The sequence below is a fragment of the Miniopterus schreibersii genome (assembly GCF_964146895.1).
Source record: "Miniopterus schreibersii genome assembly, chromosome: 2".
In the NCBI taxonomy this organism is placed as follows: Eukaryota; Metazoa; Chordata; class Mammalia; order Chiroptera; family Miniopteridae; genus Miniopterus; species Miniopterus schreibersii.
In genome coordinates this window covers 97,105,296-97,682,011 of record NC_138102.1, presented here as the reverse complement: position 1 = coordinate 97,682,011, position 576,716 = coordinate 97,105,296, and the positions used below count along the sequence as shown (strand labels likewise).

Genomic DNA, 576,716 nt, shown 5'->3' with positions numbered 1-576,716 from the left:
GTTAAAGGGTCTTCTTTAAGAAGAAAAAGAAAAAAAATAGATAAAAAATATGAACAATAAAATGTCAATAAATACATATCTATCACCAATTGAATCTAAAAATCAAAATAAATGAACAAGGAATCTAATGAACAAAATAAACTGATGAATAAATAGAACCAGAGGCATGGAAACATGGAACAGACTGAAGAATCTCAGAGGGAAGGGGGGAGGGAAGGCAGGAAGAGATTAACCAAAGAACTTATATATATACATTCATAACCCATGGACACAGACAATAGGATGGTGAAGGCCTGGGGTGGGGTAGGATCTGGGTAGAGAGGGGCAATGGGAGGGTGGGGGACATCTGTAATACTCTCAATAAAGACTTAAATTTTTAAAAAGAAAGGGGGAAAAAGGTAATCATCTCCGCTTTAGATCCAACAAGTCTGTTTCTCAGAAATAATAATAATAATAGTAATAATAATAATTAACCAGTTACATGAAAACTCTCTTGGACATATATTCAAACTGAATTATGCATTTCAAGGTCATAATAGGGCCAAGGTCTTTCAAACCCTAATGTGGCCACTTTTTAGCTGTGTTACTTCAGATAAGCCCTTTGGGTCTTTGAAGCCTACTTCACTCACTTGTGATGTTGGGGAAGATCATTCCTGTTTTAATAGTCTCATAGAGATAACAGTATATGCCAGAGAGGGGTCAATAGTATCTACTGAGGCCGCCTGTGTGCCAGCTACTCTGCCAAGTGCTGTCTCATACCGATATGTTTTTTAATTAGCCCAAATACTTACAAAGTTACGCAATGTTGGTTTTTATTATAAGTTGTATAACCATGGACAAAATCTCTTAATGGCTCTGAACTTGATTTCTTTATCTGTGAACCTGAAATAATTCCAGCAAACTCAAAGTGTTGTGTAAGACTTACATGAATTCTCAGAGGTAAAGGTGTTGGGTAGAAGTTATAAAGAAGCTTCCAAAGAGTAGATATTAGTATTGATGTTGATGGTATACTTTAAAATTGCTGCTTGAGAATAACCTCTACAGTCTTCCTAAAGGGCTACACCAGTCTGGGCGGTGGCATCCTTAATGACAGGAGATCTATGCATCCTTTTATCCAACCCAGACTATAAATACACCCTCTGGTTAGATGGCACTATCAATTTTAAAAGGGCTCAGCGCCAGAACCAACGCTGTGGTTGAGCCCCAAGGGCTGCCATCCCAAATTTCTGGAGGTGGAGCTCTTCTGTGAAAATGGGCCTAAATGGTTTTTCCTGGGTTTTGCTTTTGTTTTTAAGACAAAACATACTTTGGGATCATTTATCTTGAGAATCCTAATCCTCCTGAAAGTGGCCACTGTTTTACTATTCTTTCCACAGTGAATAGTTTGTGCCACATGAAGTCAGCTCAGGAAATTCCGAGTCTTCTCAGCAAACCTGAGAGCTGGCAGCAGGGGAGGCCCTGGGGAGGCCCAGTGGGGAAGAGGACTTGAAGGAGGAAGGGAGGGAGAGGGAACAGCAGGGAAGAAGGGAGCCACTGCACTCCCGAAAGGAAGTCCTGGGGAGAGTGGCTCCCCTCTCTGCTACTTGAAAGAAAAGGCAGCCTTCTCCTGACCCTCCTGCCTCACTTAGTTGAGAAGTCCTTCCATATACATACCAACCACTAGCTGCCACCATCTTCCTGTCTTCAAGAGGGATCCAAACAGGCCTTGTATGCCTGGAAGAGTGATTTTCTGGTACTTTTCCCCTAAATGAATTGACCACACTCGAACATGACTCTTTCCACACGGGGTAGGGAAAGAGAGCTGTGTGCTGAGACTTGCCTGATTTGTTTAAAGTTTATGGTCAATAAATATGGGCTTAGGAATTTTTTTGGTGCATTATAGCTCTAATAAAATAGAATAGAGACATTATCAGTGTTTGATGTGGGCTTGAGTTCAGAATACTTTTTGACATGTCTCTGATCAATCAGTATCTTTCAGTGTTGAGAAAAAGAGATCTCTCTTGATGCAAATTAAAACCACAATGAGGTATCACTTCACACCTGTAAGAATGGCTACCATCAACAAATCAACAAACAACATGTGCTGGCGAGGATGTGGAGAAAGGGGAACCCTAGTACACTGCTGGTGGGAATGCAGACTGGTGCAGCCACTATGGAAAACAGTATGGAGGTTCCTCAAAGAATTAAAAATGAAGCTGCCTTTTGACTCAGTGATCCCACTTCTTGAAATATATCCTAAGAATCCTGAAACACTAATCAGAAAGAATATATGCACCCTGATGTTCATAGCAACACAGTTTACAATAGCTAAGATCTGGAAACAGCCCAAGTGCCCATCAGTAAATGAGTGGATAAAAAGCTGTGGGACATATACACCATGGAATACTATGCAGCTGTAAAAAAGAATAATCTTGGACCCTTTAGGATATTATGGATGGACCTGGAGAAAATTATGCTAAGTGAAATAAGCCAGGCAGAGAAAGACAAACAGCACATGATCTCGCTTATATGTGGAATCTTAAGAACTTAATAAACTGATGAACGGAATAGATTCAATGACATGGAAGCATAGATGAGCATACATAAATGTATCATGTTAACTAATTTTACGTGTGCATTTTCAAGTACATTCACATTATTGTGCAATAATCACCACCAGAACTTTTTCATTTTTCCAAATTGAAACTTTCTGCACTCAACACTAACTCCCCATTTTCCTCTCTCAGCCCTTGTACCCACCATCTACTTTCTATCCATATAAATCTGACTGCTCTGGGTGCCTCATAGAAGTGGTACCATACGGTATCTGTCCTTTTGTGGCTGTTCACTGAGTATAATGTCCTCAAGGATCATCTATGTTGTAGCCTGTGACATGGTTTCCTAATTTTTTAAGGTTGAATAATATTCCATTGTATGTATAGACCACCATATAGATCAATGGACACTTATGTTGTTTCCATCTTTAGCCATTGTGACTAATAATGCTGTGAACATGAGTGTGCAAATATCTGTTCACGTTGAGATCTCTTCCTTTGGAAAAAACAAGGCAAGTGGGAAAATTCATGCTTTCTTGAGTTGTTGTGATCCAGAATTGGCCTATACCTATATTTTTGGTTTGGAAAAGTAGATCTCATAATTAATAAGAGCCTGAAAATTTTGAATGGAATATATTAGGTGATTTCCCCCGTAACAATGTAAGAGAAGTAAAGCCAGATGACTCTGACTCTTTAAAGAATTGTTGCGTTAATATGAGATGATGATTTAAAATGCTTTTTAAAATAAGTGATCTCCTCCCACAATCCCCGCCCCCCCAAACACACAGATGAGTGATCACCAAGAAATCATTGGACTGTGGTGTTTACAGGCCTAGATGGTGAGATTCCAAAATCCAGGTGACAGAGTACTTCTAGAAACCCAAGGAAAAACCTACCTAAGAACCTGGTGACAAGCCACTCACTGTAACCATGAGATTATAGCAGTTTGCTAATGTTGCTCATTATACCACTTATGAGAGAAAATAATGTATGTTTGTGTATGTTTTTGTTTTTCATTTTCATGGTTACCCTAGCAAAGCAACAATGGCTAGATAGCTACAAATTGGAAATACAAACTCCAGAGCAATGGAGCGGTGAGGTTTTAAGGAGGGGAGGAGGGTGTGCCAGTGCAGGTGCAGGAGGGTCCCAAAGAGGCTGGTGTTGGCTGGGCCCTGCCATCCTGAGGGAACCCCAGGGGGCAGTGCCCTGCAGTGAGCCTTGATGACAGCAGGTGGCAGCAGCGAGTGGCTCCCCATCATTCTGGGTTCTACTCTGGCCCTTAAATCTGAAACTGGTCACCCAGTCATATGACCAAGTGGCATATAACCCTGGATGGGTTATTCAGCTTCTCAAAGAAACGGAGAGGCCAAACTAACCACTAGTCTCCAGTCTTTTCCTAGCAAAAGCCTGCCATCTTTCATGATTTAGCTTTTTGTTCCTGAAGACCCCCAGGAGAAACTGTTTCAACGGCATAGAAAAGACTGGAAGGAAATACACTGGGATGTTCATGCTGATACTTTGGAGCGGGGCTGAGACAGGGGACTTCCACTTTTGACTTTAGATGTTTCTGTATTTACTTTTTAATGCAAATCATTTTAACTTTGTATTTTAATTAAAAGTTTAAAATAATGGCAATATTCTATTTCCATTTATTGCCCCAGGAATACCAATAATAGTTGTAAGGAGACTGTAAGTATTATGAACTTCCATTCTCTTGCGATCAAAAAATAAATAGAAACTACTCTTATGCTTCTCAGAGAGAATAAAAGATATTTGGAGACCTTCTTGAGTAATATTCCTCAATTTAAAAAGTATGGAGTCGCCCTAGCCAGTTTGGCTCGGTGGTTAGAAAGTCGGCCCTCAGAGTGAAAGGTCACAGGTTTGATTCCGGCCATGGAGAAAATATCCTCCGGTGAGGATTAAAACACACACACAAAGGAGTCTGCAAAACTACCGCCTACACACACACCCCCCTCCGAGCTCCACAGTGGGAAGAGATTACAGGTGTGCCTTTGGGTGCTTGGTTTTCTTTTTCCTTGGGGCATCTGGACAGGTAAGCTCTCCAGGGCAGGCAGACTGCTAATCAGAAGAGATCTCAGCCCTGATGAAGGCAGCCCATGGAAACTGCTCCACCGGGATTTGAAAATAACCAGACACTCCAGTTTTGCCCCATTCCTGCAATAAATCCACCACTCACTCGAGAAGGAGCTCTGAGCTCCTTTTCAGCTTTTAGAACGGCCAAGGAAGTTCAGTCCCCCAACCCCTATGAAAGACCCCTGCGGCCAGGCCCGTGCTGGACCCTGGGGGGCGACCCCAATGCAGAGGCCCCGAGCCCAGCCAGCCGAGCGGCACAGTCACAGCGGGTCCTTCCTTGATCCTGGCCTGTGCCACAGGTTCCCTGTCAGGTGCGGGGCTGTCATCTCTGAGGAGGAAAGAAGACGCACGTTCAGCCTCTCCCCGGGGGCCTGCCGGGTAGGCTGCGCTCCTGCACCGCCACCGGGCCAGTGGGGTGAGTGACCGCGAGGACGCTCCCTGTCCCCTCAGCGGGGCCACATCTCAAGCCCATCGGAACAAATTATTAAAAACACACACCCCTCTGACTGCGTGGCCCCCGCGAGTGTGCTTGAGGGGAGCCAAGCTGGCCGCGCTCTTTAAAGCCTCCGGGCTGTGTCGCCAGGGCCCCGCGGCCGCCAGACCACTCTGCCGGTCCAGACGGTAGTCACCGGGCTCTGGGGCCACGGCCTCCCTGGGCTGGCAGCGGACAGCAGCCGCCAGGGCCGGCGCCCTGCGCGGCCACCTGAGAGGTTGGTGGGGGTCGGGACCGCAGGCTGCGGCTGGTCGGGAACCGCGCAGGGGTGATGCCGGCGGAGAGGCAGACGCGCTCGGGGTGCTGGTGGGGGTGAGGGGCTGGCGGCGGGTTGGCCGTGAGGGCGTGGAACTCGGCCCCTGGGGTGCGTAAAAGGGGAGCTGGAGGCGGGGAGCAGTGAGCTAGGGGTGTGGCCCGCATTGGGGCCCGCGGTGAACTGGGCTCGACCTTGGGGGCCGGGGGCGGGGCGCGTCGGGGCCGCCGCGGAGGCCGCCAGCGGGGCTCCGGGGCTGCGGGATGGCGGCCGGGGCGCGGAGGCCGGGTCTCGGCGCCGCGCGCGAGCCTGCGGCCGCAGCAACCGGGTAAAGCTCTGGTCCAGAGCAGCGCGAAAGCTGTCCCGAGGGGCTCCGGCCAGCTCAGCGGGTAAGTGCTCGGGGCACAGGCGGCCCCCGAGACCCCTGATAGCGCCCTGGAACCGGCCTCTGGGAATTCTGCTGGGAATCTTTGGGATGTTGTGGGAGCAGCAGAGCTGGAGAGCGAGGTTCGGGACCTCTGAGGTCCTTTTGGGGTAACTGAGGTTCCCTTGATGCTGGAGGTTCGTGCAGAGCCCGGTTCTCGGCTGAGTAAACATTTCCTAGGATCTGGCCCGAGGCTGGGGGCTAGGAGGTGGGGCTGGGATGCTTTCCTGTGGATGTCTCCCCTAGGGTGGGGGAGCAGGACTGGCTCTAGAACTTGAGGTCTGAGGGCTCCAAGGACATTTAAACCCTGAAGGCTCAGGGGACACAGGGCTGCAGGGAAGGAGGAAGAGACACCCCAGACTGGTCCAGTAGCGCCAGGCTCTGCACAGTTTCTTGATTTTGTTAGGAACGATGTTGCCTCCTACATCCCTTTAAGAAACCTTTTTAATGTGGTGTGGTGTGTGTGTTTTAAAGAAACCTTTTAGCGATAAGTGCCGGGACCTGATTCTTGATCTATATGCTGGTTACTGTGTGTTCAAGTACAAGAGTGGGAAATGCTTATCTGGCCACAGTGATCCTTTCTTTTAAGGACTGAGGTGCTAGTAAGTGCAGGGATGTGCATCACTTGCTTTACTGGCTGCGCTGTAGTGGACAGAATTCATCCTAGGATGCAGAGCTCCCAGTCATGAATATTTGTGACCTGGGCTTTAGAGACAAGTGGAGTTTGTAGTTTTTATTTTTTCAAGATATCACCAAAATATGCCATTTAAAAATGCTTATCTACAAACATCTGAGAAGTGCATTATGCATTGGTCTCCCAGACCCAAAAGTTCAAAATGATGGTGACTTATGGTATGCGTGTCACTTCACTGGCAGCCCATCATGTATTATGAGAAATATTGCAAGATAGACAGTAAAAGTTGAGAGAGGAAAGGGGGATTCATGTCCCAAAGGTCAATGTGTTCAAAGTAAACATCAGCCAATTTGGCCCATATTCCACAGGTGCAGCGGTTTAGTTCACGTTGAGATGAACATCTGAAAAGGGGGACACAGGTGTTCCTGTGAAACAATTCACAGAAGCTTCACTACTGTAAGTACTAGACAGTGCTGTGGAGGGTCACCAGCAAAGGTTAACTGGCTCAAAGATGTCTAAAAATAAGGGCATGTAACAAAAACTCATGGTTTACCAATAAGAGAGAATTTTGACCCTATTTCCTTGAATGATACTTACATTTTAAGGGGTGTTCATTTTCTTTTTTACTATTTTTTTTGTTTTTCAATTACAGTTGATGTACGATATTATATTAGTTTCAGGTGTACAACCCAGTGATTAGCAATTTACATAACTTACGAAGTGATCACTGCAATAAACCTAATTACTCACCTCACATCAAACATACTTATTACCATATTGGTGTTCATTTTCTTAACTTGTACACTATACATTTGAACCTTAGAATTAATTCTATGTTCTTATCACAGACAGTTGATAAAACCTCATACATGTAGAGAATTTAACTGGTAATTAGTCTTCAGATGTTACTGTTACTTGAAATGCACCTAACAGATTAAAAAGGATATACTTTTTTAAGGATTTTACTTCAGTATTGCATGTAAATACATTAGTAAACACATAGCTTGTGTAATGCACTAAAATATTATCAGAACATTCTGAACAGTGGAAAGGCCTTCAGGAAGCATTTGACCCAGTCCAGAAACCCTGGGTTCATCTTGACTACTGTCCAGTCTCCTCCTCCTCCCCCTCCAATGGATCATGGCCATTGCCAACGCTGTGTAGCACTTTTCATAATATATTTTGATTGGTTTTTTACAAATCTGCTTATCCCATAGATTGTGAATGAACATCCTGAGGGTAAGAACCATATCCTAATTATTTTGGTATCCTCAGTGCCACAGACATATAAGTGTTTGATTAACGTTTCCTTAATTGAAGAGGGAAAAATATCCAGTACATGTGACTGTACACAGCAGATATGTGTTTCTAAAAAACAGTATGTTTTTGCAATTTTAATAGAATTGTAATAAAATATAATCTTAGTTTTCATTCTTCCAGTGGTGAAAAATTATTCATCATGTTTCTAGGTTAGTACTCTACTGCTTGCTTTTTAAAATCTTTGTATCTTCAAAGGTATGACTTAGTGACGGGTGATGTCAACAATTTCTTCATTCTTACATTTTCTTTAATTTGAAGAATTAGTGGTTGGCTTTAAATTTGCTGCTAACAAACTAATGATACTAAATATAAAAATCACTTAATGTTTTTCACTCATTATCTTCATGAATTATTGCTCATTTATTCATGAGACTCCATTTTCCATTAGCTTTAAAATGAATCTTTTATCCTAGAACATAGAAGAGATTTCTGGTTATATACTAATAGAAATAGAGTTGAACAAGAAAAGTAAAATTATATTAATATTATAGAAATTGTTCTTTCTGAAAACACAAAAAACATTTTGACAGATGTGGTGATTTGTGTCAGTAATATAAAGAGAGTAATAAAATACCACAATTATAAGGCTATAGGGTTTTGTTCACTAAGCAAGAGTAAAAATAATATCTGGATTTGCTTTTACCTAGTAATTCCAATTTATATGATGAAGTAACTGGGCTGTTATTAACATATTTAACAATTTTAAACACTCTGGACTGGAAGAAAAGTCAAAAGCTTAAAATATACTCTAACTTATGTTTCCAAACATGTTTTAAAGTGTGGTAGAGATATAACTCAAAAGGTAACTGCTGTAATCTGAACAGTCAGCCTGTGTAATCCCATGCAGTCACATGGAAGGGGAAGGTAGGGTGGGCCAGCCTCAGAACTGCAGGCTGTGTAACCTTAGAAAATCACCATACCCTCTCTGGGCTCCATTTCTCAATCTGTAAAATGAGGAGGAGAAACTAGACCACTTCTGAGGTTCTTCTAGCTCTAAACTGCTATGATTCCATGTTTCTTCCATGGATAATGAGTAAAATTCTTGAAAGATGTAATTTGAATTTATATAGAGAAATTACTTTTAACCAACCATGCTGAGTTTATAAAGTCAGTGCATAGCATACTCTTCAGACCAGCTTATCTTGTGTTACTGACATAACAAGGTCCTGTTCAGAGAAGTTGTACACCGAAGCACCCCTATAATTTTTTTTATTGTAATTTACCCTTGCCCCAAGCCACCCTTCAGAAAGTGATGTACTGCTAAGTTCATTTTTAATTTAAGGGTAGTGACTTTTTGAAATTATTCACTTATTAAAACTTTGAGGACTAATGTTGAAATGCGTTAAAATGAACACATCACTGAAATGTCTAAGTAAAATGTTTGAATAAGCGAAAAATTATATTGATGTTTGTAGGCCTTTCAGAGGAGTCATTTTAAAACCTTATTAATTTAATGATTGACAGGAGAAACTTGAGGATTGACATAGTAATTGAGCAGGGAAGATATGTGAATGGTTGGGAAGGAAGCCCGATGTGGCATGAATGGTCTTGGAACACAGTAACATGTCCAATTACACTCCAGACTAACTACATTTTCCTGTCAGATGAACTGAAGCTACATTGGCTGTTAAATTTCTTGCTTAATATTAAAACACTAATTGTGGAAAGGATGATTTAATACAAATTCCTGGAGGGAATGATTACTTTATTCAAGTATTTCAAGAAGAAATAGTGTAAATAGAAAGTTACGTGTATTTTTAATTTTGCCATTCTTGAATATAAAACATTGAAGACATTTGTTTTTAAACTAACACAAGTTGTTTAAATTGCTTCCAACTTAAAATTAGCTCTCACTGAGCTTTTAAGTCACAGATGGTTTAACAGAAAGGAAAAGCTGATGCTTTTTTTCCTTTTACTAAAGATGAAAAGTTTTAATCATGTTTACTTTAGCCAAATACAGATTTAAGAGCATATGACTTTTTCAGGTATGCAAGAATGATGAAAATCCCCATACAAAAGAGAAAATATGAGGATAATAACAATGCCTGAATGGCAGGCACTATTATAAGTGTTCTCCATACATTCTTATTTAATAAATAAAATAGATTAAAAGTAGAATTTAAAAGCTATTTCATGTTTCTGGATATTTATTCTCTGACAATAAAATTCTATAATCCTAACAGTGCTTTAGAATTATTAATAAAGAACTTGGAAAATTAGTGCTTTTTAATTTCACTAACTCTGCCCTGGATGAAAGTGATGTTTCCTACCAGATATTGGATTATTGAAAAGTTAGGTAAATAAAACCCTCTATTTTTCCATGTAAAATTAGAGAAGAAAAGCCCTGTAAATATACAGCTTTACACTAAGATAAAGGATACCCTTAAGTTATATATGTGTATTTTATAATAATAACACTAGAAAATACATGCCCTGGATGGTGTCCTCAGTGGTTAGAGTGTCAACTAGTGCACTGAAGGGTCACAAATTTGATTCCTGGTCAAGGGCTCATGCCTGGGTTGCAGGTTCTATCCCTTGCCCCAGTAAATGTGTATGCAGGAGGCAACCAATCGATTTGTCTCTCTCACATACATGTTTCTCTCTCTTCCACTCCCTCCCTCCCTTCCACTCTCTTTAAAAATCTATGGAAAAAATATCCTCTCGTGAGGATTAACAAAAAAAAATACTAAAATCTGTATCTATTTAAAAGATTCATACGAATTTTTTGTAGATTTATTTATATACTATAAATATACCGTATATAATAACACATTGAAAAAAATAACAAAATAAACCCTAATTCTTTTTTAAGCATATCAAAGCTGGTTCTATAATAAAAGATAAATTTCTAAAAGAGTAATATTTTCAAAACCTAGAATAAATAATACCTGGAATCAAACAAAGGAATCTAAAAATACTATACAGTTTCAATCATAATAAAATACCATGAATAATTTTATGACAACAAAATTTGAAACTTAGATGAAATAGAAACTTTTCTTAAAGTTTGACTTAAGAAATAATAAACTAAATTTGACTAAATTGACTTAAGAAATAACAAATATTTATATATCGGTAACAGTTTATGAAATTGAATTTGTAATCAAGTATTCCTCCAAAAACCCTCAAAAAATTATATTAGTCCCCAGACTCTTTTATAGGAGATTCTTATAAAAGCTTATTTAGGGAATTTATAATTTTTCAGGCTAAAATCACTTTCACAGTAAAATCTAATAACAGTACCAAAAAACTGGTCCACATTGAGCTGGAAGTCCTGGCCAGTACAAGAAGACAAGAAAAGGAATTCAAATTAGGAGAGGAAAATAGAAACCTATCCTTAGCAGCAGATGACATGATGTGTGTTTCCCATAGAAATCTGAAGGACTGCCATAACCACGAGAACTAGAAAGGGCTTCCTATCAGGTTGCTGGATAGGAACCATGGCTGTTTAGTGTCCCCCTGGTGGGTGGGTGTGATTGTTCTGGGGAGCCTTCAGTCCTTTTCTTCTGGAGATGGAAAACAAATGTCACATGTTACTTAATCTGCAAGTTCAAAGGTCCCGCTTTTTTTCTTTTCATGCTCATCTTTGTGAGTGAACTTTTCCACATTGCTGTGACTCTGGACCAGCTTCTAAAAACCTGATTTCCATCTTGCTCTTTGGTCTTAGTAGCTCAGACAAAGCTACATGTTGGAGTCAACTCCACAAAGTAAAAGAAAATTTTATTTTGAGTTTGATTTCCTTTTTCAAGAGTCAGAACAGAATTATGAAAAAGGTGTGAAAATGACATAACACCTTGAGATGGGTCTCCTGACATTGGGGAATTACTGTCCTAAGGGTGACAGCTTGGCACAGGCAGGTAAGGGATGAAAGAAGCCAATGGAATCTTTCTACTGGCTGAAAAGGTAATTAGATAAGCCCCCTTTTCATTGTACCATATCTGTAACAAATTCAGCCCACTGTGTCCTTGTAGATTTGTGCCAAGTCAGGGATCGTGAAAAATCAAATTTGGGCCACCCATGCCCCATACCCAACCCTAGCAGACACTTGATGAGCATGGACCCTCAAAATCCTACTCAGTGTGTTCCAGGTAATCACAAACATTGACACAAAATTAACGTGTCTAGCCCTACTCCACATTATATGATGTCTAATTTGTAAGCCAAGTAACAATGTTTTTAGTTTCAATATGTTGTTATAAGAGTAAATCTAATATAATACAAATCATACCTTTGCTGTTATTCCATTCCAGAGTTTTTACTAAAACTGGCATTTCCTAAGGGCAGCTCTTTCGCACATCTGTCCTTCTGTAGTCAGCCTCCCGACTTGGGAGAACCCAGGGCTTGGTCTTCAGCCCCCTTTCCTTCTCCCCGTCCCTCAGATGATCGCAGTCCAGTGAGAGTCAGATGATGACTTCCAAATGCTTATCTCCAGTGTCCACACTCGCATGTCTAATAGACATTTCCAAGGTAACATTTTCAAACTGAACTCATGATTGCCATCTCCCAAACCTGTATGTCTTCTGGCCTCCCCATGTTGGTAAATGGCAGTTCCCTTTCTCCAGTTCAGGGCAAAACCCTTGGTGTCCTCTTTAGCTCCTCTCTGCCCCATCCTGAAGCCTCACCCACACTTCTCAGCACTTTCTCTGCTTCCACCGTCCTCTTTCTGGATTACAGCACAGCTTCCTCACTGGACCCTCCGCTTTCACCGTTGCCTTTCCCCCTCCCCTATTTTCACCAGAGCCAACCAGAGTGGTCCTGTGAAGATGTAAATTGGTTATATCACTCTTGTTTTTGAAACCATCCTGTACTTTCCCAGCTCACTTGGAGTACAGTAAAAGCAAAGCCTAAGCTGTCACTGTCTGCTATGATCTGTCTGCCTCCCCACCTACCTCTCTAACCTGCTTGACCACCGTCCCCTCCTGGCTGGCCATCCTGTCCTTGCCATCCCTGAGCCCACTCCGTTTTCTCCCTCCTTAGAGCCTGACTCTGCTGGCCAGTCTCCCCCCCATTAGGGGCTCAGCTCTTCACTCAGATGTCACCCTGTCAGGGGACCTGCAGTCTCTCTGACCCCTATACTTCCCTCCATGCTCCTCCTCAGCTTTCGTCTCCCTGTGACACTCACAGCTTCTGGCATCTCTTGTGTGGGATATCTTTCCCACTAGAGTTATGTTGCTCTGCCTGTGGTTCTGTTCTGTTCAGCACCAGGGCCTGCGGACCTCGGCCTCCCTAATCCCTGCTGCGCACTTGCATCCTGTACACAGATGCAGAGTCTGGGGGAGGGCATGCGGGTCCCTTTCTCACCCTCCTCATTCATTTCCTTGTCATCAAACTTTCTTTGTTCTCAAGGCTCAAGTCTGGCCCTTGCCTAAGAACATGACCTCCCTTTTCACCTCACTGAGTGGAGTCATATGAACACTGTGGAGAAATTTTGTCCCACATCTCCCCTCTCGGCCTCCTCCCATCCTTGCGCTCAGCCGAGATTCCTGCTGAGCAGCCTGACCCTCCATCCTGCAGGACCCCCTACTCTGATGTTAAACACCCACAAGCTTCTCTGTCTTCAAAACACATCTACCGGTCCTGTGCCCTAATTGTACCTATTTTGTGTCTCTTCTTCCTTTAGATCCATTGAGCAAGTGCTGTCACTATCTTCCCTCCACTACTCCCATATATGGCCTCTTAAACCCTTGGAAAGACTTTTGGTTTTGTCACCATCCTTTCACTAAGTGGTTACTTAAGGAACATCCGTGGCCTCCTGATTGTGAGATTGCAGGGCCTCTTTCTCATTTCCCTCCTTCTGGAAGGCTCTGATCATCATTAACATTGTTAGTCACCTTCTGCAAAGTCCTTCACCAGCCCCCTCAATTCTGGTCCACCCCAATCCTCAGGCTTGATGACTGCTCTCAAGGGAGTGTGCCGTCTGGGACCTGAAGGGCATCAGCAGGGGTGGCAGCCTCTCCAGGTCCTGGGTAACTTTCCTCCCAGGCCATCCCAGTTTCCTTGCATCTGCTGGCCCTGCGTGCGATGTCTGGTCTTTACAAGCACGCAGGATCTACCTGACCATTTTCTTCCTGCGGTTAGAATTTGCTAAAAGAACTTTGTCAGAAGACTAAGGGGGACCAATAATGAAAATAAAATATGAAAGGATGAAACAAGTTTTCAGGGCACAAATTCCAAGAACCCAATAAAACCTAAAGACTGGACTCTCTGGTAGAACCCGTCAAATGCACACTGAGGATGGTCCCTTCCCTCCAGCCTCTGCAGGGAGGGTCTCTGGTCTCCAGCTCTGCTTGGTCTTAGGCCCTCACCCATCTTGTCAGATTGTGTGCCCTTCAGGAAGCACCCACCACACATCAGCCACCTTTACAGGCACCAAGGGCGATGAGTCGTTTCCATATCCTCTTCATCTCTTGTGCTGCATTCTCCACGTCTATTTCTAAGCTCTGTCTTTTGCACTGTGGCCCTCACCCTGGAGAGGACCCTTTTCCCAGCTGCTTCTAATCCCACGTCTCCAGCTTCCTGCTGGCCACTTCCACTCAGATCTCCGACCACTGCTTTTAATCCACACAGTCACCAAACCACAGCTCTCATTTCCTCTTCCAAGCTCAAATTACCACTCCCCCCCAATGTCCTTCTCTCTGAATCTCCCCATAACTAGCCCTCTCACCAGGCTCAGGCATGTCTTTCATTGGTATCTATCTCATCTCTGGTCTGTTCAGATGCCACACACTGCTTTATTTTTGTCTTCAGAAAGTGTCCTCCCTCTGTCCTTTCTCTTTTCCATTTGCCCCTCCTGTCATCCAGCAGGGCCTTCAACACTCACTCCAAGGTTAGAACATACTTCCTGAGTCCCTGCAGGCTATAGAAGGGACTCTTCTTTCTTGAACAGCACTTCAGCATCTCTCTCCCCTCTCTAAGTGGATTAGTGGCTCTCTAGTCCTTCAGTTCATGTGCACCACTGGGACTTACTGAATGCCCACTGTGTGCAAACATGGCCACAGCCTAGCTCCATGTGCACAAGCAGCCATTAAATTCACTGCTTCCTAACCCAATGCCCTGTTTCAGTCACGTGGTCACAGGTATTCCTGCCTCTGCATGGGAACTTTGCTCTATTGTTGAAATGTACTCCCTTTGCCCTCCCTTCTACCCAAAGCCACACCTCCTAAGCCCAGCTCAAATTCCACTCCTCCCTGGCTACACCTTTTAATATGAATACCCTTCATCTCTGAAGTCCCTCTGCCCTTGTAGAGCTCCCCATTCTCCTGTATTTTCCTGCCTCCACAAATAGATCTCAAGATAGAGACCATATTGAAGTTGAAGACACAGCATGTGCTAATGCATAAAGGTAGAGTTTCAGGGCCCACAGGAAGTTTGGTGCTCAGAGTGCTGAGCCAGGTCCTCATGGGGGGTGCACACTGTCCACGGCTCTTGTCCTGTGCTCCAGAGGCAGATGTCCAGCAGGGCAGAGGGAGGGGCTAGGGCCAAGGGCAGAGTTAGGGGTCTTGTGAGAGTCCATGGTTGATGGCACCCCTCCAAGCCCAGCAGGATGGCTGTGGGGTCTGTGTAGGAGTCAGAATTGACAGCTTGGAGGAGAAGCAGGATGTAACCTAGAATAATTCCCTGACACCTGTCATCCTTCACGGGAGAGTGGTTTGTTTCACGTTCAACAATTAAGTTTCTCGATGAAAACGTGTTACTGTCTAAGATCATGCAGAGTGGAGCAGGCAGCTGTCACAATATGGGGCAAGGAGGCTGGTAGGATACACGAAGACTAAGGTTTCTCTACAGAGCTCAAATGACCAAAACGAAGAGCTGGAAGTTTACTGCAAACGAGGGTTAACATTTGCCTATTTTTTTAGATCACAGGGAGTAAAGTTTTGTTTGTTTATTTGCCTTTAAACCAACTCCTAAAAAATTAGGATATTTAAGCCTTTAAAGATTCAACATGATCGTTTTCTTTATTCTTGTATGTATACTCAGAGCTTAGCCCACGTTCCTTACTGCACAGACTGGCCATGAGAAAAGCGATGCTGTCTTTAGTTCCAGTTTGGAGCATCTGGCCCGTTTGAACAGAGGTGACACAGAGGACACCTTGTAGGCTGGATCCCCTGTGTCCAAGGAGCACTGTCACCCTCACAAAGTGGGCCCAGGGGTCTTACTTCCCTCTATCCGAGAGGCAGTTGACTGTGAATGACCACAGTCCCCACCTTACAGATAGAGACATGGTCTCCTGCCCAAGGACGTACAGAGAGTGAACCATTTATGTAACATTTGCAAAGAGAAAGATTCAAAAGGAAAGGGAAAGATGGAGGAGGCAACAATTTAATACGGCCGAAGTTAAGAAGGTGCAGTGGGCATTGTGACAATTTGGGAGAAGGTTGCCCTAACTTCACGTGAGCAGGACAGGCGAGATTAGGAATTGGCAGCTGCACAGGAAGCCCCAGAGCTCCTGTAGAGACAGAGGCTGGAAGAGCCCAGGGTGGAGTTAGGAGGCTGGGAGAGATCGTGTCCCTTAGGAAAGTCACTTCTCTTTCTTGCTCAGTTTCCTCATCTCTGAAGTGAGTTAAGTAGCCTGTGTTTGTCTCATTTAATCCATGCTTGTGTAGGGTAACTATAGTACTCTATCGGTGCTGTAGACTATGGTTTAATCCTGTGTGGCACATTAGTGGGCAATATGTACAGATACATAGAGATATGTATACACACCAAAAACATGTATGTGTGCATGCACACACATGTATAAAATGTGCACACGCCGGTATATGCACACATGTACATGCACACATGCCCACAGAGATACATGTGCACACACATGCACACAGATTACAATATGCACCTGCACGCACATGAAAGCATTGTGCTTGCATGTTCCTGTATACCTTGCACACTTGACATTCAACACATGTACACACATGCACTGTAAGTGCCTACAGGTACAGTACATGCACTCACACACAGAGGCAGGTATGTGCACACATGTGCATGCACACAAGTGCACTCATGTGCATATGCATGTACATTCACACATGCATGTGCATATGTATGTGCATCTAACCATTCACATGTACACATGTTCACATGTTTTTGCACAGGCACATGCTTGTATATACAGGTGTAGGCATATGCACATGTGTGTACACACATGTGTACACCGGGACATGTAAGTGCGTGTACATGTGCACACAAACATATTTGCATACATGAACACACAAGGCTGTGGAGATCTCTGCAGCACATCCCACATTAGGAAGTTTTAAGAGAGCCACCCAATGACACTATATTCCATCCCCCGTGAACAATGACACCTGTCCCTTTGGGCAGTTGGAGTACGGCTCACCTGTCCTACCTGCGTATTAAGAAGTATGTTCCCTTACAGGCTGGCAGGCTGGAGCAATGGGTGACTGGAGCCTTCTGGGGAGACTATTGGAGAATGCACAGGAGCACTCTACGGTCATTGGCAAGGTCTGGCTGACAGTCCTGTTCATCTTCCGGATCCTGGTGCTGGGAGCTGCTGCCGAGGAAGTATGGGGAGATGAGCAGTCAGACTTCACCTGCAACACCCAGCAGCCAGGCTGTGAGAACGTCTGCTACGACAAAGCCTTCCCTATCTCCCACACCCGCTTCTGGGTGCTGCAGATCATCTTCGTGTCCACTCCCACCCTCATCTACCTGGGGCACGTGCTGCACATCGTGCGCATGGAAGAGAAGAAGAAAGGGCGGGAGGAAGAGCAGCTGAAGGGAGGCAGCCAGCACCTCAGACTGGCTAGGCAGTGTGGGCCCAGCAACCATGGCCAGAAGGACAAACCCCTTCTGCAGGATGACCGGGGCAAGGTCCGAATTGCTGGGGCTCTGCTCCAGACTTATGTTTTCAACATCATTTTTAAGACACTATTTGAAGTGGGCTTCATCGCTGGACAGTACTTTCTGTATGGCTTTGAGCTGAAGCCACTCTACCACTGTGACCGGTGGCCCTGCCCCAACATCGTGGACTGCTTCATCTCCAGGCCCACGGAGAAGACCATCTTCATCATATTCATGCTGGTTGTGGCCTGCCTGTCCCTCTTACTCAACGTGCTGGAGATATACCATTTGGGCTGGAAGAAGCTTAAACAGGGCATGACCAACCATTATTGCCCAGACACCACTGAATACAGGATGGGGACGATAAAACCTGGGGGAGTGAGCCCACTGCCCTCCTACCCTGTTCCAACCACCAGTACTATGGGGTACCCTCTTTACTATACTCACTCTGCCTCTTCCATGGAACAAGCAGTGGCCGCAGACCATCCTGGCTTCACTCCACCAGCAACAGACTTCAATGTGGTAGCTCTTTCCCAGACGCAGGGGAAGGGCCACCCTGACAAATTCTATGATAGTAACCATCACCTGCTAATGACAGAGCAGAATTGGGCCAACCAGGAGCCTGAGCAGCAGACTTCTGTGAGGAAGATCTCCCCACTTGTACCCACATCTTCTTCCTTTTCCCCCCGAGGCAGCCCCCAGCCAACTCCTCAGGAGCCTGTCCCATTGGAGAATGGGGACCACAGCATCTTGGGAGAGAGCAGATTGGAAGTTACTCCTGATGAGGGGCAGCAGGCAATGATCCCCACTGTGGAGATGCACATGCCACCTTTGCTACCCACAGACCCCAGACTGTCAAGCAAGGCCAGTAAGTCCAACAACAGTCAGGGAAGACCCAATGACTTGGTCATCTAGTGGTATTCTCCCCAGACAGCTTTATAATGACCTCTTTTCTAGCCACAAAACCAAAGTGCACTTCAACTGAGCAGGTAGAGAGCCTAGAGTGACAGAGAGCACTGGACTGGGGAGAGGGAGAAGATCACCAAAAAGGTTGGGTTTCGGTGTCAGTGCTTGCTGTCCTTAATGCTGAAGGTGGAGTGGGGAGGATCACAATGCTTTCTATAGGGGATGGGGGCAAAGTGGGGTGCAGGGCCTGATGTTCTTTAAAGATACTCACAGCAACCTGAGAGCCCTGAACCTGGCCAAGGTGTTTCTGTCTCTGTGGGGGACTGTTCTGCGGTGATAAAGAGGCAGGTGTCTGCAGTCACTTCAATTTGGGGCCATTAGGTTTTCTGTCCTGAGCTCTCTCAAGCCTCTGGGCAGCCCAGAAGGCCATAGCTGCACTTAGCCCTATGTCTGTTTGATACTTTTAACTCAGGGTTGAAGTTCATTTGGGATATTTGCCAAACTGCACCAAAAGGAGACTTAGAGCAAGCCTATGTAGTGTCGTTTGAGATTCTGAAATTGCATGTGAAGCCCAGGATATCCAAGTGCAGGCTTCATGACAAGTGACAATGAGCAGCTCCCCCAGAGGCAGAGATTCATGGGTGAGGGCACAGAGGTGGCTAGGAAGAAAGCAGGTGGAAATGCAGCCACACTTGAGATCACTTTTAACAGCTGAGGAAACAGAAACAATAATGTGGCAGGGCTCCTTTGTGTTTGTTTTTAAGTGATATTTTCTGCTTTAAATTTTACAGATAGACCTATTTCCCCCACTTTCTCTCTTTTGGAAAAAATAAATGTATTACTATTACATGGATACTGACCAACATAGTGATTATTTGTCCCATTTCCCACTTATAAAGGTTTAAAATTTCTTTTAAAAGAAATGCTTTGACTTCCTGAGTCAGCTCACTACTATGAGAATGTACCAAATGAAATAAAAGCAGGGAAAAACTTACGTGCCTTTCAAATACTTGAAGTTTTTGAGTGGGAAGTTAAAATTTAACTGCTGTTGCCAGAAAAATTATTTATACAGATGAATGAATGAACTACATCCTTTTAACAGTGCGAATGAACCTCTTCACATTTCCTAACTATTCTTTGTGGGCAGCCCGTTTGCTTTCTACAGTGCAAATGAAAGTGTCTGGGTTCACTCCCTGTGTAAGTGTGATTTCGTGTGCTTGTCTTATTTGTCATCCATGAGGATGGCTGCTGTGACAGGGAAGGCTACTTGAGTGGGTAGGTGTGGCTAAAAGATGACAGAATTTTCTGTCCTGCACACACGCTGTTCTGTCTCAGTCAGTGTCTGAACCGATGAGCAGTGGTGGTGCTGAGCCTGGTCCTAGTCACACTTTTCACCTCCAACAGCGACTGATTGCAGTTAGTACTTATTCTGCAAAACGCCATACACTGTCAATTGATCTACTTGTTTTTATGGATTCCCTTAATTTCCTGATGATTCTTTTTCACCTTCTAACAGTCTGTGAAGAGACTGTGATTTCTGTCCTCAGATTAATGCGAGCACCTAGTTCATTAATGCATTCAGCTGGCTGTGGTGTGGGCTGGACCATCTCCCCAGCTTGAACTATGCACACATGTCTTGCAGCCTTTCTCAAATGATGCATCTCAGTATGACTGGGGAAAGTGTGCTGTCTTTGGGGTATGAGTTATGCCCTTCAACAGGGTATCATCACCGCTTTCATACCAAAAGTGTACACAGTATCATCCTCAGCAATAATATTCATTTCCATTATAATGAATTTTAAATATATATATTTGACAAAATTGATTTATAATCGAGCATTTCTTTTTTAATGAATTCTCAAGTCTGAGAAGTGATTTTAACATTTCCCAAAGCATTAAGAAAGGAATTTTTTAACTACAAAAGCACGATCACTAGTGGCTAGTTGGGATAAGACCCAAAACTGCTGACAAGAGTACTAACAACTTGGAACTCATCCATTTGGCAAATCCAGCTAAAGCTGATAAAAGTTTTTTCCTATTCATTTGCAGTGAAGATCTCATGCAATTTAAGTCTATTTTTTCCCACCGTCTTTTTTTTTTTTTTCATTATAAAGGCAATGTTTATTAAAATACATTTCATTTTCAAAATTGAGCTCTCAGGCATTAAAGTGGGATCACTGGGTCAAATGGCAATTCCATTTTTAACTTTTTGAGGAAACTCCATATTGTTTTTCCATAGTGGATGCACTAGTCTGCATTCCCAACAGCAGTGTATGAGGGTTCTCCCTTCTCCACATCCTCAACAGCATATGTCATTTGTTGATTTGTTGATAGCAACTATTCTGACAGGTGTGAAGTGATACCTCATTGTAGATTTATTTGCATCTCTCTGATGATTAGTGATGTTAGCATTTGTTCATATGTCTCTTGGCCATGTGTATGTCCTCTTTGGAGAAGTGTCTATTCAGGTCCTTTGCCCATTTTTCAATTGAATTTTTTGTCTTTCTCTTGTTGAGTTGTACGAGTTCTTTGTACACTTTGGAAATTACCCCTTATCAGATGCATGCTTGGCAAATATGTTCTCCCATACCTTGAGGTTACTTTGTATTTTGAGGCTTTCTTTTGCTGTGCAGAAGCTTTTTAGTTTGATATAGTAACATATGTTTATTTTTCTTTTGTTTCTCTTGCCCTAGGAGATGTATTGGTGAAAATTCCACTATGTGAGATGTCTGTGACTTTACTGCCTGTGTTTTCTTCCAGGATTTTTATGGTTTCATGAGTTACATTTAAGTCTTATCCATTTTGCACTTATTCTTGTGTATGGTGTAAGCTGGTGGTCTAGTTTCTTTTTTTTTTTTTTTTTCGCATGTATCTGTCCAATTTTCCCAGCACCATTTATTGAAGAGACTGTCTTTACTCCATTGTATGCTTTTGCCTCCTTTGTCAAATACTGACTGACCATAATTGCATAGGTCTATTTCTGGGGTCTCTGTTCTGTCCCATTGATCTATATGTGTGTTGCTGTACCAATACCAGGCTGTTTTGATTAAAATGGCTTTATAGTATAGTTTGATATCTAGTAAAGTGATCCCTCACACTTTGTTCTTCTTTCTCAAGATGGCTGGGGTTATTCGGGGTCTTTTTTGGTTCCATATAAATTTGTGGAATATTTGTTCTAGCTCTGTGAAATATGCTGTTGGTATTTTAATAGGAATTGCATTGAATCTATAGATTTCTTTGGGTAGTATGGACATTTTAATGATATTAATTCTTCCATGGTACATTCTTTCACTTGTTTATATCTTCCTCTATTTCTTTTTTCAGTGTCCTGTAGTTTTTCGAGTACAGGTCTTTTACATCCTTGGTTAAATTTATACCTCAGTATCTTATTTTATTAGTTGCAATGGTAAATAATATTGTTTTTCTAGTTTCTCTTTCTGAGAGTTAATTGTTGGTGTATAAAAATGCCATCAATTTCCAGATATTAATTTTGTACCCAGCTACCTTGGCGAATTCATTTATCAAATCTAGTAGTACTTTGATGGAGTCTTTAGGGTTTTCTATGTACAATATCATGTCATCTGCAAATAATGACAATTTTACTTCCTCCTTTCCATTTTGGATACCTTTTATGTTTTCTTTCTGTCTGATGGCTGTGGCAAGGACTCCCAATACTATTGAATAAGAGTGGTGAAAGCAGACATCCCTGATTTGTTCCTGTTTTTAAGGGAAATGGTTTTAATTTTTGACCATTGAGTATGATGTTGGCTGTAGGTTTGTCATATATGGCCTTTATTATGTTGAGGTATGTTCCCTCTATTCCCACTTTGCTGAAAGTTTTTATCAGAAATGGGTGCTGGATTTTGTCGAATGCTTTTTCTGCATCTATCGATATGATCATATGATTTTCGTCCTTCATTTTGTTTATGTGATGTATCACATTTATTGATTTGCAAATGTTATACCAGCCTTGCATCCCTAGAATAAAGCCCACTTGGTACCGGTGTATGATCTTTTTAATGTATTGCTGGATCTGGTTTGCTAGTATTTTGTTGAGGATTTTAGCATCTATGTTCATCAGGGACATTGGCCTCTAATTTTCTCTCTTTGTAGTGTCTTTATCTGGTTTTGGGATTAAGACAATGCTGGCTTCATAAATAGAGTTTGGGACTTTTCCCTTCTCTTGAATTTTCTGGAGTAGTTTGAGGAGAATAGGTGTTAATTTTTTTTGGAATGTTTTGTAAAATTCTCCTGTAAATCCATCTGGTCCCAGACTTTTGTTTACTGGGAGTTTTTTTTATTACTGCTTCAATTTCATTAGTTGTTATTGGTCTATTCAAGTTTTCTGCCTCTTCCTGATTCAGCATTGGAAGATTGTGTGCTTCTAGGTATTTGTCTATTTCACTCAGGTTGTCCAGTTTGTTGGCATATAGTTGCTCATAGTGTTTTCTTATGATCCTTTGTATTTCTGTTTTTCAGTGTTATATTGCCTCTTACATTTCTGATTTTATTTGGGTCCTCTCTCTTTGTTTCTTGGTGAGTCTGGCTGAAGGTTTATCAGTCTTATTTTTTATCTTTTCAAAGAACCAGCTCTTGGTTTCATTGATTTTTTTGTATTGTTTTTTAGTTTCTATGTCATTATTGCTCTGATCTTTATTATTTCCTTCCTTCTACTTCCTTTGGGGCTTTTCTTGCTGTTCTTATTCTAGTTCTTTTAGTTGTTGTGTTAGATGGTTTAGTAGAGCTTTTTCTTGTTTCTTGAGGTATGCCTGTACTGCTATGAACCTTCCTCTCAGGACTGCTTTTGCTGTGTCCCACAGATTTTGAGTTGTTGTCTGTTCATTTTTGGTTTTTTCCAGGTAATTATTTCTTCCTTGATCTCATTCGTAACCCATTCATTGTTTAATAACATGCTACTTAGCCTCCATGTGTTTGAATATTTTTGAGGTTTTTTGTAGTAGTTGATTTCCAGTTTCATGCCTTTGTGATCTGAGAAGATGCTTGATATGATTTCAGTCTTCTTGAATTTGTAAAGACTTGCCTTGTGCCCTAACATGTGATCTGTTTTTGAGAATGTTCCATGTGCACTTGAGAGAATGTCTATTCTGCTGCTTTGGTATGAAATGTTCTGTAAATGTCAGTTAAATTCATTAGATCCAGTGTATCATTTAAGGTCTCTTAAGGTATCATTTAAGGTGTTTTCTTGTTGATTTTTTTGTCTTGATGATCTTGATTTTTTTGTCCAATGATGACAGTGGGGTGTTAAAGTCTTCCACTGTGATTGTATTGCTGTCAATCTCCCCCTTAAAGTCCACCAAGAAATTTTTTATATATTTAGGTGCTCCTATATTAGATGCATATATATTTATAAGGGTTATTTCCTCCTGTTGGGTTGATCCCTTTGGTGACCTTCTTAGTCTCTTATTATGGTCTTTATTTTGAAGTCTATTTTGTCAGAAATAAGTATTGGTATTCCAGCTTTTTTTTTTTTTTTTTTCGTTTCCATTTGCATGGAATATTATTTTCCATCCTTTCACTTTCAGCCTGTGTGAATCTTTTGCTCTCAGATAGGTCTCTTGTAGACAGCATATATATGAGTCTTGTTTTCTTATCCATTCAGCTATCCTGTGTCTTTTGACTGGTGCATTTATTCTGTTTACATTTAAGATTACTATTGATATATACTTATTTAATGCCATTTTCCTCCTTAATGCTGATGTACCTTTCTCTCATTATTCCTTCTTTCTCTTAGAGCAGTCCTTTTAGAATTTCTTGCAATGCTGGTTTAGTGGTACTGAACTCCTTTAACTTTCTTTTGTCTGGGAAGCTCTTTATTTCACCTTCAATTTTAAATGATAGCCTTGCTGGATAAAGCAGTCTTGGTTGCATGTTCTTGCTTTTCATTACTTTGAGAACTTCATGCCACTCCCTTCTGGCCTGAAGTGTGTCTGTTGAGAAGTCTGCTGTCAGCCTTATAAGTCACTGTTTTTCTCTGTCTTGCAGACCTTAATATTCTCTCTTTGTCCTTGACATTTGACATTTTAATTATTATGTGTCTTGGAGTGGGTCTTTTTGGGTTCCTCTTATTTGGAACCCTCTGTGCTTTCTGAACTTGTGTGGCTTTCTCCCTCACCAGCTTAGGAAAGTTTTTGTCATTATTTCCTCCACCAGGTTCTCTATCCTTTGTTCACTTCTCTCCCTCTCTAATACCCCTATGATGCAAATGTTGTTTCACTTCATGTTGTCCCAAAGCTCCCTTAGACTTTCCTCATGCTTTTTAAGTGCTTTTTCTTTTTGGTGCTCTGATTGAGTGATTTTTTTTCTGCCTTGTCTTCTAAGTCACTTATTCTCTCCTCTGCTTCATTGAGCCTGCTTTTAATTCCTTCCAGTATATTTTTTATATTATATATAGTATTCTTCATTTCTGCCTGGTTTTTATTTATCATATCTAGCTCTTTTTTCATGTTTTCACTAAGTTCCTGGGCCTTCCCATTAAGTGTCTCATGGTTCTCATTAATTTCCTTGAGCATCTTTATAGCCATTACTCTGAACTCTATTTCTGATAACTTGCTTAACTCCATCTCATCAGTTTCTTTTTCTGGTGATTTTTTTTCTTTAGTTTGGGGGTTGTTTCTTTGTCTCCCCATTTTAGTGACTCTTAGTGTTTGTATCTGTATATTAGATACATTTGCTGTCTCTCAGTCTTGTAGAATGAGATTTTGTAGCGTATGTCCAGTAGAGCCCAGAGGTGTGTTTTCCTTATACTTCTGAGCTATTTGCTCTAGGTGTGTGCCTTTTGTTGGTGTCCCTTTTGTGCGTTCTTTGGGCTTTCCTGTTGTGATTGAGCCTAGATTGTTGTTGGGAGGAGTCTCCTCTCAGGTTGGCTAACTATGTGTCTCAGCCCCAACCACATTGTGTGAGCTTTGTACAAGTGCAGACTCTATGATGTTACTCAAAATATGTCCACTCAGGTATATTTCTCTTGTTTTTCCAAGCTGGTAGACAGTATTTTAGCAGTAAATCCAGTCCATGGCTAGGAGCAAGGGCTCTCTGCTTCTGGTCAGAGTGCTGCCATCTTCCCTCCTCCTAAGTATATTTTTAAATGCCCTTTCAAAATTGTCTTGGGAAGCATTCTGTAAATAAATGCTGCTTGAGATTAGACTGCTTTTCTGGGTTTTCACTTGTGCAAACAGAAACAGTGGCTCCAGCGTTTATGTTAAATATGGAAACCAAGTTCCACTCAAACATCCATGTTGTATTTGAGAAAATATGGCATTGACTGGTATAAGACCAAAAGCCAAGAATATGTCAAGTTCTGATACCAACCCAGCCTCTAACTTACCATGTCAGCTCTAGAATGAGTCACTTATGAAGGGGTAGAGAGGAAGGGTGGGAACAGTTGGTGTTACTGACTAGAAGTAAATAAAAGACTGCTCCTCAATGCCCCTCTGTGCTTCAAATGGGCTGGGACCAAATCTGCCTGGATTATGGCTTGGCACATAATAGGCACCTCTCACTGACCCAATCACTGAGTGAATGAATGAATGAATGAATGAATGAAACTTAGATTCTGCTTGGTCATTTAAATTTCATTTTGCATTGATCGAAGCATCAATAAATATGGTATCAGAGAAGCTGATCCCCTTGCCAGGGCTGGCTAATTCTGTCTATAAAATCAAATTTATTGAGATATAATTTGTGTTTGCCACATGGATATGCCAAAAGAGTGTCACCACAATCAAGATTTCCATCACCCCAAAGGTCCCTTGAGCTTCTTCTAGTCAATTCTCCTTCACCACCAACATCAGGCAATCACTAACCTGCTATATGACATTATAGTCTTTTCTAGATTTTCATGTAAATGTGAGCATACAATATGAACTCTTCTGTTTGTCTTTTTTACTTAACATAATATTTTTGAAGTTTATCTCCATAGTTGTGGTTTTCAGTAGTGTTTCTTTTATTGCTGAGAATTCCATTATTTTTCCCTTCACCTGTTAATGAACTTTTGGGTGGTGTATTAGGGTTCTCCAGAGGAGATGGAAATATACATATATATGTATTGAACAGTGCAGGTTCACTTATATGTGGATTTTTTGCAATAAATACTGAAAGTGTATTTTCTCTTCCTTATGATTTTTTAATAACATTTTCTTTCCTCTAGCTGACTTTATTGTAAAAATACAATATATAATACATATAACTTGCCAGATATGTCTGAATCTATTATTTATATTATCAGTAAGGCTTCTGATCAACAGTAGGCTATTTCTAGTTAAGTTTTGGGGGAGTAAAGTTATACATGGATTTTTGACTGCATGGGGGATAGACAAAACTAACTCCCATGTTGTTCAAGAGTCAACTATTTGTATATATATAAAATAAAGAATTTCCTCACATGATTATAGAGGCCAACAGGTCCCAAGATCTGCAACCTGGAAGCTGGAGACCTAGGAGAGCCAGTGGTAAAATTTCCAATCCAAAGGCCAGTAGGTTTGAAACCCAGGAAGAGCCAGTTGTATTAGGTTGAATCTGAAGGCTGGGGGGAAAAAACAGTGTCCCATTTCAAAGGCCATCAGGCAGGAGAATTTTCTCATACAGGAGAGTCAGCTATTCTGTTCTCTTCCGGCCTTCATTTGATTATATGGGGCCCACCCACATTAGGGAGGGCAATCTGCTTGACTTAGTCTACCAATTCAAATATTAATCTCATCCAGACACACCCAGAAACTTGTAAGATTGAATATCTGGGCACCCCATGGCCCAGGCAATTTAACACATAAAATTAACCATCTCAAATGGTGTCCAGGTTGTGGACATTTGTGTACAAGTTTTTATGGAGACATATTTTAAATTCTAAGAGTATGATGGCTGAACTTTACAGTGAGTGCCTATTTAACTTTCTAAAGAAGCTGTAAAGTGTTTGCCTAAGTGGGAAATAATAGATTGGGAAATGCCACTAATAGAGTAGAAGAGTTTCAGGTAGAGCTGCCTAATTCTTCTCAGATAAAGAAACATAGAAGAGAAATACTTTCATTCAAAATAGAGGAATCATGAAATATACCAAAAAGATCTGATTTTTTTTACATACTGTTTTTATATGATTACTTACTTGATTACATCTTTTGGCCATTAACTCAGTGAAAAAGAAGAGTCCAGAGTAAACTTTTGGGAGTCTGGGTGTGTCAGGTATTTATGTTATAGCAATGCTGTCTAACAAACAGTGGCATACAGCAATAAACATTCACTTCATTTATAAGAATGCAGGGTCCAGCTTATCTGGGATGGACTGTTTGTGTCAGGTGGAACTGTGGTCACCTACATGTTGGCCAGTTGTACAGGCAGCCTTTTTCTTTTTTTTTAAATTCTTGCCTGAGAATATGTTTCTCATTGATTCTAATGAGAGAAGAAGGGAGAGGGAGAGAGAGAGAAACATGGATGTGAGAGAGAAACATCAATCGGTTGCCACATGCACTTGCCGACTAGGATTGAACCCACAACCTAGGTATGTGCCCAGGCCAGGAATTAAACCAGTGACCCTTCAGTACACAGGATGATGTTCTAACCACTGAGCACCACAGGTCAGAGCTCCAGGGAGCCTTTTTATCTTGACCAAGTTCACACAGAAGTTTGACAAGTTGCTGCCTTATGGTGACGTAGGGCATATCACTGGCGGAGACTTGGGCAGCTCTGCTCTATTCCATGTGCCCCACCCATCTCCCAGCAGACTGACCAAGCCATGCTTGGGAGGGGAGGAAGAGTAGAAGTGAAGATATAGCAGCCCTTTTCCAAGCCTCTGTTTGTGTCACATCTGCTAACTTCCCATGACCAAAGCAAGTCACACAGCCAAACTCAAGATCAAGGGATAGGAAACTAGCATCATCTCTTTCTTCAGTGAGAACTGCAGACTCATGTGGTAAAGAATGCAGCTGCAGGCAGGGGTCATTAATGAAATCAACCTGCCACACTGAGTATAACACATTTACTACAGTGATACTGAAATATCAAAAGTCTTTCAAGAAAACGAAATTATCAAGAGGACAGGTGCTAAGATACAGAAGGAGGGCCTTCTCCATCTGTGTCTCTGATGTCAGTGCAGCTGGTTATCCTAAGAACTAGATCAGCAGTTCTATATATTTAGCCTGCACTAGAGTCACTGGAAGTGCAGCTTATTTTCTTAAAATTTGTATTGCCCAATATTTTAAGCACTTAGAAGAGTATATGTCAGCTCCTTCTATCCAATGTAAAGAACAATAAAAGCTGAAAACTCAAGTATCCACCATCTGGATTAAAAAATACAATATTACTAACACCTACAAAGCTCCCATTTGCCTCTTTCTCATCACAGCACCCTTCCGTTCTGTTATCATGCTGATAACACCCTTGTTTTTCTTTATGGTTTTATAATATATGCATGTATCCCTAAACAGTAAATATTGTTTTGTTTTCTTTTTATAGTTGACCCTTGAGCAACACAGGGGTTGACTTTTGACTCCCCTAAACTTAACTACTAATAGCCTTACCAATAACATAATACAGGCAATTAACACATATTTTGTATGTTACATACATAATTTACTGTATTTTTACAATAAAGTAAGCTAGAGAAAAGAAAATGGTAAGAAAATCATAAAGAGAAAATACATTTACAATACTGTATGTATTTATTGAAAAAATTCTGTGTATAAGTGGACCGTGAAGTTCAAGAGTTAACTGTATTTCGGACTTCATGTAAATAGAATCAGTGTATATTCAGTCATATACCACTTACGACGGCATATGTTCTGAGAAACACGTCATTAGGCAATCTCGTCATTGTGCGAATACACAGAGGGCACTTAGACAAACATGATGGTATAACCTACTCCACACCCAGGCTACATGGTCTAGCCTATTGCTCCTGGGCAGCACATTACTATACAAAACAACATGAGATTAAATCAAGGACAAGACAAAATGCAATCAAGAGACATGGGCCCGGCTGGGTGTCACTCAGCGGTTGAGTATCAATCTATGATCCAGGAGATCAAGGTTCAATTCCTGGTCAGGGCACATGCCCAGGTCGTGGGCTTGACCCCCCCAGTAGGGGACGTGCAGGAGGCAGCAGATCAATGACTCTCATCCTTGATGTTTCTATCTCTCTCTCCTTCCCCCTTCTTCTCTCTGAAATCAATAAAGATATATTTTTAAAAAAAGAAGAGAGAGACATGGTAAACACAAGATGTATGAGGCTAATAGCATAACATGGCTACTAATTTACAGCAAACATTTTTTTTATACATAGAAAGAGTGCACTCTAAACTAAAAATAAAAATTATAGTAAATACATAAACCAGTAACATTTCATTTATTATTATTATTATTATTATGTAATTGTATGTGCTATAATTGTATGACTGGCAGCACAATAGATCTGTTTACACCAGCATTACCATAAACATGTCAGTAATGTGTTGTGCTACAGTGTTCTGATGGCTGTGACATCACTAGGAGATAGGAATTTTTCAGTTCTAATATAATCTTATAGGACAGCCGTCGTACATAAGGTTTGTTATTGACTAAAATGTCACTGTGGGTGCATGTCTATAGTCTGTTGAAACTTGGTTTTTGCTCCTTAAAATTATGTTTCTGAGGGTTATCCATATTGTTGAATTAAGCTGCAGTTTGCTCATGTTCATTGTGGTGTATTTTATTGCTATATTCATTGTATTCATTACCTGTTTTACTACTGGTGAGCATTCAGGTTGTCTTCACCTTTAGGCTAGTGTAACAGTAATACTGTAAACATACTTGTCTCCAGCGCTCATGTGCCAGCAAATCTCTATACACCAAGACTAAAATTGCTTTGGCATTTACACATTTAATTACATTAGGCAATACCATGTTGTTTTACAAAATGATCACAAGCTACAAATAAATAGTATTCATAATGAACAGTAAAATGCTAAGAGAATGACCAGCCAGCATCACTCAGCAGTTGAGCATTGACCTATGATCCAGGAGATCATGGTTCTATTCCTGGTTTCAGGCTTGATCCCCAGCTCTGGATGTGCAGGAGGGAGTTGATCAATGACTCTCTCTCATCATTGATGTTTCTATCTCTTTCTCCCTCTCCCTTCCTCTCTCTGAAATTAATAAAAATATATTTTTTAATGCTAAGAGAATATTATGAATAGCTGTAAGTCACTAAATTTAAGAAAAATATAATTACTAAAATTGACTACAGAAAAAAAACCACCTGAATGCTCCTATAACTATTAAGTAAATTGAATCAATGGATAAAAACCTTGCCGCAAAGACTCTGGTAGTTTCACAAGAGAATTCTACCAAATATTCATAGAACATAACATTCTCATCCTACATAAACTTTTTAGATTTATCATATTTATCATTTCTTTCATATTTATCATTTCATTTCTTTCTTGCATTTCAGAACTTTTCCTGCTTTCTGAAGTATATACATTAGAACTTTCTCTAGTGAAGTAAACGCTCAAATTTTATTTATCTGAAATATCTTTATTTCATCCTTATAATCTCAAGATAGTTTCAATGTATATAGAAATTTAGGCTAATAGTACTTTGAAAATATCATTCCACTGTCTTTTGACCTCCATTATGGAGGTTAAAAAGTCAACATAAATCTAACTATTAGAGCTTTGAAATTAATCTCTGTTTTCTCTATAATTGCTTTTAAGAAGTACATTCTCTTTACTTTGATGTTCAGCACTTTTATTATAATGAGCTCACACATGTAGAGCATTGGAAGCCCCCAGGAGGAGGAGTCAGTGGACTCCTAGCTGGTGAGCATGGACACATGCTTCTGGCCGAGGAGGGAGCAGCATATCCCCCAATAATGCCATCGAACACTTGGACTGTCACAGCAAACTTGCCCAGATGCACCATGTCCTGCACCCGCAGATGAGGGTGACTGAGTGGGCATGTGACGAGTGCACCAGTCGCTGGCACCCAGGGACACCGAGTGCATGGTGAACAGCATCCAGGGAAACCTCAGTGCCACCTGAACATGGCTCAGGTGGAGCCCCTGCTGTGTGGAGGCCAAGCCAACAGTTCATGACATCAGCAAGCAGGCCACCGAGGTCCACCTGACACACGATGGGGCCAGGGCTACGGGATTAGCTTTGGGGGAGGCCAGATGTCCAGCCCTCTGGAAATAAAGAACCTGTGACCCAACAGAGGGACCAAGCAGCATTCATGCTGACACTTCCAAATGATCTCGCCCCTCAGGGCATGAGGTGACTCAACAGGATGCAGGCATCCAGAGAACAAACCCCAGATACAGGAGAAACACAGACAGAAGGACAAATGGAATTGTCCCATCCCCTACCAGACACAATGCTGGGCATGCTGAAGACATGGCAGGAAGGATGAGGTTCCCTAAGGGCAAAGTGGGATCTGTCTCCCTCTCTTTCCGTTTTTCAGTCTTTTTCTCTCTTTTCCCCTTTCTTTACACAACAGCACACAAATCCAAAATTGTATTTTTCAGATCTTTTTCTTTCTCTCTCATACATATATGTAAGTTCTTCTGTCTCTCTCTCTCTTTCTCTCTCTCTGTCTCTCTATCTCTCTCCCTCCTTTCCCCACTCTCCTTCCCCCACCCCTTATCTGCTCATTTTAGAATCCCTGGGTGGACTGGTAGATGAGAGTGGGTGGATGAGAGTGTATGACTCAGATATCTACCTCAGAGGGAATTTCTGCTACTTTAAGGAATTATTTGGGCTTTTTTCTTTTTTCTTTTTTAAGAAAAAGAAACCCTGGGATTCATCTGTAATTTTTCTTGTTTTTTGTTGTGGTGGTGGTGGTTGGTTCTTAATTTTTAATTTAGTTTGGGGAAGTAGGTATTTTAATAAATTTGATGTTTTTTTCTTTTTTAATTTCTCACTTTCCCATATTAGGGGTGATAGCCAAAGGGGTGATGATAAGAGAAAGATGAACAAATAGAACTGGTGAAGAGGCCCCCCTGTCTCCATTCCTATCCATCAGGAGGTACTTTTATTTTATTTTATTTTATTTTTATTTATTTATTTATTTATTTATTTATTTATTTATTTATTTAATGTATCTTTATTGATTTCAGAGAGAGGAAAGGAGAGGGAGAGAGGGAGAGAAACATCAATGATGTGAGAGTCATTGATTGGCTGCCCTGCACACACCCGGACTGGAAATTGAGCCCGTAACCCGAGCATGTTACCTGACCGGGAATCGAACCCCAATTGCCTGGATCCCAGGTTGACGCTCAACCACTGAGCCACACCTGGCCAGGCAGGAGGTACTTTTAGCAGGGCACCAAGCCTGCACCCATAAAATCTCTTAAGTATTCTCCTCTGCTTACAAAATCCCAGGTGTTCTTTGCTTGTTCAGGCAGCTTCCTGCTGCATTTGGTGTCAAGGCAGTGGGGGGCTTGCTTGGCTGGCCTATTCTCCATCTTCCCGCAACCCTTACGCAGGGCTAACCTCAGTAATTTTGAGGAAATGCCACCTTCCCCTGTGACATGTTCTTAAATCTAATTTTTTTCAACTACTATTTACACATTGGAGGGGGAAGAAGGGTGAGGGGCTTATTGCAAAATATGTTAAGTATAGATTGGGGTGCTTGTGTATGTATTTTCCTCAGTTTTCCCAGAAATGAGGTATCTTTTTTTTCTCAGTCTAAAATCAAGAGGGTGGAGAGAGGAGAGAGGTTGCAAAAAAACAGGTACTGGGGGAAGTAAAGTCACCACTGCCCCATCCTTGGCCCTGAACCCCTCAAACATTGTCAGAATTTCACAAGACTATCATCATGGGAACCCCTCCTGTCAAAGATCTGGACAGGGTTGTGGGCAGGTTGGGATTGTGATGGGTTGGGAGCAGGAGGAACAAGCTGGGGCAGTTCTTTCCTCCCTTGTAAACTTGTAGTTTCACAGAAAGAAAAAAAAGAAGTTTTAAATAGTTTCCCCCCCTCTGGGGAAAAAATAGACAGAATAAGAAATTATAATGACCAAAGGAAAGCTCTAGGAATTTAAAACATAATAATTGAAATTTAAAACTCAATGGATAGCCCACCAGTGTGGCTCAGTGGTTGAATGTTGACCCATGAACCTGGAGGTCATGGTTCGATTCCTGGTCAGTGCACATGCCCAGATTGCAGGCTTGATCCCCCGGCAGCACCGTGTAGGACGAAGCTGATCGATGAATCTCTTTCATCATTGATGTTTCTCTCTCTCTCTCTTTCTCTTTTTCTCTCTCTCTCTCTGAAATCAATAAAAAATAAATAAAATTTTCTTTAAATAAAACTCAATGGGTAGATTTAATACACAGCTAAAGAATTGGTGATCTGAACAATATAGATATAGCTGAGGAACATCCAGTGTGTTGCATGGAGAGTCAAAGAAATGGGTGTATATGAAAAAGAGGTTGTGATACATGAAGAACACAGAGAGAAGGTCTTATGGACTTCTAATCAATATACTAGAAGGAAGGAAACAGAGATGAAGCAGTGACAATATTTGAAAATATTACAGCTGAGGATTTGCCAGGATTGATGAAAAATCCTATGCATAGATTCAAAAACTCAATGAATTTCAAGTAAAAAAAATCTACACCAAGAAACATTATAATGAAAGTACAAACACCAAAGCATGAAGAAAACATAAAAAACATTTGAAATCTCATCACCCAATTTAAAAAAAATCTCACCACCTACAGATACCCCTTGCTAACATTTTGAGTTATTTTCTTTGAGGTATTTTCTAAGTGTATACTTACACAAAACTAGGATCAGACTGTATATTTATTCTGATACTTTTTATTTAATATGTTATGAACATTTCTGCATTACTATGATTTTCTTTAAAAATCATAATTTTAAAGACTCTGTAATGGTCCACCATACAAATGTACAACAACTTCTTTAAGCAGAATCCAATTGCTGGACATATATTTCCAATTTGGGGGTATTTTAAATAATGCTTGCTGTACATAAATTTTTCCACATTCCCGATTGCTTTAGGGCAAGTTTCTAGAAGTGAAATTGCTGGGTTATAGGATAAACTCCATTCAGACTTTTCAATGCATAGTGCCAAGCTACTTCCCAAAAAGACTACATTGATTTAGTGCCTTCCAAAGCCCAGCGACGCACATCTCACCACTGGGAAGGACTTCTCACCTCACTTTACTAGAGTAAATTCAGGATAGTTTGGAGGATTTACTCACCAAATGTTGGATAAATTTCATTTTTACATCTATCCCAAAACAAAAGACCCTGATGCTCACAAACTAACAGAAGAGCATCATGTTACATTCCACTTAAGAACTAAAGTAAACAAAATTCATTTTCAACTATTTTCCAACTTGTCCTCCCTGTTTTCCAAAATGACTGTGCTTCATTTGCTTGAACAAAGCATGTTAAAATGCACTGTCATCAATTCTGTGCCTCCAAGAGCTGGGTAGTGTGTTTTCTAATACACGGTGCTCTGAGCTCAAAGCATGTGACAAAAGGGCATTGAACACACCATCGACCTCTAATTACAGCCCCTAATCTGGCTTTCATATTGCTCTCCTGTGTGCCCTACTTGCCCTGCTTACTGCAGCACTCTTATTGTGCCAGTTCAAAGGGCCAGGGTTTGAGCAGAAATAAGTCAGTTCTGAAAACTGTTTTTATGCCATGTGCCCAATCCAGCTTGACACCTAAACTAATAGACACTATCTGGAATCCAGCCAAAGCCACTGGATGGAAAACTTGGACTTCCAAAAAGTATTCCTGATGCTTTTTAAAAAGCATCACACAATGCCCTGCCGGGCGTGGCTCAGCGGTTGAGCATCGACCTCGGATCCGGGCGATCGGGGTTCGATTCCCGGTCAGGGCACATGCCCGGGTTGCGGGCTAGGCAGCCAATCAATGACTCTCTCATCATTGATGTTTCTATCTCTCTCCTTTCCTCTCTCTGAAATCAATAAAGATATATTAAAAAAAAAAAAAAAAACATCACACTTTGCCCAGGTCTAGAAGGTCCTTAGGTGGCCAGCCTTAGAACCCAGGTTTTCTAAAGCTTTCTGTAAAGAACCGGACAATAAATAGTTTCGATTTTGCAAGTCACATGGTGTCTAATGCAGCTACTCAATTCTGCCACCATCTCTGGAAAGCAGCCATGGATGACATGTGAGCCAGTAAAAACTTTACCCCCAAAAAAGCCAGGGCAGGACTTGGCCTGTAGGCAGTTGTTCTGCCAATCCTGTTTATCATCTAACAGTGAACTCTAAGGCCCCTTCCAACTCTGAAATTCTTTCAATAGGCCACTAAGCTTAGGCCTTTGGGATATGTGACATTTTAGATTTAGGTTATCCAACTTTGATTGATGTTTGGAAAGAAAGTGAAGGAAAGGGAATTCTGCTAACATCCAGAGGCAAACAGATCCAGTGCATTGGCCAGTAAGACACACCAGTCTGAGAAAGCTAACTATAGCAGGATTTTCTCCCTTTCTCTTTTGGCTTAGGTGTTAACATTGAGTTTTGTTTTGTTTTTAACTCAATTCCTGTTAAATTTTCTCATTCAGGGGTAAATCTTCCAGTTCTACAAATGTCTTGAATCTGTCCCTAGACTTTATTGTGACAAGAGGCAACCAATGGAACTTTTATCTCCTCAGGATAGAGAAGAACCAGTGGGTGCCATCTGGCCACCTGCTCCATGGATTCCTTTCCAGGGAATAGGAATCAGAATGAATTGCCCTCTGACAATGGAAGTGCTTACTTCCAGGCTAGCCTCGAAAGGAAAATGGACCTATCTCTTCTCCTCCCATCAGCAAAATTCTCAAAAGGGAGGCAATGTTACTTTATCAAAAGTAAAAGGTTTTTAACTCAATACCCTCATTTGCCCTCATTCATCTAACACCCTAGACCTGCCCCTTTTTTTTCAGCTCCTACCCCCACCTCACAGGGATATATTTGCTGACCATCTGGCTCCTGGTTGTGCCCTATTGGTCTCTCCTTTTTTTCTTTTTTTAAATTTATCTTTATTATTGAAAGTATTACAAATGTCCCCTTTTTTTCTCCCATTGATCCTCTCCACCCTATACCCCTCCCACCAGGTCTTCACCACACTATTGTCTGTGTCCATGGGTTATGCATATATGCATATAAATTCTTAGGTTAATCTCTGCCCACCCACCCACCCTCCCCTGCCTTCCCTCTGAGATTAATGGGTCTGTTCCATGCTTCTATGTCTCTGGATCTATTTAGTTCATTGGTTTATTTTGTTCATTAGATTCCACATATGAGTAAGATCATGTGTGACACTTGTCTTTCTCTGACTGGCTTATTTTGCTTAGCATAATACTCTCCCGTCCCACCATGCTGTCTCAAAGGGTAAGGGATCCTTCTTTTTCACAGCTGCATAGTGTTCCATGGTGTAAATGTCTGAGATGTTTGATATGATTTCAATCTTCTTGACCTTGTAGAGACTTATTTTGTGTTCTAACATGGTCTGTCTTTGAGTATGCCCCGTGTGCACTTGAGAAGAAAGCCTATTCTGCAGCTTTGTAAATGTCAATTAAATCCATCTGATCTAGTGTGTCATTTAGAGTCACTGTTTTCTTGTTGATTTTTGGTCTGAAAGATCTGTCCAGTAAAGTCAGTGAGGTGTTAAAGTCCCCTACTGTAACTGTATTGCTGGCAATCTCTCCTTTAAAGTCCTCCAGAAGTTTTTGTTTGTTTGTTTGTTTGTTTGTTTAAGTGTGTGTCTCTTTTGTTCTGAGATGGATCTCTTGTAGACAACATATATTTGGCTCTTATTTTCTTATCCATTCAGCTACCCTGTGCCTTTTGATTGGGATATTTAATTTATTTATATTTAAGGTTATTATTGATAGGTACTTATCTATTGCCATTATATTTCTTTATGCCTATGTGTCTCATTTTCTCTTTTTCAGTTTCTTATTAAAGAAGTCCCTTTAACATTTCTTGCAGTGCTTGTTTGGTGGTGATAAACTCCTTCAACCTTTTTGTTTTTGTCTGGAAAGCTCTTTATTTCACCATCTATTTTATTTTTACTTATTTTGTTTTTTATTTAAAATATTACAAATGTCCCTTTATCTCCCCAATGACCAGTTCCACCCCATCCCACCCCCCTCCCCAGTCCCTCTCCTCACCATTGTCTGAGGCCTTGGGTTGTGCATATATGCATATAAATTCTTTGGTTACTCTCTCCCCCTCCACCCAGCCACCCTCCTCCATCCCTCTCTCATTCGTCAGTCTGATCTATGCTTCCATGTCATTGAATCTATTCTGTTCATCAGTTTATTAAGTTCTTTAGATTCCACATATAAGTGAGTTCATGTGCTATTTGTCTTTCTCTGCCTGGCTTATTTCACTTAGCATAATTTTCTCCAGGTTCACCCATACTGTCTCAAAGAGTACAAGAACCTTCTTCTTTACAGCTGCATAGTATTCCATGGTGTGTATGTCCCACAGCTTTTTTACCCACTCATCTACTAATGGGCACTTGGGCTGTTTCCAGATCTTAGCTATTGTAAACTGTGCTGCTATGAACATCGGGGTGCATATATTCTTTCTGATTAGTGTTTCAGGATTCTTAGGATATATTCCAAGAAGTGGGATCACTGGGTCAAAAGGCAGCTCCATTTTTAATTTTTAGAGGAACCTCCATACTGTTTTCCATAGTGGCTGCACCAGTCTGCATTCCCACCAGCAACGTATTAGGGTTTACCTTTCTCCACATCCTCGCCAGGACAAGTCATTTGTTGATTTGTTGATGGCAGCCATTCTGATAGATGTGAAGTGATACCTCATTGTGGTTTTAATTTGCATCTCTCTGATGATTAGTGACATTGAGCATTTTCTCATGTGTCTCATGGCCATCTGTATGTCCTCTTTGGAGAAGTGTGTATTCAGGTCCTTTGCCCATTTCTTAATTGGGTGGTTTGTCTTCCTCTTGCTGAGTAGGATGAGTTCTTTGTACAGTTTGGAAATTAGCCCCTTATCAGATACATCCTTGGCAAATATGTTTTTCCAGACCGTGGGGTTCCTTTGTATTTTGAGGCTGTTTACTTTGCTGTGCAGAAGCCTTTTAGTTTCATGTAGTTCCATATGTTTACTTTTTCTTTTATTTTTCTTGCCCTAGGAGATGTATCAGTGAAAATTCCACTACGTGGGATGTCTGTGACTTTACTGCCTATGTTTTCTTCCAGGATTTCTATGGTTTCATGACTTACGTTTAAGTCTTTTATCCATTTTGAGTTTATTTCTGTGTATGATGAAAGTTGGTGTTCTAGTTTCATTTTTTTGAATGTATCTGTCCAATTTTCCTAGCACCACTTACTGAAGAGACTGTCTATACTCCAATGTATGCTCTTGCCTCCTTTGTCAAATATTAACTGACCATAATGGTGTGGGTCTATTTCTGGGGACTCTGTTCTGTTCCACTGATCTATATGCTTATTGTACCAATACCAGGCCGTTTTGATTACAATGGCTTTGTAGTACAGTTTGATATCCGGAAACGTGATCCCTCCCACTCTGTTCTTTTTTCTCAAGATGACTGGGGTTATTCGGGGTCTTTTTTGGTTCCATATAAATTTTCGAAATGTTTGTTCTAGATCTGTGAAATATGCTGTTGATATTTTAATAGGAATTGCATTGAATTTATAAATTGCTTTGGGTAGTATGGACATTTTAATGATATTAATTCTTCCAATCCATGAACATGGAATATTCTTCCACTTGTTTATATCTTCCTCTATTTCTTTTTTCAGGGTCCCGTAGTTTTCCGAGTACAGGTCTTTTACATCCTTGGTTAAGTTTATTCCTAGGTATCTTATTTTTTTAGTTGCAATGGTAAACGGTATTGTTTTTTTAGTTTCTCTCTCTGAAAGCTCATTGTTGGTGTATAAGAATGCCACTGATTTCCAGATGTTGATTTTGTATCCAGCTACCTTGCCAAATTCGTTTATCAAATCTAGTAGTACTTTGATGGAGTCTTTACGGTTTTCTATGTACAATATCATGTCATCTGCAAATAATGACAGTTTTACTTCCTCCTTTCCAGTTTGGATACCTTTGATGTTTTCTTCCTATCTCATGGCTGTGGCCAGGATTTCCAGTACTACGTTGAGGAAGAGTGATGAAAGTGGACATCCCTGTCTTGTTCCTGTCTGTAATGGAAATGGTTTTAGTTTTTGCCCATTGAGTATGATGTTGACTGCAGGTCTGTCATATATGGCCTTTATTATGTTGAGGTATGATCCCTCTATTCCCACTTTGCTGAGAGTTTTTATCAGAAATGGGTGCTGGATTTTGTCAACTGCTTTTTCTGCATCTATCGATATGATCATATGATTTTTGACCTTCATTTTGTTATAGTAATGTATCATGTTTATTGATTTGCAGATGTTGTATGAGCCTTGCATCCCCAGAATAAATCCCACTTGGTTGTGGTGTATGATCTTTTTAATGTATTGCTGGATCTGGTTTGCTAGTATTTTAGTGAGGATTTTAGCATCTATGTTCATCAGGGATATCGGCCTATAATCTTCTTTCTTTGTAGGGTCTTTATCTGGTTTTGGTTTTAGGATGATACTGGCCTTATAAAAAGAGTTTGGGAGTTTTCCCTTCTCTTGAATTTTCTGGAATAGTTTGAATAGAATGGGTGTTAATTCTTCTTTGAATATTTGGTAAAACTCTCCTGTAAATCGGTCTGGTCCAGGATTTTTGTTTACTGGGAGTTTTTTTGATTACTGCTTCAATTTCATTGGTTGTTATTTGCCTATTCAAGTTTTCTGCCTCTTCTTGATTCAGCTTTGGAAGGTTGTATGCTTCTAGGAATTTGTCCATTTCCTCCATGTTGTCCAGTTTATTGGCATATAGTTGCTCATAGTATTTTTTTACAATCCTTTGTATTTCTGTTGGGTCAGTTGTTATATCACCTCTTTCATTTCTGGTTTTATTTATTTCGGTCCTCCCTCTTTGTTTCTTGATGAGTCTGGCTAAAGGTGCAACAATCTTATTTATCTTTTCAAAGAACCAGCTCTTGGTTTCATTGATTTTTTTGTTTTGTTTTTTCATTTCTACATCATTAATCCCTGCTCTGATCTTTATTATTTCCTTCTTTCTACTTCCTCAGGGTTTTCTTGCTGTTTTTGTTCTAGTTCTTTTAGTTGTGTTAGATGGTTCATTAGATCTTTTTCTTGTTTCTTGAGATAAGCCTGTAATGCTATGAATTTTCCTCTCAGGACTGCTTTCGCTGTGTCCCATAGATTTTGGGTTGTTGTCTGTTCATTTTCATTTTTTCCATGAAGTGTTTGATTTCTTTCTTGATCTCATTGGTAACGCATTCATTGTTTAATAGCATACTATTTAGCTTCCATGTGTTTGAGTATTTTGGGGTTTTTTTTATAGTGCTTGATTTCTAATTTCATGGCATTGTGACTGGAGAAGATGCTTGATATGATTTCAATCTGCTTGTATTTGTAGAGACTTGCCCTGTGCCCTAACATGTGATCTATTTTTGAGAATGTTCCATGTGCACTTGAGAAGAATGTGTATTCTGCTGCTTTGGGATGAAATGTTCTGTAAATGTCAATTAAATCAATTAGGTCTAATGAGTCATTTAAGGTCTGTGTTCCCTGTTGATTTTTTCTCTTGATGATCTGTCCAGTGCTGACAGTGGGGTATTAAAGTCCCCCACTATGATTGTGTTGCTGTCAATCTCCCTCTTAAAGTCCACCAAGAAATTTTTTATGTATTTAGTTGCTCCTATATTGGGTGCATAAATGTTTATAAGGGTTATTTCCTCCTATTGGATTGATCCCTTTAGTATTATGTAGTGACAATCTTTGTCTCTTGTTATGGTCTTTATTTTGAAGTCTATTTTGTCAGAAATAAGAATTGCTACTCCAGCTTTCTTTTCCTTTCCATTTGCATGGAATATTTTATTCCATCCCTTCACTTTTAGCCTGTGTGTGAGTCTTTTGCTCTCAGGTGAGTCTCTTGTAGACAGCATATATTTGGGTCCTGTTTTCTTATCCATTGAGCTACTTTGACTCTTGATTGGCCCATTTATTCCATTTACATTTAAGGTTACTATTGATATCAACTTATTTAATGCCATTTTCCCCCTTTATGCTGATATACCTTTCTCTCACTATTCTTTCTTTTTATTAGAGCAGTCCTTTTAGCATTTCTTGCAATGCTGGTTTGGTGGTACTGAATTTCTTTCGCTTTTCCTTGTCTGAGAAGCCTTTATCTCACCTTCAATTCTAAATGATAGCTTTGCTGGGTAGAGTAATCTTAGTTGTAGTTCCATGTTTTTCATCACTTTGAATATTTCTTGCCACTCCCTTCTGGCCTGCAAAGTTTCTGAGAAATCAGCTGACAGTCGTATGGGTGCTCCCTTGTATGTAATTAATTGCTTTTCTCTTGCTGTCTTTAACCTTTGGCATTTTAATTGTGATGTGTCTTGCTGTGAGCCTCTTTGGGTTTCTCTTGTTTGGGACCCTCTGTGCTTCCTGGACTTGTAAGTCTATTTCTTTCCCCCCAGGTCGGGGAAGATTTTTGTCATTATTTTTACAAATAGGTTTTCAATTTCTTGCTCTGTTCTGGCACCCCAATAATACGAATGTCGGCCTCTTGAAGTTGTCCCAGAGGCTCCTTATGCTATCTTCATATTTCTGGATTCTTTTTCCTTTTTGCTCTTCTGGTTGGGTGTTTTTTGTTTCTTCATGTTCCAAATTGCTGATTTGATTTTCAGCATCCTCTACTCTACTGTCGATTCCTTGTAAATTATTCTTCATTTCAGTTCATGTAGCCTTCCTTTCAAATTGGTACTTTATTATGTCATCGATTTTCTCAATTATTTTCGTCATACTCTTACTAATATCCTTGAGCATCCTTATAACCATTATTCTCAACTCTGTATCTGTTAGCTTGCTTGGATCTATTTCATTTAGTTCCTTTTCTAGAGATTTCTTCTGTTCTTTCCTTTGTGATATATTTCTTTGCCTCCGCATTTTGGCTGCTTCCTAGTGTTTGTTTAAATGTATTAGGTAGAGTTGCTATGTCTCCTGGAATTTGTAGAGTGGCTTTGTGTAGTCAGTGTCCTGTAGGGCCCAGTGGCTCAGTCTCTCCAGTCACCTGAGCTGGGCCTTCTAGGTGCTCCCCTACGTGGGCTGTGTTGTAGTTGAGCCTTGGTTGCTGTTGGGGTCACTGGGAGGAATTGAACCCCAGGCCAGTCAGCTGTGAGGACCAGCTGCAACTACAGCCAGAGAGCTGCTGTACTGGAGACACCCCTATGGAGCAAGATTTATTTCAGTAGAGCTTTGGTGTTCACCAAGTGCACCCCTTGCTTGTGTCACTCATTGATGTGGTAGGGTTGTGATCTAGGGTGGTCGAGTCTGACCACCAGGTGCACTGTCTCTGAGGCCTCCTGGGAGGTGCACAGCTAGCCTGTGCCAGTGCCTTGCCCAGAGCTACCCAGCATGAGCTACACAGCAAACCATAGATGGCTGCTACTTGTGCTGGGCTTGGATGTGTCCAGGAGAGGCCAAACTATGAGCCAATGCAGGCTGCCACTAGTGCCAGGCCTGGGACCACTTATCAAGCCGTATGGGGCACACTGCTGCTTTTTTGAGAGATTTTAGGAAAGTCCTAAGCATGGGGCTTGAGAAGCCACTTGCACAGAAAAGCCACTGGAAATGGCTTGGATGAGCCTGCAAATAGGGAGGAGTGGGGCCTCTGGGAATCACCGGGTCGGGGCCAAAAATGTGAGTCAGGTGCTGGCTATTCAAATATGGCACCTGCCTGCCAGCTGTGTGCAGGAAGGACTCACCAAAGGAGTAATGGCCTCTGCCAGCTCCTCTGCCTGGGAGAAAGCTGCCTCTCCACCTCTTGCCCTAACTTCAGGCAGATTAGTTCCTCCCCAAGTGTCCCAGGTTCTTTCAAGCTGCTGCCCGGTGCTGGGGCTCAGAGGGAGCGCATCTGAGTGAGTCCATGCACTGGCCCTTTAAGAGGAAAGCCTGAGACTCCCGCAGCCTCCGAGACCCTCAGACACAGTCCCCACTGGTTTCACAGCCCAGAGTTGTGGGGACATCTCTTCCCGGCCCTGGAGCCCTGGGCTGGGGGCCTGCTATGAGGCTGGGACCCCTTACTCCTGTGGGAAGCCCCCACCATTGAGATTCCCTCCCAGATTTCAATCACAGCACCGGGTGTGGGCCCCCGACTGGATCTCTGTGATTCAGCCCCATCCGCCCCTCCTACCGGTCTCAGTGCTTCTTCAGTTCCCTGGTTGTAGGGCTTCTCTTCAGCCAGATTTCAGGAGGCTCTGAGTGATGGTGGTTCTGTATTTTAGTTGTAATTTTGATGTGGTTGCAGGAGGCGGCGGGTGCAGCTGTTACTTGCGCCACCATCTGGTTTTCCTCCAATAAGAACTATTTAATCCAGTGCATTCTTGATACCAGATACAGCATTCTTTATCTCTGTCAAGTTTTGTTTATGGTATGTATCTCTTTTTTCATGTTTTCACTAAGATCCTTGATCTTATCATCTAGTGTCTTCCTAAGTTCCTTGAACATCTTCATAATCAATACTCTGAACTCTGTTTCTGATAACTTGCTTAACTCCATCTCATCAAAGTCTTTTTCTGGTGATTTTTTCTTTTCTTTAATTTGGGGGTTGTTTCTTTGTCTCCCCATTTTGGTAGGTCTTAGTGTTTGTATCTATATATTAGGTATATTTGCTGTTTTCCAGTCTCTTGGGGAGGGATTTTGTATTGAGACCAGTGGAGCCCATACGTGTGTTTTCCTTATGCTTCTGAGCTCTTTGCTCTAGGCATGTCCCTTTTTGTGGGTGCCCCTTTTGTGGGTTCTTTGGGTTCTCCTATTGTGGTTGGGTCTAGAGTCTTGTTGAAACATCCTTGGGAGGACTCTCTTCTCAGGTTGGCTAACTGTGTGTCTCAGTCCCAACCTCATCATGTAAGCTGTTGTACGGGTGCTGGCAAGGCAGGGAAATACCCAACTAAACTTCCAGAAAACAAGGGGTATTTTACAAAATATCTTGACAGTCACAATGAAGACAACCCAAGTGAAAATAGAACTGGGAACATGAAGGGAGAACACAAGTTCTAGAGAAAATAAATAACTTTAAAAAAGAGAAAGAAAAGTAAAGTTTAGAGAGAGAGAAGCATTTTGTTGTTAATAGTGACTAAAATTTAGAAAATAATAATAATAAACTAAAATGTAAAAAATAGAGAAGCTACTGGGAGATAATAAAGGCAGAGAAAAGATTCTGAAAGGACCAGCAAACAATTAAGGGAGAGAATAGGAATAGGATAATAGTTGAAAATGAAAAACTAAAAATACATTAAATAGAATAAGAGAAACTAAAAATCTAATAAAAAGACAGGAAGACAGAAGGGAGGAAAACCAAAGCAAGAAGGAAAAGAAGAAGAAAAAAGAAAAAAGAAGTTATGCCAATGGATTGAGAGGAGAGAGAAAGAGATCAAGCCCAGGCAGGGAGGGAGTCCAGTAAGAGATTTGGGGAAACTATAGAGAAAAGCAGTAAACTTGTTGGTTATAATGATAAAGTCCCAGCCATTAAGCAGGAATATCAAGAAAGTCTTGATATTAAAAGCAAGGATAAAACAAAACAAAGCAAAGAAACAAAACAAAAGGGAAAAACAAAACCAAAAACAAGATAAGCAAAACGATATTCTTTGGAAAGATAAAATAAAATAAGAAAAAAATTAAAAATTAAAAAAACATATTTTTTAATTATTATAAAATTTAAAAAGTAGAAAAAACAAATGATTTTTTTCCCTTTCTCTTCTTCCTAAGGGAAAAAGAGAAGAAAGTAAAAAAAGATAGTCAATCAGGTGGGTTTCTTTGTCTTCTGGGCAGCTTATGTTGTCTGTGGGTCACAGTTTTGTGTGCTGATTTCCGTTCTCCTGGGAGGTACTTGTATATCAGCCAATGTGAGGAGCCGTCTAGGTTTGGCTCTGGTGAACTTAGGTAGATGGTTGATCTGAGACTCTCCGTGGACCACCTCTTCTTGACAGCTATTTTGCAACCTTGTGGTTGCCTTGTCTTACTCCAGAGTCTTCTGCAGGATGGCTAGTGTATCTCAGGGTATCACTCCCCTTACTTAGAGGTTTCACTGTCAGGCACTCACTCTGTGGGAATTAGCCTCTGCTCCACAGCCAGCTCCTCAGTCCCTACCCTGTCCTCTGATTCTAGTTCCCTAGGCACTGGCCTGCTGCAGTTTCAGATTGATTTCAGCCTGTTGCCTTTTCTGTACAGGCCGTTTCAGCATCCTGGGCTCAGTGGGTTCAATTAAAGAACATTCCAGTGAGCCCTTTGCCTGCCCAGCCCCCAGCAGGGGTTTTCAGCATTTCCTCCAGTTTCCGAACAACACCCCCTGAGAATCCAATTCTTGTAATGTCCTCCTGTGAGCTGTTTTCCCTTCCCCCGCAGGACTGTGCCCTGTGGGGGGTGTATGGGGCTTCAGTGAGCTGGACCAGTGTCTTTCCTGTTGGGGGTGGTGCTCCAAGGCTGCAGGAGAGGAAAGCGGGCTCCACCCCTCCCTTCCCAGCTCTGGTTGGCTGTTCGCACCAGGCCCACCCCTCAAACACTCAACAATCCTAGCCTTCGCTGGTCTGTCTCCCCAGTGCACGCTGGGAAGGTAGGAGCCAGTTTAGCAATCAGAACTCAAAAACTGCATAAAGCAAAACACAGGCAGACAGTCTGCCCTGCAAGGTCCTGCCCGTGCACCAAGGCACCCAGCAGGAGGGGACCCAATGTCAGCTCCATGCAGCTCCCCGCACCGCTGATCTCCACAAAGCTAGGGCAGCTTCACACGCCACCACGCCGCCCCTCAGGGCTGGTCACAGATCCCAAACTCTTGGCACAGGGAGCTCAGGGGAGGAGGGCTCTCCTCCCCTCCCCCATGCCATGCAGATTCAATGGTTTCTGGGGCTCAACACTATGCCTTACAGGGAAGCAGAGGGTTCCTGTGTGCGGCTGGTCAGTTCCAACCTCTGGTCCCTTACTACTCGGGCGCCACACACCTTGGGACAGCCCTTCCTATGGTCAACACACCAAGCATGAGACGCCGGTGGCGTCCGCCACTAGCAGCTTTGTTTTGCTCGGAAGGCGTCATCTGCCATTAGAGGCTTTGTTTCCTAGGAAGGCTCAATCCCCTCCTTATGGGTCCCTCTGCCCTCTATGCAGGGTGCTCCTTCCTCTCTTGTCCACTCCAGGTGTGAGATCCCTGCTTTTGGAGGCCAGTCCGCACTCCCGAGGGGAGGGAACTTTGCAGCCTCCAAGCCTTGGGGCTTGGAGCCCAGCACAGGCTTCAGGGGGGACTCCCCCTTTCTATGCTCCTCTCGCTTACTGGACTCTATGATGTTTCTTCAGTGCTTCCTACTTGCACTCCATCCACTCAGGTATGTTTCTCTGGTTTTTCCAGGCTGGCTACGTGGTATTTTACAAGTAAATTGAGTCCATGGCTGGGAGCGGGGCGCTCTGCTGCTTCTCACAGTGCCACCATCTTCCCCCCCTTACCAATGTCTTAATGCTCACCATCTATTTTAAATGATAGCCTTGCTGGATAGAGTATTCTTGGTTTCAGGTCCTTGTTTTGCATTACCTTGAATACTTCATGCCATTCCCTTCTGGCCAGTAGAGTTCCTGATGAGAAATAAGCCTTATGGGAGCTCCTTTGTAGGTAACACCTTGCTTTTCTTTTGCTGCCTTTAAGATTCTCTCTCTGTCTTGAATTTTTGGCATTTTAATTATGATGTGTCTGGGCATGGGCCTCTTTGGATTCTTTTTGCTGGGACTCTCTGTGCCTCCTAAACTTGTGTGACTTTTTCTTTCACCAAGTTAAGAAAGTTTTCTGCCATTATTTCTTCAAACAGGTTCTCTGAACCTTGCTTACTTTCTACATCTTCTGGCACTCCTATGATATGAATATTGTTATGTTTCATATTGTCCAACAGCTCCCTTAAACTGTCCTGTTTTCTAATTGTTTTTTCTTTTTGATTCTCTGATTGATTTTTTTCTACCCTGTCTTCTAATTCAATGATCTGATCCTCAGCTCCCCCTAATCTGCTGTTCATTCCTTCCAATTTTTTTTTATTTCTACTGTCATTCTTAATTTTCTTCATAGTTTTGATATCTTTTTTCATGCTGTTGAGCATCTTTATGATCAGTATTCTGAACTCTATATCTGATAGGTTGTTTAGCTCCATTTCATTTAGCTCTTCTTCTGGAAAATTATTTTGTTCTTTCATTTGGTGCTTTTTTGTCTCCTCATTTTGGTTGCCTGTTTGGATTTGTTTCTATGTTTTAGGTAGATCTGCTAGAACTGCCAGTCTTTTGGATGGTTTCTGGTGCAAGTCAATGTTAGACACTGTTTGTGACTGGCCTTGAGTACCCCGTTTGAAGTTTTCCACACTCCACAGTTTGTGGTTCCCTCTGCTGGGGCTGGGTGTGTGTGGACAGGACCAAGATGTGCACCAGGGTCTGCTTTTTCAAGCCCTGGGTCCAGAAGCAAATCAGGCAAGGACTCAAAGCACCCAGAGACTGTTATTCAGTCTCTTAATGAGTCTCAGGCTATAGAAACTCCACAGGGTGGGGCAGCTGATTGTTATCAGTCTCTTAAGGAGCCTCAGGCTGTAGAAACTCCATGGGGTGGGGCCACAGGTTCTCTAGCAGGGTGGGGAAGTTGCTTCCCCACAGGCAAAAGCTGCTTGGAAGGTAAATGTCTGCCTGAGAAAGATGTCCTTTGCATTTTTAGGGAATGACTCAGCACTGGGGTCCAGATGGGTGCCCTTTTAGATCTATTCCCCCAGTCATCCCCCTTGGAATCTCCTCACACAGCTTTAGTCCACTCTGCCTTCCCTCCACTGGAGCCCAAGGTGAGTGGCTGCACATGAAAAACTTTGTGCATTGGCCCTTTAAGAGGGTGCCTGGCAGTCTCTCCCTGGCAGACAGAAACCCCACTGCTTTCACAGCCAGATGTTATGTGGATATCTTTCTCAGTTCTGGTGCTCTGGGCTGGGGAGCCCAGCTTGGCGTTTAAGCCCCAGAATTCTCAGTGGGAACCCCCTACAGCGAAGATATCCCTCCGGATCTTCAGCTGCTGCCTGTGAGAGCCCATCCAGCCCTCTTGTGCCTCTACACTTCCTACCTGTCTCTGTGTGGTCTCCACTTTCCCTCCTTGGTTATGAGGGTGCTCCCCAGCTCATCTTCAATTGCAGTTGATTATTCAGGGTGGTTTTTCTATATTTTAGTTGTAATTCCAGTTTGGTCCAGTGAGAGTGTCAATGTAGCTTCCACTCAATCTGATGCCATCTTTGATCCTCTTCTTTCTCTTCTTTTGAAATCTAGTCATTCCCAAAATTTTTGTTCTTTGTTCTTTCCCCTTTAAAGTTCTCCTTCTAAGATCTCATCCATTTCTAGGTCTGTATTTCTTTGTGATCGATTCCAGTCTCTCCCCACCTTGCCCTTTAGCTTCAGTATTACACCTGAATCCCAAACTCAACATGTCCAAAGGTGGATTGAGGATCTGCCTAAAACTGGATACTCCCCCTGCCTGTCCTCTTTCAGTGTGTGGTATCTCTCATCATCCCAAACTCAAATCCTTAGAAAAAACATTCACATCTCCCTCTCCTTCAGTTCTTAAGTGTACCCACCTTTCTGTCCCAGCTCTTCTGCCTAGCAACCCTCACTTCCTATTTCTACCACCCACTCCCTGGCCACTGAACTGTGTTCTCTGCCTGTAGACTGGCTCCTGTTTAGCAGATCTTGAACAAAACCACTCAGATTAATATTTTAAAGCTCTGTTTTGAATTCACTCACCTATTTAAAAACCACCTATGGCTTTCCATTTAAACAAAAAAAACTTCAGGGCCCTCCATAATTCATCTGCATGCTGCTGACTGTTCCAAAGCCATCTCCCCACATGAACTCTGTGCTTCAAAGAATGTGGATCACCTCTTGTTCTAACATGCCTGACAAGTCCCTTCTTCAGTGACTTTGCTTTTGTCAATCTCTGGTATATAAAATGTCTTCAGTCTTTCTATATCCATTCCTCAACTCTAATTTAAAATCCACTCCTTCTATAATATCTCCCCAAGTCACTATAGCCCGAAACAGTTACATTATCCTACAGACCCCATGATACTTAGTTTGTGTCCCTCCCATCCCACATGACACCCAGGCTGGGGGCAGGAATTGACCTATAATGATGTTTCTCACACCATGCCAGGACCACTTCAGGTATCCAATTAATATCAGTTGAATAAGCATGAGTGACAAAGGGATATTGTTTTTAGCATTCTTGAAGTAAAGATCCACTAAAGTCTTTGGGGGGGGGGGGTTGCTTTTTCTGTATGTTTTAATCCATTTCACAGACTAGTATAGACATGTGTTTCATTAGTGGGTCTTAATTAATATAAGTTAATCTTAACAACAACGGGTAAAACAGAATGGCAGCCCCTTACCAATGACCTTGTGCTTTAAAACATTTTTAAGGGTGTCATGGTAATCTACAGAAATATTTTATATAATCAAAACCCCTCTAAGAAACTGTATAAAAACATCAATGTGATACATCAATGAAAAAGTGAAAAATAAACATAATTGTATTTACTTACAAATAATATAAACATATGGCTAAGAACCCCACGAAGTAATATTTGATGTACTATGAGGATGACATTTCAGATATATTTGTTGTATTAAAATGTTTCCCCCTATGGCTACAATTTAATATTTTTTACCACTTTTACAAAATAATATGACCCCCAAATTTAAAAATCTAAAGCAGAATATTTCACTGAGAAGAATGAGAATTGTTCAGAAAGCTGTTATTTAAAAACCCTAACTCCAAAGACTGATTAATCCCTTTCTACTTTCTTTGATACAAAAACTCTTTAGTATCTTCTCTGCCCCAATCCTGATCTTCTGTGGTTCACCAGAATGTGTGTCCATCAGCCCTCACTGTACAGCATAAGTGTGTGACTGCAGGGCTTTGTGTTGTATCAGGAAGCTTGACCACATGATTTTCTCAGACATGTAATTCAAGCATCCCTATGAAGAAGTTTCTGGTCCACATCATCAGACTCGGGGAGAGAAGAAAAAAAGAATAAGAATTTAAACAATTACCACTTGTTGCAGAAGGTTTTGGTTTTTTTCATAGAAAAGTCTTTAAGCATCACTCACCAAGGTTTTGAGGGCTTCTAGGAGCTACCTCAGAATTGAGATTTCAGTTATAAAATAAACCCATTTCCTTCTTTGTTGATGCTCCTCCATGTGACTAGCTGGCAGGGTCACTCAAGCACAGCAATCCATCACAAAAACTCTATCCTCCTTTTACACATTGGGGAAAAATATGTAAATGATGCTACAAATGAACACAAGGCATTTGAAATGTGAGGATATGGAGCTGCTTGAATACCCACCAATGTAAGTCAAAACTACTGTTTTCTTAACCCAAGGAGCAAGCTCATGGATACCCAGATAGGTTCAGGGGACAATAAACATTCCTTTTTATGGATAGACCACATTTTGTTCCATGGACACTTGGGTTGCTTCCACCTCTTGTCTGTTGCAAATAAATTAAAAAACTTTAAGTAATACATTTAAATTTCAAAATAAAGCGATACTAAGAGGCATATAACAAAAAGGAGCAGTCTCCTGTTCTACTTCAGATTCTGCCCCATTACCTCCCTGTCATATCATTTAGTTCTTTTTTCTAGTTGTTCCAGCCATATTTCTAAACATACTTTTCTTTTAGTGCATTTTCTTGGATTTTTACATTTTTAATGAAATGCACTGAGTACCACCATAGAAGAGCTAGTTCTCCTACTGCACACACCTTCACATATCCACACAGAGTTGTCTTCCTTCTACTGTTGTCCCAGTATAACCCCATCTTACATTTGATGAAATGTTTATGGTATTATGTGTGTCAGTCAAGGTCCAGCAGGAGACAGAAATGACACCAGTAATATGAATGAAGAAAATTTAACAGAAATAGTTATCAACTGGTAATTAGGAAACTGACTTCTAAGAGGGAGGGATAGAGAACTCTACAGAAATATCAGGTGTAAGGAGAAGTTACTTTGTCTAGGATGGGGGGAGAGTGCAAAGGGAAGGCCCACTAGGAAAAGCCCTGTCCCCAAGGCGAAGAGGGTGTGGCTGTGACCTGCTGGATGGCAGAGGAGTTCGAAGAGGTCCTGAGGCTGGACCAGGAAGCCACAGCTGAGGTGCCAGTGACACTAGGAAGCTGCCCACTGAGGATCTGTTGGCCGATTTGCCAAGAAAACAAGAAAATCAAAGCCTGAAACCCAAGAAAATCCCTTTCCTCTTTCAATGTCCTCTGTACCCTCCACTGGCAAGGCTTGACCATGTGACATGGGTAAAGGAAATATTCCTAGGGCCGAAGTCCAAAATCATGAAGCAGGGCAAAGAGAGGTGGGTGCAGACCTAAGGAGCAGGACAATGACAAACCGTGCAGTATGGTTAGGGACACAACTGTTCCCTCACATTCCCACTACTCCTCTCCTCTGGGTGAAATGTTTAATTCCTAGAGCCTTATCTTCCTCTCTCCTTTTTTATAATCACTTTTTGGTGAAGAGTGGCTTCTTGACGAAAGCATGGAAGAGGTAAGCTTTCTGAGAATTTGCATATCTAAAAATGTCCTTACTCTACTTGATCCTTTGACTGCATCTAGGATTCTAAACTGAAGACCATTTCCCCAGAACTTTAAAGGCATTGTACCTTCTTTTCTAACTTCCAGCACTGCTTTTAGAAAGCCTGATGGTCTGATTCCTGATCTTTTCTAGGTGATGTTTTTGGATTTTTTTTTTCATCCTCTGTGGAATCCTCTGGGATCTTGACTTCATATTCTGATCTTTGAAATTTCACAATGATGCATCTAAGTCTGAGCCTTTTTATTTATTTATTTAGTTGTTGTTGTTGTTGTTAATCCCCACCTGAGGATACCTTTTCCATTGATTTTTTTTTTTTTTTTTTTTTTTAGAGAAAGTGGAAGGGAAGGAAGGAGGTAGGGAAGGAGGAAGGGAGGGGGAGGGAGAGAGGGAGAGAGGGAGAGAGAGAGACACACACATCAATCGGTTGCTTCCTGCACGCACCCTGACCTGGGCTAGGATCAAACATGCAACCCAGGGATGTGCCCTTGACTGGTAATCAAACCTGAGACCCTTTGGTGTGCAGGCTGACGCTCTAACCACTGAATCACACTGGCCAGTGCTGACTAAGCCTTTTTAAATGAATTTACTCTGGATATCTGTGCCCTTTCAATCTGGGTAACCCTATTCTCCAGTTCTGGGAACTTCCCCATGTTTTCTTTCTGCCACTTCCCTCCCCTGCACTTTCTCTGCTCTCTTTCTGAAACTTACAGTTGCTGGATATTGGACCTCCTGGGTTGAACCTTGAGATTCCTTCTCTTTTGTCTTATACTTTGCCCCTTTTCATCTCTTTGCTTGACTTTATGCACATTTTCTCAACTTTGTTATCCAGTCTTCCTACTGAATATTTTAATTTTCTATTTTTCTTGTTTAACATTTTTTTCATAGTCACTGGTTGCTTGTATGTTTATCTTTCTTTAAGCATCATTGCTAGTTTATTTTGCTTCCTATATTGTAGCTTTTGCTTCCACCTTCTCTTTTATTTTGATATCCACCTTTTATGTTGAAAGCATTCCTGAAATGTCTAGTCCATTCTTACTCGAGCGAGAAAGCACCTGAAGAGAAGTTCTCTGGTATGAGTTTTCCTTACTGTTGAAGTTCAGCATAGGTTCACTGTGCAGATGGTGACGTCAGCAACTGCAGGCACCTATGTCTTTGGTCTTGGCTGGTCTCTCCCCAGAGACAGGTCCTTAGGTCTTCTGCCAGGTTGTCTAGAAGCTGAGCCTCAAGCATTCTGGACTTCAAGAACCAGGGCTCTCACTTTCAATCCTTCCATTTCCAGAACAGCCTTCCACTCCTTCCTCCATCATGTGTGGTATCCGAGTCCCAGGCCCCTCTGTCTCAGACTCATCTAAGCCTCCAGATTCCTATAGGTGTGGAAAGAGGTGCATAGGTTGGGGAGAGGATTTTGGAATGGTTAAATGGCTTCTGTCATACATAGACTTTTAAACAATCTACTATACCCTATTTTCACAGTATCTGGTGCCTCCAATTCCTGAGACTTTTGAAGGTTCCGGGCACAAATCACTAGCTTTTGTTAGCTTATCTTTTTGTGAACACATATGTTTAGCTTTCTAGACGCTATCATGTAGTGATTAAGCACAGTCTCTGAAGCCTGGACACCTACGGGGACCCTAGTTTAAACCATCATGTACTAGCTGGTGACCATGGGCTAGTTGTTTAGCTTCTTTGCTCCTGCTTCTCCATCTGTAAAATGAGGAAAATAATACAACTACCCTATAATAGTTTATAGCAAGGTTCAACACACGGCAGCCCATAGGCCAAATTTGGCCCACATTCTGTTTTTGTATGACCTATGAGCTAAGAATAGTTTTTACATTTTTAAAGGATTGCAAAAACCCCAAAAAACTCAAAGAACAAGCAACAAAACCTCAAGAGCCCCACAAAGCCTAAAGTGGTTTCTATCTGGCCTTCAACCAAAAGCTTTCTGACCCCTGGCTTAGTGGGTAGTTATATTGAGTTAATGCAATTAAAGCACTAGAACAAAACAGTCACTCATTAATTTCCCAGGTTGGAGACATATTTCAATGGAGTTTTCAGCATATCAATGGCATTTAAAGTCAATGAGACCACAAGAGAAACCCAAAGGACTAAGTTAGATAGTAAGAGGCCCAAGAACTGAGCTTGATGAGGATTAAAAAAAAAAAAAAGGTAAGGGAGATAATACCAAAAAATACTGAAAGAGAAGCTATATGAAATAGGAGAAAAATCAGAAGAATAGAATACTGTAACTAAGTTTAAAAAGCATTTCAAAAAGGAGAAAGTGATCTGCAGTTAAATGCTGCTGCTAGGCTGAGACCTGACGACTAAGCACTGCCCACTGGGTGAACAATGTGGAGGCCGTGGGTGACATTCCTAAGTGCAGTTAGTGGAATGGGTCAAAAATCTTCAAAGTTGAAGAGAAAAACATGAGAACAGGATTTAAAAACCATGAGGATAGACCAAAGGGAAGCAAAGAAATGAGGTGGAGAGAAGTAGAGTTAAAAAGAGAATTTTACCATATGATTTCACTTTTATGTGGAATATTTTTAAAAAACAGACAAAACAGAAACATACTCATAGATATGGAAAACAAACTGATGGAAGCCAGATGAAAGGGGGTTGGGGAGCTGGGTGAAAAAAGGGGAAGGATAACAAAGGCTGAAATACTGCCATTTGTAATAACATGGATGGCCCTTGAGGATATGCTAAGTGAAATAAGTCAGTCAGAAAAAGCTAAGAACCATATGATTTCACTCATATGTGGGATACAAAACTGAAACACATAAGCAGCACTGTGATGGTTGCCAGAGGGAAGGGGGTGGGTGTGAAGGGGGTCTTAATATATGGTGACAGGAGAAGATATGACTTTGAGTGGTGGGCACACAGAGCAATATACAGGTCTTGTAACATAGAAATCCACACCTGAAACCTGTATGCTCATATTAACCACTGTCACCTCAATAAATTTAATAAAGTGTTAAAGGCAGGGGGAGGGATTAATAGGTACAAATTGGCAGTTAAAAAACAGTCACAAGGATATAAAGTACAGCATAGGAAATACAGTCATTAATATTGTAATAACTATGTCTGGTGCTAGGTGGGTACTAGAGTTATCAGGAGGATCGCTTTATAAATTATGTCTAACTAGTATGTTGTATACATGAAATTGAATATAATACTGAATGTAATATAATACCAGAGATAAAACAGAATACTGAATGTGAACTGTGCCGGAGCCCGCCGGCAGAGTCGAACGGTCCTGAGGAAGGGGTGAGGATGGAGAAAAGACAGACAAAAAATATGGGATCGGGAGGACTGCAGCTCGTAACTGCCGCAGCCCCGAGTTTCTCAACTCAATATATACAGGCACTGTTGATTGTGCTGAATAGCACCCCGCCCCACATTTCTTCCCTTAGCCGGATACAAAGTAATTCCTCCAAGGTCCTACGAATGCCTTTTCAGAGTAAACACCCTGCCTCCTGCAGGAGCTCAGGCCTTGGAAAGTATCCTTATCTCGGCTTCTAATGGGAACTTTTGGGGAGGATTGAGTCCTTGGCTTGGCATGTGGCTTAACTATCCTTTAACCCTTCAGGCCGGGGCCAGCTTCCTAATTAGCCTTTCTAGAATTTTGTATTGCTTTGGTGCCTCAAGGACTGGGTCAGGGAGCAGGAGAGCACCTCTGCAGCTCACCCAGGCAGCTCATCCACATCTCCCCGGGAGCAGGGGAGCACATCAGCAGCTCACCCAGGCAGCTCCTCTGTGCCTGGGGCCACAGCAGCTCACCCACATCTCCCAGGGAGCAGGGGAAAACTTCTGCAGCTCACCCAGGCAGCTCCTCCGTGCCTAGGGCCACGACGGCTCCCCACAGAACTGCAATTGAAAAAAAGTTTAATATTTTTTTCAGAAAACTTTTAAAATTAATTTTCAGAAATGTTTAAAAGAGGATTTTAAAAAGATGAGATCAACAAGATTGTATGCTAATGGAACAATTCATATGCTTTAGGTGGATGCGTGTGATATGGAATCAATGGCATTCTCTTTTGCTTTAACACTGCATTAATTCTTTTCCTCCAAGTAGGAAGCAAGAGAAGGAACTTTAACAGGGTGGACAAACTATAGGCTGTAGCCAGGTCTTACCACCACCTGTTTTGGCGTGGCACACCACCTAAGAACAGTGTTTATGTTTTTAAATGGTTGGAAAATTAATTTTAAAAAATTTGTGACATATAATAATTACATGAAACTCAAATTTCAGTGTCCACAAATAAAGTTTTATTGGAACACAACTGTCTTTTTCATCTACATTTTGTCTATGGCTGCTGCATGGCCAGGGCAGTTTATTTGCAACAGAATAGTATATGGCCTCTCCTAGCTTCGGGCTGCAATTCAGTAAGGTAGTTATGACAATGTTTCAAGGACCATGCGTATTGCCTACACCATTTTTACCAGTGCAAACCCATCACATGAAGTATTCTTTGTCACACTTCTAAGGCACAGTGAAGTGTGCCATTATATTGTCATTGAATTAAATGGCATTGTGTTTATTACACAATGACACAAAATCTGTGCTCAAAGGTTACAAAATCCATCAACATTACCAAACTGAGCACTCATCATACTGTTTCCAGCTCACAGGGAAAAGATGATCAGAAAAATTAAAAATCTTAAAATGGAGTATCTCATTCCAGCAGAATTTCCTCACCAAAAAAACCCCTAAAAACAATCAAAGGAGGCTGCAATCTAAGTAAGTTTCCAAGGGGCTCATTTGTCAGCTGAGGAAGCCATTACCAGTGGTAAATGCACTAAGTTATATTTGACTGCAGCAGCCAAAGAAATATACCCAGAGAAAAAAAGCTTAGCCTGTTGACAAAAAGAGTTGCTCAGAGTCGAGTCACTTAATTTTTTTTTTTTAAAATATATCTTTATTGATTTCAGAGAAAGGAAAGAAGAGGGAGAGAGAGAGATAGAAACATCGGTGAGAGAGTCACTGACCAGCTGCAGCCCGCAACCTGGGCATGTGCCCTGACCGGAAATCGAACCCTGGTCGCCTGGATCCTAGGTCGACGCTCAACTGCTGAGCCACGCTCGGCCGGGCTTAAAAAGTTTTAAAACAAGTCAAATGTTATCAAGTGGTTTTTCTTAGTTCTTGATGGGTCAAAAAGGCTTATTTACCTATATTGCCTTTTATTAGTTGTCTTTTCAAAGAGTCAGTGCTATGTTTGAAGTGTCTAAGAGTTAATCTCTGTAAATAGACAGTGGGTAATAACTACTGGCAAGGATCTTTTCAAAGAAGTTGAGAAAACATTAATTCAGTAGAACCTGAAAAGTTCTGTGAAGATGGGTGGCAAAATATGTATGGAGTAGACAAGTCTTCATTGAAATGCTCATGATGTTATTCATCAGCGGTTACTTTGCAGTAAATTTTTTTTTTTTAAATATATCTTTATTGACCTCAGAGAGGAAAGGAGAGGGAGAGAGACAGAAACATCAGTGATGAGTCATTGATTAAGCCCGCAACCCGGGCATGTGCCCTGACCGGGAATCGAACCCCGATCGCCTGGATCCCAGGTCGACGCTCAACCACTGAGCAACGCCCGGCCGGGCTGCAGTAAATTTTTCAGTCTATCATGTGTGAACCAGTAGTACCAAAAGTGAATTTTAGTCTCATAGACTTAACCATCATTGGTTCTGTGAATATGTCAGAAAAGCAGCGGAATATCCTGAGTTGCCCTACCAAACAATAGTCTGACAATACAGCCGTAAGGTAGCATTTTGATGTTTTGAGTTCAGAGCCAAAATATGGCATTTTTCTGAATGAGAAGAACCATGCTCAACTACTGTTATTCAACACTGAATAACTGAAAATTAGCTTTTGTTGCAGGCTTCCTCATGGTTGTTTTTTTTAATTCTCGCCCAAGGATATTTTTTCCATTGCTTTCCAGAGCAAGTGGGAGAGAAGAGAGAAACACTGATGTGAGAAAGACACATCGATTGGCTGCCTCCTGCACTCACCCTGAACAGGGCCAGGGATCGAGCCTGCAACTGAGGTACTGCCCTTGGCCAGAACTGAACCCAGGACCCTTCAGTCCAAAGGCCGACGCGCCAACCAGAGACAAACCAGCTAGGGCCTCATGGTTCTTAATAAAATAAACCTAAAATTAAAAGGCAAAACAGTGCTTATGTACAAAACATATTTCAGTGATTTCCAAAAACTAATGTTGCTTGAATCACAAGTAACCTCAAGCTGCTCACACATCTCCTACTGTCGAAGGTTAAAAGCAGCACCTTCGTGCCCACATGCATTCATAGCATATGTTCTAAGCTCAAACTACTGTCCGACAGTGTTTTCCAAAAGTCGGTGCAAGTATGAAGGAAATTTCCATATTTCAAAATTCTTTTAACAGTGCAGGTGAAGAGATTTCATCTAGTCTTCTATTGGAAGTGATCAATGTGCAACATAACATGCTGAAAGGTAAATATCAAGGGAAGAATCTAATGGAACCAAGTGATGATGGTTTGATTAAAATCACACACTCATAGACTGACATCAGTATTTGGCAGTACTTGTTTGAAGAGACATTTCCAAAGACAAAATACATAAAATCTAATAAATGAACATTTGCAATCAATTTCGATGATAGTTAACTTTGAATTCTAGTTAAGCACTGGATAATCCCCCCAAAAGCATTCCAGCCATCTACTTTTTCATTAGTAGACCTGTAAGAAAAAGTTGTACTCAATTATTATACTTTGAATTTTGTGAAAAAAACGTGTAGAAATTTGTTTCCTTGTTTAAGTACCTACATAATATCCTCCACATTGCCTAAAATACTGGCTCTGTGTCCTGTACAGAAAAGGTTTGCTGAGCCATGGCTAAGGTTTGCACAGTGGTTGGAGCACTGGCTGGAGGACTGAAGGGTCCCAGGGTTCAATTCCAGCCAGGGGCACGTGCCTCGGTTGCAGAATTGATCCCCAGCTCTGATCCGGGTGCATGCCAGAGGCAACCAATTGATGTGTCTCTCTCCCATGGATGTTTTTCTCTCCCTTCCACTCTCTCTGAAAAGCAATGGAAAATACACACACACACACATATGTATCATCTCAAAAAAAGAGTTTAAAGATCAAGGAAGTGTTAGAGATTTGAGGAGAGAGTTAAAGGAATGGACTAGGAATCTAGAAGAGTGAGGCAATGAACACATTGTATGCGGGAAACGTATTTATACGTTTTACGTTGACTGGTAGTAGAGTGCGCGATAAAAACTACTCGCAAACAATGAATGGACTAGAGCAGGGTTGACCATGGGCCTGTCTCTGGTACATTCAACAGCACATGTGCAGGTGAGAGGTGGGCAGAGTAAGTGCTCCAGGTGTGGCTGTTACTGGCCCTCCTAATACATCTCCACTTAGCCACCTACTTCCTATCTTCCAAAATTTTGCTGCATTCTCACCTGCTACTTTTTTCTTGGCATACACTTATTAAACGTGTTACATCAATGAAAAGCAGTTCATTGCCAAGCCGGGCGTGGCTCAGCTGTTGACCGTTCACCCAAGATCCAGGCGATCCGGGTTCCGTTCCCGGTCAGGGCACATGCCCGGGTTGCGGGCTCCATCCCCAGTCGGGGGCGTGCAGGAAGCAGCCGATCAATGACTCTCATTATTGATGTTTCTATCTCTCTACCCCTCTCCTTTCCTATGAAATCAATAAAGATATATTAAATTTTTTAAAAAGTTCATGAATTGGGGGAAGTGCAGACTGGAAGGAGTACCCATTTCATGTTGTAAACAGTAAGCAGACAGCAAAGGGGTTAAGGAACAGACATGAGCTTTCCCATATAAAGACCTAAATTTGAATCACAGCTCACTATTTACTAGTTGTGTAACCCGAGACATTTTTTTCCATTGCTTTTCAGAGTGTAGAAGGGAGAGAGAGAAACATCAGTGAGAGAGAGACACATCGATTGGTTGCCTCCTGCACACACCCTAACCAGGGCTGAGCCTGCAACCCGAGGTACATGCCCTTGGCTGTAATTGAACCTGGGACCCTTCCGTATGTGGGCCAACACTCTAACCACTGAGCAAAACCGGCCAGGGCATACTAACCTTTAAGCTGGGAAAATGCCAGCAACACCTCATGCATTTTCACACAGAAATCACTCAACTATTGATATTCACACAACCAATCTTGAAGAAAAAACCCCCTGAAACTTAAGGAAAATGGAGAAATAGGTCTATCTCAAAAAACCCACATTAGTTTGACTAGCCACTTACTTATGGCAAAATGAAAAGCATGTGTATCCATAGTTCACAACTCTCTGGAACTCAACATACATAAAATTAAGTGGTATTTGAAAACAAAATGGGAGGTTCAGATTAACAACAAATCCTTTCATAGATGTGAAGTTTTTCTTCATGAGTTTGACTGAAAAGCCTAAGGAGTATATTTTATATTTGCCACCCAATACAAGAGTATAAAACAAGTTTCATGAGGAAAATATCTTTATGTTCTATTCAATTTTAGTTTACTTAAAAAAGTTTTGGGCAGATTTCTCTACTGTATGTTTTTAACCCAGCTGTTAAAAATGCAGCACTCTGGGACCCACCCCAGATCTACTAAGTCAATCTCCAGGGTGTACGTGAGAAATCTGCATTTTAAGAAACTTCATAAGTGATTTTTCTTTTTTTGGTTAATTCTCATGGGAGGATTTTTTTTTCATTGATTTTCAGAGGGAAAGTGGAAGGGAGGGAGGGAACTTTGATATGAAACAGACACATCGATTGGTTGCATCCTGCATGCCCACTGACCAGGGCTGGGGATCAAACTTGCAAGCCAGGTACCTCCCGTTGACTGGGAGTCAAGCCCACACCCTTTGGTGTGCGGGCAGACACTCTAACCACTGAGCACCAGCCAGGGCCACAAGTTATTTTTAACTGCTTATACTCTGTACACTATACAAGTCATCAAGCCCTATACCCAGGTCCCATTGGCCCTCAAAAAGAGGTGACGGGAACAAACCAGACACACACACACACACACACACACACACACACACACACAGAAACACAAGTGTTCAAAGGCACACCAAAAATCAGGTGCTACTTCATGGATCATAGATCATCACATTTTTAAAGGTTTTTCAAAATTCTTGAACTTGAAAGTACTTAACCATTAATTCACTCAACAAACATTAACACCTAGTATGTGCTGGGACCTTTTCTAGGTGCCTGGGACACAGCACAGAACAAAAACAATTCCTAATCCAGGAGCTTTACATTCTGGCGAACTAGACTCTGCCCTTGTAGTATGACAACTGATTAAAACTGAATTGAGAACACTAGCAACCTTTGAGAGCCTTCAGTGTTGAAGATGTTCACTATTTTTCAATTGCATCTATCTCTGCATCCCCAAATAATTGGCACCTGTTCCTCTCCACAATGGGAAGGTCTGTGTAATAAGAGATCTGAACTGCAGTAGGGTCAGAGTTGGGCTCAAAAGTGGGCCTTGATAAATTATTTAACCTGAGTACTGGTTTCTTTATAATCCAAGCAACTGTGTGCAACAAGGCCTAAGTCTCTACCTTACTCTGAGGTCCTATCTCCCCAACAGATTAGTTTTTTTGAGGAGGGCCAGCTATCCTATTGTGTAACCAGCACCTTGCTTAGTGTGCCTGGAAGACTCACTCAAGTTTTGTTAAATGAATAAATGACTGGCTCCATGACATGACATGACTGCAGCTAGTCATAAAGGTGGCCCAGGCTCCACTGAAGGTGTTATGTAATTTACTTTTGAAAAGGGTAAAATTTTGAATTCTAAAACCCCCAAGGGTTTCTGATAAAGGATTATGGTATACATATAACAGCATGAACCAAGAAAAAAGCAAATGCCATCTGCTGACACCAGTTTAGAACTATAAATATGTAATGGAAAGATTTAACCTTGCTTATAAGGGTTAAGAGCAACACACCCATGACTTACAAATATTTGAGATTCTATTTTTAAAAGCAATCACTATGAAAAAAAAAATCCTCAGTGGATCAAGTTTTTAAAAATATCAAAAATAGCCCTGGGCGGTGGCTCAGTTGGTTGTAGCCTCATTCCATACAATGATTTTGGGTTCGATTCTGTTAGGGCACACACCTAGGTTGCCAGGTTGATCCCTGGTCCGGGTACTTACAGGAGGCAACCAACTCATGTTTCTCTCTCCTTCCCCCTCCTCTCTCAGTAAAACCAGTAAAAAGATATCCTCAGGTGAGGATTAAAATACAGATAAATTGAGAGATACAGATAGGACCTTGTATGCTCCATCTACACAGCATAACCCAGAAGCTGAATTACTCACCTTGATTAATATAGTGTAATACCTTTTGGAATTATCTCTAATCCCTTTGAGTACTATTGTTAACTACTCTTGTAGTAAGTTGGTCTGAAAGCCAGAGATGAGGACTGATGCCATCAAAATAGAACGCTTAAAATAAGCAGAAATTGCTCCACTGACCATTTCTAACAGATGAAAGCAGCAGTTAAGGTTACAGGAATCTAATGTTTTATACAAACACAGATGGCAGCAAATCTATGAAACCTACTCTACACCATAATAAGCCTTTTAGGGTATTTGTGAGTATTCACAATCTTCCCTCTTGTGAACTATCATGAATATATTCTCTGTATGTTCATACAACAGTCTATCTTGTTTACTGCCCATAACTTATAAGCTTTGGAACATGTCTTCTTAATCTTTTATTTTCTCTTCCTAACTACCATGGTTGGCAGAAGCGGCACAGAGAAACTATGTTAACAAAGATTTGTTGTTTAAATTTTGTGTTAATAAATTTGCATGTGTTTACTTCTGACGAGTTACCTGAATAGCACTTATAAAGTGTTAAGACTATTTTAGAAAAGACTGTTCCTCTCCAAGAAAATATACTTCTAAATAAAAGGATTCAAACATAAATCTGTAAAATTTACTACTAAATCTCTAAGTACAATACCAACCACACTTAATTTGAAACTCCAGAATCAGAAATCAAGGTAATGTCTTCATTTCACAGATAAAGAAACTGAAGCCCAGAGAGAATAAAGCACCAGAAAGAGCTAATTGTTCTTTTCACTGCACTACAACAGAAAATATGCTGTTAGGATTTACATCTGTCCTCACTCAGTGACACAGTGACCTCCCATGGTGGACTCACATGGTCTATGGCCCTCTCTTTGGTTATGTTCTTGATTAAATCTTAGCTTCTCTTTGGTTCTCTTTTCTCAAAAGGCCTAAATTCATGAATTTGTTTAATCTGCACAGATTTCTGGAACTTTCTTTTATCCAGTTCATTTTAAGGCAGGGGACCACAGTGGCTTATTTGAAGTATCCCTCTATCTAGCTTCTAAGTAAAGAAAAAAGCATAAGGAGGTACCACTCTAGGTGTTTCTACTCCCAGACTCAGACTGATGCAATTAAGCTGTTCTAAACACCAACTTCTAAATTTGTAACATTTTGTTAGTAGTAGTATTTTCAAGTATGATACAGCCAGAAAAAACAAAAAAGTACTTAACACTGGAAAATGCATTAAAAACAGTCTATTCCTAAGTAAACAGCAGAATAGAATAACTGAAATTCAAAGAACTACTCTAAAAATGACTAAGGGGGAAACCCCAAAATACTGTAATTTAGTTGAAGAAATTTATTCTTTAAAAATATTTTCATGTACACTTTCATGACTTTTGTTTGAGGGGAACAAGGAGATTATCCTACAGTGAATGTTAACTTAAACCATAAGTGACATCATATATAACAATGCATTATGGAAATAACTGGCAAAATAAAAGTGTAAATTTTTATAGTGATTTAAGACTGCAAGTTATTTAAGATCTTAGATAAAACAGACCCACATTAGAGTAGCACAAATGAAAAATTTGTAATTTTATGACTGCTCCATTACTGTTATATTTAATACTATGCATAAACAAGTTACCCCATCCCCAAATCACAGTTGGCCAGGACAAAGGGAAATTCCATGAGAAAAGTGACAGAAGTTTGAATGTATAGTACAGTATGCATCCTCTTCCTATATGAATATGTTTAACACACTGGTAACTCCATGTAATAAAAGAAAAACCATGAACTACTATTTAAACAAAATGTATTCTTGGCCAAAAACAAAAACAAAAATACTCCTTGGCTAGAAAGAAAATCCTTTAATATATTACCTAATACAGTTAAAAGCCTAAAAAAAATGTGTTATTGAAGACTCAATTTGCATGCAAAATTCACTTTTCTTAAGATGTATAAAAACTTTTTTATCAGTTCATTTTAAATGGCAAAATCTTCAAATCAGAAAAATACAGTATCTCTAATAGACATCTAAAGGCAATAAAGGATGCTATAATCAGTAATCACTAAGAAGTCAAAAGAAACTGCTATCCTTTTTCTCAGCAGTCAGCTGTGACCACACAAAGTAGGGAGATCAGAAACCAATGAAATGTATTCTAGGTGAAATAAGCGTCACAGAACAAACAATTCTCATTAAATAGTTTTGTGTGTTTTTTCTTTTCACCTGAGAGTCAAGTTACTCAGTCCTTGGATTTGCAATCAAAACAAAGACAGGAGCTCTAAATCCTCAATCATGTCAAGATCAAAATTATGTAGACATTTCTCTTTAGAAAAGCTAAACTGTACAAAAAGGAAAATGTAAATAGCAAGATAAGGTGCTTAATAGTAGGACCATGGCAGAAATGTATGGTATTTGGTAAAATACACATTAAGTGACATTTGGGAGAAAGTTTATTATTGCTCTGATGGACTGTAGCACCACATTAAAGAAGAAAAGATGATTAGGGTTAACCACCTTTCTATCAACAAGATAGGAAAAGTTCTTAAAGAAATAGTTCAGGGGAAAAGTAGGAATGAAGAAACTTTTACATTATATATTTTAAACGTTACCCATTTTTTTTCATTCAATAGACAATGAGCATTCTATTTTAGTAAAGTACTATCAGATTTGTTACTGTCTAATTATCAAGTCAACAATATAAAATAATGGACAAAAATGTTACTCAAATTTATAAAACAAGTTAGAATATCGTAATTTTTATGCCAAAAAAAATACTGCTTAAATATAAATGATTACACTTATGAAATTTTCCAAATTGTGACTAAGAAAATTTCTTCTGAATGCTAACATATATCCTAAGGAAGAGAGCAGTACCTAAGGGATGTGCAAAGCAGCATACCCACTGTGGAAAAGAGCCCAACTGCCACCCCTGCCCCCAGCAATTTTAGAAAACTAATGTCACCAGGGTGATTGAGGAATTAGAAACAAGAAAACATGACTACACACATGCCATATGAAGTTAGCCAAAGGATTTCTTTATGAAAATCTGCAGTTACCATTTAGCTCAGTCTCTAGAAGGTAGGATCATAAGTAAACATTGTTCTGAAAGAAAAGGTCTGAATGGATAAATATTGCTATGCAGAAGCACAAACTTTTTTTAAATGCAATCTTCTATAAGAAGTAATTAAAATTTAAAAGCCAAACAATCTATTAACGAATGTGATTTGAGATAAACTTCATCCGTCAGTTTCTTTCTCTGTCAATCATCTGAAACATCAGAATCACTACACTGGTCGTTTTTATGGTAACATGTGATACTATCTTTTAAAACTAACCTTTCTATAGCAACTATTTGAGGAGTGGCATTTCTAAAAATAACTTTATCCAATGTACTCACTTGAAGACAGGCACAAGAATTCTAATAAAATTGGTAAAGTTTTAGAGCACTACACAGGGTATTGAAACATAATCTGTATCCTTAAGGGGGAAACAGAAAAATCAAACTTCTATAAATGAAGGAGAATTTGTATACTCAGAGTTAGTTTAAAAAAGAAAACAGAATTTTATACTTTCATCAGACATTTTTACAAAGAAAATGTCTCAATGATCATGTCATCAATGTCATTCAATGTCATACACACACACATATATACATACATATATACACACACACAGACATATATACATATATATTTAAATTATTGATTGGAGTGATGCAGAAAGCCACAAATGAGAAAAGGACACTAGGTTTTAATAAGGGGAACAAAAGTCGTTTTCACCAGCATAGATTCACATTACAGTACACCAATATTGACAGCATTCTCTCGTCTATTTTTGGTACAGAAGATGGTCTCTCTCTACATAACCTTGTAAGGCTTCAGTAACTAAAACATAAAACAAAACAAACAAACAAAATTTCCCCCTCAAAAAACAAAACAAAAAACCCAGCCTATTAGTTTACAGTTTATTTTAAAAATTCTGAAAGACACTGCAAGTTCTAAACTCTTAGTAGTGCTACCCATACACAACCATGTGGTGAAGAACCCAGTAAAAGAGCCCCCTTCAAGGAAGCACTGCAACAGTAGAATTGTGCAATATGGATATTTCTTACTACAAGAAAAAAATTATACATGGCACATTCTCATTCATATTTTGTAATGTAAAAAGTTACAAACATACCTAATCAAATAAATAATAATAAAAAAAAATTTGAACGTATTTGTTAAGTATCCTAAAACAACTACATAGAATAATGGCAACTTTCACTCACAGATTATTTACATGGTAATACCCAGTGTGGGTACATTGCTACAAAACTCAAAACAGAAGGAGTAAACTTGAAATGTTTTCCATAATTAAGATCTAGCAGCATGACTATCTAATGCTGTTTTATCCCGAATGCTTCTGAAATGTTCCTTTTTAGTCTGTGTCTTCATCCAGTTCATAATAGTCTTTATCATAAATATCTTTTACTAAAAGAACCCGTACGAGCATATTTTCCAAGGTGTTTCGGTCCAATGAAGTAGATGTGTACCAGACAGGGCTATCTGTAGAACTAGAGCATTCTGGTTGCAAATAAAAAACATCCATTCTCTGATTAAGATTCTGTGGACTTTGGGAGAAAGGAGAAAGTCAATTTTACAGTATATATACAATTTCCCCACAACTCTCTGTTTCTCTTTCACGAATACTTCCATGACCACTAACCACATTATGTGGTCAGACCATATGCATGCACCTTATTACCGACATTAAATACTCTATCATTCAGATACTTTGAAAGTTAATTTCTGTGATAAAAGATTACTTTCCCATGATAATTTAAATCGTATTCTTCACTGAATTGAAAACACAATTGAAATATTTTTAATTACTTTAATATTTCCACTGAACAAGTAAAACACTGCCAATTATAATTTTTAAATGCATTAATTATGACACGCAGCCCAGTTTCAGAGATGGTAAAATGTGAAAAATGTTTCCTACAATTGATAAAATATGGTAGCACATAAAATAAAAATACTTAAGAGCATTACACAATGGAGCCTTATTTTTAAAATACCAACAAGATAATACTGAGATAGGGATTTCCAACTAACAGTTACTACCACTGGAAGATCCCAATTCTGTTGCAGCCAAACAGGGCCACCCCAAAACCATCATCAAAAATATTACCATCATCCTATAGGTGACATTACTCTTTTTATGGGTTCTTGAGAGCTAACTTGGGAACCTAACAAGAACTTATAAAACTGATTATATAAGAAAATATATTCATACTAACCTTTTGAAAAGTAGAGTGCATACTTAAAATAATGGACAAGCATAAAATAATTTATGGTCTTTATTTATTTTTGTTTGTTTCTTTAACTTTATTGTTGAGACCATTACAGATGTAACCTTTTTAACCCCACTGACCCCCTCCACTCCACATCCATCCCACCCCAGGCCCTCCCCACACCAACATTTCAATGGTTTAAACATTTCAATGGTTTAAAATATTTAATTTTTTTACTTTTATTTATTTTTTAAAATATATCTTTATTGATTTCAGAGAGAGGAAAGGAGAGGGAGAGACAGAGATAGAAACATCAATGAGGAGAGAGTCACTGATCAAGCCCACAACCCGGGCATGTGCCCTGACCGGAAATCGAACCCCGATCGCCTGGATCCTAGGTTGACGCTCAACCGCTGAGCCACGCCCGGCTGGGCTAAAATATTTTTAAATGTCTATTGGTATCAGATTAGGAGGGGAAACAGTGGTATAACTGAAAAGTATAGTGCTTTCAGAACACTTTTACCTTTCAGACCTTCTTAAAGGGCAATTTTCTCTTAAATGCAAGTACTTAATTTTCCTCTCCACCTATCATCTACCCTACCTTTGAGCTTACCTTTTCACCATGGCATGGCAAACTATAGCACATCACTTGTTTGTGTAAAGTTTTATTTTAACACACTAATGACTGCTATTTATATCAGTATATGGCTGCTTTCTAGCTCTAAAAACAGAATTGAAAAGCTGTAATAAAGGCTATAGAGCCCAAAAAAGCCTAAAATATTCACTTGACCCTTTACAAAAAAGGTTTGTGCCCTCTACTTTACACAATCATTAGAATTGCTGTAATTTAAAAGATAACAGTAGTAATTTCATTAGCAGAGAGTAATTTCTTAACATATGCTTGAATTCTAAAGAATGAAGTAAAAACTGATATTTTCTAATATCGGGACTAAAAATGTTGTAATTAAATGGGCTTAGATATAAGTGAGAAGAGAAATCTAAAGCATCAGTGGGAAATGTCACCTCGTTAATGTTAAGTTCAACGCAACTAACTTAAACGATTTTAAAAATTAAATATCATTGCCCAGCCGGTTGTGGCTCATCAGTTGAGCATCGACCTATGATCCAGGCGATCGGGGTTCGATTCCCGGTCAGGGCGCATGCCTGGGTTGTGGGCTCGATCAATGACTCTCTCATCATTGATGTTTCTATCTCTGTCTCTCCCTCTCCTTTCCCCTCTCTGAAATCAATAAAGATATATTTAAAAGAAATAAAAATTAAATATCATTAACACTTACCTTTTTGACAAGTAGCATTCAAACATTTTCACAGGACATCTAGAAGGATTGGCTGTATTTTCAATTTGTTCAAATACTGGCTCATCATCTTCATGTTTTCTTTTTCCAGTAGTAATTTTATCTTAAAAAATAAAAATTGCATAAACTTCCTAAGCCCAGTCTTGAAGAAAGACAGTACTATCCTCTCTATTCAGTCCTAGTATCTGTTATACCAAAGAACGGCACTAGGTATCCTTCAGAGACCTAAGTGTGGCTTCTGGTAATTCATAATTTTTCAAACAAAATGAACTGGGGTGTTTTAAGGAGACACAGTATGTCTTATTTTATGAAAATGACGGTCCTCGGGTTCTTAACAAGTCGCCTAGGATAGTCTTTAGTAAGGCAAAGTTTGGCTATCTCTGCCACAGACAATCCCCAAGTAAAAATCTGTTATACTACCTTCATTATCTGTTCCACATAAGGAAGACACTTGGTATCGGAGACATGCTTTGTTTTCCATTGTTAAAGGATTTTTTTTCCAATGCCTAAACACAGTGCCAAAGGAAAGTCTTAAGTGTTGTTCCACTGTTTTCAGGCCAAAATACTTAGTGTTAAAGTAGAACAGGGTATTCAGAAGAGCTACTGGAGAGTGTGAGCCTAGTTGCTTTATCCTCCAAAGATAATCTTCTTCAACTCGAGAAAATATTGACCCTTAAATAGAGAGAAATATTTTAAAAGAATTATAATAAAGATAACAGTTTTCATTTACTATCTAGAAACAGAGTTAATTTAAGAACAAACCTAATGCCATCTTCCATTCACACCAGGTCAACTAGAATGAATTTCACAATTACCTATGAAGCTCATCAGCAACACAGAGGCTAGGGAACACAAGAGACTATGGACCTAGCATCTCTGCTGTAAGGGACTAGATGTTTGCTTCTGTTCCATAGGACAAACAGACAATGGTCAGAAAGGAATTTAAATCTGCAGAATTCCTGAGAAAAATAGGTGATTCTATTAATAAACAGTTTTACTTCACACATCTAAAACAGAGGCTTAATCTTAGATAAATTTACATCAGACTCTCCACTACAGGCTTAATAAGTAAACATCCAGTTTCTTACTCCAGAAAAAAAGGTCACATTTATTACAAAGCTCTTCATGAACACTAGTTATCAACCACATTCATTTCTAATTCAACAAAAGATGAACCACTGAGTTTACAAGTACGTATTCTGAAAAATATGCTAATTTAAATTATTTCATAATTATATTTAATATACTTTCTATAAAAATAAAAATCCCAGCCCGGCCTGCATGGCTCAGCAGCTGAGAGTCAACCTATGATATAGGAGATGGCAGTTCAATCCCCAGTCAGGGCACATGCCCAGGGTTGTAGGCTTGATCCCCAGCAGGAGGCATGCAGCAGGCAGCCCATCAATGACTCTCTCATCACTGATGTTTCTCTCTCTCTCCCTCTCCCTTCCTGTTTCTGAAACCAATAAAAGACATATTAAAAAAAATAAAAATAAAAAATAAATAAAACCAGCAGCAAGTTAGCAATAGCTTTATTTTAAAAGAGCATTACCATCTGGAAGTATGCTTGGTTGCCAACTTCGGAGGATTTTATTCAATTCTTGCTCAAATGTCTGGTATCCTGGATCGATAAATATGTTGTCTTTTCGATTACTACCACACAGGTACTAAAAAAAAGAAAATTTCTTGAAGGAAAACCAGCTAATTATAAATAGTGAATATATTACCTATATTCTATATTACTTAAGAAAAAATAAACAAAGATTATGTAAAGAGAAAGCAGCACACTAATAAAACCTGAGAGATTACTGGCTTCTCCACATATCTAGAAATCATAAAGAATCATAAGTTACCAATTACTCTGTTGCTTAAAAAACTTAAAGCTGAAATACACACCCAAGAATACAGAATATAAGAACTGGATGACAACCTACAGTCTGTCAGATAAAAAAAAACAAACAATTTCTGGCTACAGTATTCATTACAAAGTACATAGAGAAAACAAAAATAAATTTGAAAGAGTAATTAAATGATCAATGATTAAAGAAAAATTCTAAATGGTGAGGTCAGGATGAAATGTTACTCTGCAACTGTGTGAGGGTCTCCTCCCACACTGGCTCTGTTAGGCTAATTAATGCTTTTCTCTTGACTGCCTCTCTGCTTCACTCTCCTGAGTAAGAATAAATTCATGAATTTTACAATTTACAATGACAACCTTTAACAGCGAGAGTTGTTCAAGGGTGATTTAAACACAGAGTTTGCAAAGTTCATCTCCAACGGGACTTTAAAATGAAATAATGTCAAAGTAAAATGTATGACAACCATAGGACAAAAAATGGGAGCCAGGAATTAGGGCTACACTGTTGTAAGGTTCTTTCATTACACATGAAGTGGTACTATAATATTTGAAGGTAAATAATGAGTAATTGTAGATGAATATTTTAAATCCTAGAACACCACTAAAAACAAATTTAAGAGCCATAAATAATAAACTAATAGTGGAGACAAAATGGAATCACAAAAAATAACTAATGCAAAAGAAAGCAGAAAAGGACAAAAAAACCCAAACCAATAGATATAACAATACAAAACAACCAGCAGGACGATAGATTTTAATCCAATGATATCAGTAATTACAATAAAACCTCGATATAGAAAACTAATCCGTGCAAGGCGGTGTCTGTTAAAGCTGAAAGCTCGTTATATAATATATAATAAAGTAGGTTTTCTGAATGTGTATGTAAAAAACTGACAAGTTTGTTTACCTGTTTTTACTTGTGTACACGTTTATGTAATTAAAATTAAATATGTATGAAAAGTTTGATTTCACAGAAAAGTTTTCTATATGTATTACTGTAATTTTAAATTTATACTGAATAGGTCTAGTAAATGTGTGCATTCACCAGTCACTTCAAGTAAATAAATACACAGTGAGGGCGTGGCGTACTGCATGTAGGAACACTTGCTGGCTTCAGTTAAAACTACTGCAGAAAGTCACACCACACAACAACAGAACCAATTACTGCACGCAATGCAGTGTGATCACATGCTAATCATTCACCAAACACTGTTTATGAGTGGTGACTCTTGGATTTAAATATGTACACTATACTTTGTAATACGTAATATTTATGTTGGTGAAATTATTACAGTGTTTTTCCCAACATATGGCCTATTCGCTAAAATTTATTAAAAATAACTGAACTAATAACAAAATATAATCTGTTAATTAAATTATAAGCAAATCTTGGTTAAAAGCATTTTAAAATTAACAAGATGTTAATTTTCACATATGACATACGGACTGGAAATTTTGTCCATTAAATCCGAAGTGTGTTAAATTGAGGTCCGCGAAATAGAGGGTTTACTGCACATTAAAAGTAAAAGGTCTAAGCTAGGGTCAGCAAACTAGAGTTCTTGAGCCAAATCTGGCCCATGGTCTATTTTTGTAAATAATGTTTCCTTTAAACACAGAAACACTCATCATTTGCATATTGTCCAAGCCTTTCATACTTCAATGGCAGAACTGAGTATTTGCACGACACAGACAAATATGGCCTGCGAAGCATAAAACATTTACTATCTGGTCCTTCATTTTAAAAAAGGTTGTTGATCTAAAAACACCAATATAAATAATGTCAGATTCAATTAAAGAAAAAAAAAGCAGCACGGTCCAATAATATGCTGCCTACAAGACATCCTCTTTAAATATGGAGACACAGATAAGTAAAAAGTACACAGATGAAAAAATATATGCCAGGTATATACAAATCAAAAATAAGACTAGCCCCAGCCTGGTAGCTTAGTTGGTTGGAGCATCATCCAGTACACCAAAAAGGTTGTGGGTTTGATCCCTGGTAAGGGCACATACAGGAGGCAACAGATCGATGCTTCTCTCTCACATCAATGTTTCTCTCTCTCTCTGTCTCCCCATTCTTCTCTCTCAAATCAATAAACATATCCTCAGTTGAGGATTAAAAATAATAGTAACAATAAGGCTAGAGTACTATCACCTGAGTTGACCAATTGTTACTCCTACCTGTCAGAAGGAAGGTTAGCCAGTATAATTTCAAAATGGTAGTACAAAATTCCTAACAGCTTTCAAGAAGGATGGCAGGCCAATTAATTGCCTGTCAATCAATGAAGTGACAACATAACAAAGTCAAAAGCCAAACATCACTAAATTCCCAACTCAGCTCTGAAAAGGCTTCTTCAGGCAGTCCATGATAAATTCAAAGATCTGCTGCCCTTACTGCTATAATGATGACAATATGCTTCATTAGTCATTGTTGTAGTATGGAAAGCAATACTACATTACTATTATTGTTGTTAATTCCCATTAAAGGCAGTCTCCCAATTTACAAATGCCTCATCTACACACTTTATAAACACCTCATCTGCCCCATCACCAGAGCCCTATGACCAATGGGAATCTGGTGAAGAAAAAACAAAGCTGTGGTTCCAGAAGCAAAGCAAAGAGAAGATATGAAGACAGCAGCACCTTCTGGGAAGGATCCCCAGAGAAAATGCCCTGACAACACAGGCCTGTCGGATTAGCAACAAGCTTAATTAAAAAATAACCTTTAGCCTGGCCGGGCGTGGCTCAGTGGTTGAGCATCGACCTAGGATCCAGGCGATCAGGGTTCGATTCCCGGTCAGGGCACATGCCCGGGTTGTGGGCTTGATCAATGACTATCTCATCATTGATGTTTCTGTCTCTCTCTCTCCCTCTCCTTTCCTCTGTCTGAAATCAATAAAGATACATTAAAAAAAACAAAAACCCACAACCTTTAATCACTGAATTACTTGAATTAATAAGTATCTTCTTTTCAAAATATACATTCCTTTGTAAGGGTACTGGTCTCTGATTTTACTTACATTGCTTTTGAACAATATCTGACAGAACTAGAAAGCCACAGATAATTTTAGCATCACTGTATAGAGTAGAATTTTAAAATAAAAAATAGTGATCCACATATGTAATTTTAAATTTTCCAGTAGCCACATTTAAAAAGAACAGGTATAACTATTTTATTTAACCTACTATATCTAATATATGTAATTTCAACGTATAATATAAAAATTAATAACATATTTCACCTTTTTTAAAATCTAAGTTCTTAGAAATCTGTGTGTATTTTATACTCAGAGCACTTATTTTCAAACTAGCTACTTTCCAAGGGCCTGGGAAAGTTTTCTTAAGGATTAACACTGGGAGATAGCTATCTACTTAAGCAGAAACTCTGGTACTAGTATTTGAAAAGTAGAATATAAGTCCCATGTAACATAATTAACAGGCAGTTGAAAACCATTCTCCAAAACCATTTTGGAGAATATGTTCAGAACATAAACATATTTATTTAGACATGTATTGTCAGTAATATGGGAAATATGTATTGTCAAAGGACATTTTGGAAAGCCAGCTAAGCAAGTAATATGCATAATAATGTATAAAATGTTGAGACTGTAAAGATACTCATAATTTGAGGAATATTAGATATATTTAAGATTTTCTTCTTACAAATCTCCAAAACTGGTTGTCTTATTAAATGCTATTTGCATAAGGTTTCATTATGAAGAATGTAAACTAACCCACCATTAATTTAGCTACAAATCAATGGTTTGCACAATAATTTATGTTTCAATGATAATATTCCAGCTTTCGGCTGCCTACTTCCAAGAAAAAAAATGTCAAGTGTGATCTTTAAAAATACTTAAAAGCTTTTCATGTTTCACGCTGGTTAAAGACAAAGTCTACACATTTTATCAAGGAATACAGGCCCTTTGTGACATGACTGTTACCACTTCATATTCCACCTAACCCCAGAGACCTCCACACTTCTGCATTCCAGCCATGCTAAGCCACTCCTGGAAAACAGTGCCCTTTTATGTATTTCTCTCTCTCTCTGAAAAGCCACTGTTCTTCGAAGTCTTATCTTGTCTGCCTAGTGAATTTCTATGTATTCTTCAAATCTCAGTTTAAAGATCTTCTCCACTGTTTTACTTTCTCTAGTTACGTACTTAGGTAGAATCAAGTAGTCCCAGTTCTGTGCCACTACCCCATACTGTGAGTATAGCATGATTTAAATATTACATAGTTATGTATTTCAAATCCTTGAGCAGCACATATTACAGCGACTTAAATCAAACTGCTTACCAGATTAGAGTCTAAATATATAAGCTGTACAACCTTGGATGAGCTGCTTACCTCTATTTCCTCATCAAACAATGATGGGAGTTACAGTTGTTGAGAGGATTAAATGGCATGCCAAGGACTTAGCACAGTGCATGGAAATCAGTAAATTGTAAAAAAAAAAAAAGGCCATCTTCAAACTCTACTCCAATGTTCAGTGTTAAGCATAAAGTAGCACTTTTAACTAATGTTTCCATAATGAACCAATAAACATAGGATTAGCAAAACTCTGAATCCACCATATCATTGCTGGGAAACATAAGGCAAATTCTTAAGGCCCTTCTAGGTCAAAGAAATATTAAATAAGTTAAAAAATGTTATATGCATTTCAATAGAATTTTCATGATCAGGGAACTACCTATTTACACAGAACTCAAATTAACGAGCCATGTAAGTGAGTTTATATATTTTTTAATTCAGTAAATGGAGATAACACTTCTTAAAAAACAATTTCTTCCAGATAAAAGACTTAAAGTATTAAAATATAAAATCTTGGAAAACGTTTTGGGAAAGTGACAGAATTACTGTCTGCAACAAGAAACTCTCACGAACTGAAAGGGATAAGTAACCCAATGGACAAAGGAACAATTCACAGAAAAGCAAATCCAAATAGCCAATAAACATGAAAAAACAAATCCACAATCCTTTCTTTTATAAAGCAATCTAGTGATATCTTTTAAAATAAAAAATGTATATTTTAAAAATATACTTTAAAATATACTTTTAAAATAAAATATATACTTTCAGAAATCATATCTCACAGAAATAAAAGCACCAGTTCTTCAGGATAATATAAGATCTGGGGGAGAAGGGGAAGGAAGTGTACACTGTTTATATATAACAGCAAAATTTTATGAAACAAAGGGAATGCTCATCATTGTTGAAATGACTAAGTTAACTATGTTTCGAATTATAATACATACAGTTAAAAGTCTGCTCCAGTTGACTTAGGGAGACTGCCACCAACATATAGGGAAATGGAGGAAAGAAAAGTAATCTTCAAGAGGATATAATATGGTTCCCCATTCTTAGTTGATAAAACTTCTCTATATATTTTTCCATGTTCATAAAAAGCAGAGCAGTATATACACCTAGCTAACCATGATGGGGTGGAGATGATTAAGGGGAAAAAGGCATCCACAATTCCACCTATGATGAATTTGGTTAAAGGCATGTTTTCACATATGTAAGAGAATATATGACAGCATGATCATGATGACTATAGCATTTCACGTAGTTTTGCTTTCTTCCTCAAACACTTCCACATTATGTAAACATTTAACAGCAACCATCATTCCTTATACAATCAGGAAGGAAACCAGCTATTTGTTCATGAGAGAGAAAAATGGCACACACTCCCCCTTTCGCAAGGATCAGGTCAATATCGATAATTATATTTAATTTTTCATTATACAACACAGAAGTGGCTACCTACTTCTGGATACATTCACAAAACTTAGCCCTTACAACTAAAGATGTTATTCCTTCTAAGAGCTATCTAGAGAAATCATACTTATTTTTATTGTCACAAAATCAATAAATGCAACAAACAAAAATATGCATGTTCCAAAAATAGCTTCTATTTCTGTAACATCCTTGAAGTAACATTAAACAGCAATTATTTCTGGAAAGTATATTTAGATAGCTTATCTTTGAACTGATTTTTTGGATTATTTTTAAAACTTCTTATACATACCATACAGCCCTTTACAAAAATTAAATCAAGTGTGAAAATATGTTCAATGATTAAAACAAATTGTAAAAACAAATTTTTTCAATTGTGGTAAAAATACACGAAACATAAAATTTACCAACTTAACCATTTTTCAATGTACATTTCAATAAGTAAACATTTTGTGAGAAAACATTTTTCAGTACATAAAGAACCAATTTTATTTTATTTTTTTTAAAAATATGTTTTTATTGACTTCAGAGAGAGGAAGGGAGAGGGAGAGATAGAAACATCAATGAGAGAGAAGCATCTATCAGCTACTGCCTGCATGCCATCTACTTGGTATCAAGTCTGAAACCCCGGGGCATGTGCCCAGACCCAGAATTGAGCCAGCAACGTCCTGGTCCATAGAACAACACTCAATCAACAGAGCTACACCAGCTGGGCCACAAAGAACCAATTTTAAAAAGGAAGAAAATTCTGATACATGCTGTAACACTGATGAACTTTGAGGAGAATCACTATACTGAGTGCAATAAGCCAGTCACAGAGAGAAATACTATACAATTCTACTTAATTGAGGTCCTTGGAGTAGTCAAACTTAACAGAGACAGAAATTAAAACGGTGGGTGCTAGGGGACAATGGGGAGTTATTGTCTAATGGATGTAGTTTCAGTTTTATAAGATAAAATAGTTAGGGGATGGATGGTGGTATTGTTTGAGCAAGATTATGAATGCACTTAATACCACTAAACTGTGGTATTAAAAATAGTTACGATGGTAAATTTTAGGTTACATGTGTTTTACAATTAAAAAATACTGAAGCCCCAGCAGGCTTGGTCCAGGAGATCATGATTAAATTCCCAATCAGGACACATGCCCAAGTTGCAGGCTTGATCCCCAGTAGGGGGCGGTACAGGGGCAGCCAATCAATGACTCCCTCCATCACTGATGTTTCTATCTCTTTCTCCCTCTTCCTTCCTATCTCTGAAATCAATAGATATATTAAAAAAAAAAAAAAAGCTTGACAACGTAATTTATTATTCTTTATGCAATGCATTTAGCTCTCACCTCTCTATTAATATTTGGAGTTAATATTTAAATGACCTACTAAATAAAAAGCAAATCAGAGAGAGACTCATCTTCCTATAACAGGATTATGAGGTCACCCAATTCCCTTTGCTTAAGGAAAATGAAAATACATTATATAACAATTTCTGGAATGCAGATAAACTAGTTCACACAGGAAAATTTATAACTTTAAATGCTTTATTAGAAAAGATAAAAGGTCTAAATTCTAAGAAGCTGGAAAAAAATAAGAAAATGAGATCAAAGACTCAATGAAAAAAGAAAACACAAAAACTTAAAAACCAGTAATACCAAAAGCTGGTTCTCTGAATAGACCAATAAAATAAAACAAATAATCCTTTAAGCTAGATCAGCAAACCACAACCCTAGTTCAACTGGACCCAATTCCACCAGCCATTAATTTTTAACAGGTTGGAAACAAACAAAGAAGTGTTGCTTAACTTGTAAAAGTGGTTATATTTGGGTCACTCCTCCCACCTTCCCCCAAGCCTAACTGGCATCTCCCTCTCATGGCAGATCCACTAGCACCACCCTCCAAATTACTAGCAGCCTACCCTGTTGAGCTCAGACTCCTGGAAGAATCTTGAACAGACTGAGCTGTGTGGCTCTAGGACAGAGGCCACCTATCCCTCATACACCAAACCAACGCAGAACCCTCCCTTCACATGGCCAAATCTTGGTCTGCTTGGGCCTTATAAACTCTGCTGGCCTTACCCTAATGACTCCCTGAGACTCTACACCACAAAGAACTGCAATGCACCGTGGGTGGCAGCTAGACTTAGTACACCCTGGGACATTTACTGAGTAGATTCAGACCCAGCACTGGCAATGAGTTTGAACCTGTATCAATCTGGTGAACACCACTCACCCCTACCTGCTGACATGAAGAAACTACCTCATGCAACTCAAGTACTACCAGAGGCTCTTTCAGTGACTGAGCCTATCAGGTGGACATCAGGTGGAGGTGAATCTCAGGGTGCCTTGGGACTTTTGCTGACCTGAACCTGGGCCCAGTGTTGGTAAAAGCTGGCCCTGGTGTGCACCGTGGTCCTTCTCACAGACACTCAAGCCCAGCCGAGGCAGACACAAACTGTGATGACTTTTTGGCTCCAAACAGGCTGCCTAGGGCCAGTCACAGGCAGCTTCTGACATTGGCATGAACCAAAGTCCCTCCCATTAGGCCCCAAAACCAACACACCCAATGACCAGCTTCAGACAACATCAGAGCAGGATCTAATTAGCTTCACAAGCAGCATATCCAAAGGGAGATCTCAGCAGGCAACCAGACCCTGCTGAGGAGAATTCCACTTCGTGTGGTCAGCACCAGCATAGCAGCTTGTATACTGTGGTTAGGGTCAATCCTCACAGTCAACCAGCCTCGGGGTCAACCCCACACATGAATGGGCCAATAGAAATCAAGAATCAATTACAACAGAAGGGTCCACATTATCCACACAAGGGACATTCCTGGAATACCTAGATCAAGTAATCAAGGAGAATGCACCAGTAGGTCCCACAGGATACCTACTACATAAAGCAAACCTATCAAAACTGGGTGTCATAGATCTACCTAATACATAGAAACAAACACAAAGAGGCAGCCAAAATGCAGAGACAAACAATCATGCACTAAATGAAAAGAGGAGAAATCCCCAGAAAAAGAAGTAAATGAAACAGAGGCATAGAAACTATAAATAGAAACACTCAGAAATAAAGAATAAAATATCTAAAATAAAGACCACACTACAAGAAATAAACAGTAGGTTAGATAAAACAGAGGATCAAATCAGCAATTTGGAAGACAAAATAGTAGAAAACACAATGAGAGTTGCAAAATGAAAATAGAATTTTAAAAAATGAGTACACTTTAAGGGACCTTTGGGACAACATGAAGCATAACAAAATCCACATCACTGGGTTAACAGAAGAAAAAAGAAGAGAGCAAGGGATCAAGAACCTATTGGAAGAAATAATGACTGAAACTTTCCTAACCTGGTGGGCGGAAAAAGACACACAAATTTAGGAAGTGCAGACAGTCCCAAACAGGGTGAACCCAAAGAGGGCCGATACCAAGACACATCATAATTAAAATGGCAAAGGTTAAAGACAAAGAGAGAATCTTAAAAGCAGCAAGAGAAAAGACAGTCAGCTACAAGTGAACTCCTATACAGAATGTCAGTTGATTTCTCAACAAAAAACATTTCAGGCCAGGAGGACTGTCATGAAATACTCAAAAGTGCTGAAAAGCAAAAACCTACAATCAAGACTACTGTAATCAGCAAGGCTATCATTTAAAATTAAAGTAGAAATAAGGAGCTTCCCAGACAAAAAAAGAGCTAAAAGAGTTCATCACCACCAAACCAGTATTACAAGAAGTGTTAAAGCAGAGGTGGGGAAAGTCCAGCTGGCAAAATCATTTGGTCTGGCCCTGCCAAGGTAACAGCAGGTGGGACTCAAAATTCAATAAATCTAGGAGCTGTTTTCATAGCTAATTTGTATGGCCTGCGAATGATGTTATAAATAATTTTGTATGGCCTGCAAATGATGTTATAAATATTCAAATGGTACTTGGAAGAAAAAGGTTCCCCACTCCTGTGTTAAAGAATCTTCTTTAAAAAGAATAAAAGGAGCCCGGCCAGGCATGGCTCAGCAGTTGAGCATCGACCTAGGATCCAGGAGATAGCAGTTCGATTCCCGGTCAGAGAACATGCCCAGGTTGTGGGCTTGATCCCCAGTCAAGGGCGTGCAGCAGGCAGCTGATCAATGACAACTCTCTCATCAATGATGTTTCAACTCTCTCTCCCTCTCCCTTCCTCTCTGAAATCCATAAAGATATAATTTTTTAAAAAGAATAAAAAGAGAGAAAAAAAGAGAACATATTTATAAAGAATAAAATGGCAATAAATACATTCCAAACAATAATCACTTTAAATGTAAATAGGTTAGATGCTCCGATCAAAAGACATAAGCAAGACAGACCAAGATGGCGGTGGATTAGGTGGAAGCTACACTAACCTCATCCCAGGACCAAACTGGAATTACAACTAAATTGTAAAAGTCATCCTGAAAACCAACTGAAGCCTAGCTGGAGACATGATTTATAACCACAAACTTATAGAAGAAGCCACATCAAGATGGGTAAGAAGTGCAAAGGTGAGAGAGGGCTAGCTGGGTTACCACAGGCTGAAGTTCCTGAAAGATATCTCAGTTGCAGAGGATTCCATTCCCTCTGAGAAGCGTGGGCTCCCAAGCCTAGAGCACCAGAACCAGGAAAGGCGGCCACAAAACATCCAGGGTTTCTGACCACCAGGGAGATATAGCACAGGAAGAAAGCACCCTCTTAAAGAGTCAATGCACAAAATTTCATTCACAGCCACTCACCCTGGGTTCCAGAAGTGTGAGGACAGAGTGGACTAGAACCATGTGACGAAAGTCTAGGTTTGGTGGCTCTGGGGAGAGAGCTGAAGAGTCAGCCATCGGGATCCCTGTGCTGAGTCATTCCCCCCATACTGCAGAAGCCATCTTTCTCAGTCAGAGCATTCCCTTCCATGGGGCACCAAGATGGGGGAATCAATAGCCCACCAGTTGAAATGCCTCTCACCCCACCCTGTGAAGCTTATACCCTACTAAAGAGTACAGCCAGAGGCTCTTTCCCTGACTAAGCCTAACAGGCAACCTAAAAGGTAGCCTGAGGGCAGAGGCAGACCACTGGGTGCTTTGAGACTTTTGATGACCTGCCAGGAGATCTGATGCTGGTAAACGCCAGCCTTGGTGCTTTCTGCATGCACCAAGGTCCAGTAGAGGGAGCCACAAGCTGTGGATCACTAATAGCTCCAAACAGGTTGCTCAGGTCCAGTCACAGGCAGAATCTGACACAGGCCTGGAATAGAGTCCCTTTGAAAAGGCTCAAAAGCAATATACCCAGTGGCCAGCTTCAGACAACAACAGAGAAGTATACAGTAAGCTTCACAAGCAGCAGATCAACAGGAAAATATCAGCAGGCAGCAAACTATGCTGAGGTGAATTACACTTTGTAGGATCAGCACCTGCATGGCACTGCACATGCTGTGTTTGGGGTTGAGCTTCACAGTCACCTAGCATGAGGGTCGATCCCAGGCATGAATGCACCAATCGCAATGAACACACATTTACAACAAGAGGGCCCGCAGAACTCGTACAAGATACATTCCTAGAGCACCCACCTCGGTTGATTAGGGAGACTGTGCCACTGAGTACTACAGGACTCCTAATACTTAAAGCCACCCTACCAACACTGGGAGGCTACCTAACACAGAAACAAAAAGAGGCGTCCAAAATGGGGAGACAAGGAAAAATACTCCAAAGGAAAGAAAAAGAGAAATCACCAGGAGAAGAGCTAAATGAAATGGTGGCCAACAATTTATCAGATATAGAGTTCAAAGTAATGATTATAAAGATGCTCAACAGCATGAAAACAGACATAGAAACCATAAAAAAGACCAGCCAGGAATAAGAATGCAATATTTGAAATAAAGAATACACTGGAAGGAATAAACAGTAGGTAGGATGCAGTGGAGGATCAAATAAGCCATTTAGAAAACAAGGTAGAAAAAACCATCCATTCAGAACAGCAAAAAGAAAAAAGAATCTTTAAAAAGGAGGATAGTTTAAAAAACCTTTGGGACAACATAAAGTGTAACATCTGCATTATAAGAGTAACAGAAGGAGAAAAGAGAGAGCAAAGAAGAGAACTTATTTGAAGATATAATGACAGAAAACTTCTTTAACCTGGTGAAGGAAAAAGACACACAATTCCAGGAAGCACAGAGTCTCAAATAAGATGAACCAAAAGAGACTCACACCAGGATGCATCATAACTAAAATGCCAAAGGTTAAAGATGAAAAGAGAATCGTAAAAGAGAAAGGCAGTTACATACATACAAGGGAGCTCTCATGCGACTATCAATTGATTTCTCAATAGAAACATTTCCGGCCAGAAAGAATTGTCATGAAGTATTCAAAGTGATGAAAAACAAGGTCCTACAACCAAGGCTACTTTACCCACCAAGGCTATCATTTAAAATTGGAGAAATAAAAAGCTTCCCAGAGAAGAAAAAGCTAAAGGCGTTTGTTACCACCAAACCAGTATTACGAGGTATGTCAAAGTGCTTGCTTTGAGAAGAAGGAGAGAGGAAAGGAAGGGGAGGGAAAGGGGGAAGAGAAGGAACTGGGAGGAGGGGGGAGAAAGTGGCAGGAGGGGGAAGGAGAAAAGGGGGAGGAAAGAGGAAAAGAATGGAGGAGGAGGAAAAGGAGAAAGGTAAAGAAGAAGGAGAAAAAGAGTAAGAGAATAAAAATAAATAGAGGAACATAGTTTAAAAAAGGTGATAAATGCATACCTATCAATAATAACTTTAAATTTAAATGGCTTAAATACCCCAATCAAAAGACATAGGGTAGCTACTGGATAAGTAAGCAAGACCCATATATATACTGTCTTCAAGAGACAACACCTCAGAACAAAAGATACACACAGACTAAAAGTAGAGGGATGGAAAAAGATATTTCAAGCAAACGGAAAGGAAAAACAGCTGGGGTAGCAATACTTGTATCTGACGAAACAGACTTAAAACCAAGGCCATAGTAAAAGACAAAGAAGGGTACTACATAATGATAAAGGGAGCAATCCAACAAGAGGAAATAACCCTTGTTAATACCTATGCTAACATAGGAGCACCTAAGTATGTAAAGCAAATCTTGATGGACATAAAGGGAGAGAATGACAGTAATTCAGTCTTAGTAGGGAATTTTAACATTCCACTGAATGTTAAATCAATGAATAGATCTTCCAGACAGAACATCAACAAGAGAGAGCACAGTATCAAATGGATTTAGATTCCATTAATATCTTCAGAGCATTTCAACCAAAGCAGCAGAAAACACATTCAAGTGGACATGGAACATTTTCTAAGATATACCACTGGTAGGGCACAGAACAAATCTAAATAAATTTTAGAAGACTGAAATAATATCAAGCATCTTCTCTGACCATAATGGTATGAAACTAGAAATCAATCAGAAAAAAAAACACCTGAAAAATATGTGGACATGGAGGCTAAATAACATGTTACTAAACAACAAATGGGTAAACAATGACATCAAGGAAGAAATCAAGATACCCTGAAACAAATGAAAATGAGAATACAATAACCCAAAATCTGTGGGACACAGGGAAAACAGTCCTAAGAGGGAAATTCATAGCATTACAGGCCTATCTCAAGAAATGGCTCAAATAAACAATCTAACTTTCACTTAAAGGAACTTAAAAACAGAACAACAAAGAAAGCCCAAAGTGAATAGAAGGAAAGGAATAAAGACCAGAGCAGAAAAAAACAAAATAGTCAAAAAAAAAAAAAACAAAAAAAAACAAGAACTGGTTCTTTGAAAAGATAAACAAGACTGACAAACCTTTAACCAGAATTGTCAAGAAAAAAAGACAGAGGACCCAAATAAATAAAGTCAGAAATGAAAGAGGAGCAGTAACAACTGACACCAGAGAAATACAAGGCCCTAGCCGGTTTGGCTCAGTCGATAGAGTGTCGACCCATGGACTAGAGGGTCCCAGGTTCAATTCCAGCCAAGGGCACGTTCCTTGGTTGCAGACTCCATCCCTGGCTCCGGCCTGGGCACATGTGGGAGGCAACCAATCAATGTGTCTCTCTCACATTGAGGCTTCTCTCTCTCTCTCTCTGTCTCTCCCCCTTTCGTGCTCTCCGGAAAGCAATGGAAAAAATATCCTTGGGTGAGGATTAAAAAATATTTTAAAAAACAACAACAAGGGAATTTAATAAAATGTTACAAACAACTATATGCCAACCAATTGGACAATCTAGTTGAGTAGGATAAATACCTACAAACATACAATCTTTCAACACTAAATCAGGAAGAAACAGAGAATCTGAATAGACAGAATACAACAAGTGAAACTGAAGCAGTAATAAAAAAACTGCTAACAAACAAATGCCCTGGACCAGATGGCTTCACAGGTGACTCTAACCAAACATTCAGACAAGAACTAATATCTATCCTTCTCAAATTATTCAGAAAAATTCAAGAGGAGAAAAGACTCCCAAGCCCACTTTACAAGACCAGCATTATCCCTAATTCCAAAACCATAAAAAGACACTACAAAGATAGAAAATTATAGGCCAATATCCCTGAAGAACATAGATGCTAAAATCCTCAATAAAGTATCACCACATCAAATTCAGCAATACATTAAAAAGATCATACACCCTGATCAAGTGGGATTTATTCTGGGGGTGCAAGCTTGGTACGATACCCACAAATCAATAAATGTGATACACCAAATAAACAAAATGAAGGATAAAAACCACATGATCGTATCAATAGGTGTAGAAAAATAATTTGATAAAATCCAGCACCAACTTATGATTAAAAACTCTTAGCAAAGTTAAAATAGAGGGAACTTACCTCAACATAATAAAGGCCATATATGACACGCCTACAGCCAACAACATATTCAATGAGCAAAAACTATAAGCATACCCCTAAAGATCAGAAACGAGACAGGAATGTTCACTTTCACCACTCTTATTCAACATAGTACTGAAAGTCATAGGCACAGCTATCAGACAAGAAGAAATAGAAGGCATCCAAATTGGAAAGGAAGAAGTAAAACTTTCATTATTTGTGGATGGCATCATACTGTATATAGAGAACCATAAAGATTCCGCAAAAAAAAGACTAGAATTGACAAGTGAATTCAATAAAGTAGAGTACAAAATAAATAAGCAGAAATCAGTTGCATTTTTATGCACCAATAATGAACTATAAGAAAGGGAAATTAAGAAAACAATTCCATCCACAACTGCTTCAAAAAGAGTAAAATACCTAGGAATAAATTTAACCAAAGATGTAAAACACCTATACTCAGAAAATTATAAGACACTGAAGAAAGAAATTCAAGATACAAGTAATTGGAAGCATAGACTGTGTTCATGGACAGGAAGAATTAACATCATTAAAATGTCCATACAACCCAAAGCAATCTACAGATTCAACGCAATTCCTATCAAGATGCCAATGGGATATTTCATAGAACTTGAAAAAATACTCCAAAAATTTATATGGAACCACAGAGGATCCTGAAAAGCAAAAGCAATCTTGAGAAAAAGAACAAAGTTGGAGGAATCATGCTACCTAATATGAAACAATACTACAAGGCCATAGTTATCAAAACGACCTGTTACTGGCATAAAAACAGACATACAGATCAATAGACTAGAACAGAAAGCCCAGAAATAAAATCATGTCTTTAGAGTCAATTAATATTTGACAAAGAAGCAAAAACATACAATGACCTAAAGATAACCTATTCAATAAACAGTGTTGGGAAAACTGGACAGATATGTGCAAAAAAAACCAGACCACCAACTTACATCACACACAAGAATACACTCAACATAACTTAAATACTTAAATGTTAGGCTTAAAATCATAAGAATCCTAGAAGAAAGCAGGCAGTAAAATCTGGGACATTTTTCGTGATAATATTTTTTCTGATATATGTCCTCAGGCAAGGGAAACAAAACAAAACAAAACAAAAAAGAACAAATGGGACTACACAAAAATAAAGAGTTTTGCACAGCAAAGGAAATCATCAACAAAATGAAAAAATCCACTGAATGGAAGAACATATTCCCCGATACATCCGAAAAGGGGCTAGTATTGAAAATTTATAAAGAACTTAAAAAATTCAACACCAAAAAAACCAAATAATCCAATTAAAAAATGGGAAAGGACCTGAATAGACACATATCCAAAGAGGACATTCAGATGGCCAATTGACATGAAAAGATGTTCAACATCACTAATCATAAGAGAAGTGCAAATTAAAACCACAACGACATACCACTTCACATATGTCAGAACAGCTATCATCAATAAATCAACAAACAAGTGTTGGCGAGGATGTGGAGAAAAGAGAACCCTCGTGCACTGTTGGTGGGAATGCAGATTGGTGCAGCCACTATGGAAAACAATATGGAGTTTCCTCAAAAAATTAAAAATGGAACTGCCTTATTACCAAAAGATTCCACTTCTGGGAATATATCCAAAGAAACCCAAAACACTGATTAAAAAGAATACATGCACCCCTATATTCACGGAAGCATTATTTACAACAGCCAAGATTTGGAAGCATTCCAACTGCCCATCAGTAGATGAGTGGATAAAAAACCTTTGTTACATTTACACAATGAAATACTACTTAGTTATTTTTTTATAAAGTAATAAAGAAATCTAACCTTCTGTGACAGCATGGATGCACTTGGAGCGTATCATGCTAAGTGAAATAGGACAGTCAAAGAAAGACAAATACCATATGGTTTCACTTATAAATGAACAAAATAAACAAAAAATAAAAATGGACTCACAAATGCAGAAAACAGACTGACAGCTGTTATATGGGAGGGGGTTGAGGGGCTGGGTGAAAAAGATAAAGGGATTGAAAAAGGTGAAGGGATTAAGAAAAAAACACACCACAAACTCATAGACAAAGACAACAGGATGGTGATTACCAGAGGGAAAAAGGGGTGGGAGGAGGTAGAAGAGCATAAAGGGAGGATAAATGGTGAAGGACGCAGACTTGGGTGGTGAATACACGATACAACATACAGATGTACTATAGAATTATACACCTGAAATCTACATAATTTTATGAACCAATGTCACCACAATAAATTCAATGAAAACTTTAAAAGATTAAAAAATAAAATTAAAATGGTTACATTTTAAGTTGCTATTAAGTAGTTACACAATATCCAAGATATTAGCCTCTTGGCCAGCAAAGTCTAAATTATTTACTATCTCACTCTTTGAAAAAAAGTTTGCCGATTTCAGACCTAAAATGTTCAAGAAACAAAAAGGCACAAATCACCATTAGGAATGAAAAAAGGAAAAGAATAAAAGTTTTACATATAATGGTGGTTGGTGACAAGCACAGAAACAAATAAAAATAATAGAATGCAGAAAAAATAAAGGACAATGAGGGAATAGTATCAATTTATGCCCCCAAATTTGACAACTTTGATGAAATGTATACATTTCTTGAAATACAAAATTGCCAATATGGATTCAACAAAAACAGAAAACCTAAATAAGCCTGTATCTACTAAACGAATTGATTCAAACCACTCCCAACTCCAACAAAAAAATTTTAAAAAAAGCAGGCCCCTCCATAGCCAGTTTGGCTCAGTGGTTGGAGCGTCGGCCTGAGGACTGAAGGGTCCTGGGTTGGATTCCAGCCAAGGGCATGTACTTCAGTGGCAGGATGGATCCAGGGCTCTGGTGGGAGCGAGTTTGGGGCGCAACCAATTAATCTCTCTCTCCACCCCCACCCCCTGCCCCCGCCTCCTGCTTTCTGTCCCTCCCTTTCACTCGGAAAAAGCAAAGGAAAAAATATCCTCAGGGCCGGCCAGCGTGGTCCTGCAGTTGAGCATCGACCTATGATCCAGGAGATCAAGGTTCGACTCCCGGTCAGTGCACACACCCAGGTTGCAGGCTCCATCCCCAGTGAGGGCATTTAGGAGGTAGCTTATCAATGACTCTCTTTCATCATTGATGTTTCTATCTCTACCACTCTCTTCCTCTCTCTGAAATCAATAAAAATACATTAAAAATATATATATATATATATATATATATATATATCCTTGGGTGAAGATTAAAAACAACAAAACAGGTCCATTTGGCTTCAATAATGAATTCTATCAAATATCTCTAGAAAAAATATCAATTTGCACAAATTCTTGTGGAAAATTTTCATTTTCTGAGGCCAGTATTATCCCAATACTAAAACCAGGGAGACATCACAAAAACACTATGAACTAACATCCTTCATAAACAGCTGCACAAATCGGTAACATTAAATTAGCAAACCTAATAGGCAATATATAGAAAGGATAAAAGTATCATAAAATGGAGTCTATTCCAGGAATTTAAGGTTGATTTACCATCTAAAATTAACTGATGTACCATTATTAACAGATTAAGGGAGAAATATTATATCGTTGTCTCAATAGGTACAAAATAGGTTAACAAAATTCAATAACCACTTATGATAAAAACTCTCAACAGTTAAGAAAAATCCTAAACCAAATAAGGCAACAATTTTCAACCTTTTTCACCTCATGGCACACACAATCTTATTACTAAAATTCTGTGGTACACCAAAAAATACATCTTTTGCCAATCTGATATTAAAAAAAAAAAGAGTATAATTTTTGCTCCAAAGTGACTTTTTAATCCTCACCTGAGGATATTTTTTCCATTGCTTTTCGGGGGGGGGGAGAGAAAGAGAAATATCGATATGACAGAGACACATCGATTGGTTGCCGCCCACACACACCCTAACCAGGGCCAGGGATTGAGCCTGAAACCAAGGTACGTGCCCTTGGCTAGCATCAAACCAGGGACTCTTCAGTCCACAGGCCGATGCTCTAACCACTGAGTCAAACTGGCTAGGGCCAAAGAGACTTTTTGAAAAATCAGGTGCCTATACTTATATGTAAGGATTTCTGGTACCCAGGATTAACTGATCAAACATAGCATTCTTATGCGATGTGACAAATATGATACAACTCTATTATATGACCTATATATATTTATGGTTCAAGAGGGGCCATTCAAACCAGGTGCCTATTGTTGTGTTGACTGTTTACTTTTTTATTTGACACTGTCAGGGAAAAGAGGTCAGTGCCCCTGACCAAATAGTCAGGTACTGCACGTTTTAAACATTCTTGTGGCGCACCGGTTGAAAATGACTGAACTAAGGAATAGATAAAAACTTCCTTGACCCAGGTACCAGGAAGCTACAAAAAACCTACAGAGAACATTCTACTTAATACAGAAAACCTTCCCCAAAGGATTAGACACAAAGCATAGATTTCTACTCTCACCACTTCCACTGATCTTTTTGTGGAACCAAAATAACCAATACAAGAAGGCAAGAAAAAGAAATAAAAGACATGCAGACTGGAAAGCGGTAAACCATCTTTATTCATACATGACATGATCTTGTACGCAGAAAATTCTAAGATGACAAGACAACAAGATGGCAGCGTAGGTAACCATGGTACCCACCGCCTCCCACAACCACATCAAAACTACAACTACAATACAGAACAACCATCGCTCAGAACCTCCTGAAATCTAGCTGAACATAAGTCCGAGAACCAGAGAACTGAAGATGCACTTCGAGACCAGTAGGAGGGGGGCAGATGTGGACAAATGGGGCTGAAGAACAGAGACGCAGTGACGGGCACTCTTACGAGATCTTGGCAGTGGAGGTTTCCCGGAGGAGTGAGGGGTCCTAGCCCCACAACAGTCTCCCAAGCCCAGGGTTCCAGGGCCACGAAGAGAAGTCCACACAACTTTAAGCTGTAAAAACCGGCGGGGACTGTGCCTGATTGAGCAGAGGCTGCTGGAGTCCCAGGCAGCTCCTCTTAAAGGGAGAGCACACCGACTTACTCAAACTCTCCCTATGTGCTCCCGCGCTGGGCAGCAGCTTGAAAGGAACCTGGGACATTTGGAGAGAAGATAACATGCCTGGAAAAAGGGCGAGAGCTAGAGGGGCAGCTTTCTCCCAAACTGAAGACCTGGCACAGGACATGGTTTCTCTGGCGAGCCCACCCCCCACAGAGCAGGCAGGCAGGCACCATTTTTGAATCTCCAGCACCTTGACTCACACCTCTGGCACCACACTGGTGATTCCCAGAGACCCCGCCCTTCCCTACTTGCAAGCTGATTCAAGCCATTTCCAGTGGCTTTTCTATGCAAGTGGCCTCTCAAGCCTCATGCTTAGGACTTTCCTAAAATCTCTCAAACAAGCAGCAGCTGGCTTCAGCGTGCCCCATATGTCTTGATAAGTGGTCCCAGGCCTGGAACTAGTGGCAGCCTGCATTGGCTCATAGCTTGGCCTCTCCTGAACTCCTCCAAGCCCAGCACGAGTAGCAGCTAACTACAGTTTGCTGTGTAGCTCATGCTGGGTGGCCCTGGGCAAGGGACAAGCAGAGGCTGACTTTGTACCTCCCGGGAGGCCCCAGAGACAGTGCACATGTTGGTCAGACCAGATCACACTGGATTACACAACTCTATCACATCCATGAGTAACACATTCAAGGGGCGGACTCAATGAACACAAAAGTCTCACAGAAGTAAATCCTGCTCCATAGGGGTGTCTCCAGCACAGCAGTTCTTTGACTGTAGTTGCAGTTGGTCCCCACAGCTGATTGGTCTGCAGGTCAGTTCCTCCCAGTGAGACCAAAAGCAACCAAGGCTCAACTACAACAGGACAGGGCACACAGCCCACACAGGGGAGCACCTCAGGTGATTGTGGAGGCTGAGCCACTGGACCCTGCATGACATCTACTACACAAAGCCACTCTACAAATCCTGGAGACATAGCAGCTTTACCTAATACATAGAAACAAACACCTGGCCCAGCTGGGCGTGGCTCAGCAGTTGAGCGTCGACCTGGGATCCAGGCAATCGGGGTTCGATTCCCGGTCAGGGCACATGCCTGGGTTGCGGGCTTGATCAGTGACTCTCTCCTCATTGATGTTTCTATCTCTCTCTCTCTCTCTCTCCTTTCCTCTCTCTGAAATCAATAAAGATATATTAAAAAATTAATTAAAAAAAACCAAAAAAAACACAACACCTGGAAGCAGCCAAAATGTGGAGGCAAAGAAACATGCCACAAAGGAAAGAACAGAGGAAATCTCCAGAGAAGGAACTAAATGAAATAGAGCCAAGCAAGCTACTAGATAGAGTTCAAAATAATGGTTATAAGGATGCTCAAAGATCTTAGTAAGACTATTAAGGAAACTAGTGTGATCATCAATGATGTAATAAAGTACCAATCAGAAATGAAGGCTACATGAACTGAAACGAAGAATTATTTACAGGGAATCAACAGTAGAGTAGAGGACGCTGAGAATCAAATCAGCAATTTGGAATATGAGGAAACAAAAAACACCCAACCAGAAGACCAAAAAGAAAAAAGAATCCAGAATTATGAAGATAGCATAAGGAGTCTCCAGGACAACTTCAAGAGGCCCAACATTCGTATTATAGGGATGCCAGAAGGAGAAGAAAGAGAGAAAGAAATTGAAAATCTATTTGAAAAAATAATGACAGAAAACTTCCCCTACCTGGGGAAAGAAATAGACTTACAAGTCCAGGAAGCACAGAAAGTCCCAAACAAGAGGAACCCAAAGAGGCCCACAGCAAGACACATCATAATTAAAATGCCAAAGGTTAAAGATAAAGAGAGAATCTTAAAAACAGCAAGAGAAAAGCAATTAGTTACCTACAAGGGAGCACCCATATGACTGTCAGCTGATTTCTCAATAGAAACTTTGCAGGCCAGAAAGGAGTGGCAAGAAATATTCAAAGTGAACAAAAGCAAGAACCTACAACCAAGATTACTCTACTCAGCAAAGCTATCATCTAGAACGAAGGTCAGATAAAGAGCTTCACAGATAAGAAAAAGCTAAAGGAGTTCATCACCACCAGACCAGTATTACATGAAATGTTGAAGGGTCTTCTTTAAGAAGCTAATGAACAAAAGAATCTGACAAACTAAATAGATCCAGATACACTGAAGCATGCAACAGATGGTCATGTCTCAGAGGAAAGAGGAAAGGGGAGTGGAGGGTAGAAAGAGATTAACCAAAGAAGTTATATGCATAACCCATGGACACAGACAATAATGGGTTGAAGGTCTGGGGAGGGGGTGGGAGTGAGGTGGAGAGGGTTAATGGGGGGAAAAATGGGATACCTGTAATACTTTCAACAATAAAGATAAATTTTTTAAAAAATTCTAAGAAAAAAAGAATCACCTACTAGAACTAATTGTGAATTGGTACATACAGAATAAGATAAATATACAAAAATCAATTGTATTCCTATATGCAAATTATACCAGAGGAAATAACAGAGCAAAAATTATATTACTATTGATAGGAACTAAGTAAACTAGAGATAAGTAGGGCAGAGAACCTCCATTTTATTGTCTTTCTCTTATTATTCTTTGATTTAAAGTTATATTATGTAGATATTAGTTTTTAAGCTTAATTTGAAAAGAAGCCATTTGAAAAGAAAATTTTATACAAAACACTAGAACATATCATAAACTAGAGAATTAAAACAAGAATAACAGGTTGGAACTCAATGTCTCTCCTTCCTTCTAAGTTAACATGGCAGAAGTTTATTGTTTTTTCTTTTTTTATATGTGTTTTTTTTTTATTTCAGAGAGAGGAAGGGAAAGGGGGAGAAAGAAAGAGAAACATCAATGATGACAGGGATCATCGATTGGCTGCCTCCTGCATGCCCCCTTCTGGGGATTGAACTTGTACCTGGGCATGTGCCCGGACTGGGAATCGAACCTAGATCTCCTGGATCATAGGTTGATGCTCAACCACTGAGCTATGCCAGCCAGGCTCTATTGCTTTCTCAACAATTCTCAAATTGGTTGAAATAGGCTTCCTGTCGAGAAGGCACATAGGTTATCTCAGTACTTGCATCCTACCACAATCACGTCAAAATTACAACTAAACTTCAGAACCACCATCATTGAGAACCACCTGAAAACTAACTGAACAGAAATCCTATACCTAAGGATATAAAGCAGCAGCTACTGTGAGACTGATAGGAGGGGCAGAGACTCCAAACAGGCTGGTCCCATAGCAGTTAAAAATCAGAAGGGATATCTCAGCTACAGATGTCCCCTGTGAGTAAGGAGTCCCAGCCCCACACCACGGCCCCCAGCCCAGGGTTCCAGTGCCAAGAGAAATCCCTACGTTTGGCTGTGGAAACCAGCTGGGATTGTGGCTAAGTGAAAGAGAGGGCTCCTGGAGTCTCAGGCGGTCCCCTTAATGGGCCCAGGCAAGGACTTAGACTCACTGGTTCTGAGCTCCAGCACTGGGGGAGCAGCTGGAAAGGCACATCAGGGACATACAAGGAGGAAATGAATTTTCTGGCTTCAGTATGAAGGGTCAGCTTTCTCCCAGACAGAAGTGCTGGCAGAGATCATTTTTCCTGTACTGAGCCCTTCCCCCACAGAGCCAGCAAGCTGGCACCATACCTGAGTCTCCAACAACCTGACTAACTTCGACCCACCCAGGGGGTTCCCCGAGACCCCACCCCACCCAACTTTCAGACCCACCCAAGTTGTTTCCAGTGGCTTTTCCATACAAACGCCTGTCTTGGCTTATGCTGCAGACTTTCCTAAAATCTCTACAAGATTCACAAACCTCCAACAAGTAGCATCTGGCTTTGGCATGCCTTGAACCTCTTGGTAAGTGGCCCCAGGCCCAGAACTACTGATAGCTGGCCTCAGTTCACAGCTTGGCCCCTTCTGGGCACCTCCAAGCCTAACACAAGTAGCAGCCAGATGCAGACTGCCTTGCAATTCATGTGTGGTGACTCCGGGAAGGACACAGGTCGCAGCTGATTTTGACCTGCACTTCCTGGGAGGCCCTCTAGGTGGCCAGCTTCAGAGCACCAGACAATCACATCACTAGCAACACACTCAACAGGTGAACCAATCAGGCACCAGAACCCTGCAAGTGATACATGAGGTAGACCTCTGCACAGAAGCTCCTCCAGTGAGGTCACAACCAGTCCTCTAAGCCAACTGGCCTGGAGGTAAATCCCTTCCAATGATGTGCCAAAAGCATCAAGGCTCAACAGAAGGGTGCACACAGTCCACACTGGGTAGTACCTGGAATGCCCAGATCAGGTGACCGGGAAGTCTATGCCACTAAACCCTACAGGCAGTTACTATATAAGGCCATTCTACCAAGACTGGGAGACACAGCAACTCCACCTAATTCATAAAAACACAGAGGGGCAGCTAAAATGAGGAGACAGAGAAACACGTCCCAAAGGAAAGAACAGAATAAAACTCCAGGAAAAGAACTAAATTAAATGGAGGCAAACAATCTACCAGATGCAGAATTCAAAACACTGGTTATAAGGGTGCTCAGTGATCTCAGCGAGAGCTTCAACAAAGAGATAGGAAACACAAAAATGGAGACAAAAACTTAAAAAAGAAACAGTCAAAATTAAAGGATACACTAACTGAAATGAATAAATTACAGGGAATCAACAATACAGTAGAAGAAGCAGAGAATCAAATCAGCAATTTGGAATAAAAGGAAACAGAAAACATCCAATCTGTAGAGCAAAAAGAAAAAAGAATCCAAAAAAATATGAGGATAGTGTAATGAGCCTCTGAGACAACTTCAAGCACACCAACATTTGCATCATGGCCCCCCATAAAGACAAAAGAAAGCAAGAAATCAAAGATCTATTTGAAAAATAATGATGGAAAACTTCCCTAACCAGGTGAAGGAAATATACATACAAGTTCAAGAAGTACAGTCTCAAAGAGACCCACACCAAGACACATCATAATTAAAACGCCAAAGGTTAAGAACAAAAAAAGGTCTTAAAAGTAGCAAGAGAAAAGCAAGTAGTTACCTACAAGCGAGCTCCCATGAGGCTGTCAGCTGATTTCTCAACAGAAACTTTGCAAACCAGAAGGCACTGGCACAAAATATTCAGAGTAATGAAAAGCAAGGACCTACAACCAAGATTACTCTACCCAGCAAAGCTATAATTTAAAATCGAAGGACAGATAAAGAGCTTCCAAGATTAAAAAAAAAAAGCTAAAAGAGTTCATCATCACCAAATCAGTATTTCAAGAAATGTTAAAGGGTCTGGTCTTATTTAAGAAGACCAAGAAAGAATAAAAATATGAATAATAAAATGGCAATAAATACATACCTATCAACAATTACTTTAAATTCAAATGGATTAAATGCTTTAATACAAAGACACAGGGTAGCTGAATGGATAACAAAGCAAGACCTCTGCACATGCTGTCTACATGAGACTCACTTCAGATCAAAAGAAACACACACAGACTGAAAAAAAGGGATGGAAAAAGACATTTCATAAAAATGAAAACAAACAAAAAGTACTGTGGTAGCAATAGTTATACCACACAAAATAGACTTTAAAACAAAGGCTATAAAAAGAGGCAAAGAAGAATCCACCAATTTGACTTCTGGGTATTTATCTGAAGAAACCTAAAACACTAAATTGAAAAGACGTATGCCCCATACATTCATTGCAGCATTATTCACAACAGCCAAGATAAAGAAGAGGTGCATATATACAATGAAATATGACTCAGTGATAAAAAAAGAAAAAAAAGGAATGAAATCTTGCTGTGTACAAAATGGATGAACCTACAGGGTATTATGCTAAGTGAAATAAGTCAGACAAAGACAAATGTCAGATGATTTCACTTCTATGTGGAATCTATAAAACAAAATAAACAGGAAGAACAGAAACAGACTCCATTTTATTTTTACTCTTAGATGCAGAGAGCATTTCAACAGTTACCAAAAGGGAGGGGGTCAGGGGGATAGGTAAGAAAGGTGAAGGGATTAAGAACTACAAATTGATAGTTCCAGAACAGTCATAGGGATATACAGTATAGCATAGGGAATATAGTCAATAATACTGTAACAACTATGTATGGTGTCAGAAAGGTACTATACTTATCAGGGTGATCACTCTGTAAATTATATAAATGTCTAATCACTATGTTATACACCTGAAACTAATATAATGTATGTCAACTGTAATTTAAAAATTATTTAAAATAAAAATGGTTGAACTACTTCTAAGATGATATAAATGTTCTACTTCTTAAAAATTACTTTAAATAAGTATACACACACAATAAAAAGCAGGAGAAACCTGGATATATAGGTCTACTGTGTAATAGTCACAGCAATCATCCAGGTCAGTGAGTACAGACTATATGGACAGCATGGTACAGACACAAAGATGTAATACCCACGTCCTGTCTGCTCCCAAGGAAAATTATATGTAATAACTTTTTCTGACACCAGAGGATTGAGATGCTTTCACCTATACCTGTTAGCATATTTACAAATGCTATTCCTACTCTATTTTACTATGAAACATAATAAAAGCAGAAGGGAAAATATATACAAAGGTCTAAAACTCTGTGCCAGAGCCACTGAAGCCAGATATGTTTCTTTAAAAAAAAAAAAATGGTTTTTTTGCATTTTTACAGAGGAAACACAGGGCATGTACATAACTACACAATACTCCTAGAACGGTTTAGGGAAGCACCCTATAACTTATTTAGAAACATCAACAATTCTACAGTGAATTCTACAGTTAATATTCTAATTAGAATTTTTTTTAAAGTATAACAAAAACAAGAGCATCACAACTCTTTGAGTCAGGTTTTACTGTCAAAGGAGTTTCCATGAAAATCTTGGTTCTCAGGTTTTGGGATTTTGGAATGGTGAACCTAGTATCACCATATAAACAAACATGAGGCTCAAAGTACCTGTAAATCTACAAAAGCAAGTAAGAAAAAACAAATCCTCTGATTTCTTTTAGATTGTTACTACAAAATATGTGATGGCCTTTGAACACACAGTAATGCACAGCACAGTAATGTACAACTATGTGCTACTTCCCCACGCTGCTTACATAATCTTGCGAAAATGTCTACCTTGAAGAGAATGGAAGTAAAATACAAATTAAGACAATTCTAATTTTCTTCAGTAACTTATTTCAGGATGCTGTTAGCAGCATAACATTAAAATTCAGGCCTATAAACAAAACCCTGCATAAGAAGATCTTCCATTATTTACCACATTTACAAACACACAGGATGTGAAATGAGGATCCTTTCTGACCTCTGGGCTCAAACCTGTACAATTTATTCAGAACCAGAAGTTACTGCCTACATCTGATATTCGAGTGTGCTATAGAAAATGGACTCACTCCAGATTCACAGACGTACAGTTGAAGTCTAAAACCCCTAAGGAATGATCTCATTTTATAAGATGATTCCAAAGAACTAATGAGTAGTTACACTATTTAACATATTAGAAACGCATGAGAATTGTATACTGAAACAGACCCACTATACGGAGAAGGCAGACATTTTCTGCTCACATGTATATCAGCATGAATCTATGCATATATGAATCATGCCTCATAGTGTTAATTCATTTACTTGCGACTGTAGGAAGGGAATGATGTCATCTTGATTATCATATATGGTAACAGACATAGAACTTTCTCAGGTGTAATACAGAAGATATGGGGGTTTCAAGTGGCCTGGTCTTTTTGGTTTTTGTAAAGTTTGGGAAGTTTCTGCTATCACATTACAGCAGAAACACCTAATTACAAAGAAGCTCAGAAAATCCTTTATAATATCCTAGTATTTTTTAATAGATTAAATTTCTTTTTTGTCTTTCTTGGTAAAGCAATGACTCATTCTTTTCCATAAAGCTATCTTTAATATTCTTAAAGCACAACATTTTTCTGTCCAAGAACTACCACAACAACCTTCCTTATTAACATTATATTCAAAAGTAGTGAACAAATTACTAACCTCTTGTATCCCAAGGCAAAGATAATAGATGCTGTCAGGAGCATAACTCTCTCCATTTGGCCGGCGGATCTCATTGACAAAATGGGCTAGTCCATAGTTTAGCTCAGCTGTGGTGTGAGACAGCAGATCCTCTTTTAACTTTACTGATTTAGCTAAAAAGAAATTAAAAAATCAGTAATTGCTATTTACTCTTAAGATTAAGAAACTCACTGAAATTAACTTATTCTAGGAAAGAACTTAAAAGTAAAATAAAGGCTACATTTATTTTTTACAAATTAAAAGTAGTTAATAACAAAAATCTTGCTTTTAAATAGGACATAGGGGAAAACAAAATCAGAACACTTACGAGATTGTAGCTCATCTAATACCAGAAGATCTTCATCAAGTTGCCTAGTTTTGACCCAGTGTTTCCATGCGTTTACACCATACGTGTATTTGAAAGGAAAGCTGCATTCTGAATTGTCAGAACTATCGTCATGAGACTGGTATCCTGATACAGCTTTTCTCTTGGCTCCCTATTAGTAAAACACCATTGTAAATCTTCTCTTATTTAAAGTCTGTACTATTTCATGACTTTTTGTAAGCCATCAATCAAAAAGTACAAATTAAAGAGAAATATATTCTTAGAATTGACTAGTATTCCTGAATCTGAGAATAGTTCCCTATAACATGCCTTGAAATATCTCCAGGAATGCCATATTTCTACATAAACCACTGTATACAATAAAATCTTACAAACTTCTGCTGTGAATCACTGATGAGAAAATAAATACATGACATAATAAACTAATAATCTGTAATAAAAGGATTTTAAATAATGTAAGAGAAAAATTGAAGAACTTCTCAAAAATTCCACTGTATAGGGAATGACCACTCAACTCCTTCTCACTTTCTTTTTCTTTCTTTTTTTTTTTTTTTTTTAAATATATCTTTATTGATTTCAGAGAGATGAAGGGAGAGGGGGAGAGAGAGATAGAAACATCAATAACGAGAGAGTCATTGAACGGCTGCCTCCTGCACACCCCCCACTGGGGACCAAGCCCACAACCCGGGCATGTGCCATGACTGGGAATCGAACCACGATCTCCTGTATCCATAGGTGGATGCTCAACCTCTGAGCCACGCCGGCCAGGCCCTTTTCACTTTCTTGATGGCACTGTTTGCTGTACAAATGTTTAAATTTTTATGTAATCCAATTCACCTTTTTTCCTTTTTTTCCTTATGCTTTTGGTGTTATAGCTAAGAAACTATGCCTAACCCTTGGTAATGAAGATTGAGGCCTATGTTTTCTTCTAAGAGTTTTATAATTTTAGTTCTTACATTCAGGTCTATGACCCATTCTGAGTTTATTTTTGTGGTGTCAGGTAGGACTCCAACTTCATTCTACTGCAGGGTACTCACTTCTTTTTCAGTTTCTTTCTTTTGGGGGAAATTTGTGAAAGTCATCTTTTCTTTTTCTTTTGACCTTACTTTATGTTGGAAATCAGGAATAAAGAAAGTTGATGGTAAAATATTTAAAACAATTACACTTGTTAATACAATTCGATGTGGTCTACCTGAATCAATTAAAGTCTCCAAGATGTCTTCCTATGTGTTGACATACTTAAATGAAACCAGATATAATCAACTGTGTACTCCAATCTCACTTATTAGTCTCATCAAAAATGATGGAAAAACCAGCTCCTTAGAAAATAGTCTCAATTCTTGTCAAAGAACTGAATTTATTTGCAACTATGTCAGCCTTTTATCTATGTCAACCGTTTATCAAGATAAAACTAAAAACAAAAACTAAGTGGCAATAATATTCACTCTTCTTCTATGAAGCTACAATTAAATCTGAGACATTTTTATTACCTAGAAATGAAGTTATAGAACTTTACCTCTTAAAATCTAGAAAACAAAATTTCTTCCCATCTTCCCAGGCACAAGTGAAGACCACTGTATCCTTACTCTAAAGCTGTATAGATATATTACTATACACAGATATTAACCAAATGCTAAAATACTATTAATTTTATACCTTTTTTTTAGATCGAGGTCTAGGCTGTTCCTCATATTCTTCTCCAAAAACAGGTGGCAATAAAAATTCGTTTTCCATATCAAGCTCCTCCGCAGCTGACAGACAAATCAGAACTTTTATTCCAAATGTAATAGCATAAGCTTATGTTACATGAACACAGCCAACAAAGAAATAACCACAGAACGTAAACAAGCACTTGTGCTTGGGGTGGAGAATAAATGATCTTCTGTACCTAACATGGCCTATGAGTTCTGATAAAACCTGTTTAGACTCTTTAAAAACATGTATAATGAATATCAACATGAAATTTTCATGTAAACCTGTATCAGAAAAATCAGTATAACCTGAAATTCAACTGTAAGATCTAAATGGTCTCAGTACAAATCTGTTTCAAGCTATTAAATCTTTTCTAAAATAAAATGCTTTATGTTCTATTCAAGATGCTTACCAATAGAGTAAGAAAAATAATGAAAATAGAACACATTTCTTTTATAACAAAAAACCTAAAAATACTTTTTTCCCTTTGAAGGTCCATTTAATTTCAAAAAGGTCGTAAGAAAAATACTATTGATATTTTATTTAAATTTTTTAAAAACACACAAAGACTTTTTTATCCTTTTCTCTGTCTTCAAAATTTTGTATAATTACTTCGAGAAAGTTTCTTTTTAAGGCTCTAAAAAATTCTTAAGTCCCTACAAAGCAATCCTATGTGTCATTTCAGAAGTCAACTGTTGAGTTTTACTTGGGTAAAAAAGAAAAGACAAATATAAACAGTAAAGGCAATAATGACACGCACACTAAATGCCTCATGATCATAACCACAGTTATGACTCCATAACTAAATTCCATAACCATAGGTCACATTAAAAGAATAAAATAGCATTTTTTAGTACCTCTGGGAAAATCTATTTCAATATCCAAGTCTGGTTCATATGGTACATCTGGCATGCTGGACTGTGTCTCTGGGTCAGAGTTCTTCAAGAGATCTGAACCAATTATGTCTGTCTCAATAATTACACCTGTAATCAATCCATACTGTCATTAGAAATCAAAACAAAAGACCTGAACGGTACCTACACCTGGCAAAAGAAAGTCAGTTAATTGTAAATGCAAAACAAGAATAAATACTTATATTAATATGTCACAAAAGGAAAAGGTATATAGCTATCTTGAAATTAACTACTGTAAACTTTATAACATTAGACAATTGTAAATACACAAAAATGTTTAATCCTGTAAGTTTTTGATCACCCCTCTTCAAAAATTAATAGGCATGCTTTGCTAGTAAAACATTTCTGATAGTTAGGTACTTCTAAAAGCAATTTCTTGTCAAAAGTAAACTAATGAGGGAGGCTAACTGCAATTTGCAACATTTTTCTTGAACTGTGGCCTAGGTTTTCCACATCATTCAATAAATACTTATATATAACTGTCTTCTAATATTTTGATCAGTTGCTTTTAAACATTTTTGTATTACAGCCCTCAGTAAGAAATGCATTGTATCTAGGTTAGGATGGTGATGGTGTTGTGTTACAGGATTCCAGGGCAAGAGGAATAGGGAAACTGAGTCAGGAAAGTTAAAACGAGGCCAAACAGTGTGGGCAATCTGCAGCCAGCTTATAAATAACAAGCCATTATATTCCCCAGCCAAGGACACTTGAGAGCAAATGGTTAAAAGCCTCTCTAAGGTGAGAATGCAGAAAAGGAGGGGGGAGGAGAAGGGCAGTTTTACTCCCTAAACAGAAAAGCCAGCACTCTCAAGGTTTGACAAGATAAAATTGCCAGGCGCTTCTCATGAATTCTGGGAAGGCCACAACAAAATAAAAAGGGACACTGAGAGTTAATCTGTATCAAAATATTCAGCAGAATTCTGAAACCTATAAACAGGAGGGTATATAACATCTCATACCCCCCACCCAACTCACTCTTCAGATTAGCTGAGAGCCTGTCTGCGCTTCATAAGCCAGATGTATAGATTTGCTTGCCTTGCTTCTTTAATAAAGGTGCATGCTTTAATTGCTTTAATAGAACTGGCTTAATCACAACGCAATCAAGGTCTCTCGTATAAATTTATATGAGAAGACAAGAATCAAGGTTGGGGACAGGCCCCTCCCGCTGACTCGGGGCTGTTCGATAACACCTCTTTGGTGTCTGTAAGAGGTGCCTCTAATAGTGGGAGACAGAATGACAGACAAGCATTCATGAAACACATAGGAAACAAAGGTTTCACAAAATATTATTCTTTCTATTAGGGAATTTATGCTGACTTTTTTGTGTTCACTTCATGAAAAATACATACATACATACATACATACATAAATACATAAATAAATAAAACACTGGTTTCAACCCACTAAATTAATTTTACAACTCCCTAAAAAAATGATTCAAAAATACTGTCACATCATAAAATACATAGAATTTAAAGTGTATCTATTGTACTCTAAAGGGATGTAGCTCATGGTTGAAACAGGACTCTGTTGTCACCAGAGGACTAACAGGAGGAATAAATATTCTAAGAGACAGAATCATGCACAACACACTCATCATGCTGTACCATTTGGCAACCATCGACCTAACAGAAGTTACAATAAACCCTGGTTTAGATCATGCAAATGACATGAGTATCATCAATAAAACAAAATTGGGGATAACTATTATAAAATAAGAGTCTGCATTATTATTAAAGCCTACTACAAATTAGTTTTGTGTCTAAGCTAGTCCATTAAAACAAGAATAATTTTGAGTTGATCATACAAGTCAAATCCTGTTACAATTCAAAAAGAGACTATACAAATTTCTTCTTGAAATTGGGATTCACATAAGAGAGCCCCTGGAAGATATGGCTTGGCTCTTTTAAAGTAAGATACACTTTCATTACAATACTTCCCCCACTCCTATATCAAGGATTAAAATGTGCTGGAACATACTAAAACAATTACAGCACTTAGTAAAAACCAAGGACACACTCATCCACAAGGTGTAACACAATGTAGCTCACTGTTGATGTTGGCAGCATTTGTTTTCCCCTCCTCTTCAGTCATCATGTCTGTTATTGTGAGCAACTCGGTATCAAGAGGATCTGAAGAAACTTTGCTTTTTAGCTCCTCAGCTGCAGCAGGGCTCTTCTCACTGCTGTCCATCCGGGCTGGCAGAAAAACAGGGACTGGCACCTAATTCAACGAAGTATTTAATGTTAGGTTTGCTCAACATTAAAAGGTATTTTTCTAGCCCTGGCCAGTATGGCTGTTGGTTGTGCGTCATCTCATGCACCAAAAGGTCACCCATTTGATTTCCAGTCAGGTCACATGCCTGGGTTGCAGGCTCAATCCCTAGTGGGGGGGTGTAGGAGGCAACCAACAGATGTTTTTCTTGCACATTGATGTTTCTCTCTCTCACCCTCTTCCTCCCTCTCTCTCTAAAATCAATTCAAAACAAGCCCGGCTGGCCATGGCTCAGCGGTTGAGTGTCGACCTAGGATCCAGGAGATCACGGTTCGATTCCCGGTCAGGGCACATGCCTGGGTTGCAGGCTCAATCCCCAGCTGGGGGCCTGAAGGAGGCAGCTGATCAATGACTCTCTCATCATTGATGTTCTATCTCTCTCTCTCTCTCTCCCTTCCTCTCTCTGAAATCAATAAAGATGTATTTTTTAAAAAATAAAATAAAATCAATTCAAAACAAAAATATATTTTTATAAAAGGTATTTTTATTTTTCTAAAGTAAAAATTACTCTGACACATGGTGTATTTTATCACTCCATATTGGATAAAAGCTTTGAAAAAACACATATCAAAGCTAAGAGATCAATGGTGACAAAGAAAGCCCAGAATACAAGCAGCTACATTTTGAAATAAAAATTAAAAAATAACTTTTGAGTTATCCTCAATGCAGCATTCCATGCAAAGGTTGTCAATCAGAATTGGCAAGAGTGATGAAATATATTTTTTATCTGTGGCCTGCTTGTCTGCAAAGTTCTGCATTAAAATTTGAAGATATATAGGTGAATAGGAAGCACTCTTTGCCCTCAAAGAATTCAGAGTACAGTTGAAAAGGTAGACATAAACCAGCAACAGTGATGCAATATGACTGATGTTATAACAGTAATATATGTAAAGTACTAGGGGAGTCTAGAAGCTAGAACCAGGTCCTCTGCTTGGGGAATAATGATAAGAAAAATATCTAAAATTTACTAAGTACCAGGCACCAAGTAATGCAGACATACTGACGGGGGGAGATGAAGGCACCCCTAACTCCTGCTCCTCCCACCATGTATATGTATACATGTTTTATGATATGATATATAAAATAAATAATATATATATAGCACATAGTAGCCACCTGGAAAAATCTTCATCAGTGTTCATGTTTGGGGTACAGGTTAATCTATTTTGGCAAACTGATATATTATTTTTTTAAACCACCAGCAATTTTAGAGCTGGAATAACACTACAGATAATTTATTTCTGCTTCTTAATTTTAATGTTAAAGAAACTAATAGCTGTCCCCAGGGAGCTACAATACAATAGCCAAGCCCTGACATAGAGTCCTAAGTACTGCAAGTGATTTAGAATAAAATACAATATGTGATACACAAATCTAGCCCATGACTTAGTTCTAAACCTTAAACAGCTTCACAAGTATTTTTTTCTAAAATGAACTCAAATATAAAATACAATGTACATAAAGCAGACAGAGACATCTGAACTTCACTCTCAAAGATGAGCATATACCAAATTCGACACAAACCCATCACCAACAGAGATTCAAGCACACACTTATACCTAAGTTAACTATTGAAGGCCAGCTCAACACCATTTGCTAACTTCACTGAAGCAGTAACTACAACAACACTGCTCTCCCACCCATGCCTCGTAAATCTCACAATGGAAAAGAAGTTGAAATCCAACTTACAGGAACAGGAACTGTAGTGGGAACGGGAATATTCTGGCTGTACATGTGCATAGGCACTGGGATATACACAGGCACAGGGATAGGCACTGGGACATACTCTGTCTTCCAATTGTCATCTGCAAATGCAACATGTGATGAGGAAGCTCGGTAACTAGCATTGACACAAAGCGTTCAATGTTAAAATAATGTGGAAACAAAGAAAAAGTGCCTCAATACCCATTTAAAAAAGTAGGTAATTAAAAACAACAAAACTGAATGTAGCTGTTCTAACTTACAAAAAGCACAAATTGAACTTAAGCACTTTTTTTTAAATAGAAACAAAACATCCTTTAAAAACAATATATAGTTCCTGACACCTTACGAATTCCCATCACCTCCCCCACAAACAAGTTTATTTAATCTAATAATTAGAATATACCTAAAATTTAAATTTGATGAAAATACATATTTTAATTATTTCATCTCATTCTGAGAAGGAAACAGCATTGCTATTATTATTGACCACACATAAGAGATGATGCTCAGAGGGAATACTATAACTTTAGTGGATCTTAGCCCCAAGAAAATATTTGCTAAGGCATTATTTCACTGGTGACATTAATTTGTATGTATCCTAGTCCTTTATCAAAGATTGATTTTCATGAATGATTTTAAATAAAGTTGTATTCTCAAGGTAATGTCTAAAATTAGGCAAAATCAACAGGAAATGACAGAGTAACAAATCTGTTCACAGCCTATTATTTGAGAAAACCATGAATTTCATTGAGGTATAAATATAAGGAAGTATATAAGTCAAATTCCCCAAAGTTACCTGTCTGACAAGATTTGGTCTGCATGTGAGGTTTACAATATGTAGCTTTTGTCATTGTTAAAGGTTTGCAAAGAACAGCTTTGTTCTTCATCTCTTTGTTAGGTGTTGGAGAAGGGGGTGGTGCCGAACCCTAGAGAGATGCAAAGAGAAACATTTTATTTTTACCTCTGATTTATTTTACTTCCTGGTGGACATGAATATCTGGTTTCTAGGGCCTGTAGAGGGAACATGGTAAGAGTGTAACCAAATTATGCTATTAATATTATATTTACCATAGTCTTACTCTGGTAGAATCAGTTAGAAGGAATCTATCCTGACCACTGGCAAAGCAGTATTAATTGGTCATTCTACATATCTGTGTTACCTTCAAAGGGTATCATCAGCATGTCTTTTAAAAACACAACACAATTCTCACTTTTAAGTACAAAGGGAGGTTAAGAGCCAGAATTTTGAAAATAATTTGGCTCTTTTAAATTTATTTGAGGAAGAAAAAAGTTCTTGCAGTTAGTGTGGTTATGTGATACTCTAGCTCCCTCTGTTGGAAAAATAGCTTATATATATGGTACTTTAAAAAGATAAGAAAAATGATGAAAAAAATTATCAAATATATTACCAAACTTTAAGTTATATATTTCCTGTGTCCCAATAAATGTAACTTTAGAAACTTATAGTCTCTCAAACTTTTTCATTATGTTCACTGTAGCATTATTCGCAACTGGAAAAAACACAAAATCGAAAACAAAACTGAAGCTGTGCAAAAGAGATTAAAGATAAGGTGCTCTCCATATCACCTACTGACAATGGGGAAAACTTACAGAATATACTCAGTTCTCATTACTTGGGTAGTTCCATTCTACACAGTCATCGTGAGTACTGAACCATTGCTCTAAAAGGAAATACAGGTATAGGTTCCTGCCAGCCTCTGGTCACATTTTCATCAACAGAGCAATCCATAACCTCGTTTCTGTTGAAACCCTTTATTTAATACATTTTTTTAAACTTATCTTTATTGTTGTTAAGTATTATAGATGTCCCCTATTTTTGAAATACATATTTCTTACAAATAATTATATGCAGCATTTCTTTATAATAGTACAATTATAGCATTGTTGTGTAATTGCTCCAGTGGTCATCAACTCACTCAAATATGTATGACACAGTACGCACATACTGTATAGTACTCATGCTCAGTAATGTGAACATACATGTACACTGTACAGTAATGTAAATCAGGTCCTAAAAACAGACTCAGCATTTAAACTTTTATAAGAACATTAGCACCTTACTGCTGGAAAAGTTGCAGGATGTATGCTGGGCAATGCATTGTGGGGTGAGACCTCTTGACCTTGGTACACCCCACAGACTTATTCGGCAGACAAAGAAGACATCAATGAGGGTGGCAGAGTGACATCTGGCAGTTCCACCTCAGAAGCTGGGTGCTGACAACTTAGCCTGTCAGCAATTTTCCCTCCCAAAATGGCTTCAAAATGTAACTAAACCTTGTCTGCTAGGCTTTTCACTTCACATCATTTGAGCATCTTAAAGTAAGGTGCAAACACAGTGGTACCTCAACTGGATGCTTTGCTCAAGCATAGGATCACACGCTACTGTGTCATTGACAACTTTTCCCAAGGCAGAATTCAATTCTGTTTTGGCTGCTTTTAGGAGTCTAAAGCTGACTTTCATCAATGAATCTGATGCCTTGTTTCACCATCTTGTCCACATCTTCATTAGTGGGCTCTACTGCCTTCTCTGTCAAAACTTCCTCCACATCTTCTTCCTTCATGTCCCCAAAGCCTTCTCCACTTATTTGTGTATGATAGGCATTGTTTTCTGTAACACCTTCAAAGACTCTGAAATTTTTACAGAGTCTGGTCAAACATTTCCCAACACAAAAGCCTGCTAATGATGTCCTGGGCTGTACCAACATAATCGATAATGTCACGTATGGTTATTCATTTCCAGAAGACCATCATGGTATTTTTTCCTTGTTGGCGTTGAGAGCCTCACAATCTCTCACGACATGGGCCTTGAAAACTTTCAATATGCCCTGATCAAGGAGTTGGATGAGAAACAGTGTTTGGGGGCATAAAAATAACTATACTGAGATGGACACTTTAGAGTTCTTCATAGCAAAAGATATTATCCAATAATAAAACCATGAAAGCAGGTTTTCATTATGGAGACAGTATTCAACTTCTAGGATAAAGCAGTTATAGAACCAATCTCAGAATCCAGAAAATATTTCAAGCTTTTTTGTACCACCTCCAGTGAATGGCAGACAATTCAGCTTTTCCTCTTTAGTGCCCATGGACTGTGTATGGGCTCTGTACACCATGAGGGGTTTGTGCTTAAAATTGTGCTTGGCATTGGAACACAATAGCACGGATGCACTGTCTCTGAATGATTTAAAGTCAGGAGCTTCGGTACCTCCCAGGGACGCCAACAGCAACCAAGGCTCAACTACAACAGGAAAGTGCACACAGCCCACACAGGGGAGCACCTAGAAGGCCCAGCTCAGGTGACTGGGGAGGCTGAGCCACTGGACCCTACAGGACACCTACTACACAAAGCCACTACAAATTCCAGGAGACATAGCAGCTCTACCTAATTCATAGAAACAAACACCTGGAAGCAGCCAAAATGCGGAGGCAAAGAAACACATCACAAAGGAAAGAACAGAAGAAATCTCTAGAAGAGGAACTAAATGAAATAGATCCAAGCAAGGTAACAGAGTTCAGAATTTTGGTTATAAGGATGTTTAAGCAGATGGTTAAGGAAATAACTGAGAAAATAGATAATATAATAAAGTACCAATTTGAAATGATGGCTACAGGAACTGAAAGGAAGAATAATTTACAGGGAATCAACAGTAGAGTAGAGGACGCTGAGAATCAAATCAGCAATTTGGAACATGAGGAAACAAAAAACAACCAACCAGAAGAGCAAAAAGAAAAAAGAATCTAGAAATATGAAAATAGTATAAGGAGCCTCTGGGACAACTTCAACAGGACCAACATTCATATTATTGGGGTGCCAGAAGAGGCAGAAAGAGACCAAGGAATTGAAAACCTATTTGAAAAAATAATTACAGAAAACTTCCCCTACCTGGGGAAAGAAATAGACTTTCAAGTCCAGGAAGCACAGAAGGTCCCAAAGAAGAGGAAACCAAAGAGGCCCACAGCAAGACACATCATAATTAAAATGCCAAAGGTTAAAGACAGAGAGAATCTTAAAAGCAGCAAGAGAAAAGCAATTAGTTACCTACAAGGGAGCACCCATACGACTGTCAGCTGATTTCTCAACAGAAACTTTGCAGGCCAGAAGGGAGTGGCAAGAAATATTCAAAGTGATGAAAAACATGGAACTACAACCAAGATTGTTCTATCCAGCAAAGCTATCATTTAGAATTGAAGGTCAAATAAAGAGCTTCACAGATACGAAAAAGCTGAAGGAGTTCATCACCACCAGACCAGCACTATAGGAAATGTTGAAGGGTTTTCTTTAAGAAGCTGCTAATGAACAAAAGAATCTGATGAACTAAATAGATCCAGAGACACTGAGACATGCAACAGACGATCATATTTCAGAGGAAAGAGGGAAGGGGGGTGGAGGGTGGGAAGAGATTAACCAAAGAAGTTATATGCACATATGCATAACCTATGGACACAGTCAATAACAGGGTGAAGGCCTGGGGAGGGGGTGGGAGCGAAGTGGAGGGGGTCATTTGGGGGGGGAATGGTATACCTGTAATACTCTCAACAATAAAGATAAATTTAAAAAGTAAAAAAATAAAAATAAAAATAAATAAAATAAAAATAAAGTCAGGAGCTTTGGAGACCACTTGTATTATACAGTTTCGTTTGCCAATGGCCTTATAAAATCAGCCAGTCTTACCAGTGTTGAAATCCTGCTTGTCCATATAACCCGTTTCCTGCATAACACATAACAGGTGTTCTCCCACAGCATCCTGACCTGCAGAACCCACCTCGCCTGCCAGTTTAACAGTTTTCACACCATAGGATCTTAAAATGTGTAAACCAGATAGCACTAGGCAAGATCAAGTTGACATCTTCCTGCCCTGGGTAACATGTGAGCTAAAGTTTCACAACAGAGCTGCTCACTATGCTTTTGAAATCAGGTGTAAGCTCATGAACCCAGTCATCACTATTCCACCTCTTCAACAGCTTCACCACACACCATAGACTTGACTTTTGCACTCAGAGCTGCGTCCTGTACAAACTGGTGAATTTCTTGTTCCTTTCTCTGGATGTACCATACTGTTGATTCATGAACACTGACCTCACAGCCAACTGACTGGAGCTCAACTAACATCACATGTATCTCCTCCAAAAGGCATATCACAGCCTTCTGGTGCATAGGACCAATAGACAACACTTCAGCACTATGCTCGAAGGAAATTTTAAACAAAAAGTATAAAAATACAAAAAAAACCCACAAAAAAAAACATGCACTATTCAGACTATGAAGAGAACACTGGTGGACTGTGAAATGAGAGAGAAAAGAAGGTAAAGGCTCGCCTTGTTCAACCTGGTGGGGGATGTGCCTCACGCGATTCACATTTTTCACCGCTCTGTAAATGTCTGCAAGTGACCTCAAAAGTGCCATGGGGCCTGGCCAGGCATGGCTCAGCGGTTGAGCGTCGACCTGGGATCCAGGCGATAGGGGTTCGATTCCCAGTCAGGGCACATGCCCAGGTTGTGGGCTCAATCAATGACTCTCTCATCATTGATGTTTCTATCTCTCTCTCCCCCTCTCCTTTCCTCTCTCTGAAATAAATAAAAATATATTAAAAAAAAAAAAAAAAAGTGCCATGGGTATTGATATAAGGTTACAAATAAACTGTGGAGTAGACAAATTCATAAAGAGCAATAATGAGGATCAACTGCACTTAAAAGACTTACTGTTGCCCTAGCTGGTTTGGCTCAGTGGTTAGCGCATCAGCCTGTGGACTGAAGGGTCTCAGGTTCTACTTCAGTCAAGGGGATGTACCTCAGTTGCAGGCTTGATCCCTGGTCCTGGCTGGGGTGCGTCAGGGAGGCAACCAGTTGATGTGTCTCTCGCATACTGATGTCTCTCTCTCTCTCTCTCTCTCTTTCTCTCTCTCTGAAGAGCAATGGAAAAAGTATCCTCCGGTGAGGATTAAAAAACTAAGACTTACTGTTTAAACAGTTTACCTGTGTATATTTAAAGGTCTAGAAGGGTATAAATTAAAAAACTGTTTATGATGGACATCTCACAAGTTACAAATAATGCATATGATCAAGAGGACTGGTACCAGTATGAGCTTATTCTAGATTCACTGGGATTTCAAACCACCTAAGTAATCAGATGTAAGAGTTCTAAACAAGGAGTTAGGCAACTTGGTTCTAACACTACTGTTGTACAGTTGTATAGTGTCAAGCAAGTCACTCAATCTCTTGTGCCTCAACTTCCTCAATTGCAAACAGTTACTGACTACATCCCATGCACTGGGTAACCTTGGTGTGAACTGGAAATACTCTAGCATCCCTACTTAAGAACAAGGGGTATAAAGTCATAGATGTACTAGATTATTCAATGGTTTGCCTATTATTCTGCAAATGTTGCAACATGTAAATGAAACTATGCCACCTGGTGAAAGACTACACTTGGTAATACTGCTTACTCTCTTCTGCTCGTCAATAAGCAGATCTACATCCATTTATAATGAATAATGAAGGACCCACTATGAAAATCATAATAAAAGCTACCATCTGTTGAGCATTTGCTATGTGTCAGGGACTATGTGCTATAGACAATGTTTGTGTTCCTAAAATTCATGTTAAAATCTAATCCCCAAGGTGATGGTTCCTGAAGGTATGATCTTTAGGTGGTGATTTGGTCATGAGAGCAGAGTCCACATGAATAGGATTAATGCCCTTATGAAAGAGATCAAATGTTAACAAAAAGCCTTTGTTTTTGCCCTGGCTGAGTGGCTCAGCTGGTTGGAGCACTATCCTATACACCAAGAGGGTGGGGATTCAATCCCATCAGGGCACATACCTAGGTTGTGGGTTCAATCCCTGGTCAGGGCACGTACAGGAGGCAACCAATCAATGTTCCTCTCTCACATGGATGTTTCTTTCTCTCTCACTCAAAATCAATAAAAAATAAAAAATAAAAGCCTTGGAGGGTGTGGCTCAGTTTGATGGGCATCATTCTGTGCACCAGAAGGTCACCAGAAGGATTCCCAGTCAGGGCACATGCCTGGGTTACAGGCTCAATCCCCAGTAGGGGGTGTGCAGGAGGCAGCCTATCAATGACTCTCATCATTGATGCTTCTATCTTCTATCTCTCTCTCCCTCTCCCTTCCTCTTTCTGAAATCAATAAAAACATTATTTTTTTAAAAGTATTTGTTCTTTATTAGACAAACTGCCTTTGAGAGGTGTCAGTACCCTAGGCAGGTACTATCTTCATCCCCATTTTACAAATAAGGAAATTCACACAAAGAACAGTGAAGTGACCTGCCCAAAACTATATAACTAAGCCCTCACCCTTTGAAGTTTATGAATGGGCAAGTAAAAGATTCCAAAAGCTTACAATGAAAAGATGGGAGAGGACTTTACAAGAGAAGGTAACAGCCACAATGAATTCTGACTTATCCTCTCCTGCTAGTAATGAGCTTCTGTCACAGAACAGGGTCCAAGTGCTGGTAAAAGGGGTTTCCTGAAGCCTTAGTCAAATCAAACACTTATTTGAAACGAGGTTGGGAAGTTGCCTAATAGCTGCACAAAGACAACAGAACAGGGAGTGATCACCTTTATGTTCCTTGGCATAAATCAAAGTGCCTGGTATTAAAATCAGATGATTCAGCCCTGGCCAGGTGACTTAATTCGTTGGAGAGTCTCCACATACACCAAAATGGTGGCAGGTTTGATTCCTGGTCAGGGCACATACCTAGGTTTCAAGTTCGATCCCCGGTCGGTGTGTGTGTGGGAGACAATGGATCGATGTTTTTCTCTCACATCTCTCCCCCCCTTCCTCTCTCTCAAATCAATAAAAACTCGCAAATCCTAGCTCCAACATAGATCTTCAAATCCTATGTCAGAAATAAATGCGCAAAGCCATTAATAATCAGGCCAAGCCCATCCTTTCACCCTTATTTCCCAGGATTCCACCAGAGGTCCCCTTTAAGCTTGGCCCTAATAAACAGTTTTACCAAATACACATGCCCTTGCACATTATCATTCCTCCTCCCTTTCATCCCAGTCTACCTTCTACTCAACTGTTTAGAAGCCTTCTCACAGCTGCCAGGAACACAAGCAATCATTTCAAATATCTTTAGCTACTATCTTAAAGATATATCTATTACAGGTGCTTCAGCTCAAATACACAAGGTCAGGAGAGGCCATAATTATTCACCTTTATAATCCTTAGCATGTATGAAGTACCTATTTTAGTATCAGGTAATTTAACTGAATATTTCAGTTGTCATATAAAAACATATTTTTTTTTAAAAAATTATGTGTTCTTTACCAGCCAAGCTGACTTTATAAGACGTTAGTACCCTAAGAAGGGGTTAGTACCAGAGTTATTACAATCAGATTAAATTGAACTGATTATTTTTTTATACCCCCACATTATAAAAATCAGTATTTAACACTTTACTTAAGCAATGCTTACCATCATTTTGGTTCGGGGTGTCTGACAACCCTGATCTAAAAAATAAAAACACAAACAAATTTAAAATGAGACAAATATCACTTTCTTCAGAATTTCCTAAATCTGTACTTTCATTAAATTTTAATGTTTTAAAATAATTACTAGAGAAAATAATTTAAGCTATTTTAAATAAAGAATATCAAATTTGAGAGCTGAAATACAGAGCTAAACAAGTGGGGTTAACTCTTTTCCCATTTTGTCTCCTCAGAAAGTACACACAACTTTGGGGGCAATCGTACCTTCTAGACTTAACTCTTAAGTGATTCGCAGCTCCTAAACGGCTTTTTTGCTCCTCCCAACCTACACCCAGGCACATAAAATTTGCTAAAAATGGTTTTCATTTTTAGCAAATTGCAGGTGATACATAATAGGTAGGTGAATTTTTTAGAATTTTTGTTATAATTCTGTTTAGCTTCTCTCCAACCCTAACTAGACTCTAATTAAAATTTTAAGAGAATAAAATAAAAGAAATATATCTATAGAAACATCATACAAGATACTTTGACCCAGAGAAACTACAGAAGTTGATGTTAAACTATCTCCAAAATCGACTATTTGTTACCATTACTTTGAATTCAGATCTGTAAAACTAAAGACTACTATAGGTTTTTCAAGTTGCTCCCTAAGTTATGATGTACCGTAATGCAAGTTTTCAGGTCCTTTTTGAGTCGTCATGTTGGGTTCATTCTGCTGGCAGTAGAACCGCAATAAGCAATGCTGGTCACAGAAATGCTTCATTTCCCCACGCCACTGCACGCGCTCTTTAAGAGTTCCTTGAGATTTACAACAATCACACCTGGCAGCCTTAATAAAAAAAGGAAGGTACCAGAGATTTGAATTACAAGGTTTAAAAAGTCAGATATGTACTTTAAAAGGTTTCTAAAATTTTGTCAGTGATTACTGCCAAATGTGATAAAACAATGTCTGATAAAAAAAATTCTAATGTAAATCATAAATATGCAATAAAACCCACAATAAAAGTGAAAAAAAGTAGCCATTTTCTTAATTGTCAAAATCCTTTCCTATACTTACCAGAAGTCAAAGACCAGCATTACAAAGATATAACCAAAGACTGAACACTGGTAAACCAAATTGGTACAATATATTTTAAAATAATTTTGACAGACATAATGATATACTAGTAGAAGTCTCCTACAATCATATTACATTGAAATCTCTGATTAATGAACAGATAATGAATCAATTTAAAGAAGTTATACAAGACCAGAATAATTTTGAAGCAAGCTCTTATGATGAAAAAATCTTATTAACTTGGAAGTATTTTTCTCAAGAGTTTAATACAATAAATTGAAGAACTTTAATATACTGACTTAATTTTAATAAAGTTCATGTTTTAAAACACTCAGTTTAGTGAAATAAAAAACAATTATATTTTAAAACAATCTGACCTAATTTAATATGCAAAATAAAACCAGCTAAAATTCATACATTAAAAGTTATACTTTATGATGGTGAATTAATAATCTAGATACAGATTTTTATTTTTTTAGAGATCCAATTTTACCTAGATTTTGCCCATTTTCACTTTTTCTTAAATCTTAATCAATGAGTGGACCAAAAGTTTAAAATGATTAATTTCAAATAGTTATTTTAGTAATTAAGAAATTTTATAATTTCTGAGCTAGTTACAGTAGAGGTAAATTATTAAAATTTTTTTAAATTACCCTTTGGTTTACAATAACTACTTAAAAATTTTTATAAGAAATAAATATTAAGTATTTTGTAGTTCATAATAATCATGACTAGCTTTTCCTCATTACTCTAAATTGTCTAGAGTTTTACACTGCGGGTTTTGAAATTTCTCACTTTATGTCTCAACAGGAGTTCTACAAATAAATACTATGTCAAAATTCCTAGTCAGGAATATAACAAATGATTGTGTTGGTAAACAGGTCTTATATAACACACATACCCCAAAGTTAGAACACAGGCTCTTTTTTTTCTCCAGGTCAGGTATTTCTCCTGCTGAATAAATGTTAAATGAATGAAGATCTGTAGTATAAATTATGACTATTAAGTGATGCCAATATCATACCTCTGTTTTGAAAACTTGTGAGCTCAAATTTTATAATGCTGGTAATCTCAATAATATTAACACTTTATATCAACCAGGTCATATTTTACTCAGTAATGAAAACGTCCTTATGTAAAATTCTCACCAGCCAAAGACTGTTCTTTTTTAAATTTTTCGTTTGTTGGTTTGGGGGGAGGGGGGGAGGAGAGGGAGAGTGAGTGTGGGAGAGAGAGAGACAGATAGACACATCGATTTGTTGTTCCACTTATTTATGCATTCATTGGTTTCTTCTTGTATCTTCCTCACTGGAGATGAAACACGCAACCTTGGTGCATCAGGACAATGATCTAACCAACTGAGCTACCTGGCCAGGGCCAAAGACTGTTCTTTAAAATAACCATTCAAGTGTTTCAGACTTCATATTTCCACCCTTTTTATACTTTATACTCAAAGAAAAGACAAATGAAAGAATTGAAAGCTTAACATTCTATTCGTTGAGTCTAAACAGTACAAGAACATGACAAAAATGAAGTTGTAGCAGACTACCTCACTCATTGAGAACTTGAAAAATAAAAGGCCAGCATGTTATATACTCTATAATCCTCACAACAGTACTGGAAATTAAGGTCCAAGTAGGAGAAGTAACTTGTCTAAGGCCAAATATTAAAAATGCAGACAGAATTGAAGGTAGACCATCCATCAAGTTATAAAGACAATGGAAAGACAAAGTAAGTTAATATGAATAACCAGAGAATCAAAATCCTATTAAGTAAAATGCTGCAAGAAGGTTCTCAATGTAACATCTAAAATCCAAATCAATTTGTATAAAACACTCCACAAGTATTTCACTGACCATTAGTGATATCCTTCACCTATTTCTCCTTTGTAAGATTACAAAAGGTTTCATTTTTTTCAGGGGAGATTTGATACCATTAATAACCGGGTAGTTATTAAAAGGAAAGGAGTAAAGAAGAGACTAGATAATATAGGCATGCCATTTACACAGCTTTGCCAGGAAGCTGCAGTTAATACTCTCCAGGTCTATTCCCCACAGATCACTGGGGGAAGGGACTGGACAATAGAGACATGCCCAGTAAGGTCTGGCTGACATGGCAGGATGCTTACCTATCAGTCACACCTGGGAAGAAGTCAGTGGTCAGAATAGGTGTGGCCACTGCAAGCGTGGTAAGATTTGATATTTAAACACCTAAACAGAGAGTTCACTCTCTTGCTCTCTTGGCTCTCTAACTGCTCCCACCTAACTCCTGGCTTGTGGCACTCGCACTCCCCTGCATTTGCCCACGTGGTTCATGGCCATGTGGGACCCACACAATGGACTGAATCTAGCCTGATGCTCTGCTGGACTCAACTTCACCATGGAATGAAAACTTTGGACACTGGCTTTTGCTTCTAGCTCTACTAAAGCCCCAGCTGTACCTTTTTCAACACTAGTTAAGGGACATGGGGCTCTACAACCCAAGGAATGTAACTCCACGAAAATAAAGCCTTGTACCACATCTCATCCTCCTGTGGGAGCCTCCAGAAGTGCTCATTCCAGCAGCGCCCCAGGAATCCCACTCTCACTACTGACAGAGAAATTCGATTCCCCAGCAACATTAGTATATGGTAATATTGCCATTATGTAATAATTTAGAAGTCCAGGGGGATAAAACAAAGAAGACTCCACCCAAAGAATCAGAACAATGAAACCACTTCATTATTTTGTTAATTATAGACATCTGGGTTTTAGAGTAACAATACTTGAAGCTCCTTTCTTCCAGAAGGTTGAAAACAAATTTAGATGATTTCTTTCTATCCAAAGAAAATAAAAGGAGCAAAATTAATGCCAATCTGCAAATGAAAACAAAATTGGTATATACTTTTTCAGGACAAATGAATAACAACAGAACTTAATACAAACTCCAAGATTAATGCCATAATCAAAAATTTAAAGGTGGTGAACCTCTTTTTTACGTTGTTGTTCTTTTAGAGTCACTCATGCACACACCAGGAAAAGTGTTTGGAACTGAGCTAAAAATAGGATGGCTTATTTGAAAACATAATTAATGACCATCCTTTACCCACACCCACACCACTCCCCGCCCAACCAGAAGAGAACTCTTAGGAAAGCTTAACATTTCTATAGCACAAAAATTAAAGTGTTACTTAGCTCTCCGGTTTAAAAAATACTTTTTAAAAGTATTTTATCTACTTAGTGTTTTTCCTGTCACTGTGGAAAATCAGGGACTATATGATATTTGGGGGGGGGGGCAGTCACTGATTCAAACAATCTAAATAAAAGGCAGGTACTAACTAAACTCTTAATTCAAAAACCTCAAAACTCTCAGCTATTACAGGAATCTCTTCTTCAATAACTGACAAAGGTCATTCAGCCTATATCATACTCATGTATTACATTTAGTGGTCAACTCCCCATTTTTGGTTGATATATACACATCCACTATTCCCCATTACACCAATCAGACCTAGTTTTGAAAAAAAAATAAAAATCAATATTTCTAGCAGTTTAAACAAAAAAGAAAACAACTTTAAAGCCCAATATTTTTTATTCAGTTATCCTTGTATAACTAAGGTTTACTAAAACGTTATTTATTAATGTGATTTAAGCCCATTATTCTGCACTGTTAAACCATTACAGGAACTTCACATTAAAGAATTTAGTATTGCCACCACTCACTACTAGTTTGTGAAACAAAGCAAAACCTGTGTAAAAAAACCCTGTAATTTTGAAGTAAAAGTTTAAGAGAAGCTTGTTAGTTCTATTAAGAAATATTGTGTAGTATTCTTGGAAAACAGTGGGCCCTTTAAATTATCTTCACTACATAGCAACCAACTAGCTATTATTCAATTACAGTACTAAACCCTTTCTCTCCAAAAACTTTAAACTTACAGAGATCAAAAGAACTATGCTCCCACCTGGTTTCATATTATGCCTGGAAACAGTTACTTTGAGGAAAAGTAAAATCTACTTCCTTCTAAAGAGTAATCTGGGAGAAGAGAAACACAATTTTATTCTCAGCATTTTTTGGTTGTATGATTTCAACAGATTTTCTATTCCAATCTAAAAGAGACAGTTTATAATAAACCACTATTTTAACCCAAAATCAAACCATTATATAGACCAGAAAACAGAGATCATTCAAAATGTCTCCTTAGGGGGGAAAATAAAAAGAGAAACATAAGCAGAAATTTTAAAAGTATATTAAACGTTTAAATTAAAAATAAATTAAAATGTAGAGTTATCTATATTCTAGGTAGTCTCTCAAATTGAAGCACAAAGATAATAGAAAGTGAAAATTCCATGTGTTCCTCTATTTAGGCAGCAAATGCTCGTGACTAAAGGTGAGCTGACAACTGGATTGGCTAGCTACTGTTTTCAAAGATTCCTTGATGAGGCACCAATGGGGGGAGGGGGGCATTTTTTAATAAAAGCTGGATTGACTAATAAGGGTCACACTATTAATAAACTAAAATCTAAATTTTTGAGTTCTTATATTAAAAAGGTGGAAGAGGAAAGGTAAAAAAATCAAATTTGGTTGGGACTCAACCACATTTTCATGATGACATGGTAGCAGTGAGTAGAAGGGATTCAGCAAAGATGAAGGAAAACAGTCTGACTCAAGTAGAAAGCACTCAGAAAAAAGTTATTCTTTGATTACTGTACTGGCTGCCTCTAAAGAGGCCAACGTTGAAGCAGGAGGGGCAACTCCATTTTCACTTCTAAGGTTGAATTCCTATTAATTGTATAGAAAAATCATCATTGTTACTTGCTTTACAAACTGCTGCGATGTGACAAAATGCCCTTACATTTATTCCTCAGTTTAGTACGGTATGTAATCATGCTATTGTGTACATTACACAAAAATCTGTTGGGTTTATAAGGAACAATAAAAAAAATGTATTTAATGTATACTGACAGTATTTAATGTATACTGACATGTAATGTATTTAATGAATACTGACATTTAACATAAACGGATCATTATAAGTAGTTATTTCAGTAACATATTCTTATATATTCCGAAATGCCCACCACCTCACTGAAATTTATCATTGAACAGGGCATAAAATAAAAACATTAGGTACAATTATCCTTTAAAATAAATAGCAAAATGGGACAAATGGCAACATCTAGAATAGTGTGGTCTTTTGCCAAACATCTTTGCTTCTCAAAAAAGAAACCAAAAGATTTCTCTATTTTAATTGTAATACAAAAGAAAACAGGAAGAATTCAAAGAAAGAAACCAGAGAAATACATTCAGTGCACTGTGAACAAAAAGCAAATTCCTCAACGAAAGATTAAGAAATAGTTTTGATTCAGAATTACACAATTAAGCAAAAATTTGTATAATAAAACAAGGGGAAATCATCACATGGTAACAATTCTGTCTCAAACTAGAAAATAAATGATGAAAAGGGTAACAGATAGTAAGAATAAAGTAGAACTTCCACATTTGTAACCACTAAATACCTTTCCTGTTTGAGATTATCCAAAACAAATTTCAAAAATAAAACCTCATCAGTGGAGAAGAAGGTATCTTTGTGTGTGCTAAACTAAAATTGAGCACTTAAAGCTATTAAAGTAACATCTTCTGAGTGACTTCTCAAAACTGTACTGTCTACAATAGAACAGGACATGGGTTTAGAGCAAAAGAAATCCATGTTAGAGGGTGTCATTATGCCTGTCCTGTGTGTTGCTAAAACTTGAACCTTAATTCTAAGGCTTAGTCACATGCAACTGTAAAATAATGAGAAGTTAAAATATGCACCAAAACACTTCACCTCAACAACCTCTGACAACTTGGAAAGTATTTTCATCTTTTTATTTAAAAAACGTTAAAATTTTGAGCTTTAGATATTCAAGAACTTCACCAAAAATTCCTGTAAGTCTTAGTGTCATTTTAACACTAGTCATTTTCATTGAGTGAACTAAATAATATTCTACATATCTTAACTATTTTACTGTGTTTCTTTAGCAGCATTTTGCAATTCTGAAGTTAGGATGACATCTGTCTTTACATACTTTAGAACTACATCCATAATGAAGCTTTTGCATGGAGATAGTTTTCCATGTCAAGGACAAGGAACACAGGTAACTTTTTCTTGGGTAATACCCAACTAACGAAAGGCAAAATTTATACTCATTTTCTTATCCAGAAAGAAACCAATGCAATGCAGCAAAAGAGATGTACCTTAAATTTTTAAGATACAGATTTTAATGACACACACAAAGACGCACATGTACACTTATGAATTGAATGTTTTTGGTCTCTATTGATCCATAGTGTCCTTTCAATTTTAAATTCTCCAAAGACCCACAATTAAAAAGGCAAAAAAGAACAAAGTGTTTCGCCCAGATGGGCGTGGCTCAGCAGTTGAGCCTTGACCTAGGATTCAGGCGACTGGGGTTCGATTCCCGGTCAGGGCACATGCCCAGGTTGTGGGCTTGATCAATGACTCTCTCATCATTGATGTTTCTATCTCTCTCTTCCTCTCCCTTCCTCTCTCTGAAATCAATATTTTTTTTTTTTTAAAAAAAGAACAAAGTGTTTTAAAAACACACCTACAATTATCTGCTCATGTTCAACACTGATTACTAAGTAGTCATCAAAAATATTTCCATTTAGTGAAATAAAGACACAACAAATTTTAGAGAAATAATCTATTTTGTTAAGCTACACTGCTGAAAATACAGGTATATACTAGTTTGGGGTAATGTCCAAGTTATAAAACAAGTAAAAATGATACTCCATGTTATACAGAACAAACTACAATGACAAAAACTTTAATGAATTGTATAATCTGGGCTAAAGCCCAATGTGCATACATTTTTTAAAATAAATAAGTTTCCATATATGTCATGGTAATAACTACAATTTTTTTTAAAGAATGGTTAAAGTAGTGGTTGTTATAAAAAATTTTAGTTACTTGCCTTGTAGTACCAATCCTGAAACTTTTTACAGCAGTCCTCACTACAAAAATCTCTCACAACACCATCCAATTCTTTAGTTGCTCCCTTCTTACACAGTTGAGAGCAATAGTTGCAAGTAACACATCTCAATCCTAAACGTCTTGCAAAATCCTGTTTGTACAATAGTTTGCAGCCTGAAAAATAAGAGGTTTTAATATTAAAACCAAAAAAAATACACATTAAAAGCTACTTTTGAGGGTGAGAAAGAGCTTATGGCAAATAAGTCATTAGCTTTGGAAATTGTCTATAAATTCACATATAAAGTCCTTTTTTCTCTCCAGATCAAAATGATGAAATCTCCAGTGATCAACACCAACCTGTAAAAATTGGAACAAGACATGGACTATTATACTGAATACCATGTGGGTTCAAATAATTAATGTTCTAAGACACTCAAATCTAGTAATGTCTCAGAAATGTTTTATTGGCTCTATTTAAATATAACCTTAAGTATCATAAACGCCCCACAAACTGGCATTTTAGTAAATGAAATAGTGTAGACTGTTGAGAGTAAAAGATGAGAATTACATTAACATTTTTACTCAAAAAGCAAACTTAAGGATATAATTCAGTTAAGTGGGCATTTTAGCCAAATTTCCTAGCCTTAAAACTGCTTTATTGGCTTGTAAAGAGAAAACTTTTTTTTATTCTATTCCTCAGTAAAATATTTTTTACCTACTATGTAAATGCATTCTTATTTACATGTCAATCTTATTTATTCCCTATAATATCTCTATGAGGATTAAATAATCTTACTTTACTCATGCTGTACCACATAATGACCTTCCACTTCTTATCTACCGAAATCCTTCCTATCCTTTAACAAGGAGCTCAAATTACACCTCCTCCACAAATTCTGCCCTCATCAACCCAGCTATAAATGATCTTTCAAAACTGAACTTGAATTGCAAATGTTTTATATAAAATGTATTTGGTAAATAAGTATTCTTATATAATTTATTTGGCAATTAATCTAAGAATTCTGTTACTTTGAACTACATTTACAAATATTTCTAATATTTTACCTTTATTAGCTTTATTTTTCTAACACAAGATTTTGATATTAACACCAGGTGGTATATGTTTTATTATTTCTGACAGGTTCCAGCAGAGAATTAGTTGCAGTTAGAGAAAGTACAAAATATATTATTAAACAGGAAAGAGACACTAATCCTTTTTTCAAGCTTTTATTGCTCATCTAAATTGAAAATTATGTTCTTAAACATCAATTATCTATTTGCTGCTGCTTATCTGTTCATTTTAGTAAAACCCACGTAATCCCAATGGCACAAGATCACTGGTATGTATGTTAGCCATCAACACCAATACATTCAGATTTAGAAATCACTAAGAATGTCACTGTACAAAACTTCAGGTGTAAAAAGAGTTAAATTAATTCAGACTTCATCTTTTCACTGAGACACTGTCACTATAGCTATGATCTTAACAGTAAACATAGTACCCTTTCATTCCAGGTGAACTGTATCAATTAAACCTATAAAACTGGAATGCTTTGTTTTATAAGCAGTACTTACATATACAAATGTCTATGTAAAATGAATAATATTGAAAGAACTTATAATCTTTTGGTATTGCTGTCATTCCCTACTGCTGGAATTTAGGAGTTTCCAACCTTTTTATTTATTTATTTTTTAAACAGTACAGAGGTCTCTTATCATGCCCTGAGTTCACAAGGAGTTCCAGCAGTTCAGGCTCCTTTTCAATTGTTTCTCACAAATTGTGCTTCTCTGGGTAAGGCACACTGTCGCTTCAGCTGAATCCAGGTACCTTTCTCTCTGGCTTTCTTCTTTTTCTAATCATTTTCCTTCACACATTTCAGGAAGCTATCTCAGCTCTTACAGAGTGCTTAATATCTTCAATATGTACATTAATTCTCTTGGCAAGAATCTTGCCCTTAACTTGCTTGTTTACAACAATGCCCACCACATGCTGGGTGACATTATAGACTCTTCTAGTTTTGCCATGGTATCGTATGTCGGGCATTCCTTTTTGAACAGTGTCTGTTGCCTTGACATCTACAGTATCACCTTTCTTGTTAGTTCCCATGTATGTGGCCAAAGGAACAACTCCATGTTTCCTCAAAGGCCTAGAGAACATATAGCAGGTGCCTCTCCTCTTTCCCTGTGTGTTAGTCATTTTTGTGAATTACTGGAAGATGGCAGTTCCAGCTGAAAAGAAGCTCCAACCTTTTCCTTGCCCCTAACTAGCAATACAGATCTGCAGAAAAGTGGATCCAAAAAAAAACAAAAACACCTAATTGGAAAATAATAGATGAGGATAGCAGATAGGAAAGCTAGGAGTTCAGTGTTTGGGGACAAAGAAAGAATAGAAAGTGAAAGCCAACTTCAAAGCAAGAATGTGGCATTTGGGGAAAAGTAATAACCACAAGAGCCCAAAACCCATAGTGACAATCCTAGTTCCTATCTCTGGAGAATTGGAATGAGGACTAGAGAACATTTCCATAATCTGCTGCCCAGCTCCAAAGCAGAAGGGTGAGAGGAAAGAGAATTCCGAAATGCACTATTAACAAATAGTATTTCTCTGGCCTCCCAAATTGAAAACCTGAGTATTTCCCCATTATAGGAATGCCACAGGTAGTTTTCTTTCAGGTATATTGAAAACCTCTATAGGCTAGGCAGTATGCTGGACAGAAAAATGGATACAATAGAAAAGAATTCTAGTCCACTTGGAAAGTCAACTTTCAGGTCATAAGTCACATGTTTAGAAATGACATGGTATGATAGTGATTTTATTTCATTATAAAAACTTCCCTGAGCCCGGCCGGTGTGGCTCAGTGGTTGAGCATCAACGCAGGAACCAAGAGGTCACAATTCGATTCCCGGTCAGGGCACATGGCCGGATTGCGGGCTTGATCCCCAGTAAGGGGCATGCAGGAGGCAGCCGATCCATGATGTTTCTCTCTCATCGATGTTTCTATCCCTCTCCCTTCCTCTCTCTCTAAAAAATCAATGAGAGCATATTATTTTTAAAAGAAACTTCCCTGAAATGAAAAACAGGTTACCAAATTTTTAACAAAACAAGTCAAGAGAAAAGCAAACTCAATTTTTTTATGTTCAGCTACACTAAAATTGTATAGCACCTCTAGATATATGTAGTTATATAGTCTAGAAGTATTTTGGCAAAAGAATAAATATTAAATATTAATAAGTTATCAACAACACTATATATACACTTGCCTTCACTACAGAAGGGTCTCTTAACGCCAGAGAAATTTACTGTTTCATGAAGAGTCTTCTCCTCTTGACAGTACTCGCAATATGTAACTATGCAATGCAGCTTCTTATAGTCGTCTGAGCAGGTTCTGCTGCAGAATTGATGCACTTTATTCTAAATGCACAATGGGAACCTTAGTAAGCAGAGAACAACCATCTCGAGAACAAGTTTAAGAAATAAACAAGCCATGTTTACAGAAACTAAGTTAAGTCATTTATCTACTTAATGCTATCTTCCTTGGGAATACATTTCTGATAGACCACAGATACATAGTTTAACTGATTGCCTGCTATATTTAGACATAGCTCCACAAAATTCAATACCTTTAACTAACCAAAAATTATAGTGAAAGAATACAAGCATCACCAAAGCAATACAGCAGTCTGGTATTCCTAACAGAACTAGAGAAACAGGAAGAAAACAATGGAAGATATAACATGGGTAATCTACAAAAAGATGAAAATTATGACATTTTCACACACAAAAAAAATCCTTTGTTAATTATAGTCAAGTAGGCTCAATCCCATTCTCATCACAGCTTCACAGTAACAGACCTACTGTGGGTAAGATATTCAATTTGGAGCCATCACACAGTATGCTGCTAAGCTCAAGACTGAGTGGGCTCCCTCAAACAAAGCAAGGTTAGTAATTATTTAGTTATTTGTCCCGGCCTTGAATCCATAAGAGCCAATGATAAGTCTCAAATACGCAGTCAAACAGGAACAAGTTAAAACCTCCAGGGCAGCAGTGTTTCCCCTCTGTTATCCTTAAGGATACAGACTAGGTCTACACCACCTAACACTAGCAAAGATACCTGAAGACCCAGATAAGGAAAGTGAAAGAGCCTAGGAAGTAACTATAGTAGTAAGGCAATCATCAGTGGAAAGGTGAGCCATCTTGGACATGTAACTATAAAGGAAAAGCTACAAAGAAACTGCAACTGCAAGAAGCAAAAGGCCCTCTGAGTTCTCAGTCACCTAAGGGGCAGGCGCAGCTCTCATTCAGTTTGATAGTGTTTCCTAACTCCTTTGAATACCTGCCCTCCAAATAAATAAAAGCAACACAGCAACAAGACTGCAAAGGCAGGGTAGTGCTGACATGGAAAGAGTAGAAAGGACCTCATTTTCATCTAGTATTATCAAGACTCAGTTTATGCAGGACCTTCATCTCCTGTCTGATACTACTCTTATGTGCTTGCTCATGGGCTTATTTCCTCATTCCCCCACCATTCCTTTATCCTTTCTTATTGGGCCTTCAATAAGAAGGTAAATGGTAAATGACTACCAAATTCTATCTTCCTGCTAGGATCTAAAGAGGGTTTAGTCACTAAAAATCATCACTGAGTGCCATCAACAATCTCAAAGAATGATTGAGTAAAATGTTCTTAAGACTACACCAATCAAATTAACAAAATAGAAATTTTCCTAGGGACTAACGTGTTAAAATAATGACATTTCAGGTTTCCAAAGTACTTTAAAAATTTGTATTAGTTTGGTTCTGGGTATCACCTTCCACCTAAGACTTGCCAACAGCCACTAATAAGTTTTGGCTCAGGAGCTATCTGTTGTCAGTATTGCACCTTGCACACCATTTTATATACTGCATGCCCTCAAAAAAAGGTGAAAGAATGGCCAAAGATAAGCACTGCTCAAGAAAATAATGTTCAGCCAGTCACCTTGTCCATCCATCCACTATTATTGCCCCCTTATTAAAAGAAAAATTAATGATCAAAGTTTTTGCTAATGGCAAAAAGATATGGCAAAGTAAAATAATAAATTGGTGAAGGCAAGAGTGATAGAAAGGGAAAATAAATTTATATTAGGATTCTTTTATTAAAACTGTAAAATGACAACATGGTAAATAACTACCAAATTCTACTTTACAGGTAGCAGGCAATACAAGATATTAGAGCCCACAGAAAATATTTATTAGGACAGATGAGGGGGGAGGAGAAGAGATAGGGAAGAGATAGGGGAAATACTGCACAGATGTTCAAGGTACATAGCTAAATGAACTGACACTTCACACACTATTATGAACATAACATATAGTGAATATAACGTCAAAAATTTTTTTATTTACATTGAAAAAAACAGATCTTTTGTTGGTGCCACTGCCACATAAATAAATAATTCAAATATGATGATGCATCGTATTTAATGACAGGATCTTTTCTTTCTTAATGGTACACAAAATCTGAAAAACTGATCCTATCTACTAAGAAACAGATTCTCAGATGGAAATGCCATATTTATTTTACTAGACTTTCTTTAGCACTAGATAATATACATAACAAAAGATGACTTGCCTCCCATTCCAGGATTTCTGGCTTTGAACAAAAGGAATTTTTGCAATAATTGCATTTCAACTGAATATCACTTGGAGCTACAAACTGGCCATTTGGAGATGACTGCATACTTAGAGCCTTAAACAAAACAAAGAACAAAATATACTGAGTCTGATGTGAATTTTGTAAATTTTATTTATGACAACTGTCAAATATCGACTATGTGAAGAAAATAGTATGCATTTTGCTTAAGTATTTCAACACATAAAATTACACTTCTGAATTTTGTCCTTAAGAGGCACACTGGTGCCCTGGCCAGTTTGGCTCGGTGGTTAGACAGTCAGCCTGCAGAATAAAGGGTCCCAGGTTAGATTCCGGCCAAGGGCATGTAACTTGGTTGCAGGCTCCATCCCTGTCCAGGCAGGGGTACAGGGAGGGGAGGCAACAAATCGATTTCTCTCTCTCTCTCCCTCACCCCCACTCCCCGACCCTGTCCCACGCTCTCTGAAAAGCAATGGAAAAAAATATCCTCGGGTGAGGATTAAAAAAAAAGTATACTAGCATTCTAAGTACATTTTATGAAATCAAAATTCATTTTTTATCACACAATTACTAATTTTAAAAATATATGAAAGAAGAATCATACTAATCATGATTTTTCTCTTTAAGAAAATGTAAGCAAATAATAGTGAGGTGGTTTAACCAAGTTCTGAACTAGTAAATATATATTTACGCCTAGGCCCTGGCCGGGTAGCTCAGTTGGTTAGAGCATTGTCTGATACACCAGGGTCGCAGGTTTGATCCCCAGTCAGGGCACATACAGGAATCAACCCAATGAATGCATGAATGAGTGGAACAACAAAATCGATGTTTCTCTCTCTTCCCCCCCAACACTCCTTTCCTCTCTCTCTAAAATCAATAAATAAAATCTTTTTTTTTTTAAATTTAAAACCTAGCCCCCACTAACAGCTGACTCATGGATGACCTGTCCCACTTGCACTGTTGCCATCTTTGTCATCCCAAGTCTACCAATGAAAACAGCTTATGCTACCTTTTTTTTTTTAAGAAAGGGAAGGGGCAGGGGGGAGAAGCAACGATCCGCTGCCTCCATCACGGCCCTGCCGGGGATACTGCAACACTTTATTAGAAAACATCTAGCCCAGCCGGGTGTGGCTCAGCGGCTGAGCATCGACCTGGGATCCAGGCGATCAGGGTTCGATTCCCGGCCAGGGCACATGCCTGGATTGCGGGCTCTATCAATGACTCTCTCATCACTGATGCTTCACTCTCTCTCTCTTACTCTCCTTTCCTTTCTCTGAAATCAATAAAGATATATTAAAAAAAAACAAACAAACATCTGGTATGTCCCCCAACCAGGAATCGAACCAGTGACCTCTCGGTGCATGGACGATGAGCTCAACCAACTGCAGGTCACACCGGCCAAGGTCAGCCTATGCTACTATTTAAAGTGGATCGTTTCTTATACAAAGTTAGGAAAAAAAGATTTATAGACTGGTATTGATACAAGGAATTTATTTTGATTTTATTACAATTAAAGTTGAAACCACTTACAGCACAGAAAAAGATATAAGGATACATGGGCTTTAAAAGTTTTAAACTAATCTGAGTGTGTGTGTACGCTGATATTTAATTTTCATTCTTGAATCCATATTACATATAATCTTCTGAATGCAAGAAATAGTTAATATTTTTCAATGTGGCAGTGGAGAGAAAACCTTTATCATTTTTAAAACTTCTGCATTGTTCACCACAATTAAAATTTGTGAAAAAATAAAACATGCAGATTTAAGGCAGTAACTATCAGGTGAATAAAATTTTTAAATAAAAACTACCATTATCCTTAATTGTTTTCAAGGAAATTCAAGTCCATTAAAATTAATTATTTTTTCAAAACTTTTTTTTAATATATTTTTTTCCTCATCTGAGGATATGTTTTTATTGATTTTAGATGGGGGGGGGGGGACGACACACACTGATCAGCTGCTTCCTGTACCCATCCTGATTGGGATCCAACCAGCAACCTAGGTATGTGCCCTGACCAGGAATACATTCTGTACCACCTTTTGGTATATGGGATGATGCTCAATCAAGTGATTCACTATTCACTGGTCAGGGCCATTTTTTCAAGCCTTTGAATGGAAAATCATCTAATGAAGACAAAGTTCAAAATCTATGGTTTGCTTTAAGATAAAGAAAAAGGGGAAAAAATGCTGTTTTTCTATCTGTCAACCTTGCATTACTTTTATAGAGAGTCACAAAGCGATGGGCTGCCTACAGGCTTATTTGCGTGCATCTCTCAGAAGTCATAGTCTAAACAACTCAGTGTTTCTTTAAAATATACAATGTACTGTTATACAAATGTTCTCATCAAATCATGGGCAATACAAGTTTCAATTAAAAGAAAAAAAAGTTAAAACATTTTCAATTAACATTTCAGTTTACCCAACATCAGAAAGAAATAGTTATCTGACAAGCAGCATGCAAAAGACACTGTCCTTTACTCATATAATTACACCTTATTCCTTAATGTCTACTTTATGATAAGCCAACAAGTGAGAAGCAGTATTTACCATTCTAAGGGTTTATCAATGGCCATAATCCCAGCTTCCAAAATGAAAGTTTACGCTTGAATATGGTTAATCACCTAAGCTCAGATGAGGATATAAGTACTAACAAAAATAACACTCACCAGGCTAAATTCAAAACCACCTCAACTTAAATGCTAATAACTGTTAACTACTGTAACATATGTAAGATACTGCACTTTCATTTTAAATAAATTAACAGAGCACAGTGCCTGCAACTCAGAACTGTTGAGCAAAATAAACTCATGCACACAGCTTTGTGCACTAATGAGAACCTTTGCATAATGCCCTCAAACTTTCAGGGCAGGTAGTAAACCTACTCCAACTTAACTAATGCTAAGTCCCCTCCTAAAATATTCTTCTTAGTGGTCAATGGGCTTCGGTTTGAACACTTCTAGTAATACTATCTTCTGAGACTATCCATATGCCAACTTTGCAACTTACCAAAATAAAATGTTCTTTGCATTTACCAAAATGAAAAATGTCTCCCTGAAATTGATTTTGTATTAAAATCCAATGTCCTTGTTAACTGGCATTTTTCTACTATATGAAGAACACATTTATGCTTATTACTTCCAGGATAAATATACCTACCTACATCCTTCATAAAAAAGAATTCCCCAGTAAGTCACATGATGTTATTCAAACCATCTACTAAGAAAATACTACACATCAGACATTGAGCTCAATTGTGTTTTTTTTCCTTGAAAGTCTATGTCATAAATACAATTAAAAAATCAATTAGGCCCTGGCTTGTGTGGCCCAGTGATTAAAGCGTCAATCCCAGGCCCTGATCAGGCCCCCCGGGGTGCATTCAGGAGGCAACCAATCAACGTTTCTCGCACATTAATGTCTCCCCGCTCCCCTCCCCTTTTCACCTCCCTCCCTTCCACCCTATCTAAAACTCAATGGAAAAAATATCCTCGGGTGAGGATTAACAAACAAAAAAAGTCAATTAGATCACCTGTGCTACTAGAGAGTTGGGGGAGGCCATGCCTACTGTGACTCTAGAATCTCCATCTACCAATGTGACCCTCAACAAACTAAAAAAATTAGCACATTAAGTACATACAAGGCATATTACACTGTTTATTTCCTATGTCTATCTTATTGGGGTTGGGGTTATGCAAAATAAATAACAAACCTGAAATTTAGCCACACAACTGGAATTGCAAAAGTTATACAGTTTTCCATCAGGCATTGTGGCTTGATATTGAGGTAAAGAGTTTCGCTTACAAAAATGGCAAATAATTCCCAAACCTAGGAGAGAAAAGGTTCATATCTTATTTCTTTAGAAAATAATAAAAGTTTTTTAAAAAATCTTAACCTCAGAATAGCTGTGGTTTTGTTTTGGTTTTTTTCAGAATAGCTTCTTATTAGAACCATCTGTAAACTATCCTTTAATTTCCAACATTAATTACACCTTAAAAAATACTGCCATAAAAGAGTCCATTATGTCTCTAAAACATACACACGGACACATGAAACAATCTCAATTTAGATAATGTTTGGATGAAAAAACAGTTTTAGCTAAGAACATAGACATGGACAGAACAGAACTTCAATGACTTAAAAATTAAAAGATATGGAATGATCAAAACATTAAGAAATTTTTCAGTAATGCAGTTTAGTGTGAAAATAAAGTTTATGTAGTAAGAACAAGCATAAGAATAAAGGTAAAGGAGAAAAAGTAATTAGAAAATTAGTCATGTTATTAAAGTTTTTTAACTTCCCAAATCCCTGAAACTTACTTTGTGATTTTGCATATTTTGTCTTGTGACTGTTCATGCAAGCAGTGGAACAGTATGGCTCCATATATCCATTAGGACCTATACACTGAGTCATATCAAAAAACCTGCACTGTGTTCGGCAACCAGTACAAGTGGTCAGTTTTCCATATTTCTAAAATTTGAAACATAAAAACATAATTAAGAAAAACCACAATTTAACTAAAAAAATTATTGTATTTTTCATTACACCTTCCCTCTGCAAAACAATTCTATGAATCTCTAATCAGGGTTAGTGGGTCAGAAGACTTCATCTGGATGCAAACTGTTAAGTGCAATGCGGCTAAATCAGATTCAAACAAAAGTAATGATCTCAGCTAACTCTCCTTCAAAATTAGTGTTTTCTCTATTAATTTAACAGAATCCCTACATATAGGTAAATAACTACTGAAAATCAAAGGCACAGTGTTTCTTGTTTACAATAATGACACACTTCTTTGTCATTTGACAAAAGAAATTAAATGGACTTAAAAATGTAAGCCTGAATAATCAAATAAATACAGTCCTTCAGAAAAATAATTGGAAGATGTTAAATATTTTATTGAGCTGCTGCTGTCCAAGCACTTTTGGAACATTTCTTAAAACTGAATTACCACCTATCTACTACATTTACAACCTTATTCAACCACAATAAAATTTAAAAATTTTCAATTTTTTAAATTAAAAAAATCTCATTCAAAATTATTTTTGGCACCTGGCCAGTGTGGCTCAGCGGTTGAACATCCACCTATGATTCAGGAGATTTCAGTTCGATTCCCGGTCAGGGCATGTCCCCCGGTTTCGGGCTAGATCCCCAGCAGGGGGTGGGCAGGAGGCAGCCAATCAATGATTCTTATCATTGATGTTTCTCTCTCCCTCTCCCTTCCTCTCTCTGAAATCAATTTAAAAAAAATTTTTTTAATGATTTTTGGCTATTAACTAAAGTTAATAATTAGTCAATAGATAATAATGAAGTCAATCCTTCTGCCAAGGGTAAGTATTTGCCAACACTGATGTAATTCAGAGAAATGAGATAGAATACATGAAGGTAAGACACAGGAAGTACACTTTGAAAACTGCTAGACAAAAGCAGTAACACTGAAATATAGTCTTAAAAAAATAGAATTTGGATGAACTGGTGTGTATGTATTAAAACATTTACTTGATAGTCAAAATTAAATATCAAACATGAGGGAAAAAAGCCTTTTAGAGCAACTTTTATCTGATCTCTTCTGAGCAGTTACAGAACTGTCACAATCAGTTAAATATCATATATCATGTTGCAAAATAACTCTATCTGCCTTTCCACCTGATGTAGAGATTATCTCACTCATCTGCATACTCAGCATCATCTAGTACAATAGGATGATATAAGAAAGCTTCAAAATGTTAAACATATGGATAAATAGCAAATGTCAGGGCCTTGGCCGGGTGGTTCAGTTGGCTGGAGCATTGACTGTACACCAAAAAGGGTTGCGGGGTTTAGTTCCCAATCATGGCATGTGCCTAGGTTGCAGGTTTGATCTCCAGTCGGGGTGCAGACAGGAGGCAACCAATCCATATTTCTCACATTGATGTTTCTCTCTCCCTCTTTCTCTCTCTCCCTTCTTCTCTCTAAAATCAATGAAAAAAGATATCATCGGGTGAAGATAAAAAAAAAAAAAAAAAAAAAAAGATGTCAGGGAACATGACAATCAGGCCAAAAATAACATAAAATGGGTATTGCATGAATAAATTTCACAATCATCAAAGAATTCTAGAAAATGAAGTAATAATTTGAGATAAAAACAATAACCAAAAACAAGTAACTAACATCAACATCAAAAAAAGGGGAAAAAAAGACTTCCTCAGCACACAACAAAAAGAACATGAGATATGAGAAAACAGAGCTCTTGATGTGCCAGAAAGGTATGTTATATTCATTCTGGTACCATAAAATATAATCCAGGCTGCCTATTTCCCATTTACTCAAATACTGCTTAAAGGAAGCCAAAAGTTTTACTTTTCAAAGTGGCAATCAACTCATTCTTCAATTTCTGATATGCTCCAGATAGAAATACTTATCAATAACAAAAGAAGGGTAATAAGAAAGAAATAAAAATAGCTGTAAACCTATCAAATTTAATTATGGCTCTCCCAGTTTTTGAAATGGCAACATGTTTTCTATATAATAATTTAAATTCTTATATGGGGTGGGGGGGAGGATCAAAGAGAACAAATCAACAAAAAAAACGAAAGATAAAGGAATGTTTAAAATCTGTTACCACAGTACAAATTAGGATAATTCCCAATAGATGTGTGCATAAGACTTCCATGTAGCAGCAGACTATAAGGAATTCCTTTACCAATAATCCAATAAATGAAATCCAATCACCTAATCTAATCTTGGATTCGACTTTCTTACTTATTAGAAACATCCTTTAATTTGACAATGATTTTGTTGGTAGAATGGTTAAGTAATTAGTAAGATTTAAGAAGTAACAAAATAAAAAGTAGACCAGTTGAACTGGGTTAAGTAAACAAGAAGCTAAGCAACTGGTCCACATTGACAAATACTCTTATCTGAAAAGAATGAGAAGGTACTATCAGAAAGATAGAATCATCAATATTGAAAATATTTCAACAGCTACTTCCATAGCTACCACTTCCAAAACAGAAGGACCCATTTAATGGAAGAACATTAGCAAAAAAAGAAATAAACATTCGTGCCATGTTTTCTCTTCTTGATATGTAAAAAAAAATAAAATCAAAATAATCATATATAAATATCATCTATCCTCTAAATACGCACTCTAATTTAAAGGAATGAAATTAAATAGAACAAATTAACAATTAATACATTCCTCATTTTAGGCCTGGGGGAAAAGAAACCTACTTAATACAAATTCAGAGAAAAAGAATGAGGTAGAACCGATTGAAACAAGATACTGATAAGGTAAAAGGTAAATATAATGGGAGTTTATAGCAAATTGGCTCATTTTCAGTCTACTTGATGAAAAAAGGTGTCTTACATTTTAATTTTAACCAGTTCCATATGAATATCAAAATTAACCATCACATGATTTAAAAACTTCCTCTAATTTTTCCTTTTACATGTAAGTAATACGTTTCATTCAGAACATTTTGAGCAAGCAAGTGGACAACATGGGTAGGTGCTCAAGAGATAAAGGTTTCATGTACTTGTTGCTGCAAATCTAATCTAGCAAATGGGCACTAAAATATACCCAGCACAGAACCTACTTCCTAACCTCATTCAACTACAACTTAACTTGGGTCCATAGTGTTACATGGAAAAAAAATCTATTATCTTTACATTCAATAACACCTACCTGACACGTGGCATCCTTTTTCATTCTAATGAGAGGCAACAAACCACATTAGTTTTGGCAGAACCTATGACTTCATCAAAAATAAAATCCCCAGCTTTTTCTATCATACTGGGAGATACCTCAGTATATCATGTTCAACATTACTTCAAAAAACACTGTAGTTATTAACCATACCATTTTATTACTTAGTGCATTAATAAACCATATGTCACATTTGAAAATATTTAGAAATATTTGGATAACTATTTTGATTAACAGATTCTACTTGTGACCATATTTTATTTAATGCATTGAATAACAGTCTGAGAATTGATTTATCCATATTATTAAAGGAGTCAAAAAGCACAAAAATAGTGAAGAACCCTGATTAGAGAAGTGGTGATAAAACTTCGACGTGACATGATACTGCACAAATTTTTACACTAAGTGAAGACTAAAAGATAAATTCAAGTACAATTTGTATTTCATTTATTCAATAAAACCCTAATAGTATCTCTTTATGTTGAAGATGTTTACACAGAGGGAAAAAGCATGTAAAATATTGATGAACCATTCTGTTTTCCTTTTCTTCATTAATGTATAGCTTACAATTTTTTTTCAACACACATATACTACTTGTAATTGTTTAAGTTTTTCTAATTGACAATGGATGCTAAAAATAGTGGGTAAAAAGTCTACTGAGCAAGAGAATATTAATAGAGTATAACATATACACCCAAAAAACTTAATAAATACAGAGGGGAAAAATAGCAATGGTACCTTGGATAAATTTGACTGAAACCTCCTTAACCAAGCAAACCAAGTCAACATATAGACATCATGTGCATCCTGGTATGATACAATAAAATGGATACAATATCACTTATGAGGTAATTGATGCCAAAAAACGCATGGCCTCAATATATTCCTGAGAAAAGATCAGACAAATCCAAATTGAAGGGCACTCCACAAAATGTCATGACCTTGAAAATGTCAAGGTCATGAAAGATAAGAAAGGCTGGGGAACTGTTTCAGATTAAAGCTTCCATCCACTGCCACAATGGAGTAACAGAGACTAGATGTAACTTCCCACCTTTAACAATCAGGAAACTAGACAGAAGATATGAAACAATGGCTTTTAAACACTGCACAAAACACAATATAATTTGTTATTTAGAAATAAAAACCCAAGCTGTAGAAACAAACGTAGAAGTGACAGAGATGCAAACAGTATACAAAGATACTAAAATAGCTATTATAAATATGCTAATATGGTTGAGAAAACAGTAGAGAAAAACATGAACATAATGAGGAAAGGAATAGAAGATACAAAAAAGACCCAGTTGGAACTCCAAGAAATGACAAACACAAGTACTGAGATGAAAAATATACCGCACTCTATGTGATCAAGTTTATTTGATTAAAGATTAGTAAAATCAAAGATACAATAATAAAACTCTCCAAAATGGAGAAAAAAGGAAAAAAAAGACTTAAAAAATAAATAAATAATAGAGCCACAATAGCTAGACAATAGCTAGAAGTCTAATATATCTGGAATTGGGGTCTCAAAAGAATAGAGAAAAAAAGACAAAACATTTTTTATGAAATAACAGCCTATAATCCTGGAATACACGGATCCCAGACAAATAACATTTTTTTTCCATTTACTATAAGGGACATTAATAGACAAAAATTAAATAAGGTCTATAGATTAATCAGATAGCAATATTGTATCAAAATTAATTCCTTACTTTGATCACTATACTACAGTTATAATTACTTCTAATTGTATGAATTTATTATTCATATGCTAGTATTCAACAGGACTAATGGGAATATAGATTTCAAAAATATTTTGAAAAAAGGGGTTTTATCTATCTTTGAAGCAGGCACAAAAGAGAGGACTTCCTATAAATAAATGCCTACTGTGGACAAGGTACTATGCATTAAAAAACTATATCTGGGAGAGGTTCCAAGATGGCAGCGGATTGCGTGGAAACTACACTGCCAATACCAGGACCAAAGTAGAACTACAACTAAAATAAAGAAAAACTGTCCTGAATAAATAACTACAATTGAAGAACAGCTGGGGAGCACCTTCATAACAAAGGATGAAAAGTGGAGACCACATAGAGAATGGTAGGAAGTGTAGAGGTGAGAGAGGGTTGGCTGGATTCCCACAGACAGCAAATGAAATTCGAGAAGGATATCTCAGCTGTGGAGGGTTCCCACTGAGAAGTCAAGGGTCTAAAACCCAAGGTGGGCTTCCCAACCCAGAGCACCAGAATTGAGAAAGGTGCCTACATGACATCTGGCTGTGAAAAGCAGCAAGGTTTCTGTCTGCGAGAAAGAGACAGCTGGAAACACAGGCATCTTCTTAAAGGGCCAATGCAAAATCTTTTGTATTCAGCCATTCACCTTGGGCTCTGGTGAAGGGAGGGTAGAGTGAACTAGAGCGTCCCAGACAAAAAAGGCTAACGGAGATTATCACCACCAAACCAGCATTGAAAGAAATATTAAAGGGACTGCTGTAATAAGAAGTTGAAATAGAGAGGAGAAATGTAGGCACAAAGAAATAAAATAGCAACAGACAAGTATCTATCAATATTAACCTTAAAAATAAATGTATTAGCCCAGCCGGGCGTGGCTCAGTGGTTGAGCATCGACCTGGGATCCAGGCAATCAGGGTTTGATTCCCAGTCAGGGCACATGCCTGTGTTGTGGGCTCAATCAATGACTCTCTCATCATTGATGTTTCTATCTCTCTCTCTCCCTCTCCTTTCCTCTCTCTGAAATCAATAAAGATATATTTTAAAAATATATAAATAAGTAAATAAATAAATAAATAAATAAATAAATAAATAAATTATATGATCCAATCAAAACATAGGGTAGCTGAATGGATAAGAAAACAAGACCCAAATATATGCTGTTTACAAGAGAACCACCTCAGAACAAAAGACTCAGAGGCTGAAAAAAAAAAAAAAAAAGCATCTGGAGGACTTTAAAGGAGAGGTTGACAGCAATACAAACACAGTAGGGGACTTTAACACCCGACTGACTTTACTGAATAGATCTTTCAGACAAAAAAATCAACAAGGAAAACTGATTCTAGATGACACACTAGATCGGATGGGTTTAATAGACATTTTGTAACATTTTACCTCAAAGTTGCAGAATATGCATTCTCCCCAAGTACACATGCGACATTCTCAAAGATAGACCACATGTTAGGACAACAAACAACTTCTACAAGTTCAAAAAGACTGAAATCATATCAAGCATCTTCATGGACATTTACACCATGAAATACTATGCAGCTGTAAAAACGAAGGATCCCATACCCTTTGAGACAGCATGGTGGGACCTGGAGAGTATTATGCCAAGTGAAATAAGCCAGCCAGAGAAAGACAAGTATTACATAATCTTACTCATATGTAGACTCTAATGAGCAAAATAAACCAATGTACAAAATAGATCCAGAAACCTAGAAGCATGGAACAGACTGACGAATCTCAGAGGAAAGGCAGGGTTGGGTGAGTGGGTAGGGATAGATTAACCTAAAAACTTATATGCATATATGTATAACCTGTGGAGACAGACAATCGTGTGGTGAAGGCCTTGGGGGAGTGGTGCAGGGGGGAGGAAATCAAGGGGATAAAAGGGGGACATTTGTAATACTTTCAACAGTAAAGGTAAATAAAATTCTGTCTGACAATAGCAACATAAATATCTAAAAGCAAATGGTCACACAAAAAAATATATGTAAGATTTAGTGAAATAAGAAAATTTGTGTATGTCATAGAGGTTAAGTCAGAAAACAATCATCTGTTATATTTTAAGTGCATAAATTTTAATATACGGGCATATCTCACTTTATTGTGATTCACAGATACTGACATTTTTACAAATTGAAGACCCTCCACCAGCAAAAAGATCACTAAAGGCTCCGATAATGTTTAATACTTTTTAGCAATAACGAATTTTTTAATTAAGGTATTTACAGTTTCTTTTAGACAGAATGCTATTGCACACTTAATAGACTACAGCGTAGTATAAACATTACTTTTATATACTCTGGAAAACAAAAAGTTCTTGTGACATAGTTTACTTCAATATTCACTTCCTTGAGGTGGTCAGGAACTGATGCCTAATATATCCAAAGTGTGCCAGCACTCAGGATTCACAGGGTGTTCAGATACACCAAAACAACAGTAGCAGTACATGAAATTGTTGGGCTTTAACACCTGCTACATTCCTACTTACCTCAGGCTGCATCAAGAAAGAGTCTTGCATGTGATCTCGAACCTCCTTCAGGAAGCTTGGATGGCTACCTACCTAAAAAAAGATTTTCAAACACTTTATAAAAACATATAAAGTAAGGCTATTAGATTGAAAAATAAATAAGCTGTAAAAGTTGATTCTTAATTACCCATTCTGTGACTTACAAACTCATTCCAACTTTTAAAAATGCCTACCTATTGTAGCCCCAGTGCCACTGCCCAACTTATACAAGAATTATTAAACAATTTTAATTATCCTATTGAAAAAAATCACTTAATTTTAACCAATAATATAATAATGGTGAAAGGAATTAAAAAGTCTTAAATTTGACCCAATATATATAAGTAGACCTTGGAAAACACCACTTATTTCTCGTACATGACAAGATCTCATTAAAGTCTATTAATACTTATATCTCAACGTATTCTAAATTAAGTGATTTGGAGGTTACACAATTGTAAGTTTCATCATCTGCAAATAGGTTGTTTTGGGAACTCATTTTAAAGCACATGACAGCTTCCAGCACATTAGAATTTACATCCTTAGTCTTTGCAGAAAGCATCCTGCTTTCCATGAAAGTCAAGATACTCTGCAAGAAAATGAAAATAACTGAAAAGTGTTAAGCATTTTATACTCTCCAGTGCCAGAACCTAGATTATTTACCTGTATCAGTATATTCCAAAAACTAATTGAGCAATGGGGACATAGATAGCAGCAGCCAAGTTCAATGTTATAGACAAGGGTCAAAGAGGGAGGGGAGGGCAGGGACAAGAAAAGATCACTATACAATTTTACTTTCCAAGCTACAGGAAAAGAACACATTCACTAGTGTCTTGGGTAGTAGTCTCCAAATGTCTGACTGAGCTTCTTTTTCAGTAACAACATACGCATGGATTCCCATATATTTACTTATAAATTATTAATATATAGTATGGGGATTATAAAACATATGAAAATAATATTTTAAAAATGAAAGAAAAAAAATAATTTTAATTTTATTTAATGAAAGAATGAAGAATTTTATTTTTTGTTAATCCTCACATGAGGGTATTTTCTCCTTTATTTTTTTAGAGAGAGTGGAAGGGAGGGACAGAGGAGGCAGAGAGAGAGAAACATGGATGTGAGAGATACACATCCATGTTTGATTGGTTGCCTCCCGTAGACACCCGGATCATGGATGGGGAGGCAAACCCACAACAGAGGTATGTGCCCTTGACCAGAATCAAACCCATGAACCTTGGATCCGCAGGCCGACATTCCAACCACTGAGCCACACCGGAGTGGGCAAGAATGAAGAATACTTTTCATGTCTACTAGAGTAGAATCATTTGGTGTCACTGGAGGCTCTGTGTGGAGGAGCAATGAGATAATCCTAACTCCTCCCAGTTGGGGTGGAATCAGCCAAAGCCCAGAGAGAAAAGGAACTCCTATACCCACCCAGCATAACAAGAACCTGCTCCCCCTCCGTGAGTGTCAACAGAGGTCAAGTGGAGAGCCTGGATTTCTATCTCCACTCGGCAATAATAAGGTGGCACATTCCTCCCCCTGCCAGAGCACTGTCAAATAAATAAAGGTAAAGCAGAGGTTTAAATACGATCCACAGTATCATAACATAACATCCCAAATGTCTAGGCTGCAATTTTTTAAAAATCATTTATCCTACCAAAACCCAGGAAAAAAACAACGTAAATGGAAAGATACAATCAATAGATGCTAACATTGAAAGTACAGCAATGTTAGAATGACGTCACAAACAAGCAGCCAGGATAAAAGAACAAAAGCCACTTAACAATGAATACAAATTCTTATTTAAAAAAAGACAGAAGAAGAACCAAATGAAAATCTAGAACTGAAAAAAACTTGTAATAGAAATTAAAAAAAAAAAAAATCAAATCAGGCCCTGGCTGGTGTGGCTCAGTTGGTTGAGCATCATCCCATGTACTGAGCAGTTACTGGTTTGATTCGCAATGAGGCCACATGGCTGCGTTGCAGGTTCGATCCCCAATAGAAGGCATGCAGGAGGCAGCCAATTAGTTTCCCTCGCGCACGCGCGCTCGCTCGCTCTCTCTCTCTCTCTCCCTTCTCCCTCTCTAAAATCAATACAACTTTTTTAAAAAAATATATCTTTATTAATTTCAGAGAGAGGAAGGGAGATGGAAAGAGAAACATCAATGATGAGTCATTGATCGGCTGCCTCCTGCATGCCCCTGACCAGGGATCGAGTCCAAAACCCGAGTGAGTGCCCTGACCAGAAATCAAACCACGATCTCCTGGATCCTAGGTAGATGCTCAACCGCTAAGCCATGCCAGCTGGGCAAAACTTTTTATTATAAATCAATAGGTATGTCAAAAGAACACAGGAGCCAAGTGAAAGTGCTCTCAATGGTCAAACTAGAAAATTACGCAACAAATTAAATAAAGCAATACAAAATTATAAACCAAAGTATAAAATAAATACCCATGAGTCCCTACTAACATTAATAAATGACTGAATAAATGTAGAAGAGGTAAGTTTCCTAAGCAGAAAAATCCCAGGTTATCTATATATAACCCCCACTGAAGGAGAGATTGACTTCATTCCAAAGACTACAACATGAAACACGGAGCTGGGGAACTTCACAATGGAGAATTCTGACAAACATTACTTCAGCAAGGTGATAACATCAACTTCATGCTGATGGATGTGCCCTTGTATGGGATGAAAAAGGGAACAGTATACCAGTATACACCTCTGTGACATTTCTTCTAAAAATCCATAACCCCAGTATGTCTACTGAGAAAAACACCAGACAAATTCCAATAGAGGGGCATCTCAGAATATACCTAACTCCTAAAAACTGCCGATGGCCAAAGAAAAAAAGGGGAGAAATGGGGACTGAGTAAAAAGAAAAAAAAACTATCAAGGACATCAAAAACAAGGGATCTGAGAAAATGCCACGACCAAGAGGAGCCTAAGATGATATGACTACTGAATATAATATGGTATATCCTGGAAACAATCCTGAAACAGAAAAGGGACATTATGTAAAAATTAAGGAAATCCAAATGAACTATGAACTTTACATGATGATAATATACACTATCACTTCATCAATTGTAACAAATATATCATACTAATTCAAAGTATCAATAAAAGGGGAAACTGGGGGGAGGAAGGACTGTAACATGAGAAATGCCCTATTTGCTCAATTTTTCTGTAACACTAAATAACTGTTCTAAAAAAACTAAGCATCAGTAAATATAACAACAAAAACCCTTTAAAATAACAAACAAACAAACAATGGATGGAACCAATAGCAGAATGGAGAAGACAGAGGAAAGAATCACTGAAGGGGGAAATAGAAAATATGCAGTCTGAACAATGAAAGAAAAGAGTTGGAGAAAAAACATTTTTCAAAATAGAGTCTCAGGGTTCAAGACTATAACAAAAGATGTAACTTTCAAGGAAAAGAAGACAGGGCTAAAAAAGCACTCAGAAAAATGTCTGGCCAGGCCAGCATGGCTCAATGATTGAGAGCTGACCCATGCCAGGAGATCCCAGTTCAATTTCCAGTCAGGGCACACTCCTGGGTTGCAGCCTCGATCCCCAGCAGGGGACATGCAGGAGGCAGCCAATCAATGACTCTCATTGATATTTCTCTCTCTCTCTCCTTCTCCCTTCATCTCTCTGAAATCAATAAAAATATAAATAAAAAAGTCTGGCCCTGACCGGGTGGTTCAGCTGGTTAGAGCACTGTCCAATATACCAAAAGGTTGCAGGTTCAATCCCTGGTCAAGGAGCATACGGGAAAAATCCAACCAATGGATTTTTCTCTCATATCAATGTTTCCTCTCTCTCTTCCCTCCCTCCCTCTCCTGCCCTCCCTTCCCCCGTCTCTAAAATCAAGAAAAACATATCCTCAGGTGAGAATTTAAAAAAAAAATTTTTTTTCATGTCTGAAAATGTTGCAAATTAGACAAAAGATGGCAACCCACGGACAGAAGAAGCTGAGTAAACCCTAGAAAGGATAAACCAAAACACATCACAGTCAAACTTCTGAAAAAAAATCTGAAAATTTGAATAAAATTAAAATTTGAATAAAAAATAAAGACAAAAACCACCTTGAAACCAGTAAAAGAAATGGAGAGAAACAACTGGAATGACAGCCTATGGAGACAGAAAACTTTTAGGAAATAGCCCCTATACTTCATCCAAACACCACAGAAAAAAATGTGGCACTAATCCCAGCCACACCAGCAAAGGCTAAGTGGAGGCACAGACTTGTACCTTGGCCTGGCTTCAACATGATGCCCCAGTATCCACCCAGGGTGATGGTAGAGAAAGCCAAGTAGGGAGCCTGAACTTCTGCCCACCAGGAAGTGATAAAGTCCCTACCACCCACTCCCTACCCCTTCAAGATGAGAATTGAGAGTCAGAACTTATACCAACAACTGGCAGTAACAAGAACAAAATTGCAATTATAGAGACTGAGGCATAGAAAGAAAAAATGAATGAAGAAAAGTGAACAAAGCCTAAGGGGCCTATGGGACAGATCAAGTCAACAAACATATGCATTATGAGAGGCCCAGAAGAAAAGTAGAACAGGGCAGAAAGATTATTTGAATAATGGCTGAAAACTTCAAAAATCTGAAAATGAACAGAAATCTCAAAACTAAGAATCACAGTGGGATAAACTCAAGAGACACACAGGACACATTATAATCAAACTGCTGAAAGACAATCTTGAGATAGCAAGTAGCAGGAATTCTCAGCAAGATTTCCCACCAATTTCTCACTAGGAACCATGGAGGCCAAAAGGCAGTGACACATTAGTGAAATGCTAGGGAAAAAACACCACCTTTCACATAAGAATATAAATACAGCAAAACTATTATTCAAACAGGAAGGAGAAATAAAGGCATACCCAAGTAAAAGCTGAGGGGATTCTTACCACTAGACCTTCCCTACAAGAAATGCTAGAGTGTCAAAGATTTACGCGGAAATTAAAGGAAATTATAGAGCAGCATGAGCAGAATGAAGCCATAAAGATCTATAGTATAAGTAACTACATGGGCAAATACAAAACGTAGTATTATTGTATTTTTGGTTTGTAGGTCCACTTTTTATTTCCTACGTGATTTTAAAGACAAATACATAAAAATAATGGTAAATCTCAATTAGGCATGCAATGTTTAAAATGTAGTATTATCACAAAAAGGAGGATGGAGCTATATAGGAACAGAGTTTTTTTCGTTTTCTTTGTTGTTAATCCTTACCTGAGGATATATTTTCCATTGATTTTTAGAGAGAGTGGAAGGAAGGGAGGGGGAGGGGGAAGAGGGGGAGAGAGAGAGAAAAGCATAGATGTGAGACAGAGACATCGTTTGGTTGCCTCCCACACATGCCCCAAATCAGGGCTGGGGATTGAACCTGCAACCCAGGCATGTGCCCTTGACCAGGAATTGAACCCCCGACCCTTCAGTGCATGGGCCGACACTCTAACCACTGAGCAAAACCAACCAGGGGAGAAATAGAGTTTTTAAATGCCAATTAACTTGTCATCAAATCACATTAGACAAATATAAACTTAGGTAAATGTAATTCCCATGGTAACCACAAAGACAGTATCTAAAAATTACACACAAAAGGAAATGAGAACCAAAACAATTCACTACAAAAAAAAAAAAAAAATCAACTAAACATAAAAGAAGGCAGTAATGGAGAAAATGAGTTACAGAAAAGGTACTAGACATACAGAAGAAGAAAAAAAAGAGCCCAACAATAAAAAGGTAGAAAATAAGTCCTTCCTTACTGGAAATAATTAAATGTGAAGAGATTAAATTTTCCAATCAAAAGGTAGACATTGGTAGAATGGAAATAAAAACTGATCCAACTATTTGCAGTCTACAAGAGACTCACTTTCAAATTCACAAATAGGTCAAAAGTAAAATGACAGAAAAATACATTCCATGCAAATGATAACTAAAAGAAAGTAGAAGCAGGAATTGCTATACTAATTCAAACAAAATAAACTTTTAAAAACTTTAACAAAAAATAATGAGCCAAAGAAAAACAATATATACTGGTAAGGGTAAATTCATCAAAAAGATATGATAATTATAAACATATATGCACCAAAAACCAGAGTTCCAAAATATACTAAGCAAACACTGACAAATCTGAAGGGAAAAACAGACAAGTGTAGAAAAACAGCTAGAAAATTCAATAAATATACCACTTTCAATAATGGATAGACCATCCAGACAGAATTTCAATAATTAAATACAGGATTTGAATAATACTGCAAAACCACTAGAGCTAACAAACACAGAGTACTCCACCCAACAATAGCAGAATAAATTTCACATAAAACATTCTCCAGAACAGACCATGTTAGGCCAACAAAATAAGTCTCAATAAATTTATAAAGAGTATTTTTTTCAATCATAAAAGAATGAAACTAAAAATTAACAGAAGGAAAATTGGAAAATTCACAAATACAGAGATATTAAACTACACCCTCTTAACCAGTGGTTCAAAGAAGCACTCACTAGGGAAACTTAAAAATACCAGACAAATGAAAGGCAAACCATAAAATACCAAAAGTGATAGAATATAGAGCAATCAGCGATCAAAACAAAATTTATCATTGTAAATACCTATTTTTTTAAAATATCTCAAATCAATAACCTAATGTACATATTAAAGAACTAGAAAGAAAAAAAGAGAAAACTAAACCCAAAGCCAGCAGAAGGAAATAATAAAGATTAAAGTGGAGATAGAGTAAAAATTAGAATCAATGAAACCAAAAGTTGATCATTTGAAAACAGTTTACAAACCTTTTAGTTAGACTAAGAAAAACAAAAGATGCAAAGAACAGAGGGGAAAAAAGGGGACAATACTACAAAAATTGCCCCCCACCCCCTAAAGAACTGATTAAATACTATGGGCAATTATACACCAAAAACTTGGATAACATAAAGAAATAGACAAGTTCCTTAAAACACATGAACCACTAAAACCAACTCAACAAGAAATAGAAAAGATCAACAGACCTGTAAGTAGAGGTTAAATCAGTCATCACAAACCTTGCAATAAAGAAAAGCCCAGGACCAAATAAATGGCTTCCCTGGTGAATTCAGACAAACATTTTAAAAAGTACTAACACAAAGTCTTCTCAAACTCTTCTAAAAATCATAATAGAATGGAACACTTCCCATCCCTATTCTATTAGGCCAGCCCTGATTCCAAAGACAGATAAAGACACCACAACAAAGGAAATTATAGACCAGTATCCCTTTTGAATATAAATACAAAATTCCAGAACAACCCTGTCCGTGTGGCTCAGTGGCTGAGTGTCGACCCATGCACCTAAAGGTCATTAGTTCGATTTCTGATTTGGGCATATGCCCAGGTTGTGGCTCGATCCCCAGTAGGCAGGAGGCAGCCAATAGATGTCTCTCTCTCATTGATGTTTCTCTCTCCGTTCCTCTCTTTCTAAAATCAATTTATTTTTTAAATCCAGAACAAAATATTAGTAATTCAGCAGCATATTAAAAGTATTATACACCAGCCCTGGCTGGTGTGGATCAGTTGGTTGAAGCGTCATCCTATAGATCAAGGAGTGACAGGTTCAGTTCCCAGTTGGAGCACATGCGGGAGGCAGCCAATCGATATTTTGCTCTCATATCCATGTTTCTCTCTCTCCCTCTCTCTCTCTCTCTCCCCCTCCCTCTTTCCCTCCCTCAAATAAAATTTTTTAAGAAGTACTGTACACTATATAACCAAGTGTGATCTATGCCAGTAATTCAAGAGTGGTTCAATGTAAGACAGTCAATGTAATAGAATAGAATGAATAGAATGAAAGTAAATCACATGAAGGAAAAGTGTGACAAAATTCGAAATACAGAGAACAGACTGACAGCTGTCATAGGGTGGAGGGAGGTTGGGGCCTGGGTGAAAAAGGTGAAGGGATTAAGCAAAGAAAAAAAATTAAACAGACAACAGTATGGTGATTACCAAAGGGAAGAGGGGTAGGGGGAGATAGAAGAGGGTAAAGGAGGGATGAATGGTGATAGAAGGACTTGGAGTGGTGAACACACAATACAATATACAGATGATGTATTATAGAATTGTACACCTTAAGCCTATATAATTTTATTAACCAATGTAACCCCAATAAATTCAACAAAAATTAAAAAAATAAAAATAACAAAAAACTTTTGTGCATTAAATGACATTATCAAGAAAGTAAAAAGAGCCTGGCTGGTGTAGCTCAGTGGTTGAGCACTGACCCATGAACAGGGAGGTCATGGTTCAATTCCCAGTCAGGGCACATGCCAGGGTTTCAGGCTCCATCCCCAGTTAGGGGCATGCAGGAGGCAACTAATCAATGACTCTTTCTCATTGATGTTTCTAACTCTATCTCCCTCTCCTTTCCCTCTGAAATTAATAAAAACATTTTAAAAAAAAAAAAAGTAAAAAAACAGTCTACATATGGCAGACAATATTTGAAACCATTTATCAGATAAGGGGTTAACATTCACAATATATAAAGAACTCCTACAACTCAAGAACAAAAGGTAAAACAATTCAAGTATGGGAAAAGGATTTCAATAGATTATTTCTCCAAAAAATGTTTAGGAATGGTCAATAAACATAAGTAAACATGCTCAACAACAACAACATCGTAAGTCATTAGGGAAATGCAAATCACAACCACAAACAACACTTCACACCTACTAAGACGACTATAATCAATAACGGTATCTTTTAAATGAAAAGTGTTGGCAAAGACGTACAGTAAAAAGGAACCATCATGTATTGCTGTTGGAAACTGTAAAATGATATTGTTGTTGTGGAAAACAGTTCAGCAATTCATCAAAAAACTAAATGAAAAATTATCCTATGACCCAGCAATTCCATTCTTAAGTACATGCCCACAAGAATAAAAAACCAGGACTCAAACTGATACATATGCCAATGTTCGTTGCACCATGATTCACAATAGCCAAAAGGTAGAAACAACCCACATGTCCATCAACAAATGAATGGATAAATAAAATATGGCATATAGATACAATGAATATTATTTGGCCATAAAAAGAAGTGCCACAACAAAGATGAAACGGAAACATGGTGCTAAGTGAAATAAACCTCAGGAAAGCACAAATATTGCAGGATTCAACTGTATGCTTAAAAATGTTTAAAATCAGAAACTTTATGTTATACATATTTAGCACATTAAAAAATGTTATTTTCCTCCTTTTTTATGTTCTGGAATAGTTTAAATAGCATTGAAATTACCTGGTTTAAATTTGATGGAATTCCATGAGACCATTTGAGCCCATTTCTTTTTGTAAGGTAGTTTTTTATACTATTATACCTATTTCTTCTATGGAAATTTCTCTGCTTTATTGTATCTGCTCTGGAGTCAATTGAGGGAAATTTTATTTTCACAGCTTTCAACATGTTATATATAGGATTGTACAATGTAGTCCCTTAATGACTGATTTTCAACTTTAACTTTCTCTGTTTTGATGGTTAAGTATGTGCCCTGACCAGGAATTGAACCAGCAACCTTTCAGTGCATGGGAGGATGCCCAACCAACTGAGCGACACCAGCCAGGGCTCATTCTGAATTATTTTAATACTGTTTTAATTTCTTAACTCATTAATTTCTACTTCTATCTTTATTTCTTTTCTTCTGTTTTATTTTAGTTTATTTTGTTTCCTTTTTACTTTTTGAGTTAAATATTTAATTCATTTCTTTTCATTTTTACTGTTTTAAGCATATAAAAACGTGAATGTTCCCGGGCATTTTTATAATGCAAAAATAATGCTGATACCTTTTTTTTTTTAATCCTCACCCAAGGATATCTCTTCCATTGCTTTTCACAAAGAATAGAAAGGGGAGAAGGAGGGAGGGAGGGACATCGATGTGAGAGACACACAAAGATTGGTCGCCTCCCACATGTACCCCTACCAGGGCCAGGGATCAAGCCTAGAACAGAGCCACATGTCATGTCCCTTGGCTGGAACTGAACCCCGGACTGTTTAGTCCATGAGCTGACTACTCTATCTAGTCACTGATTCAAACCAACAAGGGCAATAATGCTGGTATCTTCAAGATTGTACCAAAAAGGAGGAAACTAAAGACCAATCTCACTAATCAATATGAATGGAAAAATACTAATAAAATATTAACAATTAGAAGTAAACATTTAATGACCTGGTATGGTTTATTCTAGTAATGCAGTATGGTCAGACAGATCTGAATCTAAGACAAACAATCACTTCCATAAACACTGAAAAGACTTTCAAAACTTAACACTTGCCTGGCCAGCATGGCTCAGCAGTTGAGCATCGACCTACAATCTAGGAGATCACGGTTCGATTCCTGGTCAGGGCATGTGCCCGGGTTGCGGGCTTGATCCCTGGCAGGGAATGTGCAAGAGGCAGCTGATCATTGACTCTATGTCATCATTGATGTTTCTAGCTCTCTCTTCCTCTCCCTTCCTCTCTCTGAAATTAGTAAAAATATATTTTAAAAACAAAAACAAAAAAAACCTACTCGTTTCTGGTCAAACAATAAAACAGAAATCAATGGGTACTTCTTTAATATGGTAAAATATATTCACCTCTGCTCCAGCCAGGGGGCTTCAGTTGGTTGGAGCATCATACCTTACACCAAAACGGTTGAGAGTTCAATTCCCGGTCAGGGTATATAACTAGATTGTGGGTTCCAGCCCCGGTTGGGGAGCCTATGGGAAGCAACCAATCGATGTCTCTCTCCCCTTCCCCCCCCAAATCAATAAACATATCCTTGGGTGAGGATTAATAAATGTGTCTGTGTGTGTGTGTATGTGTGTGTGTATTTACATCAATCCTAAAGCCGGCATTATTACTACTGGAAAAAGAAAAAAATATTTACTGTTTCCACTATTTAAAATTCTATTGGAGTTATCAAGAAACACCATCAGGCAAGACAAAAGAGTAACGGAAATGAGAATCAGAAAGGAAGATTTTTAAACTTTCTCTATTTGCAGGTGATATGATGGTGTTTTTTTAAAAATCCAATACAAATCAGTAGTTATACAGAATAGTCAGAGATATAAATTACAGCATAGGGACTATAGCCAATATTGTAATAACTATGTATGGGGCAAGGTGGGTAGTACTTGAAATATTGGAGGGAACCACTCTGGAAAGTACTTGATTGTCTAAGCATGATGCTGTACATCTGAAATATACAAATAATATTTAATGTAAACTATAACTGAAAACAAAATGTGAGAATCAACCAATTAGTTAAGTAGCAGGTATTTAAAATCAATAAAAATACACCTACACACATATATGTATCCACACACCAAAAAAATGATGGAAGAAAAAACCTCATTTAAAATAAAAGATAAAATATTTACGAATAAAGTTAACAAGAACACTGATGTAATAAGTGGAATGAAATCCCTTACACTATTGAAGGACACTCTGACATCAAAAAGATGCTGAGTCTAAAGGTCAGCCATTTAGAAGCAGATATTTGACCCACAATTCAAGGGTAGACCAGAATAAATTCCAAATGGATAAAGATTTAAATGTTAAAATGAAGCCTTACAATCATTAGAAGAAAACATGAAAAGCATCCCTTTATAGCCTGGAAGTGAAAAAAATACATGAAGCAAAATCCAGAAGCAATAATAAAAAACACTAAGTCTGACAATATTAAAATTTAAAATTCTACGTAACCAGAAACTTATAAGTATCCAATCAGTTATATATAACATGGATAAATCTCACTATATATTAATGCTATTTACATAAAGTTTATAAACAAGTCAAACCATGATGTTGAAAGTCAAAATTAGGGGCTACCTTTGAGGAAGGGGAAAGGGAAAGTAATTAGGCAAGAGCACAAATGGGCTGATGGAGAACTGGTACTGTTCAGTTACTTGAAGTAGGATCTTAAAAATCAAGGCAAAAGACTCAGATTTGATATTTTTAGTAATACTACGAGACAGGGATTACTAGGTCCACAACTTTACACATGTCAAAAACAAGGCAAGGCACAGGGAAGTTCATTTGCCCAGCACAAAGATGATGACTGATAAGATCAGGATTTAAACCCAGGCCAACTAACTAAAGCCACCACTCCTACCAAAAGCAACATCATCATCATCAAAAACCCTGGAAGATTATCATCAGTTTGATCCTTTCCATCACCATTATAGCCTTCCTTATATTCATGAATTTGAAGTATGCCTCCCCAATGCAAATCCTATGAGAGCAGGAACTATGTCTACTTTACTTTCCATTGTAGTATTCCCAGCAAATAGCAAAGTACCTGCAACATAGTAGGTGGTCAATAATTGTTTCATAAACAAATTACCAAAGCATTTTGCTCATTAAAATAAATGTTCACCCGGACTGAGTGGCTCAGCGTTTGAGCATCAACCTAGGATTCAGGACATCAAGGTTCAAATCCTGATCAGGGCACATGCCCGGGTTGTAGGCTCGAACCCCAGTAGGGGGTGTGCAGGAGGCATCCAATCAATAACTCTCTCATCATTGTTATTTCTATCTCCCTCTCCCTTCCTCTCTCTGAAATCAATAAAGATATATTTAAAAATAAATAAATGAATGAATGTTCAATTTAATGGGGGGAAATGAGAAGATCAAAGCTCAAACAAAAAAATGAGTAAAAGATGTAAACAAATAATTCACAGAGAAAACAATTAGCCCTGAAATATGAAAAACTTATCATCATTCCTAATAAAAGGAATGATGTGTTCATGTTTTCTGTTGGAGAGGCAATAAACAGGCACTTCCACAATATTACTGAAAAGAATGCAAGCTGGTACAAATCTAGCATAGGAGAACTTAATAATATCTAACAAACTAACATATGCATTTACTTTTTGGTTAAGCAATCCTGCTTCTAAAAATCTACCCTAAAACCACACCTCCACAAATACATAGTCAAGAATGTATGTACCAGGGACAGTGTCTTTTGTATGTGGTTAACTACTAGCTCTTGAGAGTTGAGGGAATCCACCATAATATGTAGCATTTGCCAAGAAAATACTCCCACTATGGCTAATTTCAGACTACCAACACAAAACTGAACATGAAACTGGGAAAAGATGCACAGAAGTAACACCACTATGTATACTTCCATCATACAAATACAGTAGTCAGAAATAACCTTAAGAGTACAGATAATATAACAAATGCAATAATTAGGAAGTGCTAATAAATGTAATAATTAGGAAGTGTTCAATTTTCAGTATTTCCTTTGTTTTTAATAATGTAATGATGTGAACTGTGTTCCTCCAAAATTCACAGCTTGGAGACCAAATCCCCAATGAGACTGTATTTGGAATAGGGCCTTTAGGGAGGCAGTTAAGCTTTCTACAAGCCAGAAGAGCAGCCTCACCAGAAATCAACCCTGAAAAACACTTATCTTGGATTTCTAGCATCCAGAACTGTGAGAAAATAAGTTTCTATTATTTGAGACCTCCAGTCTTTGGTATTTGGTATTTTGTTATGACAGCCCTAGATGACTAATACAAACACAATTTATCTGTAAGTTTCTATAATTTGATTTTTAATAAAAGGTGTTAACTGGCACACAAAATTAGTGAAAATCTAACTATGCAGCCATAAAAAGGAAGACAGTCTATATATATTGATATGAAATGGTTTCCAAGATACATTATGAAGTGAAAAATTAGACGGTGCAGCCTGGCTTGCATGGCTCAGTGGTTGAACAGTGACCTAGGAACCAGGAGGTCATGGTTTGATTCCGGGTTTTGGGCTTGATCCCCAATAGGGGGCATGCAGGAGGCAACCCATCAGTGACTCTCATCATTGATGTTTCTCTCTCTCTCTCCCTCTCCCTTCCTCTCTCTGAAACCTATAAAAAACATTTTTTTAAAAATTCTTTACTGCACAGCAAAAGAAAACAGCCTCAAAATACAAAGGAACCCCACGGTCTGGGAAAACATATTTGCCAAGGATGAATCTGATAAGGGGCTAATTTCCAAAGTGTACAAAGAACTCATAGCACTCAGCAAGAGAAAGACAAACAACCCAATTAAGAAATGGGCAAAGGACTTTAAAATAGACACTTCTCCAAAGACAACATATGGATAGCCAAGAGACACATGAGAAAATGCTCGACGTCGCTAATCATCAGAGATGCAAATTAAAACCACAATGAGGTATCACTTCACACCTATCAGAATGGCTGCCATCAACAAATCAACAAACGACATGTGCTGACGAGGGTGTGAAGAAAGGGGAACCCTAGTACACTGCTGGTGGGAATGCAGACTGGTGCAGCCACTATGGAAAACAGTATGGAGGTTCCTCAAAAAATTAAAAATGGAGCTGCTGTTTGACCCAGTGATTCCACTCCTAGGAATGTATCCTAAGAATCCTGAAACATTCATCAGAAAGGATATATGTACCCCGATGTTCATAGCAGCACAGTTTACTATAGCTAAGATCTGGAAACAGCCCAAGTGCCCATCAGTAGATGAGTGGATAAAAAAGCTGTGGGACATTTGGATTCAATGACATGGAAGCATAGATGAGACTGATGAATGTCAGAGGGATGGAGGAGGTCGGGTGGGTGGAGGGGGAGAGAGTACCCAAAGAATTTATATGCATATATATACAACCCAAGGACATGGACAATGGTGGGGAGAGGGACTGGGGAGGGGGAAGAAACGGGGTGGAATGGGTCATTGGGGAGAAAAAGGGACATCTGTAATATTTTAAACAATAATAAAATTTTTTTTTTTTAATTTCTTTAAAAAAAAATTTGGAAGGTGCAGTACAGTATATACAATATGCCGCCTTTTGGATAGGAAAAAAGAAAAACTAAGAATGAATTACATATTTCCATAATTTTTCAGAAAGAACAGAAAACATAAAATAGTAAGAACCGAACACTGATATAATGAATTGAAAGAATGAATAGAAACCAAGAGGAGATGACAGAAATGGGAGATAGATTTCTCTGAGTATATCCTTTTATGTACACTTTACTTTTGAATCATGTGTATAAATTCAAAAATAAACTAAATTAAGATGATCTTAAAATCAAAATTAACCTTAAAACTGAAAAATAAATGAGGTAATCAGTCCTAAGCTAAGCTTTAACAGTTTGAAAAATCATATTTTTACCCCTCCACCACCCAAAAAAGAAAATTCAAAAGAGAGATCATTCTGGTAGCATTTACCTTTTTATGTAAAAAAAATCACATATTTATATCCAATTATCTGCATAGTATTCGAGATAAGTCATTTCTAAGATGTGAAGACAATATGAAATCAAATGAGATTCCAAGAAAAATCTGGTTAATAAATACTATTAGAGTAAAACAATTAGAGCCACTTACAATACATTCAGAATAATGGCGGGGTTTTCTTTTTTTTTAAAGAATGGCGCGTTTTGATCAGAATTACCTGTTTGTATTCACTGACACAACTTTGGCAGCAAAATCTTTTCTGCTGACCATCAATCACCAGGACATTGTTTCCAGCACCTTTGCTGGGCAGGTACTCTCCACACTGTTCACAGCAATTCATTATCAGACCATTGGCCATTCTGTATCTATTAAAGCAATGGTCACTACATAGTTTATGAGTCATATTTTTAAAGCTAACTTCATGACGAATCTAAAAGAAAAACAACAAACAAAATTTTGAAAAACAAATGATTATGACAAGTAGCCAAATAACAAGGTACTCCAACAGAAAAAGAAATGCCTCAATAACTTTTCTGTGGAAGGCTTCTTTAACCAAAAAGGAAAGATAAAGTATATTTCATTACTCCTTGAACCATTTTTATACACTCAAGAAATACATGTATGGCTTGGGGAGGACCATCAGTGACCTAACTACAAACTTCTCTAGAGGTATCTAAAAATGATATAAAACAACCCAGTTTGGATACTGTTAGTATAAAACTTCTAGAACAAAGAGACTGGAAATCTTCAGATAAATCCAATACGAACTATAAATAAGTACACTGCTTTAGAAAAGGGAAAAGAGAGAACCATTATTATAAATCATTCAAATGAGGTACGTACACACAGGTTTCTTTTTTTAATTAAATGCAAATACGTTAATACCATATTAACAATGTGAAGTTACCAAAAAATATTCCCTCCACTTGTTCTACTTCTTAAGCAATATTGTTGTCTTACTTATTTAGTCAGCCTATTGGTTTAAACACTGGTTTTGTCTATGAGTTCTCCCAACCTCAGGAAAAAAAGTCAATTCATATTATAATTTTTTCTAAATCATTCTCACTAGAGGAGAATAAAATTGCATAATGGGATACTCATCAGATCAATGTTTATATATCCTCATTTTTAAAGAAATATACACTGATGAAAGACTATAACTGTATAAAGTTAAAAATATTTCCACTAGTTAAAATCAAGAGATAAAACACAAAAGTACAAACCTCTGTTAGTTTACCACAAATTGTACATCTTGACTTATTTAGAGCTCCTTTAGTAGGATTCTGTTTGTCTTCATAGAGAGACAGACAAGACGTACTACAGAATTCCTGGAAGGACTCACTTGAGTCCACTTGAGCAACAATGGTTCCTTTCATTGTAGTTATATCTCTGAAAATAAGAGGAACAACTTAAAGTAAAATTATATTTTAAGAAATAATAAAACATAACTGACATTTTTAATTTCTATAGAAACAAAACTATTTTATACTATTAAATCCTTGCCACTACCTAATTTATTCTTAAAACCTTAACATGGCTTTCAGATATTGGTAACACTTTAAAAAACAAAATGGCTGTTATTATTTATATAGAGTTTAATGTCAAGGCCCAATTTACTGAGGTATAAATTTACAATACCTATTCAATTCCCTCCCTTGGGTAAGTAGAAAGCATGAGATATCTACATCATGGGAACATGACAAAAATAACCCACCTACCATTCTATACAGCTCTCTAACTGCAATTAGAAATGTTAGGAAATGACAGTACTGGTAACCTTAGAAGTTTTCCTTCAATTCTCAATTTCAAGATCCTATATTGCAGCTTTTTTTTTTTTTTTAACTATATATAGTAAACCAATCTAAAAAATGTGTAACAACTGTTCTAATATTTGACTTCATTAAACTCATACAGAGCACTAAGACCTTTCCAAAGGTCTAAGATCAAAAATATCTTCACAAACTTGGGCTGCTCCAAGAGATGGTACAAGAAAATCCACCTGGCTTGACCTTGCGCATAATATACCATCTTACTTTTTACCTAGTGAAGGCAGACTGAAAAATTGTCAGAAGAGAGCATCCTGTCTCTCCAAGGCTGCCCAAAAAATCTGGTATCTGAGTCTTGAAACAGTGAGTATTCTAATGACTGACTATTCAAAACACACATACCTATTTTAATACAAAACTAGTCATATATAAACTGCTTTTCAATTTTATCTAATTAATAATACATATCTGTATTTTTATAAATTCAAGGAGTCCAATGGAGATTACAGACAAATTAATTACAAGATCAACCCCAAAACCTATACAATAGAAAGCCTTTTAATCATAAGCTACCTAGGCTTGATAGAGAACCCTCCAAAGCCACTACAAATTTCAGTTTGGCTTTAAAATTCAATCAACTTGCCCACCAATTTTTAAAACAGTAATTCATCTCTAAAACTCTGTTTTCCTAAAATTTTATACCACCAACATTCAACCATATGGAATTATGTTGAAAAGTAAACCTTACTTTTTACACATAACACAGAGTTTCTTTGGAGCAGGCTTGTGTGAGAAGGAGGAAAGGCAGGTGGTAGAACAAAAGAGGTGAGCAGATCCTTTTCGTTGATAAGCTGTCTGTCCCTTTTGTAAAGGTTTTTTACAGTTTGCACAAGTGACTTTAACTGGTTTAGTGGGTTGCTGTTGGGCAGACGGCTGGAAAATCTGTTTAGGAAGTGAGGCCACTGGTGATAAAGAATCCACCCCTGGCTGTTTCTGATTTCGAGGAAATGAAGCTGATTGGGAAATCCAAGAATCTTAAAAACAAAATACACAAGAAAGAGTAATGAAACAGGTATTTTCACACACTGAAATTTCTATCAGAGAAACAGTTTTAACTTCCCATTTTGTACAAGTATTAAGACATTAATCAGGCAGCAGCACAGCACAGAGGTAAAGAACACAAGTTTTGGAGCAAGAATGGCTAGTTGAGCCCTGGCCACCATGGCTCAGTGGTTAGAGCGTCAGCCTGCACACCTGAGGGTCTCAGGTTTGATTCCCAGTCAAAGACGCATATCTGGGTTGCAAGTAGGAGGCAACAATTGATGGATCTGTCACATCGATGTCTGTCTCTCTCTCTCTCTTCCCTCTCCCCCCTTCCTTCCACTCTCTCTAAAAGTCATGGGAAAAAATAGCCTCACTCCTCAGGTAAGGATTTAAAAAAAAAAAAAAAATGGTTAGTTGACATTCACTTACTAGACCTGGAAGTTACCTATAAACTCTGCCAAACTCTTGTCTAAAATGGAAATGGTACCGACATGATATGAATGCTAACATAAAATGAATAAACCATGAGTAGCATATAGGAAGCACTAAAAAATATTAGCCTTTAGTTATTAAACAGGAAGAATTAACTGACAGAATATTACCTGAGCAAGGAACACATACATCAACATAAAAGTACAATAAAATCTTGACCAAAGAGAATCTTTGACAAATATAATACAGGTCTGTTAAAGTTTACACATGATTATATTCAGAACATCTTTTTGAGAACAGCATTTCCAATATACATTCAGTTTCATGGCCTCTAAATATACCACATAACAGCAAAAAAAATTAGTGTTACAGACATGACATTAAGTCAACATATAACCAATCCAACATATTGCTCTACCACTGCAAACAGTTTCAGCACAGCACAGCATTGGAATGTCGCATTAACACTGGAGTACAGTTATTCATCTGTCCTTTTTTAATAGTAAGCTGCTTTGGTACTTAGCTGCAGTCTGCAGCTTCTGCATAGTTATAGTACCAAAGACCTCTTACCCCAGACTACACTACCAAAACCATAATCTTTTTTTTCATTATGAAACTTTTTCAAGCCACCACTTTTAATTTCTACTACTCTGATATCTTACAATTATTTCCTTTCTAGTTTCTTCTGAATTTTGAACTTCTATACATAATAGCTGCCCTTCCATATGATAAACCATTATTCTCCTTCCATAGTAAGTACAAATATAGCCAGAACTCAGGGGAACTTCTTTACTACAAAAACTTGAAGTAGGAAATTTCATAACTCTGACCCAGTCTACAACCTAATTATTTCAATGAGCTGCACACACTGCTATTCAAATTTTACTTTACTTCACAATCCACACACCCCCACAAAAAATTGTATACTTTATACAAAGAATAAACAGAGTACATTCTGGAACCCTGTTATCCTGCTATCATCAAGGTAACTGAACAGTTTTAATAAATGGGTAACAATACTAATGAAGACAAAGAAAATAAATCACTGAAAGAACTGGCAATTCTACCTCCTCAGAGGCCTTCAATCAAAAACTATATTTGAACATATGCTAGAAGGAATAGCTTTTGCAACACAAATTCTGACTTCTTAGGATCTTCAATTCTGTAGGCTTGTCATTTGCATATATACTTAAAGGAACCTATTTAAACTTAAGGGCCTCTATTAACTTGATTTTGAAAAAATGGTGCTTTTATTTTCAGTTTAGTTTTAGGCCCTATATAAATAATGTAATGGCTCCCTTTATATTTCAGCTCTTACATTTTCCCTACTTTCAAATTTTCATCTCCTCCAACACCAAGACTTTTAGGAATAGAAGGTACCTAATCATTTCATCTAAACTCTCTATTTTATTCAAGGGATATCTTGGGATAGCAGTTTAATCAATCTGAGAGCCTGTACACATAGCCAGGATTTTACAACTCACTCTTAGAAATAAAAAGAGCATATAAACACAAGAGCAAGATTTTACAACTCTCTATCACAAATAAAAACAGTACATAAACACAAGAGCTAATTCATAAATTCAAGAGCACAGGTATATGTTTAGTTTTTCTGATGAGTACTTCACATTCCCTTCTGTAAGAGTTTGAGTAAAGAGGAACACAACTCTTACAATATGTCCCTTTGACCCAGCAATACTTCCAAAGAAGTACATACCCCAGATACATTAAAAAGAATATTCTTAAGAGCTATTTATGTAGTAAAACTTGGAACCGAGCTAAATAGAGAATTAACAAAATCAAACATATACTTCACATGGTTAAAAGTTCAAGATTTATTGCTAGGTATTTATAGTAGTAGTAGGAGGAGGGGAGAGTCTGCAAAACTATACTTATACGATGATGTAAGATTAGAATTAAATGCACCATTCTCAATGGTGAGAATGAATGTTTTCTTTTTCATACTCTTATGTTTCTCATATGTTTATAATTACAAGAGAGACAAAATAGCCAATTTAAAACTAATTTGAGCATTATCATTTCTTAACCTTTTATGTGAGCTGGATGTTTACAATGAAAGACACTCTAATATACAGCTGGTAGTAGAATTGGCAAGAACTTTCAGGAAGGCAGTATGACAATACATTTCCGCAACTTAAAAATGCCGTACAAATATAAATACACACACACACACACACACACACACACACACACGGCAAGGGTCTTCCAAATGCATGAAAAATTTCAAAACTGAGTAATAAGAAACACATTTCTTTCAAAATCTCTATAAACCAGATATTTAGATCAAAAATCTTTAGGGGGGTAGGGGAATATACTCTAAAGAAATAATCAGAAATGTGAGCAGAGATGTTCATCATAAACCTACAATAGCAAATCTGGAAAAAGCCAAATATGGGAATGATATATTCACACCTATTCTTTAGCCATTAAAACCCTTTGTATATAAATATGTTAATGGTCTGAGAAAATACAATGTAATAATAAATGGGGGGGGGACTAGGAACAAAATTATACAGAACTGTATTTCAACAAAGGTAAAAAAACACAAAGGAAAAAGACTGAAGGACACCCACTGAAAGCATGAATCTTTAAAGGGACTTTATCCCTCATTTTTAAATTATAGATTTTCCAAACATTCTTTAATAATTAGACATTACTCTTGTAGCCAAAAAAAGAATATAAAAAAAAAAATAACTACCATTTCATAGAGCATTTTACATTGCCTAACTTTTAGTCATTTCTTATTATTCTCCATAATTCCTAGGCTGATAAAGTTGCTAATGAGCCTAAAATGATAAAAGAATGGGACAAGCACAGAGAGGGGGTATATGATTAAGACAGAGGCAGACACATACAAGCTTGGGGGCAGGCGAAACAGAAAGGGGAGCACATAGATATGGTCATGAGAAAGCCAGAATTCTTATAATGTTTTCACAGAGCAAAGCTACCCACAGAAAAAATTTTCAACCTTCAAATATAAAAAAGATAATAAAAAGATAGTAAGTAAAAATTAAAATCAGATAGGCAGTCAAAATTAAACACAAAGTTAAACATATCTAAATGCAATTATACCATATTATATTTTTCCTTAAATGTGCTCTGCACATTAAAACAACACAACTAAAAATATATTAACAAAAATTGAGTACATGACAAAGGAGATGCCAAATTGTTAGAATTTAGTGGTGGTGAATAAAAGGGGTATTTTTTTTTAATCCATTACACCTAAGTTTCTGATTAATTTTCTAATAATCGTGGAAAAATACTGTATATGTTTTCACATCTCTGATTAGCTAAGACGCCAAACTTAGAAGTCAATAGAATTAGCATACCTTACATGAATAAATTAATCAAGATGGAATCAATTACTACAATAAAAAAAGCATCAGCCAAAGTTCAAATTTATTTACATGGGTGGAAGATCACTCACAGCTTACCAGGACTATGATGACTTGCAGATTCTCCATTCTGAAAAACATCTCCTGCCACATTCATTCTACCAGGATTAAAAGGTCCTACTCCAGTCTTGGTCTGTGAAGTTAAAGATGGGGTGTATGTTTGTATATTAACACCAAAATTACTTGACTGCAGTCCGTTAGAGACATCTCCCAAGGTGGTATTCTGCAGTGATGTTACATGTGTAATCATTAAGTTCATATCTCGCCCGTCAGTATTTTCTAATTGGCCATCATTCACAGAGCTTACACCTGTTTCTAAGGTTGTAACATTAGCAATCTGAATTTCAGAGTCTGGTTCTGTGGTGATACCACTATTACCCATTCCTGCATTTACCTTACTTCTTGAAAAACTGGAAGTGGAGAAATCCACATCATTGGTTCTGTTTTTAGTCTCAGGAGGTCGCCGAGGTTCAATAAAATTCGAGGAATTTTTCTCTTGCCCTTGATTTGTTTCCATGTCCTCTTCATCATCAATGACAATTGTCTCACTTACATTTCTCTTCTGAGAAGTCAAGTCTTTTGAGGAAGGAAGAATTTTGGAATCATTTCCTTGTAGTTCTTCATTTTTTGATGATGTAAATGTTACCGTTCTTTGATCAGAAACAACTGGTGCAGGTGGGGGGGGTTGTATGGGTTCGATAAAAACAACATCGTCATCATCTTCCACTGATGCGTTTTGAAATTTATTAGATCTAGAAACTAAAGGATTAGGTGGACCACTGAATGAATTTCCAACATTCGTGAGACTAGTTGCCATGGCCGTACTCCCTAATAAAACAGGAGTCTGGTCAGTCAATTCTAATCCTCCTACTGAACCTGTGTCCATGCCAAGGAACCTGGTTAAGGAGATAGAAAAAAATAAAAAGAATACAAATGTTAGTACATCACATTTTATGTTATTCTAATTGAAGGAATTTAAAGTACTCTTACTTTCTTTTTTATTCTAAATGAGAATGATTCTAACATAATACCCAGGAAAATTTTGATATCCATTCTGTGATCTTCTCTTATTCACTAATCATTTCACATAGTATACATGTGAACCTCTAGCAATATTTTTAAAAAGGGAATTATCCAATTTTCTGCAATAATATTCCCACCTCGACCACCTCCTTTCCATCACACTATTTACCATATAAACACTCTTACACACATTTGAGCAGGAAAATAACCAAAATCTGACCAAAATCCCTGCTCTATACATTTATCCCTCTATATTAAATAAAATGATATGGTCTAGTCACTAATTTCCCTTACTTCATCTTTTTTTTATAATCCCTTCTTCTCATACTCCTTGGTTCCCACGTACCTGCATGATTAAATCCTTCTAAGAATCTGAAATCTTTCTTGACCCTATCCAGAAAGCTTAAATCCTTATTTGCCAGGCTTCATGCAGTGTGCTTTACATCTACAGGGTGTCCCAAAAAAAGTGTACATACTTTTTTCTGATAGCTCAGTTGATGTTTCTTTCTTTTCAGATTTAACCCATTGGAATTAATAATTATTCAAAGTGTGTACATATATTTTGGGACACCCTACCTATATATTTATCAGTCTGAATAATGGCCCCCCAAAATATCAAATCCTAATCCCTGGAACTGTAAATGTTACCTTATCTGAAAAAAAGGTCTTTGAAGATATAATTAAGGATTTAAAATGAGATTACCTGGGTGGGCGCTAAATGCAATTATAGGTGCCTTTATCAAAGAAAGGTGGGTAGAGATTACAGTATAGGCACAAGAGAAGACAGTGTGACAATAGAGGCAGATTAGAGGAGACAGTGATACAGCCAAGGAACGCTGGTAGTCACCAGAATGTAGAAGAGGCAAGGAACTGATTTTCCCCCAGAGCCTCCAGAGGAAGAATGGTCCTGCTGACACCTTGACTTGAGCCCAGTCTCACTGATTTCAGACATCTGACCTCCAGAACTGAGAGAAAAATTTCTGTTGTTTTAAGAAAACTTGTCTACCCTCAAGTTTGCAGTAATTTGCTACAACAGCTATGAGAAATAAACACAATCTACTTTTTAGTTACACCCTCAAAACAACCCTAACCCTTGATATAGCTATAAAATTTGTCCCATTTTAATGTGGCCTAGAGATGCTAACAAACATGCCCAAGTCGCACAGCTAGAATGCACACCTAGCTCTTCATAACTCAAAAGTTCAAACTCTTCACCACCCTGCTATATTCAACTAATATTTTCTGAGTACCTACTATATATCCTGGGCTGTACTGAAGCCAGAGAGACAGCAGAGAGTTAACAGTAAAAAACGAGAAAAGAAAGAAAAGTTCTTGAACAGATGGAGAGGATAAGGTCATGGGCACAGATGGTAGTAGAACTAATCTTGAACATGAATCACCTTAATCTGAGAGACTAAACAGGGAGAAAAAACAACTAGAAGGGGGGAAAAATGAAGGGTGAATACATAATGTACATAATTTGTAGATGGAATGGATGGGAATTTGAAGTGGTTTATACAAGGTAGCCTCATTTTCATAGAGTAGGTTATCTGAGGAGAGGAAACTGATTATAACTGGTTTAAGAACCCCAATGCTAACTCTTAAACCTTTTGTAATCCTCTTGCTCTAATAAAGCTACTTAGACTAGTTTTTTTTTAAAAAGCTGGTTTAAGAACACTTACTAGGTTCATATATATTGTCATTTGCTTATATTGCTATAAAGAACCTCTGGAAGGATGAAGACATCAATATCACTTTGGCAGATGGGAAGATAGGGATGGAGAAATTGCTGAGTCTATTCTGTTGCATTTTCTCAATTTTTTCAACATGATTTCTCATTTTTATTTTTTTAACATATTTTTATTGATTTTAGAGGGAGAGGGAGAGATAGAAAAATCAATGATGAGAGTCATTGATCAGCTGCCTCCTGCACATCCCCTGCTGGGGATCGAGCCCCCAACCGGGCATGTGCCCTGACCTGGAATCGAAAAACCATCTCTTGGATCACAGGTCGATGCTCAACTGCTAAGCCATGCTGACCGGGCTCGCACTTATTTTTAAAGCTAAATTTAATTTTTTTAAAAACAGAGTGAGCCCTGACTGGGTGTGGCTCAGCTGGTTGGAGTGTCGTTCTGTACACCAAAAACGGCTGCAGGTTTGATTCCCAGTCAGGGCCCATACCTAGGTTGCAGGTTCAATCTCTGGTCAGGCAAATAAAGGAGGCAACAGGTTGATGTTTCTCTCTCACACTGATGTCTCTCTCTCCCCCTCTCTCCCCCTACCCCCGCCCTTTCTCTCTCTAAAATCAATAAGCATATCCTCAGGTGAGGATTTTAAAAAAAACAAAAAACAGCCCAGCCAGCATGGCTCAGCGGTGGAGCATCGATCTTATGTTCCAGGAGATCACAGTTCAATTCCCGGTCAGGGCACATGCCCAGGTTGTGGGCTCGATCCCCTGTGGGGCGTGTGCAGGAGGCAGCCAATGAGGGACTCTCTCATCATCTATGTTTCTCTCTCTCTCTCCCCCCTCTCCCTTCCTCTCTCTGAAATCAATAAAGACATATTAAAAAACAACAAAAAACACAGAGTGATAGCACAGTGATAAAAGAGATAACTACTTTTCTTCAGTGATCAGAGAAATACCTCTATGAGAGCAGGTGACATATGCACTGAAATCTGAAATTACAACAAAGATCCAACTGTGGGAAAACTGGAATAAAGGCATTCCAGCTCCTGCGAAAAAAGCCTCAAGGGAACGAGGCTGGTAAATTCAAGCAACAGAATAAAGGCCAGTGTGGCTGGAACAAGGTACAAAAGGAAGAATACTATGAAATGAAATATAAAAACCAGAGCAACAACTCACCAAGGCCAACAAGTTCATTCCTTAATTGCATACAACAAAGATTTACAGAACACCTATGTGCAATACACTGTCTTAGGCACCTGAGAAAATCAATAAACCAAACAGGTAAACACGCCTGCCATCAGAAATCATGAATTCTAAAGGCAACAGGTTGGATTTTGCAGTAACAGGAAACATTGCAGTGTTTTTGCCAAAAGGCTAACATAATCTCACATATGTTTTGAATAGATCACTCTGACTGCTACATGGGCAAAGAAAAAACCAGAGGGCCAGTGGTCCAGGTGAGAGATGATAACAGCTGAAACAATGGTGGTGATGGGAGATGAAAGGAAACAGATTAGGATTTGCTGGGGATTTTTTTTTTGTTTTTTTAATATTCTTTATTGATTTCAGAGACACGATGGGAGAGAGAGGGGGGGAGGGAGGGAAACATCAATGAGAGAAAGTAATTGGCTTACTCCTGCACGTCCCCCACCAGGGATCGAGCCAGCAACCCGGGCACGTGCCCTGACCAGCAACTGAACCGCCATCTCCTGGATCCTAGGTTGATGCTCAACTGCTGAGCTACGCTGGCCAGGCAGCGTTAGGGCTTTTTGGAAAGCATATCTTACTGACATGAAAAGATCTACAGATATACTATAGACTGAAAAATAGTTACCAAACACAAAGAATATTACTACAATATTATGAATTCCCCAAAACCCACATATAAATACACAATATATTTTTCTTAAAGTACATATATTTTTATGTAAATTCATGGGAGAAAAACAACCATGGAAGGATCACATTATGTTGACAGAGTAGTTTGCTAGAAGGGTCAGGGAGGTTTCAACAAGTTGCACTTTAAGTTCCACATTAATCTACAAAGGATTTCAGGCAGCTTAAGCACCTGAATGAGTAATGGGAAATAGAGAAGACCACATAAAGCTGACCAAATATTGAAGATGAAGTGATTATCACTCTCCAGATACAACAGGGACACAGAATAACTACTTTTCATATACATTAAATGAGGGTATGCCAACTTTTTTATGAAACACTGTGGACAGGCCATATCACTTGTCCCAGATACTAACATATACAATCTTAGTCCCTTTATTTTATATATACTATGTTACTCTCTGACCATTAAGCATCCTGGTTAAACCAGGTTCTAGTGTCTCGAGAGCACCATATCCAATTCATTTCAGTATTTTATAGGAAAGGTATTTTATTTTCAGTTAACTGTGACAATAACCCCACTGAGCCACTGAGTTAAATAAAACTGATACAAATATTTCTCTGTAATAAAACAGTACATCAGGCGCATTAGTTAAAACTATCCAAGCTTCTAAGACAACCTCAAGACTCAAACACAATGTATAAAGCTTGATTCCAAAACCAGTCTTCATTCCTTAGAACAAGCAAGAGCTGTGTCTGTGTCAGAATGGAAAACATGTTAATATTGGAATATGACAAAAAATACATTTATATCTCCTTAAAAGAAAATGGGTAATTCTATCTAAAAACTTAAGGGGTGACTATGTGCTTTCACCAAAGATCTATCAATTTCCATTCCAGACGCTAAAATATTTTAAGTATACTTTCAAACAATATAATATGCACACATTACTCTAAAATAGTTCCTTAATAAGAAAAAATTCTTTATGATAAAACAATAGCATATGCTAGAGGAAACCTTCATAAGGCCTTCATTTAATAGTAAGATGAAAAATTTTTAACATTACCATTAGAGAAAGTTATGAAAGTATAAATATGCTGAGTAACGTCTGATTCAAAATTTTCATAACTCAAATGTTTTAAATAAAAGTACACTCATCCAATAATACTTAACATTTATGTGATGATTATGCCCAAATATTCATGTCCGTTAAACATTAAAGCAACCCATGAAATAAAATCATTATCTCCCTTACACAGATTTTAAAAAATTGGTCCTCAAAATCAGGCTGCCCAAGACCAGAGCCAGGAAGTGGTGTGTATTACAAGCCACTGAGTCAGCTCCGACTCCTGGCAACCATATGAATGAGTGATGTCCAAAATGTCATGTCCTCAACAGTCCTTTCTCAGTTCCTATGCCTATGGCTTCGTTCATGGAGTTAATCCATCTCATATTTGGTGTTCCTCTTTTCCTTCTGCCTTCTATTTTCCCCAGAACTACTGTCTTTTTCAAACAACCTCACATTCTTATGAAGTGCCCTAAGTAGGACAGCATCAGTTTTGTCACTTTTGCCTCCATCAACATTTCAAGCTTACTTTGCTCTGGAACCAACTCGTTCGTCTGATGGTCCAGGGCATCCAGAGAGCTCTCCTCCAACACTATATTTCAAATGAATCAATTAATTTATAACAAATGAAGTGGTAGGTCAGAAGCTGAATATTCATAATTACTATGTAGTATATAATTAAGTATTAAAAAATAAAGCAATATAGCAAAGCTCTTATTAATTAAAAGACTGTAGACATTCAATAAAATAACCCAATCAATATTCAAAATACACATATATGAAAGAAATATCACATCAAAACTGACTGCCCTTTAAAAGTTTTTAAAGGGGATTTAAAAACAAATGAAGGATCATCTAGCACAAGTCATCAGGGAGACTGTGCCACTAAGCCCCACAAGACACCTACTACATAAAGCCATCCTACCAAGATTGGGAGACACAGCACAGAAACGAATACAGAGAGGCAGCCAAAATACGGAGACAAAGAAACATGCCACAAATCAAAAAACAGAAAAAATCCCTAGAAAAAGAACTAAATGAAATGGAGGCAAGTATTCTACCAGGTACAGACTTCAAAACAATGGTTATGAGTATACTCCAGGAACTTATTTAAGGGAAGACTGCATGAACTCAGGGAGACTCTAAACAAAGAGATAAGCATAAAAAATAACACAGAAACCATAAAAGAACCAGTGAGAAATAAAGAATACAATATATGAAATAAAGAATATACAAGAAGTCAAAAGTAGGTTAGAGCCCTAGATGGTTTGCTCAGTGGTTAGAGTGCTGGCCCTAGGAATCAAGGGTCCCAGGTTTGATTCTGGCCAAGAATATGTAACTCGGTTGCAGGCTGGATCCCCAGCCTTGGTCGGGGCGTGTGCAAGAGGCAGCCAATTGATGTGTCTCTCTCACATCGATGTTTCTCTCTCTATCTCTCTCTCCCACTCTCTCTGAAAAGCAATGGAAAAAATATCCTCGGGTGAGGAAAAAAAAAAAAGAAGGTTAGATAAGGGAGAGGATCAAATCACAATTTGGAAGACAAGTGAGCAGAAAACACCCAATCAGAACAGAAAAAAGAAACAAGAATTTTAAAACATGAGGATAGTTTAAAGAAGCTCTGTGACAACATCAAGTGTAACACCATCCATATCACAGGGCAACAAGAGGGAGAAGAGAGAGAGCAAGAGACTATGAAACTATTTGATCAAATAATGACTGAAAATTTCCCTAACCTGGTGAAGGAAAAATACATACAAGTCCAAGAAGCTCAGAGAGTCCCAAACAAGAGGAACCCAAAGAGGCCCACACAAAGACACATCATAATTAAAATGGCAAAGGTTAAAGACAAAGAGAGAATCTTAAAAGCAGCAAGAGCTGCCATAAGACTGTTAGCTGATTTCATAACACAAACATTTCAAGCCAGAAAAATTGTAACAAACTATTCAAAGTGATGAAAATCAAGGACCTACAACCAAGACTACTCTAACCAAAAAGGCTATTTAAACTTGAAAGACAAATAAAGAGCTTCCCAAATAAGAAAAAGCTAAAGGAGTTCAATACTACCAATACAGTATTATAAAAAAAATTAATGGGGCCTCATTAAGAAAGAAAAACAAAATGAGGAACGTAGTAATTATAAAGAATAACATGGCAATAAATCCCCACCTATCAATAATCACTTTAAATGTAAATGATTTAAATGCTACAATCGAAAGACATAGGGTTTTTGAACAGATAGGAAAATAAGACCCACATATATGCTGTCTACAAGGGATGCACCTCAGAATGAAAGGTACTCATGGACTAAAAGTAAAGGGTTGAAAAAACATATTTCATGCAAATTAAAAAAAACCTTAGGGTAGAATACTTACATCAGACAAAACAGACTTTAAAAAAAAGGCTATAATTAAGGACAAAAAAGGACATGACATCACAATAAAGAAATCAATACATCAGGATGATATAACCCTTGTAAACATTTATGCACCCAACACGGGAGCACCTGAATATATAAAGCAAATATTAATGGACATAGAAGATATCGACAGTAATACAGTCATAGTAGGGGGCCTTAATACCCCGTTGAAATCATTGGATAATCTTAGAAAGTGAAAATCAAAAGGAAATAGTACACTTAAATGACACATAAGAATAGATGAATTTACACTTGATCTTAGCCAAAAGGCCAAGAAGCAATGAGACCAGGTGAATTTAACTGATATTTTTAGAGCATGTCACACCAGAGCAGCAAAATATACATTCTTTTCAAATGCACATGGAACATTTTCTAGGATAAACTGACCACATGTTAGACTGCAAAATAAGTCTCAATAGATTTAAGAAGATCGAAATCATTTTCAAGCATCTTCTCTGACCACAATGATAAAAAACTATAAATCAATTACATGAAAAAAACAGCCCTGGCAAGTGTGGCTCAGTTGGCTGAGCATCATCCCAGGCACCAAGAGGTAACCAGTGCAATTCCTGGTCAGGGCACATGCCCAGGTTATGGGCTCAGTCCAGGGGGTGGGGGGGCCAGGATGCAGCCAACTGATGTTTTTCTCTCACACAGCTCTCCTCTCCCTTCCTCATTCTCTTAAAAAATAATAATAAAATAAATAAATAAAACTAAAAAACATATAAACACATGGAGGCTTAATAACATGGTACTAAACAATGAATGGGTCAACAATGAGATCAAGGAAGACATCAAAACATACCTTAAGACTAATAAAACTGGAAACACAAAGAACCCAAATCTATGGGACTCGGCAAAAGCAGTCCCAAGAGTGAAATTCAGATAATACAGGCCTACCAAAAGAAAAATCTAACCGTACATTTAAAGGAATTAGAAAAAGAACAGCAAAGGCCAAAGTGAGTAGAAGGAAGGAAATAACAAAGGTCAGAGCAGAAATAAACAAAACAGAGAAAAAAAAAAAAATTACAAAAGATTAATAAAACCAAGAGCTGGTTCTTTAAAAAGATAAACAAGACAGATATAACTGTAACCGTAACTCATGAAGAACAAGAAACAGGACACACGTAATAAAACCAAAAATTATAGAAAAGAAGTAACTACAGAAACCACAAAAATACAAAGGATTATAAGAAAACACTATCAGTAACTATATGCCAACAAGTTAGACAATCCTAAAGAAACAAATAATTTCCTAGAAACATACAATCTCCCAAGAATGAATCAATAAGAAAGAAAACCTGGACAAACCAATAAAAGCCAATGAAATGAAAGCAGTAGTAAAAAAAACTCCCAGCGAACAAAAGTCCTCGACCAGATGGTTTCACAGGTTAATTTAACCAAGCATTCAAAAAAGAATTAACACCTACCATTCTCAAATGATTCAAAAAGTCAGCGTTGGCTGGGAGGCTCAGTTGGTTAGAGCGTTGTCCTGTATACCAAAAGGTAGTGGATTTGACTTCTAGTCAGGCATCAGGATGTGGGTTTCATCCCCTGCACATACAGGACGGAGGCAACCAATCAATGTTTCTCTCTCTCTAGGTCTCTCGCTCTCACTCTCCCTCCCCGTCTCTAAAAATTAATAAAAAATATATCCTCAGATGAGGATTAAAAAAAAAAAATTAAAGAGGATGGCAGATTCCCACACTCATCATTTTACGAGTCCAGCATTATCCTGATTTCAAAACCAGATAAAGACACCACAAAAAAAGGAAATGAAAGGCAAACATCCCTGATGAATATAGATGTAAGAAACTTCAACAAAACATTAGCAAACTGAATTCAGCAATACATTAAAAAGGTCACATACCATGACCAAGTTGGATTTATTACTGCGACGCATGGTTTGTACAATATCCACAAGTCAATTAACATGATATACCACATAAACACAATGAAAGATGTAAATCATATGATCATATCTATAGATGCAGAAAAAGGATCTGACAAAAACCAGCACCCACTTATGATGAAAACTCTCAGCAAAGTGGGAACATACCTTGACATAATAAAAGACATATATGACAAACCCACAGCCAATATCATACTGAATGGGGGAAAACTAAAAGCATTTCCCTTACAATTAAGAAGGCGACAGGGATGTCACCTTTCACCACTCTTATTCAACTTAGTACTAGAAGTCCTAGCCACAGCAAATAGACAAGAAGAAGAAATAAAAGGCATCCAAATTGGAACAGAAGTAGTAAAATTTTCATTATTTGCAGATGACAGGATACTGTGTATAGAGAACCCTAATGAATCCACCAAAAAACTACTAATACTTATAAATGAATGCAGTAAAGTAATAGGATACAAAATAAACATTCAGGAATCAGTTGCACTTATATACACCCATAATAAACAATCAGAAATGGAAACTAAGAAAACAATCCCATTTACAATTGCAACAATAAATTAAATACATAAATAAATAATAAAATACCTGGGAATCATTATAACCAAGGAGGCAAAAGACCTGAACTTGAAAAATTATAAGACACTGAAAAAAGAAACTAAAGATACAAATAAATGGAAGCCTATAAAATGGTCATGAGTAGGAAGAATTAACACCATTAAAATGTCCATATTACTTAAAGCAATCTATAGACTCAACATAATTCCTATCAAAATACCAATGGCGTATTTCACAGAACTAGAACAAATAATCCAAAACTTTATATGGAACTACAAAAGAACCCTGAATAGCCACAGCATTCTTGAGTAAGAAGGATAAAGTTGGAGGAATCACACTACCCGATATCAAAATATACTACAAAGCTACAGGAATCAAAACAGCATGGTACTGGCATAAAAACAGATATATAGATCAATGGAACAGAATAGGGAGCCCAGAAATAAATTTTAAAAAGGCCATATGGTCAATTTGACAAAGTAGGCAACAACATACAATGGTATTAAGATAGTCTATTCAATAAATGTTGGAAAATTGGACAGGTACATGCAAAAAAAATGAAACTAGACCACCTTACACCATGTACAAGAATAAATTCAACCCTGGCCAGTGTGGTTCAGTGGTTAGAAAATCCACCTGCACATGGAAGGGTCTTGGGTTCCATTTCTGGTCAAGGACACATATATGGGTTGCAGGTTCAACCCCTGGCCCCAGTGTGAGTATGCTCAAGAGGCAACCAATCAATGTCTCTCTCACATTGATGTTTCTCCCTCTCTCTCTTTCTCTCTCTTCCCCTCCCTCCCTTCCACTCTCTCCAAAAATCAGTGGAAAAAATATTCTCAGGTGAGGATTTACAAAAAAGAATTCAAAAATGCATTAAACACTTTTATATATAAAATTTGAAACCATATAACTCCTAGAGAAAAAAAAGTAAAATCTTTAACATAGTAATATTTTTGCTGATATATCTCCTCAGGCAAGGGGAACAAAAGAAAGTATAAACAAATGGGACAACATTAAAGTAAAAAGGTTTTGCACAGCAAAGGAAACCATCAACTTAATGTAAAGACAACCTACTAAATAGGGGAAGATATTTGCCAGTGATACATTCAATAAGGGGTTAAGATCCAAAATTTATAAAGAACTTATAAAACACAAAAAAACAAACAATCCAATTAAAAAATGGACAAAGGACCCGGAAAGGTACTTCTCCAAAGAGGACATCCAGATGGCCAATACACTTATGAAAAGATGCTACAGTCACTCATCATCAGAGAAATGTAAATTAAAACCACAATGACATACCACCTCACACCCATCACAATGGCTATCATCAATAAATCAACAAGCACGTATTAGTAAGAATGTGGAGAAAAGGGTACCTTTGTGCACTGTTAGAAGGAATGAAGACTAATGAAGCCACGCTGAAAAACAGTATGGACACTCCTCAAAAATTAAAAATGCAACTACCTCATGACCCAGATATTCCACTTCTGTGCATATATCCAAACAAACCCAAAACACTAATTCAAAAGAATATATATACCCCTATGTTCATTTCAGCATTATTTACAACAGCCAAGATATGGAAGCAACCCTAAAGTACTTCAGTAGACAAGTGGATAAGCAATAATGGATTATTATTCGGCCATAGAAAAGAATGAATCTTACCATTTGGGAGAGCATGGATGGACCCTAGGGAGTATTATGCTAAGTAAAATCAGTCAGAGAATAACGAATACCATATGAGTTCATTTATAAGTGAAATCTAAAGAATAAAATAAGCAAATCTGAAAGACTCATAGATAAGAGAACAGACTAAAGGATGCCAAAGGAGAGGGGGAGTAAGGGACTAGGTGAAAAAGGTAAAGGGATTAAGAAGTACAAATTGGGATCCTGGCTGGATAGGCTCAGTCGGTTACAGCGTCATCCCAATATGTCAAAGTTATGGGTTTGATCCCCAGTGAGGAACACATAAGAATCAACCAGTGGATGCATAAATAAGTGGAAAAACAAATTGATTTCTCTCTCTCTCTAAAATTAATTAAATTTTAAAAAAGAAGTACAAATTGGTACTAAATAGTCACGGGGATGTGAAATACAGCATAGGGAATATAGTCAATAATTCTGTGATGACTATGTATGATGTCAGGTGGGTGCTGAAGATGGGGGTGGGGGGCACTTTGTGATGTGTGTGATTGGCCAATGTACTATACACCTGAAACTAATACAAAATAATGTTGAATGTAAACTATTAAAACAATGAAGTTAAACTTGTAGTTAACATTCATTTGCCACTAGGTAAGATGTATCCTCATCAACTTAACAATTTACAGAGGAGCCCGGCAGGACGTGGCTCAGCAGTTGAGCATCGACCTAGGATCCAGGAGATCGAGGTTCAATTCCCGGTCAGGACACATGCTCGGGTTGAGGGCTCGATCCCCAATGACTCTCTCATCATTGGTGTTTCTAGCTCTCTCTCCCTCTGCTGCCCTCTCTCTGAAATCAATAAAGATATATATAATAAAAAACAAAAAAACAAACAAAACAGTTTACAGAGGAATGAGGCGTAAATGTACTGATGCTATGAAATGCATAAGCTTTTAATTCATGAGTTCTCTGGATCCTTTCTATGTTACAGCTTACCTAAAACAGAATACAAAAATTTCTGGGACAGAAAAGCTAGAACCGACTTCACAGTAGACTCCGGTGACTGCCAGGTATAAAATCACTCTTCTCAGAAGAAAACAGTGCAGCAGTAAACAGGACTTTTCTTATCACACAGTTCTCTGCAGTAATCCACTTCTTGAAACAGAATTATCAATTGTAACAGTTATTTTCAAATCCTAGAGTGGAAATAAATCTGGCTACTTCTATATATCATTGAAAATATATTTCAACCAAGAAAACATTGATTTAATCCTATAAAGAAAAGACAATTCAATTAAAAGTTGACCACTTCTATATTATACAAATAAATTTTATTCCATTTAGCCACTTTTCTATATCAAGTCAATTATAATTAGCTATTTAACAGTCAGCAAATAACCTCACCGCTCTGTTCTTCAATTTTCCCTAAAGTAAATAGTATAAAAATAATTCCCTAGGTCTTTCTTAGAATTCAAAGAGATGCAAAAACAAAAAGCTGGGGTACAAATATTTATACCAGACAAAACAGACTTTAAAACAAAGGCTATAACAAGAGACAAAGATGGACCTAGCAATTCCACTTCTGGATATTTAGCCAAACAAACCCAACATGCTAAATTGAAAAGACATATACGTCCATATGTTTATTGCAGCATTATTTACAATAGTCTAGATACGGGAGCAACCTAAGTGTCCATCAGTAGACGAATGGATAAAGGAGAAGTGGTCCATAATGTCCAATGGAACGATTAAGCCATAAAAAAGAATGAAATCTTACCATCTGCAACAACATAGATGGACCTAGAAGGTAATATGCAAAGTGAAATAAGTGAGATACAGACAAATCCTAGATGATTTCACTTATATGTATAAACTAAATAACAAAATAAACAAGCAGAACAGAAACAAACTTACAGAGAACATCTTGGGGATTGTCAGAAGGAAAAGAGTTTGGGGGGATGGGCGAAAAAAGTGAAGGGATTTAGAATAGGAATTACAGAATAGTCATGGGGATGTAAATTACAGCATAGGAAATATAATCAATAACACTGTAAAAACTACGTCCGGTATAAGATGGATACTAGGTTTATCAGGGTAATCATTCCTGCCTAATCATGGGGTTGTACACCTGAAACTCATAATATTGTGAGTCAACTGTAATATAAAAACATAAAGGGGAGGGGAGGATTAAAGATGGCGGCGGACTGAGTGGAAGCTACACTGACACTCTCCCGGGACAAAACTGGAATTGCAACTAAAATATAGAAAAACCATCCTGAATAATCAACTGCAACTGAAGACAAGCTGGAGAGCACCCTCATAACCAAGGCGGAAAAGTAGAGACCACTTAGAGACTGATAGGAAGTAGGGAGGCATGAGAGGGCTGGCCGGGCACCCACAAGCAGCAGATGAAGGTCTGGAGGGATATCTCAGCTGTGAGGAGTTCCCACTAAGGACTCTGGGGCCTAAACCCCAGGCTGGGCTTCCCAGACAAGAACATCAGAACTGAGAAAGGTGCCCACATAATATTTGGCTGTGAAAAGCTGCTGGGTTTCTGCCTGCCAGGGAGAAACAGCTGGAAATGCAGGCACCCTCTTAAACAGCCAACACACAAATTTTCTAGTGCAGCCACTCACCTTGGGCTCCAGCAGAGGAAGGGCAGAGTGCACCAGAGCTGTGTGAAGAGAATCTAGGGTTGTGCACTCTGGAGATTGAGAGCTCTGAGGGCAGCCCTGTGCCGAGTCATTGCCCCATACCGAAGGGGACATCTTTCACAGGGAGACATTTACCTTCCAAGTAGCTTTTGCCTGAGAGGGAAGCAATTGCTCCGAGCTGCTAGCCCTACCCAGGGGAGTCTGTACAGCCTGACACTCATTAAGAGAATCAAATTAATCAGCCTACAGGCAGAAGCAAACTTCAGAATTCTTTGAGTCTTTGCCTGATCTGCCTCCAGACCCAGGCCTTGGAAAAGCAGACTTTGGTGTGTATCTAGGACCTGTCCAAAGACAGTCAGCACCAAAAGAGGGGACCTCAAGCGCGGGTTGTTGATAGCTACAAACAGGGTACTCAAGACCAGTCACAAACAGCATCTAACACTGGTCTGCACCAGAGACCTTCCAAAAAGACTGAGAGTCCTGGCAGGCCTACCTAATACATAGAAACAAACCCAAATAGGCAGCCAAAATGGAAAACATAAAAACAAGCCCCAAGTGAAAGAACAGGAGAAGTCTCCAGAAAAAGAGCTAAATGAAATGGAGATAAGCAATCTATCAGACATAGAAGTCAGAATACTGATCATAAGGATGCTCAACTGCATGAAAAAAAAATATGAAACTATGAAAAATGGCCAGTCAGAAATGAAGAATGACATAGCAGAAATAAGAATACATTGGAAAGAATAAAAAGCAGATTAGAGGAAGCTGAGGATCAAATCAGTGAATTAGAAGACAGGGTAGAAAAAAAATCACTCAGAGATCCAAAAAGAAAAAACAAGAAAAAACAGGAAGACAGTCTAAGGGAGCAGTGGGACAAAATGAAATGTAACAATATTCGCATCAAAGGAGTGCCAGAAGATCTAGAAAGTAAGCAAGGGTTATAGAACCTGTTTGAAAAAATAATGGCAGAAATCTTCCCTAACCTCGTGAAGGAAAAAGTCACACAAGTTCAGGAGGCACAGAAACTCCCAAGCAAGAAGAATCCAAAGAGGTCCACGCCCAGACACATCATAATTAAAATGCCAAAAATTCAAGACAGAAAGAGAATATTAAAGGCAGCAAGAGAAAAGCAATCTGTTACCTATAAAGGAGCTCCCATGAGCTGATTTTTCATCAGAAACTTGACAGGCCAGAAGGGAATGGCATGAAGTATTCAAGGAATTGCAAAACAAGGATCTGAAACCAAGACTACTCTATCTAGCAAGGCTATCATTCAAAAAAGATGGTGAAATAAATGGCTTCCCAGAAGAAAAAAAAGCTAAAGGACTTTATCACCACCACGCCAGCATTGCAGGAAATGTTAAAGGGACTGCTGTAATAATAATAAGAAATAGAGAGAGAAACATAGGCATAAAGAATTAAAATGGAAAAGAAAAAAAAAAGATTTAAAATGGCGCTCGGCCAGGCGTGGGTCAGCAGTTGAGCATCAACCTAGGATCCAGGAGATCACAGTTCGATTCCCAGTCAGGGCACATGCCGGGGTTGTGGGCTCAATACCCAGTCGGAGGTGTGCAGAAGGCGGCCGGCCGATCAATGACAACTCTCTCATCATTGATGTTTCAACTTTCTCCCTCTCCCTTCCTCTCTCTGAATCAATAGATACATATTTTTTTAAAAGTGGTTTTTTTAAAATTTTAATGGCAATAAAGACCTATCAATAATAACCTTAAGGATTTTAAGGGACAGATTAAAAGCAATACAGTCATAGTCATGGACTTTAACACCCCACTTCAGTGGCTAGATCTTTCAGACAAAAGGTCAACACAGAAACAGTGACTCTAAATGGCACACTAGATCAGATGGATTTAATTGATATTTACAGAACATTTCACCCCAAAGCTGCAGAATATACATTCCTCTCAAGTGCACATGGGTCATGCTCAAAGATAATCCACATGTTAGGACACAAAACAAGTCTCTACAAGTTCAAGAAGACTGAAATCATATCAAACATCTCAGATCACAATGGCACGAAATTAGAAATCAGCTACAGTAAAAACACTCAAAAACATTCAATCACATAGAGGCTAAATAGCACATTATTAAATAATGAATGGGTTACCAATAAGATCAAGAAAGAAATCAAAAGCTTCCTGGAGCCCAGCTAGGCATGGCTCAGCTGTTGGGCATCGACCTACGATCCAGACCCCATTTCAATTCCCGTCTGGGCACATGCCCAGGTTGCAGGCTCGATCCCCAGTTGGGTGTATGCAGGAGGCAGTTGATCAATGACGACTCTTTCATCATTGATGTTTCTATCTCTCTCTCTCTCTCTCCTTTCCTCTCTCTGAAATCAATAAAGATTTTTTTTTAAACTTCCTGAAAACAAATGAAAATGAACACACAACAACCCAAAATCTATCAGACACAGCAAAAGCAGTCCTAAGAGGAAAGTTTATAGCACTACAGGCCTACATCAAAAACGAAAAAAATTTTTAGTAAATTATCTAACCCTACAACTTAAATTAGAAAGCTCCCCTGTGAAGCTGTCCAGACCAGGGCTTTTGTTTGCTGGGAGTTTTTTTATTACTGCTTCGATTTCATGAGTTATTAGCCTATTCAGGTTTTCTGATTCCTCCTGATTCAGTTTTACATGATCTCCCTCATATGTGGAATCTAGTAAACAAAACAGACTGAGGAACAAAACAGATCCAGAGACACAGAAGCATGGAACAGACTGATGAATCTCAGTGGGAAGGGGGATGGGGGAGTGAGTGGGGAGAGATCAATCAAAGAATTTATATGCATATATGTATAACCCATGGGCACAGACAATAGTGTGTTGAAGGCCAGGGAGTGGGGGCGGATGCAGAGTGGAGGGGATCAATGGGGGAAAAAGGGAGATTATCTGTAATACTTTCGACAATAAAGATAAATTTTAAAAAAGAAGAAATAATCTTTTCTTTCTCATAACTGCAAGGTACTTTCAAACAATTTTAACTTTCTTTGGGGATCTCATCCACTCCCATGATTTTAAATACAATACCCTCAACTCCTTAGTTTATATCAATCAAGATGTTTCAAAGCCCCCAACCTGCCTACTCCAAATTATTTTAACTTGCTTTAACTCTGTACCCGCCCACACCTTCTTCAGTCTTTGGCCCTTTGGGAAGTTATGTATCTACTCTATTCATAGAAATCTGGAGTTCATTGTTAATTTCTTCTACTCTCTTCACCCACAGCCTTGCCATCCAACCCCAAGACCTATTCTACTTCCAAATTAAATGCTGAAACTGCCCACTAGTTAAATGCTAACACCCCTCTAGTCCTAGAAATTAACCATCACTAATCTGCTGGACTTTTTTTTTTTTAAGGTTCCCAATCACTTCTCACATGGCTTTCCAGTGTACTTAGGAGAAAAACGTAAGATTCTGCCCATGCCCTGTAAGATTCCTGCCTGATGTGATCCCGACTATATGCTAGGCTCCATTTCAGCACCACTCTTCCACACCCTGCTCATTAAGCTTCTGTATTTAGCAGAAGCCTTCTTTTAGTTTGTGGTAGGGTCCAAGATCCTGATTTCAGGAGCCCTTTGTACATACTTTCTTTGCCCAAAATGTTCTTTTCTGAACTTCTTTCTAGTCTCAGCCTGAATGTCACTCCCTCAAGATCCCTTCCTCTCAAACACCTCACTAACCCATCCCTGGTCTAACATTTGATCTCCCTTGTTATAAACTCGCATCATCACTCACACCTCCTCAGCCGCATTCATCCAATTTGTAATTACGTTTACTTCTAATCTGCATCCCCTGTTGAACTGTATGTTTCATGAGGGCAAAGACCTATGTTCTTATTGCTGCTAACTCCTCCACTGCATCCCCCCAACTGAATTTTATCCCTCCCTCCCCTCCTGTATGCTAAAGGACAACCACTTAACACTTGAGCCTGTATCTCCATTATAAGGTAGGAAATTAGGACAATTTCCTCAAAATATGAAACAAGAAAAATAAAAGTATATTTGCCCTGCCTTTGGTCATGATTTTTTATTACTTCTATATTCAACCTCTAGAAGTAGTAACGTGGCCTGATCTTAGTACCTTGTCCCTTTTTAACCCTTAATCAAAGAAGCTAAAGGAACCCACACTTTCTCCTCCACACAAAGTTTAAAAACTAGGAGAGCAAAACAAACCTTGAACAATGTATGTTAATTCGGAAACAAACATTCATTTATTTTTAGGATACTTAGTATTGCAAATCTATGACCTCGTTTAATGACTGTTTTTAATACCAAATTCTCCCTAGTATTTAAAGATGATGAAATAAGTAGAGGAATTTAAAAAAAATAGTAACCTTCTTTAGGTAAGTTAAACAGTTCCATGATTAAGACCTAATCTAAAGAAACAACAATATTTGCATCAATAAAGTCAATGGGGCCACAAATTTTAAAAGGCTGAACTTCAAGTACTAATAACTATTTCTCCAATACAAATTATTACTAAATAAAAATGTTTCATCTGGGTCGTAAATCTCAAAACTCATGACAATTTTTATCAGAATTCTTTCCCAGAGATGTTCTTCAGATGTTCACATAGTGGTCTTAAAAATCAAAGGAATACAAAAAGAACATGCAATATACACCAAAAAAAAAAATCTGTTTTTTCTCCCTTAATGGACAAATTTCAGAAAGTAAATAGTCAATCCTATCATTTACAATTCAATGAAATTTTCATTTTTTAAAATTATCTAGTATGAAAAGCTCTGAAGCAAAGGCAGTAACTCTTATTTCTCCCCTTTATTCAACTCTTCATGAGTTGAGTTCTACTTTTGTGTCTCTCAATTTCATCCATATCTAATACAATACTAATTACCATTCATAAAAATATACTTTTTATCAAGCTCATCAAAACTACCTTAAAATGTACCTATACATATCTAAAATATAACTCCATTTTGCAGATTAGTAAACCATTGTTATCCAGTAGCTTTCCTACAGCATACACCTGGCATACAAGCAGCAAAACCAGAGTTTGTCCCTAAAGTCCACATGCCTTTCATTATATCACATCATCCCTCAATCATATAGAACTAAAACTTGTGATCTACTCTAATACACTAACTGATAGAACACAAACATTAATTAGCTGAATACTTTTACAACATATAAGGATAGGGAAGAGATTAAAAGAATATCAGGCTTGCATAAAAAATGTCAATTACTGATAATAGCCTATATGCAAAATATTAGTATGATAACTGGGAAAAATCGTAAGAATATATTTTTTAAAGTAAACATTGATATCAAAAGAAATGGATTATAGGCAACTTTTATTTATCACATCACATATTTCTTTACTACCTAAACATTTTAAGAGCATGTTTTATTTTAATAACCAAAATATTCTTCAGAACTATCCACATACGCATACACCTATTTATTTCTGTATACTGCCTATTATGCTTTATTGTTTACATTTATTCATTTACAGATTCTCTCCCTGAAACTGAACACTGAGAACCTACCTAAAAATGTAACAGATTTCCTAGTTGATTTCTTTTTATTTATTTATTTTATATCTTTATTGATTTCAGAGAGAGGAAAGGAGAGGGAGAGAGAGAGATAGAAACATCAATGATGAGAGAGTCATTGATCGAGCCCACAACCCGGGCATGTGCCCTGACCGGGACTCGAACCCCGATGGTCTGGATCCCAGGTCGACGCTCAACCGCTGAGCCATGCCCAGCCGGGTGATTTCTTCTTTTTAAACGTTTTAAAATCCAGGCTAGTTTGTACTTTGTTTCACACGTCAACAAGAATCACTCAAGTTTTTTAAGGTTTTTTTTTAAAATTGATTTTTAGAGAGAGAGGAAGGGAGAGGGGGGCGGAGAGAGAGAAAGAGAGAGAGACATCAATGTGCGAGTGAAACACTGATCAGCTGCCTCCTGCACGACCCCTACCAGAGATCGAGCCGTAATCCAGGCATGTGCCCTGACTGGGAATCAAACCTGAAACCTTTCAATGTACAGCACAACACCCAACAAACTGAGACACACCAGCCAGGGCCCTGAAGTTTTTGCAAAATAAGTGATTCAGTGAGGTCAGGCTGAGCTTTAGAAAAAAATTAATCTGTCTGTAGACTGGAGTACAGAATAGGATGCAAGTGCCTTGTAAATACACATAACTCCCTATATTCTAACACAATGGACTACGGTTAAAGTACAAAACAGGAGATAGCTGAGAAACTTAGGAAATAAGGACACTCAAAGGTCTCAACATTTGGGGAAGTGAAGGAGATGGTGAGAAGAATAAGACCAGGTTGAGTTCAAAGTCCCAGGAGTCAAGAGAGTTTCAAGGAATATAATAAGTTTCGAGTGTTACAGAATTAAGACAAAAAAAGAGGCACTTAAAGATTTGGCAAAAATGTCACTAGTGACCTAAAAGGAGCAGCTTTGGTATGACAAGTCAGTGAACTTTTAAAAAGGGTAGGAAAAGGAAGAAGTTTGCAAGTTTGAAAAAAATGCAGAGATTAAGAGGATATAGCGCTTTAGCCCACTTTTAGACTAATAAAGGAGCCAGCAGACAGAAGTTGGTCAAGAGAAAGATATAATCCTTCTCTCTACTATCAAGTGAGCATTCAATGAGTTTACCAGTGGTAGTAACAACTTCACGTTTGGTCCATATAGATAATTGTAGCTGCTGTTAACTGAGCACCTACTATTGGCCAGTCACATAGCCTATATTATTATTAATCCTTATTTCATAAGCAATCTTAGGAAAGCAGGCATATACTCATTTAAGTACAGCAAGTAAGTATAGCAAAATTAGACTGAGAACATAGGATGCGATTACTGATACTGTGTGATATTTCTTTTAGAAGGGAGATTGAGTAAAAAAGTCTGGGCAAGAAAATCAACGATGAAAATGTAATATACAAATGAGGAGAACAGGGAAAAATAGAAGTAAGGAGTTTGTGTCATGGAAGACAAAGACTAACTTGAACAGAAGCTTCTCTTTGATGAGCAACACAAAACTATTTGGAGATACAGAATGAAATGACTTCCTAGGCAGGTGTTAAAACTCATCTGATTAAGAGCTATGCCCTAGCCAGTTTTGCACAGTGGTTAGAGAGCATCAGCCCGTGGGCTGAAAGGTCCGGGGTTCAATTTCAGCCAAGGGTACATATCTCAGTTGCAGGCTCAATCCCAGGCCCGGGTCAGGGCATGTGTGGGAGATAACCAATCAGTGTCTCTCTCTTCCCCCGCCCTAGCCAGTTCCACTCTCTCTGAAAAAGCAATGGAAAAAATATCCTCCTGTGAGGATTAAACAAAATATAATTAAAAACAAAACAAAACAGAATATGTAATGTTAAAACAGACAAAAATAGTTTCGAGACTTACATTTAAGTCTTTTATCCATTTTGAGTTTATTCTTGTGTACGGTGTAAGTTGGTGGTCTAGTTTCATTTTTTTGCATTACCTGTCGAATTTTCCCAACTTAAATGTAAGTCGCAAAACCATAAAAATCCTAGAAGAAAACATAGGTAGCAAAATCTTGGACATCTCACATAGCAGAATTTTCACCAATACATCTCCTAGGGCAAGAGAAACAAATTAAAAAACAAACTATAGTCCCAAACAAAAATTGGGACTATATCAAACTAAAAATCTATTGCACAGCAAAAGAAAAAGAAATCTTCATCAAAATGAAAAGGGAACCCACTGTATGGGAGAACATATTTGCCAATGATACATCTGATAAGGGGTTAATTTCCAAAATATATAAAGAACTCATACAACTCACTATCAGGAAGACAAACAATCTGTACGTTCACCAAAGAGGACATACAGATGGCCAAGGGACATGAAAAAATGCTCAAGGACACTAATCATCAGAGAGATGCAAATTAAAACTACAATGAGATATCACCTCACACCTGCCAGAATGTCTACCATCAATAATTCAACAAACAACAAGTGCTGGCAAAGATATGGAGAAAAGGGAACCCTAGTACATTGCTGGTGGGGATGCAGACTGGTGCAACCACTGTGGAAAACAGTATGGAGTTTCCTCAAAAAATTAAAAGTGGGACTGCCATTTGACCCAGTGATCCCACTTCTAGGAATATATCCTAAGAAGCCTGAAATACCAATAAGAAAGAATATATGCACCCCTATGTTCACAGCAGCATTATTTACAATAGCTAAGATCTGGAAAGAGCCCAAGTGCCCATCAGTAGATGAATGGATAAAAAAGCCATGGTACATTTATACAATGAAATACTATGCAGCTGTTAAAAAAAAAAAAAAAAAAGGCTCTCTTACCCTTTTCAACAGCATGGGTTAACCTGGATGTTATTACGCTACGCAAAATAAGCCAGTCAAAGATAGGCAACTTTCACATGATCTCACATATGTGAAAGCCAATAAACAAAATAAACTGACACACAAAATTGGTCCACAGGCACGAATGCATAGAGCAGAATGACAGATCTCAGAGGGAAGGGGGGAGGGGAGGTCGGGAAGATATTAACCAAAGAACTTATATACCTATATGCATAGCCCATGGACTCAGACAATAGTGTGATGAAGGCCTGGGGTGGAGCAGGGGCTAGGTAGAGGGGGGCCAAGGGAAGGATAATGGGGGACACATCTGTAATACTGTGAAGAATTTTTTTTAAATATTTAATTAAAAAAAGAAAATATAATACGTTAAAATAATAAACCCAACATTATAGTTAAAAAATAAAAAAACAGCCCAACTGGTGTAGCTCAGAGGTTGAGCTTCAACCTATGATCCAGGAGATTGTGGTTTGGTTCCCGGTCAGGGCACATGCCCGAGTTGATGGCTCAATCCCCAGTATGGGGCGTGGAGAAGGCAGCTGATCAATGACTTTCTTATCATTGATGTTTCTATCTCTCTTTCAAATGAATAAAGACATATTTTTAAAAAGAAATTTTTTAAAAAATAAAAACAGCCCGGGCCAGTTTTGCTAAGTGGTTAGAGCACTGGCATACGGACTGAAGGGTCCTGGGTTCGATTCCAGTCAAGGGCACGTACCTCAGTTGCAGGCTAGATCCCCAGCTCGTCTGGGCAAGTGTGGGGGACAACCAATGTGTCTTTCTCACATCATTGTCTCTCTCTCCCCTCCACCCCTTTCCACTCTCTCTAAAAAGCAATGGAAAAAATATCCTCAGACAAAAATAAACATAGAAAGTGAGATAATATTCACAGTAATGATAGCTGTAAAGCTAAAACTAGGTTAACTTTACAGTAATGATTTTATATAACCAATTAAAACAAGGTCGAAATTTTTATTACTTCTAAACAAACACAGAACCATGAACATACAAGAATTCTGATACCATGTTAGGGCCAGAAAGAAAATAAACTAGAATAATTAAAATATGACAACCTTCAAAGAAAAAATATAAATATAAATATAAAACAAATAGATATAATAAAAATTTCATTTAATCTAAATTTTCACTTCCACTCTAACGTTTCCTTAATCCAACTGAACTGAAAGCACAATTCATCAAGATGATAATCACAGGATCTAACCAACAACTTACAAATTCCAAATTAGAGTTCTGAAGTGTAGCATTCAAAGTCTACATGAAAAGCCCGGCCGGGCGTAGCTCAGCGGTTGAGCATCGACCTAGGATCCAGGCGATCAGGGTTCGATTCCCGGTCAGGGCACATGCCCGGGTTGCGGGCTCAATCAATGACTCTCTCATCATTGATGTTTCTATCTCTCTCTCCCCCTCTCCTTTCCTCTCTCTGAAATCAATAAAGATATATTTTTAAAAAAAAAAAAAAAAAAAAACCAAAGTCTACATGAAATGCTCGTCTAAGCATAGAGCCGAAGAAATTGCTGGCCAACCGTTAACAGAAAACATCTATTTTGTATGACTTCATGATATACAATATATGTTGAATAAATAATTGTTGAATAAATAACTTCTACACTGTCCTGACTGAGTGGCCTGAACTATTCTTAGTTTGGTCCAGCTCAATAGTCCAAGAAACACTCTTCCTAGGCAAAAGACATGCCTTTTTGAAATAACTGATTATAAAACTGTTCCAGCATTACAAGAAAAGGTTCTTTAATGGTTTTAAGTTAGAAAACCATAATTTCAGTTCCAAATTCTTACAAAAATAAAATCAAGGTATGTACGGTAACTACAGTAAAATATACACATGGCATTGCTATAAAGTAAAAAAACAAAAGCAAAAACAAAACAAAACTGAATTTGTCTCATTGAATTAGTCACATTTTATAAACTCTCTTCTGTCTGAAACCTCTAATGTGATCACAATTTTACCTAAAATAGCCATTTAAGTATTTTTCCTCCTCAATATAAATGGTTAGAAAGAAATGATTTTACTGCAAGAATTACTATAGATCTTTCACAATTTCTTTAATTTGAGATTGCTACAATTCTATTCCTAGTAAATTTACCTTAAAATTACAATTTAACATTAACTTTTAGTATCAGAATCATACTAAAATATTTAATAATTGAAGGATAAAATATTTTAAACTGCTTATTTGAGTTATAATTGACATACAACATTGTATTAGTTTTAGATTTTTTTTTTTAACTTTAAATTCACAAAAACAAATCTGACTTCAAATTCACTAGGAACCATATTGAGGGGAAAAAATCTAGAACCTCTGTAGAAGAGAAACCTGATCCTGGGCAGCGTATTTACATTAAAAAAAAAAAAAAAAAGTTGAAGTTCTCTAACCATAATTTGATAACTCTTCAAGAAGCATAAACAAAAACAAGATAACATGGAATGAAACAAATATGCAAGTTTTTTTAAAACCAGATCTATTAAATATTCATTAGCTATTTATCCCAACATCCAAAGTTTACTCTTAAATCATTTCTTAAAATAGTAAACATTAATACTTACAGGACATTGATCAAATTAATAAAACTAAAATCCTCAACAGTCACATCCTCTTCCAAATTAAATATTATGAATTTTCCTTAAATTTTATTACTTCCAATTTTCAGTGGACTGCTATGAAGTTAAAACAGAATAGAACAAATCCAAAACTAATGATGTAATGAAGTGATTTTGCAAACCCCTATGCACATCATTTTTTAACTCTAAATTTTATTTTTCAATGGTATACAAAAATTTATTCTAGGACACTGGCTGGGTAGCTCAGTTGGTTGGAGTGTTGTCCTGATACACCAAGGTTGCAGGTTCAATTCCCCGTCAGGGCACAAACTTGGTTGCAGGTTCAATCCCCAATCAGGGCACATACTGGAGGTAACCAATTGATGTTTCTCTCTCACATCAATGTCCCTCTCTCTCTCTCTCTCCCTCTCCCCCCCCTTCCTTTCTCTCTAAAATCAATAAAAACATATCCTTGGGCAAAGGTTTTTAAAAGACTATAAAGACTTGTACAAGACGGTATATCAAGCTCCATATCCATAAAAAAATCTGAAACATCCATGCCAGCACCTGTGTGACATCTGACTGATACAGGACTGTCTCACCAAATGAGATACAAAACTCTAGCCCATGAGATAATATATAAGCAGAACATGGAAAAGTAGGGACCACCCTGTATCCTTCCCCCAACTGTATAAAAGGACAGGTGGGAGGAGAAGATGATTTATACTATTAAGAATGCACTAGCCCGGGCTGGAGTGGCTCAGTTAGTTGAGCTTCACTCACTGGTTCAATTCCCAGTCAGGGCACATACTCATGTTTTGGGTTTGATCCCAGGTAGGGGTGAGTGCAGGAGGCAATCAATCAATGTTTCTCTCTCTCTCCCTTCCTCTCTCTCTAAAAATCAATTTTTTTAAAAAAATTAAAAATAAATAATAAAAGAATGCACTAAGGAAAGATGTCATAATTATGCAAAGTATTTTAACTGTCAAAATACTTCTTAAGTACATCTAATAGCACCTAACTCATATTAAGTGCCCAATAAACGTAAGTATAATAAATAACTTATATAAGCAAAGTCAATCAAAAATTGTCAGGTTCTCTTTATCTTATTGTCTGGCACAATAAAACACCATTAACTGATGCTTTAAAATAATTTTTAATTCTGCGCTAAATCACTAAGCAAAACAAGAACGACATTTTGGTATTTTCTTCCTCTACAAATTAAGAATACAAACTACTTATATCAATGGGTTTTCATGAAAATTAAATTACTTAATACATGTTAAAAATTAGTTTGGACATGTGTGGAAATTACAGAATATAAATGATAGGTACACAGAGATTCAGTATGCTACTCCCACTCATAAATTTTAAAGTTTCTAAATAAACTTTTTTTTTAACTTAGCTTACAATTGTGCTGGCATACAACAGGGGCTCAATCCCTATTTTAATTATCCCACAACCTACTTGCTAAGATTAAATGAAATAACACATGAGTGTCCTGCACTGTGCCTAAACTGTATCTACTTAATATAAGCTGTCATCCCCACATCATCCTTCATAATCAGTATTCAGCAAATATTCATCATCAATTAAGTGTCTTTTGACCCATTTGGGACTTAGTAATTAAGTATAAGCTACTATACTTATGACTTACCTCTTACAAAAGATCTTCAAGTTACAGGTATCAACTGTCAATGGGCTCAAGAGATACAATGTGTCAGAGTGCTAACTTCACTGATATTTTGTAACTAATTTCAAATAAGAGAGGTTTTGACTGGTTATGTTTATCTTACTATCTAGAATATTACCAGACAGACTTAAAACCAACAAATCACAACCACTAAACAATAACTCTCAGTTAACATATTTAAGAATTACTCAAGTGAAGCCCTGGCCAGGTAGCTCTGTTGGTTAAAGTCCCAATATCCCAGGGTTGTGGTCTGATCCCTGGTCAGGGCATATACAATAATCAATCAATGAATGCATAAACAAGTGGAACAAATTGATGCTTCTTTCTCTCTCTTCCTCTCTCTCTCTAAAATTAATTTTTAAAATTTAAAAGCATTTATTTTAAAAAAAAAAAAAGGAATGACTCAAGTGAAGACTCTGAGCACAAAAGATGGGGAACTCAGAGAGCAGTGGGCTAGTGTGATAAGCATACTACTTGATGAACTAAGAGTACTAAAGGAGCAGACTTATGTCTGTGCAAAGACATGAAAGAGACCTATCAACTCATGAACCCAAAGAGTAAGAATCTGAGTTTTAAAACTGACAAAAAGTTAAATGGTTCTTTCTATTTTTCCAATCCCTTCAATTAATTATCCATTGTAAAGGTAGAAAAAATGTTAAAGATGGTTGCTTGCATACCACTTAAAACGAAGTAACTTCAGTTCCCACTGTGGAACTCTAGAGGGCGCAAGAAATATGCCCTCGTTCCCACCAACCCACCTCTGGGTAACGTGAGCAGCGAAGCTGCAGGACCTGAGGTTTGTGTTGCAGTAGCAGAAGCAGTATCTGCAGCGGTTCATCTGCAGCGCCCACTCCCAGGGCCTTCCCAGCCATTACCCAGGCTTGCCCCAGGGGCAGCTGCCACCAAGGAAAAGCTCCTCCCCATAAAAACAACGGGACAGACATGTCCCAGGCCTGAACCCCTACAACCTGAAAACTTCCTCTAAGAGGGGCAAATCGGGGGCACAGAACTCACAATGAGGGTGTTTTCCTTCTCACTTTCTGTCAAAGATTCGCCACACAGGGTTGAAGGTGATTCCTGCTCCTGGGGTAAGAGGAAAAAATGAGAAATGTATCAAGAACAATATCCAGGTTGGACAACCAACCCTTCCCACAAGAAAAAGACAGAGAAGGTAATAAGAGGTCAAGGTGGTTCGGTCCTCCTGTTATCACTGCCCAACTGGAGACCAACAATCCCTCGTACGTAAAGCGGAGCAAAACGGCGTAAAATACGAATTTGGTCCCAAAACCCAAGTGAAACGCAAAATCTGGAGGGAGAAAGAGGAGGGCATCCAACCTGCCCCAGGGAAGGGAGCGGGGGAAGGGCAAATGTTGCCTCGACGCCAGCAAGGGTATGATATTTTCTCCCAAATGGGCCCACCGGTGTCTCTCCCGTCACTCCGGGCACCAACTCCAAGGTAGGAGCGGCTCACTTCGCCACTGGGATGAAATCTCCCATATTTGCCCCAAGCGTTTACCCTGGGCCCGAGACTCGCCTTCCCCCCCCCCACCCCCCGCCCGCCCGCAGTCGGCGACCGGCTGCGCTGCCTCCCCGTCCGCCATTAGAGACCCAGCCAAACAATACGTGCGGAGCAGGGCCGCGTAGTGCCGGGGAGGGGAGCGCAGAGCAGGGCCCGGCGCGGGCGCGGACCCTCGCCCCCAAACTTGGGGACCCCAGGCTCCGGCGCAGCCCCGGGAACAGGAGGACCAAGCGCCCCTCCCCCGCCGCCCCCCGGAGAAAAAGGAAAATGCCTGCGACCCCCCCCCCGCCCCGGCGACCCCGCGGGGCGCCCCCCACCCGGGGTCCTCACCCGGCCCTCCGGGCCTCGCAATGCGAGCCCGCAGCCCTCGGGCCGCACGCGACGGTGCCGCGACATGAGCAAGCCCGGACCAGCCTCCCGGGTCCGACGCGCAGCGGCGACGGCGGCCGTGCCGTCAGGGTTAGTCCAGGGCTGGTGGGAGGCTCCGGAGGCCGCCCTCGCCCATCTCCGCCTCCCCGGCCACCTACGCCTCCCGAGGCTGCGCTGCACCCAGCCACCCCCACAGACCGCGGGCCGGGACTGCGAAGACCGCGGGGACGAGCCTCACCCGGTTCTGGCTACGGCTCCGCGGAACGAACCTCCCCTCCCCCGACCCACCCCCTTCGGCGACGCGCACAACTCCGCTCGGTCCAGTCCCGGGTTTAGCGCTGTGAGCAGGCGGAGGCGGAGGCGGCGGAGGCGGCGGTGGGCTGAGCCCGAGTACGCCCCGCCCTCCGCACCCCCATTGGCTGGCAGGGAGGGCCGGCCGGGGCGCCTGGGGTGCATCCATTGGCTACATATACCTTCCTTCAGGAACCCCTTGAGGGGATGGGACAAAAGGCTGTCCATCAGAAGCGGGCCACACCCCCTACGTTTCCATACCCTCGCCCCAATGCCTGCCCGGGCTTGGGCTGCGTCCCTCCTCCCTCTTCGCCCCCGCCCACCGCCCCGCCCCCACCCGGTCCGTCAGGTCAGCGGCCCGACTTTCGTTGCTGCCAGAGCCGCCCGGGGCTGGGCCCCTGGGGGAGGGAGGGGACTCTCTGGGTCGGACAGTCCGAGACCCCGAGGCCGGGCCGCCTGCCCTTGCTCCAGCCCGGGCGCCCATGATGCTGCGGCGTTTCCCAGAATTTTTGCCCGGGGAAGGACTCGGCCTCGATGTCCCCAACGCCCTCCTGTCCAGATCCTGGAGGCCCGGTGCGGGCGAGTGGGCAGGGGCTGCCGTGGGCCGACGAGGGTCGGGCAACGGGCGAAGGCGTTCCCGAGCACTCCGGGGCAGACGCATGTCCACCCGCGCCTTGTCCCGTGAGGAGCAGCCCCACCGCCCGTCATGGCTGCGGGAGGAGACGGTGTCCTCCATCTTGTCGGGACCCACTCGAACCGGGCCTATGGGGCTGGGCAACGTGTCCTCGTGCATCCCCCGCTGCGCTGCGCCATTTGGGCAAGGGACAGACTGTTCTGGGAGCCCGCGTGGGGCCCGGGAACTGGAATCAGCCGGAAGACCCAGACGCCGTTCCCCGCCCCAAAGGCCAAGATGGAGGCGCTGCGGGCGCCTGTGGAGTCGGGCCCGCGGGTGGACGGGCCAGGGCCGCCACCGCCCTGCACCGTTTGGCCTTCTGGAGTGAGGGACCAACCGCAGGCCTCGTCACCGGGGGGGAGCAGCCCACCGGCTGCGGCTCCTCTTTTGTTTCCGATTCATCCCGACGTCTCGGGCCCACGCAAGACCCGGTGCGGTTCCAGGACTCCCGTCCCGCCCTAGCGGCCGATGTCGGGATGACAGCGACGGAGTTGGAGACATGGATGGACGGATGAATTTTGACTTCTCAATTCCACCATTATCCACCACTGCCTACTAATAAATAGACGTGTGATGTTACCATTGAATGTTCTACAAGATGAGGATGAACGGGAACGTTGTAGTGAAGTTAATCATCTTCTAAGGTCTCAGTAAAGACTGACGATAAACACTGTAGACTCCACTTACAGCAGGAGAAATTGAGATTCACTCATGAATTACGAATTTTAAAATCAAGTAATTCTTTCACCTAGGGAAAATGCAATAAATATAATGTTCTTTATTTAAGTTGAATATCCAACATGTATTTCAACTAGTTTTCTCAAAATAGTGTCGCTGGGGATGAGGGTTTAGTAAAACTTTTTTAATAATTGTAAACTTTTCAGTTCTCAATACAATGAAATATCCTTACAGACTTTACACACAGTTCTATTTTGCATTGACAATTTTTTTTTGTTAAATTCTCACCCGAAGATATTTTTGTCTCCCCCATGAACCCCTCCTGGGGCCAGGGATCTCTGCAACCCAGATACATTGCCCTTGACCCAAATCTAAAATGTAACCCTTGGTGCAGGGGGTGGAGGCTCCAACCACTTCACCACACCACCAGTATATGCATTGACATTCTAGATGGCACTATCTTAATAATAAATGGCCTTTTACCAAATACAGAGCAACACTGTAATAAGTCCATGAAAACTCCTACCACCGCTCTTGTGTTATCACTGAGTTTATAGTTATAAGGCTTAGAGATAATTCCAAATAAGTTATCCCACAGACTTAAATGACAGATCATGTTCCCACATGAGTTCAAGGAAGCTCTGTACTGCTACTAATTCCCTGGCATCATTGCCATATAATTAACAAGAGTAAATGACAGTTTTATGTATTATTCACATTTGGTATTCCATCATTAAAATCCATTTATCTATGAAAATGTTCACTGGGTTACCCACATAATATCAAGAATTTTAGCTGAGAATTTAGAACTGGGGGAAAAAAGTTTTTGTGTCAATTTTTATACTACACTTAATTTATATAAAAGAACTTTTTAAAATAAATATTTTAATGTCCATAATTTCCAAAAGGTAGAAACATCCCAAATATTCATTAACTGATGAATGCCTAAACAAATGTGGTCTATCCGTACAATGGAATATTATTCAGTCATAACAAGGAATGAAGTTCTGATACATGCTACAACATGGATGAACCTTGAAGACATAATGCTACATTAAATAAGCCAAACCCAAAAGACCACACATTGTATGATTCCATATATGTGATTGTCCAGAGCAGACAAACCTACAGAGACAGAAAGTAGCTTAGTAGTTGCCTGGTCCTGGGGAGGTGGGGAGTGATAGCTGCAGTGTGTGGGATTTATTTTTGGAGCAATGCAAATGTTCTAAAATTTTTTGTAGTGATGGTTGAACAACTCCAAATATACTAAAATCCATTGAATTGTTCACTTTAAATGGGTGAATTGTGTGGTATGGAATTATAACTCTCAATAAAGCTGTTACTAAAAATGTGTATGTGGAGTTATTCTGTGCTAATCACAAAAGCATACACAGCATTGCAGGAAGGCAACATGAAGACTTGAGCAGAGACTTGCATTTAAAATACTTGTTTGGCCACTCAGAACCATGAGGACATTACCTTCCCCTAAGCCTCAGTTTAGTCACTTATAAAATAAAGCAACACAGCATTGTTTTAAGAATGAAATAACTTATGTGAAAGTGATATAAAAATGTTAGAAGTTGCTAAGAGTAGGTCTTAAAAGTTCTCTCCACAAGAAAGAAAAAATTTGTAACTGTGGTCCTGGATGTTACCTAGACTTACTGTGGTGATCATTTCCCAATTTATACATACATTGAATCATGTTGTACACCTAAAAGTAATATCATGTTATATATCAATTATATCTTAATTTTTAAATGTTAGATATGATTGTATTTTTTAAAACCAAGAACTCACCAGTAATTGAGATGCAATATAGTAGTTATTCTGAGAATAACTTAGGAGCTAGACAGCCCAAATTTGAATTCTTACTTTACCCACAACTAACTGGGTGATTTTAGGCATGTGTTAACTTTCTAAGTCATATTTTTAACTCATGTAAAATGTAAATAACAGTTCCAATCTCATAGAGTTTTAGGGTGGATTAAATGAGCATAAACATACAAAACTTGCACCTCACACTTGGTAAGACCTCAAAAAAATTTAGCTGTTTTTATTAATAATTGACTTAGAGGAATATTAGAAAAAATCTTTATAATTATTTGTGAGGAAAAGAAATGTTGATATCTCTATCATAAATACTGAGCTAGTGCCTATCCAAAAAACAACAATAATCGCAATAAACAGGTCAAATCTTGGAAGAAATGTACTCCAAATCAAAGTCTAATAATTTTTTCTTAGAAAGGAGCTTAGCATAATCTATCTCACCCTCCCAGTATGAATGATAGTAGACTAGAAGTTCAGATAAAAGAATTGTTTAGGTCCTGACCTGTGTTACTCCATGGTTAGTGTGTCGGCCATCCCACCAAGGGGTCTCGGTTCAATTCCCTATCAAGGGGCACATACATTGGTTGCAGATTCCATCCCTGCTCCTGTAGGGGCAAATGCGGAAGGCAGCCAATCCATGTGTCTCTCTGACATCCCCCTTCTTCCACCCTCTCTGAAAAATCAATGCAAAAAATATCCTCGGGTGAGGATTTCTTTTAAAAAAAAATTGTTTGGGGTGGGAAATTGGAGCACTAAGGTAGACTAGCATTTCAACTTTTACCATTGAAAAGAAAAAAAGGCAAACCCTTGCCAGTTAGCTCAGTTCATTAGAGCATCTTCCCAGTACACCAAGATTTCAGGTTCGATCCCCAGTCAAGGCACATACAAGAGTCAACCAATGAATGCATAAATAAGTGGAACAACAAATCAATGTTTGTCTCTTTCTCACTCTTTCTCTCTCTCTTTCAAAATTAATTTAAAAATTTACTAGAAAAGAAAAAAAAGCAATATTTTAATCATTGAAACACTGAGGAAATTTTCCTGTGGGAGAAGGAAATTGTTCTGTGTTATTGTGAATAAGAACTCATTATCCTCTTAACAATTTGTGAAGTAGTTAATATTACTGTCACACTTTTACAAATGAGGAAACTGAGGCAAAGAAAGGTTAAGGAATTTATCCAAGGTCACATAGGTAGCAAGTGGTGGAGAGGGACTCATGGCCCTAAGATTCTTGGCTCCAGAGTCCTTACTCTTAAGCACCTCACCATGCTGCCTCTCCAAAATGCCGCTTCTCCTAATTCATAAAATTTAACTCTTAAACATATCATTTTAGATAGTTTAAAACACCACACAAAGTAATACATTGTAGAGCATTGGCTTATAAACTTTTTTTGACTGTGACAATCACTAGAAAACATATTATACACAAAGACCCAGTACTAACCCACCTATATACTTAACTACATAATTGAAAAGTAGGTTACATTAGAGAATTATTGCCTTTACTACCTTAGGTGGATTTTAATATTTTCTATTCTAATCCATTTAAACAGTCGGTACTGTTTTCTTCCATTTTGTTGTTGTTGCTGTTGTTTTTGTGGGGTGTGTGTTTTTTTGTGGTGTTTTATTTTTTTTTTTTTTTATTGCATTTTAGGGAGAGAGGAAAGGAGAGGGAGAAAGAGAGAAACATCGACGTTAAGAGCAGCATATCAATTGGCTGCCTCCCAAACGTCCTCCACCGGGAATAGAGCCCAAAACCTGGGTATATGCTCTGACTGGGAATCGAACTAGCAACACTTTGGTGCACAAGACATTGCCCAACCAACCCAGCCACGCAAGCCAGGGCTGTTGTTGCTGTTTTTAATAAACAGTGGTTCCAACCCACCAAATTGATTTCATGGCTTACAAACTGTGGTTTGAAAAACACAATTCTAGAGAAAGCAAATCATGGATAAGTTCAAGTTCTAAAACAACTAAAAACACAATGACATCAGAAACTGAGAGTAACATGGAATGACCTATAGGTAGAAAAATTCAATTTAAAAAGAAGAGATTTAAGTTGCCATCCTTCCTAAAATACATGAAATACTTATTTCTTCTCTACAACATGTGTTACACCTTATGAACCCATACTGCAGCTGATTAGCCATGGGAAAAGCAATGCAGTGATTCGGAAGAGAATGCAGAATTTGCCTTGATCCTGATTCCACAGTTTGTTAGCTTTGGGACCCTAGACCTTGTTGAACCTCAGTTTCTTCTTCAATGAAATGAGGGAATTGTACATAATATGACCTTGATGGAAAATTCTTCTCTTTCCTTATAGTCTTCTCATCCTTTCTCATCCCCAATGCCTCCAAATAACTCTTTCTCACTTTTCCAGCTTATTATGAACATTCCCTTCCTCTCAGTTCCTGTGGCTTTTTATTAAATGATAAAATATGTTTACCTCTATATCCTTTTCTTTTTTTTTTTAATATATCTTTATTGATTTCAGAGAGAGGAAAGGAGAGGGAGAGAGAGAGCTAGAAACATCAATGATGAGAGAGTCATTGATCGGCTGCAGCCCGCAACCCGGGCATGTGCCCTGACCGGGAATCGAACCCTGATCGCCTGGATCCTAGGTCGACGCTCAACCACTGAGCCACTCCCAGCCGGGCTACCTCTATATTCTTAACAAAGATTTTCCTTCACTCCTCCTTCTTGGTTCACTGGAGTATTAGGACCCATCATGTTCCTCGTTTCATCTCCCAGGCAGCAATGCCCACCACAGTGCCTTCTAAGTTTTAAGGGTACTAAGTTTTAGGGGTAGAAAATACAAGCAAATTTTGAAAGATAAAATTATATTAGATAATTACAGAGGGCCTTTCCAGCAATTAAATTCTGTGATCTTATAAAATTATAAGCTGAAAATAATGATTTAAGGCTTAATTTTTGCCTATTTAAGGGTTCCTTGTATTATCAACTCTTATTTTTTTATTTTCTGTACTAGGTAGCTATTCTTTAAGAGATTAAAGCAGGTTTAATAAAATAAAATCATTTTTAATAAATACACACTCGGTGACAAAAAAAAGACAGAAAACCTGAAAAGTGCAAAGAAAAAAAAAGTACCAATGATCCTTGCACCCTAGGATCACTGTTGTTAACATTTTTTTCAACAGACCTTATTTTTTATAGCACTTTAAGTTCACAACAGAATTGAGCAGAAAGTACGGTGTTCCCATACACCCCTGCCCCCACACATGAACAGCCTCCCAGACTAGCAACATTCAGCACCAGAGTGGTATACCTGTTACAATGGATAAACCTATGTTGACACATCATACTCACTCAAAGTCCATAGATTACCTTAGGGTTCACTCTTGGTGTTGTACATTTTATAGTTTTGAGCAAATGTAAAATGGCATGTATCCACCATTATAGTATCACACAGAATAGTTTCACTCCCCTGTGCTCCACCTGTTCATTCCTCCCTGCCCCCTAACTCATGGCAACCAATGATCTTTTTACTGTGTCCATAATTTGCAGAATGTCAGAGTTGAGATTATACATTATTTAGCCTTTTCAGATATCATATAGCCTTTCTAGATTGGCTCCTTTCACTTAGCAATAAGCATTTTAGGTTCTACAAAGTATTTTCTGACTTCATAGCTCATTAATGTATTTTTAAAATTTTTTTAATGCTCACCCAAGGATATTTTTTCCATTGCTTTTCAGAGAGAGTGGAAGAAAGAGAGAGAGAAACATCGGTGTGAAAGAGACACATCAATTGGTTGCCTCTCACACAGTGTCCAGTCCATGGCCGGGGATCAAGCCTGCAACAAAGGTATGTGTCCTTGGCTGGAATTGAACCCTGACCCTCCAATCCTCAGACCAACACTCTAACCACTGAGCCAAACCGGCCAGGGCCATAGCTCATTTATTTTTACCACAGAATAATATTCTATTGTCTGGATGGACCACAGCTTATTCATTCACCTACTGAAGGATTTCTTGGTTCCTTGCAAGTTTTAGCTATTGTGAACAAAGCTGCTACAAACATTCATGTGAAGGTTTTTGTGTGCACATAAGTTTTCAAGTCATTTGGATAAATACCAAGGTGCACGGTTGCTGGATCTTATGAGAAGAGTACGTTAAGTTTTGTAAGAAACTGCCAAGCTGTCTTTTAAAGTGGAAACTTTCATTTCCACCAGTAATGAGTGAGGGTTGCTGTTGCTCCACATTCTCATCAGTGTTTGGTGGTGTTAGTGTTTTAGGTTTTCACCATTACGTATAATAAGTATGTAGTGGTAGCTCGTTGTTGTTTTACATTGTTAATGTTCTGATGTATAAATATTTTCCCACAAAATATTTTTTTATTGATTTTTAGAAAGAGAAGAAGGAAGAGGGAGAGAGAGAAAGAGAGAAACCCATGTTTCTCTGATGGGAGAGCAAGACATCAGACATCTCCTTCACGCCCCCTACAACCCAGACATGTGCCCTGACCCAAATTGAACCGGCAAACTTTGGATGTATGGGACAATCCCAACCAACTGAGCCACAGGAGCCAGAACTCCACAGAATATTGCTTTCAAATATATCTTTAGTGATTTCAGAGAGAGGAAGGGAGAGGGAGAGAGAGAGATAGAAACATCAATGATGAGAGAGTCATTGACTGGCTGCCTCCTGCATGTCCCACACTGAAGATTGAGCCCACAACCCAGGCATGTGCCCTGACTGGGAATTGAACTGGGATCTCCTGGATCATAGGTTGATGCTCACCCACTGAACATCACTGGCCAGGCTCCACAGAATATTTTTCCAACATTTATGTCACCAACAAGAACTATGTCTTGCTAATTTTTTATAATGTACCATAGGAGTGAAGAAGAGATTTTGAAAAGAATTGGTTATATCTAGAAGAATAAAACTGTCATTGGGAATAGGGTCATCATTTTTGTTTTTCTGTTGTCAGAGAGGTAAAAAGATTTTAGGAACAGGTGCATACAGTGGAGACTAACATGTAGCTATGAAAAGAATTGCATTTTTGTCTTCTACCCCTAAAACATGGGTAAGAAATCAAAGTCCAAGGAGTTATCAAGCTAGATAGATGGAAAAGTTTTGCTTTGTTTTGCTTTGTTTTGTTTTGTTTTGTTTTACAGGAGAAAGTTTATTTGGGAAGTTACAGAGGTAGTAAAATGAACCAGCTGGCTGTGTAAGCTCAGGAAACAAGTTGCAGAAGCAAAAGAAGGGCCCTTGTTGCTTAGGAGAGAGAAAGGCAGAAGTAATGGGCCTGGGGGGAAGAAAAGGGGAAAGGGAAAGGCTCAGGTGTGCTCCTAAGTGAAAGAGCACACCAAGATGGAAAACCTGTGTTTTGTTTTGTTTTTTTAAATTCTCTCCCAAGGATATGTTTACTGATTTTGGAGAGAGGAAGGGGGGGGGGAGGGAGGGGGGGGGAGAACGAACATCTATGCCAGAGAGAAACATGGACTAGTTGCCTCCCAGGGGTTGTTCCCACAACCTAGATATGTACCCTGACCGGAACTGGAACCCACAACTTTTTTGGTGCATGGGACAATGCATCAACCAACTGAACCACTCAGGTGGGGCAAGATGGAGACGTTTTACCAACTAATGCTTCATGGTGATAACAAAAATTAGTCACTGTTATTAGAGAGTGTGGATCGTTTATTAAGATCTTTGTTCATTCATTTCAAAAATATTTAGTGTCTTTGTTATGCCAGATACTATAAGTGCGAGGGATATGACAGTGAAAAATGCTGATGTGATCCCTACCGTCATGAAAGGTGTAGTCTAGACTACACTAGAAAGAGCCAATAAGCAGGGGATCAACAAAATGCATAAAATGATTACAGCTGAGTGCTAGGAAGAAAATAAACACAGCTTCCGTATACAGAAAAACAATGGAGACCTATGCTAAAGATCATGGAAGATCTTTCTGAGGAAGTAATATTTAAAATGAAATCTGACTAAGTAAAGCCCATTAGAGTAACCAGGAAAATGTTGTTTTGGACAGCAGGAAAGGCAAAAATTAAACTTATCCTGGGCCCGGCTGGGTGTGGCTCAGCGGTTGAGCGTCGACCTGGGATCCAGGCGATTGGGGTTCGATTCCCGGTCAGGGCACATGCCTGGTTGCGGGCCCAATCAATGACCCTCTCATCATTGATGTTTCTCTCTCTCTCTCTCCGTCTCCTTTCCTCTCTCTGAAATCAATAAAGATATATTAAAAAATAAATAAATAAAATAAAATAAACATCCTGGGAATTGAAAGATCAATAGGGTAGAAGGCACTACTCGAGGAAAGAATGACACCAGAGGGAGGTGAAGAGCTAGACAAGTGTAGGTTCAAGTGGGGCCTTGTAGGCTATGCTAAGGAGTTTGAATTTTATTCTGGTGCATGAAGAAGGCATAAATAGGGTTTTAAGTGAAACAATGATACAATATGATGTAAATTTGAAGCAGATAAGTCTGGCCACTTGTGGAGAATGACTGACAGGTAGCAAGTGTTGACTTCAAACCAAAAGTAAGCCAGGTATTTCTTCAATAAAAAGGATTTATTTCCCTAGCAGGTTTCACTCAGTGGTTAGAACATCAGCCTGCGGACTGAAGGGTCCTAGGATCAATTCCAGCCAAGGAAATGTTCCTCGGTTGCAGGCTCAATCCCCGACCTTGGTTGGGCACATGTGGGAGGAAACCAATCGATGTGTCCTTCTCACATTGATCTTTTTTCTCTCTCTCACTTCCACTCTCTCTGAAACAATGGAAAAAATATCCTCGGGTGAAGATTTTTTTAAAAAAGGACTTATTTGGGCAAAAGAAATAATTGCAACCTGGTATGTATATCATAACAAACCATGTGCAAGTCTGGGCAACAAAGGAGAAGTTCTTTCATACAAGGGATGAGGAAGTTGGGGGTGATTGGGACTGCTATAGTACAGAGTTCTTCCAGTAGATCTTTAATGACCCACTGAGGGCTGAGAGCTCCTTGTGCAGGCCCTCACAGGTTGTCTTGGTTAAATCTCTGTCATTAATTTTGTTGTTGTTGTTGTTGTTGGAGAAAGGACTTTTATTCTTGCAATTTTATACTAAGAAATCAACATTGAATTTCATAATTCATTGTTCACAATTGATTTATAAAAACTTTTAATCCTTAAATTGTACATCAATATTGTATGACTCCAAATTTTATTTATCCCTTTCCTTCAAGTCTGAAGAAAATGATTAACTTATTAAGTTCCACAGACAGCACAATCCCACTGACATAATATCTAGTCTTAAATCTATGCTCATGTGAAAACTTTTCTTTCTTTTTTTTTTAATGCTCATGTGAGGATATTTTTTCCATTGCTTTGCAGAGAGAGTGGAAGGCAGAGGGAGAGGGAGAAGAGTGGAAGGCGGAGGGAGAGGGAGAAGAGGGGGAGGAGGGAGAGGGGGAGGAGGGAGAGGGGGAGGAGGGAGAGGGGGAGGAGGGAGAGGGGGAGGAGGGAGAGGGGGAGGAGGGAGAGGGGAGGAGGGAGAGGGGGAGGAGGGAGAGGGAGAGGGAGAGGGAGAGGGAGAGGGAGAGGGAGAGGGAGAGGGAGAGGGAGAGGGAGAGGGAGAGGGAGAGGGAGAGGGAGAGGGAGAGGGAGAGGGAGAGGGAGACATCGATTGATTGCCTCCAACAAGCATCCCTACCAGGGCCAGGGATCAAGCCTGAAACCGAGCTCCATGCCTTTGACCGGAATCCAGCCTGGGACCCTTCAGTCCACAGGCCAACGCTCTAACCACAGAGCCAAATCGACTAGGGCTGTCATTAATTTTTACACAAGAGTAGAATTAGGGAAGTTGTTGAGTAGTCTAGGCCAGAATTGATGTTAGTAACCTCAGTAATGGAGGTGGGAAAAGTAAGTAGATTGGATTTAACAATGAAAGGATGAGGGTCACAAAATGCATAATGAAAGTGTCTAAGATTTAGAAGCAAGCTTAAAATTTAGACAAAAATTTTCTGATATTAAAATAATTAACAAATCTGATCAGCTTTGTTCAAGAAAAAATGAGAAGATTCACAGAAAATAGAGGCTATCTATCAAGAAGGGAAGCTGATAGGCAGCATTCTAAATAGAACAATAAATTAATCCTAATGTGAATGGACTAGATTACTGAAAGAAAGTCTAAAAATCTGTAAGTAAAACATTACTGAGAATTTTACTTATGAATGACTTTTACTTCCCCCTACACACACATACAAACTTGGAAAAACAGCTGGTAGGAATATGTTAATTTTAATGTTCTGAATACAAATAAATAACTTGAATATTTGTAACTAATTTCAAAGTTGTCTAAGTTCTGTTTTTCTAATGCAATTATTTTTATATAATACTATACTAGCTTCTTATAACATTAGTGACTAACCTTTGAAAAAATTTTTTCCTTTATTTTGTTCTTGTTTATGTGTTTTCCAACTAATTTTTTTCAAATTGCAAGATAGGTACATGGAAGGAGAGGTGATTGCAATGAAAAACAAGAGAAGAGAAGGAAAATTGATTGTGAAAGTAGGCTTCCCCACCACATTCCTTCCATCTTCCAGTCAGCCTCCCAGAGGCAACTAGTTACCAGTTTCCTGTAACTCTTTTCAGAAACATTTTCTCATGTAAAGGTATATATTTTTCTGCTACTTGATTTTTTCAATAAACAATATATTTAAAGGTGAATCCACATCAACAAGCGGATATATACCTCATTCTTTTTTAAGACTATAAAATATTGATTGGATTCCAAGATGGCAGGGGATTGAGTGGAAGCTACACTGACACTCTCCCAGGACCCAACTGGAATTACAACTAAAATATAGAAAAACAATCCTGAATAATAAACTGAAGATAGCTGGTGAGCACCCTCATAATCAAGGGTGAAAAATGGAGACCACATAGAGATTGGTAGGCAGTGTGGAGGCTAAAGAGGGCTGGTCAGGCTCCCACAGGCAGCAGCTGAAGTTCCGGAGGGATATCTCAGCTATAGGGAATACATACTGAGAATTCTGGGGCCTAAACCCCAAGAGGCCCAGAGTAGAATCCAGAGGTGCTGGCTTGGGGGATAGAATTCAGAGGGCAGCCATCTCAATGCCTGTGCTGAATCATTCACCCATACAATGGAGGGCACCTTTCTTGGGCAGACATTTACCATTCAAGCAGCTTTTGCCTGGGGCTGGGGGAATGGAGAGCAATTCCCCACCCTGTTGGAAAACTTCACACATACATACACACACACACACACACACACACACACACACACACACACACACATGGAATTTCTACAGCCAGAGGCTCATTAAAGGACTGTAAATAACAGTCAGCCTCCGGGTGCTTTGAGACTTTGCCTGATTTCCTTCTGGACTCGGGGCTTGGAAAAGCAGACCTTGGTGTGCATCTTGGTCCTTTTCAAAAGCTCCCAGCCCCAGCAGTGGGAACCACATGCTGTAGAGTGTGGAAAACTTTACACAGGGTACTCAAGGCCAGTCACAAACAGTGTCTGACATTGGCTGGCACCAGGGACTGTCCAAAAGACTGGGAGTCCTAACATCTCTACCTAATACATAAAAACAAAGCCAAACAAGCAGCCAAAATGAGGAGACAAAAACACAAGCCCCAAATGTAAGAACAAAAGAATTCTCCAGAAGAAGAGCTAAATGAAATGGAGATAAGCAATCTATCAGATATAGAGTTCAGAACACTGATCATAAGGTTGCTCAACAGCATGAGAAAAGGAATGGAAACTACGAAGGAAATTAATAATGACATAGTAGAAATAAAAAAATAAACATTAGGAGGAATAAATAGCAGATTAAAGGAAGCTGAGAATTGGATCGGTAAATTAGATGACAGGGTAGAAAAAAGTCACTCAATCAGAGGACCAAAAAGGAACAACAATTATAAAAACTGGAGGGCAGTTTGAGGGAGCTGAGAACCTGTTTGAAGAAATAGTGGCAGAAAACTTCCCTAACCTGGTAAAAGAAAGTCACACAAGTTCAGGAGACAGAATTCCAAGCAAGAAGAATCCAAAGAGGCTCACACCCAGACACATCTTAATTAAAATGCCAAGAATTCAGGACAAAGAGAGAATCTTAAAGGCAACAAGAGAAAAGCAATCTGTTACTTACAAAGGAGCTCCCATAAGGCTGTCAGCTGATTTTTCATCAGAAACTCTACAGGCCAGAAAAGAATAGCATGAAGCATTCAAGGTAATGAAAGGCAAGGATCTGAAACCAAGACTACTGTATCCAGCAAACCTATCATTCAAAATAGATGGTGAAACAAAGAGCTTCCCACACAAGAAAAGGCTAAAGGAGTTTATCACTGCCAAACCAGCATTGCAAAAAATATTAAAGAGACTGATGTAATAAGAAATTGAAATAGAATGAAAGAGAAACATAGGCATAAAGAATTAAAAGAGCAATAGATAAGTACCTATCAATAATATCCTTGCCCTGGCAGGTGTTGCTCAGTGGTTAGAGCATCAGCCTGCAGACCTAAAGGTGATGGGTTTGATTGCTGGTCAGGGATATGTACCTCATTTCCAGGTTTGACCCCCAGTCTGGTTGGGGCTCGTGCAGGAGGCAACCAATTGATGTGTCTCTCTTATAAATGTTTGTACCTCTCTATCCCTCTCCCTTCCTCTCTAAAAAAAAAAAAAAAAAAAAAAAAAATCAATAAAGCCCAGCCTGTGTTGCTCAATGGTTGAGCATTGACCTATGACCCAGGAGATCACAGTTCAATTCCTGGTCAGGAGATGGCCTATCAATGACTCTTTTATCATTGTTGTTTCTATTTCTCTCTCCTTCTCCCTTCCTCTTCTTGATATCAATAAAATGTTTTTTAATCAATAACATTAAACATAGTTAAAATAATAATAATAACCTTAAATATAAATGGATTAACTGCTCCAATCAAAAGACATAAGGTAGCTAAATAGATTTTTTTTTTTTAAATGACCCAGATATATGCTGTTTACAAGAGACCCACCTCAGAACAAAGGATTCACACAGGCTGAGGGATAAAAACAACTTCTGGAGGACTTTAAGGGAGAGATTGATAGTCATAGTAGGGAACTTTAATATCCCACTGACTTTACTGGATAGGTCTTCCAGTCAAAAAATCAACAAGGAAACTGTGACCCTAAATGACACACTAGATCAGATGGATTTAATTGACATTCACAGAACATTTCACCCCAAAGCTGCAGAATACACATTCTCCTCAAGTGCACATGGGACATTCTCAAAGACAGACCTCGTGTTAGGATATAAAACAAGTGTCTACAAATTTAAGGAGATTGAAATAATATCAAGCATCTTCTTGGACATTTACACCATGGAATACTATGCAGCTGTAAAAATTAAGGATCTCTTACCTTTGAGACAGCATGGTGGGACCTGGAGAGTATTATGTATGCTAAGTGAAATAAGACAGTCAGAGAAAGACAAGTATCACATGTTCTTGCTCATATGTGGAATCTAATGAACAAAATAAACCGATGAACAAAATAGATCCAGAAACATAGAAGCATGGAAAGACTGACAAATCTCAGAGGGAAGGCAGGACTGGGTGGGACAGTGGGTGGGGAGAGATTAACCTGGGGACTTATATGCATATAAGCATAACCCATGTACACAGACAATACTGTGATGAAGGCCTGGGGGAAGGTGCATGGTGGGGGGGATCAATGGGGGAAAAGGGGGACATTTGTAATATTTTCAACAATAAAGATAAATTAAAACATAAAAAAGACTACATAATATCAATTGTACTGTGAACACAAAAGGGGTCACATACTAAACCTGACAATCTTAGGGGAGGCCAAGCCCAGAGACCAAAAGTAACCACACAGGGATGGACTGAATGTAAAAATTCCTAACTAAAAGTGAGCCATGATGGGTAGACATGTCCCAGGCCAGTAGCTTCCTTGACAAAGGTCAATCTTTAACTTTGAAATTCTCTATTGTCTTTGCACATCTAAGATAACATATCTTTGAAATGTCATAGTAGTTTTATTTTCCAGACCCCTCAAAGGCACAATCACGGGCACCACAGTATGAAACAACATTGTTATCTTGTTCCCTGCATACCTGTAAATGTTAACTATCCTGTACCCACCAATGTAAAAAAAGTATGTGTCTCTTTGCTTAACCTTTTATCCAATCTCTGAGATTTCCCCATTTTGCTTTCTCCTGCCTTCCTAATCTACCAGCATTGGATTTCATCTAACCATTCTTCATCTCCTCCCTTGATTCTAATGTATAAAACAAGCTGCAAAACTGCCATTCTCTGGAGCATTTATTGAACTCATTGAGATTTTTCTTCCCAGCAATTATGAGTTTGGCTCATAAACTCTTTTTTTTTTTTTTTTAATATCTTTATTGATTTCAGAGAGAGGAAGGGAGAGGGAGAGAGAGAGATAGAAACATCAGTGATGAGAGACTTGTCATTGATCGGCTGCCTCCTACACGTCCTGAACCCAGGATCGAGCCCGCAACCCAGGCACGAGCCCTGACCAGGAATCGAACCACAATCTCCTGGATCCTAGGTCGATGCTCAACCACTGAGCTATGCCAGCTGGGAAGGCTCATAAGCTCTTATAGGACTTTTTCTCAGGCTGGATTTCCTTCATCAACATAATTTATTTAAATTATGTCAATCATAGACAACTTTTAAAGTCATATCATTATTTTGTCCTTAATATCTAATTCTAATAATAGGAAGTTTTTTGCACATCGTTACTTCTTTCACCAAAGTACCCCAAACACTTTCTAAAAAATATTTAATCCAGGCAGCCAGGTGTGGCTCAGCGGTTGAGTGTCGACATTTGATCCAGGAGATCGCGGTTTGATTCCCGGTCAGGGTACATGCCCGGGTTGCGGGCTCAATTCCTGGTTGGGGGTGTGCAGGAGGCAGCAGATCAATGACTATCTTATCTCTCTCTCCCTCTCCCTTCCTCTCTCTGAAATCAATAAAATATATATAAATATATATATTTAATCCAGCCCAGCGAGCATGGCTCAGTGGTTGAGCATCAACCTATCAACCAAGAGATCACAGTTCAATTCCTGGTCAATACAAATACCTGGGTTGTGGGCTTGATCCCCAGTAGAGGGTGTGCAAGAGGCAGCCAATAAATGGCTCTCTCTCATCATTGATGTTTCTCTCTTTCTCCCCCTCTCCCTTCCTCTCTCTGAAATCAATAAAAAAAAACACATATTTTAAAATATATATATTTTATCCCAAGAAAGGGGTAATATTTTCATTGCTAAGTTACTGTTTGTACAGTCATGAGCCAAATAATGACATTTTTCTTCAGTGGTTGCATAAGATTATAATGGAGCTGAAAAATTCCTATTCCCTAGTTACATCATAACGTTGTAGGACAGCGCCTAGGAGTGCAGCAGGCTATACCATCTAGGTTTGTGTAAGTGCACTCTGTGAAGTTCCTACGACAATGAAATCACCTAACTGAGCATTCAGAAGGTATCCACGGTTAAGTGGTGCATGACTGTAATCAGTTTCCAGATCCTCAGTTGTGCTCTTTCCTAAAACTGACCTGCTGGAGAACTCTTATGGAAAAGCTATTCCTATTTATTTAGTTATTTATTTGTATTTAGAGAGAGACATCAACATGAGAGAAACATCCATCAGTTACCTTGCCTATGGCACTCCTAATGAACCTGCAATCTAGGTATATGCTGTTACAGGCAATCAAACTTGAAACCTTTTGGTGTACTGCAGGATGTTCTAACTGAGCCACCCAGCATGGGCAAAGCTGCCTCTTTCACATACATGCTTCCCTCACTGTAAAAACAAAGGTAGGCATGATGCCCATCAAAAGGACAATCTAGCCTGGCCAGGCGTGGCTCAGCGGTTGAGCATCGACCTAGGATCCAGGCGATCAGGGTTCCATTCCCAGTCAGGGCACATGCCCGAGCTGCGGTCTTGATCAATGACTCTCTCATCGTTGATGTTTCTGTCTGTCTCTCTCCCTCTCCTTTGCTCTCTCTGAAATCAATAAAGATATAAAAGGGGAAAAAAAGGACAATCTAAAGCCCTGGCCAGGTTGCTCAGTGGTTAGAGCGTCAGTCCTAGGACTGCAGGGTCTCGGGTTTGATTCCCTGTCAAGGGCATATACCTTAGTTGTGGGCTCAATCCTGGGCCCTGGAGTGGGTGCATGCAGGAGGCAACCAGTTGATGTGTTTCACATCGATGTTTCTCTCTCCCTCTCCCCACCCCTCCCCTCTACCCTCTCTAAAGAAAAACCAGTGAAAAAATTATCCTCAAGTAAGGATTAACAATAACCAAAAAAAGGCAATCTGAAATATTGTAAATGAATGACTCTATGACTCAATAATGCTAACTCTAAAAATAAAAGGCCTAGGAACAACAAGATGGTGGTGTAGCTAACAGCTGTATCTGCTGCCTCCCACAACCACATCAAAATTACAACTAAAATACAGAACCACCATCACTCTGAGCCTCCTGAAATCTGGCTGAAGCAACAAGACCGGTAGGAGGGGAACAGATGCGGGCGGATCGGGGCTGAATCACAAAGACGTGCTGTGGGCCCACACCCGGTGCTGCGGTTGAAACCCAGAAGGGAATCTCGGTGGCAGAGGTTTCCCAGAGGAGGGAGGGGTCCCAGCCCCACAGCAGGCCCCCAGCCCAGGACTCCAGGCCGGGAAGGGACGTCCCCCAAACTCCAGGCTGTGAAACCAGCAGGGACTGTCCCTGAGGGTCACGGAGGCTGCGGGAGCCCCAGCAGCTCCTCCTAAAGGGCCGGCGCATGGATTCATTCGGACGCGCTCCCTCTGGGCCCAGCGCCGGGCAGCAGTCTGAAAGGACCTAGGACACTCAGGGAGGAACAAACCTGCCTGAAGTCGGGGCGAGAGGTGGAGGGGCGGCTTCCTCACAGACAGAAGGGCTGGCAGAGGCCGTTGCTCCTTTGTTCAGTCCTCTCCCCACACAGCCCGCAGGCAGGCGCCATATTTGAATCGCCAGCACCTGAGTCACACCTTTGGCCCCGCCCCGTGATTCCAGGAGGCCCCGCCCCTCCCCACCTGCAGCTCATCCAGGCCATTTCCAGGGGCTTTTCTATGCAAGTGGCCTCTCAAGCCTCATGCTTAGAACTTTCCTAAATTCTCTCAAACAAGCAGCAGCAGGCCCCATACAGCTTGATAAGTGGCCCCTGGCCTGGCACTAGTGACAGCCTGCATTGGCTCATAGCTTGGCCTCTCCTGGACACCTCCAAGCCCAGCACAAGTAGAAGCCAACTACGGTTTGCTGTGTAGCTCATGCTGGGTGGCCCTGGGCAAGGCACTGGCAGAGGCTGACTTTGCACCTCCCAGGAGGCCCCAGAAACAGTGCACCTGGTGGCCAGACTCTACCACACTGGATTACAACCCTACCACAACCACGAGTGACACTCAAGGGGTGCTCTTGGTGAACACCAAAGCTCCACTGAAGTAAATCCTGATCCATAAGAGTGTCTCCAGCATAGCAGCTCTCTGGCTGTAGTTGCAGCTCGTCCTCACAGCTGATTGGCCTGGGGGTCAGTCCCTCCCAGGGATGCCAACAGCAACCAAGGCTCAACTACAACAGAACAGTGCACACAGCCCACACAGGGGAGCACCTAGAAGGCCCAGCTCAGGTGACTGGGGAGGCTGAGCCACTGGTCCCTATAGGACACCTACTACACAAAGCCACTCTACAAATTCCAGGAGACATAGCAGCTCTACCTAATACATAGAAACAAACATCTGAAAGCAGCCAAAATGTGAAGGCAAAGAAAGATGTCACAAAGGAAAGAACAGAAGAAATCTCTAGAAGAGGAACTAAATGAAATAGATCTAAGCAAGCTAACACATAGAGAGTTCAAATTTTGGTTATAAGGATGTTTAAGCAGACTGTTAGGGAAATAACTGAGAAAATCGATAACATAATAAAGTACCAACTTGAAATGAAGGCTACAGGAACTGAAATGAAGAATAATTTACAGGGAATCAACAGCAGAGTAGAGGACGCTGAGAATCAAATCAGCAATTTGGAACATGAGGAAACAAAAAACACCCAACCAGAAGAGCAAAAAGAAAAAAGAATCCAGAAATATGAAAATAGTATAAGGAGCCTCTGGGACAACTTCAACAGGACCAACATTCATATTATTGGGGTGCCAGAGGGGGAAGAAAGAGACCAAGGAATTGAAAACCTATTTAAAAAAATAATTACAGAAAACTTCCCCTACCTGGGGAAAGAAATAGACTTACAAGTCCAGGAAGCCCAGAGGGTCCCAAAGAAGAGGAACCCAAAGAGGCCCACAGCAAGACACATCATAATTAAAATGCCAAAGGTTAAAGACAAAGAGAGAATCTTAAAAGCAGCAAGAGAGAAGCAGTTAGTTACCTACAAGGGAGCACCCATACGACTGTCAGCTGATTTCTCAACAGAAACTTTGCAGGCCAGAAGGGAGTGGCAAGAAATATTCAAAGTGATGAAAAACATGGAACTACAACCAAGATTGCTCTACCCAGCAAAGCTATCATTTAGAATTGAAGGTCAAATAAAGAGCTCCTCAGACAAGGAAAAGCTAAAGGAGTTCATCACCACCAAACCAGCACTACAGGAAATGTTGAAGGGTCTTCTTTAAGAAGAAGCTAATGAACAAAAGAATCTGATGAACTAAATAGATCCAGAGGCATTGACCCATGCAACAGACGATCATATTTCAGAGGAAAGAGGGAAGGGGGGTGGAGGGTGGGAAGAGATTAACCAAAGAAGTTATATGTATAACCCATGGACACAGTTAATAATGGGGTGAAGCCCTGGGAAGGGGGTGGGAGGGAAGTGGAGGGGTTCAATTGGGGGGGTGGGAAATGGTATACCTGTAATACTCTCAACAATAAAGATAAATTTAAAAAGTAAAAAAATAAAATAATAAAAATATAAGGCCTTTCACAGTGAGAGACAACAAACATTTATTTGAGATCAAATAATAGCTATTGGGATGCACTAATTCAGGCAGAAGCCCAAACAGTGTTCCAATTAGGGTATATATGAGAAAGGGAAGTGGAACAATTACTTTAATAGAAGGCATTTGTATTGGTTCAGATACGCCAGCATAGTAATGCTAGTTCTAAACAATGGTTTTAATTTTCAGTCAGGTAGTCATCAGTCTAGTTGTAACAACTGCTTTCTTATTATCTTTGTAAACAGTTCTTTGGGATATGATGTTGCTTTAGGCCATCTCCAAGAATTATTTTGCCCCGTTTTTCTGTTTTAACATTCAAAACTTTGAGTCATAAGACATGCGAGGCAGTTCCTCTGGGATGGCAGCTCCGTCTCCATTTAAAGTGGCTCCATTTAGTCCTAGCTGGTGTGGCCTAGTTGGTTGGAACATCCTCCTGTGCAACAGATGGGTTCCATTCCCTGTCTGGGCACACACCCAGGTTGTGGGTTTGATCCCTTGAGCATCTGTATGGGAGGCAATTGACCAATGTGTCTCTCTCACATCTATTTCTATTTATCATCTATCATCTATCTATCTATCTATCTATCTATCATCTATCTATCTATCTATCTATCTATCTATCTAATCTATCATCTATCTATCTATCATCTATCTATCTATCTATCTATCATCGTCTATCTAATCTATCATCTATCTCTATCCCTACCTCTCTCTCTCTCCCTCCTTCTCTAAAATCAATTTTAAAAATAAAGTGTGCTCCATTTATATTATTGCTTACAATAGCAACTTTCTTAAATCCTTCATTTTCAACAAAATTAAAGAAAGACTCAATTAGAATGTCAGCTGGCAGGTCCTTAAAATAATTTATGATAATAATAACTATGTTACGAATTGACTTGGATCCTCCATGCCAAAAGATATTTTGAAATCCTAACTCCCAGTACCTTAAATGTGACCTTATTTGGAATTTGGGTCTTACACTGGTCATCATGTTAAAAAGAGGTCATGAGGGTGAGCCCTAATCCCATAAGACTGGTCTCCCTATCAAAGGGGAAAATTTGGACGGAGATAGAGACACACGGAGAGGAAATAACAACATAGCCATGTGACTGGAATGATGCATCTACAAGGCAAAGAACAGCAAGGTTTGCCAGCAAACAACAAAAGCTTGGAGAGGCAAGGAAGGATTCTCCTCTGGAGGCCTCATAGGGAGCTTGGTTCAGCCAACAACTTGATTTAAGACAAAAAATTTGTGTTGTTTTAAGCCACCAAGTTTGCATTACTTTCTAACAGCAGCCCTAAGAAATGAATACAGATTTCTATATAAATTTCAGCATATAATTCCCAAAGAGTTTAAAATAATGAAGAGACAGCACTAAACTTATTGATGTTAACAAGTTTTCTCATCATTTACATCCACAAAACTGAAAAACAGAGAAATAGAAACTGGCCCATTCTAGCAAAAGGTAATATTCACCTTAGGATTCATGAGCTGTCTTTAAAATTACTTTCTATACCATTAAGTGAATTAGTTCTATAAAATTCTACTTTTCACAAATTATTAATTAAAATGTGTAACACATTGTGTTGGTTTAATCAAATAGTTAATTATTTAAATCCTTTTTTATTGATAAGAACTGTTTAACATTTAGGCTTATGGGCGTAGAGATTTCAATTTAAAATTTTAATATATTTATATATTTTTGTTGCACAGTATCATCATAGGATGATGGCTAAAAGATCTTTAAGAATAAATATAGCCCTGGCCGGTGTGGCTCAGTTGGTTGGGCATCATCCCATGCACCAAAAGGTTGCTGGTTCAATCTCAGTCAGGGTACATGCTCGTGTTGCAGGCTCAATCCCCAGTGGGGGGCATGCAGGAGGCAGACAACAGATGTTCTGCTCTCACATCAATGCTTCTCTTTCTTTCTCCCTCTCCCTTCCTCTGTCTCTAAAAATCAATAAAATGTATTTTTCAAAAGAATAAATATACATTACACTAACTAAAATTCTGTGGGGGAAGTGGAATGAAAAAAGTTCAAAGAAGAAAAAATAATCATAAAATTTCCTATTACTAAAGAATTGCTAAAATGAAATAATTAAGAACCAGAGAAAGTCAGAAATGAGGTAACAGAATTCAGAAATTAATCACTTCAGGAAAAAAAATTAGAAGAAATACAAAAGTGAATAAGCACTGTAAAATGTCTTAAGAGAAAAAGAAGACGAGGAAAATCAAACAGAAATGAAGAGATAAAAAATATTCAAGAGATGCCTGGTTGGTGTGGGTCAGCAGTTGAGCATCAACCCATGTATGATCCAGAAGATCAAGGTTCAATTCCTGGTCAGAACACATGCCGGGGTTTTGGGCTCAATCCCCAGTAGGGGCGTGCAGGAGGCAGCCTACCAATGAGTTTCCCATCGTTGATGTTTCTATCGCTCTCTCTCCCTCGCTCTTCCTCTCTCTGAACTCAACAAAGACATATTTTTTAAATTTTTTTAAGTATTCAAGAGAAAGAGCAAATAGCGAAGACAGGCAAGAAAGATTCAACATGTATAATGAGTCATCAAAGAAGAAGTGAAAGCCAAGGAAGCAAAACAAATATTAAAAAATATAATTCAAGAAAATTTTATACCAAAATAAAGAAAAATTAAAGGACACACTGAGCATGTGGAAAAATTGACCCTGAATGACAAACACTGAAATATTTTTTTTAATGTTAGGCTTAAAAAGTAAAGAAAGTAGTCTTTGAGGATCTGAACAAAGTACAAAGTGATGAAAGAAAATTGTCACCAGACATTCTTGACAGCAATACTTTATGCCAGTAGGCCATAAATATATTTAAGATAATGAATGAAAAAATGTGAGCCAGGAATTTTATACCCAGCAAACTTAATTTTCAAATCTAAAGAATGTAGAGAAATTGTCAACATATAGATGTGGGTCAACAACTTGCAGGAAAAAAAGCAGAGAATATTGTTGCTATGAGTCCTTCAAGAGCTACTAGAGAATTATCTTTGGGTAACCATAATGATGGAATGATAATGATTGACATAAAGAGAGATGGTGAGCCAGAGGTTTAAGATGGCAGCAGAGTAGATTGAGCTTTCTCGCACCTCCTCCTAGAACCAGACTGTAATGAAAATTAAATTGAGCCCTGGCTGGTGTGGCTTAGAGGTTAGAGCATTGGCCCAGGAACTGAAGGATTGTAGGTTCAATTCCCAGTTAAGGGCACATGCCTGGGTTGCAGGTGCTTGGGGGAAGGAACCAATGGATCTCTTGGTCTCTCGAGATTCCCCCACTCTCTCTCTCTCTAAAAATGAATGGAAAAAATATTCTGGGGTGAGGATTACAAAGAAGAAAAAGAGGAGGAGGAGGAGGAGGAGGAGGAGGAGGAGGAGGAGGAGGAAGAAGAAGAAGAAGAAGAAGAAGAAGAAGAAGAAGAAGAAGAAGAAGAAGAAGAAGAAGAAGAAAACTAAATTGGGGAATATTCATCCTGAATTACCAAATGAAGACTAGCTTTAAAGAAGGCTTCTAAACAAGGAAGAAAAGAAACCACATCAAGACTGGTAGTTGGGGCAGGGTTGAGAGATGAGCTGGCCCAGCTTCCAGGAGTGGCAGGCCAAAGGTGAGGAGGGATCTCTCAGATGCCTGGGGTTCCACCTGAGAGTAGAGAGGCATGGAACCCAGGCTGGGCTCCCCATACCCAACAGCCAGAGCCAGGCAGAGCCCCACACACAGCATCCAGCAGAGTAGCTTCTATCCGCAAGGGAGAGTGTGAGCCTCCCAGAGACAAAGCCACGTTTTTTAAAGGGCTGATGCACAGGATTTTTGTTCCAAGCCGCTCACCCTAGGTTTGGGTGGAGGGAGGGCAGTGTGGAATGGAGTCACCTGAGGAGAGACTAGTGTGGGAGGAATTGGGGAGAGCTGCAGCGGAGCAGCTGCCTGGATACCTGTGCTGGGTAATCCCCCCGCACCGGCACCCCCACCCCGATTTTGCAGCAGCCATTTTTCCTGAGAAGCACAAGTCATTCGCAGCATCAGAACCCTGGGGAAAGGCAAATATCCCCGCCCCCGGGATGCTCGCCCCACACTAAGGAATCACACTGGCCTCACTTCTGGGATCTAGCTCTCCTCACCCTACATCTGGACCCCTGCTGAGGAGGCAGCAGTCTCAGGGAGCATCAGTGATTGACTTTGGGGCTGGACAATTCTCCCCCCCCCCCAACATGGCTGGAAACCTGATTCGTTCTTCCCTGTCATGAGAGAGCTGATAGAATCTCCTGGCTTACAGGAGACCCCATGGGCCTACCTAAGAGGAGCTCCACCCTGCTGAGGTCAGGGAAATTTTCCAGGACAGACTCAGATGTGTGGCTCTGGGATGGGGAACACACCCACAACCTTCCCTGAAGTTTGAACATTTACTGATCCACCCCAGGGCCCCATGCTGCTGAAAAGCTGTCCTAGGATCCCAGCTTGGCCCCTCCAGTGTGAAGCCAAGCCCATTGGAAGAAGCCACAAGCTGTGGATTGCTTGAAGCTTTGAACAGGATGTCAAGAGGCAAACATGGACAGCTTCTGACATTGGCTATCACAAAAGTACCTCCCAGGAAGACTGAAATCCACATACAAAAGAGCCTCAGACAACATGAGAGTAGGATCCAAAGGGAAATCCTAGCAGGCACTAAAATCTGCTGAGACAAACTTGACTTGTTCTTTTTTCTTCCCTTTTTTTTATTACTTTGGATTTTTTTTTTTCTCTTTTCTGTCTTGTTTCTGTCATATCTCTTATTTTTCTCTTTCCTTTTCTTTATTTTATTTTATTTTTTTAACCTCACCCAAGGATATTTTTTCCATTGCTTTTCATAGAGAGTAGAAGGGAGAGACAGAAAGAGAGAGAGAAAATTGATGTGAGACATATGGATTGGTTGCCTCCTGCATGGATCCCAACCAAGCTAGGGATCAGACCTGTAACCAAAGTATGTGCCCTTGGAAGGAATTGAACCTAGGACACTTCAGTCCACAGTCCAACACTCTAACAACTGAGCCAGACCAGGTAGGGCTCTTTCCATTTCTTACTCTATTTTTTTCATTTCTTTTTACACTTTATCTTTCTTGCTCTTCTTTTTACATTTTCTTTTTTCTCTTTCTTCTCTTTTTCTTTACAAATTTCCTTTTTCTATTTTTACTCTTTTTTCTCCCTTCTTTCCTTTCATCTGTTTTTATTCCCTTTTTCTTCTAGTATTCTTTATATTTTTATTTTATAATTATGTTTTTCTTTTTCTTTCATTAGTCTTGTTCTCTTTCCTAATTCTCTTTTCTTTTTTGGTTGCTTTTGCTGTTGTTGTTGGGTTCCATTGTATGTTTTTGTTTTTGTTTTATTTGTTTTGTCCTGTCAGGACCTGTACAACAGCAGGTACAATATGGTCAGGGTTGAGCCTGACAGTCAGCCATCCTGAGAGGAGATCCCACCCATGAAGGGGACAGAAATAAAGATCCAATTACAACAGGAGAGCCCAAATAAGTGACAAAAGGGATACCCCCAGAGCATCTACCTCAGGATTTCAAGGATATTGAAACACTTGGTCCACAAGGCCATTTACACAAAAACCACCTGAAGAAGACTGGGAGTCATAACAGTTCTAATACATAGAAACAAACACAAAGTGAAAACCAAAATGGGGGGGCAAAGAAACAAATTCCAAATTTAAAAAAAAAAAAAGGAATCTCCAGATAAAAGAAGTAAATGAACTGGAGGTGAACAATTTATCAGACATAGAGTTCAGAGTAATGGTTATAGGATGCTAAAGAAACTTAGTGAGAACTTCAAGGAACAGAGCAGGAACTACACCAGCATTAAAAATTGCATTAAAACCATGAATAAGAACCAGTCAGAAATGAGGAATGCTATACGTGACACTAATATATTGAAAGGATTAGAGTAGGCTGGATGAAGCACAGGATTGAACAGAAAGTGGAAAACAAAGTAGAAAAAATATTCAATTAGAGCATTAAAAAGAAAAAACACTTTTTTTTAAACATATCTTTATTGATTTCAGAGAGAGGAAAGGAGGGGGAGAGAGAGAGATAGAAACATCAATGATGAGAGAGTCATTGATTGGCTGCCTAGCCCACAACCCTGGCCTGTGCCCTGACTGAGAATTGAAACCTGATCTCCTGGATCCTAGGTCAATGCTCAACCACTGAGCCATGCCAGGCCGTGCAAGAAAAAACACTAAAAGAATGAGGATTGTTTAAGGGAATTTCGGGACAATGTGAAATAGAACAAAATCTGCATCATAGGAGTGACAGAGGGAGAAGAAAGTGAGAAAGTGAGTGTGACTCAGTGGATAGACATCAGCCCATGCACTGAGGGTTGCAGGTTTGATCCCCAGCCCCAGTCAGGACACATTTAGGAGTCAATCAATCAATGTCTCTCTCAAATTGATGTCTCTCTCTTTCTCACCTCTCTCTCTTCCCCTCCCCCTGTCCTTCCACTCTCTCTAAAAATCATTTGAAAAAATATACTCTTGTGAGGATTAAAAAACAACAACAAAAAAAATGTGAGCAAGGGATAGAGAACCTGTTTGAAGAAATAATGACAGAAATATTCCCTAACCTAGTGAAGGAAAAAGTCACACAAGTTCATGAAGCACATAGAATACCAATCAAGATGAAGACAAGGAGACCCACACCAAGACACATCATAATTAAAATGGCATTAAGGACAAAGAGAATTTTAAGGGCAGCAAGAGAGAGTCAGTTACCTACAAGGGAGCTCCCATAAGGATGTCAGGCGATTTCTCAACAGAAACACTACAGGCCAGAAGGGAATGGCATGAATTAGTCAAGGTAATGAAAATAAAGGATCTGAAACCAAGACTACTCTATCCAGCAAGGTTATCATTCAAAATTGAAGGAGAATTGAAGAGCTTTCCAGACAAAAAAAGGTAAAGGAGTTTTTTACCACCAAACCAGCATTGCAAGAAATGATAAAGGGACTGTCATAAAAAGAATAAACAGAGAGAAAGAAACATAAGCATAAAAATTAAAACGGCAATAAATAAGTACAATCAATAATAAACTTAAATGTAAATGGACTGAATGCTCCAATCAAAAGACATAAGGTAGGCCACCTGGACAAAATGGCCCCACTGCCTTGATATGGAGCACACAGCCCTGACACTGTGACACAATGCTCCCAGATGCATGGACCTGCCATTGAGACCTGTTGTGCCTGACCTGGCACCCCTAGATGACCAGCCCCACCACTTTGCTGCTGGCCCCATAGCCTTGTCCTGAATCCCCCATACACATGGACCTGCTACCACAGCCCAGCATGCATAACCCCATGCCACTAGAAAATTGGACCCACCATTGTGACCTGGCACAACCCATCACACTTGGATGTATAAACCTGCCCTCCCAAAAGACCCACCTTACTCAGTGCCCCAACTACTGGGGCACTAAAATGGGGAGACAAAGAAACAACCCTCAAATGAAAGAAAAAGAGGAATCACCAGGAAAGGAACTAAACAAAATGGAGACAAGCAATTTGTCAGATAAAGAATTCAAAGTAGCCCTGGCTGGTTTGGGTCAGTGGTTAGAGCATTAGCCCATGGACTGAAGGGTCCGGGTTTGATTCTGGCCAAGGGCACATACCTCAGTTGCAGGCTTAATCTCTGGCCCTGGTCAGGGCACGTGCAGGAGGCAACCAATCGATGTGTCTCTCTCACATTGATGTTTCTTTCTCTCTCTCTTTCCCTTTTGCTCTCTGTGAAAACCAATGGAAATAATATCCTCAGGTGAGGATTAAAAATAAATTCAAAGTAATGGCTATAAGAGTGCTCAAATAACTTAGTGAGAACCTCAAGCACCTAAATGAAAACTCTAAGTAACTTAATGAGAGCTACAACAACAGCGTGAAAAAATACATAAAAGCCATGAATAAGAATCAATCAGAAATGAAGAATGAAATAGGTGAAATAAAGAATACTCTGGAAAAAATCAAGAGTAGACTAGAAGAAGCTGAGGACCAAATTGGAACTCAAATAAATAAAATCAGAATTGAAACAGGTTAAGTAACAACTGACATGACAGAAATACAATGGATTGTAAGCAAATACTATGAACAACTATATGCCAACAAGCTGGACAACCTTAACGAAATGGACAAATTCCAATATACAATCTTCCAAAACTGAATCAGAAAAAAATCAGAAAACCTGAAGAGCCCAATAACAATGGATGATATTGAAGCAGTAATAAAAATTAAAAAAAAAACAAAAAACACCTCCCAGCAAACAAAAGCCTTGGCCCAGGCAGCTTCACAGGACAGTTTTACCAATTATTCAAAGAAATAACACCTATGCCCCTCAAACTATTCCAAAAAATCCAAGAGAAAGGAACACTTCCAAGCTCTTTTCAAGAGGCCAACACTATCCTAATTCCAAAACCAAATAAAGACACCATAAAGAAAGAGAATTACAGGCCAATATTCCTGATAAACATAGATGCTAAAATCATTAGCAAAATATTAGCAAATCAAATCCAGCAAAATACTGAGAAGGTCATACACCATGACCAAGTGAGATTTATTCCAGGGATGCAAGGTTGGTACAATATCCGCAAATCAATAAATGTGATACATCACATAAACAAACTGAAAGAAACAAAATCATATGATCTTATCAATAGGTGCAGAAAAAGCATCTGACAAAATCAAACACCCATTTTTGATAAAAATTCTTAGCAAAGTGGGAATAGAGGGATCATACCTCAACATAATAAAGGCCATATATGACAAATTTATAGCCAATATCATACTCAATGGGCAAAAACTAAAATCATTTCCCCTAAGAGCAGGAACAAGACAGGGTTTTCCGCTTTCAATGCTTTTATTCAACACAGTCCTGGAAATCCTAGACACATTGATCAGACAAGAAGAAAAAATAAGAGGCATCCAAATTGAAAAGGAGAATGTAAAACTGTCATTATTTGCAAATGACATGCTATTGTACATAGAAAACCCTAAAGACTCTGCCAAAACACAACTAGATGTAATTAATGAATTCGGCAAAGTGGCAAAATACAAAATTAACACCCAGAATTTGATAGCATTTTTATACACAAATATTGAACTCTCAGAAAGAGAAGCTTTTAAAAACCCCGTTTACCATTGCAACAACAACAAAAAATAAGATACCTGGGAATAAATTTAATCAGGGAGGAAAAAGACCTGTAGTTGGAAAACTATAGGATATTGAAAAAATACATATAGGAAGATACAAACAAGTGGAAGTATATACAGTGTTCATGGATTGGTAGAATTAATGTCATTAAAATGTCCATACTACCCAAAAAGCAATCTATAGATTCAATGCAATCGCTATTAAAATACCATCAACATATATCACAGTACTAGAACAAATATTCCAAAAGACCCTGAATAGCTACAGCAATCTTGAGAAAGAAGAACAAAGTTGAGGAGATTACAATACAAGATATCAAATTATATTACAAAGCATTTGTAATCAACATAGTCTGGTACAATCACAAGAACAGGCATATAGATCGATGGAACAGTACAAAGATCCTGGGAAATCAACCCACACCATTATGGTCAACTGATATTTGACAAAGGAGGCAAGAACATACAATGGAGTAAAAATAGTCTCTTCAATAAATGGTCTTGGGAAAATTGAACAGGTACATGCAAAAAAAAATTGAACTAGACCAACAACTTACAATATACACAAAAATAAACTCTAAATGGAAAAAAGACAAATGTAAGACATGAAACCATAAATATCCTAGAAGATGACATAGGCAGTAAAATATCAGACATCTCACATAGCTGTATTTTCACCAATACATCTCCTTACTGCAAGAGAAACAAAGAAAAAAATAAACAAATGGAACTACATCAAACTAAAAAGCTTCTGCACAGCAAAAGAAACTATTATTAAAATGAAAAGAGACCCACTGTATGGGAGAACTTATTCACCCATAATATATCTGATAAGGGGTTAATTTCCAAAATATATAAAGAACTCCTACAAATCAACACCAAGAGACAAGCAATCCAATTAAAAAATGGGCAAATTGCCCTAGCCAGTTTGGTTCAGTGGTTAGATTGTCGGCCCACAAACTGAAGGGTCCCAGGTTTGATTCCAGCCAAGGGCATGTACCTTAGTTTCAGGCTCTATCCCAGGCCCCAGTTGGGGTGCAGGAGGCAATCAATTGATGTCTCTCTCTTTCTGTCTCTCATCCACTCTCTCTGAAAAGCAATGGAAAAAATACCCTCTAGTGAGGATTAAAAAAAGGAGGCAAATGGCCCTGGCAGATGTGACTTAGTAGTTAAGAGCATCAGCCAATGCACCAAATGTTGCGGGTTCAGTTCCTGGTCACGGAATTGACCGGGGTTGTGGGTTGGCTCCCTTCCCCATATTGAGTTTACTCATCTATTATTTATTAATTATTGTATTATTTTCCATAGGAAAAATGATATAAACCTACTCTTGCACCACCCTATATATTATAATTATGTCATCCCTGATATCCATGAAAATAAATGTTTATTTTTATTTTAATATTTTTTTAATTTTTTATTTACCTTTATTATTGCAAGTATTACAAATGTCCGCTTTTTCCCGACATTGACCCCCTCCACCCTGCACCACCCTCCCCAGGCCTTCACCACACTATTGTCTGTGTACAAGGGTTATGCATATATGCATACAAGTTCCTAAGTGAATCTCTCCTAACACCCCTCTCCCCGCCCCCCGCATGCCTTCCCTCTCAGATTCCTCAGTCTCTTCCATACTTACATGTCTCTGGATTGATCTTGTTCCTCATTTTATTTTGTTCATTAGATTCCACATATGAGAAAGATCATGTGATATTGTCCTTCTCTGACGGGCTTATTTCACTTAGCATACATAATACTCTCTAGGTCCCACAATGCTGTCTTAAAGGAAAGAAATCTTGCTTTTTAACAGCTGCATAGTATTCCATGGTGTAAATGTCTGCGAAGATGCTTGATATGATTTCAGTCTTCTTGAACTTGTAGAGATTTGTTTTGTATCCTAACATGTGGTCCATCTTAGAGAATGTCCCATGTACACTTGAGGAGAATGTATATTCTGCAGGTTTGGGGTGAGATGTTCTGTGAATGTCAATGAAATCCATCTGATTTACTGAGTCATTTAGAGTCACTGTTTCCTTGCTGATTTTTTGCCTGAAAGATCTATACAGTAAAGTCAGTGGGGTGTTAAAATCCTCTACTATGACTATACCGCTGTCAATCTCTCCTTTAAGTCCTCCAGAAGTTTTTTTTGTTTTGTTTTTTTTGTTTCATTTTGTTTTTTTCAGCCTGTGTGAGTCTTGTTCTGAGGTGGGTCTCTTGTAGACAGCATATATTTGGGTTTTGTTTTCTTATCCATTAAGCTACCCTATGTTTTGATTGAAGCATGTAATTCATTTATAGTTAAGATTATTATTCATAAATGCTTAACTATTGCCATTTTATTTCTTTATGCCTATGTTTCCCTTTCTCTCTATTTCAACTTTTCTTTTTAAATTTATCTTTATTGTTGAAAGTATTACAGGTATCCCATTCCCCCCCCCATTAACCTACTCCACTGTCCTACCACCCCCTCCCCAGGCCTTCACCCCATTACTGTCTGTGTCCATGGGTTATGCATATATGCATATAACTAATTTGGTTAATCTCTTCCCACCCTCCACCTCCTTTCCCTCTTCTCTCTGAGATATGATCGTCTGTTGCATGCTTCAATGTCTCTGGGTCTGTTTTGTTTTGTCAGATTCTTTTGTTCATTAGCTTCTTCTTAAATAAGTCCCCTCAACATTTCATATAATACTCGTTTAGTGGTGATGAGCTCCTTCAGCTTTTTCTTATCTGTGAAGCTCTTTATCTGACCTTCAGTTCTAAATGATAGCTTTGCTGGGTAAAGTAATCTTGGCGGTACATTCTTGCTTTTCATCACTTTGAATATTTCTTGCCACTCACTTCTGGCCTGCAAAGTTTCTGGTGAGAAATCAGCTGACAATTGTATGGGTGCTCCCTTGTAGGTAACTAACTGCTTTTCTCTTGCTGCTTTTAAGATTCTCTCTTTGCCCAGCCGGGTGTGGCTCAGCGGTTGAGCATCAACCTGGGATCCAGGCAATTGGGGTTCGGTTCCCGATCGGGGCACATGCCCAGGTTGTGGGCTCGATCAATGACTCTCTCATCATTGATGTTTCTGTCTCACTCTCCCTCTCCTTTTGTCTCTCTGAAATCAATACAGATACATTTTTAAAAAAAAAAGAAAGAAAAGATTTTCTCTTTGTATTTCACCTTTGTCATTTTAATTATGATGTGTCTTGCTGTGGGCCTCTTTGGCTTCCTCTTCTTTGAGACTCTCTGTGCTTCCTGGATTTGTAAATCTATTTCTTCCAAATAGGGGAAGTTTTCTATAATTATTTTCTCAAGTAGGTTTTCAGTTTCTTGCTCTCTTTCTTCTTCTTTTGTCACCCCCATAATACAAATGTTGGGCCACCTGAAGTTGTCCCAGAGACTCATTAAAATATCTTAATATTTTTGGATTCTTTTTTCTTTTTTGCTCTTCTGGTTGAGTGTTTTTGGTTTCCTCATATTCCAAATTGCAGAATTGATTCTCAGCGTCCTCTACTCTACTATTGATTCTCTGTAAATTATTCATTTCAGTTCATGTGGCCTTCATTTCTGATTGTTACTTTATTATGTCATTGATGATCTCATTAGGTTCCTTACTAGTCTTACTAAGATCCTTGAGCATCCTTATAACCACTATTTTGAAATCTGTATCTAGTAGCTTCTTGGCTCTATTTCATTTAGTTTCTTTTCTGAAGATTTCTTCCATTCTTTCCTTTGTGGCATGTTTCTTTGCCTCCGCATTTTGGCTTCTTCCAGGTGTTTGTTTCTATGTATTAGGTGGATCTGCTATGTCTCCTGGAGTTGGTAGAGTGGATTTGCAGGGTACGTGTCTTGAAGGGTCCAGTGGCTCAGCCTCCCCTGTCCACCTGAGCTGGGCCTTCTAGGTGCTCCCCTGTGTAGGCTGTGTGCACTGTCCTGTTGTAGTTGAGCCTTGGTTGCTGTTGGCCTCACTGGGAGGAATTAACCCCCAAGCCAATCAGCTGTGAGTACCAGCTGCAACTACAGCTGAAGAGCTGCTGTACTGGAGACACCCATATGGAGCAAGATTTACTTCTGTGGAGCTTTGTTGTTCACTAAATTCACCCGTTAAGTGTGTCACTTGTCGATGTGGTAGGCTGGTTGAGGCTGATCACCAGGTGCACTGTCTCTGGGGCCTCCCAGGGGGTGCAAAGTAAGCCTCTGCCTCTGCCTTGCCCAGGGCCACCCAGCATGAGCTACACAGCAAGCCATAGATGGCTGCTACTTGTGTTGTGCTTGGAGATGTCCAGGAGAGACCAAACTATGAACCAATGCAGGCTGCCACTAATGCCAGGCCTGGGGCCACTTATCAAGATATTTGGGACATGCTGAGGCCAGCTGCTGCTTATTTGAGAGATTTTAGGAGAGTCCTAAGCATGAAGCTAGAGAGGCCATTTGCATATAAAAGCCACTGGAAATGGCTTGGATGAGCTTGCAAGTAGGGAGGGGCGGGGTCTCTGGGAATCACCAGGGCTGAGGGAAAGGTGTGAGCCAGGTTGATGGAGATTAAAATATGGCAACTGCCTGCCAGCTCTGTGGGGGATGGGATTGCCAATGGAGCAATGGCTTCTGCAGCTCTTCTGTAGAAAACTGCCCCTCTGGCACTTGACCCGTTTCCAGGTAAGTTAGTTCCTCCCTGAATGACCCAGGTTCCTTTCAGCTACTTCCCAGTGCTTGAGCTCAGAATGAGCAAATCTGAGTAAGCCCATGTGGGGGGCTTTTAAGAGAAACTGCTTGGGACTCTGGCAGCCTCCACTCACTCAGCGACAATCTCCGCCGGTTTTCACAGGGCAAAATTGTGGGAACTTCTCCTCCCAGCACTGGAACCCTGGACTGGGGGGCCTGATGTGGGTCTGGGCCCCCTTACTCTTCCAGGTACCTCCACTGCTGAGATCTCCCTCCCAGTTTTAAACCACAGCACTAGGTGTGGGACCCTGGCCACCTCTCCGCAGTTCAGCCCAGATTTTGTCCCTGCATCTGCACCCCTCTTACAGGTCCTGATGTGCTTCTTCAGTTCCCTGTTTGTAGGACTTATGTTCAGCTAGATTTCAGGAGGTTCTGAATGATGGTTGTTCCGTATTTTAGTTGTAATTTTGATGTGGTTGTGGGAGGCAGTGAGTACCGCTGTTGCCTATGCCAACATCTTTTTTTCTCCCTTAAAATTACTTCAACTTCTTATTACATTAGTCCTCTTAACATGTCTTGCAATGCTAGTTTTGTGGTAATAAACTCCTTTAGCCTTTTTCTTGTCTGGAAAGCTAGTTATTTCACTGTTTATTTTGAATGATAGCCTTGCAGAAAGAGTAGTCTTGTTTTCAGATCCATGCTTTCCATTACCTTGAATACTTCATGCCATTCCCTTCTGGCCTGTCAAGTTTCTGATGAGGAATTAGCTGACAGCCTTATGGGGGCACCTATGTAGATAACAGATTGCTTTTCTCTTGCTTTAAAGTTTCCATATATTTCTCATGCTGTTGAACATCCTTATAATCAGTATTCTGACCTTTATATCTAATAGATTGCTTATCTCCATTTCATTTAGCTCTTATTCTGGAGAATTCTTTTGTTCTTTCACTCGGGGCTTGTGTTTTTGTCTCCCCATGTTGGCTGCTCTTGTATTCATTCGTACGTATTAGGTAGATCTCGTAGGACTCCAAGTTTTTTGTTTGGTCTCTGGTGCAGGCCAATGTCCGAAGCTGTTTGTGACTGGCCTTGAGTACTCTGTTTGAAGTTTTCCACAGCTTGTGTGGTTACATCTGCTAGTACTGAATTTGAATTAAATATATCAGTATAAACTCATAAAGTTTTTTGGGGATGGGTGTGTCTTTTTTAATTTTTAATTTTTAAAATTATTTTTCACTCACAGTTGACATTCAACATTATAAAATTCATGAAGTATTTTACCTTTACAGGGGAAGTAGTACAGATAGATACAGATATCCTAGCTCTGTCAATTGGATAGAGAGGACTAGATGACAGATTCCAGGTCTTGGGCAGAAAATGTATAACATCACCCTGGAACATCTGTCACCCAAGACAGTGAGGATATTATCTAACACTAGTGTGGTTATATTTAAAGTACTTGACAGCCAAATTGAAGAAGCTCCCACTTGACAAAGATAAAGCAACTTGAGCAATAAATAAAATAATTCCAATAGACTGAAACACATAGGATATGTTTAAAACTATGAACTCAAAAAAAGTTTTTAATAAAAGAGAAAAAACAAAAAAATAAAACCATGAGCTTATTGTTATGTTATTTGTAAAAGGAATTTCTCACTTTTGGTAAAAATAGAAAGGGCTTTTTGCTGTTGAGTTTTAACAGTCTTCCATATATTCTGCATACTAGACCTTATTAGATATATGATTTACAAATATTTTCTCCCATTCTGTAGTTTTTTTTTCACTTTCTTGATAATTCCCTTTGATACACAAAATTTTTAATACTGATGAAATTCACATTATTTATCTAATTTTTTATTGATCAGGTTTTGGCATTATAGTTAAGACATCATTGACAAATGCAAGGTCACAAATATTTACCCTAGGTTTTCTTCTAACAGTTTTGTAGTTTGAGGTCTTTTATTTGGGGCATTAATCAATTTGAGTTAATTTTTATATAAATTATATGTGAAATTGTACAAATTTTATTTTATGCCATAAGGATATCCAGTTATCCCAAAATACATGTTGAACAGAACATTCTTTCCCCAATTTACCAGAAAAATTGGACAAGAAAAAGTTGTGACCTGGCCAGTGTGGCTTAGTTGGTTAGAGCATTGTCCCATACACCAAAAGGTAGTGGGTTCAATTCCCATTCAGAGAACGTATCCACGTTTTGGGTTGGATCCCTAGTCTGGGTTTGTGCAGGAGGCAAATGATCAATGTTTCTCTCATACATAGATGTTTTTCTCCTTTCCCCTCTCTTTAAAAATCAATTGAAAAATAAAGTTGTGGTGGTTTGGTTTGGTTTGGTTTGGTTTGGTTTGGTTTGGTTTGGTTTGGTTTGGTTTGGTTTTCAAAGGCATGGATGAATCTGAGGACATTATGATAGGTGAAATAAGCCAGTCATCCCATGTACCAAGAGGTCACCGGTTGGATTTCTGGTCAGGGTGCATGCCTGGTTTGAGGGCACCATCCCCAGTAGAAAGCATGTAGGAAGCATCCAGTCGATGGTTCTCTCTCATTGATGTTTCTCTCTCTCCCTCTCCCTTCCCATCTCTAAAATCAATAAAAATATATTTGTTTTGTTATGTTTTGTTAATCCTCACCTGAGGATATTTTTCCCATTGGTTTTTAAAGAAGGTGGAAGGGGAAGTGAAAGAGAGAGAAACATCCATGTGAGAAAGACACATGGATTGGCTGCCCCCTATACTCACCCTAACCAGGGTTAGGGATCAACCCACAACAGGTATGTGTAATTGACTGGGAATTGAACACTGGACCTTGGTCCATGGCCTGATGCTCTAACCACTGATCACACTGGCCACGGCAGTAAAAATATCTTTAAAAATAATAATAGTTTCCTTATTCTGAGATTCAGTTTCCATAGCAAAATACATCTTGACTATTTTTCTTTATTTACCAGTTAGCAAAATAATGAGTGTTACAATTATACTTCAAAGGGATAAATTAGCCCTAGCTGGTTTTGCTCAGTGATTAGAGCATTGGCCCACAGGCTGAATAGTCTGGATTTGATTCTGGCCAAGGCATGTACCTCCATTGCAGGCTCAACCCCTGGTCCCAGTCATGGCACCTGTGGGAGGCAACCCATTGATGTGTCTTGCTCACAATGATGTTTCTCAATCTCCCGTCTCTCTGAAAAAGCAATGGAAAAAATATCCTCCTGTGCAGATAAAAAGAAAGGGGGGGATAAATTATTTTATTAGAATGGACACAATGATTAACTCAGGGATTGAAACATATATAATAGTTTTGATTCACCATAGTCATCATTTATTGATGGTCATAATGTGTTATCCTTGGTCATTTCAACTTTGCTCCTGAGTCCATTGATATGATCTGAGTCATCTTTAATATTTCCTTGCTTTCTGTTATGACAAGATATTTAGTAGAAGGGAGGGAGAGGGAGGGAGGGAGGGAGGTGGGAGAAAGAGAGACTGGTAAATAAAAATAGTCAAGATGTATTTTGCTATGGAAACTATAATAAGTAAATACATTTCCTGCCCCATGCTCAATGTAGTCATTTTTTAAAAAGCCATAGGCTTTTTTAGTGAGAAATAGTAGTAATGGACCATAATCTAGGCACTAGGAATCTTTATTACTACTAAGTTGGTTATTGTTCATATGCTTGTCAATGGACATAGCTAATAATTAATATATTACATTAGGTTACATTATGTTATGATATGCTATGTTAGTAATATAATATCAGTTCATTCTTAACTACAAGGTTTTTACTTAAACTCATTGATCTTATATTTGTATTTTCTTTCTTTCATTCCCCAAATCCAAGTTCTCAGAGATACAAACATAATTCTTAGTTGCTTCATCCCAATACAAACACATAATACAATTACTAAAAATAGTTTAAAATTACTGTAAAGCTACTTTTTCTGAGAGAAAACTCAACTTAGCGTGCTCAATAAATTAATGTACAAATAGTCATTTGGTTTGCTAAATGGTTATGTTGCCAACTGAATACACAAGTTTTATTTGTTTTGTTTTACTTTCAATTTTTAGGAATGGCCCTTCCGGGCATTGGCCTAGGATCCAGGAGGTTAAGGTTCTATTCCTGGTCAGGGCACATGCCCGGGTTTCGGATTCAATCCCCAGTCAAGGGCGTGCAGGAGGCAGCCGATCAATGACTCTCTCATCATTGATGTTTCTCTCTCTCTCTCCCTCTCCCTTCCTCTCTCTAAAATCAATAACGATATATATATTTAAAAACAAAAACAAAAAATCAACTCTTAAGGATGGCTTTTTAAAAATGTTTTATGTTTTGTAATATATAAAATATTTACATGGAGTGTAGGGGAAAATTAGGGTTAAAATATTGTGAAATATTTTTGAAGAGGAGAGCACAAGTATAATTTAAGTAGATATTTCTAAATCAAGTATGTTAAAAAATGTAAGAATAGCTACTAAAAGAATACAAAAAGTAGGAGTAATGAGAATAAGGTAAACTTGAACAATCACACAAAAGGCAGTATATTAGTTGCTATTAGTGTATGACAAGTTACCCCAAAACTTAGCGGCTTAAAACAACAAATATTTATTATCTCACAGTTTCTTTGGGTCAGCAATTCAGAAGCCTATCTGGATGGAATGTACTCAGGGTGTCTCATGAGGTTACAGTCAACAGGTCAGCCAGTGCTATAATCTCAAGGCTTAACAGCGGATGGTGGATCTGCTCCGAGGCCCAATCATGTGACTGCTGAGAACTCATTTCTTCACTAGCTGTCTCCAAAGTTGCACACTGTTCTTTCCACTTAATTTGATTAAGAAGAAGCAAGTAGCTAAATGCAGGCCACGCTTGAGGAGAGAAGAATTAGGCATCACAAATTAACTGGAAGAGTAGCAAAAATTTGTGGACATATGTTAAAACTATCACAGTCAGAAAGGAGGAAAATACATAAGCAAAGAAAAAAAACTTAGTAAATACAAAACATCTAATAACATTCAAAAACTGAATACCACCCTCGTCGGTGTGGCTCAGTTGGTTGGATCGTCCTCCTGTGCACCAAGGGGTGATGGGTTCAATTCCCAGTCAGAACACATATCCACGTTCCGGGTTTATCCCCAGTTGGAGCACATGAAGGAAACAGCCGACCAATGTCTTTCTCTCTCTTTCTCTCTCTCTCCCCTCCCTCCCTTCCATTCAAAAATCAATGGAACCAACACCATATTTCACAGACCTAGAACAAGCATTTTGAAAATTTATATGGCACCAAAAAAGACCCCAAATAGCGGCAGCCATCTTGAGAAAAAATAACAGAGTGGGAGGGATCACATTACCAGACTTCAAACTGTATTACAAAGCCACTGTAATCAAAACGGCCGGGTATTGGTACAACAACAGGCATATAGATCAATGGAACAGAACAGAGACCCCAGAAATAGACCCACGCCATTATGGTCAGTTAATATTTGACAAAGGAGGCAAGAGTATCCAATGGAGTAAGGACAGTCTCTTCAATAAGTGGTGCTGGGAAAATTGGACAGATACATGCAAAAGAATGAAACTAGACCACCAACTTTCTCCATACACAAAAATAAACTCAAAATGGATAAAAGACTTAAATGTAAGTCACGAAACCATAAAAATCCTGGAAGAAAACATAGGCAGTAAAGTCACAGACATCCCACGTAGTGGACACTTCACTGATACAACTCCTAGGGCAAGAGAAACAAAGGAAAAAATAAACATATGGGACTACATCAAACTAAAAAGCTTCTGCACAGCAAAAGAAAACAGCCTCAAAATATTAAGGAACCCCACGGTCTGGGAAAACATATTTGCCAAGGATGAATCTGATAAGGGGCTAATTTCCAAAGTGTACAAAGAACTCATAGCACTCAGCAAGAGAAAGACAAACAACCCAATTAAGAAATGGGCAAAGGACTTAAATAGACACTTCTCCAAAGAGGACATACAGATGGCCAAGAGACACATGAGAAAATGCTCAATGTCGTTAATCATCAGAGAGATGCAAATTAAAACCACACTGATGTATCACTTCACACCTGCCAGAATGGCTGCCATCAACAAACAACATGTGTTGGTGAGGGTGTGGAGAAAGGGGAACCCTAGTACACTGCTGGTGGGAATGCAGACTGGTGCAGCCACTATGGAAAACAGTATGGAGGGTCCTCTAAAAATTAAAAATGGAGCTGCCATTTGACCCAGAGATTTCACTCCTAGGAATGTATCCTAAGAATCCTGAAACATTCATCAGAAAGGATATATGTACCCCGATGTTCATAGCAGCACAGTTTACAATAGCTAAGATCTGGAAACAGCCCAAGTGCCCATCAGTAGATGAGTGGATAAAAAAGCTGTAGGACATTTACACCGTGGAATACTATGTAGCTGAAAAGAAGAAGAATCTCGTAACCTTTGGGACAGTATGGATGGTCCTGGAGAATATTATGCTAAGTGAAATAAGCCAGGCAGCGAAAAACAAATATCACATGATCTAGTTTATACGTGGAATCTAAAGAACTTAATAAACTGACGAGCAGAATAGATTCAATGACATGGAAGCATAGTTGAGACTGACGAAATATCAGAGGGAAGGGGGAGAGGGGGTGGAGGGGAAGAGAGTAACCAAAGAATTTATAAGCATATATGCACAACCCAAGGACATGGACAATGGTGGGGAGAGTGACTGGGGAGGGGGAAGGAACAGGGGGGAACGGGTCATTGGGGAGAAAAAGGGACATCTGTAATACTTTAAACAAAAATAAAAATAATTTTTAAAAAAATCAATGGAAAAAATACCCTCAGGTGAGGATTAAGAAAAATAATAATAATAAATAAAATAAGAGGCAGCAAATGTGCTGCTTATGAGATACTCCAAATCATAAATTACAGAAGGTAAAGAGATTGTTTAAAAAAGAAAAAAAGCCCTAGCCAATTTTGCTCAGTGGTTAGAGCATCGTCTTGCAGACTGAATGGTCTGGAGTTTGATTGTGGCCAAGGGCATGTACCTCAGTTGTAGGCTCCATCCTCAGCCCTGGTTGGGGGAGGGTGAGAGGCAACCAATCGATGTGTGTCTCTCAAATCAATGTTTTCCTCTCTCTCTCTCTCTCTCTCTCTCTCTCTCTCTCTCTCCCTCTTCCACTTTCTCTGAAAAACAATGGAAAAAATATCCTTGGGTGAGGATTTTAAAAAGAAAAATAATATTTCACAAATACAGGGGGGGCAAAAGTAGGTTTACAGTTGCGAGTACTCAAAACAGTTTATTCTTGTATTATTACTTATTAATTATTGGATTATTTATTTGTACTACAACTGTAAACCTACTTTTGCAAATGCTTGTATTAAGCAAAAGAAAGTTAGTGAAGCAACAATATAATGTAAAATAGGCATTATTGCAAAATACATAATAGGCAAAAGAAGAATAACTTAATGATTAAAGAAACAACTAACCAGAAAAGTCGAACAGCTCTGATATTGTATGCACCTTATATGCAAAATTGAAAATTATCAGGAGAAATTTGAAAATCCACAATTATGCCACATTTTCATAAAATCAAGCAGGAAAAAAATTTGAACTTATAGATCTTTTATTGCTATTATTTTTCAATTACAGCCTTTACAAACTGCACCAGAGTCACAACAATGTGGAAAATTTCACTCACTCACATAGAGAAGCATAAAAGGAAAAAAGAGAACATTTGAAACTGCAGATTAAATAACATGAGACATTTGTTTTCCATCTCCAGAAGAAAAGGACTGAAGACTCTCCATAACAATCACACCACCTGAAGGTCAACCAAGTGCCATGGTTTTAGATCTACATGATACTGGGATCCACACATCTCCCACTGTGATCTTTAAAGTTGCCTCAAAAGGATTTATCTTTTTATTTCTTCCATTTGAAAATTGGGTGCTGCTGATCAAGTTCCCCAAAAATCTGAGACATGATTTGGATTGGAACTGCAATCAGCTTATAGATTAACCAAACTGACTTCCTTACAATAGATTTTCCCCACCAATAAGCACCACTGGTCCCCTGATGTACAGCTTCTGTTCTGCCCTTCAATGGTGCTTTAGGACACTGCCCTAAAGGTTGTACATACCTTTCCTTAGATTTATTCGTTATACTTTTTAAAATTGTATGTTTCAATTACAGTTGATATTCAATATTACTTTATATCAGTTTAAAGTGTACAGCATAGTGGTTAAACATTTATATAATTTACAAAGTGATTAACACACACACACACACACACAATTCAGGTACCCACCTGGCACCATACATAGTTATTACAATATTTTTACTTTATTCTCTATGGCAAACTTTACAATCTCATCACTATCAATTTGTACTTCTTAATCCCTTCATCTTTGCCCCTAGTCCTCCAACTCCCCTCCCCTCTAGCAATCATCAACTTGTTCTCTATATCTGTGAGTCTGTTTCTATTTTGTTTGTTCATTTATTTTGTTTTTTAGATTCCACATAGAAGTGAAATCAGATGTCAATTGTCTTTCTCTGTCTGACTTACTTCGCTTACAATAATACACCCTAGGTCCATCCATGCTGTTGCAAATGGTAAGATTACAGTCTTTTTAAAATATATATATCTTTGCCTGCCTGGGCATGGCTCAGCAGTTGAGCATCTACCTATGATCCAGGAAATTAAGATTTGATTCCCTGCCAGGGTATATGCCTGGGTTTTGGGCTCAATCCCCAGCAGGGGATGTGAAGGAAGCAGCCAATCAATGACTCTCTTGTCGTTGATGTTTCTATCTCTCTCTCTCCCTAAACATCTTTATTGATTTCAGAGAGAAGAAGGGAGAGGGAGAGAGAGATAGAAACATCAATGATGAGAAAGTCATTGATTTGCTGCCTCCTATGCAACCCCTACTGGGGAACGAGCCCCCAACTCGGACATGTGCCCTAATGGGAAATCAAACTGCAATCTCCTGGATCACAGATCAATATTCAACTGCTGAGCCATGCCAGCCAGGCAAGGTTTCATTCTTTTTTATGACCAACTAATATTCCATTGATTCCATTGTATATATGCACAATCACTTTTTTATCCACTCCTCTAGTAATGGGCATTTTGGTTTCTTCTATGTATTAGCTATTGTAAATAACAATGCAATAAACATAGGGGTGAATATATTGTTTGGAACTAGTGTTTTGAGTTACTTCGGATATATATACAGAAGTGGAAACCCTGGGTAATAAGGAAGTTCCATTTTTAATTTTTTGAGGAACTGCCATAATGTTTTCCAATCTATAAGACAGATTGGCTGCTCCAATCTGCATTCCTACCAACAGTGCAAGAGGATTTCCTTTACTTCAAATCCTTGCCAATAATTCTTTGTTGATTTATTGATGATAGTCATTGTGATAGGCATTAGGTGATATGTCATTGTGGTTTTAACTTGCATTTCTCTGATGATTAGTGACATTGAGCATCTTTTCATATGTCTTTTGGCCCTCTGGATGTCCTCTTTGGAGAAGTGTCTATTCAAGTCCTTTGCCTTTGAATTTTTTATTTTTTAATAATTTTTAGAGAGAGGAAAGGAGAGGGAAAGATAGAAACATTGATGAGAGAGAAACATCAGTCGGCTGCCTCCAGCACACTCCATACTGGGGATTGAGCCCTCAATCTGGGCATGTGCCCTGAAGGGGAATTGAACCCACCAACATTTTGGTGCATGGGATGATGCTCCAACCAACTGATCCACACCAGACAGGGCCATCCACCTATTCTTTAACTGGATTGGTTGGGGGAGTGGGTTCAGAGTTGAGTAGTATGAGCTGTTTATAAATTTTGGATATTACCCCTTATTGGATGTATCATTGGTGAATATCCTCTCCCATCCAGTAGGTTGTCTTTTCGGTTTTTGTTTGGTTGGTTTTATATTTATTTATTGATTTTGAGAGAGAAAGAGGAAGGGGAAGAGAGAGAGAGAGGTTGATTTGTTGTTCCACTTATTTATGCATTCATTGGTTGATTCTTGTACATGCCCTGACCAGGGACAGAAACCCAAAACCTTGGCATACTGAGATGACACTCTAACCAACTAAGCTACTCTACCAGGGTGGTTGTCTTTTCATTTTATTGATGGTTTCACTTATTGTGCAAAAACTTTTTAGTTCGATATAGCCTCATTTGTTTATTTTTTCTTTTGTGTCCCTTGCCAGACGATATATCAAAAAATATCTATTACTAAGAGAAATGTCAGAGATTTATTGCCTGTGTATTATTCTAGGAGTTGTATGGTTTCAGGTCTTACATTTAAGTCTTTAATCCATTTTTAGTTTATTCTTTTTAAAAATTATCTTTATTGTTGAAAGTGTTACAGATATCCCCCCTTTTTTCCCATTGATCCTCTCCACTCCTCATCCACACACACACTCCAGGTCTTCACTACACTATTGTCTGTGTCCATGGGTTATGCATATAAGTTCTTTGATTAATCTCTCCCCACCTACTCCCCCACCCCCACTTTCCCACTGAGATTCATCAGTCTGTTCCATGCTTCTATGTCTCTGGATCTACTTTGTTCCTCAGTCTATTTTGTTTACTAGATTCCACATATGAGTGAGATCATGTAAAACTGAATCAGGAAGAATCAGAAAACCTGAATAGGCTAATAACAACTCATGAAATTGAAGCAGTAATAATTAAAACACACACACACACACACACACACACACACACACACACACACAAAAAACACAAAACCTCCCAGCAAACAGAAGCCCTGGTCTGGACAGCACCACAGGGAACTATCTAATTCTTTAAATTTTAAGGTTAGATAGTCTTGACTTTTTGTCTGGAAGATCTATCCAGTAAAATCAGTGCAGTGTTAAAGTCCAGGACTATGATTGTATTGCTGTTGATCTCTCCCTTAAAGTCCTTGAGGTTATTATTGATAGGTGCTTATTTATTGCCATTTTAATTCTTTATGCCTATGTTTCCATTTCTTCTTATTATTACAACAGTCTCTTTAACATTTCTTGCAATGCTTCTATTTCTACTTCTAATTATAGCAGTTCCTTTAACATTTTTTGCAATGCTGGCTTGGTGGTGATAAACTTCTTCAACGTTTTTTGTCTGGAAAGCTCTTTATTTCACCATCTATTTTGAATAATAGCCTTGCTGAATAGAGTAGTCTTGGTTTCAGATCCCTGTTTTGCATTACCTTGAATACTTCAGCCATTCCCTTCTGGCTTGTCAAGTTTCTGATGAGAAGTCAGCTCATGGGAACTCCTTTGTAGGTAACAGATTGCTTTTCTCTTGCTGCCTTTAAAATTCTCTTTCTGTCTTGAATTTTTGGCATTTTAATTATGATGTGTCTGGGCATGGGCCTCTTTGGATTCTTCTTGCTTGGGAGTTTCTGTGCCTCCTGAACTTGTGTGATTTTTTCCTTCATGAGATTAGGGAAGTTTTCTGCCATTATTTCTTCAAACAGGTTCTCTAACACTTGCTTACTTTCTACCTCCTCTGGCACTCAAGTGACGAGAATATTGTTACATTTTTTGTTTTCCCACAGCTACCTTAGACTGTCCTCTTGTTTTTTAATTGTTTTTTTCTTTTTGGATCTCTCACTGAGTGATTTTTTTCTACCCTGTCTTCTAATTCATTGATCCAATCCTCAGCTTCCTCTAATCAGCTGTATATTCCTTTCAATGTTTTCTTTATTTCTATGTCATTCTTCACTTCTTTTATAGTTTCCATATACTTCTCATGCTGCTGAGCATCCTTATAATCAGTATTCTGACCTCTATATCTGATATACTGCTTATCTCCATTTCAGTTAGCTCTCTTTCTGGAGAATTCTCTTGTTCTTCATTTGAAGCTTGTTTTCTGTCTCCTCATTTTGGCTGCCTGTTTGAGTTTGTTTCTATGTATTAGGTAAGCCTGCTAGAACTATGTCTTTTTGGAAGGTCTCTGGTGCAGGCCAATGTCAGATGCTGCTTGTGACTGGCCTTGAGTACCCTGTTTGGAGCTATCAACAACCCATGGCTTGAGGTTCCTTCTGTTGGGCCTGGGTGCATTTGGGCACAATCAAGATGCCCACTAAAGTCTGCTTTTCCAAGGCCTGGGTCCAGAGGTAGATCAGGCAAAGACAAAGCACTCTGAAGTCTGCCTCTGCCTGCAGGCTGATTAATATGATTTTTTAATGAGACTCAGGCTGTAGAAACTCCACAGGGTAGGGCCATAGGTTTCCACCAGGGTGGGGCAATTGCTTCCCCCTCAGGCAAAAGCTGCTTGGAAGGTAAATGTCTGCCTCTGCAGTATAGGGGAATGGCTGGGCACAGGAGCCCAGACAGGTGTCCTGTGAGCTCTATCTCCAGAGCCCACAACCCTAGGTTCTCTTCATGGCTCCAGTCCACTCAGCCCTGTCTCTGCTGGATCCCAAGGTGAGCTGCTGCACACAAAACTTTGTATGTTGGCTCTTTAAGAGGGTACCTGCATTTCCAGCAGTCTCTCCCTGGCAAACAGAAACCCGGCTGCTTTTCACAGACAGATGTTATGTGGGCACCTTTCTCAGTTCTGGTGCTCTGGGCTCAGCAGCCCAGCCCAGGGTTTAGGCCCCAGAATTCTCAGTGGGAACTCCCCACAGCTGAGATATCCCTTGGGACCTTCAGCTACTGCCTGTGAGAGCCCATCCAGCCCTCTTTGCCTACCAGTTTCTATGTGGTCTCCACTTTTCCTCCTTGGTTATGAGGGTGCTCTCCAGTTTGTCTTCAATTGCAGTTGATTATTCAAGATGGTTTTTCTATGTTTTAGTTGTAATTGCAGTTTTGTCCCAGGAGAGTGTGAGTGTAGTTTCCACTCAGTCCGCCGCTTTTTTTTTTTTTTTTTAAATATATCGTTATTGATTTCAGAAAGAGGAAGGGAGAGGGAGAGAGACAGAGATAGAAACATCAATGATGAGAGAGTCATTGATAGGCTGCCTCCTGCACATTCCCTACTGGGGATCAAGCCTCAACCCAGGCACGTGTCCTGACCAGGAATTGAACTGGGATCATCCTGGATGATAGGTCAATGCTCAATTGCTGAGTAATGCCCAGCCGAGCCTGTCACCATCTTTAACCCCATTTTGAGTTTATTCTTGTATGTGATTTAAGAAGGTGGTCTACTTTCATTTTTTTCTTATATCTGTCCAGTTGTCACAGCAGCATTTAATGAATAGACTGTCTTTACCCCGTTGTACATTCTTGCTGCCTTTTACATTTATTGATTGACCATATAGGCCTGGGTTTATTTCTGAGATCTCTATTCTGTTCCATTGATCTATGTATCTGTTTTTATGCCAGTACCATGGCATTCTGATTACTAGAGGTTTCTGGCACAATTTGCTATCAGGTAAATGATGCCTCCAACTTTGTTGTTCTTTATCAAGACTGTTGTGACTATTCAGAGTGTTTTGTAGTTCCATATAAATTTTTGGATTACTTGTTCTAGTTCTGTAGAAAATGACCTTTCCATCATTTTTAAAGGAATTGTGTTAAATATATAGAAAGCTTTGGGTAGTATGGATATTTGATATTAATTTTTCCTATCCAAGAGCATTTTATATGCTTTCATTTATTTATATCTTCTTAAGTTTATTATAATTTTTCTATTAGAGGTCATTTCTTTTTTTTAATTTTTTTTACTGATATTTTTCTTTAGTAAATATTCAAGTAAAACAAGGCTTTTAATATAATTTAGATTAATTACAATATCTTTCAATAGGCTAAAGAAAATAACAGAAATACAGGGACAAAAAACTATTTTTCTTGATATGGACAGTCCAGTTCCCAACCTGGAGGTGAGAAGATCTTGTTCATTTTCTTCCAGGTTTATAATTCTGTAATTTATATAATAAATCTATACATATATAAAAATCATATTGAATTAGAAATCGCTTGCCTATAAGTCAAATATAAACAAACACTTTTTTAAAAACTTATCTTTATTTTTGAGAGTATTACAGGTATACCATTTCCCACCCCCCCAATTGAACCCCTCCACTTCCCTCCCACCCCCTTCCCAGGGCTTCACCCCATTATTAACTGTGTCCATGGGTTATACATATAACTTCTTTGGTTAATCTCTTCCCACCCTCCACTCCCCTTCCCTCTTTCCTCTGAAATATGATCGTCTGTTGCATGGGTCAATGCCTCTGGATCTATTTAGTTCATCAGATTCTTTTGTTCATTAGCTTCTTCTTAAAGAAGACCCTTCAACATTTCCTGTAGTGCTGGTTTGGTGGTGATGAACTCCTTTAGCTTTTCCTTGTCTGAGGAGCTCTTTATTTGACCTTCAATTCTAAATGATAGCTTTGCTGGGTAGAGCAATCTTGGTTGTAGTTCCATGTTTTTCACCACTTTGAATATTTCTTGCCACTCCCTTCTGGCCTGCAAAGTTTCTGTTGAGAAATCAGCTGACAGTCGTATGGGTGCTCCCTTGTAGGTAACTAACTGCTTCTCTCTTGCTGCTTTTAAGATTCTCTCTTTGTCTTTAACCTTTGGCATTTTAATTATGATGTGTCTTGCTGTGGGCCTCTTTGGGTTCCTCTTCTTTGGGACCCTCTGGGCTTCCTGGACTTGTAAGTCTATTTCTTTCCCCAGGTAGGGGAAGTTTTCTGTAATTATTTTTTTAAATAGGTTTTCAATTCCTTGGTCTCTTTCTTCCCCCTCTGGCACCCCAATAATATGAATGTTGGTCCTGTTGAAGTTGTCCCAGAGGCTCCTTATACTATTTTCATATTTCTGGATTCTTTTTTCTTTTTGCTCTTCTGGTTGGGTGTTTTTTGTTTCCTCATGTTCCAAATTGCTGATTTGATTCTCAGCGTCCTCTACTCTGCTGTTGATTCCCTGTAAATTATTCTTCATTTCAGTTCCTGTAGCCTTCATTTCAAGTTGGTACTTTATTATGTTATCGATTTTCTCAGTTATTTCCCTAACAGTCTGCTTAAACATCCTTATAACCAAAATTTGAACTCTCTATGTGTTAGCTTGCTTAGATCTATTTCATTTAGTTCCTCTTCTAGAGATTTCTTCTGTTCTTTCCTTTGTGACATCTTTCTTTGCCTTCACATTTTGGCTGCTTTCAGATGTTTGTTTCTATGTATTAGGTAGAGCTGCTATGTCTCCTGGAATTTGTAGAGTGGCTTTGTGTAGTAGGTGTCCTATAGGGACCAGTGGCTCAGCCTCCCCAGTCACCTGAGCTGGGCCTTCTAGGTGCTCCCCTGTGTGGGCTGTGTGCACTGTTCTGTTGTAGTTGAGCCTTGGTTGCTGTTGGCATCCCTGGGAGGGACTGACCCCCAGGCCAATCAGCTGTGAGGACGAGCTGCAACTACAGCCAGAGAGCTGCTATGCTGGAGACACTCTTATGGATCAGGATTTACTTCAGTGGAGCTTTGGTGTTCACCAAGAGCACCCCTTGAGTGTCACTCGTGGTTGTGGTAGGGTTGTAATCCAGTGTGGTAGAGTCTGGCCACCAGGTGCACTGTTTCTGGGGCCTCCTGGGAGGTGCAAAGTCAGCCTCTGCCAGTGCCTTGCCCAGGGCCACCCAGCATGAGCTACACAGCAAACCGTAGTTGGCTTCTACTTGTGCTGGGCTTGGAGGTGTCCAGGAGAGGCCAAGCTCTGAGCCAATGCAGGCTGTCACTAGTGCCAGGCCTGGGGCCACTTATCAAGCTGTATGGGGCCTGCTGCTGCTTGTTTGAGAGAATTTAGGAAAGTCCTAAGCATGAGGCTTGAGAGGCCACTTGCATAGAAAAGCCCCTGGAAATGACCTGGATGAGCTGCAGGTGGGGAGGGGCAGGGCCTCCAGGATCATGGGGTGAGGCCAAACGTGTGAGTCATGCTCTGGCGACTCAATTATGGTGTCTGCCTGCTGGCTGTGTGCCGGGAGGACTCGCTAAAGGAGCAATGGCCTCTGTCAGCTCTTCCCGGGAGAAAGCCGCCCTCCACCTCTAGCCCCGACTTCAGGCATGTTAGTTCCTCCCCAAGTGTCCCAGGTCCTTTCAGGCTGCTGCCCAGCGCTGGGCTCAGAGGGAACACATCTGAGTGAGTCTGTGTGCAGGCCCTTTGAGAGGAGCTGCTGGGGCTCCCGCAGCCTCCGTGACCCTCAGGGACAGTCCCTGCTGGTTTCACAGCCTGGAGTTGTGGGATCATCTCTTCCTGGCCTGGAGCCCTGGGCTGGGGGCCTACTGTGGGCTCGGGCCCCTCTCTCCTCCGGGAAACCTCCGCCGCTGAGATGCCCTTCTGGGTTTCAGCTGCTGCACTGGGTGTTGGCCCTCAGCACGTCTTTGTGATTCAGCCCTGATCTGCCCACGTCTGCACCCCTCCTACCGGTCTCAGTGCTGCTTCAGGTCCCTGGTTGTGGGGCTTCTGTTCAGCCAGATTTCAGGAGGCTCAGAGTGATGGTGGTTCTGTATTTTAGTGGTTGTTTTGATGTGGTTGCGGGAGGCAGTGGGAATAGCTGTTACCTACGCCGCCATCTTGTTGTTCCTTGTATGACCTTTTTAATATATTGCTGAGTTCAGTTTGCTAATATTTGGTTGATTATTTTTGCATCTGTGTTCATCAGGGATATTTGCTTATGATTTTCTTTCTTTGTGTGTCATTAACTGGTTTTGGATTCAGGATAATGGTGGGCTGGTAAAATGAGCCTGGTAGTCTTCCATCCTCTTTAATTTTTTGAGAACTATAGGTGTTAATTCTTTGAATGTTTGGTAAAATTCACCTGTGAAGCGATCTGGTCCAGGAGTTTGGCTTTTGGGAATTTTTTTTTATTACTGCTTCAACTTCTTTTGTTTAACCTGTCGAGATTTTCTGTATCTTGAACAGTTTTAAGAGAGAGACAGTATGTTTCTAGGAATTTATCCATTTCTTCTACATTGCCTAATATGTTGGCATAGTATTTTCTTTCTTTTTTTTTAATCCTCACCTGAGGATATCTTTTCCATTGCTTTTCAGAGAAAGTGGGAGGCAGGGAGAGAAACATCGATGAGAGAGAGAGAGACATATCAATTGGTTTCCTCCCAAATGTGCCCCAACCAGAGCCTGGCATTGACCCCGCAACCGAGGTATGTGCCCTTCACGGGAATCAAATCTGGGACCCTTCAGTCTGTAGGCAGATGGTCTAACCACTGATCAAACCAGCTAGGGCAGTATTGTGTGTGTGTTGTTTTTTTCATGTGTGATAATTTTTTACAATTTATCTTTAGTGTTGAAAGTATTACAGATGTCCCCTTTTTCCCCCCATTGATCTCCTCCACCCAGCATCCACCCCACTACCAGGCCTTCCCCATACCAATGTCTGTGTCCATAGGTTATGCATATAAGTATATAAGTTCTTTGATTAATCTATCCCTATCCACTCCCAAACCCCTGCCTTCCCTATTAGATCCCTCAGTCTGTTTCATGCTTCTATGTCTCTGAATAGTGTTTTCTTATAATTTTTTGTATGGCTGTGGTGCCAGTTATGGTGTACCTCTCCTCTTTCATTTCTGATTTTATTTACTTGGGAGCACTCTTTTTTTTCTTGATTGTCTGGTTAAAGGTTTATCAATCTTGTTTATATTTTCAAAGAACCAGTTCTTAGTTTCATTGATCTTTTGTATTATTTTTAGACTCTATGTCATTTATTTCAGCTCTATCTTGATTATTTCCTTCTTTCTACTCATTTTGGGCTTTATTTGTTGTACTTTTTCTAAATCCTTCTGGTGAAAGGTTAGATTATTTATCAGAGATTTGTCTTATTTCTTGAAGTAGGCCTGTATTGCTATGAATTTGCCTATTAGGGCTGCTTTTGTTGTATCCCATAGTTTTGGGGTTTGTGTGTTTTCATTTTCATTTGTCTCAAGGTATGTTTTTTATTTTTTCTTTCATCTTGTTTTTAACCCATTCATTGTTTAGTAACATGTTATTTAGCATCCATATCTCTGTGTGTTTTTCAGTATTATTCTTATAATTGATTACTAGATTAATACCATTGTAATCAGAGAAGATGCTTGATATAATTTCAGTCTTCTTAAATCAATTGAAATTGGTTTTGTGGCCTAATGTGTTCTATCCTAAAAATGTTTCATGTGTACTTGAAAATTATGTATATTCTGTTTCTTTGGAGGGAAATGCTCTGAAAATATCAATTAAATCCATCTAGTCTAGTGTGCCGTTTAAGGCTGCTGCTTACTTCTTGATTTTCAGTCTGAAAGATCTATCCATTTATGTCAGTGGGATGTTAAAGTTCCCTACTATGACTGTATTACTGCCAATTTTTCCCTTTATGTCTATCAATATTTACTTTATATATTTAGGTGCTCCTATGTTGGATGCCTAAATGTTTACAACGGTTATATCCTCTTGTTGGAGTGATCCCATTATCATTATGTAAAGTCCATGTTTGTCTCTTATTATAGCCTTGTTTTTATTTTTTAATTAAATTTATTGGGGTGACATTGGTTAATAGGATCATATAAGTTTCAACTGTATCTTTCTATGATACATGATACATATATTTCAATGTGTGCCCACTACCCAAAGTTAAATCACCTTCAGTCACTATATATTTGGCCTCCTCAACCAATTACTCTGCACCCAGCCCGTACCCTCTGGTAACCAACATACTATTTTCTGTGTCTATGAGTTTCAGTTTTATATCCCACATATGAGTGAAATCATAAATCATACTTTTTCTGCCTGATATATTTACCTTAGCATAATATTCTCCAGATCCATCCATGTTGTCACAAATAACAGTATTTCATCTTTTCTTATTGCTGAGTAGTAGTCCATAGTATATAAGTACCATATGTTCTTTTTTTAAATATATTGTTATTGATTTCAGAGAGAGGAAGGGAGAGGGAGAGAGAGACAGGAACATCAATGATGAAAGACAGTCATTGATCAGCTGCTTCCTGAATGCCCTCTACTGGGGATCGAGCCCAAAACCTGGGCATGTGCCCTACCAGGAATTGAACTGTGAACTCCTGGTTCATGGGTTGACACTCAACCACTGAGCCATACCTGCCAGGCATACCGCATCTTCTTTATCCAGTCCTCTATTGAAGGACACTTTGGTTGTCTCCATGTCTCCACCACCATGAGTAATGCTGCAATGAACATACAAGTGCACATACCTTTGAAAATAAATGTTTTATAGTTTCTTTGTGTGTTTTTTAGATATTCAATAATTTTTTGACTTTTTTACTTTCAGAGGACCTTTTTATTTTATTTTTTATGTTTTAATTTATCATTACTGCTGAAAGTGTTACCAATAACCCTTTTTTCCCTCCCCATTGACCCCCTCCACCCTGCACCCAACTACCCAGGCCTTCAACACACTATTGTCTGTGTCCATGGATTATGCATATATGCATATAAGTTTTTAGGTTAATCTATCCCTATCCACCATTCACCTCTGACTTCCCTTTGAGATTCATCTGTCTGTTCCATGCTTCTATGTCTCCAGATCTATTTTGTTCATCAGTTTATTTTGTTCATTAGATTCCACATATGAATAAGATTATGTGGTACTTGTCTTTCTCTGACTGGCTTATTTCACTTAGCATAATACTCTCCAGGTCCCACCATGCGGTCTCAAAGTGTAAAGGATCCTTTGTTTTTACAACTGCACAGTACACCATGGTGTAAATGTCCAAGAATATGCTTGATATTATTTTAATCTCCTTGAACTTGTAGAGACTTGCTATGTGTCCTAACATGTGGTCTATCTTTGAGAATGGCCTATGTAAACTTCAGGAGAATGTATATTCTGCAGCTTTGGAGTGAAATGTTCTGTGAATGTCAATTAAATCCATCTGATCCATTTAGAGTCTGTGATTCCTTGTTGATTTTTTGACTGGAATTTATATCCAGTAAGTCAATGGGGTGTTAAAGTCACCTACTATGACTACTGCTGTCAATCTCTCCCTTAAAGTCCTCCAGAAGCTTTTAGTTCAGCCTATGTGAGTCTTTTGTTCTGAGGTGGATCTCTTTTAAACAGCATATATTTGGGTCATGTTTTATTATCCATTTAGCTACCCTGTATCTGTTGATTGCAGCATTTAATCCTTTTACATTTAAGGATATTATTAATAGGTTCTTATCTATTGCCACTTTATTTCTTTATGCCTATGTTACTCTTTCTATTTCAATTTATTATTACAGTAGTCCCTTTAACATTTCCTGCAATGCTGGTTTGGTGGTGATAAACTCATTTAGCCTTTCTTTTTTCTTTTTCTTTTTTTTTGCCTGGGAAGTTCTTTATTTCACCATCTATTTTGACTGATAGTGTTGCTGAATAAAATATTGTTGGTTTCAGATCCTTGTTTTGCATTATCTTGAATACTTCATGCCATTCCTTTCAGGCCTGTAGACTTTCTGATGAGACATCAGCTGACAGCCTTATGGGGGATCCTTTGTAGATAACAAGTTGCTTTTCTCTTGCTGCCTTTAAGATTCTCTCTTTGTCTTGATTTTTGGCATTTTAATTATGATGTTTTTAGTTGTGGGACTCTTTAGGTTCTTCTTGCTTGGGACAGCCTCTGACTCCTAAACTTGGATGACTTTTTTATCAGGTCAGGAAAGTTTTCTTCCATTATTTCTTCAAACAGGTTCTCTAACCCTGGCATATTTTCATCATCTTCTGTACTCCTATGTTATGAATATTGTTACTTTTCATAATGTCCCACAGCTCCCTTAAACTATCCTTTTTTTTAATCATTTTTTCTTCTTGGTACTCTGAGTGATTTTTTTTCTACCCTGTATTCTAATCCAATCCGCAGGATTCCTTAATCTGCTGTTTATTCCTTCCAATGTATTTTTATATCTTTTATGTTATTCTTAATTTTCTTCATAGTTTCCATATTTTTTTGCATGCTGTTGAGCAAATTTAGGACCTGTACTGTGACCTCTATATCTGATGGATTGCTAATCTCTATTTCATTTAGCTCTTCCTCTGGAGAATTCCTTTCCTCTTACATTTGGGGCTTGCTTTTTTGTCTCCCCATTTTGGCTGCTTGTTTGCATTTGTTTCTATGTATTAGGTAGATCTCCTAATGATCTTTTGAATGGTTTCTGGTGCAGGACAATGTCAGACACTGTTTGTGACTGGCCTTGAGTACCCTGTTTGAAGTTTTCTGCACTCCACAGCTTGTGGTTCCCACTATTGGCACTGCATGGGTTTGGAGAGGACCAAGATGCACCAAGGTCTGTTTTTCCAAGCCCTGAGTCCAGGAGCATATGAGGCAAAAATCAAAGCACCCAGAGGCTGATTGTTATCCACAGCCTCTTAATGAGCCTCAGTCTATAAAAACTCCACAGGGTGTGTTGAGAGGTTTTCAATGGGAGGGGCAATTGCTTCCCGCCCCCAGGAAAAATCTTCCTGTATAGCTATAGCTGGTTTCATGCAGTGGTTAGAGCATGGGCCTGCAGACTGAAGTGTCCCTAGTTCAATTCCAGCCAAAGGCACATTTCTCAGTTCCAAACTCCATCCCCAGCCCTGGTCGGGGCACCTAGGGGAGGCAACCAATCAATATGTCCTTCTCACATTTATGTTTCTCTCTCTCTCTCTCTCTCTCTCTCTCTGAAAAGCAATGGAAAAAAATATCCGCTGGTGAGGATTAAAAAAAAATAAAAATACATGGCCCCTGCCCTTACAAACTTACATAAAATGTACACATGGCAGAGTAACTTTAGACCAAAAGAAAAAAAAAACAACTGCTCTATAATAAATGTCTACCTAAGAATGGTGTCTTCTGCCATATGGGGGAATGATTCAGCACAAGAGTCCAGAGAAGTGTCCTCTGATCTGTATCTCCAGAGCCTACAACCCTGGATTCTCCTCATAGAGCTCTTATTCACTCTGCCCTCTTTCTCTGGAACTCAAGGTGAGCAGCTGAACATTCAATTTTGTGTGTTGGCCCTTTAAGAGAGTGCCTGCATTTCCAGCTGTCTCTCCCCAGCAGACAGAAACCCTGCTGCATTTCACAGCCAGATGTTATGTGGGCACCTTTCACGGTTCTTGTGCTCTGGGCTGGGGAACTCCACTTAGTTTTTAGGCCCTAAGGTGGGTACACCCCACAGCTGAGATATCCCTCTGGACCTTTAGCTGCTGCCTGTGGGACCCTGGCCAGCCCAAATGAGCCAGAGAGGGATTGCTGGGTCATATGGTAACTCTATTCTTAATTTTTTGAGGTAGTAAAATACTGTTTTCCATAGTGGCTGTACCAGTTTACTTTCCCACCGTCAGCGGGGAGGATTGCTTTTTCTCCACAACCTCTCCAACATTTGTAATTATCTGCCTTGTGGATAATAGCCATTTTACCAGGTATCTCATTGTAGTTTTTTTTTTTTAATTGATTTCAGAGAGAGGAAGGGAGAGGGAGATAGGAACATCAATGATGAGAGAATCATTTATTGGCTTCCTCCTGCATGCACCCTACTGGGGATTGAGCCTGCAACCCAGGCATGTGTCCCAACAGGGAATCGAAGTGACTTCCTAGTTCATGGATCGGTGTGCTCAACCACTGAGCCACAACGGCCCAGCCTCATTGTAGTTTTGACTTGCATTTCTTTAGTAGTTAGCAAAGTTCAATATTCCTTCATATATCTGTTGGCCATGTATATGTCTTCTTGGGAGAAGTATATGTTCAGATCCTCTGCCCATATTTTAATTGGATTGTGTGTTTGTTTCATGTTGAGTTTAATGAAGTCCTTGTAATTTTGGATATTAACCCCTTGTCAGAGCTGCTGTTTGCAAATACTATCTCCCATTTGGTTGGTTGCCTTTTCATTTTGTTTGTTGGTTTCTTTTGCTGTGCAGAAGCCTTTTAGTTTCTATAGTTCCATTTATTTATTTTTGACTTTACTGCCCTTGCCTTTGGGGTCAAATTCATGAAATGTTCTCTATGATCAAGATCCATAAGTTTAGTATGTATTTTTTCTATTATATAATTTACTGTTTCACCACTTATATTTGGGGATGCTTTAAGATATTGATCCCTGGGACATTTTGTCCTTTTAGTTTAAAATTTTCTTATTTAAAAAAATTTTTAAATCTTATATTTAGGTCTTTGATTCATTTTGAATTAATTTTTGTAGTCAAACTGTAATCTACTTTCATTCATTCCCATTTGGCTTTCCAATTTTCCCAGCACCACTTATTAAAGAGGCTTTCTTTTATCCTTTGTGTGTTTTTGGCTCCTTTGTCAAAAATTTTATGCCCATATACACGTGGTTTCATTTCTGGGCTCTCAATTCTGTTTCAGTGTCCTGTAAGTCTGTTTTTCTGACAATAACATGCTGTTTTATTATCATAGCTCTGTAGTATAATTTGAAGTCAGATAGTGTGACACTTCTTGCTTCACTTTTTTTCCCTTCAAGATTGCTTTGGCTATTCATGGTCTTTTGTGGTTCCATACAAATCTGATGATTTTTTGTTCTACTTTCAAAAATGACATTGGGATTTTGGTATTACATAGAATCTATATATTACTTTGGGTAATATGGCCATTTTAACTATGTTGATTCTTCCAACACATGAACAGAAACTAACTTTCCATTTCAGTGTGTGTTCTTTTCAATCTCTTTTAATAATCTTTGTATTTTACAGTATATAGGTCCTTTATACCTTTTATTAAATTTATTCCTAGGTAGTTTATTGTTTTTGTTGCAATTGCAAATGGATTTTTTTCATTTATTTTTCTGAAATTTCAATGTTAATATATAGAAAAGCAGTGGATTTTTATACATTGAGTTTGTATCCTGCAACTTTATTTGTTTATTGTTTGTAATAGTTTTTTGTTTTGTTTTGTTTTAAATATTACAAATGTCCCTTTACCTCCCCAATGACCCATTCCACCCCATCCCACCCCCCTCCCCAGTCCCCCTCCCCATCATTGTCCGTATCATTGAGTTGTGCATATATGCATATAAATTATTTGGTTACTCTCTCCTCCTCCACCCACCCACCCTCCTCCATCCCTCTGACATTCGTCAGTCTCCTCTATGCTTCCATGTCATTGAATCTATTATTTTCATTAGTTTATTAAGGTCTTTATATTCCACATATAAGTGATATCATGTAATGTTTGTCTTTCTCTGCCTGGCTTATTTCATTTAGCATAACTTTCTCCATGTACAGCCATACTGTTCTAAAGGGTATAAGAACATTCTTCTTTACAGCTGCATAGTATTCCATGGTGTATATGTCCCACAGCTTTTTTATCTACTCATCGACTGATGGGCACTTGGACTGTTTCCAGATCTTAGCTATTGTAAATTGTGCTGCTATGAACATAGGGGTACGTATATTCTTTCTGAGTAGTGTTTAAGCATTCTTAGGATAAATTCCAATAAGTGGGATCACTGAGTGAAAAGGCAGCTCCACTTTTAATTTTTTGAGGAAAATCCATACTGTTTTCCATTGGGCTGCACTAGTCTGCATTCCCACCAGCAGTGTACTAGGGTTCCCCTTTCTCAGTATCCTCACTAGCACAAGTCGTTTGTTGATTTGTTGATGGTAGCCATTCTTACGGGTGTGAAGTGATACCTCATTGTGGTTTTAATTTGCATCTCTCTGATGATTAGTGATGTTGAGCATTTTCTCATATGTCTCTTGGCCATCTGTATGTCCTCTTTGGAGAAGTGTCTATTCGGGTTCTATTCGGGTCCTTTGCCCATTTCTTAATTGGGTTATTTGTCTTCCTCTTGCTCAGTAGGATGAGTTCTTTGCACACTTTGGAAATTAGCCCCTTGTCAGATACATCCTTGGCAAATATGTTTTCCCAGACCATGGGGTTTCTTTCTATTTTGAGTTTGTTTTCTTTTGCTGTGCAGAAGCATTTTAGTTTGATGTAGTCCCATATGTTTATTTTTTCTTTTGTTTCTCTTGCCCTAGGAGATGTATCAGTGAAAATTCCACTACATGGGATGTCTGTGACTTTACTTCCTATATTTTCTTCCAGGATTTTTATGGTTTCATGACTTACGTTTAAGTTTTTTATCCATTTTGAGTTTATTTTTGTGTATGGTGAAAGGTGGTCTAGTTTTATTTTTTTGCATGTATCTGTCCAATTTTCCCAGCACCACTTATTGAAGAAACGGTCTTTACTCCATTGTATGCTCTTGCCTCCTTTGTCAAATAGTAACTGATCATAATGGCGTGGGTCTATTTCCGGGGATTTGGTTCTGTTCCATTGATCTATATGTCTGTTGTTGTACCAATACCAGGCTGTTTTGATTACAATGGCTTTCTAGTACAGTTTGAGGTCTGGAAAAGTGATCCCTCCCACTCTGTTCTTTTTTCTTCAGATGGCAGGGGTTATTTGGGGTCTTTTTTGGTTCCATATAAATTTTTGAAATGTTTGTTCTAGATCTGTGAAATATGCTGTTGGTATTTTGATAGGAAATGCATTGAATTTATAAATTGCTTTGGATAGTATGGACATTTTAATGGTATTAATTCTTCCAATCCATGAGCATGGTATATTCTTCCACTTGTTTAAATCTTCCTCTATTTCTTTTTTCAGTGTTACGTAGTTTTCCAAGTACAGGTCTTTTACATCCTTGGTTAAGTTTACTCCTAGGTATCTTATTTTTTTAGTTGCAATGGTAAACGGCATTGTTTTTTTAGTTTCTCTCTCTGAAATTTCATTGTTGGTGTATAAGAATGCCATTGATTTCTGGATGTTGATTTTGTATCCAGCTATCTTGCCAAATTCGTTTATCAAATCTAGTAGTACTTTGATGGAGTCTTTAGGGTTTTGTATGTACAATATCATTTCATCTGCAAATAATGACAGTTTACTTCCTCCTTTTCCATTTGGATACCTTTGATATTTTCTTCCTGTCTGATGGCTATGGCTATGACTTCCAGTACTGTGTTGAATAAGAGTGGTGAAAGTGGACATCCCTGACTTGTTCCTGTTTTTAATGGAAATGGTTTTAGTTTTTGCCCGCTGAGTATGATTTTGGCTATAGGTCTGTCATATATGGCCTTTATTATGGTGAGGTATGATCCCTTTATTCCCACTTGGCTGAGAGTTTTTATCAGAAATGGGTGCTGGATTTTGTCGAATGCTTTTTCTGCATCTATTGATATGATCATATGATTTTTGTCCATCATTTTGTTTATGTGGTGTATCAGATTTATTGATTTGTAGATGTTTTACCAGACTTGCATCCCCAGAATAAATCCCACTTGGTTGTGGTGTATGATCTTTTTAATGTATTGTTGGATCTGGTTTGCTAGTATTTTAGTGAGGATTTTAGCATCTATGTTCATCAGGGATATTGGCCTGTAATTTTCATTCTTTGTAGTGTCTTTATCTGTTTTTGGGATTAGGGTGATGCTGCCCTCATAAAAAGAGTTTGGGAGTTTTCCCTCCTCTTGAATATTCTGGAATAGTTTGAATAGAATAGGTGTTAATTCTTCTTTGAATGTTTGGTAAAACTCACCTGTAAATCCATCCGGTTTAGGACTTTTGTCTGCTGAGAGTTTCTTTTATTACTGCTTCAATTTCATTAGTTGTTATCAGCCAATTCAGATTTTCTACCTCTTCTTGATTCAGCTTTTGAAGGTTGTATGCTTCTAGGAATTTGTCCATTTCACACATGTTGTCTAGTTTATTGGCATATAGTTGCTCAGTATTTTCTTACAGTCCTTTGTATTTCTGTTGGGTCAGTTGTTATATTGCCTCTTTCATTTCTGATTTTATTTATTTGGGTACTCTTTGTTTCTTGATGAGTCTGGCTAAAGGTGCATCAATCTTATTTATCTTTTCAAAAAACCAGCTCTTGGTTTCATTGATTTTTTTGTATTATTTTTTTTAGTTTCTGTGTCATTAACTTCTGCTCTGATCTTTATTATTTCCTTCCTTCTACTTTCTATGGGCTTTTCTTGCTGTTCTAGTTCTAGTTCTTTTAGTTGTTGTGTTAGATGATTCATTAGATCTTTTTCTTGTTTATTGAGATAGGCCTGTAATGCTATGAATTTTCCTCTCAGGACTGCTTTGCTGTGTTCCATAAATTTTGGGTTGTTGTCAATTTGGGTTTTTTTTCATGAAGTGTTTCATTTCTTCCTTGATCTCATTGGTAACCCATTCATTGTTTAATAGCATGCTATTTAGCTTCCATATGTTTGAATATTTTTTGTTTTTTTTATGGTGGTTGACTTCTAGTTTCATGGCATTGTGACTGGAGAAGATGCTTGATATGATTTCAGTCTTCTTGTACTTGTAGAGACTTGCCTTGTGCCCTAACATGTGGTCTATTTTTTAGAATGTTCCATGTGCACTTGAGAAGAATGTGTATTCTGCTGCTTTGGGATGAAATGTTCTGTAAATGTCAATTAAATCCATTAGATCTAGTGAGTGATTTAAGGTCTGTGTTTCCCTGTTGATTTTTTGTCTTGATGATCTGTCCAGTGCTGACAGTGGGGTGTTAAAGTCCCCCACTATGATTGTGTTGCTGTCAATCTCCCCCTTAAAGCCATCCCAGAAATTTTTTATATACTTTGGTGCTCTGATATTGAGTGCATAAATGTTTATAAAGGTTATTTCCTCCTGTTGGATTGATCCCTTTAGTATTATGTAGTGACCATCTTTGTCTCTTGTTATGGTCTTTATTTTGAAGTCAGTTTTGTAAGAAATAAGTATTGCTATTCCAGCTTTCTTTTCCTTTCCATTTGAATGGAATATTTTATTCCATCCCTTCACTTTTAGCCTGTGTGAGTCAGGTGGGTCTCTTGTAGACAGTATATATTTGGGTCCTATTTTCTTATCCGTTCAGCTACTCTATGTCTCTTGATTTGACCATTTATTCCATTTACATTTAAGGTTACTACTGATATCTACTTATTTAATGTCAGTTTTCCATTTATGCTGATGTGCCTTTCTCTCACTATTCTTTCCTTTTCTTACAGCAGTCCTTTTAGCATTTCTTGCAATGCTGATTTGGTGGTACTGAATTCATTTAGCCTTTTTTTGTCTGAGAAGCTCTTTATTTCACCTTCAATTTTAAATGATAGCCTTTCTGGATAAAGCAATCTTGGTTGCATGTTCTTGCTTTTCATTACTTTGAGAACTTTATGCCAATCTCTTCTGGCCTGAAGAGTTTTTGTTGAGAAATCAGCTGTCACCCTTATGGGGGTTCCCTTGTAGGTCACTGCTTGTCTCTCTCTTGCCACCCTTAATATTTTCTCTTTGTCTTTGACATTTGCCATTTTAATTATGATGTGTCTTGGAGTGGGTCTCTTTGGGTCCCTCTTGTTTGGAACCCTCTGTGCTTCCTGAACTTGTGTGGCTAACTCCCTCTCCAGCATAGGGAAGTTTTCTATCATTATTTTCTCCACCAAGTTCTCTATCCCTTGCTCTCTTTCCTCTCCTCTGGCATTCCTATAATGCGAATGTTGTTTCGCTTCATGTTGTCCCAAAGCTCCCTTAGACTCTCCTCATGCTTTTTAAGTGTTTTTTTCTTTTTGCTGCTATGATTGAGTAGTTTTTTCTACCTTGTCTTCTAAGTCACTTATTCTGTCTTCTACTTCACTGAGCCTGCATTTAATTCCTTCCAGGGCATTCTTGATATCAGATACAGCATTCTTTATCTCTATCTGAGTTTTCTTTATGGTATGTATCTCTTTTTACATGTTTTCACTAATGTCCTCAATCTTATCATCTAGTGTCTTCTTCAGTTCCTTGAACATCTTCATAATCAATGCTCTGAACTCTGTTTTTGATAACTTGCCTAACTCCATCTCATCAAAGTCATTTTCTGGCATTTTTTTCTTTTCATTAATTTGGGGGTTCTTTGTCTCCCCATTTTGGTAGGTCTTAGTGTTTGTATGTAGATATTAGGTGTATTTGCTGTGTCCCAGTCTTGTGGGGAGGGATTTTGTATTGTGAGAGCAGTGGAGCCCAGAGGTGTGTTTTCCTTATGCTTCTGAGCTCTTTGCTCTAGGCATGTCCCTTTTGTGGGTGCCCCCTTTTGTGGGTTCTTTGGGTTCTCCTGTTGTGGTTGGGTCTAGAGTGTTGTTAACCAGTCCTTGGGAGGACTCTCCTCTCAGGTTGGCTAACTGTGTATCTCAGCCCCAACCTTGTCATGTAAGCTGTTGTATGGGTGCTGGCAAGGCAGGAAAATACACAACTAAACTTCCAGGAAAGAAGGGATATCTTACGAAATATCTTGACAGTCACAATGAAGATAACCCAAGTGAAAATAGAACTGGGAGCGTGAAGGGAGAACAGAAGTTCTAGAGGGAAAAAAATAGCTTAAAAAAAGAGAAAGAAAAGTAAAAGTTAGAGAGAGAGAGAAGTATTTTGTTGTTAATAGTGACTAAAATTTAGAAAATAATAATAAACTAAAATGGAAAAAATAGAGAAGCTACTGGGAAATAATAGAGGCAGAGAAAAGATTCTGAAAGAAGGGCCAGCAAACAATTAAGAGACAGAAAAGAATAGGTTAATAGTTGAAAATGAAAAGCTAAAAATACATTAAATAGAATAAGAGAAAACTAGCAATCGAACAAAAAGACAGGAAGACAGAAGGGAGGAAAACCAAAGCAAGAAGGAAAAGAAAAAGAAGCGAAAAAAAGTAAAAGTTTATGCCAGTGGATTGAGAGGAGAGAAAGAGAGATCAAGCCCAGGCAGGGAAGGAGTCCAATAAGAGATTTGGGGAAACTATAGAGAAAAGCAGTAAACTTGTTGGTTATAATGATAAAGTCCCAGCCATTAAGCAGGAATATCAAGAAAGTCCTGATATTAGAAGCAAGGATAAAACAAAACAAAGCAAAGAAAGAAAACAAAAGAGAGAAACAAAACCAAAAACAAGCTAAGCAAAACAAAATTCTTTGCAAAGATAAAATAAATAAGAAAAAATGTAATTAAAAATTTAAAAAAATTTTTTTAATTATTATAAAATTTAAAAAGAAGAAAAAAACAAATGATTTTTTCCCCTTTCTCTTCTTCCTAAGAGAGAAAGAGAAGAAGAAAGAAAAAGACAGTCAATCAGGTGGGTTTCTTCTGGGCCGCTTGTGTTGTCTGTGGGTCACTGTTTTGTGTGCTGATTTCCATTCTGCTGGGAGGTATTTGTGTTTTAGCCAATGTGAGGAGCTGTCTAGGTTTGGCTCTGGTGAACTTAGGTAGATGGTTGATCTGAGGCTCTCTGTGGACCACCTCCTCTTGTCAGCTCTTTTGCAACTTTGTAGTTGCCTGGTCTTACTCCAGAGTCTTCTGTAGAGTCTTTAGGGTGTAGGATGGCTAGTGTATCTCAGGGTATCACTCCCCCTACTTAGAGGTTTTGTTGTCAGACCCTCACTCTGTGAGAGTTAGTCTCTGCTCCCCAGCCAGCTCTTCAGTCCCTACCCTATCCTCTGATTCTAGATCCCCATGCACTGGCCTGCTGCAGGTTCAAGCTGAATTCAGTCTGCTGCCTTTTCTGTATGGGCTGTTTCAGTAGCCTGGGCTCTGTGGGTTTGATTAAAGAACATTCCAGTGAGCTCTTTGCCTGCCCATCCCCCAACAGGGTTTTCAAGCATTTTCTCCATTTCCCAAACAAGACTCCCAGAGTCTTATCCTTGCCATGTCCTCCGGTGAGCTGTTCTCTCTTCCCCTTCATGATTGTGCCCTGTGGGGGTATCTGGAGCCTCAGTGAGCTGGACCAGCCCCTTTCCTGCTGGGGGAAGTGCTCCCAGGCTGCAGGTGGAGCAGGCAGGCTCTGCCCCTTCCTTCCCAGCTCTGGTTGACTGGTCACACCAGGCCCACCCCTCAAACACTCTACTGTGCAGACACCAATTCCACCTTCTACTGTTCTGTCTGCCCTGTGCATGCTGGGAGGGTGAGAGCCAGTTCCTGGATCAGATTCACAGACACACAAAGCAACACACAGGCAGAGAGTCCGCCCTGCAAGTCCCACTGCCTGAGCACCAAGGCACCCAGCAGGAGGAGACCCAAAGTCAACTCCATGCACCTCCCTGCACTGTTGATCTCCGCAAAGCTGGGGCAGCTTTACACACCACCACGGTACCTGTCGGGGCTGGTCACAGGTCCCAGCCTCTTTTCACCGGGAGCTCAGGATGAGAGGGCTCTCCTCCCCTCCCCTACGCAGATTCAATGCTTCTGGGGCTCAACACAATGCTTTACACGGAGGCAGAGGGCCCCTGTGTGCGGCTGCTCAGTCCCAACCTCTGGTCCCTTACTATTCGGGCGACACACACCTTGGGACAGCCCTTCCTATGGTCAGCACACTGAGCATTAGATGCCGGTGGCGTCTGCCACTAGAAGCTTTGTTTTGCTAGGAAGATGCAATCCCCTCCTCATGAACACACTGCTCCCCTGGGTCCCTCTGCCCTTTATGCAGGGCTCTCCTTTCCCTCTTGATCAATCCGTCTGCTCTATGTGTGAGATCCCCACTTTTGGAGGCCAGTCCGCACTTCCAAGGGGAGGGAGCTTTGCAGCCTGCAAGCCTGGGGGCTTAGAGCCCAGCACAGGCTTCAGGGGGGACTCCCCCTTTTTATGCCCCCCCTCTCTTACTGGACTCTATGATGTTTCTTCAGTGCTCCCTACTCACACTCCATCTATTCAGGTATGTTTCTCTGGCTTTCCCAAGCTGGCTACGTAGTATTTTAGGAGTAAATCCAGTCCGTGGCTGAGAGCGGGGGTGCTCTGCTGCTTCTCACAGTGCCACCATCTTCCCTCTCTGTAATAGTTTTTTGGTGGAGTCTATAGAGTTTCTTATATACAGAATCATGTCATCTGAAAAAAATGGTACTTTTACTTTTTCACTCCCAGTTCGGATATCTGTTATTTCTTTCTCTTGTCTGATTGCTCTGGCCAGGACCTCCAGAACTATGTTGAATAAGAGTGGTGAGAGTGGTCTGGCCAGAGTGGCTCAGTGGTTGAGCATTAACCTATGAACCAGGAGGTCACAGTTCGATTCCCAGTCAGGACATACGCCTGGGTTTTGGGCTCAGTTCTCAGTAGGGGGCATGCAGGAGGCAGCCAATCAATAATACTCTCTCATAGAGGAAAAGCTTTCAGTTTTTTACTATTGCGTATAATATTAACTGAGTGTTTGTAATATATGGCCTGTACTTTGTTTAGAAACTTTCTTTCTATACCACTTTATTGAGTGTTTTAATCATAAATGAATATTGTATCTTATTGAATGCTTTTTCTGCATCTAAAAATAAGATCACATAAATTTTATCCTTTGTTTTGTTGATTTGGTATATTAGATTAATCAAGTTGAATATATTGAACCACTCTTGTGTCCCTGGAATGAAACCCACTTGATCACAATGTATTAATTTATGAAATATATTGTTGTATTTGATTTGCTAGTATTTTCTTCAGGATTTTTGCATCTGTATTCATCAGGGATAGTGGTCTGTAGTTTTCTTTTTTTATGTCATCTTTGACAATTTTTCTTTTAATCCTTACTCAAGGACATGCTTTTATCGATTTTTGAGAGAGAAGAAGGAAGAGGGAGGGAGGGAGGGAGGGAGGGAGGGAGGGAGGGAGGGAGGGAGGGAGGGAGGGAGGGAGAAAAATCATTGTGAGAGAGAAACATCAATCAGTTGCCACCTACACATGCCCTGACCAGAGATCAAATGCAACCTGGGTATGTACCCTGATGAAGAATGGAACCCATGACATTTCAGTATACAGGATGAGTCTCCAACCAACTAAGTACACTGGCCAGGGCTCCTTGCCAGATTGTGATATCAGAGTTATGTTGGCCTTAGAAAATGTGTTAAGAAGTATTGTCTATACCTGAATTTTATGGAAGAGTTTAAAAGAAAGGTATTAAATCTTCTTTGATTGTTTGGTCAAATTTACCAGTGAATCCATCTGGTTCTGGACTTTTTTGGGGGGGAGGTTTTTGATGGTTGTTTCAATTTCCTTACCATTGATCTGTGTATTTAAATTTTCCAGTTCTTCATGACTCAGTCTAGGAAGGTTATATATTTCTAGGAATCTATCCATTTCTTCTAAGTTATTGAATTTAGTGGCATATAGTCTTTCATAGTATTCTAGTATCATCCGTTGCATATCCATGATGTCTGTGGTAACTTCTCCTGTTTAATTACTGATTTTGTTTATATGAGTCTTTTCTCCTTTTTCCTTGGTGACTCTAGCCAGGGGGTTGTCAATTTTATTAATATTTCAAAAGAACCACCTCTTTGTTGTATTTTTTTGTATAATCTCTTTTTTTTCTATTTCATTCAATTCTACCCTAATTTTTATGATTTCCTTTCTTCTACTGACTTTGTATTGCTTTTGTTCTTCTTTTTCTGGTACTTTAAGATGTGATGTTGTCAACTTGGGATTTTCCTTGTTTCTTGAGGTAGGCCTATAATGATATAAACCTCCCTCTTATTACTGCTTTCACTGCATCCCAGAAGTTTTGATATGTCATATTGTCATTCTCATTTGTCTCTATATGTCTTTGGATCTCACCTTTTATTTCTTCTTTGACCCAGTCATTGTTCAATAGTATATTGTTTAATCTCCACATATATGTGGGTTTCTTTACTTCCTTTTTGTAGTTGATTTTTAATTTCAAAGCTTTGTGGTCAGAGAATATGCTGGGTATGATTTCAGTCTTTTTGAATTTGTTGAGGCTAGTTTTGTGACCCAACATATCCTTGAGAATGTTCCATGTGCACTGGAGAAGAATGTAGAATCTGAAACTCTGGGATGAAAGGCTCTGTAAGTGTCAATTATGTCCATTTGATCTAATGTATCATTTAAGGCTGATATTCCATTATTGATTTTCTGTTCCAGTGAGTTATTGAAAGCTGCCAGAGAAGTATTTATTTAGTATTAGTATTAGTATTTTAATATTTTCCATGGCTAAAATATAATTTTTTTAATATAGTGTTTAAATTGATTTTAGAGAGAGAGTAAGGAAGATGGAGATATAAATGTCAATGAAAGCAACGTCAATAGGCTGTCTCCTGCCTGCCCCCCACTGGGGATCAAGCCAACAACCCGGGCACGTGTACAGACTGAGAATGAAATCTGTGACCTCTTATGCATGGGCTGATACTCAACCAACTGAGCCACATGGGCCAGGGCAGTCATTGGAGTATTTAATCCCCAAATTATAATTGTGTTTTTGTCAGTTTCTCCCTTTAGTTCTGTGATTAGTTGCTTTATAGATTTTGGTGATCCCTCATTGGCTGAATATATATTTAAAAGGTTATGTCTTCTTGATGTAGTGTCCCCTTTATCATTATAAAATGTTCATCTTTGTCTCCTCTTACTTGTGTTATCATGAGATGTAATTTGTCAGATATAATTATGGCTACACCTGCTTTTCTGTAGATGCTCTTTGCTTGGAAAATAATTTTTGACCTTTTCACTTTTTTTTTTATATATATCTGTATTGATTTCAGAGGGAGGAAAGGAGAGGGAGGGAGGGAGATAGAAACATCAATGATGAGTCATTGATTGGCTGCCTCCTGCATGCCCTCAACTGGGGATCAGGTCCGCAACCCAGGCATGTGCTCTGGCCAGGAATCAAACCCCGATCGCCTGGATCCTAGGTCGACACTCAACTGCTGAGCCACACCCTGCCAGGCTCGACCTTTTCACTTTGAGTCTTTTATGTTTGCAGCTTACATGTGTCTCCTGAAGGCAGTATATGGTTCAGGGACAGACTGGAATTTGACAGATTTGGAGCCTCATCACTCATCACATTCCCCATGGGTTTGGTTCCCTGGGACTGGGAAGACTACATCACAGGGGAGGCAGCCACTTTCACATTTTATACCACACAGAAAAGCCAGAGAAGTGCAAGACAGCTAAGAAACATGTGATTAAGCACCACCTACTGGAAGATAATTGAAAAGCTACTTTGTATGATTGTACTAGAAAAATGAAAGTCATGCATTGATGGTTATACTGAGAAGGAATCCATCAAATACCGTGAATAAGCAATATATAAAGGTAGCTTAGGAAGAAAAAGAAAAATCTGCTAAAAAAACTTAAAGAGGTGATTCAAGATGGCGGTGGATTGAGAGGAAGTTACACTGACACTCTCCAATGACCAAACAGGAATTACAACTAAAATATAGAAGATCATCCTGAATAATCAACTGCAACTGAAGACTAGCTGGAGAGCACTCTCATAACCAAGGATGAAAACTGAAGACTGCATAGAGAATGGCAGGAAATATAGAGGCACAAGAGGGCTGGATAGGCTCCCATAGGCAGCAGCTGAAAGCCCGAGGGATATCTCAGCTGTTGGAGGTTCCCACTGAGACCTCTGGGGCCTAAATCCCAGCCCAGAGCACCAGAACTGAGAAAGGTGCACACATAACATCTGTCTATGAAAAGCAGCAGGGTTTTTGTCTTCCAGGGAGAGACAGCTGGAAATGCAGGCACCCTCTTAAAGGGCCAATGCACAAAGTTTCATATGTAGCCACTTACCTTGGGCTCCAGCATAGGGAATGCAGAGTGGGCCAGAGCAGTGTGAGGAGAATCCAGGGGGGCTGGTGGGGGTAATAGATCTCAGAAGGCAACCATCTGGACCCCAGTGCTGAGTCATTCCCCCATATGGCAGAGGACATCTTATTCAGGCAGAAATTTACTTTCCAAGCAGCTTTTGCCTAGACAGGAAGAAATTGCCCCACCCCACTAGAAAATCAACTTCTGTGGAGTTTCTACAGCCTGAAGCTCTTTTTAATTTTTTTTAAAAATATATCTTTATTGATTTCAGAGAGAGGAAAGGAGAGGGAGAGAGAGAGATAGAAACATCAATGATGAGAGAGTCATTGATCAGCTGCCTCCTGCACACGCCCAAATGGGGATCAAGCCCGCAACCCAGGCATGTGCCCTGACCGGGAATCAAACCCCGATCCCCTGGATCCTAGGTTGACACTCAACTGCTGAGCCATTCCCAGCCAGGGCAGCCTGAAGCTCTTTAAGAGACTGAATAACAGCCTCTGGTGCTATGAATCTTTCTCCGATTTGATTCTGGACCCAGGGTTTGCGAAAAAAAAACACCTTGGTACTGTCCAAACAGAACACCAGCAGAGGAAACCACAAGCTGTGCAGTGTAGAAGACTTCAAACAAAGTACTCAAGGCCAGTCACAAACAGCACCTGATATTGGCTGGCACCAGAGACCACCCAAGGGACTGGGAGTCCTGACAGATCTACCTAATACATAGAAACTAATCCAAATAGGCAGCCCAAATGTGGAGACAAAAAGACAAGCCCCAAATTAAAGAACAGAAGAATGCTCAAGGCTGGCTGGATGTGGCTCAGCAGTAGAGCATCAACCTAGGACGCAGGAGAGAGCAGTTCAATTCCCAGTCAGAGCACATGCCCGAGTTGCAGGCTCCATACCCAGTTGGGGGGCGTGCAAGAGGTAGCCAATCAATGATGACTCTCATCATTGATGTTTCAACTCTCTCCCTCTACTGCCTCTCTCTGAAATCAATAAAAGCATATTAAAAAAAAAAAAATTCTCCAGAAGGACTAAATAAAATGGAGATAAGCAATTTATCAAATATAGAGTTCAGAATACTGATTGTAAGGATGTTTAACAGCATGAAAAAAGGTATAGAAACTATGAAGGAAATTAAGAATGACATAGTAACTGGGCCGGGTGTGGCTTAGTGGAGAACATCAACCGAGGATCCAGGAGAGTGTGCTTTGATTCTCAGTCAGGATACATGCACGGGTTGAGGGCTTGATCCTCGTTCAGGGGCATGCAGGAGGCAGGGGATCAATGACCACTGTCTCATCATGGATGTTTCTCTCTCTCTCTCTCTCTCTCCCTCTACCTTCTTCACTCTGGAATCAATAAAGATATATATATTTTTTAAATGACATAGTAGAAATAAAAAAAACATAGGAAGGGAGGAACACCAGATTAGGGGAAGCTGAGGATGGGATCAGCAAATTAGAAGACAAGGTAGAAAAAAATCACTAAATCAAAGAGCACAAAGGAAAAACAATTTTAAAACATTAGGACAGTTTAAGGGAGCTCTGGGACAAACTATTTGCTTCATAGGGGAGCCAGAAGATGTAGAAAGTAAGCAAGGATTAGAGAACCTGTTTGAAGAAATAATGGCGGAAAAGTTCCCTAACTTGGTGAAGGAAAAAGTCACACAAGTTCAGGAGGCACAGAGTGCCAAGCAAGAAGAACCCAAAGAGGGCCACATCCAGACACATCATAATTAAAATGCCAAAAATCCAAGACAAACAGAGGATTTTAAAGGGAGCAAGAGAAAAGCAACCTGTTACCTGCAAAGGAGCTCCCATTACACTGATTTCTCATCAGAAACTCTACAGGCCAGAGGGAATGGCATGAAGTATTCAAGATAATGCAAAACAAGGACCTGAAACCAAGCATACTCTATCCAATAAAGCTATCATTCAAAATAGATGTTGAAATAAAGAGATTCCCAGACAAAAAAGGTTAAAAAGAGTTTATAACCACCATACCAGCATTGCAAGAAATGTGAAAGGGAATGCTGTAATAAGAAGTTGGAATACAGCCTGTTCGGGCATGGTTCAGTGTTTGAGCATTGAACTGAGATCTAGGAGATTGTGGTTCGATTCCCTGTCAGGGAACATTTCTGGGTTGTGGACTTGATCCCCAGTCAGGGGCATGCTGGAGGCAGCCAATCAGTGATGGCTCTCTCATCATTGATGTTTCTATTTCTCTCTCTCCCTGTCCCTTCATATTTCTAAAATCAATAAAGATATACTTTAAAGAAAAATTTGAAATAGAAAGAAAAACATAGGCATAAAGAAATAAATGGCAATAGATAAGTACCTATCAATAATAACCTTAAATATGAATGGATTAAATGTCCCAATCAAAAGATTTTGGATAGCTGAATATACAAGCTGAATGGATAGCTGAATATATGCTCTCTACAACAGACCTACCTCAGAACAAAAGACTCACACAGGATGGAAGGAGAAAAAAAAAATTCTTGAGGACCTTAAAGGAGGGATCAACAGTAGTACAATCATAGTCGGGAATTTTAACACCCCACTGACTTTACTGGATAGATCTTCCAGACCAAAAAATCATCAAGGAAACAGTGATTCTAAATGACACACTAGATTAGATATATTTAATCGACATTTACAGAACATTCAAATACAAAGTTGCAGAACAGACATTCTCCTCAAGTGCACATGCAACATTCTCAAAGATAGACCACACGTTAGGACATAAAAAAACTATACGAACTTAAGAAGACTGAAATCATATCAAGCATCTTCTAGGACATTTACATCATGGAATACTATGCAGCTGTAAAAACAAAGGATCCCTTGCCCTTTGAGGTAGCATAGTGAAAACTGGAAAGTATTATGCTAAGAGAAATAAGCCAGTCAAAGAAGAACAAGTGTCACATGATCTAGCCCATATGTGGAATCTAATGAACAAAATAAACTGATGAACAAAATAGATCCAGAGACATAGAAGCATGTCTATGAATCTCAGAATAGACTGGTGAATTTCAGAGGGAAGGTGGGGGTTGGTAGGTGGGTGTGGAGAGATTAATCTAAGGACTTATATGCATATATGTATTACCCATGGACACAGACAGTAGTGTGGTGAAGGCCTGGGGGGAGTAGTACAAGGTAGTGAGGATCAATGGGAAAAGAAGGGGACATTTGTAATACATTCAACAATAAAGATAAATTTTTTAAAAATTAAAGACATGGAAATATGTGATTTAAATGACAGATTCAAGATTGTAGTTCTGAAACAACTCAACAAGATGCATGAAAATACAGATTGGTAGTTTTATTAGCTCAGAAAACTAACCAACAAACAAAACAAGTAGTTACCAAAGAAATTGAAACTTTGAAAAAGAAACAAATAGAAATTGTGCAGATAAAGAACTCAGTAAAAGAGATCAAGAATGAACTACATGGGAGAGAAACAGGATGGCAGCATAGGTAAAAGCTATACCCACTGCCTCCCACAACCACATCAAAATTATAACTAAAATACAGAAGAACCATCACTCAGAACCTCCTGAAATCAAGCAGAACAGAAGTCTTACAACCAGGGAACTAAAGAAACATTGCAACTGGTAGGAGGAGCAGATATGTGGATGGATTGGGGTTGAATCCCAGAGGCTCGGCAGTGGTCCCACACCCGGTGCTGTGGTTTAAACCTGGTAGGAATATCTCAGCAGTGGATGTTTCCTGAAGGAGTGATGAGACCCAGCCCCACATCGGGCCCTCAGCCCAGGGCTCCAGGACGGGAAAGAGAAGTCCCCACAACTTTGGGCTGCAAAACCCAGCAGGGATATCACTGAGGGACATGGAGGCTGCGGGAGTCCCAGGCAGCTCCTCTTAAAGGGCCATGCATGGACTCAATCAGTCAGACCTGCTCCCTCTGAGCTCCAACACTGGGCAGCAGCTTGAAAGTAACCTGGGACATTTGGGGAGGAACTAACTTTCCTACAATTGGAGCAAGAGATGGAGTGGCAGCTTTCTCCCAGACAGAGCTGGCAGAGACCATTGCTCTTTTGGCAAGCCCTACCCCGACAGAGCAAACAGGCAGGCACCATATTTGAATCTCCAGCACCTTGACTCACACCTTTGGCCCCATGCTACTGATTCCCAGAGACCCCACCATTCCTTACCTGCAAGCTCATCCAAGCCATTTCCAGTGGCTTTTCTATGCAAGTGGCCCCTCGAGCCTCATGCTTAGAACTTTCCTAAAATCTCCCAAACAAGCAGCAGCATGCCCCACAGGGCTTGATAAGTGGCGCCAGGCCTGGCACTAGCAGCAGCCTGAATTGGCTCATAGCTTGGCCTCTCCTTGACACCTCCAAGCCAAGCACAAGTAGCAGCCAATTATGGTTAGCTGTGTAGCTCATGCTGGGTGGCCCTGGGCAAGGCACAGGCAGAGGCTGCCTTTGCACCCCTTGGGAGGCCCCAGAGACAGTGCACCTGGTGATCAGACTCGACCATGCTGGATTACAACCCTATCACATCCATGAGTGACACACTCAAGGGGCACACTTGGTGAACACCAAAGCTCCACAGGGCTGTCTCCAGCACAGCAGCTCTTTGGCTTTAGTTGCAGCTGGTCCTCACAGCCAACTGGCCTGGGGATCAATTCCTCCCAGTGATGCCAACAACAACCAAGGCTCAACTACAACAGGACAGTGCACACAGCCCAAACAGGAGAGCATCTAGAAGGCCCAGCCCAGGTGACTGGGGAGGCTGAGCCACTGGACCCTACAGGACACCTACTACACGAAGCCACTCTAAATTCCAGGAGAAATAGCAGCTCTACCTAATACATAAAACAAACACCTGCAAGAAGCCAAAATGTGGAGGCAAAGAAAAATGTCACAAAGGAAAGAACAGAAGAAACCTCCAGAAAAGGAACTAATGAAATAGAACCAAGCACGCTACTAGATACAGAGTTCAGAATTTTGGTTATAAAGATGCTCAAGGATATTAGTAAGACTATTAAGGAAACTAGTGAGATCATCACTGACATAATAAAGTTCCAATCAGAAATGAAGGCCACATGAACAGAAATGAAGAATAATTTACAGGGAATCCACAGTAGAGTAGAGGACACTGAGAATCAATTCAGCAATTTGCAACATGGGAAAACAAAAAACACCCAAACAGAAGACCAAAAGGAATCCAGAAATATGAAGATAGTGTAAGGAGTCTCTGGGACAACTTTGAGAGGCCCAACATTCATATTATTGGGATGCCAGAAGGAGAAGAAAGAGAGCAAGAAATTGAAAACTTATTTGAAAAAATGACAGAAAACTTCCCCTACCTGGGGAAAGAAATAGACTTACAAGTCCAGGAAGCACAGAGAGTCCCAAACAAGAGGAACCCAAAGAAGCCCACACCAAGACACATCTTAATTAAAATGGCAAAGGTTAAAGACAAAGAGAGAATTTTAAAAGCAGCAAGATAAAAGCAATTAGTTACCTATAAGGGAGCACCTATAAGACTGTCAGCTGATTTCTCAACAAAAACCTTGCAGGCCAGAAAGGAGTGGCACGAAATATTCAAAGTGGTGAAAAACAAGAACCTACAACCAAGATTACTGTACCCAGCAAAGCTATCATTTAGAATTGAAGGTCAGAAAAGAGCTTCTCAGACAAGGAAAAGCTAAAGGAGTTCATCACCACCAGAGCAGTACTACGAGAAATTTTGAGGGGTCTTCTTTAAGAAGAAGCTCATGAACAAAAGAACCTGACACACTAAGTAGATCCAGAGACATGACACATATAACAGACAATCATATTTCAGAGGGAAGAAGAAAAGGGGGGTGGAGAGTGGGTGGAGATTGACCAATGAAGTCATATGCATATGTGAATAACCCATGGACATGGACAATGATAGGGTGAGGGACTGGGGAAGGGGAGAAAAATGGGACACCCGTAGTGCTTTCAACAATAAAGATAAATTTTTAGATGCCACGGCCAGTGTGGCTCAGTTGGTTGGATGTCATCCCATGTCCTGAAAGGTTGCTGATTCAATTCATGGTCAGAGTATACGCCTGGTTTGTGGGCTTGATCCCTGGTATGGGGGCATGGAGGAGGCAGTTGATTGATGTTCCCTTTTCACATCTATGTTTCTTTCTCCATTCCTCTCTCTAAAAAAAGAACAACAAAATAAGCCATTAAAAAATTTTCATTTAAATGAACTAGCAAGCATAAGAAAAAGAGAATAGAGTGCATCAGGTGCAGGAAAGGATTTGTGATATTGAATACAGAAATCTAGAAATGATGCAGAAGAAAGGAGATAATTGAGCACAAAAAGTGAAAGAACTCTAAGAGAACTTTCTGACTCCATTAGAAAAATCAGTGTTAGAATAACATTTCCAGAAGACAAAAAGAGGGAGAAGGGAACCAAGAGTCTATTCAAACAAATACGTGATGAACACTTCCCAAACTTATGGAAAGAACTAGGTTCTTGAATCCAAGAAGCAAACAGAACACCTAATTACTTCAATCCAAATGGCCTTCTCCAATGCATATTGGATTTAAACTGTCAAAAGTTAATGACTTAAAGCACACCCAGCCCCAGCATAGGAAACCACAAGCTGTGGAGTGTGGAAAGCTTCAAACAGGGTACTTCAAGGCCAGTCACAAACAACATCTGACATTGGCCTGTACCAGAGACCATCCAAAGGACCGGGAATCCTAGCAGATCTACACAATACATAGAAAAAAATCCAAACAGGCAGCCAAAATGGGGAGGCAAAAAAACATGCCCCAAATAAAACAATAAAATAATTCTTGAGAAGAAGAGCTAAATGAAATGGAGATAAGCAATCTATCAGATATAGAGTTCAGAATACAGATCATAAGGTTGCTCAACAGCATGAGAAAAGATACAGAAACTATGAAGGAAATTAAGAATGACAAAGTAGAAATTTTTAAAAAGTGGAAGGAATAAACAGCTGATTAGCAGAACTTGAGGATTGGGTCAGCAAATTATAAGACAGGGTAGAAAAATCACTCAGAGAACCAAAGGGAAAAAAAAATTTAAAAATAGGAGGACAGTTTAAGGGAGCTGTGAGACAACATATAACGTAACTATGTTCATACTATAGGAGTGCCAGAAGATGAAGAAAGTAAACAAGGGTTAGAGAACTTGTTTGAAGAAGTAATGGTGGAAAACTTCCCTTACCTGGTCAAGTAAAAATTCACACAAGTTCAGGAGGCACAGAGAGCCCCAAGCAAGAAAACTGATAGAAGCCCCAAATCAAACATATAGTAATTGAAATGCCAAAAAGTCAAGACAATGAGAGAATCTTAAAGGCAGCAAGACAAAAGCAAGCTGTTATCTATAAGGAGCTCCAATAAGGCTGTCAGCTGATTTCTCACCAGAAACTCTGCAAGCCAAAAGGGAATGGAATGAAGTATTCAAGATAATTCAAGACAAGAATCTGAAAGCAAGCATACTCTATCCAGCAAGGCTATCATTCAAAATAGATGGTGAAATAAAAAGCCTCCCAGACCAAAAAAAGAAAAAAAGGCTAAAGGAATTTATCACTACCAAACCAGCATTGCAAGAAATATTAAAGGGACTGCTGTAATAAGAAGTTGAAATAGAGAGAAAGAGAAACAGGCATAAAGAAACAGAATGGCAATGGATAAGTACCTATTGATAATAATCTTAAATATAAATGGACTAAATGTCCCAATCAAAATATAAGGTAGCTGAATGGATAAGAAAACAAAACCCAAATATACGCTATTTAAAAGAGACCCACCTCAAAACAAAAGACTCACATAGGCAGAAGGGAAAAAACTTCTGGAGGACTTCAAAGGAGAGATCAACAGTGGTACAATCATAGTCGGGGATTTTAACATCCCACTGACTTTACTGGATAGATCTTCCAGACCAAAAAATCAACAAGGAAACAGTGATTGTAAGTAACACATGAGATCATATAGATTTAATTGGTATTTATATAACATTTCACCTCAAAAATGCAGAATATGGATTCTCTTCAATTGCACATGGGACATTCTCAAAGACCACATGTTAGGACACGAAGCAATTCTCTACAGTTTCAAGAAGATTGAAATCATATCAAGCATCTTCTCGGACATTTACACTATGGAATACTATGCAGTTGTAAAACTGAAGGATACCTTACCCCCTGATGCAGGCCAATGTTAGACACTGTTTGTAACTGGCCTTGCATACCCTGTTTGAAGTTTTCCACACTCCACACTTTGGGGTTCCCTATGCTGGGGCTGGGTGTGTTTGGACAGGACCAAGATGTATACCAAGGTCTGCTTTCCCAAGCCCTGAGTCCAAAAGCTAACTAGGCAAAGACTCAAAGCACCCAGAGACTGATTTGTTATTCAGTCTCTTAATGAGCGTCAGGCTTTAGAAACTCCTATTGTTGTAGTGTCTGATTGTTATCAGTCTCCTAAGGAGCCTCGAGTTGCATAAACTTCACAAGGTCAGGGGAGAGGTCTTCCAACAGGGTGGGGCAATTGTTCCCCTCAACCCCCAGGTAAAAGCTGCTTGGATGGTAAATGTCTACCTGAGAAAAAAGTCCTCTGCCATATGGTGAAATGACTCAGCAGGGGAATCCAGAGGGCTGCCCTCTGAGCTCTATCCCCCAAGCCAGTATCCATACATTCTCCTCACACAGCTCTTGTCCACTCTGTCCTCCCTCTGCTGGAGCCCAAGGTGAGTGCCTGCATAAGTAAATTTGTGTGCTTGGTTCTTTAAGAGGGTGCCTGCATTTCCAGCCATCTCTCATTGGAAGACAGAAATCCTGCTGCTTTTCACAGCCAGATGTTATATGGGCACCATTCTCAGTTCTGGTGCTCTGGGCTGGGAAGCCCAGCTTGGGGTTTAGACCCCAGGGTTCTCAGTAGGAAGCCCCCACAGCTGAGCTATCCCTTGGTACCTTCAGCTGCTGCTTGTGGGATCCCATCAGCCCTCTAATGCCTCCATACTGCCTACCAGTCTCTATGTGGTCTCCACTTTTCCTCCTTGGTTATAATGGTGCTCTCCAGGTGGTCTTCAATTGCACTTGATTATTCAGGGTGGTTTTTCTATATTTTAGTTGTAATTCCAGTTTAGTCCTTGGAGAGTGTCAGTGTAGCTTCCACTCAACCCGCTGCCATCTGGAATCTCTCAATTTTTTAATTTAAACATACTATTTAAATAAAAATTTTAAAGTTTCAGTATATGCTTTCACTAATTTTCACTGATTACTAACATTTTGCAATATCTACTTTACAACTCCCTTTCCCTCTCTCTATGCTTGTTTTTTCCAAAATGAGTTGGATTAATTGCAGAGTTAATGTTGCTTTGCCCTTAAATTCTTCAGTTTGTGTTAAATAATAAGGGTATTCTCTTGCATAGATATAGATATATCAAATTCCATTGATATGATAGTCTCATCTAGTATTCAAATTTTATCAGTTATCTTAATATTTTCCATTATCCCCTGCCTTTGTCCAGGATCTGGTCCATGAACAAGTGTTGCATTTAGTTGTCAGTTCTCTTTTGTCTCTGTGAATTTGTGATGGCCCCTGAGCCTGTCGTTAGTTAGTTTTACCGTTCCAAAGAGCCCAGGCCAGCAGGGGTTTTTTTTGTTTTTCTTTTAAACATATCTCTATTGATTTCAGAAAGAGGAAGGGAGAGGGAGAGAAAGACAGAAACAGCAATGATGAGAGAGTTGTCATCAATCCGCCACCTCCTGCATGCCCCCAACTGGGAATCAAGCCCACAACCTGGGCATGTGCTCCGACCAGGAATCAAACCATGATCTCTTGGATCCTAGGTCAATGCTCAACCACTGAGCCATGCCCAGCCAAGCAGGCCAGCAATTTTAAAGATAGTTCCTGAGTTTTTAATATGTTATCCCTGTGATTCGGGCCAATGCCTTACTTGTAGCCTGTGAGACCCTGAAACAGGACCAGCTAAGCTGTATCTGGATTTCTTACCCACAGAAACAAGGAGATAATAATTGCATTGAGAAAGAAAGAAATGTATTATTTCACAGTTCTGGAGGCCAGAAATCCAAAATTAGTTTATGTGGGCCAAAAGCAAGTTGGTCCCTCTGGAGGCTCTAGCAAAACATTGATTTCTTACCATTTTCTGCTTTGAGTGGCTATCACAATTTTTAACATGCGGCCACATCATTTCAATATTTACCTATATGGTCACATTGCTTTCTTGTCTTTTGAGTGTCAAATTTTATAAGGGTCCCTTTTGTAAGTATACCTATAAGTGCATGAAGGCCCACACCTATTATCCCATATTCTTCCTTACTCAAGGCCGTTAATCATTTGCAAATTTTTGCCTTGTAAATATTTACAGATTTCAAGGATTAGGAACTATTAAAGTTATTTTATTTTTATTGATTTTAGAGAGATGAAAGAGGGGGGAAAGAGGGGGGAACATCGAATTGTTGTTCCACTTATTGATGCATTCATTGGTTGATTTTTTTTTTAACTATATTTATTTTATTTTATTTTTTTATATATCTTTATCGATTTCAGAGAGAGGAAAGGAGAGGGAGAGAGACAGAAACATCAATGATGAGAGAGTCATTGATCGAGCCCGCAACCCGGGCATGTGCCCTGACCGGGAATCGAACCCTGATCGCTTGGATCCTAGGTCGATGCTCAACCTCTGAGCTACGCCTGGCTGGGCACATTGGTTGATTCTTGTATGTGCCCTGACCAGGGATCAAACCTGCAACCTTGGTGTAGGGGGACAATGCTCTAACCAACTGAGGTACCCAGCCAGGGCTTAAGTTGTGTTTTTGTTTGTTTAGTTTTTAATATTACTCCAGTTCATTAAATAATGAAACAAGGTTTATGCTGCATATTCCAACAATGTTTAAATAAAAATCTTGAAATATAAAGGCTTAATAAGCCCTGGCTGGTGTGGCTCAGTTGGTTGGGCGCCATCCCATTTACCAAAAGTTGCGGGTTTGATTCCTGGTCAGGGCATGTGCCCGGGTCGAGAGCTCAAACCCTGGTAGGGAGAGTGCAGGAGGTAGCCAATTAATGTACTCTCACATCAGTGTTTCTCTTTCTCTCTCCCTCTCCCTTCCTCTCTCTCTAAAAACCAATTTTAAAAAAATTTAAGGCTTAATAAAATTTTATAGTCTTTATGTGATATGCACTATTTCTAGCCCAGGAATAAATATGGAGGACAATAGGCATTTTTTTATATCATGGATTAGCAACATTTAGCATCAATAATTACACAAATCCATAAGCAAACAAAAAATTCCATTTTTTTCATTTTGGTGGGTTGAAGTTTTTTTAAATAAATATATACAATATTCAGACTGTCCATTTCTTCTGGTCTGAGTTTTGGAAGATTGTATCTTTTAAATAATTGAAACACAAAACAAAGTTTGGGCACCTAGAAGTGGGGCATTTTTATAAATGCCTAAAAAATATAGAAGTTGATTTGCAACTAGACGTGTTGAAGCTGGAAGGCGTTAAAGAAGGAAATTTTCCTGATAAACATATTTTAAGTTACAGCTTTCCTCTAATTCTGCTTTGGGTCTTTCTCACATATTTTGACATCTCGTGTTATTACCATTTCATTCTTAAGCATTTTTTCATTTCTTTGATAACTTCCTTTTACCCCAACAGTTACATAGTTTTCAAACATCAAGGGTTTATTAATTTTGTTATTATTTAAATTTTATTGGATTATGGTTGTAGAGCATGATCTGTATGATAGTTTTCAAATTCATTAAGGATTAAATTATGGCTAAGTCTGATCTATTGTTGTAAATTTAAGGTGTCCTCAAAAAATGTATACACACTTTAAATAATTATTAATTACAATGTGTTAAGCCTGAAAAGAAACATCAATTGAGCTATCAGTTGTTAAAAGTGTGTATATTTTTTGGGACACCCTGTATTTTTATTGTAAAAACTGTCTATTTGCTAATTGTGTAATTCTGTATATACATATATCTACTACTTATTTTTTTATCTCCTTGGTCTATCAGTTTCTGAGAGTGGGAACATTAAAATCTTCAAATAAAACTGTTTATTGATTTATCTAATTCTCACTTTATTTCTTGTTTTGCTTTACTGCTATATAATAGTGCTATATTAGCTTCTTAAGGCTGCCATTACAAATTGCCAAAAACTTGGTGGTTTAAAACAACAGAATTACAAAGGTTATCATGATCATAGATCATAACATTTGTGGGGTGGAGGATCAGAGAGAAAAGAAACTAAGGGAATTAAACACTCATATAAACCAACAACAAAACAAAACAAAACAGCGTTTTAAGCAAGAAAATGAGGAAAACTTATTAGGAGAGAAGAGACAAACACTGAAAAGCTTAAAATGGCTGGTTGATTTTTCAATCTTTCTTCCCCCTCCTCTAATAATGTTTAAGATTAATGATTTCCTATACTACTCTCTTGAGACGGTGGAACTATTCGGTATCTATACTGTCCAAGGCAGCTACTAGGAGTAATAGTTTAAGTAACTTGCTAGCTAGTGACAGATTCAGAGGCAGGTAATCTGCCTCCAGAAAGTGTATGCTTAGTCCCAATGCTTCTGCTTTTCCACAAATGGTGAGTCCTTAATTATTAAAAGATCCAGAATAAATAACGTTGTCTTGTTCCTATCAATTTCACAATTTTTTTATTTGGCTCTTACAACATCCTGTATTTTATTACAAAATAGCAAGTGAAGCTGAGGGAAAGTAAGAGATGGCCCTGGACAGCTAGCTCAGTTGGTTAGAGGGTCATCCCAATATGCCAAGGTTTTGGGTGTGATTCCTGGTCAGAGCACATATAAGAAATAACCAATCAATGCATAAATAAGTGGAACAACAAAGTGATGTTTCTCTCTCTCTTTCTCCCTTCATTTCTTTCTCTAAAATCAATAAATAAAGAAAAAAGTGGAATTCTTATTTCCATTGAAAAAAAAAAATAGTCAAGGACTTGTAATTAGCCAAAGACCAAACAAGAATTTGAATGCAAGTCTTCTGTCCTGGGAAGCTCAATGTCACTCAGCTTTATCTTACTCCCACTTTATTTTAGTTTGCTCCTGTGGTCTGTATAGAAGCCATTGTCCCCTGGCCTGTGTGGCTCAGTTGTTTGGGCATAGTCCTGTGCCTGTTTCCTGGTCAGGGCATATGACAGGTTTCCAGCTTGATCCCTGGTAGGGGGCATGCAGCAGGAAGCCGATCCATAGATGTTACTTTCTCCCTCTCCCTCTAAAAATCAACAAAAATCTTCTTTAAAAATTCTAGCAATTAAAAAATAAGGAAGCAGTTGTGTTTATCTTAATTAAATTTCTTAATTTATTTAGGAAACAAATTTTTGTGACATTAAATCCATTAACATATATTATCACCAATGAAGACTTTTTGTCCTAATTTTTTTAAATTTATCTTTATTGTTGAAAAGATTACATGTCCCCTTTTTTCCCTATTACCTCCTCCGCCCCACACCCACCCCCTTCCCCCCCAGGCCTTCACCATACTATTATCTGTGTACCTGGGTTATGCATATATGCATATAAATTCTTTGGTTAATCTCTCCTCACCATCCCCCTACCCACGCCATCCCTCTGAGATTTGTCAGTCTGTTCCACGCTTCTATGTCTCTGAATCTATTTTGTTCATCTGTTTTCCTAAATTTTCAACATTCTCTGAAATTGTTGCAGCACACCAAGGTAAGAGTTTTCATTGGGAAATGGACCTGGTACTCACCATTATCAGGGAAAAGAAATGTTACCAGTTTTTCACAGTGCTTTAGAAAATACATGACATGTGGCTACTGAACCTAACAATTTTAAGTCTCTGGCAGACCTTACTTTAAATTATATCTATAGAGCCCAGCTGGGCGTGGCTCAGCATTTGAGCACTGACCTATAATCCAGGAGATCAGTTTGATTCTTGGTCAGGGCATATGTCCAGGTTGCAGGCTTGATCCCCAGTAGGGGCATGCAGGAGGCAGCCAATCAATGACGACTCTCTTATCATTGATGTTTCTCTCTCGGAAATCAAAGATTTTTTAAAATTATATCTATAGAGCTTTCTCTATCAACTCAACTTACCTCTGGTTTGCATTTACATGTGCTTAACACAAGAGGGATGACTATAATTTATAAGTTATGAAAATGTTGGAAATACGTTACTTCATTTATTCCCAACCAATAATTGAGGGCTGCAAATAAAAAAATCTTGGTGACATTAGGAATATCCATGAAATACAGCACTGTGAAGAAAACCAGGACTCTCATCAGCCTATGAACATCCTTTTGTCTCAGGTGAATTGCGACTGTAACTCAATAAACCTATCTTTACCATAAGTAACCAGAAGAAGTAATCAAATGCGGCTCAACCTGTTTTTCACTTAAATGATGTTATCTGTGTTTCCAGACATTATGATCCAAATGGTTTTTCACAAACTTCCATTAAACCCCACTCCATCGCTGTAATACCACTAACAGTCGCTAGGGGAAAACGCAGGCCGACGGCGAGGGCACCCAGAGCCGCAGCGCCTCCATCTTGGCCTCTTCGGCGAAGAGCGGCGTCTGGGTTTCCCTGCCATTTCCGGTTCCCGGGCCCTACGCAGATGCTGGGAGCGGGCTATTCCTTGGCCGAATGGCGTAGCTCAGCGGGGGCTGCCCGAGACATGTCGCCCAGCCCAAAAGGCCCGGTTCCGGGTGGGTCCCGACAAGATGGAGGACGCCATCTCCTCCCGCAGCCATTACCAGCAGCGGGGCTGCTCTTCACCGGACGAGACGCAGGTGGACCTGCGTCATCCCCAGATTACTCAAGCACACCTTCGCCCGCGGGCCCCGCTGGCCCACGGCTGCCCCCACCCGGCGGCCCGCACTGGGCCTCCAGGACCTGGACATGAGGGTGTTGGGGACATCGAGGCGGCGTCCCTCCCTCAGCAGGTCCGCTAGGAACCGTAGCGACCCCGTCCCAAGCGAGGGCAGGCGGCTCGGCCTGTGTCTCGGGCCGTCCCGAGATGATTAGCAACCTCCCGCCGGTTCTTCAGAGAGCGAGCTTGTGACCGGGCGGCGACAAAAAAAATACTCGGGCCACTAACCTAATAGATCCGGCGAGGCGGGGGCAGGGGCGGGGCAGGAGGGAGGGACAGTGCTCTGGTCCCGGCCGGGGGTGTGGCCTGTGCCTCGCGGACAGCCCCCGGGCCATCCCTTCCAGGGGTCCTGAAGGAAGGCGGACGCCGCTAATGGACGAGCCCTGGGTGCCCCGGCTGGACCTCCCCGCCAGCCAATGGAAGCGAAGGGGGCGGGGCCTGCCCGTGTTCGGCGCACCGCAGCTTCAGCCGCCTGCTCTCAGCGCCTAATCCCGGACTGCACTGAGCGGAGTTGTGCGCGTCGCCCAGGGGGGTGGGTCGGGGAAGGGGAGGTTTCGTTCGGAGGAGCTGCAGCCAGAACCGGGTGAGGCTTGTCTCCGCGGTCCTCGCATTCCAGGCCCGCCGACAGTGGGGGTGGCTGGGCGCAGCTCAGGCTCAGGAGGCGGAGATGGGCTAGGGAGGCCTCCGGAACCTCCCACCGGCCCGGGACTAACCCCCACGGCTCGGCCGCCGCCGTCGCCGCCGCCGCTACGCGTCGGTCCCTGGGGACTAGTCCGGGCTCACTCCTGTCCTATCGCAGCTCAGGGCTGCGGGCTCGCAGGCGAGGCCTGGTGGCCCGGGCGGGGACGCCGCGGGCATTTTCCTTTCTGTCCGGGAGAAGGTATGGGAGGGGCACCAGGTCCTCCCGCTCTCAGGGCTGTGCCAGAGCCTGGGGTTCCCAAGTTTGGGGGCGAGGTTCCGCGTCCGCGCCGTGGTCTGCTCCCCGCTCCTCTTTAGGTCTTACTGGGGCGCGTTTCTCATGGTGGACCGGGGGCCGAAGGGGCGCAAGTCTCGGGACATACATGGGAGATTTCAGACCTGTGCATCTCCTACCTTGGTGCCTGGAGTGACGTGGAAGACACCGGCTGGGTCTATTTGGGAGGGGACGCCATTCCCTTGCTGGCGTCCAGGCAACGTTTGCCCCGCCCGCCCTTTGAGCTGCCTTGATGCCTCTGCCCCCACCCCCACCCCGTTCCCACCCCCGTTCTGTAGTTTGAGGGAACAGACTCAGCTCTGTCTGGTGGTGCGGTCACTGTAGTTTTTTAAAGCTGGTTTCCCCGCCGCTTTGGAGGATGGGGGAGGGCAAAAGAGCGCCGAACTCTTATTCTTTGTCCCTCTTCTTCCCTCTGCAGGGTGGGAATTGTGTAGCGTCCAGGTTGGCTGTAACTAAACAGTTTTTCATCTTTTCTCCCATTCTAGGACCGGGAATCACTTTCAGGCCAGTCTGGTGACGCTTTGGCAGAAATTAAGGAGGAAGATATCTCCTTTATGAGTAATTTAATCCTGTTTTTCTGCTTCATACACTGAATGCAATAGTACAGTGGTGTTCTGTGTGATTTAACTTTCTGTTATCTTGAAGGCAAAGAACCAGTTGCCTCGGTGGACCCTGTCCCCAGAGCCCTGCTAGGTTTGGAAGTGGGTGGTGATACTTACCATCACTGATACTCTCTAGAGTTCCAAAATAGGACTTAAAGGTAGTTTTATTTTACAGGCTTTGCATTTAATATATTTTCCTTCCTTTATAATGGATCCAAAATTTTTTTGTTTGCTGTTGGATTAAGAAAAATCTAACTCTCCTGTTGTTTTAAAGTTGACAATATTTTTTGTATGTGTTTGTCTGATATTTGAGTTATGTTTATGTAACCTGCTGGTCCCCCACCCAGCATCACATCAGGAGGTAATCTAGTTGTCACACTACATGGTTCTGAGATTGACCACTAAATTGGTAGTGACCACCTGATCCTTCCATTATGAAGTGAATGTGCTTTTTCCTTGTTACCAGAAAGGAATCTATTTGGTGTTCATTTTGGCACAATAAAATGCCCAGTTCTCTGTCAGCTATTCAGGTAATAGTTTTAACCACCAATTCTTGCTTGAATCAAGAATTTTATTAAGGAGTCTCAAAATGGTGATTTTTTTTTTTTTTAATCTTTATTGATTTCAGAGAGAGGAAGAAGGGAGAGGGAGAGAGAGAGTTGAAACATCAGTGATGAGAGTCATCATTGATCGGCTGCCTCCCTCACGCCCCCCAACTGAGGATCCAGCCCACAACCTGGGCATGTGCCCTGACCAGGAATCAAACCACCACCTCCTGGATCCTTGGTTGATGCTCAACTGCTGAGTCACACCCAGCTGGACAAAATGATGATTTTTTTAAAAAAAATCTAATTCTACATTTATTGTCTGGGATTCTGTACAGTCTTTGGTCTGCCTATTTTGTCCTTTAAAGCTGATCAAGCAATTTTCCATTGGTATTCAAAAAGAAACTTGTTGATCTCCCATAGTAGCATTCCTGCCTTCCCTTTCCCTTGTTGCTCCTGACCAAAGTTGGCTTTCACTTACACTGTGTTATGCTTCGTAGCACACCTCTTTAGTTAGTTAGACTTAGGACAGTGTGTTAGGAGGTAGAGTGCTATGTCTAGCTTTTAGGAATGAATATTGTTCAACTGGGTAATTTTCTTAGGAAACCTGAAGTGATATTTCACTTTCCCCTGCTAGTTTGGGGAGATGATAGGACGTGGGTATGGCTCTAGTAGATCTGTGATGGGCCTTCACAGGGAAAGGGAACTAGCAGGGACTAAGATCACAAGGTAACAAGTCACTGACCCGGTTACACTCACTTAGAAAAGCCACTTTTCTCATCAGAGTGTTTCTAGGGTATTTCATCATGATGTCAAACAAAGGATCGGGTTTTAGTGGTATCCAGAGTACACATCTGCTCTCGTTGGCAAGTGCAAACTAAGTAAGGTCAATACTTAAACCTGTATTGTGCACATTTACAAATGTACATCTTAATTAAATGCACTTTTAGCATGCACATTTTTAAATGGGTAAGTTATGTGTGTCTTCTCAGGATTGGTATGAAAATTGAAATAAGTATAAAAATTGGTAAAGTACCTGGTTTAAGGGGCTTTACCCAAAAATAGCCTGCTGCCAAGTTATGGCACACACACATTAATGGCAGCTCTAATTCTTATCCTTTTTTTTTTTACATGATTTCCTTAGCTTTATCTTTCAAGCCTTTTGCTGAGTTTTCCACTTCTACTAAATTTTAATTTCTGGAAGCTCTTTTTATGTAAGAAGTGTTCCTTTTTTATGGTCTTTTGTTCATCCCTTATCCATCTTGAGTACTGATAACTTTGTGGTTTTTCATTTTACATTTCCTTTTTCCTGTATTATCTCTCCTTTGTTTTTATCTCTTTTAACTATTTTTCTTATCAGCTTTTCTCTGATATTTCCTAATTCTTGACTGGTCACCTCCTGATCAAGAATTGGGAAGTAGAAAGCAGTTTGGAAGAGTGAGTGGGGCTTTCAGGTTGAAGCTTCACTCTAAGATGACTCTTTAGGACAATTGATGGGGAACCTCTTGAGTCCTTATCTTTAGGTCTTTCCTTTTGCTGGTTCCTAATTCCACAGAGAAGAGTGTTTCTGAGAAAGAAGACTTCCAGAAAATAGTCTGCTGCCTGGAAGATAGAGGTCTGGATGTTGCTCCCTGGGATCAGTGGGATTTGAGCCATTTCATTTGTATGATATTGAAGCAGACATCCTTGCTTGGTGAACCCAAGACATTCTATCTTCTCCAGAGAATAAAAGTCTAGAACCTGTGCCAGGGTGGGGAAAGACCTGTCACCATGAACATGTAAGGAGGGATGGGATTGAGGATTTCCCAACGTTCTTAGTTTAGCCACCTACTCCTATTCCAGGGATATCTGGAGCCCTTTAAGGCTTTGGTAGCCTAAATCAGAATGTTTCTCAGCTTTTTCCATCACGGTTTTAGAGTTTGGCTCTCAGGTTAGCTTAGTTAACTGCTCATCCATCTGCTCTTCCGCTTACAAAATTTTGTTGTTTTTGCCCAGCTGGTATGGCCCTGCTGGTGTGGCTCAGTGGGTTGAGGGTTGTCTAATACACCAGGAGGTCATAGTTTTGATTTCTGGTCAGGGCACCTGCCTGGGTTTCAGCCTTGATCCCCAGTAGGGGGCGTGCGGGAGGCAGCCCATCAATGTTTCTTTCTCATCAGGTTTCTCCATTCCTCTCTCTAAAAAATCAATTAAAATGTTAATTTTGTTTCTTTTTTTCCTGTGTGGTGTTTCTGGAGACTTAGAAAGGTATGAAGTTAATTGTGATCAACCTAGCAGCTTAATCCCTATTGATTTCTAGATGGCAGTTTTGTACTTAGTCACTTCAGTAATCCTCTTGCTGTTTGTGGTAGGGTTCACCTTTATTTTGTTTGTGACTTTAAATGGGAATGCTTGTAGTATATATTCACTAAACAAGGTGGTGGTTTTGGAATTGAGATTATTTTCATGTAAATATATAAAGTAAGAGTTGTTAGTTTTGTGAAAGTATAAGTAGCATACATCCTAATTATCTTTTTTTAAATCCCGACTGGAGGACATGCTTAGAGAGAGAAACATCAGTGTCAGAGAGAAACATTGATCGGTTGCCTTCCATATGTTCCCTGACTGGAGATCAAACCCACAACCAAGGTATATGCCCTGACCTGGAATGTAACCAGCAACCTTCCAGTGCACGGGATGCTCAACCAACTGAGCCACTCCAGCCCGGCCATCCTAATTATCTTTAATAGAGCCTAGAAAATACAGATGTGCTTATAGGCGGCCAAAATGAACCTTTGAAACAATAAAAAAAAATGTATATGTATATATTTAAATATATCTATTGATTTATATATTTAAATATATCTTTATTGATTTAAGAGAGAGAGGAAGGGAGGGGGGAGAGAGAAACATTAATGATGAGAGGGTCATTGATTGGCTGCCTCCTGCATGCGCCCAACTGGGGATCGAGCCCGCAACCCAGGCATGTGTCCTGACCGGGAATCGAACCGTGATCTCCTGGATCCTAGGTTGATGCTCAACTGCTGAGCCATGCCTGGCCAGCCACAATAAATATTTTTAAATACTTTAAGGTGATTTTAATTTTTGTAGGTTCATAAGCAGATTAGTTTACCTTTCTCCTCATGTGCTAATCTTGTCATTAATATCTCCACATTTCTCTTTGAGTTTCAGTGTTTTAACTGGTTCTTTTAAATATGTAAGTTTCTAATTGTACATAAATATAATTGCATATTGAATGGCTATTATTCAGTTAATTTTTTAATTACATGATTTGAAGAAAATTAGTGATACTTAATTATAACTTAATTCCTTAAAAATTTTTTGCAACTTTTAAACAGCACATTTAAAAAAACTGTGACACCAAAGTGTACATTTAAAAATGGTTAAGCAGTTGAGCATCAACCTATGATCCAGGAGATCACCGTACGATTCCCAGTCAGGGCACATGCCGGGTTTTGGGCTCCATCCCCAGTGTGGGGCGTGCAGGAGACAGCCAATCGATGACTCTAATCATTGATGTTTTTCTCTCTCTCCTCTCCCTTCCTCTCTGAAATCAATAAAGACATATATTTTTTAATTTAAAAAAAAAAAGGTTAAAATGGCAAGTTTTATGTTTTATTTATATATATAATGTTATGTACACTTTTTTAGACTTAATGCTATTTCATACTTAATAGACTACTGTAGAATGTAAACATAACTTTTATTTGCACTGGGAAACCAAAAAATGTGTATCACCCTTTATTGCAATATTCACTTCATTGCAGTGGTGTGGAACTGAACCTCCAATTTTTCCAAGGTGTGCCTATTAAAACAACAGTGAGATGAGATGTTACTTAAGGTAACTCAGTATAATCGGGCAAAGTACCCTCATATATATGCTTGTTTTAGTGTTAGCTCTTATCTTTACCCCCTAAGTAAACACCCTGTTAACTTTGCAAGGTCATTATCCATTACCTAGAGACAGTTTACATTTGAGTCCTGCTTTGGTTTCAGCCTTTTTTTTTTTTTTTAACCTTTCTTGCTGAAAGTACTACATATGTCCCTCTTATCCCTCAATTGATCTCCTCCCACCGTACCCCTCCCCCCAGGCCTTCACCTCACTGTTATCTGTGTCAATGGGTTATGCATATATGCATATAAATTCTTAGGTTAACCTCTACCCAGCCATCCACCCCTGCCTTCCCTCTGAGATTCATCCATCTGTCCCATGCTTCTGTATCTCGATCTGTTTTGTTTATAAGTTTATTTTCTCATTAGATTCCATATATGAGTAAGATCATGTGACACTTGTCTTTCTCTGACTGACTTATTTTGCTTAGCATAATACTCTTCAGGTCCCACCATGCTGTTCCATAGGGCAAGGGATCTTTCTTTTTTACAGCTGTATAGTGTTCCATTATGTAAATGTACAAGAAGATACTTGATATGATTTCAGTCTTCTTGAACTTGTAGAGACTTGTTTTGCGTCCTGACGTGTGTCCTAACATATCTTTGAGAATATACCATGTGCACTTGAGGAGAATATGTATTCTGCAGCTTTGGAATATAATGTTCTGTGAATGTCACTTAAATCCATCTGATCTAGTGTGTCATTTAGAGTCACTGTTTCCTTGTTGATTTTTTGGTCTGGAAGATCTATCCAGTAAAGTCATTGGGGTGTGAACATCCCATACTATGTCCAGAAGTTTTATTTTTCACTTCAGCCTGTGGGAGTCCTTTGTTCTGAGGTGGGTCTCTTGTAGACAGCATATATTTGGGTCTTGTTTTCTTACCCATTCAGCTACCATATGTCCTTTGATCGGAGTGTTTAATCCATTTATATTTAAGTTGTTATTAATAGATACTTATCTATTGCCATTTTATTTCTTTATGTCTCTGTTTCTTGTTCTATTCCCACTTCTTATTACAGCAGTCCCTTTAACATTTCTTGCAATGCTAGTTTCGTGGTAATAAATTCCTTTAGCCTTTTTTATCTGGAAAGCTCTTTATTTCACCATCTGTTTTGAATGATAGCCTTGCTGGATAGAGTATGCTTGGTTTCAGATCCTTGTTCTGCATTACCTTGAATACTTCATGCCATTCCCTTCTAGCCTGTAGAATTTCTGATGAGAAATCAGCTGACAGACTTATGGGAGCTCCTTTGTAGGAAACATTGCTTTTTTCTTGCTGCCTTTAAGATTCTCTTTTTGTCTCGAATTTTTGGCATTTTCGTTATGATGTGTCTGTGTGTGGGCCTCTTTGGGTTCTTTTTGCCTCCTGAACTTGTGTGACTTTTTACTTGACTTAAGTTTGGGAAGTTTTCTGTCATTATTTCTTCAAACAGGTTCTATAATCCTTGCTTGCTTGCTACATCTTCTGGCACACTTATTATTGTTACATTTCATGTTGTCCCAAAGCTCCCTTAAACGGTCCTCCTATTTTTTAATTGTTTTTTGTTTTTCTGATTAATTTTTTTTCTACCGTCTTCTAATTGCCTGATCAGATCCTCAGCTTCTGCTAATCTGCTGTTCATTTCTTCCAATGTATTTTTTATTTCTACTGTGTCATTCTTAATTCTTTTCATAGTTTCCATATCTCTTCTCATACTGTTGAGCAGCCTTATGATCAGTACTCTGAACTCTATATCTAATAGATTGCTTATCTCCATTTCATATAGCTCTTGTTCTGGAGGAATCTTTTGTTCTTTCACTTCGGGCTTGTTTTTTGTCTCCCAATTTTGGCTGCTTGTTTGGATTTGTTTCTATGTTTTAGGTAGATCTGTTAGGACTCCCAGTCTTTTGGATGGTCTCTGGTGCAGGCCAATGCCAGACACTGTTTGTGACTGGCCTTGAGTACCCTGTTTGAAGTTTTCCACACTCCACACTTTGTGGTTCCCTCTGCTGGGGCTGGGTGTGTGTGGACAGGACCAAGATGTGCACCAGGGTCTGCTTTTCCGAGCCCCTGGGTCCAGAATCAAATCAAGCAAAGACTCAAAGCACCCAGAGGCTGTTATTCAGCCTCTTAATGAGCCTCAGGCTATAGACACTCCACAAGGTGCAGACAGAGGTTTTCCAGTAGGGTGGGGCAGTTGCTTCCTGCCAAGGCAAAAGCTGCTTGGAAGGTAAATGTCTGCCTGAGAAAGATGTCTTTCTGTGTGGGGAATGACTCAACACAGGCATCCAAATGGCTGTCCTCTGAGCTCTATTCCCCCAGCCAGCCACCCTGGATTCTCACACAGTTCTAGTCCACTCTGCCTTCCCTATCCTAGAGTCCAAGGTGGGTGGCTACACAGGAAACTTTGTGCATTGGCCCTTTAAGAGGGTGCCTGCATTTCCAGCTGTCTCTCCCTGGCAGACAGAAACCCTGCTGTTTTTCACAGCCAGATGTTATGCGGGCACCTTTCTCAGTTCTGGTGCTCTGGGCTGGGAAGCCCAGCTTGGGGTTTATACCTCAGAGTCCTCAGCGGGAACCCCCTACAGCTGAAGTATCCCTCCTGCTGCCTATGAGCCCAGCCAGCCCATGTGCTCCTCCACACTTCCTACCAGCCTTTATGTGGTCTCCACTTTTTGTCCTTGGTTATGAGGGTGCTCTGCAGCTAGTCTTCAGTTCCGGTTGATTATTCAGGATGGGTTTTCTATATTTTAGCTGTAATTCCAGTTTGATCCTGAGAGAGTGTCAGTGTAGCCACCACTCAATCCGCTGTCATCTTGGAAAATCCCCAGCCAAGCTTTTTGTATAGTGGTAATGTAATTTTGTATCAGCCTTCTCTGTGCAGATTTTCATTTGATTTTACATTATTTTATTTTACGTTAATTTTCATTTTATCATACAAAATTAAAATCAATTAAACATTAAATAGTTATAATTTGTAAATGAATGAGATACCACAAGACTAGATAAATGTTTAAGATTGATTAGACTGTTGTTGATATCCTAGGATATAGGCCAAGGATTTGCCTAAATACTCTATCATGACATAGGAATTTAACATTGTTTGCACCCTTTAGTATAGTCCAGGTAGACACTAGGGAATTGAATGTTCAGTTATCTGAATAAAAACCACGGAGTCATATATTATCCCCATTTACAGTTTACAGTTTAGAAAAGTAAAATTCATTGAAGTGAAGTAATTTGCTCAGTGACACATAGCTAATAAGGAAAGCCATAACGTTTTCTCTGTTTTTGAATAATGTTATAGAAATAGTAGAAACTTTTCTTTAGTCTTGTGTTTATGGAATTAAGAAAGTGTTAGATGGTTAAATTAAATGCACAATGGCTTTTAGTCGTGGTTAACTTTTATAATCTGGGATTTCGAAAATAGGTGAATACTTAAACTTTTTTCAGAGGTAGGTGACTGCAGTGAGCTGAGCATAAAGAAAAAATGCCCTTTGTATTATTTTCTTTTGAAAAGATTGAGACAGGACCTAGGACATAGCAGCCACAAGAGTCTACTGTGTAGTCAGCTATAGCTCTTTTCCAGAAATTGTTCTGTTTTGTTTTGCATTCAAATATAGAAAGGACAGAGTTCGTATATAACAGTTCTTATATTTCATAACTCAGTTAAGGCTAAATTATTGTCTCTTGCTTTTGAAAATCAACCACATACTAAGTTTACTGAAGGAGTGTTCGCCACGATCCCAACTTTTGTGTTTATTTTGTAACCCTTTTATACTGGTTCCTTAGATTCATTATTTCTGCATCTTTTAAATTGACTTATTTGAATGTTGATTTTGTTTTAATGAACTTGCTTATTGTAATTAAAGATGAGTGATTTTTTAAAATTGTTTTATACATTAATTTCATGTAACGTAGTAGTTGTAAGATAGATTCTGGAGTCAGATTTCTTGAATTTGAATCCTGACTCTATCCTTCCCAGCAATGGAGACTTGGGCAGGCCAGGCAGAGTCCTTATTTTCTGAGTCTTAGTTTGCTAATGGATAAAGTTGGAAAAATAGTTCCTACCTCATGTAAGCATTAACTAAATTAATATATTATTGACATAACACCTATTATGTGACTGTAACTATTATCAATTACATTACTTTGGAAAATTATAGGATAGAAATGTTACTTAGCATAGTTCAATATGAGGTGTTTAAAATGGAATGAAGTGAGTTTTTTATTAAAATATCTGACACCCATACAGTTTCCACCTCCTTTAGTCTCGAGTTACTAGCTAAGAAAATTCAGGCCAGCATCGATAAACTTACCTCTGCTTTCCACCTATCATTTCTCCATACTTACGTACATTCCAGTTATGCCTACTTTTTCCCTCTGGCTTTGGAGATAGTTGTGATATCTCTTCAAGGTTATGCCTGGCTAGTGTGACTCAGTGGTTGAATGTTGACCCCTGAACCAGGAGGTCACTGGTTCAATTCCTGGTCAGGGCACGTGCTTGGGTTTCGGTCTTGATCCCCGGTAGGGGGTGTGCAGGAGGCAGCTGATTGATGTTTCTTTCTCATCGATGTTTCTACCTCTCTGTTCCTCTCCCTTCCTCCTCTAAAAGCAATAAAAACATAAAATGTTTATTAAAATATAAAATATTTATTTAAAAAGATCAATTTCACCACCACCTGTGCACATGTCCTCATCTCAGCGGTATCCTCATCAGCCTCACTTTATTGATAATTCACTTCTCCAGATTCTTCAACTGTGTCCCTCTGTTGGATCCTTTCTTTTGTCATACCCAGTTGTCATACCGAGGTACAAAGAAATGTTTGTTGAATATAACAGAGTGATTAAGAATTTGGACCCTAGAATTAGAACCCTGAGTTTAAGTTCTATTTGGGCTTACCTAGAACAATTTAGTTAGCATCTCTTTCCTGATATGCAAAATGTATTAAATTATGCCTGTGTCACAGGGTTGTTTTTAGACTTTTACATAGAAAACACAGCATAATGTCTTACAATTCCAGGACGAGGACAAAAATGATTCGGAAAGATTTAATCATAGAGTTATGTTTGAAGTAGAGAATTTGAAAAAAAATTACAAAAGACTAGAGAAATAGGGATTGGGCAATACCATTCATTTTAGTAGATAGAAGTACATGTAGCATATTGATTATATTTGGATTCTGGATTATTAGTACTTGATAAATTATTTTTTTATTCTATTTTAAAGGAAGACAAGTATTTTTTCCTTCTAAAGGGGGAGTAAGTCAAATTGAGTATAACTGGTACTCAAAAATGTTTTATTATAATGTTGATGAGATGCTGTAGGAACTTAGTTCGTGTTTATATCAGTTAGCCTATGGTAAAGTTGATTTCCTTAAATGTTTCCCTTAAAGTCGCAGAACCTATTGATGGTGTAAATGAGGACTTTACTGTTAGTGGAGTAATTTTTTTAAGGACTACCAAAAATTGGATAATTAATTTTAATCTAATTCTTAAGAAGTAAGCATTATATGGTTAATGGGAGAGGAAAAACAGAATGGGTGACAGTGTTTTCCCTAAATGTTAGATAAAAATCACAAAGAATAGAATTTAAAATTTCATTTGTGCTAGTTCTTGCAATAATCATACTCTAACTCCCCCCACCCCCACCCCATTCTCTGTCTCTTACAGGTTCTTTGGCATGGACACAGGTTCAGTGGGAGGATTAGACTTGACTGAACAGACTCCTGTGTTATTAGGGAGTAAAGCCATGGCAGCTAGTCTCACAGATGTAGGAAATTCACTTGATCATCCAGTTAGTCCTTTAGTTAATAGATATAGAAACTCATTGGTGGAAGATGATGATGATGATGATGTTGTGTTTATTGAATCTATACAACCTCCTTCAACTTCTTCAATAATAACTGATCAAAGAAATTTTATATTTGCTTCATCAAGAAATGAAAAGCTACAAGGAAATGATTCCATAATTCCTTCCTCAAGAGATTTGGTTTCTCAGAAGGGAAATATAAGTGAGACTATTGTTATTGATGATGAAGAGGACATAGAAACAAATGGAGGGAAAAAGAAAAATTCTTTCAGTTTTATTGAATGGGGACTTCCAGGAACTAAAAACAGAACCAAAGATGTGGATTTCTCCACTTCCAGTCTTTCAAGAAGAAAGGTAAATGTAGGAATGGGTAATAGTGTTATCACTACAGAATCGACTCTGAAATTCAAATTGCTAATGTTACAACCTTAGAAACAGGTGTAAGCTCTGTGAATGCTGGGCGAGATATGAACTTAATGATTACACTTGTAACATCACTATAGAATACCAACTTGGGAGATGTCGCTAAAGGACTTCAGCCAAGTAGTTTTGGTGTTAACATACAAACATACACCCCATCTTTAACTTCACAGACCAAGACTGGAGTAGGACCTTTTAATCCTGGTAGAATGAATGTGACAGGAGATGAATTTCAGAACGGAGGATTTGCAACTCATCATAGTCCTGGTAAGCTGTGAGTGATCTTCTACCCCAAGTAAATAAACTTTCGGCTGTTATCTATCTCACTTATATTCTATGTGAAATACGTTCTTCTTCCTGGCTTTCAGGTTAATAGAATATTTTGCTGAATAAAACTGTGCAATTTACTTGGTTTCTGAACTTTCAGAAATTTAATCTATTTTACTAATTGTGGTTTACATCTAAAGTGTTTTCATTGAAAAACTCCATAACCACTACCACTGCCCTTGTTTACTAGTGTCTATTTTAATGTAAAAATCATAGAATAAAAAGATGGGTTGAACTAAAGGGGTATATAAAGTAATATTATGTAGTAATTGAATTTTATTTGATTTATAATTATGTAACTTGAAATTTCAGTTTTTGCTTAACAGGTGTTTATTTTTAAATTCCTTGTCTCTGGTTTTCATTTTTAAATCAGCATTTTATTGCTTAATTTTAAAGGTTTATTGCCTTTAATTCATAGACCTATATTTTTAAAAGTCTTGTTCTGAAAAAATTAAGATATAATGAAAGTTATTTAAAACTTAGCAGATCTTTTTTGTGGCTTTTTTCATGACATGTTGGGTTTTGATGGGAATTTTTTTGTTTTGTTTTGTTTTTAGAGGGGGAGGGTGTTCTTGGCAGTGTTTTTTGGCCTTTTTAGTACTTTTTAGCTATTGATCAACTTAGAATTTTGGGAAAGGACTGAAAAGTAATTAGAGCTATGAATCTAGTCACTCATTGCTTTAATGGAACACTAGTATTTTTTTTTCAATTAAACTTTTTCTCTGGTTATAAGAATACTATGTGGTTATTATAGAATATTTGAAAGAAATCATAGTCACCTTACTCCACTAACCAGAAGTGACCACTGTGTAAATTTCAGTTTGTTTGCTTTCAGTCTTTGTTTCTGTGGTTTTAAAAAATATAATTTAGAGCATGTTATATATAGTTTTGTATTTTGTTGGTTTACTTAGACTAAATTTTAGAACGTTATGTCATTTTGAAAATAGAAGTTTCATGGCTATAAAATATTCCTTTGTCTGAGGTACCCATTCCTCTACTTTCTTTTAGCATTTATATGGTTTCCTTTATTTTCTTTTTAATTTTTTATTTAATCCTCATCCAAGGTTATGTTTTTATTGATTTTTACAAAGAGTGAGTGAGTGTGAGAGAGGCAGAGACAGAGAGAAAACATCAATGTGAGTGAAACACACAGATCAGTTGTTTTCCCTACGTGCCTGATTGGGGATTGAAACCACAACCTAGGTATGGGTCCTGACGGTGTATGGGATGATGGTCCAGCCAACTAACCAACCCAGCTAGGGCTGTTTCTAGTTTTCTTAATTGTAAACAGGGTTCTCAAGAATATCTCTTTAAGTTTGGCACACTTGTCTATTTTCTTGAGAAAAGTTTATATAGATGGAATTGCTAAATCAAAATTTGAACGTATTTTTTAAAGCTTTTGATGGTTAATGCAAAATTTCCCCCACCAAAAAACTGTATTATTTTCTTACAACAAGAGTTTTTTTCCCATATTGTAAGCTTCCCACAGGGGTAGGAGTATTATTTAATGTTTACTAAACTGATCCCTAAAATGTGGTATCTTGATTTAATTTATATAACATTTTATAAGTTTTTTCACTCATGTTTGTGATCCATTTACTATGTACACCTTTTGTTGATTAAGAGTTAAGCCTGATAAGTAATATTATAAAAAATTGGGATCTCTATAATGAAAGATGTGTTAAAAGTAATTGAAGCCCTGTTGACATGGCTCAGTGATTGAGTGTTGACCTGTGAACCAGGAGGTCACCATTCGATTCCCAGTCAGGGCACATGCCCAAATTGTGGGCTCAGTCCCTAGTAGGGGGCGTGCAGGAGGCAGCTGATCAATGACTCTCTCATCATTGATACTTCTATCTCTCTTTCTCCCTCTTCCTTCCTCTCTCTGAAATTAATAAACACATAAAAAATGTAATCCCTTCACCTTTTTCACCCAGCCCCTAATTCCTCTCCCCTCTGGCAACCATCAGTCTGTTCTCTGTATTTATGAGTCTGTTTCTGTCTTGTTCATCTATTTTCTGTTTTCTTCTTTAGATTTCACACATAAATGAAATCATATGGTGTTTGTTTTTCTCTGTCTGACTTATTTCAATTAGCATAACACCCTCTAGGTTCATCCATACTGTCAGAAATAGTAAGGTTTCATTCTTTTTAAAGGCTGAGTAATCTCTTGTATATATGTACTGTCACTTTTTTATCCACTTGTTTATTGAATAGTGCCTCAGCTGTTTCCATATCTTGGATATTGTAAACAACATAAGGGTGCATATATTCTTTCAAATTAGCTTTTTGGTTTTTTTCCAGATATAGACTCAGAAATGGAATTGTGGGGTCATAAGGCAGTTTCATTTTTAATTTTTTGAGGACCCTCCATACTGTTTTCCATAGTGGATGCACAAATCTGCATTCCTACCAACACTTTACAAGGTTCCCTTTTCTCTACATCCTTACCAACACTTGTTTGTTAATTTATTGGATGTGGTGTTTGCTGATTTTTTTAACTTTATCTTTATTGTTGAAAGTATTACAAATGTCTCCTTTTTTCCCCCATTGATCCTCTCTCCCGTAACCCTCCCCCCAGGCCTTCACCCCACTATTGTCTGTGTCCATGGGTTATGCATATATGGATATAAATTCTTATGTTAATCTCTCCCCACACACCCCCACTTTCCCTCTGAGATTTGTCAGTCTGTTCCATGCTTCTTTATCTCTGTATCTGTTTTGCTCATCAGCTTATTTTCTTCATTAGATTCCACATGTGAGTAAGATCACTTGTAGAGAATCATTTTGTTTCCTAATATGTGGTCTCTGTTTGAGAATGTTCCATGTGCACTTGAGCAGAATGCCTATTCTGCTGCTTTGGAGTGGAATGTTCTGTGAATGTCAGTTAAATCCATCTGATCTAGTGTGTCATTTAGAGTCACTGCTTCCTTGTTGATTTTTTTGTCTGGAAGATCTATCCAGTAAAATCAGTGGGGTGTGAACATCCCCTACTATGACTGTATCACAGTCTATCTCTCCTTTAAAGTCCTCCAGAAGTTATTTTTCCCCCCAGCCTGTGTGGGTCTTTTGTTCTGAGGTGGGTTTCTTGTAGACAGCATATATTTGAGTCTTGTTTTCTTATCCATTCAGCTACCTTATTTCTTTTGATTGGGACATTTAATCCATTTATATTTAAGGTTATTATTAATAGTTACTTATCTATTGCCATTTTATTTCTTTGTGCCTATGTGTCTCATTCTATTTCAACTTCTTATTACAACAGCCCCTTTAACATTTCTTGCAATGCTGGTTTGGTGATGATAAATTCCTTCAGCTTTTTTTTATCTGGGAAGCTCTTTATTTCACCATCTATTTTGAATGATAGCTTTGCTGGATAGAGTATGCTTGGTTTCAGATCCTTGCTTTTCATTACCGTGAATACTTCATGCCATTCCCTTCTGGCCTGTCGAGTTTCTAATAAGAAATCAGCAGACAGCCTTATGGGAACTCCTTTATAAGTAACAGATTGCTTTTCTCTTGCTGCCTTTAAGATTTTTTCTTTGTCTTGAATTTTTGGCATTTTAATTATGATGTGTCTGGGTGTGAGCCTCTTGGGTTCTTCTTTCTTGGGACTCCCTGTGACTCCTGAACTTGTATGACTTTTTCCTTGACCAGGTTAGGGAAGTTTTCTGCCATTATTTCTTCAAACAGGTTCTCTAACCCTTGCTTACTTTCGACCTCCTTTGGCACTCCAGTGACGAGAATATAGTTACATTTTATGTTGTCCCACAGCTCCCTTAGACTGACCTCTTGTTTTTTAATTGTTTTTTCTTTTCGGATCTGTGACTGAGTGATTTTTTTTATACCCTGTCTTCTGATTTGCTGATCTGATCCTCAGCTTCCCCTAATCTGCTGTTCATTCCTTCCAATGGTTTTTTATTTTCACTATTTCATTTTTAATTTTCTTCATGGTTTCCATATCTTTTTTCATGCTGTAAAGCATCTTTATGATCAGTATTCTGAACTCTATATCTGATAGATTGCTTAGCTCTATTTTCTTTAGCATTTCTTCTGGAGAATTCTTTTATTCTTTCATTTGTTTTTTGTCTTCCCATTTTGGCTGCCTGTTTGGATTTGTTTCTATATATTAGGTAGATCTGCTAGGACTCCCAGTCTTTTGGATGGTCTCTGGTGCAGGCCAATGCCAGATGCTGTTTGTGACTGGCCTTGAGTACCCTGTTTGAAGTTTTCCACACTCCACACCTTGTGGTTTCCTCTGCAGGGGCTGGGTGTGTTTGGATAGGATCAAGATATGCACCAGGGTGTGCTTTTCCAAGCCCTGAGTCCAGAAGCAAATATGGAAGACTCAAAGCACCCAGAGGCTGATTGCTATTCAGTCTCTTAATGAGCCTCAGGTGGTAGAAACACCTCAGGGTGGGGTGGCTGATTGTTATCAGTCTCTTAAGGAGCCTCAGGCTATAGAAGCTCCAAGGTGGGGCTAGAGGTTTTCCAGCAGGGTGGGGCAATTGCCCCCCCTCCCACAAAAGCTGTTTAGAAGGTAAATGTCTGCCTGAGAAAGATCTCTTCTGCCGTATTGAAGAATGACTCAGAACCGGGGTCCAGATGGGTGCCCTTTGTGAGCTCTATTACCCCAGCCAACTGCCCTGGATTCTCCTTACACAGCTCTAGTTCACTCTGCTCTCCCATCGCTGGAGCCCAAGGTGAGAGGCTGCACAAAGGCTGTGCATTGGCCCTTTAAGAGAATGCCTGCATTTCCAGCCATCTCTCCCTGGCAGACAGAAACCCTGCTGCTTTTCACAGCCATATGTTATGTGGATACCTTTCTCAGTTCTGGTGCTCTGGGCTGTGTAGCCCAGCTTGGGGTTTAGACATCAGAGTCCTCAGTGGGAATCCCCAACAGCTTAGATATCCCTCTGGACCTTCAGCTGCTGCCTGTGGGAGCTCAGCCAACCCTCGCATGCCTTTGCTCTTTCTATCAGTCTCTATGTGTCTCCACATTTTGTCTTTGATTATGAGGGTGCTCTCCAGCTAGTCTTCTACTGCAGGTGATTATCCACAGTGGTTTTTCTGTATTTTAGTTGTAATACGTTTGGTGCTAGGAGAGTATCAGTGTAGCTTCCACTCAATCTGCTGCCATCATGGATCCTATTTGTTGATTTATTGATGGTAGCCATTCTAACAGGTGTGAAGTGATATCTCATCGTGGTTTTTTGTTGATTTTTTTTTTTATTAGCCTTTGTTTTATGCAGAATTACTCCTAGGCCATAAGTTTATGTTTCTGTAGTTTCTTCTTTTTTTTTTAATCATTTTTTCTTTTCAATTACAGTTGACATACAATATTATATTAGTTTCAGGTGTACACTCCAGTGAGTAGACATTATGAAACTTACTAAGTGATCATCCCTAAGAAATGTCATACCCATCTGATACCATAAATAGTTATTAGAGCCCAGTCAGGCATGGCTCAGTGGTTGAGCATCAACCTAGGATCCAGGAGATCTCGGTTCAGTTCCCAGTCAGAGTACATGCCTGGGTTGTGGGCTCGATCCCCAACAGGGGGCCTGCAGGAGGCAGCTGATCAATGACTCATCATTGATGTTTCTATCTCTCTCTCTCTCTCTCTCCCCCTTCCTCTCTCTGAAATCAATAAAAACATATTTAAAAATAAATACTTATTAGAATATTATTGACTGTATTCCCTGTGCTGTACTTTATATCTGCATGCCTATACTATAACTACTGATTTGTACTTCTAAATCCCTTCACCTTTTTTGCCCTTTTCCCCAACCCTCCTCCCATCTGGCAACCATCAAAATGTTCTCTGTATCTATAAATCTGTTTCTGTTTTGCTTGTTTATTTATTTTGATTTTAAATTCAGTCATTGATAGATATGTATTTATTGCTGTCTTATTGTTCGTATTTTCTTTCTTTGTTTCTTTGTTTCTTTGTTCTCTCTCTCTCTCTCTCTCTCTCTCTCTCTCTCTCTCTCTCTTTCTTTCTTTCTTTCTTTCTCTTAAAGAAGACCCTTTAACATTTTATGTAATACTGCTTGGTAGTGATGAATTCCTTTAGCTTTTTCTTTATCTGACCTCAAGTCTAAATGATAGCTTTGCTGGGTAAAGTAATTTTGGTTGTAGATCCTTGCTTTTCATCCCTTTGAATGTTTCTTGCCACTCCCTTCTGGCCTGCAAAGTTTCTGTTGAGAAATCAGCAGTCTTCTTGGAGCTTCCTTGTAGATAATTAACTCCTTTTCTCTTGCTTTTAAGATTCTCTCTTTGTCTTTAACCTTTGGCATTTTAATTATGATGTGTCTTGGTGTGTTCCTCTTTGGATTAATCTTGTTTGGGACTCTCTGACCTTCCTTGATTTGTATGTCTATTTCTTTCATCAGGTAAGGGAAGTTTTCTGTCATTGTTTTTTCAATTAGGTTTTCAATTTCTTGCTCTCCCTCTCTTTTACTTCTAGTATCTCCCCATAATGTGAATGTTGGTATGCTTGAAGTTGTCCCAGAGGCTTCTATATCTTCATATTTTTGGATTTTCTTTTTCTTTTTGCTGTTCTGACAGGGTGTTTTTTGCTTCCTCATATTCCAAATCACTGATTTGATTCTCGGCATCCTCTACTCTACTGTGGATTCCCTGTAAATTATTCTTCATTTCAGTTAGTGTATCCTTCATTTCTGACTGGTTCTGTTTTATGGTTCATAAGTCCTTTTTCATGCTGTTGAAGTTCTAAGTTTCTTGAAGTTCTTAGTAAGTTCCTTGATCATCCTTATAACCATTATTTTGAACTCTGTATCTGGTAGTTTGCTTGTTTCTGTTTCATTTAGTTCTTTTTCTGGAGATTTCTCCCGTTCTTTCGAGACATGTTTCTTCATCTCCGCGTTTTGGCTGCTTCCCTGTATATGTTTCTATGCATTAGTTAGAGCTGCAATGTCTCCCAGACTTGGTAGAGTGGCCTTGTGTAGTAGTTGTCTTTTAGGGCCCAGTGGTGCAGCCTCCCTAGTCATCTGAGCTGGGTGCTCTAGGTGTGCCCCTGTGTCTTCAGTTTCTTATGGAATATATTTTTCTTCTGTGTAAGCTCCTCTTCTGGTTTAGGAATAGTCTGCTCTTTTTCAATAAGGATCATCTGTGGCAGGGAGAGCTCATGAATGAGTTAATCTGTCCCTGAGCTCTGTAAGTTCTGCACTGCATCTTGGATACTTTGTTCACCTGGATGTGCTCAATTACCGGAGAATCTACATCTAAACCCTTAAGTTCAGCATTACTCTCCGCATTTTTAACCACATGCAGCAAAAGTTCAGCACTCTTTTTGGGTCACCAACCCTGTTTCCATCTCCATTGTTTGGCTTGGTCACACTTACCCAATTCATCGTTGTAACGAGAGAGAATGGCTCATACATATTGCTTCTATAAAGTGACATCCTTCATATACTTGGGGCCTTTTCTAATATGCAAACCCTCGATGGCCTGGGCAGTTTCACAAGTGTTCTTGAAATGAACATGAAGATTTGAACCTCTTTTTTTAATATATATAATATATATATATATATATATATCTTTATTGATTTCAGAGACAGGGAAGCAGAGGGGGAGAGAGGGCTAGAAACATCAGTGATGAGAGATTCATTGATCGGCTGCCTCCTGCACAACCCCTACTGGGGATGGAGCCCAGAACCCTGGCATGTGCCCTGACTGGGAATCAAGTCTTGATCTCCTGGATGATAGGCTAATGCTCAACCACTGAGCCACACTGGCAGGACAGATTTGAATCTTGATTTCCATGATATTGTGGGGTGTTCTAGGTCAAGTGAATAGTGAACCATTTTCAGAGATTACTTCAATCCCCTTATAGGAAGAGCTCATTGTATATGGTTTTAATGATCATTTCTATGATGATTCGTGTATTGAGCATCTTTTCATATGTCTACTGGCCATCTATGTGCCATCTTTGGAGAAGTGTCTATTTAGTTCCTCTGCACAGCCCCATTTTTTAAATTAGATTTTAGAGATAGAGAAACATTGATTTGTTGTTCCACTTACTTATGCCTTCATTGGTTGCTTCTTGTATGTGCCCTGACCTGGGATGGAACCCACAACCTTGGGGTATTGGATGATGTTCTAAATAACTGAGCTACCCAGCCAGAACCTCTGCCCATTTTTAATTGGGTAGTGTTTTTTCGTTTGCTTGTTCATTTGTTTGTTTTTGGTGTTGAGTTGCATACATTCTGTATAAATTTGGAATATTAACCCCTTATCAGATGTGTCATTGGCGAATATCTTCCCCAGTTCAGTAGGGTGTCTTTTCATTTTCTTGATGGTTTTCTTTTTTGTGCAAAAACTTTTTAGTCCCATTTTGTTTTGTTTTGTTTTGTTTTGTTTTGTTTTTTCTTTTGTTTCCCTTGCCCAAGGAGATATATCAGAAAAAGTTTTACTAAGAGAAATGTCAGAGATCTTATTGTCTGTGTTTTCTTCTAGGAGTTTTATGGTTTCAAATTTTACATTTAAGTCTTTAATCCATTTTTAGTTTATTCCTATAAATGGGGTAAGAAGGTGATCTAGTTTCATTTTTTTGCATATATCTGTCGAATTTTCTAACACCATCTATTGAATAGACTATCTTTAACCCATTGTATGTTCTTGCCTCCTTTGTCAGATAGTAATTGGCCATAGAGGCTTGGGTTTATTTCTTGGCTCTTTATTCTGTTCAGTTGATCTGTATGTCTGTTTTTATGCCGGTATCATGCCGTTTTTATTACCGTAGCCTTATGGTATTGGTTGATATCAGGTAGCATGATACTTCCAACTTTGTTCTTCTTTCTCAGAATTGCTATGGCTATTTTGGGGTCTTTTGTGGTTCCATATAAATTTTTGGATTAGTTGTCCCAGTTCTGTGAAATACACCGTTGGTATTTTGATGCAATTTTTGTAAAATCTGTAGATTGCCTTGGGTAGTATGGACATTCTAATTATATTAAGTTTTCCTACCCATGAGCTTTTTTTTTTTTTTTTTTTTTTTTTTTTTTTTTTTTTAGTGTTTTTATTGATTTTAGAGAGGGAGAGAGACAGAAAAACATCGATGCAAGATCAGCTGCCTCCTGCATGCCCCCTAATGAGGATCAAGACTGAAACCCAGGCATGTACCCTAACCAGGAATTGCACCAGTGACCTCTGGGTACATGGTACAACACTCAACCAACTAAGCCACACCAGCTCGGATTCCATAAGCATTTTATATATTTCCATTTATTTGTATCTTCAGTTTCTTCAATGTCTTATAATTTTCCGAGTATAGGTCTTTTTACCTCGTTGGTTAAAGTTATTTCTAAGCATTTTATTTTGTTTTAATGCCGTTGTAAATGGGATTGTTTTTTTAGCTTCCTTTTTTGATTGTTAATTATTGATGTATAAAAATCCAAAAGGTTTCTCAACGTTTCTTTTGTATCCTACTTTACTGAATTCATCTATTCTAGTAGTTTTTTGGTGGAATCTTTAGGTTCTCTATATACAGCATCTTGTCATCTATAAGTAATGAAAGTTTTACTTCTTTCTTTCCAACTTGGATGCCTTGTATTTCATTCTCTTGTCTGATTGCTGTGGCTAAGATTTCCAATGATATGTTGAATGAGAGTGATGAAAGTAGACATTCCTGTCTTGTTTCTGATCTTAGAGGAGACTTTTCGTTTTTCACTTTTAAATATGATATGATGTGAACTGTGGATTTGTTATGTATGGTCTTTATTGTGTTGTGATATGTTTCCTCTATTCTCACTTCGCTGAGAGTTTTTATCATAAATGGGTGCTGGATTTTGTGAAATGCTTTATCTGCGTCTATTAATATGATCATATGATTTTTATCTTTTATTGTGTTTATGTGATATTTCACGTTAATTGATTTGCAGATATTGTACTAACCTTGCATCCCAGGAATATATCCCACTTGTGGTGTATTATCTTTTCAACATACTGCTAAATTCAGTTTGCTAATATTTTGGTAAGGGACTTCCATGCAGGTCAATGTCAGGCACTGCTCATGACAGGCCCTGGGCTACCTGTTAGGAGCTACAAAGCAATACATTTTTGGCTGCCTCTGCTGGGCCTGGGTGTTGTGGGATGCACCAAGCTGTGTATCAAGGCTGGCTTCCACTGATAACCTAGCCTGTGGAAGATCAGTGAAAGGCCAAAGGCTCCTGGAAATTTACCTCTGCCTGTCAGCTGCCTGTTAAGCTTAGTCGCTGAAAGACCCCATGGCCGTGCACAAGTTTCATGAGGTTGGTTCTCAGTGAGTCACCAGGTGGGAGTGAGTGCTGTTCACCAGGCTGATGGAGATTAAAACTCAATGCTCTTGCTGGGTCTGAGGCTGCTCAGTGAAAGTCTTAGTGTACACCAACTGCCACCTACCTGGGGATCTTTTTGGTGGAGCAGGGTCTCAGGAAATAGTTAGAGTGAGTCCAGTAGAGTTCATCAGCTAAAACAGATTAAAATTTGGCCAGAAGGGCTCTGCACAGGAATAGTGGCACTGATTGGGGGATGCAGGAGCTGGGGGCTGGTGCCTGGGAGTGGATGACCTATTCCAGAACCTTCCAAGAAAGTCTTCAGGGCTTCAGTTTGTCAGGGCAGGGCTACAGGGAGTTAGGAGAGTGGGGCTAGTGCATCTTTCCAGGTTGAATCAGCATGGAGGGGAGTGCTCTACCCAGGAAAGAGTGTGTGTGTGTGTGTGTGTGTGTGTGTGTGTGTGTGTGTGTGTATGTGTGTGTGTGTGTGTGTACAAGAACCCTCAGTGTGGGAGAGGGACTTAGCACAGGAACATTGACAGCTGTCCCTCTAGCGTTCTCTCAGAGGCCACACAACTCAATCTCTCCCTGTATGACTCTGGTCCACCTTAAGCCACTGTCCTTCTCCCAGAGCCCAGGGTGAATGCCCACGAACAAGATTTTGCACAGTCGCCCTTTAAGAGGGTGCCTGGGTTTCTCGCACACTTCTTTCTCCCTGGTTGAGGGGATCCCCAATGATTTTCTCACTATTGTCTGGATTCCCCTTCCTGGCACTGGTGCCCTGGGCCATGGAACCTGCAATGGTGTTGAGACCTCCTGGCTCCTTAAGGGATCCTTTGCAGCTGAGATATCCCTCCAGATTCTCAACTGCCTCACATGGGTGTGGTGCCAGTCCTTCTTGCATCTTTACCCTTCCTATCAGTCTCAATGTGGCTTTTTCTGTAAATGTTTGCTTATAAGACTTCTGTTTATGTAGTCTTCAGATGGTTATTCTGGTTGATTATTTTATATGTTAGTTGTAATTCCATTTTTTTCCTGGGAGGAGTTGAATGTCACTTTCACCTACTTTGCTACCATCTTGAATCCTTCCCTTCCCTTGTTAACCGTTAGGGCAGACTGTTTTTCCATGAAAGTTTTCTGCTCATCACATTTTCATATTAACAGTGAAAAACTCAACTCAGGCCCTGGACAGTTTTGCTCAGTGGTTAGAGTATCAGCCCATGGACCAAAGGTTCCCAGGTTCAGTCCCTGGCCCCGGTCAGGGTGCATGCAGGAAGGTAGCCAATCTGTGTCTCTCTTTCACATCGATATTCCCTTCTCTCTCCTCGCTCCCTTCCACTCCCTCAAAAATGAATGGAAAAAATATCCTCATGTGAGGATTAACAACAACAAAAACTCAATACCAAAAATGCCTAACCTTAGATATTGCTCTTGTATCTATGTTGTATTCTTATTGCATTCTAAGCATTTCTGACCGTGGTACTGATTCTAGGGCGTTCTTCTGATAATAATAGACTAGGTAATTCTTGTCCTTCCTGCAGAGAATAATTAGGAGAAAGAAAAGACAAAATATATCTATTGAAATCATCATAGAACTAAAAATAAAGTGAAAAGATTAGGGTTTTAAGATCTGAGAGAAGGATTCTCTGAGAAGTAATCCTTATTTGGGCTGCTGAGACATTTGAGAATCTAAAAGGAGCTTTCAGCAGACTTGTAGGGGCCCACAGAGAGGCAAACAAACAAGCAAACAAAAAACCAACCTTTTTATTGGGGTGCTAACTAACATAAGCCAGAGGCTTGCTTTCTTTATTTTTTTCTTGTTAGTTTTTCATATAAAACTATGATAAGCAATCAGGGATATGAGAAGGCAAGACCATATGACAGAATATCAATACAAAAAAAAACAGACAATAGAGGTGAGCCCACATGGGATCTAGATAATCAGACACATATTTTAAGAAACTACATTTTAACTTCATGATTGAGTACAGCTGAAGAGAGCATGAATGAACTAGAAGTTGTATCACAGTATTATCCAAACTGAATCATAGAGAGCCAAAAGGTAGAAAAACAGAAAGGAATGTGAGAGACTGGCACTTCATGTAAAGGACATGTAATCGATGTCCCAGAAAGAGGAGGAAAGAAATGAGGCAGAAGTAAACCTGAGAATTTTCTAAAATAAAGAAGAAAATCTCAAGTAGGATAAATACTTGAGAAACCATTAAATGAAAAATACAGAAATCAGTCAAAATTTGGAGGCATTCCAAATGTCTGTTAACATAGTATTAACCACATATTGGAATACACCAAACAATGAAAAAGAATGAACTACTTGGTGCAATTGTTGAATGAACCTTAGAAACAAAATGTTGAGTTATGGAAACTACACCCAAGAGTACATATTATGTGATTTCATGAATGTGAAGATCAAAATAAGACAAAGCCAATTTGTGAAGTCATATAGGGATGGCTTATGGGAAATTAGGGAAGTTATTGAGTGGGTAAATACATAAGGAAGGCTGCTGGGCTATTGAAATTTTTCTGTATGTCTATCTGGGTTGTGGTCATGCAAGTATAGTCATTGTGAAAAACATTTTATTGAGCTTTGCACTTAGGATTTATAAACTTTATGTGTACATGTTATTCTTTAACAACCAAAAAACACACACACCTAAGTACTGAAAGAACTTTTCACCAACAGACCCAACACTGAAGAAATATGAAAAGGTTATTTAGACAGAAGAATTTAGAGGCAGGAAGAAATGAAGAATTCATAAAAGTGAAATGGTGGATCTAAGTACTTCCTGTACTTTTGGGCAAATCACCTAACTTCTAGGTCTGTCTTCTTTTTGCATATAATGAGGGATTTGGATTAAATAATGTAATAGGCCTCTTCTCTTCAAAGTGTTTTCTGAGGATAGGGCATGGAAGAACTTGAGAGTTCTTTAAGTTTATTAATACCAAAAATAAAATAAAAACTTGATGAATTAAGAAATTTGAAATTAGGAGGAATTAAATAATGCAGTATAAGCAAAGGAAACATTTGCTTTATTTATGTATACACCAAAGCTAAAGTGAAAATAATTTCAGGACTTAATTATTGCCTTGAAGAGCAGTATAGTTGTTTTCTAAAGGGATGGCTTAGAAGTAGGAAACTTTAGCAGTAAAGAAACTTTCTTTCTGAGTACTTGGCAGTAAAATAAACCTTTTTGGCATATACTTCGTATTAACCAGCATGTCAACCTGTGGAATGAAAGAATTCCTTTGTTACTTGTTCTATTTTGGTTTTGCCTGTAAGATAAAAGATATCTGGAAATAGAACAGAGAAAATTAGAAGCAGTGGGTGGGAATTTAGAAATGAAAATAGAATTATTAATGTTGGCAGTATGGTAAGAGGCTTTTGGAACTGTAATACGTGGAGGGGGCCATATGCCTCCTAGTGATGACAAAAACTTATTTTTGAAGAGAGCCTCGTTTCTCAAAGCTTCACCATCATCCAAGAAATGCAGAATCTCAGGCCCTTCCCAGGACCTGCTGATTTAGAATCTCTGTTTAAATAATATTCCCCAGTGATTTCATGCATGTTCAAGTTTGAGAAGCACTATTACCTGTACATCACATTTGTACCATTTTGAAGCAGCAGTAATATATGATTGGGGTAGGGCAGACCCTGTGGGAAATCTTTCCTGAGTAGTCCACCGCCTATATTAATGTCTATGAAATAATATTTTAGAAGACTGGGAAGTAATTGTGGAAAGACTTGCTTTAAAATGTTACATCCAGCCCTGGCTGGTGTGACTCAGTTGGTTAAGCATTGTTCCCATGCACCAAAATGCTGCCAGTTCGATTCCCAGTCAGGGTACATGACCAGGTTGCGGGCTCAACCCTCGGTGGGAGGCATGCAGGAGGCAGCTGATCAATGTTTCTCTCTCTCCCTCTCTCTAAAAATCATTTTTTTTTAATCTTAAAAAAAAAAAAAGTTACATCTAGCATGGCCAGAATGGCTCAGTTGGTTGAACATGATCCTGTGCACCAAAAGGTTGCCGGTTCAATTCCCAATCAAGGCACATGCCTGGGTTATGGGTTCGATTCCTGGTCGGGGCACATACAGAAAGCAACCGATCAATGTTTCTCTCTCTCTCCTCTCAGCATGTTCTTGGGTGAGGATTTTTTTTAAAAGGATATTAAAATATTATGCCTAAATTACATGTATTTCAGAGTATTTTGGAGGGAAATATTTTGATGTCTGCATACTACTTGAAATATATAAAATTATTAGAAGGATGTATAGATAGAAAGATATGTTAAAGCAAAAATAGTAAAGTAATGTTGAGGGAGGAAGAAGAGGGTAAAGGGGGTCAATTATATGGTGATGGAAAGAGACTAGACTTTGGCTGGTGAGCACCCAATGCAGCATGCAGATGTATTGTAAAATTGTGTGCCTGAAATTTACATAATCTTATTAAACAACGTTACCCGGCTATCTGTTAGGGACTCCTCTTGCTGCAGCGGGAGCTTTTGTCTCTCCTCTCCTTCAATAAACTTTTGCTTTCCCTTAAAAAAAAAAAAAAAAAGTTACTACCCCCCTCCCCAAATTTAATTTTTAAAAAATTGTAGAATCTATTTGGTGAGTATATAGGAGTTAACTATAAAATTCTTTCGACTTCTCTGTATGCTTTCAGTTTTGCATAATAAAATGTTTGGGGGGAAGCTGTTATGAAAACGGACCACATATACCACACTCCATAGTTATTTTTGTATTTGCATATTTTCTTTATTTTATAACGTATTTATATTTTGTTCCTAGAGAAGGAAAAGTGGCTAATATTTTTGCATTTGCCCTGCTACAAAACAAGGCTTTACTATTATACTCTCATGAGTTGGGTATTAGTCAGTTTGTAGTTTAGAAAACCAAAACACAGTTTAATATACTTGCACAATCTAGTAAGGTCAGAGCATGCATTTTGAACCTGGGGAGTCTGACTTAAGAGATGATGGCTACCGAATTACACAACTTCAGGGCCACCGTTTACATCCTTGGCACAATAGAGTGTCATTCACTTAGAATACAAAGTGGGTAGTTCCCTTGGGATTGTGTAACAAGATTGCCTGGCCTTAACCACTTGCTTATATAGCTGCCTCACTATTCTCTTAGACTTGTAGAAAATGAAAATTTTAAATATTTTTCTGATGTGAATTTTGAATTGCTCCATGACTTTTTCGTGTTTTATTTTTTTAAGATTCCTGGATCTCCCAGTCAGCATCATTTCCGCGTAATCAGAAACAGCCAGGGGTAAATTCTTTATCACCAGTGGCCTCGTTTCCTAAACAGATTTGCCAGCCTTCAGCCCAACAGCAGCTTACTAAACCAGCTAAAATCACTTGTGCATACTGCAAAAAACCTTTACAGAAGGGACAGACAGCTTATCAACGAAAAGGATCTGCTCACCTCTTTTGTTCTACCACCTGCCTTTCCTCCTTCTCTCATAGGTGTACTCCAAAAAAACGCAATGTAACGTGTAAAAAGTAAGCTTCACTTTCCAACATGGTTCCATATGGTTGATATTGACAGTGTATATGTGTGTTCTGAATGTAATTGGAGAGCTGCATAAATTCATGGGTAGAATTGTTGCAGAGGTGTTCTCAAGTTTATTGAGCTTGAGTTATCCTAGAGTTTGTCAGAGTTGTGGGCTCATTTGTACTGTCCTTACTCTTGGCAGGAAAATGGAGTATACATATGGAAATTAATTGACCTCTCCCTGCCACTGACTCTGCCTCTAGCCCTCCCTCCCTCCCTCCCTCATCTCCTACTTCGGTTCTACCAAGTTGCTACCACCTTTTTTTTTTTAATCTTCACCTGATATGTTTTTGTTGATTTTAGAGAGAGAGGGAGAGAAACATCAATGTGAGAGAGAAACATCAAGCCCTAGTCAGTTTTCTCAGTGGTTAGAGTGTCAGCCCTCGGACTGAAGGGTCTCAGGTTCGATTCCAGCCAAGGGCACGTACCTCAGTTGCAGGCTCCATTCCCGGCCCCTGTCGACGCGCGAGCGTGATGCAACCAATCAATGTGTCTCTCTCACATCGATGTTTCTCTCTCTCTCTCTTCCACTCTCTCTGAAAAGCAATGGCAAAAATATCCTCAGGTAAGGATTAAAAAATAATAATAAAATAAAAAGCTTATGATTTTTAAAAAAAGAAAGAAAGAAGAAACATTAATTGGTTGCCTCTCATAGACGCCCTGACCAGGGATCGAACCTGCAACCTTTTTGGTGTACGGGATGATGCTCCAATCACTGGGCAACCCAGACAGGGTTTGCTACCACCCTTCTGATTGCTTCTAAAAGTCATCAAACCTATGGCAAGGTTCTTATGATGCAAAGTATCTTTATTTCCAAATCTTCTCTTCTTATTTTATTTAGGACCTCTTGGTGATGAAACAAAAAAGTGGATTTTGCTAGATCCACTCATTGTAGTTGATTCCTAGTGGTAAATTATAAGAAAATGAAGACTGTCCATTATTTTTCATATATTTGAAAATAAAATGCAGTGTTCTTAATTGTGTTTATCCCTGTGTTTCAGGGATGCGCCTACAAAAAGGGCTACTTTTGTTCCTCAAGTGCAGTCGAGCCAGCCCTTCCAGGAATTCTGTAGTACCTACTGTGTATCTCCTTACGAAGATAACCAGAGTCTCAGAAAAAGAATTTCGAATAAATCAAGATGTACAATCTGTAGTAAACTAACAGAGGTATGAATTTTTCTATCTTAAGTTATTATGTAGGATAACTTTAATATATTTTTTAATTGATTTTAGAGAGAGAGAGGAGGAGAGGGGGAGAGAGAGACGTCAATGAAGAGAGAAACATTGACCGGCTGCCTCCTGCACGCTCCCCTACCAGGGATCTATCCTGAAACTCCAATGACCTCTTGGTGCATGGCATGATGTTCAACCAACTGAGCCAAACTGGACAGGGCTCTTGGATAGCTTTAACTCCTAAGTGGTATTCTGTGCTCTGCCATCGACATAATGCACATGTTCTGAATCTACACAGTGAAGTTAAGGGAAGGAATAAGGATATGTCAGAACGATCTTATAAACAAATGTCCTGTTTGCATAGTATGAAAAATATACATCTGTTTCTATGGAATTGAATGTACTCATCCACAGAGCAATAGTTCTAAGGTAGATTTTGTCTTACTAGCCACAATAAATTAAAATGTAGGTTCAGGACACAAAGAAAGCAACCAGTCCTGGAGCAAGAACATATAGAATATGTGGACTGAAAGTATGTTGATAACTTCACATTTCTTAAGTAGTATTGCCATCCTTCCAGTTCCTGAAAGAAGAAATGCCTGCAGGCAGTCCTCACTTGGTGTTGGTTCCCTCAGAGCCATGCAAATCCAGGACACAATTTTATCTCAGTTACCACAGAGCTGAGTGAAGCAAGAACCACTTAGTCTAGTACAGGTATGTACTAGACTGGCCCTCAGGCTGTGTACAGCCTGAGAAATCATTTAGTCTGCCCCTGCCAAGACAACTGCAGGCGAGACTCAAAATTCAATAAATTTAGGAGCTTTTTGCATAGCTTATTTTTACGTTGATCATTTTGTATGGCCTGCAGATGGGGTTATAAATATCCAAATGGCCCTTGGCAGAAAAAAGGTTCCACGCCTCTGGTCTAGTATATACAGACACCATCCAAATATGAAACACTGATTTCATTAGTCCCTCCAACAAATTTCCTAGGACAGTGAAGTTTATGAGACTAAGAATTCTCATCCATTTCTTTTAAGCAGGTGTTATCAAAATCTTCTAAATCAGTTCATTTTCTGGAATGCTTAAGTGTCCCTGGGGAAGTTATTACTGATTTTATTGCTTTTTGTTCTATGAATCTTATTTTCTTTTATAAAATCAAAGAATGATTTTATAAAGAAAGATGAAAATGAAAGAATAATGAAATGGCCTTTTTAGTCTTTTCCCTGAATATTTTTTCCACTGAGAAATTACTACAGTTTCTTTGTTTCTGTTGAAGAAACTAGTTATCTCATTGCTTACTGTGCTAATCTGGCTTATTTATTTAGTATATTCTTGTTTTTCTTTTAGATTCGTCATGAAGTCAGCGTTAATAATGTGACACATAAACTGTGCAGTAACCATTGCTTTAACAAGTACAGGTTGGCTAATGGTCTGATAATGAATTGCTGTGAACAGTGTGGAGAGTACCTGCCGAGCAGAGGTTCTGGAAACAGTGTCCTGGTGATTGATGGCCAGCAGATGAGATTCTGCTGCCAAAGTTGTGTTAACGAATATAAACAGGTAATTCTTTTAATGAATTTTAGATGTTCAAGTATACAGTAACTTCTACCTGTTAGCTTACATTAACCAGATTGATCTTAGAATCTTATTAGTTCCACTTTTATCAATCTGTCACTGAGCTGTCCCATCTCGAGTATTGAAATCTATTGTTGTAAATAAGTTTGTTTAAAGTCTTTACTCTTTGCATCCATTACAACAAATAATTCTTTTCTCCACCATTTTGTACTCCCATACTCCCACTGACAACACAACAGTTCCAGTTAATTCACATTCTCACAAAAATTTGATGTTGTCTGTTACTGTTTTTTAATTGATTTTAGAGAGAGAGGAAGGGAGAGGGAGAGAGAGAAACATCGATCAGAGAAAATATATTTAAATGAAAAAAAGAGAGATAACCCGGCCAGGTGTGGCTCAATAGCTGAGCATTGACCCCTAGGATCCAGGAGATGGAGGTTCGATTTCCAGTCAGGGCACATGCCCAGGTTGAGGGCTCATTCCCCAGTAGGGGGTGTGCAGGAGGCAGCCAATCAGTGTTTCTCTCTCTCTCTTAAAATATATCTTTATTGGTTTCAGAGAGAGGAAAGGAGAGGGAGAGAGTTGAAACATCAATGATGACAGTCATCATTGATGAGCTGCCTTCTGCACGCCCCCTACTGGGGATCAAGCCAGCAACCCGGACATGTGCCCTGGCGGGGAATCAAACCAGTACCCTCTCGGTACATGGGATGACGCTCAACCACTGATCCACACCCGCCAGTCGGTGTTTTCTGTTTTGATTTAAGGTATTCTAGTAGATATGAAATGATTATTTCATGGTTTTAATTTGTATTTCCCTGATAACTAACATTCCCCTTTCATCACTCAAATACCTTCTTTTGTAAAATGTCCCTTCAAGTCTTCAGCTCGTATTATTGCATTATAACAATTCTTTATATATTCTGGATTCATATCTTTTATAAAATAAGTATATTGAGAAGATGTTCTTCTGGACAGTGTTTTGTGTTTTCATTTTCTTTGTGTTTATGAAAATCCCAAGTTTTTAATTTTGGTAAAGTCTAACTTACTATTTGCTTTTCTGATTAATATTTTTTGCATGTTTTGTTTGTTTGTTTTTTAAAATATATCTTTATTGATTTCAGAGAGAGGAAAGAAGAGGGAGAGAGATAGAGATAGAAACATCAATGATGAGAGAGTCATTGATCAAGCCCGCAACCCGGGCATGTTCCCTGACCGGGAATTGAACCCCGATCACCGGGATCCTAGGTCGACTCTCAACCGCTGAGCCATGCCCGGCCGGGCTTTGCATGTTTTTTAAAGGCATCTTTGCCTACCAAAGTTATGAAGATATTTACCTTTATTTTCACCCCAATCAGGACACATGCCCAGGTTGCAGGTTCAATCCCAGTTGGGGTGCATATGGGAGGTAACTTATTGATGTCTCTCTCCCTCTTCCTTCTCCTCTCTCTAAAATCAGTAAAAACATATAAACAATTTAATTCAAGATGGATCATAAATATAAAACCAAGAACATTCTTCATCCTCATTGGATAAGGATTTAAGTGGTTAGCTTTTAGAGAAAAGTAACTCAAGTGCAAGGCTTATTGAACAATAGAGGAAACAGTAGATTACCATAGTTGACTATAAGTTTTTGCAAGGAAAGCTAGTTTATGTTTTTATTCTTTTCTTTATATATATTTAACTAAGCTGTTGGATGTGGCTTATAGGAAAGCACAGTGAACAGTTAAAAAATGGTAAAAAGACAGCGTAGATCTTTTCAAAAGAGTACATGACAAAAATCTAGTAAACTTCAGATTGGCAATAAACAGTTATGTTAGGTCTTACTATTTTTTCAAGTCTTTTTAAAAATTTTTTTATTTTTTATTTTATTTTTATTATTATTATTTTAAATATATCTTTATTAATTTCAGAGAGAGGAAAGGAGAGGGGGGGAGAGAGAGAGAGAGAGAGAGAGAGAGAAATATCAATGATGAGAGAGTCATTGATCGAGCCCACAACCCGGGCATGTGCCCTGACCGGGAATCGAACCCCGATTGCCTGGATCCTAGGTGGACGCTCAACCGCTGAGCCACGCCTGGCCGGGCTCAAGTCTTTTTTTTTTAATGGATGATTTATCTATCTGCTTAGACTATGAGTTTTTGCAATAAGCTCATAATCTTCAGACAGATAAAATGCTTTTGCCTGTGAAAAGCATAAGGCTTGCACATAAATTATCAATTCTTTACTCCTACACAAACACCAGAGGAGGTAAAAATGGACAAACATGGAGATTCAAAATAAGCAACAACCATATACCCAGACTTTCTTGAATAACTAAATTGCCAGCCACTCTGATCCCCAAAAGAAAGTCTGTCCATCCTACCATGGGTGTATCAGGAGTGCAAAATAGCTCATAAACAGTTGACAGATAGAGGGGTGGTATTTCCATTAATGCAGAAGTTTTATAAATGTGTTACCACCACCACCACATTGGGGGGGTTTTTGTTTTAATCCTCATCTGATGATATGTTTTTACTGATTTTCGAGAGAGAAAGGAAGAGAGGAAAACATCAATCAGCTGCCTCCCCTACGTGCCCCAACCAGGAATGGGACTCACAACCTAAGTATGTGTTCTGACCAGGAATTGAACCCACAATGGGATGACGCTCCAACCAACCAAGCAACCCAGCCAGGGCCATACTGATATTTTTTGGTTGTGTTTTTTTATTAGGTTTTCATTGATTTTTTTTTTTTTTTTTTAGAGAGAGAAAGGAAGAGAGAGAGAAAAGCATCAGTGTGAGAGAAACATCGATTGGTTGCCTCCTGTATGTACCCCAACCAGGGATGGAACCCGCAACTTGGGCATGTGTCGTGACAGGAAATTGAACTGGTGACCTTTCAGTGCATGGGAGGACCCTCAACCAGCTGAGCCACATCGGCAGGGCGGGCCACATTGGTATTTTTAAGTGATAAGTGTCAGGCCTTGTCACATTAGAAAGCCTTTATCTGTGAAGACCTTAAGGAAAAACTGAAGTTTTACGGTCATAAAATGGATAGCCCTACTCTTGGTCTTTTCCAGGGACCTAATCAGAGATGATTTTATCCCCCTGGAGACATTTGGCAATGTCTTAAATAATTTTGATTACCACAACTGGGTTGTTGCTGCTGGCATCTAGTGGGTGCCAGGGATGCTGTTGGACACCCTGCAACACACAGGACAGTCCCTACAACTGAGTTATCTGGCCCAAGACATCAATAGTGCCAAAGTTAGCAAATCCTGTAACCAAATGATAAGTAGGTGCTGGAATGTGTGTGGTAAGTATAGTGAGAAGAAGGAGATCTAAATTCCCCTCCTCCTCATTGAAAATTCAATTGATGATGCCTAAAACTGGGAGGAAAAATCAATAAATAGTGATGCAGACATGTTACTTTGATATTTCAAAATAAAACCAAAAGAACCAGCTAAATGTGTTCAAAGTAGTTTAACTTTTGGGAAAGGGGACTATAGGGTGTCCCCAGAAAATGTATATACTTTGAATGACTATAAAGTCAGTGTTTGTTTGCTTTTAATATAGTTAATTTTCAAAATTTAAAAGTCTACAGAAATGAATAATTTTTTTTATTAATGCTTGTTTTTTAAACTGATGACCATTCTGGCCCAGGCACTGCTGATAACATGAAGCAATGGAATCGCAAACATCAAGAATCACTACATTCAATATTTGCGCACCCTAATTCGTTAACTGTTGTTGGTTTTATACCAATTAACAGAAGATCATTTCACTCTCAGAAGTGAAAGATAAACTTTATCCTTTTTTTTATTTAAATATGTCCTTATTGATTTCAGAGAGAGGAACAGAGTGGGAGAGAGAGAGAAACATCAATGATGAGAGAGTCATTGATCAGCTGCCTCCTGCACACCCTCCACTGGGGAAGAGCCCGCAACCCAGGCATGTGCCCTGGCCAGTAATCGAACCCCAATCTCCTAGATCATAGGTTGATGCTTCCTCGATCCCCAGCGGGAGGCATGCAGGAGGCAGCCGATCAATAACTCATCATTGATGTTTCTATCTTCCTCTCCCTTCCTCTCTCTGAAATCAATAAAATATACATATATATATACACACACATATATATACACATATATATAAAGTCTAGTGGCACTTTAAGATAAATTTTCTTCGTTCAAAGCGTAGTCTCACTTCACCCATTATTTCAAATCAGTTAAAGCTGAAAAGGAGTGAAAATTAAGTGAATTATCAGCTGTTAAAGTGTGTATACATATTTTTGGGACACCCTATATTTGTTTTTATTAACCAGTTTTAACTAGTTGATACTTTATATTAAATGTATTTTCAATTTTGATTAAGTGAAACTACAATATTTTAAAGTTACTGAAGTTCAGAGAAAACATCTTAGCCAGAATCACAGCTAGGTTTGACCTCACATAGGAAACCTTACTTAGTGCATGATAAGAAACATTTGATTATATGTGTGCCTCATTTCCCCAAATAAGCTGTAAGTTCCCTGAGGCCAGGATCTATATCTGATTCTTTCAGAAGTCTCCAGAATAACTAGCCTTATATATGGGGTGACCAAGCCACTTGGACACTTCTGAGAGTGAAATGATCTTCTGTTAATAAACATAGTGCTCTCCATCTTGGTACTTTCTTTCCCAGTGATTCCCGCCCCCCACCCCCATTTTTAGAGACTTTAGTTAATTGGTGCCTATCACCTGCCTTTTATTTGGCTTCAGTTTTCATCTAGGTCCTCAGTAAAAATGTTTGTGTGACAGAAGAATGTAATACTCCACTGAAGTAGTTTTGAACTTAATTTTCAAGGAATCTCAGATATTTGTTCCTGGAGAGAGAGCCTGAATAATGCGAATGGGGAGAGACATTTTAACCTTCAGCCTATGGTATACGGCAGAAAATTTATGCACCAAGGAGTAGCTGAATCAACTACCTATCTTTATCATCAGTTCTTCACTATCAGACCCTTTTCAGTAATTGTCACATATTTACGAATCTCCTTGTATGTATGTATGCTAATAAGGTCAACTAACATGAGTTTACTATGATGCCAGATACTGCTTTTCATGTATTTTCACATTTAATCATCTTATGTCTGCCTAGTTAAGTACAATTTATGTCCCCATTTTATTGGGAGGAAACTGAAGCTTAGGTGATTAAGTGACTTGCCCAAGGTAATATATCTGGGAAGTGTCCCACCCACTGAGAATGACAACAACTTGACTACCTATTCATTACCAAGAAACTCAGGAAGGAAAAAGATAAGACCAAAGCTTGGGTTGGGCTGTGTAAAAATTAAGTCTGTGGTTCTTGACTTTCTGTTTCTTTTTTATGTACTCTTGTAGTACAGTCTTCGCCACTCCCATAGTTTCAATTAATATATATTTTGATGACTTCCGAAATATCTGAAGATCATATTTCTTCAGTTTCAGACCATCTGTAATCTCCACTTCAATGTATTACATCCCTCAAACTCTATCTAAATCTGAAAAACCAAACCTGCTTTCTTTACTTCTTTCCCTTTTCAGTAAATGATCCCATCATCCATTCAGGGCAGACGGGAGAGGGAGTTATTTATTTATTTATGACAAATATTCCACATTTATGATCCTCTCCGGTCAGAAGTTCTTTGAAACCTATTCCTTGAAATCATCTGATTCACCCATTTTAGTGTCATTCTCTACACTTCCCTCTTCTCAGTCTCCAGAGTCACTCAATTACCAACTAATCCAGATTCTACTTCGTAAGTATGTCTCGACTCTATCCTACCTCTATTCCTGTTATCTTAGACATAGCCCCCATCCTCTTGCCAGCCTTACCACAGCTTCCTGTCTCTGTACGCTTGGCCTTCCTTACAGTGGGCAATCTGTATTACAGTCAGAGTGATCTTTCTAAAGTACAGATTTGATTATGTCACTTACGGTTTGGCCAGTGACGCATGCTGTGAAAGAATTTACAACTAAAAGAAGAGATGCAGAGAGGAAGTATATTCTACTTTCCACAAGGGGAAAGGGCCAAGTATTGCTAGTCAATACAGGGCAAGGAATAAAGGGGGGGTTTCTACTTTTAAGCAGTGGCTGTTGCTAAGCAACAAGGAAGGGAGGGTGGGGTTTTTCTGTAGTTGAGTAGATACCAGGGCAGTAGTCTTGAAAAGTTGCAGTCTGTTTGCTTTCCAGGATGTAGACCAGCAGATGTCCTAGGGAAGTGTCTTATCAGTATCTTTCCCCAGCCTGTAGAACATGCTCTGAGCAAGAGTTATGAAGAGTTCAAAGAGGCTTGTTTAAAGAGGAGGGGGAAAGGGAGCCTTCTACTAACTAGACTCCTTGGTGCGAATTATCCCTGAGTTGTGAAAACAGTAGGGAGGAGAGGGATGCAGGAATGGAGCCTTGAGAGTAGCTTGTCTTGTCCACAGTTTGAATACAGGGGCTGTTTGAATCAGAGGAGCCAAAAATCTTGGGGTTTAATTACCAGGTGGTTGTTATAAATTGTGGAAGACCACAGCAAAGCAAAACAGAGGCCTTTATCCTGTCCTTACAGTCACTTCTGCTTTTTTTACTTTAGTACTGTCACATTACTTCAGGATTAAATGAGAACAGAGCTCTTCGTGTTTTTGTTTGTATGTTTGTTTTTGTTTTGTTTTGTTTTAACTTCTTTTTGAAGATTTTTAGAGAGAGAAGAAAGAAGAAGAGAGAAAAACATCAATTGGGGGGATCGATCGCACAACCCTGGCTTGTGCCCTGACCGGGAATCAAACTGGCAACCTTTCAGCACACAGGATGACACCCACACTGGCCAGGCCTTGTTAGTTTTTTGAGACAGCATGTTTATAAAGCTGCAGACAGTGAAATAAGGAAGAGCTTAGGACAGAAGAAGCAACAGCAGAGAGCCTAGGAGGTGGCTGCTTTGGCCTCTAGAAATGTTAGAGGGAAGAAGTGTGCCCAGGCGGCACTACTGTCAGATCACTGGAAAGTCAGAAAAGGGGACCTTGGGGACAGGCTCAGGGTGTTAGCCCAGAACAAGCTGCCACTGCCCATTGTTCCCCTGTTGCCAGTCTCATGGGATCCCTTAGAGTTTAGGAGCTCCATGCCTGTTGTGGAAGAAGAGGGAGAAGGGAAAGTCTAGGGCCTGCTCTGGGGAGGCAGAGCACACCAGCTCTTGGTTTCTTAAGCTCCATTGTATATATTGTTCAATTGTGCTGTATACAAAACTTATAGCTATCAGGCCTTCCATACCCATTGTATACATCTTTGTTCTTTTAATCTTTATTTTGCTTTTTTTTTTTTTTTATTGACTCCAAAATAGGTAATGTGCCTTTTTATTAAATGGAATCATACAATATGTTGTACTTTGTGACTGGCTTTCACATACACATCATCCTGTTTTCAAGGTTCATCCATGTTGTAGCATGTACCTTTGCTTCACATTATATTGTCAAATAATGTTCCATTGTATGGATAATACCGCATTTTAATTCATCCATCAGTAATGGGCATTTGAACTGTTTTCTGCTTTTTGGCTATTATGAATAATATTGCTATGAACATTTTGTATAAGTGTTTGTGTTGGCATATATATATATATATTTTTAATTTTTTAAAATATATCTTTGTTGATTTCACAGAGAGGAAGGGAGAGGGAGAAAGAAAGATAGAAACATCAATGATAAGAGAGTCATTGATCGGCTGCCTCCTGCACACACCCCACAGGGGATCGAGCCCGCAACCTGGGCATGTGCCCTGACCAGGAATTCAACCTTGATTTCCTGGATCCTAGGTCGATGCTCAACTGCTGAGCCATGCCTGTCGGGCTGGGCATATATTTTCATTTTGGAACTGCTGGGTTGTATGGTAACTTTGTTTAACTTTTGAGGAATTTTCAGACTGTTTTCCAAGCAGATATACCATTTTACTTTCCCACCATCACCTTAGGAAGATTCCCATTTTTCCACATCTTTGCTAACACCTGTCTTTTTATTGTAGCCATCCTAGTGGATGTGAAGTAGAATGTCATGGTTTTGACTTGTATTTCTTTGATGACTAATGATGAACATCTTTTCATTGCTTACTGGGCATTTGTGTATACATTAAGTTTTTTAGTGTTAACAGTTCTAAGATAAAATTATAATCTGTTTCTCTCTAGATGCTGGAAACAAAATCAAAAAAAATATCCACATCAGAAAACAGAAAAAGAAATGCTGTTAGAGAAGAAAATGAAAGAAAACTATATGGATCATTGAATACACTTTTAGAAAAAAGAGAGAGAATACCAGAAAAAAAGGAAAAGACATCAGAGCCACAAGTATCAGCAGAGTGCAGCACAGATGCATCACTGACCAGACAGGATGTAAATTTGTCTGCTTCTGTATCCACCGTAGCTGATACATTTCATGAGCAACTGGAAGAGAAAAAGTCAGAAGATGCCACTCAACCAGTTGTACTTTCTGCAGATCCAGGCACATGGCCCCGAATTTTAAATATTAAACAACGGGACATTCTTGTTGAAAATGATCCACCTCAAGTAAGAAATTTTAACTTTCCAAAAGATAATACAGGGAGGAAGTTTTCAGAAACTTATTATACACGAATTCTTCCAAATGGTGAAAAAACCACTAGATCCTGGTTACTTTATTCAACCTCAAAAGATTCTGTGTTTTGTCTATATTGCAAACTCTTTGGGGAAGGAAAAAATCAACTGAAGAATGAGAATGGGTGCAAAGATTGGCAGCATTTATCACACATTCTTAGCAAACATGAAGAAAGTGAAATGCACATCAACAATAGTGTTAAGTATTCAAAATTAAAATCTGATGTGAAAAAAAGCAAAACTGTTGAATCTGTAGAACACAGAATACATGAGAATGAGAACAGTGAGGATGTGCTGTTGCTGTACACATGATATACCTGTCAGGATCTTATGTTAACTCAGAAGAAATCTGTACCTAATAGTCAATACCATTGTGTTGTGAGGCTTCTACACAGAGTAATTCAACAGTCCATTTGCAATGAGCATAATAGCAAATAGTAAAAAATGTTTCTTTTACAAATTCTAAAGCTAGTTGGATTCAATAGGGATTAATACAGGTTTCAATAAAGGTAGTTGTTAATTTTTTCAGTTTATCAATGCACATTTTTTTAAAATGGCATTTGAACCCTAGCTGGTTTGGCCCAATGGTTAAGAGAGTTGGCCTGTGGACTGAAGGGTCCTGGGTTCAATTCCAGACAAGGGCACATACCTCTGTTGCAGGTTCGATCCCCGGCCTCTGTCAGGGCTTGGGTGGAAGGCAACCAATCAGTGTGTCTCTCTCACATCAATGTTTGTTTCTTTCTCTTGCCCCCCCCCCCACTCTCTCTAAAAAGCAATGTTAAAAATATCCTTGGGTGAGAATTAAAAATTGGTAATAAATAAATAAAATGGCATGATAGTTTTAGTTAATTTTCTGTTCTGATTACCTTGAAAGAGGGAGAAAAAGGCTGAAATTTATCAATACCAGTTTATGTGAGCAAGATATTTATGTGAACAAGTGTTCTCATCTTTATTATTAATGTAAAAACATTCAGAAGCAATTTAAGAACAGAATGGGATATGAAACTGCAGCTTATTGCTATTAAAGCAAATACTTGTCATTCATTTCTTTTGGGTAAAACATTGTTTTATTTTAGCAAAACAGCATCATTTGTTAAATAAATGGTTAAGGTGGTTAATTTGCATTTTTTTGGTTTTAATTTGTAAATGTTTTAGCTTTTATTATATGAGAACTATAAGCATAAAGTGTATACCTATTTTTATGTTGGTACACATATACGAAATATGAAAATAAAAATATATTAAGTTAACCTTTAGGTATTGTGGCATTTTTTTCCCTCTGAAGGAGACTTCCTGCTTGAAATCTGAGAAGTACTCATGAAAAGTAAGGATCTCATTTTGTCAGATGGTCAGTCAGTGTTCTCATCACTGTATATTTAGTAACTCACTCATTGTTTTTGGTTTCTGATACCAAATTTATCATATTAAATTCTTATATATACGTAAGCTTCTCTCAAGACTTTTCTTAGGAAACAAAATGGCATATGAGCAGAAGGTGCATTCTTGTTGGTGGGGCTGACACTTGGAGTACTTGACTGTCAAAGAAGCCTGTGTTGGAACACCCAGGGAAATCATTCTCATTAATTTATAACCCTTTTTTTTTTTTTTTTGCAGTGATCATTTCAATCTTTCAGACTTGGATCTGAATAAGCCTTTGGGATGTTTCCAAAAATCCAGTTTGTTTTCAGAGGCCTATGAGGAAATTCTAGAAAATATAACAGGTTGTTCTGAAGTTCCTTTGCAAATGATTAACATGCTCATTATTTCATTAAAGCTTAGAGTTAATTGAACGACACATTTGTAATATGATTACATTAGGTAGACTGTTGAGTATCTGAGCAAAGTAATGAAGTCAACCAGCAGCTACTTAAATAATTTGGTAAGATCATCAAAAACAAAATTAGATCCTCAAATTCTTTCTTTTTTTTCAGCATACTGCACACCTCTCAAGCATCATAAACCCTTCATGCAGTAACGAGTTAAATGTGAAAAATTCAAAAGATGTAGGTGCTGGGTTTATCTGTGTTCACTGTAAATTTCTTTCAATATTTGATATGTATGAAATTTTTCATCATAAAAGGTTGAGGGAAAATCAACTGTAAATTCAGGAGATGATAAAAGTAAATATCTCTAGGCAGGGGAATAACTTAGGTTTCTGTTTTGTTCTTTCTTAGCTAGCTCTTTTTTTTTTTTTTTTACATTGTAAAATTAGAATGTGCTTGCTGTAAAGAAGGAAGGCAGAACACAGAATGAGAAGGGCAAGTCTTGTTTTCTGTCCCCCACTCGCCTATTGTGGGACTGGTCACCAGTGATCTGAACTATACTCAGGGTTTGTTTTCTCTCCTTTTAATTTTACTGAGAAAAGGCATTAGAAAAATGTATCTCCTGCCACTAATTTTTTTTTTTAATCTTCACTGGAGGATACTACCATTGATTTTCAAAGAGAGTGGAAGGGAGGTAGGAGGGGAAGAGTGAGAGACACATCAATTGGTTGCCTCCCGCACATGTCCTGATTTAGGGCCCGGGAATCGAACCTGCAGCCCTTCAGTCTGGAGGCCGACACTCTAACCACTGAGCAAAACCAGCCAGGGCTTTTACCACTAATTTAATATCCAAAATTATGAAGGACAGTTCAGAGTAACAGTCCTCAAGAAATGGTAATTTATTGTTTTACTCATTGAGGACAAGTGAAACTTTTTCATAAACCTCACAATTTCAAAATTGCCATCTTTAAAATTCTTACATTGAGCCATTCTCTTCCTCTCATCCCCTGCTCAGTGCTGTAAACTAGTGAAAGTTGCTAATAGCCACTTTACATGTACAAGGTACAATTTGCTACATAAGATATAAAAGTGAATAAGAGGTTGAAGTAAAGAGCTCAATCAAGTTTGGTAGAAAGAGTAGTGCTATGTTACTTTAGGTCATATAACTCCTGTTTCAGAGCTTTGACATTCCCTACTGCTTCTAGTTTAAAACTCCAACTTCTTAGCGTAACATAAGATAGGTAGCTGCAGTCATCAATGTCAGGTAATAGGGGAAAGTTGTAGACAGAACATGAAACACAAAATTTTGGAAATAGAATAGCCCTCTATAGTGTTGAATTATATAGTGTGATTATATAAGGATGAAATTAGGAATTTGAGAATTAACTGAAAGGAAAATCTGACCCATATACCCACGTCTGTTTCTGAGAAAGTAAGTTAGTTTGAGGAGATAGTAGCATGATATTGAGGACTAGAGATGGTTTTCAAAAGCTTGTAGCTATCATTACTATGAAAAGAATTAGCCAACAGGGCCGTGGCCAGGTGGCTCTGTTGGTTGTGTTACCAGACAGTTCTCTGAGTCCAGGGACAAGGGGCTTTCCGCTCCTCTGCTCTTGCCAATCTCTTGAGAAGGAATTCAGACAAGTGACAGCAGTGTTGAAGCAAAGCAAGCAAATTTATTAAGAATACACTTGGGCCCAGCCGGCATGGCTCAGCGGTTAAGCATCGACCTATGATCCAGGAGATCAAGGTTTGATTCCTGGTCAGAGCATACTCCCAGGTTGCAGGCGCGATCCCCAGTGGGGGCCTTGCAGGAGGCAGCCGATCAATGACTCATCATTGGTGTTTCTCCCTCTCCCTTCCTCTCTCTGAAATCAATAAAGATTTTTTTTTTTTTTTTAAAGAATACCTTTGGAATAAAGCACAAGCGTGCAACTCAACTGGTCTGAGCAAGCGGGTTGAAGGAGTTTTATATCCCTTCCCCTATAGGTTTCAAAGCTCCCTTACTGGATATCCTCTGTAGCAGACTAGGTTTTAAAGTCCCCTTGTTGTGGCTTGGAATGTTTGTAATTACACCTGCTCATCTTGTTTGGAAAGTCCTAAGGCAGCTAATTTCTTTGTTTCTTGAGTAAGATAAACTCGCCCTTCTTTCACCCTTCCCCTCCTCCTGCCCTAGCAGCTATCTTTCCTAATATCCCCCTAGTGATATCTGTCCTTGAGTTTAGCTGGCACAAATTGTATTAATTGGGTCTTTGTTCTCTATTTGCCCAGGCCAGAGTGATTTAAGCTATGTATTCTCTGGTTAGGGAGGAGGGTATAAACCATTTGCTCTCAAATATCTTTGGTTGAGGAAGATAAGGTCTTGCAATTCACAAGCTGAATGCAAGCAGCCCAGACTGTTTCACCTTGTTTAATTTTCTTGTCTCAGTTTCCCCATTCCACTTGCCCAGGAATTTTCCTAACTTCTTACTATCCTGCCACAGTTGGAGCATCGTCCTGTATACTAAAAGGTTGTGGGTTCGATTCTGGGTCAGGGCTCATACCTGGGTTGCTGCTTCTGTCCCTGGTTGGGGCCCATATGGGAGGCAACCAACATTTCTCTCTTACATCAATGTTTCTCTCTCTCTCTCCCTCTTTCTCTCTCTCTCAAATTAATAACATATTCTCGCCGGTCAGCCATGGCTCAGCAGTTGAGCATTGACCTAGCATCCAGGAGATTGCGGTTCGATTCCTGGTCAGGGCACATGCCCTGGGTTGTGGGCTCAATCCCCAGTCGGGGGCGTACAGGAGGCAGCCGATCACTGACAACTCTCATCATTGAGGTTTCTGTCTCTCTCCCTCTCCCTTCCTCTCTCTGAAATTAATAAAGATATACTTAAAAAACAAACATCGGGGGGAAAAAAAGAGCCAATGGCATTTTAGGAAAAGTTTAAGGACAGACACTATATCATCTGACATAAAGAATGGTCAAGGTAGTCCTGACCTGATAGCTAAGTTGATTAAAGTGTCATCCCAATGCACCAAGGTTGCAGGTTCATTTCCCGGTCTGGGCACATACAAGAATCAACCAATGAATGCATGAAGTGGAACAACAAATCAATCTCTGTCTCCTTCTCTCCCTATCACTCGCTCTTCCTCTTCTCTCTAAAATCTTTTTTTTTTTTAAAGGAGTGAACCAATATTTTTCAAATGACCAGTGCATGATGTTACAAAATCATACATGGCTGAAAGAATCACTCAAAGTGAAAGACCAATGAATTTTAGTGTAACAGAGCAGGAAAAGTTCATTGCTGTGGTTTCAAAATCCACATTGCACCTAATCTTTAAGAAACTACCACTCATTGAATTTTGGTGAGCAACCAAGAAAACTATCTGCAATTATCTAAAAAGGTTATTAGAATAATCCTCCCTCTTCCAACTACATATGTGTATGAGGCTGCATTTTCTGCCTGCACTTCAACCAAACAACATATCACAAGAGATTAAATGCCAAAGCAGATATGAGAACCCAGCAGTTTTTTATTAAGCTGATATTTAATACTTTTGCAGAAATGTGATGCAATGCCAGTCTTCTCACTAAATTATGTTTTGATATAGTTCACTTTCAGAGAAAAGATATGACTTATGTAAATATGTAATGAGTTTATTATTGCAACTTTAAATAAATTAATATATACATTTAAGCCCAGCCTGTGTTGCTCAGAGGTTGAGCATCGACCTATGATCCAGGAGATTGCGGTTCGATTCCAGGCCAGGGCCCGTGCCCAGGTTGCCATCTCGATCCCCAGTAGGGGGCGTGCAAGAGGCAGCCGATCAATGACTCTTTCATCATTGATGTTTCTATCTCCTTCTCTCTCCCTCTTCCTTCCTCTCTGAAATTAATAAAAAGAAAAGACATTTAAAAATAATAATAAATAAATAAACAAAAAGGATTCGGCCAGGCAGCTCAGTTGGTTACATCATCATCCCAATACACCAAGGTTGTGGGTTCAATCTCCAGTCAGGGCACATGCAAGAAGTAACCAATGAATGCATAAATATTTGGAACAAATCGATTATCTATCATCTATCATCTATCTATCATCTATCTATCTATCTATCTATCTATCTATCTATCTATCTATCATCTATCTATCTATCTATCATCTATCTATCTCCCTCTCTCCCTTTTCTCTATCCAAAAATCAGTAGAATTAAAAAAAAAATTTAATGTGCTATTCAGCCATGAAAAGAATTAAAGGAAACTTAACTGCATATTACTAAGTGAAAGAAGTCAGTCTGAAGAGGCTTCATACTAATATGATTCCAACTATAGGTCATTCTGGAATAGGCAAAACTATGGAGACAATCAAAAGGTCAGTAGTTGGGGACTGTCACATAGGAGCAAATCTGGAAAAGAGGATCCCAGAAATGTGTGATAGCCAGAGGCCTGGGGGCCCCCCAATGGGTTGCCGTGGGACTGCTTACCCAGGCAGCCTTGGGGCTGCTAATGGCCAGACATGGGGGTCATGGAGACCTAGACAAGGACCTACACAAGGACTTCCATGGCCACAGCCACTCACATGAGGATTTCCACCATGGACACAGCCACAGCTGCACTCAGGAGAGCATCTGGCATGGACACACCCAAGGTCACGACCACAGACATACACAGGAGGATTTGCATCATGACCATACCCATGGCCACTCCCATGAGAGCCTCTACCACAGAGGACATGGACATGACCATGAGCACAGCCATGGAGGCTCTGGGGAGGTTCCAGGCATCAAGCAGGACCTGGACACTTGCGCACTCTGGGCTGTGTACTGGGGGCCGCAGTGCTGATCTCTGCAGCTACATTTTTTATCTTCTTCCTTGTCCCTGTGGAGCCAAACTCCCCCCGGCACTGCCCTCTGCTCCAGATCTTGCTCAGTTTTGCTTCTAGTGGGCTGCTGGGAGATGCCTTCCTGCACCTCCTCCCTCATGCCCTGCAACCTCATCCTCACCACTTTCAGGAGCAGCCGGGACATGGACACTCCCACAGTGGCCAGGGCCCCATTCTGTCTGTGGGACTGTGGGTCCTCAATGGAACTGTCACCTTTCTTGTGGTGGAGAAATTTGTGAGACATGTGAAAGGAGGACACGGACAGTCATGGACATGGTCAGACACACAGAAGTCATGACATGGAACATGGGAACGTTCTTCAAAGGAGAAACAGAACTCAGAAGAAGAAGAGAAGCAAGGGTGCTGAGGAAGTGGAGAGGAGGGGGCACAGGGCCCAGAGATGGGCCACTGAGACTTCAGAATTCGGAAGATGAAAAACAAGTTCAGACCTACGTGTATCAGGGTCCATGAATCTGGCTGCTGACCTGGCACGCAACTTCACAGGTGGTCTGGCCATTGGTTCTTCATTTCAAGGGGATTGAGGATTGGGGATCCTGACCACAATGACTGTCCTGCTACATGAAGTACCCCCTGAAGTTGGGGACTTTGCCATCTTGGTCCAATCTGGGTACAGCAAAAAGCAGGCAATGAGTCTGCAACTACTGACGGCAATAGGAGCACTGGCAGGCACAGCCTATGCCCTCCTAACTGAAGGAGGGGCAGTGGGCAGTGAAATTGCAGGTAGTACAGGTCCTGGCTGGATTATGCCATTCACTGTAGGTGGCTTTATCTACGTAGCAATGGTCTGTGTTGCCTGAGCTGTTGAGGGAGGCACCACCATTGCAGTCACTGCTAGAGGTACTGGGCTTGCTGGAGGGAGTTGTTATGATGGTGCTGATTGCCCACCTCAAGTGAGAGGTGGGATAAACTGCCCGCACCCCAGCTGCAAACCTCTATCCTCTAAGTCCTCTGGGTCTGGGGTCTGGGGAGGTTGGGGCCCCTGGCCAGGCTCATCTGCCAAAGGAAGGAGGTGTATCCTAGGGAAGTGGTGATTTTGGTATGAGGGCAGCAAGGTTTGACAGTCTTATAGGGGCTATTGGGATGAGCATGAGAGGCCAGAGGGACCATAGTGTTGGGCATGTGCTGACCATGTTGTTGGGTATGGGTGGCTAAATGCGGCCATGTAGAAGGCTGGAAGAGACCAGTGATGGCAGCCTACCCTAAGTGTCCTCCCCCACCTATTCTCAGAGAACCAAGCTGCCACATACAGGTTTCTCCAAGGTCACCCTCCTTTCTCCCTCCCACCTGTTAGTGGAGGCTTCAGGGAGGACTAGAGCTCTGGGCAGAGGGGACTGCAGGAGTCACGATAAACATCTATGAAACATCAATTGTGTATTGTGATTGGGGGGGGGGCTTTAGTTGCTAATTTCTTGGCTTGATTTTTGTTTCTAATTTTTCTTATATCACTGTTTGAATCAAGAGGGTGGGGTGGTTACCAGAAATAAAGTTCTCAGATCTCCCCTCCCCCAAAAGAAAAGGTCAGTAGTTGCGAGGGATGAATAGGGAGATAGGTGAATAGGTGAAGCACAGGGGAGATTTAGGGTAGTGAAAACACTGTATGATACTGTAATGGTGGGGATGTGTCATTATAACTTTTTTCTAGACCCGTAGAATGTACACCACCAAGAGTGAATTTTTTTTTTTTCAAATATATCTTTATTGATTTCAGAGAGAGGAAAGGAGAGGGAGAGAGAGAGACAGAAACACCAGTGATGAGAGAGTCATTGATCGGCTGGCTGCCTCCTGCACGCCCCCGACTGGGGATCGAGCCGGCAACCTGGGCATGTGCCCTGACCGGGAATCAAACTGCAGTCTCCTGGATCCTATGCTGATGCTCAACTGCTGAGCCACGCCTGGCCTGGCCTTTTTTTTTTAATGTATCTTTATTGATTTCAGGGAGAGGGAGGGAGAGGGAGAGAGAGAGATAGAAACATCAGTGATGAGTCACTGATCAGCTGGCTGCCTCCTGCAGCCCCTGACTGGGGATTGAGCCCACAACCTGGGCATGTGCCCTGACCGGGAATCGAACCGTGATCTCTTGGGTTCTAAGTTGATGTTCAACCACTGAGCCATACCCGGCTGGCCCCAAAAGTGAATCTTAATGTGAACTCTGGACTTGGTGATCATGTATGTCAATGTAGGTTCATCTTTTGTAACATGTACCACTCTGGTGAAGGATGTTGATAATGGGAGAGTCATCATTGATTTTTTTTTAAATATATATCTTTATTGATTTCAGAGAGAGGAAAGGAGAGGGAGAGAGAGAGAGAAACACCAATGATGAGAGAGTCATTGGAGATCGAGCCCTCAACCCGGGCATGTGCCCTGACACGGAATAGAACCACAATCTCCCGGATCCTAGGTCGATGCTCAACTGCTGAGCCATGCCTGGCCCTGCAGTAGCTTATTTTTTACTGTGTAGTGTATTCTATTATGTGAATGTATCAGTTTATCCATTCACCAGTTGAACGCTTGGGTTGTTTCCAGTTTTTTGCTGATTACAACAAAAGTCCCTATAATCATTTGCATATAGGATTTTTTTTGCCAATACAAGTTTTTATTTCATTTGGCTAAATAGGAGTGGGGCTGATGTTCTAAAGTCATCATATGTTTAACTTCATGAGAAACTGTTGAGCTGTTTTACATAGGGAGTGTGAATTCATTTCTTAACATTCATTGAAGACTTAACCATTTACCAAGGGCAGTAGGGGCAGAATAGGCTAATTTGGTAGACACTGTATGGCTCTCAGATCTTAAAATATTTGCAATCAGATCTTTTACAGAAAATGTTTGTGGACCCCTGCCAGACTAGGTCCATAGGAGTTCTGGGTCTGGCCTTACTACTTCCATAGGCACACTTATTTTATAGAATTGGAGTGTCTCATTAGGAAATATAATAAAAACCTTGCTCTTGAAACAGACAGAAATGTGTTTTCACGTGTTTCAGTTACTGGGAAATATCCTGTTATGCAAAGCTGTGTATAGAATGTGCAAGTTTTTATCTCCCTGTTGTCACTGAAAATTGAGCTGGATATTTATAAAAATATCATATTTTCACCCACCGCTGTACACATGGCACAATTCTGTCAAGGTAAAAAAAGAGTCAAACCTATGGAGAGTTTTTATGAGCTTATTTGAGCCAAACCATTGCCAATTGCTGGGAAGCAAAATCTCAAGGGATTGAGACAATGCTCAATTAAGGTAAAGATTGACCTTTGTCAGGAAGGATGTCAGCCTAGGACATGACTACCCACCATAAACTGATTTTAGTTAAAAAGTTTTAATTTCAGACCATCCTTTGTGGTTATTTTTGGTCTCTGAGTTTATAAGGCTCCCACCCAGGCTTTCTTTAGTATGTGGCCCCCTTTCGCCAACAATTTTTACCATAGGTATGTACAATCAAGAATCCCTGCTATTTTAGGTGGTTGGGAAACTACATGGGCCTGAGCTACAGGGAACCCGGCACGCTGACAATGCTGTGCGCAGGCGCAGCTAGCCCAGGCGCGTTGGCTCTGACGCTAGCCTAGGGGCGGGGCCTGCGGTAGGCATCTCTTCCAACTGCAGCTGGAGGCAGCGCCATTTTGAACGTGCAGCGTTCACCGGCGTGAAGTGGGTCGGCGAGGACTGCTGGCTGTCGGCGTGGCCACCTCCCCATCTTCTCTGGCTTTTTCTTCACAGTCCCGGCTCCTTAGGGAGATACAAAGCCATAGGCGCATCTCTAAGGTTGGTTCCCTGCCGAAGGTGAAGCCCTCCGATGATGTTGAGGGGAAACCTGAAGCAAGTCCGCATTGAGAAAAACCCGGCCCGCCTGCGAGCTCTCGAATCGGCGGCGGGCGAGAGCGAGCCGGCGGCCGCCATGGCTCTCGCACTGGCTGTGGAGCCGGCGCCTCCCGCTCCCGCACCCGCGGAGGAGCGCGCGGAGGAGGAGGTGGGCTTCACTATCGACATCAAGAGCTTCCTCAAGCCCGGCGAGAAGACGTACACGCAGCGCTGCCGCCTTTTTGTGGGCAACCTGCCCACGGACATCACGGAGGAGGACTTCAAGCGGCTCTTCGAGCGCTACGGCGAACCTAGCGAGGTCTTCATCAACCGCGACCGCGGCTTCGGCTTCATCCGCCTGGTGAGTGTGGGGTGGGCGCTGGGCGTCGCTTTCTCGGGCCCGCGGGTCGCCAGAGGTCCCGAGCCGCCTGCTTCGCGGACGGTTAGCCCAGCCCCGGTGTGTGTGCTTAACGGTACCGGGAGCCAGCGGGGTGGGAACTCCGAGTCCAGGCAGGATGGGGTTAGAAGGGGAATGAATGGGATAGGAATTGGGTCTTACTAGAAGTCTTCATTGGGCCCGAAGGCCCACCCAGCGGAATTGCTTCTTAGAAATTGACCCACGTCGTCCCTGTTGGCTTCCACCAGACCTGCAAGCATTTAACCGTAAACCTCGGTGTTTCTCACCGCGCCTCTAATCGGCGTAGCCCGCTTTTACCCTACACTCCGAGGTATTGGGACCGTGCTGAACTATTGTAGCTAATAAAATATGTCTCCCCTACGACATTTAGGAGGTTTCCACGTTTTGGAATTACTTACACGTTTTAGTACTAGAATACTATATATCTTTACTACTTTTCTAAGAACGTTATCCAATAGCATGCACAATTTGTGCCTCCCTTTACATTTTTTAAAAGAATCTGAACGATGAGGGTTTATACCGACAGGACACAGTATCATCTACTTGGTTTTCCTATGTGCTTTCTGGTGAATTCCATCAGTGTCAGTTGTACAGCACTGTTGTAATGCATATTTAGGTGCTGGATTTTTGCCAACAAAAATCTTTCTTGGACGGAGGCTTTTTTACACGAAGTAATTTTTACACAAAGAAGTGTGTGTTGTCTACTTTGACCCTCAAATTTTATGTTTATGGCTGTTTGTGGAAGCTTTCTTATTGGAACTTTAGCTTTTAATATTGGGTTCTCTCAGTAAGTGGTCAAGACAGAATTTTGATATATATAGAAAATTGATTGTAATTAAATGCCACTACTTTTTAGGGAGAACATTTGAACATCTAAGTGGCCTCAAGAGAAGGGAAAATCTTAATAGGGTATTAATGAGACATGGAAATTTCCTTAAAATTCAAGTTAAATAATCAGTGCATTTTCAACGTAAAATTATAAATGCACTTAATTATGTTTTGGACATTAGAGAAACAGCCTGTCACTTGGTAAAATTGTTTTTAATATATTTATTCAAAAGTTTTCTTAAAGGAAATTAGGTTTCTACAAATTAAGTATCATAGACAACTTTTAGTCAACTTTGCAAAAGGATTGTATTTAACATTTTCATAATCTTGTTCTATTCTGAAGTTCACATTCTGGAAGAATGGCAGGGCTGCATTTCCCTCTCTCTTTTGGAAGCCTTAAACAAACATTTTATTGACATGGGAAAATCTTTTTTCTTCCTACCTTTAAAGCTAATACTACTTTCTTCTTTAGTGTATTAGTGCTGTGCAATAGAATTTTCTACAGTGATGGAAATGCTATGTATCTGCGCTGTCTAATATAGTGGCCACTATATGTGATTGTTGAGTAATTAAAATGTGGCTATTGCTGTTGAGTTGAATTTTAAATTTTATTTATTCTTAAATAGCCACATGTGGCTAGTGGCTACTACATTGGACAGCACAGTTCATTACTTTTCTTTATTTCTTTTTCTTTTGGGCTAATCCTCACCTGATGATATTTTTTCCCATTGCTTTTCAGAGAGAGAGAAAGGGAGGGAAGGAAGGAGAGAGAGAAACATTGATGTGAGAGAGACACATCGACTGGTTGCCTCATGCATGCACCCTGAGTGGGGCCTGGGAGTGAACCTGCAACCTAGGTACATGCCCTTGGTTGGGAAATGAACCCAGGACCCTTGGTATGCAGGCCGACATTAACCACTGAGCTCACCGGTCAGGGCGCTTTTCTTTCTTTAGGAAAAAAATTATGAGATTATGAAATGGGGAGGTGAGAAGGGCTGCTGTTATCTTCTTCCTTTGGGATATGCTCCTCCAAATATGCTCCTATCACCTTAAGTTTTTGTGTAAGAATGTTAAAAATTTGTCAGTTGAAAATTAGGATTTGATTTACAAAATTTGACTTTATAGATAACTTTACTATTTAACCTGAGCTCTGTGATTAGTAGGTAAGTTTTAAAGCTTTAAATATTTCTGAGCTATTATGTATTTTTTTCTACTTGGGAAAATCATAGAATGTATGCCTGATTTGAATGTAAGTAATGGTATAGTGGCTGTAGTGTGTGTGTTGTAGGGATGGTGTAGTGGCTCTGAAATACTGCTGGTTTTATCTGGTTTGTGTTTTTACAAATACTTTTTTAAAAAAATATGTTTTTGTTGATTTTTAGAGAGAGAGGAAGGGAGAGAGAGATAGAAACATCAATGAGAGAGAAACATGATTGGCTTCTTTCTCCCCGCCCCCTACTGGGATCGAGCCCAAAACCCTGGCATGTGTCCTGACTGGGAATTAAACCTGCCACCTCTTGGTGCTTGGGATGACGCTCAACCACTGAGCCATGCCAGCTGGGCTGTAGTTTTACTTTTTTTTTTTTAAATATATCTTTATTGATATCAGAGAGAGAGAGAGAGAGAAACATCAATGATGAGAGAGTTGTCATTGATCAGCTGCCTCCTGCACACCCCCAGCTGAGGATTGATCCCGAACCCTGGGCATGTGCCCTGACCGGAAATCGAATCTCGATCTCCTGGATCATAGGTCGATGCTCAACTGCTGAGCCATGCCTGGCCGGGTTGTAGTTTTACTTTTTATGCAGAGTGATGCTGCAGAGACACAAGCTGGAATGTAGGATTTATGGTGTCTTGGTGGAGACTGTGAATTGTGTATAGATTCAAATCAGCCTTTGCAGTGTGTGATCTTGGGCAAGTTAATTCAACGTCTTTAGGCCTGTTTCCACATATGTGAAATGGGGATAGTAACAGAACCTACTTCATAAGACTTGGCAAGGATAATGAAAGACAGTGTGCGCACAAGTGTGTGTGTGTGTTTTACAATGAATGGCTGGAATATAGTAACTGCTTGGTAAAAGTTATTATTCTGAGGCAAGAAGTAAAGAAATCTTTGGTTTCATTTCAAATACATGCTTTTAATTGATTACAAATACTTTAATACACATGTAGAGTAGTGGTTCTTTTTTTTTTTTTAATATATCTTTATTGATTTCAGAGAGAGGAAAGGAGAGGGAGAGAGAGAGAGATAGAAACATCAATGATGAGAGAGTCATTGATCGGCTGCAGCCCACAACCCGGGCATGTGCCCTGACCGGGAATCGAACCCTGATCGCCTGGATCCTAGGTCGAGGCTTAACCGCTGAGCCACGCCCGGCCGAGCTAGAGTAGTGGTTCTTAAATGGGGTAGATTTGTTTCCCAGGGGACATATGACAGTGTCTGGAGACATTTTTGTTTGTCAAAACTGGAGGTTGGTTCTACTGACATAAACATCCTACAACCCCCCCCCCACCTTAACAAGAATTATCTTGCCCGTGTCAGTGGTGCTGAGGTAAAAAAACCCTGATGTAGCCCTGGCTGGTATTGCTCAGTTGGTTGAGCATTGTCCCATGCACCAAGAGGTCTCTGGTTCCATTGCCGGTCAGGGCACAAGCTGGGTTCCAGGCTTGATCCCTAGTAAAGGGTATGCACGAGGCAACCTATGAATATTTCTCTCCCTCTCTCTTTCTCTTTCTAAAATCAATAAAAGCATATTTAAAACAAACAAAACCCTGTTGTAGAACCATTTAAAACCATGAACAATATAAACTTTGGAAAAGGATTATGTCATTGAAAATTTCTGACAGCATTAACAGTTTCCTTGTGCCAAAATGTATTAAAAATTGAATTCATTGCCAACAGTAAAAATTACTTGATTTGACAAAAGTTGAGGTTCCTTGCTTCCTTAAAGGTGTGGGGAATATCTGGCCCGTGGGCCATATACGGCCTGTGAAATCATTTGGTCTGGCCCTGCCAAGGCAGCTGTAGGAGGGACTTGAAATTCAGTAAATCCAAGAGCTTTTTTCATATCTAATTTTTAAGTTGATAATTTTGTATTAAAACAATAACCAAAAAAGCCTTGGCCAGTGTTGCTCAGTGGTTAGAGCGTGGGCTCTGCACACCGAAGAGTTTCGGGCTTGATTCTGGACAAGGACACATACCTAGTCAGGGCAGGGCATGTTCAGGAAGCAACCAAGAGATGTATGTGTGCTCCCCCCTCGAAAAATCAATGGAAAACATATCTTCAGGTGAAGATTAACAACGAAAGACATTATGAAGTGTATCTGACTGAATCTTAGGAGGTGATTCCTGCTAGAAACACTCTTCATTTTTACCAAGTCCTCACCATGCTCTATCCTCCTGCCCCCAAACATTTTATTATAAAAGATTGTAGACAAATGAATATGCATACACCCACCACCTAGATTCTACAGTTAAATGTTTCTGTATATGTTTTTTCACATACCTGTTCATCTCTCTCCATCATTCCATGACTCTGAAAACACTCCAGCATGCTTGTCATTAAAGTCCATTATTATTATTATTATTATTATTATTTTTAATCTTCACCAGAGGATATTTTTTCCATTGCTTTTTAGAGAGAGTGGAAGGGAGGGAGAGACATTGATGTGAGAGAGACATCGATTGGTTGCCTCCCACACCTGCCCTGACCGGGCCGGTGATTGAGCCTGTAACCAAGGCACATGGCCTTGGCTGGAATCGAACAGGGACCCTTCAGTCTGCAGGTCGATGCTCTAACCACTGAGCCAAACCAGCCAGGGTCAGTATTTTTTTTTAAGGTATTTGAAATCTATGTACAGTGAAATGCACAGTTTTTAAGTGTATGATTTGGTGATTTTAGACAATTACACCCATCTGTTCAACTAAAAGTCCTATCAAGATATAGAGTATTATCACCATCCTGTGACATTTCCTCATGTCCCTTCCCATTCCTACTTGTACTGGACAGCATTTAAATTCAAGACTCCGTTCCTAAAATGTACCTCTCAGCGTTGTTAGATTATATGACATATTAGGTACATAATACCTATCCCTTGTTAGATATTTATTAAATATTTGCTAATACTACTATTAAGAGTAAAAAACAAAGTGGCCATTTTGAGTATCTAAAAAGGTTGGTTCATTTCTATTTGTAATATTAGTTCTATAGATATTTTTCTTTAATTTTAAATGCATCTTTATTGATTTCAGAGAGAGGAAGGGAGAGGGAGACAGTTGAAACATCAGTGATGAGAGAGATGTCATTGATTGGCTGCCTCCTCTACGCCCCTGACTGGGGATTGAGCGCGCAACCCGGGCATGTACCCTGGCTGGGAATTGAACTGAAATCTCCTGGATCCTAGGTCGATGCTTAACTGCTGAGCCACTCCCAGCCAGGCTGTAGATAGATTTTTGCATAAGTGCAGTAATTTAAAGCTGTTGTGAACATTTTAGGGATTGAATGAAAGCTCTTGTGACCTTAAAACTTTTTTCATAAGATAGTATATTTATACCCTTACAAATGCATGTAAAGCCTCTTTTAAGTCTCTCTGTAGAGTTCTCACAACACAAAGAAAAAGAACATACTTGTATTATTAACTTTACCCGTTTGTTGTTTATTGTTTTAGATGCCTATACTCTATACCAGCTTTGCATTCTTCAAGAAGGAGAATCTCTTTCTCTTGTGGTTTCAGCAATGAATGTATTTTCTAGTTTATAATAAGTACATGTGTACTTGTTTTTCTATGAAATGGAGAGAGCTTGTATAGACCATGAATGTGTGTGTGTGTGCTTCTCTCAATATAACGGTGAGAAATGGGTAGCCCATGAAAGTATTTCTGGAGAAGTGATTAACAATACTTGATACGTTTTCACAGGTAATATAAACAAAAAATGGAAATGAAAAGGAAAGGGGCTTTGTCTGACATTGGAGGGGTGGATGTTTTGTTAAGATATAAGTAAATATTGCCCTGATCGGTGTGGTTCAGTTGGGCTTCGTCCCATGCATTGAAAGTTTGCAGGTTTGATTCCTGGTCAGGGCACATGCCAAGGTTTCGGCTGGATGCCCGGTAGGGGCATGCAGGAGGCAGCTGATCAATGTTCAGCTCTCACATCGATGTTTCTCTTCCTCTCCTTTTCTCTCTCTAAAAAAATCAATTAAAAAAATTTTTAAAAAAGATATAAATAAATGTCAAAAACGTAGAGTTCATAGAGAATTTGTTTTCAACAGTAGTTCCTAGTAACTGGTACTTGGTCTTAGAAAATAATTATGGCCCGGCCGGGCGTGGCTCAGCAGTTGAGCGTCAACCTAGGATCCAGGCGATCGGGGTTCGATTCCCGGTCAGGGCACATGCCCGGGTTGTGGGCTGCAGCCGATCAATGACTCATCATTGATGTTTCTGTGTCTCTCTCTCCCTCTCCTTTCCTCTCTCTGAAATCAATAAAAATATATTTAAAAAAAAGAAAATTATGTATTTTTTTCAATATATGTAGGAAATTTTAAAAGATTGCTTGGAATATTTAATAGTTAAATTAGTTTATGAGCAGATAATCTTTAAGTGATGGCTTTTAATAGGACATTGGGGTTGGGACTTTCTAGAATGTTTAAAGTTACTTACCTTTGAATAATTAATAAAATGCATGTGATACCAAAATTGAAAGACACAAAAACAAAGTTATTCTATCTGTTTAAGTTTTCTAAACCTATCCAGCGAGTCCCCCTAGAAATAAACCACTATTTAAAATTTTTTGCCTTGATACCATCTTTAAAAAGTGATTTTTCCTCCTAAAAAGGAATCCAGAACACTGGCTGAAATTGCAAAAGCAGAGCTGGATGGCACCATTTTAAAGAGCAGACCTCTCCGAATTCGTTTTGCTACACATGGAGCAGCCCTTACTGTCAAGAACCTTTCTCCAGTTGTTTCCAATGAGCTTCTAGAGCAAGCATTTTCCCAGTTTGGTCCAGTAGAGAAAGCCGTTGTGGTTGTGGATGATCGAGGTAGAGCTACGGGAAAAGGTTTTGTAGAATTTGCAGCAAAACCTCCTGCACGAAAGGCTCTGGAAAGATGTGGTGATGGGGCGTTCTTGCTAACAACGTAAGTTTTAAACATCTTGTTATTTTCTAGGTAGTTACATATGGGTTTCTCTCTGTTCTGGACTTCTGTCTTTCCTTGTAGTTCATACTATCTTGGCAAATGATAAAGTAGGTGTTGAGTAAATACTCAGTGAATATAAATAAGGAATTTTTGTGTACCTCTAGGAATTGGGGTCATACTTTATTCCAACTTAAGTGTATTGATTCATACTTGAATCTCAGGAATGTTTTGTATTATGATTTTCATTTAACTTACTGAACATCTATTATATGCAAAGCAAAATTTTATACAGGAGATATTGTGGGTTAAGTTTCAGACCACTGCAATAAAGCGAAGATGGTGATAAAGCAAGTCACAGGAATTTTTTTTGTTTCCCAGTGCACATAAAAGTTATGTTTACACTATATTGAAGTCTATTTAGTGTACAATAGCTTATGTCTTAAAAAATGTACATACTTTAAAACATACTTTATTGCTGAAAAAAGCAAATGCTGTTGGGAAAATGGCACTGATGATAGACTGCTTGATACAAGGTTGCCACCAACTTTCAATTTTTAAAAAACACAGTATCCGAAGAGCAGTAAAACGAGGTATGTCTGTATTTAAATAATCAATGAATGAAATTTTAATCAACTTTATTGAGGTATAGTTGACATATATTAAAATGCACTCAATTTAAAATTATTTTTTTTAAATCCTCACTCGAGGATATTTTTTTCATTGCTTTCAGAGAGAGTGGAAGAGAGACGGAGGGAGGGAGAGAGAGAGAGAAAGAATCATCGATGTGAGAGAGACACATCGATGGTTTGCCTCCTACACACGCTCTGACCGGGGCTGGGGATCAAGCCTGCAACTGAGGTACCTGCCTTTCGCCGAAATTGAAATGGGGACCCTACAGTCTGAGGTCTGATGCTCTAACCACTGAGCCAAACCTGCTAGGGCAAAATGCACTCAATTTTAAATCAGTGAGTTTTAACAAATATGTATATTCACACAATCTACCACCACAGTCAAGATAAAGAACATTTCCATCCAACAAAAGTTCCTTTGTGTCCTTTTGCATTTATTCCCCACCCCTTATCCCTGTCCTAGACAGCTGTTGATCATTCTGTTACTGTAAATTAATTTTTTCTTTTCTAATATTTCATATGATGAAATCATATACTATGTCCTCTTTGTGTCTGATTTATTTTTCTTAGCATAATGTTTATGAGATTTCATCTGTATCACTGTATTCATATTTTGCTTCTTTTTATGGCTGAGTTGTATTCCATCATATGGTCATAACCACAGTTTGTCCAGTGACCTAGGGTGGACATTTGAGTTGCTTCTAACTATTGGCCATTATGAATAAAGCTATGATGAGCATTTGTGTAGAAGACTTCTTGTGAACATTATGCTTTTCACATGGCTTGGGTAATATTTAAGAGTGAATGGCTATATATTCAACTTTATAAGAAACTGCCAAACTCTTCCAAAATGGTTATACCATTTAACACTCCCACCAGCAATGAATGGGAAAGTTCTAATTGCTTCCTATCCTTACCAACTGTCTCAGTCTTTTAGATATTCTGAGTGTTGGCGTGTCATTGTGGTTTAAATTTTATATTTGTAATGGACTAATGGTGAGCATCTTTTCCGATCCTTTATAGCTATTTTTATATCTTTTGTAAAGTGTGTTTGTCTTATCACATTAACAAACTTGGGTGCAGGTGTGTTTTAAGACGATTTCTCCCAGTCTGTGGATCTTTAATTTTCTCCATTGTGTTCTACAAAGAGCAGAAATTTTTATATTTTGTAAAGTCTAATTTATCAATTTTTTTGTTTTATGGTTTGTGCTTTTTGTATCCTTGTATGAACTCATTGTCTTTCCTAAGGTAGGTAGCAAAGCATTTCTTATGTTTTCTTGAGAAATTTTATAGCTTTTTTAATTCATACCTATCATCTATTTTGAGTATGATATAAAGTAACAATTCATTTATTTCCATATAGATATTCAGTTGTTCCAGCACCATTAATTGGAAAGATTACTGTTTTTTCTTTGTTATCTTTTACCTTTATCAAAAGTCTGGGGGAAAAGAAAACCCTGTACTCTTTTCTGTTTCATGATCAGTATGTCTGTTATACCTGTACTGTAATTTCTTTAGCCTAAGCTTTAAAATCGGATAGTGTCACCCAACTTTATTCTTTTTTTCACATTGTGTTCTGGTTATTGTTTCTTTTTATAACCTTACTGAGTTTTAAAATCAGCTTATCAATTAAACATTCTCCTGGGCTTTTTTTATCCTCACCCAAGGAGTGAGGATATTTTTTCCATTGATTTTAGAGAGAGTGGACAGGAGGAGGGGGGAAGAGAGAGGGAAAAACACATTGATGTGAGAGACACATTGATTGGTTGCCTCCTCTGGGATTGAACCTGCAACCCAGGTATGTGCCCTTGACCGGGAATCAAACCTGAGGTTCTCTGGAGTACTGGCCAACACTCTAGCCACTGAGCCATGCTGGCTAGGGCTCTGCTGGGCTTTTGATTGGAATTGCATTAAATCTACAGCTCATTTGGGGAAAACTGACATCTTCACAGTATCGACATTTTCCAGTCCATGAATGTGGTATAACTCTCCATTTACTTAAAAATAATTTTATGTAGCCCGGCCGGGTGTGGCTCAGCAATTGAGCATTGACCTAGGATACAGGCGATCAGGGTTCGATTCCCGGTCGGGGCACATGCCCGGTTGCGGGCTTGATCAATGACTCTCTCATCATTGATGTTTCTATCTCTCTCTCCCCCTCTCCTTTTCTCTCTCTGAAATCAATAAAGATATATTTAAATAATAATAATAATAATTTTATGTAATTAAAGTAGTCATTAAACCTGTTGCCTTATTAACATGCCTTTTCTTTCAGTTTGTCCATGAAGAAGTTCCTGATGTTAATCCTTAGTCTACAGACTGGATTTAGTGTAAAAGTTTTTTGTTTCGTTATTGCATTGATTCCTTTTATTTCTGAAGCTGTGCCTACCTCTGACACTTGCTCTGCTATTGGTTGGGATTATTCAACTGTTTGAGGGTTTGGGGAATTAGATACAAAGACAATATAAAAAAATTGTTTCCTGACTCCACCAGCTTAGTTTGGTGAATTGTAAAGCATTTTTCAATTTGTTTTCTGTCTTTCTCTCCTTTCCTCCCTCCCTCTCTCTCTCCCTCCTTCTTTCTCCTTACCCGAGGATATTTTTTCCACTGCTTTTCAGACAGAGAGAAAGAGAGAAACATTGATGTGAGAGAGACACCATTAATTGGTTGCTTCCTGCATGCATCTGACTGGGGCTAGGGATCAAGCCTGCAAGCAAGATACGTGCCCTTGACTGGAATCAAACCTGAGACCCTTCAGTCCAAGGGCCAATGCTCTAACCACTGAGCCAAACCAGCTAGGACTGTTCAATTTGTTTTAGATGATTAAGCATATGTGCCATGTCTGCTGTTTTCCAGCACTGCCAACTTGTTCTTTGAGAGATTTTGGTCTTGTTTCCTTTGCTCAGAGAATTTTCTTCCAGTTATGAAAGGCTTTGCTTTTCCATTTTTTTCACATTTTGCTAAGATGTTATCTCCTCAGGAAGCTGACTGTTTTATATTAAAATTGCCACCCCCTCTGCCATCACTGGTGCTTTAATCTTCAATTTTTTTTTCTTCAGAGCATTTACCATTGTTTTTTGTTTAAATATGTCTTTATTGATTTCAGGGAGAGGGAGAGAGAGAGATAGAAACATCAGTGATGAAAGAGTCATTGATCGGCTGCCTCCTGCATGCACCCTCCTAGGGATCGAGCCAGCAATCCGGGCATTGTGCCCTGACCAGGAATCGAACCTCGATCTCCTGGATCATAGGTCAGTGCTCAACCGCTGAGCCATGCTGGCTGGGCAGCATTTACTATTTTAGTTTATGTCCTTCTCTGCAGCAGAATGTCAGCTCCACAATGGCAAGGACTTAATTTTGTTCAACACTGTAATCCTAGCCCCTGTATTGTAATAATTTCTGGCCATATAGTAAGTTTATAGTAATTATTTAATGAATGAATGAGGGAAGGAATGAAAGCAATAGGCAAGGATTGTGATTAATCCCCCCCCCCGCCCCCCACTGCTAACTTTGGTTTATTGGTGTTCTTTATTTTATTTATTTTTTAATCCTCACCCGAGGATACTTTTTCCATTGCTTTTCAGAGAGAGTAGAAGGGAGAGACAGAGAGAAACATCGATGTGAGAGAGACACATGATTTGTTGCCTTTCACATGTACCTCACCAGGGCCAGGGATTGAGCCTGCAACCGCGGTACTTGCCCTTGGCCTGAATCCAATCCAGGATCCTTCAGTCCACAATCCAGTGCGCTCTAACTACTGGGCAAAACTGGCTAGGGCTATTGGTGTATTTTTTAAAGTCATGGCTAGGTGTTTGTAACAATTTAACCACTTCTTACAGGTAGCTTTTAGAATAATTGAAAAGCAATTTTAATGGATTTGGCAAAGTGTTGAATATTTTATTATCTGTCAGATATTTCATAATCATGATCTCTTGGACTTCCGTAACAACACTGGTTTTATTTGTCCCATGTTTCAGGTGAGAAAATTGGGCCAGAGATGTTAAGTAATTTGCTTAAGATTTTCAAAATTAAAAAAATATATATCTTTTTATTGATTTCAGAGAGAGGAAGGGATAGGAAGATAGACACATGTATGAGAGAGAAACGTCCATTGATTGCCTCTTGCCTGCCCCCTACTGGGGTTAGAATCTGTAACCCAGGCATGTGCCCTGACTGGGAATCATGCTTGGGAAGATGGTCAACCAACAGCCACACAGGCCAGGCTGATGCTAAATCCTTGCTTTTATATTTTGCTGCAGATGGAGTGGTTCATTCTTTCTGTAGACTCCATGCTCAGGAACTTTGTTGTTAGTTAAACCTTCTCATGAAACTCAGGATGCTGTTTTCCCTGCTGTTTGATTAGTGGGTCTCAGTTGAAATGTCACTTCATGGAGAGGATTTCCTTACTGCCCTATCTAAAGTGGGCTCCCTCTGTTACTCTTTGTGATAGTTCTTAAAATGATTATTTTGTTTACACTTTTTTGTCTCATAGAAGACTTTAGGGATTATTTTATTTACCCTTGCATTCCTTGCCCCAAATACAGTCTTGGTACTTATTAGGTAATCATATATTTACTGATGGCCCTGGCCAGTTTGTCTCAGTCGTTAGAGTATTGGCTTGTGGACCGAAGGGTCATGGTTTTGATTGCCAGTCAAGGGCACATACCTGGGTTGCAGGTTCAATCCCCCTGGGGGGAGGCAGCCAATCGATGTCTCTGTCTCTCTCTCTCTCTTTCTCTCGGTGTTTCTCTTCCACCCCCTCCCTTCCAGGCTCTCTAAAAATCAATGGAAAAAAGTATCCTCAGGTGAGGATTAAAAATATATGTATATCTGAGGCATCACTACAAGTGATTTATAGGAATGGTATCATAGGGATTAAGTTTCTGAATGTAGAGATCTTGTGTAATTAAAATTTCTCTTGAAAATTCCTTTAAATTGTCATAAAATGCTGCATATTACACATGGTTCATTCACTTGTACAGTATATATAATGATTAACATTATGTAAAAGTATGTGTAAATTATGTATTCTCTTTTGAAATTACAAGAGGTGGGGGTGGGGAGGAAAATTAAATACCTTGATCTCTGATAATAATGGTATGTCGATAAACATTAGAATTGACCTTTATTTCTGATAATAATAGTATGTCACATTTTTAAACATTAGAATCGCACCCAGACCATTAGAGATGCTCATGCCTAGAGCTGCACAGGAATGATAGGAGCTCACTAGTTAAACTTTTCTCTCTCTAGCTGTTTAAATTTTTTTAAAGATTATTGCAGATTGCCCAGCTGGCGTGTGTCAGTGGTTGAGCATCCAGGAAATTGCGATTCGATTCCAGGTCAGGGCACATGCGCAATTTTCGGGCTCGATCCCCAATAGGGGGCTTGCAGGAGGCAGGCAGTCAATCACTCTCTCATCATTGATGTTTCTATCTCCCTTTCCCTTCCTTTCTCTGAAATCAAGACCTTTAAAAAAAAAAAAAAAGATTATTGCAGATTAAGCTAAATGAAAATACAGGGTGGGGCAAAAGTAGGTTTATACTTGTGTAGAAAATGATACAATAATTAATAAATAATACAACTGTTAACCTACTTTTGTCCTGCCCATTACAATGGCCTATTTTTACCATTTTCCAACTAATACCTTAAAAATAATATTGGAGTTGCTTCCATAAAAGCAGAAAAAATGTGGCTCTGGCTTGGTGGCTTAGTTGATTGGAGCGTTGTCTCATATACCAAAGAGTTGTGGGTTTAATTTCTGGTCAAGCGCACATACAGAGGTTTTGGGTTTGATCCTGGTTGGAGGCGGCCAATCAGTGTCTCCCCCTCCCCCAACTCTCTTTAAATCGATAAAAACGTATCCTTGGGTAAGGGTTTTTAAAAAAAGCAAAAATGTCCATTTCAGTTTGGATTAGAAAAAGAAATTTTCCCTTTAAAACAACCCTTTAATGATACTGGCATTTACTAATTGTTAGCATTTGCCACACTTCCCCCCCCCCACTATATATGCAAATTTTCAAAAAAAGTTCATTTGATATTCAGCTACAGATTTCATACTATACCCCTAAATACAGTACTTGGTATCTCCTGAGAATATTCTCTCATAAAGCTACAATATAATTATCACACTGGGGAAATTTAACATTTGTTCAGTATTGTTAATCTAATATACAGTCTATATTTGAATTTTTCCCATTGCATAGTAATGTTCTTTATAACTTTTTTCAAATCTAGTAATCAAAGATAACACATTGAATTTATTTGTCATGTCTCTTTATCTATAATAGTTATCCAAATGACAAAAATGTCAGTGTTAGGACATTGGCATTTTTGAAGAGTTCAGGACAATTTTGTTTCAGAATGTGCATCAGTTTGTTTTTGTTTTCTCTTAGGCTTTTGAGGGTTTATAGTGTTACGCTCTTTTTTGGTTCTGTAGGAGAGATGATTTCAAGACATTTTAGATTTTCTCCTTTACATCACTACTTATTTTATTACCTTTAGAGTTTATTTATTTACGATAAATCCAAGAACAATTTTTAAAAATTTATCTTTTAATTTTTTTAAAGGTTTTTTAATTGTTGACTTTTAGAGAGAGAGAGAAACATTGATGTGAAACAGAAGCATCCATTGGCTGCCTCTTGCATGCCCCTTACCAGGGATTGGGCCCGCAGCCCCAGCGAGTGCTCTGACTGGGAATTGAACCTGCAACCTTTGGTGCATGAGACTACCCCCAACCGAGCCACACCAGCCAGGGCTTTAAAATTATTTTTCATTGATTTTAGAGATAGAGGGGAAGGGAGGAAGGGAGAGAAACATCTGTTTGTTGTCCCACTTATACATTCATTGGTTGCTTCTTGTATGTTCCCTGCTTGGAGATCAAGCCTGCAACCTTTCAGTGCCTTGGACGACACCCAACCAACTGAACCTCACTAGCCAGGGCTGTAATGGTTGATTTTTATTTTTATTGTTTTATTTTTATTTTTGTTTTTTAAACATATCTTTATTGATTTCAGAGAGAGGAAAGGAGGGCGAGAGAGAGAGATAGAAACATCAATGATGAGAGAGTCATTGATTGACTGCCTAGCCCGCAACCCGGGCATGTGCCCTGACTGGGAATCGAACCCCGATCTCCTGGATCCTAGGTCGATGCTCTCCCGGCTGGGTTATTATTACTTTTTTAAATCCTCACCCTGGGATATTTTTTTTATTGCTTTTCTGAGAGAGTGAAAAGAAGAGAGCCTGAAGCTGGGGTACATGCCCTTGGCTGGAATCGAACCTGGGACCCTTCATTCCGCAGGCCAATGCTCTAACCACTGAGCTAAACCAGTCAGGGCTTAAATGGTTTCTTTTTAAACTAATTGAACATTGGTAACCTAAACTTAATAGTTGTTAAGTCAAGAATCCAGGAGTGTAAGATGAATTGTAAAGCTAATCTCTTTTCTGTTTTAACTATCAGTGTGGCTCAAATCCTTGTTATAGCATTACTCTGCTAAATATTTGTCTCTTTCACTTTTGTTCTTTTTGAGGAAGAATTTTACTTCCTATTCTCTTTCAACTTCTAAGTTATATTTCTAGTGCTTTCTTTTAACTCAGGAGAGAGACTGTTGTGGCTAAGTTTGTTCTTTGTTTGTTTGTTTTTAATCCTCACCCGAGGATATTTTTCCATTGATTTATTTACTTTATTTTTTATTTTTTTGTTCTCATCCGAGGATACTTTTTTCCATTGATTTTTTAGACAGAGGAAGGGGAGGGAGGGGGAGAGAGAGAGGGAGAGAGAGAGAAACATCAATGTGAGAGACACATCAATTGATTGCCTCCTTCATGAGTCTCGAACGGGGCCAGGGATTGAACCTGCAACCCAGGTGTGTGCCCTTGACCAGGAATTGTACCTGAGACCCATTAGGCTGCCCATGGAGCCACACAGGCCAGGGCATGTGGCTAGATATTAATACATTGTTTGCTGGTAATTTTTATCGCGCGCTCTACTACCAGTCAACGTAAAACGTATAAATACGTTTCCCGCATACAATGTGTTAAAATCACTTTTTATTAGTAATTAAAGAAAGATAGACTTTAAAAAATATATATATCTTTATTGATTTCAAAGAGAGGAAGATAGACGGAGAGAGGGACAAACATCAGTGATGAGTCATTGATCAGCTTGCCTCCTGCTTGACCCCTACTGGGAATTGAGCCTGCAACCCAGGCATGTGCCCTGACTGGGAATCAAACCTTGATCAACCAATAAGCCACACCAGCTGGGCAAGACAAACTTTTTTTTAATTGATTATGTTGGTAAAGATTTAAAAATGTATGTGAAGTCACCTGATGTATTTATAACTCCTGGTGCTAATGGAAATTGGTCATTTTGTTTTTGGAAGGGATTTAGGTATTGGTTATAAAAACCTTAAGATTCCTTGACTCTTATATAATAGAGGTGTACTTGAAATATTTTGACTTGAGAGGTTTGGTGTATCATTTTATATCTGGTTTATCATTTTATTTCCAATAACACAATATTGGTCAAATCTAAATTTCTTAATAGAGAATTGGTTAAGTGGATTATACTTAAAGTGGATTAGTGTGTAGTTATTTTGGTAAGAATATTTTATAACACCGGAAAATGCAACACTCAAAATAATTTTTTTAATGGTGGTATAAACCATAGAGGCTCAGGGCAAGGGGAATGGGGAGTTGACAGCTAATGAGCTCGGGGTTTCTTTTTCGGGTGATAAAAATGTTCTGGAATTATACTATGATGATGGTTGCACATACTAAAAAAACACTTTAAAAGGGCACATTTTATGGTATGAATTATATCTTAGTAGGAAATACAAATAAAACTAAACAAATTACAAACTCCACATTTGTTTATGGCAGAGCATTTGGTATGCACATAGACTGTCTAACAACTGCTCTAAAACTTGTTCTTCTATAAATCAAACATTAATTTAGCAAGTAAGAAAAGAAAGGACACAATAGTAGATGTTTGCTGTGATCAAAATTTGTGTTAATAAACTGACTAGATAAAAAGACTGAAAATAAAAACGTGAATATGTCAGCCCTGGCTGGGTGGCTCAGTTGGTTGGAGCATTGTCCAGTACACCAGAAGGTTGTGAGTTTGATCCCTGGTTGGGGCACATGTGGGAGGGAACCCATATGATTAATGATTCTCACATCAGTATTTCTCTCAAGGTTTGGTGGTTCTCTAGAAGGACTCATGCCTCAGCAATATAGTCTTCTGACCAAGATTTGTTACAGTGAAAGAAGATGGAGCAAAATCAGCAGAGGCAAAATGCATGTAGGGTGAAGTCTGGAGGAAACTAGGTGTAAGCTTTCCGGAGTCCTTTGCTGTTGAGTCACGTAGGACTACCTCCTCCAACAACTAGTTGAGATAACAGAAATGAAGTGTTAAAACTACTAGGGGGAAGATCAGCTGCCCCTAGGGGGGTGGGGAGGGTAGAATGTCAGTTTCGTTGGTTACCTTATACCTGGCAAATACCAAAATCTCAGAAGGGTACAAACTCAGAAGGTTTATGCTCAACATAAACCAGATTGCACAGTATTGGCACAGCAAACCAGCCTGGGTCAGTTAGGGTGGTGGGATAGCAGTTTCAAGCCTACTTTGTTAACTCTGTTCTTCATGAGTGTTCTGTTAATTTTTTATACTTTTCCTATTTTGTACTCATATTTAAAAGACATTTTATTTTCTTCATCACATATCTTTTAGATTCAGAAAAAATATTTCTAATAAAGTCAGTATAATATTTCTTTTCTTTATATATTGGAAATACAATAGTTTTCTAGATGTACCTGCTGATGGTGGAAGTATAAATTGCTACCTTTCTAGCAAAGTGCTCTTTAACTCTTGATATATTATCATTGTCAATGGGTCCAGTTTTAGTTTTTTACCTTCTTTTATGAGCAGTCCTAATTATTCATAAGGATTGATATTTTACTACTTCTTAGAGGTCTTCAAAAGAACAAAAAGAAAATTTAGAATAAACTGAAATTTTTTTCTTAAAGGTACCATATGGGTCCATTTGGTCATTTTTTAAGTCTAAGGTAACATCAGGTCAAAGCATTTATATTTCACCGTCGTGGGAATTTTATTACTCTTTAATCTCAACTATGTTAAAAATAGTAAAATGAAAAAAATCCTGCAAGATGGTGTATGTTTGCAAGGATGATTTAGTAATGAAATTTATCATTATATAATTCTTCCCTTTTTTAATTGCATGCACAAAATGTTGTATCTTTTAAGTCACCGTGCTTTTAATACTGTGCATTCCACCTTTCTCACAGTGAGGAAAGATAGTCACAAATATATTCATATTATGTATCATTACAGAAAAAAACATGGAAACTTTCAATGTACATAAACTGGTATGGTTAAATAATTATGGTACATGCATACACCTGAAACAGTGCCATTTTATATTGAGTGATGCAGGATGTTTGAAGAAAGCACGTATAGGTGATTCATTTTATGTAAAATTATGTATATCGAGCAGAAAGGTAAATCTGAAGACATGTTTATGAAACATAATCAGTGATCTTCAAGTAATGGGATTTCACAGAACTTTCTTCAATTAAACTTACTATATTGTTACATTTTTCTGTAATGGAACATTTATCAGCTTTACAATAAAACATGATTAATCTAAGGGCAAGGTGAGAAGAAAAAACCCCACAGATAACTCCAGATTCAACATTATGGTTGACCATTTTGTTTCCTTTCAGTCTTTTTTTTTATATAATAATTACCTACATTAAAAAAAAAAACTTATTTTTATTGATTTGAGAGAGAAAGGAAGGGAGAGAAACATCTATGATTGGCTGCCTCCTGTATGCTGCCCCTAACTGAGGATCAAGCCCGAAACCTGGGCATGTGCCCTGACTGGGAGTCAAACCAGCAAGCAACCTCTTGGTGAACGATCGACACTCAACCAACCAAGCCATACCCTCCAGGGCCTACATTTGTAAAGAGTAAATTTAGTAATTACACCTATTAACATTATAAGTTAGGTTTTAAAAAACTCTTGTTAACACCTAAAAATCAAAGTGAAATAATCGAGAGGGGTGAGATAATGGACAAAGGGAGCTTCTACAGGGAGTGGTACATACAATGAAACCATAAATGTTCACATTTTAGCATATATCACAATAAACAACGAATAAGACACAGTCCCTTAAGAACATCCCTGTATACCACACATGGCCTTTTTGTGTTATGTAATGTGAAGACTGGTTGTGACTGATCTTTACTCACTTACTCATTTATTGCTTTAGAAATGTAATTTCTGGAACAAGGAATAAATGTATAACTTTTGTATGTATTGGTCAAGTTCTCTCCCAGAGGGCTGTAAACCCCCCTCCTTGTTTAAGAGTGTCTAGTGGGCTATATTCATATGCTGAAAATTGAAATTTTATACTTATGACATTATTTGAGAGTATAATAGAGATGTCATTCTCTAATTTTGTTCATTTACTTGACTTCACCAAATTAATGTCAGTTCCAAATATTGTCATGTTCTCTGTGACAAATGATCTGCTGAGTACATTTTCCTTCTTGAGTTTCCTTGATTTTTCTCTTGGGTGGTGGTGACTTTATGGTATTAAGTTTTCTGCCTTTGCGTTCTGCCTCTGTTCAGGTGTTCTTATTTGGTCTTATTACTGTTTGATGTTTGTGGTCCTGCCATGGCTTCCATTGAGTAAAGATCTATGCAGTGCATCTTCATTTTGTCCTTTGGCCCCTTTGGGCCCTTTTAAAAGTACCACATCCTCCCATGGGTTGGGTGGGCTTAGGAACTTTCAGCTACTTTTTCATACTTCATTGGTTTCATGTACTCTTTGAGGCTGTATTTACTAATCCATTATGTCTCCATTGTTACATGTTGGATATGAGGTTGTCTTATCCTGGAAATTGAGGCCCTTTTGGGTTCCCACTCAATTTATACTAGGTTTTTATACAGGGTGTCCCCAAAAATGTATATACACTTTGAATAATAATAATAATTATTATTATTTTTAAAATATATCTTTATTGATTTCAGAATGAGGAAGAGAGAGAGAGAAACATCAATGATGAGGGAGTCATTGATCGGCTACCGCCTGCATGCCCCCCACTGAGGATCAAGCCTGCAACTTGAGCATGTGCCCTAACCGGGAATCGAACGGCAGTCTCCTGGTCATAGGTCTGTGCTCAACTGCTGAGCCATGCCTGCTGGGCCACTTTGAATAATTATTAATTCCAATGGGTTAACTCTGAAAAGAAAGAAAAGTCAGTTGAGCTATCAGCTGTTAAAATGTGTATACATTTTTTGGGGACACCCTATATTCTCATTGTCTCCATTACCCCAAGGCATTTCACACTTGGCTTTTAATTCTAATTCTCTCTAAAATGTCTTCACTATCCGAGGAATGTTTTTATATCTTTTTCCCCCTACAGTTTAGATTTTAAAGTCTGTGTTAATTGTAAAGGGATATATTTGGAATCCAGAAAGCCCCTTCATTTCTTTAGCTCCTCTGTTAACACCTCAAAAGTTAGTGGTTTCTCTCTGAAGCTTCTCTGTTCAGAGGCAGTATAAATAGGTGGTTGTTTTTCTTAATTGATTTGAGAGAGAGAGAGAAACATTAATTTGTTGTTCCAGTTATTTATGAATTCATTGGTCGATTCTTGTATGTGCCCTGACCCGGGATCAAACCTGCAACCTTGAGATGTTGGGACAATGCTGTAACCAATTGAGCTACCCGGCCAGGGCCAAGTAGGTTTCACTATTGCTTGCATGGTGAGAGACTGATAGGAAAGGAAAAATTTAATATTAGTATATATATCATCCACTTCACTTACGCTTCTTTTTTTGATCTTTCCCCAATGAGCTCTCTCTTTCTCCTATTTTACTTAGGAAAATGCTAAAGAAGGAAGGTGGTTCCCAAGCCATATCTTTCATCTTCCACTCTTTTTAATTAAAAGATTTTTTTTCTTTTCCTTTTTTTAATCCTCACCTGAGGATATTTTTCCATTGATTTTAGAGAGAGATGAAGGGAGAGGGAGGGAGAGAAGAAACATCTTCGTGAGACACATTGATTGGTTGCCTCCTGTATGCACACCTGACCAGGGATTGAACCCAAAACTTGGGTATGTGCCCTGACTGGGAATCGAACCTGTGACTCTTAGGTGCATGGAACGACTTTCCAACCAACTGAGCCTCACTGGCCAAGGCAAAAAAAATTTTTTCAATTACACTTTACATTATTTTCTCATCTTTTTTACTCCCTTGTCCCCTCAGTTTGCTCCTTGAATATGTTGTATCTTCTGACCCCCCTCCTTCCCTTTTGCCTGGGTGATATCTTTTAGGTCTCACTCTAGGTTTTAGAAAGACTTTCTGAACAAGACTGGTTAGACAGAGGCTATGGGAGGTGAGCAGAGATGGGAATTTGAGGTCGTGGGACATGGGAACATGACTCCACATACATAAAACATGAGTTAGGTGCTCATTTTTATCCTTCGTACTTTATAAAGGTTACCTACAGTGATTACAAATGTTTATGGTTTACTTTTCCATCATCTTGAATAGACTGCTCTAGAAACAAGCATTCATCTTTGTCTGACTTTGCTGTTCATCTGTTTCTGGCACAGGAAATGGTAATTGACTGATTTTATTAGTATATGTGATAAATTTGTCTTGAGAGACAGTTTCCAAGTATATATCTTGGAATTATAAAAAATTGCTGGGAGAATGTTTATTTTAGGCACTGTATTAATCCTTATTAATGCTTTTTACCTGTCCAGGACCCCACGTCCAGTCATTGTGGAGCCAATGGAGCAGTTTGATGATGAAGATGGCTTGCCAGAGAAGCTAATGCAGAAAACGCAACAATATCATAAGTAAGATTTTGTTAGTAAAGATATTTTCGATATGTGCCATCAAAGTTATTTATTATATCACATTTGTTTTCAGGTATTGTTGTATTATAAGGTATTCTGTTTAGTCATATAATCTGGTTATTAGAGTGGCCTGGTCTACGTGGAATGCTAGTTTTCTTTGTATATGGGTAAAACATTAACTTAATACTTAGAAAAGTCTCTGCTTTTATAATGGGCAGAGGTGGGTAGTTAGGTAGGAGACTGGCAGTATTATTTATGCTAGAGAAACTATGAATTCTAGATATATGAAAATATTCTTTAATTAGTATGCTTCAGGTATATTATAAGTTAAAAAGGATACTTTTTTAGGGAGGTAGAATGGGGGAGGTTCTAGATATATAACTTGGCACAGTTTTATTTCTTGTTAATGATAAAAAAGAATATTAGGCTATTTTCAAAATGTTGTATATTATTTTACCACTTGCTTTTCACTCAGTATGAAACAACTTTTTATGTAATTTGTCTGTATGAATATATTTTAACCATTCACTTGTTTATTATAATAAATAAAACTGTAACAGGAATTGAACAAATATTGGAATGCCTTTGTGCCAGGCACTGTTCTAGGTGCTACCAGTGCAACTTTGCACTGTTTTTGCTCTCATGATGCTTACAATTCTGGTGGTGGAGATATATGATAAATAATGAACCAAAGAATAGAAAATAAGAACAACAACAAAAAAGCTCCCTGGCCAGTGTGGCTCAGTTGGTTGAGCTTCATCCTGTGCACCAAAAGGTCACCAGGTCAATTCCCAGTTTGCTGGTTTGATCCCCAGTGGGTTTATATGAGAGGCCACCAATTGATGTTTGACATCAATTTTTTTCTCCCTTGTTCTTCCTCTCTTTAAAATCAATTAAAAAATACTTTAAAAAACAAACAAACACAAAAGCCCGGCTTAGTGGTTGAGTGTCAACCCACGAACCAGGAGATTGTGGTTCCATTCCTGGTCAGGGCACATGCCTGGTTTCAGGCTTGATCCCCAGTAGGGGGCATGCAGGAGGCAGCCGATCAGTGAATCTCTCTCATCATTGATGATTCTCTCTCTCTTTCTCCCTTCCTCTCTGAAATCAATAAAAACATTAAAAAATAAAAAATAAAGAACCACTTAAAGTGAGCTATAAAGGCTTAGAGCAAAGGGTATGCATATTTAAAGTTGGTTGATACTGGCAAATGGTTGTTCAGGAATTTTATATCAATATATACTCATAGGTGTGTGTATAAAAGTATTTTTCTTCATCTTTATAAATGGATGTTAGGATTTTAAGATTTGATAGTCTGTTCAAAATGGTATTTTATGCAAATTATTTTAATTAGCATTATTTGATTTTAGTGTAAATGTTTTTCCTTTCAGTTGATTCAAATGACAAATAGGAGTAATTGCTATATGCCTAGAGCTGAAGATGTATCAGAGAACAAAACAGACTAGAAATTCATGCTGTGTGGGGTGGTAAAGTGGGTAAACAATAATATAAGTAAAACAGATATGGTGAAAGATTGGGAAAAGTGGGTGATGGGGAACAGAAGAATGTTGCCCCTTTTTTTGGTTAATCTTCACCTGAGGAAATGAGGGTGAAAGGGTGGGGGAGAGAGACATCAGTGTGAGAGAGGTACATCTATTGGTTGCCTCCCACATGTGCCCTGAGGATTGTGACCCTTCAGTGAGTGGGCCTACACTCTAACCACTGAACCACACCGGCCAGGGTGAGTGTGGCTCTTCTACATGTGCTTAAGAAAGCCTACCTGAAACCGTGATATTTCAAGGTGACAGCTTAAAGAGGAGGGTGGGAGTGGGGAGAAGCTGGCCATCCAGCTTGCAGAAGTGCGGTGGAGTAAAGGATGATGGTTTCAACAGAGGGAATAGTAACTGAAACAGCCCCTAGAGAGGACTCTCTGTCTGGTATGTTGCAGTAACAGTAAAGATGTTGGTTCAGCTGAAGCATAGTGAGTAAGGGGGAAATAATATGGATGAGGTAGAGAGAGGACATAGTGGGAGGCTGTTGAGCTGACTTTGCCTTTTGTATTTTATGAAAAAGGAAGGAGCAGAGTAGTGACTTAAGTTTAACAGGAGCTTTCTGGCTATGTTTTAAGAGATTATAAAGGGCCAAGAGTGGAGTTGGAGAGAGAAGTTGCAGGATCCTGCAAACGTGGAGTAGTACTCAAAATGGTGATGGTGAGAAGTAGTCAGATTCTGGGTATAATTAATTTGAAAATAGACTTTGGATTTTGCTGATGATTATGGGCATATGGGAGACACAGTTCAAAGGATGATTGTAAGATTTTTGGCCTAAGTAACTGCAAGTATGGAAATTGCTAATGACTGATTTGGAGAATCCTGCAGGGAGGAGCAGATTGGGGCAGGAAGATCAGGAACTCTGTTTTGGAAAATGTTAAGTTTGAGATGGCTTTTGAACATTCAGGTGGAATGTCAAGTCAGTAGTTGAATTTTCATCTGGATTTTAGATGAGCTTACTGGACTAGAGTTATCTCATGTGATCGAAAACTGTATCAAAGGACTGAACCCTGGAATATTCCAGATCAGAAGGAATCGGTGAAGAGTGAGAGCAGTCATTGGAGTAGGGAGGACAGCTGGCAGAGTGTCCTGAAAGCAAGGGAAAAAATTATTCCAGGGAAGAAGGATCAGTACTAATTAGTTGTAATTTGTAACCATTTAAATCTCTTAAAATGCTATTTTTCAAAGACTTATAATGACATCTTATTCTCTTGACCTTTTTTTCTGGTTATACCTTATTACTACAAATTTAAAATAGTATATGCTTTTGGATTCAGGAATTAGAGAACTGGAATTATAAGGGTGATATAAGAAATGGAATTATGGGTATTATTTATTTATATTGATTCAGTTATCCCAGCAAACCGATAGGGTCTCATTATATTCCCAATTTTACTACTAATGAGTTATGCTCAGATGGAATGTTCACAAAGCATACGAGCCACCATTCGAATTCATTTCTAACTCCCCAAATCCATATTGCTTCAAAAGTGTTTCCTTTGGGAGAAGGAAGAATTTTTAAGATTTTTTATTATAGTGTCTGACTTAGGAACTAATAATTCTTTCAGAAAAATTAGTGGGTGGTAGATCCTCCTATTCCTTTCTTAGTGCTTTAAAAAGAACAAAATTAAAATCTGTTTTAGGGTTAGACTACCTAGATCATGGTTAATTTTGATTTCCCTTATATTCCTCTGAAGATCCTTGAAAATGTTTCTTGTCACTGCATCTTTTTCTTTGTCACAGCTTCCGTGTTTATCTCCCTGCATTGTCGCAGCCACCCACCTATCTTCTCCCCACCCCTTAATAGAAGTTAAAATTTATGAATGCAAGGCTTCTATACTTTCATTGGTAGGGTGGGGATTGTGTCTTATCAGTACTTTTTAATAGAAGCTATGATAGGCAGATATAATTGAGTTTCTTTGAATTTCAGGTATATTCATTCATAGGATTTTTAAATTTTTTTTAAGTTTAGGTCATTTTTTTGCTCATCATTTATTCAGTAAACAATAAATGTATGCAGTGTGCCAGATACTGTGGTGGGTATTTGAGGTACAGCTGTTAACAGATGTTTCATGTCATTATTGAGTTCCCAGTATAGCAAGGAAAACAAGTATTGAACAAATAACTACAATTGTAGTAAGTTATTTATTTTTTGGCCTGGCCAATTAAGCTGACACATAAAATTTAATACTTAACTGCTTTTACTACTATCCCTAAAAGTTACTACTTACAGGGGAAAAAAATTGATTTCAGACAATTAATTTAGGACACACTTGATTCATAATGTTGCACATTGCGTTATGTAAAATTGTTTGTTTGACAAATACCAGAAAGGCCTTATTGTAGGTGATAATTAGGGGAGTACAGGTTGTAGCGTCCGATTGCCTAGGTTTGAATTCTGGTTCTATTACTTATTTATTAGTTAGGCATTCTTGGGCAGTTTCTCAAACTCAGGTTTGTTAAAATTCACATCACAGTATTGCCATGAGGCAATTCATGTAGAGTACTTGCCTGACACAGTACCATGAACACTGTAGGTGTTCAGTGTAGTCTTTTTATTTTTAGTTGTTAGTTTTACCTTTTAAACATACATTTCTGTATGTTTTTAAATGTAAACTTAGGGAAAGAGAACAGCCACCACGTTTTGCTCAGCCTGGGACATTTGAATTTGAGTATGCATCTAGATGGAAGGCTCTCGATGAAATGGAGAAGCAGCAGCGTGAGCAGGTTGACAGAAACATCAGAGAAGCCAAAGAGAAGCTGGAGGCAGAAATGGAAGCAGCCAGGCATGAGCACCAGTTGATGCTGATGAGACAAGGTAAGGTGGGTTCCTGTAGATGGGTTATGATTTTTTTTCCTTGAGGTTTATTTATAGTTCCCACTGGCATCTGTTACTTTTTAAGTTGCCACTCAGGAATTTAGAGACAGTCGGAACTCAACGTATTAGAAGCAAAATTAGCCCTTTTCCGAGAGAGCATCCTTGTAAAAAAAAGCTTTCTCTACACAAGTAGTGTTGTTGGAAGTAATTAAGGTTGTTAAATTTTGCCTGTAGCAAGTATGTGATTCTGCTGGCAAAAAAAGCAGCACGGTAGATAATTTTTGATATGTAGATAATGGCATAAAGTCACACACGTCAGGATTTTTTTTGGTGGAAAGAATTAGGACAAATGCTGGCTGTTGAAGATTATTACTACATGTAAAAGATTACAAATGGATATTCTTTGGCAGAGATAAAGATTCATGTGTGCTGGTGGATATGGTGATTCAAGAAGACTAAATTCTTAGTAATTGGGAAGAAATTTTAAACACCTGAGACAGCTAACTGAATTTCTAAGAGCAGATATAACAGGTGATATTTTACTCTCAGATTTACTGATCAAATACCTAACAACATGACAAGATGTTTAAATCTATATTAGAAGCTCGCTTCTTGTCCCCTTTCCTCTTACTAGGTTTCTTTTTTTTAATCCTCATCCAAGGATGTTTTTTCCCATTGCTTTTCAGAGAGAGAAGAAGGGGCAGAGAGAGAGATCTAGGTTTCTTTTCATAAGTATAAATATCTTTATTATTTCTCTATCCTCCTGCTTTTTTTTGTTCTTTAATTCTCCAAATAATCTTTTTTTAAAAAAATATATCTTTATTAATTTCAGAGAGAGGAAAGGAGAGGGAGAGAGAGAGATGAGATAGAAACATCAATGATGAGAGAGTCATTGATCAGCTGCCTCCTGCATGCCCCTGACTGGGGATCGAGCCCGCGACCCGGGCATGTGCCCTGACCAGGAATTGAACCCCGATCACTTGGATCCTAGGTCGATGCTCAACCGCTGAGCCACACCCGGCCGGGCCTCCAAATAATCTTTCCTGGTTCTCCCTATCACTCATCTTTTCCACTATCTGTAATAGTTGTGTATTAAAATAAGCACCTAATTTCTTTCTGTTATCTTTCTCTTAAATCTTTTTGGTTTTTTAACATTTCTCTAAATATTTACCTACCTTCTCTTGGCTTCCCCCAGAGATCAGGGCCCCAAAGATGCTTTCCTGGATTTCTGCAGTAGCTTTCTTATTGGACTTTTTGCCATTGTCCTATAAGCCATTTTTAAAAAAATACTAGAGATAGTATTTATTTGAAAGGTGAAAATTTGATCAACACTCAAACTCTAAATCCTTTTGGTAGATTTCTCATTTCCTTTAGAATAAAAATCTTGTCCATCCATCTCCCCCTATTCAGAAAATGTTTATTGAGCAGTTATGATTAAGTCACTGAATAACTTTGCAGATGCCAAATAAGTTAAAATCCAGATCAAAAAATAGAAACTAGTCAGACATTTCTTTTAATTTGTACCCTAAACCTAGCTGTTCTTTTAAGTTTTCTAATAAAACTGAACTCATTCATATCATGAATGTTTAAAGATAAAGTTTCTTGGAGAAAATTTGATAACTGTTACCTCAGATAAAGTCAAGAATCATTGGCTGGTTAGAGCTGGAAGAGAAAGCTTTAAGTTCATCCAGTCTTGTGGTTTTGTGGTTTTAAAATTTGGTTACACATCAGAATCAGCTGAGAAATTTTAAAAACTTCATTTACTAGGCCCTAGTGCTTCCATCCATATGAATTGCTCTCTGCTCATAGACTGTTAGGCCCTTTGCCACTTTATTTTTCCACTATCTACAATCATGGCATGGCTAGTAAATAACAAGTGAAAGCATTAAAAGATATTTTGTTGCTGCTACTGACAGTAGTATAAGTCATTACTTCAGCACATTTAATGTTAGTTGTAGGAGATGCTGTCTGAGGTACTAAGGACATAGTGATGACAAAGAACAATACGAATTTTTTAGGTGTCATGGAGATCTTGTGAGCTCTTACAACCTCACCCCAAGGGCATTTAGACCTCTGGAGAGTAATTTTGCAAAGTTATTTCCCATGAGCTTTTAATTTATTGCTTTTTTTGGTATTTATTTATAACCCCAGTTAACAATATTTTGGTTTATAATATTAGAAAAACACATTGCTTAATGTTTTCCACTCTGTGCTTCTGGATTTTCTTTTGCTGAAGTACACCTCGTATTTGTTTCAGCAAAGCTCTGCAGGTGATAAATGTGTCTCAGTGTTAGTTTTTTAAAAATTTACAATTTTTTTGTTCTACATTTATTATATATTTTATCTAGCATTTTTAAGTGTATGTTCAGGTGGGGGAAGGACTTTAGGTAATCTTAGTTTTCTGGCTCTGTGGAAACACAGGACTCTCCAGTTGACCTACTATAGAAGGAGAAAGCTCAAACAGTGCAGAAAAAGTCCCTCCTCCCTTGCCCCACCTTCTGTTTTCTGTGGGAATCACTGTTTCTTCTGTATTTAAGTTTCTTTTGTATCTTTTAATGAAAAAAATCTTTCATATCTTGGTAGAGGTGTGTATTTAACAACAACAAAAACACGTTTATCTCTTTCTGCACCTTGCTTATTGTACTTTCTACATAAGTATGTATATCTTAATCTGTCTCCTTTTTTAAATAGCTGCACTATATTCTGTTAAATGACTGTAATTAATTTGGCTCACCCTCTCCTGATTGACATTTAGTTCTCTTTCCATTTTGTTAGAGAAAGCAGCGCTGCAGTGAATATTTATGTACATCTTAGCAAATTTTTGTAAATGTCGATTCTTATCAGACACACCAGTACTTTTAATAATTACTGAGGTTTGTTTAGTCCTTTCTAGATCCAAATCCCTTTATGTTATTATTTATGTATGCCTTTGTACTGATAAATCAACTAATAGAAGTACATTTATTTCCTTTAAATTACATCTTTTTGTTTCTGGTTATCAAAGGAAAAAAGAACAAGAAAATAGGTATATTCAGTTCCTTTCTCTTTTCCCCTTAAGTTTTATTAATTTTGCTTCCAATTTGTCTGGCTTTATCACATTGACTTAATGTTTTTTAAATATAAAGCTGGTTTTATTTATCTTTTTTATGTGTATGAGGACATTTAAGTTCTGTTCTTTTTAACCAGCTTTCAATTATATAATACTGTGTTACTAACTGTAGTCACCATGTTATAGTTTAAATCCTCAGACCTTACTCTTCTTTTAGCTGAAAGCTTGTACCCTTTTACCTACTTCTCCATATTTCCCCCTCTCAGCCCCTGCAACCACTTTTCTACTCTGTTGTTTATGTTTGACTTTTTAAAGATTCCAGATATAAGTTACACCATGCAGTGTTTGTTTTTCTCTGGCTTATTTCACTGAACATAATGCCTTCAAGGTTCATCCATGTTGTTTCAATAGCAGGATATCAGCATTTATAGGAATTTGCTAAGATGGCCCTGGCCTGTATGGCTTGGTTGAGCATCATCCTGTGCACCAGAAGGTTACCAATTTGATTCCTGGTCAGGGCATATGCCTGGGTTACAGGCTCTATGTTTCTCTCTCTAAAATCAATAAAAACATATTTAAAAATATTTGCTAAGATATATGTATTTTTCATGGCTGAATAATACTCCTCTGTGTGTGTGTATCTTTTTGTACATATGTATATAGGTGTGCATGTGTGTGTCTATGTATATGCACCACATTGTATGTCATATATACCACATCTTTTATATATATACACACACACACACACATACACATATATATCTTATTGAATTTATTGGGGTGACTAAAGTTATATAGGTTTCAGGGGTACATAATTTCATATTGTACGTTTACCACCCCAAGTCAGGTCTCCTTTCTTCACCATTTATGCCCCCTATACCACATCATCTTGATCGAGTCATCCATTGACAGACCTCAGGTTTTTCCCATATATTAGCTAGTATGAATAATGCTCCAATGAATGTGGAGGTAGGTGCAGCCATCTTTTCAATATTATATGTGTTTAAATCTTAACCTTATTTTGCCCGGCCTGGCATGGCTCAGCAGTTGAGCGTCGACCTAGGATCCAGGTGATTGGGGTTCGATTCCTGGTCAGGGCACATGCCCGGGTTGTGGGCTTGATCAGTGACTCTCTCATCATTGATGTTTCTGTCTCTCTCCCCCTCTCCTTTCCTCTCTCTGAAATAAAAAAGATATATGTAAAAAAATAAATAAATCTTAACCTTATTTTAAATAGGTTGAGGCATGACTTTTCTGTTCCTCACTTGATTGACTGATGTTTACCCTCATAATATTTTAAAGAAGGGTTTCAGAAACCACATTCCTGGACTTCTTGCATGTTGTAAAGTTCTCTATGGTACTTGTACTTTAAACTGGCTCTCGAATTGTAAAAATTCATGGATTTTCCTGCCCTTTCTTAAGTACTTGGTAACATGTCTCATTGTCTTCTAGCATTGAATGTTTCTGTGGGGAAGTCTGAAATAAGCCTGTCCTCCCCCCGCCCCCTTGTAAGTGACTTGATCCTTTTGCCAAGCTTCCATATATGAATTGGATATGTTTCCCCCTCAAAATTTTGTTACAAGAAATCTTAAACAAAAAACTTGAAAGAATATTAAGGTGTTCACTGCTTAGATTCTGTTGTTAACATTTTATCATACTTGCTTTATTATATCTTTCTCTCTGTCTGTTATTGTGTTCAAGTTGTGTTGTGTTCCCTAATATTTCAACCTTTCCTTGGGAATAGATATGTCCTTTCAATCTGTAGATTCAATCCTTGTATTTCTAGAAAGTGGACTTACTAGTTCAGAGAGCATACATTCAGTTTTCATGACTTGAAGAGTATTAAATTGAAAAAACAGTTTCTTACATTCTAGTAAAACGAACTTTAAGTTTGTCTATATTCCCTTCTGTTCCCTTTCGCTGTGTATCTATGTTTATGATGTATTGAAATTTTATAGTATCAATAAAATTTTGTGTTCTTTTATTATTAAATTTGTTAGGTAAGCATTTAAATATATATTCTAGTAATCAGTAGTACTGCAGCTGATGTCTTCATGTCTATTATGGATACCTTTTGGTTATATTTTTAAGAAAAATTCCTATAAGTGTGTGGTTTACTAGATCAGAGGATAAAAACATACTTAGTTATATATATTTTTAGTAATTTCCCCACCCAGAAGGCTGCTATTGTCTCAGTGTATAGATATATACACTTCAGTGAAAATTTAGGAACTTTGGATATTAATAAAACTTAAAAGAAATAATTTAGGCCCTGGCTGGCTAGCTCAGTTGGTTAGAGCATCCCTATGCACCAAGTTTGTGGGTTCGATTCCAGGTGAGGGCACATGCCCGAATTGCAGGCTTAATGCCCATTTGGGGGCGTGCAGGAGGCAGCCGATCAATGACTGCTCTCATCACTGGTGTTCCTCCCTCCCTCCCTCCCTCTGAAATCAATAAAGATATATTTAAAATAAAAAAATAAAGAGCCCTGCCTCTAATTTTAAAAAAAAGAACCAATGAATGCATAAATAAGTGGAACACCAAATCAGTGTTTTTCTTGTTTTTCTTTTTCTTTCCCCCCCTTTTACTCTCTCAGATCAATTTAAAAAATGGTGTAAATGTAAAATGGTAGTTTTGTTTCAAGTTGATATTACTCTATTTAGTATCAGATAATATGTTTATCTGATAATTGGATTGTTCAATCCTTTGAGCTAATTATTATACCAAAGTTATAGGTAAGGAAATGTGATCCGAGAGGCTAAAGCAGCTTTATGACCTGGCACAGCTTAAAAGAAGAAGATGCAGTTGTCAGAAAACAAACATTAATGCCCTTTTCTTATACTTTTTCATGGGCAAAAATGTAATGCACACATATATATTTTGTTGTTAATCCTCACCTGAGGATATTTTTTCCATTGATAGTTTTTAGAGAGTTGATTTTTTTTTTTTTTAAAGATATAATGGAAGGGTGAGAGTGGAGGGAGGAGGGTAGAGGAATACCTGTGTGAGAGAGAGACATCTATTGGTTGTCCCCGGTATGTGCCCTTGATCAGGAATCGAACCCGAGACCGTTTGGTGCATGGGCTGACGCTCTAACCATGGAACGAGCATCACCAGCCAGGGCTGTAATGCATATTTTTACATTTATAATTATATATGGTAGGCAGTCTGTAACTTAAGAACAGCTAACCTACAAAACTATGATAAAATTTTTACAGGGTATACTTGATTGACTTTCTTGGATACTTAATGATAGTAGGACATTTTTCATACCTTGGCTTATTGAAGAATTTCCTACGAGGTTTCTCCCATTAAAGTAATTTTGTGTGACTTAATGTTGGTTGAACAATGGAATCATCTTAGGGAGGTTAAAAAAAGGACATGTCTTTTCCACATGCCAAGACATTTTGATTTAATTGGTCTGTGGTTAAAAGGTATTTAATTAATTCTAACGAGCAGTTAGTTATGGTTGACAATTGTGTAACTGTTTAAAATAATTGTAGTCGTATTTGATGTCCTTTAAGATTGCTAAGTGTTATCTCAACGGGCATATTATAATTACCTGGTCCCTATCCCATATACCAAAACTGACTTTTCTGAAGAGTCCCAAAATCTGTTTTTTAATTTTTATTTTTTAAGTTTCCTGGTTACATCTGGTTATCCAGGTTTGGGATACTGGCATTTTGGAACGAGCTTTGGAATAAAGATAGATTTGGCTGTGTATTCCAGTTGAATTGAGCAATAGCTGAATAGTTAGAGCACATTTATAATCTATCTGAATCTTTTGTGTGTGTGACATAATGCACAAATTGTTTCCAGTCTATAAGATGGGAGGATAATATTTACCTTGTTAGGGCTTTGATGCCAATCTTGTTATGGTTATGATGATAGGGTTATTGTCATATAGAAAGTTAACTGAAACTGTTAGTATTATGTAAGTTCTGAATGTAGTGATTTATTAAGAAACTTGAAATAATTTATGTTCATTTTTAGAAATTCAGATAACATGATGAGAGACAAGGAAAATAAAAGCAACCAATTGAGCCATTCAGAATATTTTAATATTTTGGTACCTTTTAGTCTATCCTTGTATGCACACAAAATTTGGTAAGATACTATAAAGATTTTAACACTTGGAAAGTTAATCCGTTACTTCCTCAGATGTGTGAAACAGGTGTACTTTTTTTTTTTTTTTTTTAAATATATCTTTATTGATTTCAGAGAGAGGAAAGGAGAGGGAGAGAGAGATAGAAACATCAATGACGGGAGAGTCGTTGATCGAGCCCACAACCTGGGCATGTGCCCTGACCGGGAATCGAACCCTGATCGCCTGGATCCTAGGTCGACGCTCAACCGCTGAGCCACTCCCGGCCGGGCACAAATGTACTTTTTGTTATCTTATGCTACTGTGGAACCCTTGTTCTTGATATAGCAAGTACAGTGACAGTGGGAGTGCTTGTCTTGTTTAAAAATCTTGTTCATCTCAGTATTAAGCCTTTTTCCTCTTTCAGGAATTCTTTCCTCATTGCCCTCTTTCATAAGACAGTGACTTTCAGTGTCGGAGGAATTTTACACTGTGTTGGGAGGGATGTTTTCTGGGCTTTATGCAGTGTCCTATCACTATTCTTACTGTTTATCTGGTCTGGTTCTTACATGCCCTCTGCTGATGTCTCCCAAGGCGTCTTTTTGGGCTTTGCACTTGCTGCTGAAAAATTCTAATTTGTTTAAAAGATGTAAGTGAAAATACAGCTATCATTTATTCTTTTTTTAGTATGTTTTCATCCCCATGTTAAAAAAAATTACCTATTTTAATTTCTGAATAAAAGGATGAATTTTATTATTCTTTTCATACACGTGAAGAAGCAGGCCCAGAAAGAATATTAATTTGATTAATTACATAGCTTATAATCCTTTATTATAAGATAATATAATAGACAGACACCAGGTGCATGAATTTGAATAAATTAATATGTATATTGCTCATAATAGTTTACATGCTCATTGATATAAAAATACACAAGGGAAGCTAAAATGTTAATTGGTAATTAATATTTTATAGATTTAATGAGGCGTCAAGAAGAACTCAGGCGCCTGGAAGAACTCAGAAACCAAGAGCTGCAAAAACGGAAGCAAATACAACTGAGGTAAAAATGCAAAACATTGTAACATAAATGTGAATACACATAGTTTTTGTTTTTACTAATAAAACTTCACTCTCCCATTGTAAACAAATCGTATAAGTTGGAAAATACAAAAAAATTGTCCATTTTTGACTGTACTTGGCGATTTATTCCACAAAGTAGCATAATTTCTTCAGATTTTTTAGCTTAATTGCATACATTGTGACCATACATACAGGGCCTAGGCATTATTGCATATATTTTATTGTAAGAATGCACTATGATTTACTGCATTTTCTCTTCGTTTTAATTTTTTTACTGTGTATAAAACTACTATGAATTCCTTTATGCATCTTTGTGCTTCTGGAACAGCTTTCCATGTACCTATAAATATTTAATTGTGAAATATGAGATAAATGTTAACTTTTTTTAAAAAATAAATCTTTATTGACTTCAGAAAGAGGAAAGGAGAGGGAGAGAGAGAAATAGAAACATCAATGATGAGAGTGTCATCGATCTGCTGCCTCCTGCACACCCCTGACTGGGGATCGAGCCCGCAACCCAGCCATGTGCCCTGACCAGGAATCGAATCCCGATCACCTGAATCCTAGGTCAACACTCAATCGCTGAGCCATGCCCGGCCTGGCTGGGCTTAACTCTTAAAAGTTTAAAAATCATAATGATTAGGAAATGTTATGAACGAATCTATGATAGATTAAAGCAAACTTAGTTTGTTTTTCAAATAAAATTTTGAAAAGTGTAGTAAGTTCTTGTATAGAAAGTAAGGTGCTCATGGGAAATAAAAAATGAAGAAAGTAAAAAACCGTGAATGAGTGTGAAGTGTCTTCACCGGCGGGGATAGGTAGTATTCAGTATATTTTAGTTTATTTTTTTCCAACTTTGTACCTGGGGGGGTGTGTGTGTGTGTGTGTGTGTGTGTGTGTGTGTGTGTGTATTTTTGTTTGTTTGGAGAGGAAAAGAGAGGGAGAGAGATAGAAACATCAATGATAAGAGAGTCATTGATTGGCTGCCTCCTGTATGCCCCCTGCTGGGTTCGAGCCCCCAACCCTGGTATATGCCCTGACTGGGAATGGAACCTGAGATCTTTTGGATCATAGGTCTATGCTTAACCTCTGAGCCACGCCAGCCAGGCTATATTTCCATCTTGGAAATATTCTGATTTTACCCTAACCTACTTATTCTCAAATTGTGGTACTTGGACAGGCCACACCAGCATTCTAACCTAGGGAATTGTTAAAAAGTCTCAAACTTCTCTAACGCTATAGGGACAGAGCTTTAATACTTATGCAGTAGAACCTTGGTTCTCGAACTTAATTCGTTTCGGAAGGCTGTTCAAGAAGCGATTTGTTTGAAAAAAGAATCATTTTTTCCCATTAGAAATAATGTAAATTGAATTCATTCCAGACCCCAAACGATTCCGCATTAACATTTCTTATATACAGTAAATGTCAAATGTACTGTTTAATCTATAAACAAACACTTCTTAAATTTATTCAACTACCCCCACTAGCCTTTAATGAATCCCTTTCAGCACTCATTATAGGGGTGTCCTTCAGGTCAGCATGCAGCATCTTCACTTTTTTACACATCGCTGCCTCTAGCAGTCATTGGCTAACTGCTTTTCGTTTATCCACATCAACAGCAGTTTTTCTGCCTCTTCAATTCACTGTGATCATTGTTTCTTTCACACCCCTAGCACATTAGCAGTCTTTTTTTTTTTTTTTTTTTTTAACATTTTTAAATTAATTTTTTTTAGGGAGGGGACAGGAAGGGAGAGGGAGGGAGAGTGAGAAACACTGATGTGAGAGCAAAACATCGATCCACTGCCTTTTGCATGCCCCTAGTCTGTGCCCTGGCCGGGAATGGAACCGGCAACCTATTTGGTACAACAGCCACACTGGGCAGGGCAACATTTGCACTCTTTTTTAAAAATCTTCACTAGAGGACATTTTTCTGTTGATTTTCAGAGAGAGTGGAAGGGAGGGGAGAGAGAGAGAGAGAAAGAGAAACATCAGTGTGAGAGAGACACATTGATTGGTTGCCTCCCTCTTGCACCCGACAGGCTGGGGATGGAACCTGCAACCCAGGTACGTGCTCTTGGGTGGGAATTGAACCCACGACCCTCTGGTGCTCAGGCTGATGCTCTACCACAGAGCACACGGACCAGCGGAACATTAGCACTCTTGATATCCTCTTTATGTTTTAAAATTGTGCTAATCGTCCATTTTGCCAAAATAAAAGCAAACAAAAACAAACCCACAAAAAGATTCACAGCACAATTTCCTGAGATGTTAATAAGGCAAGGTTTAGCTGTATGTAAACTGATTCACACTGGCACACTCTCTCCTTTGTTTGTGGCCTGAGAGACTTTGTCATGCTGATGTATCAGCATGAAGGGGTTGTCAGGTCTAAAACCCTGGTTAAGGACATTTTGAGACATTTTTTTCTGTGAACAACTTGGTCAGGAACCAAATTGTTTGAGATGAGAGAAGTGCGAGAACAGAAGTATGACTGTACTTGACAGCTAGGGTTTTTGTTTTTGTTTTTTTTTTAAACCAAACTCATTTTATATGACCATAGTGGTAATAGTGGTAGTTTTTCTTTTCTGTTTTTAATTTTATTTTTTAATTATAATTTACATTCAGTATTATTTTGTAATAGTTTCAGGTGTACAGCATAGTGGTTAGACAATCATCTGCTTTACAATATATTACCCCGACATTTTCAGGACCCACCTGGCACTGTGCATAGTTATTACAGTATTATCGACTGTATTCCTTATGCTGTATTTTACATCCCCATGACTATTGTTATTTTGTTACTATTTTTAATCCTTCCCCAAGGACATGCTTTTTTTTTTAATTGATTTTATAGGGAGACAGAGAGAGAGAAACATGGAATGGTTGCCTTCTATATGCACCCCAATCAGCAATCGAACCCGAAACCTGGGCTTGTGCCCTGACTGGGTATTGAACCTGCGACCCTTTGGTGCACGTATGATACTCCAACTGACTGAGCTACGTGGGCCAGGGCCACATGACTGTTTTGTAACTACCAATTGGTAGCTATCAATCCCTTCACCTGCCTGGCTGGGCATGGTTTAGCGGTTGAGCGTCAACCTAGGATCCAGGAGACTGCGGTTCAATTCCCCGGAGGTCAGGGAACATGGCTGGGTTGCGGGCTTGACCCCCGTTGGCAGCCAATCAGTGACTACTCTCTCATCATTGATGTTTCAACTCCCTCTCCCTCTCTCTGAAATCAATAAAGGTATATTTTAAAAAAAAATCCCTTCACCCTTTTCATCCAGTCCCCCAATGCACTTCCCCTCTGGCAATTATCAGTCTGTTCTGTGCATGAGTCTCTTTCAGTTTTGTTTAGTTTGTTCTTTAGATTCTACATATAAGTGAAACCATATGGTATTTGTTTTCTCTGACTTATTTCACTTAGCTTAATACCCTTCAAGCCTCTCCATGTTTGACAACTAGGCTTTTAAAATTAGTACGCTACCCTTCATGTGCTGAAAAAATAATTGAAACCAGAGAGGATTTTGGAGAACCCAAAATATGGTGCAAACATAGTAAATGTACCTAACTATATTACAAGTAGAGAATAGTATCACACTGAAAGCAGATGGGGAAGAAAATAAGAAATCTAAATAGCTTAGGAAAACAGTATCTTGACTGGATACTATAGGCCAGTGACAAAAAGAACAATAGAATGTAGTTGGTAAGTGTGTTTCTCACTGAAATAATGTGTTAGTAATTCTGAAACTACTTTATATGTATGCTCTTTGTTTTCTCTTTGATCAGGTTTTTATTGAGAAATGTATATACTTTAAAAGTGAACAGATGAGTCCAGCCGAGCGTGGCTCAGTGGTTGAGCGTCGACCTGGGATCCAGGCGGTCGGGGTTCGATTCCCGGTCGGGGCACATGCCCGGGTTGCGGGCTCGATCGATGACTCTCTCATCATTAATGTTTCTATCTCTCTCCCTCTCCTTTCCTCTCCCTGAAATCAATAAAGATATATTAAAAAAAAAAAAGTGAACAGATGAATAAATTAGATGAGACCCAGGTTTCTTATTGGTGGCGAAAGAAAGGAACAAGGCTAAAATTAAAATGAATCCTGTGGTGGTGAATTGGGATCAGAGGTGTCAGTATGAATTTCATTGTGTTTAATTTAGACAGATACAGAAATACAGATGTATTTGTGTGGGTTCATGTGCGTACATGTATTTCATAGTCCTGTCCACCTAGAAGCAGTGATGCCTCAGGAAAGGTGGGCTCATCCATTCTCCACTAAAAGGAACCAGGGCTTTTTGGAGAAAGTGGTTGATCTAGGACTGAAAACGTTTTTTAAAAATTATCTTCATTTATTGTTAATATTATTTTAAAACTTTTTTTAATATCTTTTTTTTGTATGTCTATTGATTTCAGAGAGAAGGAGAGGGAGAGAGATAGAAACATCAGTGATAAGAGAGTCAATGATCAGCTGCCTCCTGCATACCCCCTAGTGGGGATGGAGCCAGTAATCCAGGCATGAGCCCTGACCAGGAATTGAACCAGCAACCAACTGAGCCACTCCTGAGTACTGGCTAGGACTGAAAAGTTTAGGATGAGCTTAGAATCTTTTTGCCAGATAGTAAGAACATAATCAAAAAAGGATAGGACATGCCCTTGCCCCTGTGGCTCAGTTGTATGTGCTTCATCCCCTGCACCAAAAAGTTGCTGTTTCCATTCCTGGTCAGTGCATGTGCCCTGGTAGGAGATGTGCAGGAGGCAGCTGCTCCATGTTTCTCCCTCCCCCTCCCCTTTTCCTCCCCCTCCAATCCCCTCCCCCCTCCTCCCCCTTTCTCCCCTCCCCCTTTCTCCCCTCCCCCTTTCTCCCCTCCCCCTCTCCTCCCTCCCCCTCCCCTTTTCCTCCCCCTTTTCCCCCTCCAATCCCCTTTCTCCCCTCCCCCCTCCTCCCCCTTTCTCCCCTCCCCCTCTCCTCCCCCCCCCCCATCATCAATTAAAAAGTCTTTTAAAAAAAATGATTGGACATGTTGAAAGAACACTGGAGCCAAATTGAAGGAGCCCCTATGGCCAGTGTTGGAACAGTTTCAACAACAAAGTAAAAAATGATAGTGTTGGATTTAAATTTTTTTTTTTAATTTATTGATTTGAAGGGGAGAGGGATGGAGGAGGGAAAGGGGGGGAGGGAGAGAGAGAAAAAGAGAGAGAAACATCGATTTGTTCCATTTATGTATTCATTGGTTGATTGATGGACATTATACAAAATACTCAGTTCTCTTTAAAAGTGCCATGTTTATGAAAGACCAGAAAAGACTGAAATTTTGCAGACTGGAGGAGACTAAGGAGAGGTAATAATTAAATGCAATGTGGGATTCTTGATAGGGTCCTGGGAAACAAGAAGGACATTAGTGGGGAAAAATTTGAATAAGATCTGTAGTTTAACTATAGTATTATGCCAGTGTTAATTCCTGGTTTTCATAATTGATATTGTGGTTATGCAAGGTGTTAATATTAGGGGATGCTGCATGTGGGGTTTATAGGAACTCTCTACTATTTTTGCAACTTTTCTGTAAATTTAAAATTAGTTACAAGTAAGAGGGAAAAAAGAAAAAGTACTTTAGGTATTGGGGATACAATGGGGAACAAAAGACACATTCTGCCACTTTGGAACTTATATAGGAGGGAGGTAGATAGTTGGAATGATCAGATTATTAAAAAGCAAGTGAAGCCTTGTCGGTTTTCTCAGTGGTTAGAGCATCCACCCTCGGACTGAAGGGTTCTGGATTTGATTCCAGCCAAGGGCACGAACCTCAGTTGCAGGCTTGATCCCTGGCTCCAGCCGGTACCTGTGCAGGAGGCAACCAATTGATGTGTTTCTCTCAAATTGATGTTTCTCTCCCTTTCTCTCCCCCCTTTTCACTCTGAAAAAGCAAAGGAAAAAATATCCTTAAGTGAGGATAAAAAAAAAAAAAAAAAAAGGCAAGTGAAGTGTACAGAACCAGTATGGAGTACTTACTGGAGTTTTTAATAGGTTACTTAGTCTCATAATAGGTAAAATATTGGTTGCTTGATGTAATAAGTGTTCTTTGTATATGGCAGTGTTTCATTGAATGTTTTTTCATTAATCTTATTTAATATGCAGGGATATATCAGATTCAACTTGAAATTCAGAATACTGTTTACTAACAGTAAAATAAAATATGCTTTTGTTGATTTGAGAGCGAGAGGAAGGGAGAGGGAGCGAGAGAGAAACATTGGTGAGAGAGAAACATCAACATTGATTGGCTACCTCCTGCACTCTTTCTACTGGGGATCAAGCCCACAACCCAGGCAGTGTGCCCTGACTGCGAATCAAACAGGCAACCTCTTGGTGCATGAGTTGATGCTCAACCATTGAGTTACACCAGCCAGGTTGATGGGTAATCTTTATGGTAGCTTACATTCTAGCAGATACATTCAGCGACAAATCTGTTAACAGGCTTACCCTGTGCTTGGTGGTGGGGAGTTCCTTTTGAAATTATTGTGATAATCTTGATTTAAGAATGTGAACAACTTGTCTTAACATCAGTAGTTTTTGCAGCACGTGTCAAGGGAAAGGAAAAAGATTGCTGTGTCTGGGAAGTTAATTTCATATTAATAATACTCATAAGACAAAAGCAAATAAAACTATAGCAGTAAAACTGAAGAGATGTATCTGACTGTTCTGCTATCACATAAGAAGCGTTAATTGGGCCCATGTGGTTAGTGTCATCACATACACTAAGGTTGAGAGTTCAATTTCCATTCAGGGCACATGGCAAATGCATAAATAAGTGAAACAACAAAAATTGATTTCTGTCTCTCTCTCTCTCGTCCTTCCTCTCTAAAATCAATCAATACTTTTTTTCTTTTTCCTTTTTTTCCAAGAGTGGAAGGGGGAGAGAGAGAGAGAAACATCCATGTGAAAGAGATACATTGATTGGTTGCCTCCCACATTCGCCATGACTGGGGCTGGCCATCGAACCAAAATTGAACATGGGACCTTTCAGTCTGAGTGCCGACGCTCTAATAAACACTGAGCCAAACTTGCTAGGGCAATAAAAATTTTTTTTAAAAAAAGTAAGAAACATCAATTGTTAACAAGCCAAGTAGTTGGGACTTAGTTGGAAGATTGAAAAAACTTGCTTAAAGAAAGTATATTTTGAGAAAATTCAACAATTTATTTGGGGTGTACAAGTTTGTAGTTTTCTTTTCAATGTTACAAATTATTTAGTTTTTCATGGGTCACTTAATTCTCCAGAGGCTGTGGTCGTGAAGATGGAAAGCCAGGACAAGGGAGTTAGATGAGCTGGTTCAAGCTGTGACTTGTCCTCTTAGTAGTTGTTCATCTGTTGTTTGTTCATTTATTCCTTCATTTCTTCTCTGACTGCCCTCCTACTTACTCACCTACTCATCCACCATTCTTTCCCCTTTATGTCATTTGACATAAAGATCTTGGATTGGCTAGGGCCTGTGAAAGGTTTCAAGGGCATAGTGCTGAACAGGAACAAAGAGCCAACAGTATTTTTCTCACTAGTCATATCATAGCTTAGTGCCTAGAACCTCTTGTTTTTCAGAGTTCTACAAAAATATATGAGACCTGAAATCAATTAGTAGGCTTCAAGTTAAAATTGAGGTTTTATCAGTTTCAATTAAATATAACATGAAGGATGTTTAAATTTGTCACATTTCTTGACCTATTAGTTTCATTTGTGGCTATAACCTGAAGAAACATTAAGTATAAATATCAAGATGATAATTAAAGCATCTGTGGACTAGAAAAAGTGTAAAGCAAACATACATACAACCGGCAATGTTCCTGTGTGCAGTCTGTGAGTTTAGATTATGAACTTGTCAGTATGGTATAATCACAGCTTAGTTCAAAATAAAAAATAAACTTGAATTTATGGACAAAGGAAAGGAAGGAAAAAATAGAAAATGTTTAGAGCGATTTTGATGTTTTACTATATTTTTTATAGTGATTTGTAAGTTGGTTCTCACATTTTATCAGAAAAATTTCTTTAACAGTCTGAGAAGTACATTATCAATTTTGTTTAAAATATGCTATCTGGTTTTTATTTTAAAATGTTACAATACATTTTACAAAATTCATGTGCTACGTATGTGTATAAAATAAAAAGGGCAAGCCCTGGCCTGTGTGGCTCGGTTGGAACATCACACTGTGCACTGAAGGATTGCTGGTTCGATTCTTACATCAACCCTTTTTAAAACCAGAAAAACTCAATTCCAAAACACATGTGGATGTAAGAGTTTCTGAATAAGGGAAATTGTTAAAAAATCCTCATCTGAGGATTTTTCAGAGAGAGAGGAAGCGGGGGGAGAGAGAGAAAAACATTGATGTGAAAGAGACAACACGTTGATTGGTTGCCTCCCACACGTGCCCCAACCCGGGCCTGTCCTGCAACTGAGATACGTGCCTTTGGCTGGAATCAAACCCAGGACCCTTCAGTATGCAGGCTGATACTTCAGCCACTTAAGCCAAACCGGCTAGGGCAATAAGGGAAATTTTATCTGTAATTCTTTACATTGTCAGCTGTGTATGAATATGAAACTATTTTCTTTTTTTAATTTTATTTTTTAGTTATAGTTTACATTCAACAATATTTTATATTAGTTTCAGTTGTACAGCATAGTGGTTAAACAGTCATATACTTTACACAGTAATCTCAATATTTTCAGTACCCACCTGGCAGCATACATAGTTATTAGATTATTATTGACTATTCTCTATGCTATACTTCACATCTTGTGACTATTTTGTAACTACCAATTTGTAGTTCTTAATCCTTTTACCTTTTAAAAAATTAATTTTAAAAAATATATCTATTGATTTCAGAGAGAGAAAGGGATAGGGAGAGAGAAAGATAGAAACATTAATGATGAGAGAGTCGCTTATTGATCGGCTGCCTCCCGCATGCCCCTGACCTGGGGATTGAGCCTGCAATCCAGGTATGTGACCTGACCGGGAATCAAACTCGAGATCTCCTGGGTGCTAGGTCAGTGCTCAACTGCTAAGCCACACCTGGCCAGGCCCTTTTCCTTTTTTACCCAGCCTTCCAACCCTGCCCCCCTCAGTGTGGTGTTTTCTGTATCTATGAACCTGTTTCAATTTTGTTCATTTATTTTGTTCTTTAGATTCCACATATAAGTGAAATGTGGTATTTGTCTGAAAGTATTTTTTTAACATTAAAATTCATGAGTGTGTTTAAGTCCAAGAAATGGATTAACCAATTTAGTTGAATATTTAATTTACATGAATAGAGTTTTATATTGAGAACTTAAACATAATTCTCAAAATACTTCAGATTTTGCTTGAAATGCCTTAGGAATGTTGTTTTGTTACTTGCATGTGGTCTGACGTGACGTCTTAACAGCCATTGTTTTCTGCTGATTGTGGGAGATATCATTTCTTTTAGTTCTTGGACTTGTACAATAAACAACAACAAAGTTTCTTGAATTTTGAATATTACACTCAATGTAGAAAGGTGCTTATAAGAGTAACCTGGGGTCCTGGCTGGTGTGGCTCAATTGGTTGAGTGTCACTCCATGCACCGAGAGGTCTTGGGTTCGATTTCTGGTCAGATTGGGGGCTCATTCCCCAGTAGTGGGTGTGCAAGAGACAGTCAATCAATGGTTTTTTTCTCTCTTTCTCCCTCCCCATCTCTCCATCCTTCCAAAATCAATAAAAACATTAACAAAAAAAGAGTAACCTGCAAAATGGCACCTACTGAGGGGCCTGTCAGCGTTATGTAGTCTTTACTGTTTGTTTATTTATTTAAATTTTTTTTAGGGTGTAAAGTTTTCTTTAATTATTTTTTGGGGGGAAGGGACACCACACTTCTACCCAAGTAAGGAAAACATTTCTATCAGTACAGAGGTCTTTTTCTTTTAAACACTTATCATGCCATGATTTCATAGGGAATGGATTCCAGCAGCTCAGGCTCCTTTCCATTGGTTCTCAAAAAGTATGCATCTCTGGGTGGAGCAGGCTGATGCTTCAGTTGTACCCAGTTGAACCTTTCTCTTTGGCTTCCTTCTTTTTTGATCATTTTCCTTCACACGTTTCAGGAAGCTATCTTGACTCTTAGAGTGGTTAATATGCTCAATAAGTACATTAATTCTCTTCGCAAGAATCTTGCCCCCTTAACTTGTTTGTTCACAACAATGCCCCACCGCATGCTGGGTGACATTGTAGACTCCTCCAGTTTTGCCATGGTAGCATTTGTGGGGCATTAACTTTTTGAATAGTGCCCATTCCCTTGATTTCTACAATATCTTGTTAGATATTGTTAGATGCGCATGTATGTAGCCAAAGGAACAACTAAAAGGTTTTCTAAAAGGTCTAGAGAACATATAGTGGGTGCCTCTCCTCTTTCCCTTTGTGTTGGTTATTTTGGTGAATTACTGCAAGATGGCGGTTATGTCCAAAAGGCTATTGTTTATTTTAAAAGAATGTTTTCATTGGTTTTTTTTTTTAAGAGGAAGTGAGAGAGAGAAACATCAATGAGAGAGAAACATTGATGGACTGCCTCCATCAAGCACCAGGGATCCCTGCCACCAGGGATCAACCCCGAAACCTGGGCATGTGCCCTGACCAGGAGTCCAACTGACAATCTCAGTGCACGGGATGATGCTCAACCAGCTGAGCCACACTGGCCAGGGCTACATCAGGGTTTTTTAATCTCAGTACCACTGACATGGGCAAGGTAATTCGGGGGGGGGGGGGGGGGGGCTGTCCCAGGCATTGTAGGATGTTTATGTCAGTAGAACCATCCCCCAGTTATGACAAACAAAAATGCCTCCAGACACTGTCATATGTCCCCTGGGCTAGTCTTTACTATTTAAATTACTTTTTTGTTTAGGGGTGGAGGGCATGCATAGGTGCGTTTGATTTAGATGCCAATATAATGTGAGTTTATTTTTTTAATATTTTGTAGGATTTCCCTCTTAATGACATTATAACTACTGATTTAATAGTAATCCTCCACATTTATATGGTGTGATTTTTTTTTTCCCCCCCTTAATGCTTGAATATACCTCTAGGACAGAGGCTGACAAACGTTTTTGGGAAAAGGGATAGATAGCAAATACTATTTTAGGCCTTGCAGGTCACTGTGGTCTGTCTCAAGTAAGTAAATGCTTGTTCTATAAAATGTAATTTTCAAAATCGGGGGTTACCTGACCTTTGCTCGAGGGGAATTTCCCAGTGGGTTGTTGAAATGGGAGTGGGAGGGTTTGTTAAGATCTCCTACATGTAATAGAATTTTTGTCTAGGCAGTACAGTCCTTTGCACTGGCTTACATAGGGGTATTTTTTGAATGTCCTTGAGAACTTTGCTATGCCAATGATCCCATACTTTTCCTTTTAAATAGTACATATTTGAGTGTTTGGACTCTGAATTTTTTTTAGTGTAAGCATTTAACTATACTGTTTTGGATTTATCCTAATTAAATTACTTTATTTTTTTGGTTTATTTGCTTTATTAAAAGTTTAGAGCAAAGTAGAAGGAGGAAGGTAAATTTGCTAAGCCAGTCATTGTTGACAGATTTGACATAATTTAACTTACATAAATGATTTTAACCTGAAATAAAATACCTGATTATGGCTTACAAAACAATCATGCTTAAGTTTTTATTTGAACATCTTTTAGACATGAAGAAGAGCATCGTCGTCGTGAGGAAGAAATGATTCGACACAGAGAACAGGAGGAACTGAGGCGACAGCAAGAGGGCTTTAAGCCAAATTATATGGAAAATGTAAGTAAAAAATTCTAGTTAATTAAAATTATTTTTTGTCAGGTGGTCAATATATGTTTAGAATTCTTTAGGTATTGCTTTATATATTAGTGTATTTTCTAATCTTTCTGAATTTTTCGTGTTTGTGTATGTTAAACAAATGATTTTTTTAAACCTCTTTTAGGTAGTAAATTAGAATTAGTTTCTGAAGCTAATATTCATGTTCATGAAATAGATTTTAATTTTTCTTCAATTTTATTTATTTATTTATTAAATATATCTTGTATTGATTTCTGAGAGAGGGATAGAAACATCACTGATGAGACAGTCATTGATCGGTTGCCTCCCGCACTACTGGGGATCGAGCCTGCAATCCCAGGCATGTGCCCTGAACGGGAGTCAAACTGCGATCTCCTGGATCATAGTTTGATCAGTGCTCAACCGTTGAGCCATGCCTGCCCGGCAATTTTAGTTTATTTTTAAAACATTTATGTTACTAAATTTGAAATCATAAATTCATCTGCACTTAACTGATTTTTACCATTTACTGATAAGTAAAAATTCTTTATTTTGGAATATTTTAGACATTATAAAAATAGATTCTTACGGGTTTATCACCCAAGCGTAATAGTTACCAACACCAGCTAATCTTCTCTTCATCTTTAAGTATACCCACTTTCCCAAATTATTTTGTATAAAATTCCTAACTTCATTCATCAGTATTTTAATGTGTATTTCAAAATAAGGACTCTTTTTTTTTTCTCTTCTTAATCTCTACCTGAGGATATGTTTTTATTGATTTGTGGAGAGAGAGAAACATCCATCGGTTGCCTCCAGTACAGGCTCCGACCAGGGATTGAATCCACAACCTAGGTATGTGCCCTGACTGGGCATTGAACCTGCAACCACTTGGTGTTTGGGATGACCTTCCCAATGAACCAAATCACCCGGCCAGGGCAGGACTCATTTTGAAAAAAATCTTTATATCTTAAAACTTGTCAGTTTTATTAGTATTAACTAATAAAAGCCTAAATTTGTCCAAGCGTTAAAGGTTTTTTTTAAAAAAACACTTTGTTTCTTCAAATTGTCTGATAAATTCAATCTTTTTAGTTCATAAGTTTTTCTCTCCTTTTTAATTTTTCCTTTTTTATTTTTTATCTTCTCCTGAGGATTTATTTAAAAAATTTTTTTTATAAGAGAACATTTATTTGGTAAGTCATGAGGTAGTAAAAACAATTCCTAGAAGAAATGGGCTTAGGAAACAAGATATAGAGGCAAAGAAAGGATCCTTGGAGCTTGGGAGTGAGGAAGCTAATGGTAACATGCCTGAGGGGAGGGGGAAGGGAAAGGGAAAGGCCAAGGGTGTGCTTCTGGGTGGGGAGCATACTGGGTCCTGGGTCCTAAGGGTTTTAAGTGTGGAGGTCCCAGGGAAAGACCTCAATAGAATATTCAGCAGTTTTCCAGGTGTGTACTTTCAGAGTTGTCTCTCCGCACCAGGGCGCAGGGGGTCATTATCCAATGCAGCTGTTCCTGAGGTCAGCTGTGGCTGGTTTTGTTGCTTTCCTGGGCCTGGAGCTGAAATATAAATGAGGTCTAGATGTTATCAATAGGGAGGAAAGGTCAGGAAGTCCAAACCACATGACTCTTGATATGCTTGGGGAGGAAAGGCCACAGTGTGGGGGCCAGCTCCCACTGTACAATTGTCTGTTACTAGGCACCTGGGGCTTTCTTTCCTGGTAACCTTCTGTACCTGGCCCATTGTCCTTGCTCTGCTCATGTCTGTCTAAGCCTACCACATACCGCCTTCGAGGATCTTGGCTCTGAATTCTTTCAAAGAAAAGGGAAACCGCTACTACTTGCTGAAGAGGGATGAAGTTTTCCTTCAAAGCCAGGAGATCCTTTCTTTCTGTCAGAGGGACTGTGAGGCCTGGGCACAGAAGGAGGTGATGATGGTATCTAGAGGTGGTATTGGTGGTATTCCCTGAATTCGAGTAGGGCTTGTAATCTGGTGGAGACAAACTGTTACAAATCTTAGTAGTATGGGGGTAAAAGCCAGAACAACAAGAATTATAACAAATGGTTCAGTGGAAGGAAAATGTTTTAGTTCTCAATAATTCTAAGTCAAAGGATGGGAGAAAAATGAAACACTAGTTTGGAGGGTTGTAGCCAAATATTTAAGAACACTAGATAAATTCAGGATCCAGTTCAATTCATAGGTGAAAAATAAACTTTTTAGACAATTAATTGAATTATAGTCTAATATTCACAGTTGTGTTCTATAGTCTATTGAAACACAGTTTTTCTCCCTAAAATCACCCTCACTTATATTAAAGGGCCAAATTATTTACCGTATTAAACCTTTTTTACCGGCTATTTTGAGCTAGAACTCACCCATTCAGCTGGTTACTTTTCCGTCATGACTGGTCAGCAAGGTGTTTAAAATTACTTAAATTAATGTAAGTGCAGAAACGAGTTATTTCGTCACCAGTCAACAGTGTTTGGACATGGAAACACAAGTATATTTGTGACTGGTCAGCAAGGTGTTTTAAGATAAGTTTCAATTTGGCTTGGTTATTTGCATAAATACAATAAGAGTAGCAATTGATCATAATAGGCTTTTAAATTCTGCTTCACTGGAACCTCCTGGTCGACCTTTAATTAGCCCCTCAGGGCAAAGAAGCTGAGCCACCTGCCAACAGGTTTGCCTGCAGTACCTATAGACTTGGGTGAATTCTTCAAGTTCCCGAGGTTCCCAAAATGTCTTGAGGTTTCTTCCTTGCCACCTCTCAGGAAAGCAGCCTTTGTTTCTTACCTGGAAAGACTGCCGTGAACCATATGACCAAGCATGGTATCAGGCCATTTCTCCAAGGTGCTCTTACTGGCTTCAAAGTCAGTCTTCATTGCTTAGGCTTTTTGGACACATCTGGAGCCCAGGCATCTCTCTCTCAGACATGACATTCCACCCAAAGTCTTGGCAAATAAAACCACAATTGGAAACTGGTCTTTATGAATTCATGCAAAGAAATGTTTTGCCATGACTCACTCATTAAGAATTGCCAAATGACCCTACTATGACTGTATTGCTGTCATTCTCTTCTTTAAAGTTCTCCAGAAGTTTTGTTTTTTTCTTCAGCCTGTGTGAGTCTTTTGTTCTGAGGTGATTCTCTTGTAGACAGCACATATTTGGGTCTTGTTTTCTTATCTGTTCAGCTATGCACTGTCCTTGGATTGGAGCATTTAATCTATTTATATTTAAGGTTATTATTGATAGGTACTTACTGTTGCCATTTTAATTCTTTATGCCTATGTTTCTCTATTTCAACTTCCTATAGCAGTAGTCCCTTTAACATTTCTTGTAATGCTGGTTTGTCTGGGAAGCTCTTTATTTCACCATCTATTTTGAATGATAACCTTGTCAAATAGAGTAGTCTTGGTTTCAGATCTTTGTTTTGCATTACCCTGAGTACTTCATCCTATTCCCTTCTGGCCTATAGAGCTTGTGATAAGAAATCAGCTGACAGCCTTATGGGAGCTCCTTTGTAGGTAACAGATTGCTTTTCTCTTGGCTGCCTTTAAGATTCCCTCTTTACCCCACTGATTTTACTGGAGAGATCTTCCAAACAAAAAATCAACAAACAGTGACTCTAAATGACACACTAATTCAGATGGATTTAATTGACATTTACAGAACATTACACCCCAAAGCTGCAGAATAGGCATTCTCCTCAAGTGCACATGGGACATTCTCAAAGGTAGACCTCATGGTAGGACACAAAACAAGTCTCTACAAGTTCAAGAAGATTGAAATCATATCAAGCATCTTCTTGGACATTTATACCATGGTATACTGTTTAGCTATAAAAACGAAGGATCCTTTACCCTTTGAGACAGCATGGTGAGACCTGGAGAGTATTATGCTAAGCAAAATAAGCCAGTCAGAGAAAGACAAGTATCGCATGATCTTACTCATATGTGGAATCTGATGAACAAACTAAACCGATGAACAAACTAGATCCAGAGCATAGAAGCATGGAACAGATTGATGAATCTCAAAGTGAAGGCAGGGGTGGGTGGGGAGAGATTAATCTAAGAACTTATATGAATATATGCATAACCCATGTACACAGACAGTTGTGTGGTGAAGGCCAGGGGGGTGGAGTGCAGGGAGGAGGGGATCGATGGGGGGGAAAGGGGGCATTTGTAATACTTTAAACAATAAAGGTAAATTTAAAAAAAAGAAAGGAAAAAGAATTGCCAAATTCTGGACGGATAGGGTAGGGATAAAAATACATAATTCACCAAATTGCTTTAAAAAATGTCTCCTTATATCTGAAAAAACAAGAGGAAAATTCTTGCCCGTTTAACAATGTTGAAAAGGACCAGATTCTAATTTTATATTAGCTTAATTTTTATCTTTAAGTGTATTTACTTAACTAAATTTATTATTCAGGCGGTCAAACGCTGTGCCTTCATTTTGAGGGATTTTAAAGACTGGGTGTTTAGGGGACATCTTGGGAGAGGATATTCATTGAATTCATCAGCTTTAGGCTGACATACCAAAATGAGCTTTATTCTCTTAACTTCATTTGTCCTTGGGTGTGGTCAGCAAATGGTACTAATTCGATTTGTATTATCTGTTTCCCCAGAGTAGGGAGATTTAAACTATTTACCCTCTGGCTGGGGAGGAAGAGTGAAAACCATTTAAAGTGTCTTCGGTTTAGGGAAAATAGGACTTATAGATGGGTGCAAACTCCTTGGCAGCTAGATTTTCTAGCTGGTTACAAGCTGCTGTCTCAGTTTCTCTATTCTGCTTGTTCTGACTTACTGGCCTGTCTCACACAATTTCCGGCCTGTCTCACACAATTTCCTTTTAACATTTTTATTTACAAACCTTTTATAACTTTCACAAGCCTTTTTACCTAACATTCAGAAATAACCAGCTTTAGAACAAATCACTTTCTATTTTTGACATTAAAAATATATTTCCATACCTTATTCCTTCTATTATTAAAACCATACAATTTCTAATTAATTAAAATTCTTAACTCTTAAAAACTTTTGATTTTTTAGTGACCATTATAAAGTAAGCAGTTAGCATTCTTTAGATTGACTTTTATGAACAAGTTTTAAACACACACTCAGTTTCAAGAAACACACCTTAAGCAAAGCACAGGACATTACATCAGCAGCTCCAAATCAGCTTTACAGACTTTCCCCAGTGTTTCAGTATTTCATGTTACTTTTAAATATCTAGATATTCAATAGCTTTTATTAAAAATTCACTAATTTAAAAAGGAATAGTTGAAATAAGTGAAATTGATTTACTTAGATGGCTACGGTTTTTGTTTTTGTTTTTGTTTTTTTTCCCTTCAATAAGGATTCCTCCCAGAAACTTGCATTTTAAAAGATGGCCTAGATAAGAGTTTACTACCAGATATTTGTATTTCAGAGCTATAGGGAAAGAAATGCAAGCTTTTCCTAGAAGAACATTGGTTTCATAAAGCCAATTATAAGCATTTTGAGCCTAATGGGAGGTTTTTGAGTATATAAAAGGATTTAGTGGGCTTTGATATTCTGGAGCCACACCTCTGGCCATGTGAAGACTTTATTTGTAAAACAAGGACAGTCATTTTTAATATCTTAAGGATTGACAAATACTGATAAATCCATTCATCCATTTTGGGATGTTTCTTTCCACTTGGGTATATATTTTTTCAGGTTCTATAGCAAATTATAGAGAGATGTAGTTTACAGGTAGTATATAGCTTAGGATCATTTCTGAGAGTCATAATGGCTTGCATGTATGGAAAAGACACATTGATCTAAGGAGGCCTCATTCTCTATCCACTTCCCTTTCAGAAGGGCAAAACAGGTTTAGCTGCAGGATAGTGTTAAACTTAACGGTGCCATTAACTGTCCAAACCTCTCCATTGTCCACTGTATAATGGGGCCAAGCTATTTTGCAAAAGAAGCTTGAGGACTCAGGGTCCAAAGATATATTTACTGACTTGAGAGAGAGGTAAATATCAATTGATTGCCTCCCTTACACACCCCAACCAGGGATCGAACTCGAAACCTAGATATGTGCCCTGTCTAAAATGAAACCCACAACTTTTTTTGGTGTATAGGACTGCAATCAACTGAGCCATCCAGCCAGGGCAATATTTCCTGAGTTTCGTTGTATACAGTATCTCACATCCTGAATTTTGTTGATTGTATTCTTGCGGTTGTGTTTGTTTCTTTATTTCTAAATTTCTCATAAACTGGAGTTAGTTCCAAAGACTTGACCTGACTTGGGTTTTTGTTGTGTGGAGGCAAAATGGTAGGGCAAACAAGAATACTTCAAATATGTTAAAATTCACAAGTTCTTAATGATAACTGACAGAGTCTCATTGTTCGCAGTAGATGAATGAATGCCGCTTAACATTCTGAAAAATATTTACGAGTATTTTCTTCCCCAGCTGTTTAAAAGCCATGATTCTTTAGTATGTTTGTGAAGCTAAAAGTATTCAAGTCATTGGTGCCCTTTTTTCTGACCTTCGTTCCTGTTTTTCTGTCCCTAGAACGTTCTTAAATTTTATTTTTTTAAATATATATATATATTTTATTGAGAGAGAGAGAAACATTGATTGGCTGAGTCTTGTGTACCCCAATCGGGGATCAAATGAGCAACCTGCATATGTGCCCTGGCTGGGAATTGAACTGGCGACCTTCTGGTGCATGGAACAACGCTCAATCAGATGAGCCACACCAGCTAGGGCTGTCCCTAGAACATTTTCAAACTTCCTTATTTCAAAGAATGCACTCAACTATAAAATAAGCTCTAACTTGTATAGCAACAAGAAGTTTCTATCTTAACACCCATGAAATAGATATCCTTTGAAAAATATGTGGCATTTAAATTTAATTAGAAACTTTTTTATTTATAAGTTATATGAGCCTAGCTGGAGCGGTTCAGTTGGTTGAGCGTTGGCCTGTGCACCAGTTTGATTCCCGCTCAGGGCACATACCTGGTTTTCGAGTTTGATCCCCAGTCAGGGCACATACAGAAGGCAACCAATCGATGTTTCTCTCTCACATCGTTGTTTCTTTGTTTCTCCCTTTCCCTTCCTCTCTCTGTAAAATCAATAAAACCATATCCTTGGATGAGGAAGAAAAAAATTGTAAGTCATATGAAAGGCTTGATTTTTAAATTCATCACCAAATTAGTTAAGGTTTTTTTAAGCACTGTAAAAAATTTTGGAATACTTTAACATTTTGCAATTCTCTTTTTCTCCTTGAGTGCGTAGCACTTGCTTAATGACATATTTTAAACTGTTTTAGGTCTTTTTGTTATATTTGAATATAAACCTGTTGTATTTATCAATGTGAGGATATTTTCTGATGTTACAAAAGAAAATGGAATTTAAATTTTCAGGCCTATATTTTGAAAACTAGTTGCTAGTGTTTTTTCTTCAAACATAGTCAAGATGTAAACAATGGATTTATTTGCTAAAAGTGCTTGCTTATAGCAAAATTGGTGGAATTAACATTCTTAATATTTTTCTGGCATCAACTTTATATCCTTGGAGCAAACGTGTAGCTATTTGTGATAATGTCATAATACACAAATCGTTTAGGGGTCTAGAAGAAAATGATTAAAATGTATCCTGCTGTTAAATTTGATTAAGTTGACTCACAAACTTGATTGCAGACTATTCTTTGAAATCATTTCACAGTTTTTCAAAATACATGCCAGTGTTTTAATATGCTCTGTGGCATTTAATATAATTAATGAAGACATTGTTTTAATTTTACTTTTCTATCAAAAACTATTTGGAAATGTTGCTACAACTTAAAATTGAAATACTATGTATTCTTATTTTAATTTAAAAACATTTGTATGTTTATGGTGCATTCTATTTTTTTATAATCTTTTTATATTGGTTTAAAGAGATAGAGGAAAGGAGAGAGAAGAACATTGCTTTGTTGTTCCCCTTATTTGTGCATTGACTGGTGGTTTCTTTTGTGTGCCCTGACTGGGGATTGAACCCCACAATCTAGGTATATCGGGATTATGCTCTGACCAACTGAGCTAGCTGGCTAGGGTGTAAAATGCATTTTAATGGTGGACAAAAGTTTACACATGTTTAATGAACACTGTGAATAAATAAATAAGATATTTATATACTCATATTGGATTTATTGGCATTTCAAAAATAAATTATTGTTCCACCCTACTGCAGAGCTAAGAATGGTGTTTACATTTTTAAAGGGTTGATCGATGGTGGGAAATACGAATATTCGAGAGTATTTGTGACCACAAAATGTAAGATACTCTTTGACCGTTTACAGAAAATGTTTGCTGTATCTTGGGCTAGAGTGTTGATTTTTTTTTTTTTTTTTTTTTTTTTAAATTATGACTTAGGTTAGGCCTCAAAGTTACTATGTTCTTAATTTGTTTTGAAGAGGAACCATATTTAAAATAGTGTGTAACAATGAATTAAATCTTTGGGTGAAGATAATCTTTGTTCTATTTTTAGATCTTTCTGAAATTAGAAATTATGAATAGACACATTGTTATAAATTTTATTTAATTCCTAGCTTCATGATACTTGTTAATATATACTAATCAAGTACTAAAGAAATATTAACAAAAGCTCTATATAGGTCTTGACTATTTTTATGTTAATGGAGAAAACATTGAGGCAATTGTTTCAGCTATTTTATATTTTTAAAACTGGCTTTGGAAAAATTGTTAAACAATTTTAATGTTTGTTTTTGTTCTTAAAAGCCTTGAAATTAGGCCCTCTTATGTGCTTTCTCTTTTTCACTGTTCAGTTAAAAGGGAGGAATCAAATGGTAAGTGTTCAGCTCACCCACGTAATTAAAGTAAAATAGATTTACTTGGTTTGTTTTAAGATGCCACCTCTCATTTCTTTCTAATATTTCTATTAGAAATATTCCAGAACAACTAACTGTATGGGCTTTGAAGTATAAAATAAATACTGATTTGCCTACTTTGTGTCTTTGAATAATACTTTTTAAAGCTGGAACAAAAGATGAGGGCAAACACATCATGTGTGGTCATGTTTTTTAAAATTTTTTATTAAATCCTCATCTGAGGATATTTTTTCCATTGCTTTTCAGAGAGAGGGAAGGAGGGAGTGAGGGAGAGAGAGAGAGAGAGAGAAAGAGAGAGAGAGAGAAGAACATAGATGTGAGAGAAACAAATCTATTGGTTGCCTCCCACACTCGCCCTGGGGCCAGGGATTAAGCCTGCAACCGAGGTACTTGCCCTTGGTTGGAATTGAACCCAGAACCCTTCAGTCTGAGGGCCGATACTCTAACCACTGAACCTAACTGGCTAGGGCTAGTCATGCTTTTTTTGTTACTTTATTCTGATTTTTATGACATACATGTGAATCTATTTTTAAAAGTTTCAAGGATATTTCAGTACTTCATTACTTAGAAGTTATTTTTATTTCATACCTTATTTCTCCTTAAATAAAGTCAAGCTCTTTGATAAAGGCGCTAGTAATTATAAATTAAACATGTTATTTTTCACTCCTGTAGCATAATGTATTTTTGACTACCATAACAATGTATATATTTTTATGCTGTGCTTTCATTACATTTACCTTTATTGTAGTGTAAAGTGTATTTGAACCATTTTCTAGGTACCATTTACTAGTTTCAAGTTTTCTGTTTATCACAGTTTTATTGCTTTTGGACACAATCACATGAAGTTATTCTATTAAGAATAAGAATTTATGAGATTGTCTTCATGTTAGTTTGTTCCACTTACTGTTGATTAAAGTAGTTTAAACATTGATGTAGTACTATGTCCCAACCTTTATTTGTGGATCCAGCCTGGGTTGGAGTAAAGGGGAGATTTTAATTAGATTTTTTAAAATGTTGTTTCTAGAGTAAACTTTATTTTCTTGGGAAAATGGTAATGTCATAAAAATTTCTAAATGTCATTCTAGCTATAGTAGTTAAAAATACTTTGTTTAGGAAAATTGGGGTTGTGTTTAGATTGGGTGCTAATTTGTTAAAAGTTTCTTTTTCTGGTATGATAAATATTAATATTTGGTCTTTATTGAAGAAAATAATAGATCTTCGTATTTGTGTCAAAATATATATGTGAATTGATATCAAAGTGTTTTTATTCCTATTTGAATAGGTGGGAATTGACCTGAATATTTGAACAAATGTGTATAATAAGCCTGAAAATAAATGTATTGAAAGGTTAATGGTCGGCCATCTAACATGTATATTATATGCCATAGCAGTATTTTGACCCTGTTGTGTTCCTTTGTCAGTGGCTATTCCATTATAGCTTCAGGGATTAAATAGTGAGGCCAAAAGCATTAAGGAGATGTGACCAAGATGTGACCCAAGGGTCTATTGCCTCTTCCGTGGCAGTGTTTTTCAACTAATACATACACAGGGAGCTTTTTAAAGATATAGGTTCTTAGGTCTCTAACCTACATATTTACTCAGGTTGTGGTCTCAGTAGATTCTGATGCATTGTTTTATTGTTTTTTTGACCAGATCCTGTACTTAACAACCCTTGCAGCACATGAAACTTAGGAAAATGCCCAAGATCAAATCTAGCAAATAATTTGATAGAGGATCTAGGTTGGAGCCATGGGACCTGCGATTTTCAAAAGTTCTTCAGCTTACTTAATCTCATTAGCAAAGGTAGAAAACCACTGACCATGTGTGGAAATGAGAATAGGAGTAGTTGTAATTTTTATGGGACCTCAGAGTTTGAGTGACAGGAAGAATCAGTCATTCAACACGGGGGACAGGATTCATATAGTTAACACTGTAAATAGCACCATATTCTTTGTGAATAGTGCTTTGTGGGAGTTCGGTGTGACTTTTTTTTTTTTTTTTTTTTTAATCCTCACCCGAGGATATTTTTTCCATTGCTCTTTTCAGAGAGAATGGGGGGGGGGAACACATCAGTGTGACACATTGATTGGTTGCCTCCTACATGCGCCCCAACTGGATCGAGTCTGCAACTGAGGCACGTGCCCTTGGCCGGAATTGAACCCCCCAGGACCCTTCAGTCTACAGGCTAACGCTCTTTGTCCACTGAGCCCAACTGGCTAGGGCTGGTGTGGCAACTTTTAATTGGGCTTTCAGCCTATGTATGGAAGGAGTATTGTCTCAAATGGTTCATTAATTTTTAGTTTTTTAATTCTTCATCTACCCTAGTCTGGGGTCCACAGACTAGGGTAGGCCAGGCCAAATCTGACCACTGTCTGTTTTTGGAAGAGTTTTATTGGAACGTAGTCATGTTTATATTTTGTTTATGCCTGCTTTGCCTCAGTGTGACAGAGTTGTCTAGTTGAGACACAACTGTATGAAACTATATCATGACTCTGTGACTTACAAAGCGTGAAATATTTACTATCTGGCTCTTAACCAGAAAAGGTTATAGACAGACCCTTTATCTAAGGATAATCTGGGAGTTTGGGGGAATCTGTAAAAACTGGCCCATGTTAACCAAATGCATAAAGAGTTTGTGAATTAAAATGGAAATTTATTAATTTATATGTTCTTTTCCAGTGTATTTAGAAGGCTCATTGAGCAGAGCACCTCATATCCTAGACCCAAGGTTCCTGAAGAATCCACATTTGTGCCAGAAGGTTTATTGATAGTTACGGTTATGAGTTAGAGCAAAGTTATGGGAAAAACTGATAAAGCGTTGCTCCCCCACAGTGGATGGAGTTTTTGTCCTTTGTTTTAGTCTGTAGAGACATAAAGCATTGTTGTTGTGTGTGTTTTTAATCCTCACCCAAGGATGTGTTTGTTGATTTTAGAGAGAGAGAGAGAGAGAGAGAGGGAAACATTGATGCGAAAAGAAAAACATAGATTGTTGCCTCATGTATGCTCCCCAACTAGGAATCGAACCCACAACATTTTGGTGCACAGGACACTGCTCCAACCCACTGAACAACCTGGCTAAGGGTGCATTGTTCTTGATCAGATGTTGTCTCCTCTTGGTCAGTATTGCCATATTTAGGTTGTTGTTTAGTCAGCCACTTCTTTATGTCAGTCTCTTTTTTCAGTTTTTATTCTTTTGTTAATCCTCCCCTGAGGATATTTTTTCCATTGCTTTTCAGAGAGAATGGAATGGAGGGAGCTAGGGGGAGAGAGAAAGAAACATTGATGTCTGAGAGACACAATGACTGGCCGCCTCTCGTGCACCCTGATGGGGGGCGGGGAGGGAAACCGGATACCCAGGTACGTGCTCTTGACTGGAAACCCAGGTACGTGCCCTTGACTGGAAATCGAAACTGGGACCCTTGGGTGTGCAGAACAATGCTCTAACCACTGAGACACACCAGCCAGGGCTGTCATTCTCTTTTTCCTGATTCTTGGGTGGGTATCCTGTTCCTTATTTCCCCTTGATTTAATTATAACTTAACTTCACCTGATGTGCCATGTACAAAACTCAAAGTAGACACCAGCCAATAATAAAATTTTATTAATAGGTGTTGGCAGAGAGAGCTGATCTCTATTGTTACTAATGAGTAGGTGCAAATACATTTTCAGAAAAGGTTTGTGAAGCTTTCAGAGGAGAAGTTGCCGTTTTGTGGTTTCCACATGACCATTACCCTTTTTTCAATCAATTATTTAGCCCCTCAAGAGATCTGATTGTATTGGGATAGAAGAATGTGTTTTTGGACGCCTGCATACACGAAGGATTCAAACTGGAATATTTCACAAGGATTTTTATAGCCTCTTCATTATGCTTTGGAAATCACTGAAGAATTCTATGCTGTAGGGTTTGGTGTTAGATTGAGATGTGACCTGCTCTGGTATAATGACAGCCCATTTCTGATGGTGAAAATCAAAATGGATAATAACAGTTAGATTGCAGTGGTCTCAAATATAATGGCCTAGTTGTTTGTGACCAGTTTTCAAAAATTTATTCATTAAAGTAATTGAATTGATTTCCTTCAATGAGCTGAGAACTTTCCTGAATATTTAGGATGCTACATAATTGGAACTTGACTTAAACTTTTATGGTCATGTAAATAAAGAAAGATAGATGTTTATAATGCTTACATATACTCTTGGAAGTGATCTTTAGGATTTTAACAATTTGGGGTATTTGGGTTGAAGATATATGTCAATTTAAACAAGCTGTTGAAATCTTTGATCACTTCTTAAAAGGATTATTTAATAGTTTAATATCCTCTCATATATATAAGATAAAGTTTCATTCAAACTGGGAGAAGTGAATATGGGTACTGTTATGATTATAGTGGGCTTTTTGTTTGTTTTTTTAAATTTTTGTTTAAAGGTCTGAATGAGTCCAAGGAAAATGATTACCGAATCCCTTACACCCTGCACACACACTATCAGTAGACACTTTATTGTACTTAATTATTTCTATGTCTTATTAGATGATTCTGATACCTCTTTTTGTCTTCACCTTCCATTAGAGTTTCAGAGAGGCTCATAATCAGGAGAAATTTCCATATCTCTTTTTTCCCTCCTGGAGAAAATCTGTTTTATATACTCAGTGCATACATAACCTCCTCTGACTCCTCATCCCAGCTGTGATCCTGTATCATTTTTAATACATTTCTTTTTATTACCTATCACGTTGCTTTATAGGTATTTTCTGACTTTGCTGTCCACTAATTGAACTCTGAATTTTTTTAGGTCAGGAATCTTTGTCATATTGTAGTCACATAGATATGAGCTGGGAGAGTTAAATAGTTGTTTGATGTCTGATTTTTCTTCTTAATCCTCACCGAAGGATTTGTTTGTCGATTTTAGAGAGAGAGAAGATGGCAAAGAAAGTAAAAGAGAAACATCAGTGTGAGAAAGAAACATCAATCAGTTGCCTCCTGTATGTGCCTCAACTGGAGATTGAATCTGTAACTTTTTTGTTGTAAGGGACTATGCTCCAACCAGCTGCGCCACCTGGCTGGGTTGGTGTCTGATTTTTCAAATGCCAGTGCAGCTCAATCATATGGTTTTCAGTGTTGTTTATGGGCCACCATACCTCACTATTTATTGAACACTAATTTCTCAGATGTTAACATCAGTATTTTTTGAAACATAGGTGGCATTGAGCCACCACTATTTTTGTAGAATTCATAATGGAATAACATTATTAAGAATGAATTTTAAACAGTTAAATGACCCACAGTTTTTTGTGCTTCGTTTTCAGCACATTTAATTTTTCAATACGCCGTTTCCACTTGAATATCCGTTCAGAGCATTAGACTTACAGGAAGACTTGGAGGTTTCCATTTAGTATTGTAGAGGATACAGAGGTGAATCAAGCCCAGGGTCCTGTCTGAGGATTTTAGAGTATTTTAGGTGCAGGATACCTCTGTAGAGTATGAGAGAAATGTAGTTAATAAGTTTGGAGAATTTACAGATTCTCTACTAGGGAACGTCAGGTGGTGTTGAGCATTCTCAGCACTGTTGTCAAGATGACTTAGGGTTTATTTTTCTTAAACAATATGATTGGTTTATTATTCCACTGTGTTATAGGTATACCCCATGTCTTTTGTTTTGAAATGGGAAATTCTAATCTTACTTGGTGAAGGGTTGGAGATGAAGAGAGTCAAGATTGTCAAATAGAAGTGTTCAACTGCAGAAACATGTTTTTGAAATATCCACTATATATAATATGAATAAGGAATTTTATTTAATTATTAAATAGTTTGAATTAATAGCAAAAATTCATTTTAACTTGTTACTTCTGCTTTGTGACTTCTTGATATAATATTTTTTTTGGCCAGTTAATATTTAGTATCTTCTGTACTTCATATTGAAGGCAGTAAACTCTGGTAGTATCACCTGAAATGGCAGAATTTTATACCTGATTAAACAGGACAGATGTGAATGTCAGTGACCATGTGTAGTTATTAACTAAACTAATGATGTGTAGGGGGTAGGAACTTGGGTTTTGTAAGCATGCTGTGCTGATGCAATGTATTTGTTTCTGCTTAAGATTTCAATTAATTAGAAGTATATGGGTAAGTTTGCCTCTTTGTCTTACGATATCCTCCACTATATTGTGTACCATGTTTCATATTCTTTCTTTCTGGTTGTAAATTTACCATGTTTCTCACAAGATAACTTCTTCATTTGGCATATTTCTGCTATTTCTAAACCTTGCTTTTATACAATTGATGTGCTTGTTATGGTACTTTCTCTTACAATTGTAAATTTTAAATAATTTTTCTAGTTTTATTTAGTTACCACTTAAAAATTGCCATATGTTGAATATATTACTTGGAGTTATCTACTTAGAAAAAATGGATACTTTGACAGAATTTCAAAGCTTCAGTAGACTAAGATAATTTGCTTAATTTCTAGTATCAAAAGACCTAAAAAGATATCTATTAAATGCTTAATTTTTCATACATTGGACCACAAAGGCTTTGTTTGCTTCTACTGCTTTCTTCTGTTTGTGGGACCAAGTTTGAATAGCTTCTTGTGCAGTTTATATTTGTTCTTTGGCTTCATCTTTCATACCTTAATCTGGCCAGTCGTGGTAGTAATTTTGACTTTGATAAGGAAGTATACTAGGTAAGGGGTTATGGATAATAAAATGCAAACTAGTCTCTAGTATTATGTGAACTTTAGTGTGATTTGATGTTAAAAGTATTGCATTTGTATTATAGCTGTGATATTATTGTTGATTTCTTTAAGAGTTTGGGATAAAATAGCTAAATTTGAAGAATAATTAGATAATTCCTAATCATTTTCAGGTGTGTTTTTTTGGTGTGTGTTTTATTTAAATATATCTTTACTGACTTCAGAGAGAGGAAGGGAGAGGGGGAGAGATAGAAACATCAATGGTAAGAGTCATTGATTGGCTGCCTCCTGCACGGCCGCTGCTGGGGATCGAGTCTGCAACCCAGGCATGGGCCCTGACCAGGAATCAAGCCGGGATCTCCTGGATCATAGGTTAATGCTCAACCACTGAGCCACACCGGGAAGTTTTTAAAAGCACCTCTTCAGAGATAGTTTGCTATGACAATTGAAAATGATAATCTTGAAAATGTCCCTCAGTTATATAGACTAAAATTCCCAGCTGAATATAAATTTGTTTTAAAAGTTAATTTGTTTAAAATCTTTGTTCCCTTCTGTCTCAGTGCGTACTGGATTATATGTAATTACATTTAATTCATGTTTAGTTAGAAAGCCACTCTGTGTATTATAAAAAGCAGCATTTAATTTTGCTAGTCAGTTGAATTTGACAGTGACATCAGAATAATCTGTTTACTTAGTTACTTGAACCAGACTAAAAATTCACTGTGTATGAATCTAGTTTAAGGGGTATGTATCTTTTGATTAATGAATACAGTGAGCTGAGAATAAGCCCCCCTACTTACTTATATTTGTTGTTCCTTCTATTTCTGATTATTTTTAACAAGTAAATATTATTTTGTGACTAACACTTGTGATCACTGATTGTGTAAAAATATTTTAAAGGTTGTGGGTTTTTTAATACCTTGTTGACCGGCTATTTCAAGCCAGAACTTGCCCGTGTGGCCGGCTACTTTGGTTAGCAAGGTGTTGAAAATTACTTAAATGAATGTAAGTGCAGACCCAAGTTATCTTGTGGCCGTTCAGCAACATTTGGACATGGAAACACGTGTATACTTGTGACCAGTCAGAAAGGTAAGATAGACTTCTATAAAGTAGCTTTAAGTTCACAGCAAAGTTAAGCAGAAGGTATAGAACATTTTCTTGTGCCTCCTTCCCTCACATACACATAGACTCCTTCATTATCAAATTCCCACACCATAGAGTGGTACTTTGTTGTAAGTGACATATTCTCATCACCCCAAGTTTATCATTTACATTAGGGTTCACGGTTGGTGTTCAGACAAATGTATAATGTCATGGATACACCATTATAGTATCATACACAGTAGTTTCACTGCCCTAAATTGTCTGTGTTCTGCCTGTGCATTCCCCCCACCCCCAACCTCTGGCAACAACTGTTTCTTTCACTGTCTCCATAGTTTTGCCTTTTCCAGAATATCATATAGTTGGAATCATAGTAGCCTTTTGATATTGGCTTCTTAGTAATATTCATTGAAGATTCTGCTGTGTGTTTTCATGGTTTGATAACTCACTTATTTTTAGTGCTGAATAATATTCCATTGTCTGCATGCACCAGAGTCCATTTATCCATTCACCTACTGTAAGACATTTTAATTGCTTCCAAGTTTTGACCATAATAAATAAGGCTGCTATTAACATCTATGTGCAATTTTTTACGTAGACATAAATTTTCAACCCCTTTGTATAAATACCAAAGAGCGTGGTTGCTGGATCCTGTGGTAGGATTATGTTTAGTTTTATAAGAAACTGTCTTCGCCCGGCTGGGCGTGGCTCGGCGGTTGAGTGTTGACCTAGGATCCAGGCGATCAGGGTTCGATTCCCAGTCAGGGCACATGACCGGGTTGCGGGCTCGATCAATGACTCTCTCATCATTGATGTTTCTATCTCTCTTTCTCTCTCCTTTCCTCTCTCTGAAATCAATAAAGATATATTTAAAAAGAAACAACAAAAAACTGTCTTCCAAAGTGGATATACCATTTTGAATTCCTACCAGCAATAAATGAGAGATAGTGTTGCTCCATATCATTGCCAGCATTTCGTGTTGCCAGTGTTTAAGATTTTGGCCATTCTAATAGGTTTATTTTGTTATCTCGCTTAAATTCGCAATTCTTGATATATGATGTAAAGATTTATTTTAACTGACAGAAGTGAGCAACATTTCCCCAATATTAAAGAGTGCAGATATTTTGGTGTGCATGTATTCAAATTGAGGGCGGAAAAATACCATAGGGTGTATATATTAAAAGATCTTCTTATATTACTGAAAGTATTTTGCTCCTTTCCTGTATAGCTGTGTGTGTGTGCGCGTGTGCATGCATGTGGATATGTATATGAAATATTTCAGAAATTGCTGTTTTTAATTGCCTGAGGAAAAAATGTTAAGTTTCCAAACATTCTTTTTTGGTTATGTTGGAAAGTTTGCATGGTATTATTTGAGTTGAATCAATGGGAACATGTCTTCTTTTCCTTTTTAGTTTAAAATTAATTTATTTACTTTTTTAAGGAAAAGATAACTTTGTTGATAAATACCTTTTAATATTAACACGTTTAAATGAGCGAATAATTTCTTGGCAAAGAGGCCTACTTTTATTTTCAGTTTTTTTTCTTTTTTCCTATTTGTTCCATTCTTCAGAATATGTTGTATTTCTTGCCTAGTATTTCCGGATAGTAATATCTATTTAACTTCTCCCATGACAGTTTGACTGGCTATCTAATAATCTTATTATTCTTTTATTTTTCTAATGAAACAAGATATATTTTCAAGTGGTAAATGTAATTTCTTTTTAGTAAAACGTTTTGGACTACTTGATGATAAAAAAGTTGAGCCTTACTACCTGCCAGAACTGAAACATTTCTCTGGGATCATATTTCTTTTAATACATTTAAATGTTCTACATCAATATTTTAAATCCAGATTTTTAGCATTTTCTTTATTAAGACCTAAATGGCTCATGCTGATCCTAGACAGTCCTTAGAATCTTTTAAGGACATGCGTGAGAAGTCTTTATGAATTAAAAGGAGAGTAATGAGTGTGCCGTTAACTGAGTAGATTGATCACAGTGTTAGATGAACATATTTTGTTGTTGATCTCAGAATGTTGGCCCATTCTATATATGTTAAGCATTTATTTAGTTCACTGTTACCTAAACCTTAGAAATTCATATTATACTTATTTTAGCCTTATTTTTGTACCATGTGAAACCTTTAAATTACGTTACCTAGAAAAATAAGTATAATATGTTTAAAAGCACAGATTAATATCCTTAGTATTAAAAGAAAAAAATAGCCTTACATTACACAAAGTAACATCACATGCTGCACTTTAGGGTATACTGCTTTAGTTAATTTACATTAGTGCAGATTTTCTGCTGTTTTGTTGTTTGCAAACTTTTTAGTTTCGAAATCCTTTTTATAGACTATAAAAAATTACCAAGGTCCCTAAAGAGCTTTTGTTTCAGTTATATCAGTATCTGCCATATGAGAAATTTAAAAGAAATTTGAAAGAAAATGGGTGTTAGTGGGAAGAGTGGTCATGTGTCACATTTTTTTGCAAATTTCTTTAATGCTCAACAGTAATGTAGTAGGAAGAGTGGTATTATTTTACCGTTTTGTAAGTTTGTTTAATGTTTGGCTTTATGGAAAATGGCTGGCTCCCTATATTTGCTTCTGCATTTCATCTATTGCAAAATGTTCTTGGTTAAAGTACATGAAAAAAATCTGACTTCACACTTCACCTTTCAGGTAATTGTGGATATTCTTGTTTGATACTGTAGTAAAACTTGATAGGCAGTAATTTTCATTACAATCTATTGGTCTACTTTGAAGTTTGAATGGCTCTCTGACTCTGGCATGATTTCATGATATCATATACCCAGCATTAGAAAAATACTGGTTTATCAAGTTACACAGGTATTTCAGGTTTTAATGTATTTTATTACACAAAATTAAAAACCACATCTTAGTACCAACTACCGATCTCATCAGAACATGTCTGTGAAAATTTGCATGATGCTGTCTGAAGTAAAATGCTTATTATTCCATGCAAAAAGTGTTTCAGCTTGCAACTCAATCGCAGGAATTGTTTTTCTTGAAATAACCACCCTACTTCAGAATGCAGCAGACATGCTTTATATATATATACTGTATTGTTGCATAGAATATTAAAAAGACATGTACCCAAGGATAGCGATTTAATAAACTTAATAATTTTTACTGCTTCATCTAGGTATTCATAATTGAACATTTTAAACTGTTATATGCATGTGAAGAATACAGTGATTTCTAGTAAAAATTGACTGCAATGTAATTTGTGCCAGAAAACCAGGATTTTTGCCCACCATTGCTTTTACACCACCCGCAAATATTGATAGAGTGAAAAGCCTGACTAGATCATCATCTTATAACTATGTTCTAGTGTTAATAAGACATGAAATAGTTCTGAATCTGTGCACTTCCTGAAAATGGTGTTGGGGACTGAGTACTCCACGAACCACTCCAAGAACTGCTATTTGAATGGAATGCTGCTTTGATATATAGTTCTGAAAATCAGTCATATTTTGCTTAATTTGTTGGTCAGATGTGAATTTACGCTTTCTTCAGTGGCAAGCTTTCAGGAATACCTATGCATAACTCTTAATGGAAAGGCACACCTTCTTATAAACATTGTAAGAATAAATCTAAAAATCATGTCTTTTGTTAGTTTTTGTTGAAATTCTTAAAAAATGAAGGTGCCTTATGAAGGTGAAAATTTCATGAACTTTATTTTGGCAGAACTTTAACCACTTACTATATGTATGACCTTGAGTAAGTTATTTAACAGACATGTGCCTCAGTTTTATGATCGATAAAATAGGATAACAATAAATGTATTTATAGGATTAATGAGGCTTAATTGAATTAATTAAAAAGTTTTTATCATAGCTTTATCATAGCTTTATTGCACTGCAGTCTTTTGAGATTTTGTTTGCATACAGGTTGTTAAACCACAACTCTTAATTTATGCTAAAGTAACAAAGCACCCTTAAAATTTTTATTATAAAAATATCACACATTCAGTGTTCCAGTTCTAATTCGAAGTAAGTTAGAAGTAATTCATAGAAGAAGTGAAGGCCTTTGTGTATTTCTTCTTGGGTGGGTACACAGTTATAGTGAACTTCTTCAAGTCATTCTCATTGATATTTGATATATCAAGTTGTAATGAGATTTGCTGTCTTAATTTCCTTTGATAATACTACCCTTAAAATCTCTGCCTCTTTCATTTTACTAGAAGATTTATAGAAAGAAACAGTAATCTTAAGATACGACTAGGAAGCTGAAAACTTCATTTGCTCATTCTAAAATAGTTTAAAAATGATCCGTCATCTCATTATACTATGTTTTTAAAAATTATGAGTGAAGCTGTATAATATAGCACTAAGTGATATCTTTATTGATTTCAGAAAGAGGAAGGGAGAGGGAGAAAGAGGTAGAAACATGAATGATGAGAGAGTCATTGATTGGCTGCCTCCTCCACTCCCCTGACTGGGGATCAAGCCCGCAACCCGGGCATGTACATTGACCGGGATTCAAACCGTGGTCTCCTGGATCCTAGGTCGATGCTCAACTGCTAACCCACGCCGGGCTAGATGATATTCTTTAAGGAAATGTCAACATGAAGTGAAACGTAATATAGTATACAATATAAATTGGTATTTTAACATAGCGATATCTACATTAACATGGATTATTGTAAGCTTCTGATTATTTCATTTACAAAAATATATTTTAGAACTGGAACCAGTTTAAAATAGAGCATCAGGAAGGGAATGTTACAGCCACTGTTGAATAATTATCTTAAAACCATAGATTTCTTCGCTGTGTTAATATGCTTCTCACAAAACTTTGTTAATAAAGAAAATGGAGTAATAGAACAATTTAAGAATAGTTTTTTAAAAAGTACTTAACTTTGTGAATAATAAGACTAAACATGTTATTTTAGAAAGTGATAGATAGGTAAAGCTGAAGTTATAAAAAGACAATAGAAATGGTAGTCTCTCTCCCTTGCCTCCACCCAGTGAATCATAAGATAAGCATCTAGTTAGGATGTTAGGGTATATAAGGGGGATTTGAAAATTGAAGTTTCAAACAGTGGGACTATAATAATTACATTCTGTTAACTATTTCTAATCTTTCGTAGTTAAGGCAAATACAAAAGTAAAAATATAAATTGAACCCTTATCCTCTCCCCAGAATGTCATGATCATAAAGTCCATGTATTAAATATCTGTTATAAATAATACCTGGAAGATTTTGGGTACGCTGAAGCTGTCCACACTTTATCAGTAGGTTTGGACATCATGGCTTATTTGATTTATTGATAATAGCACTTATTTATTGATAATAAGTGTGATTATAAAATAGTATTTTTCATGTAATTGGAAAATTATATGGATTCATCAGTAGTTTTATAAAATAGTCTAGTTTTTTTGCTGGTCAATAATATGTGTTAATCAAGTTTTAGGAGACTTATTTTTAGGAAAGTTAAACAGCTCTGATAAAGGTTTGGCGTTTAAATTTTCTAAATAACAGGACAATGTTTCTTCATGATACTATATAAGTTGGTGTTTTTTCTTATACTCTAAATTATAGGTTACCTTTTGAGGCATTGCTATTAGGTTTGATAGGTAATCGATTTGTTGCTTATTTCATTTATCCATCATAGGCTTTCATTTCTTGCTTTATTGTTCCTTTTCACCAGTATTTTGAATTAAGTGGAATTTAAACAGTTTAATAAAGTTGCTTTTGAAAGTAGGAAAATTATACCTTCTTTAGATTCAGACATTGCTGCTTTTGCCTGAGAATGTTCTTTAGTATTGCTGCATTTAACACATTTGTATGATATTGGGAAAGATGATCCAGTAATAGTGCAAATTGCAACTATAATATCTTGAGTCGTTTCACCAAGTGAAATGAAAATTTTTTAAGGAAGCAGTTTCTGTATTGAAATTTAACATATTTGTACATTTATATGACCTTTTGTGTCACAGTTAACCTCAAGAGCATTTTGTTTCAGAACTTGGCAGTTTGTAATAACACTTTTATTTTAGATTTCCAAGTAAAAAGTGTTCTAATGAAGGAAGAAATGTTATATTGAGTGTTTAATGATTGCTTGTGTGTCTTGGAGACTTTTATGGTAGTCCTATATAGGTCCTGGTTAAAATAATGCTTGAATACTTGAATAAAAAGGCAAGGATGAATTACAATACTTCAGAAGTCAAAATAATCTATAACTGTTTTTAGCTTAGTGCCCCACAGCTGTTTGTATTGTATGTTTGAATATAAAAGTGATAACGATCATTTCTGTTTAAAGACTTTAGTGACCTGGGAGGGAAAAAAAATTGGCCCTGGTAGTTATTATTATGAGATTTTTCTTTTATTTTGGAATTTAGGCATGTATCTTTCATCTGTTAGAATAAAAACATTAAAAATATTCTGTGGTAAATTTTATGTAATCTGACTTATTTATAATCTAGCATTATAAACTGGGTGCTTTAAACATTGTAGTATATTAAGCCTGGGAGACTGAAGTTCCTTTTCAGTGCACTTTATTAAGTAAAAGATGTTGAGAACTTAAAAAAATTTTTAATGGAAAGTGATGTCCCAATTTATTCTTTTCTTTTTGATTTTAGATGGGAAATGTGATAAGATCGATAGGTTGACTGTGACAACTATGCTTACTTACAGAGAGAACAGGAAATGAGAATGGGTGATATGGGTCCCCGTGGAGCAATAAACATGGGAGGTAGGGACTGGAAGCAAAAGGCTTCTATAACTTACTTGTAATTCTTTGGGGAACTGTACATGCTGTTTGTGGTATCTACATGTCAGTAACAAACTAAAATTTGGAATCAACATTTTAATGGTGAAATCTCTTTATGTTTATTAAATTTTAAAAAATACAAGTATATTTTAAAATATATGCCTAGGAAGAACTTTTTCATTTTGTTTATTTGAAAGCTAAAAGATGTGCTATCTTTTATTCATTCATTCATTCATTCATTCATTCATTCATTCATCAATTTTTTAAAATGTTTTTATTTTCTTTAGAGAGGCAGGAAGGGAGGGGTATAGAGAGATAGAAATACCAATGAGAGCAACATCATCAATTGGCTGCCTGCTGCACGCCTCCTACTAGAGATCAAGCCTGCAACTCGGGCATGTGCCCTGACCAGAAATCAAATCGGTGACCTGTTGGTTTATGGGTCAGTGCTTACCCACTGAGCCACACCAACTGGGCTGTATTATCTTTTAATAGATTTAATGACAGAAAACTGTAACCATGTTTTGATACAATACGAAACTTGTTCAGTAATTTCATGGTATAATATTTTAAAAATCAAATTTCATGCCTTCACATTGGTTTTTTTACCTTAGAATTTTGGTAGTTTTTGAGTTGTAGTGTTTCTAAACTTTTGAGGAGTATTTTATAAATTTGTATTTTAAGGTACCCTTTTTTGTAACTTTGTGTTGTGTGGCTATTTTTATTCATTTTACTAAGTGTCAAACATTTTGCCCTAACCTACAGTATTGTGCACAGAAACATGTTGCACATTTAGGTTAATGCATAGCTTTAGAGTTAATAAAGTTTTTTTTAAATATGTTTTTATTGATTTTAGAGAGAGGAAGGGAGAGAGAGAAACATCTATTGGCTACTTCTTGTATGCCCCCTACTGGGGATCAAGCCCAAAACCCAGGCATGTGACCTGACCAGGTATCGAATTGGCAGCCTTTTGGTGCATGGGTCGACACTCAACCAACTGGGCCACACTGACCAGGGCAAGAGTTGATAAGTTTTTAAGAAAATGCTTATATTATTAGCATCTTTAATATTGATTGACTTATAACCAGGTTGTCAGGGGAAACAACACTGAGTAAGCTAGGGAAAAATAAGTGTGGAAGTTATTAAATTTGAAATGTCATACATTTTAAAAGTTAGACAAGTAACTAAATTTTATATATTCCTTTTACATTGTCCTGCTGAAGCTGTCATGAGCTTAAAATCTTTACATAACTCAAATGTACATACTGTTGTAAAGATTACATTACCTTAACATTTCAGTATGCATAACATGCACACCCACTGAGAAAATCTAAATTGTACTTAGATTATGTAGTGCATGGAATAAAAAAATCATAAAGCATCAAATGTGTGGAATGAGTATTTTCCATGATCATCTTCCTTCCTCCTCTCATGGCAGTTTCTTTGCCACTGACAATTAGATCATCTAAAGTCATTTATTGCTGTTCACTTTGTTACTTTTCTTTTCTACCAAAGTAGTAACTGAGAATCTCTGGTATACAAAGTAAGCATGTAACATCTCCCTTACCCATAAAGAACTTCGTTGTGAGTTAATACAATGGATACACGAAATAATTAGCCAAAAATAAATAATAAAAATTGTAAATTGTGAAACACAGTTGTATATATAATAAGTACAAGTGGTTCAGTATTTATGTCTTTATCAGAGTAAATTGTGGGCTGGTCCAGGTGGTTTTAAGGATGTAAGTGTGAGGTTACGGATTATAGGAGGTTTGAAATGCCATTATAATTATTAGATTGTCATTAACGTCAGAACCAAACTTGAAACATTTCTGATGTTGGAAGGGACACCAAAGCATTCTGACTGACTGGTTGGTTAGCAGCTTTATCAGAAGAAATATGAGACTATGCCTTTAGATTCCTTATTTAGTTAGGAATTTAAGAGAATTAAAATTGTTATGGCATTTTGTTTACCAGAGAACCATATTTACATTTGAGCATTTACTTAACTCCCTAAAGTTTAATCCATGTAATTTTCTCCTCTTTACATTTTATCTAATAAGAGACTGTATTCTAATTGTGTACTGGAGTTATGTATCGTTATATAGTTGAGTGTTGCTGGTGTCAGTAAATTGTCACATCCTGTCAAGTTACATTGATGGAATGTGTCATTATATTTTCTGGTGTATTTACCAGTGTACATACCAAGTGAAATAGCTTATCAAACTTTTTCAGGGGGCCAGATAATTTTAACATGTCTTAGATCTTTAATTTTTTTGAGAGAGAGAGAAAACATCAATTTGTTGTTTTACTTAGTTCTGGATTCATTATGCATTCATCGATTGATTCTTTTTTTAAAAAAATATGTTTTTATTGATTTCAGAGAGAGGAAGGGAGACGGATAGAGAAATAGAAACATCAAGGAAAAACACTGATTGGCTGCCTCCTGCATTCCTCCTACTGGGTATTGAGCCCGAAACCCAGGCATATGCCCTGACCAGTAAGCAAACTACGATCTCTAGGTTTGTGGCTCAACGCTCAACCACTGAGCCACATTGGCTGGGGCATTGATTGATTTCTTGTATGTGCCCTGACTGGGGATTGAACCCACAACTTTGGCGTATTGGGATGATGCTCTAACCAACTGAGCTAACTGGCCAGGGCCTTAGATTTTCATTTTTAATTTTTAAATACGTTATGTGGTTTTTGTTTTTTAAATTGATTTTAGAGAGGAAGTGGGAGAGAGAGAAACATCGATCAGTTGCCTCCCGCATTTGCCCAGACCATGGATCAAACCTGCAACCTGGATGTGTACCCTGACCAGGAATTGGACCCAAGAGCGTTAGGTGCACAGGATCATGCTCCAGCCAACGGAGCTACATTGGCCAGGGCTTAGGTTTTTTTTTTCTTGCGGATTTTTTAATTGAAATATAATTGACATATAAACATTGTATAAGTTTAAAACGTACAGTGTGTTAAGTTGATATATTTATATATTGCAGTATGATTACCATTGTAGCTTTAGCTAACACCACCTCCATTACGTCCCATAATTATCTCTTTTCTTTGGTGAGAACACTTAACAAATCTTGTTGATTTAACTAAAAATTTATGTAAAGAGATACAGGAGTTTTAAATGGATATAAAAGATTAAAGAAATCAAATGATCTGAATTCTTAGATAGGAAAGAACAAAAAGTTATTAAATTAAGTATAATTTCACAATAATACAAGAAAGTCAAAGCTGATTAATGATAGATCTGATGACACCAAGCCAAAACAAAAAATTTTAAAACAATGGAAAAGAAGATAAAGTGCTAGATCTGGGAGATGTTATAAAGGTAATAAGAGGATACTCTAAACAATTTCATGTCAATAAATTTTAAAACTTAAATGTAAAAACTTCTAGGAAAATGTTACATGCCAAAACTGACTCAAGAATAGAAAATCCGAATATTCTATGAACACTAAAAAAATTGAATTATTAGTAAAAAATCTTCCTGTGAAGAAAATTCCGGGCCCAAATGGTTTTATCAACAGGTCGTACCAAAGGCTTAGATTTTTTTAAATTCAGTTTAATTATAGCTGTGTGGTAGAAGATGTAATTCCTAAAAATAAGACTGTACTTCAACTATTGATAGCTGGAAAGAGTATTTTTTAGTTATTTTACTATACTTGTAGTAGCATAGTTATATTTGAATCTCACAGGTTAGATGTAATAGTTATATTCTATTAAAAAAGCATACCCTAACATGACTTGTTTTGGGGAAAGTTGAGGTAAGATGGAGTCCTCCTAGATTAGTGTCTTCACTCTTTCTCATTTCCATTGTGAGAGATGTTCTCAAAGTCTAGTAAAATTTTTTTGTTTATAACTGCTAAGGGAATAGAAATATTCTTGGATAGTTAGAGTATAGATTTGTCAGGAAGAACATTTACCGATTAAGGAAATAATTCCTTCCCTATGAAGTTGGTAGGTTCCTGGGGATTCAGTTCAGAAAGAGCAATAGTGTGTTGCCAGGGACTGACAAGGGAGTAAGACTTCTTTTTCTCAGCTGCTCTTTGGACTCAGCCATTTATAGAGTTCAGCTGTATTAGATACTGTGAAGAGTTGTGGGTTTGAATGAAAACTTCAGCTCTTTTTATAATGTGTTTTTGAGAAATTGAGTTCAGAGTATTGTAATTGACCTACATAATGAAGTACTAGAAGGAAACAAGTTTAAGTCAGTCTTTGTTATGAATTTTTTATGATAAACAAGTATATGAATACTTTAGAAATAAAAAAATTTGAGGAAGTTAGCAAAAAATGCTGTGTTTGAGGCCATTATAAATATGGTGTTATAGCTCAAACACTTGCAATTTTCATCTTTCTGATGAAAAATTTTGAAGTATACCTGCTTATTCCCATTTTCAGAATTTCAGCATGTTGAAAAATTAAAAAATCAAATATGTTAATATTATATCTCTTTTGGTTGCAGTTGCTTTTAAAAATAAGCTTTGTCATGTTGAGAGTCATTTCCCTTTTTTTTTTGTTTAGATTACATTTTTCTCCATAAAGTTAAAAAATAGTACCTTCTATAATTTTGGGAGATGTTCAGTAACTATATAAAAGTCAAGAGGCTAGTTACAGTGAACTTTATATATCGAAGGGAATGGATTCTCACAGCTTAATGCAATTTACATGCTAACATTTTTAAGTTATGACTTTTAAAAAAATTAAGTGGTTTTCTAAGTGCTAATCTTTTGCTGTTAGAGTTTAGTTACTATGTAAAGGGAATATTTGGTTAAAAAGCAGACTAGCAAATCATACTGACTTTTAAAAAAATTCTCAAGCTTTTACAGTCTCAAGTGTCCTTAAATAATTGATAGTTGTCTCATTTGTTTTATATACTTTTGTTTTTGGGATGAAAATTCTATTAGCATAGGTAATGCTCTGTTATAGAGTAGATTAACTAAGTGTCCCATTTTCAAAGAAGGAAAATGATTTTGATGATGTCGTCTGTATACATTGCCTAATTGTTGTTACATTTTTAATGTTTACTAAACTAAGATAGGACAGCTCTAAGTATAGATTGTTTTGCATAGATGCGTTTAGCCCAGCACCTGCTGGTAACCAAGGTCCTCCTCCAATGATGGGTATGAATATGAACAACAGAGGAACTATACCTGGCCCACCAATGGGTCCTGGTCCTGCCATGGGACCAGAAGGAGCTGCAAATATGGGAACTCCAATGATGCCAGATAATGGAGCAGTGGTAATGTATCATAAACATTATTTTGATTATATTCAATAATATATACTTCTGCCTCAAAGGTAACTTCACACTTAAGATAATTTGGCATCATTTGTTTTGGCAGTAAAGATCAATATGCAATGAAGAAAAAGTAATCTTGTGAAGTTATATTTTGATTATGAGGCAGTTTTTAAGTATCCTGAGTTATGATTACCAACCATGTCATACTTTGTAACACGTTACAGTTATTTTTACAGTGCTTTTAATTTGTATCCACCTCTTACCAGCATTTAAGTATTTTATGTTTGTGTTCTTTTCCTCTGTGGACTCCTTATCTTTGGTGTGGGACAATACTCCACTATGTGTAAAAAACAGTTTTTAGTAAACATTTCTACGAAAAAGATCCCTTATTAATTTCAGAGAATTTAACTGTAAAATAATTTACATTAAATTTTAAATTTACATTGTAGAATTACTAATTACATTTGTTGCTAGGTTAAAAGTAGACAATTTTATGTCTTGGTTTGAGAGTGTGAAGTTATCTTTGTGTGCATTAAATATTATAAAACCATTTCTTAGTAATTCGTATATTTAAATATCAGTAGCAAGACCTAGTACTTGTTTCATTTTTCTCAAAGTCTATCACTGTTTAAATGAGGCTTTATATTAGTAAAACATTTTCTCATTTGGTTTTTATTAATGGTTCTAAACACCATTTAGAAAAGGAAAGTTGGTTGGTTGTATATTTTGAAAAGGTGGTTTAGCTTTGAAACTACTACAAAAATCTTAAGGCGCCATTGCTGTCAAGAAAGAAAAAGCACTGCAAATTAAACTCAGACATGCTAATCAGTTGTAACTCCTTCCTGGTCTCAAAGATGTTAAAAGTGAATGTGTGTCTTAGAATTGATGGATGCAGTATTTTACCATTTAAAAATTTATTTACTTTAAATGCTATCTTTTATGAATATGGAAAAATTAGACATGCTAATAGTGTTTTTTTTAATGTGTTCGTAAAGGGAGATAAAGAGGCAGTGCTGTAATATCTACTGTGATCAGATGGCGCATAGTATAATTAGTGTTCTTGTTAACTTCAGTGGAGGCTTTACTTTAAAGTAAAATGTCTGAAAGCTAGTAAAAACTTGTACCTCCTTGGTTAAATTTTTGTGTAGCAATATAATCATTAGTAGTAATTTCGAAGCTCTGTTAGGTGGCCATTTTTTCCACCCTCCCTCTGAAATTGTAAACTATTTAAATACTGTCTTTAGTCTTTTTTACACTGGTGTTTTACTACCACCCAAAGGGAGTCTATTCAACTTTTGAGATTAATATATGTGGCTATTACTGTGAAATTTTTCAAGTATATGATTCAGATGCTTAATAAATTGTCGATTCTGAAAAAACTATATCTATTTCCCCAATAATGATCTTTCCAAAAAACATCTCAAACGATTTCATAATAATTGTTTATTTTCTGAACGTGATGCTGCTCCTCAGTTTTATCTTCTTTAAAAAAAATTGTTTTTATGCACCACAGTTACATGCAATATAAGCTTTTAAAAAAAGATACCAGAATAGTACTGTAATATTGATTAGGTTTTTAAGGTGGCATTTACTTCATAAAATCAATTCATTCTTCATGAAATTGGGGCATTGTAGCAGTATGTAACTCTTCAGATGCTTTTAAAAAAATTTTTTTTTAACATAGTAACTAATTAAATTGCTCCTTTCTTCCTTCTATGTGTGATCCTGATTCTGCTGGACTTTCTGCTGAACTTCATGACACCACTACTTGGGATTTTGCCAATTTTTCTTGTCACTTATATTTGACGTGTTCCAAATGGACTTTATATTTATTGTGTTGTATTCTAGCACAATGATAGATTTCCGCAAGGACCACCATCTCAGATGGGATCACCTATGGGTAGTAGAACAGGTTCTGAAACCCCTCAAGCACCCATGAGTGGTGTAGGTCCTGTTACTGGTGGTCCTGGTGGTTTTGGTAGAGGAAGCCAAGCAGGCAACTTTGAAGGCCCTAATAAGCGTCGTAGATATTAAACATTCTTTCATTCCTATTTAGAGAAAAAAAATTCAGTGGTATGACTTTACACTTTAACCTGTTACCTTGGAAGAAATGGTTTTATTGTTAATGTATGTAGACTTTAAAGTATTTCTTTTGTAAAACTAGAGGTTTTTGTATTTTTCTTTATTCATGAGCTTTGTAGATTAGAATGGTAATGCTGATGCTCATCATTGTGAATGTTAAAATGTGTTTGTGACCTTAGCTTAATATAAATATGCCATAGTACTGTGAAATCTATGTAGTTACTTCAATAAAGAAATCATTTTGGATAATTTACTAATGTTATTAGTGGTATTCTCTTATAGTTTTGCTAAACTTTGCTGTAACAGTAATAGTTTGGTTGCTTTAATCCCAGCCATCTAAAAATGAGAATGGATTTTCTGCTTTTTAGTTTGTGCAAATAGCACTGAAGATAGCAGCTTAATGAAAGCTATTGTCAATAAGAGGTCTGGCCAGGGAGTTTACATCTGTATAAAGGGTTCATGTTCTGTGAAACCGGAGAACTGCTGTCAGATTTCATATAGATTCTGAATATTCAGATATTCCAAGAGGAATATTAAGGATATCTTTGTCCTGTGCTGATTTTTTTCAAATAAACCTTTTCAGTCTTGGAAAAAAAACCGTTTGAAGGCAAATCTTTTGCTTATGATATGTTTATTTTTTTAAAATTTTACTTGCATTTATTTGGTGTCAATACTGAGATCTTACCCTTTTAAGTTTTCTTTAAAATCAAACAGTACTGTTAATTTGTATGTTAAGTGAGGATTTGCTGTGTGATTTAGAAGAAATAAGACATTTCTTGAGAAGGTTGGTTTCTAAAAAGTATTGAAGATGGCTTGACTCTGCAGTGTCATAATATTTTCCTGTAGTTGGTAAGTCTCCAGTAAAACTTGTCTGACAGGCTAGGTGTGTTTGTCTCCAAGTTATACAAGTTCAGTAGGTGATTTGTAAAAACAGGTGATTTTTAAATACAAGTTCAATAGGTGATTTTTAACTGATTTTTAAAAACAGTTCAATAGGTGATTTAAGTGGAAGACAGGATCATTGGAATCATATTACCTCTCTCTACTATTGAATATGTATTTTGAAGTTCAATTTTTAATACTAGAGTGAAACCGATTTTATGACATTATAATTTTTATTCCAAAACAAAGTCTTTGCTATATTTAAAATTTTGTTTTATAGCCATGTTTAATTTAAAATTACATTTAAGGAACATATCTTTAAATTAAACTGCAACTCTAACACATCAGCCATTGATCACAGTATATTTCTCACATAATGCTTCACTGTCACTATATCATGCTTTAGCTCTTTTTTTTTTTTTTTTGAAGAATAATGCGCTATTATAAAATGAACAGCATGTAAATATTATCTCTTATTTTTGCATGGTTTCTGTTTTTGCTGGAAAGCATACTTTGGAAAGAAAGAAATTTGGTTAATTTAAAATCTTGCACAAACATTTGGGTGTGAAAGTGTAATTGAGATGGCTTCTTCTGTACCAATTAAATTTTTCTTATGTTCTATCTCATCATCTTTTTTTTTTTTTTTTTTTTTAGATAGTGTGGGTGGAATTATTTTCTAAAATTTGCATCATTCACAGGCTTTTGTTTTTGGCAGTCATGGAGACTGGAATGGAAAAAAAAAGACTATATGGATTGCATTTTCCAAGAGTATGGTTTGGCAGGGAGTGGGATTTGTTTTAATTTGGATATTAATTGCAGTGTGAGGAGTTTTAACATTATCTATAATTTTTAAGTAATGTCTATTGTGCCTTAATATACCTTTCCCATCATCTACATTTTTATTCATACAATTCTTAAGTAATCTTTAGCTTTGTATTTTGCTTCAAAGCTGAATTGAGATTGAGAGGAACTTTATTCTTTGATGTTAATACCAAGCTATATTTGGCCAAGGCTATGGAATTCTGTAAGATTCATTCAAGAACATTTGAAAGCCAGTGCACAAAGATGTGCTGCTCTGCTGCACATTGTAGTGTCTGGCTCAGCTCTGGCTCCAGGAAAAGAGTTCTACGCAGCTTTTCCCCTGCATCAAGAAAATCCTTGTTCCAGTACTTACCAAGTTTACCCTGGGAACAGTCAGCTTCTGGGAGACAGTCAAGTGGAGCACCTGTGAACTCCTAGCTATTCAATTTTTAGTGTTCGTGTAGAGTTAAACACCTCTGTGGCTGGTTCAGTCAATATTTTTTCTTGTGAATTAGTATTCTAAGGCATATATTTGAATGTCATTTGCTTAAAAGTGGTAAGATATAAAAATAAAGAATTTAGCTTTTCTAAAGAAGTGTAAGTTTGTTCATATATGCTACCATAATTTGATAAAATGGTAATATGAAACAATTTGAGTATAATATCACAATATTATGTTTATGTGCCATGATTTGAAACACTGAGTTTAAAGTCTGCAGGATTTAGGTTTCATATGCTATTAATGTGTAATTAATATGCATAAAATAAAGGAACATCCCTTTTTCTAATTATTTTATTTCAGCAGTCAGAATTTTCCTGTTTTTGTTTATTTTGAAAATAAATACATTGATTTTCATGAGATACCAGTTTTTATTTGAAGAACTATATATGTTCACTTGAATTTCATAAAGCTTATTGGTTGTTTTTCTTTGAGCTTTTGGATTTTTCTATTTAAGTCAGTGCTGAGCATTCAGTGGAAGAGATTAAATTTTTAACTCTATATACAATATCAGTAATATTAGGGAAGAAAATATTATTTAGTTGGAATTGTGGATTAATAGAAATTATCAGTAAGGACAGTAACTGAAATGGATCTTGTTTCTCAAATACTAACTGGAATTTATACCTTTACATTTTAATCAGAAACATACTTGAATATTTCAGTAACTTGGTGTTTATGTTTAAATTCTATAATTGCTAAATATCACTGGAATTATTTTAACTAGTGGTCACTAATTTAAAAATGAGAGTTAGGTTGATAATTACAACCTAGATTGTGGATGAGTAAAAGAACATAAATGTGTGGTTGAAAGGAAATATTTTGTGAAAGAATGTGGTCAAGTGTATGTTTAAACCTTTAAAGGGTTTGAAATTTAGTGTCAAATGGGAGTAACTGAAATGAAAGGAACTCTCTCTTTTTTTTTTCTTCAATAACAGGAAATTTCCTGGGCAGTACTGTGGCGTTTAAATGTTTTGTGTGTCTGAGATTTGTTACAGTAGCTAATAATATATTAAAATCTTGAAATTTTGAGAGGATGGTGATGATGGTGATGATGTAATAAATCACACTTCTTCTTTTCAAGAATAAGCTAGCGAACACCCACATACCTAACTCCTAAATGTTGTTGTAATGTTTTCCTGTGTTAACTTCATAGAGAGATATTCTTAGACAGGGTCTTATTTTGGCAGGGAAACTACATCAAAGTAAGTCTTAAGTTGTATGGTTTTATTCCATGGTAAAGAAGTCATGATTAAATAAAAAACAGTACTTTCATACATAACAAGAGCAGTATTTCCTTTCCACTACCCATCATTGTTAAATTTAAAAAATAAGGAACAATTTTAATGTGCTCACTTTACATATTGTTGTTCTTCCCAGTTGTGTAAAATGAAGTGTGCATACAGTTTCCCAGTTAAATGTGCTTATATAATTTATGAAACGTCACTGGGGAAATAATAAAGAATTTCACTATTTTTATAGTATCTGATCTTTAAAGTCTGGGTTTATGCATTGTATATTGTTTTAGCTCCTTTTTTTATTTGTCAAAAGCACTGTCTTCTAAATGTAGGAAAAAAATATTCTAAAATTTTTGTTTCCTTGATTACTTAAAACAGTATTAATGAATCTTAAAAAGACTGAATATTTAAAGACCCAGTCAGAGTGCTGTGTTATTTTGGGAATATTTTTTGACCACTTTTTCTGTAAAACCATGTTTAGATTATAAATATCTAAGGCTTCCTTTTGGTTAAAATTTCTTATTTGATTATATTTTTATTTACCTGGTAGAATGAGCAGTCTGTACTTTGTTTTTTGATATTTAATTTTCCTTTTCAGTGAGAGAAGCCTATATTTTCTAGATGGAGAATACTGCATCCCTTATAGTAATTTAGCTAGAGTTCATAATTCCCATTTTTAAAAATTATTTTTTGTGTATATTGTTTTATTGCTCAAATTACCATAATCTCTACCAACTGCTCTTTCTTCTGCAACAGATACTATGTTTTATTGATTATTTAAAAATCTTAAGTTAGCATTACTGTTTGTCTCTCTGAGTTAAAGCATTGAATTTAAGAAGAGATGGTATTTTGCTTGCACATGTAAATAAAATTTCAGTTCTTTTGCATAAAATATAGTCACCTAAATTTCATGTGAGGTACTTCTCTCTCAAAATTAAGACTGAAAATAGTAGGGTTAGGTAGAATAAGAAGTGTGTGTAGTTTGAATACATGACTTTTTCTATTCAATTTTCAATATTTTTAATAAATTAGTTGAGAAATTTTCTTGTTATTAATTAAATACAAGGGTCAATAGTAATGTAAGTGGATTATATGTTTCTTAAATGCTCTGTATAAGCAAGTGTGTCGTCTGTAGTGTTGAAGACTAAATTGATATATCAAAAATTTGTTTCTAGCTCTGAAATTATCATTACAGGTTCAAACTTCACATTTTTATTATATATTCTACATCTCAGTTTAAGGTAGAAAATATATGTATTTGAGATAGCATCAGACTCTTAAATAAGTAGCCACAGTGGTTTACTGTGTTTTATGTTATATCTATGACTGGATCTCTAAGACATATTCTTCCTTGTTCTATCTTTTATGCAAATTGTCACTCAGTTGGACTTTTGTAAATGTGAGATTTTAGGTATGTTTTTGGGTTTTAGAAGAACTATGTAAATATAATCCTATCACTATGAATTATTTTTATTTTTGTATGCTTAATTAAGTCCCCCCCCCAAATTATTCATATTACCTCATGTGAAAACAGGGAACATTTTATTTTATTGAATATTTTGCCAGAATAATTTCAGTTAATTTTTCCTCAGGGTATTTGCAGATTATTAGATAATGTCAATTTGTATCATGTGAGACATTGCTTAGATTTACAAATCTGTTTCTTTAATGTAATGAGAAAAAGTAAATCTCACACATAGTGATTTTCTTAATAATTTCTGACCTTTTTAGTTTTGGAGGCAGTAGTGACTTGCTGAATGATTAATTCTTTTTTAAAAAGATTTTATTTCAGAGAGAGGAAGGGAGAAGGAGAGATAGAAACATCAATGTTGGAAGAGAGTCATTGATCGACTGCTTCCTGCACACCCCCTACTGGGATCAAGCCCAGAACCCAAGCATGTGCCCTGACTGGGTATCGACCTCAGCCTCCTGGTTCATAGGTTGACACTCAACCGCTGAGCCAGGCCAGCTGGGCATAATATTAATTCTTTAACTTGGTTAGAATATTTACATATTCATGGACTTTTGGTTAGAATATTTTAAACATTAGGATCACTATGAAGCCAATGGTTTCGCAAACTGAGCATAATAATTGGAGTAATCATCTACAAAGTGATATTTTCTCAGCCATATAGAATTTATCGGGGATCCATGCCATTCATAATTTCCCTTTATGCATTTATTCATTTTACCAGTATGTACCCATCAGTCCTATTGTGTACCAGACCCTTTGCTAGGACTGATGTAACAAAATCCCTGTTCTAAACTTGTTCTTGGAGTCAGAAACCCCTGGAGGGCTCATTAAAACACTTCTGAGCTCCACCCCAGAGTTTCTCATTCAGCAGGTGGGGAGGGGGCGCTAAAAAATGTACATTTCTAACAAGTTCCCAGGTGATGCTGATGTTGGATTTAGGGACCTTACTTTGAGAACCTTTGTTATTTAAAAGAGGCAGTGTTGGCCAGCCGGGCGTGGCTAAGCGGTTGAGCGTCCACCTAGGATCCAGGAGAGCACTGTTCGATTCCCAGTCAGGGCACACGCCCGGCTTGCAGGCTCTATCCCCAGTCCGGGGCGTGCCGGAGGCAGCCGATCAGTGACTCTCTCATCATTGATGTTTCTCTCCCTCTCATTTCCTCTCTCTAAAATCAATAAAAAATGATATATTTAAAAAATAATAATAAAGTAAAAGAGGCATTGTTTTTGGTTGGTTGGTTTTTGTTGACATAATGACTATCCTGGTGTATTGTGTGGTGTTGTGGTCTAAAAGGGGCCACATGCTAGCCTGAGAAGCTCAGGGAAGGCCTGCGTGGTGGCCTTGCAAACAGAGACCTACAGTAACCAGAGAGCATGGTTTGAAATTAAAACTTTGTAACTGAAAGCAGTTATGTCCTAGGCTAGAATCTTTCCAGACAGAAGTCACTACCTTAATTAAGCCTGTCTGTCGTCTTTTGCATCCATGATAAAATGCCTTTGGAATGTCAAGGCAATTCCTCTTTTTCCAGACCCCTCAGGATACAACCAGTGTACCAGGCCAGAGACCATAAATTCTGTTGGCGTTATGTTAATTGTTGACTGCTAACTATCCTGTACCTACTGATGTAAAAGATGTGTCTGTCATTTCACTTTTCATTCAATCCCAGAGGTTTCCCCTGCTTTGCTTTCTCCCACCTCCCTAATCTGTCACCAGTGGATTTCATGCAATGCACTTGAATTTTCTCTTTTGGTTGTAATGTATAAAATAAGGTGTAAAACTTCCATTCTCTGGAGCTTATCCCAATCCATTGAGCTTTAGCTTCCTGGCAATTGTAGGCAGTTTGGTTCAAATAAACTAAAAAAAAATTCTCTAGGTTTGAATGTTTCTTATGTTGACATTGTCTAGGATCCGTTGCCGATCACAGACAGTCACAGACCCCCTCCCCCCCCAAATTCTTCCAGCTACTACCACCTGACAAGTACTGCACAAACTCCATTATTTTTTACTAGACTGTGTCATTGCCATTGAGTACTAAATCTTATACATAATATGTATTATGTTTTTTTGATTGAGGATTTTATTGTTGTGTTCAGAAGCCTAGTAAAGTCAAGAGGCAATAGAAAAGTGCATTTTGAAAAATTTGTAAAGGGTTTTTAACTTAACTGGTTTGCAACTATCCATACCAGTATGAGAAATGAACCAGTATAATAATCCATATCTGTATGGTGAACGTGCTAGAAAACCATCCTCATCTTTGCTTACCATCCTGGAAAATATGAGTAGAATAACCATTTTGATGGATTAAATGACTGCCTGACCCTTTTTTGTGTTAGCTAATTTTTGTTTTTGTAGGTGAATATTAGATAAACGTGTTTTCTTAAGACCATGGGTATATTTATTAACTGTAATTTTCTTTGCATTGCAGCTTTAATTTTTGTTAATCACTTTAGAAAGTAATGCCCTCCATGGAGTTCAATAAATGGGAATTAAGTAATTTTATGGTAAAAAGTTACAGGCTGCTTGTGAGACCTTACAAAGAGTAATGCTACATAGCCATGTGATTCAGTGTCTATTTAAAAAATCATGCAATATATTAAAACAAATAACATCCATAATGAGAGCACTTACCTGCTATATTGACAATAGTTTCTTCCAAAAGTTTTTGTTTTTACAGTTCAAAAAAAGTCACCTAGGTTGCAGCGTCTGTCTCAGTAGGTAGTTTCTGGAACATTGTAGTATATGTCTGCTTAGAATATCTGTATAAGAAGCAAGTATAGAGACTTATTTCTAATTTTAACCCAGATGTCACCTGGGTGCTTCTTTGTCCTGCTTCCCAAAGACTACCAGAACAGTGTGCTTTCAGTTTCCCAGGAGTCCACTTGACCAAGCTTTTTGTGGTTTTTTTGTGTACTAGAAATGGATTTGGCTTTGGGGAGGGTTCGTTATCTGATCAACGAAGTCCTCTTATCAATCCTTTTATCTCTTAACATTGCAACACCCCCCCCCCATTTTAAAAATTAAGGACGCTAAATTACGTGCTGCTTGGAAGCCCAGGACTTACCCTGAGGGGCTTATTAACCTATTTTCCAACTGAGGAATTCTCATGGAGGCTAATGAGAGCAAAACTTTCATCTATTAAATTTATGTGGGTAGGTTCTTGATACTTGTTTTTCTGTTCATTTATTTACTCCAATCAAGAAATTATTTTAACTCCTGTGACTATAATGAGGTAGTTATATCTCTACAGAAGTCAGTGCATAGCTTTATTTTTAGGCACATGAATGCAGAGAAATATGAATTTTGCAAAAGGAAACTGTCTTTGAGTTTCTCTTTCCCAACCTATACGTTACTGACATTTTCTCCCTCAGATCATGGTTTCCCTATATTCTGTTTTTCCCCCTCCCATATTTAACAGCCCCACTTTTTTAAAAAATACGTTTTTATTGATTTCAGGGAGAGGGGGAGAGAGAGAAACATCGATGATGAGGGAGAGTCATTGATCGGCTGCCTCCTGCACACCCCCTACTGGGGATCGAGTTTGCAACCCGGGCATGTGCCCTTACAGGGAATCGAACCACAATCTCCTGGATCATGGGTTGGTGCTCAGCCACTGAGCCACGCCTGTCAGGCTAACAGCCCCACTTTTATCTTACTAGAAAGACATAAAAGTTTTAGATTTATATGTGGACTATTGCCACTATTTAGATTTATGTATGATGAATAGAAAATTTTTAAAATACCTTGTTTTTTTATTTCCTACCTGTATCTATACCTGGATCCATTAAATCTTTTAAAATATTAGTAAGAGGAAGATCAGAAGTTTTTGGAAAATGACATACTCCAGATTTGGGGGTGCCAAGTATAATCTAGAAAATACATAATCAGATTCTTATGCCTTGCAATAAATATAATGTACTTTTATTTTACAAAGATTAAGTTTAATCTGTGTCCTAGTATTTGTGCTACAAGTGTTATAGGTAAGGTAAAACTAAGGTGTAGTGGCTCATATTATGATCTTTATTGATTGAAAATACAGATCGCCCTGCCGGGCGTGGCTCAGCGGTTGAGCGTCGACCTAGGATCCAGGCGATCAGGGTTCTGTTCCCGGTCAGGGCACATGCCCGGGTTGCGGGCTGCAGCCGATCAATAACTCTCTCATCATTGATGTTTCTATGTCTATCTCCCTCTCCTTTCCTCTCTCTGAAATCAATAAAGATATGTTTAGAAAATACAGATCTCATAATTTGGATTATTTCACAATTACTTGACCAATATGGAAGAAAATTACCTGTCACAATCAGTTTTTAGTCATTCTTTTTTATAGGTCATGTAACTGTCATATACATACTAAATACAAGGGTTGGCAAAAGTAAGTTTACAGTTGTAATACAAATAAAAATACAAGAATAAACTTCAGTGTACTCACGACTATAAACCTGCTTTTGCCCACACCTTTTGTAATTCAGCAGCATTTGGAATACTCAATACTGGTTTTCTACAATTGCTATATTGATGATTTCTTGTAGTCTGGACACAAGGTACAGCTATGCACCAGATACAGCTATGCACAACGTAGACCAACCCTCAGCTCCTGTGGCACATGTGTACTAGACCTAAAGGGATAAAAAGTGACAAACAGTTGAAATAACTTAATGTCACAAGGGTGGAGAAAAGGAAAGCTATTTTAGATAAGGGGACGAGAAAATGCCTTTTCTCAGGAGATACATGGACATCATGCTGTTTGATTTAGTCTCTGCTGGCAAAATACAGCTGTGATGATAAAGCAAGCGGATGCAGTAAGTGTATTGTGGAAACAGTGCTGTCCCATGTGGTGGCCAAGTGTGACTTGTCTTAGGAAGGGTCAGTGTGACTGTACCTAACTTAAATTCAGCTATCAAGTATTACACATACATGGAACAATGTGGGTGTGTGCATTAAATTTTGCATCTAAATTTAATGAACTCCAAATACACACAAGTATCAAAATTTACCCCTTGAGTTAGATGTGTAAAGTGTACACAGTTGCAAAGACTTTAGTATGAATGTGAAATATCTCTAATTTTTATATAGTTACATATTGAAATAATATTTTGACTACATTGGGTTAAATAAAATAAGTATACTATTAAGCTAATTTTATCTGTTGTTTTTTTCCCTTTTAGCTACTAAGAAATTTAAAATTATGTTTGCATTTTGCTTTGGGGCAGTGCTGGTCTAGAATAGTAACTGTCAAATTTTTATATTGTCCTTACATGATTCTGTTATCCCAGAATCTGATTACCTGGTCTGTAATTATGTAATTCATTTGTTTTTATCTTTTTAAATAATTTGATGTTGAACTTTAAAGTTTAAGTACATACTGTTAGGTGTCAGGGTGAGACCAATATCCTGTGGTAGAGTAACTTTGTGCTTGTGCAGAAGTACAAGAGAGGCGTTGGAGCACCCAGTTCTCAGGAGATAAATTGTACACGTTAAGCTTACATTTTATTTCTTTCCATTTTATTACTTTCCCTTTGTGTTTATTATCTACCTGTTACTCTCTTCATAAAATATTTAAGCAAATATTGTAAGTCCTGAAAATACTTTGTCGTTCAAGATTTCTCTTAAAATCTGTGTGTGACGTTTTCATGTTTGTTTGTTTACTTCATTCCAGATGTCAAGTCTAAGAGAGTAGGGGTCTTATTTATCATTGAGTGATTTATCCTCATTTTCTAGCAAGTATTTATTAAATGTATGTTCAGTAAATGAATGGCACCAACTACAGGACAGATGATGCTGACTAATGAGAATACAAAAATGAACAAAATGTGGTTCCTTGCACTCTTGTGATTTGGAGTTTATTGGGTGTCTGTAGAGCTTAGCTTAAATGCAAACTGTTGGATCAGTTGGTAGTAATGGGGGGAACTGCAAATGCTCTGAAACCTAGAAGCAAGTAAACACCTATGTTGGGAAGACTTTACTCAGCTAACTTTTGAGCAGATCTTAAAGGTGAGTATGTACTTGCCAGTTACTGGGATGTTTTTGGAGGGAAAGGATAGAGAGGGTGTGGTCAAAGAGCTAATGAGAATGTGTTGGGAGGGTAAGAGTGGAGAAGGCAAGAAGTTTAGATAAACTATGATTGATCTAACTTAACAAATTTTGAGCTTTATCTGTTAGGTGACTAGGGGTAATACAGTTATTTTAAGTGCAAGAATAACTGGCTCAGAAATAGAAAGCAGAGGCACCACATAGAACAGGGATCCATTCCTCTCCCTCCTACCTACAACATGATATTTGAAACAGTAGTGTCAGGTGTGCTCAGATTCCAGACAGCAGTAATTCAGAAGTACAGGGAATTTAACAGACTGGTGTGGGTGGGGGAGGGAAATGCAGTGGTCTAGGAGTTTCTAGTTTGAATGGTGGAGGGATGGTGATACCACTGACCGACATGGAAGGTAAGTAAGTGTGCTCAAGATTGGGCCTGGGGTGGGGGGTGGCTGCCTGAGGGTGGAGAAGATAGAATCTGTTGGATTTTACATATTTTGGTTTTGAGTACCTATGGTAGTTGGTTGGGGTTTTAATAACTAGACAACTTGTCTGCCTGGTAAAGGCACTCTCTCAGGGCACTAACATGTATTGCTGAAGGTGACTGGTGCCCTGACTGGACCTGCTTTCACTTTTGCAATTTATTTTCCATGTAATATCTGTTGCATCCTTTTGAAATGTGAATTAGATCATTGTTCCTGTCCTTCAAATGCAACCACTTTCTGTCTGAATCAATCCAGCTACATTGTAGGGCACAGAGCTTTATTTGATCTGCTCTCAGTCAATCTTTCCAGCCTCATCCACCTTTCATTCCTTGCTCCCTAAATACTCAGGTGGTTCCTCTCTCTTTTCAGGTATTTTTGTAGGTTTCTAAGAAAAGAGCTCCCCAGTAGAGGGCCACATCACCTTTTATTTCTGTCACTTTGTCAATATATGAATTTTACTTCTTTGTTTGCTTTTTGTCCCTGCACTTCATTAATCTTTTATTGTTCTCAGTCATAGCACAATGTTTGGCACATAGTGTTTTTTTAAATCAGTCTGAAGAAAAATCCAAGAGAAAATTAGAGTAATGGCACAGATTTAAGACTAGAGTTTTCTCTGCCAGTTGAAGTGTGTGGATGAGAATCACAAATGGCTTATTCATTCGATAAATGGTTATTGAGCATTTTTATCTCAGCTATTTAGAGTTGCTCCGCATCTTTGAGCTTGGACTCTGGCAGGTGGAAGGAGAAATTAGGTGAAGCAATAATGAATTCTCAGACCACTGCATCTTTGTGACTGAGCAAGAGGAGCCAGCAGAGAATATGAGTAGTCCAGTTTATAATAGAATTGGGAGGTGTACTCCCACATATGTCTAAATAGAAATATATCTAAAAAGAAAGTACTAAGAGAAACAATATATAAAGGGAGTAATTTGGGATGATGGATGGGAGTCCAGACCTCTGAGGCTAGAAAGTGGATAGGGTGGTGGTATGGTAGAAGACAAATTCTTAACGATTGGAACAATAATCTTGGGGGTTAAATTCTTAAACTTTAAAATCACAGTATGTTTTGTGTATTGGCTATACCAGTATAATGTTTGGTGTTGGTAGAACCCTAAGCAAGGAGAATAAAGGAACTGGAATAGGTTTAAAATGCTTGCCTGAAATGTCCAAATCTTACTCATAGTTCTCTTTAGGAAAGTAATTTTTTTCTAATTGAGTATAAAATAAAGGCTGCTGGTTTTAAATTTTACATATTTATTTTCCTTTTTTATCTTATATGGGTATACACTGAAGAGACAATTAGAAGCAGCAAAAATGGGGCAGATTGGTTAAGAGCAACTAACTCATTAGGAAATGTTCAGAACTCTCATTAAAATGCAGCAACTTGTCATTGAGTGGCTATCCATATACACTTCTATGTGATCATGATATACACTTCTACAGACACTGAAGGTCTAATGATGGTAATCCTCCTACTAATTGAACTTTAAAATGATAAAGTGGTTAAGGTGTCCAACAGAAGTAATTCAGTAAAACTTTTATATTGTTATGAAGGGCACACCTAATCCCCTCAGAGGCTTCTATAAATAAGTTGGCTATTGCACCAAAAGAACATTGAAAAAATATTTTGCACAAATATTGGAAGGATGAAAAGCGTATAGTGCTTAGTTTGAAGAAATGTTCTCTGACTTGGTCTTCTGTGTTAAAACGTCCAATTTGAGAGTGAATAATTCTGATTCTAAGGGATTCTTAAATGTGACTTACTCCCTTCCACCTGTTTTTACTTTCTCCTTTTATCATGGCCTTTAAGTTTACATTTATTACTGTTCAGTTGGATGGATTGTAGAGATTTTTTAAATTACCTATAAAATAGGTATTGTTAGCTTCTCAGGATTGCCTTTAAAATGATTATTTGAAATGTTTCTAAGAGGACAGATTAAGATTTTCTTACTGCTATAGTAGACATTACTGATGTCCCTGTGTTTTGGTTTTTCTTTCCCTTGTTAAGTATATTTAGTATGTTCTTGTAAGTAATCCTGAGCTATATATTTTATAGTGAATGCAAATTAGTATGAGCAGGAATGGGAGTGCTCCCATGTTTGGGGACCTCCCAGAAACTATCTGTTTTACCATTTCTTTTCTCCTTGATCTCAGAGCTGATGAAAATTTGGAAGATAAGTATATGATGCAATATTTGAAAAGGGTTTAAAATTTTTCTAATTTAGATTATGGTACATTTTTGGCTAATAATCAGCTTGTTACAATGGTATTCTCTAACTTCTTTTGGTGGACAAATGGAATCAAGTCAAGTTAGCCAAAGTTCTAATATAATTTTTTTCTATGTAGCTAATATATAGCATGTGAAATATAAATATATTTTAATATGTTCATTTATTCAAACAATGGTGAAATTTCTCTTTATACTTAATAGGGTGGAAGGAGGGTTTGTGTTTTTTTTAAAAATATATCTTTATTGATTTCAGAGAGAGGAAAGGAGAGGGAGGGAGGGGGAGAGAGAGAGAGAGAGAGAGAAATATCAATGATGAGAGAGTCATTGATCGGCTGCCTTCTGCACGCCCCCTGACTGGGAATCGAATCTGCAACCCGGGCATGTGCCCTGACCGAGAATTGAACCCCGATTGCCTGGACCCTAGGTTGATGCTCAACCGCTGAGCCACGCCCAGCTGGGCAAGAGGATTGGTTTTAAGACCATTAATTAGCTGTTTGAACTCATTTGTATAAGTTTTTCATAAATTTTTTACCCAGCATCAGTACCTCTACAGTTTCCTTAATTTTCCATGTGCTTCATCACCCTATCTTTATTTAGCCCCTCCTCATCACACACTTGCCTCTGAGGCCTGCCTTTCTCTGCTCCAGTCTGAGCTGCTGCTGTCTAGAATAACAGCAGCAAAAATAAGCCCCTTAAGGATTTCAGTGCTCTTCTCGACTCTGTCCTCCTGGCTGACTTATCATTAAATAAACACTTGGATTAGTTTTGATAGTTAACTCTAATTCTTTCCTTTTGTCCTTTAATAGTTATTTTCTTTGGCATGGTATATAAGTGCACACGCAGTAGCATGAGTGCCAGTAATACAATGAATTTTGCTTTAAGAAAAACTTTTATTACATTGTTAAAAGTAACTAAGGCATTAAAATGCTAATTTAATGTACATGCTTTGTTGCTGTCCCATGATGCCTAACTATATACTAACACTGTATTTGATCAATAAAACATGTAAAAAATAAAATGTAAAGGGCCCATGAGTGAATTGTAAAGGATTCTATCATCATATTTGGAAAATAGCATACATTAGTGTATACCAGAAGTGGTCATCAGATATAAATGACTAGTACTATAGTAGGTATGGGTGCCATGGAATATGAGCTCCATTCTAAAGTATTTGCTTCATTTATGACTAAGGCAGCCAATGTGGGTAAGGTACAAGCTGCTTTTTGTTCTTGAACAACTCCATACTCAGAGGTGAGAATGCAGCACAGCATTTACAATACAGTACAGGAAAGGCCCAAAGGATGTCAGCATCCATAGGGGTAGCACCTTTTAATAATCAATTTATTTTGCACCACATTTGCATGGACTGGGAAGCAGACAGGGAAAATTCAAGAACATACAGGGGAATACAGAAGAAATCTTGGATTCCTGTTATTAAGAGTGCATTTTGTGTTGGCTTAGTAGGGCAGTACCCATGACCCATTTGAAAAAAATCACCGGCTCTGTGTGCAGCTCTCGGTAGCAGTGCTGGGTAAACTTGGTGATGACACATGAAACCTGTTGTCCAGAATTGAGTGTTACAGGGAGTTCAGAGAAAAGTGGATGTAAGATAAACTAATTGGGGAGAATTTGCGTAGGATGAGTGAAAATATTTTTGCCAAGGGATTTGGGTGGGAAGGGTTAGAGGGCTCTTTAGAACAAAAGGGGGAAAATACCTTCATATGCAAATTATCTTTAAGATGAATTTTTTAAATGTTTTTATTGATTTTTAGAGAGAGAGGAAGGGGAGGGATAGAAACATAGATGAGAAACATCATCAATCGGCTGCCTCCTGCATACCTCCTATTGGGGATCGAGGCTGGAAGTCAGGCATGTGTCCTGATCAGGAATTGAACTGGTGACCTCTTGTTTCCTAGGTTGACACTCAACCACTGAGCAACACCAGCCAGTCAGAGTTATATCTTGTTTTGGTAGGCACTATCAGAGAGGGCCTGTTATGAATGAAGGCTGGGTTCTGATAAATGTGTGTGAGCCTGAAACGAGACTGGGAAAGGATCAGATCTTGTTCCATGATAAGGAGCCACCAGGAGGTTTTTGGCAAGAGAGTGATAGATTTGTGTTTCAGAAAGGTTAACTAGGTTGTGGGAAGGGTGCATTTGTAGTAAGTCAGACTGTATATAGAAAGGGGAAGCAGTTGACATGTGTTGGCAGGATTGGAGAGGAAAAGTAGGAATGAAGATGTTGATTAATTATGAAAATGTTAGGAGTTGGTCGTTAACTGGATGCAGGGAGGGTTATGTGGAGGAAATAAGGCAGGGATGACTGGTGTTAACGAAATGACAGTTACTTTTTCTACCACCTTCCAGGAATAGGGCAATAAGGTCAGGATGGAAGGCATCTGGTCCTTGTGACATCTAGAAAGGGTGTTGAGCATAGAAAGTGGTGCTTAGGAAGAGGTCTTAGTTCAAGAATTTGGATTGTCATCAACAAAATAAGCAATAATGGATAAATGGAAGTATGAGACATAAGTAGTTCAGTGCAAAACTTATATAGGTTAATGGGCTTGAGATATCCCCTAAACATCTATTGTCCAAGCTGTTTTATGTAGATCTGGAAGGGCCTGGTGATGGACTGAGTCTCACACTGGAATACATCTAAGCATTCAAGGCCCTGTAGAACATTGTGGTCACATTCATTGGTTACAGAAGCATGTTAAAGGAATGGCATTTATTGGAGGTTATTTATTTCATTCATATTTGGCCAAAGACAGCATGAAGAAATGTGGATACCAGAGATGGATTTACTGTGATTCTCTTATTCCTCAAACTTAAAGTTACCTAAATAAGTCCTATTTTGTAGCCATCTTTCAAATCCTTCCTTGAGATCTAGAAATAATCCTTATCACACCATTGTACATTAACTACCCCTCAAATGCTGTCGATGCATAAACATCGTTTTGAATTGAATAATATGTATCTGGTACACAAACATGGAAATACAAATTGGTACATAATGAAAGTAAATTTCTCTGTTTGTCCACCAGTCACCCAGCTTCTCTATCCAGGGGCAGCTATCATGAGTAATTTCTTAAAAGTTTTTAAGATGCTGCCTATTCTAACTATGGACAATGAGACCTTAACATTGTTCCTTGCATTTCCCAACCCAAATGTATCAAGTCAATAAAATAAGGTCAGATGTTGATAAAAAACAGACTGTTGCAGGTAATAGTAAAAGATAGGACTAGAAATCATATGATTGAACTTGGGAATGCTTTGAAGTCTAAAGTTGCCAGTGAGAATTCCAGGAATTAGAGACCTAAGGTCTTGAGCTTTAAATAATAGATTATATTAAGTAGATGCCTGTGTTAGTAAATAAACATTAATATCTCAGAAAGTTACATGATTGGGTTTTTAAATTACATGATGAGCATTAACAATTTGCCTTACCAGGTACTACACTGAGCTTAATAATGGCTTAGTTTAGTTCTTTTGTGATAGAGAAGGAGGGCATTAGACTCAAATTCAGAAATCTTCCATTTAAGAAAATTCTGCAGTTCTCCAGCAGGGGAAATAGGCATTATTAACATTGCTGTGACCACATAGCCCCCACTGGGTGCTTGAAATTGTGGATAGTACTGAACCCTGTATAAATTGTGTTTTTTCCTAAACATATATACCTGCAATAAAGTTTAGTTTATAAGTTAGGCACAGTCAGAGCTTAACTGTAATCAAAGTTACGTGAATATGGTCTCAAAATCATCTTACTTCACTGTTCTCACCTTTCCCTCAAAGGAAGCCCTTTCTGGCTCCTCTGTGGCATTCCTGCATTGCCAGCGACACTGATTTTGCACCTTGGGACCATTCTTAAGTAAAATAAGAGTTACCTGACCACATGCACTAGCATTCCTCAACAGGCAAACCGACGACCTCGGCAGCTGCCAGTGGGTGGGGAGCATATACAGCAGGTATGCGCGGGATAAAGATGAATCACGGCGTGGAAGGGATGGGGCAGGACGGCACAAGATTTCATCGTACCACTTAGAACAGAGTACAATTTAAAACTTAAGATTTGTTTATTTCTGGAATTTTCCGTTTAGTATTTCCTGACCACGGTTAACTGCAGGGAAAATGAAACCATGGGTAAAGGGGTTCTACTATACTTCATTTATAAATCAAGAAAGGATGGAGACTAGGTTATATTTTAGATTAGCTTCCTAGAATTAGTAAAAAATTAAACACTTGTGTTCACTCCCAAAGAATTGTGGTTTATTACTTAGTGAATAATTGCATAAATTTGAAGTCTTCACAGCAAAGCAAAATTATTTTTTTAAATTAAGAAATATGTGTCTTAGGATAGTAAATTATAACGATGAATACATTTATACGTAAGGACTTGAAATAGTACAGTTGACTAGTTGAAAAATCTCCACCTTATACTTTAATGTTCATTGTAATTGTGAATGTTATATCTCCCAAGTTATGATGGAGAATAAACATTGTTTTGCTTCAATCATATATTGTAGTTATTAGGCTTACTAACAAATTACTTATTGAGTACATACTATGATAGTACTAGGGAGTGTAATAGGCACTGGGAATATCTATTTCCGTGTTTCAGGGAAACAAATATGTCCCTTTAGCTACAGTGGTCAGGGAGGCTCCTCCAAGGAGACATTTGAGCTGATACGACTGGCAAAGTTGGAGGTGTTGAGTTGAACCCAGTTCCATGTGAGGAGATCACCACATAATGCAAGGAAGAGGAACATGTGTATTGTGTCTGGAATGGAGTGAACATGGCAAGTTATTTCTCAACCCTTCTAATTGACTCAACCCTCTAATGAAATTTTAACACCACAGACAGCTGTTTCGATATTGTAGGTATATCTTTTATCTGTGCTTTAAACATAAGGGGTTGAGATTTTTGCCCTCCCCTACCCCACCTCCAACTAACTTTCTCCTTATTGAAGGTGATGTAGACAGAGCATGCCCTGGTAAAGAATTGAGACTTTCCTTGATGAAATAAGAAATGGTCAGAAAGGCTTGGGCCACTTAGTCATGTGATCTAGTTTATGTTTTAGAAGAGAATTTCAACTGCTCATGGAGACTTGACTGAAGGGGAGCCAGAATAAAAGCTTGCAAACAAATTGGGCCTGTAAGGTGAGGTGGAAGGTAGTGGTGTAATGGTCTACAAAGACTTGGTAATGTAGGTAACAGAAGAGCAGAAAGGAGGAGGGCGAGAATAGTTGGATGTAGCATTAATGGTCATAAGTAAGGTATATCTGTGTATAATATTGATGAAAGCTTGGGGAAAATGCCCTCTGAGATGCAGAAGGGTTGCCCTGTGCAGCACACTTGATTGTAGGAAGGAAACGTCGCTTGGGTAATGAGAATCTCAAGTCTGATTTTTAACCTTGATATAATTTTGTTTCCCATTTTTCAGTCATTTGGGTATAATTAGATGATTACATACAACCCCCACCACCAGAATAATTTAGAATGTCAAAACTCCAGGTTCACTTCAAGTTTTTATCTTGTCTCAGTAGGAACATGCCCCCACCTCCGTATTTTGTGCCTTTCATTCACTCCAGGCCTTTTACTGGGGAATCCGTTTAAAAGCCTGTCTACTTTTTCTTGTTGTGCTACAGTAGTAGTGATTATAATTGTTTCTGTTAGAATTAAATCATCTTTCTACAATTCTTGGGTCCTCTGAAATACTGAGGGATACTACCGTGAATTCTGTTAGGGCCTAGAGACTCTGATACATGTTTACTGCAGGTTTTTTTGTTGTTGAATCAGCAGGCAGTTTTTCCAAGGTCACACTGGAGTTAGAATCAAAATGAGATTTATTTTTACCACACAGTTTTGTCTTAGTTACATGTAATTGATGCATAGTTATTGGGAATGTTTTAATAAGCCCTGACGGTGACTGAAAATGTGAAAAGCGTATATGTTCTGCAGGGAGTTCTAAGGTTTACACACCTTTTAGGAGATACTGTTATGCATTTTCTTGGGTTCTGATGAGAGAGTGCAGGTGTCATGTTTGGAGCTTTTGATGTTGGAAGTTTCTTGAATTTACAGATGATGATGATGCACATAAGTTTGAGAAGTGAGATTTATGACTGTAGTACTTTGTGTCTTTTTCTTTCCAGTCCTCACCCAAGGATATGTTTTTATTGATTTGAGGGAAAGAGAGAAACATTGGTTGCCTCCCTTACGCACCCTGACTGGGGACCAAACCTGCAACCTTGGTATGTTCCCTGACTGGTAATTGAACCTACAACCTTCTGGTGTATGGGACAATGCTCCAACCAACTGAGCCACCCTACCAGGGTATTTTGTGTCTTTTTAATAGCTTATTTTTGTATTTTCTGTTAATCTTGTCTGTATGCTTCAAATTTCTCTCAATAAAGCTTAAGTCTTGTGCTTTCTTAAAATGTGAGTTTTTGACAGACTCATAATACAAAACAGGCTGATAGCTGTCAGGGGATGGGGCTGAGTGGAAGGGTATTGAGCAAAAACAAAAAAGTTACGGACACAGACAACAATGTAGTGATTGCTGGGGAGGGGGAGAAGGGGATAAATGGTGATGGATGTAGACTTGACTTGGGGTGGTGGACACACAGCACAGTGTACAGATAGATGTGTTACGGAATTGGGCGCCGGGAACATGTATAATTTTGTTAACCAATGTCACCCCAATAAGTTAAATTTTAAAAAAGAAAGTATATGGGGAAAAATAGAGTTTTTAAAAAATTCTCCCTTTAAAAAAAAAAAGATGTTGGCATCTTGTGTTCAGGACAAAGCATTAAGACACTTAACAATGTGCCCTGGCCAGTGTGGCTCAGTGATGAGAGTGTTGGCCCTCGCACCAAAGGGTCGTGGGTTCAGTTCCCAGTCACGGGCATGTACCTGGGTTGCAGATTCAATCCCTGGCCCCAGTCAGGGCACGTGCAGAGGCAACCAATGGATATGTGTCTCTCACATCAGTGTTTCTCTCTCCTCTCTTCCTCTCTCCCTCTCCCCCACTCCCTCCCTCTCTCTAAAAAATAATGGAAAAAATATCCTCAGATGAGGATTAACAACAAGAACAACAAAAAAACATTAAACAACATTAATGTATTTTTCTATTTTCATTTTTGTATTTTGTAAATATAATTTGGTGATATATTTCTAATCAGAAATAGGGGTACCCCCCAAAAAATCAAGTACCCCATCGCGGACTTGCTAAATGAAGCGCTAGATAAAGGAAGGGTTTGATGTTCTTCATCGTGCCTCATCGCTGATTTCGTTTACCACCTGTTTCTACCCTATTTTTATTTCTTATTTTTCTTGTTAATCCTCACCCGAGTATGTGCCCTTAACCAGGAATCGAACAAGAGGCCCTTTGGTGCTCGGGATGTTGCTGTAACAACTGAGGCCACAGGCCAAAGGGGGCAACCCTATTTTTAAGTAGATTTTAAAGATGGTCAACACTGACCAGTGCAGACTATACTTGTTTGATGTCTGAGTAATTTTTCCTGCATACACTGATATTATTTACTGCATAAATCCATTTCATGTATTCCTCAAGAAATGTTTTTCCTAGTAAGTTTATTTACGTGGGATCTTCACAGTAATAGTAGGTGCTGTTTTTAGGTCTTAAGTACATGATGAAAAATAACTGTTGGCTATCATTTGGTAATTGTTTTCAGTGCTGCTTCATATATATGAACATGGTTTTACATTAAATAACTGATTAAATAGCTAATTGATGTGGCAGTAATTTCCTTGACATACTGAACTTCTAAAGAAAATAGTGAAGTCTATACAGGTAAGTTCATAATAATCATCTGTTATCTTGAACTAGAAAAGTAATTGTTATTGTAATCCAGCTTTTTTTAATGATTATTTTATTTTTTGTTATTCCTCACCCAAGGATATCCTTTCCATTGACATTTTTAGCGAGTGGAAAGTAGGGAGGGGAAGAGAAAGGGAGGGAGAGAGAAACGTTGATGCAAGAGAGACACATCTATCCGCTGCCTCCCGCACACACCCGGACTGAGACCGGAATCAGACCTGCAACCCAGGCATGTGCCCTTGATCTGGAATCAAACCCAAGATCCTTTGGTGTGCGGGCTAACACTCCAACCACTGGGCACACCAGCCAGGGCCCAACTTGGATTTAAAACTTTATGCAGTGATCAGGGATAGTTTTTTTGTTTTGTTTTTTTACCTTTTCAGGAGGGGTGCTTGATAAATCTTAGGTTATCACAAGACTATAATGCTGCATTAAAAAAAATTGAAATGGCTTTTATATGAATTTGGGGACCAAATTAAGTTTGAAAATTTTCAGTGTTGTCTTTCAGTCCCAAGCCTTTGTTTACCATCACAATTGCTTTGCAAATGTAACACATACATACAGGTCTGGGCCCTTAATCTGAGTTAATACTAACTTTTCTTAGAAGTTACTAATTGATTATGTTTAATAAAGTCATCAATTTGTACTTTATTGGATTTCATATGAGCCTTTGCTGAACTTTACATTTCTTTGATAACTACAGTAAATGTTACTTATGATCTTTGGGGGAAAAGATTGTGTATATATCAAGAAATTATTTTCCTGAAAAATATTTGCCATCAATAAAGCAGAAAAATAAAATGTGCTTTATGGCTTAAATAAAAAGTTACAATCTTTTTTTTCTCCAGTATTTTCTAGATTTCACTGTTAATATTTATAAATCATGATTCTTACCTATTTACTTATACAGAACCTTATTTTATATACTTATTTCTTAATTTTTCAGTTGTTACATGAATTTTTTAAAAATTGATTTCAGAGAGAGGGAGAGGAAGAGAGATAAAAACATCAATGAGGAATCATTGATCTCCTGCCTCCTGCACGCCCCCTACTGGGGGTCGAGCCTGCAGCCTGGGCATGTGCCCTGATCAGGAATTGAACCGAGACCTCCAGGTTCATGGGTTGACACTCAGCCACTGAACCACCGCCTGGGCGTTAAATGAATTTTAAGATAACTTTTTTTCTGATTCATTAATTTAAAACTTAAAATCCTGCTTTTAAAAAATTTGGATTGGCTTGCCTTTCAAAATTTGTGAGCTTTGTTTGATTTGACAGTGTCAGTTTTCATACATTTCAGGTCTTATGAGTTCCTTTCCAGTCAGTTCACCCTACATCAGAGGTAACCATTATTCTGTTTTGATCACCATAGGTCAGTGTTTTCTGTTTTTGAATATCATATAATTGGAATCTTACAATGTATACTCTTTTGCTTGTGGTTCTTTCACTCAACAGTGTTTTTGAGACTCATTAGTGTCGTTACAAATGTCAGTAGTTGTTTCTCTTTTATTACTGCCTAGTGTAACCATTAAGTGTACATGCCATTGTTTGTTTGTCCAGTCTGTTATTGATACATGTTTGAGTAGCTTCCAGTTCAGGGTTATTATTAATAAAATTGCTATGAACATTATTGTACAAGTTATTTACATTTCACTTTTCTTGGGGAAAAAGTTTAGGAGTGGAATTATTGAGTATGGGGTATACATATGTTTCTTATAAATTGTCAAACAATTTTCCAAAGTGTCCTGCTTTACACTCCTGTGAGCAGTGTGTGTGGATTCTGTTGCTCTGCATTCTTACCTACACTCCGCACTGTCAGGCTTGTTATTCTTAGCCATTGTGGTGAGTGCGTAGAGGTATGTCATTCTGGTTTTAGTTCACATTTCTCTAGTGATTTCTCATGTGAGTACTTTTTTCATATGCCTTTTGTGTATGTGAAGTACTTTCCCTACTCATCTACCCCCACTGCTGTTTATAGTTAGGTTATGTGGTTTCATTGCTCTCTGATGTAAAACATTGGCCTATGTATAACCTATGATGTAAAAAAAAAGTGTAGCTTTATTAGAATTCCGAAAAACCAGATAATGTTGGGAATCCAGAATTAAATGTTCATATTAGAAATCTTTGCTTTTTGCAAAATATGAGCTGAAAGATGGAAGTTATTCATTATATAATTGAATTTTCAGTACAGGAGACATGAAAATTAAAGTGTTGAAAATTTTTGTCTTTTTAATTTCCAATTAAATGTTAATTGAAATTATATTGTTACATCATCTGTTCACCAGTTGAAGTTGTATTGCTTCAAAAAACAGAATAAACTTGGTGTATTGTCAAATATTTTACAGATTTGCTTCTTTCATGGGCATTTTCTTAATTTCTCTTTTGAAATTATGGCTTTTAAGTTTTTGGCCTTAATCTTTTTGATATTATTCTCTCTCTTTTTAAAAATAGCCTGGCTGGGCGTGGCTCAGCGGTTGAGCATCCACCTAGGATCCAGGCGATCAGGGTTCGATTCCTGGTCAGGGCACATGCCCAGGTTGCGGGCTAGGCAGCCAATCAATGACTCTCTCAGTATTGATGTTTCTATCTCTCTCTGTCCCCCTCCTTTCCTCTCTTTGAAATCAATAAGGATATCTTTAAAAACAAAAATGTTTAAAAATATATCTTTATTGATTTCAGAGAGAGGAAGGGAGAGGGAGAGATAGAAACATCAATGATGAGAGTCATTGATCGGCTGCTTCCTGCATGCCCCCCACTGGGGATCAAGCCCACAGCCCGGGTATGTGCCCTGACCGGGAATCAAACTGCAATATTCTGGATCTTAGGTCGATGCTCAACCTCTGAGCCACGCTGGCCAGGCTGATATTCTCTTAATCACAGACTTTCCCCCGTATTGTTGATATTCTTTGCTGCTTAAATAGGATCTATTAGTTAACATTGTAAGATTACTTCAGTAGAGAGTATCCTGCATATTTTGCCTGTTGTGAATTAATTCCCTATAATAATAGCTTATGGCTTATTTATTACTTTAATCTGCGTCTTTGTCATGAAGGCAAAGGGTCAAATTCAGGTGTGCTACTGTTCTGCTGATTTCTCTGTTGGACATATTTGATAATGTACAGCCCGGCCCTGTGTTGAACATGCAGATAACAATGTGGTCCCTTCATGGTTCTCTACCATGGACGTCTGCTTCAGAGGAAGCCCGTCTTTGAGGTTGACTCTGGCAAGGTGTCTTTCAACATGAGCCCTTATTAAAGTCCTATTTCTTGGGTTCTTAACAATTTGTATGTTTTAATCTGAACAGCTTTGTAGAGTACTGTTAGCCTCTATGCTTGTTGAATTATGTATATTTTAAACATTTCTTAGAATGTGTTCCTATTAATTTATATATTAGAAATATAAACTATATGTAATATGTGGATAATAGTAGACTTCTGTACTCAGTAAAAAGGATACCTTCTCTAACTTGAAGACCAAGCGGAGAATATTAGGTTTATTGTTACTATTAAGAATGGGCCTTTGTGTCTTCAATGTTTCCTTCTTTGTGAAGTCTTCAGAAAAGTATATGTAGTATTAGCTGTTTAAATTTGTGACTATATGAAAAATCATAGGGTGAGGTTAGAGATGCCTTTTTTCACTCTTAACAATTTAAGTGTTTTGGCACGGGAGGGTAAAATCCAACATTAAGCACATGGTTCTCACTGACCCAGTTTTATCCTAAAATTAATTAAAAACAGACTACTTTTGTCAAAAGTGGTGTCAAATAGTCTTGTTACTATTAAGCTTTAAGATTTGAATTAAAGGAGACTTTTTCTTTTAATGCAGTTATTGGTTGATTTTTCTTTTCATATTTGACAGTATCATTTTGATGGATAACAGCTATTCCTTAAGAGTATAAATATTGAAGTCCTTCTATCTTTGTGTATGAACTTTTTCACAGATTTTAAAATCCAGATTACCAGTATCACTGAAAGGATGCACATGCGCACGAGCTCCCCGTGATGATTCATTAGCAATTATACTGCAGTGCACAGTAAACCTGGCCACAAAACTTGTGATTAGCTTTAAACATTGTGTTCAAGTATTGAGATAAGCCCTCCTTTTTAAAGTCTAAATATTGGCAAATAGAGCTTGGCTAAATCCTAGAGATAACCTTCTTATGATTCAGTATATTTAATGCTGTGTAAAATACATGCTCATTTCTGTGAAAAGTTAAGACAATTAAAAATTTTAGTAGTCCTGGTGTCGTTAAGGTAATCCAGTTCAGTTTGGTTGATGGTTCTTGTCAGTATTAACTTGACCACAGGCAGTATATATTGAAGTAACAAATTTATAAAACTAACTTAAAAATGCTAATGACTTTAGGAGCAGATACCTAACAAGTATTGTACAATAGAATACTACCTATAGGTAGAGATATGTAAAAGATATTTTTGTTATGACATGCCATATTTGAAAAAATATTTAAGGTTTTATAACTGGGGCCATGGGCCCTGTTGGATCATCAGGGTGTATTAATATATGAATCCTCTTAAATTGCATGCAGAATTTTGTATACATATTTTTGCATGCATATTTTTTGGGTGAGGTGTTCATACTTCATCCAGTCCTCAAGTGAATTTGAGACCCAAGTGGGTTTTGAAAACAGTACTAATCTAGGGTAGTTATTTCCAGTATTTAGAGGTCATGTACCCCTAATAAAAAAAAATTGAGCCATAGATCTGTATATTTCTAAATTGTAATTGTGTATTACTGTACTAATTCAAACATAAAACTGCCCTAATGAAAAATCTGGGATACACCCTCAAGAGAGAACATTGTTCCAAGGTATTATAGGGTAGGTAAGGGTATTTCTGGTGGAGCGCAGCAGACATTTGTGTGCCCTGCGCTGGTACAACTAGAAGAAAATTTTGTAGATACAGTAGGAATCAGGATTCTGTATAGGATTTTGTATTATAAGGTTCTAAGCCTTCAAGAGGACTTACCTATGGAAATAAAAAAGGATTTAGCAAGAGTGAACATTTTACACTTGAAGACCTAGTGTTCAGAAGTGTTTTATTCCAAAACATAAAAGTGAACTGAATTTTAAGTCAGTTGATGTTCTTTGAGAAAATGAATTAAAGAAAAATCTTGCTGAATGGAAATAATCAAATGTGGTATAGACTTTAAGTGGCATCTTAATGGAAACTGATTACTGTTAAGACCTTTAAGAAATGAGTTGACATTTCTGTCTTTTAAATGATTACCAAAACTGGTTTATAAAAGGCTAAATCTGATTTTACTGTATCCTAGGAGGATGCAAGAACACATGGATGAAGCTACCTGAAATTCTGCTTCCAGCATGAATCAGGTTTAGAGATGAGGGTGTCCTGAAGTCATGTCCTTTCAGGTGGGTGTCGTAATCGTTTATTCCCTCCTTCCTAGTTTCTTTAGTCATTCTCCCTGGTGCTGTTGACTTTGTGAACATTCCTTTCTCTCTGAGCAAGGATGGAGGTTATTTATATTTTTACGTTTGTTTTTTTAATCCTGGGGGGCGGGGGGCGGGCACAAAGAGAGGGAGGGAGGGAAACAGAAACATCTATCTGTTGTCTTCCATACATGCCCGCGCTGAGGATCAAACCCACAACCTAGGTATGTGCCTTGACCAGGAACTGAACCCAGTCTTTTGGTATACTGAACGACACTCCAACCCCGGGCTGGAGGTTGTATTTAGCTCCAAATTACCCTTATCTTTCCTGACTGGTATTAATGTGTCTTGATTTGTCTTTTAGGTAAAACTGGACTGAGAATAGAAATGACGGATTAATCGTCTTATTTACTAAAGGGGAAAAAATTCCCTCTTGCTATTTAGCAATCCGAACCCTAAAACTTTAGTTTTATGTTCCCTTAGAGACTGTAATCTTAAAATGGTTTAGTATCATAAAATCCGATCAATGCTAAGGGCATAATAGGTTCCTTTCTCCCTTGCTGCTTTCCAACGTTTGTAGAGGGTAACATTTTTTTCTATTTCTTTCTTTAGTAACATTTACATTCTGTGATCTTTATGACAGAATTTGGATGATGGTGTAGTTATCCAAATAGATCCAGAAAGTATTAAGTGTATTCCTTATCTGGTGATGACAAATTCCATTCTCTTCTTGGTACTACAAGTGTGGTCTTGGCACCAGGAATGTCAGCATTCCTTGAGCTTCTCGGAAGGGCGGAATCTCAGAACACACAGAACACCTACTGAGTCACAGTGCCCGTTTCAACAAGACTCAGATTGGCATGCACACTGAGGACCGCTGATGTAGCATACCTTACCTTTGAGAAGCTTAACTTTTTTAGAGCATCTGACATCATGCAACCCTGAAATGTGACAGGTGTTTTGCATACTATTGTCCACCTCTAGAAAATTAATGTTGGTTAGTGGTTCTCAAATAGTCCCTAGTGTCATTATTACTTGGGAACTTGCTAAGAACATACATTTTCAGCTCCACCCTTGCTCTACTAAACAAACTCTTAGGGTGGGATCCAACAACATTTTGTGTGTGTTTTGTTTTTAAAAGCCCTACAAGTAGATCTGGTTTCTGCTAGAGAACCACTGACCTATGGGCAAAAAAATAAACTAATACATGTAGGCTAATAGCACCACACACGAAAGCTGTGGCATTGTGTGGCCATCAAAGACAGAGCTTGTCAGCTTGTCAAGTAGATTTGTCATTGGAACTTTAGGATTTTGAAGTTAATTCTGGTTTTAGAAGAAAAAACATACTATTTATTTATAGTAACTACATTTCATTACAGAATTTTATTTTTCAGTCAGTGAAAAGATACTGGTTTATTCCAGGAAGATAAATTTTATTAACTTTCTGAACATTAAATTAATAAAATATCAAATACACATTAATTCTCATAAAAGGAAGTGATGTGGCAGTTTCTTCCTTCAAAAATCTTAGAAAAAATATTGACTGCAGCCCTAGCTGGCTTGGTTCAGTGGTTGGAACGTCAGCCCGAGGACTGGAAGGTCCAGGGTTTGATTCCTGCCAAAGGCATGTGCCTTGGATGCAGTCTTGGCCCTGTAAGTGGTGGGTTCGGGAGGCAACCAATCAGTGTCTCTCCTCACATCGATGTTCCTCCCTTTCTCTCTCTCTCTCTCTCTTCCCCCCCCCTTCCTTCCTCCCTCCCTCCCTCCCTCCCTCTCCCTTCCACTTTCTCTGAAAAGCAATGGAAAAAGTATCCTCAGGTGAGGATTAGAAAAATAAATGAAAACATTGACCTCATCTTCAGGTTATCCTTTCAAACAGTGGTTCTCACACTTGCAGGTGCAGCAAATCCCCTGGAGGGCTTGTAAGAGCAGACTGGCTGACCTGGCCTCCATGTGATTTGGGCCTAAGGCTTCTCATTTCTGTGGAGGTGGGGAGGCTCTGGTCTGGGAACCACTGCTTTTTAGTATTAACATGTTTATCCCCTCAAGTCCTTAATCTCTATATAAGCTCACAACAAAATGCTCGTTCTAGAAGTAAACTATTGAATAACATTTTCTAGTTCAAACAGACTCAGTTCTTGAGTATTTTTGGGTCTGCTGCTCAGTGACTCTAACTTGGCAAATTATTTTCTTTATAATGGAATGCTTGTAGTGACACGGGAGAAAAAAAGCCAGAAAACCAATTATATTTCATTTGTGAGTTTATTATTCCATATAAGCAATGTATGGATATATGAGCAATAACACGTTTAAAAAATTAGGCCTCATGGACAAATTTTCTATGGTTGAAATATCTGAAATAGTACAAACTTTATATTTTCATTCAGTTTTTGGTTTTGTTTTATTTTAAAGATGTGCACTCACTCCTTGTATAGTCTTCATGGTTAATGTTGGGAAGTATTATGGTAGTAGCCACAAATACAGAATAACTGACAAACCTTCCTTTCAACTCTTTGTAAACGCGAACCATTGGAGGGATTTTTACCACCCCACAGCCTGCAATTTTGGGGTCAGTCTTTAAGATAAGGAACAACTCAAGAAGTTTATCATTGTTGTGAGGCAGATCATGTTTTTACTAATCATATATCTTGGTCCAAGGAAAGTAAATAATGGGCAATATGAGAAGGGCAGAGATATGATGTAGAGTAATGGATATTATATTCTTATAAGTTAAACTGATGCCATATATTAGGTTTAGATTCCAACTGGGAGTACTCTGGGAGCTTAGGGTGACAGACAGATGACTATTTCCTGATTTTGTTTTAATATGGTCCTGATTGAGTTGTGAGCCTTCAATGTCACTACAATTTCTGGCTTATTACTAGGGCTCCTGTGTATGGGGAGGGAGCAGCCAGGCTTAGACATCCTGGACTGGGTTGGAAAAAATCATATCACAGGATGGGAGGTAGCAGGATGGATTCTATCAGCTGTCCTCTGAACTGAGCAAAGTTTAAAGTTTATTCACTATTATGCTATGAAACATTAATTGCATGAAAATTTTTAAAGTTCTCATTTCTGAAGCCAATTTTGGCAATTCCGGTGCATATAGGGTTGGGCAGAAGTACATTTACACTGTTCCTCCCAGTTTTTACTCAAAGACTAGACTTTCATGGTAAATGCTTTATGAGGCCCATTCACCATTAATACTTTGCCAGCACTAGTAAGTTTTCCTGTGACAGAATTTTAAAAGCAGCACCTGAATTTCAAATTGCAACCTCCTGACATTCCACTGGGTAAATTCTACAAATTTAAGAATCCAGGTGGGAAATGACTTGAGATGTTGTAGTATGAAATTGAGTAATTTCATATTCCTGAACTGAAACCAAATTTCCTATTTAACTGTTCCATCATTTAGTGAGTGTTATTAGGTACTTTCTCTTTGGTAGTAGGTATTGCAGATAAAAGAATGTGTGATGTGCTCTCTACAGCCATACTCAGAGTACAGCAGATCTGAGTGGTGTAATTAGGAAGTTAAATTGACTGAATAAACCAAGTACGTGTCCTTACGTCATTATACGCTGGAAAGGAGTAATGGCTGAAAAGTGATTTTTTAAAGACAATATTGAAGCAAAAAGCTATTACTAATTGCTTTTCAGGGAGTCTGGCCAAAGAGTAATGCATCCCATTTGTGATAACCTGCTTAGTTATGAGCTCACCTATGGCCGAGTATGCGTTCTGTATTATACACATTTTATATAAGGAGATTGTTTTGACCAGTAGTAGTAAGCCTATCTGTATTGCTTTGTTTCCAGAGTAATCATTGTCCACACTTTTTACATACAAGAAGCCAGAACTTTCAGCATTTCCCACTTAGGATAAGTTTTCCTTTGGAGAAGCTATAATTTTGAGCAAAACAACTGTATTAAATTGTATGCCTCTACATGTATTCCTAGTAGACACACTTTTCACAGAATTTACTAGCACGTCTGGCACAAGGTGGATAGAGGCTGACAGAGACAAGGTAGCAAACTCAGACTTTCATGTTCTCTGATTCTGGTTTCAGTCGAAATAACACCCATTTTCCCCTTTTGCTCTTGCTGATTTTTCACACCTCATTCTTATTTCTCAGGCTATATTACTAAAGGACCTCTGTTCAGATTCTCTACTTGTTTTCTACCCTAAATAGCCATGCCTCCCGATAAACAGAATATGCTTAATATGTTGTTGTAAAGTTATGAACTAATAGAAATTTTCTTAAAAAGTCCACTTCTCATATATACTGGACCAAGGTACCGCTTGCCCCCCTTAATACTCCTGATCTTTATGATGCTAACTGAAATCTCGTAACTTTTTTCTAGAAAGCTATGAAATCAGATACAGTACTACTACAAAATTCAACAGTTAAAGGAGTCCGTCCCCAGCCATCATTTAGCTAAAAAAACTACACATTTGGTTATCTCCTTGTTTTGAGATACAAAGAAATCAGAAAGACCAACATTGTGGTATTTTAATGAGAAAACTGTAAGAAAAGGCAGTTTTAGTATGTAAAGTAAAAATGGCTCTCTGAATTGTATAGGGTTTAATACGTGATATTCTGAAAAATTTTCATAAAAATTGTAACACACAATTATAAAACTAACGAGGAACTAAAATTTATACATTTCCATAACCTAGACTGAGCTTGATTTATTAGTTTTCCCAATTTTTCTTTAAAAAAAAAAAAGGCAAGAGTTGGACCTATGGAAAAAAGTCTATAGGAACAGTAACCCCATATGAGGCAAGCTGGCTTCCCAGTGTTCAAACTAAAGGCATGTATAACATTCCCTTTTAGGCCTCACACAATGTTTAGGTTGACGTTTTTTCCCCCGTTTCTTAGGTTCTGATCTTTTCAAATAAAGGGATAACTGGAAACATACAAAGTTGTCACCTCCAACTTGGGATGTGTGGCAATTGCATATTGGAAACAGATCAGACCTGTTTGCTCAAACTGAAGGGCAACAAATTCACACTTTATTTACAGAAATTCACCTGGGGTAGTAGAAAATTTCAAGTTAAAATAAAAAAAAACAATTTTCTTAAATAATCCTCATGTACCCATTCCACATTGTGGAAAACTGAAGTATGCAGTTTGGACACAACACCAACTTCAGAACATTGGCACAAATACTTACATTTCTGTATTTTATAATATATTAGAACACCATGTCCCATATTAGAGACTAACGGATGATAGGCCTTAAACTCCATGAGGTTAACAGATGAAACTTTAAACTTAGTTGTGCCAGAATCCCAAACTGCTTGGAAGAGAGTACTTTAAAAATAGGTCTGGAAGCCAGTCCATCCCAATTCCTTGTTTGATCATCACTGTAGCTGCACTCTGTACGCACCTATTAGCAACTTTACCTATAGGAAGCAAAAAAAATGCAAATGGATCAGCATAGAGGTAGATCCCCTTTCTTAGAAGAGGGGAGAAACACACATGGTCCAAGACTTGTTCCTCTTATCTGCTAAATTCTCAAGTTGGTTATCAGTTTAGGATGGTTAGATTACAAGCACTTGGATTTTCTATTAAAATAGTGATAATCTGAATTTTAGTTGTTATATTTGATACTTGTACTACTACAGACACCAGCTTCCTTTTACAAAGAGAGCTTAGTGACTAGCCTAGAGACCTACATATGGCAATTAAATACCAAAGCCCAGAATACAACCCAGACTGCTAGATACTATAGAGATGCAGTATATTTTATATCTGCCATGTTTTAGATTCAGATAGGTGCACCTTGCACTGAATGCTACCTAAGGGAGCACAGGACTCTAGGATAGGCATACCAGGAAACCACAACATGATAAAAGTCACACCAGAGTAACAATTTGAGTAGGAACACTGAATATGAAGAAAGGCTTCTCACCTTAGCAGAGGGTGCTTCTGTCAACCTTATGAAGAGTTTATTGAGGCCTGCAGCAGGGCTGAACGAGTAAACAAAATGACTATCCTAGGGAAAGAGACCAAAAAAGGTCAGTACTTCTTCCAACATCTGTATCTAGAAACAGGCCAAGTCTGAGACTATCTTAAGAGACCAGAAAACTTTAAGGCTCTTACAAGTTTTGTATTTGAATTGAGGCAATAAACTGTAATTTCTTTAATTTTCCCTTGATTTATTAAAAAGATACAAATAACAAAACAATATCCAGGTAAATCTTTAGGAGTAGAATGTATCCAGTCATATATAGCATGAGTGTTAAAGATCTTCATAACTACTTAATTTTGCTGAATTCAGCCTAAGGAAAGAGTTCTAAATGTATCCAAGGAATCGTGCATGAAAGCTCTTCAAGAGCACTTTTTATATTAAAAAGGAATGTCTACAGCCACTATGAATTCTTATTTTAAAATATTTGTAATATCAAAATTATAGCCCTAGCAGGTCTGACTCAGATGGTTAAAGTGTCAGCCCATGGACGGAAGGATCCCAGGTTTGATTCTGGCCAAGGGCACATACTTCAGTTGCAGGATCCAGTCCCAGGCCAAGTGTGGGAGGAAACCAAATGATCCCCCCCCCAAAAAAAGCAATGGAAAAAAATATCCCCTGGTAAGGATTAGTAAAATAGATATCAAAATTATAGAGTGCCCTCGGTGGTCCCGGATCTGTCTCTTGCTTCAACAGTGTTTGGACGGAACAGACCCAGGGACGCCCTTTCTTCCAGCCTCCGACCGCCCTCCAACATCTCTAGTTGCCACCTTTGGAACCACCTCAGCCGTCCTCAGCCTCCGAGACCAGCCAACACCCTTTTTCAACCTTAACTCCTTATTGCTCAGCAACCATGAGCTCCCAAATTCGTCAGAATTACGCCACTGAGGTGGAGGCTGCCTGGCCAACTTGCATCTGCAGGCCTCCCACACCTACCTCTCTCTGGGCTTCTATTTCGACCGCGACGATGTGGCTCTGGAGGGCGTGGGCCACTTCTTCCGCGAGTTGGCGGAGAAGAAGTGCGAGGGCACTGAGCATCTCTTAAAGATGCAAAACCAACGCGGTGGCCGCATTCTCTTCCAGGACGTGATCAAGCCTTCCCAGGATGAATGGGGCAAAACCCAGGACGCCATGGAAGCCGCCATGGCCTTGGAGAGGAACCTGAACCAGGCCCTTTTGGATCTGCATGCCCTGGGTTCTGCCCGCGTGGACCCTCATCTTTGTGACTTCCTGGAGAACCACTTCCTGGATGAGGAGGTGAAGCTCATCAAGAAGATGGGCGACCACCTGACTAACCTCCGCAGGCTGGGCTGGGCGAGTATCTTTTTGAAAGGCTCACCCTCAAACACGACTAGGAGCATTGGAGCCCAGAGGTATTTGAGGGGGCCCCTCTGCATTCCCCTGGTGTCCGGCTTTTACCTGAGCCTTTCCCCAAAACCCCTAGCCATTTTTTAACCACCCTGGAGCCCTCTCCCATGCATTGGACCAAATGGAAACAATAAAGCCTTTTGCAGCACACACACACAAAATTATAGCATAATGAATAACTAAAATTAAGCATAAATTGAGCACAAATACAACCACTCTACAGTGGTTGTATTTGGGTATTTGAGGCATGAACAGGCATATTTTTCTTCTTTTTTAAATTTCCTGTAAGTGAATGTTTATAATTATAATGGTGGGAAAAGACATAATATTTAAAATTGGTATGTTTCTTATACCATAGGAATTTATATTCTGAATGTTATTTTTTGATAAACATAACTTAGGCTCAAGTATCAAACATTTAGATTTTTTGAAAAAATTTAGGATTACAGGTTATTGCCTCATTTCCAACAGGTTTACTGAATTATAATTAAGATTTTATTAGAGCAAAAGTCATCTTTTGATTAGAAAAATGTACTTTTTAGTAATGAACTAAAGAAAAATCTTACCAGAAAAACAGGAAGTTGAAATTTATCATTTAAAATTACTGCTTGTACACTACATGGTCCACAGAGTCGAGCAATAACATCTTTACCCAAAAAGTTTGCATGGAAAATGAATAGCAGGATCCCAGAGCCTGAGCAGGGGAGATGCAAACAGATTTTAAACCCAATGCTTGAACCTTCACCTTCCAGAACCCCAAGGGAGACTGGGGGGGGAGGTGGTGGAGGACAGAAAATTTAAATAAAAAGTAGTATAATTTATTAAGACCCATGCTTTTTAAGCAAGTTCTAACACCATGCTCTGTGTACCCCCTCAAAGTCCCCTGGGATGGCACTTTCCCTGCCCACTCCCTCCTCCCCAGTGGAGGAGCCCTCTAATTTCCAAATCACAACCTGTTACATTTTTGTTCAAGTAGTTCCTTCTGGTAGCTCATGGAACAGACATTTTTTAATTCAGGCAGAGACTGAGCTTTCTGTGTGTGTGGCATCTATGTCCTAGAGAAGGCATGGTCATGTTGCCTACAAAACAGCTGTTAAGCAGAGGCTAAGAAGCAGAACTTGTTTCTATCTCCTGCTATTAAACTTTATTAATGGGCAGATACCTATTTTTTCTTCTTAAAAGGCCAATACTATTATCAATAATGAAGTCTGGAAAAAAAATTCTGGGCTCAGAACCTAAAAATTTAAATAAAAACTAGTATAATTATTAAGACCCAGCTTCCATACTTTTAAAATAAGTTCTGTGGACCCCTCAGTCACCTGGGATGGTAGGTATCAGCTAGTCTCTTTTTTTCTGCCAGAGTAACGCTGTTGTTAACTGTTTTACATAATCATTATATTAATGGAATTTTCTTAAGATTTGTTTAAAGAAAGAGTTCTGTCTAAATATCAGAGTGTAACATTTCAAACAGAAAATGTAGGCTTACCTTCTGGTATGTTCTGTGGAGGCTTATAATTGAAATCCATTGAAAAGTCTGCCCCTTCACAGAGACGATGACAAGCTATGGGAAAAACTGGTTCTAGAAGAGCAAGACGTGCTTCAAAGTAATCCTTTATGGTTTCTTCTGCTACTCTTGAAAGTCTAATAAGAGTATTATTAATGTTAAAAAGAATCATGAGCCATATATTTATTAAACTGTTGAATCCAGATCAACCTTAAAAACAACACACAATTCCCTCATCCCACTTCCCTGCACTCAGCATCTGATGTGCCATTTGTGTTTCTTACTGTCTGTCCTCTTCCAGGAACTCAGGTTCCAAGAGGTCGATAGTCTAACCCTCACTGCTCTCTCATCTCCCCAGCAGTCTGAATAGTGCCTGGCACATAGACAGTGTTCATTACACATCTAATATATGAATGATGAATTTGGAGAATTATAAATGAGAATTCTATTAAAATATAAATTCAAGGACTGTTACACGTCTTGTTACAGTGCTTAGGACAGTCAAATAAAATGATCAGTGCTAATTCAGAAAAAAAATTTTTCATTTTAACACTTTTTAATGAAAGCTATATGTAAGTTTACTTTATTCCTGCATCTTCTCAATTGTTTCTTCCTTGTATTTGCCCTTTTCTTATCCTACTTGGTGAGATTTGGCTTCACACTCAAGGATCTTTTTGTGATGTTTGTCTAGATACAGTCTAGTGATAACTACCTTGCTGGGGTGAATACCTACGTGACCATTAGCTTTCTTTCTACAGGCTGCACTCGTTCAATGTAGATGACATTTCTTCCTGTAAACCTGACTACTTTGCCAATTTGCTGCCCTTTGTCATCCTTTTGGATGGGCAGGAATCAAACATTGTACTTTTGTCTCAGCTCTCTGTAAACAGAATATGTGGGAAGGTGCATTGAAATGCCTTTTATGGTTCTTGTTCCCTTCAAGTCACAAAGGAATTAAACTTCCATTTTGGCTGCTTGCACTTCAGTGATGGCCACAAAAGGGCAGAAACTATCTCACTAGGAAGGTAACCAACTCATCTGGTTTGCCCAGCATCCCAGGAATCCCTCCCCATCTATCTCATGCAAACCAGGAAGGCTGGTCGCCATACCTGCAGGCTATCTGGATCTGTTATCCAGGTGAACAAACTGAGCCCAGCTGGCTTCCCAGGATTCCTTGCAGCCATAAACACTGGTCAGTCACACACAGAAATTATTGTTTGATCCCTCGCTGTTGTTCTCAGTGGTTAGAGCATCAGCCCATGAATGGAAGGGTCTTGGGTTAAATTCCTGGTCAAGGGCACATACCTGGGTTCCTGGGTTGCAGGTTCAATCCCTAGCCCCGGTCAGGGCATGTGCAGGAGGCAAACAATGTCTCTCTCTCTCTCCCTCCCTTCTACACTCTAAAATCAATGGAAAGATATCCTTGGGTGAAGATTAACAACAAAAAAAGTACTGGTTTGCAAGGCTGTTAAAGGGAGCACACTCATTAGGTACACACCCCTTTGCCTTTGCCTTTTTTGTCTCCTGTCCAAAACTGACCTTTCTGCTTAGAACATAGATCTCCTATACCTGGGATTAGAGTTAACCATCTTGCAGACATGAAGAGCCAAGTCATATTCTAAGTATGGTGGATGAGAAAGGCTATTCCTGCCCAAGGCTGCCTACCCCTGTACTCCCTATTATACGCATAATAAACACCTTACTTGTGTAAGCTACTTACTGTTTGTGACATTTCTGTTATGTGTTGGCAAAATAAATGACTTACAATTCATTTGAAAAAGAATGGGTAAACTGTGAAGCATCCAGGCAATGGAATGATTATTCAGCACTCAAAAGAAGTGAGCTATAAAGTCATGAAAAGACATGGAAGAAACTTAAATGCCTATCAGTAAGTAAAAGACGACTACATAATATATTTCAACTATATGACATTCTGGAAAAGGCAAAAATATGGAGACAATAGAAACAGTGGTCTTCAGAATTTAGTGGGGAGAAAGGAAGGGATGAATTGGAGCACAGGGGACTTTCAGGACAGTGAAGCCATTCTATGTGATGCTATAATAATGGTGGGTATATGTCATTATACATTTGTCAAAACCCATAAAATGTACACCAAGGTGCACTCTAACTTAAACTAAGGATTTTGGGTGATAATTATCCATGTAGGTTCATTAACTGCACCACTCTGGTAAGGGATGTAGATGGTGGGGCAGGGGTTCCATGGAAAATCTCTACTTTCTGCTCAATGTCACTGTAAGCCTGAAAGTGCTCTAAAAATTGTGTCCATTTAAAAGAAAACGACAATGAACTAAAATTTAAGAAAATGTGAGCCAAATGAAGAGCCTAATCAAGATTTTAAGGAGCCTGGCCAGGTGTGGCTCAGCAGTTGAGCATTGACCTAGAATCCAGGAGATCGTGGTTCGATTCCCAGTCAGGGCACATGCCCGGGTTGCAGGCTCAATTCCCAGTCGGGCGTGCAGGCAGCTGATCCATGATGATGCTCTCATCATTGATGTTTCTATCTCTCTCCCTTTCCTCTCTCTGAAGTCAATAAAGATATATTTAATAAATAAATAAAGATTTTAAGGAGATGCTCCTAGATAAAAGAGTGTTAAAGTAATTCGTATGCCATTTAAATTTGTGATCTTTTGAGAACATAAGCCCACTGGCACCTCTACTTGACAGTCTTTCCTGAGCAGTTATATATAAAGGCCATGCCAGTTTTTGTGTGTGTGTGTGTTTCTTGAATAATTTGGATAAGACGACCTGCTCCAGGAAGGGAGGTATTATAATTATAGTTTAACTTTTGTGTGATAGATGGAGGAACCTAGCATGGCCTTTTTTTAAATCCTCACCAGAGGATATATATTTTAAATTTATTTCAGAGAGGGAGGGGGAGAGAGAGAAACATCAATGTGAGAAACACTGATTGTTTGCCTCCCATACACACCCCAATCAGAGAACTCACAACCTAGGCATGTGCCCTGACCAGGAATTGAACCTGCAACTTTCTGATGCAGGGGATGATGCTCTAACCAACTGAGCCACTGGCCAGGATCAGGCCATTCCAATTTTGATGTGTCCAGCCCTGTGACTTAACCATGGCATAGTCACAGCACACTTACGTGTCTAAGTGATTCTTCAGCAAGTCGTACACCAACACATTGTTACACTGCTTTGCAAAATGCATTGCACTATTTTGGTGCTTTGACAAAATATTGCAGTCAGCTCCACATTCAATTACAAGTCGCACAATATCCGAATTTCCTCTCTTACAGGCCTATGTTCGGGGACAAAAAAAGAGTAGTAATTAACTAAAATATGGTAACTACCAGTCAGTGTTTGTCCCTTTCTTCATATATGAGCCAGCCTGGGTTTTCTTTGTGAACAGAGGAAAGAAGGTTGGAAAAAACATGAAGTTGGGTCTCCCCAAGTGTTAAAAATGTTCATATAAATAGGAGGGGAACCACTACAGAAATCTGTGTGCTACATTCAAAAAGATACTTCTATCCCAACCCAGAAGAAACACCAGGCCTTTCTAAGCTCCTCTCCATCCATGTCCTATTGTCCCATTAGCTGACACCTCAGAAGAGGAGAAAGCCTGCCCCTCTTAGAGAGGTTAGCCCTGGAAATCTAAAGCACTTCTTAGCATCACAAAATTTCAGAATTTTCCTAGTAGCTGCTCTAAAGGAGACTAACAAGCACAGATACAAATTTGAATTTAGCAAATCTAGAGTGGTCCTGAGACAAGCTTTAAAGACCACTCTGGAGTATCTATCTAGAACCAGATTTCTCAATAAAGTTTTAAATTCATTCTTTGAATGCCACCTCTGCTCTAAACATTTGGCAATATTACAAACACATAATGGAAAACTGAAATTCGAAAGTGTTAAGAACTGCTGTGTCCTAACAGCATTTTAGGCCAGGAACCCAGAACTGCCCCAGGAACACACTAGAGCATGCTGAATTTGTCCCTGCAAACACCCCCTGTAGACGCAAATGCAAAACCGCTAACCACGCCCTAGCCAGTTTGGCTCAGTAGTTAGAGTGTTGGCGTGGACTGAAAGGTCCTGAGTTCGATTCCAGCCAAGGGCACATACCTTGGTTGCAGGCTCAATCCATGGCCTGGTTGGGGTGCATGTGGGAGGCAACCAGTTGGTGTTTCCCTCTCTCTCTCTGTCTCCCCTCCCCCCCCTTCTACTCTCTGAAAAGCAATGGAAAGAAACATATTCTCGGGTGAGGATTAAAAACACACACCGGCTAACCACGGAGGAGTAATACAGGGGAGCATGGGAGAGGCTTTAACAACCTTCCACTCAAAACTTTCTGCAAACCACAATTCCTAACACACGAAGGAATCTGAAGCTAAAGAGATGAATTCACCAATAAAAACTAGAGTACAGCCTCCACTTCTCCATTCCTTGGGTTCTCTGCATAGCTCACTGCACAGTCCATTCCTGTTCACAACTACAGCGTAGCCACCCTAAGGCTGCCTGCAAGCCACAGAACTGAACCTGGTCTGGACTCTGATGAAACCTCTTAGCTCCATGTTTACTCCTCTCACATTAATCATCACACCAAGTGTTAAGTGCTTCTCTGATGGTCTACTCCCACTCTGCAAGTCCAGAGATTATCCTGTTCCCCATCATGTCCCCAGCCCTCAGCAGTCAGAGGCCCCAACATGCACATCTGAGAGGAGGAGGGGATGAGCAATCATGTGAGGCATTTACCTTCATTAAAGCGGTCTCACCACTGCTCTGCTGGACATTTACAAAAGCTCCTGCTTCCAAAAGAATAGCAACTGTAGTCAAAAAGTTCTATTAAAGAAAAACAAACAAACCAATTTTACTTCTCCAAATTCTTTAAAAGAAAGATATTTTTGGATGTTTTGAAACTTTTAGCCATCAGGAAGATGATTCTACCCCAAGCAGAGAGGTGAACACAGTTTCCTGGTTCTTAACTGTGCAGGGTCCTGTGAGAGCTGGAAGTGCTAGGGTTTAGTCCCCTGCCCAGGCCGCACGCACAGCCACACTCCATTTTGCCAGCAGCTTCAATCTGAGGTGTAACCACTATTTTCTACATAAGAACCTCTGCACAGCAATCCTTTAGAAAGATAATATATGGGGACATTTTAATTAAATTATTAACCAAAAGGAACACTAACTTTCATTTGGAAAAATTTTTTTAAAAGACCTAAGATTGAAACTGATTTTAGTACCTTAATCAGAGGTCCTGTTTCAATATAAATCACTTCCAACTAGATAATCATTTTGAAAATTCAACTGGAAAATACTACTGTTGATTGAAAAAAAATCCATTCATGACAAGTCATAGATGAACTAAAATATAAAATTTTTAAGTTGATTGTATGACTTATATTTCACTACAGAAACAGATTCTGTCTTAGTCCAGGAGCAGGAATTCCCGCAAGACTATGAAATGGCTGCACTGTGAGTGACCAACCTTTTCAGCTGCATGAATGAGTGCGGTGGTTCCATTTTTCTGTCTGCCATTCACTTTGGCTCCCTTCCTGATGAGAAGCCTCAGTAGATCGTCCTGCCCTCCTGCTGCAGCCAGCATCACCAGTGTCATCCCACTTGAATCCTTCATTGGTTTTGTTTAAGAAAAAAGGGGCAATGTTTAATCAGAAAAAATTTAGAACTAAGTTCTTTTCATCTAGACTGTTTCAATGTGAAATTATGAAAGTGCATTAATTTAAGCACCTAAACTTTTTCACTAAAATATCCTAATAAAAAACAAAAAACTAAAAGCCTTTAAAATTTTATATATATAAATGTTACCATAAAATTTTACAACTTTCATGTATTAAGTTCTAAAGGCACATCTTGATGCTATCTAAATGGCAAAGGTTCTTATTTAGCTCAAATTTCAGGTCTAAAAGTTTGTGTTCTAGGCAAAACTCATCCATTGATTATATTCAGTTGGCCCAAAGATGTAAAGCTAGAAATGACCACTGGTCACCTAAGCCCACTGAATTGAGGACACAATGAAATGTTATCTAGACAACCGTTGCTAACTGCTGGAAAGCAAGAGTTTCATTGTTTTAAGGATAAAAAAGATAAGTAGAAAACAGGCCGCTGATGTGACAGAATTGAGTAAAAAAACTGCTTTGAATAAGATAAAATTACATAAAGTTGGTGAACAATAAAAAGGTTTCCAACTGCTAGTTGAAATGAACACCAAGTGAGAAAACCAAACCATTAATTACACCATTTGATACAACCAAATTCCAATAGTATGAGTTAATTTGGTTATAATCTGAAAGTTTTAGCTGAATTTGCCAGTATGTTATCTGAGGGAACACAAATGCAAGAAAAATTATTTCTAGCAGTAGCACTTCCTCATTTGTAAAAATCTTTCTAATTTTAGAAAGTTCCCTACAGGCATCTGACAAAGAGCTGGGTGGGTTGGAGAGTAGGGGTCACAGGGTGGTGGGAGGAGGAGGAGAAAGCAGCAAATAAAGGGCGCTGAAGCAGGACCCAGAGTCTAAATTCCAGGAAGGTTAGCTAGTGCTGTGTTTTCATGGGCCTCACTTTATTTTTTAATCCTCCCCCAAGGATATGTTGGGGGAGGAGCAAACCTGCAGCTTAGGTATATGCACTGACCCAGAACTGAACACTCAGCCTTTTGGTGTACAGGACAACACTCCCAACAGCCAGAGCCACCTGGCCAGGACCACAAAGCTACTTTTGAATGCTGGTGGTTCTATTCCTTTGACACTATGCACTTTTATGTGTCTATGTTATATGACAAAATGCTCTAATTCCTAGGGCAAAAGGTTCAATTTAGTATATATAATTGAAGATACTCATCCACTTGTGCTCCTTTTTTAAAAAAATTGGTGCTTAAAGAGCCCATCCTTTGCAAGGCATTTTATCTTTGCTCAGATTGTTGAAGAGGAGTGGCTTGTTTTATGGTCTTTGTATTTGTATCTAATGCATGTTTTAAAGTGACAGAGGCAATGCACTATATAGCTCCAGTTTTCTGGAAAAGTCAATCTCTTAGGAATTGTTTTTCAGATCTTCAAAAAAGCACCTGATAAAACCCAACATGCATCCCTGATACTTAAGCAGCTTAGAAACACACACCAAAGAGCAGAGTATAGGAGGTTAAGGCTATCCACAGGAAACCACCACCAAGACAGAAATCAAACCTGACACTGAGACCCTGAGGGAAAATCCCACTCAGACCAAGAACAGAACAGATCACTTCTATCACCACTTTTGTTCAAATGTCACCAATTTCACAAGACAGAAAAAGAAATACTGAAAATAAGGGAAACAAAATAGTTATTTTTAGTAGGTGATCAAATTCTCTACCGAGAAAGTAACTTAAAAAGTATCACAGTACAAAAATTTTTTAAAGTGGCTGGAGATACACAAACAGAAACAGTAGCTTTACCACAGTTAGAAAACAAAATGTGGGAGAAAAAACATTCCAATGATCATAGCAATATAATTACAAAATTAAAACATATTTATACATACATCTAAAATAAATGTACAATAACTATGAAAAAAAAAAACACAAAAAACCAAACCCAAAAAATTTTGCTTAAGGGAATAAAATAAAGAGCTGAATGCAGAGTTATCATATTCCTAGATGGAAGACTGAAAATGTAAACATGTCAATTCTCAGCCAAATTGATCTATATATTTCATGCAATTTTAATCAAAATAATTTTTTGAAGTGTAATCCCAAAGGATTAAACCTAAAAATCCACAATTACAGCAAGAAAATGAAAGAAAAAATATAAAAATCTTTTCGAATCAAGACAAGACACCCAAAAGCGATAAAGGAGAAGACGAACGGATCTGGCTACCTAAAAATAAAAAACCTCTGCCCTGGCCAGGTGGCTCACCATACAACATAAGCTGGTGGGTTTGATTCCTGGTTAGGGCACATACCCAGGTTGCAGGTTTGATCCCCACCCAGTCTGGGTATGTGCTGGAAGCAACCGATTGATGTTTCTCTCTTAAATCAATAAAAACATCCTCAGGTGAGGAAAATAAATTAAATAAATAAATAAATAGAAACCCTGTAAGCAATAAAAGATTCAAAACAACAAAACCTAGCCCTGCCGGCATGGCTCTGCAGTTGAGCATTGACCAGGAGGACACGGATTGATTCCTGGTTAGGGCACACATGCCCAGGTTTCGGGCTTGATCCCCAGCGGGGGGCATGCAGGAGGCAGCCTGATGAATAACTCTCTCATCATTGATGTTTCTATCTCTCTCACCCTCTAACTGTCTCTCTCTGAAATAAAAAATATATATATTTACAAAAATAAATACCTCTTGGTCCAGGTTATATTCTTCATTTGAATTAAGTGCAACCTTCACTGTAATATAATCCCCATTTTTCACAGCATCCCTCAATAAATCTAAAATGAAAGATTAACGATAAATTAGGTTTCTGTATCTAGATTCATGAAAAGAACCCTCATAACTCCCAAACTACTCACTACTTGGAATGGCATCTGCTGCAGAAAAGTTCTCATCTTCCCCATCAAGATGCTTTTGAAAATCTTCTAGTTTCATCCATTCCAGCTGCAGGTCCATGCCCAGACTCAAAATTTGCTGTCTGCCGTCTGGAACAAAGAAGGGAGGACCTTAAGATACTTTTTTCTGGACTGTCTTAACCAAAACTTTATAAACACCTTTAACATATGTCATTATGTAACTGAGTCTTTAATGAAATTTCTGATTTTCTTTGGCAAGTAACATGACAAGTCTTAAAGATAAATTGCTTCAAAGGCTTAAAGATTAAAATAGTAAAATATGAATTATAAGTGTAAGTTTAAGTAGCTTAAAGGAAGAGAGAAACCACAGGGGAATCACTAACATTTCTCTTTGGCCGGTCTTCTTAGACATACACTGCTTTCAATCATTTACGTAGGTAAAGTCACTGGCAATGTGTAAACCAGACCTGTGTGTAAATAAAAGTAATTGCACATTGATCCTTCCAGATTCAGCTCACGCTTCTCCTCCTGAAAGCCCTCTCTACTGAGTGCTTCTAGGCCCCCCGACCACCATGAAGCAAGTGCCAGTTTCAGCTATCTGACCCATGGACTCATCACTAGGATAGATGGCTCATTCCCTACTGAGCCTTGAGAATAACTCATTTGGTAGTAAGTGAGCCTTGAGAATAACTCATTTGGGAGTAATTCAAAATGACTGAAAAGCACAAATGATTAAAGGATTTTCACCTAAAACCAATTCCAAAATGACACAGATGTTAGGCAATTAACCTTGCCATAGGAATGGAATTTGTAAAAGCCCTACAAATAAACTTTACCCAAAGCTTTCAACTGGAACCAGCACTGTTCTTTGTAAACCTCTGAGCATGGACAAATGAGAGCATAGCCTCTGGAGCGACATACCTGGATTTGGATGCCAGCTCCATTAACTGTGTGACTTTGAGTCACAGAACTCACTGTACCTCCCTCTCTGAATAGAAAAAGCAGCTAACACTCCATAAGACGTGTTTAATTATTCCCATGAACTAATATATTTAGACCATACAATGACCTGTGGGTAACCGATGAGAAAAGCAAGCCACATTTGTGCCAAGCTGTATCTGAGTCCACAGTGGGATCTCCTCCCACAACTGTGGGACACCACAGACCAGAGGAAGCACTGTGGAGCAGGACAAATGAGAGGCCATATACCATCTAATATACAGGACTGTGAAGTAACAGAACACAGAGCTACAAATGAAGAGCTCTTTTCTCCATGAAGCTGAGTCTATCTGGTTTTCAGATCTGCAAGGGCCCTATCTAGGCTACTGTATAAAACTATAGCAGGAGATAACGGCACTTTACTGGGCATGGGGTAATTCCTGGCTGATGCTCAATACATGGTATAACTGCGCAACCTGTCCACACAGGCTACAGCTGTTATTCAACCCAATAGGACACTGTCTGCATGGAAACCGGGAGCGCCTGTAGCAGCCAATGGGCTGAACTAAGAAGTCTGGCTGATAATCAGTCAGGAGCTCTGGACATGAACACTTTGCACTAACAGCTATTCTAAAGGGACTGACCCTATGGCTTGGACACTGGGAAGCTGTGGGGTAGATAATCGTACGTGAGCCCTTCTGGGGTCCAACTGCAAGAGCCTGAGGCTCCTCACTTTTCCACATCCCAGCTCATGAGGCACTTACACCCGCTGGTAATCAGGAAGGTGAAGCCCCTGGCAGCTGCCACTTCAGTGGATATAGCAGCTGGGTGCATAGGAGTGGCCACCACAGCACCTGGGTGAAATGGAATATTGCCCCTGAAATACAGTGAGTTGTTAATGCAGTCACAACATTAAACAATGCCCAAGGCAACTGCCACAGGAGTGAGGAGCCACCCACCAGGACTGGTGAGAGATTGGCACATTCATTGTTATCAGCCCCTCCCTCCAAGTGGGCTGTCCTCTGTTGCTATGCAAACCAGGTTGCCACTATTAGAGGATTAGAGAAGCTGATTACCATCTACACATGTTTCAGAGGTCACAATGTGCTAGACTGGGCAAAAGAACATGACAATGAGTGGAGGGGCTCCCCCCCAACCTGCAGGCAACAGGGCTGGTAGGAAAGGAATATTAAAGCCACAGATTATGTTACTAACAGGTAAACCACCCTGCCCAGCTGGACTAAATGGGAAAGTACTATCTGACTTTCATACATTTGAATGATCAGCTAGTAGAGCCCATTGTCCCATATGCCGCACTAGGGACCCCTGTTGAGGCACCTAATGCCATAAAGGAACGTAAGTCACAAGAAACGGCCATTGCCCTGACTCCCATTGTGAACCAACGTGTTGTGCTACTAAGAACAAGGACAGGCATCATCTATAGGAATTTGCAATGAGATGTCCCACCAGGATGAGGGTGACCTGGCATCCCAGGTGATTGGAACTACAGTCTCTACTGGGACCCACTGCCCGGCCAGGTGACCATTGGAAAAGCACCTGGAATGAAACATGCACCACTGAGAGAAGAGGATGAGCTGGGGGGGTGGGGGGTTAGTCTGGCAATTCCCCACTCCCAGCTCATCTCCTCATCCCATGTTCCCCAGCCAACATAGATGGTATGCATGTCCTGGTGAGGTTCCAAAAGTTGCCAACTCCCTTCTCCTTAAGGCAAGATTCAGTTTCCAGCTGGTGTGATCATTCGGCCACCATCTTTGTTCCCTCCGTTGCCCTGAAGGATGTTACAACACACAAGGAAACCCCTACTAAACTCACCCAAGCTTGAATATAGCCAACAAGCCTGTCTTTACTGAACACTGAAATGTCCCTAAAGAGAAAGCTGTCTTCTGAAATAGGATGGCCTTGGATATTATTACTGCCTCACAAAGGGGCAACTGTGCCACTGTCCAAACAGAATGTGTTCATACCATGAGTCTGCTAATGTACCATCTTCATTAATTCACATGAGGACACAGTGAATGCCCTGAGTAATCCAACCCCTAGCCTAGTGGACTTAATAAATCAGTGGTTATGATCTCAGGGATCTTGGTGGGAAAATTACTACTTACTTTGGGAATAATTATCTTAACCTGTTATCTCTAGTATGTGCCTATACTGCTGCTGTGGTGTCTGCCTCCAATGCAGCCAGACAGCTGCCAAATGAGCCACCTCCATGCTGACCCCCAGGGCACATTGTGGAAGAGAAGGCACATGACATTGTAAGAGCTGGTCTGAAAGGGTGCAGTGTGGAAGAAGGTCATTCAGACGATGTGACCTCCAGTTGAGCAGCGAGCCAGACGCAGGCAATTAGAGGCTCCTCAACCCTTCCCATACCTGGAATATACGCCCTGACTACCATTCCCACAGTGGGAGCCACTTCAGGGATGCAGCCTTAAGAGAGGAAGGTATTGTGAGACCACCTGGACTATACCCATGACTGAAACCCATTAACATCTCTCTATACCCTTTTAGGAGTTGGCAGGCAGTTTGGAGATCTACTTGTCTGGCAGTCTCCCCAAATGAGCCCCGTATGTAAGTTTCCTTGCTTATTCCACCTGCCACCTACCAATCTGGGGTGGTTGCCTTTCAGTCTCTCCTTGTCCTCCGTGTAAGGGGTGGTTCAGATGTCACTCGAGGGGCCTAAGGGTACAAACCAACACCCACTGCATGTGTTCTTCATTGCCTGGTATTCCAAACAGCAGAGCTGCTATTTAGCATTTGGCCTCTGGGCAAGCCATTTCCTCCTCCCCCTTGTCTATTGGTCCTAGCAATTGTCCCAATTTCCTACAAGCTCGGCAATGCACCAAAAAGCATGATTTACCTGATACCCAGGGCCTGTTTTCTAGTAACTATCTACTCTGCCATATATTCTGAAATATTTAAAGAATTTTCTTCAACTGATTCAAGATTCACAAATGATAGTTTTACCAGATTAACCCTATTTATTCTGTCCTAGTTGTAAATACATATATATGCACTGTTTCTGCTATCCTCACAGCCAGTGTGCCCAATATTCCACACATGGCCTTTCCTCCTTAGCCAATCTCAACATCCTCGGGAGAGCATTTACAATTGTCTCATTTAGGAAGTGTTATTTACTGTAAAGTTAAGAGGACAGAATACAAGTCTGCATTTGATAATTTTCTGAAAGAAATCCATTAGATATACAATCAGGCTACTTGGCAAGAATGATAAAGGTAGAACACCTGAAATTTGTACAATTTCGAAATGTGTTGAGCACATCACAGAGACTCAGAAAATATTTGCGTGGTCAATTTAAAAACCACAGAATGACCTAAGTCTTCAATATAAAAAGCTGTTTATTCAGGAGATTAAAACAAAATTGCCTACGCCTTTATTTTCTGATCTTGAATTACAGTGGGAAAGAATGAGGACAGTGAAATCATACTGCTCTGAAAAAATAGCAAACTGACTGCAAACACACTCACCAGAATTCTCGTCGGCTTGGCACACACCATCTAGAACATCCTGATCACCTTCTGCAGCTATATATGCCCACGTGTCAGCCTCGTCTTTTGTATTTCTCCTTTCTTTAAGTACCTGATTGTTTTCCTTGGCTTTGTGATCTTCTGCAAAATTACAATCCAGTGGTATTTCTTCTCTTTTCTGATTATTCTCAGGAAAATCATTTTTTTCATCTGGAGTTAATTTAAATAAATCAAATGCATTTCTGATTTCCTTAAATGCTAGTGAAAAAAATAAAAATGATAATGAATAAAAACCACAAATTTCTGTTTTAATCAAAAGAAAATCTGGGTTTGTGGTAAATAAACAGGTATTTTAATTTTTACTAATATCTGCCTTGGTTATAAAGCATAATTAGATTTGTACTACCAAAGCCATGAAGCTGTTTCAATTGGTCTTTATTAGCTGCCTGCTGTTTAGAAAGGGTTTACATCCAAAGTGAATGGTTCTTTTCCAGTGTTATGAGCCATTCCCAGTTTTGACAAGATGGTGAGCCTCATTATAATCTGTCGTGCCACCAGCTGTCTTGCTAAGACAACTGCCTACAAATGTATCCTAAAGCTAACCTTGTACACAAATGATCTCTGGGGTGAACAGGGAAATGGGAGGGTACCATGCCAGCACACTGACCGTGTACCTGGTAAAACTAGCTGATGCATGTGAAACTCCACTCAACTTGTAACAAAGATAAAAGTGAAAAGACTGGCAAAGCACCAGATCTGACATAACAACCCAAAAAAGGGGTAGAACAGAACAAAATTAGGAAGAACTCTTATAAACTCTGGGTACATATTAACAGGTCAGTGTTAATAGCAGAGGATACTGAAAATCAGATTCCAGCATCATTATAAGTGGAATGAGTAGTTGTTCAAGACAATACATTTACAGTAAAAATGTACCTGACAGCCCTCACTAGTGTTGCTCAGTGGTTAGAGTGTTGGCCCACTAACCAAAGGTTCTCAGGCTCAATTCCCAGTCAAGGACACATATCTGGGATTCAGGTTCACGCCCTGCCCCAAGGGGGGAAACATGCAGGAGGCAACTGGTTAATGGGTCTCTCTCACATAGATGTTTCTCTCTCCACCCCCGCTTTCCACTCTCTCTGAAAAACAGTGGGGAAAAAATCCTCAGGTGGGGATTAAAATAAAAATAAATAAAATAATTAGTCACTTAATGCATTATCCATTGAAACAAAAATTGCTCCTTCCTAGCTTCCATTCCCCTGCTACTTACTCTGAAGTCCCAGCCCAGGCATAGAACCAGAAATCTATTTTTAATATTACCTTCATTACATAAAAGCTTTAGGGGAAAAACCTAGAGGAAGAATCTCTTGAAATCACTGCTTCCATGAAAACATGTTTTCCAAGTACTGTTGATGCATGAACTAAAGTACCCTCTGGTGCTTGCTTATTCAAAGATTGTAAAGGAGGATGTTCTATAAGGTACGTGTCCCAGAAGTACATGTATTATGGATCCTCAATTATAGTATGTATTACTGTGATCCAATGTATATTCAACGTTATGTTTGTATAACTGGCACAGAGCTAAATACAATAAACATAGTAAACAGTAGTTTGTCTCATCTAACATCCAAGGCAAAAGAGACATTTACTTTTCTGCCACAGTTAACTTCCTGTATTTAACTTTAATTACTCCATTGTTGTACTCAAAAGGAGAAAAAGTAAGGTGAACAGGAGATAAAAATGTCAGAAACAAAATAAACTAGAATATAATAAACTAAGATAACTGGTTAAACAAAAGTAGCACAAGGTTCTTAACTGCCCAGTGAATAAAATTTCCCAGTTGTGAGGCATTCCTGGAACTTCCGGTCAAGATGGCATTGTAAGTAAAATGTGGCACTGGAATCCTCCCACAACCACATCAAAATTACAACTACAGAACCATCATCATTCAGAACTCACCTGAAATCTAGGTGAATGAAAGTCCTACAACTAGGGATTTAAAGAAGACAACACATGGAGACAGGTAATGATGGGCAGAGACACGAACAGGCTAGTCCCACACTGACCTGTGGCGGTTTAAAATTGCGAAGGATGGCCAGGGAAGGGATAGCCTTGACCCTGTGGCTCAGTTGGTTAGAGCATTGTCTCAATAAGCCGAAGTTGTGGGTTCGATTCCTGGTCAGGGCACATAAAGAATCAACCAATGACTGCATAAATGAGTCGAACAATAAGTCGATGTTTCTCTCTCTCTCTCTCTCTCTCTCAAAATTAATAAATAAAATTCGGCCCTAGCTGGCGTTGCTCAATGGTTAGAGCATCAGCCTTAGCACCAAAGGGGTCACAGGTTAGAGTCCAGGCCCTGGTCAGGGCGCGTGCAGGAGGCAACCAATGGATGTGTCTCTCTCACAATAGTGTCTCTGTCTCTTTCTCTTTCCCCCTCCCTCCCTTCCACTCTCCTTAAAAATCAAAGGAAAACAAATATCCTCAGGTGAGGATTAAGAATAAAATTAAACTAAATAAAACCGGGAGGTATATCTCAGCTACAGAGGTTCCCCTGAGGAGCAAGGGGTCCCAGCCCCACACTAGGCCTCTCATCCCAGGGTTCCAGTGCCAGGAAAAGAAGTCCCCCTGTATTCTGGCTGTAAAAACCAGCAGAGCCTGTGGCTGAGGGAGACGGAAGCTGCTGGGGTCCCAGGCAGTTCCTCTTAAAGGGCCTGTGCATGGACTTACAGGGACTCACTTGCTCTAAACTCCAGTGCTGGGGCAGCAGCTTGAAAGGAACCAGGGACATACAGGAAGGAACTGAAATTGTCTAGCATCACCGTGAGAGGTGGGGGGGCAGCTTTCTTCCCAAACAAAAGTGCTGGCAGGGGGCCATATCTGAGTCTCCATTAACCTGACTCACACTCTTTGCCCTGTCCTGGTGATTTCCTAAGACCCCACTCCACTCTACTTGTGGGCCCACCCAAGCCATTTCCAGTGGCCTTTCCATACAAGTAGTCTCTGTTGCCTCATGCTTCGAACTTACCTAAAATCTCTCAATCAGCAGCTGGCCTCTGCATACCCCATACCTCTTGCTAAATGGCCCCAGGCCCAGCACTACCAACAGCCAGCCTTGGTTTTCAGCTTGGCCTCTCCTGGGCACCTCCAAGACTAGCAAAAGTAGTAGCCACCTGCAGACTGTTCTACAGCTCATGCTGGGTGGCTGATCTTGCACTTCTCGGGAGGCCCCAGAGCCAGGGCACCCAGTGGACAGCTGCAGACCATGTCAGATTAACCCTACCACCGCCACAAGTGACACAATCAAGGGGAAGACTCAGTGAGCACCAAAGCCCCACTGAAGCAAGTCCTGCAACATAGGATTGACTCCTGCACAGCAGCTTCTCTGCTGTAGTTGTAGCAGGTCCTTGTAGCTGATTGACCTGGGAGTCCATCCCTCTCAGTGAGGCCAAGAGCAATTAAGGCTCAACTGCAAAGGACAGTGCACGTGGCCCACACAAGGGCACACTTGGCGTGCCCAGCTCCAGTGACTGTGTGCCACATGGCCCTACAGGACCTACTACATAAGGCCATTCTACCAAGTCCAGGAGATGTAGCAGCTCTAATACATGGAAACAAACATAGGGAAGCAGCCCAAACATAGGGAAGTGCAAACATAGAAAATGCAGACGAAGAAACAGGTCCCAAATGAAAGAACAAGAGAATTCTCCAGAAAAAGAACTAAATGAAATGGAGGCAAGCAAACAACCAGATAGAGTTCATAACAATGGTTATAAGGATGCTCAAGAAACTTAGTGAGAACTTCAACAGCATGAAAAGGACATAGAAACCCTAACAAAGAACCAGTCAGAAATGAAGGATACACTTACTGAAATAAAAAATAATTTACAATGAATCAACACTAGAGTAGATGATGCTGAAAACCAAATCAACAATTTGGAATTCAAGAAAGCAAAAAACAAAACAAGCAAACAAAAAAACCACCCAATCAAAACAGCAAAAAGAAAAAAAGAGTCCAAAAAAGTGAAGATAGTGTAAGAAGCCTCTGGAATAACTTCAAGCATACTAACATTCCCATCATGGGGATACTGGAAGAAGAAAGGGAGCAAGGAATTATAAACCTATTTGAAAAACAATGACGGAAAACTTCCCTTAACAGGTCAAAGAAATAAACATACAAGTCCAAGAAGCACAGAGAGTCCCAAACAAGAGGAACCCAAAGAGGCCCACACCAAGACACATCATAATTAAAATGCCAAAGGTTAAAGACAGAGAATCTTAAAAGCAGCAAGAGAAAAACAGTTACCTAACAAGGGAGCTCCCATAAGACTGTCAGGTGATTTCTCAACAGAAACTGTGCAGGCCAGGAAGGAGGTGGCAAGAAATATTCAAAGTGATGAAAAACAAGGACCTACAACCAAGAATACTCTACGCAGTAAACCTATCATTTAGAATCCAAAGAAATATAAAGAGCTTCCCAGACAAGAAAAAGCTAAAGGAGTTTATCACTACCAAACCAGTATTACATGAAATGTTAAAGGGTCTTCTCTAAGAAGAAGAAAGATAAAATGGCAATAAATACATATCTATCAATTGAATCTAAAAAACAAAACGAATGAACAAGCAGAACAGAAACAGACTCCCATATACAGAGAACATTCTGAAGGTTGTCAGATGGGATGAAGTTGGGGGGGTGAGTGAAAAAGGTGAAGGGATTAAAAGTACAAATTGGTTGTTACAGAATAGTCATGGGGATGGAAAGTACTGCATAGAGAATATAGTCAATAATATTCTAATAACTACGTATGGTGTCAGATGGGTGTGAGATTTATTGGGATGATCACTTAGTAAGTTATATAATGTCTAATCACTGGGGTGTACACCTGAAACTAATATAATGTATGTCAACTGTAACTGAAAAATTAAAATGGTTTAAAAATTTTTAAAAAGAGACATTTTACAGTTCTGTGACACTGCAGGTTAGAAGAGTGTTCTCACAGTAAATTAAATTCCTTGTATAAAAGATAACAATGGTAAATGGTAGTATTAACACTCACTCTTTAATCCCTTTGGCTCTTTGCGGCCTTTTTCTTCCTTGTCCAAATCCTGCCTTTTTTGATATTTTTCTTTGGGTTCATTTTTTTTGGTCTCTTTCTCCTGAAAGAGATACATGTAAGACCCAGAACAGTAACAGATAAGAGCTCATACCACTTGACAGTAACACCTCTGTGTGCCAATGGCACCTGACCCTGATGATTAAATCTTGTTCACATCAATTGAGATTATCCCTCAACCATAATTTACAAAACATCAAAATCAAAACCCAACACCAATTTCCTCAACTCTCCGTTAAGAATTTTTTTATTCTTAAAAAATAAAAAAAATTCCAAAAAAACTTTACCCTACAATCCTCCTAACCAAACCTTTTTATTTCTGCTCATTCTGCCTTCTGAGCTTACTAATTTTGCAGTTTTCTTGCTTAATATTCACTTTTTAAAGTTACACTGTATAGATATTTTTACATCACTGGGTTCAGATGTATGTACAGTTTTCTTAACCATAAAATTTTTTCAATTCTTATTTTTGGCTACACTGACCTCATAATTAATATTTCTGTGGATATATTAGTTCTGAAGTTGATACAAAAAATTTTTAACCAGTTTCCTCATGGCTAGACAGATTGGTATTCATTTTAGTGAAGATAACACTGCCATAAATATGTCTACATAACTCTTTCTCCCTTGAAAATAACTTCCTTAAGTTTACAAAGCTGGGAAAAAGGAAATTAAAAATTATCATTTTTATAGCCCTTGATACATGAATACCTTTGTAACATGTAAAATATTTCCATTTTGAAAACTCATATGAAAATTTTTCTTAATTTTTGTTCAAAATAGAAAATAATTTTTTAAATAAGGGAGTAAACTAATATATTTTTGTGAGAAAAGACTTAATGTTAGTTCCCTCTGTGCACTATTATTTAAGTGAAAAGTGTTCTATTCTTAAGGCAAAAAAAGGGGAAAATATGAAGTAGGATGTAAAAAGTTAGTAAGACAAGCTGAAGAAGCTCTAAGCTTTACATAATGTAACACTATTAAGTAACTCCCTAAGGGGAGAAAAATTGTTCTTACAGTTCCACTGTTTCCTCATTATTTGTGAAACTTCCCGAACACTCAAAAGACTGACAGCTAGATGGGAATATCCCTTATTCTGTAAGATTTTAAAACATAGTCCTTCAACCAATTAACCCCAACCAGTACTCACTTCAGCAGAGTCAGTGGACCAGAGGCCCCTCTCTTCCCCACCCACCCTTGAACCCTTTTGTGTCTGGGCCAGTGCAGATGTCAGATTATCTAACTCTGTGGTACTTCTGCTTTTGTCTTGATTTCTTTGCTTTTTATGTGCATTTTTCTTCTCTAAAGAAAGGTTCTTGTTTTCTAGCTTTTTGCTCTCTCTAAGTTCCTCAGCCTTTCTGGGTTTCTTTTTGTTTCTCTTTCCTCTCACATCAGCATCTTCATCAGCACTTCCAGAGCTGTCCAGGTGTTTATCCAAAACATCTTGAGCTGCATCTGGCCCTGCTTTGTCTTGTATACTTTTAATCCTTAGTTTCTCTTCTCTGTTCTCAGACTGTAAATCTTCACTGTACCCCTCCTGAAAGGGGGAATCATTACATACACCTGATTCAGACTCCAAATGAGATTCAACACATTTCTCTTTTTTGGTTTTTCTGTTTTCTTTGGAATCTTCTTTTATTTTAGTCTTTAAATCTCTTGTTTCACCCTTTTTAACTTTCTTTAATTCCTTAGTTTCTTTTATATCGTCTTTTTTGGGCTTTTTGGATTCCTTTAATTCTTCTTTGGCTTCCGAAATTCTTTTCTTTGTCCTTAAGTCAAAAAATGAAATTTCACAGCTCTCCAAGTCTGGTTTGGATTTCTCTTTTAGTTTCCCAGTCTTTGCTTTTTTCTTTTTCAGATCATCGGGGCTTTTCTCTTCTCTCTGCCTTAATTTTTTCTTTTTCTTTTTTGGAGAAGTATCCTCTTTTGTCTCACTTTGCTGATCGCTATCCGAGTTTGCCTCAAATATGTCATTATTTAAAGAGAGTCTCTATAAAATAGAAAATATTTGAATACTCATTAACACAGTAATTTGAAAGGTTTAGAAAAGTAGTACTGATATAAGGTAAAAATGGCTTTTTCCCCCAGCAGTTTCTCAACTCCTTAAAATTATTTATGTAAACAGAAGCTATTTAATATTACTTATATCTCTGATTTAGCAAATAACTCTTAGTAGTGATAAGCCTCAATTTAAAAGAGCAGATAAACACAGAGAGAGAAACAAAAGCTGTTAGCGTTGCTGAGGGTCTGAAACTAAAGCAGAAGTGAACAATAACAAGCTTATGTATGGTGGTGGTGGTTTGAACATGATTTGAGCCTCAAAATTCTCCAAAACACCAAGTAATTTGTTCAGACTTTCTTGATTGCCAAAAAAGTAGTTACCAATCCAAACACGAAGGATTTTTGTTTGTTTTGTATTTTTAAGATTCTGGGTCCCAGAATGTTCATAAGCTTAAACTTCACTGTTGTATATGGAATGAGTAAAGATGGCACCCAAATCTCACCTCGCAACTGATTTTTGTTATACACAGGTGATCCTTGAACAACAAAGGAGTTAGGGGCACTGACTCCACATACTCAAAAATTAGAGTATAACTTTGAATCCCCCAAAACTTTACAGTCGTGCCTCAGTATTCATGGGAGACTTGTTCCAGGACTCCCAACCCCTACAGATACAAAGATCCGTGGATGCTCAAGTCCCTTATATAAAATGGCACAGATCAATGTATACACAGTGGGCCCTCACATCCACAGACTCCCCAGTTGAATCTGCACATGAGAAAACTGAGAAATGAGAGGGCTGGGCTGACAGTATATTTACTGAGAAAATCCACATATAAGTGGACCTGTGCAGTTCAAACCCATAATGTTCAAGGGTTAACTGTACTTCAAATTAGGTATGGAGGGACAGGGAAGTACGGAAAAAGTAGATACTAATTAACAAATCAATGAACCTGTTTATCAAATTGATAATATAACCACGAGGAAAAAACACAAAATAATTAAGTAACTTTAACACTAAACACCTTCAGTAAACCTTATAAGCACAAAAAAACCTGCAAATAAATTTGAAATTTTACAGTATAAAATTTCACTGGGTGTAACAAATCTGAAGCTAATTCCTAATCATTGCTGTTCTAAGTCAATACAGATAATGTTGACAGGAACCAGTGTTGTCAGGGTATAAAAAGGGAGCCAGATTGATAGCCAGTGAGAATGAGAGGAGGACAATAGACATAACACATTGACTAAAAAGATTCCATGAGTGTACTGACACTAAGAAAACTTAAGAGAGAGGGAGGAGTGCCCTTTACAGGCACAGACTAAAAAATACAGAAATAGAAAAATCAGTATTTTGTAACCACCACAGTAATAATTAACTGAGGCAAGAATCACCCAAGTGTTTTAAAATCATGGGGCGAAGGGTTGTTGGAGAATAAGAGATTCTCACCCTTTCAAAGATTACAGTCAAATGTCAGTTCTTGATTGTCTCCCATCTCGAGCAATTCGGTTCTCGACCAAGCTGTTCACAGTTCAAAATGTCTTTCTTGTTGAACAAGCTTCAATTTTGACCTGACAACCCTTTCATGCTGATACACCAGCATGACAAAAAGTGTCTCTCAGGCCACAAAGGAGAGAATGCTCTAGTAACGTCTCAAGAAATTGTGCTGTGAAGGTTTCTGTGTTTTTATTTTGCTTTTGTTGCTGGCAAATGGATGATTAGCACAATTTTCAAACATTAAGAGGCCATAAACAGGGTTAATGTTGCTAATGGTGTGAAAGAAACAATGACCACAGTTAATTAAAGAGGTAGAAAAACTTTTTGATTTGCATAAATGAAAAGCAGTTGGCTTGTGACAGTGTTTCGGAGGCAATGACATGTGAAAAAGCAAAAATGCTGCAGATTTGGCTTCCTGAAAGACATCCCTGGAACAAGTGCTGAAAGTGATCTGTTTAAGGCTACTATGGGGTGGTTAAATAAATTTAAGAACAGTTTGTTTATAGATTAAACAGTACATTAGACAACTACTGTATATAAGAAAGGTTAAAACAGAATCATTTGGGGGTCTGAAATGAATTAACTCAATTTACACTCTTTGTAATGGGAAAAAATGACTTGGCTTTCAAACAAATCACTTCACAAACAGCCTTCTGGAACAAATTGAGTTTTGAGAACCAAGGTTCCATTGTATTTTAGTTAGATTTATTATCATGTTACTTAATATTTTAAAAGTAAAAAGGTAGGGTTTTTTTAATCCTCACCTGAGGATATTTTTTCCATCGCTTTTTCAGAGAGAGTGGAAGGGAAAGAGAGAGAGAGAAAATTCGATGTGAGGAGACACACATTGATTGGTTGCCTCCTGCACTCCCCCTGACCGGAGCCAGGGATTGAGCCTGCAACTGAGGTATGTACCCTTGGCTGGAATCGAATTTAGGACCCTTTAGTCCACAGGCCGATGCTCTAACCACTGAGCCAAACAGGGTAGGGTATCAAAAGGTATTTTTAAAAAGAGAGAAGGCATCCAGTAAAGATGGCGGAATAGGTAAATTTGGTACTCACCTCCTTCCACAACCACATCAAAATTACAACTAAACCACAGAAGAACTAGCATCCAGAAACACCTGAATGGAAGTCCTGCAACTAGAGACTTAAAGAAGAAGCCACAATGAGACTGGTAGGAGGGGCAGAGGCGCAGAATGGGCTGGTCCAACACCCACTGTGGGTTTTCTTAAATAAGGAGGGATATCTTGGCTGTGGAATTCTCCTGTGAGGAGTAAGGGGTCCAAACTCCACACCAGATCCCTGTGCCCAGGGTTCCAGTACCAAGAAAAGAAGTCTCTGTAACTTTGGGCTGTAAAAACCAGCGAGGATTGTGGTTAAGTGACATTGAGGGCCGCTGGAGTCCCAGGCAGTTCCTCGCAAAGGGCATGTGCACAGACTTACTTGAACTCACTCCCTCTGAGCTCCAGCACTGGGGCAGCAGCTTGAAAGGCACCAGGGATATATGAGGAGGAACTAAATTATCTGGCATCAGGGCAAGAACTGAGGGGCAGCTTTCTCCCAGACAAAAGTGCTGGCAGAGGTCACTGTTTCTATGCTGAGACCTCATGCCATAGTGCCAATAGGCAGATGCCATATTTGAGTCTCCATCAACCTGGCTCTGATGATTCCCTGAGACCCCGCCCCATTCAATTTGCAGCCCCAGGCAAACTGTTTGCAGTGGTCTTTCCATATGAATGGCCTATCCTAGCCCAAGCTTCAGACTTTCCTAAAATCTCTCAAACAAGCAGTAGCTGGACTCAGAGTGCCTGACACCTCTTGATAAGTGGCCCCAGGCCTGGCACTAGCAGCAGTCTGCCTTGCAAGGTTCATAGCTTGGCCTGTCCTAAGCACCTCTAAGCCCAATACAAGTAGCAGCCATTTGCAGACAGCTCTATAACTCATGGCAGGTGGTCCCAAACAATGCATAGGCAGTAGCTGACTGAACTTCATGGGAGGTCCCAGTGCACCCAGTGGTCAGCTGAACACCAGAACAGATTACAGTCCTACCACATCCATGAGCAACACACTGAAGGGGAAGACTCAGTGAGCAACAAAGCCCCACTGAAGCAAGTCCTGCTCCATAAGGGTATCTCCAGCACAGTAGCTCTTCCACTGTAGCAGCAGCTAGTCTGCACAACCAACTGGCCTGGGGGTCAATCCTCCAAGTGACACCAACAGCAATCAAGGCTCAACTACAACAGGACAGTACACAGAGCCCACACAGGGGAGCACCTAGAGTGCCCAGCTCAGGTGACGGGTGAGGCTGAGCCACTGGGCCCTATAGGACACCTACTACACAAGGCCATTCTAACAATTCTAGGAGACAAGGCAGCTCTGCCTAATACATAGAAACAAACACCTGGAAGCAGCCTAAATGCGGAGACAAAGAAACATGTCACAAACGAAAGGACAAAAGAAATCTCCGGAAAAAGAACTAAATGAAACGGAAGCAAGCAAAGTATCAGATACAGAGTTCAAAACAATGGTTATAAGGATGTTCAAGAAACTTAATGAGTACTTCAAGAAACAGTGAGAACATCAATAATATAAAAAAGGACCAGTCAAAAATGAAGGATACACTAGCTGAAATGAAGAATAATTTAAAGGGAATCAACAGTAGAGTAGATGACACTGAACATTAAATCAGCAATTTGGAATTCAAGAAGGCAAAAAACATCCAATCAAAACAACAAAAAGACAAAAGAATCCAAAAAATACGAAGATAGCGTAAGGAGCCTCTGGAACAACTTCCAGCATACTAACATTCCCATCATGGGAATACTGGAAGGAGAAGAGAGGGAGCAAGAAATTGAAAACCTATTTCAAAAATAATGAAGGAAAACTTCCCTTACCTGGTGAAAGAAATAGACATACAAGTCCAGGAAGCACAGAGAGTCCCAAACAAGAGGAACCCAAAGAGGCCCACACCAAAACACATCATAATTCAAATGCCAAAGGTTAAAGACAAAGAGAAATTCTTAAAAGTAGCAAGAGAAAATCAGTTACTTACCTACAGGGTAGTGCCCATATGACTGTCAGGTGATTTCTCAACAGAAACTTTGCAAGTCAGAGGGAGTGGCAAGAAATATTCAAAAGACCTACAACCAAGATCATTCTACCCAGCAAAGCTATCATTTAGAATTGAAGGTCAGATAAAGAGTGTCCCAGACAAGAAAAAGCTAAAGAAGTTCATCACCACCAAACAAATATTACATAAAATGTTAAAGTGTCTTCTTTAAGAAGGAAAAAAGATAAAAAATATGAACAATAAAATGGTAATAAATACACACCTATCAACAATTGAATCTCAAAATCAACATAAACGAACAAGGAATCTAATGAACAAAATAAATGATGAATAAAATAGAACCGGAGGTATGGAAACGTGGAACAGATTGACGAATCTTGGAAGGGGGTAAAGGGGTAGAAAGAGATTAACCAAAGAACTTATATGCATACATGCATTACTCATCGACACAAACAATAAGGTGAAGGCCTGGGGTGGGGCTAAATTTGGGTGGAGGGGGCAAAGCGGAGGAAAAAGGGGGACATCTGTAATACTCTCAACAACAAAGATTTAAAAAATAAAATAAGCCTTCCTGGGCATGGCTCAGCAGTTCAGCATCGACCTAGGATCCAGGCGATAACGTTTCAGTTAAATGATTCTTTCTCATCACTGATGTTTCTCTCTCTCTCTCTTTCTCTCTCTCTGAAATCAATCAATAAAAACAAAAAGAAACATCAACTGGTTGCCTGGTCAGGGCACATGCCTGGGTTGCATGCTCGATCCCCAGTCGGGGGTATGCAGGAGGCAGCTGATCAATGATGACTCTCTCATCACTGATGTTTCCATATCTCTCTCCCTTTCCTTTCCTCTCTCTGAAATCAATAAAGATATATTTTAAAAAATAAATAAATAAAAATGAAATAAAAAGGGAGAAAAAAAACCAATGGGCTTAATTATCATACAAGTATAATTCATAATCAGCAAAAATTAGAAAACTGACATCATCTTTTTTTTTTTTAATCCTCACCCTAGGACATGCTTGGAGAGAGGAAGGGAGGGGGAGGGAGATGGAGACAGAGAGAGAAACACTAATGTAAGAAACATCAATTGGTGCTCAGCCGGCATAGCTCAGCGGCTGAGTTATCAACCTATGATCCAAGAGATCAAGGTTCAATTCCCAGTCAGGGCACATGCCCGGGTTGCGGCCTCAATCCCCAGCAGGGGGCGTTCAGAAGGCATCCGATGAATGATTCTCTCTGATCACTGATGTTTCTCTCTCTCTCTCTCCCTCCCTCTCCCTCTCCCTTCCTCCCTCTGAAATCAATCAAAACAAAAAGATACATCAATTGGTTGCCTTAGGTACATACCCCAACCAGGGATCGAACCTGCAACCCAGGCATGTGCCCTGACCAGGAATCAAGCCAGCAATCTTTAGGTGCAGGGAACGACACTCAACCAACAGAGCCACTCCAGCCAGGCTGACATCATATCTTGATGTAATTAATATACACTACACTGGCTCTCTCCTCTTGCTGCCCAAGATGCCGAAAGGAAAGAAGGCCAAGGGGAAGAAGGTGACGCCAGTCCCTGCTGTCGTGAAGCAGGAGGCCAAGAAGGTTGTCAATCCCACTTGAGAAAAGGCCCAAGAATTTTGGCATTGGACAGGACATCCTGCCCAAAAGGGACCTCACCAGCTTTGCCAAATGGCCCCACTACATTTGGCTGCAGCGGCAAAGGGCTATTCTCTACAAGTGTCTGAAACTGCCTCCTGCCATGAACCAGTTCACCCAGGCCTTGGACTGCCAAATAGCTCCTCAGCTACTTAAGCTGGCCCACAAGTACAGACCAGAGATGAAGCAAGAAAAGAAGCAGCAACTGTTGGCCTGGGCTGAGAAAAAAGCTGCCAGCAAAAGCGATGTCCCCAACAAGAGGTCACCTGTCCTTTGAGCAGCGGTTAACACGGTCACCTGGTGGAGAACAAGAAAGCCCAGCTGGTGGTGACTGCCCATGACCTGGACCCCATCGAGTTGGTTGTCCTCCTGCCTGCCCTGTGCCGGAGGATGGGCATTCCCTACTGCATTATCAAGGGGAAGGCCAGGCTGGGACGGCTTGTCCACAGGAAGACCTGCACCGCCGTTGCCTTCACAGAGATTAACTCAGAAGACAAAGGCGCTCTGGCTAAGCTGGTGGAAGCTATCAGGACCAGTTACAATGACAGATACGATGAGATCCTCCGCCACTAGGGAGGCAATGTCCTGGGTCCAAAGTCAGTGGCTCGCATTTCCAAGTGGAAAAGGCCAAGGCTAAGGAACTGGCCACCAAGCTGGGCTTAGTGTGCACTGTTGAGTTTTCTGTACATAAAAGTAATAAAAAGTCTCCTTCAGCCAAAGAAAACAACAACAAAAACACTACACTGAATCTAATCAAGAAAAAACAAATAGTCTTATTCCAAATTTTTAAAATGCTGTTTATTTGTGATTTAACAATTAGCATTCATTTAATCCAATTTTAACATCTTTCTATGAAACAACTGGCCTAGACTCATAAAAAACTGCCCACATCATGAAAGACGATAGGCTATGGATGTATTCTAGAGGACAGGAAACTACAAAGACATGAGATGAAATACCCTGCATGACAGGAAGCAATAAAGGACCTTCAGGGACAATGGGGGAATCCAAATGAATTCAGTGATGTGTCAGCTGGAATCAGAAGGCAGTGTTGCTGATGTAACACTACTGATATGTCACAGTGAGGAATTTGAATTTCCCTGAGGACATCTCTGTTGTTATGAGACACGCTGAAGAATTTAAGATATAGTTTGCAATGTGCTCTGAAGTTATTGTGTCCTCACCCTACAACTACCCTTTTTTTTTTTTAAAGAGATGCGTTTATGTAATTTTTAAATATTAATCTTAGGGAGGAAGGGGGGGAGGGATAGGAGGAGAGGGAAACAGAGAAACATCAATGTGAGAGGCACACATCAAACGGCTGCCTCCTGCACATGTCCCAACAGGGGACTGAACCCACAACCTAGGTATGTGCCCTGACTGGGAATAGAACCCACGACCTTCCAGTGCACAGGACAATGCTCCAAACAACTGAACCACACTGGTCAGGGCTACCCCTCTGTTTAAAGTAATTTCTGTAGGAGTACTGAATGATTTCTACTTTCTCAATTTCCCTCAGTCCTGAAGAGTTTACCACTGCCATCCATCTCCTTGAAAATAATGCTGCTAAGGACTTGTGCTGACCTTATTTCCAAACTGAATAGCCTGGTTTTACTTACATTTACCAAAACAATACAGGAAAAAGAAGGGGGAAAGAGGAGGAATAAATTTAATCTTGCTAGGTGTATGATATTACTGCAAAAATATTTTTAAACAAGATTTATAAAACTGATTTTTTCAAAATTCTTAGTCAATCAGATTAATTGGACATAGTAATTAATAATAAACACTATCCTGCAGCCTCTACAATCCCCCCATTTACATTTCCAGTCCAAATCCTTCTCTTCAACTCAAGTCCGTATTTCCAGTGGGAGACTTGGATGACAAATAAGTAATGTATTCAAAACTGGACCATTCCCTAAATACACCACCATTTATGCAGGTTCCCAAACTTGTCATCTTAGTCATCTCTGACACTACTTTTTCCCCTAAATGAGATCAGTCACAAAATCCTGTGGAACATGGAATCAATGCTCCAACCTACACTACCTAAATTCCTCACCTCTCCCTGCCAGCAACCTCACTCCACTTCAGAATTAATTATATTCCTGCTAATAAAGGCAAAAGGAATGACAGAAATAGAAAGTTACTATTTTCCAACCTCTAATGAATTAATGGTTCTAGGCAATGATCATCAGTGGCTCCTAAAACCTACACATCAAATGTTATGAGCATCCTAATGATGGAGCAGAAGGAAAATACCACATTTCAACAATCATTTCAATCTCACTGTGAGGGAGTTAACTAGACATTATGTGCTTTCTGATGGGCTGTGATGGGGATACATGAATATCACTTATGACTTCTTGAAAAAATAAATAATCCATGCTTCCTTTATCTACCTATCAGCTTACAGGAATAGGGGGAATAGAGGAACATGTTAAAAGGCACAGCACATTCAGCCAAACCTAGAATATGGGAAAGTCTACAGAAAAATGACCTGTTTTCTTCATCAAATAAACAACATGGGGAAAAAAGGAAGAGGTTAGGGGTAGAAACAGTTACAAATTAAGAGATTTTAGATGACAGTCTCCGCTGGGCATCTCATGTGTTTCCGATACTCTCTGCTTGGAATCATTTTTAACTAGAAGTTGTCATAGCAGTGGAATCCCAGAGCCGCAGACAGCACTGTCTCCTCCCACTTCAATGTGAATTTGACTGATGAATGAGGAGCATTTCTAATAGTTAGTCATTCAATAAAAAAAAAAGACATTTCAGTGTTTATCAATGATATATAATGTATAGGACTTTTTCAAATCCCAATTCAATCAAATCAACAAAAAGACATGTTTTGGTTTTGAGACAACTGGAGGACACTGAACACATTCATAGATATTAATAAGTGTAAACTTCTCAGTATGATAATGAATATAGTGGGTAATTTTTAACAATTCCTTTTATCTACTAAAATATTTCAGGGTGAAGTGATGTGACATCTGGAATTTCCTTTAAAATGCTCCAGCGTATCAAAAGGGATGGGGGAGAACTGAGAGGAAAAAGAACAATGTCAAAGCACTGATAATAACATGGTAATGATAAAACAGTCTCGCAATACTGCCTTCTCCATTTTAGTAGGTTCAAACTTTCCTTAATAAAATTCTTTAAAAATCACCTTCCTAAAACACCCTCCTAAGGGTGTTGAATTCCTCATTTGTTTAAGGGCTTAGGACAATGAATCCTCTGTATGTAACTGTCATGCTCATCTCAGAAAGTCGGTAACTCCTTCCTCTGTTTGACTCTCCACAGCAGAGCCACCTGAGTGTGTCCCTGCTTCAACACCCCTGCCCCCGTCTACACCCTGCCCTGAGCTCCGTGAAGACGCACACATCACACCTCATACCTTTTTCTGTGTTCTTAGTGTTGGACACACATTACAGCTGGATTTCTGAATGAATGAACATGATAATTAGCAAATGGATGTTGGAGTTATCCTTTTTATCGGGTAAAACAACATAAAATATTTCCAAAATTCTGAAAGTTCTAAACTGTATAAATAGAGATCCTCTGGGGAGTTTCCACTCATCAACTATAAAATGGAGCCTCCATAGCAACTAGAGCAGTCTCCTCACTGCCACAGCTGTTCTGTACCTTATCTACTGTCTGCTCTGTCCCCATCACCCAGCAATGCTCCTTGCCCAGTTTGGTGGCTGCTTTAGCTATTACTACAACAGGATGGCAGGGTCACTTGTAAGCTCCTGGTCTTTCTAATTCTTCCTCAGTCATCCAGGAAGAGCTCTAATGCTGGCTCCTTTACAAAGAACTCTGAAAAAGAACCTTTTCTTTGGTCATCAGACTATTCCCCAAGAGAGTTACAACCTGTCGGCTTTAAATACAAAATGAGTTGATTTAACTAATTTGTAAACGTAGCAGTTTGATTTTAGGCATCAAAATACTCTATTTGAAAGGCTGAGCTATATTTTATTTTCTTTCTTTATTTTAAAATATGTTTTCAGTGATTTCAGAGAGGAAGGGAGAGATAGAAACACCAATGATGAGAAGCATTGATAAGCTGTCTCCTGCACGACTCCTACTGGAAATCGAGCCCGCAACCAGAGCATGTGCCCTGACTGGGAATCAAACCATGACCTCCAGTTTCATGGGTTGCCAACTCAACCACAGGGCCATATTTTAAATGAATCGGTAGGTTCACTGTACCTGGGTAATCCAGCCATGGAATCCTTGGAAAGATTCACTGAAGTCAGGACATAAAGATCCTTTGCCATCTGATAAACAGTTATTGTCTGCCATCAGACAACAGTATCAGATGATAGAAAGGAATTAGTGTTAACTTTAAAAATAAATAAAATCACACACCATACGTCTGAGCACTTGTAGTACATTCGCAACCTTTATCTTACTCATTTTAATAGTCTCACCAGTAAAATAAACATAATTATTAACCAAATCAGGACAACTCTGAAAATAAAATGGGGCTGTATCAGTAATTATACCAAGTCAGCAGGCACAGACAGGTTAACCCAGCAAATTATGTCACTGTTTACCCAGTCAGCAGGCACAGACAGGCTAACCCAGCAAATTGTGTCACTGTTTACGTGACACCCTGTTCTATGGGGATGTTCAGCCATACAGTATACGAAAGTGTGATGACAGAGTGACTGGTGACAATTTGTGAAATGTACAGAATAGACATGCCCAGTGTCATCTCCTCTGGAAACCACCAACTCGAAGTACACTCTTGCACTCTTAGAACAGTTACCACTTGAGAACTATTCTGAGTAAAAACAGGAAGTGTCACTAGAAATAATCTTACACAACATTATAAATTCTCATGAAGGCAATTTCAAAGAAAAAATTTAAAACCATTTTGGGCTATGGCACTATAAAAATAAATGTTTACTTCACAAAATGCACACTCTTCAAAATGCTTATCTGGATGTGCAAATTCTAATTCATTTTACGTTAAAAGGGTATATACAGATATTACTCTAAAGCTACACTAAAACAAACAAAACACAAGTATTTCAGAAAGTTACCCCTAACAACCATAACAACAACAAAAAGCAAGCTATTCTCAAATTTTAAAATTAAAGGCAAGCCCTGGCCAGTGTGGCTCAGTTGGTTAAGTGTCATCCCATGCACCAAAAGGTTGCCATTCGGTTCCCAGTCAAGGCACATGCCCAGGCTGCAGGCTCCGTCCTGGCAGGGGTCATGCAGGAGGCAGCCAATGATGTTCCACTCTCACATTGATGTTTCTTTCTCTGCCTCTCCCCTTCTCTCTCTTTAAAAATCAATAAAAAATCTTAAAAAAAGTTAATCTCTTAGCTGAGTATTAAATGTGCAGGTAATTATTTCATGATAAAAACATGTTTGCTGTTTGGAATATATGTTGATTAAAAATTGTTTTAAAAGAAAAGCAGAAGGCAAAATCCTTAGTTACAGTAAGTACACCCTTAAAAACACATATGCTCTGGCCAGTGTTGCTCAATGGTTAGCATCGGCCTGCAAATGGAAGGGTCGTGGGTTAAGTTCCTGGTGAAGGACAACGTGCCTGGGTTGCAGGTTTGATCCCCCAGTCGGGGCAGGTGCAGGAGGCAACCAATTGATGCGTCTCTCTCACATCAATGTGCCAGTCTCTCTATCTATCTCACCCCCCTCCCTCCCTTCCCCTCTAAAAATCAATGTAAAAAATATCCTCCGATGACGAGTAACAAAAAAAGAAAACAACATATAGGTACAACCTGCAAGGTACCTCAAGAAAAAAAGCTACATTTTACCTATCTTTGTGTAACTATGACCATTTAAAGGTCTGGCCATAAGACACACTAGGTGTACTTAAAAAGAGCTATGCCTAAAAACAAGGGGGGAAAAAATCCAAAAACAGTATAATGTTGCTATAAAAGTATAGTCAAGGTTCATCTGTGTTATATAACATCAGTCACCAAAGTATGAGGCAAGCAAGCTGCCTGATTTGTAGAGTTTCAGTTTTCAGGCCACTGAAAATGAAGGGCTGGACCATATCACACATATGAACATTAAAAAGCACCATGATTTTCTTTTTTACTTTAAAACACCTGATAGTGAAAAGGTAAAAAGACATCCAAATGCTAAATGATTAAGAATTTTAATAAACAAATACCATTTTTTTCTTTGTTTTTTTCATCTTCACCCGAGGATATATTTTTATTGACTTGAGAGAAAGGAATGGAGAGGGAAACATCAATCAGTTGCCTCCTGTATGCATTCTGATCTGGGATTGAACCTGCAACCTAGGTATGTGCACTAACCCGAAATCCAACCTGCAACCTTCTGGTGCATGGGATGATGCTCCAGCCAATCGAGCTACCCCAGCAAGGGCAACAAATACCATTTTCTGCATCATGTATATTTTCTGGTAAACAGCATTAACAACTATTTCTGAATTATTTTAAGAAACTATTTCTAGCCCTAGCTGGTGCTGCTCAGTGGTCAGAGAGTCAGCTCTTGGACTGAAGGGTCCTGGGTTCGATTCCGGCAAAGGGCACGTATCTCAGTTGCAGGCTTGATTCCCAGGGTGCATGCAGGAGGCAACCAACTGATGTGTCTCTCACATCGATGTTTCTCTTTCTCTCCCTTTCCCTTCTTCTCTCTGAAATCAATAAAAAACTGTTTAAAAAAACTCCACAAATATTAAAAAAAACACACAAATATTCTGACTGATGCTACCATGGTAAAACCTCTCCATTAGACAAAAAACTTTAGTAATTGGGAAATATCGTGACTTTCTAAGACAGCACATATGCTGTTTATACAAACACAGACAGAGAGATGAACAAAGGCCCTGGCTAGGTGGGTGACTTGGGTGGAGCATCAACCCATATACCAAAAGGTTGCGAGTTTGGTCCCGGTCAGGGGAAGTACAGGAGGCAACTGATCAATGTTTCTTTTCGCATCCATGCTCCCCTCCACATCAATAAAAAAAAGTCCTTGGGTGAAGATTAAAAAAGAGATGAACAAAGCAATTTTTTCCTACTGACTCTGTTTTGTTGTTGCTGTTAAACCTTACCTGAGGATATTTTTTCCACTGATTTTTTTTTAAAGAAAAAGTGGAAATCAGGTAGGGAGGGAAGAGAGAGAAAGAGAGAGAAACATCAATGTGAGAAAGACACATCAATGGGTTGTCTCCTGCACGCACCCCTACTGAAGGATCCTTCAACCCAGATATGTGCCCTTGACCAAGAATCAAACTGGTGACCCTTTGGCGCTCAGGTCGACACTCCAACCACTGAGCAACACCGGCCAGGTCTTTCCTGGTGACTCTTTATTTCTCTATCTACAGTCAAAGAATCGCAAAAGCTTATGAATGGCAAAACTAACAGGTCTGCAAACAGTTGCATTTTTGCCACATTCCTTTTTGACACCACCTCAATGATTAGGCTGAAGAGTCATAGCAATGTAAATACTGTAATACTTTATAAACAACCCGTGAGAAAGCTGACCTGAGACAGAAAATCAAGATTTCATGCTTATTATAAAGATTCAAAATGTTAGTAGTGCCTGGAATTTTAAATTATTTATGAAATAGGAAGGATAGCATATAAAAAGATACTTTAAGTGGAGAAGTAGCTTTCTAAAATTAGGATAAGGAATTTAAGTATCTTACACCAAACTGAAGAGTTTTTGCACAACAAAGGAAACCATCAACAAAATGAAAAGACAACCCCCTGAATGGGAGAATATTATTTGCCTATACATTTGATAAGGGGTTAATATTCAAAATTTATAAAGAATGTATAAAACTCAACAACAAAAAAACAAACAATCCAATTAAAAAATGGGCAAAGGACCTGAACAGATACTTCTCTAAAGAGGATATCCAGGTGGCCAACAGACATATGAAAAGATGCTCAATGTAACTAATTATCAGAGAAATGCAAATTAAAACCACATTGAGGTATCACCTCACATCTGTCAGAATGGCTATCTAAATAAATCAACAAACGAGTGTTGGCGAGGATGTGGAGAAAAGGGAACCCTAGTGCACTACTGGAGGGAATGCGGACTGATGCAGGCCACTGTGGAAAACAGTATGGAGTTTCCTCAAAATACTAATAATGGAACTGCCTTATGACCCAGTAATTCCGCCTCTGGGAATTGCACTGTTATTTACAATAGCCAAGATTTGGAAGCAGCCCAAGTGTCCATCAGTAGATGAGAAGATAAAAAAGCTCTGGTACATTTATACAATGGTATACTACTCAGCTGTAAAAAAGGAAATCTTACCCTTTTTAACAGCATGGATGGACCTGGAGAGCATTATGCTAAGTGAAATAAGCCAGTCAGGGAAAGACAAGTACCATATGGCTTCACACATTTGGAATCTAATTAACAAAATAAACTAACAAGCAAAACAGAGAGAGAGACTCATAGAGAGCAGGCTGACTGCTCTCTATCTATGTGGGAGTGGGAAGGGGGCTTGATGAGGGGAGAGCAATGGAGGGATTGAGCAAAAAAGAGAAAAAAAATCACAGACACAGAAAACAGTCTGGTGATTGCAGTGGGGCAGGAAGGTGGAGGAGGTAATGGGGGGGATAAATGGTAATGGGTGGAAACTTGAGTTGGGGTGGTGAACACACAATACACTGTACAAATGATGTGTTGTGGAATTGTGCACCTGAAACCTGTAGTCTTTGGTGAACAGTGCCACTCCAATAAATTCAATATAAAGGAGAAAAAAAAGAGTATGCCTCAAACACACCAGTAATCATCAATCATTTTAAATCAAGAGTGTTGCTGTTGGGTTTCACTGGAGGCTTGGTAAAGTGACATAAAGGGATGAGAAAGCCAGAATTCTATAATACAAGACTTCATGGGAGAAGTGTCAGCAAATGTCTTACTAATAAAGCAAAAGTGAGAAATTCAGAAATATAGCTTAGGATGATCTCAATCACAAAGTCTAAATTTTGGGAGTAATATGAACCAAATCACTTATTAAAACGTGCATTTGTGTTTGTGTGTTTTTAGGGAAAGAAATAGGGACGGAGAGAGTAGATACCCATTCTAGAAAAGTGAAGTATAACTATAGAAAAAAAATTGGGAGGAAAACAGTTTCTCCTTTAACCTGAACTCATTTTGTAAAGGGTTTCCTTTACCAAAAATTTTGGAGTACTAAGCATTCTGCTTAGTAATTTAAAAACCGTATTTCTTAAGGAACTTGCCACAGTAGTATAATTTTAAAACACTCATATTCCACTCCTCTAAGTGGATTTCAAGTTACAGCCCAAACCAAAAGGCAACCTACAGTAGTTAAGAGTACAGTCACCTGGCTCTAGCATTACTAACCGGTGAATTTGGGCTAGCTACCTTATCTAAGCCTGTTTCACATCTTAATCCATATAAAGTGCTAACCCAGTGTTCAGTAAATAAAAGCTGCCTCTGTTGTTGCTGTTAACAACACTACACATAGTCAAAACTGGGTCCTAATATTGTTTTGGTGATTTAAAAAGAATACTAAGTATTTTTTAAAATGTGGTTGAAAACTCTAATTGCAGGGAGAGAAGGGATGAATATTCAGTTCTTAAAGACCTCAATAAGTAAGAATCTGTTTCTTGTGAGAAATTTTCAGTATATAGTTCTAAATTCAAGGACCTCTGCCAGTATTAAAAAACAAATTATTCCTGATGAAAATGAAAACTCAAAAGAAGCTGAGTTAGAATTGGTTCAATATATAAGTAGAAGCTATAAATAAAATTTACATTGTAAAGTAAAATGGGAAATTCTTCCAAGATTCATAAAGCCAATTCAATTATTTGTGGAATAAGAGAATCAAGGATAAAACAGTAGACAATCCTTAAATCAAATTTGTGTGTTAGTTTTAACATTATCTCGCTCTAGCCCACAATCAAACCTTTTTCCAAATTGCTGATGAGAAAATTTAACTTCTGTGAGTTCCTTCCATCTTTTTACCCTTTTTTAGTATCAGAAGAGCTACAAAAAAAGCAATAAAGTAGCTAAAACTGAAGTGGGAACAGAAGAGAAAAACAAAAGACCTGGATAATCAGACCTGTGAATAATCTGAAATGGGTGAGAATTTATAGTTTTATAATAGGATCTAAAAATTGTTTTATTTTAATTAGCAGTAAAATCAGACATAAGAAATATGGTTGGAGCATCGTTCTCTCACCAAAAGGTTGCGGGTTCAATTCCTGATCAGGGGCACATATAGGAGGCAACAAATCGACGTTTCTCATTCACATCGATGTTTCTCTCTCTCTTTTCTTCTCTCTCTGGGAAATCAATAAAGAAATATATCCTCAAGTGAGGATTTAAAGAAAGTTTTTTTAAAATGCATATTAAATATAAAAATATTCACTGTATCTGTAGTAGTAATGTGAACAGCACACAAAATATTCCTCAGGTATACAAAGACACTCAGCTTATGGACAGTTTTGACATGTCTTTTCCCCCCACTTTTACCTTACTCTTAACTTAAAGGAAAATATTAACATGTCCAAACTATACCTATTCATCAACTGCAATCACAGGTTGGCTACAGAGAGAAGAGTTTGACAAAACTCAATGAAAACACTCTGTGAGAATTGGCAATAAAAATTTTGAAATACAAATACTATATACTTTATTATTATTTGTAAATTCTTTACTGCATTCTCTATATCAGTAAAATTTATTATACTAAAAAAAAAAAAAAAAAAAAAAAAAAGAAATGACATAAAACACGATACCTGAATATCTTTCTTGACTGGTTTAGCTTTGTTATCCACAACTTTCTTCCTAAATTCAAGAAGAACTTCTTTACAGTCCTCAAGATGAACTTCAGGCTCCCAGGTATCATCATCCGATGTGTATCCTTTCCATCGAACTTTGTAAAGGATTTTACCCTGTTACATAATTAAATACAGGCAAATAAAGGACATTACTGATTTGATCAAATTTCCAAAACAATACAATTGTTGAGAATATGGGAACAAACTTGAAATGGAGATTAATATCACTATAAAGTATGTTCATCTCCTGAAGTGGCTTAAGAAAAAAACAGGAGCACACCAAAAGCAAAAACAAAGCTTCTGCACAGCAAAGGAAATAATAAACAAAATGAAAAGATAGCCTACTGAATGGAAGAAAATATTTCCAAGTTATATAACGGGCTAACATACAAAATATATAAAGAACTCATATAACTCGACAGCAAAAAACTAAACCAATCTGATTAAAAAATGGATAGAAGATCTAAATAGACATTTTCCCAAAGAAGCTATACAAATGGCCAGCAGGTACATGAAAAGATGTTCAACATCATTGATCATCAGGGAAATGCAAATGAAAATCATAGAGATATCACCTCACATCTGTTAGAATGGCCATTTTCAGTAAGACAAAAAATAAGTGTTGGTGAGGATGTGGAGAAAAGAAAACGCTAAGCACTGTTGGTAGGAATGTCAACTGGTGCAGCCACTACGGAAAACACTATGGAAGTTCCTCAAAAAATTAAAAATACAACTAACATAAAGTTCAACAATTCCACTTCTGGGTCTGTATCTGAAGAAAATGAACACACTAACTCAAAAAGATATATGAACTCCCATGTTTACTCAGCATTATTCACAGTAGACAATATATGGAAGCAACCTTGGTGTCCATCAACATATCACAAAAATGTGGTGTGTACAAACACACACACGAACAGGGTGTGGCAAAAGCAAGTTTACAGTTGTTCGTATGGAAAATAATACAATTAATAACTAATAATACAAGAATAAACTGTTTCTTGTACTCACAACTGTAAACCTAGTTTTGCCCCCCCGTATATTATTCAGACATACAATAGAATGAAATATTATCTGTTGCAACAATATGGATAGATCTAGAAGGTATAATGCTAAGTGAAATAAGTCAGACAGAGAAAGACAAATACAATATGTTCTTACTTATATGTGGAATGTAAAAACAAAAAACCCAAACTCATAGATACAGGAACAGATTGTTGACTGCTAGAGGCAGAGGGGGAAAGGGGTGGGAGAAATGAGTAAAAAAGGTCAAAATATACAAATGTCCAGTTATAAAATAAAATGAGTAAGTCATGGAGGATGGAATGTGCAGGTGATGACTATAGTTAATAACACTGTATTGCATATTTGAAAGTTGCTAAGGTGATCTCAAAAGTTTTTAGCACAAGAAAAAAATGTTTATGTGAGGTTACTGATGCTAATTACACTCACTGTGGTCTGGCAATGTATACAAACATGGAATTATTATGCTGTGCACCTGAAATGACTATAATGTTATATGCCAATTATACCTCAACACACACATCATTAATTTTTCATAAAAATCAATGAAAAACAGGAAAGACCAAAAAATAATTTAAAACAATGAATGACCAAATAAAAGTCTCCCAAAGATATTGACAATTTTATCTATTTCCTTCACCTTTTACACTTATAAACATATTTTATATCTTTTAAAACACTCAGATAATACTATCATTCTAATCTTATTTTTTCACTATGGATTGCATAGTTTTTGCTTTAATATTTTTCAAAAACTTTTTTAAAAAAAATATATCTTTATTGATTTCAGAGAGAGGAAGGGAGAGGGAGAGAGAGAGAAAAATATTAAAGATGAGACAGCCACTGATCGGCTGCCTCTTGCACGTCCCCAGCTGGGGATCGAACCCCGATTGCCTGGATCCTAGGTCGACACTCAACCACTGAGCCATGCCCAGCCAGGCTCAAACACATTTTTAAGTGATTGTACACTATTCCATCATATGCATGCCAAAAAAAAAAAACAACATGCAATGAAAACTCTCCCTTTGGAAACCAAAGGTTTTGACTGTTTCCAATTTTTTTTCTTTCTGTATTTTATTATTTCAAACCAGGCAAACAATTCCATAAAACATGAAGAAAGCAAGGACATGTTCACTGCTGAGGGAATGGCCTGGGACAAGGGCATGAGGAACACGGCCTCAGCAAGGCAGCATGGTCCCTAGGTTGGTGCTGAGGACCTACATTTAGGTTCATAGAGCTGGGTCCAGGGATGGGAGCGAATACAAGACACACTCAAGGTATGGAATCAATGGGAGGGGGTTGGGTGGGTGCTGGTCAGGATCAGATACTTTTAAATAGTTTTTCTCTAAAGAATTTTCTAAGTTTGCGGTTTTATTTTTTTCCCATTACTTTCATTTTATTTTTAAAGCTACAAGGTGGATTGTAGTCTCCAGGAAAGATGATGTCTCGTGTTTCTTGTACTTTTACCTTTGGAGCCTCAGAGAGGCTGAGGGTAGACCTGGGCTGGGTCAGGGGCTGGTGCTGGGTGAAGCCAGGGGGATCTCACACTGCAGAAGTCATAGAACAAGACAGCAGTTAAAACCAAGAGTCATAGCCAGTTTGTCTCAGCGGTTAGAGCATTGGGCCCATGGTAGACTGATGAGTCTCAGGTTTGATTCCGGTCAAGGGCACATACCTCGTTGCAGGCCCTATCCCCGGGCCCTGGTTGGGATGTATGTGGGAGGCAACCAATCAATGTCTCTCTCACACTGATGTTTTTTTCTCTCCCTCTCCCCCACTCTCTCTGAAAAGCAATGGAAAAAATATCCTTAGGTGAGGATTAACAACAACAACAAAAAAGATTGTATGAATAGGCAAATCCTCTTAATTCTAAAGATAGTACCCTTCTATCCAAATTTTTTTTTTTTAATTTTTTTTTTCTTTATTGATTTCAAAGAGAGGAAGAGTGAGAGAGAGAGAGAAACATCAATAATGTTTCATCTAGAGGCACTGATTGGCTGTTTCCTGCAGGCCCCTTACTGGGGATCCAGCCCACAAACCAGGCATGTGCCCTGATCAGGAATCCAACCTAGAGCTCCTGGATCATAGGTCGATGCTCCACCACTGAGCCATGCCGGCCCAGCGCCAAATATTTTCTAAATATTTTCTATGTGCCAAGCACTTTGTTAAATGCAGGTGATACAAAATAGTGAAACATTGGCTCCACTTCTCACCTAAAGGCACTTACAATACATTTGGGGAAATTATACCTAGAAATGTTCCTATCTTTACTGTACTACAACTAACAATAGTCTTAATGGCATTGGACTTCAATTATTTATTTACCGCACAGAAATGTTCAACATCAGCAAATGTATAGGTACAGTTTATCTCTATATCTTTAGGATCCATCACAGTCCCTAGCACACAGCAGCTGATTAAAAAGTTAACAGAAAGTGAACAAAAAAATTAACACAAGGTAGCACAAGACCAGTGGGAAATTAATAGACAATGAAAAGAATCCACTATAAAGACGTGACCACCATGTGGGGCCTTTAATCATCTCTCCCCTTCACCTCAGCCTCCAGGCCACAATTCATTCCCTCATTTAATAATGGCATGTACACTAAGCGTTAACTGCATGCTGGGCACTGATTAGTACCAGTGATACCAAGATTAACAAAATCATATTCTCCGTATTCAAGGAGCAAGAGATCAACATATATGGAACGCTGATGGCTTTAAGCGCTCAAAGGAGGAGGAGGATGCACCTCACTCCTGAGGTCAGGGTGGAAACAAGCACAACGAGGTGGAGTCAGGAGGGGAAGCGGTGAGCGCCAGGCGAAGGGAGAAGGGGTGGCAGGTATGACTCGTGGAGGCTATCAAATGATGCCCAGGGGACTGGGTGGCAGTGGTCAGGTTCGGAAAGTCTTTAAGTGCACCCTCTAGGGTGAGGATGCTTAAGGTGAATGGACGTTTAAATTTTTAAAAAAAATTTTTCAACTACAGTTAGTAATCTTAAAGACTTCACACTAGAAAATTGACTATGGCTTCGGAAAAAACTGAAACGACGGCGTGGACACGTACTCTGATCAAACTAATTTCAATGTCACCCCTTTCCAGTAACATAGCCCCAACCAGGTATGTCAACACCAAGCAGAGAGCGAACCTGTCACCGACTCTCACTCCCCACCCCCCACACGCTTCCGGAGACCCAACCGTCACAATTTCCCAAGACTCCCCTTTCGCGGCTGCCACCGCCCTCCCTCAGCCCCGCCCGCGCCGAGCAACCGACCCGCGCCCGGCCCACTCACGTACCCCTTCGGTCTTCATGTCCAGGATCCTCTCCACCTCGAACACATCCTCTCCGTCCTCCTCGCTGTCCCCCACGGCCTCCGCTCCTTTCTTCCCCGCGTCCTTCTCGCCCACCGCTCCCTCGTCTTCGCCTACAGGCGGCTTGCCATGGCCGTGGGCGCCCGACACGGGAACCGCAGCCACGCTTGCCCCCTCTGCAACCGCCGCCGCCATAGCAGGAGCCCTGGAAACCCCCGCGCCAGCGGTCGCGACGCACCCCCAGCACTCTCCGCGTTCCGTGCTCTACCCTTCGCCGCTTGGTCCCGGTGACGCCACCGGAGAGGAATCAGCAATGGCGGTACCAACCAATCACGTGGAGGCGGGCGCGCGAGAGCCCCGCGGCGCCCACCGGAAGTGGGTGGGCGGGCCGAGGGGGTGCTGGGCGGAAGTCGAGCAATGAGGGTGCTCGACGGCCTGGTGGGGCGGGGCGGGGATGACGAGGGAGGGACTTATCTCCGAAGGAATGGGGGACGGAGGGGGAGGGGCGGCAGGCTGACCAGGGTCCCGGGAGGGGTCAGGAGTCCTGGAGGGAGCGCGGGCGCCCGAGGGTACAGGTCCTGAGGGTCGCGCAGTCGGCGGACTGGCCTGAAGCTTTCTAAGAAGTGTCCGCCGGCCTCCGAGACCCAGCCGGAGCATAGTGCCCAGAAATTAACATGTAAGATTTGGACGCGGCTAAGGCCTGTCAACAACTCAGAGTACTGTACTCGCTAGCGAGTGTACACAATTTTTATTATCAGGCTGAAAATCATGTTTTCCAGATTATACTTGGGTTTTTTTTCTATTGGATATATCTGATGGGGGTTGGGTGAGGTGGGGGACTGGGTGAGAAGATGGAGGGATTAAGAAGTACAAATTGGTAGCTACAAAATAGTTTTGAGGATGTAAATACAATATAGAGAATATAGTCAATCATATTGTAATAACTATGTAAGTGCCAGGTGGGTACTTGAAATATCAGGGGACCACTTTGTGAAGTGAGTGTCTAACCACACTAAGCTGTCCACCTGAAACTAATGCAAAATAATATTGAATGTAAACTGTAATTAAAAATGTGTTAAAAGCATCTTCTCTGGGTTATGAATGATTGACAAAGGTCACCCAAAGTTGCTAGGAAAGTCCACTTAAGGGTAAATGTTTTTCTCACTTTGAATTGCAAATATAGTCTTTATGACAGCGAGCTTTTTATTTTTCTTTCTTCCAATGGTAGACTTAACTTACAAGATTAACTTTTTAAATTTAACTCTTTGGTTAACTAAGACCAAAAGTACTCTATGACCAGCACATCCCTATGGAGAGTTGGTGCATTATTTTGTCATTTGTTGAGCTTACTGAATGTACTACGATGATACTAGGTGTTAGGAATACAACAAGCATAGTCTTGCCTTCCAGGGACTCAGTCTATAAAAGGGAGACATACAACAATTCTAATAATTATATATATATGTGTGTGTATATATATATATATATATATATATATATATATATATATATATTTAATATGTCTATTGATTTCAGAGAGAGAAAGGGAGAGGGAGAGGGAGAGAAACATCAATGATGAGAGTCATTGATCGGCTGCCTCCTGCACACCCCCTAATGGGGAACAAGCTGGCAACCAGGGCATGTGCCCTGACCGGAATCAAACACGGATCTTCTGGATCATAGGTCAATGCTCAACCGCTGAGCCCATGCCAGCCAGGCTATCTATCTATCTATCATCTATCTATCTATCTATCTATCTATCTATCTATCTATCTATCTATCTATCTATCATCTATCTATCTATCATCTATCTATCTTTATTTATTTACTCATTTATTTAATTTTTGTTTGAAATATTACAGATGTCCCTTTTTCTCCCCAATAGATATATTTTTTTAAATTAAAAAAAAATAAGTTTAAAAAAATATAACCAACTAACATTAGTTGATGAGGGAAAGCTCATTATTTCAGAAGAATTCCAGCTAATAAGTCTAGAAGAGAGAGTCACAGCATTTCATGAAAATAATTCAGGCAACAAAACTATTAGGTGAAAGATGGATGAGGAACTGGATGCCAAAATCTCTCTCCACAGATTCAGGGAAAACACACTGTCACTGTGGAAACCCACTGATCAATGTAAACATTATTAAAAGTAGAACAATAACCAGACTCAACGGCTTCTGTGGACAAAAATGTTGATCCTTAACCTACTCAGGTCTTTAGACCTAATTTCCATTCTACAAGAAACATGGAGAAAGAGAAAAGGAAGCAACCAGACAAGTACAGAATGTACAACATCCTAAAGGACAACTGACCCTGTTTCTTCAACAAAGTCAACAGCGGAAGAGGAAAGAAAAGAAAGTTCTAAATTTATAAAAACTTTAAATCTCAAAATAATTTTTATTTATTTATTTATTTATTATTATTTACTTATTTATTCATTATTTATTTTTTAGAGACAAAGAGGAAGGGAGAGAAAGAGCAAAACAGTGATTTGTTGTTCCACTTATTTGTGTGTTCATTGGCTGGTTCTTGTATGTGCCCTCGCCGGGGATGGAATCCACAACCTTGGTGTATCAGGATGATGCTCTAACCAACTGAGCTACCTGGCCAGGGCTAAAAAATTTAAGTATATATATTCACTGAAAAACTTTTCAATTAACCCAAAATATGTAAGATAGAAATAATGTTCCTACTCCTCAAAAGTAACCAGTTTGGGATATGATATGACAGATTTTTATGCAATACATATATAAACACCCATTTGTATCATTTTTAAAATGAGTTTTGTTGCACATCCTTCTGTGTGTGTCCATATTTCTATAAGTTGAATTTCTAAAAGTTGAATTCCTTTTAGTGAAATTTATAGGTCAAAGAGGGTAGTGATAAATACCTGTAATGCAAAGTTTTGTTTTACTAGAATGTTTCCAATAACAATGTAACGAAGTACCTGTTAACCCACATATTCTTTGTTAGAGTATTATCAATTGTTTAAATCCCTTAATCAACCATGAAAAGACCGTTTATCTTCTGTGATTATGTCAAGCAGACAAGTAGGCAAAGATGTAATAACAAGTCACTGTAAATTTCGATGACTTATTATATAAACAGCAAGAAGAAAAGCAGTCAAAGATACTACCTTCCCTTGTCCAACACTCCCAAAGGCGCTAGATAATTGCAACATGAGTTGTGGGACACATCATTGTTGAGGATCCAATTCTAGATGCAGCTGAGGGTTTTAGTCTGCAACTGTATCTTGAACTTCATACCTTATCAGAACTGGGAGGTGACGAGAAACAATCTCAGGACAGCCTCCCAGGGAGACATAGAGGCAGGTGGGAAGCCTCATGGCAGCTCCTAACCTCTCATCCTTCTGGTACCAACAGGATCACAAGGCCTTCTAACAAGATTCAATAAGCTGCAGCTCAAGCCCAGGGAATTAGGATGGGTCACAAATTAGAATGTTGAAAGTTACTCAAGATAAAGGCAGGTTTAGCAGTAGAAAGGAAAATCCTGAACCATGTGAATGAGGGGAGGTATTGGGCAGTTGGTTAATGGCAGCAATGAGGACAGGTAGGAGGGTAGCCAAAAAACTGTAACCCAAAGAAACCGAGGTTTTATGAAAAAGTAGAGGAAATGGCCTAGGAGGGGTAATGTGGAGGAAAGTGGACCTTATACCTTTCACAAAAAATAACTGAAACTAGAACACAGACCTAAACGTAAAATGCAAAACTATAAAACATCTAGAACATAGGTGAAAATCTAGAAGACCTTAGGTTTAGTGATGAGATTTGAGACACAACACCAAAAGCAAGAGCCATGAAAGCATTGCTTGGGATACCCAGTTTCTCTAACAAGAAGTGTATGAGGGGATCTGCAGAGTAGGACCCACACCAAGGAGTATGCATACTGGGGGTGAAGGTCTGGATACCCAGGACCCTGGAAATGGGAATGTGGACATCAACCAAAGACCTGTTTCCTTCCAGCTTTCTCAGTCCAGCTGGACCAGTCTATACCAGACTCCTGAAAGGGGAGAAGGCAATGAGCTTCCGGGACCATCCAGATGTGTCTTTCATCACCTTAAAACATTTAAACACAAGAAATCTGTAATACTGTGATTTTTATTTACTATTGCTTGTTCATTAAAATAATTTTGCTTCTATGTAAGTGACTTATTGCTACTTTTGATAAAATCATAAATTTCATTATAGGTGTCTTAATATTATTATAGAAGCTTGAAAAAAGTTTAAAATACAGTTTCATCTGATTCAGCCTTGACCATAATTAAGAACTCTATGAAGAGGAGAGGTAGTATTTATGGGTTGGATTCCCAATAGTTGTTTAGTGGCACAGTCCCAGTCTTTACCCAATTCAAGCCGTTGGCAGATAGATGGATATTGTCCTTCAGTTCTTCTTACCCATTCACTTGCTTTCTTTATTTTCTCAAAAGCCCAGGGAATATTCCTAGATTTAGAAAACAATGTTTCCATCAATTTCAGAATATAATTAGATATGAAATGTAATGTGGTACCAAATCTAGCACATTAGCTCAGACAAAATAATTGTCAAAAATTAAGATTTTTAAGAAAAGCAGTTCTCTTTGACACTTTATTAAAGTTATTCTACCAGCCTGACATGCTTTTAACTTATTAAGTACATTTTTAAAAAATATATATCTTTATTGATTTCAGAGAGAGGAAGGGAGAGGGAGAGAGAGAGAGGGAAACATCAATGATGAGCGAGTTATTGATCAGCTGCCGCTTGCATACCCCCTCAGTGGGGATGGAGCCCGTAACCTGGGCATGTGCCCTGACTGGGAATCGAACCCCAATAGCCTGGATCCTAGGTCAATGCTCAACCACCGAGCAATGCCCAGCCGGGCTATTAAGTATATTTTTAAGAATATTATACCCTTCACTTCCCAGCTTCCACTGTGTGTCACAGACTTCCTTGCTGCTCTAGGACAACTCAAGTATCTTCTAGCCTTTATACATCTATTTATTGTCATTCTTTTCCATTCTCCATCTAATCCTACCCATTCTTCACATATAAACTCAATCCTATTTACAAATTAGACTTCCATTTCTCTCTCCTTTTCACTCTACCAGGAATTCTCAACTTGACTAGTTATTTGCAAAGTACCTGAGTGTCACCCATGAAACTAAAACTGGCATATACTTAATTCTATCACATAAACTTACTAGTAAAATGTGCATATCAAAAACTTCGAGTTTGTGTCTATTAAATGCTGTTGAATATTCAAGACTGTCAAGTATTCAAATCTGCTTAAGACTCAGAAAAATTCTGAAATTTTTGATTAATATTAGTTGCTTCCTCTTTTGTCATCTGCTAGAAGTTGTTACCAAACAAGTGGTAAAACATTAAAGTTTTAAAGAAAATTCTATGGGGGGGAAACCAAAAATTTGAAAGATTCTCTCCATCTTCCAGATTTTTTCCCATGTAAACTGGGAAAGGGCCATCAGAATAGTGTGGTGGTGAAGACCTGGGTTCAAATCCTGCTTCTTCAATTACACAGTATTGCCTGTGTGATACTGGGCAGCTTTCATTCCACACTGGAAGTCTCAGTTTCCTCAATTATGATAACGATATGAGATCCTGTGGGTTTCTTGTGGGGATTAACAAAATGCATGTTTAACAGTCCCTGGCACAGAGTAGGTAGTCAATAAATATTTGCTGAATATCATGATGATATGAACATACCAAATAGCAACAGGATAAAAGTGGTTAAAAGATTTGTTTCTCAATAATTATTAGTCTTATAGTTTACTAACTACTGAAAGCAACAAAACTGATTTTAAATATTCTCACTAATTCAACTGGCCTTCCTTTAATCCAAATGGCCTTGAGACTTCTGACTGATCCTCCTGCTAGTGTGAAAATTTTGTTTATACATCTCCATGCAATGTGCTATTGCATTAACATGTAAATCATGAAGTAGGAAAAAGAGAAAGAAAAGTTTTAAATAGGCAATAAACAGGAAATAAAAATTATTTAAAGGTTTTATTTATTAAAGTGTCAACAAACCATTTTGCTCTCACAGTAACAGTAATATAATAAGAGCCATATTTTACTTTTTAAAATCTTGCTTTAATACTTTGTGATATGCAATTCAAAAGTAGGTTCAAAGTTGTTAATATTTGATCTAGAGGCTATCATAGCTGGAGCAGATCAAAACAGAAGTGTCTCTGTGAGAGGATGAAAATAGTTCTCATTTAATTTAATTTTATCTGTAAATATGTATCTCTAAGGGATAAGAACTTTTTCTTAAACATGACAAAATAGTTATAATTCTTTAGTATTACAAAGTACCCAGGTAATGTTTAAGTTTTCCTAATTGTGTTCTTTTAATACAATGGATTTTGTTTAAATCAGGATCTAAACAAGTTCTACATATTGCCTTTGGTTCATATGACCATTAATTTATAGGTTCCAATTCTCTCCTCTTTTTTGTCTTGCCATTTATTTCCTGACATCCCAGACACTGCTGAGTGCATTCCCATGAATAATTTAACATGCTCAAGCTCTATTCTCTGATATTTGATCTTTATTATGTAAAATATTTACACAGTTTCTAAGTCGAAACCATAAAACAAGGTATATTAGGAGAAACTTAGCCTTCATCGTTGTCTCCTTCTCCTCCTCCTATAGATAATATTTTTATTAGTCTTACTAATTTTCCCTTTATCTTGCCTTTTAAAAAAACATAAGCAAATTACATATGTGTGTGTGTGTGTGTGTGTGTGTGTGTGTGTGTGTGTGTGTGTGTGTACACAAGGGCACCCATTTGCATGGGGTATGGATAGAGTTTTGATGGATAAGGGGTATTCATACAGGCACTTGAGGCCTCTTGTGGTACCAGGGGTCAGCCAAGGGTTAGCAGCCAGGGCCCGAGAACTGGATCTCTCTACACTACATTTTGGCATAAAACGTCAAGTGATCCTAGAATTCTAAATTTGAATCTGGTCTTCTAGTTGGTTATGTTAGATTTGTCAAAGTAAAACTTTGGATCATATTTTATTTAACAATTTCTTAGTTTAACTTACAACTTTTAAAGACTTAGACTTACAGCATGTCGGTTTGCATTTGTATTGTTGGCCCAGGCCCTGCAATTGTTGGGACCAGGAACTTTCTAAGAATACATAGAATCCACATATTATAGTGAAAAGAGTTCTAAGCCAGGAGCCAAAGAACTGGGCTCCAGTGTAAAGCTACACTTAAACTCTCTGAATTTTCTTGTGCAACCAAAGAGGCAAATATACTGTCGGCCCTGCCAACAGAAGAGCGCGGGGGAGACATGCCCTGTGAACAAATTCTCTTTGTACTTAGAACTCTGTGGGGCTTATTAGGTTTAGTTAAGAAATGGTTGAAAATATAAGTCATTTGTTTAGTAATATAGTTAAATGGAAAAAATATAGTTAAATATTAAATAATATTTAAAAATTAAAAGATACATAGTTAAATGGAAAAAAACCTGTAAATGGAGGCATCATCCAATTTCATCAGGGATTTGAAGACTATTCCCACTTTTTCCAACCTGGTGCAAAGAAACTGCAGTACCAGAAATGTGGCAATCAGGTCCAGGAGACGTTCTCTTCCTTTTATACCTAAAAGTGGAAAACTCTTTTATGTCTGCTGGAAACTGCACCTCCAACTAAACCATTTATAAAAGTTCTATGAAAGAATTACAGTATGAAACCATACCACAATAGCAGATCATAAAACAGAGTCTCTATTACTTTTCCAAGGTCTTTAATTAGTCTATTTAAATAAAAAACAAGGAGGATCTGGAACATGTGCCTGTCATATTATCCTAAAGGTTATCAGGAAACTGAATTAGATACAGACCTCCCCTCCCTTGCCATCTTTAATAACTAGAGAAGCATGCAGAGAGAAATTCATTTTCTAGGCTCTGGCTACAAATAGCTCAGAAGAGAAAACTTAACTACACAACATATAAACAATCAACATGGCTGATTAGACCAGTATATCAAATTATTTCAAGCTCTGGACTCTATACTTTGATCTTTCTAAATAAGATCAGATATGTAGCCCCAGCCAAACCAAATACTTTTTGTTTCCTGCTTGCCTCTTTCTATAAAAGCTTGTAGCCCTTTCCCCTTACTTTGTAGTTCTCTGGACTCAAGAGGGGAGACTGCTCTCTTCATGAAGTATGAAATAAATTTTTAAAAAATTGTTATTTATTGATTGATTTTAGAGAGGGGTAAGGGAGAGAGAGAGACATGGATTTGTTGTTCCATTTATTCGTAGGTTGATTCTTATATATGCCCTGACAGGATAGAACCCACAAAAATGCTGTATAGGATGATGCTCTAACCAACTGAGCTACCCAGCTAGGGCTCTGAAATAAAAAAGTTTTAGATCAACTGAATTGTTCTCTTTGATTATTTTAATAGTATCTACAGGTAACCAGTGTTATTTATCCAAATAAAGATATTTTACTACATTATGAAATACCAAAATTGCAAATGGAAGTTAACATATATTGGGCCCAGAAATCAAACCTTCATTATTATTTCTTTAATGCAAGTAATGTATTTGAAATCACTTTATATAATAAATTAGACATTTATCAAGTCTCTCTGTTTTACTGTCATTTGAAAACCAAACTCTGTCTCCCTAACACTTGGCAGTGGCTGAAATTTCTGCTCAGCTCTTGATTTTTCCTGGATTCGTTAAAGTCACGCCCTACTAACTTCAAGGTTAGCAGACAGTCAAGGATCTTGAGGGAATTTATACGCAATTTTCAGAGTTCTCCCACTGTCTAGGATTTTCACCCTTAATTTCCAGCCACTCTGGCAGCCTCAAATTCCAACATTTATGTCATCATTCCACTGAGAATTTCTGTTTCAGTTCTAACCTCCATGTGCCTCAGGAACTGAGAAGTGCCTTCAGGTGAAAAGCCAGATAATGGCACTCACCTTATTTGCCTCCCTTCTTTCAAGAACTGTGTCCCCTCCAGTTCTACCCATTTTTTATTGCATTCCAGGCCTTCCTTCAGAGAGAGGCTTTCAAATAGATGCCCAGGGCTAGTAAATGTTATTGGCAGGGAAGTTAGTCAGATACAAGCTCTTCTATTGTTCTAGAAACCTGAACTCTCTCAATATGTAAATTTTCATTATTCCTTTTTAGTCTAGTGAAAGTCAAACAGCAAAGAGTGTGCTGACCCTGGAAAAGGCCTGGAATATGAAAACCCTGGTACTTTAGAGGTGATGGTAGGGGAATTAGATACTGTTGTTCAACGAATACTGACTAGTTGTTTAATAATGTGCATGTATGTTTTATTTAAAAAATCTCTTAACCTAAGGCTAGTATTTGACCTTCAAACTACTTGCTGGTTTGAGGATGTCCAGGATCTCCTCATCCATCCAATTCATTGTCATAAAAAGAAACAGGTCCGGCTGAACAACATGCTCTGGAAGAGACTGACTGGCTGCTCATCAAAGCTATCTTCTCTTCCTGGGCACAAAGCCCTGTATCTGAGTAGGGCTCTGTGACTAGTTCCTGCCATACTTTCTCTTTCTTCCTCATGCCCACCTGGTAAATGATGCCAGAGTTGTCTTTTTTCTTCTTTTCTTTCACCAGAGTAATTTTTAAAAGACACATGATGATGGTAGAGCCACAATATGGAAAGAGTCTGGGTCTCTAAATGACTATGTGGAGTAGAACTTCCCTGCTGACTGATATTTGACTGTGATTTGGGCAAGAAAGTAATCTTTGTGTTAAGCAACTTAAGGTTTGGATTTTTTAAAATAGCAGTTATTGCTATTTATGCTAATAAATTTGCATAGGTGATACCCTAATTAGTGATAAAGATATGACTATAAACTAGTCCCCTATTTCCTTTGATGATTAACAAATATAATTCCAATCATATGTAACTTACATAATTATATAAATACACTAGCTTACGAAAATTATAATGACTAGAGTCATTTAAAGAATTAAAAAATAGTGACTTACCTAGAGACCGAATGCCTTTTTGTTCAAGAAAACTGTTTAAAATAGTTGTATTAAGGTTCAATATAAGTCCCAGTGCTGGTGTAAGTTTCCAGAAGCCATCCTATGAAGTTCAGAAAACAAATTTAAGTAACATTCTTGAAATTTCATCACATAAGAAGTTATGGGATGAATAAGTTTCCAATTGTTTCAATTTGGTTTATGAAGACATGTCTAAAATTTTTATTACTGTAAAATCAAAGTTCTTCCTATACTAGTGACACAGTATTGTTGGGAATTTCATAGATACTATAGCCACTAAGAATCAGAAAAAGGGTAATGTGTAGAGATTTTTTAAAATGGTATTATATATTTTTCTTCTAAAAATGAATTGTTTCTCACAGCAATGTTCCTCAAACTTTTAAATAGCATGATTCCTCTGTTAAACATTAAAAATGTACCCTTATGATATCTGAAACATGAAAATGACATTTTTTTACTAAATATAAAATTTTTATGTTGAATATACTCTTTAAAACTACTTCCTTGTGCTCCCTGTCCCCCACTCACCCCAGCAAAAAGTAACTGCTTTTCAGGCTAACCTCTGTGACATGCTTATGGGGGTGAGGTAAGCTTCCATGTGGGGATCCTAACCTTGAATCAGACAGATTCTGGGTCTCAGGGGAACTCATACAGGGGAGCAGAAAGGAGTGTGATGTCACAGGCAGGTGCACATGTTAAAGGATCTATGGTCATAATTTGAAAAATACCAGCAGTGGTAATATGTGCCAACCAGTATTGAACAGGTGCCAGGTGGTATTTTATCTTTTCAGCCATTCCTTGTGGAGGTACTATTACTACAACCACTTTGCAGAGTGAGGACACTGGAGCACAGAAAGGTTAAGGCACTTGTCCAAAGTTATACAGCTAATAAGTGGCACAGCGAGGATTTAAGCCCCAACAGTATGGCTCCTGGGTCCACAGATAGCAGTGGCTGCTGTACCACTACCTATCTGCTTTTATAGACATCCTTCCAGGTAAGGGCATCTGGGCATCTGCTATAATACTGTTTAAACCTCAAACCACAATATGAGGTATTATTATTATTATTATTCCCATTATATGGATAAGGAAACTGAGGCTAAGAAAGGTTATCTGACTTGCCCCAAATCACTAAGCAGCAGGGCTGGGACTCAAACTTAGTTTTATACTAAATCCAGTTGTTTTTGCTACTAAACTACTTTATATTAAAACAAATAATTACAGATGTGAGAGAGGGCCTTAGTACCTGTGCAGGAGGTATATTTATAGGGTGTTTATTAGCTTCACAAATGGAATGATTTGTGAAGCTACTAAACACAATCTTAGATGCTGACATATGCTCTAATACAATCTTACATGCTGCATTATATTCCCAGGACCTTCTGTAGAAATATTTAGAGTATGCTTACAGTGTCTGCTTAACATCACAATGGGAAATTCACGAGACTTGCAGTTCATCAGTTCTAGAACCTAGGAAATTAAGGTCTTACCCTTGACCCATTGAGGGATGCTCATTTTCAACTGAGGAATATTATCATTCGCTAGCATGATATTCTGGCCCAAGGGTTATAAGCAGATAGACAAACAACAGTCATCATCAAGCATACTGATTTGTGCAATTGCTTTTTTTATTTCTTAGCAAGATTTTCTCAATGAAAGATTACACTCTGGCACAAGTCCCTTAACTCACTGTGGATTGGTCATACACAATTCAGTGACCAGCCACTTTGAGTAGTACTCTTCTCAACTATGAAGCAAATTAAGCATAGACACTGGTGAAATAAGACTAATACCTCGGTTTGTAGACTGAAGAGTTCAGTCCCAGGCACAAAATTCCTCCAGCTTTCTTTGCAGCCTGTGTCATCCTCGTCATTCAGTACCGGAAAGCTTGCAGGAAATTCTCTTGCTTTATCAGATTTTTCTACCTTTTCAAAAAGTCTACTTGCCAGAAATCCTGGTGTTTCATCACTTTTTGTTTCAAAAGAACTTATGGTAGTCAAATATGCATGTGAAAGAGAATCTGATGATGCAGTTCTTGCAGAAATAATTGATGGACAAGCCCCAAATGCAGGAGGGGCCCCACAGTGAGCAAGGCCAATTTGATGTATGGGCTGCTTGTAACTTGTGTTCAAGGGAGCTGGGGAATTTAGAAAATGACGGGGAGAGGAACCAGGAAGAAGATGAAAACTAGACCTTTTGATTGGACCAGGGGGAGGAAGTCTAGGGGGAGAGAACAAAAGATTCTGCTGAGGTGGAGAGTCCAACTCAAGGGAAAAGTCACTACAAGGGCCTTCACAACTTTTAGGTAGATCAGACTGTCTGGAGCTATACCAGGCACCTGAGAAAGCAGAACCAGTAAAAGATCCAAAAGGTGGGTTCTGGGAAGGCAATCTGGGAGGTGAACCCCACTTAAGGGAAATGCCAGTACAACGGCCTGTCTCAAGGCCTTGGTTCTTCTTAGATAGACCAAACTGTTTGGGAATAGCAAGAGAACCAAAAAGAGGGCTGTGAGGAGGTAAGTTGGGAGGACAAAGGGAAGCAGATCCAACAAAGGAAGCAGGTGGGGAACTGGGTGAGCCAGGGGCAGCAAAAGAGTTGGAAACAGCAAGTTTTGGTGAAATGGCTTTTGTAAATACTGGTTTAATTACTGTGTGTTTAAATGAATCTACTTGACTTAAATCCAATGGCCTTTCCACATCTCTACATTCAAAATTGTGTGTTAAAGGTTTTTCTGGTAGGTGGGAACCTAAACTAAGCCCTTCAAAATCTTCAAAAACTTTGAGCTCAGATGATTTATGTTTTTTTTTAGTCAAACGTTTAAACTGCAATTCTTCCTGCCATTCAGAGGGTGCTGAAAGAGCCTGTCCAGAAGAAAAAATTATAATGTCAGGAAAAATGGAATAAAATGAACTATCAAGCAAATGTCCTTCCTAGTAGCTGACTTCCCAGTACCTAGCAATTGCTTATCCCAAAGCACTAAAAAGAGAAACTATTCAAGATCATTTAAATGAAATGTCCTCATTTTGTAGATGTGGAATCTGAGATTTGGAGAGGATATCAGCAATAAATACATTACAGATCTTAATCTCTCTTAGTTCTCAGAATCATGGAATTTTTGAATACCCCTTATTTTACACAAAAGTAAACTGTGGACCATAGAAGCGACGTGCCCAAGATTTTACAATTAGCAGTATCATAGTGTATAAATTAGCCCTAAAATAAGCTCATAATTTGAAGTAAATTATTCTAGTTCTTTATGCTGCTTTACAACAATATTAAATGAGAAAACTGAAAATTTCAAAAGCTTTAAAGTAACTTAATGAATATACCTTTATACCAGAATATAAACAAAATATACAACAAAAAGGATTGAAGGGTGCTATGCTACCATTATTATTTGAATATCATTTAAAGAGTATTCCTTAAATTTTGCATGTAAATAAAATGCAGTTTTGTATGAATTACAAACCCTTGAGGCATTTTGGAATTGGCTAGCCTCTAATTTTATCAATGTAAACGAGCTATTTTAAAAAAGGAGTAGTCCTTTCCCACCTCAGTCAAGTTTTAAGTATACATTTAAGTAATTAATATCGAAGAATATATGACAAAACTCACATTCCACAAATACATGGAGATTAAACAACATATTACTAAAAACTGACTGGGTTAAAGAATAAATAAAAGGTGAGATCAAAAGATATAGAGAGACAAATGCGCATGACAATACAACATATCAAAACTTCTGGGATGCGGCAAAAGCAGTAATAAGAGGGAAGTTTATATCATTACAGGCCTATCTCAAGAAAAAAGAGAAATCCCAAGTACAACCTAACATCACATCTTAAAGAACTAGAAAATGAAAAACAAAAGCAACCCAAAGTCAGTAGAAGAAAGGAAATTATAAAAATTAGAGCAGAATTGAATGAAATAGAGAACAAAAAGACTATATAAAATATTAATAAAACAAAGAGCTGGTTCTTTGAAAAGATTAACAAAATTGACAAACCTCTGACTAGGCTCACTAAAGAGAAAAAATCCATACAAACAAAATCAGAAATGAGAGAGAAGTCACCACAGACATCACAGATATGCAAAGGATCATATTAGAATATTATGAAAGACTATAAGAATCCAAATTAAATATCCTAGAAGAAATGGATAAGTTCCTAGAAATATACAACCTTCCTAGACTAAAACATAAAGAATTGGAAAATCTAAATAGACTGATCAACATTGAGGAAATTGAACCAACCATCAAAAACTTCCCCCAAAATTAAAAGTCCAGGACCAGGTGGCTTCACCAGTGAATTCTACCAAACATTCAAAATATCCAAAAGGATATGTTGCAGCAATCAAATCCCTGCAAAACCTCCTGGTCACACTGTGATCCTCTCTGAGGACGAGTTCTGTCACCAGCTCCTAGTGTCTCTCACCAGAGAGAGTAAATGTTCAAAAATTTTAAAATAAGGACATGAACAAATAAGCAAAGAAATGTCCAGTTTTTAATTTTTGTTTTTCCATGTGGAGTAAGTAGCAGGTTATTCACACTGTTTTCCACCTTGATTTTCCTACTTAATACATCTTAGAGAATCTTCCCATAATAGCACATGAAGACACCTCACTCTTTTTAAGGGCTGTATAGACATTGTATTACACTGCACAGAGGTTGTACTGACCTCCTGTGCCCTCAGCTTGTGGGTGGGTGCCTGTTTTAACACCTTTTCTAATGATGATGACAGCTCACATTTACTGAATACTGACCAAGAGGCAGGCCTGCTCTACTGGCCTTATGTGCATTAATTCCTGCACCCTTCATAACAACCCTGTGTGGCAGGTTTTCTTACTACTTTCAATCATCTCCCTTTTTTGATCTTGTCAACCTGATGCATAAAAGAATAGACCTCATTGCAGTTTTAATTTGCATTTCTCTTAGCCACAGTGAGGCTGAGCATCTTCTCCTATATTTAAGAGCCACATTATTTTCTTATTCATGATCAAACCTTTTGCCTGTTTTTTGCTTGAATGACTGATCTTGTTCTTAATTCATGGGAGCTCTTTATATATTAAGGAAATCAATCTGTCTCTAGTGGAAATATTTTTTTCCTCAGTTTATCATTGTTTTAGGATTTTTTCTATCATATGCCTAAATCTCTTTCACTTTTTGGAAACACCATTCAAAGATCTTCTCGATGTTAGCTTTTCAGTACAGTGTTTGTTTATTTAACCCCCCCCCCCCCGGCTCATTTGAGGAAACATTTGTGGGTTTGTTTTGTTGATGTTGTGTTTTATTTACTATCTTAAAACATACTAAACATTATTATAATGTATGATGCTAGGTGGGTACTAGACTTACCAGGGTGATCACTTCATAAGTTATGTAAATGTCTAATCACTATGTTGTACACCTGAAACTAATAATAATATTGTATGTCAACTGTAATTGACAAGTAAAAAATATTTTTCAAAAAATCGTACTAAATGTGACTTTATGAGCAAAGCAAATGACATCTAATGTGTTTTTATGTTCTTAAATGGCATCATAACTTTAAAATGGATCCAAGAAAATTAATGTTGCCTATATTGTATTTTCCAAAAATTCCTAAAATTTGGCAGTTTTACTTCTCTAACCTGGATATCTGAGAACACTGTCTTGTTCCTTTGATTCTGAATATGCCTTACAATTTTTAGGGAAGTCACATTTCTCAATTTCTATTATGTCTCTGGCTGTAAAAGTCACAGTATAAGGCTCTGTAAACTTTAAGACACACTGGTGGTGAATTTCTATTATTACGTAAGACTTTATCACTACTTTCATGACGAACCTATTAAATTACTGAAAGTAAATGACTTTAGCTTCCTGTGTGAAAGTTTATTAGTCTATGAATGAAGCAGAACCACACTTGTTCCCTCTTTTGTACTCTACAGCTACATTTATACATGGTGACTATCTCAGTCATATAACAGCATTTTTATAAATGTACAAATGTTTGTATATGTATTCTGCATACTCAAGTAATAAAGGTAATATTTTAGCAAAGGGTTCCCCTCACCACCATAAAAATATGAAAACACAATAGCAATCTATGTGTTAATTAATATTTACCTGTAGTATGCTGGTGTCTGGGTGTTCTTCCTGCCAGCTCATATACGGCAGGAAATCTACATCTTCTTTGGCAATAAGTTCCAAAATATTTGGAGTATTAGGAAAAGGTGACTCATTACCATCCTATATTGAACCATAGTTAGGTAAAACAAAACAGATATTATCAAATGAAATTATTATTATACATTCTAAAGCCCTGTGAATGTCTGGTTTGAAATATGTGTGGGTGTCAGACTGGATCGTGTGTCCTGGGCCACAAGCGAAAGAGAAAGAGGTGGTGAAGACAGATGTCCTCAGTTGAGTGGCTTTTCTCTTTACTAAACTCTTCCTGGGCTCAGGCACTGCACTAAGTGCCTTATATTTAGGGAGGAAAAAGGACTTTTCAGAGAGAGAGGGTAGGGGAATTCCGGGCCTTTTTTATTTTTTGAAGGCCTTGGATTAATAAAATATAAGAAATGCCCAAAAAGTAACAAAATTGTAGTAAATTTTAAACGTACACATGTAGCTAATAATTATAACATTAAAAATAATAACATGTATTCCATTTAGAGAGGTCACCATGAGCTCTCACCCTGAGGCCCTGCCTTGAGGACCCTCCTCCCTCCTCTTCCTGTTCGTCACAGGCCAAAGAGGTGGATATTGTCAGTGACAGACTAAGAGTAATTTTGTTAATATGTAAAGACGAAGAAAATAACCACAAATTAACAACAATACATACCCTTTTCTCAACTGCCACAAAGCTTGTAAATTCTGTTACGAGAGAGTTTTCTTTACTGAGCTGAATAATCAGAGATTTGAAGATTTGCTTTTTCATCTAGGACAGAACGAAACAAATGTAAGCATGTCCTGTTTCAGTTTTTATTAAATGAGTACAAAGTGACTGAAAAGACTATTTCTATAAAAAGCAAGCCATTTCATAACTAGAATTTCAAACTAAATGTTGAGTCAATAGCCCTCTCTAAATATCTCAGGTTGGTGACTAAATGTTCTCTATTCAACTCAACTGAGCAGCCAAGTCACTGAAGGAGTAACTCTATTCATAGAGCCCGCTGTAGATTACAAAGGACTCTCACTTGGGAGTGTGCTGAGCTTCTGAAATCTTTTACAGTCTGTGTCTCTCGTTTTCTAGATGAGACTCTAAGGTGTGGACAGGTGGAGACACTTGTGCAGGACTGTCTGGTGACAAAGCTGGTCAGTGATCCCAGAGATAAGAGGGATGTAAGCAAAACTCAAGGCTGCTAATGGAAGGGAAGTAAAGGAGAGCAATGAAGGCACAGGCCACTTATCACAAACTGTAATTGTTTAAAAGGGAATTGGTGGCCCTGTGTGGTATGCTGGTATCTTCTTTTGGGGATGGCACTGAGTCCTCATGCTCCTAACCTCATTTAAGATCAGAGCCTCAGAGGTTTTAAGACCAGCAGGGCTGTCAAGGTGGGCTGGCTGAGAGGGACTCCCAGCCAGGGGCCTCATCAGCTCCGCCAGGAGGGAATAAGGTGGCTGTGTCTCCTTAGGCAGGCCACCCACCCATCCTGCACCTGGCTCTGCATCAGGAAGAGGAGAATACAGCTATCAACAACATTGGCGAGCTCCAGTGATAGATGCCTGAGGGCATCTATCCTCCGGCCTTTCTGATGGGTACAATTACCACAGAGTTCTCAGGAAGTTACAGAGCACCCTGCACCCCAGACGTGACACTACTTGCCCCTGATACTGCATGCACCTCCATCCAGCTAGCCTCATCCTCCATGTCCATGGATAAGTCAATTGAAGAAGAACCAGCCATGAACAAAACATAAATGTTTTTGCTATGAAAAGAACAAACCTCATGATTTGTTTCATTTTCGTGGAGAATGCCATCTTCATAATCTCTGATCAGAGCTCGTGCTGTCAGCTTGTGAATCATCTGTTAAAGCAGCAAAGGAAAAAAAGATTCAAATGCCTTCTAATTACAGTCGTACATAGAAAACCATTTTTAAAACAGGTATAATTTACACACACATTCATTCTTTTAAAGTTTGATAAGTTTTAATAAATGTACACAGTTGTGTGACCACCAATGAAATACACAGAGCAGTTCCTTCACCTTAAAAGATCCCTCATGTCCATTTGCAGTCACCTCCAGCCCCTGGCAACAGCTCATCTATTTTCTGTCCCTATAGTTTTGTCTTTTGTATAAAAAATCATTTTGCTAATTCAATTTATTTCAAAAATTGATACTGTCCTACTGTAGGAGGAACCAGCTTAGTGCCATGGTGCCCAACCAGGACTGTGGTCTTCATGCTGAAGGGAAAGATGAAGGATTCTCTTCTCCTTCTCTCAGATGACTATGAAAGAGAACTGATTTTAAATGGCAATGTCTGCTTTTAATGAGAAGGCCAACTCCTATCACTGTGTTATTGATCAGACAGACCACAGTTCACAGACGAAGTACAACTATAAAAATTCTGATTTTATGAAAAATGACAACTTCTCAGGTAAAATTATTTTACTTTACTTCTGCCTTAGATTCAATTTTTTTTTTAATGTGGAAAGTCCCTCAAGTTCTATACATAAGTCACAGGCAAGTAATAATTATAATTATTGATTCAGTGCCAAAAAGCAGTATTGTATTTAAAAAAACTTAAAAAATCCCCCCAAACCCAGCAATGTCTAGGAAGTGGTTTCTCTGGCTTTACAAATACCCCTATGAAAAGCAAGCTACATATAATATAGCATAAATAGGTTAGGAATTTTCCAGGTCTAACTACAGTATATTCAATATTAATGCAAATACTACAATATTACAAAATTTTTTATGTTAATTCATTTGCTTTTTTTAAAAATCCTCACTTGAGGATATATTCACCAACTTGAGAGAAAGAGAAAGAGAGAGAGAGAGGGGAAGGTATTGATGTGAGAGAGAAACATTGATTGGTTGCATCCCGTACATGCCCTGACCAGAGATGGAACCCGCAACCTAGGTATATGCCCTGTCCAGGAAGCGAACCCACAGCCTTTTTGGCATATGGGACAATGCTTCAACCAACTGAGCACCTGGCCATGGCCTATTTGCTTTTAATCCAAAAGTAGAAAAAATAAACATAGCCTCAATAAGTATGTTTTATTTAGTCTATTACTGTTATTTACTATTTTAAAATAACTTAGGCAGTCCAGCAGTACTTAACTTTTATTGAATCATAGACACCTATGAAAACCCCCCTAAAAAATTTTCATGCGTAAAATACCAAATTTAATTGCAGCTATTCATACCCACTGATGCCCATATGGAAACTCAAGAACCCCAGATGAAGAACTGCTACATTAGAAACTGAAGGAAAATGTTCTCTTTGTACTGAAATGTCAACACGGAAAAACAGCAACAAAAAAGGAAGCACACAGCTCATTCTACATGAAAATATAAAATTATTATTAGCTTTTAAGCAGTGGGTCCACAGTTTAAGTTTTGGATTTTTTTTTAAATCTTCACCCGAAGATATTTTTTTCCATTGCTTTTTCAGAAAGAGTGGAAGGAGGGGGGAGAGAGATTGATGTGAGAGAGACACATTGATTGGTTGCCTCCCACTCTTGTGCCAACCAGGGCCAGGGATTGAGCCTGCAACCGAAGCAAATGCCCTTGGCTGGAATCAAACCCAGGACCCTTCAGTCTGTGGGCTGATGCTCTAACCACTGAGCGAAACTAGCTCAGGCTACAGTTTAAGTTTTGAATCTTACAGTTCCAGTTGTCTTCTGTAGTTCAGTAGTTGATACCATTGTAGAAAATTCTTTCTCTTGAATTAATGCACACAGAGTTGCCTGAAACAGAAAAAAAACTCCTTACTAACTGTTCTATGCCACAATATTTTGGTCAGTGATTTCCTCTCTCCTTTCAAGGGAAATTAAAAGATTCTCCAGGGCCTCTGGTTAACCATCCACTGTATTCCTGGAAAGAAAAATTTTGCCAGCATATTATGATTTGGGGAAGAAAGAGAGGGGAAAAAACAAAGAAAAATTACTAGCAAAATACATTGTTCTTCCCACAGTAAAAGAAATCATGTGCCTACTTACCTGAAAACAATGAGGAATAAAGCTATAGACCAGAAGTCGGTCATTGTGGAACAAAGCCGGCACCTGGGCCGGGCCCTGCAGGGGCTCAGGTGCATCTGGACTGAGCTGCTGCCACTTCACAGAGATCGAGTGGCAGCTTGGGGATCGTGACCGAGTCATCTGGTCTTCTATCTATTTGTAAAAGAGGAATTATTTCTCTTTCAGTGTTGTATCCAGAAAATAGTTACTGAACACTTAAACTTTACATTCTGTCCTTTGAGACTTGTAGCTTTTTCCCCATCCCCTTCCTGTTATAGGATACTTTTCCAAAAAGACTTTAAGTAGAATTTTTAATAACAGCACTAGCACATAATTTAAATGTACAAAACATCCTAAAATTATTGCATTAGTTAATTACTAATATACAGCTCTGGCATGAAGTAGATTCCAGTTATAAAAAATTAATCCTACAATGACTTGAGCAGACATTTCTCCAAAGAAGATACATGAATGGCTAATAAGCACATAAAAGATGTTCAACATCATGAGTCATTAGGGAAATGCACATCAAAACCCCAGTGAAATACAACTGCACACCCATTAGCATGGTTATTATAAAAACTAAAAATAGAAAATAAGGATTGACCAGAATGTAGAAAAATTGGAACCCTGGTACATTGCTGGGGATGTAAAATGGTGCAGCCACTGTGTGAAAATGGCGTGGCAGTTCCTACAAAAACTAAATATAAAATTACCATATGATCTGGCAATTCCACTTCTGGGTATATGCCTAAAATAATTGAAATCAGAGTCTCAAACCATGCTTGTATACCAATACTCATAGGAGCATGGTTCCCAGGAGCCAAAGGTGGAAACAACCCAAATGTCTACCAACAAACAAATGGATGAACGAAATGTGGTAGATACAGACAATGGATATTATTCAGCCATTAGAAAGGAAGAAAATTCTGACACATCCTACAACATGGATGAATCTTGAGGAACTTATGCCAAATAAAATAAGTCAGGCATGAAAAGACATATACAGTATGATTCCACTTATATGAGGTATCTAAAGTAGTCAACTTTATAGAGACAGATAGTAGAAGGGTGGTTGGCAGGGGCTAGGGGAAGAAGAATCAGGAGTTCTTGTTTTATGGGAACAGAGTTCTGTTTGAGAAGATGAAAAAGTTCTGGAGATGGACAGTGGTGATGGTTGCATAACACTGTGAATATACTTAATGTCACTGAACTATACACTTAAATGTACTTAAAATGGTAAGTTTTATGTATATTTTGAGACACTAAAAATTCATTTTAGGTACTCTCCCTCCCATGAGCATGCCCATACCTTTCCCCTCCCTTTCCCTTCTTTTTCCTCCAAGGCACATTTCCTTGCCTCTTGCTTTCTCCTAAGCTCCATGGGTCCTTCTTTTGCTTCTGTGGCTTGTTTCCTGAGCCCATTTCTTCTACCTCTGTGACTATCTAAATACACTTTCTCTTATAGTTTGAAAAAAAAATTAATCTTAGCAAAACATGTATAATATTTAATTTTTAAAAATCAATCCGTAACACTTTATAAAGCAGAAATCTAACTATTAGCTAGAAGAATGACCCAATTTTATATTCACTGTGTTCCTGCCTCTTTCTAGCTCCCATTCCGATTAATGAAATCACAGAGGTTACTGTCAGTAGATCTGTACAAAGATAACATTTCCACATGTAAACATAAGAATAGAAATAAGATGTTTGAGAAACATACCTGTTTTTTCCAACTATGTTTGGATTTTGAGTTAAAATATTCAAATAGTCCAGCACCACATTGGGACAGAATCCTTAAGATATGACGATTTGCTGTAGAACTGATCACATTAGACAGGTATTATTTTTAAAGAAATTTTAGAAACATTTTAGAAGTCCATGTAGTTAACAAGGTTGACACAGTTCAAAACTCAACAGAAAACATCATGCGCAGAAGAATTTAATCTTCTGTAGCTGAGATTCAGGAGATAAAACATGACAGACAGTAAGAAACATCAGGAGATTTGGGAAACTTAAGCTCCGACACATCAGAGGGCTTATTTCTCACTCACAACAGAATAAAAGCAGAAATCCTTGACTTCCAATTTACTGAAGGAGGGAGCAAATGATTCTGAAAACCCCCAAAAGGTACCAGAATGGTGATAAAGATCAACCTACTTTCAAGGAGTATCAAAGCTACCCAAATCTGATTCCAAAGGCCAATAAATAGCAAAAGAGTTAATAAACTCTACATCTTGAAATTCAATCCCCATCTGGATAGCAAAAGGTATAAAGAAGTAACTCTCATTCTAGCAAAAATAATCTCTGACATTTAAATGACAATGTTGGTAACATCAGAGCAATAGTGGTGTGAGAGATATCCTTGGCCTTTCCCCCTGAATTTTCAACAAATTAACCAACTATAATTCAACAAAGAATTCCCTACTAAATATAGAGGTATGCCTGAGAGACCTAAGCACTAGAACATCTAACGGTGGGCAACCAGGAATAAGTGGGGAGATGAGAAGGGAGGAAAGCCCAGACGGCCCTCAGATGCAGCCCAGCAGCCAGGAGTTCCTGGCACAGAGGGAGAGGAAAGGAGGCCAGCAGTAGTAGGCACTTCCTTCAGCCAGCCAGGAAGGGACAGCCAAGAAGGGCAAGCACAGTGAACAGTGACTGAGCCAGCAGACACCTGACAGACCGCAGGGTTCTGTTGCAGGGTTGTCCACGCTCAGGTGGGGTTGTTTCTGACAAAGAAACGGAATCACAGAGCCCTGCCACCCCTTGGACTACCAAAACTTGCCTCCCGTTGCCCTCGGTGTGGGGTCAAGGAACATTTCAGTTGTAAACCAAGAGCTATTGCAGTGGCACCACTGTTTCCCTTTGTGGTGAATCTCCCAGTTTGGTGCTTGGGACAGGACTCCAAGGAGGTTGGGGTTGCCATTATGGTGAGGGCAAAATAAACCTCAACCCCAAGCAGCAAGACTGTACTGTCTTACGGAAGCCATGGAGGTAAAGTTTGGGAAATCACAGAGGCAAAAAAAATCTTGCAACTCAATGCCATTTACTGGAAAATAGAGAAAGACCTCCTCAGAGAACGCTGCTATGGAAGGGACATTTATGCCTAGATAAAGGGAGGAGCAAATACCATGAATAACTACGGTAATGAGGATAATCAGAAAGAAAGTGAACCCCCCCCAGGAGGCAGGCTGGAACACATGGAAATATGTGATATAAATGACAGAGATTTCAACATTGCAGTTCTGAAAATACTCAATGCGATGTGAGAAAATACATACAGGAAATTCAGTGCGCTCAGAAAACAAATCAATGAACAAAACGAGTACTTTACCAAAAAGATTAAAACTTTAAAAATGAACTAATCAGGAATCCTGGAAATGAAGCATGCTATTAAGGAGATTTAGAAGGAGCTACTGAGCATAGAAAATAGAGCCAACCAGATGGAAGAAAGAATTAGTGATACTGAAGATAGGAATCTAGAAATGACAGGAATCTAGAAGGAAGAAGAGAGGGACCTGAGCATAAAGAAAAATGAAAGAGCACTATGAGAACTACCTGACTCCATCAGAAAAAGCAATATTAGAATAATAGGATTCCCTGAAGAAGAAGAGAGGGAGAAGTGAACAGTCAGTCTATTAAAAAAAATGGTAGATGAGAATTTCCCAAATCTATGGAAAGAACTAGATCCTCAAATCCAAGAAGCAAATAGAAAACCTACTTACTTCAATCCAAAGAGGCCCTCTCCAAGGCACATTGTATTAAAACTGTCAAAAATTAATGACAAAGAAAAAATTCTCAAAGCACCCAGGGAAAAGAAAGAAGTGACCTACAAAGGAAAACCAATCAGAATATCATCTGACTTCTTAGCAGAAACTCTACAAACCAGAAGAGAGTGGAACCAAATATTCAAACGCCTGAAAAAGAGAAATTACCAGCCACAAATAATATATCCTGCAAAATTGTCCTTTAAATATGAAGGAGAGCCTGGCCAGGCATGGCTCAGTCGTTGAGCGTCGACCTAGGATCTAGGCGATCAGGGTTCGATTCCAGGTCAGGGCACATGCCTGGGTTGCGGGCTCAATCCCCAGTCAGGGCCATACAGGAGGCTGCCGATCAATGACTCTCTCATCATTGATATTTCTATCTCTCTCTCCCTCTCCTTTCCTTTCTCTGAAATCAATAAAAAAAAAAAAAAAAAAAAAAAAAAAATATATATATATATATATATATATATATATATATATATAAAGAATTGTTTAAATATGAAGGAGAAATAAAGATGTTCCCAGACTGAAGCTAAGAGATTTTATCAACAGGAAACCTCCACTGCAGGAAATACTCAAGGGAGTTATTCTACCTGAAATAAATAACATAAGGTCACAACACGAGTAAGATCACAAAAAGACTTACAGCATAAACAGGGATAATTTGTGGCAACAAAAATATAAAAGGGGAGGGGGCAAAGGTCTGAACCAGCAAAGGAGGATGAACATCAGATGCACTCAAAAGAACAAAAACTATTGTATATATGCAACTTTATTTTGTATGAACCTAATGGTAACCACACACAAAAATCCCCTAACCAGGACACATAGCTTAAAAAAAGAGGACACAGAGGAAAGGAGTATGAAACACCACCAAACAAATCAAGAGACAGAAGTACAAAGGAAAAGAACCAATGGAAGCACAGAGCTACGAGAAAACAAGATACAATGGCTATCGGAAATCCTCACACATCAATAATTACTCTAAATGTAAGTGAACTGAATTCACCAATAAAGAGGCACAGAGTAGCAGAGTGGATCAAAAAACAAAACCCAAGCATACGCTGCCTACAAGAGACACAGCTAAGCTGCAAAGACAAAGGCAGATTCAAAGTAATAGGGTAAAAACTGATTCTTCAAGCAAATAACATATACAGAGAAGCAGGTGTGGTCATACTTATATCTGACAAAATAGATTTCAAGACAACAAAGATAATAAGAGACAAAGATGGACCTTTATAAGACAAAGGGGAAACTACATCAAGAAAACATAACACTTCTTAATATATATGCACCCAACCAGGGAGCACTGAAATATATAAAGCAACTATTCACAGACCAAAGGGAGAAACTGATCAAAACATAATAATAGTTGGGGACCTTAATACTCCATTGACAGCTCTAGATAGACCAATCAAACAGAAAATCAGTAAAGAAATATTGACCTTAAATAAAATGCTTAAGCAAATGGACATAATTGACATTTACAGAGTCTTTCATCCGAGAACATCAAATTATACATTCTTCTTCAGTGCACATAGAACATTCTCAAGGATAGACCATATGTTGGGTCAAAGAACTCGCATCAACAAATTCGAGAAGACTAAAATTATACCAAGCATATTCTCTGCCAACAGTGCCTTGAAATTAGAAATCAACTGCTAAAAAGAAGTCAAGAAACCCCAAAATACATGGAGATTAAACAACATGCTACTGAAAAATGACTGGGTCAAAGAATAAATAAAAGCTGAAATCAAAAGATATATAGAGACTACTGAGAATGACAATACAACATATCAAAATTTCTGGGATGCAGCAAAAGCGTAAGTTAGAACGAAGTTTGTATCATTTCAGGCCTGTCTCAAGAAACAAGAGAAATCCCAAATAAACAACCCAGCATCACATCTTAAAGAACTAGAAAAAGAAAAAGAAAAGCAACCCAAAGTCAGCAGAAGAAAGGGAATCATAAAAATTAGAGCAGAACTGAATGAAATAGAGAACAAAAAGACTATACAAAACATTAATAAAACAAAGAGCTGGTTCTTTGAAATGATTAATAAAATTGACAAACCCCTGGCTAGACTCACTAAGGAAAAAAGGGAAAAAAACCCATATAAACAAAATCAGAAAGGAGAAAGGAGAAGTCACCACAGACATCACAGATATACAAAGGATCATATTAGAATATTATGAAAGACTACATGCTACCAAATTTAATAACCTAGAAGAAATGGATAAGTTAACAGAAATACATAACCTTCCTAGACTAAATCATGAAGAACTGAAACATCTAAATAAGATTGAAACAACCATCAAAAACCTCCCAAAAAATAAGTCTGGGACCAAATGGCTTAACCAGTAAATTCTATGAAGCATTCAAAGATTTAAAACCTATCCTTCTCAAACTCTTCCAAAAAAATTAAAGAGGAGGCAATGCTCCCTAACACTTGTTATGAGGCCAATATAACCCTGATACCAAAACTGGCAAGGAAAACACAAAAAAGAAAACTACAGACCAATATTTCTGATGAATACAAATGCAAAAATCCTAAACAAAATACTAGCAAATCAAAACAGTAGTACATCAAAAAAATAACACATCACGATCAAGTGGGATTCATTCCATGGGCACGAGGATGGTTCAACATACGTAAATCAATCAATGTAATACACCACATTAACAAAAGATAAAAATTATCATCTCATCAATAGATGCAGAAAAAGCATTTGACATGATACAACAGCCATTTATGATTAAAACACTCAATAAAATAGGAATAGAAGGAAAGCACCTTAACATAATAAAGGCCATATACAATAAACCTGCAGTTAATATCATACTCAATCGTGAAAAACTTAAAGCTTTTCCTCTAAGATCAGAAACAAGACAAGGATGTCCACTCTCACCACTCTTATTCAACATAGTTTTGGAAGTCCTAGCCAGAGCAATAAGGCAAGAGAAAGAAATAAAAGACATCCAAATAGGGAAGGAAGAAGTAAAACTGTCACTTTTTATGGATGACATGATTCTGTATATAGAAAGCCCTAAAGACTCCACTAAAAAAGTATTAGAAACAATAGATACAGTAAAGTTGCAGGATACACAATCAATGTAGAAAAATCCATTGCCTTCCTGTACTAACAGCAAAACTTCAGCCCGGCCGGGCATAGCTCAGCGGTTGAGCATCAACCTAGGATCCAGGAGATCGGGGTTCGATTTCCAGTCAGGGCACATGTCCAGGTTGCAGGCGAGGCAGCCGATCAATGACTCTCTCATCATTTATGTTTCTATCTCTCTCTCCCCCCCTCCTTTCCTCTCTCTGAAATCAATAAAGATATTTAAAAAAAAAAAAAAAAACTTCAGAAAAATAAATGAAAAAAACAATTCCTTTTGCAATTGCAACCAAAAGAATAAAATACCTAGGAATAAACTTAACAAAGAACGTGAAAGACCTAGATGCTGAAAATTACAAGGCATCATTATTATTATTTTTTTTAATACTTACTAGAGGATATTTTTTCCATTGCTTCTCAGAGACAATGGAAGGGGGAGGGAGAAAAAGAGGGAGAAACATCAATGTGAGAGAGACACAGGGATTGGTTGCCTCCCGCATGAGCCCCGACAAAGGTGAGGGACCAAGCCTGCAACCAAGGTGTGTGCCCTTGGCCAGAATTGAACCTGGGACCCTTCAGTCTGCAGGTCGATGCTCTAACCACTGAGCCAAGCTGGCTAGAGCTACAAAGCATTATTAAAAGAGATTGAAAAAGACACAATGAAATGGAAAAAGTGTTCATGGATTGGAAGAATCAACATAGTTAAAATGACCATATTACCCAAAGCAATATACAGATTTAATGCAATCCCCATCAAAATACCAATGTCATTTTTTAAAGAAATAGAATGAGAAATCATCAGATTTGTATGGAACCATAAAAGACCCTGATTAGCCAAAGCAATCATGAGAAAAAAAGAACGAAGCTAGAGGTATCACACTACCTGACTTCAAACTATACTACAGAGCTATGATAATCAAAACAGCATGGCACTGGCAGAAAAACAGACACACAGGTCAATGGAACAGAATTGAGAGTCTAGATGTAAAACCACATGTATGTGTGCTAATAATGTTTGACAAATGAGCCAGAAACAGACAATGGAGAAAGGAAAGCCTCCTCAATAAATAGTTCTGGGAAAACTGGAAAGCCACATGCAAAAGAATGAAACTAGATTACAGTTTGTCCCCATGCACAAAAATTAATCGAAGGTGGATCAAATACCTAAATATAATATTTGAAACAATAAATTACATAGAAGAAAACATAGGTACCAAACTTATGGCCCTTGTCATGGGGAAGACTTTATGAACTTGACCCCAAAGGCAAGGGAAGTAAAGGCAAAAATAAATGAATGGGACTATATCAAACTAAAAAGCTTCTGCACAGCAAAGGAAACTGACAATAAAACAAAGAGGCAGCCAACCAGATGGGAGGTGATATTTGCAAACAGTAGCTCTGACAAAGGCTTAATTTCCAAAATGTGTAAAGAACTCATAAAACTCAACACCAAACAACCCAATCAAAAAGTGGGCAGAGGACCTGAACAGCCACCACTCCCCAGAAGACATATGAACAGCCAATAGATATATGAAAAGATGTTCGACCTCACTAGCAATTAGGGAAACACAAATCAAAACTACAATGAGATACCACCTCACACCTGTTAGAGTGGCTATTATCAACAAGACAAGAAATAACAATTGTTGGAGAGGGTGTGGAAAAAAGGAAACCCTCATTCACTGTTGTGGGAATGCAGACTGGTACAACCACTATGGAAAGCAGTCTGGGAATTCCTCAAAAAATTAAGAATAGAGCTACCATATGACCCAGCAATCCCTCTCCTGGGTATATACCTGAAAAATTCAAAAACATGTATTTGCAAAGATATATGCACCCCTATTTTCATTGCAGCATTATTCATGGTGGACAAGAGATGGAAACAACCAAAGTGCCCTTTGATAGTGGACTGGATAAAGAAGAGGTGGTATATCTACACAATGGAATACTACTCAGCCATAAGAAAGGATGAAACACTGCCATTTGCAACAACATGGATGACCCTTGAGGATATTATGCCAAGTGAAATAAGTGTCAGAAAAAGCTAAGAACCATATGATTTCACTCATATGTGGGACATAAAACTGAAACTCATAGTCACAAACAGCAATGTGGTGGTTGCCAGAGGGAAGGGGGTAGGGTGGGGGGGGTGAAGGGAGTCTTAATATATGGTGATGGGAGAAGACAGGACTTTGAGTGGTAGGCACACAGGGCAATGCACAGGTCTTGTAACATACACACCCATACTTGAAACCTGTATCTCCATATTAACCATTGTCACCCCAATAAATTTAATAAAAAATGACAATGTCCTATTAAATTTCTCTATAATAATTCTACACCTATTAAGAATGACTTTCTTAAAGAGTTTCCCCCTGAAGTATTAAATGATCAATAACTTTTCAGAAAAAGAGCTTAAGAGAGTTACCTCTGAAACATTTTTTAGCCTATTGATAAAGGTCAGATTTGTCTTCAGTCCTCAAAATTAACTGGTGGTGATTATAACACTGATTAGAAAATCCTTCAGCTGGAGTTTATCTGTATTTTATAAATTCCATTAGTTAGTGAGGATACTTAGAACCTTTTCTGTGGGTTGGACTCCAAGAAAAGCTTGTTACGACGGCAGGCAGGAAGACCATCCAAGGGCATCTATGCCTGGAGAACTCACAGCATCTTGCTGGAGTTTTTGAACACAAGTGAGTATGTATAAAATAAGGCAGAAACATTTAGAAAGATCCTAAACACTGGACAGAAAGTCAGTAACAATTCCAGCTCCCTCGGGCTGGGTCATGTCAACCAGCGCAAGATTACCCCCCACGCCCTCTTTCTTTCCTTCCTGGTACTATGTGTCTGGATTGCTATCTGTCTGTCTGTATCCCACACATGGTACTGCAGCCTGAGCCATGACAGACCCTCAGCAAAGACACAGTACCTTCTGCATTGAGGTATCTGAGCCCAACTGCAGCACAGCGGACCCAACACACAGTGCGGGGGGAAGGCAGGGGTTGCTGTGACCAGGAAGATGAAATAGGTTGCCACTAAGGCAGGGAGAAGAAACCTTCCTGTGGCAGGCGTATGGCTGGCCACTCAGTGTTCACAGGTGCAAGTCACTGAAGTAAAGTTCTGTTACGAACAATTCCTAGGGTAGTCTGTTATGGGTTGGACACATTTCCTGGTTGGTCTGTTATGCTGTTAGGCCTCAGATTACAGAGAACAGGACTAGGAGCTGGGACTAAGGAGCAGCAGAGAGAAGAACCCTCTGGGCAGACAGGAAGGGCCATTCAAGGGCATTAGGGGCCCCAGGTCACTGCAGAAGCCCAGGGGCCTAGGACAGTACAGCGTGGGGAAGGGGAGACCTGGTGACCGCTTGCCAGGAAGGTGACTATAGGGGGAGAGCACAGGGAGGTACAGAACAGGAATGTTCTGTGCAAACACCAGTCTGGCCCCTTTGGTTTGGTGTTTTCCATATATTTATACCATATGCCTCAGTTCAACCAGAAAGGCGAACTATAATTGGGGAGGGGGATAATTCCAACAAACACAGGGTTTAGCCTCCCCAGAGAAAGTCTCTGTACATCTCAGGGTTTAACAATGCAAACCTCACAGAAAGCTCACCATTGAGGTGTCGTGAGGAGCAGAGCAGCTGGGTGGGGCTTCTGAGGCAGCACACTCCCTCAGCCCCAGTCAGAAACTGCCATGGGCTTCTCAGAATAGGTTGGAAATTTGGACTTTCATGCAAAATAACACTAACATTGATTTGGTGCTTGCCAAGGACCAGTCTATTCTAAGTGCTTTCTATACGTGAGTTCATTTAATCCTCAGAGGCAGTGTTTGCATCAACACCTTCATTTTAGAGAGATTAAGCAAGTTGCCCAAGGTCATAGCTAATAAGTGGCCAGCTTGGGGGTTGAGACCCCAGGCAGTCTGGTTCACAGCTCAGAGCTCCATATCGGTACCCTAAACAGGTTCTATACACAAGTATCAACCTCACAACTACCAAGAGCCCTGTGTGGGCCAACAAGGTGCCTGCTCGCAGGCTGCCTCTCACTGTGGCCTTCACGGTGACCACCTCCCACTCACCCGACACCGCAGGTGAACAGCCGGGTGTGCTGCACATGCCTCTTCACAAGCTGCAGAGTCAGGCTCTCCTCTTGAAGGTGGCCATCAGATATGAGGATGATGTTCCGTATCCCTCGAGAAGGGGGCAATAAACTTAGATATCGGAGTGTTTTCCAGAAGTCGGTGTTTCCCATGGTAGGCGAGGCAGACTGCAGTAAATGAGAAAAATTATTTACCCTATTTTGGGCATATTCACTGTTCATTCTAGTCATTTACTGAACAAGTCTCTCAATGAGAGTTTAAAAGTAGCATCAGTGAAAAGGTATTTTTCCCTAATTACACATTTGTGGAACAACTACATTTACATCCTTTGAGTTTATTTCATGTCACATAGTAACTACAATATTATTAACTGGCACTTATCTGTTTTTTTATGGTTTTCAAAGAACTATTACAGCAAATACCCCTGGGCCTGCCAGCCTGGACTGAAGGGGTGACTAGTGATTCTGCGCTTGCTCCATTTAAACAAAGAAAAAAAGGGACAGAAGAAAACATTGCAAAACTGTTAATGCTGGTTGTACCCGGGTGGTGGGACTGTGGGTGATTTTTTTTTCTACCCTTTTTAATTTCCAAATTTTCCTCAATGAGTTCATATTGATTTTATCAGTGAAATAAAAGAGCCCACTAGCATACAAAATGGAAGGATTGGGGGTGTTCTGACAATGGGCTCTGGGGCAGTACCACTAGAACAGGATAGAAACAGACACAGGAGACAAAGGAAGGTGCTTTTACTCACCATAATGAACTCGGCTGGCATATTATTGCTTGTGATGTACTTAGGAAATGAAAATAACTCCTTGTAACCTGCATATTAATACCAGCATGAGGTGTTGCCATTAAATATTCACTTTATTGATCACTAACAAACAATAACATTTGATAATTTTTAACATAGAAAAACTCACCATGGTATTCCTTTAAATAATAAATTCTAGTGCAAACTATACACTTTACTGTGCAAAAGGTTCTGAGTCAAACTATGTGTGTAGACTCTCTTATAGCAGATTGCTTATGCAAAGTCATATGCAGGTATCATGGATAGGACAGGCAGCTTGGCCACCAGAAGGACATATTCTCCTTCCATGACCTCTGCCTCCAGCAGTAGCAAACCCTGGCTCCTTCTTAAAGGGGCTGGGCTTTCTGCTAAATGACACAGAAGAACCAAAGAACATGATGTCCCCTCACTCCACTCTGTGGTGGTTCTCTCATCTCTAAAGTGCCTTCTTCTGGTGGCTGAGATGGCCCTGGGCCTCCATCTGGAGATGACATTACCTATCTTCTAATTGGGCCGAGTTGATGCTTGATGAGATCATTCCTTATAAACTTTCTACTACTGTGCTAATTTCAAATGTTCTGTCCACACCCTTGGTACCTTCATACTCATCGGACCAAGGGTCTTGTGTCTGGTTCAGATGGTAATGACTGTTATGTTTATATAGCACTTACTATGAATGAGGCCATTTCAAAACCTTTATATACATTAGCTTACTCTTTACAACACTGTGAGGTAGGGACTATTACCCTCAGATGAGGAAACTGAGGCACAAAAAGTTGAGTAACTTGCCCAAGGTGATACCTAAAGCTAGTAAGTGGCAGAGCTGGGATTTGAACCCAGGGACCTGGGTCCAGAGTTCTTGAACACTGTGCTATGCTACTTCTAACTCCAAGTAGGGGTGCTGACAGACGTCACCTCTACCCATGAATATGCTGATATTAAGGAGGAAGCACACTGTGGATTCCAGTTAAAGAGCACTCACCTGAGCCAAACTTGACAATGTTTATCTTCTGTTTCTCACTCACCAAGGACAGTGCGTATAGGGCAATTTGCTTAGCTTGCAAAAATGTCACACCCTCCATGGAACTGGAGCAGTCGAGACAAATAATAACTTCACTCTCCTCAGCTATGTCAGGGGAAGTAATGCCGAGATCTGGATGGAAAACAAGCATGCAGGCCTAAAAGGAGAAAAATGCACTAGACTGATGCTTCTCATAACTTAAACTGGTCTGGCTTGTTCAAATTTGCATGAATTTATGTGTCAAAAGATCACAACATTTTGATACAAAACCCCACCCACACAATCTCTCTAAACAATGGACATGTGATTGGGACAGAGTAAACAGAGGGTAAAGAATGCCCCCCTATAAACCTGTGAAGATCCCCTGGGCTAAAGCAAAGTGCTTCTCCCTAGATCTCTGACTCTAGTGGGAAGGTACCACTTGCCATGGGAACAACTGGCACAAAAATTCTACAAGCCTCACAGGGAGAGACATCAACACACTAATGTAGGCACGTGTGCGTGTTTCATTTAAGCACACCAAATGTACAAAAACCCATGATTACAGAAAAGATGAATTAAATTGTACTTACTCCTGTGACTAAAGGGGTTATCGGTTTACCATGCTCACCTGTGGCACTTGGGAGAGAATTTAGTTTGTGTGCTATAATATTTCAGGCATCCCTCTTAGGTACAAAGCAAGAGATACCATAGAGCTAGGGTTTACAGAATTTGGCATAAATGTGCCATTTTTATTGGAAAAGATCTACTTGTAAGATTCTAAACCTTTTTAACCAGGTAAGATAATACTATAAAACCCAAAAGAGTAAGATTTATTCAACAATAGGAATTCAAAAAAAAAGTAGAATGTGAGACATGGAACATTCTCAAAGATAGACCACATATTAGGACACAAAACAAGTCTCTACAAGTTCAAGAAGACTGAAATCACATCAAGCATCTTCTCAGACATTTACACCACAGAATACTAATTTTTTTTTATTACTGCTTTGATTTCATTGGTTGTAACTGGTCTGTTCATATTTTCTGTTTCTTGTTGATTCAGTCTTCGAAATTTGTATGTTTCTGGGAATTTATTCCAGAGAGTCCAATTTGTTAGCATATGGTTGTTCATAATATTTTCTTATTAATCCTTTGTATTTCTGTGGTGTCAGTTGTTACTTCTCTTTCATTTCTGATTTTATTTGGGTCCTCTCTCTTTTTTTTCTTTTATTATTATTATTATTTTTTTAAATCCTGACCCAAGGATATTTCTTCCAGAGAGAGTGGAAGGCAGGTGGGGAGGGAGAGAGAGAAGTATCGATGTAAGAGAGGAACATGAACTGGTTGCCTCCCACATGCACCCTGATGGGGGCCAGGGATTGAACCTGCAACCCAGGCACATGCCCTTGACTGGGAATCAAACCAGCGACCTTTGGGGTGTGGGCCAACGCTCTAAACACTGAACGATGCTGGCCAGGGCTCTCTTTTTTTCTTGAGGTGTTTGGTTAAAGGTTTATCTATCTTGTTTATCTTTTCTAAGAACCAGTGCTTGGTTATATTGATCTTTTGTGGGGGGTTTTTAGACTCTATTTGGTTTATTTTTGCTCTAATCTTTATTATTTCTTTCCTTCTACTCACTTTGGGCTTTGTTCTTTTTCTAGTTCCTTTAGGTGTAGGTAAGGTTAGGTTGTTTACTTGAGATTTTTATTTCTTGAGGTAGGCCTGCAATGCTATGAATTTCCCTCCTAGGATTGTTTTCTCTGTGTCCTGTAGATTTTGGGTTGTTGGGATTTCATCAAGGTATCTTTTGATTTCTTCCTTGATCTCATTTTTAACCCATTCATTGTTTAGTAACACGTTATTTAGCCTTCATGTGTTTGTGTATTTTTTCAGTTTTTTTGTTGTAATTGATTTCTAATTTCATACTGTTGTGGTCAGACAAGATGCTTATATGACGTCCATCTTCCTAAATTTACTGACACTTGTTTTGTGTCCTAACATGTGATCTATGCTGAAAAGTGTTCCATGTGCACTTGAAAAGAATGTATATTGTGCTGCTTTGGGATGAAATACTCTGAAAATATTAGTTAAATCCATCTGGTCCATTGTGTCATTTAAGGCTGCTGTTTCCTGTTGATTTTCTATCTGGAAGATCTATTCACTGATATCAATGGTGTGTTAAAATATCCTACCATGATTGTATTACTGTCAATCTCTCCCTTTATGCCCATTAATATTTGCTTTATACATTTAGGTCCTCTTATGTTGGGTGCATAAATGTTTACAAAGGTTATATCCTCTAACTCAATTGATCTCTTTATCATTATGTTTTGTTCTTCTTTGTCTCTTATGATAGTTTTTGTCGTAGTTTATTTTGTCTGGTATAAGTATTGCTACCTCAGCTTTTTTGTTTCCATTCCCATGAAATATCTATTTCTATCCCTTTACTTTCAGTCTATGTGTGTCTTTTGTTTTGTGGTGGATCTCTTGTCATTAAGTTTCAATTTTAAAAAATTTTCCCTTAGCCCTGGCTGGGTAGCTCGGTTGGTTAAAGTGTTGTTCCAATACGTCAAGGTTGCAGGTTCGATCCCCAGTCAGGGCACATACAAGAATCAATCAATGAATGCATAAATAAGTGGAACAACAAATTGATGTTTCTGTCTTTCTCTCTCTCTCTTTCTGTCTGTCCCTTCCTCTCATTCTCTCTAAAATCAAATAAAAATTTTAAAAATTCCCCTTAGCTTTATTGATATATAATTGACATATAATACTGTGCAAGTTGAAGATGTACAATGTGATAATTTGATACACATATATATTGTGAAATGATCACTAAAATAAGGTAAGTTAGCATCTCTATTACCTCACATAATTTTTTTTTTGTAGTGAGAACATTTAAGACCTATTCTCTTGGTAACTTTCAAGTATATAATTCATATTGTTAACTATAGTCACCATGCTGTGTATTACATGCCCAGAACTTATTCACCTTATAATCAGAAGTAAGTATCATTTGACTAACATTTTCCCATTTTTAACCCCCAACCCTAGCCCCTGGCAACTACCATTCAACTGTTTCTGTATTTGTCTTTCTCTATTTGACTTATTTCATTTAGCACGATGCCCCAAAGTTCCATCCATGATTTTGCAAATGGCAGGATTTCCTTCTCTTTTATCTGAATATCTATCTATCTATCTATCTATCTATCTATCTATCTATCTATCTATCTATCTATCTATCATCTATCTATCATCTATCTATCTATCTATCATCTATCTATCTATCATCTATCTATCATCTCACATTTTCTTTGTCCATTCATCTGTTGATGGATACTTAGATTGGTTTCATGCCTTAATTATTGTGAATAAAGCTGCAATGAACATTGAGGTGCAGATACCTCTTCAAAATAGTGATTTTATTTTCTTTGGAAATATGTCCCAAAGTTTGATCACTTTATATAGTAGTGAGGAACCTCCTACTGTTTTCCATAGTGGCTGCATTCCCACCAACAATGCACATGAATTCCCTTTTCTCCACATCCTTTCCAACATTTCTTGTCTTTTGTCTCTTTGATGGTGGCCATTCAAACAGGTGTGAGGTGGTTTCTCATTGTGGTTTTGATTTGCATTTCTCTGTTGTTTGGTGATGTGCATTTTTTTTTTCATGTACCTGTTAGCCATCTGTATGTCCTCTTTAGGAAAATGTCTATTCAAGTCCTTTGCCTATTTTTAAATCTTTAGTGCTTTTGCTGTTGAGTTGTATGAGTTTCTTACATTTTTCAGATATTAACCCTTTATATGATACATATACAGTGAAACCTTGATTCTTGAACTTAATTCATTCTGGAAGGCTTTTCGAGAAGCAATTTGTTTGAAAACCAAATCATTTTTTCCCAGTAGAAATAGTGTTAATTGAATTAATCTGTTCCAGACCCACAAATAATTCCGTTTTAACCTTTCTTATATATAGTACATGTTCTAATGTACTATTTAATCTATAAATAAATACTTTTCTTAAACTAATCGAACTACCCCCTACTAGCCTTAAATGACTCATTTTCAGCACTTGTTCCAGGGGCGTCTTACAGGTCAGCATGCAGTATCTTCACTTTTTCACATATCACTGCCTCCAGAAAGTTGTCACAGGCCAAGTGCTTTTCATTTATCCAAATCAACAACAGTTTTTCTACCTCTTCAATTGCCTGTGATTATTGTTTTGTGAGCACTTTCACATCCTTAGCAACATTAGCACTCTTGGTGGCCTCTATTTTAAAATTGTGCTATTGTTGATTATGCCAGCAACAAAAGCATTCTCTCCTTTGTTTGTTGCCTAAGAGACGCTTTGCTTTCCATCATGCTGAGGTATCAGCATGAAAGGGTTGTCAGGACCAAAACAAACGTTTTGGTCCGCAACCAAGACATTTTTTTCTGTGAAACCAAATTGAGATGGGAGACATTTGCGAACCAAGGTTTGACTGTAGTTTGCAAATATTTTATCCCATTCCATAGACTGCCTCTTCATTTTATTGCTTCCTTAGTAGTGCAGAAGAAATTTTTTGTTTTGATATAGTCCCACTTATTTTTGCTTTTGTTGCTTGTGCTTTTGATGTCATCCAAAAGCTTGTTAGTAAGACCAATGTCAAGGAGCTTTTTCCCTATGTTTTCCTCTAGAAGTTACAGTTTCAGAACTTACATTTAAGTCTTTAAAACATTTTGAGTTATTTCTGTGAGTGGTATAAGATAGGGGTCCAATTTCAAAAGGTATGTGGATATCTGGTTTTCCCAAAACCATTTATTGAAAAGACTACGCTTTCTTCATTGTGTATTCTTGACTCCCTTGTCAAATATTCATTGACTATATATGCATGGGTTTACTTCTGGACTCTCAATTCTGTTCCACTGGTCTATGTGTCTGTTTTTATGCTAGTACCATACTGTTCTAATTATTTTAGTTTCGTAGTGTAATTTAAAATCAGGAAGTGCGATGATTCCAGCTTTGTTCTTAAGATTTCTCTGGCTATTCATGGTGTTTTGTGGTTTCATCATGGGATATCTTTCCATTTATCTGTGTCTTCTTCAGTTTCTTTTATCAATGTCTACAGTTCTCAGTGAACAGATCTTCCATCTCATCGATTAAATTTATTCCTAAGTATTTTATTATTTTTGATGCTACTGTAAATATATTGTTTTCTTTTTCAGAAAGTTTGTTTTTAGTGTACAGAAATACTATTGATTTTTGTATGTTGACTGAATTTGGTAGCCTTACCTCCAAGGGGTCCCAGACCATAGCTGACAGTACCTAGAGCCAGTTCATTGGCCACACCAGGGTCCACAGCTGGGACCAAGTCAGGTGGACCTGACTCCCACTGGGTCCCATGGTGTACATTACTGATGACAGGTCTGAGCCAAACTGGGCTGTAGCCAATTTCTCAGGGATATGAAGCTGTTTCTATTTTATCAACCAGGACCATGGTCAGTGAATTGGCTACTCACTCACAATGACTCTGCTCAGGTCTTGGACTGCACTAGGGTTTCACAATCTCCTACCTAGATCCCAAACTTCTAACACAAGCAGGCAGGATGGATGGATACCAAATTATTGTTAGTGGGGGAAATACATACAAAGGGGGGTGGGGGAAATACATGCAAAGGACATCTTATTCAACCATCTTGCTGATGTCACTCTCAATTTTTATTTTAGTAAGGAGATTCTTTGTCACAGCCATACAAAATGGTTGTATGGCAATAAATAATTTTGTATCTGTTTTTACAGTATCAATATTTAAAAACTATTCAGGCAAACCAGTGTAAAACATGAAAGAAGATTTTTCTTTTGTTGAGGATTAAGATAAAAATTACAATCTTTCCCAGGAACTAAGGCATATGGGGGTTTTGATTGAAATCTCAGAAGTTTGTCATGCTTGATATAATCAGTATTTTTAGTTGTAGAATCTTGGGGTGGGGAGAGCCCATTTAGTAATGCTGGTTTTCAAGACTAGCAATAATTTCCAGTTTAAATAATTCATTCTGAAATATTTTTTCAATAGTCTCCTACTTTTAAGTAAAAATGACTATACCTCGCTTTCTTTTTCTGGATGTTTTTCAACCCACATTCTTGGGAGATATGCATCAGACAAACCGACGTGGAGAGAAAATCCACTGCTGTCTAAGGAGCTCCCATCCACAGTGCTAATCACAGCTTTGCAGTCTGTGCTCTACAAACAAATAGCCATGACAACAAAGTGAGTAATGAAATAATACCATAGTATCAATATGCACTTACCTGTCAAGTAGCAAAACCTTGCATAACTTATATAACTCCACTAAGAATCAACAATGTAGTAACAAATTCTAAAATTATGAACTGTGGGTTTTAGAAGTGTGACCATACTGAAATTCTAAGGCTGATATAAATAGTCAAATTTAGGTAAGATTAAAACAGTCTCAAACCCTGGGCCCAAAGATGACAGATCTGTGAATTCAGTTATACTTCTCTGGAGACAGCAGAAAGTACATCAGATGGTCATAACTTAGGAAAGTAAAATGGAAAACTCACCCAAAATTCTAGAATTACACCTTCTTTTAAAATTATATTTTTATAAATATGAAATTACTTTAAACTTTAAAAATTTTTTAGAGAGAGAAGGAAGGCAGGAGGGAGAGAGAGAAACATCTATGTGTTGTTCCACTTAGTTATGCATTCACTAGTTGCTTCTTGTATGTGTCGTGACAGGAGACCAAGCCCACAACCTTGGCATATCAGGATGATGCTCTAACCAGCTGAGCTACTTGGCCAGGGCCAACATAAAATTACTTTAAGCCTTGGTCAGTGTGGCTCAGTTAGCTGGGCGTCATCCCATGCAATAGGAGGCTGTGGGTTTCATTCCCGCTCAAGGGCACATGCCCAGGTTTAAGGCTTCAGCCTCGGTAGGGGGTGTGCAGGAGGCAGTCAATTGATGTTGCACTCTCACACTGATGTTTCTCTCTCTCCCCTCCTCCCTTCCTTTCTCTCTCTAAAAATCAATAAACTATTTTTAGAAAAATAATCACTTTAAAAATATAGATGCTGATTCCAAGATGGCAGCAGATTGAGTGGAAGCTACACTGACACTCTCTCAGGACCAAACAGGAATTATAACTAAAATATAGAAAAAATGTCCTGAATAATGAACTGCAACTGAAGACCAGCTGGAGAGCACAAGGACAAAAAGTGAAGACCGCATAAAGACTGATAGGACATGCAGAGGCGTGAGAGGGCTGACTGGGCTCCCACAGGCAGCAGCTGAAATTCTGGATGGATAGCTCAGCTGTGGTGGGTTCCCACTGAGAACTCTGGAGTCTAAACCCCAGGCTGTGTTCCCCAGCACAAAGCACCAGAACTGAGAAAGGTGCCCACATAACATCTGGCTGTGAAAAGCAGTAGGGTTTCTGTCTTCCAGGGAGAGATGGTTGGAAATGCAGGCACCCTCTAAAAGGACCAATGCACAAAGTTTCATGTTCAGCCACTAACCTTGGGCTCTGGTGGAGGGCGGGCAGAGTGGATTAGAGCTGTGGGAGGAGAATCTAGGGGTGCTGGCAGGGGGTAGAGAGCTCAGAGGGCAGTCATCTGGATCCCTGTGCTGAGTCATTCCCCCATTCTGCAGAGGACATCTTTCTTAGGCAGGCATTTACCTTCTAAGCAGCTTTTGCCTGGGGGGAGGGGGGAGCAATTGCCCCACCCTGCTAGAAAACCTCTCACCCCACCCTGTGGAGTTTCTTCACCCCGAGACTGTTAAGAGACTGATAACAATTAGCCACCCCACCCTGTGGCATTTCTACAGCCTGAGGCTCATCAAGAGACTGAATAACAGCCTCTGGATGCTTTGAGTCTTTTGCCCGATATGCTTCTGGACCCGCGACTTGGAAAAGCAGACCTTGGTGTACATCTTGGTCCTGTTCAAATACATCCCAGCAGAGGGAACCACAAGCTGTGGAGTATGGAAAACTTCACACAGGGTACTCAAGGCTAGTCACAAACAGTGTCTGACATTGGCCTACACCAGAGACCATCCAAAAGACTGGGGAGTCTTAGCAGATCTACCTAATACACAGAAACAAACCCAAACAGACAACCAAAACATGGAGAGAAAAAAACAAGCCCCAAATGAATGAACAAAAAAGTTCTCCAGAAGAAGAGCTAAATGAAATGGAGATAAGTAATCTATCAGATATAGAGTTCAGAGTACTAGTCATAAGGATGCTCAACAGCATGAGAAAAGAATGGAAAATGTGAAGAAATTAAGAATGACATAGTAGAAATAAAAAAAACAATGGAAGGAATAAAAAACATTAGGGGAAGTTGAGGACCAGATCAGCGATTTAGAAGGCGGGGTAAAAAAATCACTCAATCAGAGAACCAAGAAGAAAAAACAATTAAAAATCAGGAGGACAGTTTAAGGGAGCTGTGGGACAACATGAAACTTAACTATATTCACATCATAGGAGTGCCAGAAGAGCTCAAAAGTAAGCAAGAGTTAGAGAACCTGTTTGAAGAAATAACGGCAGAAAACTTCCCTAACCTGGTCAAGGAAAAAGGCACACAAGTTCAGGAGGCACAGAGAATCCCACGCAAGAAGAACCCAGAGGCCCATGCCCAGACACTTCATAATTAAAATGCTAAAAACTCAAGACAAAGAGAGAATATTAAAGGCAGCAAGAGAAAAGCAATCTGTTACCTACAAAGGAGCTCCCATAAGGCTGTCAGCTGATTTCTCATCAGAAACTCTACAGGCTAGAAGGGAATAGCATGCAGTATTCAAGGTAATGCAAAACAAGGATCTGAAACCAAGACTACTCCATCCAGCAAGGCTATCATTCAAAGTAAATGGTGAAATAAAGAGCTTTCCAGACAAAAAAAGGCTACAGGAGTTTATCACCAACAAACCAGCACTGCAAGAAATGTTAAAGGGACTGCTGTAATAAGAAGTTGAAATAGAGAGAAACAGGCATAAAGAAATAAAATGGCAATAGATAAGTACCTATCAATAATAACCTTAAATGTAAATGGATTAAATGCTCTAATCACAGGACATAAGGTAGCTGAATGGATAAAAAAACAAGGCCCAAATATATGCTGTCTAAAAGAGACTCACCTCAGAACAAAAGACTCATACAGGCTGAAAAAACAACTACAAAAAAACTTCTGGAGAACTTTAAAGAAGAGATTGACAGCAATACAGTTACAGTAGGGGACTTTAACACCCCACTGACTTTATTGGATAGATCTTCCAGACAAAAATCAACAAGGAAACAGTGGCTCTAAATGACACACTAGATCAGATGGATTTAACTGATATTTACAAAACATTTCACCCCCAAGCTTCAGAATATGCATTTTCCTCAAGTGCACATGGGACATTCTCAAAGATAGAACACATGGTAGGACACAAAACAAGTCTCTACAAGTTCAAGAAGATTGAAATCACATCAAGCATCTTCTCAGACATTTATACCATGTAATACTATGCAGCTGTAGAAAAGAAAGATCCCTTACCCTATGAGACAGCATAGTGAGACCTGGAGAATATTATGCTAAGCAAAATAAGCCAGTCAAAGAAGGACAAGTGTCACATGATTTTACCCATATGTGGAATCTAATGAACAAAATAAACTGATGAACGAAATAGATCCAGAGACATAGAAGCATGAAACAGACTGAAGAATCTCAGAGGGAAGGCGGGGGTGGGTAAGTGGGACGAGATTAATCTAAGAACTTATATGCATATATACATAATCCATGAACACAGGCACTAGTGTGGTAAAGGCCTAGGGGGAAGGGTATAGGGTAGAAGGGATGGATGGGGAAAAAGGGGGGACATTTATAATACTTTCAACAATAAAGATAAAATTTTTTTAAAAGTTAGAAAAAAGAATATGTAATTATAATACATTTCTTGGTTTAATAGTAAACATCATTTACACAGTCATAATAATGTAAACACTGGCTTGATATAACCAAAAATTGTAATATAACTTTTGGAATGAAGGGGAGAGAAAAAGTGGGGAATGAGATGAGTTGCAGGGGTAAGGAAATCAAACTGTCATCTACCATAACAGGAAGTCAAAAAAATATTTCTGAAATAGATGACTCAAGAACAGCAGCAAAAAGTTTTTATTTAAATCTTTGTAGGCCATCAAAAAAGAGCTAAAATATGAAAATGGTTCACAATCTTGGAACTGCTGCAGTTTATAAGAAGTTGTCGATAGTATCATTTCACTTTTTAAACTATGTGCATGTCTTGCTTTCATAACATAAAATTAATGTTAAAATAAGAGCTCTTAAGAAATAAAGCAAAGATTTACTAACCTTTTTTTTCAGTTCATGTGTATCACTAGAAATAAATTCAATCACATATGGCATCTCAATAGACATACTCAGAGAGAAGCTACCAAAAATGAAGAGAAAGTTGTCTTAGTTTAATATCTTAAATATTAAACAGCTACCTGTAATTGTTTTACATAATTTTTTAAAATACATATTTTTATTTTTTTAAATTGATTTCAAAGAGAGGAAGGGAGAGGGCGAGAGAGACAGAAATATCAATGATGAGATAGTCACTGATCCACTACTTCCTGTGTAGTCCCTACTAAGGGCTGAGCCCAAAACCCACGCATGTGCCCTGAATCGGAATCGAACTGTGACTGTCTGGTTCATAGGTCGACACTCAACCACTGAGCCACACTGCTTTACATAATTCTAAATGAAAATTTAAGCCATAAAAAAACTAATGCCCATTGTATGATTGTCAGGTTTTATATTTTAGGTACTAACCTTTGCTTTTTTCCTATTTCCTTTATATAAATCTTCTCTACTGTATCCTGTTAAAAAACACAGGTATGTATAAGTATCAAATTTTACAATGAGATTCTAAGCTGAATGTAATGTCACCAAGGCTGCAACCTATAGCAGCAACAAGAGAGCTGGTCTCACTTTGGAGTAGTGAGATATTGAGAGTCTGTTCATGGAATCACAGTAACTTCTAAAAGGTAATGGATAATTTATGACCTTTTCAATTATATATATAAATACATGCACACATCCATGCCTATATATACACACAAACACACACATACATATACACGCAAAGTAGGAAGTCTGAATAGATCTATACCAAAGTGTTAACCAGTAGCTTTGGGTCACTATGTCCAGCTATGGAATTAAGGATAGTTTAAATTTTCATCTTTGGCTTATCTGCATTCTGTAGACTTATCTGAATTCTTCATGATGAACATATAACATAGACACAAACTTTTAAAAGTGACTAAACAGAATAAAAATATGCCCATTAAGCATATCTGTCTTTATTCTTTTTATTTTATAAACATTATATGTGTCTAAATGCATATATGTCAGTAACACTGACTTTATACCAAAAAGATTAGATTATTTTAGATATTTTTTTCCCTTATGCAAAAATCACACACACAAAAAAGATTCTTTAAATCTTATCTTAAGCATACAAACCTGGATATTTTCTTTCAAAGCTTTGTCCTGTTGCCAAGGTGCAACTGTGGCGGGCATGAAGAAGATGGCCACAGTGCCTTGGATGCTGAGTTCCGTGATGTAGGTAATTTTAATAAGAACCTTAGCCTTGGGGGGTAAGTTTCCAACACTTACAACAAAGACATCCTGAGACAGAAACATGTTACTTAGCTTGTGATTCAAATGTACATCCACTCTATGTTAGTTAAGCCTATTACAAGAACTACTGGAATTTCAACCTGCCAGGTTTTTCCTCAGAAAACACGAAAAGAGCTTACAAGCCAAGCACTGGTGGTGCTAATGGGGACTCAGAGCCATTCCCCAGTGGTGGGACAGTGTGATGTCTAAAGGGGGTCATATTCCTAGGGAAATATGTAAGCATCAAGGAGGAAACATACAAACCAATTCATTTATGACAATAACCCCACAATGCTTAGTGGCAGTCTGCCAAAAGAAGTCAGGCTTTTTTTAAAATACATACAGTTCAGCAAGGTTGACTGTAACTGGTTAACAATGAACTCTTCCTTGCTTACCCCTCATTCTGCAAATGGGTATGTTAGATGTCAAAAGTAAGCATTTATCCCTTAAATCCATATCAATCTTAATAACTCTCCCTTCCAAACATCAAATTTTCACAATACTATGGCAATGTTTCATACTCAGAGGAGATCCTGAAACCTATGGCCCATCTTTAAAAACAACTAAATATCTACACTAGAGATACTAGTTAGAAACTGACTGCTTGCAATCTAGTATCTACCAAGGGCACATTTAAAACATCTTATATTTAAGAAAAGAAACCCAGTGGACATGATAGTTGATCCTTCTTCCAGATTCTCTATATTTAATTCCTATGAAAGAAATAATCAGCAAGAACAGAACCTGGGCCTATCTCAAGACCCTCAGAAATGCCTCCCTAGCTTATAATTTGATGAAAATAGAATTGTTAGGTGAGCTTAGTTCTAGGAAACACGTAAATATATTACACTCTTTTTCTACAGATTGATTTTAGAGAGAGAGGAAGGGAGAGAGAGAAATAGAGAGAGAAACATTGATTTGCTGTTCTACTTATTTATGCATTCATTGGTTGATTCGTGTATGTGCCCTGACCGGGAATTAAACCAGCAAACTTTTGGTGCACGGGATGACGACCAACTGAGCCACACTGGTCAGGGCTATATTACATTCTTTTATCAGAAGGTGAAAACTATGAATCTCAAATGTTTTCTTTTTGTTGTCACTTCTAGGAAATTCAGTTCCCAATGACAGAGATGGCTCTTACTTGTTTGGTCACATTATTTAGATAAGCCCAATGGATTTGACCAGCTTGACCTCCCTTTGCTAATAGCAAGTGAAGGTGTACAGCCAAAATAATTTAAATTTTCCTAGTTACTAGCATAAATTTTATATTTCAGATCATCTTCCAACTCCTTTTCCCTTTCTTATAAGTGTGCTAGACTAATGGATAGACTATCCAGCCTTACAGGTGCATCCTGGTCCATCAGGTAAGCGCCATGGCCTTGACTGATGGCTTCTCGGTATTCTCGGTGGGCAGCCTCCTTCTCTTTGACCTGGAAAAGATGATTTTTACACCAGTCATCATATGAATAGTGATTTCAGACTTTACTAAGGAAAACTTCATCATTAAAACCTATGCAAAAAGAGAAAACTAAGAGTCTGTCTAAGATGAATGAAACTATATAAAATAATCATCAATGATCATTCTTTTGTTGTTGTTGTTGTTAATCCTCAACCAAGGATATTTTTTCCATTGATTTTTAGAGAGAATGGAAGGGAGGGAGGGAGAGGAAGAGAGAGAGAGAGAGAGAGATGTGAGAGAGACACATTAATTGGTTGCCTCCCACACATGCCCCGACAGGGGTGGGGGATCAACCTAAAACCCAGGCACATGCCCTTGACCAGGAATCAAACCCAGGATCCTTCAGTGGGAGAGCCAACCCTCTAACCATGGAGCCACACCAAGGAGGGCAATGATCATGCTTATCTAATAAGAATCTGAATCAGAGAAGGCCAACTAAATAGAATTTTCTTTAAGTTAGGATCAAAATATTTAAGTTAATAGTGAAAAAAGTTTAGGACTTCATCTTAAATTTAATGAAATGTTTGTTATTATTGCAACTGTGGGCTAATCCTTAGAATAAACAAAGAATGAATCAACTGTTACTTCTTTTGTTACAAGTTTTCTTAAAAAGTTAGACCAACAGCCTTCAATTCAGTTTGACTTTTTTTCCTTTGCAAAAAACTTTACTGTTTCCATTTGGTCCAAGGCATGGGACAGGGCTCCAGGGTGGTTATAGAGATTCCTAGTGGTTTCATGGAGAGACTCAGGCAGAAGCCAGACACCAGGGAGATGCAGAGTGGCCCTTCAAAGTCCTCTGGGCTGCAAATGCTCGTGGTTGTGCTTAAGGATGAGCTGTTTGAAGAGATATTCATCCAGCCCAGAATGGGGGCTGGCCAGCTTGTGGAGGTGGGTCAGATGGTTGCCCATCTTCTTGATGAGTTTCACTTCCTCATCCAAGAAGCAGTTCTCTAGGAAGTCACAGAGATGAGGGTCTGTGCAGATAGAATCTAGAGCCCAATGCATGGCAAAGGGTCTGGTTCAGGTTCTTCTTCAGGGCTATAGTGGCTTCCACTGCATCCTGAGTTTTGCCCCACTCATCTTGGGAAAGCTTCTGCACGATCTGGAAAAGGGTGCAGCCATTGCACTGGTTTTGCATCTTCAAGAGATGCTCGTGCTTCTTAGCCAATTCATGGAGGAAGTGGTCCATGTCCTCCAGAGCCACATCGCTGGGGTTGAACCAGAAGCTCAGAGAGAGGTAGGTATAAGAGGCCTGAAAATGCACGTTGACCAGGTGGTTGATGGTGGCTTCCACCTCACTGGAATAATTCTGCCAAATCTGGGAGCTCATGGTTGCTTGGCAACAACAAGTAAGCTAAAAAAATGGTGTAGGCTGGTCTTGGAGGCAGATGATGGCTGAGATGGTTCCAAAGGCATTGACTAGGAAAGAGGTTGAGGGTGGTTGGAAGCTGGAAGAAGAGGTATCCCTGGGTCTGTTCTATGCAAACGCTGTTGAAGCAAGAGAGACTGGGAGACTGCTGAGGGCACTGCCCAGTTTTACTTTTATAACAGGATGCAGAGGATCAGTTTTTGCAAAAATATATAAGGGCTTCACCAATTTTCCAATGTGCTTCCCTTAAATGTTTGATATTGAAATCATATTTTTTTTTTAAGTTCCCAGGCAAACAATTTGCAAGGCACTGACCAATGACGAGTGGACAGGTAGGGACAGGAATGAGTAATCAGGGAGGGAGCTGTGTATGGAGGCCAACTGTATAAATACTTAGTTCCTCAAATAATACTTTTGTTTTATGATAAGGCTTCTACTCAGCCCCACACTGTAGGGACTCAAATAAAGATTTGGGTAAATGGAAAACTGACTTTAGAAACAAAAAGCAGTCACAATGCATTTCCCCCCTTACCTCTCCCACTATGTGCTTCCCATTGATGAACGCTTCGAAACCACACACAGCTGCCTTATCATCCAAAGGAAAAACATACTTTGCCTCAATGGGTATAGGGCTCTGATTTGTGTATGTCTGAAAAACAATGACCTGAAGAAGAAAAAACATCCACAAACTTGATGAAAACATATGGTACAAGCATCTGTAGAACAACTATGAATGAAAACTATTACGCATATTTTCTATATATGACCGGGCATTCAAGAAATAAGTAATTTTAGATAACATTGATAAAAATATTTTTACTAGGACTTAGAAGTAGTATACTGTACACGTTTTTAACATCTTAATTTTCCCCCTTCAGATGAAACCATTATATAACTAAACTAAAAACTTTGAACTCATTCCAGGAAGAGTCAAATGTGTGAGCCATTGAATATACAAGGCTTCTGTTGCTGGGCTTCTGCCTGGAGACTCAGAGTCAACCTACAGGCCAGCTGTTTCATCACAAACTACTGAAAAAGCCACTGCTATGTCATGAGTTCATTTTGGGGCAAACTTTCCCACGAAAAAAGCCTTATGAGGTTTGAAATATCAGATGGTACAAGTCGTCTAATCCACATAACATATGGAGGACACATGCCCCTCCTTGTAACATAGTTGTCATTTGTTTTGCGTTTACTGCATATTTTAAAAATGTCCTGGGTTCTTGTATCTAATAGTCACAACAATGACTGACAGATATTATTATTTCCATTTTATACATGAGGAAGCTGAAGCACAAAGGAGTTAAAAAACTTCCCCAAGGTCACAGTGCTAGAAAGGAATGAGCAAGGGTTCACAGCTAAGCCTTTCAAACTCCAAATCCTTTGCTTTCTATAGTCCATGCCAGGCTGCATTACAGCACAGTGGTTAAGAATCTGGACTCTAGGAGGAATTCAGGCTGGGTTCTATCTTAGGGAAGGGATGCGGGGCACAGGGTTGCTACCATCTCAAATTCACCCATAACATTTTTTCACTCCCACCCAATCTCCTTCAAACAACTATGACTGTCCAAAGTTATACCTTGGAACTCAATCTTTCCATGCAAAGCTTTGATTCTTAAAATGTAAAATACTTGCACAAAGTTTAAACAATGATCAGCTGTTTATACCTTAGGAAAAAATATAACTTGGGCTCTAGAATCAGTTCAGATTTGTGCTTTATCATATCCTGAGCATCAGCATCCTCACCTAAGGTGGGTATGGATCAGAGCGGGGCTAGTGTAGAGGTCAGATAGATGCAAACTGGTACACATCTGAGTAGCATGCTCTGCCCACCCCACTACACCCCATTTTCCCAGGTTAAGGCAATCACTAAATTTAACTTGATTCCCTTCTGAAGAGACAGCAATACCACAACACTGGACTCAGGTGTTCTTATTCTCCTGAGAGGTCTTTGCAGTTGTTTAATGTAACCTTTAGTGTTAGGAGCCGATGGTGAGGTCAACTTTTTTTTTTTTGAGGTCAACTCTTAGAAAGCCATCTTAGAAAACTGTGCACTTTCAGATCCCCACTACCACATCTGGCCAAACTACATGCATGTAATGTCATGTTCAACTCTTATCCTTCTCTGATGTTTCAAATCCATCTACCTTCAATCCTTGCCAGACCCAATTGCTTCTTAACACTCCCACCACTAACATTTTGGTCCAAGTTACCATCATTCCTGAATGAATTACTCAATAGTCACCTACATTTGACACTGGATGTACCCCTAGATGTCCCCTTCAGGACCAAGACTGCAGGGAGTGTTACCTGCTATGTGCCCCCCCAGTCAATGTTCTCTTCCAAAGATGAACTGCCTCACTCAAGATAATGACCCCTCCCCAAAGGGCAGCCACATCCAATGACTGGTCCCTGTGGGGGTACAAGGCCTGACCCCCTTGCCTCATTTCAGAACATCTCTGAAAGGCCAGCTTCAGAGCTCTCTGAGACTGTCTGAGGACTATGATATGCCTGTGTTACAGTCCATGTCTCCTGCCAGGTTCTGCCTCCTGCTCTCTCTTACAGGTGTTGCTCCAGAGAGCACTTAACAACAAGCTTCCTGAAAACAAATTTCCATCAATAGTGTTTTCCAGAGGACGCGACCTAAGATGTCTCTAACTGGTTCTCTTCAGTCTATTGTCAACATGGTGGCCAGTGTGATCCTGATCGTATCCTCTGCTAAACATCCTTGAATGGTTTCCATTTTACTCAGAGTTAAAGATAGTATGTCCTGTGTCCTGATGTGAGCTGCCCCCCCCCCCCAACCCAACTCTCTGACCCAGTCTCCTACCATGCTTCCCCTTTCTACTATGCTCTGGCCAAGTGGAACTCTTTGGTGTCCCTTGACCACATTAGGCTCCCTCCTACCTCAGGACCATTGCATGTCTTCCGCTGCCTGGAATGAGCAACCCTCAGATGTCCACATGGTTAAGTCCCTCACTTCCTACACATCTGTGCTCACGTGTCACCTTCTCAGTGAGGCTCTTCTTGGCCACTCAACTTCCAAGTTGAAATCCTTCCAACCTGCACAGCTCCCACCCCTTCCTGCATTGGTTTTTATCTCTAGCACATACCACCATCTAACACGGCATGTATTTTATTTATTGATGGTGTTTGCTGCCTGGTCCCCTAATGCAAGTATGCTCTGTGAAGGCAGAGTTTTCATATTGTTCGTTGCCATATTCCCAGAGCCTAGGAAAGTCCTCAGGATGTGGTAGGTGCTCAATGAATAAACACATTTTAGAAATGTACATGTTTTGTGGAGTTCATGCAACTATAATCCAACTCCCATTTATGAATGACATCCATTTGATTTAAGTATCATAAAGCCATGAAGAGCTCACCTGGGCTACAAAGTCTATTATTTTCCCCTTGATGTGCAGGTCTTCAAGAGGAACTGAATTCCCAGAGGTGTCCTGGAGGCCAGCCTTGATGCTGCTGGAAGGTTCAGCGTCTGGTAACTGGTAATCTATACATTAAAAATACTAATGTTAGCTTGAAAACCATCCTTGAGCTCTCTAGTTTTGTTATCTTGATCTTTAATTCTTCTCCTCCCCTTCATACATGATATTTCAGGAGAAATGGACAAACAGCACTTTATGATTTTCAGTAACCAATTCTGAAGTCAGTGACTCCACATGAAAAGAATGGGGGCAGCATTGTCAACAGACACTCTGCCTTTTATATCTACAGACACTGAAAAGTCATCTTGAAAGCCCAGAGTGATGCTACTACTTGAAACGCATACATTTAAGCATATACACAAGTACATAAAGATCTTAAGAAGATCTGAATAAGAGTAGCTTAAGCTGACTCTAGACATCTGTACTCCCTGGCTTGTACTTTTTTTTTTTTTTAATATATCTTTATTGACTTCAGAGAGAGGAAGGGAGAGGGAGAGAGAGAAATAGAAACATCAATGATGAGAGTCATTGTTCAGCTGCCTCCTGCACACCCCCATTGGGGATCAAGCCTGCAACCCAGGCATGTGCCTTGACTGGGAATTGAACTGGGATCTCCTGGATCATAGGTTGATGCTCAACCACTGAGTCACACCAGCCAGACCCTGGCTTGTACTTTTGAACTAATCAGTCACAATTATTTATTGTGCTACAAAAGCATGTTGGAGAAATATGAAATTCCCTAGACCATGGGTGGGGAATGGCCAGCCCTCAGGCCTTATATGGCTTGCAAAATCATTTGGTCTGGCCATGCCAAGGCAACTGCAGGCGGGACTTGAAATTCAGTAAATCGAGGGGCTTTTTTCATAGTTAATTTTTAAGTTGATAATTTTGTATGGCCGCAAATGATGTTATAAGTATCCAAATGGCCCTTGGCAGAAAAAAGGTTCCCTACCCCTGCCCTAGACTTTTGATCTGAGGAAGACTAAATCAAACTCCTAATATAGCATGTTGAAAAAATGTTCACATATTATATTAGGTAATACAAAAATGCAGATATGGTTAGAGGTATATACTTTTCCCAGACTCATTATTTAATGACCCCCAGAGAAACAATGATAGTATTCTTCTTGAACATACATGAAGTTATACATTTCTTTCTTTTTTAATTCTATCTTTTAAAATTTTTATTCAACTTATTGGGGTGAAATTAGTTAATAAAATTATATAGGTTTCAAGCATACAATTTTATAATACATCATCTATGTATTATATTGTATGGTCACCACCTAAAGTCAACTCTCATTCCATCATCACTTATCACCCCTTTACCCTTTAAATATAGTACATGGTATCAAAATGCATTTTAAGTGGCTAATTCTGAATCTACTCTGGTTCTTTTGATTAAATTGTTTCCTACAGTGTATCTTTTCAGTTTCCAAACATAAGACATTTTCTTTAATCTACAATATGCAATAGCTGTTAACTTTTAAAAAGGAGGGAAACCATTATTCACCCTCTATTTTTGCTACCACTTATGCCATCCCTAGTAATCCAACATTCTAACATGAAAAACTCATTCTTTCAGTGTCCTGGCCTACTCTGTTTCATGATCATCTGGTAGAATAATCCTTTCCTAGGATCGTCAACAGAGACCCTCAGTCATACCAACAAATCTAGAGAAGAGGCTGTGACCACAAAATGTGCTATAATTTAGATAACTGTTTACATTTATGTTCTGCCACTTCCTAGACTCTTAAACTTATACCACATTATATCTTTTTTTTTTTTTTAATATATCTTTATTGATTTCAAAGAGAGGAAAGGAGAGGGAGAGATAGAGACAGAAACATCAACGATGAGAGTCATTGATCAAGCCCACAACCTTGGCATATGCCCTGACTGGGAATTGAACCCTGATTGCCTGGATCCTAGGTCGATGCTCAACAGCTGAGTCATGCCTGGCCGGGTACCATATTGTACCTTAAAATTAGTGTTACAATTTTTCCAGGTTACATGAATCTGAACAAACCCCACCTGATGAAGTACGTCCTTTCATCCCTGAGACCATCATAGTGAAAATGGAAAAGCACGTAATAAAATCAACAGATTTCAAACTTCATGCTGTAAATTGTCAATAACAATGTAACCTTTTCAAGAAACCTCAAATAATTGAAAATATTGTATAAACTGGAGATAATTAGACCTTTCCACAAATTTCCTTGCTCCATTGACAGACAACATTCTCATGAATTTTAACTAATTTTAATTTTTAATTCTCTTTGGAATTTAACATCTAATATTGGTTAATCTTCAAAGGTAAGAAAATATAAATTTTCTTATGTCATTCATTGAGAGAAGTTATTTAAACATATCACCTTCATTATATTTGTAATGTTTCTGTCCAGTAGGAATTCTTTGGTGTATCCAGGTCATTGCTTAAGGTCTTGACATATTTGTATGATTTCAATCTTATATGAATTTGGTCTTGATCACAAAGTTGTACATTTTTTATATAGCTGATCACACTCAATACATTTGTAAGTTTTCTCCCAAATAAGAATTCTGTTGTGTTCCATGAGGCTTAAAGTTTGATAAGCCTTGCCATGCATTTGTGTACTTTCTCTCAAAGATGTATATTGTAGTATCAAGTGAGGTGTGAGCCCTGGTTACAGGCTTTGCCTCATACATGAGTTTTACATGGTTTCTATCCACAACGGAGTCTCTGACGTTGAGTAAGGCTTTCACATTTGCATAAGTTTTATGTCAATAGTATGTGTAAGGTTTCCTTCTACTTGAATTCTTTGATGATCTCCAAAGCTTGAGCTTTGAATAAAACCATTGTCACATAAATTAGGTTTATAAATGTTTCTATTTAGTATGCATTTTCTGGTGCTCAGTAAGGCTTGCAAATCAGGTAAAAGCCTTGACAGGCACACTACATTTCTGAGGTATCTCTCCAGTATGGATTTTCTTATGTTGAGTAAGATTTGACCTCTGTCTAAAGGTTTTACTACACTCACTACATATTTTAGTTTTCTCTCCTATATAGATTATCTTATGACTCCAAAGTTGTGAATGTCTGGAAAAACCATTATCACGTTTCTCATATTTATAAGGTTTTTCTCTTGTATGAGTTCCCTGATGATCCATAAGGCCTTTGTGTTAAATGAAAGCCTTGCCACATTTATGTGGTTTCTCTCCAGTATTTTCTGAGGCCTAGTAAGGTTTACAAATTGGGTAAAGGTTTCTCTCCAGTATGGATTCTCCTATGTCTAGTAAGGATGGAACTAATAGTAAAGGATTTTCTGCACTTATTACATATGTAAGGATTCTCACCAGTATGAATTTGCTCACAAAACCAAAGTTGTGAACATTGGGAAAGAAACCTTACCAAACTCATTACATTTGTAAGGTTTCACTCCAGCATGGATTCTATGGTGAATTGCAAGGCTTGAATGTCCACTACACAATTTATATGGTATCTCTCCAGTGTGGATTTTCTGATGTGTATAAGGTGTGAGCACTGATTAAAATCTTTGCCACTCATTATGTTTGTAAAGTCTCTGTCCAGAATGAACTCTCATGATTCTGACATTTGAGCTTTTGCTGAAAGTCTTCCCATATCCTTACATTTGTAAGACTTTTCACTAATGTGTGTTCTCCTGTACTGTACAGGTAACAAAAAATATTTTTAAATCTTCCTACATTTATTAGAAATGGCTTTGATAGTGAGAAAAAAATTTTATAGTGAAACTGAGGAACACTTTTGACAGATTTCTCAATGTTATTGCAGTCATAAATTGTCTCCTCACTGAAACAATTACAGTTTGGTGAGGTGTACCTGCAAATGTAATACAACTCTATTTTCCAAACACGTTATTTACTTGTTTCCTGCATCACTGATGTTATTTTTCAGTTTTAACCGATTCCTTGTAAATGGCTTGTCATGCATATAATATTGGTATGTATTATTTCTTACAAAAACACCGTGTTTTTGAGGAAAACTAATTCAGGGTTTATTATGGTGATCTTTTAGTACAACTGAAATTTTTGCTATAGATAAAAGGCACCCCTTTGTAATTTCCTGCATCACATTGCCACTCACTCTCAAACTCGTGTATATTTTCCCAGTTTTCCTTGGGGTCAAAATCTTTGGTGCCATGGCTTTTATTTCTTTCCAATATCAATGGATTGTATAATTCTCCTTTATTAATTTCCAATCTGGGTAATAGTTACTTTACTGCAAATCCAACAGGAAGTCTTCCTGTAAAAGAACCATTCCTTCCTCTTCTTGCCTCTTCCTCTGGGATTTTTTGTCAGGTAAGATTATTCTGACTAGGCCAGAAGTCTTACATTTCTGATAAAAAAAAAATACTTTGATCACAGTTTAAAATGTTTGTGTTTTTACAATGCTATTAATATTATAGTAGTTTGGGCTTATGATTTCCTAAGAAGCTTTCATCCCTTCATTTATTTGTACTACTAATAGGTAAGCTACACATTACAATTTTGGGGGTGTCTTCACTTATCCCATGCAATCCTCACAGCAGCACTGTGGTGTGGATATTGGTCTCATTCCCCTTAGAAAGAAGCTGACGCCTGAAAACATCATGTGGTTTGTTGCAGATCACCAGCCTAGTGACACTCGAACCCAAGCTTCCTGATTCTAAAATTGAGCCTTCTGTCACACTTTACACTTTACAGCCTCCATTATACTTTTTACACATTGGCATCTTAAATGTTTCAGTGGGTTTTTGTGGCTATCCTGAGGTGGATGAGCTCAACTTTGGTGTGTCAGTGACATAACATAATTTTGAGATCCCTTAAACTCTCTCAAGCATCCCGGTTTTCATTTTTACAAAATAAAAAAGGAAATGAAATACATCTGAGGTCATAAGTATAATTACTAAACATGAATATAAATCTCATCGAAAATATAATATTGAGTTCTATAAACATTACATGAAACAGCATTCAAGAAAACTGTCTTACCTTCAACCTTTGAAAATTCTGAAACCTCAGGTGTGTGCTCCTGTAATTCAATATTACTACAAGGATGAAAGTCCTTTACTTCATCTCCAGGTATGCAAAATTTAATAATATATTTCATTTTAACCTGACTGGTTTTATATACAACAAATTCATCATCCTAGAGCAAACATAAAGAGGTGGGGGGAAAAACCTTTATTGTCACATGTTTTCATAAAAGCAGAGTTTCATGTTTGCTAATTACTGAATATGAAAATATTGAATTCAATAGATATACAATAATTATTTAAACTTAAGCATATTTAGTAAAAACAGGAGCCTCTCTGACTGTTTCTTGATACAAATACCTCGAAGTCTGTGGTGACAGTGGCTGTTTCAGCAACCCCATGGACACTGTCGTAACCTGGCGGTGCTTCTGTTAAGGAGAAATCTTTCTTGTGTAAGTCCATGCACTTCCCAAGGGCGACATCACAAATGACCATGAGTCTAGTGCCATCTGTCTCTCCTGGGTGTGAGTACTTAATACTTGTACTGCATGTGAGAGGAAGTAAGTACAAGTTTACAGTTTATAGTAACATAGCTGTAGCATTTTATTATATATGTATAGGAGATATTTTTTTTAAACTGCAGGTAGAACATTCCAAATTTTACTGTTATTGAACTATCTCTGAAGATTCACTTAGCATTTTATTATTTATTTATTTATTTAAAAGTTTGATGCAGCCCTGGCCAGTGTTGCTCAGTGGTTAGAGCAACTGCCTGCGCACCAAAGGGTTGCATGTTCAATTCCCAGTCAAGGGCACATACCTGGGTTGCAGGTTTGATCCCCGGGCCCAGTCAGGGAGGGTGCAGGAGGCAACCAATTGATGTTTCTCTCTCTCTCCCTCCCCTTTCTTCTCTCTCTCTCTAAAAGAAAAAAATCAATGGCAAAAATATCCTCAGTTGAAGATTAACAATAACAACAAATTTGATGTAATAGACACATAGCTTGGTAGTGATTAAAGTACTTTGTTCCCAGGGAAAGAAGAATTTTACTGTTCCCCAAGTCCTTATTAGCTACTAAAATATATGCATTTGGGTTTAAAAAACACAAGACTGGTGCAAGAGAAAGAAAAAAACCCACCTTACTAATTAAGAAAAAGTAGATTAATCCTCTGCATTAAAGCTAAGAAAGGACATTAAAAACCAAGTAAGTAAGAACTGATCAGAGGCAAAGACAGGTACTGTATTCTCTCGTGCCTTCTGAACCCAAAAGGAAAAACAAAAATTTCCAGTGACACCCAAAGGAGAGATTTTCTAACTTTTTTTAGGAATCACGAGCTTTAATAAAGCAACTTTTGCCATGCAAAACATTGGCTGGGACACCTTAGGGGACATACCTCTATTTTTTTCAAATATCAAGACCAAAACATAAAAGCATTCCCTAATGACCATTTTTTCTATCCTAAGACTTGCACTTGAAAAAAATTCTATTTCCCTGATTCCTCTTACATACCTCTCCTTTCTATGGGCTCTTTTCCTGTAACTACAAACATGCTAGCTCCTTCCCATGGAACCTGGGCCTTGATTTTGCGTTCTAGACCCTTTCCCCATCTGCTCCCTCCCTCTCTCCTCCCTTTCTTACCACCTTCCACAGTCAGTGACCATCTCTACTAGCTTGTTTGCTGACCACTTCTCAGTCCACTACAGTTTGGCTCTGTTTATACGTCTTCACCGAAACCACTCCGTCAAAAGTCATGAAGGACTTCAATTTGGTTAAATTCAACTGAATGCCAATTAATTTTTTTAAATCAAATTTCTTTCATTTTTTCAATTTTTAAAATTCGACTTAAAAACGGGCAGAGCCCTAGCAGGTGTGGCTTAGTTGGTTGAGCGTCATCCCATGCACAGAGAGTTTACTTTAGATTCCCGGTGAGGGCACATACCTGGGTTTTGGGCTCAATCCCCAGGAGGGGGTGTACAGGAGGCAGCCAATCAATGGTTCTCTCTGATAATTGTTTCTCTCTCTCTGTCCCTCTCCCTTCCTCTCTCTCTCTAAAAATCAATTTAAAAAAACGTATTAAATAAAATGGGCAGAGGACCACAATAGACACTTCTCCAAAGAGGACATATGGCAGTTCCATTTTTAATTTTTTTGAAGAAACTCCACACTGTTTCCCATACTGGCAGCATTAGTCTGCACTCCCACCAAAAGTGCACGAGGGTTTCCTTTTCTCCACATCCTCACCAACACTTATGTGTTGATTTATTGATGATGCCCATTCAGTAGGTTGTCTTTTCATTTTGTTGATGGTGTCCTTTACTGTGCAAAAACTTTTCAGTGTGATGTAGTCCCATTTGTTTATTTTCTTTTGTTTCCCTTGCCTGAAGGGATGTATCAGAAAAAATATTACTAAGAGAAATGTCAGAGATTGTACTGCCTGTGTTTTCTTCTAGGATTTTTATGGTTTAGGGTTTTACATTTAGGTCTTTAATCCATTTTGAGTTCATTCTCCTAAATGGCATAAGAAGGTGGTTTAGTTTCATTTTTTTGTATATTATCTGTTCAGTTTTCACAGCTTGCTTACTGACCACTTCTCAAGCCACTGCAGTTTGGCTCTATTCATACTTCACCAAAACCACTCTGTCAAAAGTGACAATGGACTTCAATTTGGTTCAGTTCAACTGAATACCAATTAAATTTTTAAAAAATATTTAAATATCTAAGAATTTTCACTTTGAAATATTTTATACATAAAAGAGCATTTGTAATATAAATGTTAAGTTACAGTAATTATAAGACACCCATATAACTGCCATCTAGTTTAAGAAATTGAATATCGAGGAGGGGAAGACGGCGGCCCTGTGAGAAGCAGCAGAGGCCCCCGCTACCAGCCACAGACTCGATTTACTCCGAAATCCTACGTAACCAGCTTGGAAAAACCAGAGAAACATACCTGAGTGGACAGAGTGTGAGTGGGGAGCACTGAAGACACATCACGGAGTCCGGTAAGAGGGGGCAGAGCGTAGGGAGGGGGAGTCCCCCTGAAGTCTGTGCTGGGCTCTGAGCCCCAAGACTTGGAGGCTGCAAAGCTCCCTCCCCTCGGGAGTGCGGACGGCATCCAAAAGCGGGGATCCCACACCCGGAGCCACGAGAGGGGAAGGAGTACCCCGCGCACAGGGCAGAGGGACCCAGGGAAGCGGTGAGTCGCGAGGAGGGGACGGCGCCTTCCTAGCAAAACAAAGCCTCTAATGGTGGACGGTGCCTTCCTAGGAAACAAAGCTTCTAGTGGTGGCTGTGACCGGTGTCTAATGCTCAGGGTGCCAACCATACGAAAGGCTGCCCCAAAGTGTGTGGCATCCGAGTGGTAAGGGAGAGGACTGCACTGAGCAGCCACACATGGGGGCCCTCTGCCTCCCTGTGGGGCATTGTGTTGAGCCCCAGAAAACACTGAATCTGCAGGACGCGGAAAAGGGGAGGAGCCTTCCCGCTCTGAGCTCCTGGTGCCGAGAGGCTGGGATCGGTGACCAGCCCTGAGGGTGCCCTCCCGCCCTGAGCTTCCAGTGTTGGGAGGCTGGGATCTGTGATCAGCCATAAGGGGCGCCGTGGTGGCACATGAAGCTGACCCAGCTTTGCTGAGACCAGAGGTGCGGGGAGCTGCGTGGAGCTGACTTTGGGTCCCCTCCCGCTGGGTGCCTTGGTGTGCGGGCGGCGGGACCTTGCAGGGCGGACTTTCTGCCTGTGCGTTGCTTTGTGCACTTGTGAGTTTGATCCGGAACTGGCTCCCACCTACCCGGTGTGAACTGTGCGGACAGACCAGCAGAGGCTGGGATTGGGGTCTGCACAGTAGACGGTCTGAGGGGCGGGCCTGGTGTGACCAGCCAACCAGAGCTGAGCAGGGAGGGGCGGAGCCTGCCGGCCTCTCCTGCAGCAGGGAGCACCGCCCCCAACAGGAAAGTGGTGGGTCCACCTCACTGAAGCCCCAGATACACCTACAGGGCACAGTCCTGAGGGGGAAGGGACAGCAGCTCACAGGAAGACATTACAAGAATAAGACTCTCAGGGACTGCTGTTTGGGAACTGGAGGAAACGCTGAAAACCCTGCTGGGGGCTGGGCAGGCAAAGGGCTCACCAGAATGTTTTTTTTAACTGAACCCACTGAGCCCAGGCTGCTGAAACAGCCCATACAGAAAAGGCAACAGACTGAAATCAATCTGAAACTGCAGCAGGCCAGAGCCTGGGGAACTAGAATCAGACGACAGGATAGAGACTGAGGAGCTCGCTGTGAAGCAGAGACTAACTCCCTCACAGTGAGTGCCTGACAACAAACCTCTAAGGGGAGTGAAACCCTGAGCTACACTAGCCACCCTGCATCCTAAAGACTCTACAGAAGACTCTGGAGTAAGACTAGGCAACTACAAGGTTGCAAAATAGTTGACAAGAGGCGGTGGTCCACGAAGAGCCTCAGATCAACCATCTACCTAAGGACACCAGAGCCAAACCCAGACGGCTCCTCACGTTGGGTGATACACAAGTATCTCCCAGGACAACTGAAATCAGTATACAAAACAGTGATCCTCAGACAACATAAGCTGCGCAGAAGAGACTCACCTGATTGACTTTTTCTTCTAATTTTTTGTTTTGCTTTGTTTTTGTTTTGTTTGTATTTTGTTTGTGTGTTTGCTTGCCTTTTCTCTTTTTTCCTTAGGAAGAAGAGAAAATTTATTTTTTCATTTTTAAATTTTATAATAATTTTTTTAATTAAAAAATTTTTTTTAAAACCATTCTTAAACTAAATTATTTTCTCTTTTTTGTAAAAGAATTTTGTCTTGCTTAGCTTGTTTTTAGTTTTGTTTTCTTTATTTGCTTTGTTTTGTTTTATCCTTGCTTCTACTATTTCTTGATATTCCTGCTTAATGGCTGGGACTTTATCATTATAACCAAGTCTACTGCTTTTCTCTAGTTTCCACCAAATCTCTTACCAGACCCCCTCCCTACCTGGGCTATATCTCTCTCTCCTCTCGATCCATTGGCATAACTTTTTTTCCTTTTTCTTTTTCTTTTCTTTTTCTACTTTTCTTTCATTCTTTTGTTATCGCCCCTTCTGTCTTCCTGTCTTTTTCTTCGATTGTTAGTTTCACTTATTCTCTTTATTGTATTTTTGTTTTCTCATTTTTAACTATTATCCTATTCCTATTCTCTCCCTTAATTTTTTGCTGGCCCTTCTTTCAGTATCTTTTCTCTGCTTCTGTTATCTCCCAGTAGCGTCTCTATTTTTTACATTTTAGTTTATTATTATTTTCTAAATTTTCACCACTGTTAACAACAATATACATCTCTCTCTCTCTAAGCGCTACTTTTCTTTCTCTCTTTTTTTTAAGCTTTTTTTTGTGTGTGTGTTCTCCCTTCACTCTCCTAGTTCTATTTTCATGTGAGTTGTTTTCATTGTGACTGTCAAGATATTTTGTAAGATACCTCTTGTATCCTGAAAGTTTAGTTGTGTATTGTCCTGCTTTGCCAGCATCCGTACAACAGTTTACACAACGAGGTTGGGGCTGAGTCACAGTTAGCCAACCCGAGAGGAGGGTCCTCCCAAGGACTGATCAACAACAATCTAGACCCAACCACAACAGGAGAACATAAAGAAACCACAAAAGGGACACCCACATGAGAAACATGCCTAGAGCAAAGAGCTCAGAAGTATGAGGAAAACACACTTCTGGGCTCCTCTGGACCCACAAGACAAAATCCCATCCCACAAGACTGGGAGACAGCAAATATATCTAATATATAGATACAAACACTAAGACCTACCAAAATGGGGAGACAAAGAAACAACCCCCAAATTAAAGAAAAGGAAATATCGCCAGCAAAAGACGTTGATGAGATGGAATTTAGCAAGTTATCAGAAACAGAGTTCAGAGTATTGATTATGAAGATGTTCAAGCAACTTAAGACACTAGATGATAAGATCGAGGACCTTAGTGAAAACATGAAAAAAGAGATACATACCATAAACAAAACTCAGACAGAGATAAAGAATGCTGTATCTGATATCAAAAATGCACTGGAAGGAATTAAAAGTAGGCTCAGTGAAGCAGAGGATAGAATAAGTGACTTAGAAGACAAGGTAAAAAAAAATCACTCAATCAGAGCAGCAAAAAGAAAAAAACACTTAAAAAGCATGAGGACAGTCTAAGGAGCTTTGGGATAACATGAAGTGAAACAACATTCACATTATAGGAGTGCCAGAGGGGGAGGAAAGAGAGCAAGGGATAGAGAACTTGGTGGAGGAAATAATGATAGAAAATTTCCCTAGGCTGGCGAAGGAGAAAGCCACACAAGTTCAGGGAGCACAGAGGGTTCCAAACAAGAGGGACCCGAAGAGACCCACTCCAAGACACATCGTAATTAAAACAGCAAATCGCAAGGACAAAGAGAAAATATGAAGGGCTGCAAGAGAGAGGCAAGCAGTGAACTACAAGGGAACCCCCATAAGGCTGACAGCTGATTTCTCAACAGAAACTCTTCAGGCCAGAAGGGAGTGGCACGAAGTTCTCAAAGTAATGAAAAGCAAGAAATGTAACCAACATTGCTTTATCCAGCAAGGTTATCATTCAAAATTGAAGGTGAAATAAAGAGCTTCCCAGACAAAAAAAAGGCTAAAGGAGTTCAGTACCACCACACCAGCATTGCAAGAAATGCTAAAAGGACTGCTTTAAGAAAAAGAAGGAATAATGAAAGAAAGGTACATTAGCATAAAGGGGGAAAATGGCATTAAATAAGTTGATATCAATAGTAACCTTAAATGTAAATGGAATGGTCCAATCAAAAGACATAGGGTAGCTGAATGGATAAGAAAACAGGACCCAAATATATGCTGTCTACAAGAGACCCACCTGAGAGCAAAAGACTCACACAGGCTAAAAGTGAAGGGATGGAGTAAAATATTCCATGCAAATGGAAAGGAAAAGAAAGCTGGAGTAGCAATTCTTATTTCTGACAAAACAGACTTCAAAATAAAGACCATAATAAGAGACAAAGATGGTCACTACATAATACTAAAGGGATCAATCCAACAGGAGGAAATAACCCTCATAAACATTTATGCACCCAATATAGGAGCACCTAAATATATAAAAAATTTCTTGGGGGACTTCAAAGGGGAGATTGACAGCAACACAATCATAGTGGGGGATTTTAACACCCCACTGTCAGCACTGGACAGATCAAGAGAAAAAATCAACAGGGAAACACAGATCTTAAATAACTCACTAGACCTAATGGATTTAATTGACATTTACAGAACATTTCACCCCAAAGCAGCAGAATACACATTCTTCTCAAGTGCACATGGAACAGTCTCAAAAACAGACCACATGTTAGGGCACAAGGCAAGTCTCTACAAATACAAGAAGACTGAAATCATATCAAGCATTTTCTCGGATCACAATGCCATGAAACTAGGAATCAATCACTATAAAAAAACTCAAAAATATTCAAACACATGGAGGCTAAATAGCATGTTATTAAACAATGAATGGGTTACCAAGGAGATCAAGGAAGAAATCAAACACTTCATGGAAAGTAACGAAAATGAACAGACAACAACCCAAAATCTATGGGACACGGCGAAAACAGTCTTGAGAGGAAAATTTATAGCATTACAGGCCTATCTCAAGAAACAAGAAAAAGATCTAATGAACCATCTAACACAACAACTAAAAGAACTAGAACGAGAACAGCAAGAAAAGCCCCGAGGAATTAGAAGGAAGGAAATGATAAAGATCAGAGCAGAAATTAATGACATAGAGACTAAAAAAACAATGCAAAAAAAAATCAATGAAACCAAGAGCTGGTTCTTTGAAAAGATAAATAAGATTGATGCACCTTTAGCCAGACTCACTAAGAAACAAAGAGAGAGGGCCCAAATAAAGCAGAAATGAAAGAGGCAATATAACAACTGACCCAACAGAAATACAAAAGATTGTAAGAAAATATTATGAGAAACTATATGCTAACAAATTGGACAACATGGGGGAAAAGGACAAATTCCTAGAAGCATACAACCTTCCAAAGCTGAATCAAGAAGAGGCAGAAAACCTGAATAGGCCGATAATAACTAATGAAATTGAAACAGTAATCAAAAAACTCCCAGCAAACAAAAGTCTGGACCAGATGGATTTACAGGCGAGTTTTACCAAACATTCAAAGAAGAATTAACACCCATTCAATTCAAACTATTCCAGAAAATTCAAGAGGAGGGAAAACTCCCAAACTCTTTTTATGAGGCCAGCATCATCCTAATCCCATAGTAGTTGTACCAGTTTACATTCCCACCAGCAGTGAACGAGGGCTCTCTTTTCTCTACAACCTCTCCAATGCTTGTTATTACTTGTTTTGCTGATAATAGCCATTTTAACAGGTGGGAGGTGTTATCTCATTGTAGTTTTGATTTGCATTTCTCTAAGAGCTAGGGAAGTTGAGCATCTTTTCATATACTTGTTGACCATCTGTATGTCTTCTTGGGAGAAGTGTCTGTTCAGGTCCTCTGCCCAATTTTTAATTGGACTGTTTTGTATTTTGTTTTTTTTGGTGTTGAGTTGTATGTGTTCTTCACATACATTGTTTATTAACCCCGTGTCAGAACTGTTGTCTGCAAATGTCTTTTCCCATTCGACTGGTTGCTTTTTTATTCTGTTGGCAGTTTTTCTTGCTGTTCAGAAACTTTTTAGTTTGATAAATAAATGAATTAACTGTTCCTTCGGTGAGAAATCCCTCACCAGGGAAAGACAGAGGAAAACATATAGGAAGCATTCAGCAATGATTCCTTGGTAATGGGTATGAGTAACATGATTAAGGATACAATAATACTAACCTGAGTGAATCACTGAAATATATTCCACTCCCAAGATTTCCAATATCTGTTCTTTTCACACCACGATCTTCAACTACTTTGGGCAAAAGCAACCCCCTCAAAAGAAAAGGACATAATGTTTACTAGAAAAAAGGAACTTTTTATTATAGCCTCATAATTCTAGCAGATACAGGTGCTATTTAAAGGGTATTATGCTAATTAATCCAGACACAGAAATACTGCATGACCTCCTTATATGTGGAATCTTAAAAAATTGAATTCAGCCCGGCCGGGTGTGGCTCAGCGGTTGAGAGTCGACCTAGGATCCAGGCGATCGGGGTTCGATTCCCAGGCAGGGCACATGCCCGGGTTGCAGGCTCGATCAATGACTCTCTCATCATTGATGTTTCTATCTCTCTCTCTCCCTCTCCTTTCCTCTCTCTGAAATCAATAAAGATATATTTAAAAAAAAAAAAATTGAATTCATAGAACCAAAAGAATAGAATGGTCGTTTCCAGGGGCTGGGAGAAATGGGGAGATGTTGGCCAAAGGGTACAAACTACTCTGGCTGGTGTTGCTCAATGGTTAGAGTGTTGGCCCTCACACTAAAGGGTCATGGGTTCAATTCCCAGTCAAGAGTAGGTACCTGGGTTGCAGGTTCGATCCCCAGCCACGGTGGGGGCACGTGCAGGAGGCATTCAATTGATATGTTTCTCTCACATCAGTTTCTCTCTCTCTTTCTCTCTCTCTCATTCCTCCCTCCCTTCTACTCTCTTTAAAAAAAACAAAAACAATGCAAAGGGTACTAACTTTTAGTTATAAGATGAATAAATTCTATAGCTGTAATGTACAGCATGGTATTATAATTATTAATACTGTACTGTAGTCTTGAGTTGGCTAAAAGGGTACATCTTGTGTTCTCACCACAAGAAACACAAAAGGTAAGATATGGAAGTGTTAATTGATTTGTGGTAATCATTTTACAAATACCTATATTAAATCATTTTACATAATACCTATATTAAATCATTATGATGTATACCTTTAAAAAAATCATGTTCTACAACCTAAATGCATACAGTCAATCATATCTCAACAAAGTTGGGTAAAAATAAATACACCAGCCTGACCAGGCGTGGCTCAGCGGTTGAGCGTTGACCCGGGATCCAGGCGATCGGGGTTCGATTCCCGGTCAGGGCACATGCCCGGTTGTGAGCTTGATCAATGACTCTCTCATCATTGATGTTTCTGTCTCTCTCCCTCTCCTTTCCTTTCTCTGGAATCAATAAAGATATATTTAAAATAAATAAAGAAATACACCAATTAAAAGACAACAAATAAATAACATGAAATGAAAAGAAAAAAAAAGCATTTTCAAAGTAACTCCACTGAAGGAGTCCCAGGGGCCATATAAATGACCCAGGCTATGGCTTGTTTCTCATCACTGCGTTGCTGGCCATTTCTCCTGTCCCCAGGCTCAGCATCCTTCATGCCCAAGCCCCCCAGTGCTCAGCCAGACAATGTTTAAGCCCAACACGGACTGCGTTACTCCCCTGTTAAAGGTCACATGCAGTTACTACTGGACTTGTGGCATTCAGATTGTTCATGTTTATCTCTGGGAAGGTGGAAAAAGGAGATATCTGCCTTGTATTATACAAATACCTACTATTTGAGTTTTGTATTATGAGGGATTAATTTTGTAAAATGGTTTTGGGTTTTATTCTTCCCAGGAAAGGCCATTCCCACTCAAAGATTATTATTTTTTATATTCTCTCATTTTTCATCTAATATCTTTACAGTTTTATTTGTAATATTTAAATCTTTACTCCATGCGGAGTTTATTTAAGTGTGAGAAATGAGGTAAGGATCCAACTTTCCATTTTTTTCCAGGATGTTATCTATTTCTCCCAAAATATAATATTGAAAAAATTATGTTTCTTCCACAGAAATAAAAGCTACTTTTATCATATACTAAATACTCTCCTTTTGTGTTTATTTGTGGACTCTTTAATCTGTTCATTCATCTATTTATACACCACCTCACTGTTTTAATTCATGTAGCTTTATAATGTATTTTTAATGTGTAGACTGGTTAATCCTCCCTCATTACTCTTCTTTTCGGAATTATCCTGGTAATGTCGAATTTTTAGAAAAATGTGTGCTGTAGAATCAGCTTTTTATTTCTTTTAAGAAAATCTTGTTAGCACTTTTGCTGTGATATCACTAAATTTACAGGTTAGTTCAAGGAAAATTGCCATCTTCCTGATTAGTGCAATAGTCTTCTGGATCCCTCAAGAGCTGTGGAAATTTTCCTGATGGACCTTGTATGTTTCTTTTTGAGTTCTTATTAGGTATTTAATTAAGGATCCAGATCAGATTCAATTATATTTTCCCCTGCTTCCTCTGACTTCCATTTCAGCTTTAATATTAAGTAGTTATTCAAAGCAAACAAAACTATAGTGATGTATTAAATAGTATCTGGACACTCTAATTAGACCTTTCTCTTTAAGTTGTGGACTATCCCTAGATTAGACACACATGGAAGACTCATAAAATAGACAGTCACCTTTCTTTTCATTTTTTATTGATTTTTAGAGACATAAAGAGAGGAAGGGGGGCAGGTAGAGAGAGACATGGGTTTGTTGTTCTGCTTATTCATGCATTTATTGGTTGATTCTTGTATGTGCCCTGATGGGGATCAAACCCACAACTTTGGAGTATTGGGATAATACTCTAACCAACTGAGCTACCAGGCCAGGGCTGAAAATCATCTTTCTTCATATGATACTGTCTCAAGAAGCAATTCATATCCATAGACTAGACTTAAAATATATATAATAATAAACATATCATTTAAATTATATACTTATAACTTAATGTGTTCAATTTCCTCTAGAATGCAGTGATCTGGCTGATTTTAACTGAAAAACCCATGTCATATACTTAAAAAAAAAAATTGGAAAAAAAAGTAGGACACTTGTGTGAAGCTGAAAAACTTGGCAAGTGAAGATGACACACTCTTACCGGGACAGGATTCCCACAAAGCTTCGCACAGGTGAGCCGTGCAACAAGGGTTTCACATTGCCAAGCTGGCTCAAAAACTCTGTGGTTTCTTTCACTCTGCCAACTCTAAATATCTGCAGGATATCCACCGGACTTGTACTGTAAGAATTAGAAGAAAAACTTTGAGGTTATGTAATTGAAAACAAAGTGAAAAATCATTATTATCAGCAAAAACCACAAAACAGCCCAAATGTCTGATGCAATCAATCAGAACACATTTTATCTTCGACATATTATGCAGCCATTACAACCATTAAAAAATCACACTAAAAAAATAAATAAAGCTATGAAGTAAATTTTATAGTAAAATATAAATTTTAAAAGTAGATTACAAAACTCTATGCATAGTATGAGTCAAAATTTTATATACATACTATAATAGAATATACAGATTGAATGAACTCATTCATTCATTCATGCATTTAATGATTAGACTCTGTGCCAAGTATTCTGCCAGGCACTGGAAGTAAGATAACATGGTCTCTGGGGCTTCACTGAGCTTATATTCTAATAAGAGAGAAAAAATCAACAAGTTAACAAATGCCTGATTTTATGTGCTACTAAAGAAAACAACCAGGTTCAGAGAAAGGTGGTCAAGAAAGGCCTCTGTTTGGAGGTGACATGTATTGGAACATGGTGTAATATGGTACATATTTTTAAGATCTAACTGCTCATTATGGGAAAACATATTGGATAGGGCAGGAGTGGCAAGATCAGAGGAAGGGTAGTATAAATGAGACAACAGTGGTCTGCACTAAAAATGGCAGCATTGTAAAAGGAAGCCAGTGGAGGCAGAATAGACAGAACGTGGTGATCTAGGAATGAGGGAGAGAGAATCATTAATGGCTCAGGGTGGGTGGCTAAAACGGAGAAGCACGGGAAAAGACTAGTGGTACTACTGAGGGAAAGAGCTGTAGGTGCCAAGGGGTTATGAGAGCTTACTGAGCGCGTCTTCCCAGCTCCATGCTCAGTAGTGTCACATCGGTAGCTTGACATGAGCTACAGTAGGAGTATTTACACCACAGAAATCAGCAAACATTATAAATCAAGATTTTTATTCAGAGAGCTGGCCTACCAGCATCCACTGGCTGGAGAGAAGATTCAATAATTCAATTTGGAATATGTTCTACACCAAAGTATAAACAGTGGTTATATAATCTCTTGGTTATCTCTGGGTGGGAAGATTTGGGGTGATCTTTATGTTTTGTTGTTGTTAATCCTCATCCGAGGATATTTTTTCCATTGATTTTTAGAGAGTGGAAGGGAGGGAGGGGGAGAGAGAGAGAGAAACATCAATGTGAGAGAGACACATCAACTGGTTGTCACAGGCTCCAACTGTCCGGGAATGAGCCTGCAAACCCTGACCAGAAATTGAACCCATGACCTTTAGGTATGCAGGCCGACGCTCTACTACTGAGCCACACCAGCCAGGGCTCTTCATATTTTTATATAGTTTCTAAACTTTCAGCAAAGAATATAAATTTTAGAAAAACAGAAATATATTAAAGAAATCATTTTTAGTGAAATGAAATGGAGAAAATCTAATTTTTCCCAGCAGCTGAATCTCTCCCTAGGAAGAGGCCCACCTTTGTTGAATGAATACTTGGGGGAGGGAGGGTAAGATCTCTAAGGCCTTGCTTGACTTACATGAGATGGTTGAATTCCACCCCCACTTCAGGTCTTAAGGATGTACCTCTTCCTTCCCTTTGACTCCCTGGGGAAAGCCAATCACTCTCCTTCTGATTCTACCTTCACTGTCACCAGTCTCTTCATTAGTATTAGATTGCAGCAGATACCAAGGGGAGGGTCAAAAGTCAAACCAAAAGAAATCAAAATAATTTGATTATATATAAAACAAAATCTGGGAAAGATCTATATAGATTTTTTCAATTGATGTAAAATTCATAGAACATAGAATTAACTATTTTGACATGTACAGTTCAGTGGTATTTGGTACATTCAAAATGTTGTGCAATCACCACTCTGTCTAGTTCCTAAACATTTCATGACCCCAAAAGCCACATACCCATTTAGCAGTCTCCATTCCTCCTTCCCTGGGATTAGGCAATTTGACCTTTGTCTCCATGGATTTGATTTATCTAGTCTAGACATTTCATATAAATGGAATCATACAACATGTGGTCTTTTCTGATTGGCTTCTTTCACTCAGCATGATGTTTTCAACCTGCATCTGTGTTGCAGCATGTGCAAGTGATTCATTCCTTTTTATGGCTGAATAATATTCTATCATATGTATATACCATATTTTTGGAAATTGTGGTTGTTTCCACCTTTAGGATTTTGAATAGTGCTGCTATAAACATTCATGTACAAGTATCTGTTTGAGTACTTGTTTTCAGTTCTTTTGTATCTATAACTAGGAGTGAACTTGCTGAGGCATACAATCATTTTGTGTTTAATTTTTTGAGGAATCGCCAAATTGCAGCTGCATCATTTTACATTCCACAAGCAATGTATGAGGATTCTTATTTTTCCACATCTTCATCAACACTTATAATTTTCCACTTTTTAAAATATAACCATCTTAGTGGGTGGGAAGTGGCACTGGGAATGGAATTTGAGGATGACCACCCAAGGAAGACACAACATATTTTGAGATAGGCCTGAATCCATTCACAAGGAGGCATGGCTAGATCTGGTTCTAGTGGAGTGCTAGAAAACCAACTCCTAACAACAACAAAACCTACACATGACCCTGATTTGTAGCATTTGCTGATTTCCATGGTGTAAATTCTCCCACTAGAGCTGATTTCAAGTTACTAATGGCTTAATAATCAGTTAACAAAATTTCTAAAAATTTAACCCCTGGCCTCTGCAAGCTGGTATGAGCAGTTGCCATTCATTGGCTCTAAGGCATGTGTGAGGCTGATGCAGATCTACCTAGATATTATCTGAAATCCAAGATTCTAGCAATGCCCAAAAGAGAGACTTCAGGCAGCTGCTATAGGTTGAATGACCAAGCCAATGAAAGTCGTTCCCACCCTTGAGAATAATCAATAAAAGTAGTTTCTGAACCTTTAAAGCCAAGTCCAGGCTCTTATCCAAGATGATCCTACAGAGGCACTAACACCACTGAGGACTTGTCTGAGCAGTTGATCATCTGTGTTTGTTACTGCTGTCGCCCCAGGTTACAGAATGTACACCAGCACAAGAAACAGGAAAGTGCAGTCAACGAGGCAGCAGATGTCAGTTACATTGAGGGGCGCCATAGCTCTTGACAAGTTTTCCAGGTGTTTATGCCAGAGTGGTCATTTTAGAAACTGCCACACATATATTTTTGTATTTTAAAATCTTAATTTAAGTGCATTTTCTTATGTAACATCCTTCAAACACAAATTTAAATACCCTTTGATTTAAATTTTTTAAATTTAATTCTCATCAAGATTCAGTAACGTTGAAATCTGAGTAGAATAGTAGGGAGTGTTTTCAAGCACAGCACACTGCCTCATGCCCTATTATAAACACAGAAAAAAGTAACTGGTCATCGCAACACAGTTATCTTGTCACTGAGAATTTATGTATCTAGGTAACTGTCGCATTTGGCTCTGTATCCAAATCTGAAATAGTATTACAGAAAAACAGATCCAAATGCATTTCCTTATGCTTACCTGCAATTATTCTGCAATATCTCTTCCCTAAGCCTTAGAAATTCCTCCGAGTTCTGTTCCACATGTTCAATCTTGCATCTCAAAGCTCGGTATTTGGCAAGAAATGGTGGGTTGGGTCTGGACAGATTAGTTTCACAGACATTAACCATGTCTCTTATTAGCTGAGGATGGAAATTATACACAGGTGTTAGAATTACCACATATGCAAATATTTATGTCATGTTACACTTTCTCAAAAAGATTGGAAAAATAAGCTTTATTCTCCAAGCTTTTTTTTTTTTTTTTTTTTTTTTGGTTAATCCTCACCTGAGGATATTTTTTCTAGAGCGAGTTGAAGGGAAGGAAAGAGGGGGAGAGAGGGAGACGGAAAAATATTGATGTAAGAGAGACACATCAATTGCTTGCCTCCCACACACGCCCCAACTGGGGCCAGGGATTGAACCTGCACCCCCTTGACTAGGAATTGAACCCTCTACCCTTTGGTGCTCAGGCTGACACTCTAACCCCTGAGCAACACCAACCAGGGCTATTCTCCAAAGCTCTTGATTAATATCTGTCTATACTGTAAGTGGCATATTAAAGGTAATACAGTCACCTCAGTGACAGCAAAATACATGATGATAATAATAATAGTGTACATAAGGATAATACTTCACTGTTCATAGTGTTTTCAGGTATATTATTCCTCTAACCTACACTACAACACTGGACTTATTATTATTAGATCTTTCTGCCCTCATTGTATAGCTGAAGAAAGTGAGGCTCTGAGTAAACTAATTGCTCAAGATCCCACAGCAAGGAAGGGATAGAGACAAAACAGGAACTCAGATCCACAGATAGCAAGGTCAATTCTGCTTAACAAAAATTCATTAAGCATGTTCTGTATGGCAGGCATTGTGTAAGATTTGAAAGACTAAAAAATATATAAGGCATGGGTCCCTTCCCCAAGCAAGAACCCAAGAAGATTCATATACTCATAGGTCATGGAGCTTGGAGGAGGGAACACAGTTTCTGGATAATCTGAATTAGGTTTAAAAGACGAATGTGTTGCTTTTAGCATCTTTTGAGGCTAAAGGGGTACTGAAGGAGAGCACTAGGCATTCTCCTGCCACACGTCTTTATGCCACATGGGGAGGGGTTTTCTAACTATAATTCAAATCCACCAGGCATAAAATAAGGGATTAGGAAGTACAAATTGCTAGTTATATAATAGTCACAGGAATGTAAAGTATAGCACAGGGAATATAGTCAATAATAGTATAGTAACTATGTATGGTGCCAGGTGGATACTAGACTTATCAGGATGATCATTTATTAAGTTATATAAGTCTAATCACTACGTTGTACACCTGAAACTAATATAATTTTATGTCAATGGTAATTAAAAAATAAACTTTTAAAAAATTGATGCATTTTTCTAAATAAAAGTAAAAAACTTTCTATATGGTGCAAGAGAACAAGTTAACCACCACCAACAAATTCACTATAACCAAAGTAAAATAACCAAAGAACTGCGGAAAATATTTGCAACTCACATCACAAACGAAGCTCTCCAACTTATAAAGAGGACCTGAAAATCATGATGAAAATTACCAAGACCCCCTCAAAAAAGAAGCAAAGGCCATGAGTAGACAGTTCACAGAAAAAGAAACACAAAGGTCCCTTAACCATTTGAAAAGGTAATCAGGCTCACCACATGGAGGGGCCACATCTTATCCATAGATATACAAATACACTATTGGTATGAATATAGGAAACAGAAACTCATGCTTTGGTAGTAGGAGGGCAGAACAGTATCACCCCTGTGAGCGAATCATCAAAGTCTATCACAGTTATATCCTTTAAGCCAGAACTTTGACTACCGGGGCTGTATCCCAGAGATACCCCTGTGCAAGCAGGAGGAGGCAAACATACAAGGTGGCACTGTGGCACTGTTTGTGATAGTGAAGTTCAGAAACAATCAAAATGTGTGGAGATGGGGATACCCACTTATGTGGCACACCCCACAGTGGAATGCTATGAGGATAATCTCCACGTACAGGGTATAGTAAATGAAGGAAGGAAGTGCAGAACAGCAAAGACAGTACACAACTTTTTATATAAAAATAGACGGGGAAATAATAATAATTATTATTCATTGTTATTAAATATTATTCTACCCCCTATTTTTACATAAAGTAATATGCTATGTTCTTATTCATATTGGTTTGCATAAAGAAACTAGTAAAAATGGTTATCTATCAGGTAGGGAGTGGGAATGGGTCAGAGGGGACAGAGTAGAATAGAAATTGTTCTGAGTGTCCTTTTTTAGTATAATTTTGACCTTTAAATTATGCAGATATATTATCTATTGAAAATATAGAATTTAAATTAAAAAGTATCTGGATGGGCAGCATACATACCCTCTCAGCAGCAAAACCAATGACTAAGGTTCTTCATGCTGGAGGTGAGACAGATCATGGCATTTACATCTGGAAGGGCCCAGTATCGTCTCATTTACTGGTTCATCTCATTTGTTGATTCTTCACTTATTTTGGATTACAAATAAGGTAATCTTATCCTCTGAGGACCCGTTCAAAGCTATACTTTCCCCCAAACATGCAAAATTTCACATCTACAAACTCCTCTGAAATCTAGGTGCCTCTCCGACCTTGCCCAATGCCTTCATGCATGAATGAGGCAACTGAGAGCCAGAGAATGAGCTGGGTCTCATCCAAGGTGGGGTGGACACTGTGGCTGGCTTCCTGCCTTCCTCTTTGCTCACTGAGCCCTGCTCTTCCCCCCACAGTTCAAGGGGGAGTAACCATTTCCAAGCAGTCACAGTAACTCCTTCAGTCTCCTAGCCAGTGACTGCCTTAGGAACGTACATAACTCAACTCTGACCAAAGAAATAAAAGTCTAAGAGACACCAAAAAATATATTCTGGGTGGGATGCTATGAACTACTGTAGCTATAAGTTGATGGCAAGGGGAGCCAGGCTCTTTACAGGTAGGTCAGAGATGTAACCTTGAAATGAACTGGATGGAGCAGCAGCCACCCTGTATCTGGACTTCTTGTTATAAGGAATGATAAATGTTTTCATTGTTCAAGTCAGTTTGCAACTTTCTGTTTATTTGCAGAAAGAATCCTAACTCATCTTCTGATATGGGAAATTATTTTATAAGGTAGCAATTCTAAACATATCTGCAATTGTACTACTATTCCAGTACATTCCAGTTTAGAACATGGTTCAGATAACCTTCATAAGGACCCAAAGCATTCTGAAATAGCTCAGCAGTTGATTTTTGAGCAAACTCTAGAGACAATGTCTGTGTTTCAGTGTTACCTTATTCATCAGATTTGAAAAGGCCTCTCCCCCAACATATTTTATTTTTATTTTTTTAATCCTCACCCAAGGACATGCTCAGAGACAGAAAGGGAGAAAGAGAGAGATAAAGAAAAAAACTGATGTGAGAGAGAAACATCGATCAATTGCCTTCTCGACGCGCCCAAACTGGGGATTGAATCTGCAACCCACGTGTGTGCCCTGACCTGGAATAGTACCGGCTACCCTTCAGTGCCTGGGATGACACTACAACCGAGCCACTCAGGGCTGGGCTCCCCCCACATATTTTAAGTGGAATCCTATATTTCAGAGATTTACCTGGCAGAGGTCCTCTTTCTTGGCTAATAGTCTCAGGCTAACTTTTTCAGTGGCTGTACCTCTGTGAGGTATTAATCTGTAGAACTCACTCATCATCTTTTGCAATTGTTCTTCCGTCTCTCCACTTTTCAGTGCTGCCTTTACTAGGAGGAGAATTCCCTCTGCCTTGCTCACCTTTAAAAAGAAGACACGTGCTTATTAAAGTTGGATCTTGATAATCATAGAGAAAGTGAAGAAATGTATAAAAATAGCTAAAACAGTTGTTAGACATGTTGTAACTGTTAGTTTTCTGAACATCTGCCATAAAACAAACAATGTTTACTGGAGATGTATCTTGGTTGTGATGATAATGCCATGAGTTTTCCAAAACCGGGCTCAGCTTAACTGAGGAAAAAAACCAGAATCTTCAATATCTATAATCTAGTTATATTTTTATTTATATCTATATCCACAGAGAGAGGAATACTCATGCAATAGAAGAGACTTGCTTTTCACATAAGAAACTTAGAAAGATGTCAGAATCAAACTAGGAGCAAAACACACCAGAACATGTTTCAAATTACACAAGTACTTTTTGGAATTTACCCTAAGAGACCTTTTTCCCCCCTGAAATAATTTCATTTAATTCCACAGAGGAATTGTTTGTATTATTTGAATATGACAATGTAGGTGCACAAGTTAAACCATTGGGAACATATTCTTTCATTTGCTCTTTCAATAGCATATAATTAAGAAGAGCAAGTTCTGGAGGGCTGGGAGCCTGCCTGCCTTTCCCTGGGATGGTCAGAATGCACAAGGCTCTGAAGCAGGCACTACAGTGATTAGGGTCCTGAGCATCTAATTCAGGAGCAAGAGCATCCACATCTCTCAGGCCTGCTACAAACCTCTTGACCTAGAGGAACAGGCCTCCTGATGAGCCAAGCTTTGATCAATTCTCATGCCTGGCATTTTACATGCGGCAATGTCTGGTTTTCTTAAAAGCTATCTCTGCTCACTGCTCTTGGTGTCCTCTGCTCCAGGTTAAGAAGAACAGGAATGCATCCAAAAACAACTGAACCAGCGCTCAAACAGAAGTGATACCGTTGAAGCTAAGAAACCAGGAAAGCAGGTTTGTTAGGTTAGAGGCACTGTTTCAAAGACACACATGACTTACATCATTAAGACTGATCCTGCTCATGGACTTGAGGAGCACGTGCTCCAGGTGGCCGAGAGCCTCTGCCCAAATCATCTCCACTAAACTGCTCACCTCTTGGCTCAGAGCGCTTGAATGTATTACTTCCTCCAAAAGCAACTGCAACAAAATGGCAAAACAATACCAACAGAAAGTTTTCATAGGTAGGTTTATTTTTAAATAGAGATAATCAGAGGAATGAGAAGATATAATTGTACCCAAGAGAGAGCCACTCACACTCAAGTAACTTTTAATACTCCAGGCCTCCTCTTTCTCCTCAGCCTTCCCTCCACCTCCTGCCTATGCCCTCTCTCTGTTCCCCCTTCTCTCTTTTAGTCCCATTTTACTTTTTCTTGTCTTTTTCTTCACCCTATTAACTGCCAGTGGAATTAGAAGTTAAGTGATATTAAGGGTTAGAGACCTCTGACTCTTGGCCTACGTTATAATGAAATATTTTGAAAGCTGTGATGGTTTGTTACTGAAATAAGCCATATGGGCCTCATCCTGGAACTCACTCCCCTCTCAGCTTCCATGCCTTTTTGTGGGTTCACTGTTACTTTTCCTAACTCCCACTCTTCTCTCCTGCCAGTATTTATTTGCCATAAAGAAAATATTTCTCTTAAAAATATTCAATCGACAACACAAAATAACATGGATAAATCAATCTTACTGCTTGCAATTTTTCAGATGCTAATTGGGTGGCTTCGGGGGTAAACGATTCTCTTAGTAGAAATCCTTGTTTCTTTAGCTCTTCAATGTAATTTTCATAGTACTCACTTGCATCTTCAGAGGTTTGCTTTACAGAGAACTGCTTTCTAGGCTATGAATATAGTAGGAAGCAAAGTGTTAGGATATGAGGATACAGTAACTTAGTATCAATCTCTATTGAATATCTACTATGTACCAGGGGAACAGGAACATATATAAGGCACTAAATCCCTACTACTATCAAGGGAGTCATGACACATATAAACCTCCTCCTGGACTGGTGTCCATAGGATGCCTCTCAAACTTGGCAAAAAGAAGCATGTCATGTTCAAGTTACTTCATTTAACAAGGTAGAGTTTAACATATTTCCCATCAAAATGGTTTAATAAAGGAAAAGGGCAAGTTAGAAGAGTCTCCTTTGGAACAGCTCCTTCTCTGGTGGTTAAGTGAGGATCATTTCTATCAAGGTGAACAGATTGCCAAGGAAACTCAGACTTTTGAAGGAGGGAAGGCACCCAACAACAGCTCTCCATACAGAGAAGGAAGGGACAGGTTAGCCTAGCCAGCAGCAGCATTTTCTTTCTCAAGTAAGAAGAAAAACAGCAACATGTCTATCATGGTTTTCAACTTGATTTTCATTTAGTTCTCACCCACACAACTAAATCCCCCACCAAATATAGTCTATATTTGGGGGTAAAAGGTTAACAAAAACCTTTCCTCTTCTTGGACACATTTGACCTTGGATTAAATTTTTATAGCAGCTCCCATGGAAACCTGAAAAGGGTAGAGTGTCAGTTGTAATATGAGGCAAAATTGTCTGGGTAATAGTAACCTGTCATTAATCAATTGCATTGGAACTGGGAGTTCAATGAACGAACCATAAATAGAAGGTGGGAAACCTGCACCTTGAGCTTCCCTGGGAACAGGGACTCTGATAATGGGCATTTCTCTTAAGGGCATCTCAACCCCAGGCCCCTGTTATAAGAGGTATGGGCTTCTGTGGGTGGGCTTCTAAGTCAGGTGGATGTGCACCCACCTGATATGAGCCTCCTTGCTTGCCTAGAGCTGGCCCTGGCATGGGAGCAAAGCAAGCGTCCCCACAGCCTGAGTGAACTGCTGGGAGGACCACCCACCCCACTGAGCTGCGCCTGTGCACCCTGCTGTTTCCTGTCTGTAAGCAGAATGTCTAGACAGAAGACAGCCTGATGATTCTGTAGCATTTTCTTTGAACTGTAGGTATTAGTTCTGAATTTATTTTTGTTTCATAACTGTTTTAGGTTGGTCTCTGCAAAGCCTTCCTTGCCACTCAGAGCCCACAACAGTTCACAGACATTTCACTGTCACAGCAGGTTAAAATCATGAAAGTGTTATTTCCTCCCAAGCGGTGATTTCTGAGGGGCAGGTTTAAGTATTTTTTATCTTTGGGTTCCAGCCTACTGGAACACAGCAGAATGCTTGGTACATAGTAAGTGCTTAATGAGGTGTGTGAATGGATTGCTTTGAGAGGTATATACATTAGTAAAATTTCTGTAAGTGACTCAGAACAGGAGCAAGAACCCTACATAGTGAGTGCCTTCCTCTGATAAGCCCCCTTTGCTGCTCTGGTCAAGGGGCACTGGGCTCACATGGCTCTCCTCACCTGCCACTTTTCAAAAGGGAACACATTTCCACTTTTCAAACGTATTTTCAGGCAAAACGAAAAGTATGAACAGGTTGGCAGGTTCACTGATCAATGTAAAGGGAACTAGTTATGAACAAGGATGGATAAACACATAGGAATTGATATAAAGACCATTACCTCAGTGCCACCATCCAGGAGGAAGTGTGCAGCTATGAGGAAGGCTGGGTCCCCAGGGTCCTGGGAGCACCGCAATTCCACCACTGCAGTTTCCCGACCTCCCTCTGTCCCATTCTGGAAACGAGATTGGTCTTTCATAAGCTGCATTCATTAAACAACAAACTGCACATGCCATTTTAAAAGGTTGATTAGCCCTGGCCGGGTGGTTCAGTTGGTTGGAACATTGGTCCACGCACCAAAAGGCTGTGGGTCTGATTCCTGGTCAGGGCACATGCCTGGGTTTTGGGCTTGATCCTCGGTTGGGGAGCATACAGGAGGCGACCGATAGATGTTCCTCTCTCTCTTTTTCTCTCTCGCTCATTCCCTACCTCTCTCTAAAATGAATAAAACATATTCTCAGATGAGCATTTAAAAAAAAAAAAAAAGGTTGATTTAAAACTAATATATGATCATTTGGAAATGTAATGTAGAAAATACAGACAGTACAAAGAAAAAATAAAAATCACCTGCGATAACACTGCAGATATATAATCACTATTACTATTTTGGTACTTTTCCCTCCTATATCTTTACTAAAGATTTATTTGCATATGTTTAAATGGTACCACTTTTCATATCTTCTTTATCACAGAGGGAAGTTATTTTCAAGTTATGTTTTATTGTAATACCTAAAAAATACAAATGGAGCATCATTTTGAATGCTAAAGCTAATTTGCATTTGTGTCATGTTGGAGAAAAATTTTTGTTTTTCTTTTAAATGAAAAGTAATGGAAATTCAAGATGGTGCAAATACCTGTGTCAAATCTACTCTTAAAATATAAGAAACTGTTAAAAACAGGGAGGACCTTTATTTTATTCATTTACTTTTTAATTGATCTTAGAGGAAGGGAGGGAGAGAGAGAAAGAAACAACAATCAGTTGCCTCCAGCAGGCACCCTGACCCAGGAAAGAACTAGCAACCTGGGTAGGTACCCTGACTGGGAATTGAACCTGCCACCTCTTGGTGCACCGGATGACGCTTCAACCGAGTCACAATCAGCCAGGGCAGGGCCTTATTTTTATTTATTTGTTTTAATCCTCACCTGAGGATATTTTCAGAGAGAGTGGAAGGGGGAGCGAGAGAGAGAAACATGGATGTGAGAGCACATCGATTGGTTGCCTCCGACCAGGGCTGGGGATCGAGCCTGCAACCGAGGTACGTGCCCTTGGCCAGAATCGAGCCCAGGACCCTTCAGTCCGCAGGCTGACACACTGAGCCAAACCGGCTAGGGTAGGACCTTTATTTTTAATATCATATCAATATTTTATAGTGTTTACATTTTTATTATGAGCATGCATTACTTTTACAGTAATTATGAGCAACTACTTTTACACTAAAAAGTTATACATTAAATTTTTTTAAATTAATTTTTAGAGAGAGGATGGGAGAGAGAGGGAAAAAGAGAGTGCAAGCGAGAAACATCAATTTGTTGTTCCATCTATTTATGCATTCATTGATTGTTTCTTGCATGTGCCCCGACCATAATCAAACTTGCAGCCTTGACATATAGAGACAAAGCTCAAACCAACTGAGCTACCCAGACAGGGCCATTATATTTTAAATGAAAAAGTTTTCTTGATTATTAAAAAGTAACTCATATATTAAAGAATATTATTCAGGATATGCATAATTTTTCAGAACAAGAAGAAAATTATCAAGCAGGAAGAATAATCACAAGACATTCAGGCAGCTTTTTTTCCAAACAGATACCGGTCTCTTACTTTTTCCAAGATATTATACTTTGCAACTTCAAAATCTTGAGGAAAATGAGGAATTTCAACATTCTCTGTATAAGACCTGAAATTTGTATAATTAAAAAATATTAAAATTGACTTTTAGACTAAACAGGATTTTCAAAAACTTTTTCTTGTACCTCTCCTAACTCCACTCAAAATGCATTATAAATCCCTAACGCCTCCTTACATATTCTAAAAATGGTCAAAAGGTCTTACGGAATGAGCTGGATTCCTCCTTTATGTAATTCTACAGCTTTGATGCAGAATACTGTGTGTCTGCATTGGCCAGCGGGGTAACATAAAGCACAGGCATAAAAGAAACAGGCCAACGTGTTGAAGAAAGCACAGCTCCTCACAGACGGGCGGCCTTGCATTCACCCTGGAATGGACCCTTAGACACTATGTCACTTTAGACAGGCCCTCACGTCTCTGAGCTACAGTCAAGTCCCCTTTAAAATAATAGACTTCTCATAATCTGTACTTTTAATTCTGATACTTTTTCTCTCTTTTAGCACTACTATTAACAAGTAAAACAAGGCAAAATGTGATGCCTAATTGATGCTGCAGTCTCGGGTATGCTTTAAGAAGCCATGTAGAGCTTCAGACTCAAGTACTCCATTTTGGAAGGTTGGTATTATTTTTAAAAATATCAGGTAGAGAGTAATGAACTGCTTCTAAAGACTGTTCAGTAAGGTAACAGGGTGACCAGACTGCCGAAATCTTATCTCCGGTGGATTTTCTTTTTTTCAAATCAATGTCACAATTACATCCAATCTCATATAATACTGACAAGACAAAATAATTATCACTCTACTAACTGAAGTAAAAAATCTTAAATAAAAACTTAATAAAGTTAGATAAGCAACATAAATTAAAATACTACCAAAAATACTGATGTACTAATAGCATTTTAATACTGTGCTTGAGGTTTATAAAACATTTTGCAAACTCTGCCTAGTCTTAATGACCAGAAGTAGATTACTTAGTAAGTTCCACGACGTTTTCTATCTCTGTGGCATTGTCCAGGCTTAGCTTGTCTGTTTTCACTTCTAGAATTAAAACAAACAAAACACTTGTTAACTACTCAAAGATTTATTTAAATGATCTAACAATAAATACTGGAAGTGTTAAGATTCTTAAAAGTGGGTTATATCTTCCATGCTATTCTATTTTTAAGGTGTCTTTAAGTTAGCTAGTTACAGGTGATCTAAGGACAATACAAGTGGGAAAGGAGGATGGTAAATTAAAACATAGTGAGAACATATCATTCTAATTTTATTTTAATAGCCATGTGAAGAGAATCCCCATGTAATCTGTATTATTTGAAGCTCATTGACAGGCATATAATTTCGAATGGCATTTTTCTCTTCTGAAGATATTGGTGAGCATAGTTATGAAGGGCATTTCCAACACAACGCAGGATCAGAATGAGTTCCCGAGGGCCATCAGGTCACAAACCCGTTCTAGTTTAGAGGGAAATTCAGTGTTCCTATGTGAAGCTGCACAATGTTTGCTTCATACTTTTCTTATAGAAGAATCTTTAACACTACAGCATTATGATAGATAAGAATAACTCTTCTAATGTGAGGATTTCTTTTCAGTTTTAATTATGCTATCACAATTTCAAGTCATCAATATATTTGTTGTAATTCTGAATCTGACTGTATTATTCTGGATGTTGAAAAATGTTTTCAGTGTAAAAGGAGTTTATCATCCTGCCTTTTTGTTTCGGCTACCATTTTCTGAGACAGCAAGACCATCTGATGACAGCATTTCTGGAAAAGCACTTGTCTAAAGAAGCCGAACCACACCAACACACTTAGATGTCTAAAACTTTTATAAATAATACAATTAATATCATATAAGATGATATCTAACATAGCATGTGTTTATTAGTATTTATCAGAACTGCTTGACTCTTTTGAATCCTTACCTAAGAATATGCTAATTGATTTTAGAGAGAAAGGGGGTGGGAGAGAGAGAAACACTGATGTGAGAGAGAACATCAACTGGTTGCCTTCTGCATGCACCCCAACTGAGGATCGAACCCGCAACCTAGGTATGTGCCCTGACTGGGAATTGAACCCACAACCCTTTGGTATACAGGATGACACTCCAACCAACCGAGTCACACTGGCCAAGGAAGAATTGCTTAACTTTTGATGTGTCTCATGAGGAATGTATTTCTCTGTGTCCAAAGGCTTTCTTCCCAGTCAGATACCAAAATAAAACCTGGGTTATAAAGGACATATGCTGCTTTTGGAGACATAATCTTTTGAAAGAAACCTTTTTAGCCAAACACTGGTCATAAAATTTCCGATCATTATTATAATTTTTTAACACAAAGATTCTTCCTCCTCTCAGTTAAAATTAAACATCAAGTTTTCTAAGACTATCCGTGTTTGTTTTTTTTAATTTTTAATTTTATCTATTTTTAGAGAGAGAGGAGAAGGGAGGGGCGGAAAAGGGGGAAGAAAGAAAGATAGATCGATTTGTTGTTCAACTTAGTTACGCATTAATTGGTTGATTCTTGTATGTGCCCTGATTGGAATCGAACCCACAATCTTGGTGTATCTGGACGATGCTCTAACCAATTGAGCTACCCAGCCAGGGTGAGACTATCAGTCTTTTTTGTAGTCATTTTGATTCTGATCACACTAGACTGCATATTGACAAATCTATTTCTATTGCTAAAGTAGTCTTTGTCCTGTGCTATTTTGCTGCCCATTTTCTGAGATAACAAGTTCTAATTTTTAGGTAGTATTTCTGCACCATAGTTTGTATATAGTACCTTTGACAAACCAAAATGTTTACTGTAGCACCTATAATACACTGAGTGCTTGATATGAAATACTTACCAGAGCTGCTTGGCTCTTGACAAGGTGGTATGTTGTCCAGTGACTTGTTAGGATTGTAATTCTTTACGTCCAAGAGTCTCCTTTCTTTGACAGATTCCCATATAAAATCCGGGTTTACAATATGGATATGGTTCTTTTGGATTGAGTTCAGTTGGTACTGACTGAGAACATCAGCACTGTCTAAGATTATATGTGTACACTAAGAAAAAAGAATCAATTCATTATGCATTAGTAGAAACAAAATTTAATGACTTTGTATCTGTAATTTTCACCCTTAAAAGTCTTGTTTGAAGGTAACTGTAACAATTTTCCTCAGATTTCTAAAACTCTTATAAGTAATACAATTTCTTGTTACATTAAAGTTAAAAAAAAAAAAAATCAAGTTTTTAAAGAGTACGGATATGGATGTACCATAACCAATCCTAGACGTTGTTTCCAAATTTTCACTCCTCTAAAAAAATGCTGTGCTGAGTTTCTTCACGTACACTTTTTTATACAATTTATTTTTTCCTTAGGAGTAGAATAAGAGGTTTAAAAAGTATTCATTAATATTTATTTTAATTTGTTAATTTGCAATTTTATTCACTTATTTTTAAATAAGTAGCATAAGCACATTATAAAATATCTAAAAAGTAAAATTATAAGAATAAGTTAATTACTTCCTACCATTTCTCCAGGTTCCTCTCCCAGAGGCACCTGCTGTAACTTGTGCTCAGGTATTCTTCTAGAGCTATTCTATGTGGACAACATACATACAAGTACACAGCCCTCTTTGTAGCCACAGATGGCAGCATACTAAACACACTGCTTTTCCACTTGACAATTTATTTTGGAGATCATTTCTCATCATCACATATTGTGCTCCCTCCTTCATTACAATAGCTGGTATGCACATTTCAAACGGTTATAGACACTGACAACAACTGCTGAAAAGGCTGCAGTCCTGTATATGAGAGATTCTAAAAGTGAGAGCCTGTGTTGGCATTCTCTATGCAGAACGTATCCAGCTGGAGATGCCTGTGCTTCACAGAACAAGCCTGGCTCCCTCCAGTTGGCAAACCCAGGCCTGTGGTCCAGGAAGGGGCAGTCTCATCAACCAACAGAGGGAAGAGTATGCACAGGGCAGGGCCTGCACTTGCAGGCCTGGCACCTAACAACTGTGAACTTCAATTTTTACTTCTTATGATGAGGTAGTTAAAACAGAGCAGGGTAAGCCCTAGCCAGTTTGGCTAAGTGGTTAGAGCATCAGCCCATAGACTGAAGGGTCCTGGGTCCGATTTCAGCCAAGGGAACGTACCTCGGTTGCAGGCTCAATCCCTGGCCCTGGTCGGGGCATGTGCGGGGAGGCAGCCAATCGATGTCTCTCTCTCTCTCTCTCTCTCTCTCTCTCTCTCTCTCTCTCTCTCTCTCTCTCTCTCTCTCTCCGTTCCACTCTCTCTGAAGAAGCAATGGAAAAAATATCCTCAGGTGAGGATTTTAAAAAAAGAAACAAAAAAACAGAGCAGGGTAACCTTTGTTATTTTCAAGATTTCATCCAACTGTGAAATTCTAGATCTAAACTGTTAGGCCTACAGTTCATTTCAAGAGAGTAGGTAGCTTCCTTCCACCTTTAAATAAACAGTACAAAGATCAGTTTACAATACATGAGTTTTTTTCTGTCCTATAGGAGCCATCTTACAGGTGTCACTCCAGTGTTGACATACCGGCGAGTGACTAGCATGCTTTTAGCAAATGCTGCACATTGTAACTTTTCTCATTCAAGAGCAGATTTGGCTGGTCTAATGTTTCTTCTATTGATATCCTTGGCTGTGCTGTCATATATCAGATTCACAGGGCATGTAGGATTGTCCTACAGCTCACAAGAACGGGAGAAGATGGAACTGGTTGGTCTTCCCTCCTCTGCCTCTCTCCAGCCCAGATACCCTGTTCAAGATGTCACTTTCCCTGCCTTCGCTGACTTCTCTACTGCCAGGTTCTCTGCTTACTCTTCTCACCATGACCTGTGCTCCCCTCAGGCACAATGTCTACCACAGAAGAATTCTTAGGAAATTTGCAAATACCTGAGGATTTAATAAAAAGGAAACATTTCCACCATTTTCCTTAATGTCAGTTTGTAGCTTTTTCTTCTGTTGACGAGGTAAGTGCTTGACTTTCAAACAGAAAGTACAATTTGCAAAGACTCCCACAGTCATCCTGCAGGGAAAAGAAACTTCAAGTCATAACTTTTAAGGATTTTCTTTTCAGTAAATATAAATGACAGTGACTTTAGAGTTGTTCTACATACAAACTGTGGGAGAGTTGAGCATTATTTTTTAAAAAAGATATTGCAATCAGGTTATAATCACAAAAGTTGGATATTACTCGAGTTTGCATTATGTATGTTGGTTTTAGAATCATTTCTAGCTTTTATGGCTGATATTATGACACCCAAAAATCCTTTTGTATAGACTCATGATACACATTTTAAGGAAAACATGACAGATTTCAGTTACAGATCAAATGTGATTTAAGAATATAGAAGCATTGCTATGGCTTGGTAGCTCAGTTGGTTAGAGTGTATTCCTGGTCCACCAAGGTTGTGGGTTCAATCCCCAGTCAGGGCACATACATGAGTCAACCAGTGAATGCATGAATAGGTGGAAGAACAAATCAATGCCTCTCTCCCCCCACCCCTTTCTCTCTCTCTTTCAAATCAATAAATAAAGAATTTTTTAAAAGAATATAGAAGTGCCCTGGCTGGTGTGGCTCATTGGTGAGAGCGTTGGCCCACTCATTGAAGGGTTGATGCTTATGGTTCGATTCCCAGACAAGGGCACATACCTGGGTTGCAGGTTCGATGGAGGTGCTCGTGAGGGAGGCAACCAATCAATGTGTCTCTCTCAAATTGATGTTTCTCTCTCTTTTCACCTCCCTCCCTTCCACTCTCTCTAAAAATAAAATCAATGGAAAAAATACCCTCAGGTGAAGATTAAATATACATATATATACACATATATATACATATATATAGAAGCATTAATTTTTAAATTAAAAATTAACATTATGTACTAGTGAACCCATGGACTTTTATATATAAGTCTTGTATAAATTCAAAGAGGTTTATTAGTTATTTGGGTTTCTGGTAAGCCATTCTAGAGATAAATTGAATAATTAGTAATAAAAACATAAAACTTATGTTTAAATGGAAAGATATATATATACACACATTTGAAGTTAATTTCTTTTACATTTCCACATATAGAAAAGAATTACTTCTAAGACAAATTGAAAGAAATATTATGTGCATTTTACAATTAATAAGTGGTGGGATATTGGGTTTAATTCATGGTAGCTAATTGTTAATTTTAAAAAACGGAAGTCATCTCTTACAGGGGAGGGTTGGTGAAAAGCGGTTCCTGGGTCTGATGTTCCTTTAAGGAAGGTCAGTTAGCAGGTTTCTTGCAGGGTGGCTGGGCCTCCCATCTCCAAGGGTGCCTACCAGGTGCAGTCCCCTGAGGACATGGTTAGGGTCTGTGTTCCTCCTGCTCCCCCTGCCCCAAATGTTCTGTTCTCCCAAGCTGACTAGAGCCACCCACTCTGGTCCTTTTACTTGAGCAATAGTACCTATTCCTCAAGGCCCTAAATGCTGGCTAAATGCAGACAACCTCTAATTTTGGACAAAATGCACATTGCCTTCCAAACACCCATACCTCAGATGTGCCAAGTCCTCAGTGCAGGCCACCCCCAGTACCCCTGTAGGCAGGTGGCTGCCACATCCAGCTGGCTGCTCAAGCTACCCTTGATTTCTCCCCCTTTGAGGGTAACCCTTAGGCCATGAGCATCTCGTCATCACTACCCCTGAATATAGCCGGAATCTATCCACATTCTCCATCTCCAATGCCACCTGGGCCCATGCCCCATCAGAGAGGAGTCCTGACTCCTCTCCCCACTTCTGCTCCTCTCTGCCTCTAATCTCTTCTCCATACTGTAGCTTAAGTAATTTTTTTTTCTTAATTCCATTTCAAATGAAATTCAGACTTCTTATGGTTCAAGGCCTGGCCTCTGTTTCCAGTCTCATTATGCACACCATTCTCACTCTGCCCTGGCCATACTGGTTTTTTCTTCAGGTTAGCAAAAACTTTTAAGCTTGGGGATCAGGGCCTTCCCACATGCTGTTTCTTCTTGCTGGGACCCTTGTCCCCTACCCCCACCTCACACTTGTAAATCCTACCCAGAACCTAGTAGGCACTATCCAACATATGAATATATTAGTTCACTTTTTTCTTTCTTATGCGTTCTGGTTAAACTGAAGTCCCTTGATTTAACTCCCTTTCCAAAGCATTATATTTACTAATTTCTTATGTGTTATCTTTTACATTCTACTGATTCATAATTATCGTGGTTTGAAGATGAGAGAGATGATGATGAATACTGTGAAAGATATTAGACTGCCCTATTTAGGTTAACCTACTTTGCTCTTAAACTCTGACAGTTAAAAATCAAACAACATATGGATGGTCCTGGAGAATATTATGCTAAGTGAAATAAGCCAGGCAGCGAAAGACAAATATCACATGATCTTGCTTATACATGGAACCTAAAGAACTTAATAAACTGATGAACAGAATAGATTCAATGATATGGAAGCATAGATGAGACTGATGAATCTCAGAGGGATGGAGGAGGGCGGGTGGGTGGAGGGGGAGAGAGTAACCAAAGAATTTATGTGCATATATATACAACCCAAGGACATGGACAATGGTGGGGAGAGGGACTGGGGAGGGGGAAGGAACGGGGTGGAACGGGTCATTGGGGAGAAAAAGGGACATCTGTAATATTTTAAACAATAATAAAAATTAAAAAAAAAATCGAACAACAAAAAAACAAAACACCAAAACTTTCTAATGAATCTTGAACAATTTCAGGATAGTCTCTATGTAATATACCTGCTTAAGCTGGAGGAGGCTGGCTGGTGTGGGCTTGGCTGCCCAGTTCCACCTCTCCAGATAAGTGACTCTTCCTGTCATCAGGCCCTGGCTTAGGGACACAGCCCCAAGTCCTGGGAAACTCTAAGCCTGTCTGTCACAAATTCTGGCCACTCTACCCAGAAACTGTGGGTGCAGTTGGAACCCTCCCTGGATCTCTCTGCTCTGATCCAGACCAGGCTGCGACCTCCCCACGGCCCCCAGTAGGCAGCTGTAGTCATACATCCCTGCAATCACTGGCTGTTCTCCTCTTAACACTTCTAGTTTCTCCAGGAGAGCAGATCCCATGCAAGGGCTGTGCCTTGTTGATCTTTATATCCCTAGACCCTAGGGCACACAGCAGGCATTCAATAAATGCTTATTTACTAAAAACTCCCACATCCATTAAAGCCAAAGATTACAGAAGAGCCTCTGATACTATTTGCATATTTGGACTCAAATGGAATCAACTCCGCACCTCCCTAATGGGACTATTGAACCCCGGAAAAGAAAGGCCACCCACTCTGGTGCTGCTCCTACTTGGGTGGCACGTTACAGCTCATCACAGCTCGGAGCACTGAATACACGATCAGGTCAGCGCACGGAAAGGATCTGCAACATGCACACATGCGGAGTTAATTTCTCCTTATTCTAAAGCCACATTTTATAGATCTTCATGTTTACGGTCATTTTGCAACCCAGAGCGTAAAGACTGAACACTGGGCAGTGCCCTGTTCTAGAGGCTGATTTAACAACTCAGCCCTCGCAGGAATCATAAAACTCATTTCCAGGTTTTCGACTTTGGACTTCAACCAACAGTAAGTGTTCCGATCACGGACGGTGTTCCCAATACTCACGGTGCTCCCTGATTATCCACTAAAATCCTGGACTTTTTGCGAAAGCTTGCATTGTAACCCAACTTTCAGAAGACAGACATGCCCCCAGGCACACCGGAAACGAGATATGGGAAGCCCCAGGGCCACCGCTCCCTGCCAGAGACCTGGGCCTGAGCGCCGCGCCCCGGGCTGTCCCACCAAGTCCGGTTTCGGGGCCCCGCAGCCTCCAGCGCTGACACCAAGCACCGCTAGGAATACCCCGCGGTGTCCACGCACCTGCCAGAGGATTCGGCAGCTCCCCGTGCCTCAGGATTCTGGGCGCTCTGGCTCCGGGTGCTTCCCAGCTCCGGACTCTCCAGGGCGCGGACCTGCGGCCGGGCGGAAGAGGCCTTGGGAGGGCCGCCCCGCCCCACCCCTCCCCGCTGCCCCGCCCCCACCCCTACCCGCCCCCACCCCTACCCCCGCCCCGCCCCCACCCCGCCCCGCCGCCACGCCCCCACCCCCCACCCCGCCCCCGCCCCGCCTCACAGCAGATGGTGCTCCTGGCCCCAAGGGCGCGGGCGCGGCCGGCAGGCTTGCTTGCTTCCTGCACTAGCCCCAGGTTTAGCATTTTTTGTTTCGTCTTTCAGGCGGGATTTAGCAAATACGGGGTGGCTCCAAAGTTGGAGTTTGGGAAAAGTGGGTGGGTGGTGCTGCCATTAATCGAGAAATGAAGGTGATTCCCAGGAGCTGGAAACAAGCAAATTTGGGGAGGGTATAGGATTGGGAAAACAGGAGGGTAAGGTAATGAATTTAGTTGAGGACTTCGTGAGTTTGAAGTTCGCGGTAGTGTTCCTAAGTAGTTAGAAATACATATCTGTTGTTCCAGAGAGGTGAAGGCTGGAGTAGAGAGTAAAGTAATGGGAAAAAATGAAATTCTCCAGATATGAAGAAAATGAGAATAGAAAAAATGTAGAAAGGTTATGAATTTATACTTGACTACAGGCATACCTCAGTGATACTGCGGCTGAGTTCTGGACCACCGCAGTAATGCCAGTATCACAGTGTTACTGCAAAGGGAACTGGGCCCTTGGCGGGTGTGCCTGGGGCCAGTGGTAGTGTGTGGGTTCTTAACTTCCTGCAGGAAAAATTTCACAGCAGGAGTCTAGTGACTATGAGGGAACATTATTAAAGCTGGAGACAGTAAAACAAGAAAGGGCTTAGCATAGAAGAAGCAAAAGGAGGGCGGGCCTAGGCTGGGCTGCCCTGGCTCTCTGGGAAGTGAGAGAAAAGGGGATTTGGGATCAAGTTCAGAAGTTAGCCTGGGAGGAGGGGTTGCTGCCCATTGCTCTCATGGTTGCAAGCCTGGTGGAGTCCTTTAGGGTTTATTTAGGAGATGCATGTCTGTGAGGGAAGAAGAGGGGAAGGGAGAGCACACACTGGGTCCTTTGTTTTGAGGCTTTATCTCTTTCTGTAAGCTGGAATCTTAGGGGAGGTCTCAGGGGAGGGTTTCAGCAGAATATTAATCACTTTTCTAGGTGTGCTCCTCCAGGGCCATGGTCTTCACTGATTGGTCAGTCATCACATCTGGTTCTGGGGTCACCTGCCTGGTTTTGCTGCTTTTCTGAGTCTGGAGCTGAAATACAACTGAGGCCTAGATGTTATTTCTAGGGAGGATGTAAGGACAGGAAAAGTGCCTCTTTCTTTGCTGTGGCCTTCCACAATTTATGAGAAGCACCTGGTAATTAAACCTCAAGATTGTTGGCTCCTCTGTTTAAACTGGGGGACAAGATAAGCTACTCTCAAAGCTATATTCCTGCATCCACCTCCTCCCTGCTGTTTTTACAACTGAGGAATAATTCGCACCAAGGAGTGTAGTTAGTGTAAGGTTCCCGTTCCCCCTCCTCTTTAAATGAGCCTCTTTGAATTCTTTGTAACTTCTGCTCTAAGCATGTTTTACAGGCTTGGGAAAAATACTAATAAGTACCTCCCTGGGACATCTGCCGGACTGTTTCCTGGAAAGCAAACGGACTGTAATTTTCAAGACAGTCCCTGGTATCTGCTCAACTTCAAGAAACACCCCCCTCCCTTCCTTGTCACCTAGAAACAGTACCTGCTTAAAAGAGCAGTCCACCTTTTGTTTCTTGCCTGCCCTTGTAGTGGCTAGTGATACATTAGCCCTTTCCCTTTGGGGAAAATAAAATAAACTCCCTCTTTGCATCTATCTCTTCTCTGAGTTGTAAATTCTTTCACAGCCTGTGTCACCAGCCAAAACCGAACAGAGGTGAGCATCTGCATCTGCTGTAACTTGCTCTGTGAGATTGTTTAGCTATCTGTCTCATTTTCCCTATTCCACTTGTCCTGGCTTACTGAGCTGTCTCAAAAGTAGAGCCAGTCACATGAATTTTTGGTTTCCCAATGCATATAAAAGTTATATGTTAGGACAAAGGTCTCAGGTCTGGGTGGTTCTGACAATGCTATTCTTGCTAAATGTTAACATGTAGCACAGTATCTTGCAGATGCAGCTGTAATGGGATGAGTTTGACCAGGAACCCAACCCAATAAGTTTAACCAACTGCCAAGAAAACATGTAATTAACTGAATAGTGTATATAAGCAATAACTAAGCCTCCTTTCTGTAAGACAGAGCTTTGGGTGTGAATCCATTGTCTCTTTTACTTGATGTAAGTAAATAAAACTACCTAATGATAACCATGTTTCACCCTGGTAGATTTGGCTCAGTAGTTAGAGTAGGTCCTCGCACCAAAGAGTCGTGGGTTCTGAGTCACAGGTTTGATTCCTAGTCAAGGGCAGGTTCAATCCCCAGCCCCAGTCAAGTGTCTCTCTCTATCTTCCTCTCTCTCTCTCTCTCCCCCTCCCTCCCTCCCTTCCACTTTCTCTAAAAAATCAATGGAAAAAAATATCCTCAGGTGAGGATATACAACAACAACAAAAAAGATGACCACTTCTCATTCTTGTCTAGAATACCCCAAGTGGTGACTCCCTTGAGTTCATAACAATACTATAGTCTATTAAGTGTGCAATAGTATTATGTCTAAAGAAATGTACATACCTTAATTTAAAAATACTTTTTGCTACAATATGTAAATTTGTTTTTAAAAATGTAAAATTTTTGTTAAAATTTCTTTTTTAACTTTTGCTAAAAATGTTTGTAAATTTGTTTTAAAATGCTGAAAAATGCTTACCATAATCTGACTCTTAGGTGAGTGTAATCTTGGTGGTGGTGTAGGGTCTTGTCTTGACACATAGCTGCTGACTGCTCAGAGTGGTGGTTGCTGAAGGCTGAAGTGTCTATGACAATATCTTAAAATAAGACAACAATGAAGTTTGCTGCATGGGTTGACTCTTCCTTTCATGAACAATTTCTCTGTAGCATATGATGCTAATTAATATCATTTTACCCACAGTAGAACTTCTTTCAATGTTGTAGCTAGTTTGTTCTTCTATCCAGACTACTAAAACTTTCTTCATTTCAGCAATAAGGCTGTTTTGTTTTCTTTTCATTTGTATGTTCACAGGAGTAGCACTTTTAATTTCCTTCAACAACTTTTCCTTTGCATTCACAACTTGGCTAAGTATTTGGCCTAAGAGACCTAGCTTTTATTCTACCTCAGCTTTTAACATGTCTTCCTCATTCAGCTTAATTATATCTAGCTTTTGATTTAAAGTGAGAGACATGTGATTCTTCCTTTCACTTAAAAAAACTATGACCCATCTATATGTTATCTAGAAGAAATTCACCTTCAATCCAAGGACATCAGTAGATTGAAAATGAAAGGATTAAAAAAAAAGACATTCCATGCAAATAGTAACCAAAGACAGCAGGGAAGACTGTACTAATATCAAAGAAAACAGATTTTAAATAATAAATTGTTACAAAAGAGCCTGGCTGGCGTGGCTTAATGGTTGAGCATCGACCTATGGTCCAGGAAACCATGGTTTGATTCCCTGTTAGGGCATGTGCCTGGGTTGCAGGCTCAATCCCTGGCGGGGTTTGTGCAGGAGGTGGCCAATTGGTGGCTCTCTCTCATCACTGATGTTTCTATCTGTCTCTACCTCTTTCTTGCTCTCTCTGAAATCAATACATTTAAAACAAACCAAAAACCTGTTACAAAAGAGACCCAAAATATATGAAGCAAAAATTGACAGAAATGAAATAGACTGCTCTACAATAATAGTTGGAGATTTCAGAACCCACTTCCAATAGTTGATAGAACAACTAGGAAGAAGGTTAATAAGGAAATAGGCCATGTAAACCAATGAGACCTAAAACACATACAGAACACTTCACACAACAGTAGAATACATATTTTTTTAAATGCACATGGAACATAATCCAACATATTACATATGTTAGGTCACAAAAAATTTTCAGTAAATTTAAAATAATAGAAATCATACATAGTGCCTCCTCTGGCCTCAATGGAATGAAGTTAGAAATCAGTTAACAGAAGAAAAACTGGAAAAATAGAAAATATGTGGAAATTAAACAAAACACACCTAAACATCTTATGTGTCAAAAAAGAATTTGCAAGTGTAATTAGAAAATAATTTTAAATAAATGAAAATAAAACTTATGGGATGCAGTGAAAGCGTTCAAAGGGAAATTTATATCTGTAAATGCCTTTATTTTTTTTAAAAAAAGGAAGATCCCAAATCACAGAATAACTTTATACCTTAAAGAATTAAAAAGGGATTAAAGATGGCAGCGGACTCCTCCTCCTAGGACCAAACTGGAATTACTACTAAAATACAGAAAAATGATCCTGAATAATCAACTGTAACTGAAGGTGAGCTGGAGAGCACCCTCATACCCAAGGAGGACAAGTGGAGACCACATAGAGACTGGTAGGAAATGTGGAAGCAAAATAGGGCTGGCCAGGCTTCCACAGGCAACAGCTGAAGGTCCAGAGGGATATCTCAGCTGTAGGGGGTTCCCACTGAGGACTCTGGGGCATAAACTCCAGGCTGGGCTTCCCAGCCAAGAGCACCAGAACTGAGAAAGGTGCCCACTCAACATCTGGCTGTGAAAAGCAGCTGGGTTTCTGTCTGCCAGGGAGAGATGCTGGAAATTCAGGCACCCTCTTTAAAAGCCAACACAGTAAGTTTCACGTGCAGCCACTCACCTTGGGCTCCAGCAGAGGGAGGGCAGAATGGACTGGAGCTGTGTGAGGAGAATGTGGGGTTGTGGACTCTGGAGATTTCGATCAAAAGGCACCCGTCAGGATTCCTGTGTTGAGTCTTTTCCGCATACTGCAGAGGACATCTTTCTCAGGCAGACATTTACCTTCTAAGCAGTTTTGCCTGGGGGTGGGGAGCAATTGCCCGATCCTGCTGGGAAACCTCTTGCACTACCATAAGGAGTTTCTAAAGCCTGAGGCTTGTTAAGAGTGATAACAACCAGCCTCTCCACCCTGTGGAGTTTCTGCAGCCTGAGCCTTATTAAGAGAATCAGATTACTCAGCTTACAGGCAGAGGCAGACCTCAGAGTGCTTTGAGTCTTTGCTTGATCTGCTTCTGGACCTGGGCCTTGGAAAAGCAGACTTGGGTGCGCATCTTGGTCCTGTCCAACTACACCCAGCCCCAACAGAGGAGACCTCAAGCGAAAGGTTGTTGAGAGCTCCAAACAGGGTACTCAGGGCCAGTCACAAACAGTGTCTGTCATTAGCTTGCACCAGAGACTCTCCAAAAAGACTGAGAGTCCTAGCAGATCTACCTAATACATAGAAACAAATCTAAACAGGAAGCCAAAATGGGGAGACAAAAAAAAAGAAGCCCCAAATGAAAGAACAAGAGAAGTCTCCAGAAAAAGTGTGGAAAGGGGTTGAGCCTGGGAGCTGGCCGGGACTCAGGCAGGAGCAAGACTGTGCCCTGAAGACCCTGAGGGACCTTGTCCAGGGCAGAGGCCAAGCCATGCCTGGATACAGGTTCCTCCTGTCCATTGCATAGGCTGACATGCTGGCTTGAGCAAAGCTATGCTTGCATGCAACATGTCCTGCCAAAGGCTAGGATATGTGATCAGCCAAACAACGGTCAAGTGCCAGCTTCGATGTACAGTGGGTGCAGCGTATAACAATAGAAAACCTCCAAGATGTTGTTCTGGGCACAGCAAAGCAGTATGTTCTGAGAAAGCTTACCAAGGGATTGTTTTTCGCCCTTTCAGCTTCCTCCAGTTTCCTTGAAGAATTGTTACCTTGATGTATATAATAAAGATGCTGAGCTTGCTTGGGGTCACTGTCTCTCCATCCAAGGGCAGTGTCCCACCTGGCCTCAGGTTTAACTGTCTTATATGTCTCTGTGTATTTCTTAATTTCCCTTCCCTCCCTCTCAGGATCCCCTACTTCCCCGCACAGGTCGTGGCAAAAAAGAGTTAAATAAAATGAGATAAGCAATCTATCAGATATATAGTTCAGAATACTGATTGTAAGGATGCTCAACAGCATGAAAAATGAAATGGAAACTATGAAGGAAATTAAGAATGCCATAGCAGAAATAAAGAATACATTGGAAGGAATAAACAGCAGATTAGAGGAAGTTGAGGATCAAATCATTGAATTAGAAGACAGGGTAGAAAAAAATCACTCAGAGATCCAAAAAGAAAAGGCAATTAAAAAACAGAAGGACAGTTTAAGGGAGCTCTCGTACAACATGAAACATAACAATATTCACATCATAGGAGTGCCAGAAGAGCTCAAAAGTAAGCAAGGGTTAGAGAACCTGTTTGAAGAAATAATGGCAGAAAACTTTTCTAACCTGGTCAAGGAAAAAGTCACACAAGTTCAGGAGGCACAGAGTCCTGAGCAAGAAGAATCCAAAGAGGCCCACAACCAGACACAGCATAATTAAAATGCCAAAAGTTCAAGACAAATAGGGAATCCTAAAGGCAGCAAGAGAAAAGCAGTTTGTTACCTACGAAGGAGCTCCCAAAATGTTATCAGCTGACTTCTCATCAGAAACTCTACAGGCCAGAAGGGAATGGCATGAAGTATTCAAGGTAATGCAGAACAAGGATCTGAAACCAAGACTACTCTATCCAGCAAGGCTATCTTTCAAAATAGATGGTGAAATAAAGAGCTTTCCAGACAAAAAATGGCTAAAGGAGTTTATCACCACCAAACCAGCATTGCAGGAAATGTTAAAGGGGCTGCTATAATAAGAAGAAACAGAGAGAGAAACATAGGCATAAAGAATTAAAATGTCAATAAATAAGGACCTATCAATAATAACCTTAAGGACTTTAAGGGAGAGATCAACAATAATACAGTCATAGTCATGGACTTTAACACCACACTGACTTCACTGGATAGATCTTCCAGACAAAAAGTCAACACAGAAACAGTGACTCTAAATGGCACACTACATCAGATGGATTTAATTGATCTTCACAGAATATTTCACCCCAAAGCTGCAAAATATACAATCTCCTCAAGTGCACATGGGACATTCTCAAAGACAGACCACATGTTAGGATACAAAACAAATCCCTACAGGTTCAAGAAGATTGAAATCATATCAAGCATCTTCTCAGACATTTACAGCATGGAATACTATGCAGCTGTAAAAAAGAAGGACCCCTTACCCTATAAGACAGCATGGGGGGACCTGAAAAGTATTATGCTAAGCAAAATAAGCCATTCAGAGGAAGACAAGCATCACATGATCTTATATGTGGAATCTTAGGAACAAAATAAACTGATGAACAAAATAGATCCAGAGACATAGAAGCACGGAACGGACTGATGAATCTCAGAGTGAAGGCAGGGGTGGGTGGGTGGGGAGTGATTAACCTAAAAACTTATATGCATATATGCATAACCCATGGGCACAGGCAATAGTGTGGTGAAGGCCTGGGGTGGGGCAGGGGTTGTAGGATGTAGGGGATCAATGAGGG

The 576,716-nt window shown here is 38.6% G+C and overlaps 6 protein-coding genes and 5 pseudogenes across 22 annotated transcripts; 6 read left to right on the top strand and 5 right to left on the bottom strand.

Moving 5' to 3' along the window:
- Nucleotides 1-5,616: 5,616 nt before the first annotated feature.
- Nucleotides 5,617-19,339, top strand: GJA3 (gap junction protein alpha 3). Its single transcript, XM_081128909.1, has 2 exons — nt 5,617-5,763; nt 17,126-19,339. The coding sequence occupies exon 2, from the start codon at nt 17,143-17,145 to the stop codon at nt 18,463-18,465; it is 1,323 nt and encodes a 440-aa protein (XP_080985035.1). The 5' UTR covers nt 5,617-5,763; nt 17,126-17,142; the 3' UTR covers nt 18,466-19,339.
- A 46,891-nt stretch (nt 19,340-66,230) lies between these two features.
- Nucleotides 66,231-191,000, bottom strand: ZMYM2 (zinc finger MYM-type containing 2). Of its 6 annotated transcripts, none has more exons than XM_081126698.1 (25): nt 190,989-191,000; nt 189,877-189,945; nt 161,485-162,341; nt 157,299-157,584; nt 156,008-156,173; nt 155,002-155,214; nt 139,527-139,598; nt 131,938-132,088; nt 131,331-131,446; nt 127,602-127,718; nt 125,257-125,407; nt 122,000-122,172; nt 114,650-114,815; nt 113,973-114,007; nt 106,307-106,436; nt 105,496-105,611; nt 103,584-103,755; nt 101,476-101,601; nt 100,583-100,677; nt 98,909-99,077; nt 98,563-98,714; nt 70,643-70,757; nt 69,511-69,762; nt 69,073-69,193; nt 66,231-67,108 (listed from the first exon to the last, which is right to left on the bottom strand). In XM_081126698.1, exons 3-25 carry the CDS (start codon nt 162,329-162,331, stop codon nt 66,916-66,918), a joined length of 4,134 nt encoding a protein of 1,377 aa, XP_080982824.1. In that variant the 5' UTR covers nt 162,332-162,341; nt 189,877-189,945; nt 190,989-191,000; the 3' UTR covers nt 66,231-66,915. The 6 variants fall into 6 exon arrangements, with proteins under 6 accessions (XP_080982824.1, XP_080982823.1, XP_080982826.1 ...); XM_081126697.1 differs by lacking the exon at nt 190,989-191,000 and adding an exon at nt 190,712-190,801; XM_081126700.1 differs by lacking the exons at nt 189,877-189,945; nt 190,989-191,000 and adding an exon at nt 183,650-183,735 and having other exon boundaries at nt 161,485-161,578; nt 161,840-162,341.
- An 84,821-nt stretch (nt 191,001-275,821) lies between these two features.
- Nucleotides 275,822-316,942, top strand: ZMYM5 (zinc finger MYM-type containing 5). 5 transcript variants are annotated; one of them, XM_081126814.1, is made up of 8 exons: nt 275,822-275,985; nt 276,861-276,933; nt 287,066-287,558; nt 287,798-287,891; nt 303,469-303,754; nt 304,808-304,973; nt 306,330-306,542; nt 314,711-316,403. In XM_081126814.1, the coding sequence occupies exons 3-8, from the start codon at nt 287,076-287,078 to the stop codon at nt 315,464-315,466; spliced, it is 1,998 nt and encodes a 665-aa protein (XP_080982940.1). In that variant the 5' UTR covers nt 275,822-275,985; nt 276,861-276,933; nt 287,066-287,075; the 3' UTR covers nt 315,467-316,403. The 5 variants fall into 5 exon arrangements, with proteins under 5 accessions (XP_080982940.1, XP_080982943.1, XP_080982941.1 ...); XM_081126817.1 differs by having other exon boundaries at nt 275,827-275,985; nt 287,333-287,558; XM_081126815.1 differs by having other exon boundaries at nt 275,978-276,282.
- Nucleotides 316,943-319,880: 2,938 nt separating this feature from the next.
- Nucleotides 319,881-322,697, top strand: LOC308552484 (zinc transporter SLC39A7 pseudogene; annotated as a pseudogene). The gene is made up of 2 exons: nt 319,881-319,889; nt 321,299-322,697. The product of its transcript is annotated as a zinc transporter SLC39A7 pseudogene (transcript).
- Nucleotides 322,698-325,392: 2,695 nt separating this feature from the next.
- On the top strand, nt 325,393-436,951 carry PSPC1 (paraspeckle component 1). 2 transcript variants are annotated; one of them, XM_081126862.1, is made up of 9 exons: nt 325,393-325,962; nt 332,681-332,982; nt 347,410-347,505; nt 351,677-351,873; nt 359,982-360,066; nt 371,765-371,870; nt 395,178-395,235; nt 400,335-400,504; nt 402,353-403,889. In XM_081126862.1, exons 1-9 carry the CDS (start codon nt 325,597-325,599, stop codon nt 402,536-402,538), a joined length of 1,566 nt encoding a protein of 521 aa, XP_080982988.1. In that variant the 5' UTR covers nt 325,393-325,596; the 3' UTR covers nt 402,539-403,889. The 2 variants fall into 2 exon arrangements, 1 of the variants encoding a protein (XP_080982988.1); XR_013998075.1 differs by lacking the exons at nt 395,178-395,235; nt 400,335-400,504; nt 402,353-403,889 and adding exons at nt 429,343-429,439; nt 436,123-436,951.
- Nucleotides 370,014-370,506, bottom strand: LOC308553554 (large ribosomal subunit protein eL21 pseudogene; annotated as a pseudogene). The gene has a single exon. The product of its transcript is annotated as a large ribosomal subunit protein eL21 pseudogene (transcript).
- Nucleotides 431,701-480,061, bottom strand: MPHOSPH8 (M-phase phosphoprotein 8). Of its 2 annotated transcripts, XM_081126788.1 has the most exons (14): nt 479,662-480,061; nt 475,300-475,455; nt 457,490-458,329; nt 456,283-456,382; nt 451,226-451,483; nt 446,784-446,909; nt 446,614-446,702; nt 443,762-443,902; nt 443,029-443,115; nt 441,424-441,578; nt 438,281-438,435; nt 437,361-437,488; nt 435,370-435,453; nt 431,701-434,860 (listed from the first exon to the last, which is right to left on the bottom strand). In XM_081126788.1, exons 1-14 carry the CDS (start codon nt 479,869-479,871, stop codon nt 434,819-434,821), a joined length of 2,571 nt encoding a protein of 856 aa, XP_080982914.1. In that variant the 5' UTR covers nt 479,872-480,061; the 3' UTR covers nt 431,701-434,818. The 2 variants fall into 2 exon arrangements, with proteins under 2 accessions (XP_080982914.1, XP_080982915.1); XM_081126789.1 differs by lacking the exon at nt 443,029-443,115.
- LOC308551964 (ferritin light chain pseudogene) lies at nt 436,280-436,781 on the top strand (annotated as a pseudogene). The gene has a single exon. The product of its transcript is annotated as a ferritin light chain pseudogene (transcript).
- Nucleotides 464,423-465,200, top strand: LOC308551958 (large ribosomal subunit protein eL8 pseudogene; annotated as a pseudogene). Its single transcript has one exon. The product of its transcript is annotated as a large ribosomal subunit protein eL8 pseudogene (transcript).
- Nucleotides 480,062-483,778: 3,717 nt separating the features above from the next.
- Nucleotides 483,779-569,231, bottom strand: PARP4 (poly(ADP-ribose) polymerase family member 4). The gene is made up of 34 exons (XM_081126678.1): nt 569,103-569,231; nt 565,108-565,240; nt 563,048-563,246; nt 561,172-561,238; nt 560,175-560,250; nt 558,414-558,527; nt 556,578-556,727; nt 555,890-556,027; nt 554,737-554,910; nt 551,094-551,254; nt 547,426-547,563; nt 544,423-544,518; nt 535,912-536,095; nt 535,568-535,724; nt 530,516-530,640; nt 527,665-527,796; nt 525,648-525,734; nt 524,146-524,310; nt 523,453-523,499; nt 522,988-523,066; nt 518,720-518,857; nt 512,619-512,814; nt 511,598-511,665; nt 510,823-511,010; nt 501,585-501,684; nt 499,844-500,014; nt 499,511-499,591; nt 497,622-497,702; nt 496,518-496,613; nt 495,800-495,922; nt 491,490-492,557; nt 489,679-489,778; nt 487,169-487,301; nt 483,779-484,140 (listed from the first exon to the last, which is right to left on the bottom strand). The coding sequence occupies exons 2-34, from the start codon at nt 565,237-565,239 to the stop codon at nt 483,945-483,947; spliced, it is 5,160 nt and encodes a 1,719-aa protein (XP_080982804.1). The 5' UTR covers nt 565,240; nt 569,103-569,231; the 3' UTR covers nt 483,779-483,944.
- Nucleotides 526,550-527,093, bottom strand: LOC308553553 (ferritin light chain pseudogene; annotated as a pseudogene). The gene has a single exon. The product of its transcript is annotated as a ferritin light chain pseudogene (transcript).
- Nucleotides 569,232-576,716: the final 7,485 nt, after the last annotated feature.

Excerpts from the sequence above, each read along its gene's own strand:
- ZMYM2 (XM_081126696.1), bottom strand. Across the intron at positions 114,008-114,649 it reads ACCTGAAAACTTGCATTACG|ATCAGGGTTGTCAGACACCC; the intron begins GTACATCATAAC and ends TTTATTTTTTAG. Across the intron at positions 69,194-69,510 it reads ATGTGGAACAGATAATGAAG|ATAAAATTACTACTGGAAAA; the intron begins GTAGTATAACAG and ends TTATTTTTTAAG.
- ZMYM5 (XM_081126813.1), top strand. Across the intron at positions 303,755-304,807 it reads CGCAATGTAACGTGTAAAAA|GGATGCGCCTACAAAAAGGG; the intron begins GTAAGCTTCACT and ends CCTGTGTTTCAG. Across the intron at positions 306,543-314,710 it reads GTGTTAACGAATATAAACAG|ATGCTGGAAACAAAATCAAA; the intron begins GTAATTCTTTTA and ends GTTTCTCTCTAG.
- PSPC1 (XM_081126862.1), top strand. The coding sequence starts at position 325,597 with ATGATGTTGAGGGGAAACCTGAAGCAAGTCCGCATTGAGAAAAACCCG. Across the intron at positions 332,983-347,409 it reads GGGGCGTTCTTGCTAACAAC|GACCCCACGTCCAGTCATTG; the intron begins GTAAGTTTTAAA and ends TTACCTGTCCAG. Across the intron at positions 371,871-395,177 it reads AGCCAAATTATATGGAAAAT|AGAGAACAGGAAATGAGAAT; the intron begins GTAAGTAAAAAA and ends GCTTACTTACAG.
- PARP4 (XM_081126678.1), bottom strand. The coding sequence starts at position 565,239 with ATGACTGTGGGAGTCTTTGCAAATTGTACTTTCTGTTTGAAAGTCAAG. Across the intron at positions 536,096-544,422 it reads TATTTCAGTGATTCACTCAG|TACAAGTATTAAGTACTCAC; the intron begins GTTAGTATTATT and ends TCTCACATGCAG. Across the intron at positions 501,685-510,822 it reads CTGTTCACCTGCGGTGTCGG|TTCTACAGCAAATCGTCATA; the intron begins GTGAGTGGGAGG and ends TAATGTGATCAG.
- GJA3 (XM_081128909.1), top strand. The coding sequence starts at position 17,143 with ATGGGTGACTGGAGCCTTCTGGGGAGACTATTGGAGAATGCACAGGAG.
- MPHOSPH8 (XM_081126788.1), bottom strand. The coding sequence starts at position 479,871 with ATGGCGGCGGCGGTTGCAGAGGGGGCAAGCGTGGCTGCGGTTCCCGTG. Across the intron at positions 456,383-457,489 it reads GGTCCACTGACTCTGCTGAA|GAGAAAGAGACCAAAAAAAA; the intron begins GTGAGTACTGGT and ends TATCTCTTTCAG. Across the intron at positions 438,436-441,423 it reads CTGAAGAATCACTTAGACAC|ACTTTCAAGAGTAGCAGAAG; the intron begins GTAAGTGTGCTG and ends TACTCTTATTAG.